The sequence below is a fragment of the Phaenicophaeus curvirostris genome, chromosome 1 (assembly GCF_032191515.1).
Source record: "Phaenicophaeus curvirostris isolate KB17595 chromosome 1, BPBGC_Pcur_1.0, whole genome shotgun sequence".
In the NCBI taxonomy this organism is placed as follows: Eukaryota; Metazoa; Chordata; class Aves; order Cuculiformes; family Cuculidae; genus Phaenicophaeus; species Phaenicophaeus curvirostris.
The window spans coordinates 184,808,056-185,305,347 of NC_091392.1; the positions used below are offsets into that span (position 1 = coordinate 184,808,056).

General features: G+C 40.5%; 2 protein-coding genes across 9 annotated transcripts; one reads left to right on the forward strand and one right to left on the reverse strand.

Annotated features, from left to right (window-relative positions):
• The first annotated feature begins 24,188 nt into the window (after positions 1 to 24,188).
• Positions 24,189 to 327,141, forward strand: STARD13 (StAR related lipid transfer domain containing 13). 8 transcript variants are annotated; one of them, XM_069882441.1, is made up of 18 exons: positions 24,189 to 24,316; positions 68,825 to 69,737; positions 103,316 to 103,462; positions 108,493 to 108,627; positions 155,848 to 155,881; positions 287,221 to 287,292; positions 289,304 to 289,385; positions 297,904 to 297,967; positions 303,120 to 304,498; positions 305,931 to 306,104; positions 308,191 to 308,350; positions 312,347 to 312,545; positions 315,592 to 315,799; positions 316,322 to 316,436; positions 317,213 to 317,434; positions 319,380 to 319,597; positions 323,761 to 323,937; positions 324,303 to 327,141. In XM_069882441.1, exons 2-18 carry the CDS (start codon positions 68,982 to 68,984, stop codon positions 324,418 to 324,420), a joined length of 4,260 nt encoding a protein of 1,419 aa, XP_069738542.1. In that variant the 5' UTR covers positions 24,189 to 24,316; positions 68,825 to 68,981; the 3' UTR covers positions 324,421 to 327,141. The 8 variants fall into 8 exon arrangements, with proteins under 8 accessions (XP_069738542.1, XP_069738595.1, XP_069738550.1 ...); XM_069882449.1 differs by lacking the exon at positions 24,189 to 24,316 and adding an exon at positions 64,515 to 64,721; XM_069882494.1 differs by lacking the exon at positions 68,825 to 69,737 and having other exon boundaries at positions 24,299 to 24,316; positions 324,303 to 327,140.
• A 9,584-nt stretch (positions 327,142 to 336,725) lies between these two features.
• Positions 336,726 to 385,585, reverse strand: KL (klotho). Its single transcript, XM_069857549.1, has 5 exons — positions 384,836 to 385,585; positions 349,290 to 349,800; positions 344,930 to 345,198; positions 341,308 to 342,424; positions 336,726 to 337,535 (listed from the first exon to the last, which is right to left on the reverse strand). The coding sequence occupies exons 1-5, from the start codon at positions 385,583 to 385,585 to the stop codon at positions 337,198 to 337,200; spliced, it is 2,985 nt and encodes a 994-aa protein (XP_069713650.1). The 3' UTR covers positions 336,726 to 337,197.
• Positions 385,586 to 497,292: the final 111,707 nt, after the last annotated feature.

Genomic DNA, 497,292 nt, shown 5'->3' on the forward strand with positions numbered 1-497,292 from the left:
TTGTTTACCTCAACCAGGTTTCAAACTAGTTGAACAAGTTGTAATTTATTTAACCTCACTGTAATTTAACTAATTTTCAGTGTGTGCCTGAAAACTTGAAAGTAGCTAAAACAAATGAAAAATTTGTTCATCCCTTCAGCTTTTAGAGTAGAAAATCCAGAAAGGCGAGGCTGCTTCAAAAGCCTTTCTCTAACAATAAATGTCTGTCACAGTTTAGAAATTACTAAATTTTCATCTGCTCATCACAGAAGAGTGACCTGAGCCTGCTCAATATAACCTGACCAAAGTTCCTCAGTGTGATTCCATTTGATTTTGTTCCTTTTCTTTTTTCAACTTCCAGTCATTAAGGGAGAGCAGATATAATGAACATGATTCTAAATTAGAGTCACCAATGTTATTGTAGGAGTTAGTAGGAGTGCAATGTTCATACTAAGTGTGCCAATCCATATAAGAAAGCTGAACAGGAGAGTTATTTAAAGAGATTAAATGATGCAGAATAAAGCTTCCAAAAGCTGTAATTGAAAGTGACAGAAACATTAGCTTTGAAACAAGTAACATTTAATCACACAGATTATACAGAAACATAATTTTTGTATGTTGTTTTCTTCAATAGAATTCAATTTTAATCTGTTGAGACAGCTCATCACTTTCAGCTGCCTACTGCCAGAAGCCTGTCAGAGTATGTAAATGTAACAGCTACTGTGAGGAGTGGGACCTGTTCTCTCAAGCGCTGGCCTCAACTTGTGGATGCCTAAAATTTCAGTTGCTCTTAACTGCACCTGTGGGTTGCAGGTGTAAGCATTTGCACCATTTCTTACTTTTGTATGTAACATTTGAGAGGTTGAATTTCTGAGTCAGGACAAGCAGTGGCCCCAATGAAAACATAATATTTGTGCAGTTAGGAGCAGAAAGTTATTAAAATGCAAAGGCACAAAGGAAAAAAAAGAATGATAAAACATTTACATGAGCACATGGAGTACAGGGTACGGCTTCAAACCTTGCTGTAGATACCATTTATTTTATTTTCTTGCAAGGATACAGGAAATCCAAATGGGCTACATAATTTTAAAATCACAGTAGCTGAAAGCAGAAAAGAGTTATTAAGTGAATTGATTAGTCAGGACACATAGGCAGTAAATCTCAATATAGTAACAGAATAATAACATCTTGTCTGGTGTTTCAGAACATGTACATTTACCAATGTCCCTGCCTTGACTGATATGAAACTGAGCTCTGTGTTTGCAGAACGTGTGAGCTGGAGCAAATGTGACCTTTGGGAAGGCTGATATGAAGTATCTTTGCCTCCTGGGGACTCAGAAGGGCAACAGACAGGAGAAACTCACATTGACACTAACCTGCTGTTTATAGCAGCCAAGAAGTACATGTGAAAGCATGTCAAAAACTCCAAGAATTTTGGATGGTTACCATCAAATATTTTGATTTTATTTGCTGTTGTTATAAAACTTGTTCAAAAGTGAAGGCAACTATCTAAAAAAGCATTTGAACTACAAGTTTACAGGGAGGTTTATTTAATTTTTCTCTGCCAGTGCCTTTCTCTGCTAATGTGGAAGTTTAAAATAATACATTTCACCTGTAGCTCGCTCTCAGCTCCTCACAGAGTCATAAGTTATTTAGAGATGCCTTTTGTTTTGGGGAAGGTCATATCAATAGGTCAGCATGGCCAGATTTTCAGAAAACAAATACTTTGCAAATAAAGGTGGGTTATTCTGGTGAGAATATTAAAACAGAAGCAGTCTCACTGTGAAATGCAATCATCAGAGACAGATCTTGACCTCTTGAATTTGGAAGAGGCCAGGGTGTCACTGGTATGTCCAAGCAGCAATCCTCTAGTCTCCAGCCCCTAATTAGGGCACTACAAAGACCATTTCTTCTGCTGATGCCACAGTTGATGCCTCACCCTTTTCCTTTGACAGGGTGCACAGGATCAGGAGATAGGGGGCCCCATTCTGGGCTTACTGTGCCTGAAAAGGTTTGGCTCTGCAGCTCCTATCATGGATGAGATCACCTTAATGGATAAGCTGAGTGGGAATGGGAGGAAAGGACAATTCCACCCTCTCTGTTACAGCCAGGATATTATGCACTGCAAATGCAAGACTCAGGCCCAACATAACACGGTGTGCAGGTGGTTGGGAAAAACCTTGGGATTTTGCTTCCTTCACTGGTCATAGATTTCCCATGGACCACCCATCGGGTAGGAAAATCAGTCCATGGTGCAAGGCTAGGGCCACAGCAATCTCCCCTCTAGCCCCACAGGTCAGGCTGTGGTTTGCTCTGCTCCCATGGCACAGGTCTGGCACTGCTGTGCACCAATGGGGGTAAAGTTTTGGTAACAAATCCTAAATCTAATGAACAGTTAATTAGCCTGTATCCAAAGTGGATTACGTTCTCTTCAGGCCAAGGACTGTCTTACAATATTTGTTTGCAAATGTTTGAGCCATTTGTCCTTTGCCAGTGATAATGCAGCAAGGAAGCAAATGGACTTCAGAACAGACTGGCAGCCTAAAAAGATCAACTAGAGAGATTAAACCTGCAGATGCAGCTTTACTAGTGATACTGTCACTGAGCGAGACACAAGCATTTGCCAGCATAGAGTTACTATAATACTCTATTTATTACAGTGTCAGTACAGGACATGTAATCATGCTAGTACAGAGTAACACTTCCTATACTGTACTCAGAGTGAGTGATGCATATCATGGGAGTAATGAGTGTATCAGATATTTCCAAAGCTGTATCTGGGCAGGCAAGGGGGTCGGCTGCCTCACTCAACAGGACACCCTACCTACTTTCTGCTGCTTTGATGGCACAATGCTGCTAGGAGATTTTCTTGCTTGGCTGCATAGTGATGTAAGAACAAAGCAACCTATGTACAAAAAAACCAGGAAGGTTTGGGGCTGATTAGAGGTGCTACAGAGGTCCCAGCTACATCTTGATCATCTTCAAATCAAGAATCTGCAGGACTTGGGAAAAGCCGCTGACACATGTCATACATTACATTTTTTTCCTTCAGGATGGTTGGCTGTAGCTGTGGTCAAAATGCCATAATTTCTGATCCCTTCACAGCTGTTGATGATGCTAATAAAGGGATTTGGCCAGATCACATAAAACTCCTCTTCTTATAATAAAGAAGCAAAATTTTTCCAAGTGGTATACTGTGTATGCTTTGCTGATGTGACCCAGGTGATGGCTGTAGTTCCTTCTCAACATGACTGGGTTTTGTATTGTTACTCCTTTGGGTCATCAGACATCTGAAGCCACAGTGCAGAAGATGGGGAACAGGAGTGTAATGGCAAAACTCAAGAGCAGTGTGTCTAGTAGGTTGTTGGGCTTCAGGTCTGTACCTTCCTTGTGTTTATGTTATTAAAAAAATCAGCAAGCCTGAACTTTCTCTGAATGACAGTTGATTGCCACTTCATTCATTTGAAAATGAAGTGCTGTTGGTATCAGGAGGGATAAGAGAAGAAAATATTTTGGTTTCAAGCTTGTGCCTCTTAAAAGGCCTCCTAACAAAAGCACATAATCTTGGTGTTGCAAAGACCTGGACAGCTCTTGTAAGGTGAGCTGTAAACTCTGGCCAGTGATGTGCATCTTCTAGAGTTACCTCTAGGGCGTGATGTAAACCCAAGACGTGCTTGCAGGTTTTGAGGAACGGAAGTGAATTTGGGTGATAAAGGAAACTGGTAGCATTTTATTTATCTGTCCATGTGGAGTGAATAAACATCATGTTCAACTTTGGATAAACATCTACAAAAGCTTCTGAATAATGAACAAGACAAGTGGGGTTTTTTATAAAAAACAGAGTGTATAAAAGGCCTTGTTTATCTGAGGTAATAAAAGAAAAACTATGTAGAAAAGCTTAATACTCCACTATATCAGTTTTATAGCAGAGTATCTGTCCATAAATTCAGTGGAATTTCACCAGCATTAAACTGTAAAAACACAATGGAAAACAATATTATTCTGAATTCAAATGGAAAACAAGATCAATGGTTAGTTCTCTTATTTTGATAATAAATTAAGTACTGTAAATTATGAAGTTAGAAGAATCAGCAAGGCTTATTAATACAGAAATAAAATTGACGATAAACGCACTCCTCAGTAGATATTTTAAGGGCTGAGAGAGTGACAATTTCTACTGTTAGTTCTTCATGTCAATAAACACCATGGTATAGAGTCCATTACAAATGTTATCTGTACAATAAGGGAAGAACAAATGCTTGTGAAAGGATTTCTCTGTTTCTGTGAACTGGCATACTTCTACTGGCTCATATCTGGCTTTTATTTTCTTATTTTTTTTGTTTCCTTTTTTAAAATATTGACAAACTTTCCTTTCTACATAAACATGTGAACTTCCATAACAAAAATACCCTGGACTAAAAAAAAAATACTTTCTTTTTTTTTCTATAAAATCACTTTTTAAATTCTTTCAAAAGCTGCCAATCTAGCAGTTTCCCCAGATGTCTTTTTACATCTTAGTAATTAAATTTTAGTCTCTATGCTGTCTTTTTCATGACCAAGTTTACAGGAAATGTATCTTCATCCTTGTCTAGCACAGTATAAAAATGTCCTGCTGGGAATACAGTCATATTTATTGATTCTTCAGAATTTTTAATTCCTTTCTAAAGAAATTAGTTCTTTTGAGCTTTCATGAACTGATGAAGGCAGAAAACAATCATAATTTCAAAAGATACTTTTAGGGAGTTTTATGTCTATATGATATTTGGCACAGGATCTGCAGTAGAAAAGTGTTCTCGGTACTTGCAAATTCTTTTCAATACCCATTTACAAATAATGGCCTTCCTATGCTCTTTGATTTTATAGAATGTATCTGATTACAAGATCTCACAAACTGTATGCTGTGCTTAAAGAAATGTGTATGTCTATGACAATTACTAGTGTAAAGTAGAAAGATCTTCCTCACAGAGAATATGCAATCACATACCAAAAAGCCAGAGCAGCAGAGAAGATAATCACAAGAACTGATCTCTTGGATGAGTAAGAGAACTAATCCCAACAATCTGCTGTGAGATGGTGCCTCTAGACTCTCCATATTCACATTTAGCGACTGTTACTGAAGATTTCATCATGGCTTTCCTTGGATGCAAGAGCAGCAGGTAGAGCAAAGCACCCTATGGCTAGTCTGTCCTCAATGACTGCTTAGAGGAGCCTCAAACTACTCTTGGCTTTTTGTTTCCCAGGGGACTACCCTTACCCAAGCACAATATCCAGGCAGGCAGGACAATTGTCTAGCAAACCCATGCCATTGGGAGTGCACAGCAAGCCCAGCACCTTACACCTGTGTCTCAGAGATGTACCTGGACTCAGGCCCAGGAATCAGTTCTGAGACTCTAGCTGAGGTCTCAACCATCACTGTTTGGCACAGTAACATGGTCCACTGGCCGCCATCACCACTCTCTGCTTCAGCTCAGGTAGCCAGCATGTTGGCTGTCCTTTTTGGACCCACCACCCAGTCTTTGCAAGGCTGTCCAATAAACCAGTCTCATGGGACGGGAACCGCTCATATCTCCTCATGTGGGTTGAATTTATGAAAAGGTTTCAGGGCTCACATTGAGTGTGGGGGCCAAGTTAAATCTTCCCATTCTCTGGACTAGTATCCCAGCCAACAGAGTCAGGGAAGGAGAAAGTAGTCTCCCTCTCCTGATGACATGATTTCACACAGAAACGTAACTGAGACAACCCAGAGCAGTAGACTTCCAGGAAGATGTCCAACCAACTGGGCTAGAGATGAATCCTGACACTCTCCCTCATGTTTCCATGTCTCTTTAGATATGTAATTCAAAACCAACCAAGTCCCACAAGAAAGAATAAAGTAGTTTCCACCTAAGGATAATCTAGGGGCTTGCAACTAATTTAGACACCTGACAAATTAAAACCTTTCTTATAATTCTCCTGGACAACTTACTTATTTGAGAGAGTTTGTACTGGGATCTCCCAGACACTTTTTTTCCTTCTGGAGTACATCGTGCTTTCCTATGGATGTGCACCAATCCTTCCTGTTAGAGATGTTCCACCTTTGCATTAAGTGCCTAAATACTGAGATGAAATGGAAATGAAGAGCCCCAAGGCTTTTTTATCAAGCTTATAATGGCTTCCTACTGAAATAAAAACATGTTTCTGCGGCCATGACCTCCTGAGTCATTTGGCTGAATGCTCTTAGTTTGTGCAGCTGCGTCCATCACAAAGTGCTTCTTAATCATGCAAACAAGTTCAGTGTCTGCTTTGCATTAAAAAACTACATCCACAGCAGATATTAAACGGCTGTAAATTCAGTGCATTGTTCTTATCTAATGTGGTGATTATGACATTTTTTCTGGTTTTGCTAGTGACATCAGCAGGTCAGAATTTGTCTCAGTATTGACTTATACTTGTTTTCATCCAGCTATATGTTTTTCAATGTACATATTGCTCATATGCAATATACATGCTTTTCCAGCATCACTGAGACCCTAACATGGGTTACTGCACAATTTACAACATGATGCCTTTTTACTGCTTTTTTTGCTGTTATTGCATATGGTTTTAAATGATTATGGGATTATGCGGAGTATCACAGCTTTTCAAATTTGATTTTCTCCTAAAACACTGCAGCAGTTTTGTTCCATTCATCTTGTTTTCCGCTTGATAATTCAAAGACTTGGAATGAGTGATTTAAATATGAGTCATGCGCATTATGAACTCTTCAGTGTATTAGGACCACAGATGTTTACTGCCATGAATTCTTGACATCATTTTGGGATGAACTTTGTTATAACCTTGAAATAAGCAAGCTGATGAAGAATATGATTCAATGTAAAGTATTTTGTGTAGCTCTAGAATATGCTTCTCTAAGGAAAACTGCAGGAGTGTTTTTAAAGGAAAATCTTAAGCTCAAAATTTTCCAAAATACAAACCAGATAATGTTTCCCATCTATGATAAGAACTAAAATGGGTTCATCTGTGTTTAAGAAAAGCAGAACTCCAAAGAGTTTCTTGGCTTACTGTGTTTATCAGAAAAGAAAGGTTGGTCTGAATAGGCTATTGTTAGCAACAAGCTTTACTTCATCAAGTCAATAAATACTTGGGTTGTTATATCATGTAGTTTCAGTCCATGAATTGTGCATCTGTTCAAGCCTTGACAGACTGAGAGCGCCTGTTTAGACACCGCAAGCATTTCTTAGCTTACAATTTCACTTTTTAAAACAAGAAATTAAACGTAGCCTCAGTTACTAAAGGAGAGAAATCAACATGAGAGTTAGGATAATTAGCAAACTAGCTCTTTCAAAACTATGTATGGCAATAGGCATTTCATGTAAAACTTCCCAAACGCCCTAGTTTCTTTAACATAGTAATTATCAAAGCTAATTCTTACCAGTGTATTAGTTTGAATGGCACAACCAAGCAGATATCAACAGATTGTCAGCACCTTTGATCTCTTGAGCCATGTATGCAAACCTTTGAGATGCTGGGTGGAAATCCAGCATGAATCAAAGACAGCCTATTTTCTAAATAACAAGAAGCTGATCTGGAAAGGTCAGGCAGAGAAAATGGATACATATATAAGCCAGTACCACACACAAGATAAATCACATCTTTCTCTAAGTGGCTAAATGAACTTTTCTGAGGCTATTTTCTCTGTTTTGTTATGCTGTAATGGAAGTGGAATATAATGCACAAAGAATTGAGGACATAGCATGTTACTTCCTGGCTTTGACATTTCTGGCTGATTCTTACTGCTAAATATTTGTGAGCGTTAATGGCTGTAAGAGCTCTAGAAACTGGATCAGAGGTAGATATGCACAGAGTTATGATTAGCGTAATATTTAAGGTATGGGTGGTAGCTGGTTTTGTGCCACATGCCATGGCTGTATTTAGCTGCAACTTTAATTTTAGCCTCTGTGCCCAGACCTGATAAAGTCACTTCTCAGAAGGATGGAGCAGCGCACAAGTGCCTGGGCAGCAGTAGTACCCCTGAGAGGACTGGTTGGTACTGTGGGCTTTGAGAGAGTGTGGATAAGGCTGCTGCTGGGCATCTGCCACTCGGGTGGGTTTGAGATTCCGTACGCAGGCCTGTAGAGGGAAAATATCCCAAAACAAATGGTGGAAACAATGTGAAGTGGAAACACCACCACACATTCTCAGATGTTTATTATGGCAGCGATGGACACCAAACTGAATAAAATGAGACAAGCAAGCTACTTAGGTTATTGGTAGTGTGTACGTTTTTAAAGATATTGCAGCTGACCAATCATTATATTATTTCTTCCTTAAATGGTAATCAACAGTTACATCTCCTCTGGATTTTACAAAGAAAAGTCTCAAAAGTAAGTAAGTTACCTCTAGTTTCATTAAAATCAACGCAGAAGGAGTGTTTGCTCTGCAGGATGCCTGTGCTGCTTGGGCAGAGAAAATCCCTGCTCATCAGGGAGTTAGGCAGAAGCAGGGGAAGAAATGGGAAATCAGGGGAGAACTATGTGGCAGCACTGAGGAGTCTGTTGAAGATTTGCTTTGAAAGACATGGGAGTATTTGGCTTCCTCAGTTAAAAGATACTAAGGCACAGAAGACTAACTGAGAGAAAATCAGTGTCTTGCTCCTTCTCTTCATCAAAGTGAATTTTTTTTCTTCATTCAGTGATAGTAAATTCTAAGCAGAGAGGAAAACAACTATCTATCAAGTGCCTGGCTCTTTATACTTCCTACCTGAAGAAACAATGACCTTCATTGTATTGTGTCTTTTATTGTCCTCAACAGATGAACTTTATCCATAAGTTATGTTTTGGATCACAGTCCTTTCAATGCATTTTCATGTAGAGAAAACGTTTGGCCAACTGACATCAACATATTTATTCACAGCATTAAAAACTTGTTAAAATTGCCTGTTATGGATATGCTATTTTTAATCACATTTCTGGGTACGTTCTTATATTACCTGTTATCTTAATTCTGAAAGGGAATAAAAAAGCCTTCAGTCCTAAGGTGATCAGATGACAGATGCAGACTGCTCTTTTTTTTCCTCCTTTAGCTGCGTATATCACATACTGTGGGTCTGCAGAGTGGCAAGACCACTTGGTCTTTCCCAGTCATAGTGTTGAGATACTGATACACAGTATCATAGTGTTGAGATTCTCCATAATGTTTGGCTCTCACTGTAGTCCCAGTTCCAGTATTGATGGTTGCAGTGTTTATCTATGTTTAGAGTACTTCACTTTTACTAAAAGCATCCTAGCAGGAGTTTTACACTCATAAGGGCATTTTCAGTCTAGCAGCAGGAATACTTTGTAAGATTGCTTTCATCTACAGTGCCTTATTTAGGGTCTTTCATTCTTAAAAGGAGTGTGCTTCAAAAGTTGTTCTTTTTAAAAAGCACAAGAACACAAAGTTTCAGATTATTCATTTTATTGCAAAATTTCATGCATATTAACGTTTTATAAGGCCTACAAAGCTCTTTCAGAGAATTCATGGCAATACAGGGACAGTCCTTTATTCAGCATTTCTGGAAAAGCAGCTGCCAGATCTGGGTTTACAATTGCATATGTTAGGATGAAAACCAAAAGTTATAAAAGCCCAGATGCATAGGGACCCAGGTCTGACAACATCCAACCTGACTTTCTGGTGCCCAACTCAGAGACAGAAATTTGCAGTCCTGAGTTACTCACCTAACCGTCCTGTACAATGGAGGCACCAGGCCGTGGGATTTACAACAGCCAGGGTGCCAAACAGGGGGACACAGAGAAAACACTGAAATAAAGGATGTATCTGAAGTTCACTCTCTCTACCTACTGCATTCGGGTGCCTATGACAGAGAGAAATTTACAGCTCTGAAGCCCCTCTTAGTCACTTCAGTTGTTCCTTGGGTATGAATGACTTCACTTTTTTAAAAGATGATGCCTCACAGTAGTGAGTAGATTCCTTATCTTTTATGTAGTGCAAGTGATGGGCATCACCCCACAGAGAAGTTCATTCACATGATTTTGGAGTAACAGTAGGCGTATGAAGTCTCTGCTTTGTGCTGAGCTCAGTGGTGATGGGACGGGCTAGGCCTTGTGTAACCATCCCCGCACTACAAAGGTTTTTAAATCAAAAATATGGCAAGGATTCAAATGGTTTCTCATTTTGCTATGCAAATACGTAGGAGGTGATGTTTTAAAATTTTCTTTATTGCTTCATGTTCCTAGCATAATTACCAGAACAAGATTTAAATTCATCCAGCACTTCGAAAGCCTGCGCTGATTTGACCACAGCTATGTTGAACAGTATTAAAATTTTAAGCCTTAAGACTTCTTCAGTTATCTTCGCCAACCTCTTTCTTTTGCAGACATGATTGTGGGACCAGATTTTTGTTATCACAGAGAATTGTTTCAAATAGCATCTAGGCACTGTTTTGCATTTCATATATAACTGTTGCACCTTATTTGCGAGAGAAGCACCCTCAGCTTTTACAAACTTATTTAAAATGCCCCACAGCAATGAAAATTTCACCACAGCATGAAGGGCAGCTCTGAGTGAATGTGCTGCTTTAGGAAAATTGGAAAGTCGCTTTCTCTTTTTTATTCTATGAAGATTTTTCACCAGGACCTGGAGCTATAACTTGGGGGTTGCAGTTGTAATGGTCCTGCTGGAAGAGAGAAAAAGACAAAGGCTGGTCATCTGCACAGAGCAAGAATGTGCTGTCTAACCAATCTTATACTAGAAAACCCAGAAAAAGAAATCTGTTGCCTTAGCCTAAACATTTACCTGTTTTACTGCAGACCAAGTTACTAAAAACTGTATGCTCTTGTGCTGTATGGACATTTCATTGGTGGCTGTAGCTATACCTAGGTGATTTATTACTACAATGCCATATCCTTTTGGATAGATGTAAACATTATTTGCACTGGAAGTTGCATGCCAGAAAATATTAGCTGTACTACCTCCTTCCCCAACTCAAATATCACTGATCCTCATTTGTCTCTGTTGTCTTTCATATTGCTAAGGCAGTAAGCAAGAAAAGGAAATGCATCCAAGTTTGCATGATACTGACTGTTCCAGGGACAGAGGACTCTGTGTTGGGCAGGAGCCCACTCACTCCTGCCTCTCTCCTTGTCCAGTTGGCACAACGTGAACCATGTATCACAAGGTGGTGCTCTTGTACTTACGGCAAATTATTCAGTAGCCAAAACTTCAGGTGCCTGAGGCTCTCACCGAACCTTGTGTTAAATAGGACAAGTTGAACTAAACCGTACTGCAGTGGTTGCAGACTTGCTGTACCAGAAGAGATGCCTGATAAGGACAGCATCGCCAGGGATGGATATCTTGTGATGCTGCACGCTCACAGGATTGGTATGTGTCGCAATACTGTACAATCTCTTCTTGGTGCCTCATTGAAAGACATTCTCTTGAGCAGACATCATAAAATATGGGCTGAATGCTGTCTTCATGTTTTTAATTCTCCACTGGGAAAGATAATTAGACTCAGAAGATCTGTTCATTAGACTACGGGTCTGTCTATCTCTTTCCATCCTCATTTAAAGCTAAGCTCACCACTTTTCTCTCCAATATAAAATATTGTAGCATTATCTCATGCTGATGTGATACATCCTGTTTAAATCAGAGTATTTGCATTTTTTACCGAAGTTGGACTCTGCATTTTTGGTTTTTGCATTTCTCACTTGTCCACTGTCTTTTTTCCAAGGCTTCTTGGCTGACACATTAAAGAATTGATGATATCTCAAAGATCCTACGTTGTTGTACATACACACCTATTACTAAGACTCTAGAAGTCCTACAAACATGCCATCTTAGAGAGGAATTGTACATGGAAAGCAGCCCTGGGAGTATGTTTAAAGGTGATAAAACATCTACTTTTTCTACAAATCTAACAGGTATCTCTTACTATAATGAGGCTGCAGGAGGCTCTTTCAGCAGACTGGAGCAAGCAGCAGTCTTGTAGTTAATAAGGGCAACTGGATGATGAAGTAGGGGACTGTCATTGCTGCTCATTGTGTACTCGAGAACTGAACATCTCTTGCTCCACATTTCTGTGATCATCCTCATTTTGATGCAAGTTATAGGCTATGTCCAATAGACATTATTCTTTACATGAAATAACACATTACTAAGAACTCTTACTAAGAACTGTACTGTAATAAAGTCAGTGATTGACAGTGTTAAGCCACATCCTTCCAGTTATGGGTGGTGACATAGCAGAGCTTAGATGGATCCAGTAGATTAATACATGACTCCGTGGCTAGTGTCACCGCAATAACTTTGGGTTTTTTGATTATGGGATGGCTTACATGGCAATGGGATTACAGGTACTGGATGGGAGCCACCTTTCTCAGAGGGGGAGGAGGGTCTTTGCCCAGGAGCTTGCAGGGCTTGTAGACAGGGCTTTAAACTAGATGTGAAGGGGGAGGGGGATAATATCAGGCTAGCGTGTAACAAGCGGTGGGAGGACAAGTGTCAGGGGTCAGGTGTCAGGGAGGATACTTCTCTAAAACACCTTACAGGTAATAAAGGGTTCACTAGGAAGGTGATGTGACTGGCAGCCCAGCTGAAGTGCCATTATACAAATGCATGAAGCTTGGGTAACAAGCAGGAGGAGCTGGAAGCTACTGTGCTACTAGAAAGCTATGATCTACTTGCCATCATGGATCTAGGTGCCATGACTGGAGTGTGGCTATCGATGGATACAGGCTGTTCAAAACGACAGACCGGGTAGGAGGGATGGAGGAGTTGCCCTGTATCTCAGGAAAGGGATAGAATGTGAAGAGCTGTCATTGAAGAGTAGCCACAAACAGGTTGAAAGCTTGTGGGTCAAAATTAAAGACAGAAGAACTAATGCAAACCTTGTGGTTGGTGTATACCCACCCAATCAAGGAGAGCCAACTGATGAAGTTTTCTTCCTCCAGCTACAGGAATTTTCATGCTTGCAAGTTCTCATCCTACTCAGGGACTTCAACCACCTCGACATATGCTGGAAAAGTAGCACAGCAAGCTGTTGGCAATCCAGGAGACTCCTGGAGTGCATTGAAGATAATTTCTTAGTCCAGCTGATAGAGACCACCACCCGAGGAGTTGCAATACTGGACCTTATGGTCACTAATACAAGTGAACTCATCAGTGACATTAGGATCAAAGGCAGCCGGGGCTGCAGTGATCATGCACTGGTAGAGTTCAAGGTCCAGAGGGATATGAGACAGGCAAGGAGTATAGTCAGGACTCTTAAGTTTCAAGAAAGCAGACTTCCAGCTCTTCAAGGTGTTACTTGGTAGGACCCCCTGGGATATGATCCTCGGGGACAAGGGCACAGAACAGAGCTGGAAAATATTTAAGGATGCTTTCCGTAAAGCGCAAGAGCACTCAGTCTCCGTCTGTAGAAAATCAGGCAGGAAAGGGAAGAGACCAGCATGGCTGAGTTGAAACCTGCTGGTTAAACTAAAGAAGAGGGAACTGCACAGGGAGTGCAAGCAGGGACAGGGAATCTGGGAAGTGCATAGGGATGCTGCTCAGCTGTATAGGGATGAGGTTAGGAAGGCCAAGGTGCAGCTGGAGCTGAACTTGGAAAGGGAAGTAAGTTGTTCAAGACCAGGTTGGATGAGACCTTGGGCAGCCTGATCTGGTGGGATGTCCCTGCCCATGGCAGGGTGGTTGGAACTAGATGATCTTTAAGGTCCCTTCCAACCCAAACTATTCTATGATTCTACATACTGGACAGTAGAAACTCACTGCTTTTTTTCTGTTTCTCTTTAGAAATTTTCCACCCTCATCATCTTTAGTGATCATTTGAGTGCTCTGTGCTTTCTAACAAACTCTGCATGCCCACTGTTGGATTCTTCTTGAGTATTTATGTATCACTTCAGTGAAGCGAGGCACACACTGGAATGATGCTGTTTGCAGCACTGCGTATACCAGTAATTCATATGCATGCAAATAAAAATAGTACTAACTTGTACAAGTTGGGTGCAAGGTCTTGTATGGTAAAAAATGACTACAGTAGCTACTGCTGACAACATTACTTCAAAGGAATACAAAGAAAGTTTGAGATTACTGCGGCATTCTAGCAAATAAAAGAAAATATGTTAAGAACAAAGAAGCTTTTCTCTCTCACTCAGTAGCATTTCTTATTCTTCTAACTGCCTCAGTCTTGTTTTAACACCAGTGTGATAGCATGCTCTGTCTCCTCTTGAAATGCTTCTTCTAGCTGAGGAAAAAATTATTTGCATTTTCTGTGATCTTATCCAGTAAGGATACTGGAAAGAGTTGTGCACAGCACATTCTGTACTTGCTAGGAAAGATGTTGTTAATGATGATGCCACTTTATTTTGCAATCTATTTGATTCAATAAATGCCATTATGTTGACAAAAGCAGCCTGCAGTAATTATATTGAAAATATAGTTGAAGAAAAATTTGAGTGTACATTGGTAATGAAATTCTTCAATATGATTGTAAAGTTCAAATAATATATAATGAATTTTAATGCATCCTGCCACACACTTTTGCATTCCAGATTGAGGTTATACTTCATAATAAAAGACTACAGCATTCAAGCATGTACACGGAAACGACTTTGTCCCTGAATGTATAAGTAGTAGTGTAGTATCAAGGAGTTACACCTCCTGGTCCCCTGTTAGATTCTCTATGTAATTTCTTCTTATTGCTCTTCTTGAGTGCCAGTCATTCAAATCCACCAAGGACTCCTAAAATCAAGCCCTTCTCTCCCCTTTCCACATCATAAATCAAACTTTCAGCCACCATCATGAAGCACCTGAATCTCCACATTATGTTCTCATCACCAATGTTCAGATTCCTGTATAGGTGTCACCAAGGATGTGATCTGAATATAATGACATGGCATTGTTATAAAGACATAAAAGTCTCTGTAGATGCTTTTAAAGTCCCTCTTCTAAAATATTGTACAGACTGAAAACTGAAGTAATGTTCACTTTTCTAGGGAATAGAATTCTTCTGGTTAAATTTTGGGGGTTTTAATTTTCATCTCCCTGTTTTTCGTAGTTTTGCATAAACATTGCGTTTCAGAGGATTTTAAACTGTTCACATTATTAGCCAACTTACATATATTTTTAAACATTTATTTTCTGCTCATCCACAAGATAAAATGGATCAGTTTTGCAGTTTTCACAAACATACTAAGTCTTCTTATTCTAGTTAAAGTCTGTGGTTAGCACTAGATGTTCAATACTGAAAACTGGCTCTGAAATTATTTGCACAAAACTTCACAGTATTCAAACGAGTTGTAAAGTGAAAAGCTAATATTCAGTTTCAGGAGTTGGACTCAATGATCCTTGTGGGTCCTTTCAAACTCAGGACATTCTGTGATTCTAAGTCTTCAGTCTTCTCATTTGCTTGCGCAGCACAGTGCTGGAGCCAAAGGATAGTTAAGCTAATGAAAGCCATACAAAAGCAAAACAGTCCTATTAATGCCTTTCCCTCCTCCACACTCCTGGGGATTATCATCTAATTTTTAGGGAACACCATGTTAAAATACTTGTATTGTCTCTAGAGCCTGAACCCTCTTGTTCAGAAAAACTGTTCTGGCACTATCATACTTCAGTCTTAAGCCCCTATCATTGTGTTCAGTTATCATCTCTCTTTTTGGACATGGGGAATGAGATGGATGTGATACAACTTGACTTTAGTGAGGCTTTTCACACCCATAGCATTCTTATTCAGAAGCAGAGGATGTATCTATGAGTAGGATGAGCAGACTGTCATATTGGTTGAAACTCCCTTGCATCATTGGGCTCATCAGGAGTAATCAGTGGTGGCTTGATGCTCAGTTGGGTAACACACAAAATACCATAGGGGTTGACACAGGACCCATATTGTTCAACATGTTCATAACTACCTCAGTGATGACAACAAATGCACCCTTATCAAGCTTGCACACCGGGAGAATGGGTGATGTTGACTGGTGTGCTTCAGTTCAGCATGGTCATGAGAAACTTGAGGACTGCACCAACAGAAATGCTATGAACTCCCCACTTCTTCAGCAAGAAGCAGAGTAAAGCCACACATATGTGGCAGAATAACCCCTGCACAAGTATGGGCTGCAAACAACTGGCTGAGTAGCAGCCTGGCCCCAGTGAAAATGACCTGAGGGTTTAGGAGCCAGGTTGAATACGAGCCAAAAGTGTTCTCTCATCACGGATGAGGCAAAACACTTCCTCAGCTTCATTACAAGGAGTATGGCAGCATGGCAAGGGGTATTACTATCTCCTTTGCTTGGCAGTGGAAGACAAGTTTGGAGCCTAAAGCACATTACCTGAAGGGTGCCAAGACGTCTGGGATGAAGAAGGCACCAGAAGGTGATGGAATAGCAGCCTACAGCTCTGCAAAAGGTTATTTCAAGGACTAGAGAATCAAATAGTTCTTGGATGTGGGAGATGCCCAGTGGCAGAAGAGGCAGTTGCCACAAGTTGTGTCTTGAAAGATTCATGCAGGAGACTGGAAAACAGTTTGGGAGGCTAATGATTGTTGGAAGATGTTGCTGAACATGGTGGTGGAATGTCCACTCTTGGGATGTGTTCCTGAAAACTCGGCTACAAAAAACATGACTGACTTGACCTACTGCTGGCAGTAGTCCTGCTCTGAGCTGCAAGCAGAACCTCCAAAGATCACTCCCAACCAATATTTCTGTGAGCCTACAATGTATCCCTAAGAATACTCCTCTGGCAAGAAAATGAAGATTATTCTCCCTCCACTAGTTACAAAGGGTGATGGCGCAGTATGTTTTCCCTGTATACTGCAAGCAGACACAAGCCTGAAATGTGCCATTGCAAAGATGTATTCACTTGCCAAAAAGAGAGGAGCATGCTACACTGTGCCAAAAAAATCCCCCAAACCCAGGCATCCATATAATCTTGGCAAGCATAGTACATGAACCTAAGATTGGCACATTCCTAAATCATCCACTCTCCATTCCTTTACTTGGGTCAAAGGCAGAAGTAGTTCAGCTCTGCCCAGAGCATGGCAAAGGGCATATGTTGCTCACAATATGCACACCGGTAATAAGAATGAGACTGATCTGGCACATTCAGTGTTTTCATAATACTGTTAGAGAAAGAAGATACTAATTTTATAGCCAGATCTGAGAATTCCAGATTTTGTTTGATTTTGTGATAGAATTAGAAGTCCAGCTCTAGAAACAAGTGGCCAGGACCCTTGTTCTTGGGGAGGCACATGAACAGCAACCCAGGGCTCAGTGATTAAACTCCAGAATGCAACTCAACTCTTGCACTGTGACTGGGGCTTGTAGGAAGCTGAGCACCAAGCTAAATGCCTGTTCCCAAAAAGGTCTAGGTTAGCAAGCAGGTTGAATGGTCAGAGCTTTTCTATTGTGCAGAAACTGGTATGTGGAAACGTCACAGGGGACAGAGACTCATTCACTCTGGGACAGAGAAGATAAAAGATGAGATGAATGAAATGGAACTTCAGAATACCAGTTGATTCAAGTGTTTTGTTAAATAAAATTAATTTCCAGAGTGTTTCTGCTAGATACAGAAGCTGCAAGAAGGAGGAACATCACATAGAATGAGATAAAGAGTAATAGTAGATCACAAAATATAAGGTATAAAAATGTAAGCCCTTCAGTAGTGGAGAATTGCAGCAGTATGGACCTCGCAGATGTTTGGGTCCTGCTACAGTAGATAACAAACTGTCACTTTATCTCACCTCTGCTTTCAGTATATTGATTAGACATACTGATTTCAGTACCGAGATTAGACAGGGACAAAACAGGGCCTCCTCTGTATCATCCCCCACTTTCCTTTCTAAGAGATTTACTCTATGCAAAAATTGTCTGAGAGCAAAGTGACTGCCTTTTTTCTTCATAGTATGATCTCTTAGACCTTATGTTCATTGTTACATATATACCCACCAATCTCAAAATGAGCCAGAATGTATATAGTTACTTTTGTGCATCAGAAAAACACAATCATCAAGAGTGGCACAGAAAAGAAATATCCAAGAATATTGCTGCCTGGAGGTTTATAATTAAAGATCTTACCACCAGCAACAGAGTGTCTGTCACTATGGAGGGAGGTTGCCTCAATTCTGCACTTCTTTGCAGGGTTAGTTGTGAGTTTTTTTGTGAGTTAGTTGTGAGTATTTCTTTTTAAAACATCTGGTTTTGGAAAACAGTGCTATTGCCTTGCAAACTTGCTCAAACCTCATCAGGTTAACATCTCAAGGCCAGTATTTATGTTTGGGGAATATGCAAGGCTTTTAGATGCAACTCCATGAAATACCTTCTTCTGTGTCAATTTGATCTTCAGAAAAGGGATAGTCCCGTAGCCAGCTGACAGCATGAGGATGGAGGCACAGGGGACACATAGGAGGCAAGGTTTTCTGTTTCTTGTAGAAGCTGATATTTGCACTTTGAAGGTCATAGTTACCTCTGAGTAGGATAAACTTATGTTCTCCCCTCTGGAGTTTGTAGCCCTTCTTCTAAAACTGTGCCCAGGGAAACCTCTCTCAATGTTTTTTTTTCTAGCATTCACTTAAGGCGATGTACATCATTTGCTAGGGTTTTGTTTTTTACACTCTAAGTATTGATTTATTCCTGCTGCCTCTTGCAGATCCACTCCCTTGGGCCCATACATTGTAATGCTTCTTCACCTACAGCTCCCCATGAGGCATTTCAATCACTTTCAGTTCCTCCATCACCTTCACTATTCCCTCTTTCTCACTATCACTCACCTCTGGAGTGCACCCAGTTTAAGTTCAACCTGTATAATTGACTGGAGGAAGCTTCAGTGAAAGCCTATAGATAATAATTTCTTTATATCTGAAAAATGAAAACTGAAAAATGTATGTAGCAGGTCAATAGTGTGTTATGATACATATATTCCATTAGACCAATTAATACATCTTTTAGACATTTAAACCCTTTCCCACTAAAATATCCTTATCTCCTGTATCATGACAATAAACCTCATAGTAGTTTCAGTTATCCATGTTTTACAGAAATCAATTTCCACTTGTGCAGTGCTTGCCAATGCAGTGTCAATGCCCAAAGTTTACTCTCTCTAACTCTCACACAGTTTAACCTTAAATGAGCTGCATCAGGGGACTTCTGTGCCTCCTTGTTTTAGAGAAGATATGACCTAATCAGTGTCCAGCCTGAGGGCTGGCTTGATGGCGCAACTTAGCATTTGGGTATTCATTTTCATTTCAATCTAGACATTTTTCCTAGGAATATTTTTAAAAATCAGGTTGGTATTTCCTGCAATGAATAATGAAAATTTCAAGTCCTGTAGTTCTGACTTGCAATGAGAACAAATGGTGAAATGTCAAAGTATCCCACTGGATAAAAATGTTTTCTTTCTCAGCTGTGCTCTTGGGGAATTGGGTGGAATGATGTGTCTCTATGCTCATATTTTACAATATCTGTAAGCCCTGAGACTGCTGGAGTAATTTTAAAACAGACCTTTCTATCCCAAAGTAAAATTGGCATGTAGCCTTTTGATTCAGTTAACAGATGGTGTATGGTATTTATGAGAACAGTTGTTAAATGCCTTATAGTGTGACTCACCAACTGATAGCTGCATATTAATGGAAAGTGGACGGCACTATCGCATTTACAAGTGCTGTATTGTTGAGAGGAGCGGGTTGAGCTGATTTATATAAACAGTTGCCCTCAGAAGTACAGTCTAGAATATTTAGATTCTTTCTCAAAAGACTGTTTTTATGGGGCTGAAACTTGCTAACCTTACGGGAAAAAAAAAATAAAATCTTTTAAACCAGAACTTAGACCCTAGTTTCTGAATCAAAACAAAACAAAAAGGAGTTGGCAGTCAATCACGTTTATTTTCTAGCATTAATTTCTGTTCTGGGTGATACTTCCAGTTACTAACTGAAATTATCTAGGGAAAATTGATGTGTATTTATAACACTGCTATCGGTATATGATATATTAAGTCTTAATCAGAGCAGTCAGAAGGTATTCTTACCTTTTCATGGTATAAGTTATGATGAATTTTAGACAGAAATTTGTTCTGCCCATTTTCATAGTCTTAAATCATTCTAAAGCAATTTAATTGGATTGAATTCAATTCAGGTATCATCTAAAAATCATATTTATGAATTTTTCTATGACATATTCTGTCTCTCAGTTCTTTCAAGAGCTGAAAAACACAATGAAACCATGACACACATTTAATGAAATTACAAGGACCATAAAACAGGCCTAAACCACAAACCATGCAAATTACTGCAAAGACAACCAGCTATCGTTATTAAAACACTTATTTTGTTGCTTTTAGCTTGTGTTTGTTTAGGTTGCTTTTGTTTGTGTTTGAATGGTAAAAAAGCCTTAATGGAAACACTGCAGCTGAAGTGACATCAGCAGCAACACTACAGCTTAATGTAGTTCATGTGAATAAAAATAAGCCCTAATATGACTAGAAGAAAATTACAGACCTTGTTCTCTATGGCCCCTGCATTGCACAGACAGACTGGGGCCCAAAGGGAATAGCCCCTGATGGAAAGAGTCAGATACAAGGTGCAGTGTTTAAACTTTTTCCCAGGATCTGGGAGGAGAAAATCCCCACCAAGTACCCAAAATACACCAGACCCAGACAGAGGGCAGCCCTGAATTGTCCTCTGAATCTTCATTGTCCGTGCAGGAATTTCGCTTATCTAAAGTTACAGTCTGGGTTTAGGGGCATCCAGGCAAAGGGGGTGGTTGGAAAACAACATTTTGGGGCAATGCCAGAGGCTCCAAACAAGCCCAAGAGAATGTTAACATTCCCCTGATGCTCCCGTGAATAATCAGACCTTATTTAAACTGTCTGGGGATTATTTTTCCTTCCTTAAATTCCCACTAAGACTTAGGATGTATAGTAAGACTCCAGTGAGAGCTTTATCACAGTAAAATACTATTTGTGCCATAGGCAACCACACAATGTTTGGTAGCAAAGGTTAGAGATGCAAGGAGTATTCATGGGATGTTGCAACATGGGTCTCTTTACTCAGATGTTTGTTTGCACTTTGGCTATGGGCTAACACAGCCAAGATACAGAGGGGCTGCTGCAGGTACCAACCTTCTCAGCTGACCACTGACCCAGCAGCGTGCTCCTAAATCACCACCTGCAACTGGTAGTTCAGGCAGAGCTGAAGCCCCTCCCGGGCACTGCATCTGGATTGCAGAGACCCCTCCTCTCCAGCAGTTGTGCAAATTAGTACCACTGAAGGTCTCATCTTGAGCCTGCAACCATAGAACTCTTTCCACACATATTTACCTGCACATTCAGGTGCTTTCATGCAAGTCAATGGGTTTATCCAAGACAGTGAATTATTAGTGCAAAAGAGAATGCGAAAGTTTGTGACATTAGGATTTCAATAAAGTTCTACTCATCCAAACAAATGTGACAAATCAACATGAAGTTTAGAGTTGATCAGATCAAATACAAACCTGCTTTAAGCTGTCCTTAATATGCCTTTTTTTTCATCCAGGTATTGAACTTCTTTAAGAGAAGAAAATGAAACTTCTCTCTCTCATTGTTTAGAAACAAAACCTGCAAATTCTACAAGAAAGAGCAGCAAAAATAGTGGGGCTGGAGGAACTGATTAATGAGGAAAAATATACATAAAGCTTGGTGAAGTGGTGGCTCACAGGCAATGTGATAAGTCTACAAATATTTGCAGGCTGTAAATATCAAGGTCAGGAATTTAGTATGACACAGTCAGGCATAATCAGGAGTAAAGGGAGAGGAAAAAAAAAATGCCAGGAGTTGAGAAAAAAGGCGTCCAGTGAATTGCAATAGACCTGGGAATTAAAAGTTGGCACATGTGTCCTGCTGGGAGTTGTGCTGTGTTGGTAAGTAAATAGGCTAAGAGAGATGACAGGACCGTTCATCTTGAACTGCTGTAGTAAGCTGACTTGTTAAATCTCAGCCATTAATGCACACTTTCAAGAGCTGGCTTGGCTGTATGTTTAATAGAGCCTGACAGAGTGAGTTTCCCAGGCCTGATGCAAATTTGGGCCAGCAGTGCCGCCCCCTCCACGGCTGTGATCAATACCCCCATGCCAAAGGTTAAGGTCTCAGGTGAGCCAGTGCAGATTCACAGTCCCACTTGTCACTGTCAGGTGGGTATGAGGCTGTATAGGGCAGAACTGTCTTTCTTGGAGGTTCCACCTTGCATGGCAGCAAATAAGGAACAATGAATCTAGACCGTTTCAAAGCCCGTGAAAAGCCAGTGAAGGCATTGGCGTAACAGAGACAGTGGTCTCATGCCCTGCCCATACAGGGAAGGTTTCTACCTGGGTTCCTCCCCATCACCCCAGCAAGGTTTTAGACTTATTGGAAATACCCATTTTAGAAGGCTCAACATTTTTTCCTCTGCCTCTCCCTCCAAAGCGCTGCTGAACGGTGCATCTTCTTCAGCAGCAAAAGGAGATGAAGGTTAGTCCCCATCACACTGCAGGACCCAGCCCCAATGAAAGCCACGCAGGCTGATGCAGCTCCATCCTCGGGCGCAGGATCGGGATCAGGATCAGGCAGGAAAACGTCCAGCCAGCCTTGCCCCGGCCACTCCCAGCTCGGAAACCTCTGAACAAAATGTTCCATTCTGGGAACTCGAAACAAGTTTGCTCCTTGTTGTAGATCTGAAAAAAAAACCCTTACATACCCTAAAGACAGTCCCTCTCGCCCCTCCCTGCCCCGCCATCGGCTGATGAAAGACATTACTTCCACTAGGCTCTTGGCTCTTACTAATGGAGAGTTATTTCCTGCTCGGGGCACGCTGGCCTCAGCCTCTGGAAATGGGAAATTCCACCCTGAAACCGGCAGGAACTTATTTCACTGACCGAAGCCCATCCTGGCTCAGTGTCTTTCTGTGAGAATTTTTCCTGAGAGAAACTGGTGGGTTCCAGGGGTGGAAAAAGGAATTTGTCAAAGTTTTTAACTAGCCTGATTACATCCGCCATAGAAAAAGCATTGTAAAATGAGCCTCTAGTGACTTACTAATATACTAAGGTAGACTTCAGAAGCAAAATTAATTTAATTAAACTAGCAAGTTATTCACAGACTAGAGCTAGCATTTTTTATTACAGCCAGTCCTAACTGCACCTGTCTGCAAACGTAAGGCTGTTTGATCAAATAAAGCTACTACTCTGAATTAATAAAGCCAGTACTGAGATTATAAGAAGTGCAAGATGGGAAGGCCTTCAGGTCTTATACTTCAGCTCGAAAAAGTGCAGTTTTTGCACTGGTATGTTTACTGGTTTCCCTTCCCAGCATGTTGTGACTCGCAAGGACGCTTTCAGGAGTGAAAACAAATCTACAGATGTTAGTTCATCACGCTTACCTATGCCTGGTCAGATTTTTGACTTTGTGCACTGCGATACTGCTGCACTTTCAACTCCTATTAACATACACACATTCTTCTCCCCCCTGGTCTATGTGCTGCCTGAGCACACAGTGAGCCCGTAGGTGTGTATCTCCGAGTACGGTTTCAAAGCAGTTCCAGTGTCATCAGGTTAAGCAGATGCAAAAAGAAAATGACCACTCTGACTGACAGGCACGGAGCAAAGCTGCGTGCAGCTGCAACAACGCAGGCAGAGGAGGAGCAGGGAGCCTGTGGACAGCCGGCTGTGGGGCCAGGGGAGAGGATGAGCTTTCAGGGGAAGGGAGGAAAACACAGGGGAGGTTGACCCACTGGGACCAGAGCACTGCCAGCCCCCTGTTACAACAGGCTGGCAGTGCCTTTTTGGGAGGTGCGGTTTTGCAGGAGTGAAGCTAGGAATAAGAAGCCATATATGGGATTAGAAATGCAACTAGGAGAAAAAGTGAAAAAGCATTTTTTATATATATATATTAATTAAAACAGTAATGAATGAGGAAAGAAGGAGCAAGGTATAGCTCTTGGCCTCTGGCTCCGATTTTGGAGGACCAGTGGTACTGAGGTGTCTGTGAAAGGCTGTGCCTTTGCCCCCATAGCCAAGTTTGCTCTCCCCCCTCCTCCCGTGGTGGGGCTTGGGGCTCATGGCCCTGCAACCCTGGCTGGGGCACCTCCAGCACCACACTTCGCTGGCACCTGCCTTCATCTGGCACCAGGGTCCCTCTGACCATACACTGTCCGTGACCGGGTAGCAGCTTTCCACATGTGCTCCCAGGGTGTCCCGATTGGTGTGCTCCACAGAAGGGGCCGGACCTTGAAGTCAGTTTCTGTGCCTATGACAGATGATATTTTCATGCACAAAACAAAACCAGGATATCTGATGGACTGCATTATCTTTCCAGACAGCTTGGAGCTTCAGCTGCAAAGAAGTTTTATGCTTTAGACTTCAAAACTGTGAGTGGAATATAAACATCAGTTTTAAATGCCTTTTTTTTTTTTTTGGTGTGCAATGTTGCATGAAGTATATATCTCTGCTGAGTAACTTTTCATTATCAAGCAAGCTGTTGTGGATTCTCGTAAGATGAAATAATTATTGCTTTGGAAAACTTCACAAAGTGTAAGCTGCATTTGCAGCTAAACTAATAAATGTGCACTGAGGAGGAGGATGCTCTTTTCAGTGAATGCAATTAGTCTAGCTGGAAATGGTTTCAAATTATCTTTTCTACTGGAAAATACGTTTGCGCAGGAAGAGTTGTGCTGAGATAGAATCTCCTGGGAGTTATCAGCAAATATCAGACTGGTCTGTGTGCCTTTGTCACAGGTGTCATTTGATGTCTGCCTGTGTATGGAGAGGGATTAGTTTAAAACCTGCTGTTACTATTACATGGCACTGCACTCACTAGATGAAAAACTTGTTGGTACTAGGTGTTAGCAAGCTGGCCAATTAATGATGATTGTGGAAAATTAGTTTGAGAGAATATTGTCCACTATGATGCAGATTTATAGAAATCAGATACATAGGACTAACTAGTGCACACATTCTTGCGGCTGAAACAATAATAAACTACTCTTTCTTGCATGTGTTTGAATAGGAATAATGATATGATTTTCTGTGGAAGAGCTCTAGGGACTGATACCCAGTTTGGGAGTTCAAACCTGAGCAGGCAGTTTGCAACTCCAGGCTCATTATATATTCACTTTCCTATGGGAAATGTCCACAGTGGTCTAGGATGACCTCTGTCATCCTGGGATGCTATGTTATATATAATCATGAGTGAAAAGAGCTAAATGTTGGAACTTTTCTTGATTCGCTGAGATGTTAATAAAGCTGAGATACATGCTTTTAAAAAAAAGTTGTGGAACAATCCTACTTGGATTTTGGTGGACCCGTGGACCCAGCCAAAGGTGATACAAAAAGAAAAAATCAGTGTCATGTTGTTGCTAACTAGGTATGGCAGAAATCCCACCCCCGGTGGATTCACCACAACTCATTCTTCATTTAGGCACCTCCAGATCATGCAGCAACACAAACAGCATCCAGATGAGGTGTGGGCATACAAGTGCATTTTTGCTGAATTAGTCAGAGCACAAAACATGAGACATATACCAACTTTGTACAACTGGCGATGAGGCAATCCAGTCGATTGCCTGGTAAAAAGAAAATGTCCATACTTCTTTAACAAATGAACTGATAGAGTAAATCTATACCATTTTGCTACTCATACTCCTTGGTTGTAGAGTTTTTGTTACAACACTGGGTTCTCTACAGTCAGATTTACAATATCATCAAACCATGCCTGAGTAAATCTGAGTGGTGATAAATTTCCCTTGCCTTCATTCTTTTCCTCTATCTTTTGTAGGTCACAACCTCAGGGACACCCCAGGTTTATTCAGCAGAGCAAAACACAGTGTTTTTCCAAAAGCTGAATTTAGAACTGACAGAAAAATGTGCTTTCAGAGAAAAGTCATGAAACTCAACATACTTCAGCCAGAGAGACCTCTTAATTGATGTGATCTCTAAATACGGTTTATAAGTAGTACTGATGTGACCTGTCCTTTAAATACTGATAAAGTCCTTAAGCTAAAGGGCCTCCATAATCCTTATAATGCAAAATGTTTCCTCATCACGTGACATAGTCTAATTCTTCTTGTTTCCTTGCTTCCAACTGGGCAGTCTTTTCTCTATTAGATATTCCTACCTAGATAGAGTGGGCCAGATTCTCAGCTAGGCAAGCACGAATAAAGGATAACTTCATCAAAGTCAACCATATGACCCTGGCTTCATTCCAGTGTGACCAGAGTTGGAACGTGGTGCCATACGTGCAGGTGGCATGCCTGCTGGGCTGGGCAAGGACATAAACGAAGAGCTACTGCAGTTGTGCACGTTTCGAGCAGAAGGACAGCTGTGGTTCTGCCAGCTTCCAGTAGTGTTCTCTGCAGCTTCTTCCAAAAGAAAATATTAAACAGCACAATTCCACTTCTATTCCATCAACTTTGGTTATGTCTTTTCAAACTATGCATGGTTTTGCAGAAAGGTGCTATATCCAAATACTTGCCACCATGTCCTGTCTAACCCTTTGATATGTACCTCAAGCAATAAAATGCATGTGTTACTCTCTTTTCTTTCCTCCTGCTCAGAAAGATTTTAAATTTTCTGTGATAACTTTTAGGTTTATGTTGTTCTTCACTGGTGATGTTAGTTTAGGAAGCTTGGCTTCTTGTTGTGAAAGTGTTCCTTTCTGTGATACTCTGGCACTTTCTGGAAGCTGCTTCCCCGTTCCTAGAAAGAGTTCTATTTCTGCCTTTGTTTTGTGATGATAACCACAATGCTCCTATGGCCACTACCCAGCAAAATATCTCCCAGGTCTTTGTCATGGAGACACTAATGGGATTATTTTGTACTATAGATGGGGCTCCCTTATGAACGCTTTTATTTCCCTGTTCTGCATGCCAGGACAGTCCAGAGCCGCTGCCCTAAAAAAAGAGGAGAGGTTTTGTGTAGTGATCTACAGACTCTGTCCCATCTTGTGAAATTCATCCCAAAGGCATAAATTGGCCATGTCTCAGATGGGACAGTCAGCTCATACTCCTACTGTGTTCAGAAATGGCTAGTTTGCATCTCACTTGCTGCAGCTAAAGAACTGAATTCTGGGAGATTTTTACCAATAGCAATTAATCTGTGCCAGTTGGAAATGCCAAAGCAACAAAAGGATCTTAAGGAGGGGACTTAACATAGGGTCTGGGGTGAGGCTGGTTTCCTGGTTACTCTGAGTGGGAAACAAAAACACGCTATGTTCACATTTTAAGGAGTTCATTACAAGTGCTACCTGCTGTGTAAATTTCCAGTGGCACTCAAGTCTCTAAACATTTAGCATCACCAAAAAAACCCACCAATGAAGCCAACAGGCAGGAGGTGCTTGTTCTTTGGTGCTTCACAAGTTCCCAGAATTAAGTGTGGTCATATCTGCCATTGAAGTGGGGATTAAATGAAGCTAAGGCTCAGCTGAACTGCAGCTAAAATAGTTTCTTTTGAAGTACTTTTATCATTACTCAGATATTTTTGTGCTATGTAGGCATGCTGTCAACAACAGCCCTTTATTAGTCCAGAATAACTTACTAAATTCTGCCTGTATGGGCAAAAGGTTTACCTGTAACACAAAATAGTCGTGATGTATGCAACCTAATTACAAAACTTTCGTAAAGATTTATAATATTTTATTAAAGCTTTAAAGCTTTAAAATAATCTTATCCTGAATAAGTATTTAGCATTCCGTTGATGATGAGAATGTATCACAAGCTGTTATTTTGGAATAAGTAGCTCCACTAGGAAACTAGAAAAATGTGCTTGATATTTTTATTTTTAAAATGAATATTCTGCCTCCACTTATGCATTGGTGAGATGGGAGTATTTGTCATGCAGTTAGTCAGTAAGGTTTATGAAAGGGATCGGGCAGAAGAGAAGCAGTGGCTTAGTACATTCAAAAAATCTGCAAATTCAAAGAGGTTTGTGGACCTAAGAGATAACACCTTGGCTGCAACACTGCTAATATCACTGTTTTTCCAGGCCTGAGAAGTATCACACTATAATCTCATAAAATCTTTGTAGAATTGGGGCCTTTGAGCCACCTAAGAGAAGCTGTCCAGAAGCAATTTGTGAAAGGAAGGGAGTTATAAGGCAAGGGAAAGCACTGAAAAAACAGAGTCATGCTAGTACAACATGGAGCTGAAAATGAGAAAGCACAAAAGCTGGCAAGGGAAAGATGAGGGCATGAGTAGAGTTATGTACCTCTGATGTTGTTTTTTACACTCTATGCTATGTGTTTCGTGCCTTAGGGTGAATGAATAATACTCTGTTTTGAAGACAAATTAAGTTACCTTAATTAACGCATAATACATTGTTGTGAAGACAAATTAAATTACCTTAAATTGAAGGTTGTGGGTTCTCAGAAAAAAAGGTGTATCCATGTGTCAAAGGTAGGTGCATCATTTGTGTTCACATACTTGCAACGAGGACATGCAGGCCAGAAGCTAGGAGCCCTGCTGAGTAGTCTAGACCACGAGCTCTCCAGCTTTATCCAGAAAAATTAGAAGGATCCCAAATACAGTTGATCTCCAAACCTTTACAACCACAACTGGGTTTTTCAGCAATTAAAACTCAGCCACTCCATTATGTGCTGAAATTACAGCAGTGTGGATGGCATATCTGGCTATAACATGAAAACTATCTTTTCCAACAGTTTACAGAACCAGGGACTTCTGTGGTTTGAGGCATGTCTGTCCTTCTCTGAATGAAAGGACAAAGAGTCCTTTCCCTGGCATATTATTGCAGTGACACAAATAAAGGAATTAGGTGTATTATAAAAAGGGACATCTGAAGACCTAAATTGTGAGCAAGCAAGCGGGACTGACTTAAATGTTTCAGAATTTGGACAAAGAAAAAGAAATATGAAAATAATTTTGGATATTTTCTGTCACTATCTCAAGCTTAAACTTCAGAATTTTCAGTCTATATCTTTATAGCTTGATACACATTACTATACCTTTCTATCTTTACATCTGTCTTCATAGAATCATAGAAATGTTTACGTTGGAAAAGACCTTTAATATCAAGTCTAGCCATAAACCTAACACTGCCAAGTCCACCACTAAACCAAGTCTCCTAAGTGCCACATCTACACTTCTTTTAAATACCTCCAGGGATGGTGACTCAACCACTTCCCTGGGCAGCCTGGTCTGATGCTTGACAAACCTTTCCGTGAAGTAATACTTCCTAAAATCCAATCTGAACCTCACTGGTGCAACTTGAGGCCATTTCCTCTCATCCTATCACTTGTTACTTGAGAGAAGAGACCAACACCTGCCTCACTACAGCCTCCTTTCTGGTAGTTGTAGAAAGCAATAAGGTTTTCCATCAGCCTACTTTCCTCCAGACTAAACAACCTCAGTTGCCTCAGCCGTTCCTCGTAAGACTTGTGCTCCAGACCCTTCTCCAGCTTCCTTGTCTTTCTTTGGACATGTTTCAGCAGCTCAATGTATTTCTTGTAGTGAGGGCCCAAAAATCGAACACAGTATTCAAGGTGTGGCCAAGTACAGAAGGACAATCATAATTATCTTTATTAACCAGCAGAATTTAGGCCCACCTAATTAGAACACTGATTCTTGGAAACAAATGTGGTTTTATCTCTTGTGCAAGGTAAGATTCTAGCATTTATGTTAACCAAGAAAATGCATCCAGGCAACTGAAATGGAAAATAAGTAAAGGCAACATAAACATTGATTATTTTTAAGTACTTTGTGAAGTTTTCAGTGGGTGGCTGCAGCAGAGTCCAGTTTTGGGCTGAGCAGTGTTGCAAATTCACTAAACCTAATTGGAACAGAAATAACATAATTAAAGTGCCCTCAAACACTTTTTAACTCTTCAGAGAACTGCCTTCTGTGTCATTTCTGCCTTTGAAACTTTCTGCACTGAAGCACAGCAACAACCACACACAACTCAGGCTGGGGAGGAAAGATAAAGATACTCTGCCGCTTGTTGTACCAAAGGAGCACTGTCAGGAAGGACGACTGTGACTGTATTTTCTGGAATTTGATGGAGATTAAAACATTGCAAAATGCCATGAGAGCTCTGATGCCAGTATAGGATCAGGATATCGGTATCAACACAGTCTGACATGCCTGAACACAAGCATCAGCATTGAGGATGCCTGCTGATATTTCATCATTTTAATTGCAATAATACCTAGAGGTTGAGCTCCGTGGTGCCAGCTGCACATAGTCGATAGCAATACACCTATATGATGTGTCTGCAGTCCACATGTTCAGCTCTGCTCACAAAAAAAAATATCTGTGACCTCAGTTTCAAGGTGGTTTAAGCAATCCTGGCTGGCTGCAGAGCAGAGGTAGGTTGTAAAATTGCCCACTCTTAGTGATAAATCTTGAAGTCTCACTTGAATGCTGTGTTTTCCAAAGGCCTTTCCACTATTTCCCTGGAAATATTACTTTCTGTGTTGGAAATATGTGCTTGTGAATCACTGCAGGCTGGAGAGTGACACCACTGCATCCTGCCACTTCCACAGCGAATGTCCTCACTCCCAAGAGCATTGCAGAGGGTGCAGGACACACGGCTGCTGCTCCTTCTTACACCACCCCTGTTATTTAGTGAGAGGCATCCAGGGGATGCTCTGGCACTCCTTCCTGAAGCAGTTTCTCAGGCACAGTGGAAGAGCACTGCATTGTCCCTCAGGCACCATTGCACTCAGTTATTCCATCACCCCTCTAAGAAACTTCAGCACCTTAAGTTATGCTTCTAGAATCAGGAGCTGTGATGCCTTAGGTGGGTATCCAGGTCAGGCATGCTAAAACTCACGCAAAATTTCTAAGCAAGTAAGTAAAAATAACATTCCTCCTCACATTTTCAGCCCTTGCTATCTCCATCTCAACATGGATTAAATAAACACAGAGATGTTAGAGGAAGGGGTTGCCAAAGGGTAGGATGTTTTATATGCACTATTTGCACGCACAGCTCACATGTAGTCAGGAGCAGTGACTTAAATACTGTCAGTTTGGCTGCCCAGTACTGAAGTAGATACGAGCATGCTTCTTTCAGATCCCCAATACAATTTTCTGCAAGATTAAAGTTAGAAGTCTGTAAGCGATGTATCAGCTCTTCATTGCTGCTCTTTATTGGGCTACAAAGACCTTGGGATTTATGCATTGTCATTTTTTAAATTTTAAAGTTGACTACCATTTACTTTTTTTCCCAAAACCTTAGATTTCCAAATGGTTCTGAGAAACATCTCCATGGAACTGAGATGCCTTTGCAAATGTAAATTAACTAATCTTGCAGGAGTAATTGGCAGAAAAGTAATTTCCCTTTATCATGACAAACAATATTGCAGTATGAGAGTAATGACTACAATTTAAGCAGCTATGAATTGTGCATTAGGGAGCTCCAGGTCTGAATATTGCTCACAATGAAATTTAAATTGCATTTGTTCTGCATCTAGCTGTTTATAGATAACACTGCAGTTACAACCACAATAGTCATTTTTGTCACCTATTTCTTATTGTCACTGAAAGTAGAAATAAAATATCTAGTTAGCTGATGGTCAGTGCAGTAAATAGAGGTTAAAATACTCTATATTACACTCAAACTTCACTAGAAAGGAGAACAAACAGAAACCTTAGATCCAACCACAGCATGAGGTGTAAATACCTTGAAAACTTAAGTAAACATTTAGCAGTGAATAAAGAATACCTAAGGGACAGTTCTGCTTTTGGTTTTGGTATGACTATTTTTACAACCAATCAACCCTCTCTTCACCATAGCACGTCTTCCTGAAGGGCTGGAGCTCAGGGTCTGGCACCTCTTCTTTACATGCGTTTTACTATGTGTGGACATGAAATCTGTGAGAGCATTTCTTAACAATGTCAGAGCAGGTTAAGCTGCTCATGAAGCTGTAGTCACAGTCATCTCCATGCTGTTTTATATAGATGGGGTGAGCATGGGTTGTTCTTTACCCCCAAGTGGTCATGCTGGAGAGACAGGTGGCAGAGGCAGCCACATGTGCAGTGGGAATGTACTGGTCTTCAGCACTCTTCCTCCAGCCTAGGAGCTGTACACGTATGCCCAGCAGCTCCCAGCTTCTTGGAAATGCTTTGTCTGAGAAATGCAGTGCTGCTGAAATGGTACGAGAGGAATGCAATAACATGGGGGTTTTGTATATCTTTAAAATATCTGTTGGAATGGATCCAGAGCAGGGCTACAGGGATGATCCGAGGGCTGGAGCACCTTCCATATGAGGACAGGCTTACAGAGTTGGGCTTGTTCAGCCTGGAGAAGAGAAGGCTCCAAGGAGATCTTATAGCAACCTTCTAGTACATGAAAGGAGCCTGCAATAAAGCTGGAGAGGGACTATTCATAAAGACTTGTGGTGATAGGATAAGGGGGAATGGATATAAACTGGAGAAAGGCAGATTTAGACTACACATTAGGAAAAATTTCTTCATCATGAGAATGGTGAGACACTGGCAGAGGTTGCCCAGGGAAGCTGTGGGTGCCCCATCCCTGAGGGTGTTCAAGGCCAGGTTGGATGAGGCCTTGGGCAGCCTGATCTAGTGGGATGCACCTGCCCATGGCGCGGGGCTGGAACTAAATGATGTTTAAGGTTCCTTCCAACCCTAACTATTCTGTGATTCTACAATTCTTTTATTGCTCTACAGCTGAGCCATTGCCCTCTGATTTCTTGCTGTTTTTACAATAGGAATGATTCCTCAAGAGGGCTTCAAAGAGGAAAAGGTGTGTGTTGAGGGGTGTGTGTGTGGTAAAGTAGACATAGGAGATGACATCAAGAAATGCAAATCAAATCAGACATGGGCAGTGCTGTGTGATATGTGTTGGCACAATAAATGGAAATGGACATCTATTACATTTTTATAAACCAGGAAAAAGCAATTCTAGCTAGAGATAAACTAGCTTTGGTGTAAATGCAAGCTCTGCTACATGCTCCTCCATGATAATGGGATAATTTACTTATGTAAATAACTTATTTTCTGGAGTCTGTGAATTATCTAACATACCTGTGTGTGTAAGATATAAAAAGACACCCTGGTTTTCTAACGGCCCCCACAGGGAAGAAGTAAAGGATCTAAAAGATCAACCAAACAAAAAAACAAAACAAAACAAAACAAAACATCAGGCTAAAATATCAAGAGAGAGGCAAATGAATAACTTTGCACATGCAGGACTCTTCTGTAGTTTTTTTGCAAGCATCCCTAACAGTGTTGGTTGTTCCTCTGATCCCCTATTACCACTCTGCAACTTTAGAGATGTGCAAATATCACAACTGTCTTGTGCCTGTGAAGGAGCAAAAAAAATAAACAACCCAAAGATGCAGATCCCTGTGCTGCCAAAAAAAAGCATAAGGTCGTGATTAATGGAAGTAATAGTTCAATGTGACAGGTGGGGAAAATTTACCTTGAAAAGAGACATACACAATCTGAAAATATACATCTTGAAACTAGCTGTACTTGAAAGCCACTACAGTAGGGCAAATAGGAAACCTTTTAATAGTGGCTAAAGTATTTTCTCCTTACCGGAGACCTGCATATTAGCTTCAGTCTGAGAATAACTATTTTAAGTCAAGATTTTTTTGACAGAAGTCTATAATTACTTTTGCCATATTACTGGTATCCATCTACTTAGCAGAGACTCTGACCTTATTAGCTATTTAATCATCTGAAATACCCTATTTCAAAATGCTCAGGGAGAACAATGTCTCTGTCAGATTCTGCAACTGTTGGGTTGTGAGTTTAATAACCTGTTGTATTTCAGACCCTGTAGAAATTAGTCACTGAAACTCTTCTTTTAATCAATCCCCAGATTAAAGATATGGCCAAATGAAATCTTTCTTTGAAGCTTGCTTCACAGAGTGTTCATCCTGACCTAAGTTTTAGATTGCCTCAGTCTCTGTCATCAGTCTGTGTTCCTCCGATATGCTTAAAATGTTGTGCATTAAGGGTCATGTCCTTGTATGCACAGTGGCTGATGATGACTCTGCCTTGACCTCAGCGAGATCAGGGATGGGGAACACCTGGAACTGTGCCTCTGAGTGTGCTGTAGAGCTGTGGTACCTGCGCATGAACCTCCAAAGTGCCAAGAAAATGATGGAAATAAGGCTACACATGTCAGTGGGGATATAGCTCTGATGCGCAAAGGAGTAATTGACTCTCAGTCCCTCTCCTCCTTTCTCCATGAGGTTGACTGCTGGAGGCAGCCTCAGGCAACGTGACTGTAATCTGGGACAGTGCTCTGGCCAGCTCCGTATCTTTCCTCCAGGAGAGACTAAGGGGGCAGAACTGCAATGGGATGGTCTGCAGAAGTTTGGCAGGGCTTAGGACATATGCAACAACGTTAGAGGCCATGTGCATGACTTCACTGGAAGAGCTGCACCCATAAGTAAATCCCACATCTCTTCTTTTCTGCACGCCAGGTGGCTCTGGCCAAGTTAGTCAAGGAGGCCAGCCTTTCCTATGTTCTTTGGCTAACAGCTGTAGGGCTGAATCACTGTCAACAGATTGTAGAGCCAAGACAGCCAAGAAAAACCTTCTGAGGAGCCCAAGCCTTGTAGGCCAGCGCAGTAAGGTAACAGAAACACTAGGATTCAGAACAGGAAGGGTAACTAATGCTGGTCTTTATTGAAAATAGCGAATGATCCAGCTGAGGAATGAAATAACCCAGTATCTAGTTTGTTCCTCTGCTACTGCCATTCTCTCTGTTGCATTCCTTTGCCATGAGTTCAGCCCGTATCATCCCCCCTCATTGTTGATCCCAGATTAAACTATCTGAAAGGCACAGAGTATGAGGGAGAATGCTGCTTTTCACAGATTGCAAACCAAGACCACTCAGTTGGTTTCCCAACCATTAGGACTCCAGGGACAAGAGATTTGGCTTAGAGCTGATTGGGGAATGCTCTGCAGCTGCCTGGAGGTGGGAAAACAAGTTGGTGTTTTTATTTTTAAGTTTTTAATAAGAGAGCAGGGTGGGTCCCTACAGCTAGAAAGACAAAGGGCAGATGGAGGTCAGGGCTGTTACACTGATACAACAGATGTCTCCTAGCCTTCCTGGAAAGGATGGTAGTCAGAGCAAATAGCCCATAGTGAAGATTCTAGGGAGACTTTTCTTTGTGGTACACTGACTGTATTGACAGTCAGATGGCTTCACAGCCCCATCTTACTCTAAACTTACCCGCACTGAGGGTTGGGAAGATAGGATGGCAACAACAAAAGCAACAGGTAGAAAGAGAAGAAGCGGAAAGCACAAAACAGAAGTAGAAACCGAAGTCCACATTCACTTAACCACTGTCAGAGGACCATTAGCTGCAGGGCACCACAGCAGAAGTAGGTTTCAAGGAGAGTCTTTGAAGATAATTTTACTAAATTGGCCATATTAAAGATTAAACTTAACTATATTTAAAGTTTTTAACTATATTTAAAACTATGTTTAAAATTTACTAGCTTGACTTTATGTGTGAGTGGAAGGAAAGCAAGAGAGACAGATGATATACTGGAAGTTGAATCTGTTGCTGGGCAAAGTGAGAAGTCCATCTCATAAGCTGAAAGATTTGATAGAAGAGGTTAGATCAAAGGTGAGAACCTTACAGAGGGGACCAGAAATCAGTGTCTATGGGCAGGATGGGAGAGGATGACAAATTTATCTCCTGAAACCGGGATGCAAAGAGCTTTTTTTATGGATTTAAATGAGGTAGTTCAGAGGGTGTCTGAATATTGCTGTGAGGATGGGATGCTTGCCTGATATTACCAGGACCTGGCCTTCATATAGCAACATACAGGCATGGTCAGCCTAAACAGGGGACCCTTTTGGTGATGCCTTGTGATGGGAAGACCCTATTGACAATGCTTCATGGGCAGCTGCATTATCAAGGCAGCGGTAAAATGAAGGACAATAATGTCCAAGCAATGTTTTAGTGTCATTGCATCTATGTTTAAGCATGTCAGTAGCCCATTTACATCATACTGAAGGGGAATCCAAATTATTTGAGTTACTTTCTTCAGGAAAACTAATGTGCCTTTTGACTTCAGGTAGTGTCTAGCTTTCACAAGCCTGATTTCTGTGCACTCAAAATTTCTGCTTTTTGTCCAGCCTTGCATTTGTTTGAACATTTTTTTTATCCTTTTCTTATGATGGATCCTTTTCTCTGTTGGCCTTTCTCTCTCAGTGCCTAATGCATGTGTTATATGGACTATAGCATATTCTCTGAATTCAAGTTCTTCTTTAAAGCACTTTACTACTGTGCTTATCTCTCCAGGAAAACTGCCCCTTGTGCTGTTGTCTGATTTATTCCAAAGCACATCCTCACCCAGGTTCTAGCACATCTGTTTCACATCTCGTTTATTTGATGTCACTTCTCAGCCCTTCCCACTTCTTCCTGTTCCATTGTTTTAATTCTCTGTGTTCATCTGTTTTATGCCATCACCTCTGCCAAAGCAGTTTGGCCCAATTCTCATCCCAATTACAGAGATTTACTCCACAAAGACAGGATAAGAGATGTTATTCTGGTATTGCTAGATCTGAATCTAGGACTGATTTCTTTCTTTCAATAGCATGCATGATTTTGGCAAGATAATTGAATAATAACCTGCTTTCATTTAGAGTCCTCAATACTGAATTTAAAGTTTTTAGAAGATTAGTTATTAAAAAACCTTCTTATTGTAGCTGTCTATCTAACAAACAATGTCACCTGGCAAACAGGAGTCACTAAAGAAGCTCCTGACAGTATAGTCACAACTGGGAATACGATGGTATTCCCTGTTGGGTAAGCCATTAAATCAACATGACAGACAGGCTAGCTTTCAGTAGCCTACAATAGGGAAGACTTTAAAGACTAGATTTCTTTTGAAATATATAAAAATATCTTGAAACTTCTAATCTCAGGTATAAGGAGGAGACTGGTCTTTGTTACCCAGAAGATGCAAAACTGCAGAGAGAAACAGAGTAAACCCTTCAGTTCATCAAGAACAAAATACTTTCCATGAAATAGAGCTTAAGCCTTCCCTAGTGCTTCGGTTTTGTTTGATATTCAGCTCACTGAAGCTATATTTTCTCAAAGCAGAAAACACAGCATGGCTTCTTGCCAGATATAACGATTTAAAAATATTTGTATGCTTACTTGACTTGCTTTGAATGGGCATAACTGCTAGGTTTTTTACCATCATCTCCTTGCATTCCTGCTGTGGACTCTTTCATGTTATGCTCCAGTCTCCCAAACTCCTTGCCTGTACAGGTTAGGGGACACTGAAAAAATGTGTAATCCTAGAGTGTGATGACAGCTTTTGCAAAGCATGTTGTTGACTAGTGCCAATCTGAGCAACAATGGGTCCAGCGGGGAATTTAGCCATGTGCCCAGAGGCTGCCAGGGAACGCCTGCTGGGGAAGAACAGCAGCTCCCCAGCCTGTGATGCCTTCTGTACAGCTGCATTGACTCACAGGCAGGAGGGAGACTCTTCAAAGCTACTGAATTCCTCTGCGTGAGAGAGAGTCACACAGCTTTCCTCCAGAGGACAGAGGGGAAAAAGAGAAAAGATACAGATAAGGGTCTTCAGACCTTCAGAAAAGGACAAAGAAATGATTTTGCTGAAGCCTGGTTGGTTACTTGGTGTTCTCAGTACAGTCTGGGGGACTGCAGCACAGAAGCCATGGATGGGAAACACCTGCCAATTGCTTGTGCGTGTTTTCTTACAGGTTGTACCTTAATGACAACTATTGCCTTCTGCTGTGGTATGTGGCTCAATCCTTTTCCCAGCCACATCACTGCAGTCAGAAGGTGACATCAATAAAGGAAATCAGCTCCGAACTGACACAGGTAAACCACTGACAGATATTAAAAACACTTCAAAGACATTCAGCATCTCCTATTTTCTGTGCAGATTCACTTCTTCTGACCCTTCATGGTCTCCCTGACCTTGCCACATGTCTGTGAGCTGCTGATACTTCAGCTATGAGTTATGACAGAAGTTATGGATCTGTGCAGTCCTGTTTTATGATGATGATTTATTATTTGTATTACAGTAATGCCTAGAGGCCTCAAGCAAGATCAGGGCATCGTTGTGCTAGTCAATGTATAAACATGTATTAAGAGACAGTCTTGCTCTGAAAGATCACAAACAAAAGCTAAGGGAAGGAGCAGAAACCCAGAGATGTGAAATGCATTCCCCAAAGCAACCCAAAGATAAGTACCAGGGCAGGGAGCAGCAGCGCTTGTGTCCCCTGGCGTCTGCCCGCCACGACCATGCTGGGCTCTGCCGTCTGCTGCTTCTTCACATCCTCCTCACCAGGGGCTGTGCAGGGCATGGCATGTTCCTGCTTCACTGTGCTTCTGCCCACGGCCTGAAATCAGGCAGGGTGTGCCAGGAGACACATCTCTGCCTCCTCCGCACAGGTGCTGCAGGTGCAGTGGTGCCCATGCAGATCACTGCTGTGCTGCCAAAATTATTTTCTTTCCACTGTTTTTTCATCATGGAGCTGACAGTCATTGCTACCAGCAGAGTTCTTTGGAGGTTATCACCTCCAAACTGAGACTGGATGGCTTCATTCCTTTTCAGAGCAAAAACAAGACAGATAACTTAAAACGATTGCTGTCCGATAGATGGATCTAAGATATCTTTGGTGCAACAGCAAGACTGACAATGTACTAAACTGAAAGCACAGAGACATACTATGGGACAGCTGCAACGTATCTCCACTTATGGGGCTTAGATCTCACTTCTGGCTGTGCCAAAACACTACCCCTGCATTGCCTTTGCAGCATTTAGGGGATAATTGGAGGGCAATGTTTTTCCTCCTTCTGTAATTGTTATTGTGCTTGGCATTACGACCAGAGCTGTTCTCTACATATATATGCAGTTTCCAGAGCTTAATCTGAAAGCTGGGTGTGCGGACTAACTTCTGTCCTGTGTTAGTATGAATTATACATTGAGTATTGCTTTGAAAATGTGGTGAGCTAACTCTCCTGAGTGCAAAATTCTGTATGGGAAATCAAAATGAGATGCAGACTTGGCCCAGAGATTTTCAAAGAGAAAAAAGCCAGACTGCACTTATGAAAATACTTGGTTATGCCCTTTAGAAAAACAGGGAAATAAAAATACTTACAGAGCTGCTCTGCCTTGCACTGCTGATGGGAGTACTAGTACAGCAGTCAAGAGCAGGCAGACATGCTGAGATGATATTAGGGTGACAGATAGGCAGTAAATTGAGGGGCCCCAGTGGGCTGTGAGGACTTGCAGGATACTCTTCAGTTCTGGCTAGACTCCAAGACCTGCTAGAAGAAGCAGAAGATGCTGCTTCCAAAGAACCTGGAAAGTGTGAGCTTCATCTAAAGGCAACACAAACTTTATCATGCCAGAAAGGCCACTGTCAGAGCCACTCAGGGGGGCAACCTGCCCTTCAGCAAGTGTCTGTAATGAAGACATCACTGGAGAATGGCACAACTTCTGTCTCCAGACAAATATTCAGCCTGCCTTGCAACATCTGAGCTATTTTTTGGTGCATTCATGACAGAAAGTGCTTACTCCAACTAAAGCAAATATATCCTCCAACAGCTTAATATTAAGAGACTGTGGCAGGTGAGCCAGGTGGACATTTCCTATCTACTCAGTTATTCTTCAGTGTAGTTCAAGAACACAACAAAGACCTGAATCACAAATAGATCCAGGAGTGTTTGCAAGACATAATAATTTCTTTTTTCCATACAGAGCTAGGTAGAGTCCAGACTTCCCAGCCCCATCTGCATATTTCCCACATACACTCCAACAGTTTCTTGAGTTTCTGACTCTTGTCTTTTCCTAACACAGTTCCACTGGTGCTGATTGTAGCTGCATGGTACTGTCACCATATAATGACATCAGGAGTGGAAACCTTCCCCACAAGTTTGCTTTAAAGATCTTTTATTACTTCATTCTTCTACATGGATGCAAATAATGTCACAGAAAGCAATCTCTGTATCAGAGCCATTCTTCTGGGAAAATGGCCTGTCAGTACCTGGTTCCTCATCCCCAGAAGGAGCCGGGCAGGGGCTGGCCCCTTCTTTGAAAATGCATGGTGAACACCAGCAGCAGCATGAAGAGCTTTGGGGATAAAATCAGCATCATTGATTTTTGTGGACACATCCCCACAAAGTGCTTGGCTGCTGCACTTGTGGGCTGTTAGCATTTGCAAAACAACCTAATGTTATAGTGCCAGCCAGCAAGGTCTTGCAGACTGGATCACAAACATATTCATTGTCTGCAGTGGTGCTGGTTTTAGGAATAAATATGACACCCGTGAGGTGGAAATGTGTTATTAAAGCCATAAAGATAACAACATTGCTCCTAAATGGGTAAATTTAGTGCACTGTCTATTACTGTTAAATGGCAAAATTACAGTTGTAACAATATGTAGATGTAAATGTAATTGTGTATAACATTGTGTAATCACTAAAATCCATATAAATTTTGTGCACTCAAATTAAACACAAGTGACTACTGCTTGACACCTGAAACATTAGCATGATATTCATGCCATATGGTTGGCATTTTCTGTTCCTTTTATCTGTCACTCTTCATTCTTGTCAGCTGCTCAGGAGAACTTGCCAGATAATGTCTGCACCATTGCCAAAAATGTCTAACAGCTGGTGTGGTACTGGTTAAACATGCCTAATGTTTCAAACTTTAGTGCTCCCATCTATGCATTAAAAAGCTGTTTCTTGGAGCAGATGTTTAACTTTGTTTCTAAATTAACTTCAGTCTGCTTTTGTGTCAGTGGTGTGTTTTTATGGTCCATCATGCTGCTGCCTTATATGGGATAAATGAACTCAACAGAATTGTGGCTTTGACAGCCTTAAAGTACATAAATTGGCATGACATTTAAACTGACATTGTGTAAAAAAATGCGCTCTGCTGTTTGCTTCAGTACCTGACATGGTCTTGAGGGTTGGACTTGAGCTGCAAACTTACAGAGACCAGTTCAGGTCATCTATTTGCTAAGGTGGTGATATCTTAAATTTTCCACTGTTCATGTGATCCTCCTTGCAGCACAGAGATGTGCATCTGCTTGATGCTTTTGGCATGACTGGCCACACTGGCCCTCTGTAATTTAAAAATTGATATGGGAGACCTAAGTGCCCCAACGAGTCTTCTGAGGGACCCAGTGTGGGTTTAAGGCACAAACACTACACAGGCATGGTATAGAGCTCTGTTCCCACAAGCTGGACAGAGGGAAGCAAGGTCCATACTGGCACTCAGACCTGCAGCTGGAGTGCAGCCCAAGGTCCTGAGCTTGCAGGGTTTGAAGCACTGGTGGATGACTGAGAGTAGGAGACACAATTACGGCTCTTTAAAAAAGTGCTAGTGACTAAACCAGGAATTCTCTAACATTTTCTGTATGGAAATTGATGTGAACTCTGAATGTGCCGAAATCCATGTGGATGGGTGATTTGCATATTAAGAATTATGATGAGCCAGGCAAATAAACAGCAATGAATTAAACAAACATCCAGTTTCACAAACAATCTGATTTTATGGGTAGCATATGCAGTTCCCTAGGGGTTGTGAATTTAAAAGGCTGATTTATGCCTTTGGAAAAGAGGACTCCTTGCTTTTTCATTTTGCTTTTTTTTTCCTGGAGGCAAGGATTTATCTTACCTTTTGCTCCTTCAGGTTAACTTCCCAATGAAGTCACTATTCAGTTAAAATACTGGGTTGAATTTTGAGATGGAGGAAGTTTACTGAGAAGCTACTAAGACATTCTTCTCACAGATGGCTTTGTAGGGACAAAAATGGAGAGAAGAGTGCTGGAGAGAGGATACCCCTGCCCTTCCAGAAGCAGGCAATTTTATCCTGCTAGGCTGCCTTCCCTCATGTAGAAAATAACCTAATACATGTCCTTTTTTCACAAAGGCATTTTAATTTGTGCTAAGTTCTGACTTTCTGAATCACAACTCCCCTGTTTTAGCTGCCATGCAGCCACACAACAAAAAGGTGACAGCTTCCCATGTAACATAAGGCAAGAAAGAGAGGTATGGACAGACAAAGAATGCTGGTAAATATAGGGGTTCATGCTATAGAAAGTGGTCTTAGCATGCAATCACCAGCAGCAGGCTATACGCTCATTTTTGACACGTGGGATGCACAGCGGCTTGTGCCTCTCATTTTCCTCGTCCCTGCACATGCAGACCTACTCAGATGGAAGAAACGTAGGCAGAAAAGTCATGGGCTGCATATATCAGAAAGTAAACTTGCATGGTTTTTATTCTTTGCAGACTTTCCCACCCCTGTTCAGTATCTCAGGAAATTATCCATCTTGGATAATGGATGGAATTAGATTAGAAACAAGACAAGATGCAATTACTCACTGAGGACGAATTGGATAAACTAGCAAAATGGGGCCTGCAGCTGGGCCTGTCTGTGTCTGGTTTGTGTGCGTGGAGAGGAGTCGCAGAGGATTTTATCCTCGGCATTACCTGTAATAGGATAAACCTATTTTCTGTTTATTGTAATATAGCCTTTTACCCATATTAAAAATCATTACTGAGCCATTATCTACTACAAAACAGCTGGTATCACTTATTCGAGTAAGGTGTTATCCACATGAAGTCCCCAAGATGAAAAAAACCTGCAATTAAAACAAAAGTAAGCTTTATATTTGATGAGGAATAAGGGAATTACCCTAGGCCAGAGAACAGTGTCAGGATGCTCATAATGCCTCTTCAGCACTGTGGGATCCAGGGCAGGAACAAATGTCAGTGGGAAACTTATGCTAATAAGTGTTCGTGCTTGATTATTTTTTTTACCTATAGAACACTTGGACCATTTTGCTGTAAATATTTCATTCTAAACACAGTAATTGAGACTAAAGATTCAGCCCAATGCTACATCCCTGAAACTGAAGATGTTGGTTATCGAACTATGATATTCTGCTGCAGACAACTGAAAAAGAGTGACATAAGTAGACGTTCCTGGAGGCAAAACATGTAGTACAATGCAGCTCATTACTTAGCAATGTAGTGCACAAACATGTGATTGCAATCCATCATTTTTACCACCACCTTGAACAGGATTATAGCCAAGTTGAAGGGTCATACACGTACCTGTAATCCCAGGCAGTAAGTTCCTTTCAGCTCAGGCCATCACAAAACTGTCATTTGTGGTACTCCATTTATGTCCTTCAGTTTATGAATGTGAATTATTTGATGGAAATCATTTCAGAGCAAAGGTAACAAGACAATTCTTTTGACTGAGTGCCAGACAGTAGACCTGGAAATCTATTTTGCAATTCTTGCTCTGGATAGATTTAGCTATAGGACTTTTTTTTTAATGTCTCCTTTATGTCTCTGTATTGATATGAGTTATATTAACATGAAGTTCCCAAACTGAGCCCCTGCCTTGTATAACCTTTGCACATGTACTTAAAGCAGTTGAGTTGTCCCATTCACTTCAGCAAGTTAATCAGGTACATAATCAAGTCTGTGTAATATTTGCAGGGGCAGGGTTTAGTTCTTAACAAGACTACAAAGGAAAGACAATAATAAGCATGATGGTTGTGATGCTAAGTTGTTGAACGTTTCTTCTTTTATCTTCTGTTCATAGAGGCCATGTGGAGAGACTCCACTGTCTGTAGGGGCCTAAGAGGCTGCACCATAGGTCTGACACAGGATGCTCAGCGTAGGAAAGCACCCATTTAAAGTCAACACAGTTTCTAAAGGGGAAGAAAAAGAAACATAAAGAATAATTAAAAAAACAAACTTGTTTTATTTCTGATTTTATTCTAAACTCCCTCTGCTATGTCGCTATAGCATGTCAACGCCTTCTGCTGGCCAAAATAGCCAAGTCTTTCATGTATTGCAGAGGGGACACGGGTGCACTGCTTTTTGGGATCAAATATTTTTTCATTGGGAGTATTTCTAAGACCAGATTTGGAGAGGTTGAAAGGCTGAATTAGTTGTCTATATTGAACATAATTTTTATAATGGACGTTAGTAAAGATTTTGTTGATTTCTAAATCTTTAATTTGTCAGAACTCTTGAGGCTGGGATACTTGTCCCAGCTTCGTAATGCCAGTAGAAATAAGTTAAAGGAAGATCAAAGCAGTGAAGATGACTCATTGTTCAAAAAAATAATTATATTTTTTTGCCAGCACTTCTCTTAAAAAATACTTTACTGAATTTTAGTATAGAAAAATACTGTTGTGTATTTAAATTTCTTAAGTAATTTTTAAGGGTTTCACTTGGCTGACACTTCTTGGCCTTGCATTAATCTTGAGATTGTTTCACAAGAGACCCAGGGAACACCCACTGATAACAATGTCAAACATTCAATGTATTTACTGAACGTTTCCACTTGCTTGATCATTAAAGCATGCTTTGAGTATGAGGTCACCAATGTTGTGTAAGTGTAGAATTTATGGGGCGATTTGAACTACAGGGGAGTCCTGACATGTTTTTGGCACATACTGTCAGATACCATGGACTGATGCCACTCAGAATTGTAGCTTTGGGATATAATCAGGTTCTAGCATGAACGTGTTGCATTAGAATTCAAATCCTCTGATTACAGAGAAGATGGGGAAAAGGTTATTTAAACAGGCTGTATACACACTGTAGGAATCAATTAACAGAACACATTTTCTTGTCTATTAAAACAGATTATTTTAACATTAAGTCTTTTAACATATGAAAATGTAATTTTAGAAAATCAGAGGAGAAAGCTTTACATCAGTGTAGCGCACAATCATTGTTCTGGCCTTTTGAATTCTATTTTTAAGCTGGAGAGCAGTAAAGGACTTAGTTAAGAAGGTGCAGTGAGACTGATTCACCAGCAGCATGGGCTGTAACTGAGTGTGGGCTTCTTAAACTGTGCTCCTGGATCTGCCACTCACTGGCTAGGTAGCCTTGCAGAGCCTATTCAAGGCCTGTTTAAAACTCGTTTAAATAATGACAGAACCTTCAGTTGAATTTTAGCACCATTTAAATATAGTCATAACTATTTTGCCTGCCTTAATTTGCCACTTCTCTGCTTGTACGGTTGTGAGAATAACCTAATGCTTGGAGTCCTTGAATAAAACCAAACAAGAATGGGATCCGGATCTATGCAATTGCTGACTTTACCATATACCTGCTACCTGAATTTGAGTTTTCTTACTCTGTTTCAAGCCTTTTGTTTTGCATGCTTAAATTGCAAGCTCCTTCATTTCGCACAAGAGATTTGTAGAGTTTATTGTCTGCAGTCATGCTGCAAGACAACCAACCAGCAATGACCGCCACTCATGCAGGAGCTTTCAGCAGTTCTCTTCCACTCTGTCTAAAACATGTAAATAAAGCCAGTTCTGGTATTGTGCATGTTTTAATCCTTTGGAAAAACATTAACCCCTTGACATTAGTCCCATTATTGGTGTTTCATTACCTTAGCTTTTTGCCTTAACATTTTAAAAATCATGTTATCTGATTGCCAAGTATAAGAGGCCATATGTAAACGAACAGCATTTCGATCTGGGTTCTGAAAGGAAATACTCACCTGGTATTGACTTACACAGTATTTCTTCATCAAACCTATAACATAAAGGACAGAGACATAATAAAACCCACAGAAATTAGAAAAGAGATAGGAGGAAGGAGTGATTCTAGGAGTTTGAGTATATATTTGGCAGATAAAAACTAAACAAGACAGGGTCTTTTGTAAAGGGGGCATGATTGATGGACAAAATACTAGATTTGACACGTATTTTGTAGGGTTCTCTAGTGCAACTGGAGGATTATAAGGAACAGTCCTGCCCTTGATAAGTAACATTCACGGAGCTCTACAGGTTTTTGCACTGTCAAGTCCTGGGACTCCACCTCTTACAGGAAAGGCTGTTGAATAGTGTGTTTCTGAACTTCCTGACCCTGAAAGATTTTTAGTATTGCTTTTTAATAATAGGATTGTTTTATTAGACCAATTTACAGGCGATAAATGGGCAAATACTGTGATGTATTTTCCTACCCTTATTTTTATTTATTGTTTTATATTCCTATTGGGATTAGGACTATCCTATGACACAGAAAGGACATCAGTATTTTTGTTAGAAAACAAAGTGCGATGTCTACTGACAAATAACATAGAAATTGCTTTGCTTCTTAGACAGACATTGCTCTCCAGATATCTGAAAGACTTAGATATTAGAGAAATGGGGTATCAGCATAGTGAAGCTGACATTATCAGGTGCTGTATATGAGAAATGTCATTTATGAGTTGTCATGCAGCTATTATTAAAAGACTATTCGGAAAAACACAGTACATCATAGTGACTGTCACTGTGCTTGCTGCAATCACTGAACAACCAGACATTGCTAGACAGAATATTTCTTTCACTTTCAGGACAAATTACACTTATGGTTTATTTATTTGATGTATTTGTGGCATTTAAGCATCTCCCATAACTGTTTTACACTAGCTCCAGAGGCACAGACCTGCGGCACTTTGCCTTCCAGTTGGGACAGGCAGCAGTCCAGCTGGCCAAGCTGGCCAGGGAGCAGAGCCCTCCATTCTTCATCAACATGGCTGGGGGCAAGTGAGGAGGTGGGCATGCTGGCACCCCAGTTCTTGTCCTCCTCACTTGCCTACCAGCAGTTCTGGAGGATGGGGTTAGGTGTCTTTAGACAGTCTCCTGGCCCTGGCTCTGGCCAGGATTGCAACCCAGCAGCTCCCAGAACTGCTCCTCCTCCACTGCCTTCCCCCAGGCTCTGGGGCAGGGACCCTTGCTGTCCCTCCCTGCAACATCCTATACACACTGTGCTGTCTCCCTCCAGCTATGCACCACTGAGAGCAAATTGCAATTATTCCGTGGGTTTCCCCACAACCATAACTATTTACACCAGATATTAAAATACACACAAATGAAAGTTAGTCCTAATATTAGAATTTGGACAGGCACTGCCTGAATCCCTGCTAACACCTTTAGGTCACATACTGCATTCAGACTTTTAAGCTTTAATCTTCTAATCTTTCCACGGGCTGAACTTCCATTGCCTTTAGCCTGTCCAGCCACATCCTTTAAAACCAACTTCTCTCAACTACTGCACCATATGCAGCCCCACTGGACCTCTAAATCTTTCAAGAGGTTTGTAATTTGGTGCATTCCCTAAAGTAGAATTTGGAAGGGGTCCAGGGAACAAGGTTAATTTCAGAGATGGGAGACAGCGTCTTCTGAAGAAATGGCTCCAAGACCTTAACATGTTGAGCCATGAAAAAGGAGCAGGTGAGATAGGATTTAATTACAGTGTACAAGTACCTAAGGAGGCAAACAGAACTAGATTTGGAAGCATAGCAAAAAGGTAAAATACAAGGTCACAATCTGAAATTGAAGAATGTTTCTCAGGAGAAGGCCAGTCTGTGTATATAATAAACTAGCAAACATGGTAGTAGAAACTGGTAGCAGATAAATTGCATTTACTGCTGTTATGGTGCAATCAAGTTGCAGTGCTGATGATTCCTGTCAGTCTCAATGACTTTTTCTCTGTTGTTCAGTGTTTCAATCTACTATGCTGCTTTTTTGATTTGTGGTTTTTGGGGGTTTTATTGGGGTTTTTTTGGCAGTGGGATGGGTCTTCAAAGCTGAGCTTCTGGGGATTAAAAGTAGAGATAATGTTTAAAGGATAATGATAAGAAATATGTAACTATTCATTAAATGTTTTGAAGGTTTACATGTGTTGTACTCTTGGTCTTGCAAAACGACATAAATCCCTGTATGGTCTGGTGCTGCAGAAGAACACAGCAAATACTGCACCATGCTTATGAACTTTTGGCATGTGAAAAGTAAGGTCACCCTGGCATTAAAAATAGTAATATGATACTGGTGTAAATGGACATTCCACCTCATTCACCTATTTCATGTTTTTGTAGTAGGGGAAAATAAAAGATCTAAACTGGAAGCTGAGGACATCATGTGATGCACAAAGTTAAGCTCACTTAAAAAAAAATAGTGTCCCTCCACTTATTTGATATGATTTGGTTTTAAGTTTTCTTAATCAGTTTGTGCAGGGGACAGTTTCAGATGATGCTTCCAACTCTGAAAAATGTCAGAACACCTGAAGGCAACTGGGACACTGGTTTGCCCCTTTGCAAGCTGAGCAGCTTTGTTTTCACACATTTCCAATTTCCAAATTTCCAAGAAATTTCAGCATTTTAAAATAAATTTCACTGCATCTCAGGATAGAAGAATCTGTGTTAATTTAATTAAAACTGTTATTTCTGAAAGAATTCATATGAAAAGCTATCTTTTTCCATCTTTTCAAATTGCTTTTTGTTATTTCAGAAAAGGTGTTTTATAACTGCTGGTAAAATGCTTCCCTAAATTAATTTTAATAAAAATAACAACAAAATAAGAACTACAGCATTTGACTATTATAATGCCATACTACAACATGTCAGAGTAGTGGTACACAAACCTAAATTTACCATAACACTTCTGAATTTATTCTACTTCAAAATAGATGGGTTTTTTAATGCAAAATAATTTTGCTTGTAGTTTAATGAAAAGAACTGGTTTTTAACAAAATGTCTTTGAAGAACTTTAGTTTTGCCATATCCTTGCATCTTTTCTCAGCTGAATCTAGATATACCAAAAAAAAAAATACTTTTTATTTTATTTTGCAGCTTGGATTGATTAATGTCCTGGTTGCACTTGTCAATAAAATGAGTAATACAGCAATGGCATTTTTTACAAGCAGTTCAGAGTACTGCTGTGGATTGCTTTATTAGATGATATATCTATAAGATCTATTTATATTATCAGCTTTAAGAAAATGCAAACAGATGGCACAGCTGTAAACATGCCAAGCCAAAACTGTGTGAGCTTCAGCAGAAGGGACACCTCAGCAATCTTTTTTGCTCTGATTCAGCCAGCCATTTGGAGCAAGCTGCCAACTGAGTTTAATCCTTTGTTGTTGTTGTTGCTCTTTGGTGTGGTATCATCTGAAGACTGGCTTAAATAACTACATTAAATAAGAGCAGAGTACTTAACGGAGGAGAATCACATCTCTGACCAAGAGATTTCTCATGGAAGAAACTCCACATTCAGTTATTGCAACAAACAGTTCTCTTGGCCCGTATAGGTTATTTCACTCAGGAAATTGGTTTATATTATGCTAGCAGAAGAAGTTTGTTGGGGACTTACTTTGCCAGAAGAAGCTGCATCTGTCTGGGGAGCAGTTTTCCATGATTATTATTTTTTTAAGAGTAAACATAGCGACAGACAAAGAATTACTTCACAAAATGCTGACGGTAAAAATCAATCTAGTAACACATTACCCACGACTAAATGTAAAATGCACAGGCATTTAAATTTGATGTAAAATTTAATTCCAAAAGTTGTAAAGTACAAAATGATCTAAAAATTATATACACATCTTTCTTCCCTTGTTTCCTACATATTCTTTCATTGTCATTTAAATGAATGGGTTTTAATTAATATCTGACTAAGAATAAATGATTCATTAATCTTCAAAATAGACTGAAAATCAACTTAGAAGAAAGAACACACACAACAGAACTAAACACACAACAGAAAACTGTAGGGTTTAAAGGGCTGACCTATCAACACTTTAAAAAGCTTACTAGATGGCTGAAGTAGTTTGGATGAGTAAAACAATTCAAATCTCCCCTGAGTCAAACTTCTGTAAAGAAAGTGTAAGACCAGCAACTGCAATCTTGTCTTACCACAAGATCACTCAAAACATTTTCGCTTATATTTTTGAATTATCCTTTACTTCTTGATTCTACCTGAATTTATGGTGGCAGAAAATGCCACAATCCTAATGCATTTTTAGTACTGGGACGCAACTCAGTAATGCTTTTATGTTTTTTTAAAAATGCTTTTTAATGGATTTTACAAATGATCCCTGATGTGACTGTAAAATTAGTCATCTGTGATGTATCAGTATTTCTACAGCTGCAACCAGACTTATGAGCCTCTGGGGGCTGGCTGGCCAATATTTGTGTTTATATATGCTCATCACGATCTGTCTTCTGTACGGTTGTTTGTGCTTTCCATAGTTATTTGTGTTGTGTCATGTTCAGAGTTATAGGCTGTGAGTTCCTTGAGCAGGGACTCATTCCTGTGAATTACTGCACTTTGCACAGTAAAGAACTGATTCTTTATATGGTGCCCTGGCTCTACCACAATATAAATAATATTTTTTCATATTGGCACAACTCCTTTGAGTCAAAGGAGGAGTCACAGAAAGAGGCAGTGAAGAAGCAGAAATTTTATCAATTGAAATTCATGTTTTTTGAAGCATGTCTTTTCAGAAGATGGTATCCAGAGAAGGCAAGAATTATATTTTGAGCATTCTAGTGATATTTCTTAATCATCTACTATTAAACACATTCTGGATCTTTTAAGGTATTGACACGGCAGCAAAAAAATCCTGCCTTAGGCCGCATTTTCTAAACCACAGATCCAACTGCAGATATGATGTTTTTAGTAAATTGACAGAGGGAGCTGTAAGAGTGGTTTAGATGATTCATATTATTCCTCTGGGCAGAGTTCCAGCTCAGAGTTCTCTGAGTCAGCTTTGGTGTTCCCTTATCAGGAGGCAGAGCATTGTTAGAAAACACTATTTTGGGGCTAAAGCAACTCTTCTGTTATAATAGCACTCTGGCATTGACAAATTTTTAGCTCCCTTTAGTAGGGAAGCTCCCTATGCGTGCCAGTGAAATCCCAAGTGCTGCTTGTGAGTTGCCTTTACATCATATCTTCAATTCTGAATGTTTGCTTTAAGATGACTTTTTACTTTTTTATTTTTATCATATATTTTAGCTGGTAGTGCTGAAATTCAGTGATTTTTTTAGGCTGTGGAGAAACATGCTACCAGTTTTTTTTTCTTTCAGTCTTTTTCTGCAGTTTCTTTCTGGTCCAGATGCACTATCTTTCCATTGTGCTTGTACCCACAGTGATTAATTCAGCATCTAGATATCCTCCCTTTTCAGGTTTACCCCAGGTTTACCAGCACTGCCTATAAGTTGGCTTCTGTGCTAGTTTAAGTGTGAAAATGGATCTGCTGTCTTGCCTGGTATGGAAACTCAGGTTTGGTTAGCAACAAGACTGGAGGCCAGCAGCAACCAGCGCTTTGGCATATTTGCAGTCCTGTAAAAGTGTGGGAGCTTGGCATGTTGCATTCCCCTCCACACCTCCTAACCCATCCCATGGCAAGACCCTCATACATAGCATCCCAGGCTGTGAAGCAGGACCTTTTCTTGGAACAGATTTGTCTGGTAGATGGATCTATTAACCCAGAAGAGACGATGCTCTAATGGCAGCAGCAGAAGAGGCTTCTTATTGATTGCCCAGGAGCTGGAACATTTGCATCCTAGACCCTCAATCTGAAAAACTGCTCCTGCTTTTCAGGGAAGTCCATAAACAATCAAGCTGCAAAATAATCTGCCCTGGCATATTTCTCCTGCCAGCACCAAACACCCTGCTAAGAGAGAGAGAGGAGATTTACAGGCAAAAGTTGGCAAGCAAAATGGTACCAGGGTCTTTGGTCTGCAGGGAGAGGAACTTCCTAGGGAAGGGAGATTCGCAAGCACTGCTCCTTGCTCCCTCTTATTTAAATTTTGCAGTTGATTTGTGACACTGAGACTCAAAGTCTTTCTAAGTTTGGCTTAGTTATGGTTCCACATGTAACTACAGAGCATGAGCTCACCCAGTCTCTGATCAGTGCCAGTAAGGTATCAAATTACTCAGAGTACATATAGCTTAAAAATACCAACCTTCATCCTAAATCTAAAGCCTTTCCAACTCTCTGGAAAAGTGAGCCTTCATTTCCATCCATGTGAGCCCTCACCATATCCCTCTCTTGCTATACTAGACAAATGTGCTCCTCAGGTCCTTTTCTTTAATCTTTATCCTCACTTTATAAGTCAAGATACAGGCACAAAAGAGCTAACACCAGATGAGTTGTTGATGTACAATAAGCTTGCAAGCACATGTCCAAGGCACCACTAGGGTCAGACGACTTGGCTTGTCAAAAGGCTGAGTTGCTGGGGCTTACAAGAAGGCTGAGCTGCCTGGGTTGCCTCCTCCCTGCCTGCAGGCTGCCCTGGGAGAGGTGTTTCTAGAGCCAATGGGACCATGGAACATGAAGTAGGGCAGCTCTCTCTTGCCTGTCCAACCAAAGCTACAAGGACAGTTGTGTCCCTGCTTGTAAGGTTCCATTCACTGCAGAGAATCCATCAAGAGATAAGGAGCACCAAGAGTGTGAGCATGTTTGGTACAGGTAGGATAAATGGGCATGCAGGTAACATAAAGGGGGAAGTACTGGCAAAGTAGTCTCTGGCAGGGGACAAGCCTTGGCCATACAGAGCTGGACAGCTTTTGCTGGCAATGCCTTGGGAAGAGCTTGGAATTAGTTCTTTTTGCATTCCAATCTCTCCTCTCTTTTATTCTGACTCCCTGATTTTTCATACCCCTGTAGCAGACAGGTATCTGGTTGCATCTCTTACTGCCATAAACCTTTCTGCCATAATAGCAGAACTATTACAGGACTATTACCACTAACTGTTAGGAGGAGGTAATGTAGAAAAATATAACTTAATAACAGTGATAATACAGAAAAATAAACCTTTCAGAGGCTGCAAAGGACTAATAGAAAAGGTATGCAAATCCAATGGCTCAGTATCTTCTACTAAACTATGAAACAGAAGTTTCTGGTAAGTTGACAGATGCAGTACTGAATGATGGATCCAAACAGTCCTTTTTAAAGTCTGTTTTTCTTCTTAAGATGTAAAACTACTTTGACAGCAGGAAGACAGTTGCAATTCCCTCTTCAGCTAACTTTGTTAGATATCAAGCTGCGATACCTTCAGCTCAGTAATGATTAGAGATCTCAGTCCCTTCCAGTATTCAGTACATGCCTGTGTGTAACGTCTACAGTGCTCTAGCTTGTAGAAAAACAGCATTACAAGAGAGGAAAAAGTAATGTTCAGCAAATATCAGAAGAAATGACAGTATAAATAAAGCTCTAAAGCCAGATGTTCATTTCAATGTAGCAGGCTATTTGAACTTATTCTGCAAGATTGATATATTTAGATTTGTTGAAATTCTCAAAGCAATCTTCTCAATAGGGAAGGTTTTTTGCTTGGGTGAGAAGGTGAAGAATCTCAAAGGATATTCTTAGGAGACAAAGAAGAGGATTAAAAAACAGCACATTGGAAAATCTTCAGTTGTTTTAACTACAAAGAACACTACGTTTCACAGCACACCTAGCATACAATGCCTCAGCTGTTACTCATAATTCACATTCTAAAGATGTTTGCCTTTTCCCTCTGCAGCACTAGTGGTCAGTTTATCTTTGCTTTCTCAGCCAGTTCCCTGGGCTACAGACACTTCTATCTGTCAGGTGCTCCTTCAAGGGATTTCTTAGCTCCTTTGCACTTCTATGGGGAGTGATTTGTCACATATGTTTTCAGAGAGGAAAAAAATTGAATGCACTTAATTCAGCCTGGACCACTGTTCCTGGTTAGATGCACAAGTTCCTTGTGTTTAGATATGCTTGCATATCATGCTAGCTTACAGAGTAAGAGGCACCCACAGCAATGCTGAATTTGTAAGAACAGGCATGCAAATATGTGACTGGTTATCTTCAGTTGTTGTATTTCTGTTTAGCATAAGCTTCTCAAATATGTGCTAATGGAGCATTCCCCATCTGGAAGACGATGCACAAAATAAAGCTACAAAGGCTTCTTGGAGTTAAGAGAAAAGGAGAATTTTGGAAGCATTGATATGGGCATAATTTTAGCTTTTAATTACTAGGTCAAGTACCTATCAGAGTAAACCGAAATCTTGCTACACAAATGTCAGTATGGTGTTTGGTAAAGAACATTTAGACTAGGCAGCATGTAACTATTTGCCGCTACCATCTCTGAAAAGGGTCCTTTTCTGCCAACCAGTTTTCCAGCCACTCTTCCTGCAGCCTTTGGCATTGCATGGGGTCATTGTGACCCAAGTGCAGGGACTGGCACTGAGCCTTGTTGAATCTCATACAGTTGGCCTCAGTCCATCAATCCAGCCTGTCCAGATCCTTCTGTACAACCTTCCTTCCCTCAAGCAGAGCAATATTTCCAGCAAGCTTGCTGTCATCTGCAAACTTACTGAGGGTGCACTTGATGCCCTCATCCAGACCATCAGAAAGATATTCTGGCGCAAGACTGGCACAAATACTTGGCCCTAGGAAACACCATTTGTGACCTGCTACCAACTGGATTTAACTTCATTCACCACAACTCTCTGGGTCTGATCATCCAGCCAGTTTGTTACACAGTGAAGAGTATGCCCATTCACGCCCTGAGCAGGCAGTTTCTCTAGGAAAACACTGTTGGAAACAGCCAAAGGCTTTACTAAAGTCTAGTTAGGTAACATCCACAGCCCTTCTCAAGCAGCACCTGTCTTTCATAAGCTCATGCTGAATGACCTGATCCCCTGGCTGTCCTGTAAGTGCTGTGTGAGGGCACTCAAGATGATGTGCTGCATAACCTGCCCCAGCACCCAGGTCAGGTTGAAAGGTCTATAGGTTTCCAAATCCTCTTTCTGGCCCTTCTTGTAGATGGGATGTCACATTTGCTAACCTCCAGTCAACTAGAACTGCCCTAGTTAGCCAGGATTGCTGATAAATGATGGAAAGGGCCTTGGTGAGCGCTTCGGCCACGTCCTTCAACATCCTTGGGTGGATCCCATCAGGCCCCATAGACTTGTGTGTGTCTAAGTGGTGTAGCAGGTACCTCATGATTTCCTCTTGGATTACGGGTGCTTCATTCTGCTCCCCATCCCTGTCTTCCAGCTTAGGGGGCTGGGCACTTAGAGAATAACCAGTCTGACTATTATTTGAGGGAATCATCCCAGTTGTCTTCATTACTAGTTACCTCATAAAATTCAACTTTCTCAGTATGATAGGCATTTCTACAGTAGAATTTAAACTGTCACTGAAGTATTGCTTCCATATGCAGTATGTGACTAACACTATTAAGTAAAAGTTCTCCCAAAGCAAATCTGGAATTTAGTAGCCTAGCATTTTCTCTAACCAGCATTGGAGGAGGTTCATAACTGGAAGTATTATTTTGGTCACCCAGAATACTGACACAGTCTTCAGCCTGGAGGTTGGCTGGTGCAAATTAATGTTGGACAATGCTCTTCTCCCTTATTTCTGCCTTGTCTAGGGAAATGGAGAATGGTGGGGGTGCTTTGCAGGAGTAAACATTTAGCAGGTAAACTCACTGGTACTCAACATCTTTCTCTGAGCAAAAGAAATTGAGCAATATCTCAGGCAGAAGCTCATAAAAACTTTCTACTTGTTTGTGCCCCCATTGGTATGATGTTTGTTTAAGATAGTTTAAAAAATCTTTGGAATATTTTGAGTTATTTACTTAACTGAAGGTTATGTATGACAAGAATTCACTAAAAATTGTGATGCCACCAGGTAGGTACCATATTAAGATTAAAGGGAAACTTACCCCCTTGCACAATTACACAAAAACTTGTAAATATCTCACACAGAAGCATTTTAAAACAACACTGATTACTTACCACAGGACATAGGAAAAATTAGCATGTCTTGGTTATATATTCTATATTAGAATATAGATTTCCAGTGGGCACAGTAAGAAGGCGTGTAAGCAGCTCTTGATCTGATAATTGTCAGCCTCTCACTGTAATGGGAATTTAGGAACCGAAGATCGCAAAAGCCCTCTCAATGATTTAAAGGGATGATGACAGTAGTGCATTATAGCAAACACATGTGCAGTACGTCCCAGACTCTAATAAGCACAGTTTGTGCCAATATTCTATTAGTGCATGGAATTTTATTTTTTTAGAACATAAAGATAGTAGGTTAAAATGAAATAGAAAAGGTTGTGAATATAAGCAATTTAATAGAGGTGTTACAATTTTCTGTGTGTCTTTACACAATATGGCCTTGACCAAGGTGGTTAATTTTCATCTGCTATAGCAAGAGAAATTTTAAATAAATTCAAATTCTCATTTCTTATGTTGCAACTTATTTTCTGAGTTCAGAGCATGGTTGTTCCAGGGTTTGTTGGAGCCTCAAAGATGTGAGATTGTGAGAAGTGGCATTGCTAATTTTCCACTTGCTGCACTTCTTTTGCTTTGTTTCCTACGTGGGGCTCTATTCCTTTTGAGAAAGCCTGAGAGTAACTCCACTATTCACTGCTTTTGGGCATCATCATACAAAGCAAGGCTTGACTAAAGCAACGCAGCCCTATGGCAAGCAATACACAGTGCTTTTGTGGCTGAAGGCACTGACACGTGTTCACATAAATTGCAGAGATGAAAGATGAACAAGTCTAATTCCATGTTCTACCACTACCACAAAGCACAAACAGCGTTCATTTATTGCAGGTTATAGAAAGAGAGAGGTGGCAGTGAGAAACCTGTCAGCAGTAAGTGCCCTGTAGTGGGTGGCCAGAGGCAGTGACATTGGTTATTTCTTGTCCCTGCCACTTTTCCTGGCATGAGTGGTTTGCGGTTCATGCCTGGCTGAACTGTACGGAGAAAACTGTATTTTATACAGATGCTTTGCCCTGTCATCACTTTGGCTTGGGGAGCCAAGGTTGCCTTAGTTACAGTCTCTTACAATTTTTAAGCTTCTCTTAAGAGAAGTGGGGAATAAAACAGGTTTCTAATAACCAGCCAAAGAAGGCCTGAGGTTTTGAAATCAGAATGTGTAGCATTACACAAATGATCCTTTTGGAGAGGCACATTTAGAAGTCGCTGATACTTTTTGGAAGGAGAGGCCCATGGCTTTTTTGAAGATCAAGCCCTCTTAAGGTATTTTTGTGTGAAAATATAAAAAACTTTGGCCTTAAACTATATGGAGCAATAGGAGAGGAAGGCACCAAAAGCATAAACTGAGATCACTTGTTCAACTACTTGTTTGATGAGAAAGCTAGTGAAACTGTCACATATGCATATTTACTTCTTTTCCTGCTTTTTAGCCAAAAATTACAATGTGGTGATTATTACTTAGTGCTAAAAAAACATTCTACATCTAGCATGACAAATACACGCCAACATTTTAGCCTGGTATGATTCATAGTGACTGAGTTTTATCCTATGAAAAACTGATTTGCTGACAGATCTTTTTACTTGTGCCGTGATGGTACAGGCATCCTGAACCATAACAGAATCACTAAAAGTACATGCAATATGCACAGATGAATACAATATCAATTTTAACAAATGAAGACTGAGACTGAATTTCTGCTACTTCTAAAACTCAGTCAAGGCACTACTTTTTTTCTTGTCTTCAGGGGGGAAGAAAAGACTAATTTTTCTCCTCTCTGGTATCTGAATTAATGACTCATCTGCAGCACTCTGAAGGAAAGACAATCTCTTATGTTAACACAATACACATTGTACTTGCAAAGGAGAGGATGAAAGACACCATCTGTTTCAGAGGTTAATATATTTTAACAGAGCTGTGGAGACCCTTGCCTAGAGAGAGGAGAGTGTTGACCATCTGATTGAATGCATGTCTTCTGCACCAAACCTGGAAATAACCATTTTGCTTGTTTAAAGGACTCTAAAACAGAGTTTGCATTAATACTGAATTTCCATGGGAATCAGATTAATTGAATTTCATGTTCTCTGTGGGCTTCATACTGCCAGAAAATGGACAAACCCTTTGATTAAGATGTCTACATATCTTCTGAGTTTATTTATTAAAGGTTGGGAAGAAATGGCTTTTGTAGGAAAGTAAAGCTAGAAAAAGTTAAGAAATAATTTCCTGCACTTCTGCTTCATCTGCCCTTTAGTCTGCATATAAAGCAAGGGGTTCAGATATTTTTCTCTACTCTAAATTTCTTTCTGGAAAAAAAATAGCCAGCTTATTCTTTATTTATGGATTATGCTTCAGGGGTGGTAGATAGTCCTGGATTTGCCTAGGGTAGAGTTAATGTTCTTTAAAATTTCTAGCAGCATCCACTAGTGGACTGCACAGTTTTTCATGATGTGGTGGTTATTTGCTGCTTCATTCCACAAAGTCACGTGGAAATAACAAAGCATTTTTATTCTGCATAGAGGAAAGACGTCATGGGTAGAGAAAATCTAAGGAAGTCTCACAGGAGAAATTTATACAATAAGAAACCTAACTTGTGGAGGGGCCAGAAAAAAGCTTCAAAAATTACCCCTGAACTTGGCATACATTTATTGCAGAAGCCATGTAAAGAACTCTGAGTTAACTCTTTGGTTACCTCAAACAAGGTGTATCACACAGCAGTGTGCCTCAGCTCTGCCGGTTTATTATTTGTGAGACTGAAGCTAGTAAGTTTAAAGATAGTTTAAATATTTTAGATCATATTGGTTACACCATTTGAAATGTTTATTTGATTGAGCTTGTCCAATAAGGACAGCTGTTTGCTGAAAAGTCTAGAAAGACCCTTTTGATGGGGAAAGATCATTTCATACCATAAGTCTCTCTAATTTTGCAAACACAACAAGAAATCCTAGTATGTATAATAGAAACCTGGAATTTTAAAAACTGAAACTGGAAAAAAGATGAGTGTAAGTAATTATTGGAAAATTTCAAAAGGGAGGAGAAGAAATAATCAAAAAGCAGAGAGACAAACAGGGCATTTGTTCAAAATAATATTCAGGCCTCAAATATGCACTTTGGCATAAGAAGCACTTCCTTCTGTACATAAATAAAACTTTGGACACCATCTAATGTAGCTGTCAGTAAAGTAAAGTATTGCTGGGTGTTTTGACTTTGCCAGGTATAACTAGGCAAAAATCCCATAAACTTACCAAAAAAAAAGAAGAATTCAGAACTGTGAATATCTGTCAAATTTACTGTATATGAAAGAAAAAAATGACATGGGGAAGCAAGAGATAGTAAGGTTGAAAATATTGAAATACTCATCTGAATATTTTATATTTTAACTCTTCTTTCTTCTGAAAGCTCTGAAAAGTTAAATATGGAATCATAGAATGGTTTGGGTTGGAAGGGGCCTTAAAAGGACCCAGTTCCAACCACCCTGCTGTGGGCAGGGACACCTCCCATACCCAAAGCCCCATCCAACCTGGCCTTGAACACATCCAGGGAGGAGGCATCCATGACTTTTCTGGACAGCCTGTTCCAGTGCCTCACCACCCTTACAGTAAAGAATTTCTTCCTCATATCTAATCTAAATCTCCCCTCTTTCAGCTTAAAATAATTAACACTCATCCTATCCCTACACTCCCTGATGAAGACCCCCTCCTCAGCTTTCCTGTAGGCCCCCTTTAATTACTGCAAGGCTGCTACAAGGTCTCCCTGGACTAATAGATTAATAGCAAGAAGTAAAGTTACCCCAAAATACATGATTTTTTTTTCAGATTAAACAAAAATGCATAGGGTCATCCATTAAAAATAGCCTAGTTTTGAGGGAAGAATTCTTTTACCAAAAAACATTTCTTGACCAAAACTGATTGAGCAGGATTCACCTTGGCCCTATTGCACATGCAGATGGAGTTCACAGGAGGTTCCTCCAAAATAAATTTTGCTCCTTCTGAAATAACTTATCTTCATTGCAGCTGGCACAATCTTCCCTTGTTGCCATTTATACCTCATGCACCCATCAGGTTTTGAAGGGAGGAGTCTGCCTGCCAGCATAGCCTTTGTAATAACAAGCATTTATTTCTTTAGTATTCATTACAGACACCGATTAAAGAGGGTGATAAAGACATTGCTGAAGTCTAAAGCCCATCTTGGTCTAAAAAGAAAAAAATGCATGCAAAGTAGCATTTTAAATGGATGCATCTATTTACTGCTGATATTTTCATAGAAATGATTTAGTGATATTAGGTGCAAAAGGTGGAGCAGAGGTTTTAATTTGCTTCAGTTCTGGTCTAATAGATATAAAGGCACTAGAGGATTCTGAAATACTGAACTCAGAGGTGTTCTAACAAACCTTTGTACTCACAATAAAGAGAGCTAGTGTGAGCTTATACAATTTAAAACTAATTGCCCAGCCAACTTCCTCATTACCATATTGATGCAGTTCATAAATCAAAGCCCTGCCTATTCAAGCTGTTTACCAGTCCTGCATTAAGCAGCGTATTTCAACTGAGAAATGTAGTATGTTGCCAAAATACTGCAGAAACTTTAAAAGACTGATAGGAGTACAAACTAGGGGAGCCAAAGTGCCACAAAGTGATTTAATGCACATGGCATTAAAGCACTTGTTTGTGTTTGTTTTCTGGATATGTTCTGATTTAGCCTTGAAAATTTCCATAATAATGTACTGCAGCACAGATACAGGTCCTTACACAGAGAGCTGCTGACAGTTTTGATCAATTTGGCTTCCTATGGGAGCTTCTTTGCTGAACCTGGAGACTCATATATCTTTTTTTTTTTTTGAAGCAATATAGTACTTATGGCAGTCGAATTTAGGTGCATACATTAAGACCATAGTTTTTTTATATAGGCATATATATTTATATATATTCTTTTATATATAGAAATCCTAAATTAGTCACCAAAATTAGATGCCTGAAGTTAAACTCTTTGAATAGCCTGCTAAGTAAAATGAAGGTACAATTTATTTGCTTAAACAAGTGCCTACCTGTAAGTGCCTAGCAGTGCTCTTTGAGATACAATGCCTACCTACAATAGCCACACAGGAGTTATGTCAAAGGATTTGGTGGGATAGTCTAGGGTGTCCAACTGGGCACTAGAAGCTTCTGTTTAAGCAATTGAATTTTTCCATGTTTTTCCTTCAGATATTCTGTGAGCTGGTTTAGGTATCACGATCAGCTCAGTCCTGAGCAAGGTTCAGTAGCTACCACAGGCCAGCTGCTTCCAGCTACTCAGGCTGGCTGTTTGCAGACTAGCCAGGAATTCCTGCAGAGGCTTTAGCCTGTTATTATCCCAAACACCAGTGTCCTGTGAGTTATCTTTCTGTTTACACTTTGCTTAGGAAACAGACAGAGATATTATTTTTATCATGGTTTCTCATGAGCTGGGGGCAGTAGATGTTGCTAGCTGCTGGGACGCCTCTGCCCCTCTGCCAGGCTCTCACTCCTGCAGAGGGGAAAGACACAGACAGCAAGGACAGAGCTGAAGCAAGAGTCAAGTCACAGAAATGATTTTGAGGAGTAGGATCAGGATTTGAAATTTGACTTGCAAATGTGAGGGAAGCTTGAAGCAAAAGCGGAGCACTAAGAGTTACTGAAGACTGTTGGAAACGTTGGGGGAATTTTATAGACTCTGGGAAAATCAAGGGCTTGTGGGGTGGCAGTTTGGTTAACATCATTGGTTTAATCCTGTTTGAGAATCCAGTTCAGGAGGAAAAGATCAGACATTTCTAATGAAATGCAACTCTTCTGTGTAAATAGAATAGCAAGAAGAGAGTTAGCCTATTAAAACAAGTGCTGATCTTCTGTCATGATGCCTGTTGAAGCCTCTGTATCTTATATTCTTTATGTAAATTCAATCATGAGAATTCGCAAACCAAACAAAACAATTTTTATGTATGAAAAATGAGAGGTGACTAAGACATGGCTTTAGTGATAAAGAACCTTGGATTCCTGTTTATGTCTCTTGTACTGGATGTATGGTCAGTAGATGCAGAAGGTGGATAATAATGATTTTAACTGAAATTAATGTGAATTGATACTTTCTCATGAAGGCATCCAAGGCAGTGATATATTTTCCTTCTTCAGAGAGGGAAATAACTTTAAAGAACTTAATTTCTTTAATTTTAAGGCATTTTTAGCCATACAATAAACAGACCATACAATAAACACAGACCATACCAGCCTCTGAACCTGCAAAGTGCCAAAATAACTGCTTTTGTCTAGTGTGTTTTGGTTGTTGGTGGCTGTCACAGGTTCAGCAGAGCGATGCATGCAAATTTGGAAGCCACATGCAGGCTGTTGTAAAGGGCAATTTTGTGGTTATATGCAACTTTCAACAGACAAATAGAAAATCAAACTGCCTGCAATTTGTTTAACTTGTAGTGTGAGAAGTCATTTGCCTTATGTAATTTCACTTTCATGAGCTTAAGAAAAAGATGTGAATAAGACCCCTAAGCCATCCATATTAACATAGATATTCCCCAATATGAGAAAACTCATTCTTCCAGTCTCTTTCCTCCTGTACAATATGATTAACTTCCAACCAGTTGAGCATCTCGTGAATGGAATTCACTTTGCAGGCTGAAGAAACAGTAGTAGTATTAAATTGGAGGGAGAAGCAGCTCATACCTGTGTGCCTTTGCCTGCAGAATGTCTGTTTCCTGATGTTGCTTTGAATGGCTGCTTAGATGAAGAACTGGGATTTTACCAACGCCAAGATCCTCAACATAAAGGGAGACACTATGTGTTTTATCCAGTGTTATTTTTAAAATATTTATTAGGTGTTGGTTCATTCTGGGACCTGTGTTTATGAAGTGTCTGTGCATGACTGGCTGCTCTTTCTGTTTCATGTTGATTGCGCTGTTCATATAAAAACAAAGCCAAAGTGTTCTACAGTAATATATAAAACATTTCTGGTTTTCATTTAATACCACAGATTTTAGATAAATGCATATGCACACACACCCCTCTCACACCTTATTTCCTGTATTAGGATTTTCAGCAACTTCACATCAGGTTTAATTTCTCAAGTAGTTCACACTGTAATCTTAAATCACTCAAAATTGCCTTCGAAAAGCATGTAGTCAAACAACCTTCAGCCAATATCTCATCAGGAGCTTGATGCTCCATTTCATAGCTGTAAGAAAAAAATACGGGAGGCAGAACAGGGAATAAAAAAGCAATACATTGACTGCAATACTAAAAGGGGCCTAATGGCAGAAGGAAAGCCAGATCTTGTTCTTTAAAGATACTTCATTTACGTTCTCAGAGACATGCTGAAAGACATGCCCTCAGTTCCTCATTCATACCTGACTCATTTTCAGTACCTTCTTTTGAGAGGATGCAATCAGATACGCAAGATGTATGAGACTTTTTCAAGTGTAAGGAGCCCTGTCTAATCCCTTACTTTACTGGTGCCCACACATTCCTGTTGTTTGATTTTATTCACAATTGTAACCATGCTATTCATGGGGTGCACAGAGCAGAATGATTTGCAAAGTCAAAGCCCTCATTATGTAAACCGACTAGAACAAAACATTGCTCCTGAATCTAAGTTCTTAGAAATGGCAATAGTTGTATTACAGAGTGTATTTTCTCACCTTACTTGCAATTAAACCACAGTGGCAGGAGGTTAGCACCTCAGCTGAATTAAACTTAACTTTAGGCTCTGCTAATCACATAGAATGTGTGAATGGCCCCTCCTGGAGCAGAGTCTTTCCCTTCTATATATTGCAAATAGGTCCAGATGTAAATATAGTGCTGGCATTGCTGCATTAGTTAAGGTAGTGGTTGGAAAACAGCTTATCTGTGACCAACAGTTGCACCTAAGACAAATAAGAAATCAAGCACAGGTAACATAGCAAAACGTCTCTTTAAAATTGTATTTTATTGCATTTGAGATGACACTTAACTTTCCTTGGCAATGTAAAATGTGCTTCTGCCGCGGTGGAGGTGGGGACAGATACAGCAAAGCTAAAGTAGAGGCTTGGTAGTACAGCTTCAAAGTGGAAACAAGCCTCACTAAACTGTCATATAAAGTAATTCCTGCAAAATGGTTGCCTCAAGATGTCACGTCATTCACTGAGTGACTCATTCATAGATACGCCAAATTCTTTGGTGACTAAAATACCATTTAACTTCAGTGAAGGCAATGAGGTGCATGAGGTGTAAGAGAAATCAGCATCTAAGTGCCACCTCCCTCACTCACTTAAATGAATCAGGAGGGATGTAGATTTGGCAGCATTTGTGCTAAATATCTGTGCCTTGATATCACAAAGTGAAAAATGTAATTACTACTGCTAGCATGCAGTATCTATTACATAAGTAAAGGGTATTGCAGCTTTTCCATTTTTGCTGTGTGCTTTAATCAAAAGCAATAGAGAAAAACACTTCTAAAATTAAGCTATAACTCAGAGTCTTCTCATCCCATATTTCCAATGACAATTCATCCTTTTCCTTTCCAGGCTACATTTGCAATAAGTGATTGAGAATTGCACACAGAAACTCACACGTCTAGTAACCTACACTATAGCTGCACTTCGCAGCATATGCAGAAGTCCATCTGCAAGCTATGATCCTATTAACATATATAAAAGGGAAGACTTGCGAAGCTTTGGCAGCAAATGCAGGTCTTGAAGAAACATAGGGAAACAATAATTAGCATTTGCAAGTGACATGGAAAGCTAATTTTGGTATTCCTTTATACTAGCTTTATACTACATCAAAAGACATTTCACAGCCTACCTTTTCAAAACCTGACAGCATCAAAACTTGAGTGTGTGCAGTGGGAACCTCACTTCAAGTGCTCCAGGTGATAAAGCAAAGCACAGTGTTAAGGTCTGGCACAATGCGAAGAATGAGGTCACACTGTATTTTTAGAAGTGCCTGGTGTTCTTGTGAAGCATGTTCTCACTCTCTCTTTTAATTTTTTTTCCCTTCCCTCTCCTTTTTTCTGTCTCTTTCTGTGAATAATTTGGCCAATGCTTGCAGAAGGCTGTTTTCGCCCCAGGGATTCTCACACATACTTCTGTTGACAGAGTTCTTGTGCAGCAAGCAAGCTGAAATGCCTTTTGTTAAGGATCTGCTCGCTTCTTTTTCTGTTCTGCCCCAACGTTTGGAGGATCTTTTGGCTACTACCCGAGTTCCTGTTGTTACATTTATGGAAATTAACTGAACTGAAAAATATGGGGTTACCTTGCTGTACAGGTAAAATTATCATCAGGGAAAAAAATTCCTAATCTCCTAATTTGCTCTTAGTCTGTGTGTCTCACACTCTTTTAGCTTCTTTGCTTAATTTTTCAGGGTTAAGTTTATTTAAATCAATGTATTAAACAAAGTCATTGTGAAAGGGAAGGAAATGCATTAGGGGCTGAGGGGTAAAAACTCACTATTTCAGATGAGTGCTGTACTGTTCCAGGCAAGATCAGAACTCGAATTGCTGGTTTACTGTGTCAGTTCAAATTTAACTTGCATTTAAAGAAATAAGAAAATTCCGCACATTCACATGCTCTGTAATGCCAAAATAGATAATAGGTATTAAAAGGCAGTCATTTAAGCAGTGCTTGGAAAGTTAGTTTAGGTGACTTAGTAACCCTATGAAATAAAGCATAATCATTTACCCCAGAAAACAATTCACCTTGTATTAACTCAAGAAAATAGAAATGTGGCTATGAATATTAAATTCTCTTCAAAACCCTCCTTTTAGAGAGTTAAGCCTTATATATGACTTCTGTGTGATATTTGTGAAAAATTTGCTGAGCTTTAATACAAATTTTCGTTGTCTGGGCAAAGGGCAATCAAGAGAGAATGATACACAAAAATTACCTGTGAATCTGAGCATACACGTTTGCTTGTGCCAGACCCTATGAGAACTTGCCTCCCGTAGCATTTCACTAGCTGTATCACAAATACATATTAATCTATTGCTGACTTTAAGGAACTTTCCTTAGAAAATAAAATTTGGGAGTTGTGTGTTTTAAACTTCTATGTAAAAAGCTGAAGTGGTTACACCCAGATACGCATTTCACATTTTGGTTTTTTTAAAAAAAAAAATCCTGTGTTGCTTTTTTTTTGTGCTCTTCCTCAAGCTATTTTGGAGTCAGTTTTGGTTGGACAGTTAGCTACAGTTAGCTGTGTTAGCCCCCACATTTCCCTTCTAGGTGGAAAAGACCACACGTATGCCAAAGAGACTTTTATTATTCAACAATATCTTTACTGACACTAGCACGTAACAGTAGAGATATTGCTACAGTATTTATTTAAAATTATATCTGCATATGAAAGTAATTTCCTTATTTATAAAGCCTTGAACACCTTTTCCAGAAAGATTATTATTTTTCAGGAATCGTAAGTGCATCCATTCAGAATGGTGGTGAGAATTATCTTATTTCCCATGCTCTGTTACAGGCCTTTTATGACATGTACATATTTAGCTCTGAATGCTCAGACCTCTCTGATTTACACACTTCTCTATGGGCAGGATTTCCAAACCCACAGATCTGCCAAAAATGCTCCATTTTTAGGAGCTATAAAAATCTATGTGTAACTCTTTATAAAATATGGGATTTCGTATGTTGTATGAGTGGTGTTTTTTTCCCCAGTCACTGCTAGATTGATTAAAGAGATACGTTCCACAGCATGAATAAGAATAAACTCTGTCTTCTTACCACTTCTTCTTCTGAGATTTCTTGCTATGCTTTTGCATACTTTCTTTATCCCAGTCTCATCCTAGGAAAAATAATGTAAGCCAAGGGAGTAAGCAAATTGAAGAAACAGAAAAAACTCTTTCATGCCTTTTGTAACTAAACTGTAAAGTTACAGCTTTACACCACATCTTGTAAAAACCAAAACTCATTTGGTAAAAAGAACATAGCAAAATTTTGAAAGAAGCTGTATATTGATTTTAGATGATAGGAATATCCAGAGATAATGAAAAATGCAAATTTTTGCAAGGGTGATAGTACATGTATTAGAGTCAAAAGCAACACCCTAAAATACTAGAAATAAAAAATACATAATTCACTTATCCCACACTTGCCTACTGCAGATTTTCTGTAGCTTTTTCTGGAGCATTTTGAGCTGTATTTTGGGATTTTACAGCAAAGATGTTCCAATGAATGCAGAGGTGTATTCCTGCATATGTCATTACAGCAGAGCCTGCTTGCTAGCATTGCCAGGACTAAAGTGAGTCCAAAGAACAGGTCAGGGAAGGATAATTTCTGCCAGAGAAAGAAAAGTGACAATAGGAAAGGGTGAAGCTGGGAAAGAGAGTCTGTGAATGAGACCTGTAGAACTGAGCATTGCTGCTCCTGCTGGAGCTACCAGTAGGTGAGGAACAGCCACTCATCGATAGGTGAGGCAGCCACTAGCATCAGGGGCTGATGAGCGCAGCCCATCCTCTCACCTGACAGCAATAGGCTGCTGTGAGCAGCCAAGCCAAAGCTCTCTTGCCACCTTTTGGAGAGTCTTCTAGAACAGGTATATCTTCTTTGCTTATACCTGGCTTTGCATGGTGGGAATGTGGATGCTAGAGATGCCTTCTTGCAGGGTATTGTGTTCAGAGGCTGAAAAACAAAGGTGGTGGCTCATAGTGAAGCAGAGATAATAATACTCACCTGAAATGCCAGGAGGGCTTTTCACTGAGCCCATTATGTACAAAATGTTACGTGAAATGTTTTTTTATTCCAATCATTTCCTACAAACGTGGGAATGTTTTCTTTTTCAAAAACATTGTGCTAAATTAGTTCACATAATGTTAGCAAGAATGAAAGGGGTTCAGCACTTCTGAAAGTGAAGTCACCTCTGTGTAGATGGCTGATGTTTGAGAAAATGAGGGCTTCAAAAGTAGGTTTCTCATTAAAGCGTAGACAATGTTATCTGTCCTATCTAGCTATTGTTTAACAACGATATGGGCTGAGATTCACCTAGCCTTTATTTGTCCTTCTAAAAGTCAGGTGGCCAATGTGAGCATTTTGTCTAGACTTCCTCCACAGTTTTGGATAAGACAGTCGTGCCAGGAGGGAGACTCATCCCATGTCAAAATACGTATCCAAGATAAGTGAGAGCATTTACCTTCTGGAAGTATTTTTCTCTCTCCATTGACTCCAGCAGGAGGCTAGACAGTAGCTTCCAACAACCTCTGACTCTTAAATAGCTAGAAATAGCTGAGAGAAAGTCTAGCTAAACAGTATGTATCTGCATGCTCACATCTTTTACAGCTGCAGTTCAAATGACAGAGTTAATATAATAAATCCAGTTTTTCTGTATAGGCAACTATTCTTTCTATTTCCCAACATACATCTATAAAACTTAAAATACAGACTAAGCAGCACTAAAATATGGCTAGTTGGTGTGCATTGCTCAGTTTATGTCACATGCAGTGAGAAGCATGTCACATGCCAGCATCTTAATTTTGCTTGCTTCCCACTTTGACAATCACAGTGCTGCCTTCTGACAGGTCTTCCTCATCACTGACAGGTTTGCAGCATACATCAAAGGCTTAAGCTTCTCCTCTTATTTTGAAAAGCTTCTGTTCTGCTTTGCTCTCTCACAGATGGAGTACTGAAACAATCATTAAAATAAATACTATCAATATTCAATCTGTCACGAAAAGTAAATTATGTATATGGGTGGATGTAAGCTATTCAGTGATGCAAATTGGTTCTTCAGTTGCTCCTTTCTTCCCATGCATTGTAAGTGCACAGCCTAGATGTCAGCACAGAAGTTAAGATTGATTTAAACCAGACAGAGCCAACTCTGATGTAGTACTAAATCTCTCTGTATTTTTAGCCTCCTCTTTTTGCTTTGCAAATTTATTCAAAATGCACAGGTGTTGCACAGCATTGGCAATTCACAGAAGCCAAAAGACAGAAAATTCTACCTCCATTGAAATCTTCACTCTTTTCTGTCAATTGCTTTTTCTCCCTGCTCTTCCCTATGACATTTTATTAGCTTTATCAGTGTGAAAGTTTTCAATTATTTAACAGACAATAAAACTGCAGTGAACAAAGGCATGTTTCAATAACGCACATATAGCTAACTTCACTCTGAATGATTCTGAACCATTGCATCAATAATAAAAATAAAGTAAATATTTAAAAACCATTTCTGCATTTGTCAGTTCTTTTCTAGTCTCAAAGGTAAACAAGTCAAGGTTCTTATGTTTTCAATTCATTTAATCTGCATACGTCAAACATTTTTTAAGAGACCTTTAAGTAAATTTGATGCAGGAATTTAATTTAATTACTTCTTCTGATGTACTCCAATGTAAGCATGTTCCTATCAATAATTTTTATAATTTTTTTTTTCAGGAGTAGAGAGGATTCAGATATTTTCTGTGAGAATCCAGGCATTAATAATGACTGTATGATCATGGTTTTGGAAAAATAAGAAGAGATTTCCTGGCTACATACGTGGAGTTATGTTTCTTAAGAAAACTAAGAATGAAGTAATTTTGATCTCCGATGGATGAAACTCACTGGAATGGAAACTAACATCTACGACGAAGAACAGGGCTCACCTTATCTTACATCTGGCAAGTGGTGGGGGACTGCAAAGGAAGCAAGGTATGAAGAACACCAAAGAAAGACAGAAAAACAGGCAAGTCCATCTAAATTTCAGAATGTTTTACTGGAAACCGAGTTGAGTTTGCTGTCTGCATCATCCTTATTAGATCACAATGAAACCTCCTTGCAACTTGGCAGGACCGCAGGGTGTGTCAGTGCCACCGATCAGTCTGAAACAAAGCAATTTTGTGAAGACTTGCTCTGCTCTACAAGGCATAAGCCAGAGGAAGAGCCTTTAAACCTTCCCTTGCATATAGAATGGCCAGTTCTTACAGGAAAAGAATCAAACAAGAAACCAGGAAGAAGTCATGAGATCAGAATCATAAAACACAAACCAAGTGCTATCACATTTTCTGACTCCAAACTTTCATCACATGAAGCTAATACTAAACTCTGTATTTGTGAAGTGGGAGAAGCAGAAGATTTTTCTTCTGAAGAGGAAGAAACAGATGGAAGAGGTGATGATGATGTGTTTACTGAACTGCCACTGTACAAGGTGTTTTTCAATGATCTTCACAGAAGGAATGTTTCTCAAAGGAAGAAAGCTAAACATGAACTTAATAAATATCAACACATCTGTCATTTAGAAGACTGTGATGATCATTCTGAAAAGGAATTGAAGGACCATGACAAGGAAGGAAAACACATGCAGCTGGAGGTAATACAACCTATTCTTTCCTTCCAAGTGTGTTTTAAATAAGTGGCATCATTAAAGTTGATTACAGGAGGAGGAGTTGCACAAACTGATTTACAGTGTTTATTAATGTGAATTACACAATTAAGAATATAAACCTACAGTAAAAGCATACTAGATTTTTACATTAGACAAACCTATTACTTCACATTGATAACACTGTTATTAGCCTGAACTTCAAACTTTGTTTTTCTGTTTTCCCCTGCTTTTTAAAATGGGAACATTGTCTATTTCACCTCTCACTGCAAGATCATATGTAATGCCATGTACAGCATATATCCCCTGAGTCTATCAACTTTTCCAAAGGGGCAGAGCTCAGATTTACTTTGAGAGCAGAGTGCATTTCTTTGTGCTGGAAAATGGCATTTTTAGTGTAGTGGCACTGTAGCACTGTGCCACTTTACCAACAGCACTGCTTCTGCTAAGTGTTTTCTGTATTCTTATTTCATTAAAATAACATGGACAACAGGTTATGATCAGGTCTATAATAAAACAAAATAAATAAGTTTTTTGGTATCTATAGTAGTACACAGCATGGTGGTCTATAGACCAATGTTCAAAAGGAAAATATAAGAAGATTTAGGACAAGATGAAAAACACTGTAATAAGAACCACGCAACTATAATCTTTGCAGAAAAAAAGGACTGAGTAAATTAGCTGTGCATTTTGAAGCTGGAGGAATAGCACCTTTTCAAGCGAGTTCCTACTAGTTTGGAGAAGAAGCAAGGCTTTGCCCCTGTTCCCAGCTGGTGACAAACCAAATGCCTGGAGCTAAACATGTTTATCATTGGAGAAGTTTAGCTCTGGTACAAAACTATTAAGTGTCTCCAAATTGCGGGCAAAACAAACCCTTAAAATTCCAAAGCTCCTGACGTTCCAGTACAAATTAATCTTAAACTGCAGGTCAGGCATATCCCTCTTTCCTCTCTCTTTTCCTCCAACTTTTAAAAGTTATTTTCCATGTAAATCTGTTCTATTCCTTGAAAATCAGGCTGGAGCTCTATTCTTTTACCCAGCATGTTTTAATTTTGTCTGTCTGCAGTTCTCCTTCTACTTCTAGTGACTATAACACAGAACTGCTTCACTGATTTCTGATTAAATGAAAGCAAGTAGAATTTGGACTATAATGCTCATATTAACATCAAAATTATGGTATAAAATACTTAATTACTTCCCTCCTTTAATACTAATACTCTCCAATTCGAGGAGACTAATTATGCCCTTAACTGAGTGGGACTATTGTGCTGTATTTCATAAATATCCCAACTTTACTGTGGAAACCCATCAACTCATGGAGAAATGGAAGCTGTCATAGGGCAAGGAGCCTATGATGTCGTTGCCATCCCAGAAACGTGGTGGGACGACTCATATAACTGGAGTGCAGCTATGGTGGGGTACAAACTCTTCAGGCAGGATAGGAAGGGCAAGAGAGGAGGCGGGGTAGCCCTCTTTGTAAGGGAGGACTTGGACACCATTGAGATGGATTGTGGTGATGAGGAGATTGAGTGCCTGTGGGTTAAAATCAGAGGAGCCCACCACAAGGTAGATTTTGTGATGGGAGTCTGTTACAGACCACCCAGCCAACGAGAAGCAGCTGATGAGCTCTTCTATAAACAGCTGGGGTTAATCTCTAGATTCATGCCTCTCGTTCTTGTGGGAGACTTCAATCTTCCTGATATCTGCTGGAAGTACAATAGAGCAGAAAAGAAGCAGTCTAGGAGGCTCCTGGAGTGCGTGGAAGACAACTTCCTTGCACAGCTGGTGAATGAACCAACAAGGGAGGGTGCCCTCCTGGACCTGCTGTTTGTGAACAGAGAAGGCCTTCACAGAATCACAGAATAACCAGGTTGGAAGAGACCCACCGGATCACCGAGTCCAACCGTTCCTACCAAACACTAAACCATCCCCCTTGTGGGGGATGTGGCAGTAGGTGGATGCCTAGGACAAAGCGATCATGAGATGATAGGGTTTTCTGTTCTAGGTGAAGTGAAGAGGGTGGTTAGTAGGACAGTAGCATTAAATTTCTAGAGGGCAGACTTTGAACTCTTCAGAAGGCTGGTTGGCAAAGTCTCATGGGAGACAGTACTTAAGGGCAAAGGAGCCCATGAGGGCTGGGAGCTCTTCAAAAAGGAAATCCTAGCAGCTCAGGAAAAAGCCATCCCCATGTTCTGGAAAAAAAGCCCGGAGGGGAGAAAACCAGCTTGGTTGAACAGAGAGTCTTGAGTGATATCAAGAAGAGAAATGTTTACGGGCTCTGGAAGAAGGGACAGGCCTCTTGGGTGGACTGCAGGAGGGAAGTGAGACTGTGTAGAGAAAAAATCAGAAGGGCTAAGGCTCAACTAGAAATCAGATTGGCAAAGTCTGTGAAAGATAACAAAAAATCCTTCTATAAATATATAAATAATAAAAGGAGGACTAGGGAGACCATACAGTCCCTATTGGATGCAGAAGGAACAACAGTGACAGGGGATGAGGAAAAGGCTGAGGTACTTAATGCCTTCTTTGCCTCAGTCTTTAATTGTAAAGAAAGTCGTTCCATCTGTGTACAAACCCAGGAGCTAGAGGAGCAAAATGAGGCTCCCATGATCCAAGAGGAGATGGTCAGAGCCTTGCTAGCCCGACTAGACACCCACAAGTCTATGGGGCCGGATGGGATTCATCCAAGGGTATTGAAGGAGCTGGAGGATGGGCTGGCCAAACCCCTTTCCATCATTTTCCAACAGTCCTGGAAGACTGGGGAAGTCCCACTGGACTGGAGGCTGGCTGATGTTGTGCCCATCTACAAGAAGGGTCGCAGGGAGGATCCAGGGAACTACAGGCCTGTCAGTCTGACCTCAGTGCCAGGGAAAAGTCATGGAACAGGTGATCTTGAGTGCTATCATGAAGCACATGCAAGAGAACCGGGTGATCAGGCCCAGTCAACATGGGTTCACAAAAGGCAGGTCTTGCCAAACTAACCTGATCGCCTTCTGTGACAAAGTGACTCGGCTACTGGATGAGGGAAAGGCTGTGGATGTGGTCTTCCTGGACTTCAGGAAAGCCTTTGACATAGTTTCTCACAGCATTCTGCTTGAGAAACTGTCAGCCTCTGGCCTGGACAGGCGCACACTCTCCTGGGTGGAAAACTGGTTGGATGGCCGGGCCCAGAGAGTGGTGGGAAATGGTGTGAAATCCAGCTGGAGGCCAGTGACAAGTGGGGTTCCCCAGGGCTCAGTGCTGGGTCCAGCCCTGTTCAATGTCTTTATCAATGACCTGGATGAAGGCATCGAGTGCACCCTTAGCAAGTTTGCGGACGACACTAAGCTGGGTGGAAGTGTTGATCTGCTGGAGGGTAGGGAGGCTCTGCAAAGGGATCTGAACAGGCTGGACCACTGGGCAGAGTCAAATGGCATGAAGTTTAACAAGGCCAAATGCCGGGTCCTGCACTTGGGGCACAACAACCCTGTGCAGTGCTACAGACTAGGAGAAGTCTGTCTAGAAAGCTGCCTGGAGGAGAGGGACCTGGGGGTGTTGGTTGACAGCAACTGAACATGAGCCAGCAGGGTGCCCAGGTGGCCAAGAAGGCCAATGGCATCTTGGCTTGTATCAGAAACGGCGTGACCAGCAGGTCCAGGGAGGTTATTCTCCCTCTGTACTCGGCACTGGTGAGACCGCTCCTTGAATCCTGTGTTCAGTTCTGGGCCCCTCACCACAAGAAGGATGTTGAGGCTCTGGAGTGAGTCCAGAGAAGAGCAACAAAGCTGGTGAGGGGGCTGGAGAACAGGTCTTATGAGGAACAGCTGAGAGAGCTGGGGTTGTTTAGCCTTGAGAAGAGGAGGCTGAGGGGAGACCTCACTGCTCTCTATAACTACCTGAAAGGAGGTTGTAAAGAGGAGGGTGCTGGTCTCTTCTCCCAAGTGACAGGGGACAGGACAAGAGGGAATGGCCTCAAGCTCCACCAGGGGAGATTTAGGCTGGACATTAGGAAAAAATTCTTCACCGAAAGGGTCATTGTGCACTGGAACAGGCTACCCAGGGAGGTGGTTGAGTCACCTTCCCTGAAGGTGTTTAAGGCAGGTGTGGACGAGGTGCTAAGGGGCATGGTTTAGTGTTTGATAGGAATGGTTGGACTCGATGATCCGGTGGGTCACTTCCAACCTGGTTATTCTATGATTCTATGATTCTAAATAAGCCAGATACTTAACAAGTTTTCCTCAGCAGCTAATATTAGCAAACCAAGGCCCAAACATGGTTCCAAAACAGTGCACCTTTTGATGCAATAATGACCGTGAGAGATTCTTGTGACACATGGTTTACTAAATAATTGCATGGTTACTCTACCTTAAGCCAAGACTGGCTTCCTTATTTGCTCAGAAACATTCCCATTAATATAAATACATATCAAAATGCATGTGCAACATCCCTTGGATTCTGTTTAGTGAAGGTCATTCCCATAGATAAAAGGGAGAGGCCAGGGGCTGTTGTCACTCAGTTACTTTATGTCTGTGCCATAAAATAAACTCAAGGTTGCAGCCTGTAGTGCAAAATAATGGATAATAACTTGCCAGACAAGCAAGTGAAATTACCTATTAAATCTCAGCAAATGTGTCAATGCATTTAAAAAACTGTACAGATGTAATGATGCAGTCCTGGTTTTGACTTTTTTCTATGTAAATAAGTATGTATCATTCTAAGAAAGCCTCCGAGGATTAAAAATAAAATGATTATCTTGTCTCTCAAATTTTAGCAACAGTCAGGCATTACTATTAAGACCAAAGTCTACCCCATGACTCTGGCTGAAGCAAATGTATGTAGTTGTCAAGTCACTTCTTTCTATTATTTAGAAATGAAGCTGTGGAAAAATGTCTTTCTAGTGGAAAAATATTAACTAAATAAAGACAGCTTGGTATAAAAATGTTTTCAAAGGCAACCATTACTGCTAAGCCTTAGACTTAAAAATAGTACAAAAACCAGATCATCTCAGCTCTACAGATACAGTCTATCACACATAGTATACCCTGACTGAGATCCAGGATAAATCTTTGCTACCAGAGTTCACAGCGAAATAGTGATTAAGATCTACCCTGCAGGGGCATTCCTATGTCTATGTACTTGTTACTGACTGCAAATCTCCTATTTCAGGTACAGAGAGCAGGAAAGGTTGTCACCTTTTCCAGGCTGGGGAGCACTGGCCCTTGCAGGCAGTCACCACAAGCAAAGCCAGTGTCTGAACCTCCTCTTAAATAGTTGTTGTACACATTTAAGTGATAATTGTAATTCTTGTTTCATTTTAATTAATAAGCAGAGACAAATCTCCAAGTACACTGAACAGTAAACAAGTAGAGGGAAGATGGAAAAAACATTACTTGTGTATGCTGCCAATTCTGTTATAAGCGGAATAAACTGCTGGAAAAAAATATGTACAATGGTGCCTATTGAAAATAAAAATGCTCTTTCTTTTTTTTCCAAAAGCATACAGCATCTGACTGTTTGGAATGGTACAAGACAAATTATACTTCTGTTCAATTTATGAATTCAGTATAGTCCCAGAGTTTCCATCCCTAGACCAGTCCCACATATCTTTTATGTGTTTTGTCATCAAATCTAAATAGGGCGGCCTTTTTCCCCTTGTCAGAAGTTTGTAACCAGTGCTACATTTAATCCCCAAATAGAGTTCTTAAATAAAAATAACCTTTCAACTGGAGATGCAAAATTTTTAAGTTTTACAAACAAGTCTAAATAAATGTCTGAAACATTGTTCATGTTATTTCTTATTTTGGGATGGTGATCTAGGCAATATCATCACTAAGACCCCACTTACTCGAACACACCAGTAAGTTTCTGTGCCCTCATAGATTTGTCTTCTCTGCCCATTTCCCTTGCAAAACTCCCCTTCTATCTTGAATAGGAACGTTTTTACATCACTTATGTCCTTCTAATGTTATTTTTGATTGTTTTGTTCTGTCCAGAGTTTTTCTCAGCAATTCTGAAGTGGTATCTTGAGCCATTGTTCCTTGCTTTATTTCAAGTACTTTGTGCATGCAGCCACCTTAGTATGCAGTGGCAATAAATTATTCAGAATAGCTTCTGAAACGTAACATTTTTCTAGACTGTCATTTGTTCATACTGTACTAAACAGGTCTCAGATGATAACCTTATTTAATCAGGAACTACTATGCAACTTTACATCAGTGATCTTATTTTAGCCTTTCATAGTCTCAGAACAATGTGCTACTTTGTTACTTCCAGGAGTAGTTTTTCAGTCAGGTAAAAAATTGAAGATCTTTGACAGGTATTAGGCAAAAAGAAGTATTATGAAATCATACCCTTGACAAACAGAATTGTCATGGATCTTCCCTCACCTCAGTGATTGCATAGAAATCCTGCTAATGTTGGCTGCTGCAGAGGCACAAGCATACTCTTACAGCACAGCAGAAAACTGGAAATCCTCTCTGGGTCAGTTTCAAAGCATCTCTTTGGAAGACCATATTAGCTACTACAACAGCCAAGAAGGTTTCTGTTGCTATTGGCATTTTTCAGGGTGTGTAAGTGAGTTGTCACAGCTTCCTCTATTTTACCAGAGAGAAGGGGACAAGCCAGGAAGCCCATGTGCTGGAAAGAAACCACTTAGAGCTAACTGTTAGGACATGCCAGGTGCTCCAGCAGTGTTCTCTAAATTACTCCTCAGAGCTGCAGCTTGATGAAACAAGGTCATCTCTATCTAAAATATATCTGGAAAGGAATTAGCTGTTGGCAAGTGTGGCATACAAGTGTAACTTCCAAGGGAATCCTAGAAAAATAATTGTTCTTAAAGAAGCAAGAGTCCTTCCTAATTGTGGAGGAATCCATTAAGAGGGCTTCTGTAATACTGTTTTCCACTACACTCTTCCATCTCCGCTGTGTAAGCTGGTGAGCATCATATCAGGAGCAGAGCCACAAATCTGCTGGCCCTTACACAGCAACCTGGGAGACCTTTGGGCATCTCAAGTTGCACACAGATTTACATCATGCCCCTTTCAACACATCTAGGAAGATCTAAACCAAATCTGCTTGTCAGTTTAAAGCACAATGCTGATGGTCTAATATTTGAATTGAAGGGTATCTTGTTCAGCCAGATCAAATAAAGAGTAAGATACCACTCTCTAGGAATAACGGAGAAAAAATTACCCAAATAAATAGTTTAGGTAATTGAGATAGTGTTTACAATGAATATGCTTGTCAGGATTTAGCCTTCAGTCTATAAACTCAAAGACCTTTGGAGGAAGCTGCAGAGTCACAGGAGTGACCAGTACAGTGTCAGGAGACCCAGTCTCTGTGTACAGCACTGGGTAGTGTTAATGGGGTAGCTGTGCCGTCACCTTTCACCATGCATAAATCTCTTTTTTAAGTAAAACTGTAGTCTTCTAAAGGAGATTTGTGAAAGCTCCGTTGCTTTTGACATATAAAGCTAAGCCAGCTGAACTTTGGAAATGGTTACGGAAAACAGTCCTTTACTGACAAGAAGATGGATGATCTGGCTTTCCAGTTTCTCTTTCCTTGATTATTCACTTATTTTCATTAATTTCCTTGTTCCATCCTTGTAGTACAATCAGGTAAATTTTGTCCTCATTATACAATCATTACTGCATTAACAGTTTGAAAATCATTGTATGAGCTTAGACCATGAAAGTTCAGATACAGGCTGAAATAATTTGCTGAGATGTAATACAGAAATTTCCATAGCATCTGTTCTACACTTTGTCTGCTTGTGGCCTGTTTTTTCTTTCTTCTTTCCACAAACACCAGAAGTTCACCAACGGAGCAATACAAGATAAAAAGACAAGGAAGTGTAGGAAGTGATAAATCCACAAAAATTTATTCAAAGCAATAGTCTTTGAAATTAATTATAATTCCTTAGAAGAAATGTATTCTTCTCTGTGGCTTGTAAATATTTTAATCGAGTAATCATAGCCGTTGAGAAAGGAATCAGACAGTTTTAAGTCTTTGACAATGAGTTTTCTTTATTCAAATTAGATCAAGTTAATTCAATTTAAATCATCAAAACAGAGCAGCAGTCAAGCCTACAACTATAATCAGTAACTGGGCCTGCCAAAGTAAGCTTCTTACCCTTATATTTGGATGGCTTAAATTCTGCTAAGTCCTTGTACCTCTTGTATTCCTGCTCAGTGCCTTGCTTAGCCACTCTGAAGCACTTTTCCGAGAGGCACTTTGTTGTTTTCATTAATGAGGCACGAGACTTTAGGTGGAATTTAAGCTATCTGAAAATTGCCCTGCAATAGTTTTTTCTTCTCTAATTCAACAGTAAATACTAGTAAAGTACATATCAGAGTCAAGGACACATTCCTTCTTCAATTCTTCCCATACTTTGGAAGTTTGTTCTTCTCTTTACCCCATCAAATTGAAACTCTAAAACTAGAGGAGGAGAATGGTTGCAAACTTGTGGTGGCTTCTTCATGAGAAATAATACGGTTATTATTATCTCCTTTTTGTTCATCTTCTGCAGACATGGGATGTCTAACCAGGTAGGAGAGCTGAGTGCTGAAATAATTAGCAGAGAGAAGAGAGTAGGAAGTTCTGGGGAAGAAATGACAATGACTTGTCTAAGACAGGAGTGATGTACGAACTTTGTACATTCTTATTTCCTTTGTGTCTCTGTGAGATTTGCACTTTCTGTATTTCAATTATACGTTCTCTAGAGCCGATTGGTGGAGACCTAGTGAGCTGTACTTTGCTAAGTTTCTAGCATTTATGCTTGGGTATTGCCTGCCTGGGAAAGGAGTTGAACTGCTGATTACTTTAGCAATGATGCATTACTACCAGTCAATAAATAAATAACCACAATCAGCTCTTAATCATAAAGTGAGATAAATGCTGGGTTAGGGAGTCTAATGATTAATTTAAAAGTCTTTAATTTCACAAATTTGAGGGACTAACGATGAACATTTTGAACAAAGAACATTTTTCTCTAATCTTACTATTGTTAATAATGTAACTATTTTCCATCAGGATATGGTATTTCTTGTGTCCTACTTCTTATTGTTATCAAAGGCAGTAGTAAATTCAAACTTGCATCTTAGTAAAGTTAAAATTAGCTGTATGGCTGTTTTGATTACAAAATGATAGGAACTTTGGAAAATAACAGTACAGTATAGTCAGGAATAGTAATTTAAGGATGTGGTAAATGATCATATAAAAGAGAACTGGTATATTAGAATCACATAGGAAAACATGTAGCTACTATCAAAATGACTGTCCTTTATCTCTTCAGTTTACTTGCATGATGCTTGCATGTTTTAATAAACGTGCATGATTCATTGTTCATTAATAGAGAATTAAAAAATTAAAATGTACATGCCCCCAGAAAAGATGTTTTTTCACACCATCAGCAAATACCTGTCTTTCAAATAATGAGAGTATTCAGCAGGCATCAGTGGCTGCTGGGTTGAGACTGCAGAAAACATACACACTTTGGTTTTGTAAAAAATATCCTATACGCTATTTTCAGCAGTCCCAGCTTGAGCTTTGCCAAAATGCTCCTGAAGAAAAGTTGTACTATGAGGGGACAAAATCTGTCCTTTTTCACAAGCAAAGCTGATAAACAAACCTCCATGTGACAGGTGGACTATTGCTTGAAAAATTCAGGGTACTTGTTTGCAGTTGACCCTGCATACAGTTTGAAATAATTCGTGCTGCAGAATACTATCACTCTCAAAAAATGTTTGTAGAATTTTTTATCTATGTAGTGAGATTCTGAGAAAATTAGACAACTCACCTTGACTTTCAAACCCCTTCAATAAAATTTACAAGATGAATTTCATCTTGCTGATGAATTAACTAGTATGAAATTACAGAAGGTGAGATTGAGTTACACTGCAGAGTGTGAAACCCTCAGGCTGTTCAAGTTAGTGTGTAAAACCCTGTCCCTTAAGTAGTTTTCACAACATTATGAAAGATTTTTAGGCTAGCAGTTTCCAAGTGCGACTATCTGCTACTAGTGCTTGTCAAAGGTTTTATGCTGCCCATCCTAGCTGTAGCTACGTTGCTGAGAAGACACTGTGCTGATGACTAATTTTGTTGCACAGCCTCATCATGGTCCTAAGTGCACACATTAAGAGGCCTCAAAAACCAAAATTTTGGGAACCTCTGTTGTAGTCTGTTTCTAAAAAGGGTTTTATATTTATCTTTACAGCTTCAGGAGGAAAATTAGTTAAGAGAATTGGTGTATTATACTAAAAAGGGAGAATATTCATCATGTGTAACTTGGTTTATGATTTTTCCAGACACTGACTCCTTTATTTGTTGTTTATTTGAATATTTCAGAATCATAAAGCTGCCTCAGGAAACAGCAGAATTACTATTGCTCTTGCCGGAAAACATAAATAGATTACGTGTTTATGGTTGCACTAAGCCCATAAAAGAAATAGAGGTATATAAAGATAATTCTTCACAAATATTTGAAAATATCTTGAACCTGCACAATGTGAAACATTGAAAAACTCAAGTGTTTCACATATCTCCGCGGAAGTAGAGCAAAAGTCAACAGAAAATAATCCCTGTCTAAGTCAAAGCTCTGATGAACTACATTCCTCTGTCAGAACATGGGAATAGGTACCTGCGAGAATTGCAGACTAGGTCTTAGGTTGGGGGAACCAGAAGAAACATGTAGAAATCTCTTAATCTGTGTACTATTGAAATTAGGATACCCCTTCAAAGTGCAGATGGAGATTCTGGATAAACTGAGAGATGGGCAGTAAGCAGAACAACTTATGAGACTGGAAACTTGCACAAAAGGTGAGGGGATGGGCTTGGGTCATATTTTCAAGCTGGTTTAGTTGGTAGTTGAGGGTTTGGTACGTTTTTCAAGTCCAGCAACAGCAGTATGGCCAAAAAAAAAATTATGAAATGTTACTGAATTAACAACCTTGCAAAGTATATTCTATAATGTGAAATTGAGTAGAAGTGAGAAAAAATGAGTTATAAATTTCCTCACATTCACAAAAGTCTCACTGAAAGTTTGTGGCATCTCTTATAAGGCACTTGGGTGCTTTCAAATATTCTTCGTAGGAATCATATGCCGAGTTAACAAAATCAGATTTTAGTGGTAAACCCAGGGTCCCTCTGTCTTTCTTTGTGTGACATATCAATAAGATAGTGTTAACATGGGATTGCAAAGGGCATATTTTCTTAGCACCATGGGACCACAGACTTGATCATATGATCTGACATGCCCAGGAATCTATGATCATTTTAGTTCTGCCACATCACCAGCTATCATATAGCCAGCAGTCTGTGAAAACACTGAGGTCCACATTGCTCACATTGTGAATTTGAAACAAATTCACAAACTTAAAAGCAGTGACCTTCAGAGAAGTTTTAGGATGATGGCCCTGAGGTTTCATTTCATGATATTCTTGTGTGGTTACTTTCTGTAGGACAGAATGTCACCCACAAGACTCCTCTTCACAATCAATAACTATGGAGTTATTTTACATTTTGATAAAAATGGAAATAGACTGCTCCTACTTATCCAAGTATCTGTCCAAATTAAAAGACTTGCCCAGTTCTGAACTATCTCAGAGCTAAAACTTCTGCAGTGCAGCAAAGGGAAACCTCCTCTGACTTAGTCTGAAGTTCTCCAGAAATAAATCAGACTGGACATAGTGGCCACCTCCTGCATTTGAAACATTTTTCTTCTAGAATTTAACTTCAGCAAAATCTCACCACTCTTTTGGACTGTATTACTGTCTCTCTTTATCTATGCTGTCTGTGGATTCTGAAATTCTCTGGCATTTAGACTTTTAATCCAACGTTTCAAAAATGGGGTCTGGAATGGGTAATGTTCTAGTGCAAAATATTTAACAGCTTATTTATACTGTATATTCAGAGAAACTTTGTCTGCCTTAACCTCATCTTTAAGCTGAAGTATTTAGTGATACGCCATGTAGTCTATTAGAAGTTTTGTTCCTGTTCAAACAGTATAATGGTAACATTTCAATAGCTACCTAATGACAATTTTGTGCTATGGCAAAAGCCTTTGTAGTTAGTCAGGGACTGATTTACTTATAGTAAAATGTCAAAAAAAAAAAAAAAAAAAAAAAAGCTGCTAAACCTGCCAAGAAATAATAGAATATAATGCTGCAATTTGTATATATTTCCCTCTATAATAAGTACATCATGCATCAAGAATAAAGTATGCAAAGCCAATAACTAGAAGAAAGAACACACAGGCTGTCCAAGACAGTAATGTAATGTTAGAGGTCATCAATAAGCTGCTCTTTATTAACAACATGCCTGACCAACATGAGTGCCTGTACCGAAAGAAAATGGGGTGCCAAGTATTTGTGCAACTAAGGATCTAGAACGTGAGAGTCCACTTTAATCAGTACTTTTATTTGCTGTGTTTTCAGAGTTCACTACAATATTACAAAGAACTGTAGAAATAGATATATGGGGAAAATCATGTTTGGGAGATGAAAGATGAATAAACTAAAAAATATTAGCTGTGGGAGACAAAACTATTTCACAGACCCATTTTTTTCCTTGAAATAAAAGTTAGAACACTATCATGTACCTCTTATGTGAAGGGGCTATCAAGGTAGCCTTCCATTTTGTGTTTAGTGCAATATATATCACATGCTATCTTGAAATAGAATCACAGATTATAGAATGGCTTGGGTTGGAAGGGAACCTTTAAAGGTCATTAAGTCCAGTCCTCCTGCAATAAGCAGAGACATCTTCAAACACATCAGGTTGCTCAGAGGCCCTTCCAACCTGTCCTTGAACGTTTCCAGGGATGTGGCATCTACCACCTCTCTGGGCAACCTGTGCCAGTGGGTCATCACCCCAATTGTAAAAAATTTCTTCTCTCTAGCTAGTCTGAATCTCCTCCCTTTTAGTTTAAAACCAGTATTCTTTGTCCTATCACAACAGACCGCACTAAAAATGTCTGTCCCAATCATTCTTACAATCCCCCTTTTAGTATTGAAAGGCTACAATAAGGTCTCCCCAGAGCCTGCTCTTTTCCAGGCTGAACAACAATTTCCTTAGCCTTTCTTCATAGATGTGTTCCAGCCTGCTGACTGTTTTTGTGGCCCTTGTCTGGACCCACTCCAACTGTTCCATGTATTTACTGTGCTGATGTCTCCAGAGCTTGACGGAGTACTCCACGTGGGGTCTCACCAGAGCAGAATAGAGGGGTAGAACCACCTCCCTTGATCTGCTGGCCACCCTTCTTTTGCTGCAGCCCAGGACTGGCTTTCTGAGCTGTAAGTGCACACTGTGAATTGCTCAAGCCCTCATGAGGACTTACCGGTTTTAGTCTTATCTTGGGGGACACATAATGCCACTGAGGTAAAGAAAAAAAGAAAAAAAAAGAAAAAAAAAGAAGAATGCTAAGAGAGAGAAACAGGTTTAAAAAGCCTTAGTGGGAAATCCCCAGTATTCAAAGCATGCAGGGACAAACTCAGTTCTTTCTGAAGTAAAGGCAAAAGTGCATTATACAGGCTCAAAAAATGCTTTTGAAACCAAACTTTTCAGACAAGACAAAGCCTGCACTTTGCCTGTGAATGAGAGACAGCAAACTCTAAAACTGCCACTTCGATGTTCTCTTATAAAAGTTTTTTAAATAAAACAATAAACAATAAATAACAGCAAACTCTACAACAATAAGACTTGCTGTAAATTGGAATACATACAGTTACAGTTTTCATCTCAGATCGCCTTCTCTTCTATGCAATGTTCCCATTTCATATAATGTTCTTAAGAAGATCTTAAGTTTAAGTTGCTTTAAATCAAATACAGATATCTAAGCTAAAAAAAAGGACTAGAACTTCCTGATGAGTATTCTTTTCTATTCAGAAATTGCATTAAAATGTTTGCAAACGCTAAGGACTGGGCACTCAAGAAGCTCAGGACACTCAGAATTTCACTCCAATGCAAATGAAAATGAATTTGTAAGAGCAGCAAGTATGAGGTTGAAAACTGGACACAATTAAGAAGGAAAATTCAGTTCATGCTTCCAATTTAATATTGGCAAAAAATCCTTTGAGGTACAGCATGGCAAAGAAAAGCATTCCATTTTGCAAAGGAAGTAATTATTTTTAAATCTGGGGTTACTACAGTTCAGAAAAAAAATCCTCAAAGATTCAAAATTCTTCATGACAGTGAATGATTCCTCAGCCTGGGCGTGATATGGCAAGAGCCTCCAGCAGCTTGCTAGGTGGGCTACTAAGGAGTTTGTATAGCTTAATTGGCAGGTAAAGGTATTTTCCCCAGAGGAAGGTCATCAGAATTAAGCTTTCTTTGAAAAGTAATTTAAGCTTGATGAATTGACAAATATAACTTAAATAAATTAAAAAAAAAATCCCTTAGATTCCAAAGAAAATTGCAATCACTTTGGCATTTTAAATTTTAAATTTAAACATCTATTAGGTGGCTTATTTTTCCAGCAGGGCTAAACTACTGATCAGTTTATAAACATTCTCATTTCCTCTTGTTGTTGTGGATTTGTTTGGTTTGGGTTGTTTGGTTTTTTTCAAAAAAAAGGTGGCAATATCACAACAACACTATGCAGAGGTGAGCAGGATTGGAGAGTAAGTGGGAAGGGTTGTCACTTTTTTAAGTTTCTTGAGTGTTACATTAAGACAAACTAGTAAAATACAAACTATGATCCTTCCAACTTTTATCCCAGAACGTCTGAATATATCCCAAGCGCTAGTGCAACACATAAAAGATTCCCAAGAATATATAGATATGACTCTTACACATGAAAATCTTGCAATTTCACATTAAGTTGCTTTTTACTAGGAAGATTTTACTTATTATCGCTATTGTCAATTTTCTTGCATTTCATAACACATTTTTTAAACCTTGTTTGAGGTACATAATAGGAGGAAATAGCTGAAATCCCAGCCATCTTGATTTAGGCTAGGAATTGTTTGTTTTCAGGTATTTGCCAGAGTTATGTCAATAGATCATTTTATTTGAATTACTGTGGTTGATGGGGTTTTGCTAAAATATTTCATATCGCATGTAAGTGAAAAATATTTGTTAATAGAAAATATCACTGCTGATAACCATCCCACAGCCATTTTTTTCTTCTGTCTTATAATTCTCTGAGTAATTCCAAACAATAATATTTTCCTGTTCTTTTTAATAACCATTACCTTTCTAAATATAAATAAATCCTACCAAATACTTTAGCTAAACAGAATTTTCTAATGCTTTCAGTTATGGTACTTCACAAATAGCCAGATGTGCAAATAACACTAAAGTACTTAAAATATAATGTGTATTAGAACTCGAAGTCAGTAATGGTTAGGCTAAACCAGCTTGACCGTGCAAACCCTGGGACAAGCTCATGCTTACAGTTTCATCTGTCTCAGAACATCTTTAGTGCATTTGTGTCTTGAAGATTTTGCAAAATAACTGTAGGTTTATTAAAGTAGCTGTATGGATCTCTTCTCTTTCTCAACACCTCTCGTTCCAGCAGAAGATGTCTGAAGCAATGGTACAGGGAATTTGTTGGAACCTTAAGTTTTTAGGAACAGTACTCATTGTTATTTAGTGACTACCATACTCTTAAAATAACACAGATTTTTTGAGTTGTATTCTACAGTCTCCAACCTTTCTGTTATACAAAAATATTTACATGGTATAAGCAATATATTTATATGCTCTGAGGATAGAAAAATTATTCTTTTCCACCAAGAATGATGCCTAAGGCTACACTATCAAGGCAACTTTTCTTCAAAATTGAGATCAAACTGATTTATGTAACAGAATGTGGTTTATGAGTTTTAAGGGAGTTATCTTTTTTTCCCCCAAGATATGCTAAAATCTGCTACCGCCATTCTGTCTATCAGTTTATGATTAAAAAAGCCATGAGTCTTCATAAAGTAAAATGTCAAAGGGGAGCAAAATATGCAAGTTAGCATTATGCAGTAATAACACATTTCTACGTACTTCACCGTTACCTTTTTTTTCTAGCAAGGCAAGGCTTCAGCTGTTTGCAAATGCCATTAGTAGTTGCAAATACCATGAACAGTTAAGTATATGAAAGTTGTTTTCATCAGTCACGTGGTATTTATGTCTGTTTCTGATCTCTGAAAGAAGAAATATATTTAAAATTCTGAAAGATTTAAGCAGATAACTAGCATTAACAATTAAAAATATAAGACAAAATACATACTACATAAATTAATGATGGATTAAGGAATGCATGCACAGACACATGTTATTGGGCATTAGTTGATAGTCCTAAATTCAGCATTTAAACTGTACCTAATTCCTTCAGCTTCTTAGTTTCTGTATTTGTCATAACTATACCTATGGCTTAGAGGAAAAAGAAAGAGCACGAACTACAGCAGAGTAGTACAGTAGCACACCTGATATTGTGGCTTTTAGCAGAGGCAGGTAGCAGGAACGTATATCTCAGTTTACAAAGAAAAAGGTGGTTAAAAAAAACCCAGAAACACAAAGAAGTGACTTGCAAGAACTGTCATTGGTAGAGCCAATGTGTAATGTGATTGAGACTTTGTTTATAAGATTATATGCTTATCAAGGTTGAAATCTTTTGCTGGTTTTATCAGGAGGGGAGTAGTGAAATCTGATCTCTATAATTTAAGCAATTCATTTTCACCTGAAAGTTAAGTATTTAAATATCTATGGTTCCTGATCATCCACTGGGACTAGTAGAGTAGGCTTGCTGCTCTCATAGATTAACTTTCTTCCCAGAGAAAGTAGGGATGTGAGAGGAGGACAAGAGGGAGTGGATGCAGAGCTGGTGCCTACTAGGTCTTGCCTTAACACAGAGTTAAGATATCAGCAAAATATTATCTGGATCTGAGTGTTAGGGAACGTATCCAGTTTCCACATTAAAGAGAAAGCAATCTGTCAAATGAAGCACATAAATTCCTTATAATGTCAGGGGAAAAGACATTGGTGTCTCTGAAGAGCTCCAAAGGGAGATCCCATCTGATTAAGTGCAGGCATTTAAGAGACTTAGACAATGAAAAGAAAAATGTGCTTCTTCACTCATCTCTCCCACTTCCAAAAATTTACACAAGGAGATTTATTTGCTGCTATGATCCATGTCCTTATGTCATTTTGACAAGCTTCTTATAATAGAAATGCTGCAACTCATGAGCCCTCTCAAAACAGGGGATACAAAACATTAAAACTGAACAATGTACACGGACTATAAATAATACCTGGAGCAAACTGTATCTAGTAACCAAGTATAACGGTATTTCTGATTTAAACTCTCTTCCACCTCCCTTTAACTTTGGCCAATTCAAAAGTAAAAAAATGTAATTTACTGTTTGGCTAAACTGTATCTTCAGTTACAGATATCTTTAGTTTACTTCCTCACTCCTAATGATTTTATTTTCTTCCAGAAAAGCTTTTCAATTATGTACTTATCTGCTGCAGTTCTGCCACATAAGATAATTACTTTCTTTTATGTGTCTGTTCTTAAACCATTACTCTTCGCCCTGGCTGACATTCAGAAAGGACTAACTACATCCCTGTCTTGATCCCTGGCCACCAGAGGTGGACTTCTTAATGAAGTTCACTGAATTTATCAGGGCTTTGCAAGGAGCAACTCGGCAGGGCTGTCACCTCAACAGAAGCTGTTGAGAAGCCCTTCCTCCTTATGAAAAAAGAAACCAGCATGTGGGATGAGTGACACGAATCCTAAAAAATAATCAAGTAAGAACTTGATAACCCATTGCCTCCCTCAAAATGTATTTTTCCTAAATTTCTTGATCAGGGACTAATTGCCCTTCCTGACAGAAAAAAACATCATTTAGAATATCAAGGGTCTCATTGCAGGAAATGAAAGTTTATTGTTCTACTGTTTCTACAGAAATCAATGAGTAACCCCATGATTATATTAGAAAAGCAAAGCATTGTTCCAAAGTGTTTTTCAGATTGAAGATTACCAGACCAACATTCTGCAGAACTAATGCCTCCTGGCTCACCCCTTTCAGCACCTCCTGCTCCCCAATCCATTCCCCACTTCTCAGTGTTTTCCCACCATGCCTCAGTTCTCTTCCCAGCATTCTTGCATTATCTCCAGTTTCCACCTCCCACTATATTATCTATACCTGCCCAAGTCTCCCCTATTTCCCTTTCCCCAAAATATCCCCAAACCTGCCATGATTCTGGCAAGGGACAACATGAGCTTTAGCAATAGGTATCCTTTCACTGCCTGGCCAGTTAGCAAATATATTGGCAGCTGCTCAGAAATTATATGGACTGTTACCTCATCCTTAGCTTATAGTGGACAGTCGTTCAAGTCTCTTGTTTCTATCCAGCCAGGAATTTTGATTAAAATTTGAAATTTGATCTCTTTGATATTCTTCCCATGTTTCACACTGGTTTAAAACTATGCAAAATGCTCAAAAATTTTCGGAGAAATCTCATAGCAGTTAAACAACACAAAGATACAATAGTATTACTTTGTTCTTTTAAAAGAACAAGAGAAAAAAATTCTAGGAGGCTAAACAGGAAATAATTACTTAAAGCATAATTATTTTACATATCAGTATCAATAGAGCATAATGGAAGAAACTCAGGAGGAAAAAATACATTTAGTGTATTCATTAAAACTATAATTTTCAATAATGAACCCTAAGGAAAGTGTTCATTTTTACAGATATTACATAAAGTAAATAAAACTAAAAAACTAGACCATTCTGAAAAAAGACTTAAGATAAACAATTTTTAAAAGGCATTTTAAAGTATTTTGATTTATGTGATCAAATGTGTTTGAGTTTTATTTATTAAAGAAGAATAGAATCTGAGTTTGATTTATTATAATTTGTATTGAACCAAATGTCAAAGGACCAAAATTAAAATTAAGTTCCCCTAGCACTACAAGCTATACTGCAACATGATTCAACTTCAGGCTTCAAAGCCTTCATCTTCTGTTCTGCCAGTTTCTCCTGACTGTCCTGATGTGAACGTAGGAGGTTGATCCTCCAAATATCGAACCGATGGTTTGCCAGATTTCACTCTTGGTAATTAAAGGAACTGTAACTACAGCCTGGCTTTGGCACCCAGCATCAAGGATTTCTATTCTTCCTCCCTTCCTCCTATTTCATGCCCCAAAATGTTATGAAGTTTGGAAAAAAACATTTCCATTTCACCAGAAAGATCAAAAAAATGAGACTGTCCATATCTGCCCACTCTGGCTCATTTCAATATGTCAAGCCAAATAAGCAAATCTTAAATGCTTTTGGCAATGCTAAATTATAGACATTCTTCTCTTGAGCTATGTTGAAATCTAGGAGTCTGAAAAAAAATTCTCTCTTGTCTGAAGTTCCCTTTTGTGTTCAAATATCAGAGCTGAGCTCAGGCTGACGCACCACTAGCACAAGTAATCAACTGCCCCCAGGCAAACTATGGCAAATGGTGATTTCAGGGTCATAGAATCATAGAACCATAGAATAGTTTGAGTTGGAAGGCACCTTAAAGACAATCGAGTTCCAAACCCCCTGCCATGGGCAGTGACGCCTCCCACTGGATCAGGCTGCCCAAGGCTCCACCCAACCTGGCCTTGAACACCTCCAGGGATGGGGCAGCCACAGCTTCCCTGGGCAACCAGTTCCAGTGCCTCACTATTCTCATAATGAAGAAATTCTTCCTCATTTCTAGTCTAAATCTGCCCCTCTCCAGTTTATACTCATTGCCCCATGTCCTGTCACCACAAGCCTTTGTAAAAGTCCATCCTCAGATTCTGTGTTCTGATTAAATTAACTTGATTTCAGTAGTTTTAGCAAATAACATGAACTCCATGGATAATGTCAGATAGATATAAATGTAGAATTTATCCAATTTCTCAAAGTTGGGCACCACTGGATGTCAGAGGCACACGATGTCAGAGGCACACTGAGGGGAGACCTCATTGCTCTCTATAACTACCTGAAAGGAGGTTGTAGAGAGGAGGGTGCTGGCCTATTCTCCCAAGTGACTGGGGACAGGACAAGAGGGAATGGCCTCAAGCTCCGCCAGGGGAGATTTAGGCTGGACATTAGGAAAAAATTTTTCACAGAAAGGGTCATTGGGCACTGGAACAGGCTACCCAGGGAGGTGGTTGAGTCACCTTCCCTGGAGGTGTTTAAGGCACGGGTGGACGACGTGCTGAGAGGCATGGTTTAGTGTTTGATAGGAATGGTTGGACTCGATGATCTGGTGGGTCTCTTCCAACCTGATTATTCTATGATTCTATGACTCATCTGGAGAGTTGTGTCCAGTTCTGGAATCCTTAACATACAAAGGATATGGAGCTGTTGGAATGGGTCCAGAGGAGGGCTACAAGGATGATCTGAGGACTGGAGCACCTTCCCTATGAGGACAGGCTGAGAGAGTTGGGTTTTTTCAGCCCGGAGAAGGCTCTGAGATCTTACAGTGACCTTCCAGTACCTGAAGGGGCTACAAGAAATCTGAGGAGGGACTGTTTACAAAGGCTTGTAGTTGTAGGGCATGGGGCAATAGGTATAAACTGGAGAGGGACAGATATAGACTAGACAAAAGGAAGAATTTCTTCACGATGAGGGTGGTGAGGCCCTGGCACAGGTTGTCGCGGGAATCTGTGGCTGCCCTATCCCCTGGAGGTGTTCAGGCCCAGGTTGGATGGGGCCTTGGGCAGCCGGATCTAGTGAGATGTCCCTGCCCATGACAGGGGAGGTTGGAACTGGATGATCTTTAAGGTCTCTCCCAACCCAAACAGTTCTATGATTGACGAGGGATCACGGCAGCCCCCGCGGTGGCGCTTTCCGCACAAGCGCCGGAGGCCCCGCACACCGCGGCGCTGTTTCCGCCGGCTCTGGCGCTCGCTCTCGCCCCCTGGAGGCGCGGCGCTTCCCCTCGCCGAGCCCGGGCGGCTCCCGCGCCGTTCCCCGCGCGGGGCGGCAGGGGGCGCTGCGGGGCCGCCGCCCGCGCTGCCCGCCAGGTGGCGCTGCCCCCCCGCTAGCTGCCCGGCCCGCGTCCCCCCCCACCCCCCTCCCCACCCCGTGACGTCACAGCCCGGGGCCCGGGAGTGGAGGGGCGGGGAGCAGGCGGAGGGGCGGAAGTTGGCGGCGCTGCGCGCGCACCACGGGGCGCTGGCTCGCCCCCACCCCCCCCCGCCCCCGGCGGGAAAGGGCGGGCTCGCGCGCCGCCGCCATTGTTGGCGGGAAAGCGCTTCAGCGGGGCCCGCGCCCTTGGCCGCCCGAGGCCTCTCCTCAAGGCGCCGTCTCCTCCCACGAAGCTGCCGCCAGGGCTGCTCCTTCTTCGGCCGCGGCTGGGCGGGTGCCCGGGGGCCGCCCTTGCCGGGGGCAGCGGGCTCGGGCCGTGGTGCGGTGCGGTGCCGCAGCGTGGCCTGTGTGCGCTCTGCCCTTGAGCGGGAGGGGGTGCGGACGGCACGGCCTGGGTTGTCATTTTTGGTGTAATAAACGCTTTCCACAGCGAAGGATGGGGAAGAGCAATCCTTTTTGTTTTTAAAGCGTCCTGCTGCCGAGCAAATCGTTTGTGGCTAAATGGTGGAGGGATTGTGGGTGGAATTTGGTGTCCTGGGGGTCATAATGTTAGCAAAAACCTTTTTACACGGAAAAAAAAAATTTTTCTTTGTTCTTCCTCTGCTGTATGATTGTGTGGGGAAGAAGCCTTTGTAATGTCTTTTTGCTGGATGATTCTGTTCAAAATTCAAAGGAGATTTTTTTTTGCTGCTGTGAGAGCTGCTGTTTGAAAATTAGTTTTCTCTTAGCTCTAATGTGATATCGGATTACTCTTTTCTCTTGTATACAGTAGCGCTCTGTTTTGTCCAAATGACTCTGTTGTGTCCAAAAATCAAGGGAGATTATTTGCTGCTGTGAAAGCTGCTGTTTCCCAGTTAGGTTTCTTTAACTACTATGATATTACAACTATGTTGTCATAAAATAAACATAGATTAAAATGCATGCCATTTTTAGTCTGGTGTGATTATACCTAGATGTTGCAAGACTTGCAGATCCGTCTTACAGTGAGATAGCCACAAGGACATTTGTGGAATTATTGGTATTACATGGGGGAAACTTGGACCAAGGCTTTGTATACGTTATACACAAGCTTTAAGTTTTCATAATTGTTTTTTGTTGTTTCAGTTTAACAGATAACCATAAGTTGTCATGCAGCTAAATAGAATGAAATAACATAGGGATATTTTAACCATTATAGCTGTATTTATTTAAGAGAAACAGATGTCTGATTTCCATATTACATAAGTTTTTGAAATAATGTTAGCAGTATGAAGTGTGTAACTTGCTATGTTTTGTTGCTTTAAAAGTGTTGAGAGTTTCAAGAATGGTTCATAGAGCAATGGATTTTTTAAACATGCATTTAAATATAACAATAAATGCTTAACTCACAAGAAATCCATAGACCGCACGAAACTTGTTTCTTTTAATAATACTGGAGCCTAGTAGTTAAACCTCGATGCCTAAGTGTCAAACTTCCAATGAAGATTTGGGAATTGTGCTTAATTACTATCTTTGGGCCTGATATTAATGCTCTCTCTTCATTGTTATCTTGATGAAATTCAGTTCAGGATGTAATTTAGAAGGTTTACATTATTTCAGTTACCTGCTGTTCTCTTGTTCTTTCATAATTCATGTTCTATCATTTTCACCATCACCACTTTTTCTTAGCCACAAAAAATATTTTACTCTTTGCCAAGCTTTCTCTTCTTTGTCCTTGAGTAATATTCTTAGTAGTAGATTACAAGAACTTTTGGGCAGGGAACAATTCAGTTTTGACTGAACTCCATGAATGCTTGTGAGTCTTGGAAAGGGGTATCCTTTTTATCGTGTTCAGCTGGATTTGAGGGTGGTTTTTTCGGTAGTTTGCCAAAATGTAGTATTGCAGTAATTTTACCGGTTTCATGTTTATCAATAGTGGTTTTGTAAGTTATGTTTCTGTGTGTAATGTAGGCACCAAAGAAGCACTGTGTGACTTACTCAGAAAATACTGAATAGCTGAAGTTGTTTTAAGAAAAAAGTGTTAAGGTTATAGTTACTTACACAGATTATTTATTTATTTATCTATTTATTTATTTATTTTAGTAAAGTATTCTGGCACTTATTGTCTCAACATAGATTCTATATTTACATTTAGAAATTTGCCAGATAGTACTAGACTACTATTAAGATGGTAAATGATAACTGATACTTTTAGAAGTGATTCAGCTTGTGTCTTAAATTGCCAGGGCAGCCCTGGTGCTCACACAGGGATTGATTTGCGGCTCTTGGTACCTTTAATGCTCTTTTAACACACCAGGCACCAACTTCTGTCAAGGTGTGCTCTGACTGTTGACCTAATTGCATGGGTGGTGGTACGCTGAGGAAGTAGTCAAATCCTTGCTTAATTCAACTACTATATTAAATAAGATTATTATGTTACCAGTTTTTGTCAGTTTTGTTAATAGGAAGTATAGCCTTACTTCAGTTGTTGAAATAATAAGTGAGGCACAGTGCGTGCTGATGAATTGTTAACACTTATGTGCTGTCCACAGCAACACCCCGAAAGGCGAGTGGGGAAGGGCTCAGAGTGGAGTAGTGCTTTCCCAGCTCCAAATCAAGATACACCTTGCAGCTTACTTTGTTCTGGGTCCAGCAGCAAGAGTAAGGCATGGGTGCTTCCTCTTCTGAGGCTGCAGGGCTTTATGCTGCAGATAAGCCTATCTGTGGCTTTTCCTCTAGGGCTTATGAAGGCTTTTCCCTGAAGTTTGCTTTACCCTTTATGGGGCTTGAGTCTGGGACCTCTTGAGTGTTACATGGATCTCAAAATCATTTTTTTTTTTTAATATCATCCTAATACCACTCGTTTTATCTGCTGTAACTGCTTACTTCTTATTTTCACAGCTGGTTTTCAGAAAAGACTAGTTTCCACCAGTCACACAGTTTTGTTTCTTATAGTTGATGCATATGAAGTCATGCACGTTTGTGTCCAGCAAGGTTGTGGCACCAGGGGAGGTTTCTGTGGGCTCCACATGGGTATTTGTCTTATCTACATTCTTCTTGCATTCAATACAGAAATGCTTCCACATGCAACAAAAAGAACAAGAATGTAATGAGGAAGAAGCAAGTAGGCATAAAGATTTTCCTGTTGTCCCAACATAGCATAAGGAGGCCTGTGTGTAGCATGCAAGCACAGCATTAGTGCTTTACATTTTCTTGGCTTTTTAAAGCTACTAAGATAGTAATCCTTCTCGTTTTGGAAGAGAGGTTTTTTTCACCCTATTCATTGTCTTAAAATGTGACATGACCTGGTTTGTGCTTATATTTTGTGAAACTTAGATCAGAGTAAAATATTTATTTGCTGTAATAGTCTAGTATTTAGACTAGACCATTTCTTTACCAAATGCCTCAAATTATCACAGAAGAATTCAGAATAGTGTGTTAATTCTGTTGGGTTTCCATCAGGCTAGGCTTGTGTTTAATAGAAGATGTTAATTCCAGAAGCAGCAGTGGTCCTTGCAGCATTTGTAGCGTACATGTCTAAGTAAAAATGTCCTAACTGCTATAGTTGGCTGTGATCTGAGAATTCATCCAGACGGCGCTGAATTTTCAGTGTTTGGATCAAATCCAAAATAATCTAGGACACAGGTAGAATTTGGTTACTCGACATGAAAATCCAGTTCAGTTTGGTATTTAATGGCCACTGTTGTGATACCACTTGCAGCATATTGTGTTGAAAACTGGGAGAGCATCCCACGTGAAATACTAGGTTAGTATTGCCCAGTTCTGACTCCCTTTCTTTAGGCAGGAGCTGCTCACCACTCTCTGAGACTGGCTATTGGGCTCGTCAGGCATAAGTAAAGTAGGGATTTTTTTGTTATTTTCTGGGTTGTTTTCTTAGTTTAAGATCTTCTGCTTGCTTTTTTTTACCTGCATATGTCAAAACTGTACAGTTATTCCAAAACAAAGAGCTTGATGCTTACATCTAGAGGCTAACCTTGATTGGGAGGCAACTCATAGGTGTGACTTCTTACTCTGAGTCACTTTGCTGGACATAAAGACTACATGTATATCCTGAGGATGAAGCTTTCCACAAAGTTCAGTGAGTGCTGCTGCTCTTAGAGATGCTGTATTGCCATTTTTCATAATTTAGTAGTTTGTCTTCCACAAAAGAGAAGGATATAGCTTTCTCAACTGTTTACAAAACATTAGCCTATGTTCTGTGTTCTGCCTTCCAGAAGAATTTGCGATGGTAAGTTTTTATGGGTATAGATCATCTTGTAGCTTTGTGCAAAAATAATTCAGTACTTCTTGGAGGAATAAGAGAAGCTACTTGTGGAAGCAATTCAAATGTGTAGTTGGGCCTGAAGTCCTGTTTAGTAGGAAGACCAATACACTAGTCTTATCAAAATGCTTATATATTTTATGAAACTTTTTTGCGAGTGTTAGTCAGCAAGTCTCTTTATCTGTTCCTCTCAAGGTAGGTGCCACAACTGGAAAAGTAGATTTTCATGTTTGTTGCCTCTTTGGCAAGAATGAAAGGAGCTTCCTGTACAGCCACTGTACCTATTATTAAAGTTATACCATTTTTCTTCTTCCTGCCTATTATTTTAAATTCTGGGAGAGCTGATACAAAATGTATTAGGCCAAAGATGAAGCTGAGCCCAGCTCTTCTACGTCCTGGATGGCTCTAGCTACAGCATTTTCTTAGAGAAGAAAACAGGTTAAGCCCGGTCCAGTCTCAAAAGGCAGTCAGTAGGTGCGACTAAACACAATGGGGAGAAGGTTCTGTCAGCATCCTGCTCAAGGCTCCTGTGTGAACAGGCAGCAGTTACATTTTCCAGGAAGTTATTGAAGGAGTTACTGTCTTTTGAAGTTAATTTTAGGTGAAAAAGAAGTTAAGTGTGTCTTAATACCTAAGTGTGTAAACTGTTTTGACCATCATGCTAACTAATTGTGATGTGCAGATAGAGCCATTTGCAGATCATGCCAAGCCAACTGCAAATGGGCAGTGTCAGGAATTTGACTCCTACTTTGAGCAGGTGTTTGGAGTACAAGAAGCACAGTTCACTTCCTCCACCTCACAAGGTGGAGGAAATAGTAGAATAGATAAATAACGAGCTGGCATCTGCTCTGAAGCAGCTGAAGATGGGGTAACCCAGGAGGATAATTCATGTGCTGAAAGAGGAGCAGATGTCAATTAAGACAGGATGTTTGACCATGTGGGTGCCAGTTCTGTAGCCTGCCTTGGCAGTACAGGCTTGTCAGATATTCTGTTTGTGAAATTTGGTGTTGCTTGACATCATAATTTGTTAGAAGGTGGAGGATTACTGTAGGCATTGGGAACTGGGAAAATAATAAGGGAATTTTTTTAATCAATGAAGCAGACCCAAATTACAATTTAATGTTAAAAACAGCTACATGCATTTTAAGTTACTTTAAAAATGAGAAGTCCAATCCAATACAAAACTAGTTGCTTTTACTAGAAACAAAACAAACCTGTTTCAGAGCTCTCATACAAGACTGTCTGGAACAATGGGCTTACTCTATTTTAAAACGCCTGCAGTAATGTGTATTTGTGTCCCAAAGCATTTTGCCCCACACCTTATCTTCAACTAAACTGTGCTTTTTCCCCTTCCAGTCTCTCGTCTTGGGTGAAGTGCCATGCTGATAGAGCTTATGGCTTTCAGTCACAGAAATTAGCTTGGGTTTCTTCATCAGGGAAATATTTCCATAAACTAATATTTGGAAGACTCCGTTGGTAGCGAGTCTCCTGTTCTGCCTAGGTTGCAGCAATAGTCCTTAATAATTGATGCAGGAACCCTTTAAAGAGAAACAGGACTTCAGGACTTTATTTTCTTGTGTAAAATGGACATTATTGCTATGCAAAATCAATGTGTTGATTGAAAATTAAAAGTCTAATTTACCAGTTCAGTGCCTGAGAGATGAAAAGCCATTATAAAAAATAATCGAGTGTATTTCTGCTGATATGAGTTTGCTTTTAAAAAGTCAAATAGTCAAGTACATTAAATGAGGTATGGGTTGTGTTACACTGTTTTGTCATGTCACCACTTCTTTGGGTTCTCTCTTCTCTCTTTCTTGTGTGCCTTTAATCATAAAAACCCCACCCAGGTGCATATCATTATTGCTTTATGTCTTGAAGTTAGCAATTTCACAATATTTTTCTATATTGTACTATATTTATCCTCAAAGACATAGTGGTTTGCTAAACCGCACGCACATACGTTATAGAAATGCACAGTTAAGCTCAGTAAAAGAAGATTAATTCAGTTATGCAGTGGCACTGTGAGGGGTAATGGAGAAAAGCCAGAAACAACCTCAAGTGTCTTTAAAAATGAGTTTAATTTGCTCTAGAGCACCAAACACTTTGAAGATTTCATCATATTCATACAGTTAACAGCTTGTGTCGCTTTGGAAAACCTGTTTGAAGAAATTGGTAGCTTGGGACAGCGTTCTCTAAGGTAGGGAAGCCTAAAGGAGAAAGTGACTGGACAGGAAGGAAAAGCAAAGCTCCATGCACAGACATATTTAAGAATTGTAAGTATCTTGGGGTTTGGGGAAAAGGATTCATCTCAGAAAAGGTATTTCCTTTAAAACCTATCCTCATATTGGTATTTCTGTACCTTTTTCCATGGGAAAACTGCTGAAATACTAATAGCCCATCTTAGGAGAATGCTTCTATGTTTGGGGGATCAGAAGGATCCAGATTGCTTTGAATTTTATGAAACGTCCCTGAGGAGCTTTCTCTTTCCTAGCAGCCTAGCTGTACGCATGGTTTTGCCTGCTGACTTGAGAAATTGAAGAGGCTTTCCTTGATCAGTTCAGATGGGTATCGTAGACTTCTTGGAAATGGGAAAGTTGCTAACTGTAGAATTTGCCTACTTTCCAGGACAAAGGTGCCACAAGTTAGTTGCCCATCTAAAAGCTCTGTAAATATTTAAGCAACGCTGTAGTGGAATATGAGGAAAAACTCCCTTTGAAATATTGTATCTTCAGTACAGAAGGCACACACAAACATATTTCAAGAATAGAAGTCTCCTTTGTATTCTAAATACTTTTTTTTTTTTTCAAGAAGGATTTTGTATAAGGAGCCAATCTGGCTTCCTCAGCCCCTGTAGGCAAAGCTACCAGTGGCTTAGAGACCTTTACACAGAGCCTCTTTTGAGAACAGAAGAACCCCATCAGTTCAGCAGGAGTGAAGTATGATATTTGCTCTCTGAGATACTTTCACAAAGTCATTCTTTGAGGATCTAGGCTGTACATCAGAGTCAATTTTATCTAAATCAATTTTAATATTAGGGAGGAGTGTTGAAGAGCATAGATATTTTGTCACTTGGGAGACTAGTAATTTATTATTTGAAGTTGTACAATATATTAATTATCCAAACAATTGGACCTATTGAAGGTTTCTGAACTGAAAGACAGAAGTTACAGATAAGTTTAGAGTTGTGTCATTTTCTCATAAGCCTTCTGTTGGAAGGCTTTCTGCTTCCAGTAGAGGATGAGGTCTGGCAGTGAGCTTAGCCCTGACCTCTGGGTGTTCTATATGGGGTTGTTTGTTTCTGCCACGTTCTCTCAGTTTAAATTTAGATTTGCTGGCAGCTATTATGGCTGTTGCCGTAAGCTTCATGGACAAAACATTGAAACAAATGTGTCTTATATCACAGATGTTTTTGCTGAATAAGATTAGTGAAGAACACCGGAAAGCTGAAAATCAGAGTGCAGAAGACTTTGATCCAAAAGGCACAAGTAGCTGAATGCCTGTAATGTGTTTAGTTCTCAGTCCAAGGATAGAGCAAGTAATTGTTTAGGGGATGGACCATAATCCTGAACCCTGTTCTAATTTGTTATCGGTAGTAATGAAATTTCAGCTATGCAAGTGAACATAGAACCTAGACATGAATATGTAACAAAAACATTAAGCTTGCTGTTCTAAACCAGGTGGTGGTTGCTGTAGGACATAGCAACCTGCAACTAAATTTTATATTTGGCTGATCACTGAGTGGCCGGGGTCGGAAGAGACCTCTGGAGATCATCTAGTACAACCATCCTGCTAGAGCAGGTTCATCCACAGCGGATTGCATGGGGACATGTCCCGGCAAGTTTTGAATATCTCTAGAGAAGGAGACTCCTCAACCTCCCTGGGCAGCCTATTCTGATATTCCATCACCCTCACAGTAAAGAAGTTTTCCCTCATGTTCAGGTGGAGCTTCCTGTGCTCCAGTTTGTGCCTGTTGCCCCTTGTCCTGTTGCTGAGCATCTTTGAGAAGGGTCTAGACTTGTCCTCTTGACACACAGACGTTAGGTATTTGTAACCATTGATAAGATCCCCTCAGTCTTCTCCAGGCTAAACAGACCTAGATGCCTCAGCCTCTCCTCATATGAGAGATGCTGCAGTCCCCTGGACTCCAGGGCACTCCACTGGAGTCTCTCCAGTAGTTCCTTGACTTTCTTGAGCTGGGGAGCCCAGAACTGGACACAGTACTCCCGATGTGGACTCACTAACACACGGTGGGGGAGGATATCATCCCTCAACTTGCTTGCTATGGTCTTCTTGATGTACTCCAGGATACCATTGACCTTCTTGGCCATGAGGGCACATAGCTGGCTCATAATCAACTTATTGTCTACCAGGACTCTCCAGTCCTTCTCTACAGAGTGGCTTTCCAGCTGATCAGCCCCTAACCTGTACTGGTGCAGGGGGTTGTTCCTCCTGAGGTGCAGAACGCTACGCTTCCCTTTGTTGAACTTCATTAGGTTCCTCTCTGCCCAGCTTTCCAGCCTGTCCAGATCTTGGTGAATGACAGCACAGGCTTTCCATGTATCAGCCACTTCTCTCACTTTTGTATCATAATCAGACTCACTAAATGTGATCACGGGATGTGTCTTAGTAGATATTAAACAGTTGGGTTAGTTCTTAATATACAATAACTCTCTGAAGCATAACAGCTGCATTTGTAATTCCTTTAAGAAAGTGCATGCTCTTAATTTTGTATTAAGCACAGAGGATGCTACTTCAGTTTTATGGTATTTTTATTTTTTTTCCTAACCTGCTTGTATGGGACTACATATGACATAGGAGTTCGTTTTCAAAACCAATATCTCATTATTTTTCTAATGTATGACATGACCTTCATAGACAAGTTTGTTCCACCTTGAAAGGTTTGTTTGATGAGGTGTTCTCTGGTTTCTCTTTCTACTATTGCTCATCTGTCTAGAATAGGACACGAGGAAACAGCTTCAAGTTGCACCAGGGGAGGTTTAGATTGGATAGTAGGCAAAATTTCTTCACCGAAAAGGTTATCAAGCACTGGAATAGGCTGCCCAGGAAAGTGGTTGAGTTGCTATCTCTTGAAGTATTTAAGACATGTAGATGTGGCATTTAACAGTTGGACTAAATCACCTTAAGGGTCTTTTTCCAACCTATATGATTCTGTGATTCTATGTTCTGAGGTAACATATAAAAAGTGTTCCTGTAATGCACTTCTGTCTCTAAGCTTTTCATGTTCTTCAAAGGATAACAACATTCCTGTGCATTGCTGAGTGACCACAGCACCAAGAAATAAAGGAGACCTTGAGAGTATGTGGAAAAGAGTGTTCACCCTGTATACCTTTTTAGGGGAGAAACGACGACTAAAGCAGGCCACAATTCTTGGATAATTTACAGTGAGAATTTTTACCTCCTGGAGGACAAGACACAAAAGCTTCCAAAGATGCTTTGACCCTACTGCCCCTGCAGTTGCTATGGGTAGGATACACTGATACTCAGCTCTTCTGAGCACTTCGATAGCGTCTAATCTTGTTACTAGGGCTGAACACTGGAGAGCTGTGTTGCTTGTGAATGGATTAGGCAGAATTTATTCACTGGTTAGAAGCCCTACTGTGTAGCCTGTATATTTTGAATGTAAGTAGCATTGTGGGTTTGCATTTCAGCAGGAATTTCAGGCAACCTTTGAAATACGTAGCAAATCAGCATTCATTCCAAATGGTGCTTTTGTGCCAAATTGCCAAGTAGTGAATGGTATTTGTTAACTAGGCCCATTTGGCTTTATTTTGAAGGATAATAAAACCCCATCTTTTTTCCTCATCCCCTTAAGTGACACAATATAGAGTCTTGCTGAACTAAGAAAGACAGAACTGAATGGCGAAAGCTAGGAGGGTTAAAGTTTGGGGAAACTCCTTAGGACTTGTATTTTTAAGGAACTGACTGTGGCTTAAGTTCTGTTACATAAAACAAGGCATTTATAAAAATAAGGGTTTTCGGGTCATATGGGTGTATCACTGAGAGCTGGTGAATGCTGGAAGTATTTGAGTAGGTAAGTATTTGTCAAGACAAAGGCAAAGTGTGCCTCCCAAATGCATAGAGCTCTATTTTTTACTGTAGCACTATGTCATAGATGTACATTATTATATGTATTTGGAGTACCATCTTCAGAAATATTGGGAAGCCTTTCTTAAAGTCTTCATATTTTTTTCATCTCTGCATTTTTGTATGGAAAATGCTAAATTAGAGACATCCCTCTGACTGCCTGAAATACTCTTTTCTGTCATGGAACAGAAAGTTGACTGTTTGCACTTGTGTAAATCTCTTCTATTTTCTTCTTGAACACAAAAAAATCTTGATTTCTAATGTAACCTCCAATGTTGGCCACCAAGCACATACAATTTTTGCATAGCTCACTGAAATCAAACGCATTTTACTCATTTCTATGTGTAATTGTTGCCTCTGAATTTTTTACCACTGATTGGTAAGAAAACACATTGTTATAGCTCCTTTTCTTAAATTACATTTTAACTGCCTTGAGAAGTAGAACCCGCATATTATATTTTGACAGATGTTCTGTGTTCATTGTTCCTGGAGTTTGGTTTGGGTTGTGTGTTTTTTCCTTGTTGGGTTTTTTGAGCATTCTTTAGTATTGGAAAGATCAGTACATGAAGAAGCACAGCTAGAGGAAAACGTAAAATCTTTACTTTGAATAGAAATTAGTGTTGAGGACATTTATCAACATGCGCATTTCCTGTGTAAGACCATCTCTAATCAGAAATAATTCAACATGAGTATTTTTTGATACTCAGTGTTCTCTGGAACAGCTTGTAGTTCCTATATTTTACTTTAAAATGTTTTGGAAAACAATGGGATGTAATCAAAGAATCTGTTTAAATAATTTTAATAGCTTTGGAGTTGAATTACACTTCAGGAAGAATGCTCAGAGGTTATTAAAATCTGGGAAATTCCCAATAAAGGTTTGGAAAACTAAAGGTTGAATGCTCAGTTTTCTGTGTTTCTAAACAATCCCTGCAGAGATAATACTAGCTCCTCTGTGGGGAACATGGTTCTATTGGTAACAGGGGAACGGATGTCTGATGATCTGGGCCCTTAGTTACTGTGTCAAAGATGAGCAATTCCGTTAGTAGTAATATATGTCAGTGTAATACTGGAGTAAGCCTTCTGGATTCTATTAATAAAGGTTTTTTCTATAGTAGTGAGCAAATTACAATTATCTCTGTCCCACTTGCAAAACCCTCACATGGAAACAAATCACCATAAAGATTTGTCAGGTAAGAGTAATAACAATATTCATCTGGCTCCCCTAGGCATCGTAGAGTATTGGTATGATGCTCTTAGGATTTTGGTAGGATGGCAACATAGCTTTACTGTTTGTATGTTCAGTCTGTTAGAATTGTTTGCTAATCAGTTATCTTCTGTGCAAAGATATGTATTGTTTGTGAAAGTGAGAAAGAACTCAATTAGCTTTAGGACAGAAACTAATCTGGGGAGCTGTAGCTGCGTGTGATGACAGGTCAGTGTAATTGCACTTTTTATTGTGGATTTTTAGAAGTGATTTGACTCAGGGAAATGAGGCATAATGCAACAGCATGCACAGGGAGTGCCATGGAAAGATGCTTAAGGAGAGTCACTGGAGAAGGCTCTGAGGAAACTAAGGAACAAGGAAAGTATTTTTGGTGGTGAGACAGCAGTGGATGAAAGTTTTCATTTTGCAGTGAAGCAATGCAGATAAAAGGGGGAGATGCATCCATGAAAGTAAAACATGCTTGAGACTAATGAAGTATTTCGACCACACAGGCGAAGTTTCTTCTGCACATCCATTAGGAAAGTTGCGAGACCTAATGAAGTCTGGAATTACACTAAAGAATAAAATACACTGCACCAGATGACCTTCAGTGTCCTGATCCTTATTGACAGCAAGCAGTCAGTGGAGAGATGCTAAAATAGAAATTACTTAAGGAGGAGACATTAAAGTTATTTTGGTTTTGATCTTGGTTGTGCTGAGCTTGAGCTGGCAGTGGTTCATCCAAGACGAAGTGTTAGAAAGCCATTCAGATATACGAAGGTGGAATGTGATTGTTTGGATATGAAGAGCAGCTATGAATATATGTCATCAGGACTGGAGTGATAATTGAAGTTTTCTAAATGGAGAAAGTTACCCAAGGGCAGGGAAAGAACTGGCCAGCTTTTCTCTTGAGGGCTAGCCAGAAAAATGAGAAACTTCAAGTAATTAAAAGCCTGAATATTTTAAGACTTCTTGTATGTTTGGTTTCTTTTAGACCCAACCAGAAAAAGGATCCGAATGGTCAGACTCTATGTCTTGTCTTATGAAGAAGCTTGAACAGTTGAACTTGGATATTGAAGAAGCTCTGAGTGGTGGCTCTTCTCCCTCCAGTACTCCTTCTACCAAAAGGCACAAGCAACAGGTAATAATGTGTGTTGTATAATATGTTTTCTAATGTTTAGCTATGAGATGCTCATCAAGCCATGGTTTTCAGATCGGGTTGTGTTTCTGGATAGGCTGATGAGCTTGAGTTCAATGATGAAGTAAGTTACGGTTTTCATGTAATATTAACAAAATCTCATGAACTACTGAGACAATGAATGGCCAAATAAACAAAAATGTCATAGGGTGAAAATTATAAATTTTGTGTCAGTATGGCTTAAAATCTCTAAACACCTTTTTTAGAGTGGGCTTTGAATCAAGATGATTGCATTTGATAATTTTTCAGAATAGAATATTGTTAATCTAAAGTTCAAATGCTGACCTATTTACACTTTTTATATTTATTTAAAGAAATGGCAGCAAGAGAGACACTATGTGTCTTTATTGAGTTGAATTAATATTTTTGTTTCATTATTTTATCTGAATATTTGATATAGAGCTGCATTCACATTCCTCTAGTTAAGAATATTTTGTGATGGCAGGTGTCATCAATTGGTGACATGCAGTTTCCTGAGCTTTTCTTTTTATGTCAAATAGCATTAAGGAGTAATTATATTATTTTAGTAATTTTTGAATAAGCAAGGTTTTTTATAGATGCAAGTAACTGGAGAGTGAACAATGTGAGAAGCAGGAGCATTAGTTCTCTGCTTAAGACTACAGTTAAAGTAATTTCTTAAGGTAAAGTTGTTTGAGTTTGCAGCTCTGATTGTGCTGGCTTGAAACTCGTGGAAGGTGAGCTTGTTTGAATATTTTTGCTATCCCTGCTGTTTCAGTGCTGCTTCATTTTGTGAAAATAAATTCTTCAAGTAAACATTCTTGAAGGTGGGAAGTTTGGGATATTGCATCTCAAGTGTTGCACTTTGCACTATGTGTTTTCATATTCAGCAGAGAGAGTGATAGTAACAAAGTGGCCCTGACTGTCTCTCTCTTCTTTCTATTGTACATGTCAGCAAGTCAGAACCATGTCTGTCCAACTGAATTAAAGCATGAAATTTTCTTTTAATGAATAGTGTTCTGCCTCATAACAGACTGCTTAATGTCTTCTGTCAAAATGGGGTGGCTGTGTAGTCTACTTTTCTTCTTGAAAGTGAAACCCAAGCCATCAGAGTTCAAACACTTCCCATTGTGAGGCAGTGTGGTTTTGCTAACCAGTGATCCAAACACCTGTGATTTTATGGCTATACCTGCCCTATTAAGGCAAAACCCATGGTTTGATTTGGCATCATTTCTTTTCCATGATGACCTGAACATCAGGATACTAGACTCCAAATCCATTGCTGGAACATTCAGTGAAGGGCATTTTAGTGTATAGACAGCAGACAACCAAATCCAAATAGGCTATGTTTTCAAATGTCCTTTGATACATAGAACAACAACAGAAAAAGTGGTTGCATAGAGAATGTCAACACTAGCATCCTGGATGCTTGCGCTTCTGTTACCGAAGCGTAGGGGCAAGACATTTTCTGAATACAGAGTCCTGGGACATTGGGCACAGTCTTCTTCCTGGGATATATTCCCCCAGGAAAAGCCTGTGCCTAAGCTGTTAAGGATGAACAGCCATGAACATATTAAGCATGAACAGCTTAGGCTACTGATAAAAGCTGTCTCCAAGACAGCTTACTGGTCTTGGCACACTTGTTTCCCTTTCCAATAGTTGCATCTGTTTGGATAAGTTCAAAAAGATTTCCAGGATGTTTCCAAAATCACCATTTTCCTCAATATGATATTTGAGCAATTTAACTCCTTTTGATTAGGTCTTGTCTTCTTTCCACTCTGAAGCAGAAGAGTCTGCTTCATTTTAATTGTCTGTGGGCAGGAAGACATCATATGAATTAGCCACATTTTTAATATTTGACAAACTGGAAATGTCCTTTAAGCCTCCAAGAGCCAATTTCACTACAGGAACTGGAGAGGTCTTTTAACACAAAGGTCTTCCTGATGCGCGTAGAAAGACCAGAGTAAGAAAAGAATCAGGGACAATCCTGTTGTGGAAGTAATGATGGGATGCCCTTTGCTCTTTCCTGCAAAGGTATTTGTAGTCAAACAATTTCTGAACAAGGGAATCATCTGCCCTCATTAGAACATTTAAGAATCATTTGTGTCAAAATGGGTTGACCTTGGTCTTTCTATATAGTCAAAGAAGCTAAATATATCCTCCTGAATCTCTCCATAAATTTACTGTGAAGAAACAGATTTTGAAAATCTCAGAATAGCAGTTGCAGTGGAAAAAATGAACGGACTCTTTGTTTTCATACAAGTTGTATGAGTGCATTATCTTCTGTCAATTCATCCCATTTGGTCCATATTTTTTATTATAGATTGTAATTTGTTCCACACATATCAAATATTTTATTCTTATCACTCATAATTAAACTTGAATGGGAATAAGATATATCTCAGACATATGTTTACTAGTATTTGCATAAATTTGGCTTCTATAAAATGTTTTTATCTTATTTTTACTGTATAAACTGGGAGCTGACACAAGAAATAATGATTGAAAAGGATTTTGGTGAAGTGCTCACAGGTGCAAGGCCAATTTGTAGACCAGAGATCTCAGAAGTAGGTGGCTACTCTATGAGTAGCAACAGGTTCGGTGGAGTGGCTCCTCTGAAGGTGTGGGCAATTTTTAAGAGATGACAGAGTATGGCAGATGTGATGTCTCAGAAATAAATTTTGTAATTTAGTCACTAGGTTGAGCCAGTCAGTATTCTACTTAAAGATTTTTCATCTCTTTATGGAAGTAACTCTGACATTTTATTAATATTAAGATTCTTCTGTTGTGAAGGTATCTATCATTACTAATACTCAATTGAACTGAAGTTTTGCAGGAATAAGTCTAGATATTTGCTAATGAAAACTGAATGAATGTTATGGGACTTATTGGATGAGAATAGATGGTCTCACAGTATTTTGGTGGGCAAATTTATGGTGTTTTCTAAAACAGAGTAACTTTTAGATGAATGCTAAGAGGTGGTCTGTCTTTACATCTGTGTCAACTGCAAGTTACTGCTGGTCAGTTTTTGTATTGGGAAGTAGCATTGAGTCATAGCGCTGGCTGGATGACTTATATCTGATCCAGAAAAGACATTAAAAATAATTTTCTGTCATGAAATTATTTTCTGAAACATTCTCTCGCCAATGCTGTAAATACATGATTTAAGTACAAAAAAGGCTGGGCTGTCTGAATGCACTAAGACCAAAACTGCTAGCTTTGGAAAACTGCAGTTAATAGTACTTCTCTAAAACCTGAACTTTTCCTATGAAAAAAGTCTTTCTTAGGTACTTTGTAAATTAAATAACAGAGAGAAAACACTCTTGCTGTGAATAGCTTGTTTCTCTGTTACTTAACGTGCCTACTGTATTGCCATTTGGTGTCCTGTACTTGGTGTAAGTACAGAAAAAAAAAAAGCAGGTCTGAAGAATGAGAGTCAGATTTTTTAGTTTTAGACCTTTATCATTCATGGATAGTGACATAGAAATCCTGTTTGATTTTGATTAACCCATGTTATGTTAGAGTTATGCCTGTCACTTAACAACATTTTGTCTTTAACTTACTCATTCTTTTCATTCTTCTGCAGCAATTTATTATCTTCAAATTTTTTTGGGCCCCATTCTAATTCTTTTGTCAACTGTGCAAAGACTCCTTTTTTTTACAGCCCTAAAAATACACTAACTGGGAATTACTGATAGATACTAGCTGCAGATTTGTTCTCTTGTGAAGGGGAACAGTCGGAAAATAGGCTGATTCTCACAGAGTGGTATAGTTTGGAAGGGACCTCTGGAGCTCATCTGGTCCAACCCCTGTGCTAATGCAGATTCATCTAGAGCAGGTTGCACTGGAAGTTGTCCAGGCGGATTTTGAACGTCTCCAGATAAGGAGATTCCACAATATCTCTGGGCAGCCTGTTCCGGTTCTCCATCACCCTCACAGTAAAGAATTTTTCCTCATGTGGAGGCAGGTCTTCCTGTGCTCCACTTTGTGCCCACTGCCGCTTGTCCTGTTGCTGGGCACCATTGGGAAGAGTCTGGCCCCATCATCCTGACATCTGCCCCTTCAATATTTATATGTATTGATAAGATCCCCTCTCAGTCTTCTCTTTTCCAGGCTGAACAGGTTGAGCTTGCTCAGCCTTTCCTCATATAGGAGATACTCCAGTCTCCTCATAATCTTCATGGCCATCTGCTGGACTCTCTCCAGTTGTTGCTTGTCTCTTCTAAGCTGGGGAACCCAGAACTGGATTTTGAATCAAAACCAGAACGGTTTTGATTGATTGTACCCAACTGCTTGGGCCTGCTCTTCAGTGCACTCATGATCCTGGTTCTGTGATTGTTCCCAGCATGAATCCTGCTTGATTGCAGCATGGCTTGCTTGTTGCTCACAAACCTCATTGTTCTTTTGAAGCAAACCAGGATACATGGGGGAATGTTGTGCAGTTGTTCTCTTCCTGGCTTTGCAGTCAGTGTGGCTGGGTAAGTGTGGGCCCAGAGTTAGGACATCTATCTTTTAAAAAATAGTGTGGAAGTGGAGCGATCAGGTGAGATCTCCCCAGGTTTGGGGGACAAGGAAAAGTGGATTTAGGAAGTTCAGTGCCTGTGATTTGAAAATGGGAATTTGCTGGATCTGTGTTTAAGTTAGAAAAACAAAAACAGGAAATAAAGTGAAAAAATAATTTTAAATTAATTTAATAAAATAATTTCTTTTTTTAAGGTAGAGGTGATTCACTTCCTCGATACTTTTGAAGGTGTACTACTGCTTATTGGTACTCCAGTGTATATTGGCTGTTAAAGAAACCACTTTATATAATAACATGGATGTCTGCCTTAGCAAAACGTAAAAATGATGCAACAGGTGGTTTTAAGAAAAAAGATCAAGGCCAAATATTTACCTAACATCAGAGAGGAAAAAACCTTCAAAAAGATAAAATTCCAATGATTTTATCTTGTAGTTGACATTAAAAATATTTATGACTTGCCTTTATTTACAGGGTTTTTTAAATTCTCTTACAGTGTCCTGTTCAAGTGGAGGCAGGCTTTTATGAAGATCATCAAGGAAAGGGATCTTGGACAAATAGAAGAGCAGACTACCAGGATCTAGACTGTTTACCTTACCCGGTGTCATCTGGAGCACGACCTAAAACTGATGTAAGTAGCTACAGCATTTTTACAACATTCTCCAATTCTCAGGTTTACTGACCTCAAAATTTACCATTTATCATTACAATTGTCCTTTTGTTTATTCTAAGTAATTTGTTCTGCCAATATTGCACTCTACAGAGGACTTTGGTTTGCAGAAGAGGTACATATAAAAGTTAAGTCAATCTTCAGTGAGACTCCAGGGCCGTAGGATTGATGTAATCCCATTTTAGATAACTCTAGTGAGGATGTCTGCATCTGAATCCGTTGCTTGGACTGCCTTTATACTCAATGGAAAGAATTTGGTATTTCTAAAGAGTAATTAATCTCACCTGGAGGTTATATGTGATGGATTCCAGGCATCAGATCAACTACTGCATCTTCTTCATTGCTAATTTTAGAATTAGACTCTTAGGATTTATAATTTGGCTGCTGGTTAGGCTAAATTCAGGGCACATTCGACCCTACGTTCTCTGTAATCAGAAGTTTTCAGCTCTGGAGGTTTAGTTAAGCCCTATTTCAACTAATAATAGCAATATTTGTTTAGGTTGTTTTAGTAAGATAATGCTGCAATCTAAGCCTGTTAAAATCTGTCAGAGGTTTTTCTCCAAAGACTTTGATTCACTTCCTCAATAGCTAAATGTCAGCTATTTTAGGATGAGTGTTTTTATTCTAAAATGCAGATGGTTTTGCCTCACAGTTTTATTACTTGGGTGCCAGCAGTGCCTGTGATCATCACACAACATAAAAATGGCTTTACTGGATTGAATCAAAGATGCTAACAGTCCAGCATCCATTCTTTGCCAGTGGCCAATGTTTGATGTTCAGGAAAGAAGCATAAGAACAGCATAAGCAGATAGCAAACTACCTTGGCTTCCTTTGGGGTGTTTACCGAGCAGACACATTGAAGCCAGTCACTGTGTAGCAGTTTTGTAATTAATAGCACCCAAGGGTCTTTTTTGCCACTAGTCGCTTATTTTTGTTCATTTGTTCTTTTGATATTCAAAGCATCTTGTAGCAATGAATTCCAAAGTTTAATTACAGAGTTTGTGGGAAAAAAACCCCACTTATTTGTTGTAAATTTGCTACTGGATTATTTTGGCTGTAATTCTTGTCCTGTGAAAAACTGAATTGTAGAAATCTTATAGGAGGTAGTGAATACCTGAGACTGCAGCTTTTTTCCAATGCCTGATTGTATTTATTGGTATTGGCCCATTTGTCTTGTTTGTTCACCACCATGAAGTCCTTTTGCAGCAATTGACAGTCTGATTTTGTTTTTATTAACCTCTGTAATTTAATACAATTGGAAGCTCTGTCCCTTTTTATTCCTCCATTTTCCAGATCATTTGTGAGTGTATTGAACAGACATAGTGAGACTGTCAGGTAATATCCATCCACTGTAAAAGAAAGCAACCGATTATTCCTAAGGTGTTTTGGTTTTTGTTTTTTTTTTTTTGCTTTTAGTTAGCAATGAAAAGACAGTTCTATTTCTTGAAGTCTTTTTTGTTTCTTTTGTTTTCCTCCTTGACAGCATAGTTTGTGTCTGACAGATAACATAGAATCATAGAATAACCAGGTTGGAAGAGACCCACCGGATCATTGAGTCCAACCATTCCTATCAAACACTAAACCATGCCCCTTAGCACCTCGTCCACCTGTGCCTTAAACACCTCCAGGGAAGGTGAATCAACCACCTCCCTGAGCAGCCTGTTTCAGTGCACAATGACCCTTTCTGTGAAAAATTTTTTCCTAATGTCCAGCCTAAATCTCCCCTGGTGGAGCTTGAGGCCATTCCCTCTTGTCCTGTCCCCTGTCACTTGGGAGAAGAGGCCATCACCCTCCTTTCTACAACCTCCTTTCAGGTAGTTGTAGAGAGCAATGAGGTCTCCCCTCAGCCTCCTCTTCTCCAGGCTAAACAACCCCAGCTCTCTCAGCTGTTCCTCATAAGACCTGTTCTCCAGCCCCTTCACCAACTTCATTGCTCTTCTCTGGACTCGCTCCAGAGCCTCAACATCCTTCTTGTGGTGAGGGGCCCAGAACTGAACACAGGATTCAAGGAGCGGTCTCACCAGTGCCGAGTACAGAGGGAGAATAACCTCCCTGGACCTGCTGGTCATGCCGTTTCTGATACAAGCCAAGATGCCATTGGCCTTCTTGGCCACCTGGGCACACTGCTGGCTCATGTTCAGTCGCTGTCAACCAACACCCCCAGGTCCCTCTCCTCCAGGCAGCTTTCTAGACAGACTTCTCCTAGTCTGTAGCACTGCATAGGGTTGTTGTGCCCCAAGTGCAGGACCCGGCATTTGGCCTTGTTAAACCTCATGCCATTGGACTCAGCCCAGCGGTCCAGCCTGTTCAGATCCCTTTGCAGAGCCTCCCTAACCTCCAGCAGATCGACACTTCCACCCAGCTTAGTGTCGTCTGCAAACTTGCTAAGGGTGCACTCAATGCCTTCATCCAGGTCATTGATAAAGACATTGAACAGGGCTGGACCCCGCACTGAGCCCTGGGGAACCCCACTTGTAACTGGCCAGTTCATCAGAAGCGTTTTGAAATGAAAGTGCATTGTATCAGCCAAATCAGCTACATCTACATTATGATTCTAGGTACTTGCCTACATTACTGAGACATGTCCTCCAAAAGCCATGCTTATGTTTCCCTGTTAGCCTGTGTTGCTGTCAATGTGCTTATTCTGTTCTTAAGCATACTTTCTGGTGAATTTCTGCCACGTCTATCAGTCCTACTAGCATCTCTTCCACAAATAGCTCCAGAGGCATTTTCAAATATTGGCATGGCATATAGCTACACATTATGTCTGTAGCTCTGCAGTTCTCTTCCTCCTGATGAGGTGCTTGTTTCAAGTTAGCTACACAATTTTGATTAAAGCAAAGCCTATTACACTAAAGGTATTTTAAAATTGTCACACTGTTCATCTGCCGAAGAATGATATGCATGCCACCATACAAATTCCGTATTTCATTAAACGAACCTACTCATGTTCATTGAAATGTAAATTTGAAGGTGGGCTCCACTTGCTTACAAGTTAAAAACATTATTGTCTTCCCACTCGCTATTTCTATTCCTTGGAAAATAAATTTGGTGTTTTCCATTTCTGCAAAAATCCAAACATTGTTCTGATTTGCTGCTTTTCTAGTTGGAGTAGATAGTAAAATATTTGCCAACTTTATTTGGTTTTTACCTCAGTCAAATGTTCAGGCATGTACAAGTATCATTGTTTAACTGCCTTCCCACTAGTACTATGTAAATAATTTTGGATGATGCTTCAGTAATACTGTTGTTTGGCTAGAATTGTGTAGGAGAGAAGGCAGAGAGAAGTGATTTTTGGTTGTTTATCTTTTCTGAAGTCTACATTTCTCTTTTTGTTGAATTTAGGAAATACTAGTAAAATGAATAGCAGTTCGTGGATCTTCATCAGTGCAGTCCACGTATTGTATCAAACATTTTTAAGACTGGCAGTGTCATGCAAATGCCCCATCTAGCTCCGGGCATGCAGTCTGTGTGAGTCTGTCATGTCTTTCCATACCTGAATTATAACTGTTTATTCCTTAAGATACAGACTTTTACATATTTCTTAAGAAGGGCATGCCAAAGTTACTTTTGTTACGGTAAAGAGAATGGATCCAAATGGCAAAGGGCCTAATCTGCTGTGTCACAGCTAAGTTGCATCCATTCAACTCTCATGATCCCAGGGGTATGATACATAAGATGGGAGTAAAACAGAGATAAATCAGACCTGTTGTATTTTGATGAGCTAGTTTGTTTTTCTTCTTTTCCAAATCTTTATGAGTCAGGAGGTCAAAAAGAGCTTATCTATTTCTACTTCCCAGGATCTCATATACCCAGGCATTTAGAGAACCAAATACGCTGTAACTTATTGAGATTAGAAAATATAGCAAAGACCAATGTTAGAAATAGCAGAGATGCTGTAATTCAGGAATAATATGCAGAGAATTATGCAGGCTACAGTTGTTCAATTCTCAGTAAAAGGCAGTGATGTTATCTGCACACTTGCATGGATACCAACTAGGCTGACAGATTAAAAGGTGCAGAAGTTCTTTGGCAAACTTGTGTCACAGTAGGTGTTCTGTTTCTCTGTCGTTGAATGATGAATCACACTTGTTACAACATTTTGATAGAATAACAGTGAAAATCATGGTTTTAGGGCAAAGTTGTTTCATGTCATGTTTCCCCTCCTTCCTTCCCCCAAAAGAGTCGCTTCACTGAAACACTATTTATTAGGTACTAAAGGAAATATGTACCTAAGGTGATAGGCAAATCAGGTGCCTGAGAGACAAACAGCAGAGTTTTATGTGACAAATGCAGACATTTCTTAGTCCATGTCTACATCACGGAAATTCCATTAACAGAGAGAAAAAAACACTTCTACATCAAGCTCCAGCTCACCCTAAAGCTGTCGTCTGAATATAGGTCAAATGGTTGAAGCATTTGTGCCTCCAAAGTGCTCATGTTGGTTGGTTGAGTATTTGAAGAGGCTGAAGTGACTGGCTGAAGCATACCTGCCTAGAGCTGGGGAGCTAAATCCCTCCCATGACATATAGGTTACAGCCTTGCATTTGAAGGTCAGTGCCTGCCTCTCCATGCACTGAGCAGAGGAAATTTTGAAACTGGGACAGTCTGATTTAGAAGTCTAATTACAAGTGGTGTAAAAACCCGCTAGCTCTTGCAGATAACACAACACCCTCTGCTGCATGTACTCTATGCATCAGTAAGGGAAGGAAACTTCATACATTAGTAACAAGGTGGGCTTTTTCATTTATCTGTGATGTCTGTTTTACGTTTTCTTCTTAAGTACAGTTGATGAGTAGAGTTTTGATTTCTTACACTTGAGTTCCACAGGAAGCTTGAGTACATTAAACTGAGAGAGCTAAAGTTAATCATTTAATAGGTTTTGGGCTTGGTTTAACCTGGATTCTTGGTGTGGTTCACTGCTCAGCTGCATGAATATGTAGGCTGGTGCAAGAAAGGATCAGAATGGCTGGAGATGAGGCAGGGTGAATTACTTCTTTCAGCACCAGTGCCAGCTTCTGATAGTTTAAACTGTTTGTGGAACTATGGTTTATCTGTACTAAGCCACTTGATCAGAAAATGGGAAGCAAAACACTGCTTTGTAACCTAGATGACTGAAAAGTGTTTGTGATTCTTTTAAGAAGGTATTTTATTTTTTTTTTCTGAGAAATGCTATAAACAGTGTCTTAGAATTTAGGCTAGAGGTTCTAGAAATGTCTGCTATCTTCTGACATTGTTTAGAAATGTAAAGCTAATAATACCATTATTTATGACTATAGGAGTCATTTTCTCTCTGTAGGCAGTGCGATGCTTGCCTGACCCTCTGACATTGTTTGAGGCCAGGGGAATTCAAAAGTAAAAACAGCTGAAGGAAGATCAGCATCATTGTTTCACATGCACTGCTTGTTCAATATTGCTGCCCCTTGACCAGCGGGGATCAAAGATTGTTCCATTAGTGAGCAAGTGTGACAAGCCTTTTATCAGATTGCTGCCAACATCCAGTGCAGAAGAAAGTTATAACGTGAAAACTCATAACAATTTGTATTTCTATTAAGCATTCTTTTGGAATTTGAAGATCTTAAAGTATTTACAAACCTTAGGCTGATCCTGCGTTCCTCCATGAAATATGTAAGCAGAGTCTTCATTTTACATCTGAGATGAAAAGATAAGTATATATAACCTGGCTCTAAAATAAGTTTCACACGCTATCACTACTGGATGTGGTCATGAATTTATTGGTTCCTCATACAATTTATAGCAGCAGTTATGTCCATTATCTAGTAGAGTGTGTTTCCCTAGTGAAGATTAGATGGGTCGTGCTGTACTCTGACTTTGCCCTCTGCTGAAAAAAGTTGACAGTGAAGTCCTGAGAAGTCTTGTATAAGCTCAGAGGAAGGATTTCTTAGTTCAGGGAACTCTCTGCCCATTCGGTTGTTGGGCCACTTTGTGTGATTCATTAAGTGCAATTAGATGAAATAAGAAGCCTAGACCTCAGTGAGGTAGACGTGGTGTTCAATACTTCATTTTCTCAAAGAAATGGTGTGCTTGAAGGCATGGTTATTTGGCTTTGTCAGAGCTGAAGATTTCTGTTTGTACTTCAGCTAAAGAGTAGCATAGCTCATGCAAATGAGAGATGAAGAGATCTTTGTAGAAACCAGGTCCTCGCTGACTTTCTACAAGTCATGCTGATGGGTTGTAGCATTACCAAGAGCAAAATCTGTGCATACTCCTGGACTGTGTTTTTGCCTCCGAACCATCCTTCCTTATAAAGAGTGCTAACTCCAATTATTCCTATTCTTGCAAAGATAAATTTCAAACTGTGTCCTTCAGTCATGTGAATTGCTTTCCTATGTTGATATTCATCCTGTCAGCAAATTGTTTCAGGCTGTCTGCATCTATACTGGAGAACTAACAGAATTTTTCTTCTTGCTTTCAGTCTATATTATGACATGTATCCCGCTAGGGATGCATATTGAAATAGTCAGGTACAGCAACCCACTCTGCTTCCAGCTGTACCCTGTTACAGTGGATTTTCTTACATCTGAACAGACTGGCCGCATTTCTATTCTTCCTCTTCTTTGCATGCACAGTGAGGACATTACCGTTCTTGCCCAGGAGCACTCTAGGCTTGCAGGCCTTTTCTGAGATGATCAGGTAAGTGCTCTTGAAAGATAAAATCTTCCCCACTTTGCAATGAACTACTTTCTTGGTAGTAGAGGAATTCTTTGTCCCAGGAAAAGCCTGTATTAGTTCCAGGGAAAAACAAGGAGTCTAATAGGTAGAGAAGGGCAAACAGCTTCCTTCTGTCCCATTTTTAACAGTCAGACCTGTATATTCCAATATATGTAAGTGATGCTCCAGGCTTTCTCTTCCACTTTGTTTCCAGTACACCTGAGACCCTTCTGGCCTAAATTTGTTTCCAACAAGGAGTGGCTGCAAACATAAGAGCCCAGAGCAGCCTCCTTTTCCCTTTTGTCTTTATTCCCTCCTCTTATCAGTCAGCTCCCTCTCACAAAGCTGTCTGTGATCCAGGCAACACTCTGCTCACTCACACATGCTGAAATCATGATGAAATGATGAGTATGGCAAACAGGGGAAGGGGAATCTCAATATAAGTTTTACCTTTGCTCAGTACAAATATCTTGTGTGTGATTGGATAAACTTTCAAAAACTTCTGAAAGGAAAACTAACAGATTAAAATCTCATCTAGTACATCTTCTAAACAGTCCTGAATCTGGGTCTAAATTCCCTGTCTGCCTATCTCTGCAGATCAGTGAAACCTCAGTGGAAATAGGATGAGGCTTTGTGACTCAAGAAGATATAAACATACCAAACCAGCAAACACTAAATCCATCTCACTGAGCAGATTGAGTGTCTGAGTAGCATTTGCAGGAGCGATACCAAAGACTGACTGACTCAGGGGTTCAGTTCTGATAGTGGTAGAATTTGAAAAGGTAGAAGAATAGTACACAATTAGTGTGTTTATCAGTACTGGATAATAACACTGTTGTGTTACGTGTTCTTACTGATTTTTATATCTGAAATTTTGATTAAGAGATCTCATGCTGGTGGGCAGACCACTGCCTTTTCATTTCAGAAATGGCATCTTGAGCTGTGGGTCCCTTTAACGATACGTAGAAATTTTAAACCGGAACTTGGCGTTGCAGTGTTTATGTATAATAGTAAGAAATGCTATCAGATTATTATGAAATGCTTTTTTTTGACAGAGGACAGGATTGTTACCTCTTAATTTTATTGCGGTTTCTCCTTGGCATTTTGCCTTTGCAGTTACCTGATTAGAACTAAAAAGGGTTTGTGTTGTTTGGAATTTACTTTTTCTTTTGTGTTTTAGCAGCCCTGTCTTCACTAGTACAAGAGCAGACCAGAGAAACAGAACATCCCAAACGCACAGAGCCTGAAAAATTTTTGCAGAATGTGCACTTACAGATCATCTTATTTATTCTGATTTACCACATGCCTGCTACATTTTGCTTTGGGAATTTTAGTGAAGAAACTCCAGCATCTTGCACCATAACTACTCTGATTACAGATGGTTGGATAGCAAAGGGGTTGTTTTCTTTCTTGGTGGCCGTAATCCTGAATTCCTAATGGAGTGAAAAGACCCTCTCTTCTTGATTGATGAAACTCTTGAGACATTGGTATCAGTTCCAAGGAAATTAAATCTTTTAGATCATTCAAATTCATTTAGGGGCAAAGTGTGGTGTGTTTCACAATGGACTGAAAAGTTTGGCAAATTTCACAGCATTCCTTAAATAAAATATTTAACACATATTTTGTCTAAATTATTAGTTCTGTTCCATGTTTCTTCCTGACAAAAATACTGAAGTCAGCTGAGGAGGATAGTCCTAACGTAGCTATACAGCAGTTAATATTACCTTGAGCTGTTACAGTTGAATCACTTTTATGAATCTATGAAATCTATGAAAATATTTATTTAATTTTAAATTACATTAATGATGTCCTTTTTACACAGTACTTTGCACCAGATTCATTATTTTAAATTAGTTTTCAGAAGGGTTATTTGGAGGTAGGAGACATGCTTAGTTTTTTTAAAAAAAAAAAAAATCTCATGGAGTTATCTGTGTAAGAAAGCAAAGAACTTCTTTAGCTTTATTCATAAAAGATCTTTGAGAAATAATGTAACAATAAGTAGTTATTCTTGGATTAGTGTGGGCAAGGTAATTGATATGCTTTTTTTTGTAATACAGTATAAAGTAAAATTGATGTTTCCAGCTCATTTTGGAATAAAGTTCATTCGATGTAGTAAAAAAATGTATGAAATCCAAATCTGTATTGGGTGAATACTATAACTGGTTATTTGTTATTGCTCAGCATTACATGACTGTTTGTGTAGTTCAAACTGATAATGTCTGTTTATGTTGTAAGAAAAGCTTTGAAGGAGCGAGCAACTGTGGGAGTAGTTGAGGAGTAGATGTGACCCACCTCTGCAAGAGCAGCCAGCAAATCCACCAGCAACAGCAGTGGGAGCAGAGCAGCTGGGCGTGGTGGTGATTCTGCTAAAACCTTGTGAGCAGAAACTGCCAGTGAGATATATTGAGTGAGCACCTTTCTGAGCCAGACCAGTGCCTGTGTCATGGTAACTGTCCAAGCTCACTCAGTGAGACTTGCTGTCTTAGGTCCAGCTATACTGACCGTAGGCAGGCATACATTCATTAATGTATATGTCCCAATTAAGCCTACATATGCCATTTGGCTTTCTTAGGCATATTTATCATATGGAAATTGAAATACACTATATTCTAGAAGCACATTTGTTGTTACGTTAATTTTCAGATCTTCTAGCTGAATTCTTTTGCCAAAACGTATAAAGCAAGGTACCAGTAAACTTAAATGCTAGGTTTTGTGTTATATTTCTGATAGCACAGACTGACTGCAGAAACACTATCACATTTCGTAATAGTGCATTCTTATTAATTATAGACACTAAAATTGCTGACTTACATTTCAGTGTTAGTACATGGCCTCAGAAATGCATTGCTTTTCAAGGACAGACTGAAATGTCCTGACTATTTGTCAGTAGATGTGGGGTGCAATCTATTAAAATAAGAATCTCTATAAATGTGTAACGAGGTGATTTGGAATCAGACCAGTAAATTATACCATGCATATGCAAATATGGAGATAGATATCCCTCCTTCCCTGCAGTTAACTTTATAGACAATGAAGTGCAAAAGGGAAACAATTTATGTCTCTCTTCTTCTGTTCACATGTTTTATACCAGCAGCTGGGCTTGTACTTTTAGATGTAACACATCATTTATTTAATTGGGTGACAGTACAATTTTCTGCTGTGTTTTGTAGCAGTCACAGAAAACAACATGTTGGCAATAGAGTCCACAGGCTCCCATGGGTGAGTTGGGCAGGTGTGTGCTGGATTGGTCTCTACCAGACTGTCTGTTGTATTTTTGTTTGTGGGATTTGTTGAGCGCAGTTTTCTTCAGGGAGATATGTACAATCATACCTTATCTGTCTACCTGTCAGGTTTTTTGCTTACTCTTTTTCTGAACCTCTACCATATTAGTTACAACAGCATGGGGGAAAAAAAAAATATGTTCTATGTGTATAGTTTTATCAAAGTCATTTCTCTCTTTCAGTGTAGCTGTTACTCATTTTCACTGTCTTGGCCCCTGCTTTGGGATTTGTGTCATTCAGGCAGGGTTCTCCCAACAACTACGCATGTTGATCAGACAGCCCACATGATTGCGCTGGAGCCTCTGACTTTTACAATAGTTGTTCACAGCAAGAGGAAAGTGGAGAGATTCAAGCATTACCAGAGATGCATAGTTAAAAACGTGTCTTGCCTGGACTGCCACAGTGCTTGTGTCGTGCTTCGAAGCTTGGGTAGAGCTGGACCCTTAGTCCCACTTATGCAGCGGTGCAAAGGTCTCTCATAATACAAACCTTCAGGCTCTTTGTACTCTGGAGAGCTTGTAGACTGCTCTCTCCCATTTCCCACGCTCAGGCAGAAGGGTCTTCCATCTGTAACACACCAGAGACGGAGGCCGGCACAGTGCACAGGGAGAGCATTTTTTATGCAAATGAATACGGAAAATCATGCATCCCATCTCTCTAATAGAGATAATCCCTCTCAAGGTACAACGTTCTCTTGTGCTTCTACTGGGAAGAGGCATCTTTGCCGAACAGCCACCCACTCATCATAGTATGTATAGTATCTCATGATACTGAAATGGGATTATGCAGCCCTTTGTGTAAGCGATGTGCCCTAAAACTGGTAGACAGGAAAGGCTCAGGGTTCTGCTTGATTTGAGCAGCTTTCTCAGAAAGCTCTATGTTTTTTTCCTCTTGGGTGTACCCAGTCATTTCCCAGGTCTTTTCCTACAAGTTTCTGTAACTCCTTATTTTTCTCAATGAAAGAAAAAAAAAAGACAAAGATATATAGACATGCATTTTATATATATATATATACATGCATATCTGTGTATATACAATTTATATATATGCATTATTTATATATGGGTTTTGATGGAATTTAGTTTTTTTAACAATAGTTCTCTGTACACAGGTAGCTTGCTGTATGGTTCTAGCAGCCAATCCCCTGGGCACTGTTACCTCACTGAACTGTGGTTAAACAGCTTCTCCAGAAGCCTCTGCAGTGCTTCAGCTCTTTTAAAGAAGGATCAGTGCTACACAGAATTTACTCTCTAATCCAAAATGGAGCCCATGCGTGTGTCCCATGGGAATTGGGGAGAATGGAGCAGTGGTATGTGGCTGAGTCTCCAGCAGACCCAGAGTCATGAAACATCCAGAACCTGATGAGGGGCAGGACTTCTACACCCCATGTTTTGCATGTAGTGTGAGAGCTCAGCTCCTCAGCAGCCTTCATCTTTGCTTTCATGGAGCTCTGGACCAAAAAGCTGTTTCCAATAAAGTATATAGCCACAGTTAGAATGCAGATTGATATTCTCCAGTGTTTCCATTTTCCCATTCATTTTTACAGAAGGTTGTTTTTCCTGTACTAAGCAGGAGACGGTTGAGATGTGGAACCCTTGCTGCTATAATCACAGGATGTACACATGGTAAAACAGACAACAGCTTCAAAAAAGAAGTTCTCTTATTTCTTGGTGTATGCAGGGAAGTACAACTTCAGAAAAAAATTGCAGAAGGTTTCCATGTAGCTACCATTCAGATGGCATTTTGGTAATTTCCCAGATCTGAACACAGAGTGATAAAGTAGTGCTTTTGAGATGAACTGCTCGTTGTTAAACGGGGCCTGCCGATAATCCACAGTAGGAGAAAGGTCACGTATTATTTGAAGCAGCCAAGTGTCGTAATTATGACCTTCTTCAAATTGTCATTACATGGTTTAAATATTACAATGACTAATCGCTTGATACAAAGCCAAGTCCTCAGAAAATAAAAGTGCCTGAAGTTTCTGTTTTGCAAAATGTCCTAATGCAAATTTTCAGATAAGCCATTAAAGTAGAGCTTGAGAATGTTGTGGATTAGGCAGCCTACTGCAAATTGAACTGAAATTTCCCAGAGGTCCTTGCATATCGTAAAACTTGAGCTTTGGACTTTGCTTCTAGGCCTATGAATCTGGACTGAAACAGAGTTACAACAGCCTCAGAGAGGAACTGGAGCAACCTATGGTCTGAGAGGCTTCAGAAGGACTTCTAGTCTATTCCCCTGTACTAAATCAGAATCACCTATACCTATCTCACCCTGACAAAAGTTTCTCTAGCTTCTTTTTTAGAACTCCCCTTGAGAGACTACAATGCCTGTTCAGATTTTATGTTTCAGCACTCTAGTTACAATTAAAAAAATTTCCTGTGCTTCCTTGCTGTAAAATATCTCCTTTTGTTCATCATCAACATGCAGAACAAGTTACGTTTGTATACTTTCCATTCTGCCTGCCTTTGTTGGGTCATCTACTTCATCAGGCCTTTTCTTGTAGGTCTTGGTTTACAGACTCCTTATAGAATCATAGAATCATAGAACAACCAGGTTGGAAGAGACCCACCGGATCATCGAGTCCAACCGTTCCTATCAAACACTAAACCATGCCCCTTAGCACCTCGCCCACCCGTGCCTTAAACACCTCCAGGGAAGGTGAATCTCATGTCTTGACCTGCACAGGAAATGCTAATTTGCTGAGAAAAAAGAGAAAAAGAATAATTTGGAACTTGGAGGAGGATTGTACAGTGATGGTGATGGCCCATCTAGGAATAACTGAAAGGGACTTCAGATAGAGGCAGACATGCAAATTTGACAGTCCGTGTTGAAAAAATGTGCAACACCCTTAAGTGTATAGAAATGCAAGAACTGAGTAGATCATTAACATTTTCTGCTGGAAGGAGGCTGCTTGTTTCTCAGCACAGAGTCTGCATGAAAATGATGAAATGAAAGAACAAAAAAAGAACAAAGAAGATAACCAGGCAGACAAAAAGTCAGAGAGCCTTTCTGTTCTTCCTTAGTGTTCACTTTCATCTTCTCTGAGATCAAGGTTGCAAAAGTTACATTTCCTAATAATGGAATTAATTCTGTAGCCTACATGTCCTTAGCCCTACAGTGTCCTAGGAAATGTGATGTAGTTTGTTTGTGTTAATTGACAAAACTTGAAAGAGAGGAGATTTAGATTAGATACTATGAAGAATTTTTTTCTATGAGGGTGGTGAGGCACTGGAACAGGCTGCCCAGAGAAGCCATGGATGCCCCATCCTGGCAGGTGTTCATGGTTAGTTTAGATGGGGCTTTGAGCAACCTGATCTAATGGGAGGTGCTCCTGCCCACAGCAGGGGGTGGGACTGGATGATCTTTAAGATCCCTTCCAACCCAAACCATTCTAAGATTCTATGACCCGTGATTGTGTCTACACTACAGGGGATCTCTGTGCAGTTAAACACAAAATTCATCAAAGCACAGTTAATGCCAGGGAGTGATTCCCAGGAGCCAGTAGCCTGGTGCAGATTTCCTGCTAGGTTTATACCAGTGTAAATGAAAAGAGAAACACTATTCTCTTCTAATTTCCTTGGGATTCCTCCTCAACTCCCTCCAGCAGTTCCAGCGCGGCAGGAGGCTGTTGGTGGCCGGCGGGCGGTGTTGCGGTGCGATGCGCAGTCCCCAGGGCTCGGCTGGCAGCGCTGTTCCCTCTGCACAGCAGCGTGGGGGCTGCCTGGTGTCACACATTGGGATGCAGCCTGCAATCCAAAACCTTGACCTCTTTTGATCGCTGCTTTTTTAATAGAGTCGGCCTTGATTCGTGTATAAAAATAGTTTAGTGAAGGTTCCTGAAATTTCAGCTGAGATAATCTGCCTAATGAGATGGCTGCATCAAAAGAAGCGTGTCCACCAGCAGATGGAGGGAGGTGGTTCTGCCCCTCTTTTCCTCTCTTGTGAGACCTCATCTTGAATATTGTGTCCGTTTCTGGGATCCTCAACATAAGAAGGATACAGAGCTGTTGGAACACGTCCAGAGGAGGCTACAAGGATGATTGGAGGACTGGAGCACCTACTGGATGAGAACAGGCTGAGAGTGTTGAGGTTGTTAAGCCTGGAGAAGAGAAGGCTTTGAGGAGATCTTATAGCGACCTTCCAGTACCTGAAGGGGCTACAAGAAAGCTGGGGTGGGACTGTTTACAAAGACTGGTAGTGATAGGACAAGGGGCAATGGTTATAAACCGGAGAGGGGCAGATTTAGATTAGACATGAGGAGTTTCTTCAAGATGAGGGTGGTTAGGCAATGGCATGGGTTGCCCAGGGAAGCCGTGGCTGCCCTATTCCTGGAGGTGTTCGAGGCCAGGTTGGATGGGATCTTGGGCAGCCCGATCTAGTGTGAGGTGTCCCTGCATATGGCAGGGGGGTTGGAACTGGATGATCTTTAAGGTCCCTTCCAACCCAAACTATTCTGTGATTCTATGCCTTCCTGCAGCTCTGGCTCTGAAAATTATTCTCCCTTGTTGTTCAGGCAGTGCAATGCTAACACAAAGGTGCTTTGATGTCAGACCTGTCTTTCTAGACTGGTGATGATTTGTGTCTGTGCAGTCAGAGCATTTTGAGATGCAAATCCTCATATTCTTGCAGGCTGTTTTCTGATGTGTTGCACCAGGTTTTCAGTCATCCTGTCTGTTCACAGAGAGAATTTAGTGAGAGCTTAGGCAACTCTCTTAAACTTCAGACTTAGCCTCATGAGGTTCAACAAGGCTAAGTGCAAGGTCCTACACCTCAGTTGGGGCAATCCCCTGGTTTCAATACAGGTTGGGGGATGTGATTGAGATCAGCCCTGCAGAGGACAACTTGGGGGTGCTGGTTGATGAGAAGCTCGACATGAGCCGGCAATGTGCACTTGCAGCCCAAAAGGCCAACCATATCCTGGGATTCTATGATGAAGTGTATCTTGTCCATCCCAGTTCCCTAGTCCTGGCCCTTGTAGCGATATAAAGAAAAAAAAAAAAAGAAATTTTGGCAGTGAATGGTTATATGGCCTTTTGATCCCCAAACCTTCCCCATACCAAACCTCAAGGGTTTCTTGCCTGCTTTTTTTGGGTTTTGTTTTTTGAAGGCATATCTGGAGCTTCACCAAGTTCTTGCCTTTGCAGCCTTGTTTTTTAGCAGGGATTCAGCCCAAGGTCAGGACTGTCTGGTTCTGGGTTGACAGAATCTTGCACAGTGGCTGGCTATGCTTAATTGAGAAGTCTCTTTTTGTCGTGATCTCCTTGGGAGTTTTCAATGGTGGGTACCTCTGAATCAGTTTATTGACATTTCTCTCCACGGGCTATTATTTTTTAAGGTCTGTCAGAAGTGCTACGTTTTCTGCTGACCACTAGTTTTTGTATACACCTCTTTGAGAGTGCTCCTTAGGACACTTAGTTTTAATACACTTGTTGTGCTCTACTGGGTGACCTGTTCTTTTGTACTGAGAGAGACTGATTTTGGTGCCGAACTGTCCAGCTGTGTGTGCACTTCTCATGTGGAATTCCAGCTGCTGTGAACTGATTGAAATCTAACCAGTAAGAATAGCTTGTGCCTCTTGGAAAATTGGGATGTTTTCCTGCTCCCCGCAGTTCTGACTGGCCTACAGGGTACCTGTGACCCCCTTCCTCTTGGCTGGTTTGTGTTTCACACACTTACTGTCCAGCAGCCTCCTACAATGCCATTCATTTGTACTTAGTATGTGGGAAAGTGGAGTGTGATGGGTTTTGTTGATTGTCTCACACAAAGTATATTTGAACAATGCCTTTTTTGTGTTACAGCCCCTTTGCAAGTCTGTTGCCAAGATCCCCACCCAGTCACTGCATATGGGACAGCAAAGATGGTTATGAACCTTTTTCACAGTGGTGTGATGTCCAGGGAGTGTCCCATCTCTGGTTTGGGTTGGTTACCTGGGAGTGGTCTCAAAGGAAGTACTGGTTTATTTGCAGCAGGTATAAGCATGATGTGATAATATCTGAGAAGTAAATATCCATAATTCTCAGCAAATTTGAGATACAGTACACCATGGTTGAAGTTCAAGGTTCACAAAGTCAAGGGTAAGGATTAATTCCATGGCTTAATACATGTTCTCAAATTAAACTAAAATCCTGCAGTAACGACTAGAGGAGGTCCAGCCTCCTCTGATGACAAAATCCTCTGGTCCAGTCTAGAAGGGAAGTGTGGGGGTGAGCACTGATAGGAAATGCATGTACATAGTAGATATGCTTATATCAAACAGTCTGTTGTAGATCCATCCCCTGATTGCATTATCACAAATGCTTCATTTTCTTCCAGTAAGAATTAGCTTTGTGTAAATAGAGAGAAGAAACATTACTATGAGCATGTTTAATCTAACAGTACTAACAACTGGACAGTAAAGTTAGTTGGTTGATGGCAAACATGAATATGGCATTTATCAAACTGCAGGGTATTTTTTCCTTCTAAGATATCTCTTACTTTTAATATATGAAAAATTACATTAAAGAGGTCCCCCTAGCTCTGGAATGAATTATTCTCCTCAGACATTCTCCAGCCCAAGATCATTATGTGGGAACAATTATGTATTGTATGATGCATCTAAAGTATTCAGTAATTTGCTGAAAACAGATTTTACAGCAAACTACGGTGTAAATTTTCTATAGCTTTGAAAAATCACCATGAAAGAAATAAGAGAACAAAACACTGAAATATGCACCCTGCCCTGCTTCTTGAGTGTATGTTTATCAGCAAATGATTATATTCTTTTCATTATACAAAAGAATTCATCAGGCCTTTTCAACTATAAACTCTAAGGATGATTAGCATTTCAGTGTGGGGACCTAAAAGCATTCTGTAAACATGACTGATCCGGTGTTTTCTGATGGGCATTTCTGTTATAATACATTTCACCTGCCTCTGGAATTTTTGCATCTCCTGTCAGGAGAAAAATGGCCACATACAAAGAGGTGGATTGCAATATTTAGGCTTTCAGGGGCAAGAAGGACGCTTTGTGTTCTTCACTATCTTAATTTTACATCTGAAAGGCAAAAGGGCAGAATGAAAATGATTGCCCAGCATCCCACATGAGGTCTCTCTAGATCTTTTACTTTTCAGTCTTACACCGTCAGTCACAAGATTGTCTTCCCTGCTGTGCCATCCTCTCTCGTATACTGCCATCAGCACTTCCTTTGCTTCTTCCTACTTAGCCCAGAACATAAAAAAATTAGCGTTCTTTGTAATACCATTTTCTCCTTCAGACTTTTACAGTAAGGCAAATCCTAAACCGTACTGCCTGAGGCATTCAGTGTACTCTTGACAGACATCCCAGTGGAATCAGGGTAGTTGCTCCTCTTAGTGACTCAGCATCCCAATAACATGGTTGACATCCAGTAGCCTCCCAGTTTACACCCTGCTCTGTCTGCAAAGGCAGCATTTGCAAAGCAAGGGCCCCAGCAACTAAGAAGATACCTCACTCAGCTGGATCACACTGCTGAGGTTCTTAAGGATAACAATTCCCCTGGTTTGACTGGAAGATATGCATTTGTGGTGGGCATTTTGACACAGCAGATCCTGGGACATCCTGTTTTCCAGTGTGTATTGTCAGGCAGTTCTCATTCAGTTGTGTCAGCTGTTAATCTGCAAGAATTGCTCATTCTTTCTCCTTTTTTCCCTGTTTTTTTGCTTTTTTTTTTCTTGCTATTGTCATTCTCTAGAGAACCTAAAGTCTGAAAAAGGGGCAGTGGCAAGCCTAAATGAGGCTGCTGGGACACACATATTTAGTTGCACAGATCAGCCATCTGCTTTGCATGCTATACCTTCCCTCCTTGTTACACACTTATTATGGGAATATTTATTCTGTGAATGACTAGCTGTTTGCTCTTAATAGGCTTCCATCTGCATATAAAATTGTTGAACCACTTCCCTTAGGCATGTGAAAGTTTGGCTTTCCCTTTAAGGTGGCTGAAACTATGCAATTACACTTACTGTATCATTATCAGGATGTTGAGATCCACTCAGGATGTATGTGTGGAAGATGGGCTGGGAAAAGTGACTTAGAGGACTCCTCAGGTGCAAAGAAGGTTGAATTTTAGAGTGACAGCCAGTAAAGCTGGAATCTATGCAGGAATTTTTGAGGTTTTTAGAGGTGACAATATGGTGAAAATAAGTGGGGAGGAACCATAGATACCTCTGGTATAAGTAAGGGATGTGGATTGCTCAGAATGATGAAATAGCCCTGTTACATGGTGTTTGCCATGTACCTGACAGATTTGCCTTCACTGAAACTCCCACTGGGCTTTGAGAGGGAAGGAGACCCCTCATGGCCCTTCCTGCCAGGGGAGATGTACAGAAAAAGACCAAGTTGCAACTGAGAGTGGGAAAGACAGATTCTGAATCACTTAAACCTGTCAGAATTGTGTGGTTCATGCACAATGAATAGAGAAGAGTAAAGAGCAAAAAAAAGAAAAGTTGGCTTGCGTTTTATGGGTTTGTTTGTTTGCTGTCTTCTGGTTTTGTTTTGTTTTCCCCACAGAAAAATACTCAGAATAATATATTTCCTGACTAATTCTGCTCCTGTTAAATTGTAATTGAATCCTAAGAGAAAGGGCCAGATCTCCAAGCAGTGTCCATCTTAGCATTTGGCACATGGTACCATTTTTCGTGACTAACTTGAACTTTCAGAAATCACGTGCTTTTGAAAATTAATTAGATTCTCCTTCTCATGCTAATAAATATTGGTAGCATTTTGTCTACAAAAAACTTTATCCCAAGGCATCCCATGAATGTTTTAAGTGTTTTCCAGGGACTGACATCTATCCATGGGGAAATGATGTGTTCAGCTGTATCTCGCTTTAAATAATTTTTAAAGTAAACACTTTGCTTTGTCTTGCATATGAGTTATGACCATAATGACTTCTGGTTCTGAGTTTCCTTTCTCCACATTTCCTCTCCCTAGACTTCTCCTGGTGATAATGTTGCACAGTGTGGGAATGAGCCCAGGCTGCATTTTATTCCTGTTGTTTTACCTGACATTTTGCCAATGTGCTGTTATGTTGCTTTTTATACTGAAAAATAATACCCTGAATCTCACATTGTGAAATCAAAACCCACCCTTCAGCAAGGTATATAGTAGCCCAAAATCTCAATTATGGGCACAGAGTGACTAGGCAATTAGGGGGCAAATAGAGAAAGCATAAGGCATATTGGCTTACTGGAGGGAGTTCAGTCTCTGCAGAAGAATGATGAGCTCCAGAAGGCTTAGGCAAAAAATTGCAAGGATTTTGAAGAATGCAGCACCTCTGCTGATGCCTGTGGTGAAGGTATCTATTTTCTCTGTTTAGTCCACCTTATGCAAGGAACTTTTGATGAACTTTGTCTCTTACAAGCCAAAAGATGGACCAGAGAGTTCCAGGCATAATGGCTTTTTATTGTTCAAGACTGTCTTCCTTATTTATTTATTTTTTATTTTCCTTCCAAGAAGGTGTTGATTAGAGTTGTGGCTTGTTTTTATATTTGATTCATGGCTTCTGATTGAGTATCTTGACATTATATGACATCTTATCATTAACTGGTTCTCTGAAGGCTCTCTGCAACTGTTTTGCAAATCGCTGCTACATTATAGTCTCACTGTTGGGACCAATAATTAAAGACACATGCTTTCAACTTAATATTGCTTTGTTCATAATGGGAAGGAGGCAAAATTGTGGCTACTTGAATATTTGAGAATGATGTTGTGAACACAATGCAAGGAGACTAGAACCTCAGAGCACAGTGACTGGGAGAAAGTTCAGCAGCACTAGAAATACCTAGGCCATTTGTTCCTGACTTTTAGATAACTCACTGCCCACTAGAGAATATTGATAGTGGGTTGTGTCTCACAAGACTCTCTGTGAGATCTGCTGTATCTCTTCTTTATCATCTTTCTTGATCTGTCATATCCACCTTGGATTCTTACTTCCTCGTTGCCAGCTTTGCTGACATATCCAGGACCAAGTTACAAACCTGACCTTATCTGATATCCCTGCATCATGCTTTCATGTGATTCTGCTGTAGGAATACATAACACAGACATGCAAATTGTCTTTGTATAGATCTGTATGTATCCTGCAGAGCTTCTTAGTTCCTTCTCCATGTTGCATCTGTGACATGCTTAGGGGTCACCACTGAGATCCACCTCATCCATCAGAAAACTCTGAACAAGAGTCTTTAATATTTTAACTCCATTGTGAGTTATTTTATAGATATAGAGTCAGTTTATTCACAATGGAAAATAGTTTATTTATGTGCAGTTAATGTGCTGTTTTGGAGAAATAAGAAATAATCGCAGAACAATTAAAAAGAACTTGCTGACAAGTGAAAAAAAAACGTTAATTTGGTGGAAACAGAGAGTAAAAATATTCTTTAAGTAGTCTGCACTTTCTTTGGATTCGTGTACCTCAGCATAAGAATTTCATTTATAACACTTGATATAAATAGTGTGATAACACTTCACAGAAGCTCCACTTATCAGGGGAATTCCAACTTCTTACAGAGACTGAAGCATACTGGTTGTCATGCCATCCTTGTAAATATTTTATGTTGGCTTAAGACTCAAGGGCAGATGTCTATTTTTACTTAGTGTTTGTGAGGAACTATGATCCTAAAAAGCTTTTGGTATAAAACATTTAGCAGTAGTAAGTCAGTTCAAAGCTATCTCGGGAAACAAAATATACGATGCAGCTTTTTTGTTTGTTTTTGTATTATATTGAATGTTTGCTATACTTCTCTGGTAAACATGTCTATAATAAATAGTTGTTCCAAACAACATCCATTCAGCAAAGTATCTTGGAAGTTCATATTCAGAAAGCATAGTCTACCTTTCCTCTTAAAGCAATTGTTTGCTCTGACATCTTGAGCAATAACTTGCTGGTTTTGTTTCTTTTTTTTAAAGCAGCTACAATTTAGTATTGCCTGCCTGCCAAAATAATAAGACTTGTAGACTGGCAAAGACAGCTTGTTACTAATGTGCACCCTATATTGTCTGGTGTCCCAACAAGCTTTCCTGGATGTCTACTGTTTTTTCAAAGAAATTATTTAAACTTTCTATTTGAGACATAATCTGAGGCTCTTAAAACCAGACACACATACACACAAAAATGTGTCATGTGCTCTTGATTAAAATGAGAAAGCTGGAGAGCTAAAGACTTCTACTGTGGAAATAACTAGTATAAATGTTGGGGTGTCTGAACCACATTGCTAACACAGACTCTTCAGCTGCATTCATGCATTTGGAAACAGGGTAGAGAGATTCAGACTCTTTTAGAAAACTTAGCCAGCATTAATATTTATTTTGTAGTTCAGGTTTCAATAACTTAATCCTCTTCTGTGTTTTCCTGGCAGACTCTCAGAAGCCAACCACGTTACCAGCTTGAGTGGCCATACCTACTTGTCCATTTCTGCCTGCGTTAGTGCAGGGGTTGACTCGGTGCTGCTTTGTAAGGCCAGCGTGTGACATCATTACTAATTAAGTTTGAATACAGAGCTATGTTTGGGAGCCAAAGGAAGTGCAGGAAGGAAGCTGAGTGTCACTGAGTCATGTCATATGAATGCATGGCAAGCAGTTATTGATAACATACAGCCAAACCACAATGTTGATTTTGGAAGATTTGGCATGGGAACTAAAAGCAGCATCCTGACCTCAGTTGCGATTTGTTTGTATTTAAATTTATAATAATGCTGTTTTGGTTCTTTGGAAGAATTGTTTCTTTTCAGATACTCTGGCTTTATTTATCTCACAGCTCTTGCTAGAATAAGGACCCTTAGGGATGTCAACATTTAATCTGTGTGAACAAGGCATCAGCATTTTTCTGAAGACTGTCTCCCATTTTCTGTGTGAAGGAAAAATGTCTCTTTAGTGGCAGGCACCCTGCCTTGCAATTTCCGTTGTGTGAGCTTGGACATCTGTGCGATTATCCTCTGGGAACACTTGCAGTTTGACACACATGCATCTAGTCTAGCTATTTTTAATCACTGCTTTTCAAGTGTCTGTAGTAGTTTGGTGGCATGAATGGAAATAGTGTTTTCCAAATTTGAATTCTTTGGTATTTGCTTTTTGCAGTCCTTCAACCTCTCTAAAATCTCAAGGTATCGTAAAGGTTAATCAATTCCAACTGTCCAGGAAACTTCAGTATAAGGCTTGAAATATTACAGTGCCCACGGAATTTGAATGTAAAGCTGCCTTTGAAGATTGTGAGAAATATGTAATTTCTGTGTTTAGCACAGCCACACTTATATAAGAACATAACATACTGAGAATGAGGTAGTCTGTAGACATTCAAAAATTTATTTAAAAGTTAAAATATGATTGTATATATGTTTTGGCTTAATTTATAGGAAAGGTGATAGTTCTGTACCTTCAACAGTTATTAAGAGAAAGTTTCATATCTCTGGAGAATTAACCTGGTACTTTTTTTCATTTTATTCCCTGGGACAAAGCAGATCCCAGGTAGCAACGTTTTTCCTTGTACATCCCTTTCTGTCACAGTTGCAGGGTCTGTACCTTACTGCAAGGAAAACTTCAGTGTCACATCTCCCGTTGTCAGTGTGTGAAGTGGTTGTAAAATAAGACCTAAAGAGCAATAGTCCATTTCAGGTCTCAGATATCAAACTGACTCCTATTCCAGTTAGCAAAATACACTTGAAAAAATATAGCCCAGTATTTGGACTAGTGAAACAGTATTTTAAGAAAGATTACAGATGTAAGATTCAAGGCAAGCATAAATGTCTCATTGTGTTAACAAGTCATGAAGAATACCTTGTATTACAGGTTTATTTAAAATTGGTTATCTGAAGGTTATTAGAATAAGAGAAAGAAAAGGCTTTAAGAGATTCCTGTAAACTATATGCTTCATTTCCTTGCCCACAGTGTGGATCTATGTCACTTCTGTGAGGTGCTAGTGTACTCTGTTCTTGAGGACCTCTGATGATGGACACCCTACAATCTCACTGTGCAACCAGTGCTTCACTACACTGTAGCATTAGAAAGCTTCCTTTAGAGTGTAGTGTGAAGTTTTCTTGCACATTAAAATAATTTCCTTTTGTCCTCCTGAGACATGGAAAATAGATTATTTTCTTTCTCTTTATGTCATATGTTTGAAACCTGCCCTCATGTTTCATCCCACTTTTTTTTTCTAAGTTAATGGTCCTATTTCCATCTTTTTTTTTTCTCTTGCATTTCACATTTTCTGGATCCATGATAACTTTTTTGTTTCTCTCCTCTTGTCCCTGATTTTTTTGACATGCATTGCCCAGTGCTGAATGCTTCAGGTGAATGCAGTTCAACAGAACCGTTCCTGGAGCTCTATCCGTTGCTGGAGACTGACAACTCAACAAAAGTAATCGCTCCGGATACAGCAGAGCCACTGAGCCGAGTTCTTCTCAGAGTGAGAAAGGAGTGCAGTCTTGCCACTCAGATCTACCAGATGTTACTTGCAGAGATCATTTTCCTCATCCACTACTTCAGCCATATTCTTTTTGCAGTGTCAAATACAAAGGCCTTTATCTTCACTTTCAGATTCCTTAACAGCCTATTCCATTCTTATTATGTTCTATTCTTATCACACTCCAACACCTTCCATCCCTCCGTTCCCAAATCCCAAATTCCTAGATTGAAGGAAGTTCCTTTGTGGTTTCTCTTGCTTGGCACCTCATCCTTTAAGAAAATTCTTTGTAAAAAGCCAGGGTTCAGTGACAATCTTCCTTTTAAAACCTTCTTAAAACTCTATTTCTGAAATCTTTGGTGGGAGCTGGACCACTTGTGCACTGCACTTGGTAACACACAAATCCTGCATCCCGTTTATGTGCTGTTGTCTCATGTCTCTTTTATGCTTATAAAGAAAGCTTTCTGGAATATAAGGCATCTTTTATTTTTCATTTGAGAAGCACTTCACACAATAGATTTCTCTATAGTTGATGTGATAATGCTAACAACAATACTGGTAAGTGTATTAGGGAGAAATGGCCCTGTGTAGAGCCTGCAGTTCATTGTGCAAGGAGCCAAATATTTCAGAGACAGTTCTTATATCCTTGTGTATTTCTTCCAACCCATAGAATTATACTTTAATAGTATTTCCACAGGAGAGCAAGGTGAGCCAAGGCCCAGTCATTACAGATGTTTTTCCATGTAATTTAGTGGTTCAAGAAAACTCTGTGAAAGATTATCTTGGCAAAAGATGTAAATGTGAGGAGCAGCTGGTAATCCTATGAAGATCTTGCTCATCTATAAATTAATACATGCCACTGGGGATACTGAGAATTTGTCTTAGAAGTGAAACGGTTGAGAAGAGATTTTTAGCATTCAGTCAACAAAAGATGACAGTCATAAAAGCAGAACTATATTTATGATATAGTACAATGTTTAATTGGTTTGGGGTATTACTATAAAATCCAGCATCTATTTCTGATATTTTTCTATGTGCCTAAAAATGCAATTGCATTCCATTGGGAGAGAGACAAAGCTTCCTTTGTAATCTTATCAGAAGAATATGGCTTCTACCATAAGCGCTCAATAAAACATTTTTGCAATTTTGAGGGGTGCTTCATTGTATAAATGCTTCTTTTTCACAGCCCTCCTCCTCCACCACCATCATTTTACAACATAATGAAAACAAGATGCAGTGAACTGTTACTAAGCTAGGATCAGAAGAAAAGTTTTAGTGGGGTAATAGCTGAATACATAGCTTAACAGTTACATAATTGGAAGGGCGGCCAGAAGATATAAGTGTTTCTCATTTATACATACGCATGTACATATGCATATAGATGTAAAGAAAGTACGGTTGCTAAACATGCCATTGATGACATAAATATGTGTCTGGATAATAGATCAGGTAGATAAACATCCAGAAAACTAGATGTGCTTTATGTAGTTAAATTAAATGTAAATTTTTTGGAGGTAGGTAGCATGAACTAAATATAAGCAGAGCTTGGATGTGTTGAGTTGAAAGTCCCAAACTTGCTTTCTCTGTGACCATCATCGGTGACTAGTGGCAACAGCGACACATCCTCCAGTCTGCCAGAGCCATGGGGCACCCATGGCTCCAACGTTTTCCTGCATGTGACTTCGGTCCAAGCAGAACGAGATCAATCGAAGTTGTCCAGGGTTCCCGCTAGCCTGTGCCGTCTTGTGGCTACACAGGAGCACCAACTGCAGGGTGCATGTGACCTGAAGCTGGACCCAAGCATCACAAGCATTCCTTCTGCAGTACACCTTGTTGTTACTATGTCAGCAAGCTTCACAGCCTGCTTTAATTCAGGCACAAGCCTGTGACTAGTGTCTTGTGACATTAGTGACAAGTCCAGGGCCTGTAGTGATAGGACAAGGAAGATTCAGACTAGATATGAAGAAGAAATTTTTTACAATGTGGGTGGTGAAGCACTGGAACAGGGTTGCCCAGTGAGGCGGTAGATGTCCCTTCCCTGTAAACATTCATGGTGGGATTGATGTAACATATCTTATTGGTACTTGATGCACAACACCTGTACACGTATTTTTATCCAGAGGCTCCCAAATAGAGAAAATTAACTTTATGTATTAGTGAGTCTCTTCCAAATTAATACACGTCTCTGTATTCCATGCCCCATTCTTCCTAGAGCATGCCTTTCCACAGCTCCTATCTGCTGCAGATCCCATCTCTTCCGGTTAGGAAACCTAGTTTCAGCACCAAATTAGGATGGAGTGCTATAACTCATTTATATATAGCACTATCAGAATCAAAAAGCTTCTTGCACTCTGCTTCCTATCTCACCTGTCTTCAGGTCCAGTCTTCCTCATCTATGTTACCTTTTTCTGGTGACAGTGCTTTGATGATCTCAGATTTGTTTTCTTTTGGTTTTGTTATAACAAGGCAGTATTTTGGTCACTATTGTGTCTTTCTATGCTGAGTTTTGTGCAGTTAAATTTTGCGATGTTTCTATGGCTTTGATCCCTGTTTCTTTAAAAGCACCTTTATTTTTTTGAGTGAGATAAACAAGCTTTCCAAATGTTCGGGCTTTGTACCTGGAAAAGGAAAGGGGCACCAGAGGGAGCACTACAATTTGCTCTTAAATAGATCCTTTCTTTTCCTGCCCCTGATCTCAGACTGTGGCTCTAGATACAGGCTGAATTTTGACCCAGGTTGTGACCGAATCCTTGATCGAAGATAAAGATCCTTCAGATTGCAGACCTGCACTCCGCTCCCATGATGCAGTCTCATGAGGAAGGGAAAAGATAGCCTTGATTGCACTCTTTCTCTCCTGTGATACCTAGTGGCATTTCCAGAAAAGGCAATCCATTTTATGCCTGAGAGGAATATTATTTATCCCTACATCTGCTCTTCAGTTCAAATAGCCTGGAGCCTTTCTAGAATTACAGGAATTGTTCTGTGAAAGCCCTCCTGAGGTCTTTTGGAACACCCCAGGTCAAAATGATATGATGCATCTGCCAGCTCTGATCCATAGAGCGATGCTGATGGATAAGACTATTTTTGTTAGTTCCTTTGCTTTAGCAAGCTCTGGGTTAAGTGCAGCTTCTGCTCTGTGTAATGACAGATGCTGCCAAATGTGACTCACATTTTCTCTTTGTTCCCCTCTACAGCAGCCTCTCCAATTGCTGCTGCAACTTCTCAGCATGAGGAGCAATCTTATGTCTTAATAAACAAACAAGCAAATTGGCAAGAACTCCAGACATCTAGATGTTTTGGGTAAAAGGCTGTGCTCATTAGCATTTCTCCAGTAGAAAATAGCAAGTTCCCAAACCATGCTGTCTGGGACAGGATTCATACCCTATTAAACTCTGTAACTCTGAACAAGATGGAACAGATTACCTCTCCAAGAATAAAATCCTTCTCTTCCACATTTACGTTGTCAGCTGTCCTGGATTCATGACACGTTAAAACACAATAGTTCAACACTTTCCTTTTTTTTACAAAAAAAGACTACAGGTATAGGACTGTTCTATGGGATTTTCTCTGATATGGGATGCACACTCTTGTCTTCAGGGCAAGACTGTCTGAGAATCTAATAGAGCTACCATTGCCACAAGCTCTTTGCCCACATTTCTTTACCACATTTAGAGTCTCCAGCTTAGCCTTTCTGAAAGTGCATGGAGAGATGAAGAATCCATTTGTTTGCAGAATATTTCTTCCCTCTCCCCTCTGGACAAGCCAGGCTGTTTTGTTCTGCCTCATCTGGTATCATACTCCTTGAATGGGATGAATCTGGTATAATTTCAGAATTATAAAGGGGGAAGTCGAAGTCTCTGTTTCAGTCATCAGTGAGGAAGAATGATAGAGGTCCTGTCCAGTCATTCCCTGATTGTTGACTGCTTGGAGGAAATGTGAATGTATCTGGACAGAAATGCCCTTAGAAATGCCTACTGGACTCTTCCTTCATCCCAATAATGATAGAAATAGCAGTATTGCATGTGTTTGAGAGTTGTGAGCAGCACCAACTACTTAGTTTGCCACCATCTGCTTATCTTGTGAGAGTTCTGAAAGTGGAAGCAGGTGAGCTAAACTGTCTCAGAGTAGCTGGAGACCAGTGGAAAACTGAAGAAGACATCCTGAGTTTGCTTTGTATCCATGAGTAATAACAGGAAATACCAGCTCTTCTGCTCAGGAGCCAGTCTGTTTCCAGGCTTCCTGATCATTCAGTCTTCATTGGGCCACCTTGGTTTGTAATCCTACTTCTTTTTAGGGACCTTAGAAAGCTAAAGCAAGGCAGTATGAATGTGATTATGGTAGCCTGGCATGATCCCAAAAAATACAGGTTGGCAACTGCCTACAAACTTTTCCCTTTGCGTCATCTCTGCCAAGCCTGGGAAGTGGCTGGAAAGACAATTTCATCAGAGCTGGGATGTGTTTTCTAGAGAGGCCCATTATCTAAAAGCCAGGCTTTTAAAGAACATTTTGTTTATATATATATTTTTTATTCTCCATTTCCAGCTGAGTCTGTCTACATGATGTCCATTTTGTTCTATATCCAGTCCTTGTTAAAGCTCTATTAGACTTTTTTCACTCTTCACCCATCTTGAAAATTAAAACAGGATAGGGAGGCAAGTTTGGGGTAGGGAAAGCAATAATTGAGGATCTCTTGCAATTTCAGTAATTAGCTTGGGCTCCTTATTGATCATCCCAGCATGGGGATCCCTTATGAGTTGTTAGCTGTTGTGGTTTGTGAGTTCTGGTCACTGCTGGACTGATCTGAGAGCAGTTGCAGGAATTTACTTGCAGATTTGTTTGTTGTTTTGTTTTGAGATCTGTTACAAGGAGATGGCAGATTTGTCTGTTTCTACACTTACTTTTGGCTCCATTTCCATTCTGGAGCAATTTTAAATATTCCTTTTCAAAAGTTGGCATCGCTGATACTAGAACAGAGTGCTTTTTGTAGCACTTGGTTTGATTTCTGTGTTTAAGGTTGTTTTCTTTCCTCTCAAATGAATGTACTCAACTACTGATAAAACTCCTTTTCTGATGTCTTTGATTAATAAGTAACATGGGGTGTGCTGGCCTGGGAGAGGGTGACTCAGAGCAAGGCACTGCATTTGGATATAAAGTGAATATATTTGCACAAAATTATGTGAAAAGAATATCCTTCCCAGTACCTGTTCTTGAAATATGTTCTTCTCTTTCTATTAGTCTGATCTTCAGCCTTGCTAATATTTCATGTAGGCTTAAGGTGACTTGTTTCTCAATGTGCAGACATCCATCCTGTGTACGACACCATCTGAATGCAAAGATCCATTCTTGATGGTGATGATTCAGTAGTGAACTGTTACAGGTTTTCTCATCGGTGGCAGGATCACGTCACTATTTAGTTTGCATTAAACTGTGCATAGAGTGAAAGTTATAGAAATTACAGAGATGTTGCCAAAAAAAGAAATTTATTAAAATGAACAAAAAAACTAGGTCAAATTTTGGCCTAACTGTGTTGAAGTTGTTCCTTTTAAATACAAAGAGCAGAGAAAATAGGCAGATGGGAGTACAGAAAAGGGAAATAAGCCAAAGTGATTAGCCTCGTGACCTTCCCTTATTTCTGGTGGGTTTTGTATGTATGTGCACTGTGCCATTGTTTTTGATGAATAAAATTAACATATTCAATTTATATCCTAAAAGAAGCCTAAGTTCAGTAATTTACTCAGCACTGCAATTCCAATTTAAGGTGCAAGTTTTAACTTTGGAAGTTGTTTGTGGTACTTCTTTTCTATATTTTGCATATTTATGTGTTTGGATTGAAGACACAAAAAAAAGAATAGTAGATTTGTAAAATAGCATTAGGACTAATTAAGAAAAGAAAATAGCTCCAAACAGTGATATTCTCCTGGAGTTTTGTTCCTATGCCATTTTTAAACAATTGAACACTGAGCCACTCAGTAACAGATTAGCTTATTCATCAGCTTTCTAAGAGCTAAATTTCAATGGATTTCTTTCCTTTCATATATTCTTTCAAATGATTTATATAAAGGAAGGTTTTCACTATGTTGGTAAGGGTTTCCCAAGAAGTTTCGAGCTAATGCTTAGTTAAACAAATTGAGTAGAAATTTGTACTGTAATTAGTTTGATGAATGGATTGCATTGCACAGCCCCGATTATCTGTAGTTTTCTACTAAAGAAAGTAAAGAATTTAAAAATGAAGGCAAAGAAAATGAGGGCACTTCATTCATGGCTGTTTATTACTTTAAAATGTAATTATAATCAATGATAACTTTCAAATATCTTTGAGTGCTATATTTAACTCACAGAATCACAGAATAGTTTGGGTTGGAAGGGACCTTAAAGATCATCCATTTCCAACCCCCCTGCCATGGTGGGGGGGATTGGACATGTCCCACCAGACCAGGCTGCCCAAAGTCCCATCCAACCTGGCCTTGAACACCTCCAGGGATGGGGCAGCCGCAGCTTCCCTGGGCAACCTGTGCTGGTGCCTCACCACTGTCATAGTGAAGAATTTCTTCCTAATGTCTAATCTAAATCTTCCCTCTTCCAATTTAAAGCCATCCCCCCTCATCCTACCTCTCCATCGCACCTCGTATTTCTCAGCATCTTTTCTGTCTCTTGAATTCCTCTGTTCAACGCTCAGTAAATATGCTTAGGACTAGCTCTGCTATACGAATCAAATCCTAAGTTTCAATCTGATGGAAATATAAGTGTTTTAGAAAACTTATGCAAACATGTACTGTCTCCTTGGAGGCAGCTTTGATACCAAAAATATATTTTTCACTGAGATATATTTACACTGAAGAAAGCAACTTAGCTTCAGCAGCTTTGTCTATTAGCATCTACTTGCAAATAGACTTTTAGATTATTCACATCTCATATGAGGCTGTTACGTTTTTTGTTCATTTCAAATTTTTCACATTTGAAAGGTACCTTCTTTAGACCTCGGTAATGCAGTGAGGCCAGATAATAACCCCGTAGTCATTCATAGGACTGTTCAGTTACACAGGGCAAATGCTGCACAACTACAGTTCTGTGGAAAGTGCTGTTTCTACAAAATACATGTGTTGATTTTTCATTTTACTATAAGGGGCGATGGTCATCCCAGTCAAAGTCCAGAACAAGCATGTTTATAGAGAATTTTATTCAGAAGTTTAATTTGCGAGATGATTGATACCTGATATAGAATGACTGGTTTAACTGTAAATGTTTGCATTGTAGACACCTATTACTAGATGAAACGAATCCCAGCCATACAATGTACTGTTAGACTAATTCAAAGTTTGTTTTGTTCCACAGTCCAAAATCTAGCATCTCGATGAAAGGGCATATAATTTATTTTCAGTTAAATATAAAAATTAATCACACATTTCCAGCATAGGTTTGCTCTTTTTTTCATACCTTACACTATTTTGATTTTTCATTATTTATGACAAAAACGTTGCAATGGAAATTCTGACTTTCTCTTGACTTCTCATTTTCAGTTATCCTCTTCTGTCTTTGAACTGAGTCTCCTCTGTGGAACTACCTTAGGCACCACTGACGACACACATTCTGTAACAGACATGCCCCTGTGGATAAAAGAGTTCAGGACACCAGGAGATGTCCATTTACAGCACACAGTTTTTTAGGTGACCTTCACTTTATGTTCCTAACCCACTTTAAAATTATATCTGTTTAATTAACCATTCACAAACAATGTTACTTGCTATAGCTAATACCTCTTCTCCAAAATAAAAACAGTAAAATCTTACTACCTTCAATTATGAGCCTTACTTCCCCTCACCCACCTACCCAGAATGAAAGGTAGTAAATAAATTTAAGCAGGAAATAGTCCTGACAACTTAACCTATGTTGTTAATTCCAGTAATATTTATTTCTTCTCTGGCTTTAATAACGTCTTCCAAAGTGTTACTGCATCAGTATTATATTTGTAGAACTTTTCCAGCAGAACTAATTGATTCTGAAGTGCCAAATGTTGCTGGTTTACTAATTGTTTCCCTTACAAAACCATTAAGGTAGCTGTGCTTTTATTACAACCTTGTCAGCATCTAGAACAAATCGAAAAGGTTCTCAGGGGTAAAATATTTAGCTGCATAACCATAGCCTGTTAGGTAAAGGCAGTGATTAGGATAGTGCAGTTAAATACCTACTCTCTAATTAGGATCTCTCTGAAAATGAGAAGTACAAGAAAATACGAAAATTATTACAGTTATTACAGTAAAGTACAAGTTTAATGCTCTTGATTACTAATACTAAATAAACTTTCTGACAAAGCAGGATCTTCATACTCAACCTTTTCTCTAGAAGCAACTTAAAGACAAACAGCGGATAGGTCTTCTCAGGAAAAGAGTTTCAATCTTTTAAACATAGTTTTCCTTTTAAATATATACTTTGTAATCATGAATTATATACATTGCTTAGACACTGTACATTATGTTCAGTATGCCTTATTCTATAAGTTAGCTAGAATATCTCCAGAGTAATAAGACTTTAAAAATTAAATTTGCAAACATCTTTTGAAAAAAATGTTTCCACTTTACTAATGTTTCAAAAGAACAGTTGATCTTAAATTCTCTCTGTTACCTAATTTACAAATCTCTTAAAATTACGTATGTTTGTGTTACATGGATAACTGATCTTTATTATTCTGCTTACAGTAACAATGCAATGTCCCTTTTATTAAGCTATTATACACTTGTTTCACTCTTATGCCCAAGAATCAAAAACTGTGTTATGTGGCAGAGAAACAAACCTAACCTTTCAGATAGATACCTGCAAAATATAATTTATTTCTGTTGCATTATTGTAGAAAATCTTATACGTGGCCACTACTGCCCAAGTGAAGTCAGCAGTAACCACTAGTGGCACTGTTTAACATCTCCTGACTTGTAGATTCTTTCTTTATTGACCTTTTGCTTTATGTTTCCTAGTTTTTATAATACCTGTAACACCAGAAGAACAAGGTCTGTAATTGTAATTAAATCAATCTGACAGTGAGTCACACTCTGGCAGCTAAAGAGGAATCAGGAGAAAAATAATCTAATCTTAAACATGAATGGTATTTGCTGGAGGGAAGGGAGGAAGGGAGGGTATATGTATTTTTTTTTATAGGGGAATGTAAAACTTGCCAGGAATTCAATACAGGTTTTTTTTTCTTAGAAAACTTTTGCTTTATCATCTAGAATGGATGCTGAAATAGAATATCTTGGAAAAATAGCTCCCTATTGAAATCACTTGTAAATACATATTTCCTCCTGTGTGCAGAATGGCAACTTGCAGTTTTTAATTACAGACTTTGTTAGAGGCAGAACTAATGGCAGGAGAAAGACCACCTCTATTTGGCATCTGGTTCAGAAATGGTAAGCATCTGTAGGAAGCATCCAAGCATCCTGTACTGGTGACAACTGCAGTTCTTGAGAGCCATCCATAAAGCCTCTCTCCTGACATAGAAATCTGCAGCTGGCTGGTGTGAAACGCTGAGCTCTGGGGGTTTCTGAGCTCCTCATCCTCTCTGGAGCTTGTGTGCCTGCCTACGTGTTTCATTCTCCATCCATTTGCAATCCAAACTTGGATTATGCTGTTGAGAACAGGCACCAAACTGAGCAAGGGGTGCTCCCTTTGTGGTTGCATGTCCGATGTCATCTTTGAGGTAGCATCTAGAATGAAAGTCTCAACAAGGCTGTAAAGTCTTTGATGCAAGGATCATCTTTTCATCCTACACATAGGCATAGTTTCTCAGCTAGTTTTTCATATATTATGTTTTCCCATAAAAAAATTGTTCTTATTTCTGATTGCATCCTGAATGTGGGGTGTTTTGTAATGTAATAAAACATTTTAACTCTACGTTAATGGTAAGTTACTCCATTCTCATGTTGCTGCCTTGAGTTGGTGCTTTAAGCTCATATGAAAAAAGCTCTCAATAGGTATTAAAAAACATTCTGACTATCAAAAACCTGGCAGGTAGCGTACTGCAAAATAATAACACAGGATCAAAAACTTTAAGACTGGTGGACAAAAGAGAGGTGGGTACATTCTGGAACATAAAGTGGAACAGTCCTTGTGTAGAAGTTAATTTGGATTTCTCTTTCTTTTCTCCAGAAGTGTTTCAGATAAAAGTCATCCTAGAGTTCTCATTTGTCTGACTGATCACTTATTAAAATCAAAGTGTCCTTGATAGAATGCATTTTAGTCAAGAATGAGCTTAGGTTTGCCTAAGATTAAATTTGAATTATCTTCTATTTAGCACAGAGTGAAGGTGCATATTGCAATATGTAGTAGAGAAAATGCAGCAAGAAATCAGACTGTTTTCTATAGAGAGCCTTAAGAATGTTCAACATGAAGACCAGAGGAACTCCAGGTTATGCGTCATAATACATACACGTAGTGTTTTCTGCCTGATTGGGCTTGCTTAGGCATGCATTTAAACTGGAGGGTTACTAAGATTTTGAAGTATATAAAAGTCAGTGAAATAATGATAATTCCTTAAACTCACAGGCAGATTAATTTATAGGTAACTATGTATGTCTCCTCCCTTCTTAAATCATCTGGCCAGAATGACATATTCTCATTCTTTCATGAAGTATATAATAAGTTAAAATATGCTCTCATGAACTACATCCCTGTCTCTGATTTTTTGCTGGTTTATTAGGTTTAGTGTAAACATTTAGCTATTTAAATCAGTGTTTTAATTGAATGTTTCTTCTTTTCATCAGCAGTAAAACATTGATAGGTATTTCAAGTGACAGATGGGTTTTAAAGACAGCCTAAAAATACTGGAGGACCCTAAATGTGAAATTGCAAGTGGCCATTAAGTCGTGGCTTCTGCTGTAAGGTATGCAACATTTCAATTTAAATAATAAGCAGATCAAAATTCCAGACATTCTATAATTAATTCACAGCAGATCTCTAGCAGCTCATACTAAGTTTTTACACATCTAGTGGCCTCCTTCAAGCTCTCATGAGTGTGGTAATTCCTAGATTAAGTCAACACCTAGCCACCAGTCTTGAAGTACAGCTAATCCTGGGAGAAGGACCTCAGACCTTTCTGTCAGCGGTCCAGCAGACAGTGGCTTTTGAAAACGCAGTTGCATGAAGGTATATGCTTCTATGGCTAAAGAGCTACTCATAATTTAGAGATCTTATTGCTCTCTACAACTACCTGAAGAGAGGTTGTAGAGAGTAGGGTGCTGGCTTCTTCTTCCAAGTGACAGGGGACAGGACAAGGGGGAATGGCCTCAGGCTGTGCCAGGGGAGGTTCAGACTAGATATCAGAAAGAAATTTTTTACAGAAAGGGTCATTGGGCACTGGAACAGGCTGCCCAGGGAGGCAGTTGAATCACCTTCCCTGGAGGTATTTAAAAGACATGTAGATGAGGTGCTCAGGGGCATGGTTTAGTGGCAGATAGGAATGGTTGGACTCGATGATCCAAGAGGTCTTTTCCAACCTGGTGATTCTATGATTCCATGATTATTTAAAGGTCCTGTCCCACTTCTTCTGCAGTATGGATGTGCTCAGCTACGTGTCGCTGTGAAATGGAGTGCAGGAAGCAGATTGACTGTAATGTGGCATCTCTCTTTTTTCATCATGTCATGGCCCCATCAAGTATAAAATGATTGCTGCATACTCTGGACCTTGTAGGAAATCTGCCTAGGACGTACCACAGCTGAGAAACTAGTCCACTAAAATCCGCTCTGATAATTCACTGCTAATGTGCTGGTAGAGCTGTCTTCCAGGCCTTTCTTGGGAAGACATTTGAGTCCTGTAACAAAACAAATAGAGTATGTTATATTGTTACTTTAGGGGTTTTTTTCTTCTTTTTTATACTTTTATTCTGCATACTATTTATTCTTTAGAGAGCTACTTAAGTCTTGGTAGAACTTATACTCTTGTGGGCGTTAGTGGCAAAAGGAAGCATGATTTCATGCCAGTTGTTTCTGCCATCTGCCCTGAAAGCATACTAATGCTCAGGCAATTTAAGCACTCACACATGTAGTTGCTTCACACAATTCTCTTCAGAACAGTGGCTGTCTTGATTATGTCCAATCTGCTCCCCAGCACTAGTTATTCAGATGGAGTTTCTGATGGAAAGTGCTGCAGCTCTTTCCCCATCCATGAGTCTAGGTGCTGCTGACAGCTATGGTTCTCTGTACAGCATGAAGATCTCCGAAGGATGTGGAGCTGGTTATCTAACAGGCATGGAACTCTGGAGGAGTCATCATCACCCCCAAATAATATAAAACAACGATTACTAATCAAATATACATCTCCAAGCTGAAACAGAATTCAAGCTGTAAAGGTAGAAAAGCATCTCAGCATCTAATTTTCCTGCAGCTGGTGTCACCAAGGTTGTTGGCAGATGTGCATTTTGACAAGAGTCCCCGCCCAGACAGAGGACACAGGAAACTGATATTCTTTGCTTGCATTAATTAGTAGGTTTTGCCCACTAAGAGGCCTTTTTCAAATGTTTCACATTCTAATTCTTCCTGGAACATTACAATACCCTGATTAGGAAATACTTCTGAAAAACAGAATAGCAATAGCTGCTTCCTGAGTTCACATGTGTTGCTGTGAATTAGAATTTTCAGTCATTATTGTTGAGTGAGTAAAACTATAGAGAGAGTAGATGTGCAGGTAGGTGAATCCTTTACAGCAGAGTTTTTCAGTTTTCAGAATTTACAGCAATAATTTTCACTTTGAAAGTTTATTCTTGTTGGATCTGACTTTGAGTTTGTATAAATCAGACCTACCTTGATTTAAGGCCAGCTGAAGCAATGGCGGTTTTCATCAAATCAGTTCTTCTGAAAAGATGAATGATGCCTTAAATCTAACTGTAAAAACAAATTTCAAGCAGTGGCCATTAACTTGAGTTATGAAATGGAAAACAGCGAAGAATGATGTTTGTACCGCAGTGATTAAGGACAACAAGATGTACTGTCAGCATTTAGTGGTAGTCCATGGTATGCATGTCAGTGGTATTAAAATTATGCAGCAAATATTGTCATAAATGTTAGGTTGTTCTATGAAAAAATTCTTCCAACTTTCATTGTGTGAAACTTCCCTAATACCACTTTTTTTGGAATTATGTAATCTTAAATTCAGTTCAGAGATTATCCTGAGCTACACAGAATGGTAACGCTGTGAGAAGATTTTGGAGCTTTCTACTGAAGGATCCTTGAATCTTTTTAGGAAGGTCATACTGCTGAGCTACTACAAAGAAAAAAATAGTAAAAAAAATAAAAAAGAAAAGAAAGGAAGAGAAATTAAATATTTGCGTTGCAAAGAAGCATAAAATCAGTTCATCATATAGGAGCATAAGTTATATATACATTTCTGTGAATATATTTGTTTTGGCTGTCCATGATAGCTGAGAAATAATACCTGCCAATTCCAAAACCCCTCAGTGGGAGTATAGTTATTTATCCTATTTCAAGAAATAAAGTATGTCCTTTTTTTGCTTTAAAATAGCTTGAGTCAGTAGTATATATATTTAAATTAATTTGAAACTGCTTTAGGCTATGCAGGAGTGCACGTGTGTGTGTGTGAGAGGGGGAGATAATTTGAGCCAGTGCCTAACAAACCTTTGCTCTCTTCTGTTGTGAGGGATGAATCCATGCAGACAACTATCTATTTCATTATGATTTTGTCCATAATTTTAAACGTGATATGATGCAGAAAAGTCAAGATGTTAATGCTTTTGTACAGATATTTTATGATATCTGTATGACAAGAAATTATAAATTATAAACTATGGTTATGATTGTGGATACCCTAACATCTTCTGGCTTTGTTAGGCTTTGGGCACATATGTTAGTAATGTTACAGATGCTGTAGTCAGAGACCAAACTGATAATGGGTTAAGTAATCCAAGCGTCACTGTAGGAGTGAAGAATGTGTTGATCCTTTGCAGCATTTCAGCCTTCGTGTCCTTAGTTCACATGTGCACAAGAGGTTCTCAGTTCCTAACATGGCATAAATTCACCCAGCTTTTCTCACTGTGGTCATACTGTTCTGCATAATCTTGGCACATAAGGTATAAGGTAAGGCAAGTGACTGGGAATGGAGAACTTCAAAGTTGTGTAGATATTTGCATGCTAGTTATCTGAATTGCACCTGGGCATTTGCTGATAGCAGAAGAGACAGTGAACCCCACTGCAAAGGGAAATGTATACTTTTCTATGAAAATATTAATTTTACAATCAACAAACAAATTCATTGTCCTTTATTTATACCGATTGAAGAGTTCATTTTGAAAATAAACAACCTACATTGATACACATCACACTGAAGCATTTGTTTTCTTATTGGCTACACCAGAATTTTCAATGGAGCGGTCATTTCTGAAATGTCTTGCATGAGTTTACTGTGAGGTGGTGAGGTCGATGGTGCTGATGATCCTGAAAGACTTTATGCTCTTTCTTAGAAAGCGAGAGCTCTGAAACCTCCCAGAGGGAAAGCTTGTCATTTACATAAGAGATGAGGGGATGGGAAAGATTTTTCTTTTAAACCTGGCATAAAGACAAAGTGACAAACACAAAACCACACAGGCAATCAAAGAAAATTGATTGGAAATTGAAAAGGATTTACAGCAGGTTTCCAATATCAAAATGTCATATAAAGATTAAGATCTATAAAGTAATTACAGGATACAAACCAGTCAGCATCTCTCCTTCTCCTAAGGCCATCAGCCTGTGCTGGGACACTGGAAGAAGCAAAAATGCCACTTAACATTTCTTCTCAGGAAGAATGCTTCACATGAATGCACAATTTCTGTAATTTTCAGTAACTCCTTTGTATAGAATACTTTATTCTTCACTTTCCTCTGCTTTTTCTTTTACTGAAGACTGACCACTAAAGAAACCTATTCTGTTTTGTTTTTACTCCAAAAGCATAAAATGGGGACCAAGATTTTTAACCACTTGCTAATACATCACTTTACTGGGAAAAGCAAATTTTTGGTTAAGGTTATGTTGCAATTATTAGTTTTATTGACTGTGAAGGAGAATATTTGATATCCAGTTAAAGCCTAGCCATCACAAAACATTTCTGTGGACACTCGAAAGTGAAAACAAGCAAACTGCTGTGAATGGCAGTCTGAAGTTCATTCCCAGCTAAGTACTGCTCTGGGCCAAACTAAAATAACACCACAGCTCTAGCCAGAGCTCACAAGGCTCAGTTTTCATGTTCTACCATGGATTCCTGCTAGCTGTTGTTTGCTTTAGAAGTCACTCGTTTCCCATAGCAGGATGGCACAGTCCCCAGCTTTCATGATTCTCTTTGTTGTTGTGTGACCTCTTGTACCTTTTCCACTTCATTTTATCTTTAAAATAGATACAGCACTTCTTCCTACTCAAGAGGGTAAAAGTGATAGCAACGTGTGACTCACTGTATTGTTCCAGGACTGTAAAAAACAAGGACTGCTCTCAGTTCTCACTTTTGTCCATTTCCATTTGGCAGTCATTGCTCTTTTTCTCTTTCTTCCTCCCACCTCTGCCCCATCATATTTCCACCTGATTATGCACATATATTGTAACAACTATGTTATCTCCAGTGTTTATACAGAAACGTACGTGTTATCTTAATGTAGAACTGGGTATTCATTGATATTTGCACAGTTCTAAGCATGTTGATGTTAGTCCTGCTGCAGAGTTGAGAGTTCAAAATGACTAAGAGCTTGGACTTGTTAAAGGTGAAGGCGTCATAAAGAGGATTTTTTGTTTGTTTTTTATCAGAACCAAATTTGCTGAAATGTGGCAGAGCTCTATCCTGCAAGGAAGTGATTGCGGAGGGTTGGTATCAAGGATTAGGCAGGGTGAACTGACCATTCAGGACAATAAGTAGACCAGACTTGGATACCAGTTTGGCTGCTCTGGTCACCTGCAAGGGATGAGGGGCATTTTTTAAATTAGCCATGATCAGTTGCAATTACTAAAATGCATGTTCCTTTACTTTTAGTCTTTAAGCTCGTTTTCTTCTTATTTCACTTTTAACATTTGTTGAAATGGTTTTCATTGTAACAAACTTTCTTACAGCCCTGCTCCACTTACTATAGCATTTTTTCTTTAATAAATAATTCAAAAGGTTTTACTCCAAAATAGTTTTTAGCCAGTTTTCTGTTTGATCAAAGCTTTCAAAACTACAGCAACGTGAAATGTCACATTCCTTTCCAAACTTTTATTAATAGTATGTGGACAGAATAGACACAGGTTTGTAGCAAGCAGAAAACAAAAATTGAATAAATCTTTCTTTCTGTGTCAGTGCTTTTCAGACCAACAGTGATCTTGGCGTAAAATTTGAAAGAAATATTTCAAATAAAGGGAAATGCTTATTAAAAACAAGTCTTATTTTGCCAACTAAAACACTAAACTAGGGAAAATGACTTTCAAATGTTCATTAAAGATCTTGAAAGCAGTGCACAATGAATAAATACTTCTATATCTGTAGGCACTATTTGCAATATATAATCTTTTTAGAATACAACTCAGGATATGAAGTCTAGGGTTTTCAAAAGACATTTCTTTGTCCTCTGAATTCTTCTGGATGCTTGAATCCCTTAGGCTCATTTTAGAAATATCATCATAAAGTATTAGAGTTCAATTTTCTTTGCACAGAATTAAAAGATTGTATATACTAGATCCTCAGAGAAACCAGGAAAAAGGCAATTTATGTGATTTTGTCAGTTTAAAGCAAAGAAATAAATTAGAATCCCTAAATTAGACTTTCTTTATGTCAACTACTGGGAAACTCAGTTTATTTTATTGACATTCCTTTCTTGACAATCCCTTGAAACTTTACATAGGTCTCCGGAAAATGAGATGAAGTGTGAGAGGCTTAAAATGTCTGTGGAAATACTGTATCTGCAGTGCTTCTGCAGGACTGGACGCCTTTATGGCTAGTTGGGTTCATTTTCAATAACATATCGGAGTGCAGGTTAGATAGCAACAAGCATCTCAGTGAGTTATGCTGGAAAAGGGAAGAAGCCCTGGAAATCCTTTCAAGTTGCATCAGGTTTGTTCATTTATAAAATGGGCCAAATCTCTGCTTTGCCAGGGTATGTGTACCCATTAATTTCAAGTAAGCTGATACGTATTTGGACTAAACAAGTTTTTTCACAATAACTGGAACAATATTAATTATTTTTTATTTATTTATGCAGCTCAAAAGTATGGAACATTATTGTATTTGAGGATACTTGAAGTAGCCATCTGTCTTTATGACAGTTGTGCTATAAACTAATGTATGGAAAATATATTTAATGTTAAATTGCTTAGGAAGGGTGTGTGTAAGAGAGGGTGTTGAGGGACCCTGCAGAGAAAACAGAGCAAGACTGTCCCCTCTAACACTTGGCCCTGGCTCTCCACTGTGCTCTTTGTGGTTTCCTGTGGTCCTGTGACTCAATTATTATTTTGCCTGTGGGATCTTTTGTACCCACAGTGAACTGAAAGCCGTGCTGCAAGCCATGAGAGGAGGATTTTAAGGAATGTACACATGCTGGACACCACGGAGTTCAGCATGAGATGGTGTTTAAGGGTAAAAAGGATGCAAAGATGGTGCTGGCAGGCTCTGCAGGATGGCAGTAAGCAGATTTAGAGCATTTTGGAGTGGTCACCAATCTCTTGAACTATGCTAAGTTTTCATTTCTAGTTTATTGGAGCAGTTCAAAACAGAGCTAGACAGTTACGCAGTATGGATAGTCAAGGGCTCATAAATGCACCCTGGGGTTTGGGTTTGTCAAGGGCACTCTGTCCTGTAACAAATATCCATGCTGAACCTAACATTCATGCAAGGAACAGGATTGCCTTAATCGGGGCTATGCATATTCCTAATATCTTACACTATTTTAAAATACCATGATGAAAACAGCATAAAAACATTGATTTCTTAATGTTTTCTTATTCCAGATATTAAAGAGTCTTTTCACGGTTTAGCCCCATCAAGCCAAATTCGGCAGATAAAGCTTTGTAGCTGAGCCTCCAAAATCCCTTCCCCGACCCCTCACCCCACAGGGAAATGGGAGGAAAAGGACTTATGGGTTGGAAACTGGAACTACAGCTTTAATGCAATGCTAATGGTAATGATATCTATGAAAATAATTAGAAAGTAATAATATATATACAAATATATGAGATCATGCCCCCAGCTCACCCCTTGATGACTATACGTAACCCCAGACACTGCAGAGCAGACATGAAGGGATGGATCCCCGGCTAGGAGAGAGCTGGGCTCATGAACTGGATTCAGGAATGCATGGATCTGGATTGGGAGCAACCAGACAGACAAGGTCTTCACTGGACGTCAGTGAGACCCATGTGATCTCTCAAATTCATACCGAGTATAACGTATATGGGATGGAATACTCTGTAGGTCAGTTTAGAGTCACCTGCCCTATTCACCCCTCCTCACAGGCACGGCATCTTTTCTGCCATCTTGAGGATGGCTTTGGTTAAGTATAAGCATTGGCCTTTTTACATACTAGTGCCCTGTGTTATCACTTTAAAGAACACTGGCTCAAAAAGCATGCAGTTATGTTTTCAGAGAATGAAGTTACTTACAGCAATTGAGTTATTCATAAAACTGACTCTAGTTTACCTCAAACTACAGCAAGTCTAGAAAAAGGGACCTGGACCAAAGTTTCTTCACTTCATAGACTAGAACAGAATCATAGAATGGTCTGAGTTGGAAGGGACTTTAAAGCTCATCCAGTTCCAACCTCCTGCCATGGGCAGGAGCACCTTCCACTAGATTAGGTTGCTCAAAGTCTTATCCAGCCTGGCCTCAAACACTTCCAAACATGAAGGCATCTGCAGCTTCTCTGGGCCACCTGTTCCAGTGCCTCACCACTCTTGCAGTAAAGAATTTCTCCCTAAGATCTAATCCAAATCCCCCCTTTCAGCTTAAAACCATTCCCCCTCATCCTGTCGCTGTGGTCCCTGATAAAGACCCTCTCCACCTTTCCTGTAGCCCCCCTTTAAGTACTGGAAGGCTGTTATAAGGGTCTCCCTGGAGCCTTCTTTTCTCTAGGCTAAACAAGACCAACTCTTTCAGCCTGTCCTCATAGGGGGAGGTGTTCCAGCCCCCTTTGTGGCCCTTCTCTGGACTTGTTCCAACAGGTCCACCTCTTTCTTTTGCAGGGGTCACCAGAACTGGATGTGGTACTCTAGGTGGAGTATATATTCTTTGACTACATCAGTCATTCATAGTTTGCAGTGCAATAGCTCAGCTTCAATGGAAAAAAAATGGCAATTTCCCCTTTCCCTCTTTACTTTCTGACCTGGTGAGGAGGCCAGCACATTGTGATGCAGCAGACATGAGGCTGAATTCCTACCAACCAAGAAGATGCCTTCCATGTCCCAAGTAACTTCTCTGATAACGCTTAGGCTGTATATCATGGGCTCTAAGAACAACTCTGCAGTGGTTGTATTTTAAAGGAAAATTACAAGCCTGTTTTCAGCCTTTGGAGATAAAACAAAGCACTGAAATCCAGCAGAGGTTTCAAGCCTGTACCAAAGATCTGTCTCTAAGAGAAACAGGATTTCTGACACAGCAGTCTCAGCAATGCTTTCTATGGAATAACTTCAATACTGTTGCTATTCTCAGCTGACTGGAGCTTTCTAGGGAAATCACAAGTGTAATCCAGACTGATGATCTCATTGCTAAGGCTGGGCAACTTCAAGTTAAGGGTGACAATACTGAGTGTCTTAGTATTACTTTCCCTTCGGGGCTGTAGAATTTTACTTTGAAATAGTAACTAGGATTTTCTTTCCTTCTCTGAACATCTTCTGAATGGATATAATAAACCTGCTAATCAGGTGATTGAGTTTTGCAGGTGGATAGCTGGTTTCGTCCCTTAGAACTGTCTATATGTCCCTTCAATTAAATCCAGCAGGATTTTCAGTCTTCATACTTTGCAGGACGTTTTCCAGCTCAGACTGCTTTCCTTCTGTATCAGTTAACCAGTAAGAAGTTATATAGATTAATCCTTTTTTCCTCTGAAGTAAGTGGTGTGTTTCAGAGTGGTGCTGCTTGTTGCTTGCCACTTGCAGAATCCAAAGCCTTTTTTATTAACAGCAGATGTCAAGTGGTCCTGTCAAAATGCCCAGGTTTATTTGATAGCAGTAATATTTTTGATATCATATCTATGTTGAATAAATTCTCTGGCTTTCTCTTAAACAGCCAGAAGAGTTAATTGCATGCTTGAGAGATACACTAATTACCTTTTTAGCATTTTTTATAGAGGATGTGATTTCCTTAGGATGCTTGCAATTTGACAACTACTCTGAAATACCAGTGACAGATTTGAGCATATTTGAAATTAGAGCATAAAACAGGTAATAACTAACAAGACATGATGGGCAAGAGGGAGGCAAAAGACTGAATACGAAACAGTTTTTATTTTCTTTTAAATGGTATATGATATTAGGGGATTGGCTGGCATTGAAGAATCCCTGTGCTGTTGCAAATTAAAATGGTGTTGAGTTTGTTCAAGTCAACCATTTCGTATGCATCTTCTGTGTCAGAAAAAGCTTTTATGTGACAATAAACTCACTGAGACGTTATTAAATCATTTAATCCAGTTGTTTGATGAGTTCCATGCCCTGATCACCTACAATCATGGAAGATTATGTATACATCAGAAAAACAATTTCTTGCTGAGTGTGTTTATTTTCCTTATTGAGTTTATAATGCTGGTGTTTTGATTCTACCTCCACTTCCCTCTAATCCAAGGACTTTATCAGAGTAATTTATTTCTGCACAGAAGGCCTTTCAGGAAAATCTTTCAGGTTCTTTATAAATGCACTATATTCCCATTTCCTCTCCCTGACAGATCCATAGCCTTTCTTCCCTCCTTTGCTCTGTGCCCCAAATATACTTTTCCACATACATGGCTCTGTAAGTGAAAGTGGCTTTAATAGAATCAGTCACACGTGTAAATCTGTCCCTGCTTTTAGATACCTGTTGAACAGATGTTATTTTCATCTTCCTCTATGTGGTTTAGATTCAGGTAATGATTTTTAAGGCATCATGTTTTTCTGTGCAGGATCCATAAATTATTACTACAGACTTGGTGACTGTTTTCATATGGCAATACAAATGTGAGCCAGGGATCGATCCTTCACCCCACACCAAGTGGCACTGGATGTCCCTTCATCCCCACTGCAGAGGACACACTTCCTAATAACTGGCTTGCTGTGAGCATAGCTTTTCAGCAGTTTTTACGTCAGAGCTGCTTCATCAGGGAGACAAACATGGATGTGATGCTCCGGCCTCATTAATGGCCATCTTTTATTTAGCAGCATAGATGAACCCACTGAGCTTCACTTCATTGCAAGTTGTCCCTTGAACTAGCTGCACCGCTGCTGAGGGTAAATTTTACCTAGTTCACAAGACTGGCTCACCCTGCTCTGATCACAAAGCCAAGGTTGCTTCTGCACAGGCAGCGTCTTGAGATCCTTTGCTTGTGTAGGTGAGTGTGGAGTGTTTAGACACAGGACTGCTGAGGAGGGAGAAATGGACACGGTGTCTAATATATTCCTGGTTTCTGCCTACTGGTTTACATGCTTCAGCATAGAAAACATGGTTATATCAGCAGACTGGGTTTGTCTTTGGCTTCTCTTTGACACTTCCACTTGCAAAATTGCCAGAGCTGGAGTTGTAAGCAAATTATTTCTTTATTATTCATAGCAGCAGGTGCTGCAACAGCTTTTTGGCTAGAATTCTACACTCTTGGTCCATGGTTTCTATATATTTGATTAGATGGTGCCGTGCTGCTCAGATGGGTCCTCCAATAAATGTATTTTGTTATACAATCGGTTATATAGTGCATTATCATTATTATTTCCTTAAATCACTTTTAGTTGGCAGCTTTCTGTTGCCACTTGGGATTGTTCCAGCAACAATTTGCATCTTTTTTGTGTGGCATCCTAAAAAGATTTTGGAAGTTAACGTAGCCTGGGTTTGATTTTATAATAGCTGGCGCCCTTCTGGCTGTGCTAGAATACAGAAACCAGCTATCCATGCAGGATTGATTCACATATCCTTTATGTATTCTTCAGTAAATGCTTCTCCCAAGATTCACTATGGCAATTTAGGCAACTGCCTTCAGTGTGCTTATGCCAGCGTCACAATTCTAAAAATCATGTGCCAGGGTGATTAAGAATAAGGTGACTCTCTGCACAGTGGAGGGACAGAATGATGTTCCTCACACAGAAAGGTGGCCCAAGAACACGACACACTGATGTGAGATATGCCTGTCCCTTGCAAGTCAACACAGCATGTGTCTGAATGTTCCACTCCTGTATGGATGTGAGATGCTTCTACAAGAGCTCTCTCCTGAGGGCTCAGTACTGACTCTTTAAGTGATGCTGCTACAGAAATTTTGGCTTGTAGCGCTGCTCCTTACTCTTTGCAGAATGGGCCAATATATAAAGACTTGGGAAAAAAGTTGAATTTCCTCTTCAGCCACATGGGAATCAGAAGCACCTTCTCCTTTTCTAGGCTGTAGAAGGGGGAGGCGAATTCTTCAGTCCCTCTGAAGAACAAGAGCAGAAGAGGTCTGGCATGAGGGTCTGTACAGGTACCACAAAGCCTGGTACTGGTTGGCCTTCACTCGGGATGGAGGCTTAGCTCCAGTCTCTGCGGACATTTCACTATGACTGAGCTAAAAATCAAAAGGCAGCCTGGAAGAAATCTATACGAATCAGCTCAGTCCAGGGAAGCCTACAGCAGTGTGGGAGCCACAGTGAGCCTCAACTTGAAATTAAAGCCAAGCTACAAACTGCCATTAACAAAACCTGATTTGAACTCAGCCACTCATTATATTCCTATCTAGAAGTGGCAACCTTACTTGATTCCTGCTGGCTAAAGAGAGGCTAATTTCAGCCGCTGCTCAGGCAGACCTTCAGACTAAAAGGCTTATTTACAATGAAATTGCCTCACAGAAGGGAAAACATCTGTAGTCCTGCTGTGCTTTTCCTATTATCAAGAGAGATGCTTAACTAATTCAGTTCTGCGCTTAGAGGAGGAATTTTCCACTCTCTCAGTAAAATCCATCACTAAATCAAAGATAAATAAAAACTATGTTTTTATAGACAGATTCCTATCAAGGCTACAGAGGCAATATTGACTGAAGAGGTAACAGAGCACTTGTTGTTTCTGACAGAAAGGTGCAAATGGTTGTCCGTATGGAGACAAGCAGGTAACAAAAACAGGGAGTGTCACTAGATGGTAGAATAAGTGTCTGCCTTTTCAGCTGGCTGCAGGCTGGGCACTCACACCTTCATATCTGGAAGAATCAGTTAAGTCTTCTGTTTAATTAAAAAAATAACAACCCAAACACTTAGGTACAGTTTCAGCCGTTATGCTAGTTTCATAGTTACCATTCCAAGCTGCTCCACAGTGTCCCACCTGTTGATATGGATGCCCACACATGCCTCACTGAGCCTGTGTGCTGCCCTCCTGAGCCCCACTGGCATCATGAGACACTTTCAGGAATGTGATGGACCTTGTGCGTCCTTGCACCTCATGCTCTGCTTGTGCCAGAAACTGCTCCTAAGCTCACTCTCTGCAAGGCAGGTGAAACTAGTTGGGAAATGGGCACCAGGTTGTTCTTAGCAAGCAAAACTAGAGATTCTCCATGATTTTTTATTGATGAGCTCTGAATTTCATGCCCTGTGTAAGGTGGTAGTGATTATTTAGAGTGACATTTATTGCCATGCTGAAATGTGAAACTTATTTGAAGAAAAAATATAGAATTATTAAACAAAAATTAATTTATTTCTTACAGGTGCTGTTTCAGAAACTGTGTAAGGAAAAAGCAGGTAAGACACTGCATTACTTCTTCACAGTTTCTTGATGGTTGTGTAGACATGCTTGCACTGATCCTCTCCAGACCTTGTCCCCAGTGTCAGAGTCACAGTGCCTGAATCACTCCGTAGCATGAGCTTGCTACCTGGTTAATGCAGTTGTCAATATTAATAGAATTAGAGAGTGACTGTTCTTGGGAGATTATTTAGTTAAAGCTGATATTCTGCAAGGCACCAATATCGGAGCAGTAAGTGGGGTTAAAGAAGTGGATACCCTGAACCCCACATATATCACTGTGCCAGGAGCTAAGGAAAATTTTGGACAGACATCTATTTACACAGACATCCTGATTCAGCAAGATACTTAACACGTAATTAAACCCGCATTTGACAAAACCAATTCATTGCAACAAGGAGTAAGCAATTGCTTGGATGATTTGCTTAATTGAGGGTAAATGTCCTTATTAAATTGTAATGAAGCACGATTAAGAAATACAGAGAAAAAAACCTGCTTCCCAGTATGCGTATTACTGGAATTTAAGAACAGCCACACAGTTTTGCAAGAAGAAATGTCCCCAAAGTCTAAGCGATTCCTCTTTCCCACAAAAACCTTTACCAGCTAGAAATATTTCAGTCATGAAACAGCTGACCTCTGGAGTCACCCATTTACGCCTGCTTTTTCTCTTTCGTTAGTCAATATGTATGCAGTGTGTGTCAATTAAAATTAAAGCAATTGGACATTGTTGTTGTAATTATCCCTCTGTCCCTAGATGACTTAGCATCTTTTTTTGGCCTGAAGGACTAGTTGAAGCCAGTTTGCTAACTCAGTGATTTCTTCTTGCTCAGGGTAGCATCTGTCACTGCTCTAAATTGCATCCTCAGTTCTTTCCAAGGGACACCTTAACTCTGTTAGAAACAGATGAATGAAGCCTTTTGCAGCCGATGTCACTGGTTCAATGGCTCTGCTGGCAAAGATGCTGATTTAGCAAAATGCCAGCAGCTTTGGCCTGGAAAACTCAGGTCTCTGATGGCAATTTCACCCTTATATAGTTAACATTAGGTCAACAAAACATGAAGGCTGTTGAGCATAGCATAAATACAAGTATTTTCATTCAAGTTCTGCACAGATTAACTTCTTCTGCCTTATGGGTTGTATGTGCATTTATTCCATGACAGTATGTGCCAATGAAACATATGCCTGTGCTTTTCCAAAGCTAAACAAATCCCATCTATTTTGTGAGTGATTTAGCATTTGCTTTTATTGTTTTCATTCTTTGGATCAAAATCGCTCTGTGACACAGAAGGCATGTTTTGTAAAGAAAAGCACAAACCATATCAATGGCACATAAATTTTAAATAAAACTGATTATTTTATCAGTGCTCTCATTTTTTACTATGATTGATTTTTGAATTGTTTTACTTTTATAATAACATTAATTCTGTCACCAAAAGAGATGAAGATTGGTAGCCATCTTTACAGTAGAACATGGTAGTTGAAAGTTTGATAACTAAAGACATACTAGTAGAATGACAGGTCATTTTCTGACACTGTTTGGTCACTGAGGTGGAACTTTAACCATGGAAATCTAGCATATAATAGACCTGGTAATAAATTCATCACTGAAATGTTTCTGGCAGAAAATGGCCATTTCTTAAAACTTAGTCATTTTACAGGAAAAGATTAGCATCTATTAAATTCTATTTCAAATTATCTCTGTAAAATAGGCACGTGTGTATTGACATGCCATGCTCTAACAGTTTTAGAAGTGAAAGGTTTTGATTTCTATTTGGCTTTGAAGCTTTTGGCTTTGAAATGTGTTATGTTAAGGCATTAAAAGTAAAGAAAGAAAACATTGTTTAGATTAAAACAACGGCCAAATCTATGTCTTGGACTGAGGGACAGGGTTCCTTCTGGATTTGCAGTTCCTAAATATTTCTGATCTCTTCCGTGGGAAAAGCCCACTCAAATTGAAACTCTCAAGGCCCAGAAGAGTAATTTCATAGAGTACCAGTGGGTCATAAAGTGGCAGCAGCCTGCCCTCCCCACCATAAAGCATCACCCATTTCGGATGGAGATGGCATGGAGACACACAGGGCAGCTCAGAGCTGCTGTAGCCAGGGTTGAGGGGGCTCCTGCAGCCTTTTCTCCACAGGTGAGCTGTCTTTGGCTTCTAGTTGTCCTCCACATAATCAATAGTTGCGTATGAGAGGGAAAAAACCCTTCCCTTTGGACTGTTATTCTCTCTCTCGCTTGCAGTTTCTTTTTCATTTTCTTACTTTTTTTATTTTGTACAAATAAATGCAATATTTTGGGGCTTCCGTTCCCTGGATTTGCAGTGGGTGACTTAATAGTATGTTAAACAGGATACCTGAAATTTGTCCTAAGAAAAGATGTAGCTGTGCAGACCACTCAGTCACCCCAAGGAACTTCCTTTGAAAGACCAGTATTGCTGGCAGTGTTGCTGCGTGCTTTCCAGGCCTAGTACGGTTATTTCAAGAAGTAATAATGCTCATACTCTTGACAGTGCATTCACTGGTCACAATGATGTTCTGACCATTAAAAAAAATTATGCATTGGGAAAAAGTATTGAATGATGGTAAGACTTGACTCTAGAGGCATGAATTTATTCTACTTTCTCTTTTCTTTAATAGTGCCAGGGTGTGGCATGAGGTGGTGGCTCCTTGCGGAGCACAAACAGCCATGGTAACAGGTTCAGACATGGCTCCAGGATGTCCAGGCAGGGCCCTGGGGAAAAGGATGGACCAAGGATGGGATAGGATGTCAATCTGCAGGTCGGGTCCCATGGCTGGGCTGTGGCAGAGCTGAGGAAAAGCCCTGCTCCAGCACCATGAGGGTGAGATGGACAGCCTTGGGTGGGGCTGAAATGGGGTTCCACAAAGGCTTGGAAGTTTATATATTTCTGTAATTGCACACTACTTAGTAAATGCAGCGTTATTAGGAGTTAGACCTACATTGCAAATGTGGTGTTACCCACATCCTTTAGGATGTAGTTAACAAAGCGCAGGGACAGATGAAAGAAAGAATAAGCACTTTGGAGTGGATAATCTGGTTTTCATGTAGACAGACGTACCCTTTGTCTGTAGGTTAGCAAGTTGTCTATTGACTTTTGGTAGAAGCAGTAGATAGGAAGATAATTCATACTTGTGCTCCGTGTATGTGATGGCATGAATAAGCAATTTTATGAATAAGTAAAAAAATATCCTAGTCTCTGGCTTTACTAAGATCTGTGAGAATGTCAGCTTCATCCACTGAACCCTACTTTCTTGGCAAATAGAGATGGTTATCCTAATGGTAACTGTGGTTCCATGTATTAAATCATGTTCCTGCTCTCATTAATCAATGATTTGATAGGACTGCCCTAGTCCCATAACCATGCAATAGATCACTCTGTTCACATCATCGTCATCAACACTTTTCTTCCCATATTACTAGGTGCATAACACCAAACCCAATCTGGACCAACTATCTCTACTCTGCTTTTCTGGACTTGTTACCCAGGAGGTGATAGTTGTCTGCTGTGATTCCACAGAGAACACCTTGGTTAGCTCCTCCTTTTGCAATCAGATTGCTGCTAGGTTTTTAGATAATCTGTAGTAGTTACTATTAAATCCTTGCCAAATGATGCTATGCATCCTTACTCTCTCCTAGTATATATCTTAGTAAAAATCGTTCTATCTGGCTTGAGTATTCTGGGTATCTAATGTATTTTAAAGTTATCGCCACATAGCTCAAGATGACTAACACAGAGCACACTTCATCATGGGTCAGGAAAATGAGCTTTTAGTTTGCTGGCAAAAATTTGAAGTCAGATTAAAAGCTGACACATCCACTATTTCAGTGGTATGTATGAAACACTAAATATAGCAACGTGCTCATGTATTTGCTGATGAATGGTAATGTAGTCTGTAGCAGAACAGCAATGGGCTGGCAAGCAAGATGGTGCACTGCAGCAATACTACAAAATCCGTATGTGACCTTGGCCATTTCAGAAGTGCTCTGTAGATAATTGTATATCCTTGACTGATATATTACAAAATTCAAATGGAGGCAGTTGTGGTCCCAGGGCTTTATTGAATAGCCTGATCCTGCAATATTTGTCCAGGCATAATGCTGTTCGACTTCAAGGAAAGTGTAAGAAACCTGAACTGTGCTATAAGGCAGCTGTATATGAACAACTGCCAGCAAAGGGCTCGATTCTGGGAACTGAGAGGGAACTGCAACTCCATCTGGCTCTTGTTAGAAATTGGGGGTGTTTGATTGATCACAAGATCAAACTTGTGTATAGTAGTTCTCATTGATTATGTATTTATGTGCTTCCTTGGTCACATAATATTTTATGCTCAAGTTTATATTTTATATTTGCTGCAGTCCCTGGACAGGAGTTATTAGTTAATTGCACTATGAACAGGGAAGTGTATGTGGCTTACAGAACAATAACCTGTTCTGGATTTTCTTCTTGCCCATGGGGAGATGGAGAAGGTGATCCCGTTCAGCATTTCACTTGCCATGGATGCCTGTCAGATGTGCTGAAGGTGGAGCTGAGGCTGTGGCCATGAGCTCCCTGGTCCCATCCTCTACAGGGGAGAGCAGCAGCTGGGCTAGACATTCTGTAGTCTGTCCCAAGACCGAGGTAGTGCTCACGTCTCATGCTGTCATTACTCTAGCTACAAGAGTTTACCCAAGATGAGAACCTGACCTTAAATAATTGGAGAAAATAAAACATCCTCACACAGTGATCCTGCACATTTACTAGAAAGCAGAGTTGGGTCACTTTGACATGTTTCCAACATGAAGAAGAGATGCTTACTTTGGACTGAAAAACAGACTGTTCTTCTCAGCAGTGGTATAGTGACAGTAAACCAGTGAATAAACCCAGCTGTTTGGTGGCCTTGGCCTGTTAACTATTTAAGCTCTGTATTGCTCAGATTGGAAGTAGGTAGACTTGGTGCTTGTCTTGCAGTGAGTGCATCAGAGAGTCCTTTCATCTGGCTCATATTCTAACTTCTGTGTCGTGCCAGTTTGGCACCCAGAATTAGGCAGTGAGATTGCCTCTTCCTGCCCATGTGTTCCTTTCATAATCAGAAATGATAGAACAATCCCCTTTGTTCTTGTGAAAGGGCAAATCTTTGCTACTCAGATGCTACTGATGTAGTGGAACAACTGAGGACAAACTATGATCCTCAGCTCTCAAATGCAAGAGGAAAATGAGAACTCTTATTATATAAATCTCAGAATATTGCTGTTTCTAAAAAAAACCTCACAAAGATAGGTGTAGATTAAAAACATGTAAGTTTACTGTTTAATATGTGAGTTATTGACAAAAGCTTGATCTATTAAGGGCTACTTTGAGTTTCATATAGGAAACTTCTACATCAAGGAAGCAGTAATATAGAAAGACACTCTATGCACATACTAATACTCAATGTCATTCTCAATATCTTCCTCCATTTCCAGTTATATAATTCTTTCTCTAACTTTGATTTTCAGTTAACATTTTTATTAAAAAGGAAACCTATTTAAAATTCTATGGGTAATATTAAAAATAATATCTGTCAATAATTGTACAAAATGCAGGTAGTTTCAGAATGAAGTTATTTTAAACATTTTTCCTACTTTAACTTATTTTTGTTAGCAGCTTGGAAACCTTAGGAGAGCTGAACACTAAACAGCTGAGAGATGAGCTTGGATTTGTTACTCTAGAGAATTAAAAAGATATGTCAGGAACCTTATTGTAAATTGTGATCTAGTACAAATTGGTAAATTGCCTTTAAGTTTTGCCTCTGTTGGAATTAGAGGAGGTTTGTTTCCAGCAACTAGGGTCAGACATGGAGCCATAGGAGTCGAGACATTTTGTTCTATGTCTGAACAAATGTCTGCCAAAGGTTGTGAACAGACAGACTTACTCTATTCTATTGCATCTTAGCAAACCATTTTCTTTAAACTGGGTTTTCCCAAGAGTTATGGCATAGGGCACATTTTGGCATTTAACTTTTATTCCAAAAGTAGCAAATGTCTGGAATATTTTCACTGAGTAATAAAAAAATCTTGTTTACCTGTTTTCTATTTCAAATAGGCCTTTCCCTCAGACCTCTCTGATGCCCACAATGCAAGCTATGTCCTTGGATAATATTTCCTGGGCAAGGTATAACTTCAAAAATTTGAAGATTAGACTTGTCAAAGTATGCAGACCGTAAAATATATCTTTAGTCTTTTATAATGCTGACTAAGCATTACAGCTCCAAGAGGGACATACACACATAGAAGAATGAGCTATCTAATAGGAGAGTTTACTTTCACAAAAAGCAACGAATTTAGTGTTCCTGTTAGAAACCATTTCCTTCAGGTAACAATTCTCTAGGTTAAGTTTTTTTCTTTCTAACTACTTGGGATCAATTCCTTAGTGTAACTTTTGAGGTTTTCTGCTGTATCTGAGTGATACGTAGCTCCTCTCCAAAAGGCTCAGGACACAAAATAGGTTGTGCACTGTTTCTTTGTTTGCAGAGCAGGTAGGCAAACACAGGGGAATGCTTCTGGCTGGAGCATCTACTCAATGTAAGTTATTTGGGGCAGCAAAGCTATTGAACGAAGCAGCCAGCTTCTGACCTTTTGCAGCATAGGACCATTTTGGGGACTGTAGTCAGACCATGCCATGTTCATGCTGTTGAACAACCTGCCGTAGTGCAACCTCTGCTCAGAGAAGATGATCACGGCGCAAAAAGACACAGCGTCTGCGTCTGTGACTGGCTGTGGTCAGAGATAACACTTTCTGCTTCCATGAGCACCAGAGTGATGAGACCCTTTACTGTTGCTCATGTTAGCATTGAACGCAGGATATCTAGGCACGAGTCTAAACACCTTGGAGTTGAGTAATAACCACATTAACTTGAGGGAAGCAATCACTGCATAAGCCTCTCACTAAATATAGTGGGACCACTAGAGGAGGACAAAGAGCTGTGCAGTGTTAATGTCAACTGCAGGGGCACCTTCATAAGAAACACGAGAGTTGCTTTAGCAAACCTTTCAACTGAAAACTATCCAGTCTCTGCCCTTCCTGCTCTATGTATTAGATTCCATCCAGGCCAGCAAGTTGCTATGAAAGAAATGCACATAAAGATGCAGGTATTTACTGTGCGCTCAGCACAAGGGGAAAACAAGTTAGTAATTTCCACCATGCTGTCAAGCCACAGCTGAGGTGTAGCAATAGGAGGAGGCTACAGCTGCCTACAAAAGCAAAAGACATGCCAAAGTGATCCCAATTATAATTCTGTTGCATGTAATGGCATTTGTCAGTAGTGGGTATTATTAAGTGGATCTGAAGTTGCTATTCCAGCCTTGGTGAAATGATGGCTTTAGGCTTGGGGTCTGAGAAGGCAATGCCTTTAGGCTTTTATTTGGTATTTGTTTATAATACACACATACCTACCCTGGAATTTTTCTTGGTTCTCAACGACTCAGTTATATAATGCTAGTATCTGTGTCAGGACAATTTGTTTTAAAGCAAAAGGACATTTTTTTCCCTGATGCAATTCTTGTGAAAACTGGTGGTTTTATATCAGAGTTGGCTCAAGCACCAATTCACTGATGGTTTAAAATTAAGCAATATGATGTATATAGTCAAGAAGTTGATAAGCGCATGCTGTACTAGGCCTGATTGCCGTGCAGATTTTTAGTACTGGCTGCAAATTTTTGAATAGGAAAACCAGACTGTGGCATGTGGAATGTTTGAAAACCGGTTTGGATGACTTCTACATGGAAATGAAAGAGGAAGAGCTGATTTTATTTTTAAGCAAAGTTGATGAAAAAATTATTTATTTTTTTAACTAATAATATTTTTTTAATTACTTGTACAGTTACTGTTGTTATTTTGTGGAATTCTTAGTTTACCAGTGGTGTAAGGATTTCTCCTTACTTTAATTCAATCCTTGCTGCAAAATGTGACAACATGTGATACGTACTAAACACTAAGATAACACCTGCTTGTGAGAAAAACTTGCTTTTAAGTCAGGAAAAAGCCCATCTGTAAACACCAATGAAGTTATTAGATTGGTTGAATAATTTTCAAGTCCATAGTTATAAACTGCTTCTAAAATTGCCTTAATTCTGATGAGTAAACTGATTCTAGCGTAGAATTTTGGAGGTTTATCCTGTAAAATATTAAGGATTTCTCCATTGTATAGCCTAATTCTGTGCCGACTGGAGTCACTGGCAACTTGGTGGGAGTAGGATTAGTATCTTGATGATATATTTATAGCTCTACAGAAAATCATTTATATATGTAAACAAAAAAAATACTCACCATTTTTTCCCAGCTTTTCAGAATTAAATATACTCTAAGTAGCTGAGGAAGCGGAAAGCTGAGGAACGTTACATATCATAAAGTGCATATAATTCTTTTAACAAAGTCTTAAAACTACAGTGTACTTGGATTGCTAATTAAATAATTTATTCTTTTTAAATCCTTTTTCCTGAGGTAGAGACAGTGGGTTACAGGCACAGAGCAGTGTTCTTCTGAGCACTGTACAGGTAGTATGGGAGTCCTTGCCTTCCAAAGCTTTCAGCCTTAAGTTATCATCAGTGTTCTTCATACAAAGAGGTGACTTAAAACATTTACATTTATTTCCAATTCAGCATTCAAATATTATGTCAAGAGCTTATTTTCATGCATGTTGGTCTGTGAGCTGATTGGTGTCCAGGTTATGGTCCCCGTCCTGCCAGGTGCTCTCTATTGTGTCCTTTGTCCATGCTGAGCTTGACCCCAAGAGAAGTTTATGTTAGCACTGCGGTTGTACAGAAAGCCTCACTCATCTGAGCACTGTCTGAACCAGTAGCATGTCAGGGCTTCTTAGTATAGAAAAACAGAAGAAAAAGTGGCTAAGACACAGGGTGTTGGTGGTTCACTCCTGACAAAGAAAAAAGGATCTGGGATGTTGTCTGGAGGGAGACACTGGAGAAATTTTCTTCTTTTCCCAAAGCATTGGAGAGGGAATATGGAAAGGGATAATTATGTTCCAGAGCTGACTGGTCTTCCTTACAGCCATTCCCAGTAGCAGTTGCCTTATTATTCATGCCAGGCTTCCATCAAGAGAAGCTACAAGTTTTGCTTTCCAGTTTTTTTTTAATAGGCAAAGCAGGCACATAGCTACTCTGCTATCACTAGCAGACTGATGTTGTCATCTGTTTTATAAACATATAGCATTTAAAGTTAGCCCTGCTTTTCACAGTCTTCCTTTGCCTTCCTGCACACCAACACATGGTTGAAATCTTCAATTTACAGCTCTCTAGACTCTCATTTGGTAACAAAAACGTAAGATGAGTTTCCAAAGTTAAATTATACTTCTCCTATATATATATTCACCTCTTTATAAGACAGACAGAGCTGATGCAGTACACTCAATAGCTTGATGATATATTAGAGAACTCGAAATATTCAGCAACATAATTTAAAGTACACATTTTCATTTGTTGTTTTTGTTGCTGTGTTCCTCTTCTATGGCCCAATATCGAGGAATTTTTTTAATTGTAACAGCAACCATATTGGGATGATATCCAGAGTATTAAGCTACACGTAGTAAGTATCTGAATTTATACAGAAATATGTGAGAGTGCTGCTAAGGTGATGTGATGTGTATAAGGGACATTGATCTAAGTATAGTACATTGTGCTTCCCTAGGTCTCAATAAGACACCATGTCTTCTGAGCACTGGGGAGGAAATACCTTTAATCTTCATGTTTTCATTTGCATTGGCTACACCTTATTCTTACACAACACAATTTGGATGGGCACAGAGAAGTCCTCTCCAGTGTTTTCTTTTTCCCTGTTAAGTCTGATCCTTCTTTTGCCAAAAGTCTGTGGCACACTGTCCTTGACAATGTCAACAGAGGCCAACTGGAGTGATGGCAGTACTGGAGTTCTGCTGCACAGGGCTGTGGGGTTGTAGAGTATTCATTGCTGTCCTTTGGAAAGCACAGAGCTACCCGTGTTTACTGTGCTAGGCTTATTTCATCATTATCCTTTTAGATGTTACAGAAAAGCAGGTCCTGTTTTTTGCCAGGAAACACTGCCCCACACCTACTTTAGAATCTCCTTCTCTTTGCCACCTCCCCTATGAGCAAAAACTTTGTGAAGAAAGCACATTTGTTTGGGCCAGGAACAGAGGCAGCTGATATTCAGCTAATTATTTTGATTGCCTAGCTGGTAGGGGTTGGGGGAAGAGATAATGTCAAGATTTCCTCTGCATTCCAGATCTGTTTTCCACCTATGGTTAGCAGGCGGCGAGTGTGACTTTTCCCACTCAGCTTTTCCCACAGTCAGTAAGAGTTATCTGACAACAGAGTTAGTGTCAACTGTCCAAAACTAACAAGGAGATTATCTTCCTTTCACCACTCCTGTGCTGTTATTGCTTATCAATGTCACTCTCCAGCTTAAATGACTTGTTCATTTACAGACACACTAAGACGAATTTAATTCTGTTGCAGCTCCGTTGAGTTCAGTGGACTTACATTGGGAACAGCTTTGGCCGTAGGTGTCTGAAAACTGCAAGTGGTAGGAATGTGATACCAACAGAAGCAAGAGCAGTGCGACAACCAAAACAAGAAGGAAGCCCCGAGCTTTGGCAGGATTCCCATTCCAGATTTCTGGAGTGCGATCCAATGAGTTGTTCATGTTTTACAGCTGGTGCTGTAAAAGAAAAGTAGTTACTCAACAACAAAACAATTCTAGTGCCTCCACATCAAAACATAGCCCATGCTAAAAAAAAAACAGAAGGAGAAATAAGTCGTAGGATTTCAGAATACAAATTCTATGGAGAACCATGAGGACTGTGCCCTTAGATCTATTAGAGACTTTAAAAAAGACTAGAGTGAAACTGAAATATACTGAACCTGATATTTTCAAATAGGCTACCATATTTAAATACCGAAATCCTATAAAAATTCCACAAAACAGAAAACATGAAATGGAATCGCTACCTCCAACTTTACCTACAGTTTAAGAGGGCTTTCTAAGGACCTCTTCTGTCAATGGGAGGAGAGAGGTGTTTTCAGGGTAACATCTTCTTCAGTTTGATAAAGTCCTCCTCCACAGGTCTGCTGAAGCAACTCTGTAGGGAGCTGGTTTGGGGTGGAATGAATCACCCTCTGAGGGAGATCCCTCTCCAACCCAGCTTCCCACAAGTTCTCTTTTAATAAAGAGTGCCTAAAATTCAAGGAATGAGAATCTTACATTATTTTTGAAATTTCATTAGCATTTTTGATTCACAGATTAGCTTAAAATGAAGGCAGCATAAACTCAAGCACTTAAAAGTTATGTTTAACTCAGTTAATTCAGTTAACCTTGACTACCTCTGCAGAGGGATCTGAACAGGCTGGACCGCTGGGCTGAGACCAATGGCATGAGGTTTAACAAGGCCATATGCCAGGTCCTGCACTTGGGGCACAACAGCGGTCTTCCTTCTCTTCCTTCTTCCTGTCCTGTTGCCTCCACCCCGTACCTCTATGTTCTTCAGAGCTTCTTAGTCTTCTTCGGTTCTCAGTGAGATGGGTGAACAGGTCTTCAAGCTCTCTAAAGCTAGGCGTGATGCCCCCTCTCTACCTTTGCAAACAAAACAATTTCTTGCTTTCCGTTCTGGTTGATCATGATCTATCATGACATCACCTATGAGTTATGTCTCCTTCACTGTCTGAGGATTAGACAACTCTCTGGGCAGTAAGAAGCAAGGTTTAGAAACTGAAGACCAACAGCTGATCTTCCAGATTCCTGTTTATGCCTTTAAATAAATCTCCTGATTTTCAGAAAGGATTTCAGAAGTGGCTGATGAGTGGTAACCACTTGTGGAAACTGGACAGTTATTTAGAGTGTAAGGCTTACGGACATAGTTTTTTAAATCACAAATATTTTGTACCTAGGCAGAATATTTCCAGACTCAATGTCTAAATGTAAGTGCATTCTGGAGTCCTCTTTGCAAATGAGAGATGAAGCACCATCAAAAATTGAGTTAAATTTGCAATGTTGGAATACACTCATAAGGTTCAGCTGTCCAAGGCAGCTAGAATGATACTCATACTTGAAGATGAAAAGAAGTCATTGTGTGCAGCAAAAACAATCTCAGTTTCTCATATTAATTATCAGTTATGTTTCTGAAAAAAGCAAACCAAGTTATAATTCACGCAGATGAGAATATAGAAGTAGGATCCAGTATGGCTCTGCAAAAGAAAAGAGAAACAGCTTTTGCACAGGAAAACAGGAAGAGATAAAACTTATCTAGGCTTTCCAAACTAATATTCCAGAGATCTTCAAAACAGAGAGGAAATAATGTGAGAAATCAGTGTGGGAAGGAAATTTTGATCATAGAACATAAACTTTACAGAAGATCTGAAGGCACCCAAACTAAACTTGTCAGTTTTCAGGATGAGGAGAGAAAATAATAGGTTGCCTAAAAGACTTTTACTAGACCAATTATCATTTAAAGCTTCGTTATCTTAACAAGTGAGTGAACAAATGGCAAAATCTGTGGCAAACTTGAGATTTCCTAGGGTAAAAGATTTCTGAGAACCAAATTCAAATCACCAAAGCAAGGTGATTTGACAGCCTCAAGGAAGATGGGATTTCAATTTACCTAAGCATGAGGTAATGCTCAGGAATGATCAGAAGCATTCACTGATAGTGCACACTTCATGAAGTGATACCAGTTCAGAAAAACACTGAGGCAACATTATGGACAGGTTAATTAAAACAGCTCAGTGAATACAGCTGTTCAATTCATAGCACTAGCCACGAAAACAAATAATATGCTAATTTATATGAACCATAAAGGACAGCATTGATATTATGTCATCATATAAATTCAGGGAACTATATCACAGTGACCTCCAGTGTTGTTAACATTACAAAGCTGTCTATGAAAAGAAACAGTCAGAGAAATTAGTGACCGATCAATGATATGCAGGGAAGATAAAATCATTTTACTTAAAGAACTAATGAAAAATGTCATGGCACTAAATTCTTACTAGCACTTAAGTCATAGGGATATCCGAGGGATATAATATACAGAATAAGTAGCACCCTCATGTGATGGAACCTGTTTCCCAAGTTAAGAGATTTCCTAGGGTGAAAGATTTCTGAGAACCAAATTCAAATCACCAAAGCAAGGTGATTTGACAGCCTCAAGGAAGATGGGATTTCAATTTACCTGATCATCAAATCAGCAAGAAATTAGCTTTATGCTAAAATGTTCTGAAGCACTATGTGAGTGAAAAAGGAAAGAGAAGTACCCACACTGGATAAATTCTTTCAGTTAAGCATATAAGAATTTTTACAGTTACTTTAGCAACTCAGGAGATTCACCACTGATGTGCAGTTGTCACTAGTGTTTGGTGTAAGTTGTGGGTTTTTTTAAAGAAAGATTAGAGCAGTTCTCTTGTAGGAAGGGAGGCTGTCCCTACTGTTAACCCAGAAGACCTTGAGTTTCATCAGTCCTGCAGTAAAAAGGTAACTTCTACCTCTACAAAGTAGAGTAAGATCCTACTGTTACTTTTTAATAGTATATAAAACCCACTTTGCATTTATCCTGCCAGTTATAAAAGTTGAGTTACGGGACAGGAGGAAGGAGGATAAATCTAAATCTGTTTATGTCCTAAAGACAGATAGTGTTTTCCAGATGAAACAGTATTCCTTATGACTTGAGTGGCAGCAATGAACTGTCAGGTCACTGCAAAACCACTTAGTAACATTTCAGAAAAGAAATGGGGAGTAACGTCCAATTTGTGGCATTAGACTAGGTTTTGGCTTCTGTATTTACTTCTTACACTTTTTTTCCGTTTAGCAACGACATTCACTAATGTATTTTAAGGCCTGAACTGTTAAACTGCACATCTTCTAATTTTGATCAAATTAACATCAAGGATTACTTAGTATAAATACTCTCTGTAAGGTAAATTAACTGATCTTCTGTCTCAAAAAGCTGTAACAGAGTTAAGGTCCTGCTGAGTTATAATCCCTTTAGCCCCTACTTTCCAAGCAACTTATATGGGTTTTTTTAACATAAATTATTCAAAGAATTTCACCTAAATGTAGAACAATTCCAAGTGATTAGTACTGAGCAGAGTTATGTCAGTGCAAAATGACAAAAATCTCTTGAAGTAAGTCTGCATTACAGTGGTGTAAGTAAATAATATAAGCAACATCTGTATGTGCAGGACCATAAAGGTGTTCTGGCATCATCCATAGGAACTAATTTCAGTAGAAACCATTCCAACACTGAAAATGAACTTTGGAACCAGTAATACATACAAGCAAAGTACCAACTTTTTCCTGTCTTCTCAAACAGTCCTGAGTTCATCTCTCCTTCATTTGCATGGCACTTCACTGAAGTCAAGGGGAATTGCGTTTGTGGAGTTTCAAAAAAGTGTCAGTTATTAATTGGGGGGGATTTGGGCCAACTGGAATACAGTGCTCCAAGGGAGTAGAAGAGGGGTGTGAATTCTGCTCTGTTCTTGCTGGAATGAGCTTTTCAAAGAATAGTAAATGAAAAAGATAGTCCTTTCTGGAAACTGAGTGGTGGTATTATCAGTACAGAGCAGGGGCTGTGACCTGTGTTATCATTCTGGCCTCATCACTGTACACAGCAGCAGGTGATGGGGAAACACCTCCCCAGGCTCCCTCTGCCTTTGGTATGCTGGGGCCAGTTATGGAGCGGTCCCTGCAGTTGCCATTCTTAGGAATTAAGTTGCTTTACTGAATATTGCTTTCAATCCCAAAGGAGAAAAGAAAAATATCTTAATATTTGCTAGCTTTCTCCATGGTGTTTGGTGTTATTGTTTATATAAAGTAATTTAATGTCACTATTAAAATTCAGTTCTGTGAAAAGGAAATGGGTGCATAACATAGATTGTTTGCCTCTTGCGTGTAGAAGTTGGAGTCTGTTTGGAAGACCACAATAAGTTATGCATGGCATGGTGGACTATTTAATTTTTCACAGTCTAATGTTTTTATATAGACTGTAATTATACAGCATCGCATCAGTGCTCTCACAGTTTGCTGCCTACTGTGCATGACACCTTGTAGCTTATATTTCTGTGAAAAGCTATGGTATCATCCACATAACAATATAACATAGCTTTTTATCCAAGATACTGAATCTTGAATGAAATTATGCCATGATGCAAACCTGCTCAACATACGTGCAAAAGGCAGAAAAAAAGGTAAAGAAAAATAGGTAAAGAAGCTGGGAATTTGATATCACAAGTATTTTTTTAGACTTGCAGCTCACAGCTGAGCTTTTGTCTCCTTCATTATATGAAGCCATAACTGAAGCAATGTTGTACTTCTTTTGATAACTGTTTTCTCCAAAGCTTTCTGTAATGATTTCAAGGGCAGTAATACAGGCCTGTTCGTGTTTCAAGCAAAAAAAGTAAAACTCTCAGCGACTCACAGTAAACTCGTCTCTGCTCAGCTCTAAAACCTGAAACTGCAGTTGTTACCATTGACTTGTTAATATAACACAGACATGGACATTTCCTGGTTACTGTAAACATTGAAATGCTTTTGGAGTTAATGGAATACAGGTGCTGCCTGACGCTACCAAAATGTTCTCACAGAAACAGAGATATTTTTGGATAGAAGGAGCTGCAGATCCACCTAGTCCAGCCCCTTCTTCCCAGCATGAATATCCTGCTTCTCTGTGGGAATACCCAGATATGTTAAATGTCATGAAACAAGCATTCTTCCTAAGCTTAAGCTCCTTTATACTAGCAGGAATGGCCATACCACGTACCCTGCTGGAACAGAGTTCTGTAATGCCAGAGCTGGGTGATGGAGTGGGCTTAGCAGGCTCTGAGCTGGCTGGGAAACCTTCCCAACAGGATTGTGGGAAGTGATCCTTACAATCAAATCACCACCAGCCTTCACTTTGAATGAGACTCAGAAAAAACTGCAAACAGCCAATTGGCCTTTCTTTACTGTGGAAGCAAGAAGAAATATAAAATCACCCTAATGTAATGTTATGTTTAGGTTAATAGGGGATGGCTTGGGCCTCAGCCAAATTTTTATTCTGGTCATTATAATCTGCCCACCTGAAATTCTATCCCCCTTGTTGCAACTAGCCACAACATTCTTTATTTCCTGTCCAAAGACATTATTAGCACTGCATTTCAATTTTATTAAATATATATTTTTAAATTATTTAAATAAGTTAAATTAGTAGCTCTGTGACCAGTAATGAAGGAAGCTCTGTAAAAAACTATACCTTGCAATACACTGTTACTTGGTAATACACTCCCATCAATCAGAAGCCTCATTACTACATAAGTGCGTGTGCATGAGTATTTGCGTATCTGAAGAAAGTTCTTATTCTTATAATTAAATTGGTTTGGAGAACAATTCCATTGCATTGTTATTAGAACTGTTATCAAGATTGATTGTGTTTTCCCGTGTAATGCAGGAGAGTTATGAAAAAAAGAACAAGCTCCCAGGTCTCTGAACCAATATCCAGATACAGTGTGTGCTAAATTGCCACTGACTGCTGGAAGGCTTTTTTTATACAAATGTTCCAATTATTTCTACTGTGATGATAATAACAGTTGTAAGCTTGGAAAAAAAAAAAAAAAGTCTTAGTTTAGACAAGGTCCCAGTACAATATTAAGGAAATGAGCACTTTGAGAGCAAATAAAGATGTGATTTAGAATAATATATTTTTGTCAAGCAACTGAAAAGGTTGGGAAAAATTGGACACCAGAAGCTGGAATGAGAAGAACAGGGGCAATATTCTGTGCTGAGACATTTCTTGTTTCAACGTAGCTGCTGACTTTTTCAGGGGCATTAATCACTTCAAAATTTCAAGCTCTCCTCCAGTGAAAAAAACCCACACTATATCTACATGTATAAAGTGTATTTAACTTTCCTAGTTGCTTAATAATTGAAGAATTGGCTATTTCTGCATTAACCAGCTTTACCCAGACTAAGCTTTCATATCTGCAGCACGTTATATTTTAAAGTTGTCCACAGAGCGTCTTACGAAAGGAAGTGAAAGTTTATTGGCACTTGGTTTGTTTTGTCCATTCTCGTCCTCTGCTATCTGAGAAATGTGCAAGGGCTTTTGTGGCTGCAGTTCTTCAGAATTTCAGCATACATATCAGCTTGGTGGTCTGCTGTTCAGCAGAAGCACTCTGTTTACTCAAGTCAGTAATCCAGCCAATGAGCATTTGTGCCCCACTTACGCCCCTGTCCCCTTTTTCACCATTCTCACAGAACAGAGCATCCTCCTACCTGTCACAAAGAGCTTTCACCAGGAGTTGATCATTCTTCTGGGACAACTTAGATGGACTTAAGGAGACAAGATTGGAGAAGTAGAGTGGTTATTAAAAAATGACCTGCAAGAGCTACATACAAGTAGAATATTATATGAAGAGAAAAGTCCAAGTTAAGGTTGGTCAGAATGTGAAAGTCCTGGTCCATGGTGAAACCAGGAAAATGGCAGTTACTTTCAAAAAAAAAAATGACATTTCCTCTAATTTTTATTCTGCAAGAATTTTTTTTTTTTTTTTTGTCGAAGTTTTCCAGATGAGAATTTGTGGTTAGTCTAGGGAAAACTTTCTTCCCATGCTTACCATCTCATCTTTGTTCTCACTTACTGTGCCTTGATAGACACAATCTGGCCTACTTCAGTGCGTTCCAAATGCAAATACTCTGGCAGTTCTCTGCTGTCACTATTCATTGCAGTTTATCCTGCCTTTATGTTTCATCAAGTGGAGGCTACTTAGCTTACAGCTGAAGGCCCATCCCTATCTATCGCTTGTTCAGTATTAAAAGCTTGATTCCCACAGTCTGTCTGTGCTGGATGCCAGCTTTTGTTGACTAATCATTACATTTTCAAATATACATTTGCATGCTTTCCCTAAAATTGCCCCTCATGCTTGCGAGTTGTTCTTCTGGATATATAAAGATACCACATTAACCTCCTTGGAGACCCTCTTGCTAACTTGCTGTGCGTCAGTGCCTCCAAAAACTAATTCTGGTGTGCTAGCACCAGTAGTTACAACACAGGCCAGTATTGTTTTATTGTTCTCTTGTACTCCACCCTTCCTACCCCAATTGGCTCTTCTTTCCACTGATGTCTTGTTTTATATTTAGTTTGCAATCTCCTGAGGGCAAAGATTGTACTTTTGCTCCGTCCAGTTTCTATTTCTAAGTGCTTTGATAATACAGCTTATTAATAATAATAGCAATAAAGTACCATCCTCTGTATGAACATAAGGAAAGCTTGATCCCTCTCATCCCCTCCATGCCAGTTATAGCAAGGGAGAGGGAACACAGTCAAACAGCAGATACTTTGTTACACTAGTCTGTATCTGAGCATACTTTGAGCCTTTTCACAGTGAATACTGCAAGAAGTGCCATTTATTTCAGCATTAATCACTGTGAACAAAAGTGAAAGAATTCAGCCCCAACTAATGAGAGCCAGCAGTGCTCTGCTGTTGGCGAAGGGCAGAATGATCCTTTCCCAGAGCTTCAGAAAGCTGAAACGGAGAAGTATGAACAGATAGATGCCAATCTCTTGATAAACCAGGCAAAAGTGAAACTGCTTTATAATTGATGCTCATTAAAGCTACCTTAAAATGATGATAATTTGCATATGTAAATACCAAGCAAGGAGAGAGTGCCAGGGAACAAGCTGGAACAGTTTGTCCTCATTCGCAATGGTTCTTATTTTCCCTTATCCAGGATGTTTGTTTGTTTACTTAGATGTCAAAGAGGACACCTACTCATATGCCCTTGGTGCTTTTCACATAACTTCAGCCACAGAATTAGTATGCAACACACTGCTGTCTGCTGTTAGGAAAACAAGCAATGGAAAACCTCAATTCTTTTTTCCCTTCCAGTGTTAACCCGACCATACAACATCACACTCAAGACATTTAGCCTAACATTAGCAAGACATAACAAATTCCAGAGCTCTAGGACCCCCAAAGAGATAAAGATCGTTGTCCAAGTTATAAATATTACTTGATGTATTTATATCTAGGCTGTTTGACCTACTGTTTGAAGCTACAAAAGCACAGCAACACCATTTTGAGTGTAATAAGCTTCAAGAAGCTTTATTAATTTACAGTCAGCTGCTGAAGAATAAGTTGGATTATAAAATTTAATATTGTACTGATTAGCATCAGACTGCATCAGTGATGCTGTAGTACTAATTTATTTTCTCTTTTGCTTTATTATTGCTTTTTAAGAGGTACAAGTGTAAGGAGCTTGTGTCCGCTAAACAGCACTCAGTAACCAAAGATGTACTCTTCTTAAATTTTCCTCTGCAAAGCGTATCTGGTTTTGTTCTTCCACAAGCAGACAAATATTGTGAAGTAGTTAAACTATCAAAAAATCCTGACTTACCATAATTAAAGACTAGAGGAAAAAAAAAGGGGGTGGGGGAAGTAGTTGTACTTTTATCATAGTCTCTCAGTAGTTTACAAATGGCAAACCAAGAGGTAGTCATTTTTCTCTTTCCTTAGGCTGATTCTCTTCTTACCAGATGCATGAATCTTTTTACGGTGACTTTACTGGAACAAGATCAGGCTGCATAATGGACTCTGTTACAAATTAAAAACACACTGCTAATTTGAGGACAGATTATTATGTAGTATCAATTAACTTTGAATTTAATTACTATGGTGATTGGAAAGAACTATAAATTGCTAAATATATAATTAGAACATCAGGCTTCTTTGTCACAATGGCATCAGAGCATGGCTGTAATTAGCTTAGATTTTCCCCCAACATCTTACAGGTTTGCAAGATTTTGAGACAGACAAATACCACTTTCGTTCTTGCCAATATTCTGTTATAGATGAGAAAAGACAAGTATCATAGTTCAACTTCTTTTAAGGCAACTGGGAATTTCCTCCTCTCTGTTCATCATATAGAGTGTTTTTATTGCAATTACTCTGAACAAAACCATTTTGGCATGACTAGTATCACACAGGAAAACTGCTGTTTCTGTATAAAATGTGCTTTCCTTTTCTTTCCCCCAGAAATATTATCCATCTTGTTCAGGATGTTAAAATGTTTCAAGCTGTAGACAAGAGCAGGGATTAGTTGACTACTTAGACACAACCAACAGATGAAAATGTGTAGAGGGAAACCAGAACTCTATCATTTAGTCATGCTTCCTAACATCGTTAAAACAAGCAAAACATCTCTGACCTACTAATGATCCCTAGCACATACCTTTCTTTAAGCAGGTTGTGTAGAACAGCCCTTATTGCAACTGCTACTACTAGGCGCAATATATCAAAAATACCCGTGTCGGTATAATAACTTGACTTCTGAACAGCTGAGTATGATTAAACACATAAAATAGGAATGGGCCAGTTGCTGCATGAAATATTTTCTCATTACTCAATAGCACTTTTTTCTCTGGGGACAAGAGTACAGAGTCTGATCTTGCTTCTTGATTTAATTTTCCACAATAAAGTACCTGAAATTAGTAATATTTTTGTGTCTGCCTCAGAGTTTGCTCTAGGGTTGCCAGTTCAGTTCTGCTGCTAATTATGAAATAGAGCCATATCACTGGAGTTTATTTTAGTAAACTGTGGTGAGATAGCATGGTATTGGCAATTGCTACTATCTCATTGCCAATTAGCTGCTTTCAGTAAACCTGGAAGTCTAGGGACATTTTTGATAAAATAACAACTTCAAAAATAGTGTATAAGAGAAGAGAATATTTCTGTGGTATCCCTACATCCTGGCCATTGCAGAAAGCAGCTGGAGAAGGGGAGCTGTATCTTCCAGACAGGCTGGACATGGTAGGAGAGTGCATTCGAGCGTGGCTGCCAGAAAAGCACTGTTGAAGGTTACAGTACTGGCTGACATGGATTGGTGCCTGCAGGTAGTGACATAGCAGTATGATACAAAACCTTTGAAACTGATGTTATGATTTCACCTTTAGAATGTGTGTCACTGCTGATCTTTATAGGGCAGCTGAGTATAATGTCAAAAATCATTTTCTCATCTCTGCCTGGTTCCTAATGGATAGGAGCCCATGGCAGAAAACAGGCCTTGCAGATCTTATGTACTGGTAACGGCTGTGTTGGTAGGGAATTAACTAAAGTGAGGCAGAGGTCAGATGCAGATTTACAGAGTAGAGGAGCTGATTGTAGGAACTGTAATCCTCTCTTTTGCCATTAACATCAGCAGGTGTTTGCTCTGGATCATGGGATGTGGGAGTATTTACGTAATTATGCTGTCCTCCTTCCAGATCTTGGATGCATCTGTCCCTGAAAGGCATCCCTAAGAGCTTGTCCAGTCATTTGGAGGACACTGTAGGAGGAATTGCAGGAGAAGGAGTGATGCACAACATCTTCAGAAGCTCTGGGCAAGCACATTGTCTCCATTATATTAGATAAAGTAGAGTAGTTTAAGATGAACTTTTGACAGTAAACCTCTTAAAAACAGGGACCATAGAAAGCAAATTCATATCAGAGAGTAGGCAGAAGATGCTATTAAAAATGACTGGTAACATGAAATGCATCTGTTTGATTGTTTTTAACTTCTATGGGTATTGCTGACATTGCAGTTATGGTTTTAATTTAAACAAAACAGGGATATCAACAATGTCTAATATGATTGCTTTACCAGGGTATTCAGCTGTTTCAGTGCATGGAGCACACTTTCAGGAACATCATCCTTGTCATTGCACATTGCAAATACTCTGCAGAAAGAGTAAGCAATAAGCAATGGATTTTGACTACGTGAAATGAAGCCCTTGTTGTCTTTCTCAGCTGTCGGACTCTCTGCTGCCAGTGCCATCCACTCTGTGGATGAGGAGGACAGGGAAGTGGCCACTATTGAAACAGTATTTCCCGAATTATGTAGGAAGAAGAGACTCAGGTTTGGTTTCTTAAATGGGATAAGAGCCCTGATGCTCCTCTGTGGCTCATTCAGGGATGGATGAATCAGGACTCATTACTCTGTAAATGTGTTCAAAAAGTGACTGCTAGGGTTTAGTTTTGAAACCTTTTAGGAGTTTAAGAGCTTGTTAGGAAAGAGGAAATAATGCAGGGGAGTGAAAGGGATAAGGCAGGAATGGGGGTGCGGGAGAAGGTTAAGTGGGTGGAATGCAGAGAAAGTGGGAAAGAAATGGGAGAGGCTGTGTTGTAAGGACTGTGGCTTGAACTGAGGTGGAGAATTGATAAAGAGACCTTGGAAAAAAACAGTTTCCTTTTGGCAGAAGTCAGGGCAGGGGTGAAGCACCTATTCCAGCTTCCCAAGAAAAAGGCAGCCTGCTGCAAGCCACGTTTTCTGTCACCCTGTGGCAGGTGACCTCGCCCTGGGGTGGCAGATGCCTGCTCCTCACAGTGGGGAGAGCCATGCGGCACAGCTGCCCATGGTGTACCGGCTGTCCAGGGACCACAAAGCCTGACTGGTGTAGGTGTTCACAGGTGGATCTACCATGCAGGGAGCATGAAGTGCGGCTGATGTCAGTGGTCTTGGGTGAATCTGCCCTGCAGAGAACACAGAGCCCAGCCGGTGTTGGTGGTCCCAGGTGGATCTGCCATCCTGGGAACATGGTGACTGGCCAGTGTTGGTGGTCCCGGGTGGATCTGCCATCCTGGGAACATGGTGACTGGCCAGTGTTGGTGGTCCTGGATGGATCTGCCATCCTGGGAACATGGTGACTGGCCAGTGTTGGTGGTCCTGGATGGATCTGCCATCCTGGGAACATGGTGACTGGCCAGTGTTGGTGGTCCTGGGTGGATTTGCCATGCAGGGAGAATGAAGCCTGGCTGGTGTTGGTGATCCTGGTTGGATCTGCCATGCAGGGAGCATGAAGCGTGGCCGGTGTCGGTATTCCTGGGTGGTTCTGCCATCCTGGGTGGATCTGCCATCCTGGGTGGATCTGCCCTGCAGGGAACAGGGAGCCCGGCCAGTGTCGGTGGTCCCAGGTGGATCTACCGTGCAGGAACTCGAAGCCTGGCTGGCGTTGGTGATCCTGGGTGGATCTGCTATGCAGGGAACACGGAGCCTGGCTGGTGTCACTGGTCCTGGGTGGATCTGCCGTCCTGGGAACACGAAGCCCGCCCGGTACCAGTGGTCCCGGTTGTATCTGCCCTGCAGGGAGCACGGAGCCGGCCGGTGCCGGTGGTCCCGGTCCCAGCGAGGATGAGCAGCGGGAGGCGGCGGGAGGCGCTGGGCGGCACGGAGCGGGTGCCCCGAGCCCCGGGGGAGGGCCGGGGGCGGATCGGGACGGGGCCGGCGCTGCCGCGGCGCAGGTGGAGGGGCCGCCCGCCCCCGGGGCAGCATGCGGAGCCGCCGAGGATGAGCCGCCGCCCGGCCCAGGCGCAGCTCCGGAGGTCGCTGAGCGAGCAGCTGCGGGACTCCACCGCCAAGGCTTGGGACCTGCTGTGGAGGAATGTCCGGGAGCGGCGGCTCGCAGGTCTGTCCCCACGCTACCTGCACCGAGGGGACGCGCCGGGGCCACCGCAGCGCGGATGCGGGCGGGATGCGGGAGGGATGCGGGGGCACCCGCCGAGCAGGGATGCGGGCAGGGATACAGGCAGGGATGCGGGCGGGATGCGGTGGTACCCGCCGAGCAGGGATGCGGGAGGGATGCGGGCAGGGACGCGGGCTGGGATGCGGTGGCAGCCGCCGAGCAGGGATGCGGGAAGAGATGCGGTGGCAGCCGCCGGGCAGGAGGCACCTCCAGCCCCAGCCCGGGACCAGGTGGGGACGGTGCCCCGAGCAGTCGGGATCAGCGCTAAACCCCGCATCAAAGGCACCTTCTGAGCATCTCAGAAATCAGAGGAGTTGACTCTGCCTCCAGGGAGCAGGCTCATCCGCTTGCCTGATCAGTTTTCTAAGTCGCTCGCAGGTCCAGGTTGGTTGCTTCTGGTGTTTGCATGTGAGGAGGAGCGCGACTCCCAAAGACAAATAGTTTGCTTTGTTTGGGGCACTTTTATAACTTTAGCTCACCTGGAAAATCAGACTCCTGCAATCTTACCATCCACGAGTGGAGACCAGAAGGACACAGAGCAGGGTGGGTGCTCCAGCAGGTCACATTTAGAGCTCTGCTATCACAGCAGCGAGATTGTGTTACACATGCAAACAAACCTCTCTTTTGTATCCGGAAACTACTTCATGAATTAAAAGTTCTAGAGGGTATATGCAAGTGCAAGGTAAATTTATTAGAGAGGAAAACAATACAAGATCTATGAGCAGAATCATGTGTAATGAAGGCTAATTTGAAAAGATGGATTCCTCTGCTCCATCCTACAGCATTGTTAGGAGTTTGGTGACCTTGCCTAGGGTGCTGTGACATGCTGGTGTTGCACAATACCGAGGTAAATAGTGTGTGATATAGGTGTCTAAACTTTGTCTACAGCACTTGAGTTCTTATGTACCTACAAATGAAGTAATGGATAAAAATTGCATGGTACTTTTTTGAAAAATTAATCTCAAGTGGGTGTCTTCAATAATGAATTACTAAACCAAGTAGTTTTATAATGTTATGGTTACCCAAAATATTAATCTTTTACATGTAATCTACTTATTCCTATATTAATAGCAGATGCCAGCAGACATTCATCAAGGATACTGTTGGCTGTTTTTTTCTGTTTTGGTCAAAGACAACTATTGCTTGATTGAGCAAAGGACCTGGGCAGCCTGCCATGAAGCCGTAGCCAACTTCTTAAAGCAACTGGGTATTAAAATTGATGGAGTCAGCCTTTTTATTTAAGGTGGATAGAATACTAATGTCTTGGGTTTAAGTGCTGCCATAATTTAAGTACTATTCGTAATATGCTGGTGAGACTTGCCCTTTAATTAAATGAATTATCTGACAGTGTTACAGAATGTGTACAAATAACATCTGTTGATTCCAGAGATGTTCTCTTGTTCAGATGCTTTTATGTCTCTGGAGTTTTTGCCCTTGTTTTTATATTCATTTGTGCCTCTGATCTCCATACCTGTGCCTCTCCTTCCAGCTTTCATTAATTAGAAGACAGGGAATTTAGACTGATCTAAATGTGTCTTACCTGCTGGTTGTCAGACCAACTTCTTTTCCATCGCAATAGAATCAGTCCCAGTCAGGTAGATAGTTGTACAAATTCCCATTTTTTTCTCCAAGTTGACATTGTGGTTCAGCCCTGACTGACAGTACAAGCAGCAGTATAACTCATAACTACTGTTTAAGAGGAATAACCGAAACAAAATGCAGTTTTAACCATCAGTTTGCTGCCATATTCCAACCATCAAGCCAAATAAAGACTAGTGATTACATCATAATAGTGATGATGTCTTTGCAGGCACTTTTGGTCTACTTTACATTTTATCCATTTGCTAAGGTTTCAGACACAAGTTGCCCAAAATAAACCTGTAAAGAATGTAAGTACAGACAGCTTAATTCATAAAAAATATATAATCGTTGGGGTTGGGTGAGACACTGGGGGATCGCTAGTCCAGCCTCTGGCTGAAAGCAGGATCAGCACTTGGAACATGGCAGGTTGCTCAGGGCTTTCCCCAGTGCTCCTCAGGAAGAGTTTCTGCCTCGATGTCCATGTGCTGGAGCAGACGGCAACCGTACATGTTTGGGCAGTGGGAGAGTGAGCCAGAGCAAGGAACTGAACCTTGGCCAAAGCAGGGAGACTGCTGAACCTTGGCTCAGCCACTCTCAGAGAGGCAGACAGCGTGGCTGAGTTGCTGTGGAAAGTTAGCCATGCGCAGAAAGACTGCTATGGTGAGCTCCCTCTCTCCCTCCCTCACCCTTTACAGCAGAGGTGATGAGTAGTAGCCTGGCTCCTGGTATGTTTCTGGGACAAGGCTGCTCCGTACTGTCTCTTATTCAGGACATATCTATGGTGCCCAGGAGCTCTTAGTCACTCTCTCTGATTCACTGACTGGGATTTGGGATTTTTTTTAAAGCAATAAGTGTACCTGCTACAGTGTCACAAATGCCAGTCTTAGTTTGTCTATGCTTTTCATCATTTTTGCAGCAGGAATTTACACTGTTTGTGTTCCCATTATGCTTATAGCTTAAGTAGGGATTAAAAAAACTGATTGGGAAATGAACCAGAGTTTTAACTCTCTTGTTGGAGTGGGGGCCTATTTGTCTGAAAAGTTATATAGAATGCTGTTGGTTTAATGTACGAATGCCATTATTGAAATTACTGTTCCATTATTGAAAGCCGTTGCTGTAGGAATTTGATTTACATATTTAACAGACTCTTTAAAAAGTGCTTATGAGCATGATGCTTAGGAGTATTGAGCTTTGTGTACTTTGTACCATTCGTGTTTTAATTGTATTCCTAGAAGCTGTGAAGTTATGTTGTTTCCCTTTTAGAGACAGGCACCAGAGGCATACTGAGACTGAACGCAGAAGTATCAATAACTCTGAGTGTTTTAACTTGAATTTTCTATTTTAATATTCAAATTATGGCTCTTGGTTCCTATTGTGCAGCACTAATGCAAATCGACCTCCAGGATCTAATTGTACTGCACCCAGGGAATTAGTAACTTGCAATTCCTGGCAGTCCAGCTGGACTTTGTTTCAAGTGACTTGCTGAAAACCAGACAGAGGGATGGAACCACATGGGCACTGTTTACTTGGCATGGTCTTAGAAACACGATTTTTCCTGTATGCTGTCTCCCACCCTTTCCTGCATGCCTTCCAGCATCTGCATGAGATGTAGCAGGAGTCCTGCAGCAGCTGGCTTGGTTGGATACGCGACTGATGCACAACTAGATAATTCTCCATCATCAAGTGGTGTCCTAGGAACATGGATGTGTGGATGAGGTCAAGACTCTGTTCTAGTGTCTAACGGGAGGAGGGTTGAGTTAGGATTAAACAGGTAACTTCAGTTCTGAGGCTTCCTGAAGTCTGAACACTTGACTTTGTGACCCAAACATTCTTCTAATAATAGAAACTTTTGTCTCTTAGTTTCCTAGGTTTAGCTTTTAGCTGAAGTTTAGCAATCCACACAGATAGTTGCTGGGATTTCTGTGTTGTAAGTCTGTGGCTGCTGTGGCTGCAGCATAGATACACCCTCAGGCTTTATACTAAATCTCTTCTCACCTCACCTGAGCTTTATGTCTCACAATACTTCTAATGTTCTGTGTTCTTGAAGAGATAGGATCAATTTCCTCTAGCTTTTCAGGTACAAGTCCTCTTATGTCTGCATTGACATCCTCTATACTGCCTGACTGCTGAAAGAGGACAGGACAGGAAATCCCCAGGCACTGCCCCAGCTCCTGCTTAGCTGCAGAGCTTTCCAGAAGCAACTGCCTGGGATGATTCTGGGACTTACAAAGGCTTGTAGCGATAGGACTAAGAGCAATGGGTATAAACTGGACAGGGGCAGATTTGGACTAGACATAAGGAGGAACTTCTTCCTGGTGAGAGTGATGAGGCACCGGCACAGGTTGCCCAGGGAAGCTGTGTCTGCCCCATCCCTGGAGGTGTCCAAGGCCAGGTTGGATGGGGCCTTGGGCAGCCTGATTGAGTTAGGATGTATTCCTGCCCATGGCAGGGGGCTTGGAACTAGATGATCTTTAAGGTCCCTTCCAACCCAACCCATTCTATGATACTATGATTGACGTTAGAGCCTTTGCTGTGCGGTTGCGAGTTTCTGTTTCAAAGGGTAAAGCACTGTTTCTCAATCAAGTAAAAGCATAAAAGTGTACAGTGGGATAAAATAGCATAACCTAATTTTATCTTAGAAATGGATGACCTGCAGCACCAAAAATTGAAACAGGACCATGAAGCAGGCATGATTAAAAGAAAATTTTAGTGTAAAGGAACCCAACTGAGATTTTTAAATGGAAAGAATTAGAAAACCTACTCTTTGAGCATCCTTAACTGCTCAGGAAGACTTTGTACACTGACTTGCAGCTACAAGTAGCTCTTCACATGTGACTGAAATGCATTTATGTCAGAGATTAAACTGAACAATAGCTGCAGTAGGGTAGAAAATGAAGAATAATTTGTCCAGCAGACATTCAGCATTTGGCAAAGACAGCAAAGTGGTGTCTCTCCTCCTCTGAAAAGTAACGTGCGGTTGGATTGTAGGTTATTGTGGCTTTGTTGGGTGTCAGTGATCAACCACAAGTTCGTGACTGCACCTCTGACAATACGGTGCCCACTGGGAGCAGCTGAGGTGTTGATCCTCGGGAATATGGAAGAGAAAAAAACCCTGGTGGTCACAACAAGACTTATATGAATTTTAGCCCAGATTTCTGTCATGCCTGTATGGAGGCAAGATGTGACATATTTCCAGAGCTTAATTAAAGAACCATCTAATCTATAGGTGCCTTATAGTTTTCAGTTAAATGAAACCTTTTATCAACTTGCTTCCTTAACATTATACCCTGTGAAGCAGAACTCATTATTTCTGGTGTGATGCATCCTGAGGTCAGCATTAGGAGATCCCAAAGGATACTCATGTACCAGTGTCCCAGGTCCTCAGAGAACCTCTGAGCAAAAGCAGGAATTGCAATATGGGGCCAACCTTTAGCCTGCTGCATTTTTTTATATTATTCTGTTACTGAAATTTCTTCTTAAGACCTTTTTGTACAGTGCAAATGTGACAGGTTAATCTAATTAAAGCCGGTTCAAGAAAATACTGGATTTTTTTATGAAATAGTTTTGCCAGGTCATTTTTGATTAGGGATTGTGGGAAATATGCATGCAAAAAAATCTAATGTTTTTCTAGTGGTAGCCTGTTTGGTGGGCATACTTTTATGTTCTACTTTAAAGTCATTCATCTGTTTTCAGACAGTAAAGTGAAGATGTTGCAGTCTATGTCCCCATCAGTGCACTGAAGAGTACAAAATGCTGATTCTCATGTATGTTGATAAGATGTCTATGTGTAAATTCCTCCCTAACCCGACCTCATCAATGGGAAAAGACTGTCCTTTGTCAAGGAGAAAAGTTATGAAAGATGTTCTTTATTCGGGATGGAGTGCTTCAGGGAAGAAAGAAAGTGACTTATGAGTGACTCGCTTGGTCAGGCATGCCAGGAAATTTTCTGCTCTTGTAGCAATCCTAAAGAAAATGTAATAGCCAAAAAAGTAGTTATTGATCTCATAAATTGTACTAAACTTGCTACATATTCTATATTAATGTTGGGACTTTTTTTTCGGTTAATTTCTTTAAAATAGATAGGTGCTCTTTTTGGCAGTTGTGTTAAGTCATTATTCTGTAATTTCCATGTCCCGCCCTAGACACTCCCTGAAGGCCAGCAGTTTGAATCTGAAATGGGGGCGATGGTGGCAAAATACCACCATTGTTAGTTCCACTGCTGCTGGGTTCTCATGACCCTCAGCTACAAGAAGTTAATTCCAGAAATACAATTACAAAAATACCAATATGCTTGACCTGCCAAGTATTTCTGTATCAGCATGAGGCTGTGGAGGGGGGTGATGGAGGACCCCCCATTGTCTCAAAGTCCAGAGAAAGATGTAGTTTTTCTCATACTCACTGCCATGGCTCTGCTTCTATTTGCCATGTGAAGTTTGGACTGACTGTGAAGGAGCAGCAGAGGTTCCTGGGGTGACACCAACATTCATTTTCTGGTTTGACGTTTAATACATAAATTCAGTGTTGATAAACTCCTGCTTGCATCAGAGAGAACTGTATCAGAGATGATAGTTTTTCTATGAAAAATTCAGGTTTTGATTACTAAATTTCCGAACATTGTGAGATACAGAACTCTGCTGATAAAATGAGGAATCAGTGCTGGTAATAGGACTGAATATTATTTGAATTAATTGACTTTTATTTGATAGCTATTTAGAAAAGATTCTTGATAGGTCTCCTTTCTGGAGTTTGGCTATTTACTGATATCAATGGCACATTAATCTTTAGGAAATACTTTTATTTTTTTCTAGAAAGTTATGTCAGTCCTTTTTATAGTAGAGCTTACTTTTTTTTTTTTTTCTCACTACTGGCTTTGCATGGTTCCTTGAGCATCCACAAGATTCTTTCAGTTCTCAGTAGCCAAATATTTCTCCTTATTTCTATGCAAATATAGGTGGCCTCAGTTCATTCCGCCTCTAGATGTTTCCTACGTGACTAGGACAAGGCTGATTCCTCCTCAGAGTGCTACACTGTGTCTTTTTGGAGGATTCCTGGAGACATTGTAATTATTGCTGATGTTCATGGACCATAATATTGGAAACTGATCATAGTGCTATTTTTCTTGGAGCAGGATATATTGTTCAAGTTCCTGTATGTTTAGATAGATGTCTTTATTTTTACTGATATTTTTCTATTACGTATAGGACCTCATGTAGACTGATATAAATACTTAACTTACTTGCCTGACATTAAACTATAATTACATTTTTCCATCCCAAAATTGCTTCTTAGTACCACTCATGGCATATTAAATTATGTATCTTCTCAGTTAGTTCCTATTAGGTGTTTTGCATTTATTCATATGACTGCAGACCGCTTTTCATATCCCCATGCAAGTGCATAGGGATATGAAATTTATAGTAATAGTGCATAGGGATATGCAATTTATAGTAATAACTATGCCAGAACATTCATATAGAAATTTATATCCACAATAAACTTTCTGCTCTAAGTAAGCACCATAATAATTCCCATCAATATAGTCTTGTGGGTGACTGGCCAGCAAATTCCTAAACATGGGAAATTTCTGGACCCAGTAAGGCCCTGGAGACTGGACTCCCACTCTTCTGCTTTCCCAGCTACACTAGGATGTGGTATTTAATTTCAGGGATCAGTGAAGTCTCAGTTATGAAGTCTTTGTTATCACTTTTTGTTTGGTTACTTCAAAAATGTACCATATTGTAATTATTTTAAGGCCATATTTCACAGCAGTGGTTTGACTTACATTGAACTTCTTACATTTTGTGTTTCTTGCATTTCTTGTGAGACAGATGTTCTGTCTTGCTCTTCCTCATTTTTTTTGTTTTTCTGTCATAACATGGGCAATTCCCATGCTGCTATATGTTGTAATTCTTTAGAAAATCATCTCCTTGAGTCACAATTTATTGAGAAACCCAGCTTTCACTTTAAATGAAGCATACTTTAATATCAGATTTGAAAAGAAAAGCTTGAAAATGTGAACTTCAGAATCTGAAAATACACGAAAAAAATATATTTTGTACATTTTCATTGTTTTCAGTCAGCCTTATGACTTTAAAGAAGGGATGCCTATCTTATGAGTCTTGAAAATTTAGGTTTGGGAATATTATCTTCAATTAATAAAGAATTTAATTCTTTCTTTTGATTATTACAGGCTTAAAAGTATGACAATACGTGAAATTCCTTGACTGACATTAGGGCATCCACAAGAAGGCTGCACTTCTGTACCTCCATTGCACGGCCTGTTTACAGTTCAAAAATGAAAATATTTTGACAATCAGATCATCCTGGTGCAGCTTATACTGCAAATAAGCAGAGACTGAATGTATACGGATATGGGTGCAGGGAGTAACTGCGGTACAAGAAAGGGCCAGGAACGTCTGCAGTTCATGGCACTTGGTTCCGAAAAGTCCAAACCTCAAAGAAATCAATTTGATTAATTTAGGTAATAAACAATTTCATGTTAAATACTCTGTCTATTGTTCCAGTAGAGGGCAGTAATTTACATACAGTAGTATCAATTAGGATGTGTACACAGGATGCATCACAGAATACTGGACACAATAACTGGTTTTACTGAGAAAATGCAGTATTCAAGGCACATGCCCCAGTGTTACATGCAGAGGTATGCAGCACATGCCCACAGTTTTATGCCATAAAATGCTCATACTGAGGGACTGTGACACAGCTCTTACATTATTTGCATCACTTCAAGGAAGAACGCGTGCCAAAAACTATGTGTTTGGATGCCAGGGTAATCACATGAGGTCCAAAACTATCATGTGCAGATACAGCCTCTCTCACCAACAGGATGCTAGTTTGGAGCAGCCTGTACAGACCAGCTCTCCATCCCTTGGCTTAGTGTCCTGGAATTTCTTCCAGCAATTACTACACTTAGAAATGTAGAAGTAGACCAAAATTCCTGAGAGTTAAAATACAGGACACAGGACACTTCAAGCTAGGATGCCAATCATAAAACATACTCTGCTGTATATAGTCAGTAGAGAGAACTGTATTTCAAATGATAATTTCATTGGGGTACTGATTTTTTTTCACTGTTGTTGCTATACAGTATGTACATAGCAAAGTTTTTGTATCCAGAGATCATTTTTAAAGATACAGCAACATGCTGTAGTACAGTGGAAGAGGAAGCAGGGAAACTTACAATCACTGTGTTTCTTGAAGGGATGACAATTTGGTTCCTTATCTATTTCAAAACCACTACCATTCAAAATTTATGTTTAGGTAAAATTTTTTTAATCTGTGAGTATTTCTTTATCAGGAATTTAAGTTCAGTAACTCTGAAATAGCTTTCTTAATTCTGTCAATGCTTTGCAAATTTTACTTGTCACATATCTAAAATAATGAGAGGATAATTGGTTTCTTCTGTTGCTATAGCTATATGAATGGCACTGGTGTCCCAGGAAGTCAAGCAACGTTTGCTGTGGAGGAAGGATTCATGTCCCAGGCTGTAGTGATGGGGAAGACACTGAACCTTCACAGGTCATTTAATACAGCAGCAGTTTAAAAAGCAACAAGTTAGAGTAATGGTTTTGTTATAGAAATAATTTAAAGGGAAATTACCATAGAAGCATAGTTTAGATATACTTTATATCTTTTGAAGCTCTATTTTAATCTGAGCTAAGACTTGCTTGAAATGCCTTTGTATTTTGACTTCCATCACTACAATTTAGGAATAAATTCAAGGTAACTGGCAACTCCAGGAAGCAGACAGCTTGAGGGAATGTTAAAAGAGTAAAGTAAAAACCAGTGTTACAAATTATACTTCTTTCAGTTAAAATACTTGAGAATTACACCTTCATTGGTACTTAGCATGGACTTCCCTACAGTGTATTGCATACACATGTAAGGTTATTTTGGCTTCACTGCATGGAGGAGTGAGGACCATCTGTCCCACCTTTTAGGTTATTTTCAATGTGCCTCTCATTCCTCTAGTAAATGCACCTCTTTTTCCCCACTCCAGCCCCACTCATCCTGATCTGAATGACATGCTACTTCATAGTTTATCCACAATAATGCTGTAGTAAATTATTTGAGACTGTGAGTCGTTTATGTGTCAGTTGACTGCTGAGAGAATGTGCGATTGGCATTTCATGGTTTTGCTCACTTTAAGAGGTCTCTTTAACATAAGGATAGATTTTATCTAAACAAATCAATTTTACAGGGAGATTTCAGCCATTGGATTTGTAGTAAGAAAGAAACCTTTTATTTATGACATTGGAAAGACCACAGCTGGGAATGCACCCATTAATAGACTCAAACAGATGGATTCTGACAGGTCTGTGAACTATTCACGCTCTTTTTTAACAAATATTTTGCAGCAATCCCAGCTTGCAAATGCTGCTTCAGAAACAAATGTGGAACTATCTGTATGTCTCAAAGCACAAACCAAGAGTGATGAGCAACTTTAAAATATTGTGGGTTGAGTACGCTTATGATATTCAATTGAAACTTAGGAAGGAGTGATTTTAATGGAGAATAGTTATGCCTTGATGTAATAAATGTTTTGAATTTTAAATAAAGCCGTAGAGAGTAGTGTGTCTTTACAGATGTAGTGAAGTAAGGATTTTCAGCTGAGGCTGGTATTGCTTTTTTCAGAAAACAAAAATATTTTCCATTTGTAGGAATCACTGAAAGAAGCAAATACACATCTTCGAAACAGCTTTCTAAATAAAGTAGCAATTATAGAAGAAAACAATATGACATGGACAAGCATTAGAGGAGCTGAGACTAGAAAACTGCTGTGTAACGGTATAACTAGTGAATCAGGTCAAGTTTATAGTAAAACCAATGCATGGCACGCATTTTTCTTCAGTTTTAAACTTCAGTTTGTAGCTTTAAAATTTTACTGAACATCACTGTTTCTGACATTATAGGAAGGTAAAAATGACAACTGATTCCTCTTTTCTGTATTATTTATTAAGCTATCCACCTTTAACTTGTCTTCTATTACTATTCTCAGTTGAGATTTTCAAAGCTCCATGACAGCCCATCAGCTACTTCTGAACAGACTAGGAAATTATATTGCCAAAAAGACAAGTCAGCTTTCAAAATGTCAGTAATTGCCATTAACATTCATAACCAAACATACATATATTTAACCTCTACCTGAATTTCTGCCACATTGGGAGGTGGTCGGGGTTTTGCCCAGTTTCTTTCCTGGGAAGAACTCTTACAGCTTCCTTATTAGTTAAAGATTTGGACTGGGTTTGGGTTTTTTTCTGCCATTTACATTAAGGAAAATAAAGAGGAACTTCTTCAAAATCAGCAGAAATGCTCTGGATTCTAATGTAAGGCTTTTATCATCCTGACTTGACATACTCCATCATTTCTGAAAATAAAGAAGCATTATTTCCTACAGAGTCAAAAGCGTATAGTTCTACATCAGCTAGGCAAATTAGTATTTCAGTAATTACAATTCTTCTCTCTATCCCTAATAGCTTCAAGTGTTTTTATTTCAGGACAAAGCTGATAATTTGATTATGGCCTTAATTCAGCAGAGCACTTAAATACCTATTAAATTTAAATGGTTAAGTGTTTGACTCGTCTTCTTTGATACATTTAACATCTAAATCAGCAGTACATTCTTTTAAAAATTATTAAATTAGTGTGGCAGTATGCATGAGTTCATCAGAAACACGGAGGTACCAGAACATCTGTATTTCTGACATACAATAAAACAGCGGATACTATACCTATTCTGATTCAAATAGAGGTCAAATACATTTCAGAATCCAGGTTAGATGAGACACCATCAAATAAAATTGTCTCTGAAACATCTGTTTTGTTTTATACAAACCTATAAACACGTGTATTTACAAAACAACCTAAGCTGTTTCTTTTTAAGACACCCTAAACAAGGACAGCAGGGCAGGTGTTACAGAGCCAAGGCATACACATGAATTGTGGCATGGCAGCATTTTAAAGAAACTATGAAATTCAGAGGGATTATAAAACAGCTGGGTGAATTGTAGGTAGGAACTGTTTTAAATCTCTGGATTCTAGGTCACAGCAGAGCATGAAACACAGGGCACTCACTTGCTCTTTCACTCCTTTGTGTTGCTTTCTCTTAAGGGAGGATGGTAACTTTTAGAGGGCTGGAACCATTATCTTTCCTTTCATGGAAGGGATCAGTTGGTGCAGTCGTTAGGGTGCTTGAAACTGGGAAGAAATTTATTGCTGTGACAGATCAGGCAACATATGAAAGGAAGTAAGATGTTCTTCAGAGACAGATTAAATTTTTGCCAAGTCATTTTATTGAAATTTTGGAAAATAAACAGGTCATTAATTTGGTCCAGATTTCGCTACTGCAAATTGTGCAGAGATGCTGCAAACCAGATGCTTTCCTCTATTTGTTTTTACAGACCTTTCTATTTATGGATGCTCTTATTTAATGACATATTTCTATAATAAAGACCATTGTTTTGCATGGGAATCAATCAATTTTGTCAGTAGATACCTGAGTAAGACATACATATCTGCACAATTTCAGGGGACAAAACAGTCAGCAATAACATGATAAGAAGGAAATAATGAGTAGGAAGATCTGGAATAGAGTAGTTCTTGTAAAGTTAACATTCAGTTCTTGCCTGGGTTCCTTAGCACATAGCAGTTTTCATTCTTTCTCTATGCAGACCCTGCTAGTGAAATGGTAGAGATAAAGACATCTATCCCAAGGACAGCATCCTAAGATTTGGCTTGCTGAGGAAAGCGTGAATACAATCCATGTCAGCATTTCCCTGGCTTTCCGGAGGTATGCAGCACAGCCACTGACATACCTATCAGCCTCAGTTTCAACTTCATCTCCAGATCAAGGCTGAATCCTGAAATGGGAACCAGCGGCCAAGCCAGCTGTACCAACTGACAGAAATAGCTGATAAAAGAAATCTTCATTCCTTTTGCGCTTTGGTTTTGTTTAGTCCTCAGAATAAAGGCATTATGTTATGCCCTATCCACACAGTCTTCATTTATGTTATAAATAACATCGGGAGTGAAAAGCATCTGCCCTGACTTGAAAGCAGTGAGTCTAACAGGGATGCCTTTGGAAAGGGTTGAACTAGTCACACGAGGTCCTTTACAGTCCAGACAGAAATTGGTACTTCCTATTTCTGCAAGTCGTCCTGAAAAAGCCTGATGAGACAAGGAGGGCGAATTGCCCTCTGGTGGTGCTTATTCCCCTCCATAACCCTAGCCAAATGACAGGACTAAAGACCTGCCTGCATCAGTGACAGGTGGAGAAAAAGTCACCTCTTCAGCTGCCACCTGTGTGCATTCGGTATGGAAATCAGTGAACCACTGGCACTGCAGAAATTTAGTTTTAGAGATTGGTGCCTATAGTACCTCTAACTCCTTTTTAAGGTACCTGCTGAAATACGCAAGACAGGAGATCGAGCTGACAAGTTACCTGTGATTTCAGTGGCACCTGAAAATTCACTGAAAGTTACATATTCAAACAACAGCCAACCAGGGTACCTGAACCTCAGATAAATGTAGTTCTCCATTTCCAGATTATTTTGTGGAAGCAGATTGTGAATTACATGTCACTAAAACACATACCAAATCTATCATAATAAAAGCTGTGTGATTTATATGTGCTACCAAGCTGGTTTAGCTAAGCAACAGTGGCAGCAACCATGCAGGTTTTGTACTGCTTGATGTAAAGTGTGTTTTAAGGGTCACTTTTCAAACTACTAGTTATCCTGTATGTGAATATTTGTTGCATGGTACCCTCAGTCAGAGCAAAAGTCCGTCAGCCTCAGGTATCCTGTTTTTCACAACGGCTGCTAGTGGATACTTAGGAAAGAGTACAAGGACACAGCAAGTTTACGGCATGACCTCTTAGCTTCCAGGTTTCAGTAAATAGTTCTCTGTTGATGTTGTTAACAAGGCTGCCAATTAAGAGCAAAGTAAAAAGGAGGTTTATGATGTGACTGTGCACGTCCTAGCTGAGCTACACCTAAGCTGGTGATACACAGAGTCTGTTTCCCATTTGTAATCTTCTGGAGACGTGTAATCCCTCACATTGCAATTGCTATTTTAAAAAGTTATTTTCAAATTGTGCACAGGTGTCACAGCCAAAGTTGCCTCCCTGTCACGTGAACTGCCACTATGTGCGTAAAGTGGGAACAAAGTTTACTTTTAAAGTAATATGGGCTTACTAGTGATTTGAAAGCAAAACGTTCAGAACTCCATTTGGTTTTAATTTATCATCCAATCTATCATCTTGGTAACTTATTAGGAAACAGTGAGTACATTATTTGTCAGAAGTTCCCTAGGGCATAAAAGGAGGGAAAATAAAGGCTGAATCTCTGATTCATTCTTTTGCAATTCAAGCACACAGTGTATATGGAGTATTTTAAAGCAAATTCTTATCTCAGCTACATCAGTGCAAATCCTGAGCACTTATAGAGTAACCAGTGAATTCTGTTTTGGAGTGAAATGCCTCCGCAGCAACAAGGACTGGAAACTTTTTTTCAGGATCCAGTTTTGCCTAAATTTCATGTCCTTATAGCTAAGAATAGCACTCATCTGTTAAGATCTAGTTGAACAAGAGGAAATAAAGTTGGCAAACATAAACAGGAACAACCTTTTTCAAAGGTCAGGTGCAATTTCAGTTCTGCAATATTAGTTGCCCAACTTGAGATACTTCAAAGAGGTCTTATGTTCATACTGAGGAAACCAACACTCCCAAAAAGTCAGAGCTTTGCAAGTGTCATGGAAAATCGACCTAAGATGAGTGGTTCCTTTTGAAGGTTTTAACCAAGGAATTTTTCCAGTGAAACTACATTCCACAAACATGGAGCAACATCTTAAGTAGACAACAACAAATGAGGAACACCATGGGGTTGGTTCATTTGAAAGAGAGATGTCTACTCAGAAAGTGGGACAAGGAGGAAGCCTGATAGAGGGACTTTGTAGGGTGCCAGGATGAACAGAGGTTGGACGGCAATATTTTCATCACAGTGGAACTGAGAAAGTATAAAAGAAATTCACGGCTGGTATGGATCTTATTAACCAACTGTCTTGGTCTTCCTGTTTCGAACATAGGGCAAATCAACAGAGGAGAAGAATTCTTGGTAAGTGGTTGCTGGAGGAGGGAGGAGGACATGCAAGGGAGTGTGTAGGAGTACAGAGCCAGAGAGGAAAGAGTCGGAGAAAGAAAATATGTACCAAGGCAGTATACCTGATATGGGGAGCAAGGAGGAGAAGGAGGGAACGACTGCTGAAGAATAATTCACTCTGCCTGGATTGCTGCAGGTCTTAGGCTCTCTCTGGTCCTTCCTGCTCACTGGAAACATTTTTGCAATGGCAGGCTGTGGGGAAGGAGAGGAGCAAACTGCATGCTTTTTCTCAGGAGAAGCAGCATGGTGGCTGGCAAGGGAGCTATGGAAAGCTTTTCCTCTGCATTGCTCCTGCTATTTGGCAGGCTTCCACTCTATAAAAACACCCCACCTGTAGCTTTTTGGCTAAAATTATTTTATCCAGTGAGACACATCAGCTCTGTGGTGTCTACATAGCACAGCGCAAACTATGAGTCGGGGGGTGGGGGGTGGGAAGAGTGCAAGAAAGAAATAGAATCTGGAAATGGAAAGCTTAAATTGTGGGCAGAACAGCTGATAGCTGGGAGACAGAAAATCCGGGTCAGGAACTTGCCCAATTAATGAGTATCTATTTATATTGTAAACTGTTCTAGTGCTGGTTTGTTGTGAAAAGTCTTCCAGGAATTCTTTGGGGGGAGAAAGAGGAGTGCTGTTGGTGTTAGGAAAAAAAAATCAATCAATCAAATAAATAAATAAATAACCTATTTGATCCTCCTATTTCTTTGCCTTTGAACAGAAAGAATAATATGGGATTAAAATCCATGAGCATCATGCATTTTGTTTCAGACAACCAGGGTGACTAATATATCATATAAAGCAATTCATGTAGATTATGTTGAGTTCTGGCTTTTGGTGAGGGATGAGTGATACATGCATGTCTTATATTCCCCTTGGCTTCTTTATTTGTGAGGTTGCTAATTAGGCACCAGTGTGGATGAAATTATGCAAACAGCTAAGTGTATAATTGTGTTGGTTGCACTTACAGTGCTGTGCTGGGTCAGCCTTAAAGCTGGACTAGTGGCCAAATTAACTGCTCACCCATACTAATTTCTGTGCAGGACCTTTGTTGTCATTCTGGGATGCCCAAACCTGTAATCTGGGGAGGGAACAGAATGTCATCTGTACCCTGATCTCCAGGCTGTGGTTAAGCACATACCCAGATGCCACAGGGATGGACCTCAGCTCTGTGCTGGATCCAGGGCCCTCACTTGCCCTTGCAGCAAGAACATGGGACTGCCGAATGTCAGGCCAGGTGGTCCTGCACTGTACCAGGGATGCTGGCCGCCACAAGGCTTGTTTCAGTTTGTTTTATCAGGGACATGGGAGACATGGAGGCACAAGGGGTCACTGAGGCTTCTGCAGAAGACACCCCTCCTGGGAACACTTCCCACCCCATCTTGATGATGATGGCTTGGGAACTGTAGTTTAAAAAAGATAAATTTAAACTGTTAGTGAACTAAATGCATCATATGCATCCTGCAGACTACTTCCTTGCATGACAGAGTGCAGTCCAGTCCTAAAGTCAAGACCCAGATTACCGGTTAGTGCACGTTGCTTTGCTGAGCTGTATGTACAAACACAACATCTTTGTTGCACAGTTTTCATGAGATCCAATAGCATGCATTTAATAATAGATTGGGAAATGTGTGACATCCTGCAATTTTAGGCAATAAGCATCTCATCTGAAGGAACCCATACAAGAACAAGCTGAGAGAGGTGGGCTTGTTTACCCTAGAGAAGAGAACGCTCCAGGAACACCTTATAGCAGCCTTCCAGTCCTTAAATGTGGCCTACAGAAAAGCTGGGAAGAGGCTCTTTATCAGGGCGTGTAGCGATAGGATGAAGTGGAACAGTTTTAAGCTGAAAGAGGGTAGATTTAGATGAGATGTTAGGAAGAAATCGTTTTACTGCGAGGATGATGAGGCACTGGCACAGGTTGCCCGGAGAAGTCATGGGTGCTCCCTCCCTTGAGGTGTTCAAGGCCAGGTCAATGAGGCTTTAAGCAACCTGATCCAGTGGAAGGTGTTCCTGCCCGTGGCAGGAGGGGCTGGAACTGGATCATCTTTAAGGTTCCTTTCAACTCAAACCATTCAATGATTCTGTGATTCTGTAACCCACTGGAGGTATGAGATCATTTTGAAGGCTTTATTTTCCCTTTGGTTCATGCAGTTACAGTAGACTTCAGCCTGCCTCAGATGTTGCTTGTAAAGAATATGAAACTACCTACAAAATTATACTTACTTTTTTTTTTTTTACATTAAGTACCAAAGTAGCTAAGGAAGGCAAAGATGACTTTTATCAGTCAGGATATTGGTGCAGAGACAGGTTAAACAACTTCCCTGAAGTCCTAGAGCAAGTCACTGCTAGGTAGTTCTGTGCCCTAATCATTGTGTCAGTGAAATATTCATGTAATAAATATCCATTGATTTCAAGGAGCCTCAAGAATTTCATGTTCCCATGCACCAGTCCCATGCTGCTCTGTTTGAAATAAAGCTGCCAAGGGCTATTCCAGGCTGTCTTGATGTTGTTTTGGTTTGGTTTTATTTTCACAAAATCTAACTTTGGCATTGTCTCTCTAGCACAGAGAGACAAAAAAACCCTCTCTCAAAACCAGATCAAAAAGTGAATATTTCCTCTCTTGCCCATTTCATCACCATGGTACTGGAGTCCTGTTTAAAAGAAAACAAATAGTGAAGCCCTCACATGAAGTCTGTGAAGACATGAACCTTCAACTGAGATAGGAATGTTTGCCTGTGGTTCAGAGTGACACCAGGAGTAGGGCTGTGTAAGGATTTACAATATATTTGGATAACATAAGAGACTAAGTTTATCTAAACACTTTCTTATGTTATCACTGTGTTATCCAAACACGTTGTTAGTGCGACGAGGAGATTAAGATGTGTGTTAGCCCACCACTACTTAAATACACTGTTCCTGTGGGCTTAGTTTTAAGAACTTGCTTATAGATTTAGCAGATGGAGTTGCACTAAGGATATGGAAACTACTTTTATCTCGTTTTTGGCAGAGGAAGTTTGCCACCTGAAATGTCTTCCTTTCTTTTGACCTCTGTTTTGAACTCTATTTGTTATCCAACTTTTTTTTTTTTAATTTACTGTTTGAGAACCACTGTCTTTGGGGACCTCACACTGAAGAGTAATGGCTATTCTTGGCTTGTGAAGAGTTCAGCTAAGGTCAGTGGAGTCTATATTCATATGCTGGTGTGGTTTGACTGAGAAAAAATGTGATGTTTAAAACTGAACAGGAGTGAAACCATAATGCCTAAATTAGCAGGCGGGCACTGGATGAAACAACCAGCCCCTTGCAATGACTTTACACACTGGCCAGGAACTCCTGGTCCCTTCTGACCTCCAGGGAGAGCGGAAGGGATAGGGTCACATTCTCTGAGCCAGCCACTGTGACCAACAAACCACCAGCTTACACTTGACCACCAAATAAGCCAGGAGGGTGTAGAGAAATTGTGTCCAGGGAAATACTGGTTATTACACAAGCTCCAGCCATAAACCACAGAAGCAGTTATTTTGATGCATTTATGCACTAGCAATGCTGTTAGGAATCCACTTTTTTTATAGTCCATAGCAGGGGTGCAGACTGGTTAGCTCACGCAAGCACACAGACTGTCCACTCCAGGTCAGACCACAGCTCCATCCAAGCCAGTATCTCATGGCAGCCAGTGGGCAGTTGCAACTATTTTAGGAAAAATATAACACTGGGATAAGCATGTAGTGATGCTCTACATGTTTTATATCCTGTCTGCATTCACATGGTTCAGGGAGGTCCTGAGCCACGAGCTGGCATTTTGTGCTTAATGGCCCTTGCTGGATTTTTTTTCAGTTATTTACCTAATCCTTTTTATAACTCTTCTAATTTCCATCAGCCATGGCATCCTCTAACAATGACTTCCAGGTGTCAACTATGCAAATATGAAGAAATACTTATGTTAATTCATTTTTAACCTGCCCCATGATCATTTCACTTACTGTTCCCAACTTCGTCCACTGTAAGAAGAGACTCCAGCACTGCCAAGTGGTAGACAGAGCTTTGTAAGAGTGTAACGATATTTGTTGATTTGCTCTCAATTACTTTTGTAACAAGTTTTAAAATTCTTTTTGCTTTTTTCATGCCTACTGAGCACTTGTATTGGATTTTCCTAAACCTATCCAAGATGTATTTACTCAGTGGTAACATCTCAGCAATGTGCACTATGTGCCTTAAGGATGTTTTTTTCTGCACTACGTTTATCAGCACTCAAAAACTACAGTTGTAATGCCTTCTCAGTCGGTATCATAAGAACCTTCAGTGTTTCCAACCAGTTTCTATTTTGACTTCCAGACTAATTTCATGCACTACCTTTTGCCACCTCACTAGTCAGTCCTTTAAAAAAACATGTATGGATAGTGGACAAAATGGATTCCAGTGCTGATCTCTGTGTGAGTCCACTGGGCCCTGACAACACTGTGAACATGGAATATTTATTACTACTTTTGTTTCCTGTCTTTAAGCAGCCATTAAGCCACAAGTGGCCTTTTCCTTTTTATCCCTGATAGCTGAGCTTTATTATCTCTTGGTAGAGGATATTGATGGAGCCTTTTTCAAATCTGTTACTGTTCATTTTGTTGATTTGACATGCCTGAGGTCCTCAACAGGAGGCCTGATGTGAGGAATCACCTCAGTTTTCTTGCTATGACCCTCATCTTATCAGCTGTTGTGCGTGTCCTTATTTCTGTGGTGGGGGAGTTATCTCCCTTTTCTCCCTGACATCTTTTGTGCCCCAAACCGCACTACTGCTGTACTGAGCCTGCATATCATTTCTAATCCTCTGCTTGTATTAGAGCTACTTTCTGTGGTTTGGCCAGGCCATTAATGCCTTTGTAGTCGGGAGGTATATTTTATATTGCTTCTATCCACTAAGTATATTGGTTTTAAAATGCAAATGGATAGTCCTCTGATGCTGGAAAAGGGATGCTAGAACAGAGGAAAAGGATATAATGTACTATTCAGAAGCCCCTTCTCCTAGTTCGGCACTTATCAAAGGTGTATATAAGCCTGGCTTTTATGCATTAGAAGAAGACTTGCTAAGCAGTATTTATTTTTAAAACTCACTATTGGACAGTTGACATAGGAGCTGACTTGCCTCCAGAACACATCAGTATCATCGGGCTTTCCAGTGAAATGATCCTGTGTTGTAATGCTGTGCAGCTATTAGCTGTCTCCATCTCACTTCCCAGTGGCTGAAATCTCATGTAAACCAGTCTGATTCCTGGCAGACTCACATGAGCTACAGAGAGAGCCTCGGCACCCCAGCATGGCCAGCTGAGCGCTGCTGAGCCAGAGGGAAGCATTTCTGGCTGCTCTGGAGACCCCGCTGTTTCATGCCCTGTATAAATGAGTTAGCAGCCTGTAGTAATCCCAGCTCATCTCTCAAACAAACATCTGTGTTAAAATATAAGACATTTTCCCTAAACAGCAGGCAATGAAGTTCTACTTTTAAAATTCCTGGGCCCAGTGATAGGATTTAAAACACATAAAGTAAGTGAAACCCTCATAATAGACACAGCTTTGGGTTCCCTGCATTTGACTTTTATCTCTTCCTAAATCTGAGAAAGGAAGAATTGTCTGCTGTTAACACATGAGCTGCTGTGCAGGCATATGTAGAGGCACATAAAAATAAGAGATATAAGCTGTGTAGATACGATAGAGATAAGATATGTGGGTAGAATTCCAATATAGAGTATATTGCATATATAGGATACTGGAGTTTTAGACATAACCCCACAAACTGAACTATTCTTCTACCTGCAGAATTATAGAAGGGAATCCAGAGATCAATGAGTTAAAAGTGGATGCCTGATTTTTTTTCTTCTGTGACTTGAAAACAAGAGTTTCCGGCTTCTTCTAAGTACATGTCACTAATGTTAATAACAACTGTGCTCCTCCAGAGGTTAGGAAGCTGTGTTGTTCTCACAACGCCAGTGCTTTCAAATGAAAAGAAGCCATCAAATTGCCATTTAATTTTAGACGTGATATAACAAGATAACTGCAGCTAACAATAAAAGGGAAATGGGTCATGGGAGGAAGATCAAGTGGCTGGCTGATTACTGTGTGAGAACTGCAAGTTCAATCCAAACTCAATGTACGACATCATGGACCTATCTCACAGTTATTTAGGAGGGATGAATTCTAAGACAAGATTTAGCAGACCTGTTTTATTTATGTATGAATGCAAGTGGGAAAGTACTGTTCATCTCAAATTTACCCCAGGCTACTCAACTGCCTGTAGTATTGGTTCATGTCTGTTTGAGTAATACTCCAAAGGCAATGTAATGCACAGAAACTCACACCGTTGTTTTGCTCAGAAAAGCTGGTCTTAAGTGGATAGTTCATTAATAGATACATTTTAGCATTTCTACATTACACCACACAGATCTCAAATACTGCCTGCGTTATTTCAGTATATACCGGTAGCCCTGGGGCAGGTTTTTTCTACAAATAGTTTACTCTTTCCCTCTCACACCAAATGCAATTTCAGGGAGAAAAGGTGAAGGAGAGACATAAAAATCAGTGAACATAAAATCAAGTGTTGCAGTTCTCCTTATGAATGCATACCAAAGAGTAAGCATCCTTCAGCTGACTGATAAACACTGTGCAGGTGTCAGTAATGTTGTGTTTTATTAATAAACTTTTAAGTGAAACTTCCTGATCATCCAGAAAATTTCAGTTTGTCATGTCAGGCTATGACACAAGTATTAAGCTAATGTCTGCTATGTAGCTGCACGTCCACTATATAAGTGTGGACATTTCTGATTCAGGTTTAAAATTATTGATTCTAGCTGTGGTTTTATGAAGGAATCTCTATTCCTCTGTGGACCAATTAGGTCATAGGAACGTGAGGTTGGATTCCCATCTCCTGGGCTCTGCTGCTGTCATGACAGGCAGCGGTTTGAGGTGTGTGCTGGAGCCTCCCCACAACCTTTGTAAAACACGCAGGGAAGCTTTCATCTTGAAGTCCTTTTATGAGATGCATTAGCATGAAGTTAAATGTTGCTCTATTAACTACTCCAGAAACAGTCTGTAGACTGAGACTGAAATATTAATTAGCACTCTTATATAACAGCTTAGGCTTCTGTAGTACTTTTTGTCTGAAAGATTGACAGCCAAAGGGGTTTCCTCATTTGAATGACACATTTTTCAAAATAAGCAGTGAGTGTTAAGGCAGTCACTGAAGAAGGACACAGTCATTTTAGAAGTATGCAATGAGGACTACTTTTTTCCTTCACTGTGCACAACTTCAAGCACAAGAGCTTTCAAATGAGCACCACAAGACTAGCTAACTCTTGTTGTTTCTTGTTTTATTTGACTACTATGTAAGTGCTGGACCAGAGCCAAAGAATTCAGCCTCGGCAATGGGAGCACTCAGCAGTGCAAAGCCTGGAGCAGCCCTCTGGCTCTAACATTGTGTTTGGACCCTTGTGTCTGAGAGGAAGGGAAAATTATCACCTTGCATTGGAGACTTCAAATTCTGCCCTTCATGAACACTGAGATGGGCTGCTGGGGAAGCTGGGAGGGCAGTTCTGCCCCATCTCTTACCCTCTGGTGAGGATGTGGGAAGGACAGGCAGCCACAGGGGCACTGGCACTTTGCTCTGTTACAAGCATATCACTGGGCTTGTTGAGCCCTTAATGGCTTTGTTGCCTAGTCAATAACTTACTGACACTCTTGCCTTCATTTTTGTTTCTTTGGGATGGCTTTTGTTTCTTTGGCATGGCTTTTGATGTATTACGTTTCTGTTAAACTGTTTCCTTGTCTTTGGAAGTATTGCAAGGAAGAATGCAGAATCCCATTAGGTGAAAAAAATGAATGTGTTTTCCATCAGAAAAAGAAATTCCTGTGAAAATTTAAACAGAGTTCTATGAAATATTAATAATTGCTTTTTCCACTAGCAATAGCATTTTTCAAGTAGAATTAGATCAAAGGACTGTAGATTAATCAAATAAGAAATTCCCTGCATGGTGGTAGTGTCTCTTTGGATAAACACTGTGCACATCATTGACGCTCACAAGTCTCTGGGATATTTATTCTTCAAGAGGCAGCAGATGAGTGACTGACACACTTTTTCCTGGGGTAGGGCAAGCTGAGATGGGAACAGAAACCATCTCATCCCTGCTGCTCAGGCTCTCTCCACCTGTACCTGTGTGGCTCTCCTGGCTTTCTGCTTTGCACACTAACGCAGGAGGAGACTGGTCATTCCCACTCCCTGGTGGGCAGTGGCCAGCCCTGTTTGAGAGTATAAATGGGAGTGGTGCCACCTCTTTCATCTTGAATATGAAGGCCCTGATGGGAGTCTCAGAGAAGACTGCACACCCGCACCTGGAGAAGGAACCAGGAGGTATAGAGCTCACGAGTGCTATGGATGATAATAAAGGTCCCGCAGGCTTTCAGTCTAGAGAACTAATTTTAAATTTTTAGTACCTGGAATTATATTTCTCTGTTTTATGGAGCCTCACATCGGTTAGGAGTAAAATCCATAAGGTGTAATGCGAACAGATTGCATCACAGTAAAATCCTGCCCTGAGGGTTTTGCACAGAGCAAAATTTTAATGAATAATTGTAAATGAGACAACTGTCCTTTCCCCCCTCGCATTTAGCTGGCTGTCTCTGCCATCGCAAACTGGCCTGTCCCTGTCCTATTCCAATGGGCAGGTCGCAGGCAATGCCACCCCACAGCCCTGCCCTGGCATGCAGCCTGGATGAGGCTGCACTGGCTGGGGCAGGAGGAGAGCTCTGGCATATGAAGGCACGTTGTGGCATATTGTTGGCCTCCAGGCCAGAGAACAGGATGCAGACAATGTAGATGTCTAAGTGGACAGAGGTCAGATGTCCCACAGGTTGGGATGATGGTTGAGTCCCTTGTGCCTGGGTCTAGCAGCCACTCCAGCACCTTGACACTGGCCTCATGGGAAGAGGTATGGACCTGGGAGGTGGTGGCACAGTTCCTGAGCTCTGCAGGATCCATGCTGGCTCACCCTGCTGCCTACACATGGTTTTGCCAGGAGTCCATTCCACTGGGTGAGTGGAAGAGCCTTCTGAGTCCTATCACTTCCACATTTGTGATACTGTCAAGTTGATCTCCAGGGCTGTGAAACTGCTTCCCATGGGCTGGCAGTACTCCTGATCACAAAATCCCCAGCAGGATCTCTGTTCCCTTAGAAATCAGCTCATACTAGGGGTGTATAAAACAAAACACTGGCATTTTAAATTAATGGAAAATTAATTGACAGGTGCACTAAGAGGGTATTTTTGGTATATTTTTTCTCAGATTTGCCGCCTGCTTCCTGATAAAAATGGCAATGTGCTGCTTCGATTCAATTAAGTAAATAAAAGGCATGTTTTGCAAACTGAATGGTTGATGTATGTAAGACTGAATGAAAACCGATGCCCTTCTGCCTGTTAAAAAAACCAAAGGATGTTATAGTAAGGAACCTGAAGAACAGAGATTCTCTCCATCGCTTTCCCCTTTTTCAGATTGTGACTGGTTCTTGGTAACACTGATATTAGAGACTCAGGTTTTGTTTACCACCGAGTGCCTGCTGCTAGGCGTTGTTGCATTATTTTTTTTCATCCCAAGGGCTTCGTTTGTTCCAGCACTCATTGCACCGTGCGGTTTTGGGGATTCAGACAGCCCTTCCGTAAACAGACTTCTTGGCAAACAGGGCTAGTTTTTCAGAAAACTAGCACGGGCATCTTCTCCAGAGGTGAGTCAACGGCTGGGTGGCGTGGAGCAAAGGAGGAAAGGCTTTTCCGCAGCCCTGACTATCCTCAAACAGGCATTCTGGAGTGTTTTCAACTTTTTCTTCTTTGGTTTGCGAAGCAGGGGCAAACGGGCTGTCCCACTCCGGCAGCCTCCACTTGCCCAGGCTGGACTCAGAGCGATTGGCCCGTGCGGATCATGTGGGAGAAGCAGGAATCCTGAGTTGTAGCTTTTGGCACTCCTTTTTTTTTTTTTTTCTTTTAAAGCGCTTGCTCTTTTCAGCTCCCTAGGGCTTGCTGCCTCCCTGCTTTCATTACCCTGATTATAATCTGGAGTGGCCACTGCGGAGACCGAGGGAGGGATTTTAAAGGAGCAGAGATGTTTAAGCAGGTGTCCAGGACTTCGGGCACAGGCTGTTATTACCTAAACTCGGTGTCACCTGAGGGCCAGGAGATGTACTTGCGATTCGATCAGACGGCCAGGCGCCCTCCCTACAGGATGAGCAGGATTCTTGCCCGTCACCAGCTACTGACAAAAATTCAGCAAGGTGAGTTATTGGCAGAAGCTCTCCTTAGCCTGGTGGTGTCACAGGTTCTGCACGTCCACTCTCTCTTAGAAGAACAGGTTTTAATGCCTCAAATTTCAGACTTTTTTTTTTCCTGTCTCTACTCTGAACTCCATTGACTAGAGTAACAATCCGTAATAGTCATTCATACCTTTCTGTTTCTACACATGCACACACACACAGAGAACCAAAGACACACTCTAGTGCATGATTAGCTATTTAACTCATTTATCTTTTAATCATAAACTATGTGGTAGCTTAGGTGCTGAAGTTTGTCTTTTCCAGCTGGCAGAGCAGTTACTGGCAGCAGTACGTCTATTCCAATTGCTACAGGTAAAATCTGCCCATGGTAAAGCACAAAGGAAAAATAGATTAGCAACCAGTTAAAAACAAAACAGAAGTCCAGAGAAGCTAGAAGAAGGCAGCTGGGATAACTCCCTTCGGAAACAAGCGTGCGGAACTGTAAGAGGATTAGAAAATTTGTCGCATGTCCTTAAAAATAATTGCTGACTTGGCTTTCTGCAGCTGCTTATGCAGTTAGCGAGGCAGTTATTACAGACGTATTGATTTTGTTTTTCTGAATATATATCTACAGCACTAAAGCTAAATGCAGATTGGCCTCAGAACAAATCCTTTGGCCTATGCATGCAATTTAAAATCTTCAGAACTGTTGATGCAAAAGTAATAAAATAAAAGCCAACTGTATGGATTTTTCAGATTACAAAGCAAATCAATACATAATTTTGTATTCATTGTAGTTTTGTATAGCATCCGATTTCCAAGAATACCAGGTTCCAAAGCGGATGTGGTTCTACATGCAGAAAAAGAGTATGTCATGTGATGAAAAACAAATAAAATCCTGAAGATGAAAGTCACTTTCTTGACAGCTTGCAAGAAGATGTTTGATTCTGCTAACTAGGGGCAGGCATAGAGTTAACATCATTTACTGTCATATCTAGCAAATATGACAGAAATTGGTATGAGCTTAAATGGGTTTAAGCAGCGGTTAGATGGGTTGGCTATTTCTATGTGCTGCTTTCCAGTAAGATTCTTTATATCCTTGGCTGTCACATTCTAGCAAAAGTACAGGGACATAGTAATGAAATTTTTATTGCATTTATAAAGCAAGAAATCATAATTCTTTGGCCAGATTTGGGTTTTTTTAAAAAAAAGATGAAAACAATAGTTTCTGTGGCAATTGGGAAAATGCAGTTGTTTGCAAGGCTGTCTCAGGAACTGGTCGTGTTTGAAGGATACTGGTCCTCACTGCAGCTCTAATTTCAGGAAGGATATTATGTCATTTGGTATACCCAGTATACAGCCTGGATTGAATGGAAAGAAAGGGTAATTGGTTTCTCTCCAGGTTTATTTGAAAATGTTTGGGTGCAGTGCTAGTACCTGCTTAATTTTCAAGCAGCAGCTGCAGCTGAGATGGGTTAACAAAACTCCTCTACCTATAATGGTGTTGTTTAATGTTCCCTCTTAGAACCTGTAACCCATCAGCTGTCTGGGACAGCCAGGGCTGTCAAAGCCACCCATTGGTGCCAAGGCTTTCAAGAGGCTGTGTGGTGGGACAGGGAGGAGTTTCCGAGTTGTAACGTTTCTGCATGCAGCTCTTGCATGGATGGTCAGTCTGTGCTGAATGATCTCCACTACTCTGCCACAGCTTTCCAACTTGTCCTGGGAAATGATATTCGTATAGTGCCTTGGTGATGTGATATATGTTACAGTTCAGTATATGAAATATTAGTATATTTTGGATCACTAAGAATACAGTGTTGCTTCCTTCTCTTGTTTTATTGATGGAAAACTGGGAACAGAGTCCACTGATGGTTAAGTGTAAGTTCATTGACAGTAATGAAATCATGTGTGCAAATAGTTGCTGATGTCTGCGTAGGAACCCATAAGTATGTACATACCTAGTGGAAAATAACATGCAAGGTATCCATCTTTTCCACAGTGCCTCAACTACCAAATGATAATTCTGTTACAAATAGCTGTGTTAATAATACCAAGAAAGCTAAGTCTAGCCTCCAGTTTATACTCTGCATGCAACCCTAGACCCATCAAAAGGACTTTCAGGGGGGTTTGGTGGGTCTATGTGTCTCTCTCTGAGCCTGCCTTGTTCAGGCTGTAAGCAGTGTGAGGGTCCCAGTCCAGTCCCGGAGAGTACTGGAAGAGTTGCTGTCATAGGGATGGGGATACTAGCCTGTCCCTTCAGACATGAGTGAGTTTTACCCCTTTGGCGAGTTGGATTCTTTACTAATGGAGCGCCACAGAGCAACTTAGCAAGACTGTATTGAAAAGTAAATCAGGAGATACAGGATGAAAATCAAAACTTGCTTTCAGTCACCCAATTGAGTGAAGCATGTAAATCATTATTTAGTCTCCTTGAATTTGTATGTCCCTGAATGACACATTTTAAGATATTTTAAGCCCATCAAGACAATGCATTTGAGCCCTGCTAGCCCAATTCTTGTCTTAGCACTTCGCCGTCTAATCATTGTTTGAATTATAGCTCATGTTTAGAAAAACATCCAGCCTGCATTTTAATATTGCTGGAACAGTGAATCCTGCCTGGTTAATTGCTTTGCTGAAAACACATCTGCCACATGTTTTAAGTACTAAGCTGCCTTGGGGCTTATTTGAATACCTGCTCTCTACTTCTTGTGCAGATACTTTTCAGTTGCTGGTTTTACAGACTGGAGGCACCCACAATAGGAAATACTGAAGTTTTTACATCATGGATATTTTTCCTTAGTGAAAGGAATGATTTACAAAATCACAGTGTATACAATTTGTAATGGTTAGAGCAGTCAGAGCTTCTGTTCCAGGATAGGAACCTGGTCCACTACTGCAGTAAAGTGTTGCATATACTGCTATTTTTCTGGTCATTATCTGTATGTACTATTCTAAACAATGCTAAATTGCTCCATCATATTGTACAGTACAGCTGTTCTTCCTACTTTAAAAACATGTTTGCTGAAGAAGCTTTCCTTTGTATTTTCCTTTGGTGTTAGTTAAAAATAAACTAAATGAATCATTAGAGGAATTATGCTACTTAATAATTTCTGAAAATAAAACCACCACAAGGGAAATAAAAGGAACTAGGCTGTTATTTTAGTCAGATCATACTTTGAAAGTCCTACATATTTGGTTTATGTACACCACCGACTCCTTGAGGCAGAATTATGTGGTGGCCTGTGAATGTGAGTAGTAATTATCTGTCTCATACTAAGGAGATATTTTCATAATGTGATCTTTTGATGATTCCCTTTCCCCCATAAGCCCGTTAGTTTCCACGCTGAAGGGGACACATGCCTCAGCGTAAAGGAACAGGGTGTAGCATGCTTGGTCTGAGGTATTTATTCAAACCATGTATGCAGTGACTGTATGAGAATTCATTAATGATTACTCATGTTCTTTTTAAATAAATAAGGTGGTGACTTTCAAGAGTTTATACTACATGAGTCACAAAGTTGTTATTTCTTTCACAGTACACAGCTAAATTCAGTGCAGAACAGAAAATATAAAAAGTAGCTGTAGGTAAAATGTAATGAAGAATGAAGGCCATACTCTGGTTATGTTATATTCAAATAGTTGACTGTGCAGTGCAAGTAGAATGTAAGTCAAGGTGAATGAAGACACATCTGCCCCACCATCCCCATTCGTCTGCAGTAGAGCTGATTCTTAGACTGCACTTTCAGTAAGAAAAGATTATGAACAAACAAAGTCCTATTTTCAGTGAGCGAATTCCTGCCTGCAGTGAGTAATGCTCTGTTATTTGCCTGAGTTCATTCATGTCCACAGGCAAGAACAGTTGAAGAAAATTGTTTGATGGAGCAATCTGAACACGTACTATAACTTTTCAAGGCAAACTTTCTGTTCAACGTTCAGCAGGTGTTTTATAATTTTAAATGTTATAAATTCAGTTTTAATTATTTATGAGTACCATTACTTATGTGTTTCCTGCATTTGTCAGCTTTGAGCGAGCACTAGAGGTAAAAGCAGATGCTCCTTTGTGTCTACGGTCTTCCCTTTGGAGTTAGTTTGACATGTTTAAGTCTTCTCTTTTCTGAGTATAGTTTGTGAAAAGTGTTACAGATGAATGTGAGTGACTTGGCAAAAAACCTGCATTTTACGTGACTTTAAATTTCAGCTCTTAACATACAACAGAGCAAATATCAGCAATAGACAGCTGTAATATACTCCCATACAGCACTCAAAAGGAGAACTTGAAGTGACATAGGTTAAAATGTTACGGTCATAGTCTGCATTAAAAAAGCCTGGTCTATGCACACAGGTATGGATGCAATTATATAATTGAAGACTGTGGTTTTGTTCAAACATGCAAAGAGAGCAAAATGCAGTTGTTTAGGTAATCTGAACTGTAGCATTTCCCATGTTCCAGATACTTGCCACTTTACCACACATCTTTAAATCTCATTATCTTAACTCAGAAAAGTAAAAGATTAACTGACAAGATTCAGCCTTGGTGGTAATGATGTAAACACCCCACTTCAATCACCCCTGACCAGCACCAGTGACATAACTGCCTCCTGTGCCTGTGGAATAACTCGTAGTAGTAGTAGTCTGTAGTTCCCATTCAACTCCCAGTGCTTCCGCTTGTGGTGGCCCCGTGTCTGTGGTCCAGCCCAGGCATGCAGGAGAGGACAGGTCAGGGGCTGGCATTGCCTGAGGCACTTTGAGGAACATTCTCAGCCACAGAGCTGCCTTGCAGACCTGAGCTGGAACATGGCCCATCACCCTCTCCAGTATCCAACACACGTGGTGCACATGCATCCTCACAGCACAGCGATCTTTGGGTCTGTTGAATAATATCAAGTCTTAACTAAGTCTGTGAAAACCAAGACCTTACATCATGTGGAGCGTTTCACCGTCATCTTTCCTTTCTTACACGCTCTCTTTTCTCAAGTCCTTAGCCCTAACTTTGGAAAAACTCCAGTGGTTCACTTAAATTGTAGGTTTTCATTATTTTTTTTCTAAACTTGTACTCCGAAATGGTAGAAGTATTTGTGTTAATCTTTCACACAAAAGCTGATGTGTTTATAAGAAAAAAATAAACATAAATAGTGTTGTGAAAAGTTGCAGTCCAACTAATTACAGTTTAACAAACTTGTGCTTCATAGACATCAGGATATTTGAAAGGGAGAAATCTTCACTGAAACCACTACCTGGAAAAGAGGTTCAAAAGGTAAAATTATGGAGAACTACCTGTGTGGCATGTATCAAGAATAGCTTCAAGCTAAATGGCTCCAAGCGCCACCAGGGGAGGTTCAGGCTGGACATCAGAAAAAAATTTTTCACAGAAAGAGTCTTCGGGCACTGGAACAGGCTGCCCAGAGAGGTGGTTGAGTCACCATCCCTGGAGGTGTTTAAAAGACGGGTGGATGAGGTGCTCAGGGGCATGGTTTAGTGACTGGTAGGAATGGTTGGACTCAATGATCCTGGAGGTCTTTTCCAACCTAGTAATTCTGTGAAGAAATGGCCTGCGTGGCACTGAAGATCAAGCTTGGTGATGTTAGTGGTTCCTTCTGGCCTTATAACTTCATAGCCACTGAGTGTCAGTGGTACTTCTGCTGACACATGCAAGCTGGACACTGCGAAGGAAATCTTGGCTATTCTTTTAAGTTAGGGGACTTTTGCCCTCAATTTCACTGAAAGCAGGATTTTAGCCAAGATGAAATCTTAACTTGAGAAATTTTTGTTTTGAAATTGTTTGTGGTGAAATGAACAGCTGTAGTTGTGCTGTGTATCTTCTGTATTGATCACTAAGGGGATTTTTAATTTTCACATTAAACCTGTTGTATAATTAGAGCCAGTAATGTTAAAAGACATTTAAGACAATAAATGCAAGACATATGCTCAATAATTGAATCATTAGAGTAATAATAATTGCAATTTTTTTACATTAACTTTAGAAGAAGTCACTTGAGTATACAAAATGTTACATGACAGAAGTAAAATAGAAATTACTCTCAGAAGTAGATTAATTAAGGATTAATTAAGAGAATCTGTACATAGCACTTTTGTTACTGGAGGACTCTTATGTCTGTATTGATAAATAAGTCCCTGAAAATAAAGTGCAGTATTTGTACCATGAGTACCGTAAGTGTAATTTAAAAATCTGCAGTTCTAGGTTTCACCCAGATACTCTTTTTCTCTCTAGGTAATAGATACTTATTTACTTTTTTTTTTCATTTTAGTTCAGATGCAAACACTATGAAGTCACTGATAGCATCTTAGCCATAGTAATTTTTGTTTATCTCACCCCTATCATATAATATTCTCAGACCTGTAGTTGCACTTAAGCAGTTATATGAGCTGTTCCATATAGAGGAGCACGTATATTTAGATTAGTACCTAAGCCTCTGATGGAAGGGATTGAAAATACAGGTCCCTTATAGTTAGATTATTAGATTATTAAACAATTGTCCATAGCTGAGTTTGTTACACCTTGTAATAGCTGCTTTTGAGGGTAAAATGCTGAATTATATGGCCTGTGGTTTTGATCCAGTATATGCTACATGTGTCATTTGTACTGATTTTACAGCTATTTGAGTGTGGGCAAGTTGGTAAACTCTCATCTTCATACCTCGTAAAATTCTTATGTGTGTGCTTTTGCTTAAAAACCTGTTGCGTTTCCCCTCTCAGATTCAGTTCAATGGGTCAGCCGAGCTTACTAGGGCAAATCATCACAACATTAATTGCACACCATCGTATACTGGGAGAGAGGAGGGCTTGAGTACCTTGAGCTGGACTATTTAGAAGCTATTGAAGAGCAGACAGCATGAATCAGAGAATTTGGGAGCATTCTGGCTTAGCTGAAAAGAATGTGCATGACTCAGTCTGAAAACGTCTTGTGGCTTTTCGTCTCTCATCTGTTACAGGAATGAGGAGGTTAATTCTACTGGAAGAAGAAAATCACTCCATAGCACTCTAGTCTGGATGAGCAAAAATTTCTGTCCGTGTAATAAGTTAGGCAAACATGGGACAAGTAACTTACTTTAAAATATGGGCTGCACAGTACATCTTAAGTAAATACCATCTGCCAAGTGTGGAAGCTGTCTTGCTGGAACATACCAGACATTTTACTTTCCACTCAAAGTCCTTTGCCAAAGAAGGACTCAGCTCTGCAACTTATTCAGATGAATCTTCCTCTGTACTAAAGGAGCAAAATAATATATCCTAATAATGTCAACTGGTGTTGTTTTAATAAGCTAGATATTACAGACCTTTGGCAATAGATGTGCTCTCTTTTAAAAGGATTGTGGTTGGAGGAAGGTCTTTGTGTCAGGATTTGAAAGCAAAATGTGTATATATATTTATTGTTGTCTCTCATTTAGTGCTAAAGGCGTAAAAGGTATTTGACTTTTTTCCTCCTCAATATGTCACTAGTGTCTTTTATGGTTTATTTCTTTATTGATTGTGTTGTGTTAATTTCTAATTCTCCATCACTCGAGGGTTTTAGGAGTACAGAAAAAAAGCAGTAAGTTTAAAGTGGAATTTCTACATTTAATTCTAGTTCTTACCCTCTTTAGTCACAAATGCATACTCACCAGCATCTCCCACCCCTCAAACCTGCCATCTTCTGGGAGATTTCTCAGCTTACTTCTTGAAATAACTTTTGCAGGAAAATATGACGCCCTCTCATTAAGGAAAGGCATTTCCTTAAAGGCTGCAGAACAGCTTTTACTACCGAATGCGTCCAGAACTGAGGATGATAGTGCAGCTCTTACTCTTCTCTAACACCTCTTTATTAGGGAGCTGTTACATCCTGAACCTTGTGTTTTTTCTTTAGATCTCTAACAACACTTTTTGCCTTCCTTGCTGCATCCTTTGGGACAATACTTCAATGTAGATTATCCATGTTATCCACAAGCTCCTGTTTGAAGACATTAGCAGTTAACATGTCATGTTCCTGTGTTGGTACTAGGCTTACAGCAGTAAAATGTCCCTCTGTGTCTGAGTGGGCATGTCTGTCCTGCTAAGATGGGATGGGAGGTGAGTTGGAGTAGTCCTTGCTCCTCTGAGCAAATGGCTCCCTAGCTCTGTTTTGGCCTTCTCCAGCTGGCTCAACCCAGAGCAAGTTTATGGGAGCAAGTTTTTTTCAAAAGATAACGAATCAGGCAGTCTTTCATCGAGCAGTGTAAATGTAACCACTCTTTCAGATGCCACAGAAGACGTAAAATGAGGACAAACCTTGCTCCACAGGTCTGAAAACTGAAACATTAATGTTTCTGTAGTATTTACCCCAAGAAAGGTAAAATATTCTTGCTGTATTACGAATTTTAATGCTTTGAAGTTTCTGAAGAAAGTATGCAAAAGTAAATATATCTTATCATGAACTGCCTTTTCGTCTGGCATAAACACAGAAGTAAATTCTGTTAAAAAGCCAGCTACATAAGTATTTTTCATTACTTCGTATTGTGCAGCAGACATTAGCTAACCACAACTCTGTTGTTCTTCTTTTGAAATCAGTATCACAAATTTGTGTAAAATCAGAACCTGCAACAGCTACTCCAAATAATGAAATGATATTGCTCATCCCAATAACTGCAGCATCATCAAGCATCCTTGCAAAGGACCTAAGATTTAAAAAGGGACCAAAGACGTAAGATAATTCTAGATTTGAGAAGGAGGAAGTGTCTCTGTCAACACTGGTGTCACACAAGCATAGGGCTTGTGAATAGCTTCCTTTAGGTTCAGGAAGCAACAGAATGATTAGATTTTCCTAGTCTTCAACTGGTATGAGAGTGGGAGGCTGGACAGGACAAGGCTCTCAAAGCCACACAATGTGGCTTTTACATAATATGTTTGGCAAACTCAAATGTTCTGTGGGATGAATCTAAGTAAGTTTTGTGTCTTTAATTGCATCTAATGGCAGCAGCTGAATATCTAATCATTTTGTAACTTCAAAGACAATGGCTATCTCTTCCTGCAAACATTTATCTGAAGGGGATAATGTAAAATCCAAAAGTTAATGCTTGGCACAGACTATGAGGCAGTAATTCCCTGGCTTTTATTTTTTGTTCCTTTTTCTTTTCATTGTTACAGCTGTGTTTATATATATTTCTGAGGACTTTTTAAAACTGCCATTCTGTCAGCTTCACTTCGTTAAAAGAGTGGCGGTTTGCCTAGGTCCTATCCAGTGTTAAAAGGAGTTTCTATTCTTTTAAATTCAGCAAGCATGAGACTATATCTGGTTTAAAAGTCTCTTCCAAATTATTCAGAATACTTTGTCCAAAACCGCTTTATCATTCAAACTGCTGTTTCTGCATTAAAACCAGATACCCCTGCCAAAACCCAAGCCACTGCAGGAAGGGCCGCATTTCATACCACTGCCTGACTGATGTAGCCTGAATCAAATAATACCGGCACTGATTCATGGCAAGGGTTATTATACCTTCACCCAGCACTTCATGCCAAAAGCCAAAGCTGTCTCCACCCTGCTGATGACCATCCAGACACTGCATGAGGTGCTACCTGAGTGGATGCATGGCTGCAATTCCTCTCGGAACTATTTCAGGCCATGCTTCCCCAGCAGCTCATGGCCCTGATGACCTTGTTGAGGTGCCTCGGACACCAGTGGGAGGTGGTAGGATGCCCTTGCACACGCACATGAAGCGTGGGGTTTTGTCTGTCCAAACCAAGAATGATCTATTCACCAGAAACTTCTGAAGGAAGGAAGGGAAAAAATTCTGATGACATTTTAATTCCCTTTTATGTGGAGCTATTTTTAAGTATTACTGCCAGTCATGTCAAATGCTTTGTGTCTTTTGAGTTTTTGCTGTACTGCATAATATGTGTTTCAGCTCCCTGGTACATAGTGGCAGCGTTATGTGCTGAAAGTCTTTATTATTTCAAATGCCCTCCTATCTTAAGATCAATTCATTAGTTCTGGCCTCTGAAGCCTAAGAGGAAACAATTGCAGTTGCTAAAAAAAAATAAATCTAAATTAAACTTCTTTGCAGTAATACTTTCTCTAATATTGGGTTCTGAAAGTCTATTTTAAGACTGGCAAAACACATGATCTATATTTCAAAGCTGTAATCTGACGTCTGATGTCCATGGCTGATTTGTTAAGCTGGGTGAGAAAAATGGACTATTGTTGAGGGAAATTTAGTGCCTTTTCCATGAATTGGTTTACATTTTCAGTCTGAGAATGCAGACCACTTTGTACCTCAGGTGCTCACCCACAGCAATGACAGCTGCAAGAGTGAATCACTTATATTCCTGTTAGCTCTGTTTTACACTGCTACCTCCCACAGTCACTAGACAAGGCGTGACTCCTGACACATGGGGAGTGGCCTAGAGCCTATAGTGTGTCCCAAAACCCACCGATGAAATACTGCTGTGGCTCTGTCTCTGCTGGCAGCCAAGCTTACTGGGAGATAGAGCTCAAGTGCATGGACAGGAGATACCAAGTAGACAAATTGCTTATATGACAGCAGAGTATGATCATATCAGGTGATTGGGCCACATAAAAGCTGATAGAACCATGATTGTAGAAACTGGGCAGATGGATTTTGCCTGGTTCATTCCATCTGTCCGTCTGTCTGTCCATGTATCTATCTTTATATAGATATTTGTATAATTTTATAAGCCTAAAAATTAGATTTCCAAGAGCTCTAGGCACTTTAAGTAGAAAGATTTAAACAATTCAGCATTGCTGGAAGTTGCAATGACCCAGAATTTTCTCATTGTCCCAGAGAGCAGGAAGTGCTGCTCAGTACCAGACCCCAAAATCCAAGCTCATCTTTCTGCAGAATATCCTGTCAGCTGTTAGAGGTGTGAAGCAAATACAACTCTGTAGTCACTTAACTGATTTATATAGAAATAAAGATTTAAATCAGTATAGAAATTGATAGTTTTGCTCCATGCAACTATCATTTCACCATCCTGATTTGCTTTATTCTGATAGTACTCCTACCTGCATTTTCCTGGCACTGGGGCAGCTGGTCTCTAGAAAGCTCAATTCATTAACTGTTTGATATCCTCCAATAAGTTCCACTGTCTAAGGATGAAGGAGGGGAGATTTAGATTAGATAGTAGGAAGAAATTTTTCACTATGAGGGTGGTGATGCACTGAAACGGATTGCCCAGAGAAGTAGTGGATGTCTCATCCCCAGAGATGTTCCAGATCAGGTTGGATGAGGCTTTGAGCAACCTGACAGTGGAAGGTGTCCCTGCCCATTGCACAGAGGGAGGAACTGGATGACCTCTAAGGTCCCTTCCAACACAAACCATCCTATGATTCTATGATTCTACAATGCTCATGGCATGTTTGCCTGGACTGGCTCTACAAAGAGGAGCCTGCAAAATGTGTGATGTAGAAAAAAGAGTGTTTATTCCTTTATCATAGCCTTGATTTGGGAATGTTTCCTGCTTTCTTGACAATAATGACATTTGGGATTAGTCACACCCTGACATCAAAGGCTTTGGTTCAAACCGCTGTTATTTTCAAACGTAAGGACACATGGATTATTCAAGAAACCAGTCACTTACTTGGTTTTAACCAAATAGTTATGTGTTGTTATTCAGAAATGACTCAGATCTTTGAAACTGCAGTGTTTTGGATCACTTCTTTAGAAGACTTTGGTTAAGCAAAATCCTGCATTGCTGTCAGGCTGTCATTGAGCACAGGGCCTGAAGTTGTACAAGCAGGAAGTCAGTCATCACTAGCCACCGTGGACAAAGTTATGCGAGAACTAGAGGAAGGCTGCAGTCTAAAATCCTGGAAACAGCACATCTTAAGACTTCGATGAGGACCAGTGTAAACCTTTTAATTGTAGCTATACACCGCCATTTACACTGCACATAGGCAGAGATTTTATAGCTCCGTGGTACCTGCTTACTGGTTCTGACAAAGGGAAACTGTGGCTTTAAAAACACAAACTGAATACAGGTTATACAGAATTTTAAGGAGAAGGATGCAAGTAGTTGTATGAGTATGTTTTCTTTTTCAGCAAACATTTCTGTTATTACAGTGCTTTCTTCGCCCTGAGCATGTGATGCTGACAGTTAACAATTTTCAGGTCTAAACTCTTGCCATGTAGCTTATTTTGCAGAAAGCATATGGAAATGTGAAACTGTAGAATAATTGTCTTTCGTGAATGTTCAGTAGAGATGGTCACAATGCATTTAAAATGAATCAAAAATGCACCACCCATTTTTTAAAAGTATTCCTTATTGACTATGTAGCAGCTGGAAAACTATAGCAAGTTTTAATTATCTTCAGAAAACAAAAAGCTCTTGCCAACACATGCTGGTTATTATCAGCAGCTGCTGTATGCTGACATACTCTTTCAGCTCATATGAGACTCAGCTGTCTTAAACAATCATTGTAAAATGTAAAATAGATTTATAGTGATGAACATTTCTTGTTAGATACTTAACTACTGATGTAATTCATACTGAATTCAGATTCGCATCTTTGTTTAAGCTGTAATAAAACCATGTATAATCATGATAATGTATCATGTAAGAGGTGCAAATAACATGCAACAGGAATTTAAAATATTGAGCTGTGGTGCTTTTTTAACAATTCCTTAAAAAGAATCAAATGCCCTGTTGTCATGGTTTTAGCATTTGTGTAAGTGTGAAATTTGACTTTATGCCTTTGAGTAACAACTACTACAACTTTACTGCAATGAAAAATATCCAAATTAATTTACTGATTTAAACAGAAATCTTTGTCTTTTACATGTCATCCTTCTATTAGCAGAAGTGGAAATCCTTATGGCTGTTGTCAAATCAGAGGTTGCAATTTGGTTTATTATGTAGTTCAGAAGAGTTTGGTTTTTTACCGACATTAAAATACTCTTCATAATCTGAGACACCAACAAATATATCATAGAATCACAGAATCACAGCATACTTTGGGTTGGAAAGGATCTTAATGATCATCCAGTTCCAATCCCCCTGCCATGGGCAGGGGCACCTTCCACTAGATCAGGTTGCTCAAATCCAGCCTGGTCTTGAACAACTCCAGGAATGAGGCATCCATGACTTACATGGGCAGCCTGTTCCAGTGCCTCACCACTATAACAGTAAAAAAATTTCTTCCTTATATCTACTCTAAATCTACCTTCTTTCAGCTTAAAACTGTTGCCCTTGTCCTATCACTACACTTCCTGACAAAGAGCACTTCTCCAGCTTTCCTGTTGCCCTCCTTTAAGTACTGGAAGGCTGCTATACGGTCTTCCCGGAGCCATCTCTTCTCTAGGTTAAATAGGCTCATGTCTCTCAGTTCGTTCTCGTACGGGAGGTGCTCCAGCTCTCTGATCATCTTCATATCCCTCCTCTGGACTCACTGTCACCAATCTATGTCTTTCTTGTACTGCTTCACTGTCACAAGGATAGATACATAGGTATGGTAGATTCTCATTCAATATGTCTATGGCCTACATGCTCCACAAACTGAAGACTTGTGATGATCTCTATTTTCTGTTGCCTTATCCTCTCCATGTCCTCTTTTAATTTTGCACTGACAAAGTAAGTACAAAGGTATCAGGCAATCTGTAAGATGTTTTGTTTAGTCATTGGCACCAAGACAATTTGCAGATCCTTTCTTGTTGACATGAGTAGTGGATTGAGATTTGTCAGTTTCTGTTCTGAAGTTTAACCTGGACGGAAGTGTTACATGCAGCAGGATGGACTCTTGGCATTTTAAGTTGTTCTTCAGTATGGATTTAAAATATGCATGAGACTCCACATAGCTGTATAAGACTGAAAAGATTATTGACTTTTGGACTTGCATTTTCACCCAATATGTTTTTTAATCGAATGACGATCCATCAAAATATAGTTGAAATTCTGTTTTTAAGTAGGACTCAGGTGGCATTCACTCCTAGAAAACAGATGGTGTTATTAAGGTCACATAGTGTAAGGGAAGTTTTTCTTTACTGTCTAAGAAGCCTAAAGTTCAGATTCCTTAACAGGTCTCATCTAATAAAAACACTGCATTGAAACAAAATAGCTCTAGTTTCCAGACAAATAACCTGTGCAGGGGCATCACAGTGGCATCATAAGAGACACACCTAGTAGTAGTCTGGTGTTCAGAAACCATGACTGGTGGTATGATAACAGTCAACTTCACTTAAATTTATTAAAACCTCCAAAACATCTGTGAACAAGAACCTCTCAGGCATTGAGACCAAATACTTTACAGTCTGGAAGAGACATTGTGGGGAAGATCATGTAGTTCAACCACTTTTAAAAGCAGGTACAGCTAGATAAAGTTGGTGAGGACCTTGTCAGGTTTAGCCATGAGTATTTCCAAGAACTGGTATTCCACAACTTCCACAATTTCTCTGGGCAATTTGTTCCAGCACTTGACCACCCTCATGGTACATTTTCTTCTCCTTTATATCAAATTGGATTTACAATGCTACAAGTTGTTTCCACTGCCTTTCATCCTACAACTGTGCACCTCTAAAATGAGTCTGGCAGCAGTAAGCTGTCCTAGTCTTAGTCTTTTATTCTGAAGGTTAAACAAACCCAGCTCTACCAGTCTTTCTTCCTATGTCAAGAGCTTCAGTCCTTTGACCATCTTGATGTTCCTCTGCAGGGCATCGTCTGGTATGCCCATGACTTTCTTATGCTGATGAACCCCAAAATGAACAGAGTTAAATCTCACAAGTGTGGATTAGCGAGGAACAATCACTTGTCTCTGTCTGCTGGTTACATTCTTCCTAACACATTAGCCCAGTATGACGTTGACCTTCTTGGCCATAATGGCACACTGCCTTCTCCTGTGCCATTTGTTGTCCAACAGGACCCTGGAGTTCTTTTCTGCAAAGGCCTTCTCTGTCCATTTACCCACAGCCTGCCCTGTTGCAGAGGTTTATTCCATCCCAGCTCCAGGACTTCACATTTACCTGTGTTCAGTGCTGTGATATTCCTGTCAGCCAATTTCTCCAGCCTGTAAGGTCGCTTTGAAGAGCAGCCCTCCAGCATATCATAGAATCATAGACCCACAAGATTGGAAAAGACCTCTTGGATCATCAAGTCCAACCATTCCTATCTGCCACTAAACCATGTCCCTGAGCAGCTTGTCTACCTGTCTTTTAAATACCTCCAGGGATGGTGACTCCACCACCTCTCTGGGAAGCTTGTTCCAATGACCCTTTCTGTGAAAAATTTTTTCCTGATATCCAATCTGAACCTCTCCTGGTGCAGCTTGAGGCCATTCTCCTTTGTCCTGTCCCCTGTCACCTGGGAGAAGAGGCCAGCTCCCTCCACTCCACAACCTCCTTTCAGGTAGAGAGCAATAAGGTCTCCCCTCAGCCTTCTCTTTTCAAGGCTAAATAACCCCAGTTCCCTCAGCTGCTCCTCGTAAGACTTGTTCTCCAGCCCCTTCACCAGCTTCGTTGTACTTCTCTGGACGCACTCCAGGACCTCAATGTCTTTCTTGTAGTGAGGGGCCCAAAACTGAACACAGTATTCAATGTGTTATTTATTGTTCACTTACCTGATTTGGCTGTAAGGTCGCTATGGGAGACCAAGTCAAAGATAAGCCTGTTTATTTTGTCTCCCTCCCTAAAAACCACCAGAGAACAACACCCGCTGGTTGCAGTGTAATTAATACCATGTCCAATATCTTGAACTCCCATGATATAAGCAACAGTAAACCTTTCTCAGTGGTAACTCCTGTCCTGTTCAGTTTTGTATAAACTAAGAAACATATATCACCACAGAGAATTTAACTGGGTGCTTCACACTTCACTAGTCCTTCATAAGCACTATGCTAGAAAGTCAATGTCCATAGACCTTCCAATTCTGTAAGGTATTCCATATTTTATCCATAATTTCTTGAATGGAACTAACTTGCAGTTCTTCTGTAGTCTTTAAGTAGGAAAATATGATGAAAGCAAAGGAAAATAAACTGACTCTACAGCCTTGTTTAGTTGTAATTTCTCTTGGTAAGCTGTTGATGTGTATTCAGTCAAGTCCAGTGAGTGGATGCCATTTGAATTAAATTGTTTTATACCAGCCTGAGGAGGTGCGGATTAGTTAAGAAAATACGGGGCAAAGGAGAGATGCAGGGTGAGATAACAAGGGAGCAGCAGGTCTGTTCCACCCTACACAGTATTGTTACTTCCCCCGTGCTGGCAGAGCAGCTGAAGAAGCCACGGCTGAGATCAAACATAAAGCAATGGAGGAACAAGGAGACAGAAAAGATTGGTCGCTGCTGTCTCTGCTGCAGGAGATAGCGGAGTCCACCAAAAATGTCCAGGTCTGCTGAATCAGAAGTTGTTTTTCACTTCAACTTCTGAGTTTTACTTTTGCTGACAGCAATGGAGAGCTGAATTTAAACTGCCATTGCCTATTCAGTATTACAAATATGACTCAAGTAAATGAGGGCAAGTACATGCAGGTCACTGCAGAGACATACACAAACGAAAATGAATCTGCACAGGTTTTTATTCCTATGAAAACATTAGTGTTTGGAGCTAAAAATAGAAATGTAGTTATTGTTAGCCAGATTTTTTTATATCCTCTGCCCCAATTCCTATCAGTATAGGGGAAAAAAAAAATCTCAGGTAACAAATGCATATAAAAATTGCTTATTTTTTTCTAGCAAACATTTAAAAGGCCATCACAGATTTATTTTTTAGTATTTGTTTTTATTTTTAATTGGCTTAGCTAATTAAATAGTTTTACTGGTTTTTTACTGGTTTTCACTATTGATGGCTTTAATAATAAGATAAGTCACTTATTATAAAAAAACAACCAGCTCTGAAGTACTGGCTTAAAGACTTATGACCTAAATAAGCCTGCAGGACCGTAGATTGTAAGGAGTCCACTGTGAGTTTGCATCTAGCAGGCTTACTGGAGTCTCCTTAATTGGAATGTATTGTACCACATCAAAAACTAGAAACAGTTCCCACTGGCTAGCAGAAAAAAATTAAGCAAAAGAAAAATTCAGTGCTTACCATTTGTTATAAGTGATGCTGTGTATTTCAAAGTACGGAGTGACTTGAAAGATGTGTTTTTTGAACCTGCCTGGCCATCCTCCCCAGACCATTGTAAACCCTTGAGGTAAGTAGAAGTAACAGGTGTTCAGCACTCCTTGAAAACACCAGTGGCAGCTCTGTAATGTGCAATCTGTAGCTGTTCTTGCAATTTGAAGATCAGAAGATAGACACAGCAGAGCTGAGAGTTTTTTGATGGAGGTAGATAGTAACAGAGCAGTGAAGCCAAGAGTTACAAATCCAGATTCCCTGATGCTGTGTTCAAGTGCCCTACATCACACTGCCTCTCCAGAGCAGAAGAACATACAAAAGGCATAGTAAAATAATACCGTTTAGTTCATGGGTCATTCCAGCAACACCTCTTTCCAAAGGAATTAGCAAAGTAACTGGTATGACAGTAGGAGAGTGACAGATGTGGCAGCCTTTAAGCATATAACATTTCTGCACATCAGCAAGGTAACACTGGTCTGGGCAGGTAGCCGGCATGGAGCACCCTGGAGGCAATCCGTGACCTTTTTTAAAAGCTACAGAGCATGACACCTCTATCTTATAACTGAACTGAAACTATAGCCAGAATTACCTCTGTTAAACTCCTGAATGGAGCTTCTTGTACTGACAGCAATATTAATAATGGAATTCAGTCTTGAAGTGAGCAGGACAAGGGCTGGGACTTATTCCTGCAGCACTGGTTGTGATCTGAGTGCTGCTCTGGAGAAGTAAGCAGCTCACCGCTCAGCCCCCTGTGCTGGGCAGTGACTTGGAACTTGTAATTGAGTTGAAATGCGCCCAAATGGGTGGTTTTGTCCCTGGCTGCTTAACTTTCTCTTGGACTGAGTCTGGTAAAAGCACAACTGCAGGATAACTTGGATCAGGTCATTTGCACAAAAGAAAATACAGTATAGTGCTTGTGTGATTGTATTACAAGGGAAGTGGTGAAAATATGTAGCAAGGGATGAGACTGCTCCTTTTAAGCAGCACTACTATATTAAAAGCAGAGTAAGACTGTAGTTACACAATCAATGTAGACAGAGGCAAAAATGTAGCTCAGTGTCTACTTGGATTTGATTACACATTTCTAATGTATCCTTATTTCATAACACAGCAGAATTACTTTTAATAGATGTTTCAAACTGTCTTAGTTGGAAATTTAATTAAAGCACAGTAAGGCTATGCACAGAAGAAATTTAAAATTTTTATTCCACATTCATTTACAAAAATCCAAAATAAAATCCTGTTTTCATTTGTGTTTATTATCTGTGTACACTGGTGTTTGCAACTGTCTTGATTGATTACCATTGGAAAGCAGTATTATTAAATATGGTCTCTCATTGTTAACAAAAGTTCCCTAGAAAGCAGCAGGGCTAAAGGATTTAAAGGTCCATCTGAAATGCAGATCATATCTTTTTAATAAGACTTTCTTTCTGAATATTGGAAATGTAAAGTTGACATTCCAAGAGAGATCAGTGCAAGCAAAGCACACAGTGCTCAGGCAGGGGAAAGCCAGATTCTCCTGGCATTATTCATGAAGAAAAATATTGGGAGCTTGTAGGAATCAGCAGTTAAGGTGTTGTGATGTCCCAGTAATATCATAGGACTCACGAAAGTGCTTGGGAAATGCAGAGATTCAAAAAGGGTCTAAGCTGTTGATTTAATTGCTTATCTTCCTACTAGTTTAGTTTCTCTCCTCTATTTGGTTTACTTCCTTGCCTTACCTCTCTGTACCACAAGAAATAACAACACAGATTTTGGCCCTATATTTTGCGTCTGCCCACAGAGATAACTTTCTGTAACTGCCATTTTCATTTTGGTATTTTCCCCTTACTTATCAGACTACACACATGCTCCCTCTCCAAATCTTACAAAGCATGCTAACAATGTGCTTTTACACATTTGATAGAACTCTACTGTGCATAAGATCACTGATCAATAAAAAGCTGTCTAAACAAAAGGTTCATACTTATTTTCAGTACATTTTATTTCAGTATTTATGCATATTTTATTTTGTTGCTATGACCTGACTTGTATAGTTGCCATGTTGACCTTTTTCAATTCTCCTCCTACCTCCCTACTCTGTAAAGAAAATGGAATGGAAATATACCTAGAAGCTGAATAATTTTTTTTAAGAAATCACAGGTTTGGAATGTTTTTATTATATTTCTATTGTAGATAAAAATATTCAGTTTTATATTTGGGAGCCTACTTCGCTGCATATTTACAAATCAATCTGTGGACACACTCATGAGCAAAAATAACATGTTCCCAAGTTGGTGTCATTTGGGGAGGCTGAAGCACAAATTCCCCAGCAGCTGGAGAAGCAGGACTGGGTACAAGGAAGCACTCATAGAGATTCCCTGACAGAGGGGAACTCAAGGTGAGCCTCTGGGAGTCCCTTTGGGTGGCCATGCACTGTTCTGAGCAACAGCCTGACGCTACAGGGACAGTACCAGACAGGCAGCAGGAAAATTTCCTCATTTCCTGCAGTTAGGGTGATTTACTTCATTCAAGGTGTTGGGTTTTTTCTCCTTAGACAAGGGTGTTTTCTTGTCCATAGCTTGTTTATGTGCCCTTGCCCTGAAGCTGTCCAAGAAGTGATCATACCAGCAGGAATATAGCTGCTTGTGAACCACGCTCTGTCATGTCTTGCTTTTGAGTGCATCCTCTCATAATGTTAGATATTCAGGCATTGTAATAACGAATGTGGAATTAAAGTTCACAGAATTTATATTAAATTAAGGATTATAGTGTACCCGATATATGTTCTAAGACTCTTGCAATAAGCCATGATTCAGTTCCACAAATACAGCGTATATGCTTAACATGCCCCGAGTAACTCTCCCTCATGTCACAGAGAAGATGAAACACATCTGTGGAAGAAACTCTGTGCTGTTGATTTTGCACGTGAGAATTCTGGAAGTCCTCAACAAAACAACTATCAGCTTTCTTTTTTACCTCTCTCCTGCAAGATTTATTGTAATTTCTACCTGTGAATGTCCCAGCTCAAACCCATGCAGGGAATCTCTGGACACCTAAGAACAGCACTCCAGGAGGTACAGGTACTCCAGGAGGTCCCAGGGGGCTCTTAGCACCTTGTCAGCTTGACCCCTCGTTAAATTATGTGGCAGTTTATTGTGGGGCACTGTGGCTGTACCCATTGAGCTTTTATGTAGCACAGTAAATGAAAGGCCTTTGCCTCTGCCCACTCCTTTATGGCATCGTGTGGAACCATCACACAGAGATGAGTTATTCTGCAGTGAATTGTGCCATTCTTGCAGCATGGTGTAGATACAGTATAGGAGATATTTGTAGGGTATTACAAAATGGCTTGTGACCTGAGACAAGGATAGTGAGATCATGAGCACTGAATACTGACGGAACCACTGGGTCAGCAGCTGTTGCCCGTTGCAATCTGTGTGGCACAGCTGCACACAGACAGGAATGTCTGGCGTGGAGGGAGTATGCCAGTGAGGGGTTTACCCGGTCATGGAGATTAAGACAACCAGGAATGCATCGAGTAGTTTTGCATAAGGTTCTTGAGGTTAGCTGGAGGCAACCATGAAGATGCAGGTTTTGAAATCATCCCAGCCCAGAAGTTAGGTGCCATCACTAAATCACGACGGGTTTAAGAGCGTTTTTAATGAGTGGCTGCCTTGGTGCAAAAGTCAATGAGTAGTGGGAATTTGAGAGAGCACCCAAGAATGATGAACATGGATAGTCTGTAAGATAGTGTCTGCCTCAAGAAGTTAGTTCAGCTCCATTGGGCTGTTTGGTGGCATTATTTGTTTGCCTGGTGGAGCACAGCAGTGTAAGGCATTGCAGACATAAGGTGGCTGAGAAGGCAGGGGGGAGAGGATCTGCTGGCAATATGCATGGTGCTGACATGACCAAAAGATCTTCATTTACCTGTTTGAGAGGGAATCTTCTTTTGCTCTGAAGGGAATAATAACCGTTCCAGCATCAGTGCCTGCAGTTTGATGCTGTTGTCGTGTCTGAGACCACATCCTGGGGTGACAGAAACCAGAGAAAGAAAATTGCATTGCCAGTTTGTTTGGTGAAGTGCACATTAGGCTGACTGAAGGCTAGATGGAGATGCCTACAGAGCCCATTAGGAGCCAGTGTGCTTAATGTCTTCAAATGCACCCAGAAAGTGCAGTTTTCATTGCTATATTGGTGTTTAGGCTACAAAGGGAAAGAAGAGATACCCTGTGTACTGTTATCCCAGTGGCAAACCTTCTTACCACTATAGGGTAGAGTACAGTGCTGTGTGATGTTGAAACCTCAAATCTTGTTTATTTTCTACTGCTTATGTGTCCCAATGTGAGACTGAAATATGACTAAAAGCTGTAGGTATAGGTTTGTGCCTCTTCTTTCTTAACTAAGCTCTCAGGGCCTGGCATAGTTCTGCATCATAACATTTGATTTAAAAGTAAGCAAGCATTAAAATACCAACCTTTCAAGTGTTCTCACAGCAATGAAGCAGTGTGGAATAGGCAAGAAGATTGGGAAGTGCAGTGTCTTTTGTAAGCTGAGCATCAAGCAGTGTGTGATAATGGAAGTGGAGACTCCAGCAGGGACACTGCCATCAAACACACTGTAGAGCTGGGAACTCCACATGAAAGCCTGGCCTTAATTTGTCTGATCAAAGCTTCTTGTCAGGTTCAAGTGCAGACTTTCTCCACCTGGGCTCTTTATAGGACAATGTGTGTCGTGGGGGGAGTTCAGCTGGTGCTGAGTGGTATTTATTTAATACCAAACCTCCTGAGTGGGGTTAGATCTACTCACCAATGTCAAATATCTTAATCTGAGCCCTAAATGCTGTGATAATAGTTTTCTCAGATGCAATGTCAAAGTTAGCCAGTGTGTAAGTATGGCAATGCTCATGGCTTAGGGTATGAATAGCATTGTATTGCGTATTAGCTGCCTCAGCAGTGTCCTTATTAAAAATTTAACTTGCTATTTCTACAGTAATCATGATGATGTTTGCTTAGCAATAGATAACAAGAACTAGTTCATGAGCACCAGACCCAGCAAAGGCTTCTTTGTGGTGAGTTTGCAAGGCAGGTTTGAGCTTTGGCGGATTTTCTTTGGCTTAATAAGGATCGCATTTATGCTGAAGCCTTTTCTTTAGTGAGCCACTAAGAGGCTCTCTTTCCATTACCCTGCTGCTTATTTTCACAAAACTTGTAAGAGTTTAATGCCTTTGAGCCATCTGTCTCTCAAATAAGTCAATTTGTTCAAAAGTTATTGGGGGAGGCGATGAGAAGCCTGACACAGACAGACAGACCGATATGCAAAACATGGTTGTGTGAGCGGCATTTCCTTAGGAGATCAGGCAAAATATACATTGCAAAAACAAATCATTAAAAGGAGTCTTTGTGGACTACATATAGTTCATATAATTTTCTGCAAGTTTTAAATTAAAAAGTGGCTTATGATAATAGGTGGAAGAGAATTTCCGCTTATAAATGAGAACCTTCCCCTACTTTTCAAATGCAGCCGGAGAGAAAGCCCCAAACAATGCCTGAAACACAGCGGTGGTATTTTTCCAGAAGAGCCTACTCACTCAAGGGAACCATCCAGCTGTGGCAGTGGGATTTGCTTAGAAACCTGCACCTAATGGATGTGGAACTCTGACCTCTTTTGCAATAACATTATTTATATTTCATGGTGCTGTACCTGTCCAGAAGCTCTGGCATTACTTGGGGAGTTCAAATCTGCGCACAAGGAGTAAGTTTCTTTAATCAGCTCAGAGTTCAGTGCTGTTTGCATTGCAGCCACAGCACCAGTGCTCCAGGCTTTCAACAGACATTTGACAAAATAAATCTGTTGCCTCAAAAAGCTTACAGTGGTGGCTCTAACCCTTATCTTTCTGCTTCATGCGTAGTTCCACCCAAACAAAGGAGGTTATGTTGAGCAACTGGGTGAATCATTGAAGAATTGAAGTTGAGGCTTAGGGACAACAGTTGGTTACAACAGACGGGAGGAGCACATGCTAAGAAAGATATGACTATCAGCAGTGGAAAACATACCAAGGCCAAATGCACATGATACGTACATATGGCTTATGATGTGTACATATACAATGTTTCTTCCCCACTCTGTAATTAAAAAAATGAAAACATTGTCTGGTGGAAAAATTAAGTTTCTCACTATAAATGAGTGGTATATAATTGCATTAGATGGCAAAAAGAGACTATCTCTTTGTCTCTACTTAGCCCTATAATAGTGGCAAAAACATAATTAGGTGATAAATACCAATAGACTTTACTCATGATTGTAAAGTTGCATCATTATATTACTGTAATGCAGCAGGATAGTCTTCGTGACCTTCTGAAAAACCCACGCCAGGGCTGACTGGGAGTGCCTAGTCCTGGACTGATATTCCCACATGCACAGGTCACTGTGGGTGTTCTTGGACATCTAAAATCCCACCCTTTGCTGGGAGAAAAAAAAAGACCAGAAGTTATGTCCTGTAGGCTTTTCATATGGGACATGGCTACCACAGCAAGTTGCCTGTATGTGGAGCATCTGATGTCCCTGGTCAGAGGCTGAAGCAAGCTGTGGCTTCTTTCCCATTGGGATCCCATGTCTGGATGTGAGTGACCTGTGCATTAGGAGGCACCACAATGTACACTTTAAGCCCTCTGAGCTGCTTATCCATTTATTACCTCTACACTTTCTGTTGGAACATAGTAGAATAGATAGAGTGATACAGGCTTTCAGCATTAAGTTCATATTGTAGTAGTTTTATGCCTGAAAGTTCCGTATGACCGCTGAGGCTGAATCAGGATCAGAGTCCGTCTATGTGAGGTACTGGGCTTATTTACCCAAGCACGCTGTCTCTGGCACGTCCTTCCACCACATCAGGTACATACAACATCTATTCCCTATCCCTGCAATGAGCAAGTTCTTTCATTTGGTGGCAACAGCCTAATGGGATTACAAAAGCTGTACTTATCAGTCATCCCGTTGCAGAGTAATTTCTAATGACCTGCCTTTCTGTTGTGCCTCACTCATAGAAGAAGCCATCACACAGCTCATCAGAGTGAATTTAGCTCCATTTGTACTCGTCTGTCAAGTGTCTAAGCTGTTGTTTAAGCATCTCACTTATCACAATGAGGAGGTACTAAAGGTTATTGTCTTTTTTAATTATAGCAAGACAGTATTTTAATAAATGTTGACAGGGATAAACAAGTGTCAGAATAGAAATAAAGGAGTAGTATACCAGAGCTGTTACTTAGCATCCCACAAATCAGTTGGCTGGTAGCTGCAACAAATTATTGCTGAAGACCTGTGTTAGCAACAGCCTTGTATGCAAGGCTTTGATATATATATCTAGGTTTTGCTACCTTATTAATATTCATGGAAAGAGAGAAATATAACCATGAATAATGATCTAGCAATAGGCCATTTGGGTAAGACACAAAAGTATTGATTTCTATTTTACAGTGTTCAGTGATGATTAATTTCCCCACACCAGTTGCCATAATTAAGTTAAGGCTCTCTTTCCTGAGTGTGAACAAATGATAGCATGCCACACAGTCAGGAGTTTGATGTGGAATTAATGAAACCAGATTTTTCACTTCAGTTCCCACCTTTTAGGGGAAGCAAAGACTGTAACACCTAACTGTTTTGAAACATATCAAGATGGGATCTGAATTGCCAAAAACTTGGGTAGTTAATATTATCTGACACAATACAGTAACTAAACAGGTGGATATTCCCTTTACAGGGCTTGACCCCAGGATCCAGATTCCTCTCAGGCCATCTGCATGCTGAGGCAGTTGCAAGTACTCAGGGGTCCTGAGCAGAGACAGAGGTAGTCACAGCTCCACAGAGAGGCCCAGAACCAAGCTGAGTGTCTCAGTCTTTACAATAGTTACTTGCTCCAAGGACTCTTCGTTGCTGGAGTTTCCTACACTGAACCCAGTGAGAAAAATCTGGTGGCTTAATGTCTTTCTGCATTGATTATATTTCTCCTTTCATTTCTTGATGCCTCCAAAACCAGGTTTTCTTCTGATCTGTTTCTTAGAGCTCAATGAGATCTGTGAAATATATTTTTTTTAATATTGTGCAATTATGGAGTGTTTTTGCATGCGTTCCCAGGGAAAATCATCTCATATGTCTGTCTGATTTGAGAACAGGTAAACTGTTTGAATTTCCATTTACATGCACGAAAATCACCTCTCACTGAGATTAAGCCCAGAAAACGTCAGCCCTAAAGGCACGAGTTTGACAGACCTTCTAGGAAATGTAAATGAGTGTTAAGAACTGAATTTGTTGTTGAGCAATTATCTTCAAAGCAACTAATACTAACTAATCTTCTTCACAAAATAATGAAGTTCTGTTGCATGGGAGAGACAGTCTGCAAAATACAACAATGATTGCAATCGTGTGATATTCTTAGTCTTCAGCAGTGGAGAAAAGGGCTGAGAATAGGCAGGAGAATAATGTGGGATACTGGCTGGAGACTCAGGCTTTGAAGAAATCTTGCAGCCAAAGCCACTGAGTGAAGCAACACCTGTTAGGAAGGGCTCCATGGGCATCTGGGAGCGGTTCTTTGGAAGCTGAGGATGTTGTTCTCTGATGCCTTTGCCCCTCCCAGGATGATTTAATTCAGGTTTGAGCAAGTGCTGTCAGTGCCCAAACATATGTTCAGACTCAGGTCCAAATCCTTCTCAACCACTCTGCTGAACTGTTAGTGTGTAAAATCACAGGCTGAGGTTTCTGCGTCACAGTACACCATTGAAAAGAAGGGAGTGTCCTCTGCTGTGAAAAAGAGAGGCTTCCTTCATATTTTACTCTCACTGGTGATTTATTGTGTCCAAAGAAATGCTTTTTCTTCTTAAGCTACAGCTTTGGAAAATTAAATTCTACATTTCAAAAGCCGATTTAGTTCTTGTGGTATGCAGTTAATAGAACAGCTATACGGTAGGAACATCTCTCCGTAAGGAGTACTATACTAATTTAAAAAGCTCTGAACCAGCCTTCCTGAACTTTCTTTGAGTTTTATCATAAAATGTACTAAATGTATATAAAAAGGGAGAAATATAAAATACGACGGTTATGTTATTTAAATGACAATAGTATGATATAAATGTGTGCTTGCTTTTTAAAGATAATAAAATCCTGATTTCTTGCAAATAAGGTAATAGAAATCATGTGATTAAGGAGCCAACGCAGTTTAAAACAGCTCTCTTGTTACAATAAGAAACGGAAGACTGAATTTTCCACTTAGTTTCACTTTACTGGGTTCATCAGCAACTGGAAAGTTGGAAACAAGCCAGTACCCAGCTCTATACCCATCCTGGGAATATAATTCCACACTCAGAATGCGACAGACGCCTATTTATCACCAAAGAAAGAAAGAAAATCATATCAATACACTGTTATTTACTGGAAGCAAAATGGGACTTTATTGCTTGATTTCAGTGTGTATGATTCTGGTCTCAGTGCTGCCCCCTTTTCTAGACACCTTGCATTCAATGATTTGTGTGTTTCAATTAAGTTGCTATAAAAAATGAGTAGCTTGAGGGCACTGGTTTATTACTGGTATCCAACTCTGTTTTCATTTACTAAATGACATTCTGAAAGCTTCTATTCTGAACATAATCACCTTAGGGTATCCACTCAGCGCAGCCCTGGATGATTCAATTATGGCTGAATGCTCTTCTCTCTCCAGAACACAGTGCTTCGCACGTTAGCAGCATGTTTAGTGTTTCACGGTTGTTCTTTTCACACTCATCAGGGGTTTCCTAGGAACAGGCTGGAAGGATACAACTTGGTGCTGCTTCTTGAAAATATGTTGGTTTTATATCTCATCTCACAGCAGCTGAATTCTCCAGATGAGTGTGTTAAAGCTGGTGGACATATTTATTTTTATTCTGTTACTTCACAACTGCACTTTCCCCTTACTGTCTATGAAACATTTGCATACTTTTCATAAAGCTAAATTACAGAAATTTATAGTACATGGTTTGTCCATGTGGATTGTTAGACAAAAATACAGTTTCCAGATTTTTTTCCTGGGAGCTGGTGTCAGAGAATCAAAATCACCATCGGCACATTGTTCTGTTTCCAAATTGGTCCCAGATTCCACAGAACATAAAAAAGTTAAGACCGAGAAGTAAACCATGAATCTCAGAGCCTCAAAAGGTCTGCAATTTACAGGTCAGAGCTGTCAATAAATGCACAGAGCTATGACAATAAATGCTATATTTGAGAACAAAAGATTGAAAAGAAGAATGTGTCAAAGCTCACACATCTTTTGGAAAATCTGTCAGGAGTGAATGTGTTAGCAACTTCAATATTTTTCATTTTATACAGTTTTTCATATTTCAGTTTACCTGGTACCTCCCTTTTAAGAGGCCCTTTTGAGTAAAAAGATAGTTGCCATTGGCTGTACTGCCACGTATTTGAGGATTTCCTTAGTCATACATGAAAATGAGAAATGTGCAGTTTAGCTTTAGTACCTTATCAGCAGTTATCCAAGGTGATTTTTGCACCCCTCTTTCTGGACCCTTCAACTGCTTCTGTTCCACTGTGAGTGCTATTCCACCATATCCCTGGATGTGCACTTTCTCCACTCTAACTACTCTGGATGGGAACACACACTTAACACAAGTTTGACATCTTTTTCCCCTCTGTTTTGCTACTCAAGACCTCAGCCATCTCAGCTGCCCCAGAGGCTCAGTCCAAACACACATGCCAAAGTGTTGCTGGGCATACTAGGCTTTTAATCATTCAACCTGAAACTTTTTCAGGGCTTTTATGGTGAAGTGCTGGGCTTGAAACATAAGTGAAATCATGCCAGATTTGGCAGACTTCTGCTGAACCAAAGTGTCCTTCAATTGCTCAGCTGGTGGGCTGCCAGGGGAGACAGAGCTGTCAGGGTCCTCTGCACTGGTACAGGGTCAAGTTCCTAGATTCCCTGTGCCCTAAATGGGAACCAGGATATCACAGCGGAGATATGCTCAGCTTAGGGCTGTTCTGTTTATACCTAAGCCTCCTGAGTGCATGGACTTAAGACAAATAACCTCAAAAGTGTCAAGCTTGCAGCTCATGACAGGGCTGGCTGCTCCTGGTGTTGCTGCTGTCAATGACTTTGCTCTGGATTTCATGTCAAAGAATATGTCATTGCATCCTGTTCTTCAGATGGGAAATCAAGAGGCAAAAGACCAGAGCCAAATATTTTTTTCCTGGTATTTCTGAAAGGTGAATATTTTTTAATTTCAGTTTGGAAGAAAATTTAGAAAAATCACTTTTGATCCAGCTGAAAATTATACTTAACTTCTACATCTCCTGCCTGTGGCAAATACTATAGACACGTAGCTTCCCAGCTGCTCAACAGCCCCCAAGCAAACACAAGAATTTGAGAAATGACAGCGTTCATGACTCTCAGAAGGAACAAAAGCTTGATAGAATATGAAGCAGAGACATTCTCACTGCAGACCAGAAAATCTGTATGTTTTTTCTGTTTTCTAACCTAAGACTTGATTTATACTTTTAAAAGAAAATTAGTATCATGCTAATTCCCCAAAAACTGATGTTTGCATCCATTCAAGCTTGGTAACCAACAAAGCTGTATTAGAGCTTATCTTCTGTTGGTTCAGTAGTCCATGTGCTACTGTTAAAATCAAGGCATAAAATATGAATCAAGGTTTTACAAAGGCATTTTTAAAACCTTGTCATCTGTGAAGAGACAAGGTTTAATATTTCTTCCATCTGCAATTCAATGAACTTGCACCAATGCAAATCTGATTAAAACAAAGAGGTAGTCACTTCCAATTATTTTTATTAATGACCACAGCTATAATCACTATAAACACAGAGTTTCTGATACTTAATAGAAAGATTTGACCTTGTAAAGTTTAAACCCATTAGTTCATTTGGTCTGGCCTCCTGTCTATCTCATGGCTTGCGTTGAGAACAGAATTTCATTGTTTAGCTTCAACATCCTTCCCAAAAGCTCATCTTGTCTTTCCCGGGAGACTTTCTTTTTTTTTTTTTTTTTTAAAAAAAAAAAGCAGAATCTCCTGCATTCCTTGGTAGTTTGATCTAGAGTTAACTTCTCTTGTATGAAAAAAACCCATACGCTCAACTTTTAATTTGAATTTTTCTGTCTTCACATTCCAGACATTCTTGTTATGGTCTCTTCCTGGAATGAAGAGATCTTCACTGTCAGGTACCACTGCACTCTGATAAAACTGTTTCTCAAGCTTCTTTTTTAGACAGGTGAAATTATTGCAGCTCACTATGCCATTACTTTACTCAATATGGTCGGGTTTTGAAATCTCTCAGATTTTTTGAAAAGAATGCCAAAGCTGTCTCCAATATCCTTCCCTAGTTATTATTTCACTGACTAAGGATCAAATTACACAGCTATTTTTTCCAAAGCTTTACACAGCTATTTCTCTACTAAGTCCCTGTTGGAATCGGTGACTTCATGATCACAGCATCTTTTTGCAGTCACTCACCTGAAGGAGGAATGAATTTCACTTGCTAAGGGCAGGGGATCTTTGGCTGTATTTGCAGTGATGGAGGGCAGGTGAAAAGATGCAGAAAGTTACAGTTTATGGAGAAAAAAAGTTTTGTTTCTAATGAAGGCTTGAAATTCCTGTTGCAGTTGTAATGGGGCACGATATTGCATTTTCAACTTGATACATCAGTGATGCTGAAATGGAGGAGCAAGAAACATGAAGGCATTTGGGAAGTGAGTAGCATGTACCTCCCATTTGCTGGGACAGTAATCATAGAATCATAGAATAGTCACGGCTGGAAGGGACCTTAAAGATCATCCAGTTCCAACCGCCCTGCCATGAGCAGGGACATCCCACTAGATCAGGTTACCCAAGGCCCCATCCAGCCTGGCCTCAAACACCTCCAGGGATGGGGCATCCACAACCTCCCTTGGTAACACATTCCGGTGTCTCATTACTCTCATGGTGAAGAAATTCTTCCTAATGTCTAGTCTAAATCTGCCCCTCTCCTGTTTATACCCATTCCCCCTTGTCCTATCACCACAAGCCTTTATGAACAGCTTTCTTGTAGCTCCTTTCAGGTACTGGAAGGTCGCTATAAGATCATCTCAGAGCCTTCTCTTCTCCAGGCTGAACAAGCCCAACTCTCTTAGCCTGTCCTCATAGGGAAGCTGCTCCAGCCCTCTAATCATCCTTGTAGCCCTCCTCTGGACCCATTCCAACAGCTCTATATCCTTCTTATGTTGAGGATTCCAAAAATATGTTGAGTTTATCCCTGACAGTATGGATACACAATGATACTGCCCTTATATTGGGTCTGTCATATTTTTTGTATGTTTCTAGTAACTTCCCTGAAAAATGGTTCATTTAAGTTGAAAATCTCATACATTTTAGTCAGAGTCAGCCTCTTGAAAATCCATTTAAAGATGGATCACAGGCAGAGAGGCAGGAAAAATCTTAAAAGCACCAAATTCAGCAATTTGGAATAAAAGAAGCTTAAAACAGACAACATCTGTTGCTTTCAATCCCATGGGATTTTCTGCTTTTTTTTTCAAATCCCAGCCCTTAATGATGAGCGATGTCAGATTTAGAAAGGACAAAAAAATGACATGCAAAATTAGAAATGTATCTGGAAATTTGAAATCCTTAAGTATGTAAGCCAGCATCTGCTCCAGATCTTTCTTTGCTAATGGAGAGAGGTCTGAGTATTGTGTGATCACAACAGTTTTCAAATGCTACAATATATTTAATCGATCTACATAGGAATTAACATTGGCTGAGGAAAAGGGATTTCAGTTTATTTCTTAATGGCCAAAGTCAGCTGCAGAATTGGACCCAAAGGTTTTTAGAAAATCGGGAGGCCTCTGCACAACGCCAAGTGAAATTGCTATGGCATATACGATAGCATAGGCTACTAAAATCCTTGTGGGAAAAAAATCATAATTTTCAGGGAAATGCAAAATGTTTCAAAAAATAACCAGGATTATTAAGATATCGCTAGAAATATTGTTTTATAGTCAACAAATTCTTCAATACTATATTTCAGCATAGTAACCAGATGCATATGTAAATCACATTCTGCCAAAATAACTTCTAGTATAAACTTTGTTTTCTTGAGGATCTGAAAAACTTTGAAGGAGTTCTGACGTACTGATTCACCACACCAACGTCTTAATAATGTCATAGCTTGCACTGCTGGACTTTTCAAGTATCCTGTGATTTCCAGCTTGAGAGTTAGAAAAGGAAGCATAAAGGAAAGGATTCTGAAAATGGCTACAGCAGTTCACAGGTTCCCTCACCGCAGGTTGAGGAATAGCCTTTTGGCAGTATAAGCTTGTCATATGCTTCAACATATTTTTGTACATTGTGCCATGAAACCAGACCATGACATTGCTGAATTACATAGTGATCTAGAAACAAACTGGCCTGCTGTGCAGATTTCTGCCTTAAGATGGGAATGAAGTTGACTGTGCAATGTAAACCTGAGCTTTTCTGCCATAAGTATATTCCTGAAAATATAAATACTATCCTGCTCGTAAGGGAAATTTCCTGTACCCTCAGCTATGTGAGAGAAAATTAAGCAAAACCTTTAGATGCTTTGTGAGCAGTTGATCTGGACTGGAGAGATCTGTTTTAAGTTATTGCTCTTCCTTGGTCAGCAAGTTCCACTGATTACAAGTATCACCAAACAAACATCCCTTCCCCTGCAGAAAATACAATTACCATCCTTTTTGAAATTCAGATATGTCTCATCTCTGTCATTCGTGCTTTTACAACCTTTCAGCTGATCTTCAGAGCCCTACTGCATTCCAGTGTGCAGTTAGCTTCTTACTCAAAGTGCTGGGAAATCTGACATATGCCAGCTCTCCCTGCTGGCTGCCTTCGGCTGCCACACAACGTTAAAGCCATTAGAAAAGACCTGTAAATGGCAGGTAAATAATCTGCAGGTAAATAACCTCAAAATAACCTTCATGATCTTTCACTGTTGGCAGTCCAGAGGCACTCACCTGAGGTGCTGAAACTTTATGTCACAGGGAAAAAGATTTTGGGGGCTGGTCAGCTCATGGGAGCTAATTCCCTGGACACATGCAGAAAGAGCCGCACAACAGAGCTTTCTGCTATAAGCCTCCCTTCTTCCCCTCAATAATTACTATCCTATTTGCTTAGGCAAATTAAGAGCTGGCAGGCAGAAATTTAGACTGAAAGGCAGCTGGTGCTAAGGAAGTCCTTCCCTTTGCACATATGTACTACTACATGCCTATGGCAATAATAATTCTAATTTGTCCATGAGCTGCACTGAGAAGTACTTTTGAGATACGCATCTCTATTACGCTTTTTCACAGAACCTTTACAAGCAGCGTGTGTATGGAAAGAATTCAAAAGCTTTGGAGTGAATCAAGATATATTTGTTAAAGCAATGTGTATATGGCTATTTTTTGTTAACAGACTATAGATTAATGAAGCACTTCATCACGTAACTTCAGCTCTATATTTCCAGTCTTGTTAATTCTGCTTCCACATCTCTGATACAGCAGAGTCACAGTGGTAGAAGAGAGGATTAGCTTGATTCCTAGCTTTATTAATGAAGTTGATATAGTTATTTTATTAAGGTCTTTATTATTTTAGCTTATCTTTGAGATTTATGTGTGCAAGTAAACAGAAGGAGCATTTACGTTGGGAAAAATCCACCAACTCAGTTTAATATTGACAGCTTTATCTGGATTTAAGCCACTGTATATAGGATCCAAATATGAGCCTACTCCTGACCTTGAGCACGTAAGAGTTCTTTTTGTAAATCTGGTACTGTTTCAGTGTTTGCAGTAGTCCTGTAAGTCTCGAAGCTTTAAGGTTCATTTGCTGTGTGAGCTGACCATCTGGTCTCAGTAATTGCAAATTCACTTCCAGTATTAATAAACTGTTCCTGTGTTCTTGCATGTCTCTAAAATGCCTCAAGCAACTGTTCCTTCCTCATATGGAAAAGTCAGAGCAGCTGTGAGATTCACAAGGACTTTGGTGTTTGTCTCTTGCTAGACTTCTGGCAGCAAATCACAGAGTGCAAATAACTTTTCTAACTGCCTAATAACTGCAAACCCATTAAGTGTAACTTCAGTGACACCAGAAAAAAAAAAAAAATCATGCTTTAAAAGAGCTCTAATGGGGCTCTCTAATGGGACTAGAGAATATGTGAACACCTGGGGTTGCTCTCAGGATCATTTGCTAACTGGAACATGTTAGAGATAAGGACCTGGCTTCTCCTTGAGCATTGACCAGAGGAGCTGCGTGATTGCCAGTGAAGCTGGGGCTGGCAGTGTAAGGTGGGGACGCACCTCACCATCTCCAGGCACTGCCTCTCTCCTGATCAGGAAGGATGCTCACACTACTTCTCACTTTTTTCTTTTGCTAACAAACAAACAGAATTCTTTTTTCTTAACAAAAAAAACAGTGTTCTCAATGAACACAGCCACACCTGTCATATTTATTTAGTCTCCTTTTATAGAGAACCAGTCCCAAGAAGAGCTCAGGGCACTGTTTCACAGAGTAGTTTTTTTGCACACAGATTTGGGCCTCCAGCTCTGGAGCTGCAGCTGCAGCATTAGATCCAGTGCTGGCATCCCCTCACCCTGCCTGGGGCTGAGCCATGCACTACATCCAAAGGGTCCCTGGTAGCCTGCGCAGGGCAGATGGGCAGCCTCAGCCCACTGAGGCGAGGAGGCATCAACCAAAACATTCCTGCACCTATGCACTTATCAACAGCTACCACTAACTATCCTTGTGAAATGCAAAAGCCAACGTCCTCTTCCACACTGAACTGCTGAAGTGCTGAAGTTTTGGCACAGACTACCTGATGGCTAGTGTCTTGCAAAACAGCCATCAAAAGACAAAGTGATACTCATATTTTGCATAATATTAACGCTTAGAAGCATCTTCCCACCAGCCAGAAAGGGCTTAAACCCACAGCCCCCAGAACTTAATAGAATATTAAAACGATTGCCAAGTATTTGAGGCCAATTCAAGGAAAAGGAATAAATAAGTGCTTTCACGAAGAATATTGTTTTTCATTGGGCTGCTTCAAAATTTCATTTTAGAAATAATGTGGCATAGTTATACTGTTTAATGATCTATGGCAAAAATGGAAAACATGTCACAGGTTGCAGAAGATACAAAAGCATTTAACTGATCCGGACAGCAGAAGATAAAGGGACTTGAACAGGTCATAATTAAGCTAGGTATATGAACAGCACAGTGGCAGATGAAATTTCAGCATTGCAGAAAGCAGGTCTATCAATAACTATGAGGAATAATCTGCTCTACATTGACCCTTTGCAGCTTTTTAGATAACCTGTCATAATTCAAGTTTGCAAAAAGACATTTAGATCCTATTTCCAGCCCTAGGATTTGCAGGGATTGTGTTTCTTTGCCTCCTGTGGAAGTCAGGTTTTAATGTTCTCCCTTAGAGCACAGCTCTGTATAGGTCTTGTCTCCAAAATGTTGCTGATTTCACTGTGTCCCCATGCAGGGGTGTGATTAGATATGATCTCTGAATAATGCAGTGGATGTAAGTTTCCACTCACTTAAAACTGGAGGAACTGAGCGCTTGCCAGTAACGCTGCTTTGTCTTATCCGGTCCCTCTGTGTTTCTTGGCATAGTGAGAAACATCCTGAGGTTTCTTCTCAGCACACCAACCTTCACCATGGTTTTTCCACGCACATGTGCTCATTACTTTAATTCTCCAGTGAACTCTGCTCATCAGATCCTGCTCATGCTTGACAGCCTTTCTGTTGATTGCTGCAGTTTGCCAGGCTCAGATGAGTAATGCTTAAAAAGAATTCATTTAAAAAAAATAGTACTCCATTATGTTTGGCTACTCATTGTTTACTTTGGGTTTGCCACGGAGGAATAGCTCCCCTTGAGACAACTGCATTGTGTGCTCTTCTTCATCCTCCTCATCACCATCCTCCTAATCCCGCGTTTCCAGTTGCAGGTGAGCAGAGCTGAAAGCCCCCAGCAGGTCCTGCTGCTCCCACTGGCCTACCAAGGCTGGGGTGCCTTGTGTTGCAAATGAGATTTTAATACTGGAAGAAAAAAATTATAATTTTTGTTGTATCCCATTCCTCATCTCCTTCTCACTGCGTTCTGACAGCCAGGACAGGCGTAAGGGCTTCACGGCCTCTAGTGGGCAACAGCCAGAGCTGCAGGACTTCCCAACCACTACATGAATCCATGGAAAAACTTTCTTTTACTTTTAATTTCAGTATATGTTTTCCCTGGTTCCCTATGGAAACAAGGCATGCAAGCACTCTCTCTGTGTCCTCTCCCTCTGGAGTCTGATTTCAGGTTAATTTGACAGAGGTGCAGAGATTCCACAACCAGTGCCTCTAGACGATGGATGTGCCTGCATTGAGGAGGAACTTTTAGCATTCTTTCTGCCAGGAAGACTGTTACTGTACAGCTTCATGCAGTATAAGGCACCAAAATATCAGCGACAGAGAGAGGTGATGTGTATGGAAAAAGATGCTTGGAAATCCATTGTGAATTGATTTTATTTGTTCATGGGCTCGTAGAAGTCCGGGCCCTTAATTATCTTTGATAATTTGGTTAGTGTAGACTAAAAGAAAATCACGTCTCTTCTTTGGCAGAGAGAAGATACAGTTGGACTGCAATCTCACTTTGGGTTAGGCGAAAAAAACAAGTACCCCTTTGAGTGAAGGAAAAGGAAGCATATTGTCTCCTTCATAATGTCTCACTTCTTGTAGCGTTTCATTTTTGTTTGAAAACCTCCTTCTCAAGTCAGATGTTGCATGCCTTTCTTTACTTAGACAGTCGTAAAGTATTTCTAGACATAGTGAAATGGTTTTAAGTTGAAGTTGTAGGGAAGTGGTCTGTAAGTGTCCCTGAAGTGGTTAGGATCTGACTTCTCATTTTAAAAATACTTATTTCTCATGTGTTACTAACACTTGAAATGACAAAATTACTGGCAATGACTTCTCTGAGTTCAGACCACAAGTGCCAAGCCTGTGGAGATTGAAAGTGACTCACATGGAACCATTCAGCTTTGTCCATGGGTACAGAATATCTTGCTGAGGTTTTTTTTAACTCTCATTTTTCCTAGAAGTGATATTTAAAAACAAAACCACAGTGTGGCCTTTTTGTGCTAGGAAGCCTTTGTTGCTTTTGCCAAGAGAGTGAGAGGAGAACAAGGCCTAGTGTGCCATCATATGCTTTTGGTATACAAAATATGTCTAATTGGGACCATCTTATGAGGTAGTAGAGTGTTATAAATTAAATAAAATCTTATTGTCTCCAACCGTTCTGAAAAATCCTTGCTCTGTCCCTTTGTACTCAGGCTCTTTGTTTCTAAAACTCATTCCTAACCTCGGTCTTGGCCACACTGACTGTAAATGATAGTCTCACGTATCCAAGTAGCTTCTGAACACTGGCATACGTAATCAAGGTACTTACTCTTTTTTTATAATCTTGCTTTGCAGGAAATTACTTTGGGAGAATCCATCATTTTCTTTGCCCAAAGCTGCCTAATGTACTGCCAGTTCTTGGTTTTCTTTCATTTCCCCCACCCCGCGCCCCCCCAATAAATCAAGCTGCAGGACCATGGTGACAGAAATATGATTAGTAAAGATTTTTGTGCATGTGTGTGATGAAAGGAAACAAATTTATCAATAGTATAACTTATAAAAAAGCAAACGATAGTGCTTTGGTTGTCTGAAGGGTCATGGAGACAATGTTTCATACCTCCAGCATGCTGAATTTCAGTCAAAAAAAAATTTACATATTAAAAAAATGAAAATTTGTACTGTGAAATAGTCACAAATGAGATTCCATTGCTTTTTATTCACTGAGTGCAAAGATGGGAGCATCACATGCAGACTGGCACCACTAACATTGAGAATTCATGCCTGTTCCCCTAAGTGCTTGTTCAAAATAAACCTCTGATGTCTTGATTATGGCCTGTTAAGCTCCAGAGCAGATGAATTGTCAGAGTGTAAGCATTTTTTTCTGCTGATGTTTGAGGCAGGGCTGTGCAGAAAAACTTTGACTTTCCCTGTTGCTTAGAGACAATCTTCTCCTGTGATAAGCAGTACCTTCCTTTATTTTAATGAATCCCACCTTGACATTCTCTGGGAAATGCATGATAGTCTGCAAGAGATGATATAAGCCTTCTGGTATTGTTTGGAGCTAGTTTTGTTGCAGGAAGCTAGATGTTGTAGGTATATGGATGTGCTGTGAAAACTTTGTAATTTTGGTAGAAATGGGAGAGGAGGTGCTGGGACACTTGTTTTCTCCCAGACTCTAGGCTATACTAGTATAGCTAGTAGAAAACTTGTAATAGGAGAGCTGCTTCATGGAGAGTTCTGCTTATCTGTTTTTATAATTATGGTTATGAGTTTTTGCATATAAATGTAAAAGCTGAGTTGTCACAGGGTATTTAAGGCCTTGCATGCTTCATCCAAAGCGCTTTCTACGAAGAGCCTTTTGGATGCTGTGAGCTTTCTGTCTGTAATTAAAACATTTCTGCGTTTAGATGCTCCTTGCTTCTGATTTGAAAATGTATTTTGATCGAACCTTAAAAAAATGAGTGTTGATACTTGTCAATTTTGAGATGACATACATCTTATTGCAATCAGCGTGATATATTTTAAGTAGTCTCAGATTCTGCCTGCTCACAAAGAGGGTGTTTGGGAATACAGTTGTCAGATAAATTACCCAATATTGTCACAGACCTGGCATTGTGATATGGTGAAAAATCTATTCTTAGGGCTCCAGCATGGTCAGTGAATCACAGAATCACAGAGAATCACTGGGTTGCAAAAGACCTCCAGGATCATCGAGTCCAACCATTCCTATCAATCACTAAACCATGTCCCTGAGCACCTCATCTGCCTGTCTTTTAAACACCTCCAGGGATGATGACTCAACCACCTCCCTCAGCAGCCTGTTCCAGTGTCCAATGACCCTTTCCATGAAAGTTTTTTCCTGATGTCCAGCCTAAACTTCCCCTGGCAGAGCTTGAGGCCATTCCCCCTTGTCCTGTCCCCTGTCACCTGGGAGAATAGGCCAGCACCCTCCTCTCTACAACCTCCTTTCAGGTAGTTGTAGAGAGCAATGAGGTCTAGCCCCTCAGCCTCCTCTTCTCCAGGCTAAACAACCCCAGCTCTCAGCCGCGCCTCATAAGACCTGCTCTCCAGCCCCCTTCACCAGCTTTGTTGCTCTTCTCTGGACTCACTCCAGAGCCTCAACATCCTTCTTGTGGTGAGGGGCCCAGAACTGAACACAGTATTTGAGATGCAGTCTCACCAGTCCCAAGTACAGGGGGAGAATAACTTCCCTGGACCTGCTGGCCACACCGTTTCTGATACAAGCCAAGATGCCATTGGCCTTCTTGGCCACCTGGGAAAAACCCATCAACTACAGGTCCAGTGAGAGATGGAATCTCAACCTGGGCAGAGGTCATACCTGATTTCAGAAACCTCAGCAGTCCAACTACAGCAATATTTGGAAGGAGGCCCTTGAAGTTTTAGGCAGTACAGGATGTGTAACAGATTTATTGCTCTCCAAGCCAACAGTAAGCTAACACTTGGCTGGGTATTTGGGGGAGGTTCTGTTTCCATAGGTATTAGTGCTCAAAACCATTAAGTATTCCACAGCTCTTTTACAAGAGGAATAATTGCATCCTGTCGGCAGAAATTACTCCTGCTGCTTAATTGGGAAACCATATTCTTTGCTTCCAGTCTTGTATTGTTGCACTGCAAATAGCAGCTGCATTGTCTGCTCAGAGTGGTGGCACTTTTCTTTGGCAAATGCATGGGGGATGACAGCTATGGGGATGATGTCCCTCAGGATAACATTTCAGGTTTGCTTGTGACTGAGGTAATTTTAAAAGGTGCAGGCATAGAGCTTCAGAAATGCAACTTTTCTTTGTAGCAGCAAAAATAACTTTTCTAGGTCTTGTTTCGTTGCAGGTAGGATCCTGGGCCAGTCCCTGGATGCATTGGGTTTAGACATAAATGCTGATGCTGAGCTTTTCTCCCTTACTCTGTCCTTTTTAAGCCTTTAATGTACAGAAGGAAATTAGCACTCCAGATGATTATTCTCTGTTAGTGGTGTTTTTAATTACTGATTTTCTGGACATCCATTTAACTTCTTGAGGAAAAGAATATTTTTTTCCCCTCCCTTTAAGCAAGCCAGCAATTCACATTTTAATATAAACTTTTTAAAAAGTTTGACACATGCAGCAATTCCAAGAATTTTTATTTCTGAGCTCTATGAAGCATTTGAACCAACTAATGAAACACCATGCCTCTGCCATGCACGAACTGAACCTTATGTTAAACAGCAGTCCTGTCGCTGACGTGCAGTAAGTGCCATTTTCAAGCCCCTGGAGGTGCTTCGTCCCACAGGATCACATTATTAGGAGCATACGGCCATGCTCCCCCAGGTCCCAGCATGCAGGAGAAGAGAGGCAAGGAGGGAGTGCCACTGAATCAAGCATGGCGGCACCACTGGTCCCCAGGAAGGGGAAAATATTGAGGAACAGAGCTTTCTGAAGAGTGTTGACAATCAAGATGGGATTAATCGCTGAGTTTGATGAAACCCAAGCAAATTACTTTGGGCTGGCTGCAAGGAGAACCTCCTTTGCAGCAAGGCAAGCAGGTAGATCAGCAGTTGTTCAGTCACATGATGAGTAAAGCAGAGAGACACTACTTGGCTTTCATAAGTGAGAGTCAGAGTTGAAAAACATTTATATTGGCTATTAAAGGGAATACATGTGACACAGAGATATGCCATGTAAACTCCACAGATGTTCCAGCAGGAGAAAGATTCTGAAAAGCTAAATGAGCACTAAGTATAAATGAGAGGTTTTCCTGAAAAATAGTTTAGGTTAGACATATTTTAATCCTTCAAAGAATGTGTTTTATATTAAACTGCAAAAGCATATGGCTTTCTCATCAGTTGGAGATAGTACAACTGTCCTACTTTACTTAACCACTGCAATATTAAATGAATAACAAATAGTTCAGAATCCCTTTGGGAAATGGCAGTCTTAGTAAGAGCATCTACTACATGAAAACAGTGCAGGGAAAATTGTCCTGGCTTGATGTATTATCATTACAATTCTCTGCTTTAGATGGGAAATTTTCAAATCACTTTTTTTCTTTTGATTTCTGCCTCCAAATATCAATTTTGATGCAGTTTTAACTAGTAATAACCTGGATATTATTTTTCCTTTCCCTTTGTCTTTTTTGCTGAAAGCATCTCTGTGTTATGCAGCACTCTAAGTTCCCTCATCCCTGTAACTTTTCAAAATTTCACAATCTTTAGGAAAAAAATTAGTGTGTTTGTAAGAGAAATCTGAAGACAGGATTTGCCTGGTCCTGTAGCACAGAAGTTGCATCAAGTTTTCTTCCAGAATCTGCCAGGGTTAGTGCAGGACATATGATAATAAAACAGGATGAAAGGGAAGCGGCAAGTGGTGGGGCACTGGCTCTGTGTGCCCTTCCTCTGCGGGCAGCTTGGTTTGTGGTCGTACAGTCGTTATCAGTAGTGTGGTAGCGTGATTAGGGGTTAGCAGCAGGAAATGCTGGCGAAGTCTGGCAGGCTGGCAATTGGGATCAACAGAGGAGATCAAAGGCTTGAATGTGTTTGCAGACTGGAGAATAATTGCAAGTCGCTCCTGAAAAGTGGCCTCGCGAGGCAGCCTGACCGTTGGCTCCATCCAGCAATGTTTTTCCACAGGAAAGGTGAATACATGGCATGTGCGATCCCCATCTGCAATATTGCACTCAGTTCTTGTTCCCCATGATCCAGCCCCCGTTCAACTTGTGTTGGTGGATTCAGAAAACCTGTTAGGGGGAAATGGCTTGTTTTATCAAAGGAGATTGAAACAGTGGCTGAAACAGATCGAAACAGAACAAGACTGCTTTCATTGCCTGCAGCTGGAAGGTTGACACCAATGCGGGGAAAACAACCTTTGAGCTGGAGGATGGTGTAGTCCACCCATGAACAAGTTTCAGCTGAAAATGGAGCTCACGCCCACCAGAGGAGCAAGGCTGCAGAGAAGCAATTGGGCAGAGACATTGGCAGGCATGAGTGCTCATCTTCATATATTAACATCTGCATCCTGCTTATCCTTCCAAAAGTGTCCTTGTATCTGCTGCTCCTTCTCAAGGGGCTCAAAGTGTTTCCAAGTCTACTAGCAGTTCATGCAGGCTGTCTTAGCAAAGCAGACTCTGACAGGAAGAAGAAATTGTGTGTTCTTGAGTATCTTAAGAGTTTTAAGATGCAAAATATAAGTTTTGTAATAATTCTTTTTACCACATTACAGGCAAATACACTGCAGAGTGCCTTTAATCTATTAAACTTTTCCCCCAACAGCCTTATGGTAGAAGGTTCAATATAAAATATATTCAGCTTCTGAAAACAGTCCAGTGCTAAGCAGACGTAGCTGTTCTGGTCACATTGAGAAGGTCGAGCTTTTCTATTTTCAAGTACCTGGGGGGAAACTGCAAGAAATTTCTTCCTTCTTCTTCCCACCCCAGTGCAGTTATGGGAAGCTGAAACTATTTACAAACTTGATGTTTCAGTAGGGCAAGAAGCCCAAGGGGGCTGTTGGATTTCAGACCTCCTGGGGATGTTGCTAACCTGAATTACCCCAGGGCCTTGTGATTTTATGATGCAGCTTTTTGAGGACAAAGCAGGGCAGACTTTCACCAGAACCCACTGAGCGCTGACATTGCTCCCTCTGCCAGACCTTCATCACAGGGACTGTGAGTGCTGAAGGTCCTTGAATGGAGTCCTAACTCCTTGCAAATTAACTCTTCACATGAAGGTGAAAGGTCTCTCTCTGACAGAAGGCCATCCACCAAAATGTTTTTTCATATTTATTTTGGGGATTCCCCAAGTGTCAGCAAACGGAGAGGTTGCAGGTCAGAAGGCCCAAATGAAGATCTGTGTGGCATCCTAAGCTCTATGGCAGTTGGAGTTGATGATTTTAGAGATCTTTTCCAACCTTAATGATTCTATGATTCTCTTCCCCAGCAGAGCTTCCTTACCTTTTGAATGTCTGGGCAAAGGATAGTCCTGCCAATTGAATAAATCTGTAGGTCTCCAAGTCTCTCGCTTCATGTGTCATTTTCTAAGTCACTTTTCAAGGATAATGAGACTAATTAGCAACATGTACCTGACCTATAGAATCACAGTTTGGGAAGTACTCTGTGATTTTTTATGGCTGTCATATCTGGCATCTCAGATCTCAGGGCTGTCTCCAGGTGAGGGGGAAGTGAGGGCTGCAATATCTGCACAACAGTGACAGGAAGAAGTACCCTACTGTCCTTCATACCTAAGGTGACATCTGTACTACCAAACCAAGAAGGGTCAGGGACCTCACAAACAGGAGACATAGATTGACTGATGTTCATACTGCTTAGGAGAAGGTTAGTTGGAATGGTCCAAAACAACAGTGAGAGACGCAGCAAATAGCATGCAGGTAAGCACATGATCTGACTCCCAGGACCTGAGTTCATTCTGTGACCATCTTGTGTTAAGCCATACTGGGCTACTCTAGGACTGTGTTCACAATTAGTAAATAGTGTGGACCAGCAGGAGAAGATTTACAGAGAGTCGTAATAATCCAACATCGATGCTACCACATTTTGCTGTTTTATTGTGGATTTACTCTAGACTGAGTAAACAAAACTAGTTTGAGTAAACAAAACTGAACACTCACTAGTGGTGGGAGCAGATATTCCCATTATTCCCTCAGGAATGCAGTACACTGTCCGAAACCAGAGCACATGGAGGATTAAGTAGGATAAACGTATTTATTTTCACCCGCAGCAGGCTTTTTTTCTTCCTCCTTAGACAATGGTCAACAACCTCAAGTCAGAGAAAGAGCAAAGCTTATGCTATGTGGCATAAACATTACTCCAGGCAGTATGGTCTGTAAAAGTCCTTGGAAGATCCCCATCTCAGGTTCATATAGTGCGTGTCACACTGTGGCCTCTCACAGCCTTTGCTAGAGATTCAAAATTCTGTTATTATTCAAATGTACCACTGATTGGTCTCATTTATGGATTTTCAAGAACTTTTTAAAGGTCAAGCAAGTAATTTTAATCAGTCATATGTTTTTTGACATCTGACAAGTATTGAATGTACAGCAGCACCTGGAAAGCAGATTAATTACATGTACCATTACATATTTGGATTGGTCACAGGGATAGTGCTTCTATCCCCACTCGTTTTACTCTCCATCATCGAGCTACTGGCACTGATCAGCCAGTGCATCCACAGGAGAGCACTGTCGTTGCAGCACTTCAAATATGAGTCACAGCTGCTTGGATGGGGGCCCAGGATCTGTGTCTTATGGCTGCTGATTAAGACAGTGGTAGCTGCATCAGAGTGGTGCTGCCCTTGGCTCAGAGCATTCCTGGATACTTAATCCATGCCACTGTCTTCTAGGCTGCCTGGCTAATAACCATTAGGAAATTCGTCTGGTGGAGTTGTTTTCAGTTTCTTATGTGCCGGCCACTTGTCCAGTGATTGTGAAAGCTGTCAGATCACAAGATTACAACTGACTGTCCTCAGTTACTGTCTGCAGAATTGTAAGCAAAGAAAATCGGAATATTTTCCTGTTTCCACAAGTGGCAGTCACAGACTGGGAGCAAGACCTGAGCTTGGGTGCTGTAATTTAGTTCACCATGTGAACTAAAAGGCTAACTGCATTACTTATGGGGGCAGCAGTATGTACAGGGACAGGCAGCAAGGCTGACCAACCCTGGCACAAAACAGATGAGATTCTTCAGCTAAAAAAAGAAGAGGATTAAATGGGATCTGACAGAAGCCTGTGAAGTCATCTATCGTGTGGAAAACTGAACTTGGGAGAACTGCAGGGCATGTGATGAAGTGGTTAGAGAATCAGTGTAAATAGACAGAATGTTTGTTTTGATGTTTTTCTGCTGCATTTTTGGAACACATTAGAGTTGCACAGGAATGACTTCAAAAAGGAACAAGATCCACTCATAAGAGACTAGTGATGCAAAAGTCCATCTCCAGCTCCTGACCAGGGAAGTCTCCAGGTACCTGCTTGCTGGGAGCCAAGCAGCCCACCTGGGGAACAGCTGCTCCTGGGCACATTCCGCTCTCACACCCTTCCCCGAACAACTAGTGGAGCTGAAACTCAAGGGGTCCTTGATTGAGCCTATGGCAGCAGCTCAGCTGCTTTTCAGAATAAGCAGTGATCAGGGAACTCTGTGCTGTCAGGGATTTTGCAGCTCATTTAGGCTGTATCCTGATCTGCCCAGTCATTTTTAATTTCCACAGCACTGTTTCTTAAGAAGATCTGGAGAGTGGAGGATTAAAAAAATTTACAGTTTTCAGAAACTCAGGTCTGTTTTGTTTCATTCATGGGAACAAAGTTCATAGAGCTAGTTTTATGGTACCACCTTGCTTTTAAACACGACACTTTGTTAAACATGATAATGAGTCCAGCACTGTATAGTACACCCAGTGCTGTGCAGAAAATAAAAGTATTTCCTGTTCACACTTCAAAAGAGCTGCTACGATGGTGAAGGCTCTTTAAAGCTTAGAGCTCCTAGCCTAAATATTATGTACACTGGGTTGGTCTGTCAAAAAGCTCTGTATTGCAAATGTAAATTTGTCTTTGTAAGAATGACAAGCTCCTGTTCAAAGTGAAACATTATATAAAGCAGTTCACTGAGGCAGTGTGTTTTACCATATTCCCCCTCTGGAACAGAGAGGAGTTTTGTATTACATTAATCAGCCTTTAAGCCCTGAAGGTCACAATTATCTGGCCACTATTTTTCAGTATTAGTGATTTTAGTACATGATTAACTTTCATGTGTGCATCATTAAGATGAGGAATTGTTTTTGAAGTAATGAACAGAGCAGCAGGTCTTAGCTGTAGTATTTGCCATACTTGCTCAGTCACTGCTAAAAGGGATGATTTATAGAAAATCCAGCTGTGAGTTTTCATTTCTTCAAGAGCAGGAGGCGGGACTAGAAACCAACCTAAAACCAAGCGGAGCATTGATCAGAGTAGAAATGATGTAGAGCACAGCTCCACAGACAACAGCTAAGCATCGTGGAAGTATTGGCTGGCAGCGATAAGGAGGCGGAAGCAGCACTCAGTGACAGAGGAGCCATCTGTCAGGAACTGGGAATCCGATTTCAAGAGAGCAGAAAATGAAGTACAGAAGAAAGTGATTTTGGTTCAAAGGTACAGTGAAGCCCAAGGATATCTCTGGACAGTAAGTTTCTATACTGTAGCAGGCATGTTTAATAGAGCAGCTAGTGCTGTTTGGAAGGGGGTTGAGCTTTGAAAACAGACATAAGTAGCTCCTTTATAAAATAGCTTTTACTTTAAGTTTGTATTTATTTTTCTAAGATGTAAATAAGCTTATCTGTTTGAGGTGGCTTGTTTGAAAACTTGCAAACAAACTTTAAAGCTGCCGATGTCCGTGACTTCAGAGGGTGCTTTTGTTTAATAAGGTCATCTTCTGTCAAGGGTAAGATTTGTTCATAAACTTTCTGAAAAATATCTTAGAAGAAAAAACTGCTTTGGCCTCAGTTGTGAGGTGAAAAAGGGTAGGCAAGAGTATTTTTTCTGGAAAGGGGAAAGGAGTTCCCACCCAAATAGATCTAAACTAACTGGAACTACAGCGTATAAACACCCTGGGGCTAAATCCTAACCTCACTTACACTGATGTAAGTCAGGTTTAAGTCTACTGCAGTTAATAAAATTACTCCAGGTTTAATTAAGGATACAACTTGGTTGTACATTTCTTAATAATGAAAAAGCCCCATGGTTCTTTCCAAAGTGCATTTTATGTTAACAGATTGTTAAGGACTTGCTTTAAAATGCATTAAAATTAATTGTAAATTCATATTGTGATGCATCTTTTGTCATGTATTTTTATCCTTCTTTGAAACTAGCACAAAAGCCAGTGTGAGATATTGTAAGCAATCCTACTATTTCTTATTAGTAGGTTCTCAGATAAGGTTTACACAGCTCAGTTTCATGCTCTTTTCAGTTCAGTGGCACATATTTGGGGTGATATGCTTTAATCCCACAGAGGTTTGTGGAGCTCCAGCTGGGAGCGATAAGGCATTATTAGCTGTAGCAGGAAAGTGTCAAAAGTTCTGTTCAAGACCCCAGACTTTATTATTCGGAATGAAACTTTTCTATTACAAATTATTCAGAAAAATTACTCTTCTTGTGGCAGTGGTTGTAATGTACGCGTTGGAAGCAGAAGCATTGGCTGCTGACTGAGGAAAAAAAAAACAACCAAAACCCACTCACTGTTATGGCCCAATATGGATGACAAAACACTGTAGCATGTGTGGGAAAATGGCTGCAGTCCAATGTCTGGAATCATTTATCTTCTGGTAGAGTCTGGAAGATGACTGTTTTATGTATTTTACAGAAATCCCTGCTGATTGATTTCATTTACTTAGGGGGAGGGGGCACAGTGACTGATGGCAGGGACAACTGGGGGAAAAAAGTGGGTTCTTTACATTATCCTGGCATCCTGTTCTGGTTAGGGTTGTTGGCATGTTTTGAGAGGACCAGACCATTCTAGGCAGCTTGGTACATCCTGCCACTGCTTTTGCTACTACACACAGCCAGGGGTTTCTTCTTTTTCTGGGTCTCGGTGAGATTTGAGGAGATCTGAAGGGGAATGGATGGAAATGGATCCAGATCTCTGTAGCCTGCCAGCAGCTTGGCTGATGGTGGGCACTGTTATTGAAGAAAGAGGAAAGAATTTGTGAAAGTTCTGGGGGGAAAGTCTATTTTCATCATGCAGGGCTTGCTGAAATAGTTCATCCCACTTTGGCACAGGAGGTCTGTACACCAGGATGATGATACAGTTTTCTTCTGACATTTGTTGCTAAAATAGCCACAATTTCTGCTATTTCTTTATTTGTAAGGAGTAAAGAGCTTGTCAAGCAAGGTAGAGACAACCAGAATATGCTGTACATCAGTGTCTTTCCTTTCCTTTACTGTTAGTTTTGTGTGTGCTCTGCCTGCTGTCTGTCAAGGTGTTCGTCTTCAAATCAATTAGTCTCATGTCACGGCATGACAGTCACTTGTTATATAGGAGGCGTATCTACAGACATTTGCATTCATGTTGCAGGGACTCAGTGCCAACATTTTCGTATGATGAAACAAGTGTGAGGAGATAGGGTTTCCTAGTCAGTACACTGCTACTGTGTTGAGTTTTAACAAAAATTGGGAGAAATGGATCTTTCAATTGACAACAGTACCTCATTTTGTACCCATCAGCCTCTTCAAAGGGTCCTCTGCTAACGGTTACAACGCCATGTCCAGTGCACGGTCACATAACAAGCCCGGAGAAAGGGGAAAGTATTGTGTCTCTCCCATCACATCCAGTTTCCCAGACATAACCACTTAGGACAGTCCAGGCATTCTCCACTGACAGACTGAGAAAAAAAGAAAGATCTTCTACTTTGTTTCAACCACCAAGGAAGCTTCACATATTTATCAAATACTTTTATCAGATTGGTAAAGTCTATTAAGCACTGTGCTTAAACAGTATCCCAGGAACAAATCCAGCATCATCTCCCTTCCAAACAACATTCTGTGCTATTGCCCTGCAAGGTCTTTCAGCCCACTGAGGTTCTTAGGCTTCACTGGTCATCAAGCGGTCTTGATGTGCACTCATTTTCTTTGTCTGTTTGTTGAGGATGTGCTTATGGCTATCAGACATCTTTTTGTTACTCACGCATTGACCTCTGATTTATAAATTTACAGGAATTTGGATTGCTTTCTACTTTCTTAATTCTCTTAGTGTCCTTTTCAGCCACTACTTGTTTTGCTTGTCCTTCCACAGAACAGTTTCTTTTTGGGACCCTCCCAGAGAGGGAACTGGTTTTGCTCTTGATTAATTGAGCTAGAGCCTTTCCCGCTTTTTGGTAGATCTATTTGAGGAGGGCAGCAGGTAGTGCCATGCATTGCAGATGAATTTTCTTTTCCTTGGGTGTGCCACTGAGATGCCCTGTGGCACAGAGCAAATCTGGTGACCCGGAGACTTTCTTAAAAGATATGCCTTTATCATGGGGTCCTTGAGGGGTACTGTCTTCCTCATCAAGAGGATTCTTAATGATATAGCACTGGTAAATAGATCCAGCGTAAGTCCAGTGTCTCCTATTACTGTCCACACAATCCCTACACTATGATTAGTCAGCTCTTAAGTCTCTTCATTACCTGGAAACACACATCCGGTGGCCACCGCAAAGGTGCCTTCCTGAGTGCATTAAAATATCTCAGAACTTATTTTCCAGACGTTGCATATTATTCCATTTTTTATAAATACCATCCTTTTATACTTGGCAATATAGTACATAATGGGCATAGGCTGGGTGGTAGAGCTACAGCTGCCTCTTGTTCTCTTATCAGATATTATTAAAAACAGAAAATTAGATAACAAAAAAAAAGAGAGGGAGGTCTGTGGGCTGTGGAACATTATAAAACCTCCTACAAATGTCTGCACAGGACAAACTGTAATAGAAAAGCTGTTATGTACTAAATGAGTTTGGAGTAGGGGCCAAATGAATGTAATGCAAGTGATTTACTTATTAATTTATAATCCTAGCCTAGAATCATGATTTTTTGCTCTCCCATAAACAGGATGACTTCATGTGACCCTTTAAAGCCTTCAACATTAAGTGGCATTAAGTTGATGGCTACTTATTTTCTACATTTAGTGAAAAATTATGCATAAATCAAGGAGGCTTTGCTTGTAATGCCCTCATAATCCTTGCAAGCAAAACTCCCACCCAATTCTAGTGATCAAGCATTGTTTCTTGAATTCATCAGAAAGGTCACCTCATAAAAAAAATTTGGAGGTATAATATTCAGGCCACCCAGGCAATTATTTTTGGCTAGGGCACTGCTTTAATTAAGTGATTGAAAAGTTAAAATAATAATAGGATTCTGATTTAAGCAGATAAAAGCTGGGAGAGCTACATTAAACTTAGTTTCCATCCACCAAACACATCCAGATGAGCTAAGCTCACTCTGTTTGAAGAACATTTTTGCACAGAGGGACGGACAGGATGGGCTGAGGTTCAGTCCTGAATGTTCTGGGGTTTGTGTATTTAAGTCAAGCCCTTAGCATTGTTTTGTTCCTTAATCATCTCTATTTTCTTTATTTATTGATTTTTTTGAAGGCAAGTAGACTTAGTAAAATACAATCGTCTAGTAACTTAAAAGCTTCTGTTAAGTCTTGGACATTATAGACAAAAGGAAAGGATTGCTTGAGGGGCCTTCTATGGAGTTGGTCTTTCTCCTACAGGTGAAAATAGCAGTAGCTGTCTTTTAAAGGTGGAATTGAGTTACTGAATTGAAAATAAAATGGAAGGTCTTGTGAAATCACTGGTTAGAGCTGTCTTAGTTCTTGAAATCTGCCAGAGCAGCCAGCAGTTTGGACAGAAGGTGAATGGGAATCAGAGGTCCTGCAGAAGGGGTTGGTGGCTGGTGCATCTTTGTGGAGCACTGTGGCTTGAGCAAAGGCTGGATTTACCTGTTCTGTGTGAAATGGCCTTTCTATACCAGGGTGACTTTGGGGGAAATGGGAGTACTCTGTGCTTTAGTGCTTGTTACACAGGCTCTGAGCATGGGTGAAAACTGCATATGGTGATCCTTTACTAGCCATAAGCAGTCACATAACTTGAAAACTCACAACGTAGTCCCACCTGGCTTGCCTTGGGGGAAATATTTGGAGCGTGCATTTACTGTCTGCTTCGTCGGTTCCCAGGATTCTTATATCTGCATCTTAAACCTCAACTCCAAAAAGTACTTATGTGACATCATTTTTGGTGTAAAGGAGCATAGCATCCAGGCACTACTTCTTCCCTTTGTGTCCTTCCTGCATCTGCATGTCCTGGTTTGCAAACAGAGTAGGGAATGGGCCCTCACTTGTCAGAGAAGGATTTAGCTAATTATTTGCTCAGGAGATGTTCATTTGTCAGAGGGGTATATCCCTCCACCAATGGCTAATGAACTACTTGGGCAGCTCTGTTAAATTAATTTGGTTTATAGGAATATCTACACAGATTACCTGGGATGAATGTGATAGATACCTCTCTTGTACTTTTGAACCACTTATTTCAAAGTACAGATGTATGTTAGTATTTAGCGCTTACATAGTGCATTAAATCTCCATAGGCCTGTAGGAACATGTGTAATCCAAATTAGTGGAAGAGGTAATCACACATAATAGTTAGTCTTTTCATCACTTAACTTAAAGATGAATGAAGACACTGTTTTGTTTGGACTGTAATTGCTTATACATTCCTGAAAATGCCATGCCATATTGTCAGTTCCTTGTAAAAACACCACGAGTTTATCATTACAGGAACATTTCAGACAGCTGCGTAATGAGTTAACTTCACTTTTTAACTAAAAACTAATTTTTAACCAGAAATTAGAAGACTGACCCAAATCTCAATGGAGTATCTCCATTGTACTTTTCCAGTGAACTTAGGTACTGAACAAGATAAACCAGTTCATTCTAAAAAATTGTTTGAGAATAATCCTTCAGAAAAGAGAGTCTTGAAAACCTGGTACTGACAATAAGCGTACTGGCAGACCTTTAAGGCAGCAGTTGAACACCCTCACACTTCATAATATTTATTTATATTACATTTATATTGCCCACTCGAGCTTCCAGAGCAAATTCAGTAGACAGCCTTAATTCCTCAGCCCTGGTTGCTATGGCATCTAAATTAGGAAAATATCTGCAAGCTCCAGGTTGCTGAGCACGCATATGGGTGAAACATGAACATTAATTTAGGGAGGCATGAGGTGATGTCCTATGACCAGTGGGTATTGTCCATGGTTTTCACAAAAAGGGGCAAGGAGTTGTGAACACTGCTGTTAAACCTGGGCTTTATTTAGCTACAGTTAAAGAAGCATCCTGTACCAGCAGCCTACACTGGGAGGCTCTGGTAGTGAGTTACAAAATAATTTCATGAACTGTTCAATTGAAATAGAAAATTAGAGATTAGAAGGGGGTGACAAATACCACCGATAGCATTCCACTCTGTGATTCATTCCACTGAGATCAGTGGGATTACGGTAGCTGTTGAATAAGGCAGCAAAACTGAGCCTTCAGGTTAAAGACACGTATAATGAGAAGTACTGTGCAAAAAATTCTTTCTTATTTACAGTCATTGTACTCAGAATTTGTCCCTTGAAATCTACATAATATAATAAAAATAGGATCTACAAAATCAAACATTTTAGTCTTAACTGTATTCAGGATCAATATTCAAATGCTTTGGTAGGGTTTCTTCCCCCATCCAGTTGTCACTGTTTTAAGTCACTTTAATAGCATGAATTTTCATTGAAAGCAATTTCTTCTACCAACATTTCTTTGTTTCCAGTAAGAAAAGAACAAGAACAAAGACTACCAAACAAAATACAACTTGTCTAAAATCTCATAAAAGCTCTTACACAAGAATCTATCAAGCCTGGGAAAATATGTGCTCTTTTGTAAAAACATATTTTTCCTTGAAGTCACTGCTAGATTGCAAAAGTTCACATAACATATTGGTATGTGTTTGTGTTTATGTAAGACGGACCTCTGTATTTCACTTTCTGATGTCAGTGTTGCCTTGGCAACTGTATTTTATTGATTAATAGAATATATATAATTTTTTTCAGAGCTACATCATCTTACAAGTTCATTTTTCTTTGTGAGAAGTGGCTTCATTTTTTTATTCTCTGAGTAATTTTTTTTATAATATAAGAAATAACATTCTTTTGATCCTTTTGGAGGTATTTCTGTGGCTGTACACAAAATCCAGCAAAGTCTGATCAATGCATGCAAATAAAGTCATTGACTACTTTATCTACTGATAAATGCATTTCTTATTAAAGTTCTTTTGCTGTATCTGTTAACTTAGTATCTTATCTGTAGTGTCTCTGCTATCCAACTGGAGACTCTGTCCATGCAGTTCCAGTTATTAGATAATGCATGTTTGTTTTTCTCCAGGGATTTCAAATTCCAAATAGTAATATTTCTCAAGATGTCTTTAAACTAAGTATTATTTTAGAATTTATTTTACAATTAGATATGCTGAGATATGAAAACTTGCCCTCAAATAAGAGCAAATCTGACATAGTACTGAGAGTGGCTCCTGAAACTCAAGAAGCGTTCACCTTTGTTCTGCCAATTGTGGGGTTTTGTGGTCTAAGGCTTAGTTCCTAATTTAGTACAGTAGCATTTAAAGAACCAGTTGTCCCATTGCCAATCCTATGTCTGTGAGTGCTGGTCATGTTTATGAGAAGTTATGGTCCTGACCTGCAAACCTTCAATTTTCACACAAACTGCACAGGGAGAGGCTTGAAAGGTTGGGAGGGATGCTATGTCTCAGTTCAGATGGTGCCATTGCCTCAACACATGCACAGCTAGAGAGGTCCATGTAGCTAGACTTATCAAATATCCTTCTGCTTTTGGTTTCGTCCTTTCCCCCTATGTTTATTTGTTTCATGGTTTATAAGTACAGTAGCCAAGAACAGGCAGGGTGTGCATCTCACCAGATCAAATCAGGCAGAGGATCAATAAGAAAAAAAATAAAGGGTGAGGAGAATCACAGAATCACTAGGTTGGAAAAGACCCACTGGATCATTGAGTCCAACCATTCCTATCAATCACTAAGCCATGCCCCTCAGCACCTCATCCACTCCTCCTTTAAACACCTCCAGGGAAGGTGACTCAACCACCTCCCTGGGCAACCTGTTCCAGTGCCCAATGACCCTTTCCATGAAAATTTTTTTCCTGATGTCAAGCCTCAACCTCCCCTGGCAGAGCTTGAGGCCATTGCCTCTTGTCTTGTCCCCTGTCACTTGGGAGAAGAGGTCAGTTCCCTTCTCTCCACAACATCCTTTCAGGTAGTTGTGGAGAGCAATAAGGTCTCCCTTCAGCCTTAGCAGATGGGAAAGTAGCGAAAGTTCAGCCAGATGCTGATGTAAAAAACTATCTTTTTATGTAGAACTGAAAGCACAGCCATCCCTACAGTCCTAATATTAACAATTTACAAATTACAGCAGTGATTGTATTTATATGTCATAGAGAGTGTAAATGATGGGAATGGGTTCTCAACACGCATAGGAAAACAAGTCTGAAAATCACTAGCACTTTCTTTCAATGGAATTGTTCCTGACATTTAAATATCCCATTGGTTGTTATCCAAATATTTATCTACAGTGAAATTACAAGAAGTCCACAATCAGAGAAAACCCACACTCTTCTCTGTCTTAAAGAATAAATTACATTCTACCTTTGAAAAATTGCTTGGCTTATGGTTTTATCCTGTTTTGTGGATAACTTTGAAAAAAAAATGAAGAGAAAAGAGTCTGCCATTGGTGGCAAGCAGGGACAAAGGCTCTGTTACTAGATTGTGGTTTTGAAGGCTGTTTACCATGCTAGGTCAGAGACCATAATGTGGAATCATTTTTTTAATCTTTTGGATTAAAACATTCAACAACAGGCCTTCCTAGCAACAAGGCTCCACTTAACACAGAGCCTCATTTTCTTGCAAGGATCCTGCAGTTTTACATGGATTTTCTGGGCCAGTATTTGGCAGCAACAATACAAATTTATTCCAGATGAAAGTCAGGCCCACTATTGCTAACAATACTATGGTATTTGTCTGAGAAATCAAGAAATGCTGGCATTTGCTAGAGAGGCCATATGTCTTGTGGAGAGCCTTTAATTCAAGCTTTTAGGTAGCTGGGGTTAAGCAGATGGTCCGGTCCATTTCTCATAGCTACTTAACTTCCATGTACAATATAAGGAGAGCAGTAATTGCTTACTGAAGGGAGACCCATTCACCTTCTCCATCCATCCACCCACCCAAGGATGATTCAGTCCGCCTCATTCAAGTAAATAGTTCTTCCATTGGGAATATAGAGGAACAATAGGAAATGAATGCTGGCACATCCATGCAGTTGCGATCCATTTACTCATCTGAAGATGGATGTGACTTATCTTCCTCTTGCATAATAATGCAAGAATTAGAGCACTCACTCCAGAGAGAGGAGATCCTGGGGTCTACTCTGTCTGACTGGGCTGAGTTCACATCTACATTTAATTCAGAGGAGCTAAATTCCTCCCTTCATAGGATGACCATCCATAAGTCTCCATGCCTTTGTGTCTTATCTTTTCCTTTTCTGCTTGTCTGCAAGGACTGTGAACTCTGTAAGGCACCAGCTTGTTTGTCATTGAACATTTGAACAGCACTGACTGTTATAAGGTTCTGATTTTGGCTGGGGTTTGTAATGAAATATAAATAATAGTAACACTTCTGCAAATTTCTCCCTCGCACCACAAAAAATGCTGAGTAAAAGCATTGTTCTGGTAGATGCATTACTTGGTTTTGGCTGGTGATGTTAGAAGGTGGGCTTTGTACAGCATTTGGTTGCCACATGGTTTCTGGAACAGAGAGTAAGTCTCCAGTGATGTTAGGCTTGATGCGTATCTAGGGAAGGGCTGTCCGCTTGTTGGTTTTCTCTGGCCATGATTAGGTTCTACTTTTTGGGTTTCTCTTCTAGGGACATTTGTGCCAGGCCTTGGTATGTCTGTAGCACCGAGAAATGCAGTGCTCCAAGGTCCTTTCTTGCAAATTGCTCTTTTAGGAGCTCTTTTGTACATAGCTCGGTAGAGCTCCTACTCAGTGCCACAGCCCTTCAGCATCTTCTCTTGGAAGAAGGAAGCTGTGGGAGGGTTGGGGCTGTGAGGACAATGTGAGGACATTATGCTGTGACCACATTTATGCGGTCATTCCTGCAACACTGGCGAAGAATACAGCTGTGATATGTTCCTCCTATGAGTCATTCTGGAGCTGCGAAAAGTTGGAGCAGTCCATTGCCTACTGATGAGTAGTCATTGACCTTTATTCCCATCTTAAACAATATTGTAAAATTGAGCTAAATTATTTGCTTTCTGAGCACTGGCGTCAGTGCAGCCTAGTTTCCTACAGATTTAGATTCCTTCCCCCCACCTAAGTGAAACTAAGTCCTTACTTTCTCTCTTCCATGCCACTCCCCAGATCTCTCTTCCATCCATCAAATATTAGTCCAGAAAGTGGTATGTACTCTCTGGCTGTTGGAGAGTGCTCTGTGTACTCTTTAGCCACCTGTCTGCTGCTTCTCAGATGGGTTAGTGGGTCACCCTACAAATGCTTTTCCCTTACTGGAACGCTCACTTGTATCCTTTCTTCTGCCCAGCATCAGCTTTTCTAAAACTTAGTATCTTTGAGACCTTGTTATCTTTGACCCCTGTCATATATGACTGCCCAATAGATTCTGAAATCATGCTGAGGTGCAAGGGGGTGTCCCAGAGAGATAGTGATGTTATTTGCTTAGGAAGCAACAGTACAAATATACTGCAAGGCAAGCAGAAATTAAAAGCATTCTGAGGAAATAAGTAGGTGAAGCTTTATGAGTTGTATTGTGGAAGCAGAAATAAAAGGAACACATTTTAGGATTGCCATAAAAACTTTTAAATTATTATAGTGAAAAAATTGTTGAGCAACTCATAATCAGGAAAATATGAGACTCACCCTGTCAATTCATCCCTATTATATTCCAGCCCAGCAGATTAATTTGGTCTGAGCTTACCAAGCATAGTAAAAAGCTGTACTGCTTATAGATATCAGTTATATCGGTATGTTGCACCTATAAAGTGAAAGTTATTTTGGTTATCTCCTAGACTGCCACCTTTAAACTTATTATTAACACTATGTACCTTCTATTAAATAATATTTAAAAGAGAAACAAATTTACATGTGACATCTCAAACTATAATAAAATGTATGTACAGCCAAGAAGAGTTTTAGAAGTTCTTGAAAGCTGTGTTTAGCCTCCCATCGCCTCTGTCTCCTCATTTGCAGTTCTAAAAATAACATGGCTTACACATATGGTTTATTCTTTAAAATATTAAAAAAAAATTAACTGTGAATGGGCAGGAGTTTTTTCCACTGATTTGGAGATTTTCTTGAAATATCCAAGGGCAATTCAACTACTGGAAGTTCAAGAAAGGTATCCAGAAATGCTACTAGCTACTCTTGAAAACTGATTTGCCTCTTGGAAATGAGATTGATGCAAATTATTCAGTAAAAGTCACAGAAATTTAATATATTACAGTGCCAGAAATATTTAGCATGTGGAATCCATCAAGGTATTTATAATTTAGGATTTATCCTTTGCTTTCAGACCTCAGACAGCTTCCTCCTAAAGCTGTTCTAGTATGTTTTAAGCAGTCTGAATCTGCATAATCACTTATCAGTCAGTGGTGATCTACCATAATCCACTTAGGTAGACCTGAGTGTCCACCTGGCTTAGGATCTTCTCATACTGTCACCACTTCTGCAAGTGAGAGTTAGGAGAGTAGTGGCTGAGACTGGTTTCAGCCTCACAAGGTGTGTCTCCTCAGTTGCCCCAGTACTTAGTCAGGAGAAGCTCTTCAGAGCAGGAACCTAACATCATGTGTATTTATTTTCCTAAAATGCACCATCACTTTGAAGTTTTTAACACCAATGCATTATGTGTCTAGTCTACAAAGACTGTTCTGAATTAGACTGTACCAGGAAGGGAAACTGTCTCACTCCATGTACAAACTGATTCACACTTCTCAGTTCATGTCGATTTATATGCACCAACTCCTGGACTGAGTAGGAGTTGTGTACACATACACTTCAGGACAGAAATCCCTGCTTGACCAAAATGTTAATCTCAAGGAAAGCACACTCTGCTACGTGCACAGCAGGACATATAGTTACTGCATGAACAGTTAGCAGAAATATACTCATATTAATTATTTATTGAATGAAACTTCTAGTGTATTTTAAATGCTGTTGGATGTTACTGCAGAGTTGCAGAGTCCACCTGGGGTGATATCAGGTCTCCTCCAGGAGAAAATGCAAAGCACCATCTTGGGCTGTTGGAGTACTATCCTTATCTCACAGGATGCCCTCAGGAAGAAAAGCACTTCTGGGAAAACATCTAACCTGAAGACCCTGAACATTAATCTGAAAGCCCTTCAGTGCTCATCTCCTATACTGGCAGGAAAATAATCCTCATGAATAAAGGAACAGAGTATTTAAAAAGCAATGCTAGTTTTACTTCTTCAGAAACCTGATGAAGTTAAACTTTGCTTTTGAAAATGTAACTTCTCCAGTTGTTGCTTGGGATATGAAGGGCTTCCAAGTGGCAGAGTGTTCATCCAGAAAGAAATATGGATGGGTGGGGAATTTAACAGGTGATGTACTGAGTACATTTTTACCCACAGTCACAAAATACTTTAGGGAGAGTGTATCTCATAAGCCTAAGGATAGAAGGAGATTTTTTAAAGGGGTGGCATGAATCAGTACCTACCTTGAATGGAAATACCATCAGGTTAGGGGCATATTCATACCCAAGTGATTTACTGCAAATATCCCAAATGAACAGAGGAAGAGATGACTCTGTGATTACTGTAGTGAGCTCCTGGAAACTTTTGTAGTGCAGATGGTCAAATTCATATACCTTAGAAAACAGTGGCAGAAGCAGGAGGCAGCAATGATATTAGGAAAATAATTATTGGAAGTAAGAATTGGCAGTCTGGAGACTGTTTTTTAGAAAAGATTCTGACTGAGGCTAGGATGTAGGATTTTTGGAGAAACATAAGGTCAGAAACTAAAATTATTTCTACATATACCCAGTTGTGCCTTTTATTAAAGGAAATTGTCCTTGTGAGTACTGTGAAAGCACACATCTCTGATGTACAAAACAATGTGCTACATCTATTACAGCTTGGAGTCAAGGTAGATGCCCAGTACTGTGTGCTTTTAATTCTTGGTGGCTATTGCAGATATTTCCAGTAGAAAATTATTTGAGGGGGAAGAGGAGGAGCTGGCAGAAGGGATCTAAATATCCTATAAATTTTGTGTAGTTATGAATTAAATAATTATGAAATAAATTCCAAGTTAACTCCAAAATAAAAACCCACAGTAAAGCTAGGTATTGCATTTCAGTTAAGGATAATCTTCCATCTTAACATTCCTGGAGACTCATTTTTTATGCTGTCTTTTCTCCTTTTTTCATCTCTGGAAAGTCATATTTGCCTTAGGGGTATGATATCACCATGGTCAAAATAAGCTGGTACTACTGGTCTCATGATCAACTGCTGTACTTGAGCAGCTCTGTTAGCACACATGTCTTAAAGGCCTCTTTGGACAGGTCTTTATACTTGCTACAAATGCTAATGTCCTAATCTCTTCCAAAATGATGGTGGAGAATGTTTTGCCCTTTTCATTTCAAGGCATCATGAAGTCATGGAGACTTCTGAGGCTGCCTAGTTGTGATTAAAAGTTAATGAACCAGAGCAATTGTACCTTATACCCCTGACAGATACTTGAATAATAACTTTTCCTAAGACTACCTATTTAAATGCTTCTTTCTTTATCTGTGTTTCTGCTCTTTCTGACCAGAATGATAAGTTCCTCAACATAAAAAATTGAAAACAATAGTAAAGAACATCTGGGGCTTTTTAACATATATTTCCTTGCAAAATCTAGTTGTTCATTATGTTCATTGCACGTATGGTGAACTACCAAGACAGGCTGTAAACTGAAGCATAAAACTGAGTCAACTGGTGTTAAGTGTGGAAGCAGAAATTCCTCAGTTTAGTGGTAGAGGTGTTGCCTTCCATAATGCTCACGCTCAGTGTGTACAAACTGAAATGTAGCAAACTGGTTTTGGGGGGATAGCCCTACTGCATTGCTTCAAAGCCTGTCTGCATTGGAGTATTTTTTGTGTGTGCTATTACCTCAGCCTCAAAATATTTTAAAGGGCAGGAAATAAAAAAAGCAGGTGGTAAAGAGGCGTGTGATCTCTGCATTGATGCTTTAGGAGGTTGTTGGGGAGTGTTACTGCTTGGGCTCCGAGACTGAAGAAAAGCAATAATATGGCATCAAATTGCTACTAACTAATACTTCTTTACTGCTTTACATATGCTGAACATTGTAGACACACTAGCTAAATGCAGAGGCTTGGTTATACTCAGAAAGGTTTTGTTCTTGTCAAATCTTTTTGAAAAATTATATATAATTAAATATATATTTGATGGATCATTTTTCTTTGCAGAAGTAGAGACAAGCAGTTATTGTTATTTGTGAAATATTCATAAGGCTTTGTATAGAAAAACTTTTAGGCCTGAATTTATATGTTTTTATTCATATTGGATGGGAACATAATCTCGGGTTGTTCACTAGTAGTGAGTGTCTGTTGTTTGGCAAAAACATTCATAGAGAAATATTATTTTGGAGAGGTATTTATGCCTAAGATTATAATTTGGGGCCTTTCTTTGTTTGAAAGAAAGTACCCCTGGCTGGTGAGAGACACTTTCTGTTCATTGTGCCCCATACAGGATAATCGTGGAGCGTTTAGAAGAGCAATATGTGCCTGACCCAAATATTGTTCTTTTAAGAGTAGACTTTCATGATAATCCATCACATTATCGTGACAGGAGTACTCACAGTTACTCATAGTCGCTGCAGTTACGTAGTCCCCCCAACAGGATACTGCTAAATAAACAATGTTATTTGAGTAACTGGCTATTCTCTCATCCATGCTTTGCCCAAAGTGTATTCTTGGCTTGTCATTCACTGGTATTTTTGCTTTCCTGGAATCCACTCTTATGCTTTCCAAAACTCACAGCTGTGCAGACCTCTCATCCAAACAAATCTGAGATAGTCTGGAGAGATGTGCACTTTCGTATTCATCAGAAGAAATGAGGGTTAACTATGGGAGCACTGCAGCTGAGGATATTATCCAGCACCCTTTATATACCATGGAAAGGAGTATTATATTAAATGCCACCATTTCCGTAAGCAAGGATGCAAATGATGCTGAGGTGCCAGTATGACAGGAATGTTTGCAGAAGAAAAAGATTAGATGTTTTCTGAGTTTCTGCTGAATAGCTACAGATGTGGCAATCCAGGGGCAGTTAAATGCAAGGGCTGGAAAGGTAAGCAGCGCATTCCAGTCACAGCAGCTGAACACTGCTCAAGTTAACGTCTCCATCTGAGAACAGAGCTGGAACCGTATCATCAAAACATCTACTTCAGCAAAGAGTAGTAAATTTGCCACCTAGCTGGTTTTAGACTAAAACAACCTGTTTGGTCAGGTGTATCTCAGAAAATATTTTCACAGTTGTCCTGGATCCAGCATTCCTCTAAGGAAGAGTAAATATTGGTCCTGCTAGTTTCAGCAGAGAGTAGATTAGATCAATGTTCACTCTCCACTTTAGTTTCATTTTCTATGATTAATTTCAGCTTCTTAGATTAAGGCTTTTTAAGATAAAAATGAGCATGGTAAGTCTTGGGAGCAGAAAGCCAAGTAAATTTTTTTTTAAACTGGTTATTTTACAGGATGTGGCTACAATTATTATCAGTTCAAAGTACATGAGTCAGGGTATAATCAAGTTGTTCCTTACTCTATGTTTGTGCAAGATCCACTGAGGCAAATGTGACTGCCTCCACTGACAGTGGAGTTCAACATTCTCTTCAGCTAAGTGATCAGAGCAGATGGAGGAATGAAATTTGACAGAGACTCACTTAAGTATCCCGAGTATTAGTGGGGTAGGTGTGGAAACCAAGAAAATAAAATTAAAAAAAAACCCCAAATCAAGCAGTTGGAGAGTCAGAAAGAACAGGTATACTTATGAAAATAAAAGAAAAAGGAGCCAGCAGTAGGGAACTGTCTGTTTTGTTGAGCATACAGAAGAATCAAGGACTTGTGGTTCTTTTTCAAATCTGTTTCTTACACAGATAGTACAATGTGTGCTTTATGGCAGAATCCAGCAAAGCAAGCAAGGAAATAAATGTTAGACATGCTTAGGTGTACTGATTTCAATGACACAGATCAGTTGAAAATCCTGGTCAGGAAAGTAATTAAAACAGCACTAAACTGCACCATTGGGCCCTTTACAGCAGTTTAAAATCATCTTTTCTTCAGAAGAAAGTGACTCCAACGTATTGCTTGACTGCAACCTCAGTTACAGGAACATACTGCTATAAAAATATAGTAGGGGAATTTTCCAAGATCTAAAATAATTTAGTGTCCACATACTTATTTTATCTGATTTACTGCTTCATAGCCATGTCTAACCCAGTACTGCCAAATAAAATTTTCTTTACTGTGACATACAGTTCTTCTTCAGGTATTTGGAACGGTGTCCAACATATAAATTAAGTGAAAATTTTCTTCTAGAAATATTCAAGTATGTTTACATTTTTTAATTGTAACATCATTTTTTATAGTATCAATCCCTAAACTATGATATATATGATATGTTTCACGAAATCGAGGACCCAAACAGAGGAGTCCAAGAACTGTCTAGCCATACCGTACAAAGGTGGTTTTTCCTTCATGTTATTGTGAAAGTACTTTTCTGTATTCCAATAATTTACCAGTTTCATTCAATGAATATTTCTCAGGGAACCAAATCAGACAAAAGTATAACAGTGAATTTGTCCTCCAGTTCCCCATATGGGTGTGTTCCTGACGCCTATGTCAAAATATATAATTGAAATAACATTTGCATAAATTCCATTTAATAAGGATGCATTGGCTGATGCCAATGAATGTTAGGGCACTTAATCAAATAGTAAATAGCAATGCATGTCTAAACATTGATCATTTAATGCAGACACTGTCAGAAGAATAAAACAGATCATGATGTCCTTTTGTCCTTTCTTTTTATTTAGAATAATATACTGTTGCTTTCTAAATCTCCTCAGGCCCTTTAATAAAGAAAGATTTCTTCTGTTGATTTGGACAGCTGTATAATCGGGGTGCTAAATCATCCTCAGAGATGCAGTCAAAATGATCCTACTGTGTAACAATTTTCTGGTTTTCCTGCTTAGTTTAGAGCAGAAGAAGCAGATGTAGGTGACTGCAATTTGTTGCATTGCCTTAAAAATGAAGCATTGATCATTGTAATATACTAGTTTTGAAACCAATGTTCTCTGGGTCCTTTGTAAATAGATTTAATTCAAATTCAAAATATCTGCTGTGGCAGGTACGGTTATAGCCCATTTAATGAAGGAAAATCTGATACACAAAGGTAATTTAACAGAATTACAGGATTTGATTTGCCTAATTCAAATCATAAACCAGCAGCAGAATCTGGAAATAAAAATAATCACTATCTGACTTCTAGTCTTTACTGTTAGCTATACAAAATGCACCCAAAAAATAACAGCCTAACAGTAGGCACTATTTATAAAAATTCTGGGATCCATGCACCAGCATTTTCCATACTTGATGGGAAGGAAGACAATAGCAGTGACTGTGAAGCTGGGGCTTCATTCACGAGGTGCCCCATGTGGAGAAGGGGTCCAAGAGGAAAGCCCCAGACTGGGATCTCGCCAATACTGCCCTTCCCTGCCTGCTGTTCAGCCTCTTGGCATTAAACCTGCAGTCACCAGTGAATATATTTATTCTGGTTCCAGGTATTTCTGCTTGAGGCCAGTGAGGTGGAGGCAGACTTTAATCCTAGAAAACTCTCAGAAAAGTGTAATGATCCTAATAGCTGTATAGTTTCGCCCTTCAGTCAAGTGCTATGGCCACCATTGTACACATCAAGTGAATCAGATGGCCTATTTTTATTCTAAAAAGAAGGGCAGGGCACGCAGGGCAGGACTCCAACCTAAAAACATATGCTGAGATATCTGTACTCAGCAGGAGGGACTTCAGCTAATGTTATCCCTTGGAGTTATGCTGAGCTGCTAATTTAAGTGCTCAATGCATTATAAAGTTCCTGTAGGGATACTCTACAAAAGAGCAGCTTAGATTAGAAATGATGCGCAAAGAGAAATGGAAGTTCAGGGAATCCAGGTGGCTCCTGCGCACTGCAGCATCCTCCTGGAAATGACCTGTCCATGCCCACTGAGAGCATTTCTCCTGCAAACAGACTACATGCTAATATCTCGATACACCCTCAATTTCCACTGTATAAAAGCATTAATGACCTTGACAAAAAGCATTTCCTGGGGATTAATAACCATTTGAGATTTAATGACCTGAGGCTGTGCCTCAGGCCGTCAACTCCTCCAAGCTGCTCATTAAATCCTTAGGGTACACAGTCTGCTTCAATCATTCCTGCTTAAGTATTTGCTCAGTGTCACCTAATAACAATATTGTCCCTGAGGTATTTCCTTTTCAGAAGCTCTGGTGTTGCAAATATGTTTGTCCTTTAGTTTTCTGAGAAAAGAACTTTCGTTACTTTTTAGGTGACTGTGTACTACAAATCAAAGCATTTACTCAGCATTTACTGCCACTGACTTTCTGCTCTGGTGAACACAGTAAAATTAGACAGTTAAACTAATAAATAGTGACCGGAAATATAAACTATATGTTTTAACTGCTTACAGTCTCATAATATAAATCAAGAGCCAGTAGCCTCCCCCATCCTAAGAATGGTGGTTCAACCAGAGGTAATTTACTTGAGAGGTGACTTAGGACAGAATAGCACTTTCTAGCAAACAGTGGCTTCATACTAGCTCTAAGGGATACCCCAAATTCAGATCTGTGCAGAAGGAACAATATAATAGAGAGCACAACTGCCTGGTGAAGGAGAAATGCCATTGCTAGGACAATTTCTTACCGATGAAGTCATAAGTCAAAGATGGTGTATTGTCCTATGTCGTGGTACACACATGTGAAGGGTGAACTTGTTTTTCTGTCAAAGATTTTTCATTTAAGGGAACATTCTTCCCACATCCAGATGGCATCAAGCACAATTGGATCTTAGTTAAATCTGGTGCTGTGGTCTTACGTCATGTTCTCTATTTATTTGTGTAAGAGCACAGCACAGCATGCTAAATAGGCATGGCACAAAAAACTTGCTATTAGAAGTTTCTTTCCAAAATTTCTGAACTGAAAGAGAAGAAAAGCAAGGGGAAGAAGGCAATTGGCCATAGTTGTAGGAAGCTGATACAGGGAGCAAAGTGCAGTTATGTATCTAAAAATCAATTATATTGTATTCACATCAATTGTAAGAAACCTCTACTGAGGTTTTGCCAGCATAATGTTTGCACATTAGTCTTCCTTGTGCACTGAGCAACCAGTTAACTTGATATGTCTGTGGAGAGCCAGAAGCAGTGCTCTTAGGGCACTGGAAAGTGGAGATGCTTACCTCCCTGAGAGGTCTGGAAAGACCTGGCTTCCACCTCAATTTAACACAAACCCAGTCATACTGGCCCTATGCTTTCAACTAATATCTTTGCCCAGAAACAGCCCACATTTTTAGGGAAAGAAAAGCATTTTTTTCTGAGAAATTCTAAAAATTAGAAGTACTTGGAGTTGTTTAAAAACTTAACATACTTAAAGGAAACCTGAATACCAAGAATATATAGTATCAACTGCAGGCGAAACCTTAATAAGTGCAGCTTAGTTCTGGCAAGTGAGATATACTTATGGAAACCACTGGGTGAACAGATGTATGAGACACAGATGGAGTGAACGACTCAAGTGCTTACTTCCTTACTTGGGTTTAAGATTAGTGGATTCTGAGGTCAAGTAACTCTAATTCAATGACATGCTTTGTGTGGGAAATACATGCTGTTTGTGGTAAACTCTGAGCACCTATACAGGAATGTTCCTACATAAATCTCTTTGCAAACATGGATCACCATCACTGCAAATGGAGAAAATCAGGTGCACATGGGTGAAATTACAGACCTTAAGTCATTCAGTATGTTAACAGGAATGTTAACGTTCTCCTCAAAGAAGAATTTGTTTCATCTCACTGGTAGTATCTCTAGCTTTATACGCCTGTTCCTCCAAAATTCTCTGTGTAGTCCCTAGCGAAGAATGAGCACTTCCTGGAAAGCAATTTTACCTCTTTTAGCCATTAACTTTAAGATAAGATAAATATTTTCCCCTCTTTCTTTCCATAGCCTTCAGAAGCACTTGGGATGAATCGTTCCAATGCAGTTGTAGATAGGTGAGATGATTCCCACCCTTTATATCTGGAAATCCCCATGTATTCTTCATGGATGACAAGATGGCTGCTGTGAAGATGGGTCAACTAGGTATTTAAGTATATGCTTAATGCTAAGCTTCTGATATGTCCTATTGAAACTTGGTTTATAAAACCAGCCCCTCTGCTGAGACCCATAGCATTTTGTGGAACAAGTAGATTTGCTGCCGATCCAGCCTTAGCTCCAGTTCTCCTGGCTGCTGTTGGATTAAGACACGCATACAGGATGGTTCCCACGTAGATTTTAGGTGTAAGAATACACTTCTGGTTGGAATTTCCTTTTCAAAGTCTGTTGAGAATTCAAATGAGAGCCAGATGAGGTTTTTTTCCTGTTCATTTAGAAGAAAAATGCAAAACATCATGAGAAACTTTAAAATTCCAGCACTCCCTTAAAGTCTTCACCACAATAACATTTTCCTGAAAAAGTTCTTCCCAGGGAGATTCAAGCTTGCAGGTGATAGGCATCATTATGTTTTTTTACCTAGGATGAGGGAAGGTCAAATCAGTAAACAATGAATTAAGAAAATGCTTTGAAATAAGTTCAAAAAATAGTAGCTGTGTAGACTCAGTTTTGAGTCTACTTTTAGCAATTGGCTTTGGCTTAGAGTTGAAGAAAGGTTATTGCTAGCCCCAGCTCTGTTCCCAAAATCAGGGTCAGCTAATGGAGCATCACAGCTATAATTTTTGCCTTTCGGCAGTGTTGCCTTCTCTGTACATCCTCCAGTGCAGGTAAACCAGCAGCTTCCAAGCTGGTTTGTTTGGGTTGTTGTTTGTCTTTAAAGATTAAGTCCTACCAGAAAATAAGGAGCTGTATTTTTCAGTGCACCAGTGTGATTCCTTAGTAGTAAGTGAGCTTTCAAAGCATAATGCAAAACCCACAGGCTACCATGTTTTTTTGATTTCTAACTACTATAGCAATGTAAAGATATAGTGCAAAATACAGCCCATTTCCTAAATCAAAGTGGTTTTATTGTGTTCAGTTTTAACCAATGTTTCAGAGAAACATGGGCTCTGAAGATGGTTATTAAAAATCTTTACTTTCCATTTTCCTGAGATTTCATTGACAGATTTAGGCTTCTTTAGAAAACCGAACCAGGCATTTTTGCAGTGAAATCTGTAGGAGAGACCACCTTTTGTAGGCAACTGCCTTCTTTCTGTTTCTGTCTGGAGAACAATTTATCTGATCATCCTTCTGGCATATCTGAGGCTAGAACCTGCCAAAATCTGAAAGTGAAATAAACCATCAAATCCATCAGATTCTTAAAAGTACAGACCAAGGTCAAGTCTAGAAAAGGGCCTGACTTGGAAAACAAAGTATTTTGCCTTTTCCTTCAAGGTGTACACAACCAATTTTCAATCCTTGTGCTTATTTATATATCTCATTACTGTAGCACTGGACAGGGAGACATGGCTCATGTCCTCAGCACATACATTCTCCTGGCTTTGAGGGAACATGAAGCCAGAGCAGCTCCTGAGTCTTGCTCTTTGTGGAGCACATCTGGAGACAGGGAAGGGCCCTGAGCTGATCCCAGAGGCAGTGCAGCTGCCGAAATGGAGCTTCCAACTGGAGCAGGTCCGAGTGGCCCTGTGCCCCTGCAGATGGCTCCCACCTCACTATATGCGATGTCTTAATGAGGGAGGTATCCTCACACACTCTTTCTGGGCAAGGGCAGCTACTGCTGTTCATGGACTTATTTTGCCAAAGACCAAACAAATTTTACCCAACAAATTCAATCTCGCCCCCAAGATTTTGAACAGCAGCCTCTTCTCTTTTTTAAACAGGGTATTTTAATGCTCTGGAGAATTAGAGTAGAAAGCGTGCTGCCTTCCATCTCCTTAATCCTCTGTAAATTTACTTGTAACAGCTCCTGCCAAAACACAGAATGGCACTTGTACAGCACACGCTTCTTCAGTGGTGAGCACAAAGCGGCTTCTGTTCAGAAGGAATATGTTGCAAGCCCATGAGTGACACACTGCGAATGCTGCAGATTATGAAACATATTCTGAAACTGAGCAAGCCATAAACACTTCAATTTTCAGAAATAGTCACGTTACTTCTATCATTCGTCTTGGCAAATGTATATATGCAGACCTTGGTGTGTCCACGTAGCACATGTTGAATAAATACCAAGTGCTGAAACAACAGTGCGCCAGGAGCGCTGCAGAGCTTGGAAGAAATATTTCAAGTATGCACTTCAACATTCTTCTCAGTTTTTATAAAAAAAACCCATGATCTTTATTTGTTTGTTCTTACTTCACTAGCCTCTTTCTTGGACTAAACTGACCTCAAATGATAGCACAGAGTTATATTCATTGATCTCCTAAATGCTCTTTAAATGATCAGGAATCAGGTCATGGCTTAGGACAGCTCATAACTCCCAAGTGGGAAATATTTGCTGGAAGGGCAACTGTCTTGTGTCTGTCTACGGACAGATGCTCCTGTGGAAAAAAATCAGTCTAGAGAACAGTCAAGGACTGAACCAAATCTTTAACAGCAATAAAAAAACTGTCATGTTTGATATTCAGGCCACCTGATTGTTGAAGTCACAAAGGAAAAAAGACCACCTCGTGGGTCCTTGTGTAATTGGAGCATATTTTTGACCATAGTGTCCACTTTAGCATATGGAATCTCAAAATGTTCCTTCCTAAAGAAGGAAGAACAGTTACTCCCTTTTTTAATTGAAGTGTGTTTTGTGATGTGTCTCATTTCTCACCAGAAGTCTGGCTGAGCAAGGAATTAGTCATTTCATTTCCAAATACCCAGCTGGTAGCTCTGCCTGGTGACCAAACCGTCTTTGCCCATAATCAGGCAAATAATGATTCAGATGAGTGAGAATGTGTTCTTCAGCAACCAGAGCAAAGGGATTCCGTCTGTGAGATGGCAACTAAAACTGTCCAACTGTTTTCCCATCAACTATTAGAAGATTTAGAAATAGCTGAAATTCAGCCAGGAAGCTTAAGAGCACCAGGGCCTGTGTTTCACTGGCATGTGGAGAGCCAACCCTTCTTTATTGCCTCCTGTTATACCATTAGAGACATTGACATGAAAACAGTAGGTTTGTGCTTCAGTAGCTTTGGTGTCTCGTGTCTCACGCACAGACCCAGTTTTCTTGTACTGACAGGGTGTATGCACTGGTAGGTCTCCAGCCTTCCTGTTGTCTTCTTCCAGGGTAATATATGCCACATAGCTGAAGAGCAGACTTCAGCTTTACAGAGTGATAACTGCCAAACATCTAACTTACTTAGGCTCTTTCATGCTATTTGAAAAACAGAGCTATTTATGTGTTTCCTGCTTGTAGATAAAACAATGGTAGAAAAAGTGTAAAGTGCTGTTAGTCCAGAGTGATGCGCTAATTAGTTCTTTGCTAACTCTGTTTTATTGCTTGCAATGATTATTGTTGAGTAATTAGAGGGTTCCTATGAATCTGGCTCCCATTTGCTCTGTGATGTAACAAGGGTAACGAAGTGAGAAGTGTCAGTACTGTGGATACCCAGTGCTATTTCTGCTACAGTAGAATTTTATATTAAAAGGAACAGTTGTTTAGTACAATGGTTTTAATCACTTGAAACAGACCTAGGTGAGATGCAGAATGGAAAATCTACATTTTCACTACATTAAAAGTCTGTTCTCTAATTGAAGGAGCACATAAAACCATCATGGCTGCCCATAAAAAAAATGTGTGGAAAGGAAACTAGAGACTTCAGCCAAAATGCTAAAAATAATAGCTTTAACAACATAGCCAAGTTGTCTGTTCCTTCCTCCCTCCAGTGTGAACGAATAAATGTTTATGTAAAACTTTTGTGTAGAAATTGCTTTAGCATGAGTTCTGCATGTTGCTCTTTAGCCATATGGACTGCACTTTCAGTGCAAAGGGGATTGAACAAAAGAAAACAGTGATTTGTATGAAGAAAAATCCTAGAAGTATTTTAGTTCAGATATTTAAAACATTTCAGCTCATTGGTGAAACTGTTTACTCTGTAATCTTGTCTTTGTGTTTTCAACGTGCTTTTAGATGTCTATGTGCCAAAGTGCACAGAATATTCACATGCTGCAATCCTAGGTGCTCCTGTCTGCAGCCACCTAGTAGCAGAAGTCAGGATCAGGTGAATCAGCATCAAAGGTGCTTGGGAAGGCAAATGGCAGTTAAATACTTCAGGCATCTTCGAAGATCTGTGCTCTACCAGTTCAGGAATTTAAATATCCTTAAAATCCTGGCCTTTGAGTTCACTATTGGGATATTGAAAGTTATCTATATCTATTCAGTAAAATTAAACAAAATTTCCATCGTGTGACAGATCATGGAAACTGTCTGAACAGCTGTCTGAACAGTAGCTCCACTGCTACAGGAAAAAAGAACCCTTAATTTGACTTTCCCTCATTTAGTGCTATTTTTGTGCTGGAGAGAAGTGTTTGGAAGGCACTTTCATAAAACTGGGTGCCTTTGAGAAGGCAGAGTGAGAAAAGATTTTCTTTTTTTAGTAAGTGTGTAACTGTTTCCTTTAATCTCTTTGTTTTTCTCGTCACTCTGTAAAGATCAGCGTACAGCCACGTAATTAGGGGCTCTGGACTAGATCATACTGAAATGCAAACTAGTGTGACTCCACTGTTTTTACAGCACTGCGCAGACAAAGCAAAGGGTAAAATTTAGTTCACAATAACATCTTTACATAAGCATGTGCTATTTCTTCAGTCACTGGAATAATTTTAAGAAGTGGTAGAACTATTGAATAATGGATGTTGTCTGGTCCAACCTCTGCTCATGCAGAGCCAGCTTATCACATCTGGCACTGACATGGGTTCAATCTAACTCTAAAAAGGAAAATAGATCAAGTTCAGAATATCCAGTTAAAGAAAGTAATATTTATGCATAGTATTAATTTACTGATTTTTCATTTCATTGTACAGACCAAAGATGACATCCTGGCAGCTCTCATTAGTAATATTCTTGTAGTAAGTAGCAGCTGGAAAAGCAGGTTAACAGACACGGGTCTGTGATACTTAATCATAATACTATCATACTAATCATAATAATAGAAGAAGAAGATGAAGAAGAGGGAGAAGGAGAAAAGTAGATATTCACAGATTGTGTTAACCTTCATTTTATAAATGATTTTTCACTACAGTCTTGAGGCATAATGAAATGTTGGTAATGTTGATATACTTCAATGATAATAATTAAAATATGGTTGTTAATCAGAAAAAGTCATCTGGGTATGTAGGTCCAGCTCTTGCCTATACTTTCAGGATAATGCCAGCCCTTCTGTTACTGGATTGCATGTAAATGACAACTTCTTCTGGGCTGTGTGAACAGCTGACATTCTGCTGTTGAGGTTTTAGGTTTTTCAGAAGGATACAGGATATATTTCTCAATAGCCCCTTTCATGGAAAGAGCTAATAAGGAAACAGTGGGATCTAAAAGCAGATCTGCTTGTAGTGTTAATCAGCTGACAGTAGCAGATCATACTGATAACACCAGGTGGGAGCTTAGCACTTTACATTCACTGTGCACAAGCCATGGATTTGACCTCCGTCATGAATATTTGTCTTCTGTGTGTGCTGTATTTTATCAATGTTTCTTGCACTACAAATTACTCATCTCAGAGAAAACTCCAAAGAAAGTGCTTTAATCTTAATTTATGATAAACAAGTACTGAGAAGTCTTTTTTTGTTAATACATCAAAGTGTTTATCTCCAAGGGGAGTTAGCTTCATATTAATGTTCAGCATTTAATATAAATTCACAGTATGAAGACCACCTCAGATGAGTAGAGATTCTCTTATGTATATCTGATTGCCCACATGCAATTTGAACATCTACAGTACATGAAGAGTATAATCAAAGAATAATTAATACGTTGATAAGGGATTGCATATTGTTCTATTTATCTGCATAATTCAGAGAGAAGGTTTACAATGACAACACCTATCTTTTGGGGTATTGTTTACATTTTCACTGAAATTATAACATGAAGCATTCTCCTGCATTCCATAAAGCCTTTCATCTGAGGAGCTCTAGTTACTGTCTGACCAATTAACTTCAGTACCGCACACATGCAAAACACATTGAGTATTCTGGAAAAACTAAGTGAGGCGTTGAAGTCTGAAAATTGACCTCTGGTTTAGGACACGGAGCTTGAAAACCCTGACTTTCAGAGACGTTAAATCTGTCTTTAATTGGAGTTACGAGTACCCATGCGAGTCTCGGGCCACTCCAGAGAACTTGTGCATCTTGTATGCTGTTTGAATTCAAGCTGTCTGCAAATCTCCCCTAGCCTTGCAAGAGACGACATTTTTCAAAACCTTGCAAGGAAGATAGGTAGCTGCAAGCTGCATGTAGTGGGGTCCATCTGCTGCATCCAAATTCAAACCAGATCTCAAGGGCGAAGTACCAGACCAAACACCTTGTACAATTTATATGCACTGAAGAATCATACTTTGTGTACAGACTGAAGAATTTACTTCTCCTGTAATTAAAGTATTAGCAATCTCATCAAAGAGTTATTCCAGGTAAGATAATAATAACGCAATTCCAAGTATAAAGTTATGGCAAGCTTCCAATAATGATACAGTTGGAATTGATAGATATATATTTCCTATTAGCTACACCTCTCCCTGGTGTTATGAATAACCTTCCTGTGACTCTCTGGGTCATAAAATCAATGGTGCTAGTCTTCCTCAAGAGGGAAAGGAGTCTAGAGGAGCTTATAGCTAGTCTTTGTCAGAAATTCTCCACTAAGAGAAATATTATGTTGCTGGTAACAGTTTTTTATCTCCTCATTGTTAGGTTATTTTGCACGTTTCCTGAAATAAGTCACATAATCTCAGAATGGTTGAGGTAGGAAGGCACCTCTGGAGGTCATCTTGTCCAACCCCTCTGCTCAAAGAAGGCTAGCTGGCTGCATAGGACCATGTCCAGGTGGTTTTTGAATATCTTCAGGGAAAGTGAATCCATTACCTCTCTGAGCAGCATGTACCAGCATTCAGTCACCATCACAATAGAAGTGTTTCCTTCTGTTCAGACAGAGCCTCCTGTGTTTCAATTTGTGCCCATTGGCCCTGGTCCCATTACTGGGCACCACTGAGAAGATCCTGGCTCTGCTCTTTTTGCACACTCCTTTCAGATATCTATACACATAGATAAGATTCTGCAAGGCTTCTCTTCCCCAGGCTGAACAGCCCCTCTTCTCTCAGTCTTTTTTCATCTGTCAGATGCTCTAGTCCCTTAATCATCCTCATAGCCCTGTTCTGGATTCTTTGCAGTAAATCTGCATGCTCCTTTTACTGAGGAGGCCCCCATGTGATGTGGCCTCACCTCCCTTACCTACTGGCAATACTACTAATGCAGCTCAGCATGCTGTCTGCCTTTCTTGCCAGAAAGGCACATCGCTACCTCATGGTGTCCACCAGACCTCCTGGTTCTTTTCTGCAAAGCTGCTTTGCAGCCTGTGGGCCACTCATTTGCTCTTTTACACTTCAAAAATAGTGATCCAATAGAAGATATGTAACATGAATATGTAAGATGAATATATAACATGAATAGATACATGCAGGAGCACTGTTTCAATGACTACTTATTTATATATTAGGGAAATATCAATGGTACATTATAAAAATGATTTTATAGCAAGTCTGGGTGGCAAGTGAGCGTACACTTGAAGGTTCTCTAAATACCATTGGACTCGACATTTTCCTTCTAAATATGAGTTCAGCAGCTATTTTGGCCTTCAGATCACTCTTTGGTCCAGGTACATAGAAGTTTAGATGCCATCTAGATCTCTTAAATTGGAAACCTAGAAGCAGAAACTCATAAAATGAGAGTCTGTTTTCAAAATTTGGCTCATAGTGACTCCATGAGTCACCAGAAGTTTTGAAATAGATCCCATGGGATGGGTTTGTTACCCCTTCTCTACCTATTTGATAATGTTCCTTGCATGTTAAAAGTACAATATATTTTCTATTACAGTCCTTAAAGACTCACATTTTCCATATCTTTATCTAAACACATTTTTCAGTGGACATACAATGCTCACGTGTCAAAGCCCTGTTAATTCTCAAGTCACCAGTGCTCAGCTTTTGAATGGCAGGCCAAATAAGTGGGAAGGGCAGCACAGTACTGAAGAACGGGTGGGTGGTACTCTGTCCTCTGCGTTTGTGCTGAGCCAAGGCTTGTGGGGGCTGTCAGAAGGCAAGAAAGGGAACATAAATCCTAACAGGGAATGGGGAGGGTGTGAAGAGAACTGAGCTCTTAATCACTTCTGCCCATTAGCCATACTAGAGCATTTTTCCTAAGACTGAAGGGAGGAGAGCTTGGTGTCCTTGTCAGGTCCCTATATATATATATATATATACACATGTATACACACACACATATATCTATATAATTTGAATTTTATCTGTCTCATAAATCCTGTTAGTAGTTTCAGCTGGATAAAGTATTCTCCTTGTTTCTTGTCATAAACTGCTGCAGTGTTCTTTTATGCATCTGCCACATTTCATCCTAATGCAGCTGCATTTCACCCAGGGATGAAGTGATTCCTATATATAACTTTTGCATCAGTTTTTATAACCATTTAAAGTGCCTCAAGATGAGATGTGGGATGTGGGTTATTGTTTTATTAGTGTCATCACAAAGCACTGCATTGAACAAATCAATTGTAAGCTAAGCAAAAAAGCAGTTTTGAAGTGATACTTGATGACAGGGAGGTATTTTAGGGGTTGGGAGGGTTTTAGAATCTTGTTTTAGGAATTTAAGATGGCAGAAAAAAGGAAACAAACTAGCATGGAGTACGTTTGTGTAAACTGGACGGACATGTAGGACAGTAGGTAGCAAAAATGTCAGAGAACTGAATGGCAGAAAGTTAGATTTAAGTGACCTCAGAGTAGAAGACACAGAAAGGGAAGGAAAAAAGGAAAGCAGCAGTAAATAGAAATGATAATGATGATGAGCAGCAATCAAAGACCTGGAAAGGACACTCAAAGGCAAACTGAATCTCTTGGGTTTATCACATTGCTGAAGCACATAACCTAGATGTGGCTTTTCAGCATTACTTAGTGCTGTTAAATGTCTTTGCTGTATTAATAATGTTATGTCTGAGGCTTTCAAAAGTCAAGACAACTTAGTGTCCAAATCTCATTGCATTCTAATGTTTAGGTCCCTGATTGAGCTGAACACCCTTACCTCAACAGAGGGAGTTACTTACCAGTGTACATAATGGAGAATTCCCTGGGGAACCAAATTTAGGCTGAAGACAATTAAGGGCAGTGATGGCTGCCTGGAAGTACTTTCATTTGGGGGTTATTTCTTGCTCCTGAGGTCTATGTGACCCTGCTGGCTTGTTCTACTGGCTCCTTCAATGGCCTCTGAAAGTCACCTCTCAGTTTAAAGAACTAGTGGAGTGTAGCACATTGTACAAAGGTCTCTCCTACACTGCAAACTCTTAGCATTTTCCCTGTTGTTGTGATGCTATTTGCACAGCTGCCTTCATGTTATGAGCATGAACAATACCATTCTGCTGTATACCTAGCTCTGATGAGACCTAGGTGTGGAAAGTATTAATACAGAAATAACATTCCCAGACCTGTAAAGTTTCATGCCTGGTGAACCCACTATAAATCTCAGGCCTACCAGCTTTACAAGTATCCCATTAATTTAGGAAAGGAACTCAACATAATCCTTTTACCCAAAGGGGACTTAGGTTTGTAACTCTTTGCTCAAGTGACACACCTTTCTTCTTGGGAAATGCAGACTTGCTCAAGATAAAAGGCTGTTGAGAAGTCTCCCAGCTGAGCTGTGTGGAATTTGGTTATACTAGGGAACAAAACAATTGTCACAGTGGTTGAAAGAAACATTTTATATAGTCCTGGACTATGTCTAAGCAATAGGAGTGTCAGTAGCTCAGAAGAAAAACCTATGTAAGGGGCCATCTAACTGGGAAAAAAATTATCTCCTAACACTGTTTTTGGTTTGGTTTCATTTATGCCATTCTGGAGAATTCTTTTTTACATCTGTAGTGGTAGCAGTGAGTAGTCAGTCCTTTGGCAAATAATTTTATAGATTGTATTAAAAAAATACTTTATCAGTTCAGATTGCCTGCCTTCTTTTTCATTCCTCCTTTTTCATTAATCTCACTGTTCTTGTACTGCAAGGTAGAGTGAACAGAAGTTCCCAATTTCCCATTTTTTTTATTATCCCTGATTTTGTACCTTTTTTATCATAACCCTTCCCTGTTCATCTGCTCTCTAAGGTAAACAGTCTCAATATTTTAATCTCTCAGCTTATGAGATTTTTTTTCCATGTCCATAAATAATCATGCTTCTCAGTTTCAACCTTTCTAAGAAGTCAGAACATGAGTGAATATCATCTGACTATTACTCACCAAGTGTAAAGAATTACACATAAAGAAACTACTCATGAGCTTGAAAGGATAATTTTCTGTTGACGTTTGAATTATATTCAACCACAGTAGTTTAAAAGGTCCATATTTTATTGTATTATTACTGGTACCAAAATATTCTGCAAAAGCTTAAGGTCTATTAAAATAACAGTTTGACAGCTTTATTTGTTCCTTGCTTGCAAAACATAATGTTGCCTCTAATAGTATTTATATGGCATGATATAAAATAATTCCAATGAAAGTCCACTTTTGAAAATCTTATTATCAGGATTTATTGAAGAGTATGCACTCTAGTATAGTAAAATAATATAAATGCATTGTATGCTTATGTTTTATTCTATTTGTGATATATTTGTTCTATAAATGGTATTTTTATGAGTGCGTGGTACAATTACCTTTCTGTTATTATTGGAATTCTTCTGGAAAAGTCCTACAGAGTGGAAGGAAATGAGGTAAACTGTTGGATAGCTACCTAAAGGATTCCCTCAAATGAAGTTCTCCTGAAATTATGCTAAAAGCCTAAATAATTTCAGACCCACCAATGCCCTTTGCACAAAATTTTATACCTTCCTATAAAAAAAAAAAAATAGACTTTTCCCTTTTAAAGAATTCTGGTGGGTTCAATGCAAAATGAAGATGTTTCAGAAAATTGTTTCTGTCTTTATTAAATTGCATGAGACTTTTTTCTTAGAGAATAGGAGAAGCTTTGTATTTTTCCATCAACCTGTTTGCAATAGTGAAGAGAGACGATAGTCTAGTAGTGAAGGTATCAACCTGCTCTTTGCAAGCTATATATATGACACACTGTTTCCCTGCGAATTTCCTATTTGACCTCGGAAAGTCATTATTTCTTGTATTTACAAATATTTTCCTGTTCTTTACCATGTAGCACCTCTAGCCTATCAGAGCCTAATTTCTTAGCTTCGAAGTAGCTTTTGCCAATGCCATTCAATACAACGTATCATCCTTTAGTATTACACAATAGCTGAGTGACAAAGGTGTGCTGGGTTTAGATATCCAAAAACATCAGAAATTTGAGATTTAGTCTGTCCAGACCAGATCTCTAAGCATATTAGTAACTGAGGAGTGACATAGCCATATTTTTATGGGCAGTTAAAGGACTCGGGCACCTAATTCCTACCAGTCTTGTCTCTAACCTGCGTATGTACTTTATTTACGTGCTTTAAATCCCCATTTGTAAGAAACAAAGAAGAGTTATATGGATAAATATCTTGAAGACTATGATATGTAGGGACAGGAGAGTAAATGAGGGCCACCAAAGTACTTCAAACTGGGCTGCAAGAAGAAGCTGAAACATGCTAGACCTGTTCTTATACAGCTGCAGCCTGAACTGGGCTTTCCTATAGATCCCATCTGCTCTCATGAGTGCTCTTCTGGGAAGACACAAGAGTAGTGGCATCACTTGAGGGTGATGTGACAAGTGCTTGGGGTAAAAAAGATGCATCAAGACCAGCTAAGCAAGGCCAGAGGTTTCCTGCACAGTGTTTACAGCTGCCTTGAACATGCCTCAGGTTTAAGACACAATCAGTGTTTCCTCACCAGGAGTACTCCCTGGTTCACATTTCACGCAGGTCTGCGGTGGCTCCTTCTGAGTAAAAGGTGTTATTCAATACAGAGTTGAGATGAGCCTCCAAACCTACCCTAAAATGCCAAATAGATACTGTTCTGGAAGATGCAGTATGAACTCTGTCATCTCAAACATTTTTTCTCCTCTTGAAGGAGAGATTAAGAGAAGGACCAAAAGCTAATAACCTGAAAACTCTCTGAGCTGTAATTAAGTTGTTACTCTACTCCCAAACAATGCTTGCAAGAGTGAGACCTCTTCTACTTAACTGACTGGCTTGTGATGGCCACTGGAGCTCACTGATGAGGCTGCACAGTAAAATATACTCCTTTCCATTGACTTGATTTGTCATTTTCTTAAACACTCCCAGATGTTTTATCTTAAGTCTAGTAAATTAGATTTAAGTGGTGAGTAATATAAAAAAGTGAGCATAAACAGTGATTTGTTACAGGCAGATGAATAATAAAGGTTATGACATACATTTGACATAAACACAATAGATGGCGTAATTATGTTCCTTATTTATTCTAGTTGCTAATTCTTTCACTGCATTGTGCAATAATAAATATAGTTTAAAAAAAAGGGGGAGGTGGGGGGGAGAGAAGCACCAAAACAGAGGACAGAAGAGACAGAGGGAAAATGGCAGAAAACCAGAAACAATATGAAACACTGACATCTAGACATGGCAATAGAAAGGAATGTAGTATCTAGGTCTTCACACCACTATTCATGGACAGTGATAAGGTCCCAAACTAGAAAATTAATTTATTCACATGATTTTCTCTTGACAGAGCAATTTTCTCCAAACAACTTTCTAGACAGTTCTCTTTCATGTGAGGAAGGGTTGTCTCAGTGGCTTGGTTTTCTTGGGCTCATTAAAATACAGCTAATGTGGACTAAAAAGGACCCTTAGAGGTTCTGGGCCAGCTGACGAATCGAACAGCAGATCGTTACTTGTTTGTAGGGGCTTAGTTTTCTGACAGCTTAGCGGGTTGAGCTAGAGCTCTGAAGGGTTAGCCAGGAGCTGGTATGGCATGAAGGGAAGCCGGAGAAAGAGCCAGCCAGCATGGAACAGGTAAAGCAGGATGTCCCCTTTGGTGGCAGCTGGCTGCTGAAGTCTTCCTCTGGTGTTAGGCACCATCAAAGCAGTCTGTCAAGAATCAGATAAACCGCTGGGAGAAAAACTGCAAGTAACTGTCTCCTTTTCAACCCCAGAATAGCCAGAGCACCCATATGGCATCGACTCAAAGTCACATACCAGCTGTGCTCTGAACATCTGTTAAGTTTTCTGGGTGAACCTCTCTCTCCTTATTTTGCTCTACTTACACCTTAAATAAATTAAAGAAGAGCTTTAAAGACTTGCACTTGAACCCCTACTGTGCGACATGTGTTTTGGGCTACTGTATAAGTGTTCTGATAAACATTTAATTTAATACACAGTGAGACAACTCCAGAAAGAAAGATTAAGAAAGAGTCCCAAGAAAGAAAAAAAAAAAAAAAAAAAAAGAGGGTTTTGGCTGATCAGAGAAATGTTTGACGAGTTTTTAAGTCACTGCTTGCATATGGGCACTGAAAGGTTTTGGTGAAGCAGGGAGCAACATTTGTGGGACCTCTAGGGTGAGATGTGAGGAAGCTCAGCAGCCACTGTCTGTGCACAAAGGACTTTGGACATACTTCCAGGGAAAAGCTGGTAGATGGAGGCCATGAGATCATCACCCTGATTTCCCCAGAAATGTGGCTGGAGAGCATTTGCTTGTAAGAATCTCAATTTTAACTCACCACTGGTAGAAAAGTGAAATGGAAAGGAGAAATTTGATTCCTGACAGTCTAGAAACTAGATTAGAAAAGTGAAATGGAAAGGAGAAATTTGATTCCTGACAGTGTAGAAACTAGATTCCTGACAAAACTAGGAACTGTAAAAAGCAACAACCATGAGAAGTCAAGTCCTCTGAGACATATTATGCTTGTCACTACCTGTGACTGAATTATTACTTCGATTTAATGACTGTCATTAGCTGCTTCCCAAGCAAGTGGAAAGCAGTAGGTAAATTATACCTGACTGTTTTTTCAGACAGCAGAGCAGGGCAGTAGTGCATAAGCACAAACCTACCACCAGGTGACCTGGGGCGAGCAGCCTTTTGGTCACACCAAATGTGATGCTGCTTATGGGCTAGTGGTGGCTCGTGTGCTAGTGGCTGTGGCTCCTGCTATTCTTGAGTACAAAACTGCATGCCATGTCCTCTCTAAATTCACTCTTCTCAGCATGACAGCCTCTCTCTCTGTTGCTGACAAGCTGCCTTGAAGCCACTTGGGAGCATATGTAGTTTTCCAGGCTGTTCAGGGTTACACCAAGACAGTGCGGCTGGTTCAGACCGCTGTGTTAGCCTGGATGGGGGAACTGAACTAGACCAACACTGCCAAAAGTATTTCTTCAGCCCTCCAGTGGCAGCTTCTGTTTGATACTGTAACTCATCACTTCTCAAAGAAGTCTTCACTAATATTTAACTAGCAAGTAACAAAAAGCAAATATTACAGTATGTGCACAGAAAGAGAAGGTTAAACTGAGCAAGTCAAATTATATTTTAAGCATTACAATATCCAGTAATGAAAGAATCTATATTGCATTCTGAACCATGACTTGGATTACATGCCCAGAGTGAGATAATAGAAAACACCTTTAGTGTATGCTGATGAGTAAATCTTTGGTCATGCCTTTTCACCTAAACTGCAGGAGCAGTGGGGAATGGCTGGAACAGGTGCCTTCATCCATTGGAAATGCACTGAGCAAAGTCATATTTGTGGCTGGGCCAGCAGCACATTGTATTTCTCCTGTTCTGCTGTCCTATGAATAAGACCAAATCAGAAAGAGACATAAGGGAGGGAACTGGGCACTGATACGTGTCTAACATCCACTATCCTGGAAGCTGACTTAACAAACCTTACTCGAGGAGGAATCTGCTTGAGATGATCATTTAGAAAATGAGAATAGTCCCAATAGATTCCTTCATGAAGGAGATAGAGTCAAAGATTGAAAGTGGAAGTTAATCCACCAATCATATTTTACTGGTTACAGCATGTTACAAAGCATCTCACACAAAAGGGAAAAAAAAAAGGCAATGGGTGAGATATACTTTCTTGGTTATTCCCTGCAATTATTCATCCATTGCAAGTTGAGATTTTTTAGCTCTCACTTGGGCTGCAGGAAGATTCCTTAGCAAGCTCCTCTGAGCAGCCAACTGCAAAAAATGCTGAAATATGATAAGCGTTTAAAAGCACTAAATGATAGCATTCTCCATCACCCACAGCCTCTGTTAGTTGTGCTTCCACACCAGATGAAGCTAGATGTACGTACAGCTGTTCTGAGTTGTAAAATACATTTTGAAATGGGATTGATTCATCTGTGTTTCATGAGATTGAATTAAGCAAAAGAAAAAAGCATGGAGACTTGTCTTTTTTCCAGGGATTTAATAAAAATATTCAGTCTCATTGGAACATAATAAAGATGTGCTTTCAGCACACAGATGTGCAGTAGTGAGAACCACGTTTTATGTAAGCTACTCATTCTTTTGTGCAGCATTAAGAACTGAATGTACTTTCATGCTCTTTTTTTCAGCATTGACATGAACTAATGTCAAAGCAAATGAAGAGCTGGTGGTAAATCCTTTTCAGCACTGCTAATGATTGCAGCCATTGCAGAGCTGTTCTTGGCTATCTAATCATCTTTGGGAAATTGGGCCTTTGATAAGTAGACCCTTGTATTCTGGATTTTTATTCCTGCAACAAAACTTGCCAGCATGACTCAGTATTTAGAGGAGCAGAAAGGTGTATGGGTCACATACTGCAGAGTATACGCAAAGCAGATTTTATGGTGAGCTTGAGTGGGTAAAGTCATTAAGAGTATAATGAGTGATTTGAACAGAATTACTTGGGAAAAAAATCACACAAGCATCTCCTATCAATAAAAAATGCATTATAGCAGAAAACAGATTTACAACTGTTACTTTTTGCATGCCAGAATATGCAGAAAAGCAACTAAGCCTGATTTTATTTTTCCACTTCCATTGCTTGTTTTATATCTAGGGATTTGTATTATGGCTGCCTAGATTTTGAAACCACAAATGTGCCAAAACCTGGCTGGTTCATTCAGGTTGAATAATAAGTAACATAAAATGTCTACTTCCTTCAGTACCTGCACAGTCTATTGCTTAGCATTTTACAAGTGTAAGAGGGGCAGATATATGTTTTGACTTTGATCTTGTAAACTGAAAGTGTTCAAGTAGTAGATCTTGATCCAAATCTGGGCAGTAAGGAGACATTACTTAGGATTCCCTAGCAAGTCACAGTTATCTGGGTGAGCCTCTGTTTTCACTGTTCCTCCAGTCACTCTGGGAGCAGGTGCACATGCAGGCAGTGTGTGCGCCGGGCAGAGCCAGACCTGGAACACTTGCCTTCTCTAAAATGAGTCTACAGAGCTTGGTAAAAATTGAGGTGCCCTACTGTCAACCTGCATCTCAGAGATTGGTCACATAGCAGTGTCTGAGTGCTGGAGTGCAGTCTGTATTGCTTGAGATGCTTCAAAATTTATCCTCTGTTTTTGTGCAGCTTGCACTTATTTACTACTGCTTCACTAATTGCACAGGATGGATCTGCCTCTCCCATGCAAAAAGCTTTAGGTCTCATGTAGTTTCTGTCTTGAACATTATCTCCTTCCATTCCTTCATACTCACCTATCCTACTGTCACCCCCAAACTAAGGAGGCACTGTTCTCTTGTCCAGCTGAGGATTCTCCCACCTTGTTCCATTCAGGCAGGATACATCTTGAAAGGGGAAACTTAGTACAGCATCAGCTGTGTCCATATTTCTAAATAGTGGAGAGGCAGGGACAAGACGACACAGACTGATTCCTCTCTTCCCTGCTTAATACTAGCCTTCTCAAGAAAAGATTAGTCTTGATTGATAACTGAAACAATCCAAAACAGGCCTGGAAGTGGATTAAAATTAAAGAGTGAGCACTCTGAGGTCCAGTGCTTGAAGCTACTGCCTGTATCTATTTTATTTAGCTTGCACAGACATACCTGTAGCTGTTTATCCTCCAGCTGTTAGCAACCACAAGAGAAAAGCATTGTCAGTAGTTGATTTATCCCACCTATTTTAGAGAGTATTTTAAGGTGAAATGAATCACCCTTTGGAAGTAACTGTCTCTATTGACTGTGGAGGGAATCTACATAATAGAGTTCAGATGGCTAAAGGTAGGAAGACACATGCTACCTGTATAATTGTCCCTTCAGTAACATGAGACCTGCACAAGGATTTTCCTGACAGAGCTTTCAGTCACTTTCATGTGGGATTTTTCTCTGCAAGAAGTGTCAGAGCAGAGAAAACATACTGCATGATCCCTGTCACCCCATTTCCACCCTGCTTCGTCTTCACCTCTCTCCAACAACTTACCCTTGGGGGAGGATAGTTCACAGGACCACAAACCTGTCTGAGCAATTTCTGCTGCATGGAGATGATTAGCACTTCATCGTGGTCACCAAGTGGCTATGCAAACCCTAGAGTCCTGTGGAGGAAGGTGGATTTTTTGAGAGACAATTTTATTTTCTGATGTTATAAAGAAATACTTCAAAGTGGTGACAGTAATGTTAAGCAACAAACAGCTACAACCAAGTCTCTTTGCTATGTCCTTGTAATTAAAACATAACAAACTAAGTGTAAACTTCTCTTTTTTCTCTTTCTGCTCAGAAATCGAAGCAAAGGAAGCGTGTGACTGGTTACGTGCAGCTGGATTTCCTCAATATGCTCAGTTCTATGAAGGTAAGTAGGTTTTTCTCCTCATTGTGCAGTACTGAAAATGTGCTGGGCACTTGCCAGGAAAGCTTGCAGTCAGCCAACTGACTGATATTTGACTGAGTTATGAACATGACTGGCTGCGTCACAAAGCTTCAGCTGCTGGAGTCATACCAGTGCCTAAAGTAAAGTAAGATTCTTGCCCTCATAGCCATGGGAAGAAAAGAAAAGAAAAGAAAAGAGGGACATAGTTTGCATAAATCTCAAAGGTTACCAAAAAACAAATAAAAAAATACAGAGGTCTCTTTTCTTAAAAAAAAACTTCCTGAACTTTGTCTAAAATAAGATTGAAAACACTGAAAGTTACTAAAAATTTGAATCTTACTGAAAATAAGATTGAAAAAAACTCTTCAAAGTTACCGAAAGTGGATAATCTCAGCTGTGTTTTGCATTTGCAAAGCAAGAAAAGTCACTATTTTGAGCTGATTTAAAGCAAATGGCCATGCCCCTTCCTAGCTGTAATGTTCATGTCCAAGGAAGCAGTGTCCCTGAGCATAGGACAAGTGGTTGCACTGCTGCTGCATTTGGGAATAGTTTGGGACCGGGACTGGGACTAGGACTGGGGCTGGAGGTTTTTCCTGCTCTTCCTAGCTCAGTGCTGAGGTATAATCTGCAGCTGATCCTCGTTTTTCCCAAACCGCATGTTCTCTCTGCCAAAGACACAGAGCCAGGTCAGGCTCACTTGGGTTTATTAGCCAAAGCAAAGCTCTGCCAAATGCTGTTGGACAACTTCCAGGGTCAGTGTGGGTCTGAATGCAGCACAACTCCACACATGGAGTGCTGACCAAGAAATCTCGCAGGTCAGAGGTTCTCTGCAGAGCTGGCTCAGACAGCATCCATCCCTGTGGATGGGATGAGCAAGGACACCTCTGCAGCTTGTGGTGGCTAGCTGAGGTCCCTTGAGACTCAGGTGCTGGCTCCTGATGGACCACTCGGGTACCTGGGTACTGGGAGCACCATGCAGAGATGCTCAAGTGGCACTGCAGGAGCCAGGCAGGCTCTGTTAAACCCAGCAAGAAACTCAGACTAATAAGCCTGCCAGACCACAGTTTACATAGATATGTGTCTGCCACAATCCCTGGGTGCCAAATAGTACTTTGTGTCTGCTGTGTAGTCAGAATATCTCTGATTCCAGCTATCCCAGGAAAGGAGAGCCCACTGCCTGCCAAACTCAAAGGGATGGTCCCTCCAAAAAACAACCTGTGCTGGGCTCCCACTGTTCCCATACAGTCAATAATACGCTGTACACTGTCGCTGAAAATAAGATCCTTTTTACAGGCATCTATTATGTCAATGTTAAGCACTGGCGTCTGAAAATGCTGGCTGGAGTTCCTGTATCCCAGTGTCCTGCTGTGATACCTAAGCATGGCAGGGCAGTCTGGAGAGCAGCTACAGTACTGGAACCAGTACTGGAACCACTATGGAGCCCACTAATGTGTTGCAGCCATGTCACTTTTCATTACAAATGTCAGCTCCCAGCACACTAGTCTGGCTTTTAACTGATATTGGGGGTTATAATTCAGCTTAATTTTTTTGTCTGAAATCATTGTTATTTGGACCTGTTTGAAAAACAAAAAAGTACGGAACGTTTCTATTGCATGGGAAAAATGATCTGTCTAGCAAATAATTCATTGAGTCACTGTGATGGGAATGGAGAACCTTGTGGCTCATGTGGATAAACAGAGTGTATTGGTAATTTCCTAATCTTATTTGTTTGCACTAGGCATTAGAAAGAACAGTGAATGATTGAGTGTCTTGTTAAAGCCAAAATGAAATATTCTTGCTATGTCTTTGGTGCACAGTATGTTCAACTATGCCTCTAACAGGAAAAGAAAAAATAAAGTGACTGAGAACCAGAGAACCAGAGTTTAGTGAAGTTGGTAATACCATATTTCAGTGAGGAATAATTTTAGATGTAGGCAATGTATTTTAATTTAAATAGCAAGCAGTCATCTTAATATTGTGTCTCCCTTTGTAGACTCCCAGTTTCCTATTGACATTGCTGCAGTAAAGAAAGATCATGATTTTCTTGACAAGGACCTTGTAGAACCTCTTTGCAGGTAAATAACACCTACAATTTCTTTTCTGAGAATTTAAAAACATGAGTTGATTTGTTATTGTTAGCATAACAACAGAAGCAGCAACAGAGATGTTTGCTTGTCCACATGAATTAAGCAATGATATCTATAATGATACCATTCCGAATTGATTTCTCTTATGGCAAATCCTGCAGTAGGATTCACTACACTCATAGAAAACACCATATGATTTGAGAAGACCCAAATCCAAGGATTAAAAATAGCTGCCTTTTAAGAAAGAACTATCAATAATATAAGCAAAACCTAAGTCGATTCAAAACTTATATCTAAACACAGCAGAAAAGATGAAACGTCATTGCACAAAATTCAGCAAGTACCTTCTCTGGAAGCAGATGTGGTTTTCATGCTGCTGTCATTCCCTTAGTACTCTTCTTTTGGCACCAGTAACAGAAGTGGGACCAGAACCCCTACAATACTACAGCTGCTGCAACTAATCATTGGCTTACTCCTCCCAGAGGGCTTGTGTTGCTGTTTATCTAGCTTTTTGTACTCTGCCTGTGATGAATATACCATATTGCATTGCTAGAGTACTGTTCCCCAGGACTCAAGAAACAGCAATTCTGTGATAGTTTTGCAAAACCACATTGCAGAGGCATTGTTCCCCTCTTCTTTCTCCTGTGTTGGGTTCTGCTTCTCTCCTCTTCAGCAAGGACAAAGGAGCATCTGGCCCCTAACCAAGCGGGCTTTATTACAAGTTATGGAAACAACAACAAAATCAAGATAATTGGATAAAACTCTCTTTCCTCTTCTGCAACTGTGGTTAAAGTCATCAGAAAGTATATGCCATTCTACTGTGCATTGTATTGTGCACTGCAGGGACTGAGTCTGTGATGAAAGACTGCGGTGAGATTTTCTGAGAACCACAGAAAATAGTGCTGGAAGAGAGTTCATCAAGTCCATCTCTCCATCCTGGGAGATACCCTCCTTCCTGGAGGATACAGATGATTCCTGGACAGATCGCTTCCCCTAAACTCCCTTTCTGCACGTGAGACGTATTGCTTCTCATTTTGTGTATTACAAATACAGGGAACAGAATATTCTCTCTCTGTAGTAGCTTTTGTGTTTGAAGATGAATCAGTAGGAAAGACCTGGATCCTTCACTGGCTGCTCTCAAGGATGCTGGGGAGCAGAATAACTGCAGACTTGATTACCGATGATCAGTACAGCCTGGTGGGAGGGATCACTATACCTATGCCTAGAGGAAACTTCTTACCACACATACTTGCATCTGCCTGCTTCAGTCTGGCATAGTAGAAGACATGCTTTGCTGTAGTTTGGAAACAGAGAGTTGGAGGAGATCTTCTCCCCTCTGCCTTTTCCCACAAAGCTGAAGGACTATCCAAAAGTGCAAGTATGATGTCTTTCCCTGCCCCTTCTTGTGAGAGCAAATGGTGAGGTGCAGTCACTGTATAGCTCTGTGACTCTCCCTGGTCTTTCTTCTCTGAAGTAATTGGCAATGGCAGTACTTCAGTCATGGTTTCCAGGCATCCAACACCTACACAGATATATGGGAACAGGTCACCTCCTGCTCCTCTGGCCTCTCTGTAGACTCACAGATATATCAATAATTTTTTTGTATCTATGGGGATTTCTTTGTGAGCTGAACAACTAAAGGCTGGCTTTTTTTATCTTTTATTGGAGGATGAGGTTTTTGAAAATAAACTAGCGGCTGGAGAAATGCATTTATGTGACAACATGCTTTATATTAACATAAATCAAGTGATAGTGCTGAGACCTATGGTACACAAGCATAGACATAGATCTTTAAAAGTTATTTTCTTTGAAGATAAGGGGTTTATGACTGTCTAGTAATGTTTTCTGTGGTGATCAGATTCAGAAGAAACCATCTATTGAATTAAATTTTTGTTGAGAATTTAATTTAAACAGTTTAGATCTAAAAAAGGAATAACAACTCATATGCTAGCCAGGTACAAATAGAAGCATTATGTGCAGTCTATATAGCTGTAAGAGTCATATTGTTGGACTGCAGACATTTAATTTGCTGTAACTCAGCAGTTCCAAACCTTTAGGTGAGAGCAGCCTGTAAAAAAATTACTACGCCAGATGTCAAGGTTCAGATTCATCAGAAACAGTAAATAGTGTCAGCCACTGTCCCCAGTACTAGCTTTGTTATTGTATTAGTATTAGACCACCATCTTCCAAGTTTTCCTGAGTACTAGAAATCTTCACAGCTTGGCTGACCAAGGTGGCTGAGTTTCTACCCTTACTTTTTGCTCTGTGGTGGGATTATGACAAGGTGCAAGCTAGTATATAATACAAGAACTGCAGGCTGTGATGCACTTTTCTGAAACAGAAAGTTTAAAAAAATGGTTGTTATTTCTGTATGCTCTTATTCACAGGCTGGGAGCCAAACTTCTGTTCTTCAAACACCCAAAACTACCCTCAAAGCTATGCATGACCAAGGCTTCACACTGACTAATAGTGCATTCAGCCTGTAGTACTGAACAAAATGGGGGTCTCATTTTTACTTGGAGGATAATTTAAAAGCTGGAATGCCAGAGCGGATAACCAGTTTGAGCAGAGCTTTAGCTCTGAATGGTAATGGTTCCAGCATAAATGCTGCATTTCTCTGCCCTTGTGGATTGAAGGCAGATTCTCAAGCTCATTTTATAATCAGTCTTCTTAAGACATTGCACTATACAAGACCACATGAGGTACAACTGCAGATGAACCTTTTCTTTTTTTATTGCAGCTGGTAGTATTTTAGCCAGAAGGCCTCAGACTCCCTGTTGCAAAAGATTTCAGTGACCTTTTTGAGACATTCTAACACTCCTGCTGTTTACAATATAATTTGAAAATTTGGCAGAGTAAAAACCAAATTTGAGGCCTTTGGGTTAGAGGCGTATCTATCAAGAGATTCCGCTCAGATTTAACTGAGTAATGAACAATAGAAAATTGCTATGCAATCTGCAGGCAAACGCTGTCAGCCTGCCAAAATAATAATTGGGCATGAAAATTTTATAGCTGGATCTCTGTGTTGTTTCCAAAATAGCAGCAACCAGTTCTGTTCTGGGAACTTTTGTGGCTGCTATGATAAGAGAGTGAGAAGGAAAAGCTAAGCCATGTTGTACTTTTTGTATTAACGTAAATACAGTGACTAAGAATATAAAGAACAAGCATGTAGCAATCTGATACGTAGGCCTCTAAACCAACCTCTTGAAATATGAACTGTGCCAAGCAGCCAGCAACCTCTTTTTTCGATAGCTAGTGCCTCCTAGATAGTCTGTAAATAATCCAAAGGTCGCTGTAGATAGGACATCCTACCGTTAGAGTTTTGAAGTAGTGATTGCATAGTCACTACTGTCTGCTGAGTTTTATTGCTGTGGATGCTGTTAGAAGATAAGCCTGAGCCTCCACATGCAATACAGAAAGCCCTGCCCTGAAGTCAGTAGAATGGCTTCCATTGACCTCAAGGGGAGTTGATTCACCTCATGTGAGCACATGGCTTGTAAGATAACTCACTCAGTTGCAGCCATGATAAGAAGCGATAGGACTGGAAAATAGTATACTTTCTTCACACTCAAAATTGGTGGAGCAGGGAGATGCCAGTACCAGCTTTGCACACCAGCCCTGCTGGTACTGGGAGGACACTTAGTGCTGAGTCCTCAGCAGAGCCCAGCATGAGCAGCTGGATCCTCTTCCCAGATTCCACAGGCCCAGAAACAGCCACCTAGGGGCACATCTGTGCGGCACCTAAGCCTGGCTGGGCCCATGCTAGCCCTCCCCATAATGCCTCCTCCTGCAAAACTGGTCGGTGCCTCTGGCTGCATTCCCCATCAGCTGCTTGGATTCAGCTGCAGGACAGATTTGGGGCTGTGCATGGAAAACCAGGTCACTTAAAAATTGTCTTGCTATTATCTGGATGGCTCTTCAAGCAGGACAACAGGTCACCCATGAGGTTTTCCAGCTGATCACATACTGCATTGCTACAAGCTGTATTTATTTGTAAACAGTTTTTAGTGCTTTACAGGATGTGAAAGTCAAAGATTTCCTGCTTCTGAAAAACTTCCTTCATAAGGGTTTATAAGTATAGCACTGGGTCTGGGATTCAGACCGCTTAATACCTGTGTCTAATGCTATCTTAGATCTCCTGAAATATATCAGACTTGTCCGTGGACTGACTGGACCAAGAGGACCTGCAGCTGCACAAAGCCAGGCTTGGTACTCTAGGGGATCTAAAATAGCACTAGACACCACTTTTGGGGCACCTAAATCACTCCACTACAAGTATTGTTTCAAGAGACATTTTTAACATAGCTATGATGTTTTGCCATAGAGATAAGTGTTAAACCATAGAGGTAGTGTCTACTTGTGAAGGCCTGGAGAAGAAATAAAATCAACATCAGTGAAGCACTTGCTGTAGTAAGTATTTTGCAGGCTTCCCCTGAGCACTGCAGAGCTTTCCAGACAAGCATTCAAATGCATCCTGGATGATTTGTTTTCTGTATAGCCAGCTCTCTTGTGTTTATTTAATGTGATTTTTTCTGCTTTTCCCACGTCCAGATTTTGCATTTTGTTAACATCACAAACAGAACGTCTTTTCCTGTGGTTTTAAGCAGTGATGTGAAAGTGTAGTGCTTCTCTCACTGCTACTGGGTCATTTGTGACAGCCTTTGGTAGACAGAGACTTTTATTTCTTGTTTTTTGAAAGATTTGTTGAGGACTTGGCTGAGTCATCTAGTGACTTTAAGCAGATGAGAAAAGCTTTCTGCCACTTACTGGCACATCAACAAGGCATAAGTTGAAACACACTGGCTTTGACTAGAGTTGTTAGCATCAGGCAAGCTCACAAATATGATCATTAGTTCTCTGATTTCACTGGCAGATCTTTCCACAGCACTGGAAGAGGCTCAGCAAGCATGCCAATGTTTTGTAGATGGGTGAATTTAAAACCTGAGGTTGAGCCCGTGGGAGCCAGTAGAAGTAGTTTGGTTTTGATGGAGAAAATCGTGTGACTTCACAAACCTCCAGTCTAAGTAATGATATTCACTTTTATCGAGCTGACCCCTCAGTCCCTGCTGAAATAATCTTGCTCTTGAATGCCTTTGGATGGTCTTGTTGGCTTGATTGCATGATTTCTGCACCTTTCCTGCACCCACTGAGAAGCAGCAGCTTTTTTCAATAGAAATGCCACCGCATGTTCAGCTGTCAGCTGGACATGTACAAAGGTACCTGGGTGCAGATAGAGTGAAGGGTACGTCACAGTCTGTTGCTTCCTTGTCTTCCCACCCATGAAGCGTGTGGCTTGCTCCTTGTTTTTTAGAAGGCAAGCAGCATAATAGTGAATGGAAGAAGTGCTGGTCCTTGTGCAGGGTCTCTAATGTCAGCCTCCAGTTCAACTCTCAAAAGAAGCTGTCTCCCAGTTTAGAAAGCTGGACTTTGAGTCCTTTGAAAAACTGTCTGTGCCTCTGTATATTTGGAATCAATATTGATATGCAAATTTAAACATTTTGCACTCAAAAGATGTGCTGAGTATTATTCAGCCCTAGGGCCCCAAGAAAATGTAACTTTGGGTTGAGAAATTCCATGTTTGGGCAAAAGATGAGCTTTGCAATAATAGATGTGATCCCTGAGGAGGAGGATTTGTGGGCTGAAGATATAGCTACAGAGCCACAAAGCCTGAAATTTATTACAAGAACATTACTGTCATGCATGCAGGGTGTGCTTGTGCATGCATTATAGTCACATTAATATGATAAGCACAGAACTTTTCTGATATGGCGTAACGGGTTTATTGACTTGAGTTAGGGAGGAGTATTTTACCTACAAATGAGCAGGTGGTATTTTGTAAGGGACTTTTTTTTTAAGGAAGATCCATATTTGGTGGACCGGCTCTTTATTAGTGGTGGCAGTTTGAAAGAATTTCTAATATTAGAAGTGCCGGGGAGGAATATGTTAATGCAATAAAGTTCTTATGCTGTGCGAGAGATTATACTATTGGTGTGATGCCTTTTTTCATGTTTCCTTGTAACTTATCACATACATTTCAAATCTTATCAGTTCTGGAGATTCGCAGCCTCTTCCTGAGACCCAGAAGCAACGGGGGCAGCACTTGCTGCAAAGACACAGGAGTTGCAGGCAGCATACAGAAGACTATTATGTACACACGGTTCTCTCACTCTGCTATTCTTTGCTTTGAAATCTAGCCCTAAATCTGGAAAATGTTCGAAGTTGAACATATTGAAATCTGAGCCTCTGCTTTTAGAAGATGGATGGTAGTGGGGAAGAAGAGATCAACAAAGCTCCCATGATTCATGAGGAAATGGTTAAAGACCTACTTGGCCAATTAGACATTCACAAGTCTATGAGGACAGATGGGATCCACCCAGGCATATTAAGGGAGCTGGCAGAAGTGCTTGCCAAACCCCTTTCCATCATCTACTGTCAGTCCTGGCTGACTGGGGAAGTTCCACTTGTTTGAAGGCTGGTGGATGTTATACACGTTTAGAAGAAGGGCCAGAGGGAGGATCTGGGAAACTACAGGCCTGACAGTCTGACCTCTGTGACAGGGAAGATCATGGAAGAGGTGATCTTGAGTGCTATCACATAGCACACACAAGACAACTGGGTGATCAGACCCAGTCAGCATGGGGTTTTGAAAGGCAGGTCCTGCCAAACTAACCTGATCACCTTCTATGACAAGGTGACTTGCTTAGTGGATGTGGAAAAGGCTGTGGATCTTGGACTTCAGTAAAGCATTTTACAATGTTTTTTTCACAGTACTCTGCTTCAGAAAATGGCTTCCACTGGCCTGGACAGGCATAACCTCTGTTGGGTTAAAAACTGGCTTGATGGCCGGGCCCCAAAAGTGGTGGTGAATGGAGTTAAATCCAGCTGAAGGCAAGTCACAAGTGCGGTTCCCCAGGGCTCAGTGCTGGTTACAGTTCTGTTCAATATCTTTATCAATGACCTGTATGAAACAATTGAATGTACCCTTAGGCAGTTCGCAGATGACACTAAGCTGGGCAGAAGTGTGGATCTGCTAGAGGGTAGGGAGGCTCTGCAAAGGGATCTGAACCAGCAGTGTGCCCAGGTGGCCAAGAAGGCCAACGGCATCTTGGCTTGTATCAGAAACAGCGTGGCCAGCAGGACCAAGAAAGTGATTGTACCCCTGTACTTGGCACTGGTGATGCTGCTTCTCAAATACTATGTTCAGTTTTGGGCCTTTCACTACAAGAAACACATTGAGGGGCTGGAGCATGTCCAGAGAGGGGCAATGAAGCTGGTGAAGGGGCTGGAGAACAAGTCTTAAGAGGAGCGACTGAGGGAACTGGGATTGTTTAGCTTAGAGAAGAGGAGGCTGAGGGGAGACCTTATCCCTGTCTACAAATGCCTGAAAGGAGGTCGTAATGAGGTAGGTGTTGGTCTCTTTGCCCAAGTGATAGGCGATAGGACAAGAGGGAATGGCCTCAGGCTGTGCCAGGGGAGGTTCAGATTGGATGTTAGGAAAAACTTTTTTCAGTGAGAGGATCATCAGACACTGGCACAGGCTGCCCAGGGAGGTGATTGAGTCACAATCCCCAGAGGTATTTAAAAGGCGGGTAGATGAAGTGCTTAGGGATATGATTTAGTAGTGGACAGGCACGGTTGGACTCAATGACCTCAAAGGTATTTTCCAACCTAGTGATTCTATGATTCTATGATTCTATGATACATAAATCAGGACCTTTAAGTATAAATAAGAACTAATCAATAATGATTAGCATGGTAGGTTCCCTGTTGAAAGAGTGTGTTTTCTTGTCCTCTGCTTGCCTCTGCACTTGGGCACACACGCACACATGCACACATTCTCTTTCCATCTTCATTAACTTGTCATTTAAACCTACTGTTGTTATGGGATAGTCCTGGATTTAAGGAGCAGAAGCCTTACAGCGTCCTTGATAATAACATCATTACAAATATGGTCAAAAATAATTAAAAATATGTATTTAAACATTTTAGATTTGTTACATTTTGAGTGTTAACCGGTCTGCAGGATCTAAAGAGGTGGGAAAGGAACTACTAGCTGTGGAGAAACATTTAACTAACTGCTAAACGTTCTTTATGCAAGCTTTTTAAAGGAGTGACTAACTGCCTAAAGTGAGCAACTGCATCTTTTTCTTTTGTCTTTCACAAGTGCTTTGTTATTAACTTTAAATCATTTTAGACTGATTGTGTAAGAGACCTGCAGAAGGCAGCTCACCTCCTTTGCCTCCTGCCAATTCCCCATCTTTCGAAGTGTTTGTTTATACCTGTTTCCTTTTGCTAGGAATCTAAATGTCTATGAATTGAGCAATATATAAAACCTGACTATCAAATAACGTGAAGCTAAGATGCTTTTTTAACACGGTGATCTTATAGGCTGGAATAATATGCAGTTAGCACCCTACAGGCTGACTAGAGAAAAGCTTTTGAACTTACAGAAGTCATGCCCTTTAATCAGATGTTACTAATGTTTTGAATTTGCTTTGCTCTGTAGACGACTGAACACACTGAACAAGTGCGCCTCGATGAAACTCGATGTGAACTTCCAAAGAAAAAAGGTAAGGAAACTTCATGAAAAGTGCTGGCTTTGCCTCAGCTTTTGTGATAAGACCTCTTCAATTTAGTCTTGAAATCAGTAATGGTCTTAAGTTAAGTGTATTTGACTTTGAACGTCTGTGTCATCATAATCTGGACACATGATAATGTGAATTGTTGAATCCTAAAATTCTAAATAAAATGGAAAAAAAATGTGACTAATACAGCAGGAACAGTACTACCTGTGTTAAAAGCACACACACAGTACTTAGAACTTCACATATGTGCAGTTTGAGTTAGTGGGTGAAAAGGCAGTGCAGTTTCATTAGGGTTGTTTGCCAGTGCCATGTGAGCATACAGTGGAAAATCCTGCTTGGAAAAAATGGAAGCTGCTTGGATGAAAACAATAGCTTTTCTTTATTTCTTGTACAGACTTATTCCCAGTTAAGAGTATGAAAATAAACTCTGTCATCTTTACAAGCTCCTGGGTAACATGGGAATTATTTGAGCTTAAAGGGTTTTGATGAGGAATGTAGAAACTGCCTATTGATCTTGAGAGTTTTGTAATATATCCAGCGTTAACTATTGAATGTTTGGTTTTCTGGCAACACATTTCCCCAGCCCCTTCCATAATGTACAATGGTAGTTGTCAACTGAGAAATCTGGATGTCTGTTTTTCCTTCCTTATAGTGTGTGTCTAATGCTTTTCAAAAACTATCTCTGAGAGTTGCATTGTTAGTGTCTTTTGGTGGCATTTTTGCTGCAGATTCAATCTATTCATACTGTTCACTGTTTGAGGAAACTTGAACAAAGGATGATTTTAACATCCAGATATTTTGCCTTCGGCTCATATCTATTTGTTCCTTTATATATGTAGCCTCTTTAGCTTGCATTTTTGTTCATTCACTGGAGTCGTAGGGACCTCTTCACTGCTTCTGGCCTGATAGGTTTTTCTTGTCTTTGATATGTGCCAACAGTATCCATATTAAACACCTACCTCACACCCGAGAGAAGTAACAGTAAAATGCCCTGGCTACACAATAACTTGATGATTTGGGCAGGCAGGCACTATGAGAAGAGGCTGAGGTCCTTCAGCAAAAACTAACTGAATCGATTGTGTCATTGACCTGCTTGGAGCAGTGTCTGTTTTGCGTCCATGAGTTTGTGTAATTGTGTTCGAGCAGAGACACTGGGGCTGCACAAGAGACAGAATTACAAAAAGCAACATATACGTGAATGCCGACTGTTCTGTTTAGTTCCTGTCCTTCTCTTCAACAATATTTTGGATTTGGTGTGAGGTTTGTATGCTTGCTTGTTTGCTTCTTTGTGTCTGATTATGCTGGGTTAAATATAGGAGGATTTTCTTGTTATTGTTGTGTCTTATTAATTTTTGCTGCCATTCCTCCCTGTTCTGAATGGACTGACGTTTTCAGCTGCTCTCCTTGCAGATGAATATTACTTTGCTATGGAAGTGACATTGCTCTACTTAGTACTATTTTGGGGAGACAGAAGCTAGTTGGGTCCCTAACTGCAGGAGGCCAGGGAAAAGCAGAACACAGAAAAATCAAGAGAAAGAGGGGATGAAGGAGATTTGAGATGGTAGATAGTGAGCAAATGAAAGTAGAAGAGGGTGTAGGGGAGAGAAGAAGAGGGAGGAGAGACTGCTGACAGGAGGAAGTGTAAGTACAAGTGTAAAAGTTGAAAATTGGGGCTGGAATTGAACACTGAACCAAGTAAAGTTTTTTGTTTTTTTTTTTTTGCTGTAGAAACTGTACTTCCTAATAGTCTCTATGTTGATCTGAACAATGAAATGAAAAATCAGCTTGCTTTGGAGCTTTGCACAGAACTAGCACAGCTGCTTGAGTGATTCATCAAAATACAGCCAAGCAAGCTGTCAGACAAGGTTACTGTGAAAGCCAGTGTTCTCCACCACCCGCTCTCCATCCCCATAGGTTCATGCTGTGGGCTGCGTTCTTCCCCTTGGCTTCATCGAGATGCATACAGAAATCCTCGTGTATGTGTTGCAAATATGTCCATAAGTGATTTGGACAGACAGAGATTAGCCTTTGGATTAAATGCCTTCTGCAGCTGTCAATTTATGAGAATTCCTGCCCCCAGATGGAAAAATGTGGCAGAATTCCACCACAAATAAATCCGCTTTTTGCCTTTTGTTAGCATCTCTCTGTATCTCAGGCAAGTCCACCCTTAGTCAAAAAGCTGTACTATTTTAAATCAACTGTGACAAATCCGTGAATCAAAACCTCTTTCTCTTTGCCAAATGTTATCAGTCACTCCTCAAGAAACTTGCCCCTTCTCGTCTTCCCAAACACAATGGTATTAAATGGACTTTTGAATATGCTCCAAAGCCATGCACTTGCTTTCACCCTAGGTCAGTAGGAGTTTACAGTCAATGCTCCAAGATGCCTGCTCTGCCTGTGCAAGATGAATCATTGCTTTCAGACCTACTCTAGGTCCACTGTCCCTATGGCTGGTGACATGTCAGCTAGCAAAGTGCTCTGCATTTTTTTTTGACAGTCTCGTTTGTCAGGGCACTCTGATATCTAACAAGAACAGTGGGTCATTCAGGATGTTCGTGGCTTCCAGGATTTCTACTGATTCCATCAAAAGAAAAGCACATTATGTCACAGGACATGCACTAGAGCTGAATTTGGAGTGAGTCATGGTGGCAGCATTTCAGTATCCAGATATCTCATTTTCTGATTTTGCTGCTGCAAAATAAGCATGTTTCATCCCCAATTAAAAAATAAATAAACTAAACTTTCATTTTATTTAGGTGCAAATTTCTACACTGAAAACCCTCTATTTTCTGGCAGGCTTTCAGGCAGAACATCATCCTATCTTTGTTGTGGTTAGAGGCAAAACCTGTTTACTACAAATACGCATTTCTGTTCATCTCTACTTTCTTTAAAAAAGAATCTTAATATTGACTTTCCTTTAAAAATTATCTAAAGTATATTCACTACTGAATTTATGTCTATTTCTGTCTTCTACTCCATGCTCTACTCTTGGTGTTTTTCACAATATCTGTAGCACTTCATCTAGTTTAATTAGTTCCAGCTTGTAGAAAATACTGGCTAAATCCTGTCAGTTCTTGCAGTAATGTCAGGACAGCTACAGGGATTTGTGTCAGCCATGAATCTTCTTTAAGGTCCCTTTGGCACATTGGGACGTACAACAAATTAAAAAAATATATTTTCATCCTATTGGCTGGTGCCATTAGTGCTTCAGCCATAGTATGCTTTGTAGATATAATTACCACTACTAAATATTTAAAAGTACACACCCTTGCGGTTTTTAAAATATCCATTTTGTGGCACTACTAAGAACGCAATAGATGGATTTTTAAGTGCCTGAGCCTCTGCAGTCCTTCACTCTGTATATGCAAACAGCGAACTGTGGAGCTGAAACCAAGGTAGAGCTGTCTGGTATAACATTTCTTCCCTGCAGACAAAATGGCCAAAGGAGTATTTGCCTTTTCTAGTCCCTTTCCTGCAGCTTCGCTAGCTGCTTAATTTTCCTCTCTAGCTAGCTGCAGAACCAAGATCTTCATCCATTCCTGAAAACTAACATCAGCTGCAGAAGCACTGCACACCTCAGTAACAGATAAAACAGGAATGACTAAATGCAAAAATTCGTAGCTATTATATAGTATGGACATGATCTGAAACATCTGTCCAACTTGAAGTAATAAACTAGCAACAGTTTATGGCTTTAGTGAGACCTGGCCACTACTGTTCTCCATCTTTTGAGGGTTTGCATTATTTAAGGTTTTGGGGGTTCTGGTAAAATTTGTTTTACATTTTTCAATAAGGCAGGCCTGTGGTGGCGAGGTGGGAGATAACTTTACCATCAAAACTTCATAGAAAAATACTGATAATAATAGACTTCTCAAATGAGAATTTTTCCAGTCCCAAAATAGTCTTTCTGGTTTAGCACCTCATTTCAGTCTGACAGCCTGTCAGATTTTACTGCCTTCATACTGCTTCCAAGAATGTGAAGAGCTGTTTGGATGTCATGTTGGTGAAGTTAGTTTGTTCTGCTTTAAACAAATGGAGAAGGATAATGCAGTATAAACCTGGTTCAAAGTCAGGAAAGATACTCATTAGCACTGTGGGCTTTGCATCCTTAGACAAAAGTGAGTTCAATACTGACTGCATGCTTCATGCTGAAGATGTATCTTTTTTGTTTGAGCAAACAGATGAGAAAAATGAGCTTTTTTATCATTTTTTTTCAAGGTGCATGTTGCCTGCCTTGCAGAGTAGCTTCTGGTGCTGCCTAAACATGAGCACAACTCCTCGTGCCCCAGGCTGAGGGATGAGACCAGGAAGTGCTGTGGGGCTGCTTCTGGCTCTGGAGAGGTCATGGGAAGACAGAGACAGTGGGGCAGGCTGGAGGTCACCAAGTCTGGGATGCCTCTGATGGCAAAGGAAATGATGATAGTGGTTGCCACTGTAGAAAAGCTCACCTCAGTAGTAGATGCTGCTTCATCCTGGACTGATCTTGGCTGCTTCTCCTCCCTACACCTCCACAGCTGCCTTCACTGCCTTCCTTTGCCTGTGCTTAGACCCACTGTAAGCGATAGCTATAAATATACTTTTTTTTAACTGTTATTTTAAGCATCATGTTTATTGACTTGTAGTTATGTAAATTTGGTTAGGTGTACTACTCTGTGAAGTTTATACAAGTTGACTTGGTTCTCGCTGCAAAACAAAATGCAGCACCAACTATTTGTTGTCCTGTTTTCTTAAATGGCTTGCATTGCTGTGGTACCCAGACACTTCCTAGTCTTTACCATGTGTATCTTAACATCATCCCTGCAAGTCAGGATCCCTCTACTTGGACCTTTCAAATCTTTTTTTCCTGAACAGTCACTATAGGCATCAGTCCTACACAGGCAACCTGTCCCACAGAAGCCAGGAGACATTGATGGGACTCATGGGCTCCAGAAAACAGAGTAGGCTTTTATTCCTAACTTGTTAAGATGCTTACTGCACTTTTTGCAATTAAATGAAACAACTGATGAACAGTCCTTCATAAACTATGCTCAGGGAGATTTTACCACCTGTTGCTCACATGAAGCAGCACAATCACTTTAATTCAAATAATGAATAAAAGCACCTGCTTTTAACATGTGCCATTTGTTGTTTTTTTCAGAGTGAAGATTCAGATGAAGAAGACCTCTGTGCTATCAGTAATAAATGGACTTTCCAAAGAACCAGCAGACGATGGTCTCGGGTGGACGACTTTGATGCTTTGCTTCACCAATCTGACAGACATGGATCTTCTGGGGACATTAAAATGAAAAATACCACAAGCAGTGAGAGTGTCCTTACAGATCTGAGTGAACCTGAGGTCTCATCTATTCACAGTGAGAGCAGTGGAGGAAGTGACAACAGGAGCCAATCTGGCATCAGCAGCGCTGCCAGGGAGACCTGTGACTGCTCTGGCCAGCAGGATGTAGAAAGCACATTGCTGCAAGACTCCACTGCAATAAACACTGCCCTATCCCCCAGGGACAACCCGAAGAATGAGAAACCAACACGAACCAAAGCAAAAACCTTTCTAAAACGCATGGAGACACTGAAAGCAAAAGGTGTGCATGGAAAACTAAAAGGCTCAGGAAGAACGGGTCCTTTAGAGATAAGTGGACCTGTTCTCCAATATGAGCCAAAATCCTTGAAAGACATGCACTGTGTACAGATAGTCAATGGTGATCTCCAAAACTTAGGACAAGGTTCAGTCAAAAGAGGACTTTCATTTTCTGCCAAATCCAGCAGTGACAGCAGTCAGTCTGAAAACAGTAGCAGTGGGGTGAGCACACCATGTCTGAAGGAACGCAAATGCCATGAAGCGAACAAGAGAGGAGGGATGTACCTGGAGGACCTAGATGTTCTGGCAGGAACGGCCTTACGGCCAGCCGTGGACCAAAACCACAAAAACGAATTTCATTCCCAAGAGAACTTGGTTGTGCATATTCCCAAGGATCACAAACCAGGGACCTTCCCAAAAGCACTTTCTATTGAAAGCCTCTCACCTACAGACAACAGCAACAGTGTGAACTGGAGGACAGGCAGCATCTCTTTGGGAAAGCAGAATTGCTCTACTCCAAAAGAGTCTGGATTGATGGCTTGCTGTCCTAAAGAGAGCAGAATTAGCATTTATGACAACGTGCCAGGTTCCCACTTGTATGCTAGTACTGGGGATCTCCTAGACTTAGAGAAAGATGTCTTTTTTCCTCATTTAGATGATATTTTGCAACATGTCAATGGACTCCAGGAGGTGGTAGATGGCTGGTCAAAGAATGTATTGCCAGGTCTGCCGGTTGATGATGTGTCAGTCAGGGAATCTCCATCATTGCCTTTCCAGTCACCCACACAGATCACTCTTGATTTTGAACGAAACTCTGTCTCTGATGGCCGGACCACACCAAGCGACATGGACAGAGATGGAACATCCCTGAATGAACCTGAAGCCACCACTGTTAGGGACAGGAGAGACTCTGGGGTGGGGGCATCACTCACAAGGCCAAGCAGGTAGGCAGCAAAATTTTGTACACAAATCCATAGACTGTGAAATACAATATAATGAAGGAGAGGCTCTCAGCATGAAAGTCAGAGGGTGCAGTGCACCATTACAGTTGTGCTTATCCTATATGGGGGTGGGGACTTGCCAGGGAACTGTGGGACTTCGTGAAACGGGGCATCCTGCTCTGGAAATTCTTATGTGGAATCAATGGAGAACTGGTTCAAAAGAGCTAACTAAGGCACGTTTTTCTCTCTTGATCCATTGATTACAGAGTAGGAGCCTGGATATGTTGTGCGATACATTTTCAGTTTTTCTTAAGTTGTGCAACCCAGTATTTATGCATCAGTTGCCTTGTGCACTTTTTATATGCACTGGTGTGCTTTAAAAATGTGTCCCTTTGTGCTCAAAGTGAATTTCCCTAGTCTTCCTCAGTCCCTTATATGACAGGATGAAATGACAGTATATGATTAACTTCTTAATATATGTGAAAAGCAGGATTTTGTTAATAGTTTGCAGACCTGTTTTAAGTCAGAGGGACGAGTTCCTGTTGAGCCAAAGGATCATGGTCCTGGGTAAGGGCCTTTGTGAATCCATACTGGTGTGCATAGGGTGGCTTTGTATATGCAAAAGCAGTGAGAAAATAGGTGGTATTCTCAGATCTATCAGTCTTGTAATATTCTTACAGAGGATTCTGCCTAGCCATGGTTTACTGCTGCCAGTGCTTGCTCACCACCATCACAAGCAAGTGAACTTGAGGAAACTACTGAGTAAATGAGCAGTACCAAAGTTTTTAGGATTTGAGCCAGAACTCATGTTTAGCGAAACAAGAAACTGAAATGAGTTTTTTTCCAAAATATCCAGTATAAAACGAAAGTGCACTAGAGTAAAGAGAAGATGTGAACGGCTCAATATCTTGGTGGTTACAGCTCTTGCCAAGGAGACATGGGGTTCAATCCCTTCTCCAAAAAATTCTTCAGTGTTTAATAACAGAGATATTTGGAGAACCTCGTCTCTAAATACTTTGGTGGTCCGGCAAGTCCCCTGGGAGGTGAGATACTGGGCATCAAATAGCAGTTCTGAGTCAGGGAGAGAACATTTTAATCTGGATCTTCCACATCCTGTTGGAAATGTGTGGGCTAAAGGGCATAGTGGGCAGCACTGCTTCCCTGAGTACGTGGATGACACCCACACCCACTTGTGAATCTAATATTAAAAAAAATCAAAGCTTGGGCATTTCCAAAAGCAAACAGATTAAGTAGATTGTTTTATTTGCCCCCAAGCTACATTTTCTTTCAGTTAACACACCACAAGACACAGTGTGTGTGTGTGTATGCTTATGTATGTCTTGTATATTGCCCATCCCTATCTCACAGTATGCTATCTTTTTCTGCCCAGTTAAAGCAGTTGTATGATTTTTTCTATTGTTTTCTTTTGCTAAAGGCGGTTGCGATGGCATAGTTTCCAAATCTCTCATTGCCTGAGCCACTCCATCGCATCACTTCACATCAGCAACCAGTCAGCAGCACAGTTGAATCTACTGCAAAAATTCTCTCTGCTTCGTCTTACTGCCATCATGGAAAAGTACTCCATGTCAAACAAACATGGCTGGACCTGGTGAGTACCACCGATAGCTGGAAGAGAGAGATTTTTAGAAGAAAACAGTTCCTCCTAATTGTGTTATTCTGATAGTAAATTCTGTAAATGCAGTTAGGAGGAACAATTGGCTTCAAATGCAGAATGTGAAACTGTCGCCTTTAATCCATTGCTGCCTAGTGACTCAGTGGCAGAGTCAGAAATAGATCCTGGAAGTCTGACTTTATTGCTATGCTCTAATAGGGAGACAACCCCAGCCTTTCAAACAACACTACAGTTCCAGAAAAATAACACGAGTAGGAGGGAGTGATTAAAAGTAGAAAATGTTTACAGTAAGTCTTCTGTACAATTCCTTTTGTGATTCAAAAAGAAACTGGTGATGATGATACTCCATACATTTAATATTGGTTTGTCTGTGCTTTAAAAGGTTTAGAACAGTTATGGGACTTTCCACAACTGTTCAAAAGATGTAAGCTTTAGCTTTGTCCTGGATTTGTGTTAGAGGGGGCTTCCAGCTCTAGCGGCCGGAACAGCTACCTGGTCACTTAGAGAGTGGAGTGAAGGGCAGATTGACATGAATGCTGGCAACGTGGCTCCTTCTATAACAACTGGCTACAGAAATCTGCATGTTTGATAGTGTAAGAAACCTGATGGGCCACAGGCTCAAGTATACTGGAATGGAAATGGGCATAGATAAGAGAGTATAAGTATTTGAGAAATAATCAAAAAAATAACAGAAGCTTTCTATAATACATAGAGACACTGAGTCCAAAAATAATTTGACTTGACATTTACATTGTGACTTCTGTGTTCAAGGCACTTCAGCAGAATCCCACTAAACTCAGCTATGAACTAGGTAAGACGAGTTCATCTTTAGAAATGGAAAAATAGATACACGGGTATAAATGTGAGATTCACCTCACTGACATCAGCCACTCCAAGAAGTTATATGTCTACGCTGAGCAAGTCGGGTCAACTGTTTGTGGTCAATGGAAAAAAGACAGGGAACCCCAAAGGCTGCTCATTCCATCCAAGGCTGAGCATTTAGGTCACCCTCCAGAAATGCCTCACTCCACAGTGAGTATAGAGACAGTTTGGACTGCTAGCTCTGTCTACATGTCTGTTAGAGAGCTAAAGTTCATTAAGATGAACTGTCAGATCACTGTTACCCTTTGTTGTAGCTCCCTGCAGCTAGCTGACAATGTCTGTACTGAAAGGAATCTCACCTTATCCAACTCAAAATAAGGCAACTAGAATTCAGCAAATTCTAGATCCTGCTGTTGGTACAGAGGTTTTCCCTCCCGATAAGTATTTCTTCGGTTTGTATAATCAGTCTCTAAGGATTTATGAGTGGGACTCTAAACAGCTGTGAAGTTATGTGCTGTACTCCTTCAGCAGACCATTTAATCCAAGTTTCATCTCCTTCTCACACAGATAAGAAAAATCTTTGTCACATTCAAGTCATAGTCATCCTTTTTTTAAAAAAAAAAAAAAATTCCACTGCAGTCATGACTCCCACTGAGGGAATCCAGTTTGGTCTCATTTTCACCATCATTTTTTTAAGAAATCAAGCTCACCAGCTTCACTTAAATTACTCAGCTAAAATAAAGCATATAACACCAGGGATGAATCCGGCACATCAGGATTACCCACCATCATTTATTCCTGTAAATTGTTAGTCAATAGAAACGCTAAATCATGTAACTGGTAATATAAAAAAATATTCAGCATGTTAGAAGAATGAACTTCCTTTTCTGTGAGATACCTCCTCCACTATGCTTTGCTGTGCCATTTCTTTGAGTCCCTAATGGATGCTTTAAACCATGTTGGCTTCAGCTGAATGACAACTGTGTAGCAGAAGCTTTTTGTTAGAACATATTATGATACTATATTTTAGAGCCAGAGGCTATCTTCTTATAAAAGTTGTCAAGAAATCCGTCAGTTATACAGATTGAAAAACATTCATGCATCATGCATCAAACATTATTTCACCATCTTTATAAAACAGGAGGTGGCCCCAGTTACCAATTTCTGCCAGCAGTGTTACTCAGAGAGACTCTGTAAATACTGTGATGTTTTCATGCAGCCTATTCATGTTACTTTTCAGGTCTGTGCCAAAGTTCATGAAGAGGATGAAAGTCCCTGACTATAAGGACAAAAACGTTTTTGGTGTGCCTCTGATAGTTCATGTCCAAAGAACAGGACAACCTCTTCCCCAGAGCATACAGCAAGCGCTACGCTACTTACGGAGCAACTGTCTAGACCAGGTAAGAACTTCAGGGACTTAGGAACTTCAGGAATTTTTCTGTAAAGCCACCCTAAGCAAGCAGCAGTGAACTTCTTGTAAGTTCTATCAGAATTATTTGAAGATGTTATATGTAATATTAGGTCTAGATCTCCTCTGGTGCCAATACTAATGTTTTCCCATTTTGAGGTTTGTATACAGATAATCTGTTGAATTTGTGTAGTTGTAACTGTCCTGCTGATTTATGTATAATAGTCTCCCTCAAAGAATGACACAAGATCTTCATGTCTATTGAATCAGAGCTCAGGACTCCCAGCTTCTACCCAAATCTGCACTGCTTATTCTTGACTGTTGCCACTGAGAGTTAACTGCATTCACCATTTCACAAAATATGGTACAAAAGGTCTTATTTACTTAACAAAGAAAGAAAAGTCCAAGAATAGAGAGCAAACTCAGCAAAATATTCAAAGTATTCTGTTGACAAAGTCAGATATATCCAGATAGACTTAGGTCAGCAAGGGTTCAATGCCAAAGCTGTTATGGTACGTTTCCTTTTATAGTGTTCTTAGCTGCAACAAGCCAGCAGGGAGACCCTCATGCTCAAAGTATTTCAGACTTTTTGATTCCCTTTAGCTACAGACCAGGGACATAGCGATCATATTTTTGCTGTTCTTCCCCCAAGGATGAGGAAATATAACTTTATGAACACAGGACTGGGAGAAACCCCCTGACTGATTGAGTTCAGACTTTTACTATTATTGACCCCATGTCATATGGCCTGCTCCTTAACTGCTTTTAGACAGTTGTAATTTCAAAAGGAGCAACCAGCATTTCTCTCTGCAGACTTCGCTGCCTTCCTGGCTCTGAGCACACAAAAGGAGTGGAAGTAGTCAGTTGTGAATCTTTCTGTTTTCTGATTGCCATTCTGGTTGCTGTTCAGGTTGTTTTGTTGAGTGACAGTCATCTTCCCCAAAATGGAAGTCTAAAAATTAAATGTCTACCTGTGAATTCCAGCTGTTTCCCTTGTACAGACAAGGGCACTTCCTATCTTTTCTCTCTGTTAACTATAAAGAGATCCTGTAGTGGTCAGACTTTGACATCTAACTCCCAGGTGTCAAAAGTGAGGAGAGATGAGTTCTGCCTACCATATTTAGTGCAGGAGTTGAGGAATAGGAAGAGAAGGCTCTTAGAAATGTACTAATAGAAATGCATAGAGACAAATAGAAGCAATATGCTCAGTAGCTAATACACCTGGCTATCGCTGTGCTAATCTGGGTTTGTGTACTAAGCAGGGAAACTGAGTATAGGAGGAAAAGTGATGCAGCAAACCTGGATCCAATTATGAGATTGGAGGACGAGACACTCAAGTATGAGGAACATGAGGTGTCAGGATAGGAATGGGCTTGTCAGCTAAGAAGCAGAGCAATAGGACGAAATAGAAAAGAAAGGAGGAATAAATGGGGGAGACAATAAAAGGTAGGGTAAAACCAAAGAAGAAGAAAAAATCTCTTGAGATATTTGAGGTGGCCAAAAGGAATGCCCATGGGTTGTTTCAGGCAAATATGTGCTCCAAGAGGGAGTTTGTTGCTGGGTGTAGTTGCTGGGAAGCATCAGAGCAACATGAAGGGCCATTTCAACTCAGCTTGAATGTCCATTCAGAGTGGAATTGGAAAAATATTGAATAGAAAATGAAAGCACAGAAGTACATATTGGGATAATTTAAAGTATCTTTCCACCAAAACCATATCTAGGCCAAAACCCTCTAGGCCATTCAGCTTCTCTGTTTTACAGTCACTCTCTTTGTTCCCATTTAATTCAAAGTCTCCAAATCCCTGGCCAGAGGTCTGAGCAGCCTCCAGTCTTCCCCAGCATCTTGTTTATGTACCTTTTCTGTGTACTGCAGAAGGCAGTCCAGAGTCCTCAGCCAGCATCAGAGCTTCTACTGCACACGCTTGGTAAAGTTGAGGTTGCTCTGAATTATCGTAAGGTCTGACTTCTGGCACTGAAATATTTAAGATGCTATGAGGACTCTCACCATTATTTGTAGGGTATATTATTCAGTTTCAACTTGAGAAATAGAAACTACTTTGCCTTTGTCGACTGCATCTTTATTTCTGTTGTGCATCTTATGACTGCTTGCAGGGCAGATTATCCACAGCATGGGGATGATAAACAGGTTGGGTTAGACCAACCTCTGATAAATCACTGGATTTATAGTCCCATTTAATTTACAGAATGAGTCTGTAATATTGCAGAACAGAACCTAAAATATCTTTTTCTATCAAGTCAAACTCTCTCAATTAATTATGATTCTTTTTCCAAGAAAAGAGGAAATATGAGTTTGGATAAATACCATGAAACAAAAACAGAGGTTGAGAGCAGCAGAATGATGTGCAGCAGGAGCTTGCACAGGTGAGATTTGATGTCTGACCTCTCAAATCAGACTTAGCTGAGAGTTTTTAAAGGTTCTTCATACCAGCAAAGACAATTTCCATCAAAAGGAGAGAACTTAGACTCTGCTCTCACATGTATCTACCACATGCCAAAACTACATCTTCAGCACACATTTCTAAGAGGATAAGGGATTTAAAAGGAAGAAGAAAAATGGAAAGGGAAAGCTAAATGAAAAGAGCTAGATGTGCTAGATGCTCTTTCTTCTGTTCTCTTGTCAGAACTAAGAGTAGAGCCTCACCTGAGAACAGAAATACACTGCACCAGGATGTACACAGGGCACACTCCAGTTCTCTACTCTCTACACATAAATATAGCTCATGAGCAAAACTAAATTCATCAATAAGAAGGCATAGCAGAAGAGCCACTCACAGCCAGTCTGGTGTAGCAGTTCATCTCCATATAAGTAAATGCATCCCCTCAAAGAACTGCATGGTATGTAATTAGTGTTATTAATGTGCAACTTAACAGAAGTCTTAAATACCATGCTCCTGAGCATAGGAAGTGTTCTGAGGAGAAGAGGCACTTACATGAACTCTGGGCAGGCAGAAGTGAGCGGAGGAAGGCCAAAAGGCATTATTTCTTTGCCTTTATATATATATATTTTTTTTTTTTGTAGTATACCACATGGAAAGCTGAACAGACCACCAGCAAGAGAGTGGGCATCAAAGTATAGAAGTCTATAACTCCAAACTTGAAATGTGGCTTTTTCATATGTCTTTCTTGATATTTCACATTTTCTTCCGCAAAACTAAAGGAAAACAGTGCTAACACTTCCTAAATGAAATGCTGTAAGCTCACTTGGGAATAAATAATGTGTTGAGCCTCAGGAATTCCTCCTGGAGGAATTCTACCCTTGAGAAGGACAGTAGAATGGCACCCCTGCCTGTGAAGGCACTCACAGGCATCATTTGAACAATTATCACTTCCTTTAGAACAGAGACGAAACAGGATAAAAACGTATCTTAGTGACACTGCACAAGTAATCCCTCTGCAGCCCCTGCTTTTGAACTGGGGTTTTCAGTGGAATGTGGGGTAACTATTGGAAGCAGAGAGGAAGGGGAAAAATAGGTCTTGATTTTACAACTCTGCTACTATGTACTAATATTTTGCCACAGTATTAATTACTTACTGAGTATAATATTTTCTTCTTAGTCTTCAAATGGTATACGCAAATAAACATGAGAAACCACCTTCTCAGCTGGAATCAACAGACAGTCACCCAAGCTTAGCAAGCCACTGCTGATTTATATCAGCTGAGCATCTTACTTAAATTTTTCAGGCAACAGGGTAACTCCATGCACTCTGAACTCTCCTTCTGGCATGGAATATAGAGCAGCAGCATTATTATCACATGCAGTTCTGCTGTGAGAGCATGTGCTTGCCTGCAACAAGACTGCAGGCAAGTCATGACTATCACATTTGCACATTTCTCTTGTTCTTGCCTAGAGTAAAACAAGCAATCCAAAGTTTGGTCATGATCAAAGTCCCCTGTAATAGATTTATGTATGTATTCCTTACATATTTTATTTTTTTAATCAATTAATTCAACATGGTGCATTTTCAGGTGGGTTTGTTTCGAAAATCTGGAGTGAAATCCAGAATCCAGGCCCTACGTCAGATGAATGAGAACTCCCCAGAAAATGTCAACTATGAAGACCAGTCGGCATATGATGTGGCAGACATGGTAAAACAATTTTTCAGGGACTTGCCAGAACCTCTTCTCACAAGTAAGCTGGGAGAGACTTTTCTACACATCTACCAATGTAAGTTTCAATATTGTTATTATAAACAGTTAGAAAATTGTATAATAATAAATTGTAAATAATTTTCAAATGTTAACCCTGGGTTGGAGTCTTTCTGCTTACCTCCAAGATGTATACAAGAAACTCTTTACCTTCAAAGCCTTTCACTGAGAGATTTTTAGAACTACCTAAACATTTCAGTGTCAAAATACTATCAATATCAGTGGAAAGGCACCATTCAAATCTTGAGAAACTTTGAAAACATCAGACCCACCATCAGAAGGAAGCCAGAAGGACAGGCTACCATGGATATAACTGTGGAGACTCATGTTTTTGTCAGACTTCTTTAAACTGTGGGCCCATTTCATGCAGATATCTCAGTACAAATGAGTCTTCTAGGCATCGAGAAGTGGTACTTGACAATGAGAGTGTGAGCCTGTGCGGTCCCTTTCCTAGCTGTGACTTGATTATTTGCCTTCTCATTACAGTCAATAAAGTGTACATGCAAGCAACAAGGTGTTTTCATATACTTCCTCAGCTTCTATGTAAAATCTTGCAGACGAAGAACAGAGGATTTCTTCTTTTCATTTCAGCATAAGGAATCTTCAACAAAATCTGAGACTCAGATTTATCAGAATGGTGAAAATCCCTCTAAATCAGGAAATGACTGTGTGCATCTTCTACAGACAGAGAGAGCAATAAACAATGAGGAAAACGCTGAAAAGCCAGAGAAATTAGATTTTTCCTGACAATGTCCATTATGAAGGCCAGTCAGCTGGTGCTCTGGCAGATACAGAAAAGTGTACTCAGCCAACCTAAGCCAAATAATTGGAATCACTAAAGAGAAGTGTGTCTAGTCTTTTTAGTTGCAGACATTTCTGCTGCCAAAGCCACAGAAAGCTGTTTTTAAACACTGTATAATCCCAATGCTAAAGAATCTAAGTTACTGCCATGCCTCTCTTTACTGTAAAAATCTCTGTGGCACATAGTCACTAATGTGTTTAATATTGCAGTGTCTGTAGCTGGAGGAGAAATGCTGTGATACTGCACAAGCAACAGCCTCACAAATAAATTTAGTGGATTTGTTCATACTTGATGTCTTGGGAAACAAGTGAACTGAAACAGTTTATGCCTAGCCCTGGACCATCATTTCCCCCTCTTCTTTCCTGGTCCTAAGTTTCAGGTCTTGTCTGCTTAGGCACACGTCACCAAGCTTTTTCAGAAAAACAATAGAAATTCTAGGTGCTAATAAAATGGCAATCACAATTGTTTCCATCAGTAAAGCAGCCAAGGAGAAGATTATTGTTCTACATGTCCTTGGAAACAAATCACCTTTATACTCTTGCTTGATGAAAATTGGTTATGTCCTACCTTGCCATAGGAGGGGCTGCAAGGAAATTACCCGCTTGCCAAAAGAAGAGAGACATGGCAGAACTCAATGTCATCAGCATTATTAGATGTGTAGCCAGAAAGAATCCATACCTCCTAGTCTGGTGCCTGGCATTAGGATTCACAATAGCCAAAAGGATGAACAGCGAAACATTGCTATCAGCCAACAAAAAATGCTGTAAAAAGGAGCACAACTCAGTAACAAGGCATAGCTCTGTACTGGAAAGTCTGAAGAACTCTTCTTTACACTGATTGGGGGAAGGGGGGGGAAGCGCTAGGAAAGATTTTCTTGAACTGTACCACTTCTTTAGAGTATTTCAGAAAGACTTAAGAATTGGTTTGATTAAACCAAGGTGGGATCAGGAAAAGATGGGCCCTGGAAACCATCGTTTGGTTTAAGAATGAGTAGGAGTGGATTTTTTTTTCCTATTTGACAACAGCAAATATATTTTTCTGTTTTAGACAGTACAGACAAAACTATCACAGAAAGAAAAATGTTGCAAATTGCTGGGATACCATTTGTATTTCATAATGTCTGCAATTAAATAAATCTGTAGCTGGGAGTTTTTCTTCCCTTTCATCCTGTTTCATAAACTATTAATGTGAAGTTAGGATGGATTTTTCCTCTCAGTGTATTGGCAAGGGATTTCTGATGTTTTGGGACTTGTGGAATACCTTTTTAATATACTCAGGACCTTTATCATATATCCAGAATGGCTTCTTTTGCTTTAATGTAGGGCATTGGGATGGGATTATTAGTGTAGTAGTCTGTGTGGCATAGCGTTGATGAAACTTTCTCAATTTCCTTAAAACTCTCAGTTGTCTAATGTTTACCTATGACTTGAAAGGCTTCCTGGCCACCTTCTCTATGTATCAGATCCACCAGTGCAACTGTACAGGTGAGGGAGTACCAGGAAGCTGTGTGGGGAGAAAAGACACTGCCGGGATTTAGCAAAGGCTCCTCTGACTTCTCAGAAAGACCTGGCCTTGCCTCTTCTAGAAAATTGGAATCATTGGGCTGTATTCAGTTTGTCATTCATGTCTGAAAGCTTTTAAAATAAAGTGCTTATACGAGGCTAGCAGGCATAGCTTAAAAGCTGGCTGTTCCCTGTACTGTAAATCTACTTTTGTTCTTCTATTCAGCTACGTAGAGTGTATATCGTACCCAGAGGAGGGTTCTAAGTCCAAACTGAGAAAACTTATGGTAGCTTTAGAAATTAATCTGTCTGAGATGCTATTTAAGTGTACCTATTATTGCTTTCATTAAACTCTTTTTACGGTTCAGGACACAAGTGTAAGCATTTTCCCAAAGCTTCCTTAAGACTTTGGAATTGTCTTCCCCAGAGTCAAAAGAAACCTGAAAAGTACCGTTTAAAGATTGGAGTACTGAGTACTACTTTCCCACCATAAACTTGAAATGAAGTTCTGTCTCTTCCTAGGGGAACAGTCTTTCAAATGAGCAGGGAAATGTCATATACTGGCTAGGAAACCTGTGCTTGATAAAGGAGCAAATACCATGGCCCTCCAACAGCCAGCTGGTTTTTGCTCCTTCCTCCTGTCATCTGCTTCTTCAGAAAGCCATTGCCAGAGTGTGAATACTTGTGCTTACTCTGTCTCATTCGTTGCTCCTTGTCTGATCTTACAACTGACCCCTCTGAATGTCCCTTCTTTTCTGTAGATGTCCCCAAGGAGCAGCGGCTGCAGGCGGTGCAGGCAGCCATCATGCTGATGTCAGATGAGAACCGGGAAGTTTTGCAGACTCTGCTGTGCTTCCTGAGCGATGTCACCTCTGTGGAGGAGAATCAGATGACTCCTATGAACATAGCTGTTTGTCTGGCCCCTTCCCTCTTCCATCTCAATATAGTGAAGAAAGAAAGCTCGCCGAGGTATGTTTCCTATCAACCATACAAATAGAAAAGATGCTTTCAGCTTTTCTAAGTGCATGTAGGGTACAATTTTCCAAAGCATCTGCCTTTCAGCACATTATATAGGGCATGGCTTCAGCGAGTGGGGAACACCCGTGCTACAGAGCCAGAAGCACTCTTCCACAAGCACAGAATGCATTTTTGCAAGCCCGTCAGGGTGTTTCTGGCTGTTGTGAATATACAATGCCCCTTTCCATGGAAAATTTCTGTGGGGCTCTAGTGAGTTGGCTTCCGTGAAGGAAAAGGGCCCAATTTTGCTCTGGTTGAAGTCAAAGATTGACCTTATTTTAAAATACGTAATGCAGGATATACATTACATTTCCTTCTTTTACCTTTGGCTCAACAATACTTTAGGTAAACATTTTTCCTTTAGAGAAGGCCCAAAAGTCAGAGAAATGTTTGTGATAAATTAAAAACTGAAGGCAGAATTTTCTCTCTGGTGTTCTGAGCTCTTTTTACCCAAGATACTGAATTCAATTACAGAGTAATACAGAAAAAATATGCAACAGGGAAGCCAGATCAGAAGGACCTCAGTGAAAACCTGGCAGCTACTCAGGGACTTGCTCACATGATAATGGAATGCAACAAACTTTTTGAGGTAAGTGAGATACTCAAACAGCATTATTCATGGCCACATAATGCAGCATCCTTTGAAGTATTTATGTTTATGCTTACATTTTCTGTCTTATATTAGTGCAGTGATTGATGGTGCCTCAATTATTTGTAAACTTGCTCCATCTAAAGTTTATTTGTCTCATTTCTTTATGACTGTTCTAGCATTCAAAGATGCAACTATTAAAAATGCAGGGATATTACTCTGTGTCAATCTTCAACCCAAATTACTTGATTGGGAAATTTTAGTGTAATTAAAATAAAAATCTGCTGGATTAATATTTCATTTTATTATGATGCTTTTAGCACCTCAATTAAAACTTATCCACCTCAAAAAGAAGAGCTGTTAGATTTTATTTCTGTTTGTCTCTGGTAAAAATACATAGGGAAATGCAGTCATTCCTGGGGCTACTTACACTACACATATAGGAAAGATAATGCTCATATCTCCCTTCCCCAAAAGCACAAGGTGACATTTCTGGAGGCTACAGGGGTAACATAGGTGTATTGACATACAGTTCATCAGTCTAATATGGTTCTGTATGAGCAGGGCTATTCTGAGCCATATGCTCTTTCATTATACTACTTTGATTTCTAATCTTGCATAATAAGTGAAGACAGAAATAGGTATCCATTTTACAAATCATAGGCTCATTGCAGTCGGATGCTGAATGGTCTATCAACCTAGAGACACATTACCTTAAGGAAAAGTTCTCAGCAGGAGGTTTTCCCTGTGTGTTTTCCCTGCCTTCTGTGGCCCAGGTCCCACACGAGATGATCACCCAGTCCCGAAACTCCTATGTCGACGCAGAAGTCCATTCTCCCACCCTGGAGGAGCTCGGGAAACAAATGGATGAGGAAGGGGGGAACTATCAGATGTACCTAGAAAGTCTCATGCAAAATCTCCAGAAAGAAGCAAAAGAGAAATTCAAAGGATGGGTCACGTGTTCCAATATAGAGAACACAGAACTCGCCTACAAAAAGGTAATCTGGGGGGATGTGAAGAAGCAGTATAGAAATCAAAGCAAAATACAACCTAGCTTGTGGACACCCTGGCTTGTTGTATAGCTAAATATGTACCCTTCTGTCTGGTGAGGCACAGTAATTTTTTTAAAAGACTGCTAAAACCACTTAAAAACATAACATAATAGTCATTTAAGTATGAGATTCCAGGAAAAGGCCCACAAAGCAAGCTAAGGTCTCCAAAGTAGAGGAAGTGATACCACAAACAATGCAAACAGAGAGCAAACGGAGACTTTAAACAACAGATAACATTACCTGGGTAACCTCTTTGACTGGGGAACAGGCAGAGTTTCTGACCATCTCCTGTTGTTTGCCAGCAGTTTGGAGAGCACAACCAGAACATAAGTATTAAAAACTCTTTTCAGGCTGCCCACTGCTTTACTTAGCCAGGCCAGCTGTATAGCTGATCTTGTCCCTGATCTTGTTGTTTCCAGTGGATTTTTTATATCTGCAGCTTTTGTCAAGACTTTTAAAGTTGTTCTAGGCTCCATCCCTTCTGCAGCAAAAGCCAGGCTGCTGTAGCCAGAAGAAAGTTGCTGCAGGGTCCCTGCAGATAGTGGAGTTCAGGGCTGCATGAAATGCAGTTGCAAAACAGAGGTCTGCAAACCAGCAGCAACTAGCGAGAGGAGTGGGTGGATTATAGGTGGGTAACACCAGAAAGGTAGGGGAAGAGCATTAAGGGGAATTTGGGATCTGGATGGTGAGAGGGCAGGGTGTCTTAGGGGCCAGAGACAGCATTACCCCTGTCTGGGCAGGTGCAATCCCCTCTGTTAGGCCAAAGAAATCACAGTTAGTTGTTTGTAACCAGCTTCTGCAAGTGACCTCTCCAGGGAGGGACTGCAGAAGGTTGGGGGGGCGGGGAGTAACACGGCTCAAATGGGAGCAGGATGTGGGAGAGGGAGGGAGGGAGTGAATGGGGTCATGCACCTTTCTAGGGTCAAGGGCATGTAATGCTGCAGAGGGGATCGGGAACCCCTGTGCTCTAGGGCAGGAGGACTGGGGAACTGCTTAGGGGAGGAAGAATTATAACAACATAAAATGATTTAAGGTGGGAATTGGGTTTCTGGGGACACAGTCCTGGGTCTGTGGGAGGTGCTGGAGGTTTCTGGAGCACTAGCATTGATACATGAGGATGCCGAGGTAGGGTTAGAAAAGCAGGGCTTGCAAGATCCAGTGCTTACAGTTCCCTTTTTTGCTGTTTGAAATATGATGGTGTTAAAACCATGCAGAAGTGTCATACATGTAGAATTTAGGATATTCATCTTTTACATAGCCTAGCAGTTTCCACTGCCATTATTGCTGGTGTGGAGGTGTAACGAGTAACAGGAGCCGTGAGCTAGGAGGAATTAGCAAGCAGTTTGTTTGCTCCGTCTTTCAAGGGCATTTTCTTAGTACTTCCCTTGCAGCTGTTTTGTGGAGAAAACATCTGTGTACTCTTCCACCAGTTAACCAGGAGGGTTAATTGACCCTCAAGTCTCAGCTAGTGCATCAGATTGCCCAAGGTGGTAGCTTTATTTCAGCCCCGGGTTTCAGTCTCTCCTTTCATCTGTTTTCACTTCTACACAGACATATTTTTCATTACACATGGTATGCTTGGGGGTGAAAAAATGTCCATCACACTAGAAATTATTCAACAACTGCACTGGCACTATGGGAACAAGTTCAGATATACACTGCTGCAAGAGCAGAAGTAATGTTTCACTTCAGTTTTCCGTCCAGGACTGACATGCATATGTTATCACATATAGAAGGGCAGCAGCAGTGGCAAAAATAGTAATGGTTAGCAGGGAAATATGTATGTTCTTAAGCTAAAGGCAGATACCCATACCAAGATTCTGTCATCAGTTATCCTCTGCTGAACATATGCATACAGATCATGAGGGTTTATGTTGTTACTTTACTCCAGGTTGGGGATGGGAACCCCCTAAGGCTTTGGAAAGCCTCAGTGGAAGTAGAAGCCCCTCCATCAGTTGTCCTGAACCGAGTGCTGAGGGAACGTCACCTCTGGGACGAGGACTTCTTGCAGTGGAAAGTGGTTGAGACCCTGGACAAGCAGACAGAAGTTTACCAGTACATTTTGAACAGCATGGCTCCTCATCCTGTCCGAGACTTCGTCATTCTAAGGTAAGCTAAGGGTAGCTCTCCACTACCTTTGTTTCCTGCAATGGGTACAAGAAAGATCTGATCTTATCTCTTCTCAGCCTTCGCATCTGTATAATTGTGCTTCAAGAACTCTGCTTCTGGGCAGCAGTGTTGATTTCTCAAACTGAATTAAGATTGTGCACCTAGAGCGTGCTGACCTTTTCTCTGATGTAATTTGAGCAGCATGTACTCCTGAGGCCATAAATATAATTCCTTCCTCAGAACAGTTGTCTGATAATAGCTGCTGCTCTTTCTTAGCTTTGTTTGTTGTGAAAACAGTGCAAATAGAACCCAATTGTTTTTTACACTGCTTTTGCTGTTCTCTGGGGAATGTTTGATGTTTAAGAGATAAATGTTTAGTAGAGAAGATAGTGATGCTTTTAAGCTAAGTTTGTTATACAACGTATTTATAAATAGGCTTTTTTAGATTTGCAGTTGGTGTCTTTGTAGACCAAGAAATTCTAACCCATAAAAATCCTAGTGTATAGGTGAAGAGAAAGACACGTCAGATATGTATCGTGACTGTCTTCCAGGGGATGACATTGCTCAAATAAATGTGTAGCTGTGTATCAATATTCCAAATTTTTTATAGAATCATAGAATTTAATCCAGTTTTTCCATTGTCTATCTGCCCGTACAGAACAGACAAAACAAAAATTCCTCTTATGAAATTATGAAATTCCTCTTATTTCCTCTTTTGAAATCTTGTCTGTTTGCTTGCTCAGAGCTATTGCTGAGCTGCTGACATACTTCACTTACAGGGTCAGACCTATAGTTATTTATTTCAGGACAATTTTATGCATTCCCATTCTTGGTCTCTGCTTTCTTTATTGAAATGATGTGCCAGATAAATACTAAGCAGTTTTGACAAAGGAAGTAGTCCAGCGAGTCAGAACTGTATTAGAGGGAACAAAGATTGAAGGAAAAAGATGAGCCCAATAAAAAAAATTGTAAGAGTACATCCCTTCTATGAACTTCAGTATTCTCTTAGAGAATGAAAACATGCAGATATTGTCAGTATTAAGGAAAATTATTGAAACTCTTAGAGGAAGGTTTAAAAAATGTTTTCTGTAAGTTCTCTACAACGTGAAAGCACAAGTCCTCCCATTACACCATTTCCTTTACTTTCCCACAGGACACTGGGCTAAATTAATTATTTTAGAATTAATTTTCCTATATTATATTATTTACTTAAACCAGTGATAAATTTGTTCCTCTGCATACCACCAAGAAGATTGCCTGGAAGCAGCGGGGAGGTTTTGATGACTGTAATTCTGTCCTTCTATTTGCCACTTAGTTCACTATTAGGATTCATAGTGGTTTGTATTCTTTAAAGACCTGCTGTGCAGTCACATCAAGTTAAAGAAAAATCTTGCCATCAAGTTCTCATTCTTCTCACTAACCCAGGCAGAATGACCCCCAAGGACTAAAATACATCATAAAACTGAATCCTGGTGGGTTTTTAAGGGCTGAAAACAGCCATCAGGCAGATCTGTCAGATTCTGTTGTTTATCTCTTTTGATTTATATCATTAAATCTAGAGCAAGGTTAGCCAGCAATATGGCAGCCAATTTGATACCTTACAATTGGTGGAAAGTGAACGGTTAAATTGTAATTTGTCTCTGGGGACATGAATAAATATATTTTAATGGACAGCAATTTTCCCCTTCCCAATCAAACTTTTGCCTGTGAAAGGATAAATGTAGTTGTTCTTTTTTTTTTCAATTTGGCAGTCATAACAAGGGGATTAGGCTCCCTTGAGAAGACTTTAATAACTCAGAAAGGATAGGGGCAATGTTTCATATGCCAGGGATCTGATACAGCTCTTGGCCACCCTGCACAGGCACCACTTTTCATTAAAGATTCGCCAAGTGTTTCATGTTCATTAAGTATCACAGCATCCCTGTATGTATGCCTGGTTTTACTACTGTTAGATATATAAAGAAGTACAGAAACTGGCTGAAACCCATATAGCTGGGAATAGGAATCACAAATCTTCTGCAGTCTCTGAGATAAATAGTTTTCCACTTCAGGAGGGATCCAAGTAAGTGCCATGTCATTACAGTCACATCTAAGCATTGTGCATGTATTCACAGCAGATGGTTCAGCATTTCACTGTAGATCTGATGCATGATTTCCTATTCTCCATGTGTTTCATCTCCTAAGGTAGCTCATCACTTTTATTAATGCATAGACATGTAAAACCTTCTGAAGTCAGAATCTTCCTGCATTGTCTTGAATTACAGCTCAATTTCATATTAAAAAACTACAGGTTTTTAAAATTATCTGCTGAAGTCCAAACTTCAACAGTCCTTGACAGCAGCTTACCTGCTAGAACATGATACTGGCCAAGGTAGCAAAACCCCTGTCTCAGACAGTCCATGGCAAGATGAAGCACATCACACACCACAGTGGGAATTTCTCATTTCTTCCCATAGCATAGGGAAGCACATAGAACTATCTTGTGAGATTCAAGGCACACAAGAGTAATGTGAGACACCAGAATATGTAGAGAATACTTACAGAACAAGAAAAAAATGTTAAGTATTAAAGTATAGGTCTCCTGAAACAGGTGGAACCAGCACATCACAGAGGCCAGAAATTTGGAAGGGGGAGGAAATGAAATTAAATGGCTGACAGAGCTCAAAATAAAAATACATCTCAACAGGCCAGCCCCAGTAACCAACTACCTGTCGTTGGCTGACTTAAATGGTGACATGGTCATAAATTTTCACTGTTATTTTACTTTTTCCCAAATAAAATTTACTTAGTAGTGGTGTAATAGTGATGAGATGGAATGTGGTTCTATGGTGCAGAAAACGACCCTGACACTTTCCTCCTGTAAAGGAAAAGATGGACTGTAGATCCTGTTGGAAGAAAAGGTAGACAAGAACATGACTGTGTTAGCAGAGGCTGCAGAATGTTTATTGGTTCTTGGAAAGCAGGATGACCTTTCTAAGAGATGTGTCTTTTTGGAGTGACAATGAGGAGGAGGGAAGCAAATGGTTAAGTGATGCCTTTGTGGGTGCCTATTTCACCAGTCCTCCTAGGATATTGGCTCAGATGCTTGCTTGGTATCAAAGAAAAGCCTACCTAAATAAAGGGACCTTCAACTTCAGTATTATTCATAGAAGACTACGCACAAAGTTTTAGCCTCTGGCCATTGCAACAATTAAGCCATGTAGGACTGTACTTTGCCATTGCTACTAAGAGCCTGTGGTGGCAAATGGCCATCATGTAATTGCTACTAGCCACCTGAGGATACTTTACTCAGCTGATGTGTGTCAGTGAATATTATCAGCAGATCATCCTGGTGAAATGTGCTGCATTTATGCTTATCATCACTAAGAGTATTGTTAATTAATGTCATTGCATAAAAAAATGCTTTTCATGAAAGGACACTTTTTATTTTCAGCAGTCAGTGTGGGTAGTAGTGAGGACTTCTGCCATGCTAAACTGTATTTGTTGTTCTGTAACTCTGCATGGATGCAGTCAAACATTTCATCCTTTTTTGGATGGCTTGTGCTCACTTTACATCCTTTCCAAAACTTCTGTCTGTCTGCAAAAGGCTGTATCATGCCCTGTAACATGTGATGGTTACAAAGTGCTACTGTGGAGAAGTAAAACTTCCCCACCTGGAGTCTGCAGCATTGTAGATGAGTGGCCATTCCACATCAGACTCCCAGCTGGGGTGGAGGAACAACAGCATTATCAGGTGGATATTATCCTTCAGGAAAATAATGTACATAGCATCAATTGCAACATCTTTCCCTGAGTCATTTCAGAATGAAGGAGTTTTTGGAGTCTGGGAGTTTAATTTGCCTCCTTGTATACCAATGTATCTCCAAACCTCTGAGCAGTTCTTATCAAAATTATGATACACTCCATTAAAATTAGTACATTTACAGGGGGGATCTAACATTAAAATCTGAGTTTGTTAAGTTTCTGTGGCCCTTCCTGAGCAATAGTGACAACAATCTTGGAACACAAAGCCCTTCCAGGGACTTCTAGGACAGGCCAATGGCATTGCAGGCAACAACAAAGATGATAGGCAGACAAGCAAGCTGAACTTTATTTCTGGTTCTCACTCCTGTGCCCAAAAGTCTCATTACTAAAGTGATTCCATCTTGAATGTGTTATTTCAGGACATGGAGGACAGATTTGCCAAAGGGGATGTGCATGCTGGTTGCCATCTCTGTGGAGCATGAAGAGGCTCCTCTCATGGGAGCTGTGCGAGCTGTCGTGATGGACTCTCAGTACTTGATAGAGCCTTGTGGCTCAGGAAAAGCTAGGCTGACCCATATCTGCAGAATTGACCTAAAGTAAGTATCCAACCTGCAAAAAGTAGACCCTTTAAAGGGGCAAAATTTTTCAGCTTAGGGAGGGGAGGTGTTGGGAACAGAACATACAGTCAGTGGAGTTTTACTGCTTTGAAGTCTGCCTGCAGTCTTTTCTATCCACCAAGCTCATTCCTCTTCTGAGTGTCTACCACCGCTATGATGTGATCATAGAAATAAAATCTGCTTATTTGATTACTGCAAGGGAGAACTTCAGAGTACGCTTACAATGACAAGTATTTGAAGTCACCACCAACGCTGTGGGCAGTGGGGAGTAGGAAGCATGGCAAACCTGTTCCTGCAGGGTTTATTTTTTGAGTTTCTCAGTAATTCTCTTTCCATTCCTGCAGAGGACATTCCCTGGAGTGGTACAACAAAGGCTTTGGACATCTGTGTGCAGCAGAGGTTGCCAGGATCCGAAACTCATTTCAGCCTCTGATTGCCGAGGGACCAGAAACGAAAATCTGAGGAAATGTTCCTGGGAGCATGTGAGTGTAAATCAGGGACTGGCAGGGAATAGTGATACTGAAAGTGAAGATCTTACATAAGCTGCATAAATCTGACCAGACCTGGGTCTGTACAAAGGTGAAACAAGAATTTTGTAGGAAAGTTCTTTTATTCTGGAAACTTCACACACACACCCCTTCTGTATTAATTTCAATTATTGAAGTAAACATTTCTCTAAAGAGCTTGTATCATTATTACTTTAAAATCAGACTATTGCCATTACTTGTGTGTTACAGAACTCTGGCATTTAAAGGCTTCTAAGAAGCATATTTTAATTGTAAATAATTTATGTACAGTATGTATATATTTATCTATATTGTATCTATATATATGTATATGTATAAATTAATTATTTTGTATATAACTCAGTGCAAATCACTTGTATTGGTCAAACCTTACATGAATCTGTCACTTGTTTCTTTGTGTGTCACTGCTACATAAGCTGTGTTTGCTATTATCACAGAGCTACCAGGCATAATCCATGTGATAACAGAAAGGTCTGCTCTCAAATATGTTTTATGTTTGTGTGTGCTGTTAGAAGGTACCTAAAAATAAATGTAGAAAGAGTTAAAAGAACTAAGGAGGAGGGAGGCTACTGTACGTTTAAAAATAATGAGGAGTGGATCCGCTTCACCAAATAAAATACATGGAAATGTAACAAGATAGACATTTTGAAGGCCAATTCTATTCAGTTGCAGAAGGTTTGTCTACAAGGTCTTGAAAGCTTACCTATTGACTTAATTAATGATAGATCTGCCACCAGAGAATCTCACTATGTGCCACATTCATACCAATGGCTCATTCTCAGAAAGTACAAGACAATGCTATGTGTCCTGAGGTGTCTGAAATCAGACCAGTAATTATTAAGCAGTAAATCTTTTTTTTTAGCATTTTGTCTAGGTTGAGTAAGTGTTTCTGTGTTGTGCTTTACTTCTCCCACAGAAGTGACTAATTGTCAAGAAACTCCAAAGCAGATTTTCCGCATCCAGTGGACACAAAGATGTGCAGATGAATAGCATGTCTTTTAATATTCTTACTGTACAAATAACTAAACTTTTTTTAAAGCTTTTAAGCACATCTTGGAGATTTAAAAGACTAAATGCAGACAATGCTTGGAAAGATTCTTTTATAATAGCAGCAAGCATTTTCATATTATATTGCACTGATCTGCATGATCCTGCCTCTGTAGACATTGGTGGGAGCAGGTTTAGCCCCTGACTATGAAAAGTAGGAGCCATTTAAGCCTATTATATAATTTCATTTTCAGGGACCTATTATTTTGCTTATGGAAGAATGCTTTAAAAGTAATAATAATAATAATTTTTCGACATTATCTTTAAGGCAGGGTTCCATTTTGTTTTTAACTAACCTAAGACCAAAAATTACATTACATCTATGGTTCAATAAGAATGTACAAGCGTGTTAATACCGTTTTTCATTAATCACATTTCTTTGCTTTGACATTATTTATTGCTGCATAAACATGCTGAGTCATTCAAACTCAGTGTTTTAGCTCAGTCCTTCCAACAAAATCCACTGAGATTTAGTATGAGGTCAATAAAGTGGGATACGTTTCCTACATGAAGCTACAGAGGTTTGTGCCCTGAGTCAGGAAACAGAGAAGTCTCATCAAAGCTTTGAATCTGCCCTTGGTATGGGGGCTGTGGGGTGGACCATGTGTGGTCCTTGAATGCTGCTAGAGCTTGGTCCCCTGTGCCATTCTGCACATGTGTAAGGTCTGTGCTGGCAGGGAACAGCCCTACAATGTGGAGCAGCAGGACCACAAAAATGTCACCATCACCTTCTGCCCTGAGCTGTCTCACCCACATTTTATTACACAACTCCTAGGATCAAGGAGGTCGGCTGCCCACGAGCTCCTTCCTTCTGTTTATGGCCAACATTAGTTGCAATGTGCAACCATTGTGTATTTGTCAGTCTTAAAGACAGGGGAGCACTCACAGCCTTACGCAGCAGTGCTAAGGTCTGGCAGTCACCAGTCATCTGCAGGACACCTCCACTGCCCACAGCCCCTCTTCCCAGAAGCAAGCAGTAGCTCACAAGCTGGCAGCAGGAGGCCAGTGAGGATGCCATCCCAGAAAGCAGCACCTCCTCCCAAAATGCCTGTAGCCATGGCAGCAGATTTTGTGCTGACTGTTTTCTAAAATATGAGCAATTAGAGCACTTCTGCTACATTAGTTTGCATAAATGAATATGATAGTGCCTCAGTATTAACGGGCACAGAATTTCTAGCCCTGGGAATGCAGTTGTCTGACAGTAAATAATTTCTTAAGGAAATGAAGGAGAAGGCTAGACAGTGGATTTATCCTGTCTGACAAGTCATCATTCGGCTAGAAGGGGCCCTGTGCCATCTGCCACCGTTAGCCAGGTAGGGTTGTCCTCCTACTCTTGCAGAAGCTCTGTCATGTGCTTCTGGTGTCTCTAAGCCATGTATCAGTGAAATAAGATTTCTTTAAAATGTGCATTATGCCATGTGTACCATTCGCCTACCACAGTATTTTTATTGTTACATTGCCATTGAGAATACATTATGATAATAGCATTTTTAAATGTTATGCTCATATCAATACCTCATATTTTTACCTCATCTGTTGGTATCAGTCATTAGTTGTAAATAAATAATTGCAGAGTTGAATAAATTTACATTCACTAAAGAATCATGTTGCCTTTGTGTGCTCGTTTCATACATCGGCACAAGGAACACAGTATATTTGAGCCCTTGCTTTCTTTCCTGCAGCCTGCTGTAACTAAACTGTTCTGATATGGGACTTCAATCATTATTTTAGGTTGAAAATGATATTGTTGTCCATTATACTTATCCTATAGTGTCCTTAAGCATACATTAGTTTCATGGCAGAGATGAGGTTTTCCAGAGATGTTATAAGCCTAGGATGGTTGGCTTCAGAAAGGTAAACTCAGGTCCTCAACAGTGTTTAGTGCCCTGACTCCCACTGAATTCAACCATGTTTCTGCATCTATGTTCCTGTCAATAATATAAGTCTATGTTCAAAAGAGTGGCTGAGATGTTGACTGTTGGGTTCACATTATCAGACTTCAGCCATCTCAAATCTATCAAGCCTCTGCAAAAGAGAAAAAGATGCAACAGCAGGATAGTAATTCCTGTGTTTTATCTTACTCATATCTACAGATGGAATTAATGTCCCTTTGTATGGGCACATGTCTCTTCACTCTCTCTTGAATTGTCAAAAGAATGAGAGTCTCAGAAAACAGGATGCTGAGCAGGGAGTCAGCTATAAGAGACCATCTAGGAGGGGATAAGCCTTTATGTCCCACCACTCAGGGAAAGCTCGATAGTAAACTTTGCACTGAAAGGAAGCTGGAGTCACCAGCAAGGCATCCCTCCGATGCACTTACTCTGCATAATTGGCGTCAGTGTTAGAGGAACTTGGCCTGCCTAAGAGGTTGCTTTTCAGAACAGCAGGTAGTTGTTGGATGAGAGCACAGGCTGAACACACTGAAATGACTGTGATAAAAATATTGGAAGAAATATCCAGAAGATTGCTGGAGCCTTCAAAACAAATAGGAGAGGATGAAACTGATACTGCTACTGCAGCTCAATAGCAACATAGAAGAGCTGGGGAATGAACACAGACCTTGCCAGAAAGAAAGCAGTACTTAAATGGCCTGACAAACTTAATGATCCCTTGGGGATCTAGCATGGGTGGATCATGCTGTCTTTGCCAGATGTGTATCAGTCACGGCTGCACAAAGGTTTCATTTGGATGGGTACTAGGCCAGGCAGACCATGTTGCAACCACTGCAGTTGCACATCGTGGTGTGACAGGATGCGAATATGGGGCATCAAACCCCAGATTCCTAGCAAGGTGAGTGTTTGGATTTTCCTAAAACGTGCAATTTAAATTGTGATCCTCAATATCATGGGTCACTCCACTATACTGTGTAGAAAGCTAACATCTTTCCCCAAAGCAGCAATAAATGCAGAACAGATCCCACCTAGCACTGTGTAACTGTAGACATATAACTTCTGTGTGCAAGAAAGTTGTCTCAGAAAACACAGGGTCATGCGGAGCTCAGGGGTTAATACAGAGCACAGCAGTGGGTCTGGGTTAATGAGTAAATGACAGGGAAAACATTACAACTGTGCAGATAACTATTTGCTTGTCTTTTATAGGCTGTTGTTGGGGAGGTCTCACACACTCCCAGATACCCTCCCTAATCCACATCAAGACCCAGATACCAGAGCCTCTGTACGTCTGATGAAGGTTAACTTCTCTTGCAGAAAAAATTACCTGGACACTTATCACCTTCCACCCCTCTGACTCTGAAACTAGGACCAGGGTGGGTGTGTCTGGCTAGATGGGGAGGCTAAAGGCAGCAGCAGTTTGAATGCAGTGAACTGCTCTTTACCTTGAGCAGAGACTTGAACTGTGTGTGCAGTTCATTGGCAGCAGTTTGCAAGCAGACAGGATGGGGCCCTGGCTGTGACTGCACTTCAACAAGAAAATACCTCTTTCTGCAGCAAGAGCTTCTGACCCAGCAGAAGGCTGCCCTGCTTGGCCAGAGCAGCTGCATGGAGCTCTGCTGGCAGCCAGCTAGAGGATTATGGCTTTTTTTCTTAATCAAAATACTTGATTCTGCAAAAGACACTAGGGAAACTCTGGATAAAACTGCAGACTCTGCTTTTTCTCTTTCACCTGCTTTTAGCAGCTCTGAGACAGACACATGGCTGAAACACAGAGCCAGCACTTGCTACAGCAAGGATTTGCAACAGCTTGCACTTTATGGGAGCAAATTAGCCACAGGGCCATCTGTCCCTTCCCAGACCCTGCTTGGCCCGCTCCTTGCTGGAACAACTCCTTTTCCTTGAGAGGATATATATCAAATTACTTACTTTTTTTTTTTTTAATTAAATAAATTTGGGAACCACAGGTGGTGGAGCAGCTGACAGTAACCCTCTCAGCAGCATCTGCTGTCCAGCAGCGCCCCACCACATGTGCAGGACAGATGCTTGCTGGGTGCTTGTGTGCAGCCTGACTCCAGACCAGAGCAGGGCAGCAGCCCAGGGTTTGCCAGCCCACTTGGCCACCCCACTGCACCTTGCTGACTCCAGACAAGCTTGATCTTCATGGCCGTAGGACAAGCACCACGGCTGGTCTGGCTTTACCACAGTGAATCTTTTTTTCCCACCCCCAGACCCTTTCAGTTTAGAGACTTGCCACTGAGGAGTTTGCAGCAGGGAGTTTGCTTATCATCACCTAACACCCATCCACTGCTGGCCAACCAGCACGAGCAAGGAGCACGTCATGGCTGTAAGTTCAGACTAACTTGGATTCACAGCTGATCTGGTATTTTGCCCAATGTTGGTCAGTTCCCAATGGGACAGGAACTCAGAACTGGCCTTTAAAGAAAAATAGTAGGATTTTAGCTCTTTAGCCCGGATTTTTCTTTCCCTGAAGAGTCATTTCCCTTTCCTCCTGGCCCGGGAGAAGGGGTCATGCCAGCATCTTCCCCACACTCAAGTGTTGGGCTCATCACACAGCTGATGCTTTTCAAAAGAGGTAAAAAAGGATTTATGGAAAATTTCCCATTCTTCGGTGGCTGTATTTGGAGATCCGTGGTGAGCAACAGGGCTGCAAGTGTGGAAAGATGAGGTCTGCTTCTGCAGCTGCGTTGTAACAGCACTGCCAACCATACCCACACACAGGGCATGCCAACAGCTCCCTGCTGTGGCCATGGGACACCAAGAGCACTGTTTCAGAGCTGGCTTTTGGCAGTCCATCTTTTCCGCTTCCCAGGAGGCTGTAGAGCCTGAGCCAGATTGGCTGCCAGCACAGCACCAATGCATTCCCAGCCCTGCCATTGAGTGAGCCACCACACATGTTTTATTCAAAGTCCCTTCTCAAACACCAGACCAAACTCCATCCACAAGCACCACCATGAATGGGGTTTATTGCTAGGCCATGCCAGTGCACAGGCTTGCCCATGTGTCTTTTTATGATATGGTTATCACTCGGTGGTCTCATGCAATTCTGTCCGCACTTAGGTGCCAAGGCACTTGCATATAGCTGAGCAGTGACATTCATCTCACTGCTGAAGCCACCAGAAGAGCAATGGAAAAGTTTGTGGAAGTGGAAATAGAAATAATGGTTGCAAGTAATGAAAAATTAAATGGGTATCATTGGGCTAAGCCAAAATGCTGCAATATGGACTCCTTGGCCTCTCAGTATTTCTTGCCTTGAGCAATGTTTCTCAGCAATTACTGGTATTTATCAGAAAAGAAATAGAGTTATTGCATTTGGGTTTTTCAAATAATTAAGTAATTTAATCTTTTAAGTGCCTCTGAGATCACTTGCTGTAATTAAAGACAGAAGATGGATGACTGAAGTACAAGAGCATTGGAGGACTTTAAAAATGAATGTGTCCTTGACTGCACCTCCTGTGCACTTATATAATGATTATGCCACATTAATATGAACAAACAGATAAAAGGAGAAAATAAAAAGATCTTGGTTGCATTATTTTTCTTCCAACCCAATAATAACATATCACCAGCTGGAGGAATGTTGCTGTGAATACCAAGCAGAAGCAACCACGTGCTGCCAAGTGTAGGACCTTGCTGCCTCCCACTGCGAGGAAAGACAACATCCACTTATGGATCCTGCAGCAATGTGGCAGATAAATGAATTACAAATGTGTGTAAAATTTGCAAACTTCCATCGAAAGTGGACTTAAAGGCTCAGCTGGTGCTGGGAGAGATGACTGTAACACTGGCAGCTTACTTTATAAGCATTTATTTTCTCAGTTTTTGGAAATAAGACCCATTTGATCCTAGTGGAGAGAGGGAGGCAGAAGGGCTGCTGCAAAGTAATAAGTGTCAACAAAAAATCCATGAAACCTCTGAACAGTATTTTGTCTTAATAAACTATATGCCTGGCATGTCTATGTCATAACTTTAGTTACCCATTTCATAGCCCAAATGTAAATAAAGAGATGTTGAAAGAGGGAGGAGGAGGTGGTGAGAGAGCTGGAGCTGGCCATGCTCCATTCTTCATGCAGCATTAAGCCCCTGGATCACCCAGGCTGGAGGAGCAGCATCTTCGCACCCCTCAGGACACCCTCCAGGCTGATGGGAGAGGCTGCAGCCTGCCAGAAAGCTCTCCTTCATGGCTTATTCCCCTCCCTTTCCTGGCAGGGCATCCGATGGTCTCCAGCTCAACTGCATTATTGCCAGACTACAAAACTTTGTCACCTTGTAAAACTTTACAGCACAGGTAGTTTATACCATTACACCTCTTCAACTAAACAGGCGGCCAATTCACAATTCTCTCTGGCGGGAGGAAAACCAGATTTCTTCAGTCAGGTGTTGTGTTTGTGCAGCCTTACCGGTATACAGCACACTGCCAAAAGCCTGGTTATGGAGCCCTGAGCACAGAAGGCTGAGAGCAAAGCCACCATTGCAGCCAGCATCCTGTCAGGACGCACCATTGGCTCTGCTTTTCCTGCAGGCCCCGCTGCACATCCCACTTGGGAGGCACCTGGGGCTCAGCAGGTCTTTGGCCCAGATGCACAACCCAGGAGAGCACAGCCCTAGGGTGGGGGAAGCTCTGCTGGGAGGCTCATGCATCTCCTGATAGCCGAACAGGTGGGACTGAGAAGGCATTGCCCAGATCCTCTCCTTCCCTGCAAGGATTGATGCCAGAAGAACATCAGTGAGAAGTACATTATGCATCCCAGGTTATAGTAGGAAGAGTCAAAACTCATCCCTCCTTGCCAATAAAGTCCTTGTGTGTTACTCTTTCAGTAAGGAAGAAACTCTTCCCACTAACAGAGAAGGACTAAAGTGGAAACTAATTCAACTTGATCTGGATTCACAGTATTTAGAAAGCATCACCACTATCATTCTGACTGCTTGGATCATCATGCCAGTGACAGTGACTACCTCTCCTGCACCTCAGATGACTAGGGGATGCTGGGACACAGGCCAGAAATCCATCTGGATGAGCTCAGGAGAGCTGGGACGAGATAATGATGCTTTGCTATGTTGTGTTTTGAGTAACTCTTGTAATGAAGGAAAGTTTTTTGACAGTAAAATTCATCATGTAGGAAGTGTATCATTAAGGGATAAATATGGGAGGTAGGGAGCTTTCATAACAGATTTTTTAAATTTATTTTTTAACACAGAATATCCGAAGTCCCATGGCTCGGGACTGCTCCCTCTGTTCCCAGGGCAAAGAACTCATGCATCCAGTTGTGTCTGTGGCTTTTTGCGTACTTTGTCAGTATTTTCCCTGGCTTCTCTCTGCTGTGCTGACCCTTTTGCCAATACTTCGCAAACACAAAAAACATCACAAAACAATAGCCAGCAAAATATCAGCACCCACCAGTGTCTTAGCTGTAGGCTATTGTTGCTTCAGCTTTCTGGTTTCTTAACCATCTTAATTTTCTCAGAACAGTTTGATGAAGAGTGGTGTTCCTGTTCAATTCGCAAAACAAAATAAAAGCCTCTGATACGTTGGACCCTGCCACTTTTATCACACCTCATTACTCCTTTTTCCAAACTCTTAAAGAGAATGGGCTTAACTGGCCAGCATCAGCCATAGACTTGTGATGGCTGGCAAACCATGGTTTGGCAGTCCACAAGTGGCACATCAAAGATGGGAAGAGCTTTCTTTCCCCTTTCTCTTCCTCATTTCCTATTCTCAGCTTTGCACGTGTGAAGAAGGAACAAGATTAAACTTTCTCAGTTGAAGCTGAAACCTATCACATAAACAGACTTCTTTGCCCTCAATGAGGGCATTTTCAGTAAATAGGTTTTTGCAAGGAGAAGCAACAGTTGAAGTTTTCTAAGTGACTCAGAAGCAACCAAATACAATGCAAGGAGAAAAGTGAATGGTGAGTTGTGTGTTGAAAATGCTGGCAATTGTATGACCACTGTCCCATTCATTAGTCGTGCCCTTTTCAGCACCCACTTCCTTTAACCTCGACATTAACTTTCCTTAGGATGTTTAACAAGGATGACAAAAACTGACTCCTTAGTGCCACAACTATGCTGACAAAGTCCTTTAAGCCTCTGAGCAACCCTGCTAGAAGAGAACAGCTGTTAAATTGACTGCAGTGTTACTATGGAACAAGCTATTGCAACAAAAGACAAGTTGGAGTGGTAACTTCCACAGGCTTTTAAAATAGTCATTCTAAAAAAAACAACCAACAAAAAATCAAAGAACCAAACCCCCTCCAAAGCTCCAGGCCTATTGGAAAAACCTCTGTTTAGACACAGGGCCCAGCAATCTCCAACAAAGTTTCAATTATTTATGCAGCACTGAAAAACCAAACAGCAACACAAACTCATTCCAGTGTTACCATAACAGCCTCCCCTAAGGTACTCTCTGCTTCATGTTGTGAACAGAGAGACTGGACAGATTAAACAGTAAGATTATGTTACAACTTGTTACGTACAGTATCTTTATTTCAGTTCTGAGATTGTTATAAAAACAATGTAGCATTCATTCTTTCATTTAGCAAAGACATCCTTCCCAGAGTCACACTGCACAATCTTTTCAAGAAATAAAACAGCATCCTTGCACTTACATCACAAAAATATGTTGAATTAAAATACAATTTTGAGCAAGTAGGCAACAACATTTCATTCTAGAAGCACAGTTAAATTCAAGAAGGTAGCCTGCATATCATAAGGCATGTTAGTATCTATTACATGCGGACTCCAGTTGCTCTTCAGAAAATAAAGTACCATCCTGTCCTGGGCTGTCTTTGCAGCCCAAGTATGGAGTCCCCTCTGCTCAAAGTCCTTGCTGCTGTCAGCGTTTCTGCTCTAGATGCACAGACGGTAACAGGGAAGTGCCAGATCATTGCTCACACATGGGTATCAAAGCTAAGAACTGCCCCACAGCCCACAGACTCATTGCAGGAGGTGATTTCTGCATCCGTTTGCATAAGCACCCCACAATTCTTCTTGTACATAAACTTTGCCTATTCAAGGCACTTTTTTTTGTTAGTGTTTTTTCAAGAAGATCGACAAGAAATTCATGCTGACCCCTGATTACATAAAATGAAGGTGATTCCCAAGGCAAAACTGTACCATTATTTCCATCAGAGTTGCCCGTATTTTCCCTGGTCCATCACTGTGCAATTCATTTGCTGAGAGCTACACATTGCTGTGCACAGGCAGCACTGAAGGCAGACTGCTTAGAAGACTTTGGAACTTGAGCCAGTTGCTACTCTGCAGTGATATTTAAAAACTCTTCTGTAGGGACTTGCGCCAAAGACTGTGTTATTTCTATGGGCCATGGCACCATGGGTGGATGTGCTGCTTCAGAGCAACAAATCCCAGTTTACCTACAAATTAGATATCCAGCTGGTGCCATCTGCCTGCCGGCGGATACATATCACCCAGCCTCTACAGGAAGAGCCTGCAGAGTCTTGTCTGTACTCAGACTGCTGTTTCACACATTGCACTGGGGCTGGGCCATCAAATAGCAGAGGACAGAAACTCTCTGGATGGTTAATGGTTAGTGAAGGAAGGGCCAGTGCCCAACAGCATGGCACCCCTGCTCTTGCCCTGCCTGGGCTCCCTACCCCTTCAAACCCAGGGGAAGCACATACACTCGGCTTCTCAGACTCTTTGAGAACAGCAAAATAATTCTAACATTGATACATCCACACACATCACATACAAGTTAGGCATGACCTGGCTAGTTTGTATTAAATGAATGCCACTTTCTATTATGTATTGTGAAGGCATCTGACTACTGGAGTAACGTATTGCAAGGTGAATCATTGCCATGCCATGGAGAAAACCATTTGGCATTTCACACATTCAGTGAGAGTTATTTCTTTGAAACCCACACTGCACCAGGTAGCAACACATAAATATACAGCAGTTTAAAATTTGCTGTTCTTCAGCAAGTCTTATCAGGCTATAAATTACTTTTATTTTTATTTTTAATCTTTTGTCACTTACCCTGAATTTTTCACCTGAATCTCAGTATCAAAATATGCATTACTGAAAAGAGTGACTATTTTAATGCTGGAACTAGAGGACAAATATATTAATCATTATGACAAGATACTAATTCTTCTCTATTTCTGTAGATCATTTAAGAAGAAATATAATCTTAAGTTATAAATGAAAATCATATTTCATATGTAAGTTTTAATTTACAATATAGAATCACAGAATCATAGAGTAGTCAGGTTGAAAAGAATCCTGGGTGGTCATTTAGTCATCTACTAGCCATCTAGTAGATAAACATCATATTTAATACAGCATAATCAGGTTCAGTAATTCTTAATTAACACAGAGCACATTTCCCTTAAAATATTCTTTCCAGTGTCAGACATTATTTACATAGCAATAAAAATACAATTACAGCTGAAGGTGATGCAAGCCTAGAGAGTGGAGAAAAATTATCTCGCTGATTTATACTGAGGACACTCCTAATATAGTGATCCACAAGGCAGACAAAGTAACATACATTTTTTTTCCATTCCCTGTTTATACTAATAAACAATGTTGCTAATATTCTGGTTGTTTATCTTGCTGAGAGAAAAATGAGAGGCATGCAGACATTCAGTAATACGTTGGGATAAAATGCTGCTATGGCCAGAGCCAGTTGCTCAAAGACATCCTCCAGCCAACCTGGAAGATGCCTGGATCAACAGCTCGAACATCTCAGACCCTGGCAATAGCAGCAATAAAGTGCTGGATTATTGTATCAAAATGCTGGGATTTAAAGTCTCCACAATCAACACAAACGGAATGCAGATTGCATCTTACTAGCTTACCTACAAGTTTTCAGCAGGTAAGTAGCCAGGCAGCATCACAGTGCCAGCTGTGTGCAATGGGGGTGCCCCTGCTCTGCTGTGTCTATGGCTACTGGGCACTCAGATTTCTGACAACTGAGACAACAAAGACATCCCAGTTCCTGCTCTGTTATTTACTGAGCAAATCAAAGAGAAGACCTTTCACCCTTCTCATCTCTTCCCATCAGTTAGCATGACCCCTGTCATCCTTGGACATAACCCTTGCTGCTCTCCCAACTGAGAAAGACACAGTTCCTTTAGCTGAAGTTCGCTGATGACATCTTGAAGTGAGATGCAGCCATCCACAACCTGAGTAGTAGTTAACTGATTTATCAAGAGCTCCCAGCATCACAGATGCATGTCCCCCTAGTTATTCCCCCCGCATCTGCTTTAGGAAAGGGAGCATCCTCTCCTCCAGCACTGCTTTATGCAATTCTCCTCCCTCTCTGCTCAGCCACATTCCTTGCTCCACTCGGTTGTTGTCTCATGTAACATGTTGATCATGCAACATCAACATTAAATCCTTATTTGGAAAAGTAAACCATTTTGGTTTTCTCCAATCTTCTCTTGGATAATTTGACACCAGGGTTTCCCCATCACTCCACGTCTTCAAAATATGCTTATATCTGTCCAACTCAGTGAGGGAAGACTGAGGAGAGCAAAGCTTGGGAACAGGCCCCAAGGAAGCTTGTGAGGTGACTCCAGCTACAAGAATTAAGGAATGGTCATAAACCAGAGAAAACGATTTCTGGAAGCCATATGCTACCAAACACTCCTCGATGTCAATCTTCTTCAGTATCAGGCAATGTAAATACCTTCCTAGTGCTGAAGCAATCACAACATCGTGCACTCTTATTTCAGATTTCCCAAGCAGATGCAAGAGGAAGGGCAGTGAGTGATGTATTCAAAGGGGCAGCTCTATTTATAACTTCTTTCTACCCTCTTGGAGTAGTAAGTAATGAAAAATATAGTAACAATAAAAGCAACAAATATGAAAGAGATAAAGACAAATAATGATTTCCTGGATCGGAAGAAGCGGCATTCAGGGCATGAAGTAGTCTCTTCTGGGCATGTCACCTCAGGAGTTTCAGGACCAGGAAAACCATTATTGTTAATTATTTCCCTGTAATGTTTCATAGAAGGCTTTGGTTCATATTGATTTGCAACATAACTGTAGAGACCATATTTAGGAGCTGTCTTGTCATTAAAAGAATAGACAAAATATCCTTGCAGGTTAATGTTATCCAAGGCGTAGGCTGCAAAAAAACAAAGCAAAACAAAAAAAACAGAAAATAAACCAACAAAGGTTGAAGAAATTAATCAATGTCACTTCAGCATTCAAGAGCAGTACTTTATGCCAATACATAAAGCAGGGGCAAGGTGATGTTAAACTGACATCTGCACTTCTCTTTCCAAAAATAAGGTAAGGTACACGTACATCTGTGAAGTGTTTGTTATAACAAGTAAGAATATGTCAGCCACTGCCAGACAGTGTGAGTATCCTGCATTTTATTTCCTTATGCTTGGTAAACACAGTTACGAGTACACGACTGTATTTAGTGATCAGCATGGAGCCTATTGTGAAAAGATGGCTCTCCCTTTTATGCATGACAGAATACAGATTTGGGGTTTCCTGCACCTGGATTTCTGCAGCCTATTTCTCTGATTTTTACCTTCTCTCTTGCAAATCACCTCCTGATGAGGACAGCCAAGAAACAAAGGGTATCAGGCTGCACTTCTCACTAGCAAAGGCACAGTGACACCAGAAAGACCCATGTTAAGGCCGTGTACTGGGATACCACAGTGCAAGTGGAGGGGTTATGCAAGTCATAGTCCTCTCTTATTGTTGACCAGAGTTTCTCATCTCAGAAGACCTCTATTAGTCTTTATTGAGAACCAAGTCCACAATCCATACTGCTAACTTGGCTATGGGAAGAGATCCAGTAGCTGGAGTTTAACCTTGACCCATCAGTCCTGCTTGACAAAACCAATCAATCCACTGTAGTAAATCCAAACTGTAATACTTATCCTTCAAAATCACTATTTTTAACAAATTAAAGCAACATCTTCTAGCAGATGAACACAGGACTGAGAGCTAACAATTGCTGGATTTTCCTATGCCTCTGGAAATAATTTCTGCAGCCATGTGCAAGACATCTTTTAGCACCTCTAATCTACTTTTTACATGTTAAATGAAGTAATATTTACCTGCCCTTTTACAGAGAAGCTACCCTGGCCAGTTTGTCTTTGTAAAACTGCATATGGATTTAATGGTGTTACATAGTTACTGCTATTCTTTGTTTTGAAGTGGCAAAGATATACTTAAACAGGGTACAAAGCCCTTAAAAACATAGCCTCAGTCCAAAGGGTCCTGTACCATGTTCTTGAATCATTTGTCTGCACAAACCTGGAACAGTGCAAGTGAGCAACATTGTATGCACAAATGCTGCCACATGAAGTCCCTGAAACCAGCTGGAGGAAGAAGGCAGAATATGAACTTAAAGGTGAGAGCACACATGTACCAAATCCCCTCTCATTCCTCTCCTGTGGGACACTGAGGTAAGGACATGAGATTTGTATTTAATCACAGTTACTGCACAGGGTCTTGCAGAACAAAATGGAAGTTTTGGAGAAACCTGAATCAGTCATGATGCCAAGGTTGAAAGCTTGATCCCTGTGTAAGGACAAGATGGGCAAAAGCACAATATCAGAGTGGGAGAATAAAAGAGAGTAAAAAAGCTAGTAATGCTGACAGACCAAACACTATGGAGGAGTGCATGATGTCAAAAGTAGGAGAGTGAGCTTTAGGGCAAGTATTATGGCTAGTTAGCAGAGACATATTCATCCATGACAAAGAAGGTGGAAAGATATACAAAAATACGGCTTTCATGTGGTGGTTAAGTTAAAATACACAGGAACTATTTCCAGGCTGAATAGAAGAGGTGAGAAGGAAGAGACTGGGAGATACTCGTAGCAGATCGGTATGAATGACTAAGTTCTATAAAAAACAGGGAGGGGTGCAAGTGTTCTGACTACAAGGAACTGTGAAAAAAGCCTATACCCACACATGGTTTGAAAAGACAAATGCCAAGAACTGGTACAGACTAAAGTGGTTGGAGAGAAGCAATATAGAAAAAAAACAGAACGAAACCATGAGCTTTTTAACTACAGATACAGAAAACATGCACCCAGTGCTTCAAAATTCTGGAGAAGGAGCTCTTGGGAACTTAATACTGACATTCAAGGTGGAAATTACAAAGGAGGAAGTTAAAGCCAATACTTTACAGAGTGGACAGGATGACCTTGCAAATTATGGAACTGCCAGCCATCCTTCACTACCTAGCAAAAGAGTGGAATAGATTATATGAAGCTGATAAATTAAGGGAGATATGTATGATTAATGCCAATCAGCTTAGATTTATGAAAAATAAATCTTCTCAAACTAACTTGACATCTTTTTTTATAAGATCAGCAGATCAATAAAAGTAATTATGTTTGATGTAATATACTTAGAACTTCACAAGGCAACCGACTTGGCATTATATGGCATTTGGATCAAGAAAAGAGAACAAGTTCAAGAGGAGCCCATAATAAACAAATTTCAACTGGTCTTAAAGAGCGATCAGAATTTTCTAAGTCTAGAAAAGTAATTGCAGCTAAGTAAGTGTCATAATAGGTGTATTTCTACTGTAGTCATGGAGATTGGCTTTTAGCACTAAGATATTTAATGATCTTAAATATATTGGCAACCTGAAAGAAAAGTCTCACAAAGTTTGCAAATAACACAAAGATTAGGGACATAATTTAGCTATTGCAGCAAGCTCTGTACGAGAAACCGGCATTTGAACGTGACCAAACGCAAGGATGTCAAAGAACAAGCAGACCATAGTTTGGTAGAGGAAATTCTGCCTGGAGGGCAGAAGTCTGTAACCAAGTTTGAAATCTCAGTGTAGAACCACAGAAAGTGTGTAAACAACCTGCTGCCATGGCCAAAAGGGCTAATGGGCTGCTTAGATGTATGAAAGAGGAGTAAAAGGGTAAGAGGTTACATTATACCTGCCTAAGACACAGGTGTGGCTGTGGCAGGAACAATGTGCTCAGGTCTAGATTTACCCCTCACAAGAAGAATGCTGGCAAATGGGAAAAAGTTTAATAATCAAAAGATGCTAAATAATGTTTTATAGTAAGGGACAAAAAATATAGTCTGTGCTATTTATGAAAGAGATGAACGAGACAGGACTCGCTTTCTGTCTATGAATACCTACGCGGGTAAAATATATGGAAATGTACAATAAAATAGTTAAAGATGAAGCTAAAAAAATATATTAGAAGTAAGATTTATACATATCTATGCATACATATATACATATAAATGGTAAATAATTAGCCACTAGAACAGCTTACAGTGAGATGCAGAAGATTCTCCATCAGTAAAAATTATTCAAGTCTTGTGCTTTTCTAAAAAGTGTGTTGTGCGACAGCATAACTCAAAATGCCTCCTCTTTGCCTTATAATTCATGAATCTTTGAGAGAAAAAGACTAGTTTGTGTTCTGAATAGCAGGAAAGAGTCCAGGAAATGGTATTATGAGGTAGATCACTGAATTACTATGAAGCGCCAAGATCACTGCTGGGTAAGACACAGAGACAGCTGAGGAACAGAATACATACCCAGCCCTGAGGCACATCAGTGGAGAGAAGCAACAAAGCAAAACAGGAGACGTGCAGTAAGAACAAAATCTGACTAAATACATGTGGAACTATTCACATAACATCTACTTAAATTTCTTGAATCCACTAAAAAGTCCTTCTGCTGCTTTATGCAGAATATGTGCAAGGTCAGTCTTCCTGATGTTTAGTAAAAACAATTAATCATAAATGAAAGGAAAGGCTATATGTCATGCTGTAGTAACTTCTAATTTATGAGGCATTTTACACTGGATTACTTTTTTTAAAGTTCAACATACTCTATCCAACAGTGTATAATAATACTGGGATTTGTGACATATAAACCATCTATGGTTCCTTACCTTTTAAAGCTTCATTGATGTAATTCTGTATGTAATATACTCTCAGCTTATCATGCACCATATTCTGGTCATCGTCAATTCCATTAGCCATAATATACATTGGGACATCACCATACTTTGATTTAACCCACTTGAGCAATTTACGCAGTCCCCAGGGTACTACTGCAGCTCTGCTGGGGGAGTGCAGCCATGTGATGTCATTGATCATTTGAACTTCAAGATAGTGGTCATATTTTAGTGCATCTTCTTTCTCCCAGCCCACAAGGGTAGTAGTGTAGTGACTCAAAGCAAAAAAATCAAATGAGCCCTGAATTAACTTCTTTTCATCTTCTGAGAAATAAGGCAAGTGGAAATTATACAGGTCAACACTGTTTCTTCGGTGAAGCCATGTTCTCATGACCTGTGGGTAATCACCATTTCCAAAGATGGGCTCTGCAAGCCAGCCAATGTCAAATTCTAAAATTCTGTCAGCAACTTCTTGGTCATTCCTGGAAAAGGGACAAGCTGGTTCTACCCAGTCGGCTTGCAGAGCTATAGATATTTTACCTTTCTGAGATCTCCTGAAGTCTTCATCATAAAGATGCCATACTTTTGCATGGGCTTTCAATAGGTTGTGGCCTGCCGTATATGTCAAGTTTTTCACAGATGGTTCATTCATTGTGATCCAGAATTTGATATGGTCCCCAAGACTTGTAAAGCAGAATTTGGCATACTCAACAAAAGCCTGAATAATTTCTGGGTTTTCCCAAGCTCCATATTTGGCAAGGGAAACTGGAAGCTCTTGATTATCAGCCATAGGTTGCCATAAAGCAACAACAGGAGTTATGTTAACTCTGAGAAGCTCACTAGCAAAACACTGATAATAATGTATAAGTGTGTGGTTGATTAGGGAAAGATTACCTAAAGGAAGGATTAAAGACCATTTCAGTGAAAAATGAAAGTGTGTGACATGCATTTCTTGCAGAAGAGAGATCTGGAGCCTGATAGCAGCAAAATCCACACAGTGATGCTTGCGTTTTGAGGTAAAGACTCCATCCACTTTAATAAGCTTCTTCGTCTGGTGAACGTCCCACACATAAACGTTGGAGTCAAGAAATTGGGTGGGTGTCGTGTCTACCTGGTTAGAATAAGAAACATAACAGATTTGAGCTGTTTTTTCTGTGAAGGTGGGAACATCATAACTATCAGGCACAACTTATTGAAATAATATCACAAATTAAAGCATTTTATTTAGCACCTCTCTCGTATCTCTGATATGATAACATCTCTGTTTCATATCAAATAATTAATCTTCTATTAACAGGTGGTTCTAGAAAAGTACCAAATCTACACATCATTTTCATCCTACTTTCCAAACGAGCTTATGCTAGCGATCATCACACACATATTTTCTCTAGATTTTCTGTATGGAAAACAAAGGATTGCTTAGAGATAAGGCACAAAGCTTGTGACAGATCTCCAGAGAAGCAGATCTTCAGCAAAGACTATAGTAATTTTTAATATGTTTTTCTTTCAAGATTAAGGACCTTCAGAAAGGCTCTCTGTTGTAAATTACTCAGTGGCTTCTGTTTCAAGACCACTCCCTGAACACAGTACAAGAAATAATGAATGCAACATGATTTCTATATTCAGTTCTTTTCCTGACTATGATGAAAGATGAGTAATGCTCTGTACTTGGTTGTTGGCATGAATTTTGTTGACAAGCAAATTTTTTCCTTCTTGCAAAAGACATCCTTTTCTATTTAACTCATATTGAACTCACTTCCAAGTTATTTCAGCAGGCTGTCTCAATTCTTTGGGGGGTCTCCAAGTAAACCCACTATCTGTCACTCCAACAATAAATGCATCTCCTATAAGTCTTTAACACTTCAGGTGTCAGAACTGTCTGTATGACATACTAGGTGCAGTAGAAGACGAGCTTCTCAGGATCCTATAAAATTATACTTTCACTTTTAAATGAAACAATAATGACTAGACAATGGAAAAGTGAATCGCTTAAAATAATGCACAGTGTAAAAACTCATTCATACTCTACAATAACTCCAAAGATCCAAACTACACGTTACTGGTCCCACTTATGTTTATTTCTCTCTCTCTTTTTTTGTTTGGTTCAAGGTTCCCCTGAGTTCAGCTTTCCATCTCCTGCCCTCTGTTTGAAAAGCAGGTGTCAGCCTACACCCAATGTTCAACTTGTAGCTGAGGCTTTGCAGACTGTATAAAGATGCTGCTGAAAATCAGTTGCTATTTTCTCTGGAGAGGTCAGTACTGTACTTATAGAAGAAAGTAATAAAACCCAGCATGTCTGAGGAAAATTGCTTTTCTGGAGAATTGTCCCTTGTAGATTACTAAAGCAGGCACTGCCACTAATACTGTGGGAATGATGTCAAAAGAGTTTTTCCACTGTGATGCATCTAAAAATCACGCTACTTAAGCCTTACAGCACAAAATGTTTGAATGGCCTTTTGAGATGAAAATATTCAGTTTTGAAGGTTTTGGGCATGGGAGGGATTTTTTAACTGTCTTAGGCTGACTGACTGTTACCGATCCCAAAGGCAGCAATTCTATTTCCAATTCTTAATCTGGGAGCTAGGAGGATAATGACTGTTGAAATTTCTTGGAAATCTGTATACCTGTTAAGGAGGTGGAAGTATTTTTCAAGATAATAAAGTCAGATCTTACTTTTGGAGTGAGAAAAAACAAACAAGCCTTCTATACTTTAACCTTATGAAATATTATGCATTTGTGGAAAACCTAAATCGAAACTTCTTCTTGGATCCATCCTCAGCATTGAATTTAACTACACATCTCTACTGTGGTTAGAGAAGGCCCGCTGGCCAAAACAGCATTTGAGAATTACAGACCCAAACTGTTAAAGAGACTGTAACTAAGCCATTATACAATTTCTACATATCCCATGAAATCTTAAAATTTGAAACATTCTTCTGAAGTATCAGATTTAGTTGAAATAAAGAAGGAGAGCTATGGCCTGGATCCATGATCTAGTTATGCTCTATCTGGAGGCACTGAAGCCACAAAGTCAGACACAGTACTGCACAAAATGCCAAGAAAGGAATACAGAAATTCTAATACTGTTTACCTTTTTTTTTTTTTTACATAAAAGCTCTCTAGCAAGGGTACCACAATGTATATGCATAAGATGTTGACACATGCCACTGGAGCTTTAAGAGATTTCATGAAGACTTTCAAGGCAGACAAATATATAACCATTAAAATTATGGATATAAAAAAGCAATAATAATACCCATGTCATAGGCTAGGACATTTGGAAATACACTTCAGCAGATGTAATCAGCTTCCATTTGGAAATGACTGACTTCCAGTAACTGCTTATATAAGATGTCCAGGGAAGATGAGCATCAGACTCCTTTCAATTCCCATGTTTTTCTAAAATGTAATTTATTGTATCTCTATCTGACTAGATCTCCTCAGTAACACTCAGACTAGTGAAGGCTGAAAGACACAAGGTTTGGCACAAAATCCTCATACCTATCTCCTTGCAGCATTGTGGTAATATATATCAGCCAAGACACTCCATCCTGCAAATTTATCAGTATGAACTCATACACTGATCTGGCTGGTCGGACTTTATCATCAGACTTACCTGGATATAGTTGTCAACAACTCCCCAGGCAAAGCCACAAGGAAAAATCCCTTCTATGGGCTGGTTTTCAGGCAAAGGTGGGAAGCCATTTTTTTCTATCAGCTTTTGATAGAACAACACAGAAGATTTAGGCACCAATTTCTTGTCATGGCTTTGAAAATCAACATAAAACAATCCACGCCGAATGCTGTATCCCCTATGCCATTCAAAGCCATCCAGGAGGGACCAGACTGTGTAGCCAAACACATTAACTCCATCGTACCGGATGGCTGAGGAAAGAACAAATCCAAATTTACCACACTTTATCAACAATGTTTGCAATATTCATGTGCAAGAACAATATTTTAGGTCAGATAATCACCTTGGGACCTGCCTCAAATACCGTTCAGGGAGGATATTTCCAACAGTGCATGGGTGCACTGTGCGAGGGAGTCGAGGTACCTGGCTTGGCTTTAGAGAAACCAGATATAGAAAGAGAAGCTGTGCAGGGGTGCTGAGCAGTGCTGCTAATTAAGCATGCCAAACCTCAGCCCCAGAGCAGAGCACACTACACCTGAGCTGTTTGCAGCAATTGAGCACTACACTGCATTGTGTTCTGCTAAGTATGGACTCCAGCTCACTCCTGGGGAGATTAAGTGCCTCAATGCAGCACTACCTTGTATGCAAACAAGTTATATTCTTTTTCTGGCATGCTGATTAATTTTTATTGCAGCAGTTTTTAAGCAGACATGATAATGCAGGAAGACCCTCTTTATTTGATACTTCTGACTCTTTACAACTATTATGGCATAGCATTTTACATCTTAAATATTTAAGGATTTCTAAAATTATATATGTATTCTAGGTCAACTATTTGACTTTTCAGAGTCACCACACATTTTGTAGGTTAAAATCAGGGTCTACTGGCATCTGTTAGTATTGTCAGAACTACAGCTTTATTTTGAGATTCCGAATTATATTACTCGCTTCTAGTTGTATTAACACTGAAACTCAGCAAAATGTTCCTGGGCAAGGCTCAGCTTCAGGAAAACACAAAGGAATGTGCTTATTTTAATTACATAATTAGACCCAACCTAATTCAGCAATGCATTTAAGTGCATTCTTAAATGTTCTTTTGAACTCAAGTTTGGCTCCATAGCCAGCAGAGTTTATCTTTATTATTCACCATCAACTGCCAACCCAAACTGGGTACTGACTGAACATAGTATTTTCCAGCCTAATAACACTGAAAGCGTTATTTCAGGCAACTAGAACATCAAGATCCTCATTTCCTGGTTTTATTAATGTTCCTCAGTACAATCAGTTCTGAAGTACCACATGGATTCTTGATTGTAACCCTGTTTGAATTGGTTAAATGAACTGTGGTTAAGTAAGCAATTAATTTGGCCCAGTCTACATCAGAGGTCATGATAAATGGCATATTTCTCCTCCTAAAGGCATCATTCTTTTGTGTTTGGCAAATGTCAGTATTTTTCTAAACCCTGCATGCACCCCTCATGACATCTGTCAAACCAGCAGAGAAAAAAACAATACAGGTCCACTCTGTGAACTGGTCTTGGTGAGAATCTCTCTTTGAACGTCATCTCCCTTCTGTAACTCATCATGTAGTGCTCACAACCTTCCTGAGCACCTCATAAATATTCTCCTGAAATCCTTCTTTAAAAACGTATTAACTTTTAAGTGTCACCTATGAAAGAAGCAACTTTAAAAAATTTGGAAGTTCCAAAAAGTTTGCAAGTCTCAAACACAGTATTTCACACAAACTGCACGTTACTGGAACACCACAGAGAAAATTATTGTCTTAATTTTATTTTTCCTTTGTCTATCTCCCCTCTTTTTTATTTCTGCTGGTGTGCAAGCCAGGCTGACTTAAACCTAAACTGTCCTCACTTCTGAAACCGAGGGATTTGTCCACACTACCTACCGGAAATTAATCCTGCCCTGGGCAAGCCCCCACAGCATGCCTGGAAGGGTGCTACCATGCAGGCCAGCACTTTACTTCATACACTGTGTAGCTCACTGGAATAGAAATAGCCCAAGGAAATATGGCAGATCCATAGTATCAGATACAGATCCTTAAAACCCTCTGCTCAGCTGCTGTCCAATCCCAGTACATGAACGTGAGATGTGTGAAGCACACAGCTCCTGCTTCCATGTGGAAGATGCCCAGGGATCTACATTTTGCCTCTGGACATACCTCAATTATGACTTACCAAGGGCCTGACTGGCCTGACTGTTCCCATTCTCCTTAAAACTCTTTGAATTCAGACCTGTCGACTCCCCAGACGACAACCTAACCCCTCAAGTCAACATGGCATAGAGAAAAGTCTATGCCCTCTTGGTCAACATGCTCCATTTTACAAGGAGCAATCAATTTTTTTGAACCACAGACAAAGCAGGGAAGTGAACGTGACCCTAGAGTAAGTGGTTAGATACTCACACATGTGAGAAGACAACTACAAGCAATTAGCAGCTCTAATTAATATTTAAATAGTTTATATTACAGCTCTGCTAACTCTATTGAACTCTGAACGATATTTTGGTAAAAAACAGAAAGATCAATAACAGTAAACAGAAAGGATATAGTATAGTAGTAACAGATATAAGTAGTAACAGAAACTATATAGGGCTGTAAATCCTAAATACAGAGACCCTTTTCCAGAGCCAAAACTAAAAATTAAAAGATTTATGGAGCTTTACTACAGCATGCATTGTAAGAATGGGCATCTACATCAGCTCTTCAGCTGAAACCAGAAACACATTTTTGAGCATCAGTCCATGCTTTGGGTCACATCACAGTGATGCACGTCTTGAGTTTCTTTGGGGTGAAATTAATCCATAAATGGGCATCAGGAATGTGTGCAGTGTGGACACCAGGCCCTCAACGCCAAATCTTTTTACTCTACAGGGTTGTACACACTTGTTAATGTAGACACAGAGTATAGGGTGAATCTAATGGTATCCAGCTCACAAACCTGTGCTTTACTGCACAGTCACTGAGAGAGACAAGATAATGCCTTTCGTGAGTTTTTCTCAACTAAATTCCCCTGGGTTTAGCCAAGTGTTATTATTCTTAACATAATAAGATAAGACTTGTTGCTGTTGCTGTTATTATTTACTAAGTGTCACATTAAAAGGAAAGAAACTCTATAAATTGAGACTGTTCCCAGCCAGCTGTGATTAAAAGTCAGATCCATGTATGCACATATGTCCAGCAGTTTAGAAACTAAGCAAAAATATGGGCAGCAGGAATATGACCCCTCATCATCTGACTTCATGCAAACTAGCAATACTGTACTTGCAATTGTTAGCAACTGTTTTGCATTCATTTCCTCCTATTTTGGATGCATTGGCTCATGTATTTATTTACCTTTTAATTTATTTGTAATAATTAGCTTTCTGGAATAACAGATAAACCAAATGTGAGACACCTGCGTGCTGATAATAAAATTGAAGCCATTTTTTGCCCATCCTCTGTATGAAAATGGTAATGCAACATAACAGCTATCTTTTCTGAACTAACAGCTACAATAATACTGTTTTAAAAACCCAAACAGTAAACTGTGGGCAAATAAATAAATTATTAATTCTAAACAAGAAACCAGAAGGCAATGAAACTGGAAATGCAAATTTCAACAACTACTAGGACTGAAAAAAATCTCTTTTTTCCTCAAGGAAAAGGGAGAATAGAAATTAATTCTCAAACAAGGTAGTGTATTCCTCTTACTGTTCAGAAAACAGAGGCTAAAAAATTAAACAATATAGATGATATAAACTCAAATATTCAGTTCTCCTTAAACTGATGCAAATTCAAATTATTGCGATTGATGTTCAGAGTTATACTAAAGTAAAATTTGTGTAAAAGGGCAACACAAAGATGCAGAACAAAAAGCTTCCAATTTTTCATTTAAAAATGTATTCTTATGTTTTCTTCAGAGGAACTCCTATTGCATAGTATTTACCTTCCCGTATATACGTATCCTTGTGTTTTCTACATATATATTCATACATCTAAGGTATGTAAAATAACTATTAATAAATAACACAGTAAATTTCTCTAAATCCATTGTGAGTACATATCACACATTTTGCACTTCTGCCCAACAAAAACATTAACCATTTCCCTACTGACTTCAAAAACAGCAGCATGAAAATCACCAAATGCTATCTGCAGATATTAAGGGTCTTCAAGACCTGAAAAGAACAACCCCAGGAAAGGGATTTGGAGTCTCATTTCACAAGTACCAAGCTGGCTGTTAAAGACCAAAATTAGTTTTCAGCCTCATTCTTTAACATGTCTCTGTAGGCTATTTTGCATTATGATTTTGCCAAGCAAATTTTAATATAACCTCAGTCCTACCTTTTAAAGTTTCCATAATGAACTTTTTAAGATAGTAAATGTATTTGGCATCATCTCTCTTGGTGCTACCAGAAACAAACCAGCTGTTCTCCACAATGAATATTTGGGGGTTGTTATATTCACTGCTTATCCAGTAAAGGAGCTGCCTCAGGCTTATTGATTCCAACTGCTGGAATTTCATGTGGGAGTCCAAGAGCTGGAAACTGAGGGTAGCTCCAAAAGAAAGAGCAAAAAAGTCTGCTGTTCCCTTGATATAATTCTTCTCAGCTTCAGTGAATTCAGGCAAAAGAGATGAGAGGTTGTTCTTCATGCTCTCAGGATAGTCACCATCAATAAATATGGGCTTAGCAAACCAGCCAAGCACAAAATCAAGGGATTTTTGACATTCTTTTATGTTTTTTTCAGTCATATGTTGAGGTTTTATCCAGTGGGAGCTAAGGGCAATGGACACTTTTCCTCTTTGAGTTGGACGAAAATGGTCATTGTACAGGTGCCAGACTTTTGCATGGGCCTGTGAAAAGAAAGATGCTAATTAATGCATCTGAAAATCCATTTTAAATAACACAATTAGTCTCAAGTACTGACATCCAATGTCACCAGGTAAACACACCAGCACGGCATTTGAGGGCTAAGCCTTGTTCATTCATCAGAAGTTTACAACTCCTAAATTAACTTTTTAAAAATATCATATTAATACCATATATCAACTAGAAATCACTAGCTGGTCAAGGAAAAGCACCTTGCTTTTCCGTGATGCACTCTTCCAGGCATTGAACGCACTTCTTGTAGTTAGCTAGGCACCTTTATTAACTTTTATTATTGAGCTCAGACATACTCCCATACTTCAAAAATGAAAGTGCATTTAACTAACCATGTTTCTAAGTATGTTTTCGTTATATGAATATCACTTTACCTGTAGATTGACTAATATACAAAGAAGGAAGGTCTGTTCTCAAGAACTGCCTAAGTCTCTCAATCAATACAAGACAAAGAAACACCCTTGAACTCATTCCTCTTTGAATCAGAACATACAGTATAAGCAAAACTAACAATGTGGATTTAAAAAAAAAAAAGACTCATGAAAAACAATTTACCACAGGTCCTGAAAATTCATTTCAATAATTCAATTTAATTGGTTTTATTAAAATTTACTACCTCTAGCATCAGATTTTAACCACTTGTCTTGGTAGAGTTTTATCTATCAACGTGAGGATATCTTTTCTATCACATTACTTTCCCATGATCTTGCACAGTCAGTTGAAACAGTCTCTTGAAGTTCCTTTTGAAAGCTAAATAGATTAAGTTCCTGAGCCTTGCATTATCTTCAGGCATAGCTTCAAGCCCACTAACCATTCTCATGGCTCTCCTCTGATTCTCTTCCAATTTGTCATCATCTGTTTTAAACTGCAGAAGCAGAATTGGACATAATCTGCCAGTGGTAGTCTTGGCAGCAGTAAAACCAGAGACAACTGAATACTGTATTTCCGCTTAAGTGGCCAGAGCATTACACTGTGAGCATATGCTCATCTAAACTACCACATCTCCAGACCCTGCACCATCTAAAACATATTTTTTCTTTGCACTTAACTTATCAAAGAATTTTGACTGCTCTATGAATCAACATCCCATCTTTTTGTCATTTACACTATAGTAGAAATTGTAATGCTTCTTTCTAGGTCATTGATAAAAAGGTAAACAAATATGAGATCTATTTATTAGAATAAAGACTGTCTAATAACTATTCCCAGTTAACATCTGCATTTTGATACCGATCAGTTAGTATTTGTTCATATCTTCTGTAATTACATGAACCTTCATTCTTGTCATACAAAGTCACAGGAGTGATGAGTATATTTGACAGATTATTAATTAAAATGTCACATACATTTTTAGCTCCCCCTGGAATATAAGGCATATAGAAAGCCTTTTAATTTCACTCCATGCAGTTGGTATGTTGGCAAATTTTATCATTAATGAATTGATAACTGCTGTTCACAGTCTCCTTTCCATACACTTTTACGATTCCAGCTTTGAAACACAATGATTTCCAGTTCCCAGCATTACTAGGAACATGGAGCAATTAAGATTATTAATAATTTTTGACATGCACACTGTTAATTACCCAGGAAAAATGATTAATTCTATTATTCTACTGTTCTTGCATAATTTTAATTCTCACTGGTGGGAGAAAAACAATTGGAAATGAAGGACAATGAAAGGTACGATCAATAATCAGGCACATACTGCCCCCATAGAGAAACCTGGTGTCTTTGAGTCATCACAGGGTATACAGAACATCTGTGCAGATCTCACATCAGATCAGGAGGAGACTAGACCCATGCTCTTTTAAAGTGGTCACCAAAACCCAAAGAGAACTATCTTGGAAACTGAATCACAGTATACAACTATGTGCTTGTATTTGAATTAAGCTCAGTTGCAAACTTCAACATCTATGCTCTCATTTGTAATACATCAATAGCTCAAATAAATGTGATGCAGTTCTACCATCCATCTGTATTAATACAATGGATTTTGATGCTGGTGAGAAACTAAAGATAGTAACCTTCAAAGTCTTGTGTCAAAAATGAAAGCTGCCCTAACTACAGACAATTTTACTGCACGCTGAAGCTCCATTATACTAATGAAAGATCAAAAGACATTATGCATCATGACCAAAATGTAACACACTCAACACTTTAAATATGTTTTTAAAAATACCATTGGGAACAAATGTGCCATCACTTGCAACTCAAATTTGCACACCCAAATTTTCCGTCATAATGGTGTCGCGTATTCTTTCTCTCTTGGACCGACTCCTCCCCAGATTTCCTACCTCATATGTTAAGGTATCACCATGCACATTCTCAAACACAGAATTTCATCTGTGCACTTGCAAGTAGGCTGTCCACCCACAGAGATCCCCAGGACTGTGGAGGTCTTGCCCCATAATTCTTGGCTGTCCCTATTTCTATCAGTGGAGAGAGATCTTCCAGCTTTTTAGTAGCTTTGATTCTGCCATGAAGAAAGGAGGAATGGAATCTACAGGTTACCCTTCAACACCGATAAGGAGGTGCTGTTTATTCCCTTGTTGCAATACAGAAATATAAAGTGTAGCACTGTGGGATTATCTCACTCAATTTTACTTTCTAAGCAAGTCATTTGGTCTGCTTCTACAGAAAATAAGAAGACTGTTGTCTAAGATATGCAGGGTGAGTCATTCTTTGGGAGTCCATCTCTCTCCATTGATAACAGACAAAACCTGTAACTTGGTTTAGACAAGGTATGTTCTATAGACAGATGAAAGCAGGCAAGAAGCAGCTCACTTAAATGTCTGCCCTCTGGAGTACACATGAAGTGGAATTATATTATTTCCATAAAAAAAACAACTGAAGATAGAAAATAGTGCACCAAACTCCCTAGGTTCCATGGACAAAGATCAATGAAATAGTTCAAAACCACATAGAAATAAAGCTGGAAGAAGCCAGTGACAGAATAGACGGTCTATAATAAAAAATGGAACAGGATTCACTTGACTAAGATTAGGTATGTAATACAGTTTTAGAGACTTCATAGTATTCCAGCCTGGATATCCAGGCAGTTTCAGAAAGCTGTCTCTCTCACATAAATTCTAAGTCACTTCTCTCAGTGCCACAGAGAGAGCTGGGATACTACAGAATGTGTCAAATCATAGAATCATAGAATTGCCAAGTTGGAAGAGACCCACCGGATCATCGAGTCCAACCATTCCTATCAAACACTAAACCATGTCCTTCAGCACCTCGTCCACCCGTGCCTTAAACACCTCCAGGGAAGGTGACTCAACCACCACCCTGGGCAGCCTGTTCCAGTGCCCAATGACCCTTTCTGTGAAAAATTTTTTCCTAATGTTCAGCCTAAACCTCCCCTGGTGGAGCTTGAGGCCATTCCCTCTTGTCCTGCCCCTGTCACTTTGGAGAAGAGGCCAGCACCCTCCTCTCCACAACTTCCTTTCAGGTAGTTGTAGAAAGCAATAAGGTCTCCCCTCAGGTGTATCTACACTTGTCTTCAGGCAAATGAATCCTACTCCTAGGGTGGGACTCATTTTGAGCTGAACACACCTTACATTTTGCTGTCCAAATGCAACCTAGATGCACAAACTCCCACTACAGGCAATGGAGATCTCAGGCTCCACTCAGCTGCCTGAACACAAGTATCTAGTTGACACTCCAGAACGATACAGGCATAGGTCACAATTGCCATTTCCATGCAGATGTCCTAAAAAGCCAAGGAAGTCTCACATGGCACTACTTATACCGAGCTAACAGGATCCCACTTGAATTCAATCTACTCAGTGAAGTCTTGCAAGTGATTCCGCAGTACGGTACAGCAGCCATACCACTGCACTCAGCAGGACCACTACCTATGTGCCAGTAACTATATGGATTGGTCATAGGTTTTAATGTAGATGCCTAGACCTTTTTGAGATGTCCTACCTGAATGAGGCTGGCAGACATGATTCGGGAGCCAGTGGCAGACCTTGGTCTTCTGGAGAAACAACTGGAGGACAGGCAGAATATCCTAGTTCAGCTGAACGACATTATATCTCTGCAGGGACAACTGAAACCTTCTACATGTCTATTACCTATAAGCAGAGCTTAGCCTCTCAGATAGCGTGCAGAGAAAACAAGTGGGAACCAACCTAACATCAATTCCTTTGTATTTATCTGAAATCTTACTTCCAGATCTCAATGACTTACCTATTGGCATCTGCTTTTAGTTCACAGATGACTAGGATTAAATTCATGGCAAGCCACACTTCAGTACTTGTACTAACACACAGCGTGGTGACTCCATATCTCTGGTTTGCAAGGTACTGAGGGGTCTTACTTTCCTCCTTGCTAGATCAGACAGGTATACATTGCTGACAGATCACTTGGCATTGACTGGAAAACCTTATAAAAAATGACCAGTTACAAACTGGCTCTAGGAAGGGTTGTGCAGTCAACTATGTGATTTCAGGAGAACTAATTGCTAAAACCTATGTGCTGGCTTCCAGGCTGCTGAATTTGGGTAGTCTTGTCATTATTACTCACATTCAGAGAGTAGCACATACTGGTGGATGCCAAATGCTTCACTGACACCTTTTGGGAGGATACTACCACCTGCTGAGACTTGAGCTAAGCTAGTGTTGGGAAAGCTGCAGATAAGAATGGGTGCTCTCTGCTTATAGTGGCTATTCTTAGGGGACTGACTGTCAGGAAAGCTTTTAAACAAAATTTGCCTTACCTTTGAAATGCTTTCATCACTAAGAAAATTGTGAAATTTTATATCACCATGAAAATGACAAAAAGCCTCAAGATGTATCCTTTGCTTACCTAAGTCTGTTTGTATGCTTGTACTTCACTCCTGTTTCAGACTCTGATACAGTCCCATTTTCAATCTAATACATTCCTTTTCCCCTGAACTTCCTACACAATCTACAGCTTTGGGCTACACTCTATCCATACTCAACTCAGTGAACTCTAATACTGGTCCTGTTTGATCAGCCTTAAAGAGATCTTTGTGTGAGTCTGAAGTGACAGGGCCTGATCGACACGCCTAAAACAATATAGGTGACACACAGATGATTCTTATTGCATTACTATGTGCACATTTCAGTCTGTAACTTCTCACATTGCTATTATCAATGGAATTGTGCTGTGCTATTCTTGGTGCAGAGAGCGTGAGAAAGAGAGGTAGCAAGCATATGGGCCAGAGACTCCACATTTTGGGGGTGATGTAACTTGTTTATTCAACGATATAAAAGCTAGACCCCTCACAGTGATGGTTGAAGACCTTACCTACAAGTGGATGCACTGTGTGGGACCCCCAGTTCCTGGGATAGTCTCTCCAAATCCTCATGCAAAAAAAAGGGCTCCCCAGCAACTGCAGATCTGGATGATGATAGGGCAATTGGTGAGGCATCTTTCTTAATTACTATACTTCTTCTCCTTCAGTACTGTTTTGACACATTGCTTTGAAAGCTGTCAATTGCTAACTTGTGGTTAATCACTACTAATCATTTGTTACCTTTCTTGTTGTAAAAAATTAAGTAAAATTTGATTTGGGGCTTTTATGCTGATTGTGCTTTGTGCTTAGCACCCTATGGTAAAACAGCGTCAAAGTAACTGATGCCAAAATCAAGCCTTGATGAAGTATCAAACACATTCCCAAGGCAGAAAAACCCCCTGCAATGCCATAGTGTGGGCTAGTCCTACGAAGTCCAAAATCCTGCAGTGATAGCAGAAATAATTCAACACAGACAAAAAGAATTCACCATCTGACACAGTCATGTCCTGCTCTATTGCTGGACAGATCTACACAGTCCGAGAATCATTTGTTGATGTTAATTTAGTAGTACAGAGACATTCGTTCGCCCAACTACTGCTCTAAATTCCTGCCCAAGTTCATTAAGACCTTCCTGAGTCTGGCACTGATACCTATCATTCTGCAAGTTCTCAGTACTTACATCTATCACAATGCATAACCTTCCAAGAGCAAATCAAGAATAACAATTGGGAACATCATGATTCAATAATTTGTGTTCGTTCCTCCAGAACAAGTTGTCTCAGTTTTAAGTTGTGTGTCTTCTGAACCAGTAATAACACCATTCATTTTGCAAATAAACTGCACAAATACCCTGCTCTCCATGCTCAGATGCACTACCCTGTATGAACCCTCTATCTCCATGTAAATGAAACTGAATAGGAAAGTGTTACTGAAACTCATTTAGCAATACAAAGAGAAGAGTTAATTGGGAAAGATGTGCAAAGGCTTTTTCATTACTAGAAACCAGGCCAATGTACCTCCAACAAAAACATTGTTATTCAGTCCTACATCAAAAGCCCTTCTGAAATGGATATGATTATTGGAATGACATGGGAAAGTCTAGTATGCGATTAGTCAGAATATGCCTTGTACCAAAAAGGGGAAAAATATCATGTGTTTTTTTCCCTGTATCATCAGAAGCAGCTATTGTAATCAAAAGCTACAACAAAGGATGTCACATTTCATGTAATGTTTCACCCTTAGATCCAAAGTCAAGTAGATTTTACCCACACAGGCTTTGGGCAAACCTCTTTCACAAGGAAATTATATTCTCAATATTGAGTAATAAATACGGGTATTTAGAAATTGCTTAAAGTTTTTCTCGTATTTCAGAACTGGTAAGATAATATCTTCAATATATTTATGTATAAAGCACAGGATTTTGGTATAGATAGCATGTCGTCATAGACAGTCATGCAATAACTTAATTTACGCTCTATAATTCCTTATCAAATATGTATTTTTCTTGTTTTCTCTTTCAGTCTGCTAACCAACATTACCACAGATGATTGATTCAATAAATTTGGGGGTTTTGACCAACCTTAACAACTTGGGACCAAAATTAGGCTTGCAAATGGTACATAGAATGCCAAGTGAACATTTTTCAGTCTATAACCACTTAATGTAACATTTGCTACAATTATAGCTTTAAGTGTTGACATACACCTGAATTACACTGTTTTTTTTCCAGTTCCTTTCTCAGTACAATTTAGGTAGTTTTTCACAATGTGCTGGTCATTGTAACATGCAGATGCCTCATGAACCTGAATGAATTTATGCCTGCCATACATAAGGCAGGAAGCAATATCATTCCTATCTTAAGAACTGGCAACAGATACCTCAATATGCACATAAGAAGAAAGACTAAATCAGATACCTTAAGTTGTAGAGCAGTGTATTAACTCCAGAATAATGTCTCCAATTGGTATGATGCTCACTGCTAAAGAAAAAGCATCAAAGATGGCATTAAATACTTCTCTGAAGGCACAGTGGCCAGATAAAACATCATTTCTCCCCATCACAGGCAAAACAGAGGAGCTTTGCTGGCACAAGAATAAAAAGGAAAAGGTAACCTGAAAGCATGAGGCTAAGTCAGAGGCATTCAAATGGATTGCGGGTACTCCAAAAATATTAGCTTAAGGAAAAAAAAAAAGCAAAAATACCCTCAAAAGATAAGGAAGCAGATAAGAGTTATTTTTATACTTTAATTTTGAGTTTATAGCAGATGAAAGTCTGGAAAGGCTTGTACTTTCACATACTGCATGCATAAGCATAAGTGAACATTATCACAGATAGATATACAGCAGAGAGACACAAAGTGACTGCCACGTGACAGAAGGAAACCAAACCCCCCTTGATCTCATTGTCATGTGCCTGCTGTAGGAAACCTCTCCTTTGAAGTAGGGAAAGCCTAGATGTTATGGCACAGGCCTTAAGTTAAGGCTCTCTCAAACTCAAGCTGCCTCAAAAGGTCACTTGCTCGGCAGGTCCCCTGTGTCATGGCAGTGGGACGGCAGCTGGTCTGTGCAATTCACTCTGCGGATCCCACCATCACCATCAGAGGCTGTCCAAACACAGGCGTCCCCCTTTGAGAGGGGATTCATCTCACCTAATTTTTGTCATCACCTGCATCTCAGCAATTCACTTGTGTGATAAAGGGGAAAGCTTCTCGGCCACAATTCATGCAAGCCACTACTAAATCCCAGACGAGAGTGAGATGAAAAGCGCCTGTTCTCTTTGACTCGTCAGACAGGCAGGCTGGCATGACCACAGAAGTCGAAACTCTGTCCAAATAAACTAAAACACCAAGAGACGAGTGGACTGGGAAAGCAGTTAGGAGTCTCCCGAGACATAACAGTCTCTGAAAATATAAAGGTCATCTGGAAAATAATTAAGCCGCATTTGACTTTGAGAAGCAATGGGAGACGAGATAAAAATAGCTTTATTTCTGACAACAAGTACTTCTGAGACACTTGATGTGTTTAATCATTTTCCGTTACCTCTGACAGAAAAGATTAATTACAGAACTGCTCAAAAATAGTTCAAGGAATGTTGTGACCCATGTGAATATTAAAGATATGAGAGATTCTTAAACAGAGTACAAAAAGAAGATAAAAGTACAGAGCAGTTAGAGTGATTTAAAGCTGAAAGACAATCCTGCAGTACTGAAGGGAGTTAAAATAGTCCCTGATAAAAGACTTGACTGATTGGAATCTGGGACACGATGCTCAGGCAGTATTTAGGGGAAGACCAAGATATAAACATCGGGGATGTTAGAGTTACATTAACATATAAAAGTTCCTGAACCGAGACTGACGTGCAAAGCCCTCTACCAAAGCATGAACCTCTCAGAGAACAGGCCAGGCTCCCATCATGCTGACATATCCAAGTACACAAAATATCAACAAAAAAGCTACAGGAAAAAAGGATATGCAGAACTTAGTTTTAATCCACAAAAGCAAGCACACAGACCTACACAAGCTGTAGTAAACAGCACAAATCAAGACAGTAACACCACTTTGCAAGAGCTGATAATCATCAGAAGCACCAAACAAGTAGGCTGCAAAACAGCACCATGACTTTGGAAGAACCGTTAACAGGAACAGTGGTAAAGGTTGTGGTAACTGAACAAATTATTAGCCCCAAAAAGCAAAAGGAACATTAATGGATTTTAGGTCACACTCCAGCTGGAGAGAAGTAAAACAGTGCTAGAAACAGTAGCGAGAAAAAAAACTTAAGCATATAAAACTCTCATAAAACTCACATAAAACTGATATTTCTGATATATATGTTAAATACACAAAGCTGATTAAATAATACCCAGTCAGAGTACTGGGATTAAATGGATTCTACTGGAAAATAGAGTATTTTTAATAGTACTGGTGAGCAGAAGGCCTCCATTAGGGCTCCAAACCTTTGATCTCTTCAAGTTTTCGACAAACAAAATAGAGAAGGAAATAAAACAACTGAGGGAGGAGCTGAGGACAGCCTGCAGGTAGATCTCGGACTATAGAGCATAGCTGCAAAAGCCCTTGAATTCATGTCTCTCCCCTGCACTAAGGCAGAAGCCAAAAAAGAAGATAGATAAACTTGTTGCTCTCAAGAATCATTCAGTGAGGAGGGCAATCACAGTAACATATAAACTCTTAATTACATCAGTTTAAATAAACTTAAATACTTGGAAATGCCTGTTCTAAACTGCTGAACTGTTTCCTGTTCCAAGTGTTTCACAGGGAGAAAGAATGAACCTCTGACAGTTTAGTGGGTACACAGACAGGACAGTAGTCTGATACTAGGGAAAAACTGTGGAAGCACAAGAAGAGAATTGCTTTGGAAAGTGTCAGAGCAGCTGGCAGAAGGTAAACAAATAAAAAAGGATGATTCCATATGATTAGTGTGTTAGGAAGGAAAATTTTCTTAACAAGAGATAGGGGTAAGCATAAGTAAAACTAAAGCCCATCATCAATATGTGTGCCAGTCAGACAAGAAAAGTGATAAAAATGCTGGGCAAGATCTAACTAGCTAAACAAACGACCCAGCTTTGAAAGATGTTGAAGACAATCTATAACTTTGGATGGAAATGTCAGAATGAAGAACCATGGTTACTCCATGCCCCTATCACTGCATTTAAAGCATCCAGGGTACTAGCCCTGTGCTGTGGAGGTAACGATTAACCCAGAATCTTATCCTGGGCATACCTGTATATTCTAAAAAAATTGACACAACTGAATTAGGCATCTGCTCCTGGAGACGCACTGGAACATTTTATATGCAACTTAATGCTGAGAGTTTCCCAGGGGAAAGAAATCCCTTCCATTACAAAAACATCAACTGATACTGGATTTGGCAAACTCATGTTTGTCAAGTTGATAAAGGCAGACAGAAATTATTCCTGGGGTGCATTGATGTGCTGTCCTAAGAAACCCAGAAGTTCTTAAGCCACCTAAAGATGAAGGGGTAGAGGCTTTTCCCCAACTATGGAACCAAAAGAAATTAGATTGCAGGAGCATTCATACTGAAGTGTTTAGGAGTCCTGACCATCAGCCATACAAGCAGTGAAAATATCCCCAAACTGCAGAGGATAGCTTATTGGAACAGCAAATAATTGCAAAAATTCAGGCATTTCTGATGCTCCAATCTGGCCTGTCGTAAAAGTAGACAGCAGGATTTACTGGGTAACAGTTGAATGAATGCTGCTACACCATAAACCACACCTGTCATAGCAAAAATAGCTGGAGTTTGGAATAACAGATATAGCATATGCCATCTTTGTGATCTTATTGTCAGGGCATGGCTGAGAAGAATTTACCCCTAAATTTACAGGGCAGCAGTATTGCTTTATATGCACCCACTACCCAAGGATTTCAGTGTTCTTCAGCTTTTTGCAATATTCATATCATCCAAACATGGGAAAAAAAAATTAGATGCTGATCAAATCCATGTAATTCCATGAACAGATGATGTATTAACCAGACTGAAACAGAGCTGAAAGAGTGAATTAAACAAACATCAGCCATAGCTTTGGGAGCATAGTTCTAAGTGAGCTGTTGAATAGGTCAAGTGGTATGGGAAAGACTAAAATATTTAGGAGCAGACTGATCACCTTATCAACAGCAAGCAAAATTAATAGGAAGCTTCTTGCTCCATAAGTCTGCATGAACTCAGATCTCTTCTGAGTTTGCTTATTTTTTCCCCAGGATTTAATATCCTTATTTGCAGACATAAGTAAGCCTTTAGCCAAGTGGTTACAGAAGGTGCAGCAATGGGAGTGCAGATCAGTACAAAACCTGACCTCTTCAGCATTCAAAAAAGGTTGGCACAGGTAGCCCCACTGAGGATGCTGTTCTAGCAAAGCCACTTTATTCACACTTTGTCACCCTTCCAGAAGCAGTTACGACCACATTATCACAAACTCAAGCAACATCAGTCGGTTTATTCCATATGACAAGGAGCATGTGGTGATCCTGGGAGACTTCACATGCTAACTCAAAAATTACAGAGTGGGCAAAAGGTGTAATTACAAAGTTCAATACATTTAAGTGTATCAAGAGAATAGTATGTGCTCAGCAGGTAATCCCCAGAGCATACCATGGGGATGTCATCCAGTTCGCTCACAAGAGAAGTCACTTCAAAGAGGTTGGAACAATAGAAAGGTAGCCCCCTCTGGGAGAAGACATTAAGCAATTAGTACAGAATTATTTCATATTTACTACAGTAAATATTTCTACAACATAAAATAGACCATCTCCCTTTTCAACACCCAAAGACAACATATCCATGGTTGCAAATATAAGTTGTAAAGTCCTTTTATCAATCTAACAATAAAACAGTAACTGCTGCAGTGTCCAGGTATATCACTGCAAGCTAATGACAGTCAGAGCTACGAGAACACCGCAGTAGTAGTGGTTTGTCTGACTGCTACCCACTAGATGGCTTCAGGATATTTCTGGTTGAATGAACTGGTGGATAGCTTTTCTCATTGAGTTCCTCTGTGAGAAACAAGTGGAGGGTACCAATGAGAAATACAGAAGCGTTTCGTCCTACATAGTTGGCACAGAAATTATGAATTCAGTTACTGTATATACAACCAATATATTACAAGCTGTCAGTGATCATACAACATAGCAACCCCAAATGAATGAGGATCAGACAAAAATAATTACTTCATATAATAATATGAGGTAAGCAACATTGTTTAATGACTGCAAAAACTTCAGGCTGTCAGACAGACAATAGCATGCAGCAAGACTCCTGTGTGAGTACAGGACAAAGCTGAGCATCATTAAGCAAGGCCAAAAAAAAATTAATTGTATCAGAGCTCCGTGCTACAATGCAGGCAACTGTAACTTAGAATGAGGGGGACTTACTTGAGATAATCTCTACAAAGATATATTTTTTTTAAACAACATTTGGGTTATCTATGCCCAAATACAGCTCAGTCACAACATGATAACCTGAGTCTACTTTGCTGTTTACCTGGGCTACTAAATTTAATCATTCTGAGATTAGAGCTGTACATCAATGACATTGGGTTACGGCATAAGATGGAAAGTTCTAGTCAGCCCTCTAGACGGATGCAAAAAGCAGCTGATCAGGATAAGCAATACATATGTGAAGGTACCAGTTTTCGATCTTCAGACAACTGTTTAGATTACAATTTGACCAGACATGGACAAGGAAGTCTTCCTTCTTTTTCTATCAGTCTGCAACTGTTTATGTGAGATCCAGCTGTGTTTGCACACATAGCCAATATAAAGCAATCACTACAGACTATATCATTGTATATAACCTGCCTGAAATGGTCTTATTTGTGCACATGTAATAGAAATGACTGAAGGATGTGATTTCAATGATACCACTTTACAAGTAATGCTCAAGTTGCAAAAATCACTGAAATTGTATACTAAATTAACTTTAATCCAGTAACTTTGGGAGTAGCTTTTGTGTGATTGTTACAGATAATAAAGCATTCAACTCTGACATCTGAAGTCTAGTTGGTTGTAAAACAAGCCACAAAAGCAATGATTACAGAGCACCGCAATAACAAACAAATTACACACAAACAACATAGCAGGCATGGTCTCATTCTTGATGAGAATCCCTCTTGTGTGTGTGTTGTGGTTTAACCTAGCGGGCAACTAGAACAACCACACAGCCATTTCTCACTCTCTTCACAGTGGGATGGGGAAGAGAATTGGAAGGAAAGGTAAAACTCATGGGTTGAGATAAAAACAGTTTAATAGGACAGAAAATTAAGAGAATATTAATAATAAAGATCAAAGAATATAGAAAACATGTGATGCACAGCACAATTGCTCACCACTCACTGACCGATGCCCAGCTAGTTCTCAAGACACAGTTCCTCCAAACAGCTTCCCTCAATTTATAGTGAGTATGACATACATGATACTGAATATCCTTTGGTCAGTCTAGGTCAGCTGTTCTGGCTGTACCCTTTCTTGTGCACCTCCCCACCTTCTTGTTGTCAGGCCAGCATGTGAAGCTAAAAAGTCCTTGACTCCTTAGCAGCAACTAAAACATAAATGTATTATCAACATTATTCTCATTCTAAATCCAAACCACAGCACTACACCAACAACTGTGAAGAAAATGAACTCTATCTCATCAGAAACCAGGACAGTGTTTTGGCTGACTTGGCTTTACATTCTGTAGCTGTAATCCTACTTATACATCTATAATTCATAATTTCTACCAAATATAAGAGCATTAATTGCTGAGCAAGTTGAGGAATAGCTATGCCCTAGAAGAAAGAACTGTGGACTACCATCAGACTTATACAGCTATCAGGAGGCCATACCAGGCAAGAAAGAAGAACCACTGCATGGTCCGGATCCATAGAAACCATAGGGGGATTCAAAACATCATTGCTAGATTCAGAAGTGATAGTTTGCAGACAATTGAAAAGAGGGATTATAGCACAGGTAAGTACAGTACTGCTATTGCTAGCACCTAGCTACAGGATGCATACAAACTTCATCTTGACTCAGCAGTCATGACTTATTGGGATCTGCTTTGAGTGATCATCAGTCTGTTTTAGCTGCAAAACGGCTCAATAATCAGGGGAGAAGGGAACTGTTGTCTGACTTTTTCCCCCCCTCTTTTGCTTAAAGCCAGCTCTGTGCTGGTATGGTTCTATCCAACTGGTATTAGAAAGGCCTACTCCTAGGCAACTAAGTCCCTGCACTAATGTCAACTTAGGTTTGAGAGAAACCCTGCCTAACCTAGCCCTACTAGTACAGAAGAGTACGGGGCACCTGTGAATCTTGACTCAAACCTGTGAGCTACTGCAAATGTAACAGGCATTCCACAGCATGAATGACAGCAGACATCCATGCTCCAGCAACCGAATCCCACCCCTAGGGAGCAGAAAGCAGCTCCAGATCCTGACACATAGCATTAAATGTCAGAAGGGTTAATGTCACTTGTGACTGAAGATTCATCTGTTTAAACAGAGGCATCTAGACCATTTAGGATGTTCTGGACTATCAAGACATCTGCATGGACAGATGTCCATTAACACCAGACCTGTAGGAAACCTGTCTTTTGGACTGGCAGCTAGAGGTATGGCAAGGTGCTCTAGGCTTCTCAGTGGTACATCCTCATCTATTTGCGCAACTTTTTAAGTCCTAGTGGCTTCTAAGGAGGTAAAATCATAGAATGCTTAGTTTGGAAAACACCTTTGAGATCATCAAGTCCAACCGCAGCCTTGCAAATGAATGAAGTTATGATTGTGAGAAGGACATATATTGTAGAAAAGTGTATGACTGTTTCAAAATCCTGGAAAGATTCAAGGAAATGAAGAGGACTTAAGCTAGACTTTTCACTCCAGAAGTCTTATACCTGCAACAACCCCTGAAAGGCTGACACAGTGAAATGCAAATGGACCAGGCAAGTAGAACTGAACAATTCATAACCTAGTCATCTTGATGCCTCAGTGGACTGCCCATCTTTGCAACAGCACAAGGAACCATGAGGCTCACTAACAAGTTTTAATTAATACGATGGTTATTATTAGCCGTAAATCTTCCTTAGTGTTATTGCTTCCATGATATTAGGCTACAAAAGGACGATCTGGGAAAGTGTAGGAGGAATTACAACCAGTTACTCAGCAAAGGCATATCTCAGCAGTGGGGATACAGTCACTGGAGGAGGCAGACTTTGGTCAGAATCACCACATACTTCAGCAGCCATGAAGAAGATAAACTGCAGCTGTTCAAATCAAAACCCATAAGAAAAAAGAGAAATTCCAGTACAGGAAAGATGGGAAAAATGATATTCATTGGGGGAAGAGAAACTGTTAGGGTATTGCATTTTTAAAGACTCAAATAACAGAGTGGTGACTTCAGTCAAGAGATGGAGTGACAAAATGAGGCATCCAATTTTATGGTGGAAAAAAATTTTGAATCTTTGCATTTCTTCAGGGGCGGGGATAATTTATGTGTATTTACCCAGTCTCTTCTATGAGCTTCTGGCTATACTGCAGTCACATATTAAACTGGATTCAATTTATATCTCCTTTGATTTGGGAAATACATTTAGAACCTTGTCTAAAGCGTGCTGAAACCATGAAAATACACTTTTGAGGTATGAATAACTCCCTTTATGTCTGTTTCTAAATGCATGTTTAATGGCAGATATAAAATTGCTCTACTACAGAGATGGGTGTTAACTCAAAAGCATACAAATAAAAGTTTTTCTGTTCTATTTTTGTAGTCTGCAAATATAATAAAAAGCACCATTTGAGCTAAAAGTTGGTACCTTGCAGAACAGAAAATTGCAATGAACAAAAAGCATTTAAAATTAAATATTTAGTTCTCACTTTATAAACACAATCTTCATATTATTGATTATCTGCAGAAATTAAACTGGGTTCCACTTGTTTGTATACAATGAATCCAACTAGTTTGGCTGACATAAAGTTGAATAAATGTTTTGATGTAGTTGCTAAGAAGCTAATGTTACTAAAGTTGCTATAAAAATACCATCTACAGTTGTTTCCTTTTTGAAAGTATACCCTGTAATTTTTTATGATGTGATATAGAATGGGATGGTTTACTACCTCAATGTACTGCAATCTCAGCCTTAGCAATCACAAAAAGAAATCACAGTAAAAGACCTAAAGCAGCTTTTATCCCATCCTTAAAGACATAAAAAAATAAAATTAAAAAAAATAGCAAAAAGAAAGGAAGAGTGTTGTCAGGTTAATGGTTTAATCTAAGCCACACAGCAAAGGGCCTGTCTCATTAATACCTACTGTTGCAAATGCTAATTAACTACTCTTCTTTCAGCAATCCTTGTTTCAGTTTCTGTGCTCTCACCACTATTGTACTAGGAACTTTCTAATCAGAATTAACATCATACTGACAGACTGGAGTATTCATAAATATTGTGTCAATTGGATAAATTTTAAATATACTTGGCACAGTTAGGTTTAGACTTTACTCTGGTGATGTAATGAGAACTTCTGGAGGTCTAGCATGTGATTTTTTAGAACAACTTAGCCTGTTTCAGGTTTCCTTAACCAGCTCTTTGCCAGTTCCCTGGACGGAAAGAAAATAGCTCTCTTGAAGAAGAGACAGGAAGAGACAGTAACTTTGATGTCAAGCTTTCTTTACATAAGACACCTACAAAGGATTATTTTTCACTTTGGCTACTGACAGAAGATTATTTTCACTTCAGCTAACACTGCTGCAGAATGAAGTCTTTAAAAAATACTGTCTGTGTTGAAGGAATTGGCACAACGGGAAACTGATAGAATTTATCTTTTGTCTACTACTTCAAAGCACAATACTGAACTTCAAATTGCTCTAGAACAAAATACAAAGACTGTAACATCAAGACATTTTCATACATGAATAAGAGTCATCATTGTATCACAAATGAAAAACTAGATGTCTATATCTACCTTTTCTTTTTCCTAGTGGTTCCACATACGACTATAAACTTCATGCTTTTTCCTTGGCCATATTAAATATTGATATAGAAACAGAAGGACACATCAAAATCTTAACAAAGTAGTTAACTCACAGCTTCAGATGCAGTTCTTTAGCAATTTGTCAGGGATTGGCATTTGTTTCTGTACCACCATGACTTTGGAAATTCTGCCAGTACCCTGTAATATGTAAATAACCGATATCAAAGTACAATAATATTTTCAGTGATTTAAAGAAAACTTATTCTGGGACGAATCCCAGTTTTAAGAACAATATGTACTACAAAAACAGAAATTCAAATTCATATACTTCCTGTAACAGCACTGTTTTATCCTCCTGTGTCAAGGTATACATATGCCAGAAAGCAATGCCACTGCTTCACGCTTACCAAGAGAGTAGGTACATTCCCAGTAGTGATTAGGTAATTAGGTCAATATCTAACAGTAAGACAGATGCTTACCATTTAATACTGCCTGTTGTAAAGGACGACAATTAAAAATAATGAGCTTGCAGAAGTGCCTGATTTCTGAGTAACTGAATGAAAAGCTATATGGGTATAGCAAAAACTTTCAAGAGATTTTAATGAAGATATCCATCACAGTGCTCTCAGAGCCACAGAGGGTTTTGTAAACTAGCTCAGTATTTGTTATAGCCCCAGTCCTAGACAACAGACTGATCAGAGACATCGCAGGCTTAAATACGGGAGGACAGGAAGAGCAATAAATCCAGTGACTGAATTTTTTTTCAAAATCCATCTTTGATTTTTAGACCAGCACAAGCTCATTGAAGCATCCAGATGGCTTATATGTATTCTGGGCTTGTTATATGGGAAAGGAGACTATGTATGCCCCTGTGTCTAATACATTTATACTAAGTAGCTGGTTAATTTCCAGCCACAGTACCTACACCTACTTCAGCAAACAATAAAGCTGAGGACCCAATATCAACAATAAACCATGAGCCAAAAGCCATGGATTACACCAGGTGTGCTCCTGCAGAGTGGTTTCCAGGTTAACTTCATCTAAAAACTATCCAAAACTTCAGGCTACATACCCCAGTACAGCAAATGGAGGCAATTCAGAGATTCTTGTTGCACACCCTCTCCTGATTTGTACTGTATTTCTATTGTAGCTGCACACTTAACCAGCCTAACACTACAAAAGCATTAAAGGGTTTGTATTTTTTACCAAACAGCAAAATAATCTTTCCCATACAGAGCATAGGGATAGTGAGAGAACTCTCCATTCATTTTGTCCCAAGGAAAAAGGTTTTCATCAACCACAGCTACACCAACACAACTTCCAAAGGGTATGTAGTACAAAGAATACTGATAAAAATGGATTTAAGACATATAAAGTAAGAGAAGGTCATTGCTACTCTGAGAGTACTGCCTTCATAATCGCTTCTTTCAGAGATGACTTTCTGCTGCAGGAAAAAAAATGGGAATGAAAGCAGAGTCCTTCCACAAGCCTGATTTACTGTAGACCAGGAGTTAGTCCTGCTAGTTGTGAATCTCCCAAAGTTCCTGCAAAGTTCCTGCATGATGAGCAACAGCTTTGTTGACACTGTGGACCCAAAAAAGGATTTCACATAATAGTATAAAATATTCTGCGCAAAACCCTCAAAATGCTTTGTTAAACAACACAAGATTCCAGAAGACACTGATGAGTCATATTACTGGGTAAGAAGAATTCTGACTTCAAAGAATTTTCACTGAAATTCCAAAAAATAGTTTATTGAAAAGCCATTACCATCTTTATGATCCTGTGCCTACTATCCGTCCAGGATTAGGAAAAATGGATTAAAAAATTAGGAAAAGCGTCAAGGGCATTGGGTTCAACTACCTACTGCTATGGGCCCGTATATGGTATGATCCTATTTATAACCTGATCCAGATTCACTTTAACATTAGCTAGGTATTCCATTCATAATCTTCTCCCTGGAAGACTACTACAGAAGCAAAATTCATGAATGCTTTCTGTTTTTTTCTGATTTTCAGGTTAAATTTATTCATGTTCAGCCTAAGCACTTTGGATTTTACATTGAAACTTGCCTTGAGTGGGCTTAGACAGTTATCATAGAATCATAGAATAACCAGGTTGGAAGACACCCATCAGATCATCGAGTCCAACCATTCCTATCAAACACTAAACCGTGCACCTTAGCACCTTGTCCACCCGTGCCTTAAACACCTTCAGGGAAGGTGACTCAACCACCTCCCTGGGCAGCCTGTCATTTGCCTTCACTTTTTCCTATCATTGATCTACTTATAGATAGCAAGAATATCCTCTCCCTCAGGTAAATAAGCCATGTTCTAGTGAGGTAATTCCTCATCACTGCTGGAAACATCACCTGATACAGACTAGAAATAAATGTGTCTTTTCCACAGCAGGATTATATTGGCATCTGATGGTCATGCTGTGATCAGCAAGTTCTCATCTTACAGAAAAAAATTTATGAGTCTTTCTGTTAATTTGTTTATTATCCTGATTATCCTTTGCACTGATACTGTGTCCTAAAGTTTAGCTCATGCTCTAATTAGTGCAATCCTACTCTGTGCCAAAGCATGGGGTCCAGAATACATTAAAAAGTTCAGCTAGGAACTGCCCTTGAGCCTGATGCTCCTGCTTTCAATGCAGCTTATTTGTGCCATTTGCTTTAGCAGTTTCCTAGCTACTGCTAAAAATTCCCTTCCTCCTGAACTGAAATAGTAATTCTCCATGTGCCACCATTTCAAGCGTCCAGCTGAAAATACAGATTGATTAGGTTTATCACCTTTTCTTTTTCTACATAATTAATTATCACAGAAAGCTATCTGATGGGGTCTGGCTTGACTTTGGTACTCTGCATTCACGGAATTTTCGCTCACTGCACATGTAGTTATTTGCATTCATCTAACCCTCACCACCATTAACCTTTCCTGTCTATGAATACCAATGCTCAACATGATCATCCTTCTTGACAGATCAGACAAAAAGTATAAGCTGGTTTTGGAAGTACATCTTTTTTTTTTTTTAATCCCATCTTCTTCCCCTCTACCTGATGGCTTTCCTTATGCTACTTTTCCTTAGGGGATTGAAGGATATCTTGTGATTTGTTTTAAAATAATTGATTATTTTTATTTTTAAGACTTCATACACATTTTAAGTTTTCTGCTTATTGAGGTCAGTAAATATCTATTGTACTACCTAAATTGAAATGAGATTCGATAAATTCCTTGGAGGAAATAATGGAGCCTTAAAGGAAAGAGATACCCTTTGTTTCCAGACAGAGTGCAACTATGACCACTAGTATATGGTTTCTATTTGCATATCACTTCCAACTAGGGAAAAAAAAATTAAAGCTTTAAATTTTTTTAAGTGTTTTTAACTACATTTTCCAAGGACTGCTCTCCTTACATTTTTTGAAAAGGCATGAAATGCTTTCAGTGAACTTCAACAGTCATGGTGGGTTAGCGGCATCTGACTGGCAAAAGGGAGTGAAGAGCCACAGCACGGGGCTAGTCAATGCCCATTAGATCTCACATGGGATACCATGATTATTTGCTTTCTCCAGCTTTACAGGATCAAGCAGGTGCTGGAGACCACCCTTGAAGGGGAGAACTGCACTGATATGCAGTAGAAGCTTCCTTGACTCAGCTCAGTGCACAGGAAGAACAGGGGAGAGCATGAGACACAGGATTTCCCCTTGGATATCACATGCCTGAAACAGTTGAGACTTAGGCAAAATTTGCATACGATCCAGATCATATGTCACAGTCCACTATCTGGGAAGTCACAGGAACAGAAAATAACTAAAGTCTACTTTTTAACTAGCCCTTCAGTACTCCCCTCCTCTGTCATCTGCCCCATCTATTCCCATCCTTATTTGACTAAGTGTATTAGTCTGTCCACAAAACATCTGTGCTTGAGTTTATCATCATAGGTTTTGTCTATACCTCACAGACAGAAAGGGGACAAATATTTTTTTATTTTTTAGTCTTAGGATGAGAGAGACAATGCTCACTTCTCTACACTACCTGTAAAAAGTCCCTAGGATGGTGAGCTTAAATGCAGATGTCTCTGACGAAAATGTCTAAACTCAGCTCAAGCATGTTTGTTCTCCCACGTGTTTGCTTGCACAGCCTACAAATGAGATGACTACTACAATGAAGCATCTACCTAGCAAAGCACATAAACTGCATTTGTGCATCTTCACCCAGCCCTGATACAGCACTGTTGTATGACTCTTCAGCTCCTGGTCCACCCACTCCGAGTCATGCAGCTTTATGCCAAAGGCTTGCAGGCAGCCAAGGACAGCCAAGTCCATTTCTTCATTCACTAGTTGCAGTGCAGAGCCAAAGTACACACAGCTACACCCCTGGTCAGCCCAGTGGACAGCTGATTCAGAGCTGTAGAACAAGTCCTAGCTTCTTTTCCCTCTGGGATAACTGGGAATGATGCCAAACCACTTTAAGAGAAATATCTTTACACTAGACCACATTTCGTAATGGTTAGTGAAAAGTCAGCTATTGAAAGGTCAAGCAGATGCCAAGCTGTGTCTCAGAGCTGATGCAAACACTGCCTGGAAGACACCATGATGACGCTGCTAAACTGCAGGCAGGAGCAATTTTCCATGCTACAGCCTCACTCAAACCAGCAAAAGACCCTGTTGCTGACAGCTGTAACTTGGGCTAGACATGAATCTTGAGTAGTTTAGGACTGTTTTTTCAGCCGTTCAATACATAAAACTTGCTATTGATAATCTTTGCAAGTTCGAGACAGTCCCAGTTGTATATCAGATGTGTCCATACTAGATTATGCACACTGGTTTCCCTTGCATGCTCTTCTTTGGCCTTAATCATAGAATCATAGAATCACTAGGTTGGAAAGGACCCACTCGATCATCAACTCCAACCTCCAATCTGGAGGAGGCAAGCTGATAAAATAATTACTTGTATATCTCACAGACTGCTCTTCAGTTAACCCATCCATTTCACAGTCAGCAAAACAAAGACAATGTTTTTTAGCTAGAAAAGGTAAGTTATCTGTATCCAAACTAACACTTCATGCTACAGTTCCAATAATGTACATTGGTTTTCAGCATTTGCATATTCAGTGTCATTCCAGCAGTGCAGAACTGTAGCAGTTTCATTGGACACACTCCAGAATGACGCCTATTGCCTATCCATCTTCTGGACACACTCAAGCCTTTAAAGATTTTGAGACATGAAACTAAGAATTTAGGCTGGTGCTTCCCAAACCTATGCAGAGTTACTCCACAAAACAATAGTGAATTATTGAGTGGTGGGGTTGATAATTAAACTTACCAGAAACAGAATGTGGGAGCCAAGAATATTTTCTTACACTTGTAAATTATTAATAGTAAAACATAAGAATCACTGCAATGGCCAGGCTGTCCAACCCATTTCATTATCATTGAAGCAGTTCCACAAAAAGCTGCTTCAGAGAAAAACCTTCAGCTCCTTCCACCAGCTGCTCAAAAATCTGGAATTACTTTATTACACAACCAGTGATGTAACAAAAAAGCTGGGTCTGTCTGGCAATTTTTTGGGCAGTTGTCCTTGCTAATGTTTCTATCTTATGTCCAATGTCAATGTTTGTGACACAGGAAGCCTTGTTCTCTATTGTTAACTATTTAGTTTGCTAAATTACTCCAAGTATTTTACATACTAAACGACCCCTTCATCTCTGTATACCTCTCACTATAATTTTTCCCTTAAGATATTTAGATAGTTAAGTCAGGCATTTCTACACGGTCTTGGGTCTATGAAACGCTAGTGCCTCATAAGTTTCCAGATCCTCCAGGTCCTTTCCCACACTGGGAACCTGCTGTTCCAACATGTCATAGATTCACAGAACCACTAAGTTGGAAAAGACCTCCAGGATCATCAAGTCCAACCATTCCTATCAATCACTAAACCATGTCCCTCAGCACCTCATCCACCCATCCCTTAAACACCTCCAGGGACCATGACTCAACCACCTCCCTAGGCAGCCTGGTCCAGTGATCAATGTCCCTTTCTGTGAAATATTTTTTTCTGATGTCCAGCCTAAACCTCCCCTGGTGGAGCTTGAGGTCATTCCCCTTGTCCTGTCCCCTGTCACTTGGGAGAAAAGGCCAGCTCCCTCCTCTCCACAACCTCCTTTCAAGTAGTTGTAGAGAGTAGTAAGGTCTCCCTTCAGCCTCCTCTTCTCCAGACTAAACAACCCCAGTTCCTTCAGCCAGTCCTCATAAGACTTGTTCTCCAGGCCCCTCACTGGCTTCATCGCTCTTCTCTGGACTCGCTCCAGAGTCTCAACATCCTTCTTGTGGTGAGGGGCCCAGAACTGAACACAGTATTCGAGGAGCGGTCTCACCAGTGCTGAGCACAGAGAATAACCTCCCTGGACCTGCTGGTCACACCGTTTCTGATACAAGCCAAGATGCCATTGGCCTTCTTGGCCACCTGGGCACACTGCTGGCTCATGTTCAGTCGCTGTCAACCAACACCCTCAGGTCCCTCTCCTCCAGGCAGCTTTCTAGACAGACTTCTCCTAGTCTGTAGCACTGCATAGGGTTGTTGTGCCCCAAGGGCAGGATCTGGCACTTGGTCTTGTTAAACCTCATGCCATTGGACTCTGCCCAGCGGTCCAGCCTGTTCAGATCCCTTTGCAGAGCCTCCCTGCCTTCCAGCAGATCCACACTTCCACCCAGCTTAGTGTCATCCGCAAACTTGCTAAGGGTGCACTCGATGCCTTCATCCAGATCATTGATAAAGACATTGAACAGGGCTGGATCCAGCACTGAGCCCTGGGGAACCCCACTTGTAACTGGTCTCCAGCTGGAGTTAACTCCATCTACCACCACTCTCTGGGCCCGGATATCCAACCAGTTTTTCATGCAGGAGAGTGTGCGCCTGTCCAGGCCAGAGGCTGATACTTTTCAGAAGCAGAATGCTGTGAGAAACAGCATTGTTTAAAACTTCCCAGTTCCTCTCTCTTTTTGTAGTTCACTTGTCCTTACTGACCTCATTCCTAAAAAATCTTCCCCAGAAGCACTCCCACAAAATGAACAGCCCCTTAGCAAAAACAAAAAAAAAATGGAAAGGAAAGGAAATCAAGTTTAGTTGCATGCAACAGTGTAGCAAGCTTTTAGCCCCAAATGCTACACAGAAATATTCACTATATGTCACTTCTTTCCCTTGTCCATGCCTTTGTGAACCACGAAACATATCCCAAGACCTTTAACACAAGAAAAAACACCCACATGCTCCAAATATAGCAATAGGCCACGGGAACAAAACAGGAAAGAACAAAGATAACATCATAGTCCTAAGCCTGTGCCAGAGAAGGCAAATTATTTAGGTAAAATGCCTTAATGATCCTGGGGACCTGGGCACATTCCATGGCATGGAGAGGGGGAAAGAGCCCCAACAAGACACGTCACTGTTCTTTGACTGTTCCTGACTACCAGTTGAGAGCCCACAAAACGAGATCCCACAGGTCAGCATCAATAATTCATCAGTACCCATGCTCACCCCTTCTAGTATCTGGAAACTTATTCCAAATTACCAGTTACACAGGAAACATTCCTCCTCAGGTCAGTTGATCTTGGGTAAAGTGGGATCAGACACCTTTCATGGCTTAGTGCTACAATGCTGTTTCTGTAACCATTTCACCAACAGCCAGTCCTGAAGTGGTCTCTATTTCATTACGTGAAGGTGTACTATGGAAAAAGGCTGCTTCTGAGCCGCCCTGTGCTACATCCAGATTCAGAATGACTGTGCCAATTTGAAGCTGCTTTTATTAGAATTTTCTCCCATTTAAGCAACTACCTCCTTCAAGTACCACTTTTCTTTTTGCCAGAAATGGAAGAGAAGTGTGATAAATGCCTGACTAATTAGTTTCACTCAAAAGTGGCAGGAGCAGCTCAGCTACAAATACCAGAAACAGAGTAACTGCTACAGTGCAAGAATTCTGTCCTGATAGTTCTCACTGTTTTCTTTTTTTCATCAAAGCATTAAAGGCATCAATCTGCAGCTTCAAGAAGTCAGTCATATTGCAGTAGGTTATACAGCAATTTCACAAGGGTAAACTGACTCAATTTGAAGCAGTGGGCACTCATCCAATGAAAGAATACAGAAAGCAGCGTGTGAAATGAATGACTGACTCACTATATCAAAATGAAATTTTTCAATATCACATCTAAATGGAAAGCCAAGAATTTCCACAGCAAAGCAAAAATAAAATAACTGATTTTTATTTCACCCAGTTCTCAGCTTTTTATGGGAAACTGCTGTCCCACTGTCAAATGTTTTAATTTCAATGAATCAGCAAATTCCAATTTCACAGGTTTTAGATCCTCCTGACTTGCTCTAATTACAATATATTACTTTGTGAAAATAGGAGATATTAGGAACCTGAGAAATATCTAGCTGATATGACAAGGGGGTAGTAATCACAGCCGACTATGAAGAAGAAAAGGACAGTTTTTGTAAGACTACCAAGCATATTATTAAGATGCAAAGCTGCAGCCGAATCATATTCCCACAGCTCTGTTCCTTGCCTGGCTTGCTATACCCCAATACTTCCTTCTCATTCAAAACAAGAGGCATATTCATGGCTGGGAAGGGAAGCAGGATGATAAACTGAGTTCAAGAGCTCCTTCAGTGCATTTCCAAGGTCTTACACTTCACACAGTAGAGGTGCTACTTGAATATGCAAATGAATATTTTCTTCGAGCTAAGAGGAATACATCTGTTCAATTTGTTAATTTATTTAACAGCTTGTAAGTGATAGGATTCTCAAAAATGCTTAAGGAAAATTCAATTCCCACTTATTTTCCTTAACCTTCTTTGAGAAATCCCACCTTAAAGTATCATCAGCCTTTATTTTGCAGGCTGCTCACTGTGTTCCACACTCACAGTGCTGGTGGCAATGTGGGGACAGCAAATGGACGTCACAAAGATGGACTCTCAGAATTAGGCTCCATCACTGTGAAGCACAGTTTGTGATTTCATTAAATCAACCAGTAAGCTTCCTCAAAAGAATTTATGACATTTATAGATAAAAATGAACCAGAGAACGACTCATCTTTGGGGACTCCAGGTCATCTCATTTCACATCAAATTTCAATGCTAAGCATACACACAAAAATACAATATTGTCTCATAAACCCAACTCTTGCATTCCCACTCAAGGTCAATTACCCTCACGTCTCAGCAGCTCCTCATGCATTGCCTGTTTTCCTAATACTCCTCTTTCCTGTCACCTCATGTTCTCTTATGACTCTGGCCTGCATTTTGCCTCATGATGGAATCCGTAACTGGTGGTGGCCATTCCGTTGTGATGGCCCTTCTCTCTGCAAATGCTACTTGTACCCAAACTAACATTGTATTATGACGGATAAAGAAATGAAGCATTAAACAAGTGTGTTACAAAAAACATATAATCACTGTACTGTCAGGAGCAAGTTGAGCTTTCATTTCAAACCTGAGGTCAGAATTACTGAATTTATTTTGAAGCAAAATGTTATTACTTACAAAATACAAAACAAAAAATAACCACTCAGCTGACAACGCAAAACAGTCCCAACCTTCTTTCCCAGGAGAAAACAAAAGCTGCATAATTCTGCTATTTCCATATATATGTATATATTTAAGTTAAGAAATCGTAATTAGAATAATTAATCAATAACTATGTACAACAGTTCCATGTCTGCAGCAAAAATGAGATTATTCCTTAAAATGCTGAAAGTTAAATAAACAAATTGGGTAAACTTTGCCCTCAGCTTTGAAAAACAACTGATTCAGAGGAGCTACTACATATTCAAAAGAACAAGAAAAAAGCTGACTGAGAAGAGGCATTGGAAAATCACAGAGAACTCTTACCAGAATGTGTGACCAACAGCTAAAAGTCCATCCCTCCACTTCCCACTCAATCATTTGATGTCATTTCTAGAAACAGAATTAGAACAAACACGTGCTACCGTCTTCCTAACTGTAAAGCAGATAGCTTGTAAAACATAATCCTAGTGGTACTAACATTTTCTAGCCTTTAGTAAGTGCATTAAACTGATTAACCTATAAAAGGATTCCTAGGTTGACTTTTGGACTCACAAAATAACAAGGCATTTCTATTGTATAGTCTCTCTTGGCCAATTTTAAAGCATTCAGTTGTCTTTAGAGGTGTGCTATGCTGAATAAAACAGAAGCTGAAGCTCAACTGTTATTGTGAGACTTGAAATGCAAGTGCCAAAACTATCATGTGCAGACTGAAGTGACAGTCCACTGGAAACGTGCACGGCCCCCTGTCTGCTCACCCTCCTGCTGAATCATGGAGTGTCTCACAGGACTCCAAAGCCTTTCAGCCTCTGAGGTTGGCTGGATCCTGAGACATGCAAAAGGCCCTGTGTTACCCATCAGACAGTCACAGAGCCCTGGCTGCCCAGCAGCACTCAAACCACCCGTAGTTCCAGTCCCTTGGTCCCTACACCAGCTACTGAAAACCACATCTGCAAAAATTTCAGTAACTGGGAGAACTTAGAAGGAAGGGGAGGAGGATGGTGTCACAATCAAAACAAAGCTAAACTTTAAACTTCTGCATTTCTTCATAACACAGAATGCTCTCTCTCCTCAGAGTAAACATAAAAATGAAGCAACACAAATGTGCTTCAATGTGGCCAAATCCAGACATTCTTAAAATCCTTTGTCTTATTCCTGCGTGCATCTAGAATGATCCTCCCAGCCAAATCTCCAGGGACATATAACACAAACTTGACATGCCAGGGTTCTTACAAGTGTTTTGTGCTCCCAGAGTACTGTTGAAGCTGTCACAACGAGCCAGGAGCTGGTATCACTAATACCTTCAACAAACTGTTTACTGGTAATATAAATTGTATTTCCTTTTTATTTTTCATTGAACTATATTCTCATTGTTTAAATCATGCCATGTATCATTCTGCTATGAATTTGCAAGCAAAGAGGAATAATACAGATTTACAACTACTGCCATCTCTACTGCCATCAAAAGCATAAGGAGTCTCTTTCTCGAACTGTTCCAGCTGTTTTAGATTTTTGTTCCTACCGTTAACAACAAAAGGTCACACCAGAAACTCATTCCTCCAACCTGCCACTGATGACTGCTAATAGCCAATCTAATTATTTTGATATTGAACTTATATCCTTTTGTGTGTGCATGCCTATTGTCCCTTAGCTCTAAACTTTCTTCCTGTAATTGATACTCACACCCAGGAGCATTTACACAGAGCACTGGTACAAATTTAGTTTTTCCCTTCCTTGGTATTATTTGTCTCTTACTCATGCTATGGCCAATATTTTTCTCCTCTAGCTAGTTACTCTTCCTTCTTGACAACACACTTTCTCTTTCTTCTGGCACATTTTCACCCAAGTGTTGTAATTCAGTTCTTCCAGAAGCCAGTCTTTTCTTTCATATTCTATTCATGGTCATATCCATGGGTCTTCTCCCTCAGAAATCTGTCCAGTCTTCATTTCAGTAATTTCCTAAACATTCTGAGACATTTTCTACAACCTTATTTTACTGTTTCATCATGTTCTCTGATTTAATCTAAAATGGGCACTCACAGTTTTACCCGAGACATTTTTCTACAATCTTTGGCTGGCAAATATTCAAGCATGAGTAGTTTTTATTTATTACTTAAATAACACATATCCTATAATTTCTACAGCCTGTCATCATTGTATATGGAGGTCACCTCCCCTACTTCTTCAGAAGCATTTCTTCATCATTTGTTCTTCTTTATCTTTACCATCACGGAAAGAAAAAAGAAAATCTTGTTATAAACATTTAATTACTTGCAAGACTCTAGAAGCAGGGTCCTTTGATTACTTAGGTTCTTTAAAACTTTGCCAAGGTCAGCCTTGCTCCTTCAGGTTAAGTTCAGCAGCAACCAAATACAGAATTCACACACTTAGGTGCAAGGATTAGCAAACAGCCCTCACACACTGCCAATTCCTAACTGTAAACCACAAGACTTTACAAACTGGAGCTAAGCAAACTACAGAGCATTTACTTGCACTTGTCTGTTCATTCCTTCCTGCTTCTCCCAATTTAAGAGGGATATGCATCATAGTCATGAAAAATAACGATCATGAAACATCTCCAAATGCCCACACCCTGCACTGCTCTTACTTACTGCCCTTATGGTCACTGCTCACCAACGGTACTGCCAGATGTATAGACATATTCACTGCTTAAAAATAAAGCACGTGGCACTTAAAATGAGACGTGAAAACACTGATTTGGGCTGCCTATAGAATGAAATAGAGATTCACAGCTATAAAAATCCACAATTAATATGCACTAGATTTCTCATAATGAACAGCAACCCTCAACAAATCCTCATCCTCATAATGAACAGCAAGAGTTGAGAGAGGACTTAACATACCTATGGGCTCAACCTGGTGCTCTTCTACACCAAGAACACATAAGTCCTGCTTCCATTCCACTTCAGTCACCAATGTCCTGCCTGTTGAGTTTTAATAAGACTTCTTATAATTTCTGAAAAGCTTTTCAAGTTATAGAACCCTGACATTTGAGGAATGTACATTCTTACTTTACAATGATAACATCTTATTCTCAACGTAGTCCTGGAATTTCTATAATTAAAGATCAAAGTCCTCTGTAAAGATAACATACTGCTTTTTTTCCTACAGCTGAATATTTGAAAACAATATTCTTTCTGCAAACATGTATGCAATCAGGTAGAAATGGCAAGGGGAGAGTTATATATTCTGTCTTTGGAACCAGTGTTTAAACAATGATCATCCTTGAAAGTCCAAACTCCTCTGTTTATCACTTTTTAAAATTACTATTTTTTTTATTTTTATAATTAAAGCTTGAAAAAGGTATGCTATATCTGTTAATATAATTTGTGAAAATAGTATAAACATTCATAATGACTGGCACAGAAAACTGAAGCATCAGATCTGAATTTGGTCTATAATTTCACCACACCTCTCATCTCTGACGTTTGAAAGATATGCGATTCCAATGATTAGTGTTTAGAATAACTGCTGCAATAAATTCTTTGCAAATATATCCAACTGACAGTCAAAACCAGAAACAGAACCAATTTCTTCTTTGTTCTCCTTTGAATTAAGTCTTAAAAAAGCAAGAATAGGGAAAAAAATAAAATATTGTTACTTAGAATTATTAATTCTTTTTTCTAAGAACTCTGTATGTCTATACAGCTGCGATGACTTGTGTTGCTTTCAATAAAATACAAAATCACTACATTTCCAGTGTAAGTTTGAAGATTGAATTTTGAAAGAAACAACACACTCTGAGAAAAGACCATTCTCCTATGCTGCAATTACTGATACTTTATTAGGTTTAGCACTGAAGGTCAACAGAAGAGTACTTACCTTTTGTTTTGGAAAGAGTTTTGGAATAGAAATCAGTCTGTTGCTATGTGACTGGTTTCCAGGCAGCAATTCCACTCACTTCTTTGGGGAAACAACATGTTCTTGTTTCTGCAAATGCTGTTTGTATTGAGTAAATCTAAGTATGCTCAACTCAGACAATATACTGTGAACCAGTAATAAAAAAATTAATTTGTGAAAAACAGAACATAATACAATGACCCCTTTCAACTCCTATCTGGAGAAAGAGATGCATCATATACATGACAGATTGCTGGCATTACATTTTATGGCTGTTGACTTGAGAGAATGCCAACTTTTATGAACTGTACTTGATCCATTCAATTTATTTTACGAATAAGTGTGTATAGCTTCCTCCATTTCTTACCAGGTTTGAAGGGCTTAGACATGTCAAAAGCAACAAGTGACAGAGGAAATACTAAAAAAGGGTGAAGTTTTCACCAAATACTGCTTCATATCCCTCAACAACAAACTAAGAATGCATCCAAAAAATGTTTCTTCTTACGAGTTTTTTACATTATTTTTATTTGTTCTTTATAAAAAGTGCCTCTTGCTCTGTCCATTGACCACTCAACTGTGGAAGCTCAGAAAAATGAAAGGTAAATGAAAAATCTGTACAACAGGATGAAATCCAGTCAAGTTAAATTTAAACATCATTCTTCAAATCAAACTTCATTGCTCTGTTTTCACCAGCCCTGAACTGAACAACCTCAATTGAAACAAACTTTTATTTGATTGTTTATTCAGCTAATAAATAACTCGCTCAGAAAGACAGAGCCCCAAATCCACATTCATATCTGTTGAATTTTAAAGAACTTAAAGGAAATTATTTCATCTTTTAATGTATTTAGCTTCCAATAAAATAAATTAGTAGACAACAGCTTTCATTAGCTATTACGCTTGCCACTTAAAAGGGTCTTTGGTTTGAATAAATCCAGAAAGAAGATGCTTAAGACTACATTTTGTAAATAAGTCAGAAAATATACACATTAAGAGTCAAGTCTGCTCATTTGCTAAGAAACAAACATTGATGACAACACCTTTTGCCTTTTAAAAAACAAGCATGTTCTGCAAGCTCAGTTTCCCTGGAACACAAGAATGCCACAGAGAAGGAAAGAGGATTAGGAAGAAACCTAGGACCAGACCTTTTGGCTAATGTAAGACATAAACAGCAAAAGGTTAGGCAGCTGAAAGGGATTTTTGCATGGGATGATACAACCACATCTTAACCACTGGGGCTGTGAGGCCTTTATCTCCTGGCAGCATGGTATGATGCTGCATATATCCTCCAGGTTGATGAATCAGTACTACTACAGAGCCTTCTGATTCAAATCAAAATCCAGATCCTGAGAACAACAGGTAAAACTCACCTACAAAATTACATGCAACCCAGAAATACATAGTGAAGAACATTATTCAAGTTGTAAAGTTAACCACTCAATAATTATGTAATAGTAACGATACAGCAACTATGTAATGATAGGTGATGCAAGAGAATTTAATTTGCACGGGGAAATGTAATTCACTTTTTACCAGACGTGGTATAACTTAATCTTTCATTACACGATTACACACACTTTCTCTATGGATATCAGGCTGTATAGTCCAAGAAGCCATATTCTGTAGCTTCCTACTTAATTGCTTGCACAAGTTGAAAGGTCCAGTATCAATAAGCTATGGAGATGTAAGAAGAAAAAGATCTCAGTGTTAAAACTAATCACTTCTCTGTTCTGAAAAGTCAGACACTATGTCTGCCTCTAATAAACACTCCTACCTGGAGGAGTCAGGGATGTGAGCTTTTCTGCATAAACTACATGCTCCTTACTTTATCTGTGGGTGATTTGAGATTTCAGGATCCGACTTGTATAAGAGCTGAAAGTACAATATAACTGACCAATACTCTAAAAATACCACGTACCAGGAAAAGGACACAAGCCATTAGAGGACACTTTGTGTCTTAATTGCATCTGTCTTTCAGTTCCTCGTGCATGAAATGTGGAAAAAATACCTTGCTGCCTTACATTGTGGTATAAAAATAAATGTCCACTAATTGTGAAAACACTGAATGACAGTCACTAGGACAAAACTAATCCTGAGGTTCTGTCAGTAAACCAAGTCTGGTAGACTTCCCTGGTTTAATTATACTTTTCACATGACATAGGCAAGTCTGTGCCTCAGTTTCTCATCTTTTAAACAAAAAGCACCTTCCTTCTCCATCAGGTTTTTATGAAAACAAGGATATACTTGAGATTATGAGGGACTCAAATACTATGGTGATGTGGGATATAAATACTCAACACAGGCAACGCTATATAAAAGCCAAGGACAAGAGAGGTGTTCATCTTTATTTGTCTGTTCTCAGAACTCTATTAATTCAGGTGTGTAGCTACAAATTCAACAAAGGGTAACAAATTCAACAAAGCGCAAAGAGGAGAACTGCACTGAATACAAACTGACTCATTAACTGCTCATTTTGCACAGCAAATGAGAGGCCTTAGAAAAAAAATAAAGTGACAGACAACATTAAAACTCCACCTCAGTGTACCCAGGACCCTTGGAGTTGAAGGATTCCAAGGTCTGACCACCTGACTGTTCAAATTTGCAGCTTTAATGAATTCTTTTGCATGGTACCTGTAGGAAGACAGAGAAACAGATTTTTTGCTGCCCAAGTCCTGTGCCCTGGGCATCAAGCTTGCAGCTCTCCCATACCCTTGTGCACAGCCCCACTGCCTTCAGAATAACTATGCAAACTCATAACTCATTGCCAACTACTCAATGACTGTATGAAAAGCTTAACTGGGATTGACAGGTGATGAAGCTTTGCTGTAAAATCTGGGGCTAATCCTGCAAGTGCTGAAATGCAGGAATAACTTTACCCATAAGCATACTCACTTTGTTCAGTGAACTGTGTAATCACAGAGTGAAAGGTAGTCAAGTACATCCCAAGGTGGTAAATGAAAAGTTCAAAGGTTTCAGGACCATGAATTTAATCTCAGTTTGTACCTACATCTTCCTCACTTATACTTTCTCTTGACTCATTCGCAGCACTAAACAATGCAAAGGTAATGCAGGAAAGTGGCAAAAGACATGCATTGGTTTGCTCGCTCATATGTGATACTCATTAGAATGTGACTTCTGCCGGTAAGTGTACACTGAGCAGATGGGCATTAGCAGAGTTTGTGAACATGTATCTAAGTACAATAGAGCACACCACAATAGCCACTCCATTGCAGTTAGATAGGCTGGATCAGTTCCTCCGCCACTGAAAGGATTCGTACACTCTTTTGCTTAATTTTCCCTGAGAATTCACAATGTTTGCTTGGAGCAAACACTGTAATCACACCATATATACAAATAGTCAAGTACTTACGCCACTTGCTAGACTAGCTTGAGAGCAGAGGGTCTTTTTTTTCCCCAAAAAAAGTGTTTGCATTGCCAAAAAAAACCCCATCCTGTGTCAAGAAAATCCCACAATTTGACATTTCAGACACCTCTACTATCCCTATTAACTCCGCAAGATTTTGTTATTAAATGCATGAATTGTCTTCACAGTTGCATCAGGCATTTCCACAGTAATGTCAGTAAGCCAGTGCTGGACTGGCACAACTGAATGCATCCACTCATCCATCCAGAAACACCGGGGGCAGGATTGGACATTTCAGCAGAATACAGAGAGTGCTTTAACTCAGTGTGTTTCCACTAAGGTGAAGCAACCTCAGATATAAAGTTCCTGCCTCCTGTCTAGGAGCTTTGCCCAGAAATCAGCTGCCCACATCCAGCTGGACACTTCAATTTGGTTTCTGTTCCAGTGGCCAGACAAGGAATGGGTCCACACAACAGGGCAGGTGGAGAGAAGCCTCTGCACCCTTCCCTTTGACATAACCTGGTGGCCAAGGAGCCTTGGGGCCTCTTCCCGTGGTAAACCAGGGCATGGGTCTGCACAAAAGGGTAGGTGGAGAGCACCCTTCACACTGTTCCCCTTGGTAGCTAAGGAGCCATGGGACCCTGCCAGGAATGGGTCTGTACAACAGGGCAGGTGGAAGGCAGCCTCTGCACCCTTCCCATTGGCACAACCTAGTGGCCAAGGAGCAATAGGGACCCTTCCCGTGGCCATCCCGGGAATGCGTCTGCAGAAGAAGCAGGTGGAGAGCAGCCTTCACAACCTTCCCCTTGGCAGGACCTAGTATCACAGAATCACAGAATCACTAGGTTGGAAAAGACTCACTGGATCATCGAGTCCAACCATTCCTATCAATCACTAAAGCATTCTCCTCAGTGCCTCATTCACCTGTCCCTTAAACACCTCCAGGGACCATGACTCAACCACCTCCCTCAGCAGCCTGGTCCAGTGTCCAATGACCCTTTCCATGAATTTTTTTTTTCTGATGTCCAGCCTGAACCTCCCCTGGTGGAGCTTGAGGCCATTGTCCCTTGTCCTGTCTCCTGACACTTGGGAGAACAGGCCAGCTCCCTCCTCTCTACAACCTCCTTTCAGGTAGTTGTAGAGAGCAATGAGGTCTCCCCTCAGCCTCCTCTTCTCCAGGCTAAACAACCCCAGTTCCTTCAGCTGCTCCTCGTAAGACTTGTTCTCCAGCCCCCTCACCAGCTTTGTCGCTCTTCTCTGGACTCGCTCCAGAGCCTCAACATCCTTCTTGTGGTGAGGGGCCCAGAACTGAACACAGTGTTCGAGGAGCGGTCTCACCAGTGCTGAGTACAGAGGGAGAATAACCTCCCTGGACCTGCTGGCCATGCTGTTTCTGATACAAGCCAAGATGCCATTGGCCTTCTCGGCCACCTGGCAGCCAAGGAGCCGTGGGCCCCTTCCCACCTCCTGCCGTTACCTGGAGCAGGTGGTGAGCCGCCCGATAGCCAAGCCTTGGGCCTCCCTGCACGCCGGGCGGCAGCCGCCCCGTGCCGTAGCCGTGCCAGGCCACCACGTAGGGGTTGTCCATGGTCACCCAGTAGCGCACCCGGTCACCGAAATGCCGGAAGCAGAGCTCGGCGTAGTCGCTGAAGAGCTGGGGCAGGACGGGGCTGCTCCACCCGCCGAAGGCGTCCTGCAGGGCCTGCGGCAGGTCCCAGTGGTAGAGGGTGACGACGGGCTCGACTCGCAGCTCCCGCAGGCGCTCCAGCAGCCGCTCGTAGTGAGCCAGCCCGGCGGGGTTGACGGGCGCCGTGCCGTTGGGCATCAGCCGGGCCCAGGACAGCGAGAAGCGGTAGTGGGAGACCCCCAGGCGCCGCAGCCCCTCGGCGTCGCGGTAGAGGTTGTTGTAGCTGTCGCTGGCCACGTCGCCGCCCGCCGGCCCCGCGGGGTCGCGGCCGGGGCGGTGCGCGAAGGCGTCCCACACCGAGGCGCCCTTGCCGCCCTGCCGCCAGCCGCCCTCCGTCTGGTAGGCGGCGCTGCCCGCGCCCCACAGGAACCCGTCGGGGAAGGTGTCGTGGAGGAAGAGCTGGTCCTGCGGGTAGGGCAGCCGCGCGAAGCGGGACCAGGTGCGCTCGCCCTGCCCCGGCGCCCCGAGCAGCGGCCGCGCCAGCAGCACCAGCGCCAGCGCCAGCGGCAGCAGCGGCAGCGGCGGCGCCGCGCTCTCCATCCTCCCCGCCGCGCCCGCCCCCGGCGCCCCGCGCCCCTTTTTATCTCGCCTCCCTCCCCCCTCCCCGGTAGGCACGGCGATTAATAATTACCTGGGAGCCCGCAGCATCCTTGCCGCCCGGCTCCCTCGGGGGCGGGATCCGCGGCGGGACGGGCACCCGCCTTCCCTTCGGGACGGATTCTGACCCCTCTGTCCCTCTCTTGTGAGTCCTCCCCTGCAGGGCTGTGTCCAGTCCTGGAGCCCTCGGCATAAGAAGGATGCGGAGCTGTTGGAACGGGTCCGGAGGAGGCTACAAGGATGATCCGACGAGGACAGGCTGAGAGAGTTGGGTTTGTTCAGCCTGGAGAAGAGAAGACTCCGAGGAGATCTTATAGCAACCTTCCAGTACCTGAAGGGGCTACAGGAAAGCTGGGGAGGGACTGTTCACAAAGGCTTGTGGTGATAGGACATGGAGCAATGGGTATAAACTGGAGAAGGGCAGATTTAGACTAGACATAAGGAAGGATTTCTTCACCATGAGAGTAGTGAGGCACTGGCACAGGTTGCCCAGGGAAGCTGTGGCTGCCCCGGTCCTGGAGGTGTTCAAGGCCAGGTTGGATGGGGCTTTGAGCAGCCTGATCTAGTGGGATGTGTCCCTGCCCATGGCAGGGGGATTGGAACTAGATGATCTTTAAGGTCCCTTCCAATGCAAACTATTCTATCATCCCTCCTCCCGCTCCACCAGTCACCTGCACCTCGCTGCAGCACCAATGCCCTCGACTCGGCGACACTCTTTGCTCTGCCCTCCACCCTTTCCCCAAAACGGCTTCTCTGAGGAGCCCACAGAGAGACTCAATGGCTGGATCCATCCCCTCTGAGCATCTGCACATAACCCCCTTCCCACTGCAGCCCCATAGAGCCACTGTCAGGGTGCAGGGGGTAGCAGGCAGCGTCCCCTGCACGGGGCTGAGGGGAGGGAGCAGGGGGCAAAGGCAAGGGATTAAAAATTATTTTTCCTTCACCCAGTGTTTCCTTCGTGGTTCCTTGGCAAGAGATATTGCATCTGCAATCTCTCACGTACAGTAAAGAGAAGCTCGTTGTCCAAGGGCATCATACAGTCACTCCCCCAGTAATTCATGGACTGTCGCCTCCTAGAACTAACACTTTTCTGGAGTAGGAGGTTGGTGTATTTTTTTGATTATGCATGCAAAACAGGTTTCAATCTAAATGCCTCACAGATCTTTATGGGGGGGGGGAAATGGAGCTAAGTTTGATTATTGAGTTACACTTTTTAACCAATCATGTGGATATGATGCCTGAAGCTCTCTTTAAAGGCAAGTCTTAGGCTGCTGTTCAGATCTACTGCCGCCAAAACAACTAGACCAGAGCCGTGTAGTGAGAACTGGCTCAACACACTATAAAAATCTGGTATTCAGTTGTGTGGACTCTTAACAGGAGTTGTGACATCTAAGGATAAAATGCACCTACTAGACTGGCTGTTAAGGACAGGCCTTATGAGGAGTGGCTGAGAGAGCTGGGGTTGTTTAGCCTGGAGAAGAGGAGGCTGAGGGGTGACCTCATTGCTCTCTACAACTACCTGAAAGGATGTTGTAGAGAGGAGGGTGCTGGCCTCTTTTCCCAAGTGACAGGGGACAGGACAAGACGGAATGGCCTCAAGCTCCGCCAGGGGAGGTTTAGGCTAGACGTTAGGAAAAAATTCTTTACAGAAAGGGTCATTGGGCACTGGAACAGGCTGCTGAGGGAGGTGGTTGAGTCACCTTCCCTGGAGGTGTTTAAGGCACGGGTGGACGAGGTGCTGAGGGATATGGTTTAGTGTTTGATAGGAACGGTTGGACTCGATGATCCGGTGGGTCTCTTCCAACCTGGTTATTCTGTGATTCTGTGATTCTGTGACAGGCAGATGTTCCCAGGAGATAAAATTGTTGTTTAACTACAGAAGGAAGGCATTTAGATAATTTCATTTTGTATTTAGAAAATAAACATCCTTGGGAGAAAATTGCAGGTAATCGCTAATAATGAGTTGATGGATGTAAGTGCTGACTGTGAGCTGCTGGAGGTTTTCTCTAGCACACAGGATGGGCTTTCACACCTCGCAGGCACAGGCAGGGCATTTACTTTGCCTGTTTCTAGAACTTCCAACTTCCATCTTTTCTGCACCGATTAGGTTGAGTTTCAGGTATTGTTTTGTGGTGTTTTTACAGAAAAGACCGAAGATGTAGAGTACAGAATTGCAGTTAATCTTCCATTAGTGGTGATTAATTTATTCCCACAATAGAGGGTGAAGCTCTGAGCAGCCCAAGGGACCACTAACATCCCTTCCCTAAGAGAGGAAATTGATGAGGTGGGAGATGGGGTTGGCAGGTCCAGCCATCTGGTCCTCCAGTGCCAGGAGTTTGCTATGCAGTCTAACAAGCTGATGAAATTTGATTACAGTCTAAAAAATGACAACCTGAGCTGCAGCAACAAAGCTAGGTGTTGTCAGCATCACCTAGCTAACAGCTACTTCCAGAAGATGGAGATGAGCTGTTAAGTGCACAGTGGCACTGCTGCAGTCATCCCTGTGCAAGGAGTGAAGAGTCAGGTTCTTGTTCAGCACTGACCTGATTTTGGTGAAACTGTAACACCTTCACTGGAGCTCCTTGCCTAGGTATTTTGTAATTTTTGGGGTTGGGGCTACGGGTAGGAGTAGGGTCTGGGTTGTAGAGACATGCCTCAGAAATACCTTAGCCTAAAACAGGGTATTAGTGATGCTAAGTCCATTACTGACATTTAAGGAAAACAACTGTCATTGGGTATCTGGGGACATGAGATTTTAAAATATATTTTGATGCATTTTCTTTTCATTTGCTAGTTATTAACTAAAACCTTGATCAATTTTATTTATGCTTAGGCAGCACCTGTAAGCAGGCACTTAACTGAACCTCTTACATTAGGAGCTTGTTTCTTCCAGAGCCTCTCAACAGGCAAAGGAAAGAAAGACCCTTATGCTGTTAGTGCAAGTCAGCCTAGCTAAGACCTTTGTCAACTTCTAGAGTTGACTACCTTCTCAAAAACCTATCCAGGAAGCCTACAGTGACTGCTCCTGAAGTAAGCTTGAGGGATGAAATGTGGCCATAAATTGTAGGCACAAAGCTGTCACTTCACGTGTATGTCTCTCAGATGGAGACTTTTTTATTTTAGTGTAAATGTCAGAAAAATGTGTGCTTTGGCTTCCAGCTGCTTGGTTTTTCATACACAGTAAGCTTGTTTTCATGTTTCAGGACAACACAATCACCCAATACTCTGAGCCAATACGGATTTTTTCCTAACAGACAGTCTAACGAACTCTGTGCAATATTAACCATACAGAAAGGTCAGCAAAACACTTGCAGACAACCAGGTCTCCCTCTCTGCTCCTTGAGTTCAAAGCATATATCCATCATGTCTGTGTTGCTGAGCAAGCGAATTTCCAACTCTGCTCCAGGCTGGCAGATCAGCATTTACCTTTCAGCCTCGTATTGGTGATTACTGAACATTCAACTTCTGATAATTCGTATAATGGACACAGTGAGTGTCAGTATAATTTTCATTAGGCTGTGCTAAAATTTTCTCTGCTAGCTATGCAGTCAGTATATGCAATGAAATTCACAGCGTTCTGCCTTATCTACCCCGAAGAGGCTGAATCTTCTGAGATACCTAATTTTAGGTAAATTAACACTATTACTGCTTTAGATTCATTTAACAGCTTTCCCTGAGGTCACATCATGCATTGACTTCAATGCAGCAAACCCCTTCATCATCTTAAAATTTCCACAGAGGAGCTAGCAGCCTTATACTGGTAGCATCTGTGCTCTTCACTGTGGCAGAACAAGCAGTCTCAGTGCCTAAACCAGTCATCTTCTGCTTTAACACCCCTTCTTTGTTCACAAGCGTGTTTCCAAATGTATTCAAGTATACAGTCAGTTGAAAATAGCCATTTGTGACAGACTGACACTCTAAGCATTTCATCTCAAGACACAAAAATACTTGCCACCGGTTGGGGACACTGCTTAAAAAAATTACCACCTGAAATAGACTTGAGCATTTGCTCTACTGCTTATATCACTGCTTAACAATACTACTTTTTCATTCCGTCTGTTAAATGCAAACTGCAAAGCTGTCAAATTTTACTTCCACTTGCTGATGAATAGCTGTTCCCAGTGGAAAGTTGTGCAACAGCGTTCTAGATTTACCTTCTTCATCCAAGCCAGAACATCATAGCCTGATAGACAAATAAGCTCTTCCTTAATTTTCTCAGAGAAGTTTTCAAGTCCAATTTTCTTGAAAAAATGCAGTCTTCTGTACCTATTCCTTCTTTCTCTCTTGATTACATTAGTTGTATGCATTCACTGTACATTCAAAATGGCTTTAAAGACAGTTGGTAACTGACTATTGAAGTTAAAAACACGATGTTGTCAGGTCCAAAATGCTGGTGTAATGAATTAGTGTAGTGCTGAAGAATGCCTGGGAAAATGTTAAATCCTCATCTATTCTAGCCATAAGTACCAAATTATTCTCATCTCTGCTTTTTTTTGTAGTTGGAAAGGGAGATAGAGAACTGAAATGCCTTTTTTTTTTCTTTTTAATTTGGGGGCTCTAGTTATTTTCTGTTTCATAGAGTCATAGAATGTCCTGAATTGGAAGGAACCCACAAGAATCATCAAATCCAACTCCTGTCCCCGCAACCCCAAAATGCACACCACGTGTCTGAGGACGTTGTCCAAATGCTTCTTAAATATTGTCAGGCTTGGCTCCAGACTTCTCTTGGAAGTCTGTTCCAGTGCTTCACCACCCTCTGCATGAAGAACCTTTTCCTAATATCCAAACTGAATCTCCCTTGGCATATCTTCCTGCCATTCCCTCGGGCTCTGAATTGTTCCTCTTTATTCTGTGGTTTGATCTAGTATGAGGTGGGAAATTAGAAACCTAAACTCCAGCTGTGTTCACTTTATCCTTTTGTAGCTGTGTCTCCAAGAAACATGCAAATCCTGAACATCCCCTTGTAGGAAAACTGGAATTCTGAATCCTTTGACTCTTCTTAGTTTGGAGGGTGACAGGGAATAACTCCAAAGCAAGCCTAGAAATTTATATTTTATTCACGTGGGGCCAGGAGGTGGTTGAGTCACCTTCCCTGGAGATGTTTAAGGCACGGGTGGATGAGGCACTGAGGGGCATGGTTTAGTGTTTTGATAGGAATGGTTGGACTCAATGATCCGGTGGGTCTCTTCCAACCTGGTGATTCTTTGATTCTATGATAGGGATGGGAATCACATTGTAACCTAGGATGGAATATATGGTGTCTGGGTGCTTCCTCATACCTAGCAGGCAGGGGCTGCCTTCCAAGTCTTGCAAGTCCTCCTGCAAGGGAACCAGTAAACCCATTTCAAACTCTGAATCACCAGAAGATGATGAGGACAGGAAGAAAGATGAAACACCATCTTAGAATGCCGTTCCATTGGGAACAACATCTTACTTCTTGGAGGCCACAAACACCTCCCTGTTATCCAGTGCCTTCTGAGTTGGTGGAAGAGAGGATGGGCAAAGACAGAAGGGAAAAGAAGACGTCTCTGTCCTGAGAAGGGAGATAGTGGGCACGGATACAGCCTTACTCTTCCTGTCTTGGGCAGGGTACATGGACTTAGCTGGCAAGAAAGGTCCAGAGCTGAAGGAGAAGGGTCAGGGATGTTGCAGAGAGGACAGAAGAGTGCTCCTTGCCCACTCCAGTTATACAGCTCATGAGCCACAGGCTTCAACACTGTTTTAAGCGGGAAGTGAACCCTAGTTGCAGTTGTTGAAATAGGTCTGTCTCCCCAGCATCTGCTGAGCCTGTGTGAACAAGTGGGCATCCAGGAAAGTTACAAACCAAATACCAAATGAGGAATTCCCTAATGAGTTTTGACATTTTTAGGGTAGAAAATCCTGGAAAACAGAGGTACTGGATCACTCGCTGAGATGAAATAAATTTAACAATTTAGATGGGTTCCCAATAGACTGGATCTCAACCCTAAGAATTGCATACCTGTGAAAATCCCAGTTTGTGGTCTTTAATGCAGTATAAAAAGGAGCAGAAACCTGATTTCACTGTTCTCAGTGCTATTTTAATTTCTATTTGTGATACACTGTCATTGTTTTGAAATCAATGTCATTTAGTCTCCACAGGATGCCTCAAAATCTTGAATCCTGTGGCTCAGTCTAGAGCTGACAGCACTCTAGAGATACGTGTGGTGACTTTTCACATACAGTCATCCTATCTCTTCAGTTCAGGCACAGCTAAAGCATTTCCCTTCACTCTTCAAATTCCTACTATTTTAAAATGCAAGACAAAATGCCACATCTTCTATGAAAAGAAGAATCCACAAGGGCTTAAACCCCACTGCTATTAAAAAATGAAAATGAAATGCTGAGTTTTATGTACATGAAGACTGATTTTTTTTTTTTAGATGGTAAATTCAGTCAGGGCAGAATATCCTGCAAAATCATCCTATCTTTAGGTCATTTTCTGTTGGCAAATTGATAAAAATTATGCCTGCTAAAATCATACAGCAGGACAAATTAGTGCTTGCTAAATCTGTTATTGCAATAAGCAGTTGAATAACACCTCAGTTCACGTACTTGTTTCTTGCTGGTTTCAGCTCATATCAGTATCAGTCTCTTTTACTGCAAGACAAAGACTGTCTTACCAAGAAATAGGAGTGGTTTTAAGAACTGTTGTAGCATGTTAATTATTTTTAACATTTTCTGCCTAAGTGATTCTTCTGGAGTTGAACTAGTGCATTTTGCATTAAGTGTTTCTTCACTGGTGCTGTCCAGAAGAATTGGTGCATTACTTCAAATACTAAAAGACAGATCATTTCTGTAGTAAGTTTTCTGTGTTTTTCCTGCAATTTTTGAACACTATATGGAAAAAATAGCTTTTTACCTACCACAGTGCAAAGTGGCAGTCACCAACCTGTAGGTTTCTAAAAGCAACAGCTATTTAAGTGATCTGGTTCCATGAAAAGACTGGAGGAATATCTGCAGTTTCTTGCTAGGTCTTGTGCATGGACTAGCAACAGAAACTAAAGCACTTCTATGAACGCTTACTGTTATGAAATTTAAAGCTTGTAGCTGTGCAGCTAACTAATGAGAATTTTTAGATTGTCTAATAGCCGGTCAGATACTAGATTAACACATGGGATGTCTGTAGTCTGCCACTAAGAAGCCTACACAGCATACAAGTCATGTTAGGCAGAATGATGTGCAGACCAGAAAGCATCCAAATATGGTGCATGAAGATATGTAGCCTAAAGTAAATGCACCTTGCTGGTAATGTCTGGAGCTTGTCTGGATGTTTACTCTCTAGAAAAAAAAATAATTAGCCAATTAGATAATGCATAATAGAAGCAAAGAAGAATATGGTGGCTAATAAAGTGTTGCTTGATATAAGCTGTGAAGGACTTGTTAAATGTGTGTAAAGAGGACTTGGATTCTGTGGATTCAGATTGCTGAAATCACTGCTCTCTTTTCATAGTGCAGTGTTGTTCTGTGTCTGCCACACATGTTTACCATTTCTGAGCAAAGAAACCTTTGTGAGAATTCCCTAACTCAGTTGAGCTGTGAGATGGGCAAGGCTAAGCAAGCTGGGCTATCAAAACAGGCTCTGTATCTGGATTGGTGGATGTCAGGAACACCTTGAGGGAGCAGTGCTTGATTACTGCAGTACTTGGAGTCAGTAATCTCTCAAACATCAAGAGTTATGAGAGCAAGAGGTAGAAACCTGTTAAAAAAAAAAGCCTTCTACAATTAATAAAACTGATGAACTAACTGATGGACTTAGCTTTGGACTAAGGCACCTGAATGTAGTGTCTACTTGCAGGTTTCTAAATGCAAGCTGAGAAATTGATTCAGTAGTTTAAATACAGGCATTGATTGTCATTGTAGACACCATGGTGTACCCTGACAGATGTCTGGCTCCCACTTCAGAAGTTACTGGTCTAGCATCTTACCTGGCAATTCCACATTGATGTCTTAGGGGGCCATGGGCATTTCAGAAGATACCTCTGTTTAGGTGACTGAATTAAGTCAATGAAAGTTCAAGGTCTAACCAATGTAATACATGCAGCTTAGAGAGTGATTCAGCTCACCCTAAGGTAAGCACCAAGGAGAGATTCACCTACCCAAATATATGTGTCTGTTCAATCTCCAGCAGCCCATGGCATCTGGCACGTCTGCATGGAAGATGCTGATGTTGCACAGAGGGCTCATTTCAGCTGCCCACACATAGTTGATATGACTTTTGGCTAGGTACCCCAACTCTCTACCACTTAATATTCCAAAGCAACACAGGTCTCCTGTAGAGCCCATGTTGTAGCTATCAGCTGGATAGCTTTGGGTAGACAACATGGTGGTCAAATGACACTATCTACCTTCCTGTAGGCAACTGAATGTGCGAGACCTACATTCTCCTGTAATGGCAGTTGGAAGTCAAACAGGATACTCTCGTGCATTTAGAATGGTACCCAGTGCCACATGTAAGGCTGGGAGTCCTGACTATAATGGCTCTTCACCTCTCCAGTTACACAGTCTGCTATGGTGGGACCTCTGTGGGTCCTGCATGATCCAGTTCTTGTTGAAGACATTTAGGTGCCTGAATCTCAAACTGAATCTCATTCTACTAGTACTCTGATAGAAATTTTTATCTTAACTCTATTAGTAACATTCTTATCCATAGTACATCTACAATCATAGTTAATACAAAGCTTTGTTTTACCCGCATCTGAAATCACAGGAGTTTTAATCTGTTGAGCAATAAGAAGCCCATCTCTTCCTTAGGATAGTATTTGTTTTCAGTGTCAGGATCTTAATACTTCTTCCTGAGCAGGAGCTAGACTGTTACATCATTTAGGTTTATTGGCCTCTTTAAGTGATGCACTTACAACCTCTTCTTCAGACCAAAACATCAGGGGCACATCACGAAGCTACCACTGAATTGAGTTCTGTGAGGTTGTTTTGCATTTTCTCAAGCTCAGTGATTAGATTTCAACCAGCCACTCTGATTCAGCCCTACAGTGTCTTTATTTGCAGCAAGTCAAAGAAGAATGGGCAACATAATTAGGAAGGAGGAGCTATGCAGCAATTATAATACAGGTAGCTGAAAGTAGGAGTAACAAAAATGTCATAGTGATTAAGCAATGCAGGTTGGTACATCAATGTTTTAGTTCTCTTTATCCAGCACGTAACTTCAGAAAATATTAATATTTGTGGAATTCTAAAAATAAAAGTTCTAAATTGTGGCTGAAGTAGGTATTGATTAATCTTTGATATATGCATATTTGAGCTATATGTAAGAAAGTGAAGCAGGTTAATTCTCTAAAATTGTCAGGCCTGTAGGTACTTTATGTGCTGTTTGGTACAAGCATCTAAAGAACTCATTTTCCAAATGTAAATCTTTGATTTGCATTGATCTTTTATATGTACACAGAATGTAACACATACAAAATTTCAACCTGAAAAAAATGCTTTGGAGTCCGTGTAGCTACCTTCAAATATGTTCGTTGCTGGAAGAATGTACTCCCTTGCCAGCATGGTGCATGTTTTCTTCATCTAAACCTAAAATTTTAAAATTGAAAAAAACCTTTCTTTAGAGTTAAAATCATATACATGGCAAGGAAAACCCACCCACAGAGAGAAAAACCACACTCCTGGTATTATCACACATGCTTCATAGAATGCAGAAGTAAGTGAACTTTAAATACATTAGATATGAAAAAAAATGTACTACATCAGGCATCATCAAGCAATTCCTCCTTTTGGTTGAAACGTGGAAAGGACTCTACAGGGGAAGTGGGAGAGAAACAATATCTACCAGACCAATTTGTCTGTTAGGTACCAAGGGGTAGCTATCCAGTGAGCTGTATATTTTGAATTGTGCTGTCAGAGCAGATGTTCATTTGGGCAGCTTATGGTAGCAAAGACTGATGTGGCACTTTTCTACCTGAATTATGTAGCTTATTCATAGATACCAAGAAAAGTTAATGATGTGTTTGTTTTTTTTTTCAATTAACTTGATTCCTGTAGGCCTGACTTTCAGCTGAGAAACAGAGAATCATTGAAAGAAAGGTGTCTGTGTCAGTTTCTCCTTATTTCTATCTTCAGTTCAAATCAATTTTTAACCTAAAAAGCTGAAAATTTTGAGGAAGATGATCAGCTAAATAAATCCACTAATTTTTCATGCCTTTTCTTCATTGCCTCTTGAGAGTCTCCTTTCTATATGCAAAATTTTTTCTGGATGTTCCCTCACAGGGGATGTGCTGTAAGGGCAGAGTATCAATGCCTGCAGTGCGCAAGACTTGTCTTAATGTGTTTGCTGTTACTATTTCAACAGGCCAGCAGCAGTTTCCAGAGGATCACAAACAAAAAGCAGGAAAATGGTGATTTCTCAAGATGTGGCAGGTGTCTCTGAAAAAAGATCAACAAAATTTCATGGCACAGGGAAAGTTTGCTTCCCCAGGCTACGTGCATCCTCCAGATCCATCTCACCACTGTCAGTGCAGTCATGACTCTAAGACCTCAAGGTCGGTGAATCCAGTCTCCAGAGGCTGCAGCACAACTCTTGTCTCTTAAAAATGCTGACAGGCTTGGCTTGGTGGCAAAGGCTTCTCATGGTTTTCTATCTTCCAGCTATGTCCCTTACAAACTCATGACCTAACTGGTGAAGCGTTTCATGTTTGCCTGTAGCAACAAGGTACTGACATGACCCTCTATAGCCTCCCTGGGGCTAACACAAAATGGTTTTATTTCTAGCTCCTCTTTTACAGTGATCAAAACAGATCAGGTATCTCATTTTACACATATCCTCAGCTGCATCCTGCCCTGCTCCCCTTCCTCACCTAAGTCCCAGGCCATACTATATTTAGCACAATCACTTCTTCCACCCATCTCATGGAGAACATCACACTCAACAGCAGCATTTCATGCATGCTTTTACATTATTGCTTTAGCCTGTGTTGAGGATTTCCATTCTGTTCTCTATTCACTGCCCAGGATTACTTTGGCCAGCGTTTTATCAGACCTGTATATGAGCAGTACTGAATGGTGCTGCAGAGTAGTTTCTTTAAATAACAAATGTCAGCTAAATAATTATGGGGAGGTGTACATTCCTTGAAGAAAAGGTATGAAGGCTCTTTACTGTGTCTTTTATCAGCTTCACCTACGTCATGATACAATAAAGCTGAGTAAAAAGAGTGAAGCCTTTTAGTAAAACTAATTTAACACACCATGGAATGGCCATATTGGTAAAAGCTCTAGTACAGTGTGCTGGTTTTGTTTGGGATAGAGTTAGTTTTCTTCATAGTAGCTGGTATGGGGCTCTGTTTTTTATTTGTGCTGGTAACAGTGTTGATGATACAGGAATGTTTTTGTTATTGCTGAGCAGTGCTTACACAGAGTCAAGGTGTTTTCTGCTTCTCACACTGCCCCACCAAGGAGTGGGCTGGGGCTGCAAAAGAAGTTGGGGGTACCCAGCCAGGACAGCTGATCCCAACTGACTCAAGGGATATTGCAGACCATATAACATTATACTGAGCAGTAAAACTAGAAAGGAAGTTGGTAGGGGCACCACTGCTTGAAGACTGGCCAGGTATCTGTCAGTTATTGGTGAGCAATTGTTTTCATTTTTATCACTTGTCTTTACTGTGTTTAATTCGGGTTCACAAAAGGCAGGTCTTGCCAGACTAACCTGATCGCCTTCTATGACAAAGTGACCCGGCTACTGGATGAGGGAAAGGCTGTGGATGTGGTCTTCCTGGACTTCAGCAAAGCCTTTGACACAGTTTCTCACAGCGTTCTGCTTGAGAAACTGTCAGCCTCTGGGCTGGACAGGCGCACACTCTCCTGGGTGGAAAACTGGTTGGATGGCCGGGCCCAGAGAGTGGTGGTAAATGGTGTGAAATCCAGCTGGAGGCCAGTGACAAGTGGGGTTCCCCAGGGCTCAGTGCTGGGTCCAGCCCTGTTCAATGTCTTCATCAATGACCTGGATGAAGGCATCGAATGCACCCTTAGCAAGTTTGCGGATGACACTAAGCTGGGTGGAAGTGTCGATCTGCTGGAGGGTCGGGAGGCTCTGCAAAGGGATCTGAACAGGCTGGACCGCTGGGCAGAGTCCAATGGCATGAGGTTTAACAAGGCCAAATGCCGGGTCCTGCACTTGGGGCACAACAACCCTATGCAGTGCTACAGACTGGGAGAAGTCTGTCTAGAAAGCTGCCTGGAGGAGAGGGACCTGAGGGTGTTGGTTGACAGCCGACTGAATATGAGCCAGCAGTGTGCCCAGGTGGCCAAGAAGGCCAATGGCATCTTGGCTTGTATCAGAAACGGCGTGACCAGCAGGTCCAGGGAGGTTATCCTCCCTCTGTACTCGGCACTGGTGAGACCGCTCCTCGAATACTGTGTTCAGTTCTGGGCCCCTCACCACAAGAAGGATGTTGAGGCTCTGGAGCGAGTACAGAGAAGAGCAACAAAGCTGGTGAAAGGGCTGGAGAACAGGCCTTATGAGGAGCGGCTGAGAGAGCTGGGGTTGTTTAGCCTGGAGAAGAGGAGGCTGAGGGGTGACCTCATTGCTCTCTACAACTACCTGAAAGGACGTTGTAGAGAGGAGGGTGCTGGCCTCTTCTCCCAAGTGACAGGGGACAGGACAAGAGGGAATGGCCTCAAGCTCCGCCAGGGGAGGTTTAGGCTAGACGTTAGGAAAAAATTCTTTACAGAAAGGGTCATTGGGCACTGGAACAGGCTGCCCAGGGAGGTGGTTGAGTCACCTTCCCTGGAGGTGTTTAAGGCACGGGTGGACGAGGTGCTGAGGGATATGGTTTAGTGTTTGGTAGGAACGGTTGGACTCGGTGATCCGGTGGGTCTCTTCCAACCTGGTTATTCTGTGATTCTGTAATTTATCTCTCTTTGTTGTTGTTGTTGTTGTTGTTATTACTATTATTATTATTATTATTATTATTATTATATCTTTCAATCATTAGGGTTTTTTATCTCAACCCATGCATTTCCTTCACTTTTACCCTTCTGATTCTCTCCCCCATCCCGCTGGGGGAGAGTGAATGAGCAGCTGTGTAGTGCTTAGTTGCAGGCTGGGGTTAACCACAACATATGGGTGTAGGTATAAAACTACATTATTGTGGTTTAGCTTATGTCTCTTCCAAAATCTTCACTAACAGGAACACTTTTATGCTCCTTTAACCACGGTCCTGGATCCATGAGAAGGTCTGTGTACGTTAGCAAGTGCCAGCTGATCTGCAGTAATCGTTCATCCACGTACATGACAACTGTTGAGCTATTACCCGTTACATGAAAGGCCTCCCCTCCTCACCTACCACCAACTCCCAGGACAGATGTATGGCAGGGAGTGGAAACAAAAGCAGAAGAGAAATTTGTGGAGAAGAAAAATAAAAGTTAGAACAAATGTAATTCTATTCCTGTTTGGAACTCAGAAATTATTTAGTCACCTGCAGGACCACAGTTTGAGTAAAGAAGCCTTATAGGGAATGAAACAAGCATAGTCCTGCCAGAGCTACTCTGTCCTAAACTAACTCTCAGGTCCAACTGTACTGGTAAATAAAAGAGAGCTATGAGATGCTTGAGCACTCATCCCCCAGTCACCCCACTGTTTAATTGCCATTCTCTGCTTTTGGACAGCTCTCTGCAAGACCAATCTGCTGCAAAGGGCAGCAGCTATAACCACTGTGCACCTGAGCCAAGTGGTGGTACTTAGCCCCAGGCACATGAATTAGTCTCTTTTATTCTGTTCTGTTTTCTTCAGAAGCATGGAAATGACCGAAAGTGCAATTAGCCCTTTCTTTTCAGTACCAGGACTATTTATTTTTAATCTACGCTTGCAGCAATAACCAGTGAAATGTCTCCATAGCTCATCTAGCCATCCCAATTGGTGTTTGATAAGGTGCTACTCCACCATCTCCCTTTCAAAGGATGCATTGCCCCATGTTTATAGGGCAGATTTCAGATTTCTGAAAATGGGAATAAATATTTCTGTAAGTTCTTACAGACTTTTTTTTCTGGGTTTTAACCTGCTATTTTACTTCATATTATCAGGCAACACAGCCTCAAGTTGCATCAGGGGAGGTTTAGATTGGAAATTAGGAAAAGATTTGTTCTTCAAAAGGGGTGTCAAGCACTGGAACAGGCTGCCTAGGGAAGTGGCTGAGTCAGTATCCTTGGAGGTATTTAAAAAAACCACTTGGATGTAGCACTTAGGGACAGGGTTTAGTGGTGAACTTGGCAGTGTAAGGTTTATGATTGAACTCAATGATCTTAAGAGTTTTTTCCAAACTAAATGAGTCTGTGATTCTATGACCATGCTGTCTCCTAAGGGGTAACACCACACATGCAGACCAACCACAGTTACTGCTGTGATGTGGACACTTTACCCTTCTCTGCTCCCCTCCAAGGAATTTTATGTGATACCAGTCTGCATGCAGTGACCAAACTTCCCAATTCCTCAGCATCAGAAATGTCAGGAGTCAGGGTTTCTTCACAGGTGCTTGTTGACAAGAGGTACAGGACTGGTTCATGTGTTGCCCAGGATATTCATGTTCCCTGGAAATGCGAGGGAAGGAAGGTGAAAGAAAAGTCCTTGTTAAGGCAACTGGCCAACTTCACATCAACAAGGCAGTCAAAACATTTGCTAGAGGGCTTGGGAGTCTAAATAAAAGCTATGATTAAAATATGTGAAAAGAAGGAAAAAAGGTGTTATAGTAGTCAACATATATGCATGGTCTACAGTAACAGTGTAGAAACGCCTGCAGTTATCGTGTCTCAGTCAGGCTTACAAAAATTACTAAAGCTCTCACTTCTGAGAAAGTTACTTGACTATCAACAAAATAGGAAGGAAATAAAGTGCATGCCATGCATGACACATGCATGACATTTTTCTAAACATGGGTGACATTTTTCTAAAACTGGTGCTAACTGGTGATAACTTGAGATCACCATTAGACAGCAGAACAGTGGGGTTTTTTTTTCTCCTCTCATGGTTAGTTTTGTGAAGTTTACCTTCAAATTCTCTCACACAAGTTTCCTTTGTTGTTAAGCCCTCAAGACTTGACAACACTCTGGTTGCTAGCATAGTCTGCCGTACTTATTAATACTATTTAAATGCTTCTTTAAAATCTCCAGTCTATAACCACCTTGACTTTTATAAGGTTTTTCTTGGTCCTCTGAGGAAGAAGGGTAAGTGAAGAAATCATCAATATGAATGTGAAGCTTTGGAAAGGGATAAAAGGCACTATAATAATACAAGTTGTTGTGGTGATTATCAGAAGCTTCAAAAAGAGGTTTGTCTCCAAAGCTCAAGACCCTAGTGATGCTGCAGAAAGGATTTCCTTAAATGTTCAAGTTCAGAAGATTACTTTAAAAACAAGTTTGGATAGATGAGGTAGATCTTTCTTCAAATGACTGCTGAATTTTTTTTTTTTAGACTACCTTTCTTACTTTTAAATACATATATTAAATGCCAAGCTGGTATTAGGGTGATTTTATCTTACTGAGTGTGTAATCCAAAAGATATTTTATAGGATAGAGTGGGAATTTTCCAACAGAAATTAGGTTTGGTCAGAAAATGCATTTTTACCAAAACCACAGCATTTTATGGAATGTACATACCAGCTTTGATACAGATGGAATTTTCGTATCAAAAAATCAAAGAGCTGAAGAAGCCTAAGTCATAACAGCCTTCTGTCTTGGCTCACTTATCAGGTTGTGGGAAATAGAGACTTCTGGATGTGTATGAATCTCCCTGAAGACTTGAAGATATATTTTCTGCCTTCAACAAAAGTATTCCTTTCACCCAGCTGTGCAGAGAAGAGTTGGTTTTTCACCTATAAACAAGAGAGAGAGAAAATGAGGCAGTTGCCAAAGAGATACAATGTGAAAAGAGCATCAACATACAGAGAAAGAAAACAAAGTTCATGTCTCTGGTCGTAGTATGGCAGAACAGAATCAAACACTAACCTGTCTTGTCCCATTTGACAGCTGACTGTACCTTGTGACTACAACCAACCACAGGATGGACGGACAAAACATTTCGCAGTGGACATCCTTGGAATACAGTATTCCAAAGATATAAAGGACTGCAAATGGAGGAGGGACTCAAGAAGGAAAATATTTCATCTTTCCAAAGAAGTGAGTGACCGTGAAAGGACAGGCATATTTTAGAGAAACACCACGTGAATGGTGAGAATTTGAGTCTTCTGCCCCAGCATAATTTATCTCTTGACAGGAGTGCAGGCTTTTCAGATTTTGTCCAGGAATTCAAAATCGCTTAAGCAAGCATGCCATTGCAATAAAAGAACATGCTGTAGCAAGGTAATTAATGTGACTTGCTTAACAACTGTGTTATCTCTTATGACCAAGCACAGAAGTAGATAGCACAATCTAAGTATCAATGTGTCTTACGCAAAGGGCATAATAAGCTGTAAGTCACACTCTTTGAATTAACACATACCCATTTGCAGTGTAACCCTCCCCTTGAAAAATACACATTGCCAGTCAGAAATTAAATATGCAATTTGTCACAGAAAATTTTTTACAAAAAATGAAGCCTCATACCTGATGTAGAAGGGTCACTCCTGCTTCCTTTCAGTGCTACAAAAATACCTTTTGTGATTATATGGCCATAAATCAACAGTTGCTAAGTTTTTGCTTTGTTCCCTATTAGAAACTCTCGTTACAGATGTGATTTTTGTACCTTGTATTGCAGAACACCTGCCCTTCACATTAATGTCTTCATACTGATGCTAGCTGAAAGCCCTTCCTTACTGCAAGACTTAAAATTCTTTTCTCTGCTTGGTTTCTGTCTGATTAAGGTAGAAAGTCCAGGGTTCATTTTGAAGCAAAGTAAGAACACTTTTCAAATACTTCCTATCCAGCTTTCATTTTCATACATATGAAAACTGTTCTTAGACATCCTATGTTTTTTATACCAGATATAGTCATAGATAATGCTGTTAATGTCTTTTTCTGGTCGTATTTTATATTAAAAATCCGATTGCAAATGGCTTTAAGTAGATTAAAATTATTGCTTTAGAGTCAGTGGCTTACCATGGGGCCCAATAGATTGCTTTGAAAAGATTGTTCGCTGTCTTCCAAAATACAATATACTGATTTTCTGTAACCATGTAACGTGTTTATAATATTCATTAATCACTACCTAGCCTCCTATATTTTTTTTTTCTTTATACTAAGCCTCTTAGTTTAAGGAATACTATTTCTCTACTCTTTACTATCCCCTTTCATCAAACAGGTACCAGTCTTTTGATTATTTTTTAACTGGTGCATCTTCTTTCTGAATTCTGAATGACATGCACCCCTTCACCAAGGTAAATCACAGATTATGGATGCTTTAATTCTCACTGGTATATTTAAAGGAAGGAGTTAAATAAAACAAAAATCTTGTCCTGAGCCTTGGCCTAGGAATATACTTCACCCTAGGGTCTTCATCACTGGTGTAAACTCACCAACTAATTACAGTAAGAGTGGCAGGAGATCATTTTAGGTGAAGCCAATTGTTTTTCACTGGGGCTGCAGCACAGGGACCTGGCATTGTTTTTTAAAACCACTTGTGCTTTGCCTTATCTTCTGTCTGCAGAGTGTAGATAGCCTCTTAGGTGACTAGCCAGTTCAAATCAGGATTTCACCTCCAGTGTCATTTGCTAGATGGGATGAACTGGAACTGAACCTTGAGCTCAGCTCACTCACTGATCCTGTACAGGTGGCCCACAATGTCTTGCTCAATGTAATGGCACGAGAACCTCTTCTTCACCAGCACAAAGGAGCACAGGAGAGGGGATGTATCTACCAAAACGATGTGTCTAAAACGCTTCTGGTGCTGTACTGAACAATGACTGCAACAGTAGTGTAAACATATATTAACCATTTTTAATTAGTGGAATGCAGCTATCGTATTAATTTCTATCTGGGGATTAGTTAGTGCTGATTAAATTCCCTGTTTTCAAAGGAAAATAAGATTCTCCCAGCTCAGAGGGTATCTGAATGCTATATATGCATCTATGTACTTTATATTCTGAAAGAGCTCCAAAGCAATATTTCACCGAATAAGAAGAGTTGGGCTTATATAGGATCTCATTTGCATGTACAGTGTTCCTTGCCTTGTAAGAATATATTTGACTTGCTTCATTCCTTTGCTAATATGTTTTACTTGCATGATATTAGAAATGATCACTCAAAAACAGATTGGATTTTTTTGTAGAGCAATGTGCAACATGGACGACCTGAGAAATATATTCCTGAAATTTCCTTTTCATCCTTCAAAAAAAATTGGGTTTTTTCTATGTAAGCATGTCTAGAAGAATCATGTAACTACCACTGAATGGCACAGTCGGGGAAACTATATTCTCCAGATGCAATAAAAGTTAGTGTATTTTATTTCTTATTTTCTGTGGAGGAAATGACTTTTAAAAGCCTCCTGTGATTTTGCAAGAAATAAAAAAGAGAAGATAAATTAGTTCCTGCAAATTGTACTTTTCTACTGCATTCATTTTAATGAATTTTTTCAGTTTCAGAAGAAGTGAAGGGGGGTATTAATTGTAGTGTTCTCCTTCAGTCAGATTAAATCAGATATTTTGTAGCACACTGAATGTGTACATACAGGTGTGCGATAAAATTCTTATTACTGTCCACTCTTTGAAAGGTACATATAAACACAGATACATATACTACATTTCACTGAATCTATTGTAATATTTTTAAAGTAGGGGCAGATTTTGGTTCAGTCATAATAAAGAGCTCAGGCTTACTTCCACATTACCAAAGGATAATAATTAAACATTCCTGTGTGCTGGAACTAGCCCTAAAGAGATTATTATTATGATTATATAGCTCCAAATACAGTGAAAAAAAAATTGAATGATTTGATGAAAATTCTGGTACTTCTGGAAATATGCCTTGTAATCCATGGCTACTGCTATTCTTTCAAAATTCTATTAAAATCTATTTTAGAAGATATTTTATCCGCACTGTTCACTAGCCTCTTACTTCCAACTATTATTTGGACTGTATGAAAATGAAGAGATTGATTGGCTTGGATCCATGATAACTCCTCAAAGTCTAGACTCTGTCTGCTCAGTAGATAACACCTTTATGAGAATCTATAAAGCTTTTCTCTTACATTTCATGAGCTGTTGAGATAAAGTCATCCTGTAATACAAAATAGGTATTATATCCCTTGAAAACAGCTGTTTGAAAATCTTATAAAATAAAGCCATCCTCTGCCCCCTGCCCCGTGCATGCATTTATTATTCGTGTAAGGGGAAGATTTTCAAGGTATTGCTCTCCATCTGTGTTTGAAGAACTAATCAACAGCTTTACATGGATTCCATGTTCTTTGAATCATCAAGGAGAAAGTGTTTAAGGCCAGCTGTCAAATTCATTTTTCTTTCATTCAGGCTGGATAAAGAGAGCTTGTGATTTTCCTGCTGGCCTTGCACAAAATTGAATCTGCATATGAGAACACTGAGAAGAGTTAGACTGTTTTCTGCATACTGTGAAATGCAAGTGGCATTTGGAGAGTTGCTAAATTTTTATTAATATCTTGCCAATCTGTTATTGTACAAGTTCTCCTAAAACTATTTAAGGTCAAGCCCCAGAAGAAAATGTCTTGGTATTAGCATGTATCTCTCTTTTACAGCACTACTGATGCAGCAGAAAAGACAGTGTATGTAACGGTGGACGACGCGCTGAGGGACATGGTTTAGTGGTTGATAGGAATGGTTGGACTCGATGATCCAACTTTTCCAACCTAGTGATTCTGTGATTCTGTAATGTAATTTATTTTCAAGCTGGATTATTATTATTATTATTATTATTAAAATGGGGACATATGTGGCATGGATATGCAGTCATTATCATGTTGTCCACATCTTCTTGTCTAGTACAGAGGTGTTGGCATTGTTCCTGTTCTCCCTCCCTTCAACAACCCGGCTCTCTGGCTGTTGTTTCCCAGACACATGTCTCAGTTCTCAGTATCATGTCATTCATCCAGTGCCACATCAAAGCAAAGCTGATTAGAGCTAGAAAACCTCTTCAAGGCAAGTGTGCTCCCTGAAGACCATCCTTTTGCTGAAAGGTAGGATCATCTTTTCTACAAGCTAGATTTCTAACATCAGGTTGTCTAACCTGTTTTAAAAAACGTACAGTAACAGAGAATCCACAACCTCCCAACCATCACTACCTACCAGTGGTCTCTATCTTTGACAATAGGACAAGCATCAAGAGCTAGTACATTGAAGTCCTTTGATTCTGCTGAATTCCATTAATTTTGTATTATTCTCACCGATTCCTTCTGCCATGTGTTTAAAAAAAAATCCTTGAATTTTTTTTTAATTACAAATCAGGAACTGCTTTATGCCACTTAAGTCCTCTGAAGTGTCTAGTGGAGCAGGGGGTACTATTTTAACTTGCCTATATTTAAAATTCCTATTTATACGTCTCCATATATGATGTTTGCCTTTTTTGCACAATGCTGATTTATGCTGTTCTTCTCATCCCCTGTGATTCTCAGATTGCTTTCTGCAAAGCTGCTGACACATCAGTCATCTCCCTTCCTGCATTTCCTCCCAGTCAGATGTACAACTTGTGTCTGCCTCTGTTGAACTGAATTGGTAGAGATGGGAGAGGTCAGATGGTTTTCACACATTTGTCCAGATCACTCTGCAGCCTGAGACATTTCACTGGTAGCCTTGCAGTCCTTCTGAACTTGATGTCATTCGCAAAATAAAAAATGTGTTTTCCACTCGATTATCCCATTGATTGGAGTGTCAGTTGCTGGGCAGACCTTCTGCAGAAAAGCAGTCAATAACTCCTCCTTTGGCAAGGAAGAACTGATAATGACGTTGTGAATAAAATTTTCCAAACACCTTTGCACTCATTTCACAGATGTTCCATCTAGACCATGTTTCACTTCTTTGCTTGAAGGAATGTATGTTTGAGTCTGTCTTGGTTTCTCTTTTTCTTCCAGTTTTGAACAGGCAGCAAATCATCAGGCTGAGAAGGCAAATGAAGGTAAAGAGGTTAAATATTTATTTTGATCAACATGTCACCCCCAACATCCAAGTAAAGATTAATTTGTTTAGGAATCCTATGCAAAGACTATGCTGACCATCTGCTACCCTTTTTCAAAGGTAGGCTGTCATTCTAGCTTGCTTATTTCAGAGAAGTTTGGGGAAATACTGTGCATAAACTGCTGGGGATCTGACACTTCCCTGGGGTGCACTGGGAACAGAGCTGATGGGGTGTACTTCACAGAGATATAAACAACCTGAATAACTGTGCCCGGCTAACAGGTGATAGCTGCTGCAGGTGATAATACCCCATCCTGTTACAGCATGATGAGATCTGAAAATGCCTAAGAAGGTAAAAATCCAGTGGGCTGAGCTTCAACATAAGTGTCCTGAAAACTTCCCAGCTGGTGGGAGCTCTCTGGTGTGTTTGGCATTGCCACAAGTGCTCCTGGAAAAGCAAGGTCTGGACTGGTGTGTGCAGTCCAAGAAGGAAAAGGCCTAACTGCAAAAAATTTGAGGAAATTTGAGGAAGACAAGAAAACCAAGTGGAAAACTCAAGTATCTCAATCTGTAGCTGAAAGAAAACAGTGGTTGTAAGGTGGTTGATAGGAATGGTTGGACTTGATGGTCCGGTGGGTCTCTTCCAACCTGGTTATTCTATGATTCTCTGATTCTCTGGACTCGCTCCAGAGTCTCAACATCCTTCTTGTGGTGAGGGGCCCAGAAATGAACCCAGGATTCGAGATGCAGTCTCACCAGTGCTGAGTACAGAGGGAGAAGAACCTCCCTGGACCTGCTGGCCACACTGTTTCTGATGCAAGCCAAGATGCCATTGGCCACCTGGGCCCCTGCTGGCTCATGTTCAACCAACACCCTCAGGTCCTTCTCCTCCAGGCTGCTTTACAGCCAGACTTCTACTGGTCTGTAGCTGCACAGGGCTGTTGCTTTAGGGACGTTACATTGTTAGGTGACAGGGAAGGTGAATCAACCACCTCCCTCAGCAGCCTGGTCCAGTGCCCAATGACCCTTTCTGTGAAGAATTTTTTCCTAATGTCCAGCCTAAATCTCCCCTGGCGGAGCTTGAGGCCATTCCGTCTTGTCCTGTCCCCTGTCACTTGGGAGAAGAGGCCAGCACCCTCCTCTCTACAACGTCCTTTCAGGTAGTTGTAGAGAGCAATGAGGTCTCCCCTCAGCCTCCTCTTCTCCAGGCTAATCAACCCCAGCTCTCTTAGCCGTTCCTCATAAGGCCTGTTCTCCAGCCCCTTCACCAGCTTTGTTGCTCTTCTCTGGACTCGCTCCAGAGCCTCAACATCCTTCTTGTGGTGAGGGGCCCAGAACTGAACACATCTTCTGTTGCAACTGTTTGACTTGCAGACCCACTTGAGAAAAGGGATGTTCTAGCTTTACTCCAGGAGAGAGAATTGCTAGAAGAATTAACTTTGTAGAGTTTTTCTCAATTTGCAACAGAGTCAGTTAAAACTACAGCTGGCCTTATAAGCTGATTTTCTATTCCCCAAAGCACTGGAAGAAAATAATGGCAAAACAGTGTTCTGACAATCTAAAACAAAATAGTTGGTTTGAGGAATGGTGGAAGGACTTTAATTACCTTTTTTTTTCACGCATTATTCCTAATTTCTGTTTTTTTCCTAAACAGTCCAAAAAAACAAATTTATGGTACTAACACACAACTAGCCCAATAGTCTCAAATATATTCAGGGGCAATTTTTATAAAGCATTGTAAAGTATTTTCTTGGGTGAATTTGGTACCAAATACCTGCTAGGTAGAGAAGCAGAAATAATGTTATTGGTATCATATCTGGGAGATATAACAAATTCAAATCCAAGAATGTCCCTAATCATCTAGTGTTTCTCTGCTCTTGTCTCCCTGATCTTGTGCAGGGAATGCAAATAGAGCAGATCCTTCCAACTAGCGCAAACATATGCAGAAATACCTGTGGTACATGGCAGGAGAACCTCATATCTGAGGTCAGGGGGACATTTCTCTCCACCTTGATTTTTTTTGCTGGAAATTCATGTGATCAACAAGACTAGCGAAAAAAAAAAAAAGGCGACCTGAACATGGTAAAACAAAGAGTTCACTGCCATGTTTAAGACACCAATAGGAAAACATTCCATATGCAGCTGAGAGGTGGTTGAGAGGATTTTTTTTATCTGGCTTACTCTTTTCTGCTCCTTCAGATGTTTATTCTGTAAAAGTTAGTGCAGCCTAACTGGAACTGAGTTTGTGAGAGGAGTCAAGGAATATAATAAATATCACTGGGTGAATAGAAATATTAGTTCTGACCATAATTATTCTTTTTTTTTTCCTATATATCTCAAGCACCTATGCAACACAATACATTGGAAGTATCTTTCCATATGCCCTTTAAATTATATTAGCAGTGTATAATTATCTGTAATTCAGAGTGTAGAGCAGCATCATACAATATTTATGTTACAAGGGACCTCTAGACCCTCTGCTTAAGGCGTCAAAGTGCAATCAGGTTGCACAGGGCCTTGTCAGTTGAATTTTAAATGCTTCCAGGGAGGCACATTCCACTTGCTTTCTGAGTAATCTGTTTTCCTGTTCAAACAAAAAAACCATGCATATATGAAAGGAACTAATTTTTTATTACATTTTTGCATAATATCTGGTACATTGCACTGCTAGCGTGTTGATACCACTTTACTACAAGTAATCAAGATATAGTAGAAATGTTAGTGTAAAATGCATTCAATTGCATTAATTATTTAAATACATTTGTATTGTCCTATATTTACTATGGAGAAATTCAAGTTTCAGTTGCCAGCAAAGACAAATCCTGTCCTGTATGTCTAGTAACTATCTCCATTGTGGTTTTTTATCCACTGTCTGTTCCCAAAGTCCATCTGCACATCACTGGAAGATTTGTTTTGTTCATACTGACTATGAAGTCTAACTCTATGAGGCAGGCTATATTTTAAGACAGTAATATTCAAACTGAGCTCTTCTTGGAACGTCACAAAGCACTTTGCTCAATTAGCACTTGTTAAAATCCAACAAGTGAACAGGATGCCTCTGCAACCACGACTGTCATGCTGTGTTCATTCCTGGAAACCTCCACAAATAGCTTGACTCATCTCTGAAAGTACTTATAGAATCATAGATATGTCCCAAACATATCTCTGAACTACAAGGTCTCATCTTTACAGCTACTTTATGTTTCATTGAGGGATGCTGAGCACTTCCAGCTCATGGTGAGTCAAATGGGAAATGAGGGTACTCAGTATATGACCATTAGTCTCCCAGATATTTTTTTGCTTGGAAGAGTCCAAGATTCTTAGTCTCTAGAATAAGCATCTTTGTGTGACTGCTGCAAGCAAAGTTTTTTAATGGTTTATCACAATCCTAATTTCCCTTTCAAATTAATGGAATAGTAGCATCATTTACTCCCATAACATGCAGTATTATTTCTTACAGAAGTTGCTTCCCACAGCTAATCTGCTAATGCACAAAATGATACCAAAACCCTTATTTATTTTAATGCTTTGTAATGAAAGATACTTAGTTGTGCTCTGTACTTCTTTGAAAATTTGCCGCTCTACTACCCAGCAAAGGGACTGCCTTTATTGATATATATCTTATATAGTAAAAGAGGAGGGTTGTTTTAAAGAATTTACGGGATTTTTTTTCCTGTTAGTGCTCCTGCCACCATGTATGACGCTCAGAAAGGGAATATATTGTTCATGTATCACTCATTTGTGCTAAGGGGCCAAGAAGAGAAGGAATGCTGATAATTTATATGCAGAAATAAGACAAGTATCTTCCAAGCTTAGGACAGACAGCCGCAGACATTCATCAGTGATTGCTTTATTATAGCAACTGAAACGTGCTGTCTTGCATCCTGAAATACATGGAGAAAGCTCAGTGGTCAGAGATAAAACCTGAGACCACCAAGAAGCAGCCATTGCTGGAGAGGTTTCCTTAGTCAGAAAACACATTGAATCAGCCATCATGTGGAAAAAGAGCTAAGAAACTATGGTAAGAACCAAATTTACATTATAAGTTCCCCAAGACTTTAAATATCATCTTGAAATGCATTATTGCACACTTAAATTAGTGTTATACCTGCAGGCCCCACTCAAATGAAGGCCCATTTCTGTCTGATTTTACCATTCAAGAAATAATATTCTGCTTGCGAATAACATACATAATCCAGAGCTATTTGGTTTCAGGCTTTTTGGCATGAAAATGCTGTTTCATGTTAGCGGTCTGCTCTCCCTTGAGTCAGACGCAGTAAAAAAATGCCCAAGAACTTCATGAGAAAATGAACCAGAGCCAAGAGACATATTCAATGAGTCTTAGTCTATCTCTGATTTATTGATCTGGCACATCGGAAGATGCAGAGGCCCTACTGTGACCACTGAGAGTAACATGCATCGTAAGTTCGTGATGTCCCTCTATTCAAAGTCCATATTTGCTAAGCAGCTAAATTAGCTATGAACCCAGGCACAGCGCAGGCTACCTTTCTTCTGAGTGTGACCATCTTAGGGCATTCTTTGTTAAACACACCCTTGATATAGCTTACTCAAAGTTAGTGTTTGCAGCTTTACAGTGTTATACAGTTGGTTCTAACCTCCCGCAATCGACCATCAGTTCCTAGCCTTTCCAGCTATAGAACTGTTCATTTAAAAAAATAAACAAATGTCTTTTTTACTTTTTTCTTACAGCAGAGCCAAATGTATCCTAGGCAGAGACTAAAATAGGTTTGAAAAATAGCAGTTTTCAAAGTCATTATCTCAGAGACTTGCAAATATGCAATCCAAGTTCTTTACTTCCCTGTGGAGCTGCAGAAGAAGGGAGCAGGTAAGGTACTTCAGTCTCACAGCAGCCTATCTTATTTATAAACTAAAGATATTCTGAGGAGTTTTAATACATACCTTTGAGGCAGCTGCACACTCCTAGTGATTAAGAAAACTGGATGCAGGAATAAATTCTCTGCTCATTTGGCTCCATCCAAGTCAAGAGAATTAAGCCAGCAGAAGTTGCTTCCCGTAATTTTTGAGATCAGGGAGATCCCAGATGAGCTGATCTCTTACATGACACACAACAGAGAGCTTCCTCGCTGCCAAAGAACTTTTTCTTTGTGCTAAACAAGCTATGACTGTCAGCCTGAGTATCCCTGTGCATTTGAGAAGGACATATAGTCATGACTACAATTCCCATGCAGTTCTGAATTTTACTGCTTAATAAGAGTGATTGTTAAAAAGTTTCACTTTACTGCCAGTCTTAATGTTAACAAACATTTAACAACTGCAGACTCACCATCTCAGAAACAGGGCTGGAACAGACCTGAAGAACTGATTATCTACTGGTCATACAGTTAAACTTAGAGTTAAAATAACATGCAGCTGTAGCATAAGCTTACATAGAAAGACTTAATAGCTGGAGTTTGTAACAACTTATACTTACCAGACGGAAATCATAGTGCTCACTGGTTTATTATGTAGAGTTCTTATGTGGACCCTATGGAAAGTGAATTTACCTTATTAGCAGCAAGGAAGCCATAACAAGTATGTAATAGAAAAAAAGTGGTTTTGTTGCAAATAGACCATAAAATAATGCCTACAGTCATAAAGTGTAGTGATTACAGGCCTTGACACACAATTATTGCTTATTACATAATAATGATCATATTCACCCGACAGAAAGTAAGTGCTATTATCATAAAAGCAGGATGTTATTATATCTAACAATCAGTATTATTTCAACACCTACAAGTTTAAGTTTTTACAAAAGACATGTTTTCAATAAAATTTCTGACTTTTTTTTATTTTTCAGATTCTGTGTAAGACATGTTCAATATCCTGGCAACAACTTATACGATTTCCTCCTGCTTCCATAGAAATATAATTTCAAATGGGCCTTCTAATTAGGTCAAACATGTTAAAAAAATGTGGAAAGGCTGAAAACCTGCCTAAATGAGGACAGCTCCTCTTTGATGTGGTAATTAAGTTTTGGTAGAACTTTAGAAATAATTCAGAAGCCTGAAGAGCAGAGACAGAAAATATTTAAGCAGTCGAATGTTTTATTAACGTACTCAGTAGAAAGGAAGAAGAGGGAGGGAATGTAGTGGTAGAAATAAGAAAGAGAGAAGGTGAAACACGAGAAAGGAAGAGAGGACAAAATACTGTGATGGAAAAGAGAAAGAAAACAATATAAGGGACAGGAAGACAGCAGGAAATTTAGAGGTATGAGAAAAGGAAAAAGAGGGAGATAAGGAGGTGAAAGCTGGATGACAAAATGGAAAGGAAAATGAGATGGAAGCATATGACAAGAGACAAAATGTGAAAAAAGAATGAAGTTTATTTTTAAAAAATATGTGTATCAGCCACAGCAGCATTTGGCAGGTGAGGAAATTCAAAACAACAGTAGTCCAGGTGACATTTACCTACTAAAGCAAGGCTCTAGGTATTTTCTGTAGGACAGCTGAAGAATTGTCCAGATAACCATCTGCATATGCCCACAACTTGACTGTACGAACTTTATTATTCTTTACAGAAAGTCTAACAGCACCTGTTTGAGGTAAGTATTGTTTCTTGAACAGCCAGTGATATGGGAACACCATGGATTTTTGCCATCTCATAACATCATACAATATGTTTGGCTGTTGCCAAAAATCAGAACTCTTATCCAATAACTCCCAGACTTCCAGGTCATGTTCATAGTCTGAAACAATAACTTGGAATCATTACAGGACAATAAGAATATTGCTAGCAGGCAATCTCATCAGCAAATCCATCTAATTCAGACAATTTAAAGATTCCTTTCTATGGCACCAGCTACAGTAATTATCTAAGAGTGGTGCCATGTGAAAGATATGTAGCAAATGAGCAGTATCAAAAGCTTAAAAAGATTGCCAGGCAACCATTGTTTTGCATCATTCAGAGATTCTTTTGCATGAAGGCACTTTATTCTGACTTGGATGATTATAGCCTTTCGCCATCATCCATGCCCATTAGGAACTGGAAGTGGGGTTACCACCTGCCTGTTCCATTAGTATCAAGGCAATTCTGGCTTTTCATTCTCTGTTTAGCATACTCTGTGCTGGTGCCCAGCAGTGGGAGAAGAGAATATTCAATGGTGAAGCCTAATTGCCACTGCTTTATGATTTAAGCTGGAAAAAAATTGTTGCACAGAAAGCAGAACAATGCTCAGTATTCCTGGGATGAGGATGTTAGAGAGCTAACCATTTGAAATGAGGCTGTGTGCATCCTTATTCCATCTCCTGGTTAGCTATTCTGGAAGATAACTGAGATAAGAAAAATGGAGCATCCGTTTGTACCAGAAATTACGGCATTAGTTGAAATAGCTTCCTGTTATCACTGTTGTTACTGTTTTTGCTATGCTTTTGGATTTCACTCAGCCTAAGTGTCTTTAGTGGTTTTGAATTTTGGCCTGTGAGTTCTAAATAAACTTGGACTTCACACAGGTGCAACCATGGCTTAGTATGGTGAGACTTTCGGCTTGTGCATTCTGAAGCTGAAGACTACTGGGAAAAGCAACAGTGGTCAACATGGATAAGAAGACAAACCACGTCTTTGCAGTACAAAGATATATTCTCTTGGGGGCATAAGATTCATAACTAATTCTTATAGAAAGAATTGGTGGGCAATCATCAAGACCAACAAAAACATTTCAAGGTTCTCAAGGAACTTAAAAATCCAGGGCAGATAGTGATTAAATTTAAGACCCCAGTTCTCACCTGGTGTTCTGGTGTCTTAGAAGGAATCAGAAAATCACTTGACATGAAAGTGATTTGTAGAATAAATTGTTGCTTCCCCAGGTAATTCAGTGGGTCAGAATACAAACAAGAACTGTTCGGACAGGTCATTCTTGTGTTCTACAGATGATAAGGGAAACTTACTTGGTTCCACAATGCAGTTAAGCTAATGATAGTGTTCAGTAGTAATGAAATGTGTGATTCTCTTGAGACTGTAATAGAAATCTCATATATCACTGTCACGTGCTTTTAGGCCTTACTTGGACCGCAAGTCTCCTGGGCAAAAGGACAAACTTTTTGGGTTTTGGAGCATACAGTGAAATCGTAATGCTTGTTTAGTTCCTTTGATATTCTTCCAAGACAGATTACGAATTAAAGAAAATTGAAAAGGGAACTTGTGGGAAGTAGCTGACAATATTTCTTAGAAAAACATTAGGGCAGACATTAAAAATAAAAACATAATTCTAAAAATCCTTGGAAGTGTTCCACATTAAAGACAGCAAACAAATCAGTGTTACCATTCAATGTTACCAATATGTAAAGCATGACCTAGTGCCTACTGAAGTCAGTATGCATCCCTCCCTTCACTCTAAAAGGATCAGACCTAACCAACCTCATTGTCAATGCATTTGTTTCAATTTCACCTTAGAATTACGTTTCCTTTCAATAAGTATACAAATTTACTCAATGCTTGCCATAAAATACCTAAAGTAAATGTTCATTCAAATTAAAGAATAAAATTCCAAGACACCACATTTTTAATAATGTCTTAGTTTAGAATGTTTTCTCTTCTTCCACCTTGCCCAACAGCAGCTGGAAATCAGACCACTGCACATCCAGCACTATCTAACTGGACAAAAGGGAAATGTAACATTGAAAAACCTCTCAACCTTCTGTTTTGTTTGGGGTTTTTGTGGGGTTTTTTTGTAATTTAGAGAGACTGGCTCCCTAATCAGGCCAAAAGAAGGATTTCACGTATTTGCCCTCTGTCTCTTTCACTAGTACATACTGAGGATTACTGAGTCTTCATAGTAAAATATTGTCAAAAGGTTTAAAGATTAGGCTTCTGACGTATATTCATATTGTTCTTCCATTGGGTTTTTTTCCAAATACTTGTGGGTTTTAATAATTTTAAATACCAAATATATTTCTTTTTTCACTTACTGGTTTCAATCAGAAAACTTCCAACTGTTGAGTTAAAACTCATAACTTCCCTAACAAGAAGGAACAAGCATCACCATGGTAGTAGATTCACTGGACCAAATTTAGTATACAACTTGTAAATCAATACTAATAATGTTAGAAATGGAAAAAAAATGTTCACTATTCCATTGTGTCTTCTAGTAGAACAATATTTGCTATATAAAAAAAAGAAAGCAAAAAGAAAACTTACATAACAAACAGAACACAATAATTATTAACTATTCCCTTACTGATTACAAGTAAGTTTCCTGTAAAGAAGCTTGTAGATGGAGACTGAGCAATAGTAAAGGTGATATACAAGAGGGCTCATCTATATCTGAAGAAGCTCCCCAGGTATTCTGGGTGGGTCAAGAAAAATTGACTGCTGTACAGTTTCTAAACCATAATTGTTTCTTTGAGTAGCTGTACTCCAGATTTTAACACCAGAGAGGACTAGCTAGAACACACTGTGTCCTGAGAGTCCATATATATAAGTTGAAATGTTTTTTTTCCCACATTATTATGCCTTTATGGATTTCTTAACTTATTGTTTTATAAGGTATCACAAGATGAATCTGTAATTCTCCTTGTAGTGCACTTGCTGTATATAATTCAAGTATGGAAAATTTTACATTGAAACAATTCAGAACAGGATGATGTGATTTTTCCACCACTCCCGAGGTTTTTCCCACTTCCAAGACAATCTGCCTGGCCATATATTAGTATGTCCTTCCATACATTAGGCATTTGTCCCAGTGGTACGGGCTATCACCACAGTCCCAGTGAGAGCTTTCTAGCTGATCTAGGAAAGAAAATAAGACAAAGTCTTAAAAAATACCTTCATTTTCATGTTTAGCTCATGCAAATAACAATAAAATGCACTTGCATATTTTGTAGAAACAAAGAGCACCCATAAAGCACTGATTTGAAAATATTCATCCTCAATTGTATGGGCTTATTGAGAACTCCAGTCCTACGTCCATACTAATCAATGTGAAGCTTGCAGTGACAGCACTGGGAACAGTCTGTCCAAATGTGACAACATGCATTCTACAACACAGATGTTTCTCATGGCCAAGGGGCAAACCAAGCTCTCCTTCACCCATGGCCAGGATTATCCTGAAGAATCCTAATATATATCGCTTCACACCACCTATGAATTTTGATGTCTAGGGTAGGTTCAAGAATACGCTATAAGCATTTTAATTTTTTTTAATTTTTGAAGTAGCCAGAAATATATTTACCCAAGTTAAAAATTAATGGGATGACATTGGTTCAGAGTCCCAGTAATCACTGAAGCTGAACACACTTTGAACACATTTTGTGTGCAGGTCTTGGACTTGTTTTTCTCAGTCTGGTCCTGGTTCGCTGACTACAGTGCAAAAGGAATTTTATAGATATCTAGTCTTCAAGTCAATTTTTTGTGAGCCTGCCAGGTTCTTTTTTTAAGATTTTACTTTGAAAAAATCACAGAAAATGATAAGTTATCTTCAAAATGTTAAACTTCAGCTCATCCTCAGGAAATTAAGCCATAACTCTATGGCACATTACTGCAAAGAGTATGTAATGGATCTCTACCATTTCCATTTTGTGCTTTGTTGTTATATTTGTTATTGTATGTTATTTCTTTTTCTTCTTAAGTACAGATGCTTTTTAAAGCTCACAGACTTTAATGACATTTCCATAACAGACAAAAAACGTGAATTGTGATAGAAGTTTTATAAGAGCAGCTAAACAGAACAGTTCTAGTAAATAGGTATAGTGTTTCCTACTTTATCACATCTGAAATTGGGAAAATGAAGTCTCAAAACCAAAGAGAAATATTGCTCTTTTATATCCTACAGTTTAAAATGAACAGAAAATGCCAGGCATACTTCATACACATAAATTAAACCACCACATTTCTTTTAAACTAAGTGCACCAAATATAAAGCAGCAGCATATTGGGTTTTTTCCTATGGTCTTCCATAAATATGAATATTTATTTTATTTGGTTCTAGATATTTATGAGCTGTATATTCAACTACCTTGTGTTACTCACCGCTTCTTTATGGATCATTGTGGAAAAATACAACCAAACAACAAACACAGTTACTGACTTCTGATGACTTACAAGAGAAGGGTTTCAAAGAGATTCTTAAGACTTTGGAAATATTATTCACATGTCTTCAATGTGAAAACACAGTTATAGGAAGGCTAAAAGGCTGGTTCACATTTATACTACAAGTTAAAAGCAGAACTGGAAAGCAAGCCAAGCATAGTCTGAGTCTAAACCTTCTTCTCTGTCCCTTAAGTGTAACCCTTCTCACCTTCACCGGTCTTGTTAACATCCCATGCACCGACCTAGCTGGAATTAAACTGGGTTATTTGCTGTAATTATGAGCTACCACATGCATTAGATCATAGCCTTGACTTTCATTCTGGGAGCTGCCTTCCAACGGGATTTGTCCAGCTCATCCAAATGGAGCTTTTGGTTTCAGAGAAAATATCCTTTCGACATAATAACCATGTTACCCACTTTTCAGAGGGACATTATTTAGGACCCAGTAGTGATCTGCTGTGGGTAATACAGTTCCACTTATATGAAAAATTGAAATAATGAGTTGCAAATGATTGGGCTGAGAGTTGCTGCAATATATATGGTATTGCTCAGAGAAGGCAGGAGGTAGAAAAGTTGGGTGGGCAGCTCAGGGCAGAGGTTTTAAGGTAGTGCAGGCTCTAATACCACACCTGCCCCTAGCAAATTTTGTCACTTCCTTTCTCTGCATTTCAATTCCCATGAAAGAGAACCAGTGCAGATGACTAAAAATCATTTGTAAAGTGCTCCAAGGCCTGCTGATATGCAGTGTCTTGTGAGAGCTGGATGTTACAAATATCCATACCTGTATAAGACAGGAAAGATTAAATCAGATTTGTGGGGGTTGCACAGCACCAGCTCCTGAACTTTATTGAAGATTTCTGTCATGCCTAGATCCTACTACTTGATAGAATATTGCCAGATATCCAATGCCAAAAAAAAAACAGGAGGGAATTGAGAAAGGGGAAGCAGGACTCCCTGCACTTCCTCCATGTTCAAAATTGGGGCATTCTAATATCATTGAAAGGCATCAAATTTGTATTGATATAAGAAATATTTTTTTCATAAATAAACTGGGGATTTTGTCAGCAGAAGTAGTTAAGGAGGAAAACAATTTCTTAGATTTTTAAAATATAATAAGATTAGAGGTGCATTGAAGTAATGAGAATATCCATATCTATATTAGACAGATTTATTTTTTAAAGGGATAGGAGATGCCATGCTCTAGGGCATAAGGCACCTACAAAATTACTGACACTAAAAAGGGACACTGCTACAAGTTTAAGTTATAGAATTAAGAGTTCATCTTACAGGATTTATTCCTGTGTGCATGAGGCACATTAGAAAATTTACACCTTCTTATGAAACCAGGTTTTGGCCACAGACATACTAAGAATACTGTGCTAAAAATCCTGTGGTTAGGGACATCTGGCCATTTGAAGTCAAAGAATTTGTATCCAGTGTGATTATTATTTATGACAGCACTATTCCACAAGTGGGCCCGACACTGAGAAAGGTGATCCTTGCTCTAAAGTGTTTTTAATCTGTGTTTTAGGAGGACATGGTAGACAAGGATGTCCTAGTCACAAGTTCAAATATCTTACCTAAGATGTTAATGTCGTTTACCAGATCAGATAATTCTGCTTGCTTAGGAAGAAATCTCTCTGATTTCACCTTGGAAATCACCACATCCAAGATACCTATTCATTGATAAAACAGAAAAGTCATAACTGCATACAGTTATTCGTCTGCTGGAATGGAATGGTTGGACTTGATGATCTGGTGGGTCTTTTCCAACGTGGTGATTCTATGAATCTATGAATGAAATTTCTCACCAGGCAATTGTAGCAGCCTCTTTTGCCAGACAGCAGGCAAATTGCATCGAGGTGGAGTGGGTGAGGAGCCATTTAGTACAGTCCATCCCCTAAGCATGGACTAGCTGTACTGGGGTTGCATGACAAATCCTTGGCAGCAGCGGGGCTACGGAGGGGGCTTCTGCGAGTAGCTGCTACAAGCTTTCCCTGTGTCCAATACAGCCAATGCCAGCCAGCTCCAAAACAAACCCACCACTGGACAAAAATGAGTCCATCAGCAGAAAGACAGTGCATAAGGAGGGGGAGGAGGTGCTCCACATGCTGGAGCAGAGAATCCCCTGCAGCCTGTGGTGAAGACCATGGTGAGATATGCTGTCTTCCTACAGGCCATGAAGGTTAATGGTGGAGCAGATATCCACCTGCAGCCCATGGAGGGCTCCATATCACAGTAAGTGGATGCACCTGAGAGAGTCTGTGACCATGTGGGAAACCCAGATTGGAGTAGGCTCCTGGCATGACCTGTGACGCCATGGAGGGAGGAGCCCACGATGAAGCAGGTTTGCTGGCAGGACTTGTGATGCCTGGGGGACCCATGCTGGAGTTTGTTCCTGAAGGACTACACCCCGTGAAGAGACACACACAGGAGCAGTTCATGAAGAAATGCAGCCCATGGGAAGGACTCATATTGGAGAAGTTCATGGAAGACCATCTTCTGTGGGAGGGACTCAACGCTGGGGCACAAGAGAAGTGTGAGGATTCCTTCCCCTGAGGGGGAAGGAGAGACAGAATCAATATCTGATAAAATGATTGCAACCTGCGTTCCCCACGCTAAAGGTGGTTTAAGATTTAGTTTTCATTTCTCATTATCCTACTCTGATTTGGTTGGTAATAACTTAAACTAATTTCCCCACATCAACTCTGTTTACCAGTGATTGTAATTGGTGAGTGATCTCTCCTTGCTTTTATCTCAATGCACAAGACTTCTGTTATATTTTCTCCCCCCCATCTACCTAAGAACAGTGTGTTGTACTTCAACAGTTATTCAGTGATTCCTACAATGTTTTCACATCTCCTACTTCTACATAGAGATAATGGTCTGTATTTCTTATTTCTAGCTATAAAGTCCTGAATTTCCTAGAAAAAAACAGGTTTTTTGAGTGACCCTTTCCTGAAGTCACTAAGTACTTCACATTGCTCAGTGTGCCTGACCTGGTTCCATCATCAGTAGTTCACAAATCATCTAAATCTTATTTGTGATTTGCTTCCAGAACACTGTTAAAATTGCTGGGTAGATGAATGGCTAGTATTGATTCCTGAGGAACTTCAGTAGACAAAATATCATCTGATGGCTGACAAATGCTGTTTCTGGTATCTTTTCATATACGACAAGATATTCATCTAAGGTACACAAATTAGAGAGAAAAAGAGCATTGGGACATCCAAGGCATGGCTTCAACCTTGATTACATCTGGAGGGACAGACCTCTGTGTGAGATCAAAGGTCCTATTGGGAAAATATTTCCTGAACTGTGTTTTATGATGGAGATCATTTCAGTTAAGTCCAGTTGGGAACAGATGCTTGTCACTTTCTCTTCTAAGGAATAGAGGAAGAAAATGGGGAAAAAAATTCTGCTGCTTTAAAACAGCCTGTGAAAGAATTCTTTGGGCTGCTAGGATGCAGACCTACATTCCAGATGAATGAGGAAATCTGGTTGTTTTAATGACTTTTCAAAGTGGATCAGTGCCTGTTTGGGCATCTGAAACAGCTGAGTTTTCAACAGTGTGTGAACACAGCAGCTCCTGCTGGGAATCCTGTTGAAAGTTTCGGGGCTCATCCCTTAAAATTTCACTCCAAATTGGATCCAAACTTTTATGAGCTTAAGTAAAATAAGCCTCCAAAAATAGGCCAGTGAGTTTTTAATTATTAAAAATTCAGAGTTTTCATTTTTGTTTCCATGTCCAGATGTATTGTTAAGCTCTTTTGAAAAACCCAGCCCAAATATGCATAGCTTTTCCAAGACATGTTTTTATGACCAATTTTTCCTCAGCTGCTTGCTGAGGTTCTCTTTCTTGTTCCGGTCTTTCTCCTTACAGGGCACAAAAACTAGTTCTCTGCTCTTCTCAGACTTTCTTGGTTCTCCTGAGACTTTCAAAAACATGATATCTTGGAGATACTGTAGGCAGGCATACAAGGGAAAGCTGGTACAATTTCATAAGCTTTATTTAAGAAAATCCAAGAGTAATGAATAAGTAAAAACTGGAAAGGTTTTTGGAGTCAAAATAATGGAGTCAAAATGTGAGGATTCTTGTTAGGAATTATCCTCATTGTTCTGCTCAGATTTGGCACCTCTTTCTCTCTCTCCACATATTTCATGCTAATAAAATGAAGGTTATTTGGGGCAAGAATGTATCTGCTTTGGTGCTTTACCAAGCCCAGTGGGGAGGGGACTCTGACAACTGGGTAATTTCTGTAATAATGAATTACTTGCATCATCCACTGCAGAAAATTGTGTGTCCCAGTGCACCAGCCCTCAGCAATATGCATGAAAAACTTGGAGGGCTGAGCCCAGGGCTAAAGAACTTAAATTCTCAGGGTATATATTTTCAATTAACGTTTTTTTATGTTAATACTTCAGATGTTTCAGGAATAATTTGCTAAGTCATGCAGGGTATATTAGTTATAAGGAAAAGAGAGAGAAATAATTAATGTGCCCAGTTTGATCTTCTGTTTCTCCCAACTTATTTTCTTTGTTGCTTTCAGAAAATTTAGCTAGTGAACAGATTAGCAATAAGCCAGCAGCTGCTCTAAAGTTTCCTTAGTTATGAGAACAATTGTGTAAAGCAAAATAATTTCACTTTGCACTGTTGTGCTGGCCAGCACAACAATTCAGCCAACTGATAGTAAGCTTTTCTTTCCTAGAACAGTCCTCGCCCTGTTTCAGTGCATCTCCATGAAGGAATCATTACTGTAAATAATTGGTAAATATTTGTGGTAGAGCAATGTCTCTGCATCCCAGTTGAGACTGTGAGCTTTTATGGGAGCCCATGTACACATAAGTACCAAAGATGGTCTCAGCTCTGAAAGCTTCCAGTTCAAATCAGCAAAGTAGACAAAGGCCAGGAGAAAAGCAGTCCTATTTTTTCCTATTTTGCATGTGGGCTACTAAAGCCTATGAAATTTATAGAAATAAATTACCAATGGTAAATTATATAAGCAATTATCTGTTGTTTTACATGAAGTCTCTGTTAAAAGAAGAAAACTCAAAGTGGCCACACCAGAGTGCACCACTGTTGCCACAAGCCCATCCTTTCTCAGCAACTTTGGAAGTTCACATCTTCTTTGTTGACCTACAGAGAATGGCATAAGGTTGACCACACACTTTACCACAGTGTGGCTTCAGGTGTTTAAAAGGCTTTTGGAAGAACACAGGAGTCTCCCAACCACCCTAGCTCTGCTTCAGACCACAGAGGATAGTCCTAGGCTGTATGTGCATCAACTGGGAGACATCTTTTCACCCAGCAGGAAGGCCTTACAAACTTTTTATATTCCCATGGTATTTCAGTTCTGTTTTTAAGCTAGGACTGAAATCAGTAATATCGAGGACGTGAACGCCAAGGCTGTTCTTGGTGTACACTGCCAAACCTAACTTAAAAGGAGATGGGTAAGAAATTCTCCTTCAGGGCATACTGATACACTGAGACTTCCAGCCACGCTTGGGGCTAAATTCTGGGAAAGCAGTTAGACATTTGAAGCAATCTCTAACCTCAATAAAATCTTAAGGGAGTTATCAGTAAATAATTGTAATATGAAGGTAGGTATGGGAATTCAGTGAATATCTGCCCTGCTCATAATACCCAACAGAAAACAGCGACCCTTTCTTTAAAAGAGAAGTGTGGATGCTTGCTGTGATGGGCATGGTTATCTACAAATATTACATTGTATATAAAGCAAGCAACATACTGAAATCTTGGGGAGTTGCATTACATTTTCTCTGTTTTTAAACAAAATATTTAACAGTATCTGCTTGTGAACAAGTATAAAAATAACACATTTTGCATTAAGTATTTCCTTTTAGATGAGAAATGAAAATATACTTTGGAGTTTTGTAAATTCATGTACTTACTTTTAAAACCATATACATACACTTCCAAAAATATATATGTGTGTTAGCAAATCTGGAAGGTCAAAGGCTCTTAATACACAATAGGCTTTTTGTCCTACTACCTTCTAGGAATAAACAGCCTACATATAGCATCACCCTAGACATCAATTAGCTCCACATAACCTAAGAACAGATTGGTTCCATTTGAAATTGAAGCCAGGGGAGAGAAGAACCTTGAATTTTCAATTCCTCCTTCTACAATGCAGCAATGGGAATTCGCAGCTCGCAGTGCAGCACAGCAAGCCATTTCTGATCATGTGTGGGAGATAAAGGCTGCTGAAGAGACTTCCTTCCGTACCACTTTCCCTTTCATTTTTCGTACCAAATTTGCACCCTCTCTGATCTAAAAGAACTAAATACTCATACAATAAGGTGAAAAATGAGCATTCAAAGGTGACAGATAACAAATCATTCCTATCAACAGTCATACAGTTGGGAGAGGATTCTACCTTGCTCCTTGACATCAGGTCAACATTTTGTCAAACCCTTCAGACTTAGCAACTCAGGGTTCCTGTGTCCAATCTTGGGGGAATGAATTACTGCCAGACCTTGACAGTTATCTTGAAACACGAGCTATACTTGCAGGGCTGAACTGCCTTCTCCGGTTATATGTTTGGGCTCATACAGGTTTTCCACAGGTTCATGTAAGACATTAATTTAATTCCAGTCCCTATTCATTTTCCTTGGGTTGAAGGTGCAGGCACAGCAAAGGGCCATTTGCTCTGCCAGTACTAGCAAATGCCAGGTATGCATCAAGGAGGTTGTCCATGGAGGTTTGCCCGTGCTCAGAACTTTTAGCTTACTAATCTCCCATTACTTCAGTTCTAGATCTCTGCTAGGTAGTATCTCAGCTATTTGGTGGTACAGACAAATAGGGCCTGTGATGAATACCAAGCAAAGTGTAAATTCAGCACTACAGAGGCATGTGGTTACACCAGCAGTATTTCAGCATCATTCCCTGTCGCTGACCCTTTTCATATTTCTGCATTTTACCCTGATCCATATTTCTTTCCTTTATGTGTCTGTCTTCTAGTACAGTGTTCTATGGGATATGCTCTGAGTGCCAAGCAAGTACAGCTCAGCTTGGAAAGGTTGTCAAAATTATTGCTTGCACTTACATGGGCATCTGAGTTTCTTCTGAAGCAGATTATCAGGTTTCAAATTTATGGACTAGGACATTCAAAATCAATGATGATTCCTCTTAAAATACCAAACTGAGAAGCTCTGGAAGCTTTATCTAAGGATAAAATGCACCTACTAGACTGGCTGTTAAGGACAGGCCTTATGAGGAGTGGCTGAGAGAGCTGGGGTTGTTTAGCCTGGAGAAGAGGAGGCTGAGGGGTGACCTCATTGCTCTCTACAACTACCTGAAAGGACGTTGTAGAGAGGAGGGTGCTGGCCTCTTCTCCCAAGCGACAGGGGACAGGACAAGAGGGAATGGCCTCAAGCTCCGACAGGGGAGGTTTAGGCTAGACGTTAGGAAAAAATTCTTTACAGAAAGGGTCATTGGGCACTGGAACAGGCTGCCCAGGGAGGTGGTTGAGTCACCTTCCCTGGAGGTGTTTAAGGCACGGGTGGACGAGGTGCTGAGGGATATGGTTTAGTGTTTGGTAGGAACGGTTGGACTCGGTGATCCGGTGGGTCTCTTCCAACCTGGTTATTCTGTGATTCTGTGATTCTGTGATTTCTGAGCAGTCAGATGTCTGTGAACTGTGAGTGCATGCACACCTTGGGGCAATAAATATACCAGATATCCCAAGTTAACATGAGCAAGACTGATTTCATCCCTCTTCCTATCACTGAGATATGTTGATTTTTAATAAAATATGTACTGCTTAACTCCACAAAGCAAAGGCATAGATTGAAGAGATTAATGTTGCTTGTTACTGCTGCTGTTTCATTTCACCCAGACTCTCACAAGACTGACAGTCGAACAAGACTCGGTGGTGTATGACATCCTCCTCACCCCAAGGAGACATCACCATGAGAATAAAACAACCCGCAGCAGAAGGTTTTCCTAATCTCAGACTCACAACCAAGATAATCAGGGTAGATTAACTGGCTGCCATTTACACGTCATTGGGGGGGCACACTGGCAGGACCCATCTTGCCCCTCAGACCCACCAGGATCAACAGAGAGGCACAAGCAGCACTGCCCTGCTGCTACTTTGAGCTCCTCCTTTGGGAAAAGACACTGGTCAAGGGAGACACATTTGATCTGCTTCCTCCCAGAACAGAGCACTGGCTTTCCTTACGAACAAGTCTGGTGGGTAGGGAAGAACATGGACCATGTCCATCTCTCAACCCTATTCCCCCACCACATTTCTTATTAAAGGCAAGGCATGGAGACAGAGCCTTCCTAGGTTCTTCCTTCCTCTTCCTTTCCACCCTTGGCAGCTTGCTGAGCACAGCCTAGGATGCTCAGTGCTGCAGTAAAAGCAATTTTGGGTTTGACACAAAGAGCATGTCTACCCATGCACAAGAGATAGGAAGTCATTCCTCCTGAGTGGTTATAGCAAGAAGTTTCTTTTACAGTTAGGCATGGATTAAAAAAAAATCTGCTGATCCAGAAAGAATATCTCTATGAATCTGCATAATTTTGTCTTATCCTAATTGCAACTTTACAAAATGTTATCAGCTGCAGTCAACATCCTTGTTCTAACAGACCTCTGAATTTTTGGATGTTTAAGTTAATTGCTTCCGTCTCATCCAATTAATCTCCATTAAGTATTTGTTCTTAGAAATTAAATGAAAATTTATTTCCTAGCAACTGAAATAGTAAGGTGATACATGTGAGAGGTAATTTAGCATTCATAAAGTTTTGGGTACAGGACAGGGAGTTTGGGACTTCAGTCTGACTCTTTTGATCAACTTATTCCTCCAGGATAAAGAATAACTACAAGCAAATGCTGTGACACTCAAGGTGTACAAGGGTTCTGAGCTCACAGAAAACCTTTTGCAAATTAGCAGTCCCAGAGGGAGCTGCTGTCACTCCTGGACAAGAGCGCCCATAGGCAACACGCAGCAGTTGGGGGCTGACCAACACACCTAGTATATGAATAGGTGACAGCTAAAACAATTTAAATATTAGAACCACTATTGCCTTATTAATCAAGTAGTGGTCCTTTACTGATGTGCCAAATTTTATCCTGCTCCCTCCAGGCTAGAAATTTTCCAGACAGAAGGAAAGCTTTTGACCAGGGTGAATTTGGACAGGGGCACTAGCCCAGTCTGAAGCACAGGAAGCCACGCTTCCTGCTGCTGAACAAAATAGGCTGTCTCTTTCTGTTGTGCTGCTATGTCTTAAATGTTTTTCAGTGCTTTTCAGTACAAAATCCCAGGCAAAGTGATAAGAATCCACTGACTGATTCTTTTTAATATATACTAGAAACCTGCACCCCCAGCCAGAAAGATGATTGCAGGAGAAACATTTTATTAAAACTTGTACTGCAGTTCAAAAAGGAAGAAAAACCCTTGTGTAAACTGGAGAATGTTCCAGAAATGTCTTCTCCCATAAAGTCCTAGAATGACCGTGGCAGATTGCTTGTCTTTCGTGATGGCTGTTGTTGTGCCTAGCTCAATCAGCTCATCGAATCCCTAACGTGTCTTAGAAGATGGATGGTAACAGACATTTTTGGTGTGTAAGAATCAGAAAATGCAAAGGATTTTGCAACCATGGTGATCAGAGCAAATCTGCAAATTATTTTGAGGAACCAGGTGTGATTCCACCACCACAACTGCATCTTTTCCAGCAAATTAAATGTGCACAAGACTTTCCTTTGGCCCTTAGGAAGCCTACAACCACCCTACAAAGTCCTTGGCCCTCACGATGAGGCAATGTCAGACAAGAAGCTTGCTGGAAATCATCTCCAGCCCACACTAAGTTTAAACTTGTCCAAGGGGGTGCAAGCTGGCCCTGGCCAAAATGCTGGTAAGGGCTGTGCCCACCAGGTTGGGTGATTATGGGTGCTACAGCATGTGGCCTGACTCTGACTTAATATTGCCAATGTAGACAGTGAGCCTCAGGAACCAAGATCACACCCAGAATTTTCTTCTCACTTCCCAAGTGAGGTATTACTTGGTTGTGACCTGGCAGCATCATCCATCAGCCAGACATCTGAACTAGATTACAACTGACATGGCTCCTTCTGCATTCTTGTTCCTTTTCCAGAATAAACTCTACTAATTTAGGATGGCTGTGTACTCTCAGTCCCATCCAATCAAACCCTATCTAGTCCCACCCTGTCCCATCCAATCCAATCCTTTCTGAGCTATTACAGGTGTAAAAATGCAAAGTCTAGGTTTCTCACCCTCCCCCACAAGATGTATATTCTGAGCTCTGGACATAAACGTAGGAGTGAATCCATGATGGAACAACTTAGAGCTTCCAACCACTCATAAATTGCATCAGTTTACAGCATATAAATGACATCAGTTTATACTTTCTAGAAGACTTTCAATCAGTGGGCTAAATTGAGAAGGGATAAGTGTGCAATGCAGGGCTTTGGTAAATGGAGCCCAACAGAGCCTGTCTAAGTTGCTGTTTTTAAAAACGAGTTTTACAATGAGTCAGGATTTAATTTTTTTATCTTTTGAAAAGAAGAGAAAGTGGGGAATGTAGGAATGAGAGGTTTTGGCAAGATGAGCACCACTGCACTACATTTCCCCTCTTATCTGTGAGAAGAGGCAGGTACCCTCAGATTTACAGCATTCTGTGTAGCGAGGCTTGCTTACCCAATACATTTATTTCATGATTTTTTTCATAGAGGAACAGTGCAGTAAAGACGACCTTGTAAAAGACGTGAGACACAGCAAGCAGTTCTGTATTGATGGTGCTTTTTCAGGGAGAAGATGCATAGAAAGAGTCGTCTCCCCACAAGAAGCTGTTTGCTTGTGTTGCATTGTGGAAGCCAGATCCTAATGAGATATCCTGAAATGTTGCTGAGGGGGCTGAGTGTGGACCAAGAGGCAGCGCCTGCTCTGGGAGCATGTGGAAAGTGCTGCTGCACCATGCTGTTTGATGCACTTACATCACTGTTGCCCTGCAAGGTATAATATCAACCATCTTGTAATTATTAACCTTTGCAGATGAGGGTCAGTGAGGCTGCAGGATGGGTTTGCCACCTGTTGGAGCTGATGGTGCTCCCCACCTGGTCCTTGGCAACCCTTGAGCCTCCAGCACAAGTTACTCTCAGGGTAGTTGCCATCATTCATCATCTTCACAGCCTGTGACCGGGGACTCAGCTATGGGGAGGTCAGGGAGATGTGGCAGAGGCACAGCAGGCTCACCTCACCTGGATCAGCTTCACATAGCGACAAACATGAATATGCAAGATGTGTGGTATAGACTACAACACTGAAACAATTTTGGCAGCTACTAAGATAAATATATTGCCTATCACCCATACAGACAGCACCATTTGACAGCATTGCTAATGTTTGCACATTTGAAAGATATGTGAAAATGACCTGGTTTCAAGTGAAATTTTTGTTCTTTTTTGTTCTGCTTTTTAAGCACATAGGAGCTGGCTAATTTTGTTTCTGATTTAGGTGATGGTTATACTCCAATAATGCTAAGAAAGCCTGACCAGAATCAAGACTGCATCATAACGGAACTGCAAGTAAAGGCTGGGAGTGTGCCAACTTAGTTAACGGTTACTCCTGCCCTTCAAAACTTATTAATCATTTTTTACTGGAAGGCAGCAATTCTATTTTTAGCCACATGCCTATTCTATGCAGAGTTCATAAGCATGCCACCTGAAATTAATATTTACCTTATTTTTAGCCTCAGTTAAGATGAGCAAGTGTCTTCTGGCCAAGTGACCCAAGCAGACCCCAAACATGAAACATTCACTTTTATTTCTCAACTTTTCCATGCCACAGAAGACATAAAGCCCACAAAACCTACAAGCTATGAAGAGCAGGTGTCCCCATAGAAATCTCCCTCCATTGCAAAGCAACAGCACTTCTGTGGTCGTGACACTCAGGACAGCACAGAGGAAGGCAGACGCAGACAAGTGGAAATTTCTGAGCAACTGAGAGCTATATTAGCTTTCCTACCAAGTCATCCACATTATGGGATCTCCACTCTCAAATGTTTCAAGCTAATGGATAGCTGTACATTGGAATCACTCCTGTGAGTCACAAGATGTTTCTGCAGGTAGTGTGGAGGACACCCAAAAGGCTGAGCAGCATCTGAGTAAATCATTCACAACAAGAAGTATATGGCCTGTTGCTTGTGTGAAGAAGAAAATGCTCGCGTAGAAAAAAGTCTTTCAGCTTTTGAGAAGGGGTGGCTTGGAAGAAGGACCAAGTGGATCACAGGAGCAGCATGTTTGGCTACCTGCATCATCCACTGACTGGGGTCACTAGTTAATTTTCAGTTTGGGTCACCTGAAAGCACAGTTCTGTTTACCTAACATACTATGACGCAAGCTAAAAATACCTTCATCATTTGTTAAGTGAATTGCCACAGTGAATGACTGTCACTACTTAGCATTGACGTGTAAGCGATGAGAGCTAGAAGGGCACAAAGACTAACGTGATAAAAATGACAGTATTTTTAATTTCATGTAGCTGTAGTCCACACATTGAGCAATTGAGAGTGTTGCCTTCTGGGATATCTCAAACAAGGACAATGATGACAAACTGAAGAGAGTCTAAATAACACCAGCAGAAACAGTGAAAATAAAAGCATTAAACAGAATTTCACAGCTAATTTTTAGTGGCCAGGGCAAAAAATACTTGAACTTCTAAGAAACCAATGAGCACATTAAAAAGGATTCATCATGTTGTCAGATTACATCTTGTGTGATGTGACAATGTGATGTGACCTGATGAATCACTAAGCAACATACTGCCATTCATCAAAATAAATGTCCCCCATTTTCATGAATATAAATCCTCCTCTCACACAACTATAAATGTATTTTACATAAACATGACACAAACATTTTCATACTGCAGGAAAAACAGGAACTCTTCTTCTTTTTTTCTGTTTTAATTGCGAAGGACAAATGATATTGACGTCAAGGTTGGTAGCAAGGTCTACAGTGTAAAACTCGTGCCAGTGAATCAGCACAAAGGCGTTAATGGCTACAGGGACAGCAAAATTATAGCAAGCTGACATTTAAGAGAGAACTGTCTTTGTAATTAAACTGCTGATGTGCAAACCTACAACAGGAAAAATGATCACAGTAATCAGCCCTAAACAAAGACTGAGAATCAGAACAAACACGTCAATACCTAAAGGCAGGGAATACATTAGAAATGATTGCCACTGACAGTAATCCATGCTTGGAAATGCTGAAGTTGTCAAAAGGGCACTGTTTTGGTGACTGCACTTGCTTATCTGTCTGTTCAGAGCACTCCTGTATAACTCCTTTCCACGCTCCAGATGCAGGCAGCAGTCCAGCAGAACAGACTTTAAAAAAGATAAATAAGTACAGATGTCAGCTAAAATAGCTGAATACCAACCAAGGAGTCTCGGCTGTGTTTCTAAGAGGGTTTGAGCTCTGCCCAAAGACTTTGTGTCAGAGATTGGACAGAATATCCACATTGCTGGAAAGCAGCTGTTGTGCACAGTAATCTGTGTCCAAAGGGCATGGACTTATTTATCCTAGTTGTTTGAATGATGGTATTAAGGATGATATATGAATTGAAGGTCAAAGTGGTTTGCCCCTTGCTGTTGCTACTTAGACCTTTTCTTTCGCTCCTTTGCTAAAAACACTCTTCTTTACCAGTGTGGAAGATGAGCACTTTTAAAATACCATCTCTTCATGCTTTTATCCATTTTAACTCTTACTATGTCTAAACCTCTTCATAACTTTTTACATCAATCCTTCAAAGAGAGCCGCGGGAAAACACGCTAGAAATAACATAGCAGAAGCACATTTAGCACATCACTCTCGCCCATCCTGGAAATGTGAAGAGTTGATTTCACAGATATGTGAGTGAAAACAGCTGCACTCACCCTGTGCAACTCCTGTCTGAGTCAGAGCTGTCTATTGGAGAAGATGCCTGCTGAGTTTAGTTAGAATGAGGGATTCAACGAATACCCACAAAACCATCTTCTAAAAATTTACTCTTAGGGGCCCTGCTTTTCACTTTGTCAGAAGCTTAAGGGAATGACGTTGTTTTGGGTTTAGAATTTTTTCCTCCCTTCCCAGAAAGGACTTTCAAACCCTCCACCCCAAAAAAGAAGATGGTAAAAGGACAGAAACGATCATCCTTTACAATCAGTTCCAACACTATGAAATGTAGGTCACATCACCATCATTCTCACACATGGCACACTGGAACTTCACCATTGAAAGCACTTTCTGAAATAAAAGTTCTGGTCTTTGCTAAAAAACAAACAAGAAAGCCTGAAAAAACTCCAAACTATGGTCTGTAGCCAGATATACTTTCTTCAAGCAGTCAGTTTGGCAACAAGAGCTGATGTCACAAACACAACCCCAAAGTCTGAGTTATTAAACAGCGATGTGAAGGTAAATCAAAATCTGCCTAATGCCCTAGGAACTAAAATTTCCAATAAATTTAACCATTTTTTCCTTCAAATTGAGATAGTCAAAGAGGAAAATATATTCCAAGTGAGTATAGCATGGTTTCTGGTAACATAGCCTTTTCATTTAGCTCAAGTACTTAACGACAGTTTGGATGTATTGCCATTTTTCTTCACATTGCAGCTGAGCATTTGTCCGAGAAGATAACTCTCACTTGTATCTATAGCACAGAACAGTGATCACCAAGAAAAGAATAGTGAGAATAGGGAGAGAGAAAAAGAAGTCATTTTGAAGCTATGAGTACTATAATAAACCAACCTCACCTCTAAGAAAAAGGGGTAAAACTTTGAGCTGGTCCCAAAGGACAAAGCTACATGCAGGTTCTTCAAACATTAGAGGTCCACAATGGATCCATACTTGTCAGATTTCCACCTTCTCTGCACTTACTTTTTGCCATCTCCTCTGCTGTTTGGCAAGGAACCTCTCTAAGATCTTTTTAAGATCAATTGCAACTGAGCACACCAAAATCTCCAGTCTTTACCACTATGAGGTTCTGTATAGGAAGAGCCTAAAGCAGACAATTAACAAGAACAATAGTGCAGATATGCACCACACCCTGTGCTGCATTTCAGCCTGCAGTCCAAAAAGCAACTGAGTCTTCTCTCAGCCACCTCTAGAGCTGAATTTTCCCTGTCATTCTTCGTGGGAGACAAAGAGGTTGACCAGGAAATGCCATGTAGTTGACATGAAAATGAGAGTTTTAAACTGAAGTGTCCTTCACTGCAGTCTCTCCAGCTAATTTAGATCAGGTTGGTGTGAATGACAGAGGAAACCTATTATTTTTTCTCCTGACAGTACAAAGGTTATAGAAATTATATGCTTCTAATCCCTCATTAGCTGGCGTTTTAAATTCCTACACTGTGTAGCTTGTGCTCAAGGAGAAAGTGACAAGAGAAGAATTATAATCTCTGTGGCAAGTGCTGTCACTGAATACCTGCTGGGTGATAAATCCACCAGGCTTTTTCAACTAGTTTTTTTTTACACTTAAACTTCAAGGATGCTGCTCAAAATAAGGAAAAAATAAATTAAAATGACACACAATCTAAAATTTATGGCATGTAGCATGACCTGTTTACACCAGCCGATGTGTGATGTGTTCAGTCTTTGAAAGACCCTTCATATCATAAAGCAGGAAAAGTGTGGATTGAGAAGCTATGTATTTTTCTAAATTGTTTTTCTCTCTTTCTCTCAGAAAATGTAGCTTGCAGCCCTGCAGCTTGCTTAGAAACTGATCTTCCCCTGAAATGGACACTAAGACAAAGTTCTCTATGAAGATGTCCAACACGTTAAAATGAGACTAATAGACCAGGCATCATATTTAATAACTCTCAAATTGTACTAGGTTCAATGTTAAGCAGAAAAAACAACATGCAGACCAACGCAAATGATCAAGTTTTTTAATAGAACAAGCACAAATAAAAAGTAAATATGACATCATTGAACACATTTTAGCTTGTTAAGCTGATAAGTACTATGTGGTTTGTAGTATTGCATATTGCATTATATTTGTCACTCATCTAGTAAAAGTTATGGTGCCATAAGCAACATGACACTTATCCACTGTGCACATTGTCACTGCATCGACACAAAGTGGAATCTAACACCAGGCTGATGCGAGAAGAAGTAGTTACTGGACTTTGAGTCAGAATCCCCTCTTCAACTGAAATCAGGAACAAATTGGTAGGGAGCTTGTGTGGTTTTCAGGTATAATCATAGAATCATAGAAGGGTTGAGATCAGAAGGAACCTCTGTGGGTACCCAGTTCAACCACCTTGCTTAAGCAGGGTCACCTAGAGCCAGTTGCCCAGGATCAAATGTGAACCATATGGATGCTTCAATGGAGAAAAAAAACTTTGCGTTCCCAAACATATATTCATCTACTGCACAGATAGAGTTCAAGTGCTAACAGGGCCAGATTTCTTAGGCTGTGCTATCATCTGCTTTTGACCTTGCTTGTGAGCAGCCAGCCCTTTGTGGAGCAGGGAAAGTTAATCACCTGTATGGGCTGGTTTCTCCCTCATTGCTCAACATAACAATGAAGATGTCAGATATCAGTGGCTTCTTTTCCTTGATGAAACGATCTTATCATCAGGCACTAAACAGTGTAAATTTTCACATGGAACACTATTCCACCCGCATATCTGTCTTCTTATTGACATCTTGGGATGGAAACACCAAACTCAGAGTTTCTCAAGGTCAAAAAGGATTTTACAGGCATTGTGCAAGAAATGGGTAACAAGATTTCAAGCATTTACACTTCATACACAACAGTTTGCAATATCTTGTAGTTAAGATAGATGAAGTTTTGTCAACTGATGTATCATCCCTGTAGAAATCAATAGCAATGTTTTATATTTAGAGAGTACCTTGTGCCACAGAGACTTTAAGCTCTCTACAGAGCAAAGCACACAAACATAACAGCATTGGCAGTGCTTGGGAACAATTTCAGTCTACCCCGTGGAGAGTTTTTCTGCCCTCCAGTTAGTCAGTTATTCCCTTGAAAAGCCATGCCATTTTTAAATAGCTTTATGACTATTATAAATAGATATTTTCATTTCTGTCATATCTCATGGTCTCACATCTCTCAGTAGCATGCAGACTGGAAACAATACAGACAGGTCTGGAAATTTGCTGATACTGACTGCTGTGAATAGGGCAAGCAAAACTCCCTTTGACAAAAAGAAAACCAAGTTTCAAAGCGTCTCTCCTTGCAGCTCCTAGACTCCTGCGGAATCGATCATGAAAGGAAAACAAGAGTCTCTATTGAACCGTGTTGGGTAGAAGGCTTACTGCTGCTACGGTCAATGAATAATGAGTGTAGTAGCAAGGAAAAATGTATACTGTCAATAAGGCAGGGCCTGAGCATTTCCCAGCAGGATTACTTCAACACAACACCACCATACATGGCAAAAGTATCTGAATATAGGAGAAGCTGTGAGGGAGATACAGATGTACACACATATATGTAAAATATATTCTATCATTATGATATTATTACATTATTGGATTCTTCTATATACATTAACACAGTTCCTGAGCCGTTACATTGAAATCAGAACTGTTCATGAAGTAATGTGTTACTGACTTAAAGTCATTTCCATTCCTAAGTGCCAAAATGCATGGAACAATAATAGTAAGATGAGTGGGCTGCACTAATGTAACTTGCTTTTACCAAATAACAATCAAAGAACCAAATATAATGGTGTTCATGAAGCAATTTCCTCTCCTTGTCTAAGCATGTCTCTGCTCAAAAACCTTTCTGAATACTGAGCCCCCCTTTTGAAGCCTGTGGAAAGGCTTTGGTGGTCTTTCCACTGAATGGATGGTTAATAAATAGTATGGTGACTAGTAAGGATAGAGAGCATAGATTGTGGTTTGTGAATAGTCACCATGTGGCACCCTGCAAATTCCAAGAATATCTTAACACTATTAAAAAAACTACACCTGGGCAGGACAGAAGTAGCCGGCTCCTCTTCCAGCGGTAAAAGAAAGACCTATGGTACTGGTCTCTGACTAACAATGATAATTGATTTGCAGAAAGGTAAAACAGGACACTGTCCACCCAGTAACACAGAAGTGGAGGACAAAGATCATCAGATCTTTCCTGACAAACTGAAAACACACTTAAAAAAAAAAAAAAAATGCTCCTTTCTGGAGGCAAATGCAAGTTCCTGCACCCAGTCAGGAATGATCATTAACAAATACAAAATGGGAAGTAATTAATTATTCAGCCACTGTGCTGAAATGATCTAAAGATTAGTACAGAGCAAGAGCTGAACTGGAATCAACAATGTCTTTTCTGTTGTGAAAAAGACAGTACCAGGCAACAGAACTGTAGCTAGAAGATATAGAATGTTATGGGCCCTGTGATTGAGAAGGAGGTAAACTGTCAGAGTAACAGGAATGATCAGAGGTCCATAAAGCACATTATATGAGGAAAAGCTGAATGAAATGGGATTGTTTGCTCTAAAGAGAAGGCTGAGAGGAACATAATGAAGATTTCAAGAATGTAAAAGGATACTGTATAGAGAAAGAGAACAATCTTCTATTCAAATCCATAGTGGGCTGGACAGAAAAAAATATTAAAAAAAGGGCCTACGGAATGGAAGATCCAGGGAACAACTGTAGCAATAAGCCTGGTGCTCTCTGCCACCAGACATCTTCATGAGCGTGTCAGATCCAGACACGGAGCAGGCATAGGAAAAGGCCAGAAGAAATAACCACCTACTTTGTAAATCCTTTTCAGGTTTCCCCAGTGCTAAGAGCCTGTGTTCCCTATCACAACTAATCAGAATTAAGTGACAGTCTCCTCCTGGGCATTTGCTAGAAGACAACACAGAAAGGGATGACTTCTCCCAAGGACAGAGATCACTGTGGAACATTTTTGGTATAATGGAAAACTTAATACAAGCCCCTTACAACATCACAACCAGTGTTGTACGGTACCCTTCTTCTAGAGGCCCTCCGATGTGTGCTGCACCCTGAATCACTCCACATGCAGAGGTTAGCTCAGGTCACTACTTATTTTGCTATGGGTGAGACTTTTTTTATTGGCTTTTGATTAGAGCAGAAGGATTCAAATAAATAATCACGACACATAAAAAGTATATAGCAACAGATCCCACAGTTCTGAAATAATCAGTTCAGAAACAGCTTGGATTATCAAAAAAGCCCTGTAAAAAGCAACATAAAAACAAACACAGTACAAACAGATGGAAAAAACACCTCTCTACAGCATTATTTGACACCTTTCCCTTAAAACATGAAAATGTCTTTGAAGTACTACGTTAACTGTATACATTATCACATAGTAAAGAAATGAATAAATAAATGTTGAGCTTTTAAAAAAAATGTGCTGGAGATGCATTTCTTGCTGAAAATGCTATTAATCAGCAATTTCACATCCTCAAGTCCACCACAGATGGAGCTGCACTCAAGGCAGAGCAGGTCTTGTGAGCCATCTCTCTCACTAACCACAGAGACGTTGTCTTTGTCCATTGCAAACATCCCTGCCAACTCTAAGGACCCCGGCAGGGGAAAATGTGCTGGAAAAGTAAACTTTTTGGCCGTTTTGTTAACTCATACTATTACCTAAAAATATAGTCAAGTGTATTGTGTTCAGTTCTGGGCCCCTCACCACAAGAAGGATGTTGAGGCTTTGGAGTGAATCCAGAGAAGAGCGACAAAGCTGATGAAGGGGCTGGAGAACAAGTGTTACGAGGAGCGGCTGAGAGACACTGATGGCTGAAAAGCTGGACATGATTCAAAAATGTGCACTTGCAGTGAGAAGGCCAACCGTGTCCTGAGCTGCATCAAAAGCAGCATGGCCAGCAGATCGAGGGAGATGAGCTCTGTTGAGACCCCACCTGGAATACTGCATCCAGCTCTGGAGCCCTCAGTACAGGAAAGACGTAGACCTGTTGGGTCCAGAGGAGAGGCGCAAAGATGATTGGAGGGATGGAACTCCTGTTCTACAAGGAAATGCTGTGTGAGTTGGGATTGTTCAGCCTAGAGAAGAGAAGGCTCCAGGGAGACTTTATAGCAGACTTCTCATATTTAAAGCGGCCTATAAGAAAGATGGGTACAGACTTTTAGTACAGCCTCTTGTAACAGGACAGGGGTAATGGTTTTAAACTAAAGGAGAGTAGATACAGACTAGATATAAAGAAGAAATTTTTTACAATGAGGGTGGTGCTGAAACACTGGAATAGGTTGCCCAAAGAGGTGGTAAATGCCCCATTCCTGGAAGCATACAAGGTCAGGTTGGACAAGGCTTTGAACAACCTGATCTTGTCAAAGATTTCCCTGTACACTGTGGCAGCGTGGACTAGATAAGTTTAAAAGTCCCTTCCAACCCAAACCATTCTATGATTCTATGAAATTTTCACATTAATCGGTGCAGAGCCACAGGGTCTCTTATGTTCTGTGTTTTTGTGGCGTGGAACAAAGGTAGGTAGTGACTATGGTTCACTCTTGCCAAGTGCTTCAGATCCTAAATGCCTACCAAATTCAGTGCATGCTGAATGGCATGGGAGGATCCAGCCTTTGATTCAAGGCTTTACAATCATGGGTTCTGAGTCTAAATAGAGGCTAACTGACCAGTCAGGTCAGTATTCAAAGAATATGGTCCTATTTCAGATTTAGGTTCTCCACCAAAAAATTTAAAACAAAGAAATAAAAAACTGCTGAACACCATTGTTTAACTAGTGTCTATTATACAGTCTGGTAAAAGGTTAGTTATGCTCTGTTTCTTGGAAATATTATGAGTTGTACAAATGCTTTATGCAATGTATGTATATTATTCATATTATATATTTATTAAATAATATCTATTTTTGTGTAGTTATGGACATACATCTGAAAAGTCCAAAGGTTAGGAAAAAAATGTCTGCTTCGTAGTACCATGAATCTCTTAAACATCACAGCAACAACAAGAAAAGCAAATATAGAACATACCTCAAAAAAACAATTTCCAGCAGTCTCAGCATCTGCATAAGAAAATAAATGCCTTCACAACTGAATTAAATCCATGAGAAAAAGAAACTACTTCCCCTAAATGTCACAACGGCTATCACTGACAAGATGTGTAGAGCAGCTGGAGTCATGGAAGACAAAATCTAGACAAACTTTCAAAGCTTCGTAAGAGATATTAAGAATACTTATATCAAAAATAGACATCAAACAACTGAAGATTCTCCTCCCTTGGTCACCTATGAATTGGTGGCATCTTCTACAGAGTATACCCTTTTTTTCCTTGAAAATACAGCTTTCCTTCTTGATGTGTGCTGTTTCAGGCTTAGCTTCCTAATAGAAGTGATACATTTTGTTCTTTGAAAAAAGCATGGTGTTTTGGACCCAGCTAGACTCTTGTGGTGCCAGTAACACGAAAGCTTAGAATATGTGGCCAAGAATTTGTGATAATTTGAAGAAGGTTTGTGGGGTTTAGATAAAAAATACCTGGCATTATCACAAGCTAATGGCAAAATGATTTGGACGCCCTCCTGTTTCTGCGGCTGAGGGTATTCCTAACTACACAGATGTGCAGTTTCTACCACAAATAGAAGAGACATTTCTGAAGGGAAAGTATCCCATACTTGTCATGAGTCATTTTCTGGTGCCTTCCTCTGAGGCATCTGGTACTAGATCACAGCATGAATCTGGACTATGCTGATCTTGGTTCCTGTCCAACCTGGCAGCTCTTAGGTTCTGGCAGCTCATTGTTCCCCTCCTAGCCCTGTGTACCCACTACTTTCAGCTGTGCTGTGTGGGAGAGAGTATTTCTTTCTGAAAAACTAGCCAACACTTCACGTTGAATCTGTCAGCACCCCCTCCAGCAGGGTAAGGAAATTATCCAAATGTAACACCTAGTGATGCCACAATATCTAGTGCTATAAAATATATTCCTATAAATATATTACTTTCAAGTGCGGTACATTCAGGTACACCTTAATCTTTTTCCCTTATGTGAAATGCAGGATTCTGAGACCCGGATTCTTTTTTTCCCTGATTGATGCCCTCTCACATGTCTTGTAAGGGCTCATACTGCTGCCAGCCATGAAAGCAGTCATTGGCAAAACTGCACTGGCTATTCAGCTTCATTTCCTTCTGTTGCTGAGTGTACAGTTTGATGTATATACTTTTTTTGTTGGATGCATATTCTTTTTTTGTTGGATGCTTTGAGTTTTCTAATAAAGCTGGTTGAGTTGGGGTCTGCTCTTCCCATTTGGTTCTTAACTTTTTGCCTTTCAGTTTTTAATATCATGCTAAGCAGATTTACTGCAATGAACAAGCAGGCACACACATGCTGATAAAGAATAGACATTTATCCTATGGTAACAGCTGTTCTTCAGATGATTTGCCCACACTTATGCAAGACCAGAATGTTTATAAGAAAAACATCTCCTGATGCTCATACTCAAAATTCCAGTTGCATATCTAGAGGCCAGGTTGACAGAAGTCTCCTTAAATATGTGTCCTTATCCCTTGGCCAATGCCACCTTTCAATCTAAATCTCCTTACGAGGACATCTTCTACTACACTGCAGTTTTCTGAAATGTTTGGATGGACTCTTTACCTCCCAGTAAACTGGATAACCCATAGTTATGTATGCATTTTTAATAGATTAATATAACCTGTTTCACAAATAGTAGGGTATTAACTTCTTAACGTGCAGATAAGTAGTTCGTGTTCCATCCATTTACAGAAAGGCATGAGCTGTGCTACCTGGTGCCTGTCTTCAGCCCTCTAGACCGGCATTTCTCAGTTGACCTAGACTGACTCTGCCTAGATATCTCTGTTAAGTCTTTTAAGTTAGGCAACATGAAACTGGGGTTTTATCCTTCTAGGTAGAATATGAGGATGCCCTGCCCCCAGATCTGACTCTCCTCCGTTCTTTTTATCCAGGTGACACCCACTAAAAAGGTAATGCTTCTGGAGAAATGCTACAGAAATCACAATGTGAAGAGTTTGGTTTGGCAGACTGTTGTTTTAAATTGTTAACATGTTATTTACTTAAATACATCTTTTCTCTTAAATCCATCAAAAAATGCATTTATGCATACAAGGAAAATTTTTTAGCTGAAAGATCAGCCTTAAAAACATTTGAGGTATGAAAGCCTATAAAAGTATCACAATTTTGGAGAGTTTTTTGTTATTTTGATAGCTATCCCTCAAATATCAAATACTGTGCCTTTTTCTAAGACGAGTTTTGTGACATGGGCTCATACATTCCACTCAACCTCAACACACCATATTGTGCATGTAAACCTCTTTCTGTACCTGCTCTGATGTCCAAAAAAATCAACTTTTTTCTGAAAAAGGATTCAGCTATCCCACAGATCTTTAGCTTTCTATTGTCAATTCACCATAGTATATTATTCATCACTTAACACATTAAATCATAAACTTTGAGGTATACAGGATCTTTTGCTTCTCATTTTAAGGATGTATCCCAAACATTTTGAATATAGTGTGAAATAAATTTAAATTGTATTCAGCTACTTAATTCTCTTCATTATCTCTGTTCACATACCTTTAATTTTTTTAAAGGTCAACCAGGAATTCTTCACTTAACATACGCTTCTGTACTGAAAAGCAGTTTCAGATCCTTTCAATGACACAGTATAGAAGATACATGCCTTGACATTTTTATGCATTCATGTTAACAAAATAAAATAACTCCTCGTACTTCCAAAATTCCTTTGGTAGATATGGAAAAACAATGGAAGAATTTTGATGCAAAGGTTTCAAGGCCAAATGATGAGTTGTCCACAGGATGCTTTCATGATGGAAGACAAGCAATTGGGTGGAAGTAAGTATTCATTCTCTTCCTCTAGCTTCATTGTTGTCCTAAAAATAACCATACAAGGGATGATTTTCCTTTCAACTATTTAGTACAAAGCTATGAAAAGCATTTTGACATTTAATGGTTTGCAGAATCATTGACCACAAAAGGAAATATGCGTTTTTCAGTGAAAACCTTTCATTTCCATTCTTAGCTAAAAAAAAAAAAAGAAAATCTGTTTAGGCAATAATTTCAGTTTCCACTGTATTAGCTTAAATGTGGATGAATCTTAGAAAATAGTACTATTTAATTCCTGTCACGGTCAAATGATAGCTGTATGAAGACCTACAGATATCCAGAGACATCTAGTATTCTAGAATCCACTTTTCTTGCTTCTGCACCAGTCCTAATGAGGGTTTCAGCAGCAAAATAAAACAAAAAAAATTCAAGAATGTCATTCTTAGAAGTAAAATTTTTTTTATAATCTACATTTACAAGCTATCTTTCATCTGACAGTCCTCATGTCTTTACTGATTAATGCAAAAAACATGCTATAATTTTTATCATAAATTGAAGTGTCTGTTTACATGCAAGGAGATGCTTTTCCTTATTGATGGGATGTAATCATTGCAGTCATTATCACGGTCACAGTCCATGTAAGGATATAATTCAAAGAACCAAGCATATAGGAACAGTATTTGGGCACAAAGTTAGATGACAATCATTTTGACAGCTCTGTATCTGTGTACATTGAGTGATCAAGCCCCAAATGTTGTGCCCCACACTGCTACTATTTACACTCTGATGATATATATGATCTTTAGGTAACAAAAGTTGGAGTACTCAGATAATACTAGCTGTAATTCTTTTGAGTAGACTTCAGCTCTCCTGTAAATTCATCCCAATGTATAATTTTGTGTTTCTCAGGCAGTAGAACGTATATCCATATACAGTCAGAAAAATCTAGCAAGCACTCTATGCATTCCTGTAAATCATGATGTTTGAGATCAGTACATACAACTTTATTTCAAACAGGATTGCTGGGAAGATAAAATAGCCTTCAGCAAACATAACTCAGATCTCCCTTCAGAGGAATTTCTTGCAGTAGCTCTCTCAATCATTCCCAGATCTTCATCTTTTTCTGACCAGGCTCTTCTATTTTCACACTGCAGACTTCCAGCAAAATCTTAGTGAGTCCTTCATATTAGGCTTGTTCAAAAGTGTCTGCCCCTCAGGTCTTTGCTGTCAGTCCTGGTCAGTATGGTAAGGTCTAAGGGAAAATTTCTGTACCACAGGACACGGAGTCTTCCCTTCTGCTATAGTTTTAGTGTTAAAAGTGCTCCTTCTGCCAGTACAGAACATAATAGTTCATTATCCTTCTTTTTCAAAGTTGTTAATTTGCCTGAAAATTTCCACAGAGCACTGCTGAGGGGGCTACATGGGAATGATTAAGGCCAGGCCAGAAGGAGCTAATACATTACTGACTTCAAAAACTTTACCTGTACCTCCTACTCATCTCACAATAAAATACATAATGTTCACCTGTGGCAAGTGTTTGTAGGCTAAAGGAAAACACTCCCAGAAGTCTCTTTGCTCTAAGTACAATTTTGTTAATGTTTCTTTTAACATGTTTAATAGTCATACCAGAAGAACAAAGACATGTTTGTGATTCTTTCCACTGATGTGTGTTTCAATGAAGTCTAAGGATAGGTCAAGGAGAAAAAATTTGAGATTTTTCTTTAGTTTTTGTTATAACCCTGGGTCTCTATATTCTGAAAACAAGGCTTAATCAATATATTGTTTCTCAGGGCTCTGCAAAAGTTGAGGCAACCTTTCTTTTCTTCATGCAACAGATGAAATGATGACTCATAGAAAAAGAGAGAAGTAATCACACTCAGGGACACTTAAGAAAATAAAGGACAGGCTTAAACTAAGGGATATGTCATCATCCAGCAATTCTGTGCATGATCTACATAGTTCAAATTAAAAGTAATGCAGGAGGAAAGCAGTAGTCCTAACTGACATTAAGAGAGGAATTCACAGAGAAGCTCTTCCTTGGGGAGGCTGGTCTCTCAGGATCACAACCACACACCAGCAAGGAGAGAAGCTGTGTTCTGGGATGGTTCACGGAGCCAACATTAGGCTCCTGTTTCAGGACATCAGTGTTTCTAAGGTAAATTCTGTCCTTGTTCATTTAGACTACTTTGAGTACATGGAGCACATGTTCCATAAAACGTGCATGCGGCCAGTCTTTGAGAAGGAAGACATCATTTCCTGGGGTGCTTGGATTTGTGAGGTATTTCTTTGCTATTCATTCTTAGTGATGAGCTTAAGAGGCCTAATCTAGATTTTACTGTGTTTTCAGGAAAAGGAGAGTCCTCATTGGTTCGTAAGCCTTTTGGTATTATTGCCTCTACCTCTGTCACAATTTATCCATTTTCTGAACCTTTTCGCAGGACACTATTGGATCTGCCTTGATCTACTAAGCAGCAGAAGCTCACTCAACTAATTGCTAAGCACTGTTCCTGAAAGCAGTTCTCAGTACCTGTGTAGAGGTGTCTCCACTCCAGCCAAATGGGTTAAAACAGAGTCTGTTCTTCATTTGGTACGAAAACCTTTTATACATATGTTTTATCTAAGATTCTGAAAGGCAGAACATTGCAATGAGGCCCTAGAAGAGAACAGAACTTAAGAAAACAGCAATAATAATTAGTTTCAGTGGGAATTGCAGATAGTAGTGACCTTTCCACATTCAGAGTGCTGACTTCATGCTCAGATTTAAGTGGATGAACAGAGCAAATTGGAGTGCCTATGTCTGCACAAAATTCCCGCAGGGTCTGGCACAGCCCCACAGAGATGCCCCCACAGAGATGCCAGCTGGGATGCCCCCACTGCTAGGAGAAGGGAGGCAGATACTGTGATGGGACCCAGCACCTGTAGGAGCTTGTGATGGCTTTGGGGACTTCACAATGAGTCAAATTCATCCTAACATTTATAAAACCCTTTAACATATCTGTAACCTTAATTGAAAAAATGGATTTAGAAACTCTTCATTCCATTGAAGGGCAGAAATTTTGGTAATGGAGATAGCCAGTAAAACTCTCAGAAATATGGTAAATTATTATGGATTATCATAATGAGCTAAGAAATATACAAAAGCATCCAGATGTTGACTGAACGCTATGCTCTGTCATGACTTATTACACTTGCCTAAAAATTCAAAGCTGAAATGAAATTGCATCAAATCAAATAGGAAAAAGCCTCATCTATTAAGCAATGCATGTGTCATGGTAAAAATGCTGGTTTAATTGGGGGAGACTGGAAACCAACTGAAAAATAAAATCATGTGAATTTTGCAGGAAGGTCCATTTAAACTACTGCATAGATTTTTCTTGTATCTAATGATTGCTGAGATGAACTCAAACAGGCAAAAATCCATCTGCATCTCAGTGACCAGTTAATCTGCTTTGTGTTCTAAAATGGGGGCTGCCTTTTTCATCAGCAGGGATTTCACAATTGATTTTTCACAAGCTGGTAAAGTACACAATGCCTTGTCATGCATACAGGCCCTTTTAGGGAAAGTGTGGAGTTATATCTGTGCTACCTCAACATCCCTCTCTGATTGCAAAGATGGGTCTTTCTCAATGGGGAACAACCCATGCACCAGCACAGTAAGTTGCAAGCCAGAGTCTACACAACTGCTGCAGTAAGGGAAGAGTGGGATAGAAAAACTGCTAAAGATACTTTTTTCCCTTTAATAAACTTAACCTTTTACTTTTTTACATGTTTAAGTTATTTTTTTATGTACACAAACCCACTACTCAGCTGCTAACAGACATGAACCATACAGAATGAACATGCTTCACACAGGCATAGAGCAGTTCTGGTTCTGCCATGACATGCTGAAGCCCACACAAAGTGAGAGGGAAATAATTCTTCAATTTTCATTGTCAGTTTTCATACTTTAAACCCCACCAACAAACTCTAATTAAAACAACTATTGCTAGGCCACATAGAAAGAGCAATCCTTGTGGTAAAACTGTAAGTATCCCAGACACAGAGGGCCTGAACTGCCACTTACACACATTGACAGACATAGAAAGCAAATGCATTGGACCCTCTTTTTTTGCCCCTTCATTCTCTGTACAATGTCATGGCATTTCTAAACCGAAAAGAGATCACTGCTTCCAGCAGTTGCCCTGACCTGGAGCAAAGTGTTAACATGGCTTGTCCAAAAAATGTTTTGCATACTGGAATTAACAGAGGTATTCAACCAGTTTCCAATTTTTTTAAAAAAAGAAAGATTAAGTAAGCGTGGTTGCCAGTCTGACATGAATATTCATGGTGTCATCGCCTCATCTCTTATACTGAGAGAGTCTGCACAAGCTTTGCCACCCTGTCCAAAGATACTTCTTACAGGACAGATGTATCTCATGGAGAACTGTTCGACCACCATGCAAACATGAAAATAGCAGAGTTTGCTTTTAGAAGTAAATGGCCAGCACCATGCAGAAGACTCGAGACTGCTGAGAACTAACTGCCTTGAGTTAAGATGTCACATTGTCTCCTGCACTAGCTACGAAGAGAGAATGAACAAGGTTGAGAGTTGGGAGGTGGAGGCTCAAAGACTTGCAGGGCACTTTGAACAACCTAAATATCCTTTGCTGATAACTACCAAGAACATGCCTATCTCCAGCTACCTTGAAAAAAGAACCAGAAGATTTTGACATGTAGCTTGAGAGTAATTGGAAGGGAAGTGGAGCAAGGAAAGGAACAGGGACCTTCCCAGCTGTGCAGCATGTGAATTTTGGTAAGAGCTGTGCATGCCACTCAGTCGAGGGATGGGGGCAGTGCGCATGGTGGACCTGGGGAACCCATGGCGCTTGCGCTGCCTGATTTCAAGAATTTCTACCACTGTCAATGTCTGGCACATCTTATTGCAAGGTGTGTTTCAAAGCCCAAGCCTGCAGGCCATGGCTGGCTCCTTGTCTATGTATGGCTCATGTCATGTACATTAGAGGCAGTCTCTCAGCTGGCAAAATTGATAAAACTCACCTGCCAATAAGCCTGACTGTACTGTCCTTAAAGCACCATTATGGCAGATGGGTCACAAGTGCAAAATACAGAGTCTGAAACATTCTGAATTGTGCCAGCAGAGCAAAGAGCACTGAAAAAGGAGCTAAAGGCTCTGGCTGGACCTGTAGCTGACCAAGGCCGAGGAAGAAATCTTTTCTCTTTGGGGTGACTGCGACCTTGAGCATTAAGGAGACTGAGTTTGACAGGGAAATATTTTCCTTCTCCTCTGGTTCTAACCCTGGTGCTGGTAATCCTTTTTGTGTTGTGTTTGAACGACGGAAGTTTGTAGGCTAAAAGCGGCTTTGGAATACGTCACCCAGCAGCTCAGGGTGGTTGTTCATACTGCCCATTGCACATCCCTGTCCATTTATATTACCTTCCTTGTCAGTCAGATTCATTTCAGTCACCCCAAGACTGCACACAATCCTCTCAGGCGTCACCAAAACTGGTGGATCAGGGAGCATATCCTTTAAAGCTCTCAAGATTTAGTGTGCACCCCATTCAGTGCTGCCCTCCAAACCCTTGTCCTTATCTTATCTCAAGAACTCCCTACATTACTAAGCCACCCTCCCATGCTTCCAAGAGGCCTCAACAAGCTCCTTGAACATCTGTTCCATTTTCTTCTTTACAATAAAATTAGGTAGTCATTGGCTGTGTTTGATATAAGTAGTATCCTTGCAGAGCAGAGTGGAAGTTATTCACTCCATTTCCGTAACACCATTCTTTAGTCTGTATGTATCATCTCCAGGGTTTCTTCCTATTTTTATGAAATCTGGAAACAGTAAGTTCTTCTTCACCTTTCCTTCCATACTCTGTGCTCTGCATGAGTGTTTTAATGGGTGTTTGTTCATAGCTCACTGCATGCTGCCTGTCTGATGAGCGTCTGGTGAAGATTCACCAAATTGGTCAGGGGACTAGAGCTCTGCACACACAAGGGAGGACGAGAGCTATGCTTGTTCAGCCTTAAGAGGCTCAAGGGAGAAAACAGACAATGACTACTCAGAGGCAGATGGTCATGGGAGAAGAGGCAATGGGCCCAAGGAAAACCTCAATTAGATATTGAGAAAAAAAATCCTTCTGTTGGACCTGCTTTGAATAGAAGTTGAACCAAATGACCCACTTCCAATCTAAACTATTCTTTGATTCTATTATTTCATTTACCATTTCAAAAACTGCACGTTGCCAGATTCCATTGGGAAGGCACATAACTAAGAGCAGCAGCAGAACAAGCAAAGGGAGATGTAGAGGCACTGTAATTGCATTTGCACTGCTGTTAGAACTGGAGCGTATTCCATAGTAAATATGATAAAACAGCAAGATAAAGCCCCATTTAAGAGGCTGTGAGGAATCATGAACCATATGAATGGATCTTACTCATCACTGCGCTTCTTGCTGGTCTACACAGCAGGGAGAACATGAGCCCTTACTGGAGGCTAAAGAAAACTCATCGCTGTCCTGTGATAGTTGTGTCCCTGATCAGACATTTTCTTTCTCGAATACTACATTTTACATTCTCTAGGGCTGCACTTAAGGTTCAACACAAAATTACTGCTGTTTTTTAGAGTTTCAGGTTATTAAGACGGCAACTGTTTTTGAAATTCATACTTTGCAATGGACTGCTTGCTCTTACTTTGTTTTTACTTTTCTATGGATTATAATGAATCTAGAAATAGCATTGATAAGTTTTTTATGGTTAAAAAAAGCCTTCAAGGGTTATGTTGATATCTAAAAAGGACATCATAAGGTTATTCATAGAATCATAGAATAACCAGGTTGGAAGAGACCCACCGGATTATTGAGTCCAACCATTCCTATCAATCACTAAACCATGCCCCTTAGCACCTCATCCACCCGTGCCTTAAACACCTTCAGGGAAGGTGAATCAACCACCTCCCTGGGCAGCCTGTTCCAGTGCCCAATGACCCTTTCTGTGAAAAATTTTTTCCTAACGTCCAGCCTAAACCTCCCCTGGCGGAGCTTGAGGCCATTCCCTCTTATCCTGTCCCCTGTCACTTGGGAGAAGAGGCCAGCTCCCTGCTCTCCACAACCTCCTTTCAGGTAGTTGTAGAGAGCAATGAGGTCTCCCCTCAGCCTCCTCTTCTCCAGGCTAAACAACCCCAGCTCTCTCAGCCGCTCCTCATAAGGCCTGTTCTCCAGCCCCCTCACCAGCTTCATTGCTCTTCTCTGGACTTGCTCCAGAGCCTTAACACCACCTCTTGTGGTGAGGGACCCAGAACTGAACACAGGATTCGAGGAGCATATTGATATAGAAAGGCTTTCTAGGATTTGTTGATATAAAAAGCCTCTCAAAGATTTTACTGAAAAAATCCGCCTTAGTGAGATTTTAATGAACATAACAGTGAAAGGCTCTGAACATAACAAACAGGCATCAATTTTCTGCATTAATAACCTCAATTACCTAAATGCAGGATGTTCTTTTTTGAGAAAGCCATGCAGGGCTCAGTATATATGGAAGGCATTTTTTAATCTGACACAAGGAATACCTTAGCAGGTGGAACAGGCAGTTCCAAGTGAGAAGCAGGCAGTGATAGAGCAAGTAGTGAAGCCTAGCAGGGAACAAGGGCATGGAAAAGGGACCTGTACCATGCTGGGAAGCAGAGAGCATCCCCAGAGAGGCATTCTCTCCTACCTGCTCAGGGTGACATCTGACCCTGGGAGTAGGCAGCTGCTATTTGTGCCTCTTTGGATGCAGTAATTATCATTCACAGCAGACACAAAAATAACTACAGTCATTTTTTCCTACACAGTGCTGCTGGAAGCAACAGGGTTGTAGAGACTGTAGCTCAACTCCTGGCTGCTCTGGTTCAGCAGCCTATGCTCCAGCCTTGCCTCTGTGGGCAAAGCACCATGGCTGCTGCGCACAGACTCTTGGGAAGAGCTGTAAATCCTGCTATTGTCAGTGACTCCTGCACAACCACCTGCATCTAAGACAAAATAAGGATGTAGGTTGGCCACTATGCCTATTTATGTCACTTAATGCGTGAGGTGGTAGGATACAGCCAGAGATTCATATCATATTTTTAACACATCCACTGATTTTTTTTGTGCATGGTGCACTGCTTATATCCTCTCTGAATCACAGCCTACCCTGGAAGCTGCTTATTATACTGTTCAGTTTTTAGGAGAGAGAACAAAGGGAAAATGGCACTGAGCAGAGAACTGCAGGAGTGTCTGTTGGCCTTGTAGAGAGAGAGGGAACTTGAGGAGAAGACATCTTAATATTGTAAGGAACACTTTTAAAAGGGAGAAATAATGAGCATTAGCATAAGAAATAAAATTCCACTTATTTCCTCATAATTTCATGAAAAACTGGTATTCAGACAGGATAAATGTGTTGGGTAAATCCCCATAACACTTCCTTTAATTTGTTTGTATTATGTGCTTTATTCCTCCAGATTCCTCATCAAGAAACAGAGAGTACTCAGAAAGCAATACAACTTGAAATAATGATTTAGCAGCATACTAATCTGGATACACGCAATATAAGCCTTCCATCAGCTTTAAATTATCAAAAAGAGGTTAGTTAAGAGCTTAGTGACTTAGGTAATAGCTAATGCAACAGGAGTAAAAAAACCAGAAAAATTTCTTATATCTGACTCTGCCCCAAGCGTTCCCTCAAACATAGGTATTTTCTTAATGATTAAAAGGCAAAATTAATGATCCGTGTTATTGAGACAATATAAGCTTCTCAACAGAGACTACTAATAGGTTCCTCGAGTCTCTCAGCTCCCAGCCTCACACAGCACTTGCTAAGCACCAGCTGCCACAGGTCCCCTACTCCAAATTCATGACACCCTCTTGGAAAAAATATGCTGCCTCCCAGTCTCACTCACTCTTGCTCTCAGCCTGCAGCCTGTGGGAAAGTACTTGCTGTCCTGCTCCTTGGTTCAACAGGTTCCTTCCTGCAGCTCCTGGTGAGACAAGAAACAGTGCACAGGACACTGGTGAGAGGTAGTGCTACCCAGTGGAAAAAGTGAGAGTGGGACCTATTCTTGGCTTTGTTGATGGCTAATAGCTCACTTTTCTTTTGCCAGACATTTATCACCCACTAAATGCAGTTAATTTTGTGAAACCCTTTGAGACCACCTGGCAAAAAGGGCTCTGTGATAACTAGACCTTTCAATCAGCCATTTCAATCCCATTTAAAAGGGAACAAACCAAGCCCCACTTCTAGATTCCTCATGCCACAGTGTGTCTTGAATGTTGATGTGCAACATCTCACACTGGTTTGCTCACCGGCTTGGATAAGTGAATAGGGACAGAACAAGGAAGTACTTTACTAGAGACAGCAAATCAGGTAACAAAGTACAATCCTCATGACAGCAGGAGTGTGGTGGCCTTTAGGTCTCACTGGCTTTCCCAGCAATGCCGTCACTTCGTTTTACCTGCAGGCACGTGGCACAGTGAGGAAAAGCACCACATGGAAGAAAAATACATGGAAGAACAATACATGGAATAATACTGTCTCCATTCTTCACACTCATCTGTGAGGCATATGAATGTGAGATTATGACCTTTTCCTTGCAATAAAACAGGTGGTGAAGAGTTTCATACTGATACAGCAGTTTCACCTGTCTTTTGGATGTGTAAGCCTGGCTCTGAATCTACTAGAAGGTGAAGGTGCTGCCACTGTCAGAAAATGGAAAAAAGGGGTATTTGCAGAAGTACACATCTTTCAGTTCCCTATGAGTACAATCAGCAAGGGACACTTTTGAAAGGACTTCTTTTAATTTTTTTCCCCCTTAACGAATTCCTGTGCACAAGAAGGTAATTTAATCCTAAATGACTTCTAGGGTAAACAAAAAACACAATGTGAGAAGCAGCTGAGGAGATAAGCCTCTCATTGTATCCCACTGTATTTCTGCTAAAATCCTATGGCTTCTTATGCACTTTAACATTTATTATACTCTGCATTTCTGAGTTCCACATTATGCTTGGCATTTCAAGATCTTTTTCTGCTACAGACAGATTAAATGGCAAAAGATTTCTGTGCAAAATGGGAAATCCAATTCAATAATTGCTAAACAATTGCTGTAATTTCAAGCTATAAAGATAAAAATGGATAAATATTCAGGAGAGACAGGAGAGAAACCTAAAATTGGAAGGAAAACATTTGCTTAAATTTTCAGGCATTAGCACCTCCATCTTCTCTACAACACACAAAAGGCAGAGGAGGTTCCTAGTGAGACAATATTGAAGCAACATATTACTGTTCTGCCATACTCAAAATAAAATCATAGAAAGTCATATTTGTTGTTTTGCCTAATTATTGGGATGGAAATGACTAAGTTGTGAGTGCAATCTACAGGTCAGTGAAGTGTCCTGCCTACAAAATGTAGTTTTGTTGAAAACAGTAAGTTCTTGATGTAGAACTGCTGGGTGAACTGGTCCATTTTGAGTGATGTATGAAAAACTTCTCTGATTCCACAACTGAATAAAATGTGAGGACAAGCATAAACAACCTCCAAAACACACATAATCTTCAATTCAAAGAAGTAGTGATACCACTTCTCCACAAATTCTTTTCAGATTTTCAAGCAGAGAGGTATCAGTGTCTCTGTATAGAAGCACTAAATGAGAAATTTAGTTTAAAATCAGCTCCATAACTCTACTAACACTTTTGAAGGATGTTGCAAATGTAATTATCTACAGTAGCAAGACTATTTAAGTCATGTAACTGCATAATTAGGGTCTCTTCTGGTTCATCATTATGAGGGACTAAATAAGATCAAAACATGAATTGATGTTATCTGCTTTTCCTACTTTGTCACCTGACATTTCTTGGTAACTATTAATAGGATAGATAATAAAAAGGAAACATTTTGTTCCCCTCCGTGGTAATAGCCATTGCTAATTTCCATTACAAGTAGTTTTCCTCAGGCTTTGGAAAAAAAGGATTGCAGTGATAATAAGTCATTTATTTCTCTGAACAGTAAAACCTCAACTTTAAAGCTGATAATAAACAAGTAAATATTTTCCTTTAGCAAGGAAAAATTGAAACATGTCAAAACATCAGAATGGAACCTGATCATTACAACTGATGGAAAGCAGAGACATTTTCCATAACAGAGTAGCAGCGCAATCTCCAGGCTCAGGAAAAATGTGTGATGACTGGTGCACAACTGGAGTGCTGCAATGGATGGCTACAAGCTCTTCAAAAGGGATAGACAAGGAAGGAGAGGCAGTGGAGTAGCCCTGTGTGCTAGGGAGTGTTTTGACTGTCTAGGGCTTGATAATGGTGACTTTAGGGTTGATTGTTTATGCATAAGAATTAGGAGAAGGGGCAACAGGCAGATATCATGGTGGGAGTCTGTTAGACACAACCAGGATGAAGAGATAGCTGAATTATTCTAGAAGCAGCTGGGAGAAGTGTCAAAATCACTAGCCCTTGTTCTTGTGGAGGACTTCAACTTACCAGATGTCTGCTAGAAATACAATACAGCACAGAGGATACAGTCCAGGAGGTTCCTGGAGCGTGCGGAAAGTAACTTCCTTACACAGCTGATGAAGGAGCCAACTAGGGATGGTGCCCCACTGGACCTGTTATTTGTGGATGATGTGAAGGTTGGAGACCATCTTGGGCATAGCAACCATGAAACAATAGACTTGTCAGTTCTCAGAGAAGTGGGGAGGGGGGTCAGCAGAATTGCCACCTTGGACTTCCAGAAGGCAGAATTTGGCTTGCTTAGGAGCCTGATAAACAGGATCTCCTGGGAGACAGTCCTGAAGGGTGAAGGAGTTCAGGAAGTCTTGGACATTTTTCAGGAAGGAGATGTTAAGGACATCCACTGTCCACTCTTGCATCTCTAGCCTGTCATGGTCCCATGTGCCAGAACACGCATGGGTTACCAGCAACAGCAGACGACAAGAGACAGCTAAATGTGCAGGAAGGATCAATTATATCCCACATGATTTAAAGTTAGTTTACATGCTCATCTTTTCTTAATATTTGAAGAAGGAGGTGGCACTGTTTCTCATGTCACTTTCTGATGGGTATGGCCTATTCTCTGGTGGGTGGCATGTGGGAAGAATAAAGAAGAAAAGCCCAAGCGAAGTGCAGCCAGCACAGAAACACTGAGATATGATGCCACACAAGAGGATACACAATATTCAGAGCAGTAATTGAGGCTGTGGATGAGCTGTGCCCAGTTCCCCTGGAGAACCATTGCCTGCTCTATGCATCACAGAATGCATTATGCCAGCCAACAGAAGAAAGATTACTGTCATCTTTATTGCTGGAATAGAAAAATTTCATTAATAAGAGTATGGGTCTCACCTGCTTGCCCTTCCCCACTGCCTTTCTGTGACCCCTCCATGCCTATTAAAGTTCCATGAACACACATACACTGAACCAACAAGGGAAAAAATCTCATTTTAAACAAAGAGAAAAAGAGAAAAATATTATATATCAGAACTTTGAAAGGCCACATATGAAAAAATGAAGACACATTTTAACCTTATTTTTGCTAGTGACTTCACTAATAACTTCTTCTTGCTCCTAGTCTATATGCTGCATAGGCGTGAGGCTCTATATAGTGCTACTCACTTTAATACACCACTTTCCACCCCTAAAATTCCTGCTGGTATTGCTAGCTCTATTTTCAAATGAGGAGACTGAAATTATAAACCAGTCTCTGCACCAGTTATCTGCTCTGTTCCTCTCTTGGATTTTTCCCATCCATGATTCAGCTGCTGCAGGATGGACAGTAAAGATTCCAGCCACGCAGCTGCCTGGATGCCTTTGCAATTTCTCAGCCAGCACCTGGTATACATCATTTCACTTTTCAGCTTAGCAGCTTAAATCAGTGCCAACTATTTCAGTACCTGTAAATTATGGTTGTTGAGCAATCACTAGACAAGTAGCAGTAGGGAGAAACGGAAGGGATAGGATGGGCTGCTGGGGACAGAAACTACTACAGACACCTCTGCTTAGGATTCCTACAGGCTGCTTCTAAGCACCTATCAAGCAGGAGTGCTGAGGGCATCGGTCAAGGGAGAACAGCAAATGCTTCACTTGGGTGGAGACTGCCAGGCGCCTCACAGTTGATCATATCAGTGCCTGCAGCGGTCAGGGCCCAGCCACCAGTCCTCCCACCAGTGGTATGAGATTGAAAGACAGCCAGTGAGAGTAAAAGCTGTAAGATGTAGCCTCTTGTAAAAAGCACTGTTTCAAAAGCAGGCTAATGTGGTCTGCCCCACTTTCAGTTTGAGTATCAGGACTAGCAATAAGTGGATAGTGACTGTGCTTTAATCATAAGAAAAGCCAAGCAAGCTTTTCCCTCTTTAAATATATCCTTCTACACCATGAATAGCTTTACTCTAACAGAAAGCACATTAGATTCTAGATGAAAACACAGTGGAGTTTGGATTGTGTGAATACAGCTGCTAAGCAACCTTACTAACATCCTGTCTATTCCTGCATTGCAGCTATGAATAATTACTCCTCCAAGTGACCTTCACCTTTCTGTCACTGCTTTTCCACAGCTGTATACCGCTGTAACTGGAAATGGGCCCAAACCAAACTCCCAGATCTAAAATTGCTCTCATATTGGAGGAAATCTGGAAAGAAATCCAAGCAGGTGTCTGCCCTCACTCCCTAAAAATGGATGATGTGGAGCCCTGAATATAAACAACCCAGACTTTCAAGGCTGTGATTTTGTTTCAAATGTCTCTATACTCCTTTTCTTACTCTGATCCCTGGCAGAGGCAACTTTTAAGAACCAACCTGTAAACCAAACAATTTCACGAAAATCTAAAAATTCTTTTCCAACCTCTTTTCCAACCTAAATTATTCTTTGATTCTATGACAAAGCATTTATGGTAATTCAGCCCTTTAATTCATTCACCAACTACTCTGCTGAACTAGTGCTGCTTTACAGGAGGAGATTGTATTACACAACTGATTGCAAAAAACCTAAACACTGTGTTTGGGGTAAAAGAATGAATCACTGCCATCCTGGCACATCTCCCTGTTAACAAAAGAAATGAGCATTACCCAACTTTACTTAATCATCTGTGAGTCTGCCCAGAGATTTACCCCCTAAGGGCCCTGGACTGTTTAAACTCCTCAGACTGCACAAATTTTAAGAAGCAAAATTTCATAGAAAGATTAAAGGCTACTGACCATGCTTTAGAAGTATATAGAGAGCTGTTTGTTTCAGAGTGTAAATAAAACTTCAGCACTGCAGTACTAAAATGTAGTAAAATCACATCTCTAAGAATGCAGAATTTAATCTGTCCCTAAAATATTGCATTCCTAATAATATACGATTGTCGTATTATATAATTAATAACCATTACTATGAATAATAATCATATTAAGTGTCTAGATTGAAATTGTTAATATTGAAGGAGTTGATATTTACAAAAATAAGTATCTAGGATTGATCTTCTTGTGGCATTGTAAGGTAGCTGGGAGATACATTTACTCTGCAGAGTTTTACTCATAAGAACTGTTCTTCCAGCTTTTAAAAATTACCTTCTCAAGATAATGGCTTTCCACATTTTCTAAATATGTGGAACTCTGAAAATTTTCCAGGGGAACTGAGGATTTCAGTACAGTGGAGTTCAGCCCAGTGGTAATAACTTTGATTTTCCTCAACACCTGTCACAGATTCATTAGGAAGCATCAGCAGTATCCAGCAGTCTGGGCACAGACTGAAAATCCCTTTGGCTAGACCATAAACATCAAAGTAGGCAAGATCTCTTGCCTAGGCAGAAAGGCAACTGCCTTTAGAAAAGAAACATAGTCTTGAGGCTGAAGAGCAGGAACTTTCTGGGAATGAGACACTCTGCTTTCTGACTGCAGCCAGGCCATTTAACTTCCCTGTTATCTTGTATCTGTCCAAGGTCAGCAAGTGGCATGATGGCCAAAGCCAGCAGCTAGCAATGCGGGAGGTTTACAGAGAAAAGGAAAAGTACTTGAACTCAGATAGGGCCATGATATATTACCTTCAGCAAGAACTCCTTGTCTATTTTTCTCTCTTCCTCCTGGCGAAGTTGAAGAGCTTATACATAAAAGCACCAAAAGCAGATTCCCATGGGCTCAAACACCCAGAAAGATGGGGAAACACCACAGATACTGAAAAGAAATCACCGCATTTGCTACCTCCCAACATCCACACCTGCCTGTGTCTCATTAGAGAATTTGCATTCATTATAGACCGCTAGCACCAGCTATATTTAAATTTATTTTAAACATTGAATGTTAATTTCAGGAATGTCTCAGTCTGTTCAAGTGCTAAGGATCAGCTAACATGACACTGTCACTGTTTCATGCGCAAATTCTACTAATCTAAGCACATTTTCTACTGTTGATACAGGTAGCGAAACCAATAAACCCTTCTCCTTTCCTCCTAAGGTTTTCAAAGCAGTGTACAAAGATCAATTCATGTACACGCTACTGCCACAAGACAGGAAGCTACCTGGTTCACCTAGTCACTGACATCCAAAAAAACAGTATTAGCCTGGTGTTAACTAGTCTATATTCATCCGGCAGGGTTGTGTTGCTTTAATTAAACTGATTTTAATAGGGTTTTATTTAGGCCTCTGTAATTTCTCCGTGTAGGAAAGGCACGTGCCTTTCTACATCTGTCTATATGTGGCCATCCAGTAACGAGGGAATGAAATGTATTCTCCTCCTGAACAACGCCACCCAAATCCTGGGCAGGAAAGTTGCAGACAATTCACAGAAAGTCATTCATTAATTATGAAAGCCGAGGAATACAGAGGGCTTGAGATAAATGAAAACACCACTGTTTACATTGGACAGGACACATAGCTTCTGGGAATGCAAATGCTCCATCCGGCACTAACCAGGTTCAATGGGAGCAGGGCAGCTTTGTGCTGTGTAAGGCTGAGTCACTCTCATCTCTCTCAAACATCTCTCCAACTATTTGCACGCAAGCCATGGTGAAGCCCCCAGACGTTTCTGGTTGTCCATACACGCAATGTTGGAGCCCATTTGGGCAGATTGTGAGGGTGTTTTTCCAGCATTCTTGGTAGCTGTTTCCATTGCCATCTGTGCAGTAAGGTTTTGGCAGTATTTAGCACTCACAGCAAGCAGGATTGCTTTGCAGTTTTGTTTGGTATAAAATCTTTGTTATGACCTTCATTTTGCAGTAATCTTAGCATTCAGTAAAAAAGGATGCTAATGAAAACATGTTTATGAGGGATTAACATAGCAACAAATATAAAACTGCTGTGTAGTTAAAAAAAAATTACTAAATACTTTCCTCATGACTCCCCTAAATATTCTAAATTAATACCAACCTTCTCAGCAAATGTAGCTTTGAAATTTAAGCTGCAATACTAAATGCAAAAGAAATATTATTAATAGAGTGCTTGAAGTTGCATGCCCCATATAACACACTGGCAATCCTCTTCATTTCTGCTGTTCTACTACTATGCTCATGTAGCACGTTAAATTTGGGAGTCTTTGTACTGTAAGTGCTAGGGGGTATGGTCCTTTCCTCTTTCTCCAGACCCTTCAAAGGTAAATCTCTGGCTACAGAGTAGGCACAAAAACAGTCAGCTGCTAGAGGAAGAGTTGCTGGCAGAGCAGCCCTAGCAGCCCTGTCCCTTTTCCTCAAGCAACAAGGTTTATTGTGCAGGATATTGATTGAGTCACTTTGTTATGTATTACAGAAATGTTATGTAGCTTGAAGTACACTCGAGGAGGTGGGCTTTTAGGGATTGGTTTTATGGTTCTCATTAAATCTGACATCTACCACCCAGCAATCTTCAGCTGCAGAGGACAAAAACTCTGAAGATTCATGAGAACATTCAAGTTTTGTGCTATATAATTGTAAACTTTACCTCTCATCCTTCACTAGCTGTCCTCCTATTTACAGCACAAAGTGTCCATTTCAATCTCATTTGTGTTGAGCCTTGTAAACATCTGTCTTAGTGATTATCAAGCTTTGGTATGGTCCATGTTTGAACACTGGCTGGTACCACTCATATCTAAGTTAATTCGTTTTGGGTTTTATGATCAGAAGTTAGACCACATAGTGAGGCGGACTTGAACAACAGGAGAAACATATACTCTTTTATTAATATTTGAAAATAGACTGAGTGGTGTGGGATGTTTATCTTGGGAAAGGATAAACTAGACGTGATAAACAGATATGACCCAGTTAAGCATCTGCAGCGCTTCCTTCAGTGAAATTCAGCAATCCCAGCTGGTGTGTCAGAGGGACTCCTGTAAGCCTTTTCAAGCCTTTCTGGCTGGATGGCCAAATAATCTAGTTATAACAGTACTTGCAAATACTGCTAAACTCAATGAGAACAGTGATGATTTCAACCCTTTTATTCCCTCCCAGGAGTCCAAAACATAGGGCAGGAAATTAACGTAAATAACAGGAAAAGCAAAGCAGCTCTTTTCAGGACAGGCTTACTTTAGAGATATATACTTTAAAACAGGCTTATACAGTACCTGGTAGTAAGAGGTATAGCCAGGCCAAACATCCTGGGGGATGTTTGTTACCACTGCCTATTCTGCAAGAACATTCAAAGTCAAGTCCCTTAAGAGAGCAAAATTTCATCTGTTCTCCTAACCCTGCACCACAAAGCAACAGACAGGTCACTAATTCTGGCATCTTTTAATGGAAATACAAAACACTGCAATTTACCTGCTTACATAAAAAAAGTTAATCATAAAATTCATACGGCATGCATACTAAAAGAATGGTTTGTAGTAATCATTGTATACGTACCGTCCTTTTTAACTGAATGATCACAGGCCTATACATTTTCTGCTGCTTCCAGTGCCTTGAATTAGATACCCAGAAACTGTCTGCCTGCCCTAGATCAGAACAACACTGAAAACCAAGAGTCTGTAACCTTTTAAAGATTGCTTGCTGCTTTCATTAGGTTTGTTAATGTAAACCACTGAAGTAAACCAATTATTCCAAATAGCTTTGTTGCACAGATTTCAAGAGTAGGAAAGACAAAGGATAGAAGTAAAAGTTCAGAGAGCCCCAAACCAGAGAATAATGTTAAAATGCCCAGGGCTGTTCAAGGCACAGGATCTCCATCCAGCTGTTCATTTCAACATCAGACACGGATGCACCTCTGGTTGTCCCCCTTACTTCTACCACTTTTCAACAAAACTGTCCTGTGCCATCACTTTCACTCAGAACAGGTATTCACACTCTCAGGCTTTGGCACTATGTAATACCTCCTGGAGGTCCACTTGCAACAGCTATTGTGGCATGACTTACAGATTTTCTCAGAGGAAAACTCTGCCCCAGGACTCATGATGCTAAAGAGAGCTGCCATTAGTCTTGCTGATGAAATCAAGATTGAGTGCAAACCATGTGGAGGAGGTGCCAATAGAAGACACGTTATCAGTGAAACTGTGCAGGACACAGGACTTTATTGAAGAGCATCATCCCAAAATTCAAATGTCAGTTTTATGGTCAGTAAGCTGGTGGACAGCATTTCATTCTGTGACATTCAGCAGAGAAGATTAGCTAATAATCAAAATATACAGAGTGTTTTTCTTTCAGACTTTGACCTGAATATGTTTACGACAGTGACTGAAACTGTGTTTTCCAGCTGACCTGAAATATAACGTAAGACTAACTTCTGATCTGCTCTGCCCGGTGTGTCAAGGTAACATATGGCTCTGTGCTGTTCAGGCTAACCCAAGCAAAAACAGGAGGCAGACTAGAACATTAAAAAGCCAAGGTCCTATTGCATACTAATACTCCTTGAAGCTATTTATTGTCTTTGAGGTAGTGTGTGATTCTGTCCTGGGTTCAACAATTAAAAGGTAACATTTTTAAACACTGCTCTGAAATACAAGATTATAAAACGCAAAACAGGTGAACTTGCCATCTGGAGTGGTGTAAGCTGAACACACAGGCACTTGCTTCATTTAAAATGACAGCCCAATCCATGAGAGGAATTATCAAGAAGAAAAGTGGACAAATGCTCTTTTGATCGCTACCTTGTTTTTCCTAGTTACATGTGCCGGTTGTTTGCCTACTATCAGGTAAGTGCTCAGTGTGCAATGTGACGGTTAAAAGGCCAGTGCTATTTTTAGTTGTGCACACATTGCAAGGTAGCAGAAATGTAGGACAATTCACACAGGCAAGGCACAGGCAATTCTTGCGTGAGAGCATGCGGCACTCCTAACTGCTGCTTGAAGAGAAAAGACCACAGTCCTGGTGAAGAGCTGGTTTATAATATCTCAGTGTCAAAATCTAGTCCAAATATATATGCCCTCAAACACAAGCAGCCAAGCATAATAGATTATTTGGGGGGGGGCTCTGTTTAAGCTGCCAAAGGGGTGAGCCAGGGCCACCATGTGACCCTCACAAGCAGCCTCCCAGCCTTTCTGACCTGAAACATTTAGTTCCAACCAATCTATTTTAAATCCCATGTTGGCACTTGCTCTGGGTTCACACAAAAAGCAGAAGGACTCCTGGAGGGCATAGAGCTGTGCACCTCAGTCTTCTCACCTACAGCCCAGCAGCCAGGGTGAGGATACAAGGACACAGGCTGCCCAAGGGCATCTTAGCAGTCAATGCTGGGGCATTTTGAACCACAGGCTAACAAAAAGCATTCAATTTGTTGACAATCAATTATAGAGTTTCTTTGCAAACTTTTCCTTCCCATAAAGACATTAAAGAGCACTGGTGTCATCTCCTGAGACCTGTGTCCCTCTGATAATTTTACCTGGTATTTAGACAAGGAGGTTGTTCTGAGCAGCAGTGATGTTGTCATTCTACATAAACTGGCACATGGGAGAGAGCAGCAATATTTCTAGCTGCCTTGGGCAATGAAGCAGCTTTTGCTACTGGGAGGAGAGAAGAAACACAGATGTGACTACATGCTGGTCCTAGGAGGCACCAGATGAGTTTGATATCAGTGCAGAAGATGGCCTGGTTCAGAAGTTGGGAAGGCACAACAGAACAAGTAGAGGGAGCTGAGCCCTGAGGCCATATCAGAGAACCATCCATGCACACTTTGCACACCTTAAAAAGTAAAGGAAGAAGTGTAGTTTGGGGTAGAGTTCAGAACGATGAGATGTAGCTAGCAAAAGAAGAACATTATTAGGGCTGAATGTTAGGAAATATCTGAAATGATGAGCAAGTTGTGTATAATTTAAAATGAGAACACAAGAATGAAAGAGTCCTGTGCCTGACTGACCATTTTACCACATTACAAATTCTGATTTAACTGCAGAGAAACATGTTTAAGTTAAGTTAAATGGCATTCCCACAGGGTTATTAACAGAAAGGCTCAGAGTGAAAGAGGTGGTAGCCTAGCTACATCTCAGTAACTGTCTGCAGATTATTTAATGTCTGTAATGTGCTTTAAAGATGAAAACCACTGAGTCCTTAGTAAATTAGAACAAAAAAAAATCCCCAACAGAGGCATCTATTAAATTACAAAATAATCTCTCCAGGGAAGCCTCAGAAGTATTGTCACTGAATAAATATAAAACTGAACAGCTTGAAATGTATTTACTATAGGAAAGAGACCTGTGTTTGCCCCAAGGAAAAGAGATGAAAAGTCCTAAGGCTTCAATATTTTTTTATCTCCAGTTTTTTATTGCTCATTTCTGATGCACAAAGGAGAGAGATGGTTATTTAAACTTTTTTTTTTTCTCTCTAGAGCTGCCTAGTGAAATGTGCTGACAGGTACGATCCATTGACTGCATATTTCAGGTAATTCACAAGGCAGGCAAGTAAGGGGGCCCACATTCCCTGACAGAAAGCATGCACATGGCTGGAGAAGGATGCAACGTCTCTTTGAGACCAAGACAAGCTGCCAGCCTTTACCATTTTGAAGGCAGACCAAAAAGAATTTTACCTAGACACATTTCCAGACAGATGCACACAGCAAGCAGCAAGCAACAGCTTGGTCAACCTGAGGCTGTCACAGGATGCTCAGAACAAAAGAAAGAGGCAGCCTTTCATTTTTCCTTTTCCTTGTAGTCCTACTGCATCTGCTCCCTGCAAAAAGAGCAGCTCTTTTCTCTTGCTATCACTGACAAGAGCCAAGACTGAGGTTGTTTATACATCCCATGGCACAGAGAGGGGCAGGGGCAGGAGGAAGGTGAACAGGAGTCCGAAGAACAAAGTCAGCTGGTGGAAGAAGGGGTTCAGACAATGCAAACTTTTACTCAGCAACAAAAAGCTCAGTTGTTTTGACTTTCATTCCCTATTAGAGTCCCTGCCTGGGACGGTTACATATTGCAGCCCTCATGCTGTGGGCACCTCACTGAACAGCTGCGTCTGCTCTAAAACACTAGGCTAGAGGCCCCAATGAGTTTTTTTCACAGCCTCTAGGTAAGGACTGCCTCGAGTCCCCTGTGAAGCTCAGAAAGGTACTGTCAATTCTTTAGCATGATTCACAAGTCACAAGACAGCAGCCAGTAGGGTGAGTACCCATTAGTTACATTGAAGGAAATTCCTTTGATTCTGTGATACGAGGCTGAAGCATGGGCAGGCCTTTAAGGAGATGGAGCTCCTGCCCTACCAAAAGGACATCCTGTGGCTCAGCAAGAAAGAGGTGACAAGGTTGCAGACACTGTCTGAGGGATGGAGGTGCAGCCCAGTGCAGAGGATGCCATCAAGAATACCATGGAAGGTAACAAAATGCAAACTAACTACTTTTTCTTAACTTGCAGGCAGCTTCAATACTTCTGTTAAATTACATTTTCTGTCATTACTTGATCATCTGTAGGTTTTTGCAGACAAAAGCAAATAACAGAAACAATTTAATGTTATTACTGAGATGTATTGAGTACACTGATGTTCTTTTTAAGGGTACACGTGTGGATCCTCAGCATAATTACTTTACTATGGAGTTGCCATCACTACTTAGCAGTACAGGACTCATTTTCCTTTGCATTCAGCAAGGTGCTAGATGTTTTACAGATATTCTACAGATATGAAGATGTTTGTGGGCTGCATGAGCCTTTGGGGTGGGGGAAGGGGAGAGAGAAAGAGAGGGAGAGAGAAAGAAATGAAAACTGGTACTTGTTGAATGATTTCTTCATTTCCAGCTACGTTCTGTGGACCAGGCTGTCAGTACGTGGGAGCTGGGTAAGAGCTGGTAAATTCAGTTTCCAGAGGCAATTAGACAAGTATTGCAGGGGCAGGCAGGAAGAAAAAGCACTGGTTCATTTAATGCAAGATATTGTGGTACAGCCTACCACTGCACAGTCTTAAGAAAAATTTTCCTATGCAGCATCAATAATAGCTAATGAGAATGGTTGGCCACTGTCTCACCTTGGGTTTTTATCTTTATAGGCTCTTACGCTAACTGGTCCAGTCCTGCGATTTGCAAGGCATGGTATGTTGTTGGTGAATCCAAATCTCCTCCCATCACTGCTTGTCCTACTTTCTCTGGGCTAAAGTCCCAGTACTGCAGTACAAAGTGGCAAGCCAGGTACCACAATTCAGGCAAGAAATTTGAGCTGTGGCTCAAAACCCAAGAAGCTTCTAAGAGGAAGGCTGATACCAAAAAAGAATCTCACATCACAAGATCTTTGCAAGTTAGACACAAGAAATCAATCCAGAACTCTACGTCTCAGAATATTCAGATGCTCAAAAGACGTATTTCTCAATAGTACAATTTTCATGATATATCTTAATGGGAAATGACTTGATAACCAACAGCTGCACTGTCAGAATTAGAACCAAAGTCTCAATGATGGAGATCTCTATACTGAACAAAATTTGTCATTAAAATTCATCAAATGAAAATTTCACTATCAGCAGATTTGGCTGATGTACTAGAAGATACTTCAAGAGGTATATTTAAACCCAACTAGAAAATAAGGGTATATTCAAATAAATGCACCATATTGTTGTAAATTACATATATATTTTTTATTAGAGGCTTGTTTTATTATAGGTATGTTAATATTCATACTTACTCAAGGAAAATAAAGGCACAGTACATGTGCCAAACTTCTTTATAGAGGTATTTGATTCAAATCATATTCTAAAACTAAAAATAAATCTTGATTTATTGCAACTTTCTTGTAGCATATTCATGTTACAATGTAAAAAAAAAGCCAAACAGCTCATTATATTTTGAATATAGCCCCAAGAAACATCTGAATGAAATATTTACATTGTAATGGATGAATCAATAACAAATGACTTCTGAGTTTTCCTCTTAATAATCAGTGACTCATTCACCTTCCCTGACCCTAAAACCATAAAAAGTAAAATTTTTTTCAAAGCTTATTTAAGTACTGATAATAAACATTCTGAATAGAAGATATGTATTTCACTGAAACAACTAAATCAAAAGAATGGCTTTTCATAATTTTATCATGTTGTTTCACCTCCTACAGAATAAATAAACAATTCATTTTCTTGTAAATAAATACTGAAGGAAAACATGCAGTATTGACTCTAGGGAATTTCTGAGCTATTTCACCTCCATGGCTTTTCACAGAGTATTCTGAATGTGTGACCACAGTCTTTTTAGGAAGGCATTTAGATGCACTTTGTTCAAAATGTTACAGTTAAAATCTTAGTACAGATAAAAGAAGCACAACTTATGGAAAAGCCAAGAACGTGTTGTTACTGTCAGTGAAATTTTAACTCGCAATGACTGAATTATTAATCCTTATCTAATTATTGTAGAGAAAGAAAAAAAAAAGAGAGCTACTAATTCTCAGTAATGACACACACATCTCCATTCCTACTCCTTCTCTACCATTACACTCCCCTTTCAACTGCCCTCCTGGATCCTAAGGTGTCTGGCCGCATACTATATATAAGATTTTACATTCACTAGTTGCTTGCTCTTTGTTACCCGCAAAACCAGTTTTATCCAGTCCGTAGGCCTGCCTTTATTTAACTATTAGTCATTGACCACTAATGTGTTGTTCATAGCTCTGAGGGCACAAGTATCATCCCATGCCCTCTATTGCCATCTCTGTCTGTACTCCTCTGCCGTCCATTCAGCAGCCTTCCTTTAAGGCCACTGCTGTGACATTATGCTCATAGTCCTCTACACTGCATGATTTTTCTAAGGTCCTACATTCTTCATTGTACATAAAATAATAACTTGATACTCTCAGCTGAACAAAAATTACAGTTATATCACACAATGGAACAAAGCTAAGCGAGAGGAGAGCAAATTATGTCATAGTCACCTGGTCATTAGGAAACTTCTGTTGCAGCTAAACAAGCTAAAACAAAGCCACAGGCAGGTCAAAACAAGCCCAGATAAAGCCTAAGTCCTGAGGCCTTACAAAGCTCCTGCAATACCTCTGTGTGGTAACAGAACAATCTGTTGAATACAGTGAATACTGAGCTACAAGGCTACACAAAGTTTGGATGCATGACAACCTACAAATGTAGTTCAACCTTGAAAAGCTCCACCACGTAGTCATAGTTCCTCCCAAACAGCCAGAGAAGGGAACCAGCTCGTTCAGCCTCCTCTTTGTAGTCACTTCATTTTACCTTGGAAGTAATCAACTTCTCCACACTACTAGTATCAGCTGCATCTATTCAGACCTTGCTGTGCTAATTAGTGGCTCCGTTGTTTCCTTCTTACCTTGAAGAAAATCATCCTGATTTAAAAGGGAGGGGGGAAAAAAGCCTACACAAAAAAGCTTACAAAGTTTCTTTTGCTGCGGACTGTTTCTCCACACACTTAAGACCAGCGAAGAGCATCCAGGAAAGTGTTTCTTCAGGAGCATAACTTGGCTTAATACTGGGCCATAAAGGGGCCTCTAGACCTAGGAGCAAGTTTAACTGGGTTCTCTTTCTGGTTCTTCACCAGTTACTTTTATGACCTCAAGGAAGTCATTGGCAATCCGTGGCTTAGGGCTGATCTGCATCCTGCCAGACCTTGGCAGTATTGTCACTTAAGAGCTTATGACAACGCAGTTCAACAGGCAGAGATAAATTATGCCATTTAAAGGCCTGCTACTATTTTATTATTCACAAAAGTCACATCCAAGACAGTTTTGTCATTTCCCACATGGACCCTTAACACCCACTGTAATGCCACACCAGCCCTGAATGCTGGTTGCCAGTGAACAGACATCTGAAGCAAGCGCTGTGCATATGACTTGGGTGACCTGCAAGAAAGAAGCTGCCCTACCTTCCTTACTCCCGTTTTCGACCACAAGCCAATCATACTCTGGATGTGAGCCCTGAGATGCTGTGCTTTTCATCAGCATCCTTCTGGGAAAAGCCTAGGACAAAAGAGGAAGGAGTGGAAAATCATAATACCTTATGCCATAGCTCCTTTATTGTTCTTCCCTTAGTCCTGACCTTGCCAGCCTCAAACTAGCTCCTGCTGTGCAGCTCTCTACCAGGCTCTCACAGCAACTCCTGTGCTTCAGGAACACATACTGCTTCCGCTCAGTTCATTTATTCTTCATTGCAGACCAACTGAATAGAACTTTGAGACCAATGAAAATTCAGCCACGTTTCACTGAAAGTTCAAGGTCACAAACATGCACAATTTAACTGACTTCCAGGGAGAATTTCCTCAAATTCTTTGTTCCTCCTATCCTGACTGATCCCAGCTTCCAATTATATTTTCATTCCTGTTTCACTCTAAACCAAAAATACAGAGATGCCTATGGTCACAATTACTCCCAATGCTCCTTATTAGTACAACTTTCCCTAAGCAGAAGCTCGTCAAGTGATGCATAGGCCTTCTACCCACTGACGCTTGGAAAGCAATTCCTCCTCCGGCCTGCAGGTCAACATGGAGCCTTGAAGTCACCACAGGAATAAAACACACAGACCCCTAAAACCACAAATTTTCATTTAACAGAGTTAGATTCCCTGGTTTCTGCAGTGCACCCTGGTATATTATGCAGCTTCTGACACATGCCCTTCAGGTCTGCAGACACCATTAGATGTTCATGGACTTCAATAAATTACAAAAATCACAGCAATGGTACATTAATTACTCTATAACTCAGATTTACACTGATCTTTGCAAACAGGCAATATGCAAAACATCCTCTACTGTACCATTTAGGAGAAGTTATGGCAATCAGTAATTGTTTCTATTAGTGATTATTCTAGATGTAGAAATTACAGAGAAACATGGATGTATGGTTTGTATTACTGCTGTAGGCTGAGACCAAGTCAGAGCTTTATTAGTGAAATTATTATATGAATCTTCTAAATACCTGATGCTATTAATCTTCTTTCTCTTCAGAATAACTCCTGAACTTACCTTCTCTTTTTAGGGTATTTTTCATCACAAATTGCTCAAGTTAACCAGCCCAAACCTACGTGCTCCCAAATGGGTCTGTTACCTCAGCATAGAGGCACTGTGTGCACAAAAAAGCACAAAGTAGAACTTTCTTCCATTTTACTTGAAAATAAATAACTCCTGAGGGCTGTTCTCAAATGGAAACATTGACACATGATTCAGACACTCCCATGTGTTCTTCTTCACTAGACTTTATACAGCATTTTTCCCCAGAGCATTTCCACTCCTTTGCTTATGACAATTAATGAAACCAGGCCTGCACAGATAAAGGGTATTTAATGCTAAAAAGGTTGCTCAGCTCATGCTGGCCTGTTCAGCACTGCATATTTCTAGCTCTCCCTCCAATTTATTCCTAAGTACTCCTATCCAAAGGTCTTCTATAATTAGGCCAAATGCAATCGATTCATAGAGCAACGTTGTCTTCCCCATGTTTCAAAGCAGTCATTCAGGATTGTTACATACTCTGAATTGATTGAGCATGGGGATTACTTAATCTCTAGGGGAGATGATGATCAGAATTTCCCACCCAGTTCCTGAGCAGTCTTTACTAGTTTATCTTAATAACATCTTTGTGTTTTGACTCAGAAGGAAGAAGATCAAAGCAGAGAACAAAGCAGGCATACTCTTAAGATTAAAATTGGCCAGAGGCAATCAGCAGTGCAAGTAAACAGCTCTTCAGCAGTCAGAAGAAAAACCTCGTCTAATGTGGGCAATTTTGTGCTCCTGCAAGCTCTCTCCCAGTTAGCCCAGCTGGCCTGGGAGGTCACATCTGCTGCTCATGCCATTTCTTGTCATCATCCCATCCCTATTGCCCTTTTCACCCTTGAACTTCACTAACCAGTAACCTTGCAGTATTCCTTTTCTCCTTAGTAAGGCAGCACAAAACTGTACTCTCTAGAGGAGCAGGGGCTCATCTTGCAAGTACACCAGACAGCTCCTGGCTTCGCTTTAAACCCTGAGCCTTGACATACTGAGGGAGTACTCACATGCCAGCCTGATGCCTTGCTCAGTACCCTCAGTATAAGATTCGGGGCTTAAAGGGTCAGCGTATTTCACTGTTTGAACACCATCCCATTTCAGTTCAAAAGGAGTGGAGGACTGAGCATGCATGAGGTGGGGGAGCTTAAGTTTTGTTTGGTGCCCTACATATCTTACTTGGCACCTTGCCATTTCTGATGGTCCTCTCTGTTCTGACCTTCTAATCTCTGAGAATTGAAATAGTTCTGCTGCAAGTTGTCTCCACATCACATCTTGCATAGAACAACCTAATTGGAAGAGAAAATGGAAGGGAGATTGCACTCCTTGTCTTTCTGCATGGGAGCCTAAAACATTTCTCCTGATGATTTCCTCAGGTCTCATTTATATTGAGGAGATGGACTTGATGCAAAGGAGCAGCACAAAGTGTTCATTTTATCTTCTGTTGCAGCTTAATTTTTAAAATGGACTTTGCTCCCATTGAGCTCAGAAGTCATTGCAATCTAGTTTAAAAGTGATTTTTTTCTTTCTTTTTTTTTTTTTTAATCAATGAGTATTAGGCCTATCCTGCGATCTCATCTTGCTCAAAGCCAGAGGTTGACAGAAGCAGCTCATCTTTGATTGAGAATCAATGCATACAAACACAAGGTCATGTGCCTGGGAATAACAGAGACACACTTCCAGTGGAACAGGGAGTCAGATCCTGCCAAGCAGCAGCTCTGAAAAGGACACAGGAGGTTACAGCAGAAGAGCACCTAGGTGTCAGTAGTACCATCCTGTAACAAAAGGAGCAATGCTGCTACCCACAAAAGCAGCACACCCTCCATATGTGGTAGCGATGATACTGTTGCTGACACACTTGACCCCAGACCTTGGCTTTGAATCACTGAAGATTTAGGAAAGGCATTTGCAGTTTGAGTGCTGTCGGGTTTGTAGGTCCTCTCATCTTCTCTTCCCAAAGCTTTACATCCATTGTGGACATCTCTGCTCATTGTCAGCCTGTGATGGAGCCCAGCACTAGGAGATGGAAGACTCTGGGCAGCTTTTTAAAAATTACATTGGCCAGATGCAGGTTTTCTCGTGCTAAATGTTTGTCTGAAAGGCAGAAACCAATTCAGCAAGTCCCTTCCTACCTGCTGCCAAGAAAGGAACAAGGAGGAAAGGCAGCACTAACCCAAAAGAGGTGAGCAATCCTGTATCTGCAGGACTCCCTAGTGTGCACTGAGCTGCAGAGTCCTGCTGTGACCCACATCTAGAGAGAGATAAGTCACAACCTGACTGAAGGCCAGAACTTGAGAGGTCCTTCATGAAAAGGCTGTCAGAGTGCTGGAAGCCAGCTCCCAGACCACAGTGATGAAGGAGTGAGGAATGCATCCCCACGGCATCTATGCAGCCTGGGCTCAGCATCATTCCACACAACTTGCTATTATGAGTGAGCCCAGCACTGACTCTAATGTTTCCTCTAGAAAAAAAAAAAACCCAAACATTTCCAAAGTCACATTATTCACATTTTTCTTGTATGGGGTACCGCTTTGGAAAAGCTGACTTCTGTCCCTATAGATTTTATCACTCATTCACTTCCATCTTCCTTAAGTTCACTGGTGAAAATAGGGCAGAAAAATAGAAATATTAATTCAAAAAAAATTCCCTGCTCAGAACCACTCAGAACAGGAACAGCTGAGACCTCCTGTCCACCATGGCACTGAGTTGCTTTGAAAACCATGGGAGGACCACCTCAGCATAGGGACCATGATCAGCCGCCTCAATGGAGAGGAGACAGACAGTTTTTTGAATCCTGTACTGCCCCTGCAGAAAGCAACATGTCACTGTCTTCAGTAGCATCTCAGAACAGGTCAGCATCGACCTCCACTCAGTCACTCCCACAAAGGACCACGAGCAATAGTGATGCACACTACCTGCCCCTCTGTTTCCCCTCTCCAGCTGCCTTACTGCGAGGAGAATCATGATTTTGTGGATGGACTTCTACAAGTGACTTCCATAACTAATCCCTCATAATAAAAGTAGCTTTTATTTGTACCTCTCTCATCATTCAAAAGAGCTCTCCAGGCTTTGCTCTGTAAGTCTTGGACCGTAAGGTTTCTTCCCTAGATGCTAGGCTGGTTTTACAGCACTTCCTTGATATCTCAGTAACGAATGTACTAAACATGAACATCAACACTGAGTAATATTGTTCACATCAGTGTCTATACAACAGGAAGGTCACTTCCCTGCTAAAATCAAGTTGCATATTTCTGTGCCATAAAACAAACTGATGTTTCAGTCACAGTGATTAGGACAGCCTGAGGAACGATGAGCTCTCTCCAGGATCTGGTTGGGCTGCTCATTTTCTCAAAAGTAGTTGCTCATAATGTTTTCTTGGGAAATACTGTACTTAAAAGATTTTCCTGCTAGTGTTAAAAGCAGCCCTCTGAAAATCATGTAAAATTCTGACTTTTTTTTTCTTATGGTGTAAGAGAAAATAGAAGAGAAGAAAGAGAAACAGAAAAGACAGTAAGCTGGAGGAAGCATTATGAAAAAGGCTCCTACTCTGAAGAACAACTAAAAGCAGTTTACAGTGACAGCATTTGTGCTTAAATATTTTTTTTTACGGAAATCATGTGCCTGCATGTTATAATGTCAAAAAGTGTTGTGATGCGTTGGATAGCTGCACTTGGTAACGTGTACCACAGGATGTGATAAACTAAGTTCCCTGGAAATTCATGCGAGCGTGTGTGTGTCTGTGTGTATATTCTGCTTCAAGGTTATGTTTCTTTCTATCAGTTTTAATTTTTTTTTGATTGTGTTGTTTGCTCCCTGATGAAAAAAATGGAAACAAATATCACTTACTTGTCTTCTTCCCCCTGCTTAGGATTATTAAGTAAAGCAGAACAGCTCTACAAACCAGAGCCATTTACTTTAATGTAACACACTTGGTACTACATGGCTCAGCAGTTTCAGAGGAACAAAAAAAAAAAGAAGCATTATACAAAAGTAACATCTTTTTCATAGAATATTTTGGGTTGGAAGAGACCTTGAAGATCATCCAGTTCCAACTCCCTGGCGGTGGGCAGGGACACATGTCATTGGATCAGGCTGCCCAGGGCCCCATCCAACCTGGCCTTGAACACCTCCAGGGATGGGGCAGCCACAGCTTCCCTGAGCAACCTGTGCCAGTGCCTCACCACCCTCATCATGAAGAAATTCGTCCTTGTGTCTAGTCTAAACCTGCCCCTCTCTACTTTATACCCTTGTCCCCTCACAACAAGCCTTTGGGTGCAGTCCCTGCCCAGCCACCCCAGCCTCTGCAGCAGCTCCCAGCAGGACACATGCGTTTCCCCCGTCCCACCTGCCAGCACTGCCAACCCGGCCCCAGCAGTGGGACACGGCAGGAGGGGAGGATAGGGGGGTGATCAGTGACAGCCAGCATGGCTTCACCAGGGACAAGTCCTGCCTGACACACCTAGTGGCTTTCTATGATGGAGTAACCACAGCGATGGCCAAGGGGAAACTGATGGATATGATCTGTCTAGACTCTGTGAAGCTTTTGACACAGCCCCCCACAACATCCTCCTCTCTAAATTGGAGAGATATGGATTCGGGGGGTGGATGGTACAGTTGGAGGGTCATATTCAGAGAGTAACGGTCAATGACTCAAAGTCCAGATGGAGATCCGTGACAAGTGGTGTCTCTCAAGGGTCCGTTCTGGGACCAGTGCCGTTTAATATCTTCATCAATGATATTGACAGCTAGATTGAGTGCACCCTCAGCAAGTTTGCAGATGACACCAAGCTGAGTGGTGCAGTTGCCACACCAGAAGGACGGGATGTCATCCAGAGGGACCTGGAGAGACTGGAGAAGGGGACCTGTGAGAACCTTATGAGGTTCAACAAGGCCAAATGCAAGGTCCTACACCGGGGTCAGAGCAATCCCCAATTTCAGTACAAAATGAGGGTCAATGATGATTAAGAGCTGCCCTGCAAAGAAAGACTTGGGGGTGCTGGTCGATGAGAAGCTTGACGTGAGCCGGCAATGTGCACTCACAGCCCAGAAGGCCAACCATATCCTGGGCTGCATCAAAAGAAGCGTGACCATCAGGTTGAGAGAGGGGATTCTGCCCCTCTGTTCCTCTCTTGGGAGACCTCACCTGGTGTATTGTCTCCAGTTCTAGAATCCTCAACATAAGAAGGATATGGAGCTGTTAGAACGGGTCCAGAGGAGACTATAGAGATGATCAGAGGGGCTGGAGCACCTCCCGTATGAGGACAGACTGAGAGAGTTAAGGCTGTTCAGCCTGGAGAAGAGAAGGCTCCAAGGAGACCTTATAGCGACCTTCCAGTACCTGAAAGGGGCTACAAGAAAGCTGGGGAGGGACTGTTTACAAAGGCTTGTACTGACGGGATGAGGAGCGGTTTGTAAACTGGAGAGGGGCAGATTTAGACTAGACATAAGGAGGTGTTTCTTCACTATGAGAGTGGTGAGGCACTGGCACAGGTTGCCCAGGGAAGCTGTGGCTGCCCCATCCCTGGAGGTGTTCAAGGCCAGGCTGGATGGGGCCTTGGGCAGCCTGATCTAGTGCGAGGTGTCCCTGCTCATGGCAGGGGAGGTTGGAACGGGTTGATCTTGAAGGTCTCTTTCAATCCAAACTATTCTCTGATTCTATGATTCCACCTTCCCCAGTTACCGTTGTGTTCTCAGAAACAGCAGTCGGCAATGCTCTAGAACAATGCCACACAATGAGGTGTTAACAGCCACAGAACAATCAAATCAGTTTTTGTCCAGGAATTTGCAGCATCTTTAACACATTAAGTCACTCATTTGTCCCTTCAAGCCATGGCTCACTCATTTATGTGTTTTTCTCCTTGAGGCTTGCAGCCTTGACCGGTGACTCCTCCTGTGCCTGCTTTCACCTCATCTAGTCTCTCCTCGCCTCATGAAAAAAAAATCCCTGCTACTCTTTAGGATCCCTCCATAGCACTAAATCTGCTCTAAGGCCACCGTATGTTACAAGCTCATAGATGCCTACCCAAAAAATGTGAAAATTTCCATTTCCGAGAGGTTTGTTGCTGTTTTATGAAAATCCTTGTTAATTTGCATCCCAAAATAGGTCCTTGAATGCAGTAAGCAGGCAGTCTGTGAAAATCGCTTGATTGTTTATAAACCCATGAGAACCCCAGCTCCAAGAGAATTTCCCTAACTGGTGGTCTAGCTAATACCTTAGCCAACATCCCTTTGCTCTCCTGTCATGTTAGAATACACGAGAAATTCTTACAGCAGTGTTTTTATTACTACACATTTGCCAGTGGCCATATTAGAGCATGGAAATGTAAATAATACTATAAAGCACCAATGAAGGTCTCACCCAAGACAGTAATGGAGCATTGGCCCAAATGACTGAGAGAAGCTATTTGTTGTAGAACAAAAATAGAGAGGTTTGGAATTCAAAACAAGGACAACATATGCATCGTTTGGAAGATCTGGTGAGTAATAACCTAAGAGATCCGTACATAGTGTGCCAGCTCTGTCAGGCTGTAGCCTTCAAGAGAGCAAGGGAGGCTCAAGAGGCAGGAAAGCAGCTCCAGCCCCAGCATCACATGTGCAAGACTTGATGATCCCAGACATATTAAACTTTAAAATGATCTCACTACAAACATTGTCCTAAAGCCAAGAATTTTTTGATTTTGCCTACTAGCTTTTCCCAGTGGTATCAGCTATGCCCAATACCACGGATTTTACACAAAGAGCTCATAGCCATTTGTGATTTAGCATGGGATAAGTAAGGTCTACACTCGACTTATCCCAGACATGGGCTGTTATCCTGGTCTCATTGGAACTGATCACTCGAGATACCTCGGCTCAGGAAGGTCTGATTGCTGAGGCCTTTTCTAAAGTAGGAGAGGGGCAAACACATAGTCCACCAGTTTGACTGTTCTGCCGCTGCTGACAGAAACAAATTTCTATCACAATAGTATTTAATTTTACTTGAGACTACTATCCCCAAAGACTGTCAGAATATGTACCAGAAAAGAACAAAGATTCTGATTTTAAACTAAAAAGGGGAAATACAAGTGTAGGGAGTGGGAAATGAGAAAAAAAAGTGACACAGATTTCCATGCTAGTCTGTTTTCCCTTGTCTTGGAAAGAAGAAGTAACAGGTGTGGAGAGGAAAGAAAAAGACAGTTTCAGGTTTTATGTAGATATAGTCCCTTCTGACACTGAATTTCTATGCCGGGCAAAGAAGATGAAGAGTCACTACTTCAATATCTTTGGCTACTCTTTATGTTGGTTTGATGGACTATTTGGTTGTACTAACAGTGATTTAGAGACAATGACTATGAAGAGAAGTCCAAAGGTATTCAATTACAATCAAATTCTACTCTGCCTAAATTAGATATGGAAAGGAATTAGCCCAGCACTCCATCAAACTCTGTGAAGGACGAGAATCTACCCCTAGATCTACCTCAGCACAATAACAACAAACAACAATATCTAATTAAAATGTCACCAGTAATGTGCACAGCAGTTGTGGCTGAATTTGCAGCCAGGTCCCAAAATGGAGGTGAGGAGGAACATTCGTTTTTTTACTGCTTTGTCATTCACATATATGTTTTCTAGAGCTGCTTAGTTAATCAAGGCTTCCATGAGCACATCAAAACATCTTCACTAACTGCATTCACTGAATAAGAAGCAAGCTGGGTGGCTATCGACCACCTGCTACAGAGGACTGAAACCAGCCAGTCTGAACAAATGAGCTAGTTAAGAAACCAGCATCAGCTTGCAGCACATGAGGCAAATAGTTACACGTTCAGCCCTTCAGAAGACAATCCACATGGCTGTTATTTGTGGGCTGCAGTGGATGCTTTGCCAGCAAGGGAAGAGAGACTTTAAACAGTTGGAGGGATGCTAAAAGGAAATATCTGCACTTCTGAGTAGCTGCACAGTGGGACCATCACTTGTGTCACACTGGGAATATCACCTCTTTAATGCCGCCCCACATTTTTCCTGCTCCCTCTTGGCATGGAAGGCAGGATCCATCCTGTTAGGGTGACTATCAGATAGAGAAAAGGACATGGACAACGCCCACAGACAAAGGACAATGAAATTACAGTAGGGGAAAGTGAGGTCATGGGTTCATTTTGGAGAGTGGAGAGAGAAGCAAAAGTCCTGGAAGGGCAAGGAACCACAATCACTGCTATTTACCAAAGATGAGGATTATCTCTTCGGAGAGAAGAAAGGCATGTCCTCGAGCAGCTATCTTGTCTGGGAAATGACACAGTTCTAGACAGATCATTTTCATGTTTATTTAACTTACAAAGAGACTGTGAAAAAACAGAGAGCATCAGAACAAATTTAAACCATCTGTTTGATCGTCTTGCAAACTGTAAACATTGTCTTTGAGAAAATAATCTTTCTTCAGAATAACAATGTGCACAGATAAAATCTGGGTAAAAAAAGAACTTCCACTAAGTCAGATGGAAATTACCCAGAGCACAACTCAATATTTAAATTATTTTAAGCCTTTCTTCTGTCATTGACTTCTCCCAGGAGTACAAAGAAATGCTCCCTCCAGCTCCCTTCCACACCTCCGTGGGCAATTGTCCTACCCAGACCATCCAGGTTAATCGCCACACTGCTTATCTACTTAAAGCGCTTGTACACATGCCCTATCTTGCCCTATACTTTCTTTTTTTCATACAGATACTGTAAGCGTCCACATTTATTCTTTCCTGGAAATATCCAAGTTATAAATTACTGTACTACAATCAAAATTATTATCAGATGATTGAACATTTTTGCCTTGTCTGCATATTGTGCTTTTAAACAATTTCTTCAGATCCATAATGTATAACTAGGAGAGTACGCCTGCCTGCAAAGCAGAGGCATCAAACCTGTTCTTTCTTCTCCTAACTCAAAGCCCCTCATCAGCAATTTCACTGGTTTAAATTAACAGAGAAGAAAGCAGTTCGTTTTAATGTCCACTAGCAACACTGCTAATTCAGCCTTACGCCTTTTAAAACAACCTATTTGTTGCTCATGATGATAACACTATTTTTCTAGAACCAAACAAAAAAGATTCAATACACGTACATCATCATTAATCTAAAGCAACACTTCAGACATGGTGCCAAACCTAACATATGTTAACAGTCTTGGATTTATAGATACAGACGTTCAAAACAGTAGTAGAAATTATTTTCAGAATGTGATCGGTTGTACCCCCCGCACTCCACATCAAACCATGCTAATTAAAATATATAAATCTTGCACAAGCAGATAATTTTCAGCACAGTTACAGCATAGATGGGCTAGTTCAGCAGAGCCCACCTGGGGTCTGCAGGCCAGACCCAGCGTGCAGGAGGATTCTGCCTGGCCTGGTGCCTCTTCACCCCGGAGGAGATGAGAAACAACTGCTCGAGCAGCACGTGCAGTGCTCTGCTTCTCTTCCCAAAGCCCAACCCAAAGGGCCACAAGATGTTGCTCAAGTGAGGAAGGAGCAAGGTGCAGACACTTGTCCTCTTGCACCTCTCCTTTGGTCTGGGGCAATCTCCTTCCGCTGTGTCAGGACAGCAGCCGTGAGTGGGACATCCTAGGCTGGGGTACAGCTGCTCAGCTCCCCAGATCAGGCCACCACGAGCTGGCTCCCAAGTTCATTCTCACCATAAGCCATAGGGTATCCCGATGCAAAGATATTATTCAATCTTAGAGAAACTACCAAAACATTTTGAGCCATTATGACTCAGTCCTCCTCTCAGTCACCAATTACAGCACAAAGCTCTGAGGTCTCTTCAAGTCTGGTTTGCGCTTCTGTACTAGGAAAAAAAATGGCATGGCATCATCTTATTCAATAAAATCATGGACTTGTCGAGGCTTTGTTTACAACGACATGAAATGTAGGGAGCAAGGTTTGGCATCTTTGCCATTGCTGGTCACATTTAGCCATCTATAAAGTCATTCACACAATCAAGCCTGCTTCTGAAAAACCATTAGAAATGTACATTTATTTAGGAAAAAATGAAATCAAGACTACAAAGCCCATCTCATATTAAAAGCTGTCACAACATGGAACAGAGAGACACAGAGAGTAACCAGACAAGAGCACTGCACGCTAAGTGAAACCTGAGTTAACAGAATCAGACACTGCTGAGCTGACCATAAATTTTAAAGAAGTCAGTCAGGGAGTCACCTGCTTGTGTTTAACTGAGGTCCTGGAAGCTCCTGCTAACAGAGTGGCCCTACTGGTGAGGTCTTTCCTCTTCAGGTGTTACAAGCCTACGCAGTATTGCTTTCAATTATTTGGTAGCAAACTATCACAATATTACAGTCATAGACTATATGTGCTGCTAGCTAATTACCAGCTAGTAAGTTCATTAAATACTGTATGGTTCTTGCAAGTCAGAAATTTGCACCCTTTCCATGGGTACAGAAACCAGGCTGCTGTTCCAGTGAAATGGTTGGACTTGATGATCCAGTGGGTCTTTTCCAACCTAGTGATTCTGTGAAATACAGATTACGCTTGGACTGTTTCCTTTTCCCACTGAAAACAAAAACCATCTTACTGAATTTGGTGCGTGCAGAGGTTGCTTCGCCAAACCAGTCAATTCGTCTTTTAACAAAATACTATAGAGAACAGAGCAGTTACCCATAAAAATTTCAGGTTGATAGTAAAGTGGCAAATGCAGCTGTTGTTGCAGACACTTGTCAAGGCCAAAGTAAACATTGACATGCAACATTCTGTAAAAATTTGCCTGTAAGCAAGGTAATAGAGCTACTGGGGAATTTTGGGGTATTTAATAGGTTGAAGGTATTTAACCAGAACTCAGGCTGAAAAGGACACTGCACAGTTTTAGATCAAGAAGTTCCTTCCTAGGTTTGGATAATGAAGAGGTGGCTCACCTGCAGCACTGTGGCCAGTGCAGGCATCTCAGTCTCAGACAGCACTCCTGATCCTAAGCAAGAGGGCTCCACTGTCCAAGGCGAAAGAGAGCAGCCAGCATTGAGAGAAAACAAAGGTGTGAAGAAGTACTGTCTCTCCTCCTCGCATTTTCTGTCATTTTAAACTTTCCTTGGATAAGGCAGAGGATTGCAATCCCTGCTGGAGGGATTTAACTTCTATAGCTAAAGAATTCTCTTTATATGCTCTCAACTGACTGCTACCATTCATGAGCAAGACCTTGATGTTCTGGTAGATGCTTAATTAAAACAGCTGCTCAGTGCTCAAAGAAGAAAATGCAGCAGTAGGATTTAGTAGAAGAGATGAAGAGCCATCACTATGCCAAAACTGGGGGAATTTCCAGTCCTGTGTCAAAATGAAACAGCAGAATTGGAAAAGTTTTATTATCCTTGCTGTCTTCTTTGAAAGACACAGGATGGCTTCTTTATAGCTTTCAAAAAAACCAAAACAAAGCACAGAAAAACAAAGCAGTATTGTAAAGGTCTAAGTGGCATGAGGAGGGTGGTCAAGGGCTGACCATTCCGCATGTCCTCCACCACCACAATCGGGCATAGTCAAAGCAAGAAAGTAGAAACTGGATTCAGAAACACATAACCAGAGGCAGTTCACACAATAACTGCTTGCCAAGGAGCACTCTACAAGTGTATGTTTTGTGGGTTGAAAGGCAGATTGGACTTGGAAGAGAGATCCATTCCAAGTTACTAAACAGTTAAACCGCAACAAGCTCAGGAAATGCTCCAAATTGAAAATAGCTCACAGCAACAGAGATGTCTGGAGGAGTTACTATATACTCTTATCCTGTTCTTATTCTTCCCTAGGCACCCATTTCTGGCCACTACTGGAGGCTGTCTATCTCTTTTGTAGAGTACGATTTCCCAGTAGAACTGCTTCTCTGTTCTTTGATCTCAGCCCCTCTTCCCAACAAATGCCAGTCCAGTCATGAACTCCTGTGTTTGACCTTGTTTCTGCTCTTCACATCACATACACTGGCACCTCCCACAGAAACCCTGAGCCGTCCTTGTGGGAAAGAATGTTAAAATCCTTGCCAATAACTATAACATATGAAACACAGGAAAAGGCCTGTTTGGTTTGAGTTTTTTTTTTACTTCAGTAGATAAGACCTGTGACACACAGGCTTATCCCTAGGGAATCCCATAGTAGTGGAAACAGTCCTGCTTATGGTACTGTGTCAGCTTAATGAAACACCCCATTTACCTATGAACGTAACTTTTTGGAGTCTTGAATGCTATAGGAGAGGACTGGGTTAATAATCACAAGTTCAAATAAAACCTTTTTGCAATGAGGTATAGGCTGCTCCATCAGCCTTTTAAGTCCAGTTCTTGCCAGCCAGCAGAGCAGCTCTGCCATCAATCTCTTGATTTGGCCAATTTAGAGGGATTAAAAGACCACTGGAGAGAAGGCAACATAGTGTTTCTGTTCAAGATACAGGGGTTAAAATTTTGTCTTCCAATGATAAAATAGGAAAGGTCTAACCTGCTCTCTCTGCTATAAAGAGCCACACGCATTGCAGTAGCCAAAACACTGCCCTCCTCATTAAATGGGAAGAATATGACAGGTGAGGCATGGCCAGGCTCCAGATATTCTTGGTTGTTGTACAATGAGATAAATCATCTAAGTGTCTTCAAGTGCAGCAGACACTCAACTCCCTACGTAATTCTCTAGCGCTTTGCTCCCATGACTGGCATTTTCATTACAGGCTTCCTAGAAGGCAGAACACGCTACAGAACTGCACAACAACTGAGGCTGGAAGGAACCTCTGGTGACTCAAGTCTCCACAAAGACAAGGTTCTGCAAACATGAGGCTTTTTCCAGTTGCCTGAAGGCAGCCTCAGCTACCACTTCATCCTGATCAGGCAAACTGTAGCAGACCCACAACATCACGCATGTTGGCCTGTCTGCTCTTCATCCCTCCCACTCAGAGCTCCGTGCCCCACTTCTGCACTCACATACAGGGCAACTGCCCCTCCTCACCTTCCTGTTCTAACCTTCCTTAAGAGCTTGCATCCACCCATGATGGCATCCCAGTCACGTGAGCTATCAAATCAAATATCTGTGATCTAAATTGTATCATTGCCCTGCAACTGCATGCAGACTTCTAATTTCTCCTGTCTGTGCTCATCATGCCACGTGCCTTCATGTACAGGCACTTCAAAGGTGTGCAGTTGTTCTAATTTCCCAGGAGAGGCACAAAACCTTCCACCATAAATCTCTGCTGCAGGTAATTCCTTTTCTAAAGCTTGCCTCCTTTCAGCCTTTTTTTTTGCTGTTGATTCCCTTTACCCGCCAACCTGATCCATCCAGTGGCGGGTCACCATTTCTCTCCCCAGCCATTCCTACTCTCCCCAGGCACGTTGTTGGTGGATCCAAGCTCCCAGCAGGATCCCAAGCAGGATCCAAGCTCCCAGCAAGCCTCACTAGACACCAGGCTGGGTCAGCAGATGAAGTTACCCATTGCTGCCATTCACTCCTGTCTCCCAGTGGTACCAGATGAGGTACTGAGCTACATTGGAGGGAGCTTCCACCCCTGGCCTGCTGCCACACACTGAACCGCTTCCCTAGCTGCAGATGTGCAAGGGGAGAAGGACCCATGCTTCTGGGGACAGAAGCCACCAGCTCCCAGCCTTTGTCATAGTGGGAGCCCTGCTTTCCCTCCCAATAGACTCTGCCTGCACTCCTCCTTGTGTGCAGCTTTTGGGGTTTTCAGGCTTTTGCACCTGCATGGTCCTGGAGAAGGTATGGTTTGTCCTTCATGTTGTCCCTGATGCTGTGCAGGCACTGCCTTTCTTCCACAACTTTGCTACTTGGCAACACAGACCCTCCCAGGTACCCACACCCTGTGGGGAGAAGGCCATCTCCCCAGGCCTCGTGAGAGGCGCCCAGCATCCCTCCAGGCCAGCCCTGCGGAGCTGCAGGGGCAGTTGGCCCAACACTGCTGGGGCCTGTGCACATTCTTACCATGGAAAGGCACGTGTCTGCTGCTCACAGTGAGGTCCCTGGCTCTGTTCTGCACCCCCTGTAGCAACGCGGAGCTGTGTGCTCAGTCAGACAGTGCTTGTACAGGGCTGCCCCATTCCTGCTGGAAAGGCATGTGTCCACTTTGTACAGGAATCACCTGAACAGGAGCTCAAAGTCCCTTTTCACAGAATCACCAGGTTGGAAAGGACCCACTGGATCATTGAGTCCAACCATTCCCATCAATCACTAAACCATGCCCCTCAGCCCCTCATCCACCTGTCTTTTAAACACCTCCAGGGAAGGTGACTCAACCACCTCCCTGGGCAGCCTGGTCCAGTGTCCAATGTCCCTTTCCACGAAATATTTTATCCTGATGTCAAGCCTGAACCTCCCCTGGCACAGCTTGAGTCCATTCCCTCTCATCCTGTCCCCTGTCACTTGGGAGAAGAGGCCAGTTCCCTGGCTCTCCACAACCTTCTTTCAGGTAGTTTTAGAGAACAGGAACAGACCAGACCTGTTCCAGGTTGCAGTTTCTTTATGTTCAGCAGCACACCGATGCTCTTCAAAACACTCTGAAAGTTCTCCAACCCCAGGAGAAACTCTCAGAACATCCAGAAGATTTCGAGGCACAGCCCAGAAACTGCAGCACAAACTGCTGTGCCAGTTGGCTGCCTCTGACAGACGTGCAGTGCCTCAAATGGCACTCAAATGGCTCAAATGACCATCCCCGTGGTCCGGAAAAAAAGCCGGCAGGGGAGAAAGCCAGCTTGGTTGAATAGAGAGATCTTGAGGGATATCAAGAAGAAAAGAAATGTTTATGGCCTCTGGAAGAAGGGACAGGCCTCTTGGGTGGACTACAGGAGGGAAGTGAGATTGTGTAGGGAAAAAATCAGAAGGGCTAAGGCTCAGCTAGAAATTGGATTGGCCAAGTCAGTGAAAGATAACAAAAAATCTTTCTACAAATATATAAATAATAAAAGGCGGACTAGGGAGACCATACAGTCCCTATTGGACACAGAAGGGACAACAGTAACAGGGGATGAGGAAAAGGCTGAGGTACTTAATGCCTTCTTTGCCTCAGTCTTTAGTCGTAAGGAGGGTCGTTCCGCCTGTGTACAAGCCCAGGAGCTAGAGGAGCAAAATGAGGCTCCCATGATCCAAGAGGAGGTGGTCAGAGCCTTGCTAGCCCGACTGGACAGTCACAAGTCTATGGGGCCGGACGGGATTCACCCTAGGGTACTGAAGGAGCTGGCGGATGTGCTGGCCAAACCCCTTTCCATCATCTTCCAACAGTCCTGGAAGACTGGGGAAGTCCCACTGGACTGGAGGCTGGCTGATGTTGTGCCCATCTACAAAAAGGGCCGCAGGGAGGACCCAGGAAACTACAGGCCTGTCAGTCTGACCTCAGTGCCAGGGAAAGTCATGGAACAGGTGATCTTGAGTGCTATCATGAAGCACATGCAAGAGAACCGGGTGATCAGGCCCAGTCAACATGGGTTCACAAAAGGCAGGTCTTGCCAGACTAACCTGATCGCCTTCTATGACAAAGTGACCCGGCTACTGGATGAGGGAAAGGCTGTGGATGTGGTCTTCCTGGACTTCAGCAAAGCCTTTGACACAGTTTCTCACAGCGTTCTGCTTGAGAAACTGTCAGCCTCTGGGCTGGACAGGCGCACACTCTCCTGGGTGGAAAACTGGTTGGATGGCCGGGCCCAGAGAGTGGTGGTAAATGGTGTGAAATCCAGCTGGAGGCCAGTGACAAGTGGGGTTCCCCAGGGCTCAGTGCTGGGTCCAGCCCTGTTCAATGTCTTCATCAATGACCTGGATGAAGGCATCGAATGCACCCTTAGCAAGTTTGCGGATGACACTAAGCTGGGTGGAAGTGTCGATCTGCTGGAGGGTCGGGAGGCTCTGCAAAGGGATCTGAACAGGCTGGACCGCTGGGCAGAGTCCAATGGCATGAGGTTTAACAAGGCCAAATGCCGGGTCCTGCACTTGGGGCACAACAACCCTATGCAGTGCTACAGACTGGGAGAAGTCTGTCTAGAAAGCTGCCTGGAGGAGAGGGACCTGGGGGTGTTGGTTGACAGCCGACTGAATATGAGCCAGCAGTGTGCCCAGGTGGCCAAGAAGGCCAATGGCATCTTGGCTTGTATCAGAAACGGCGTGACCAGCAGGTCCAGGGAGGTTATCCTCCCTCTGTACTCGGCACTGGTGAGACCGCTCCTCGAATACTGTGTTCAGTTCTGGGCCCCTCACCACAAGAAGGATGTTGAGGCTCTGGAGAGAGTACAGAGAAGAGCAACAAAGCTGGTGAAAGGGCTGGAGAACAGGCCTTATGAGGAGCGGCTGAGAGAGCTGGGGTTGTTTAGCCTGGAGAAGAGGAGGCTGAGGGGTGACCTCATTGCTCTCTACAACTACCTGAAAGGACGTTGTAGAGAGGAGGGTGCTGGCCTCTTCTCCCAAGTGACAGGGGACAGGACAAGAGGGAATGGCCTCAAGCTCCGACAGGGGAGGTTTAGGCTAGACGTTAGGAAAAAATTCTTTACAGAAAGGGTCATTGGGCACTGGAACAGGCTGCCCAGGGAGGTGGTTGAGTCACCTTCCCTGGAGGTGTTTAAGGCACGGGTGGACGAGGTGCTGAGGGATATGGTTTAGTGTTTGGTAGGAACGGTTGGACTCGGTGATCCGGTGGGTCTCTTCCAACCTGGTTATTCTGTGATTCTGTGATTCTGTGAAATGTGTCTCCAGCAACCTGAGCCTGGCACTCATCCACTGAGGAATATTCATTTTGCCCTACCAAATAATTTCAAAATTCTTTAAACAACCTGATTATACTAAGGTTTTTCTTTACTTATTCACATTTAAAGTCTACCACAGTGTCTTGAGATTTGAATTCAGTACTCAGTGGATTAGGAGAGCCACGAATTAAACCATACAGGGCCCCAAATAGGCTACATGACTTGTAATAATAACACATACTGCATTAACACAACAATGCGTATGTTCCAGGTACTAGCAACTAGAAATCAGCTAGAAGTAAAAGTCTGATTTCAAGATGCCTGCATCTGTGCAGGCATGCATATATATATATATAGGCATAAATACATGCACAAATGTACGATAAGCTATTTCAAACCCACCCTTAAATACAATCACAAGTCAGAAAAATTAAGACTAATGAATTCAGGCCCTGACCATCTTGGTGGCCTTCCACTGAACTCACAGGGATTTAACAGTCTTTCATGTCCTGGGGGTGCCAAAACTGAGCGCAGTATCTAGATGCGATCTAGTTAGTACTGAGCAGAGGGGCTAAATGCCACCTCCTAATCACCTGCTGACTTTGCCCTACTTAATATATCCCTTAATGCTGGCTACCAACTCCCCCAGGTCATTTTCAGCAGCACTGCTGCCCTAACCAGTCAGTCCACTACCCTCTATCATTACCAAACACAATGCAGAGGCTGGATTTCACCTTTGTCCTTGCCGAATTTCATGAAGTGATCCCTTCCCTCCAGGGATTCTAGATGACTCCTCCCATTTTGTGTCACCTGCGAACTTCATCAGCAAACACTCTGCCATCTCCTCCAGGTCATGGATAAACGTGTTATATACAACACATCCCAGAACAGAATTCCTGTGGCTCCTCAGTTGTTACTCACCTTGAGGCAGAGTAGCCCTTGAACCACTCCACTCCAAGTCCACTTCTCTCCCATTCAAACACGGTTTCTACCCATCTAGCTGATACCCCCTAACCCCAGTACTAAGTTTGTTTACAGGTACAAGAGGTGGTCTTCAAGTTTTAGGATAAGCAGCTAGAGCACCTAATCTAATTAAAAACATCTATCTAATTAAAATATGCCTGGAATTGTTTTATGTATTACCAACTGGTCTATGTCCAGGAGGGAGCTTAGCTTGCAGCTTCTCCGCAACCCTAGGAAATCACCTCTTCATCTCCCAGCTACATCCAGTATGGCACATCTACACCTGCGAGTGGCAATCTGATTTCGATCCATGCGCATTTCTCCCTTGACCTCTTGCTCTACCTCAGCAGTAAAGCACCTAATCTTTCATCCCAGCTGGCCAAAGTGCTCCCTTGGACACTCAGCTGAGGGTAATACCACATTGCTAGAAACCAAACCTGCTACCAGTCTCCTTTCAGCAGCGTGAATTTATACCACTTTCCTTCAGGAGAGAAAGCGCTGTGTGACTTGGACACCATATGACTGTTCACACAGTGTTCAGTGAAGTTACTCCCATTTGCAGAGGCCTGAAATACTTTTAATTTTTTATTCATAGAGACATTTTCTCAATAAATCACCCCAACACCATCAATATCTCAAATTCAATGCATTACTTAAGAAGTACCGTTTGCATTTTTTATACCTTTCTTTTGGACTCTGTTTTTTCCCTAGGATATTCTCAGGGTTTGAAAAGGGTATTTATCACCTTACTGCATTCCACCATTTTTCATTTGTTATCAGTTTTCCTCTTGCATAGCTCTGGCTCTCAGCCACAGCAGATCAGTGCAAACTGGTACACGTTCTAGTGATGGTGGGAGATGAACCTTCCTTCTCTGGGCTGTTTTCAATCAGTGTTGCTCATCAAAGCCTCATGGGATATGCAACGTAGAGCAAAAAGCAGAGTGCATCTGCTGTTGACAAAATATGCAGAACTTTAAGAGTTTTAGACAGACTTTTTCTTGAGATAAACTTGGTCTTCCTTATTTGTATTTGTGCTATTAAACATGGCTAACAAGTTGTAACAGTACAGAGTGAATGGGAACCCATGGCAGAAACACCAAAAGAAACTGAGAAGATACAGAAGATACAGTTTATCTATTTGAAGGTTTTGTAGGGGCTGATGTTGTTTTCAGCACATCACATTTAAATTCCAAAGAGTTTTCCAGGGCTACTGCCAATCTTTAATTGAACTCTGATGCTGCCGACCACACAGAGCAACAGTGCACTCCGTTCTCCCATGAGGGCTTGAACTTTCTCCTTAGTTTGGTAGCTCACTCCTTCACAGCCACTAAGACCATTTCCACAGCAGTTTATGCTGAATAAAAAGTAAGAAGCACGGCTTAAACAAGGAAAACAATATATTATCCTTGTCTTGCAACTTTGTTTTCAGGACCATTTCACTACAGTCTCCTTTAGCACATTAAAAACGTAAATGTGTAAGAAGGAAAATAAGAGGCACAACCTAACAGGCACTGGAGTTCTTACAAACGAGCGTTCTCCTAAGACTGCACAGAATCCAAGACCAAGGAACACCTTTCAACAATCAGAACCTTCCTTCCTCCCAACCTGCCCTCTCTCACAAACAAACGTACACATGACAAAACTGTTCTGTTTCAGTTCATACTCTGCAGGAAATTAAAATATCAGATGTTTCAGAAGACTAAGCACAGAAATGGCAGAGTGGAAGTAAACACACACAGCTATTACTTTAATAACCCTAGTTCTTACATGGCTCTATTTCTCTCTACCACATGAGAGAAGAGTTTTCCCTTGCCATAGGTAAAGCTGTCATGTACTAGATTCTCTCTCCTCTCATACTCAGCATTCCACTATCTCTCAGCTGCAGGAATGTATCCACAAGAGATACCAAAGGACAGAAAACACCAATTAGAATGCTCATGTCTCTGGAAGATCATCCTCCATGCATACACTAAATTAGTTTTTCAAGTAAGTTGGCCTGCACTCCATAAAAACATTACATCATTTTTAGTACAGTTTGGAGTGTAGTAGCAGTTAGCTACCCTCAAGGACAGGAGAAGGTTCTCAGCCTGCCACCACCACGCTGCGTGTAACATCAGTGTGCCACATGACCCCCACCAACTCTAGCAGTGAAATTTGTACAGAACAATCTGATTTTAGATTTGTGAAAGCATGTATGAGGCTGCACACAAATACACAGGGGATAACCAGAATACAGCAGATCTTCAAGCACTACTCCAAAAATCATCTGAGGTCTGGCAGGACTCACTCGCCACTGACTTCCTGGAAGTATTTCGTAGAAGGCCAGAATACAGACTACTACCCTGTCATACAGTCACTGGTTAGAAATAGCAGAACACCTAGACGGAATGTCAGCAGGGGAAATGAACACCCTAGAAGATGTCTAAAGTTCTGAATCTATGCAGTTATCAAGACCGTGACAGACCAATTTGACCTAAAAGCAAAAGGCTCATGAGAGAAAGACTTGAAAATTTCCTGCCCAAGATGAAACTCCCACTGCTTTTGAAATAAACAACATAGAAGAAAAAAATGTGGTTGGAAGACAGACAGGGATGTGAGGCTATTGCCCCGTGTCTAGTAGAAGTAATGGCTATCAGGAACATCACATTTAATTGCCAAAAATATGGAATCCTGAGGTTCAAATAAAAGATCCACCATGAGAAGACCTCCAGGTGCCTCTGTCATTCATCCTAGGAATTTAAACTGAGGAACACTGTTGCTTTTGGTTTTTTTTTTTAATCCCATTCTAACAAAAATGGGATGACCCAGCTACTTAAAAACTACTTAAAAGTCCTCACCATAGAATCATAGAATAGTTTGGATTGGAAGGGACCTTGAAGATAATCCAGTTTCAACTCCCTGCCATGAACAGGGATGCCTCCCACCAGATCAGGCTGCCCGAGGCCCCATCCAACCTGGCCTTGAACACCTTCAGGAACTGGACTTCCATAACTTCCCAGGGCAACCTGTTCCCAGTGCCTCACCACTTTCATAATGAAGAAATGCCTCCTTATGTCTAGTCTAATTCTGCCCATCCCAAGTCTTGATTTTAAATAGGGTGGTGGGTCCTGAGTAGGGATGGCATCGGTACAAAGGAATACATTTCTTGCTGAGAATAAGAATTGTATTAATGGTACGGTTTGCTCAGGTAAAAAAGCAAAGTCAGCAGTGACCTCCAGATCACCAATATGGTCCCTGTTTGGGAAGGCCAAAGACGTATCAGCTCCAAAAGATAGGTTTTTGTAATCCACTGTGCCTCTATAACCCCTACTTGAGCTGAGAGATCTCCGGGATATTGGCATAACAATGAAGTGTGTTGAGATACCTCAAGATATCTTCAAGAATGTTCCCTTTCTTTAGTACTAACAATGGTGAATGTAGTTTCTTTTGAGAACTGGAATGTGCTAAGGCCCATCTAGATAGGCAAGGGGATCTGAAAAAGTGGCTCTTTTCTAGAGTAATTTGTTAAACACGTCCCTTTTCTCTCTTAGTATAGAGGTAAAAAGAATGAAATTCATCCAAAAACTATTCCTCACTCAAACAAGACACCCTGTAGGGTCAAGACAACAGTGAGAAGACCTTCGTAAAGTCCAACAAGTTAGTCTTAAGAGTGAATCAGTTGCTAACAAGACAACAGACCATACAGTAGGAAATGGCACACAAAAAATTATTTCATCAGGAAACGGAAAGAAACAAACATGGCACTAGGCGCACAGTCCATGCAAATTTACACAGCAGGTGATGGAGATGGAGCAGTACAGCAAAAACATTCTCTAACTTTAAGCAGCAAGTTCTTTCAGTACATGTGCATAGATGTAGTCAGAGACAAAAGGTTTGCAATTCTATGTATACTATATAGACAATATTTCAAAGCTCAATCTTCATTTGGCTGCTTTATGCCAAATATTTGTATAAACAGCATATGTATGTTACAAGTGTATGCATATCAAATGGAAGGAAGGCCCTGACTGTTGCAAGCCATTCTACAACTCCACAGGCTCCAAAAGAAACAAATGTTTTGCTCTGAAAAAAGTATTTGAGGTTAAACAACATACAAGATTTTTTTGTGGTGCATACATATGCATTACATATTCTATACTATTAATACTTTCTTTTTTAGGCAGATCATAATTGGTTCTTTTAGCCCAACTTGCATAAACAGAAAACAATACAAAAAACCCCTATGTCCCAAATTCAACATCAAATAGTACCATAGAAGCTAAAGTGGCACAGTCACAAGTTTTGAACAAATTGGTGAATTAAATACAGACTTAAAGTGTTCTGATACATCATGTATTTTATCTAAACTAAATATGATAGCACTCAGTGACACCAGCCTGGCATTAAGGCCATGTCTCACTTCCTTATTTTGGATAAATACAAAAATGGAAAGCAGGTAATGGATGCCAATGTGGTAATTAAATACTAGAGTTATAAAAAACCAAACACCACAAGTAACTGAGCATCTTAGGAAGGAGAAAACAAAATAAATTTTTAGATCTTTGCAGAGATTAAAACACTCTCCCGCGCGCAACTACTGTAATACCTCATGACCTCCTGTCACACATCTGTCAGAATAGTACCCAAGGACATAATAATTGGAGGCTGCTGAAGTGATCATCTTCTATGAGCAACTTCTCCTGTTCTTTCCATAAACACAAGAAAATGGGTTGGCAATTCTTGATCTTTCCTACTGCAATGATCTTCATTTTCTTCCACATTTCTACCGAAGACTTCCATCTTTCCTAACACAAACAGCAAGAAGTGAATTGAACTGCTGCCTGAATCCCTCCAAATCATTCCTCCTTTTGATTTACATTGTTTTGTATTTGGGAGCACAGAGCTGGCCACTTAGGCTTCAGGGGAGTTTTCAGTTGCCATTGCACTGGATAATGCAGGTCAGATATTGGAAGAGTTTCACAATTTTGGAGAAGTACTATAACCTTCCAAAGAGCTTGGTTCACTGGATACTTGGAAACTAAGATATCAAAATGTAGCAGCAGTTCAACTAGTAATTCTCTAGTTCGACTACAGAACTTGTACACACCTTTTCAATATGCACTGCAGTTTGGTTGTAGTCTGATGACTACTTTTGGTTCACAACTTGATGGCTGTGAAACACACAGCACAACGGCTGCATTTAGAATCACTGAATCGCTCAAGCTGGAAGGGACCCCCAAGGATCACTGAGTCCAACTCCCTGCTCCTCAGAGGACTATGAAAAACTAAACCACATGCCTAAGAGCATCATTCAGATACCCCATGAACTCTGACAGGGTTGGTGCCATGACCACTTCCATCGGGAGCCTGTTCCAGTGACCATGCGCCCTCTCTGTGCAGAACTGATGTCACAAACAAGAGATTCATAAATGTGGTGAGTTGGTGTCCAGTTAAGGGAACGAACAACAGCAATGACTGGGCCTAAAACATACAGTGTCCTGAAGGAGAGGACATATGTGTGAGGGAATCATAGAATCATAGAATAACCGGGTTGGAAGAGAACCACTGGATCACCGAGTCCAACCATTCCTATCAAACACTAAACCATGCCCCCCAGTACCCCGCCCCACCCGTGCCTCGAACACCCCCAGGGAAGGCGAATCAACCACCCCCCCGGGCAGCCCGCTCCAGTGCCCAAAGACCCCCACTCCTGTCAAGAATCCCTTCCCAATGTCCAGCCTAAATCTCCCCTGGCAGATCTTGAGGCCATTCCCTCTTGTCCTGTCCCCTGTCACTTGGGAGAAGAGGCCAGCTCCCTGCTCTCCACAACCTCCTTTCAGGTAGTTGTAGAAAGCAATGAGGTCTCCCCTCAGCCTCCTCTTCTCAAGGCTAAACCCCAGCTCTCTCAGCTGCTCCACGTAAGACCTGCTCTCCAGGCCCCTCACCAGCTTCATTGCTCTTCTCTGGACTCGCTCCAGAGCCTCAACATCCCTCCTCTGGTGAGGGGCCCAGAACTGAACACAGGATTCGAGCAGCGGTCTCACCAGTGCCGAGTACAGAGGGAGAATAACCTCCCTGGACCTGCTGGTCACACCATTTCTGATACAAGCCAAGATGCCATTGGCCTTCTTGGCCACCTGGGCACACTGCTGGCTCATGTTCAGTCGGCTGTCAACCAACACCCCCAGGTCCCTCTCCTCCAGGCAGCTTTCTAGACAGACTTCTCCTAGTCTGTAGCACGGCATAGGGTTGTTGTGCCCCAAGGGCAGGACCCAACATTTGGCCTTGTTAAACCTCATCCCATTGGACTCTGCCCAGCGGTCCAGCCTGTTCAGATCCCTTTGCAGAGCCTCCCTACCCTCCAGCGGATCCACTCTTCCACCCAGCTTAGTGTTGTCTGCAAACTTGCTAAGGCTGCACTCGATGCCTTCATCCAGGTCATTGATAAAGACATTGAACAGGGCTGGACCCAGCACTGAGCCCTGGGGAACCCCACTTGTCACTGGCCTCCAGCTGGATTTCACACCATTTCCCACCACTCTCTGGGCCCGGCCATCCAACCAGTTTTCCACCCAGGAGAGTGTGCGCCTGTCCACGCCAGAGGCTGACAGTTTCCGAAGCAGAATGCTGTGAGAAACTGTGTCAAAGGCTTTGCTGAAGTCCAGGAAGATACATCTACAGCCTTTCCCTCATCCAGTAGCTGAGTCACTTTGTCATAGAAGGCGATCAGGTTAGTTTGGCAAGACCTGCCTTTTGTGAACCCATGTTGACTGGGCCTGATCACCCGGTTCTCTTGCATGTGCTTCATGATAGCACTCAAGATCACCTGTTCCATGACTTTCCCTGGCACTGAGGTCAGACTGACAGGCCTGTAGTTCCCTGGATCCTCCCTGCGACCCTTCTTGTAGATGGGCACAACATCAGCCAGCCTCCAGTCCAGTGGGACTTCCCCAGTCTTCCAGGACTGTTGGAAGATGATGGAAAGGGGTTTGGCCAGCACATCCTCCAGCTCCTTCAATACCCTTGGGTGAATCCCATCCGGCCCCATAGACTTGTGGGTGTCTAGTTCAGCTAGCAAGGCTCTGACCACCTCCTCTTGGATCATGGGAGCCTCATTTTGCTCCTCTAGCTCCTGGGTTTGTACACAGACGGAATGACTTTCTTTACAATTAAAGACTGAGGCAAAGAAGGCATTAAGTACCTCAGCCTTTTCCTCATCCCCTGTCACTGTTGTTCCTTCTGCGTCCAATAGGGACTGTATGGTCTCCCTAGTCCTCCTTTTATTATTTATATATTTATAGAAGGATTTTTTTGTTATCTTTCACAGACTTTGCCAATCTGATTTCTAGTTGAGCCTTAGCCCTTCTGATTTTTTCTCTACACAATCTCACTTCCCTCCTGTAGTCCACCCAAGAGGCCTGTCCCCTCTTCCAGAGCCCATAAACTTTTCTCTTCTTCCTGATAGCACTCAGGATCTCTTTGTTCAACCAAGCTGGTTTTCTCCCCTGCCCGCTTTTTTTCTGGAACATGGGGATGGCTTTCTCCTGAGCTGCTAGGATTTCCTTTTTGAAGAGCTCCCACCCCTCATGGGCTCCCTTGCCCTTAAGTACTGTCTCCCATGAGACTTTGCCAACCAGCCTTCTGAAGAGTTCAAAGTCTGCCCTCTGGAAATGTAATGCTACTGTCCTACTAACCACCCTCTTCACTTCACCTAGAACAGAAAACCCTGTCATCTCACGATCGCTTTGTCCTAGGCGTCCACCTACTGCCACATCCCCCACAAGGCCTTCTCTGTTCACAAACAGCAGGTCCAGGAGGGCACCCTCCCTTGTTGGTTCATTCACCAGCTGTGCAAGGAAGTTGTCTTCCACGCACTCCAGGAACCTCCTAGACTGCTTCTTTTCTGCTCTATTGTACTTCCAGCAGATATCAGGAAGATTGAAGTCTCCCACAAGAAGAAGAGGCATTGATCTGGAGATTAACCCCAGCTGTTTATAGAAGAGCTCATCAGCTGCTTCTCCTTGGCTGGGTGGTCTGTAACAGACTCCCATCACAAAATCTACCTTCTGGTGGGCTCCTCTGATTTAACCCACAGGCACTCAATCGCCTCATCGCCACAATCCACCTCAATGGTGTCCAAGTCCTCCCTTACAAAGAGGGCTACCCCGACTCCTCTCCTGCCCTTCCTATCCCGCCTGAAGAGTTTGTACCCCACCATAGCTGCACTCCAGTTATATGAGTCGTCCCACCACGTTTCTGTGATGGCAACAACATCATAGGCTCCTTGCCCTACGACAGCTTCCAGCTCTTCCTTCTTATTCCCCATGCTGCATGCATTGGTGTAAATGCACTTCAGCTGAGCTGCCGAGCCTTCAGCCCTCTTAGAGGGAACAGAGTTCATTCCCAATTGCCTGGTAACTGGAGTAGCTAGCTCCAGAGTGCCCATATCTCCCTTAGCACTCCGAGGTGTGTTCACCCCCACTTTCTGTGTGGTGAGGTACTGGAGGTCCTCACCAGCACACCCTCTCCGAATCACCATTGCCCCACGTCCAGGCTCATTCCTGTGTAGCCTGGGCTCAACCTCCTCCCCCTTCACATCTAGTTTAAAGCTCGATTTATGAGCTTAGCTAGGTTTCTAGCATGGGCTTTAGTCCCTCTAGGAGACACACGTGTCCCATCCTTAGCAAGAAAGCCTGGGGGTGCATGAGCCACCCCATGATCAAAGAAGCCAAAGCCCCTCTCCTCACACCAGGCTCGGAGCCAGGCATTAATTGAATTCTTCTTCCTGACTTCCCGCTCCTCTCTATTTAGCATTGGGATGGAGCAGAATACTATTTGTGCCCCAGAGCCCTCCATCATTTTCCCAATGGCCCTGAAGTCATTCTTGATGGTTTTGGTCTTTTTGTTTACTAGATCATCATTACCAGTTTGGACTGCTATCAGAGGACAGTAGTCTGTCTCGTGGGCCAGGGAAGGAAGTTTTCTAGCTACCTCCTTCACTGATGCCCCTGGTAAGCAGCAGACCTCTCCATGGAGCGGGTCCAGTCTGCAAATGGGTCTCCGTTCCTTTTAGAAGGGAGTCCCCTACAACAATCACCCTCCTCTTCTTGTTGATGGAGGCTGTTTTTATCTTTTTCTGAGGATGGTGCGGCCTAGGGAAGGATTCTAGGCTGTGGGAGCCATCATCCTCATCCTCAGGGTTGGATTCCACCTGGGAAGCATACAACCATCCCAGGCTGCTAAGAAGGTATATTGAAATTGGTAGGAAAGACTAGGTCATCAGGGTTTTACAAAAAGCTGCTAAGAAAAAAAGGCCACATTGAAAGATACAATGAGAGGCACCATAGAAGACATCATTAGTGATGGTTATGTATTGCTATCTGCAGTGTGCCTTGTGAAGACTGTTGCTATTAAGCAGCTTTGAGAGCTCTTATTTCCTGATGGCTTATACCTTGGCCTCTTTGGCCTCATTTTTAGTGCTGCATTTAAACTGACGCTGCCTTAACCTTATCTTCCTCGCTAGGGATGTTAGAATCCTCTTTTACCTAACTATTCCAAATTCCTTACTAATGACACTTGCCCTCAGCAGCATCTATAACCCTCTTTCCACAAACACACTCTGAGCACTAGTCTCGATTCTATATCTGCTTTTACATAACTTCACCATTCCAACCTCTTCCTCCAAATCAAAGAAAGCAACATATCCTCACTTGTCTCAAATGTTAATAATGGTAGTATCATCATTACTAACTTAGCTTCCCTCATCTAGGCTTTCATCTTGAATAGAAGACTCCTATGTCTGGCAATCTGGTATTGAGTAACTGCTTTCCTACATAATTCATCTGTTGATTCCCTACCCTCTACTCATCTCTCTAGCACCTTTCAATTTAACTAATTTCTAATAACCCACTTTTAACACACCTCCACACACCATAGTTTTTCCATCACCTAATCCATACAGTATATAGCAGAAGATAAATAGAAGATAAGTAAATCCATCATTTTTCTCTCCCTTCCTCCTCCAGCTCTTATCTTTTGAAATGGTTACAGAAGGACAACAGTAAATGCCTTCTGGGGAAAACACAAACACAGTTCCTATTGCTTTTCAGTATGCTGCAGGTCAAAGGCTGCAGAGAAATGGTGGTGTACATCAGATTCATGTAACAGGTTACTGCATGGTTTGGTGTTTGATAGGAATGGTTGGACTCGATGATCCGGTGGGTCTCTTCCAACCTGGTTATTCTATGATTCTATGATATGGCTACTTAAAAAAAAAACAAACCTCACTGCTTAAAATGAACACCTTTTTTGTTCTATTAAATATGGATTAAACACTCTTCTGTTCTTCAAAATATTTTTAGTTTACAAGAACTTAATACTGCTGAATAGAAACATACTACAAGGAACACAGAAACCGGTAAGCTTAAAATGTATCTACCAAAAAGCCAGCTGTTCCAAGCTAGCCTACTTCGAGATGCCGTGACCTTTGGAGAAAGATGGTTTACATTATCAGCATGCCTTTTCAGCATATTAAAGAAAAAGCCTTCTAGGGCAAGAATGTTTCTCTAACACATTCTTTTATAATATAACACCAACAGAAGTTTCTTCAACTTAAGAGTGTTACTAAATTCACATATTCTCTTATATTGCATGTCATAATTTAAGCAATTGTCTTCTATCTATAGAAAATTAAAAAAATGCAACAATGATAGTCTTACAGAATCTAATATCTAAAACCTTCAGCTCTCTGAACCTGTTTAGAATCATGTAAAAAAAACCCTGTGAACTGCCTTTTTTTTTTTAAATGACAAAATTACTTCCAAGTAAGCAAGCAGTGCCTTCAGTAACACTGCTTTGATTTTCCAAATACTGCATTCCTTTGTATCTACATACGTGAGGTAGGATACAAGCATCAGAAACATGGCTGGCCAAATAAAACACCACATACAACGTTCTCCATCATCCTCCAAAGCAACTATATGTTAAAACTAATTAAACTTACTGAAATACTGATTTGCAAAGGCAGAAATCCGCATTTGAGAGAATTACACAGACATGATAGGACGCTGCTATCTCAAAAGAACATTCAATACACATCTTCATTATAGACAAGAAAGCGCTACTAAAAGCCACAACATGACTGGAGTGAGGCACAGAAAAAAAAATGCAAGCATGAAACTTTGTTGTTACTGCCTATACAAATTGTATGATACTACATTTATCCTGTCTATACAAACATAATGGCACTTGGTGAACTCTGTGTAGGTCAGATCTTTCAAACAGAATGTGAAGAAATGTAAAGCAAACCAAGTGGGTTTTTTTTCCCCCGTATTTCTACTCCAGTTGCCAATATTCAGCTCCTTTTCCTCCCGCAACAAAACACCAGAAACTATTTTGTATGTAACGAAGCACATATGGATGCAGCATAAAGTCTACTTATGTCTGTGGAACATAAGTCACTGCTGTCAGTGTTCGGAAATTGCACCTAGATCAGTAAACATGTTTTGTAAAGACAACGTCCAATAAAGCTGCAAATACTGGAATGGTATTAACAGGAAACAAGGAAGCATTGGCTGGGTGGAATGAGGCTATGAGCAACCTGATCCAGCAGGAGCTGTCCCTGCTTAAGGCAGCGGGGCTGGAACTGGATGATCTTTCAGGTCCCAGGCCATTCTGTGATTCTATGATTCAGGTACTTCTAATCCTCCTGATGGATGACTGCACAGATGGTCTTGGACAGGTGAATTTTATCATTTTGGTTATCACAGAGCCATCCGGCACATGGGATGGCTGTGTAGAACTCATCTTAATCATGTGTTTATAGACATACTGCCTTGGACAAACACAGTGCTATACTTGAATGAG

Excerpts from the sequence above, each read along its gene's own strand:
- STARD13 (XM_069882441.1), top strand. The coding sequence starts at position 68,982 with ATGAAACTCACTGGAATGGAAACTAACATCTACGACGAAGAACAGGGC. Across the intron at positions 297,968-303,119 it reads TGAACTTCCAAAGAAAAAAG|AGTGAAGATTCAGATGAAGA; the intron begins GTAAGGAAACTT and ends TGTTTTTTTCAG. Across the intron at positions 312,546-315,591 it reads TTTTCTACACATCTACCAAT|ATGTCCCCAAGGAGCAGCGG; the intron begins GTAAGTTTCAAT and ends TCTTTTCTGTAG.
- KL (XM_069857549.1), bottom strand. The coding sequence starts at position 385,585 with ATGGAGAGCGCGGCGCCGCCGCTGCCGCTGCTGCCGCTGGCGCTGGCG. Across the intron at positions 349,801-384,835 it reads CGGCTCACCACCTGCTCCAG|GCCCATGCAAAAGTCTGGCA; the intron begins GTAACGGCAGGA and ends TTCTTTTCACAG. Across the intron at positions 342,425-344,929 it reads TTGTTGACAACTATATCCAG|GTAGACACGACACCCACCCA; the intron begins GTAAGTCTGATG and ends TATTCTAACCAG.